The sequence below is a fragment of the Syngnathus acus genome, chromosome 1, assembly GCF_901709675.1.
Source record: "Syngnathus acus chromosome 1, fSynAcu1.2, whole genome shotgun sequence".
In the NCBI taxonomy this organism is placed as follows: Eukaryota; Metazoa; Chordata; class Actinopteri; order Syngnathiformes; family Syngnathidae; genus Syngnathus; species Syngnathus acus.
The window spans coordinates 15,897,768-16,453,976 of record NC_051087.1 but is presented as its reverse complement, the minus strand read 5'-3'; the positions used below and the strand labels follow the sequence as shown (position 1 = coordinate 16,453,976).

The 556,209-nt window shown below is 43.2% G+C and overlaps 1 protein-coding gene across 17 annotated transcripts; it reads left to right on the top strand.

Moving 5' to 3' along the window:
- The first annotated feature begins 125,723 nt into the window (after positions 1-125,723).
- Positions 125,724-533,975, top strand: tenm3 (teneurin transmembrane protein 3). 17 transcript variants are annotated; one of them, XM_037253940.1, is made up of 57 exons: positions 125,724-126,403; positions 183,940-184,062; positions 185,151-185,262; positions 185,906-185,976; positions 197,837-198,121; positions 287,910-288,077; positions 325,290-325,557; positions 340,380-340,553; positions 342,603-342,667; positions 360,464-360,583; positions 363,339-363,419; positions 363,523-363,647; positions 382,329-382,584; positions 382,993-383,094; positions 388,257-388,451; positions 401,538-401,738; positions 402,635-402,820; positions 404,809-404,835; positions 412,998-413,006; positions 419,798-419,944; positions 421,707-421,837; positions 421,977-422,065; positions 422,610-422,729; positions 427,551-427,683; positions 429,199-429,327; positions 436,225-436,356; positions 436,421-436,556; positions 437,633-437,776; positions 449,653-449,724; positions 452,004-452,181; positions 453,792-453,812; positions 466,305-466,429; positions 466,634-466,741; positions 477,856-478,010; positions 481,364-481,474; positions 486,246-486,419; positions 486,591-486,650; positions 486,776-486,938; positions 487,131-487,269; positions 487,367-487,472; positions 487,627-487,769; positions 487,965-488,143; positions 491,536-491,640; positions 494,746-494,876; positions 501,004-501,173; positions 501,992-502,118; positions 517,790-517,987; positions 519,565-519,624; positions 523,319-523,663; positions 523,820-524,064; positions 524,145-524,326; positions 526,121-526,323; positions 527,074-527,184; positions 527,720-527,862; positions 527,947-528,071; positions 530,103-530,233; positions 531,527-533,975. In XM_037253940.1, the coding sequence occupies exons 2-57, from the start codon at positions 183,960-183,962 to the stop codon at positions 532,280-532,282; spliced, it is 8,475 nt and encodes a 2,824-aa protein (XP_037109835.1). In that variant the 5' UTR covers positions 125,724-126,403; positions 183,940-183,959; the 3' UTR covers positions 532,283-533,975. The 17 variants fall into 17 exon arrangements, with proteins under 17 accessions (XP_037109835.1, XP_037109827.1, XP_037109845.1 ...); XM_037253932.1 differs by having other exon boundaries at positions 183,845-184,062; XM_037253944.1 differs by having other exon boundaries at positions 125,725-126,403; positions 183,845-184,062; positions 481,364-481,465.
- The last annotated feature ends 22,234 nt before the right edge of the window (positions 533,976-556,209 follow it).

Sequence of the window (556,209 nt, the reverse complement as noted above, 5' to 3'; positions counted from 1 at the left end):
TATGAATTTTACTGACTAAGTGTGTTGGGCAGGATGGCTGAATGCGATGCGCGATTGACGTGTCTTGCGCATCCGTTCTGCGCATACTGTCATGGCGGCCTCCGTATGATATCCGGTCTGCGATGGAGATTAAAAAACAAACAATATTTGACAATAACACACCATCAAGGATTGCACCATCGCATCAAACGATGTGTCGTCAATTATGAATTTTACTGACTGTGTTGGGCAGGATGGCTGAATGCGATGCGCGATTGACGTGTCTTGCGCATCCGTTCTGCGCATACTGTCATGGCGGCCTCCGTATGATATCCGGTCTGCGATGGAGATTAAAAAACAAACAATATTTGACAATAACACACCATCAAGGATTGCACCATCGCATCAAACGATGTGTCGTCAATTATGAATTTTACTGACTAAGTGTGTTGGGCAGGATGGCTTAATGCGATGCGCGATTGACAACAAACAAGAAGAAAGGTGATTTCAAGTTTTATTTCGAGGGAGATTTTCTTCAAAAATTGTTGTACCCATGCATAATGCGCACCCCAGATTTTAGGACAATAAATCAGTTAAATTTTGCGCATTATGCATGGGAAATCACGGTAAGAAAACTCAAAAATATTTCCTCAGACCAAGTACAAAAAAAAAGATTTATAACAGCAAAACAAAATCAAACATTTGAAAATGTACAATAATGCACTCAGTACTTGGTTGGGAATCCCTTTGCACGGGTTACTGCATCAATGAGGTGTGGCATGGAGGCAATCAGCCTGTGGCATTGCTGAGGTGTTATGGATTCCCAGGATGCTTCAATAGCGGCCTTTAGCTCATTTGCATTGTTGGGTCTGGTGTCTCAGCTTCTTCTTCACACTACCCCACAAATTCTCTATGGGGTTCAAGTCAGGGGAATTGGCAGGCCAATCGAGGACTAATGCCATGGTCAGTACTAGGGCTGTGGACTCGGACTCGGGGACTCGGACTCGGTCGTTTTTGCCGGACTCGGACTCGGTGCTGATTTTGACCGAGTCCACCGAGTCCGACAATAAAAAAAATACGTTCAATTTTATTTTCATCATGCTGCTGAGAATGCGCGTAGGAATACTGTCCACATCGACGGAGGAGGATGAGTTTGAAAAAGAACTTGACAGCATTGAGCGCCGCCGGCATTTGTCGGCCGCCACCTCACCAACCGACATAGATGAAGAAATTGGGGCAATGTTGGCACTTGGTCGAATGAAAGAGAGCCCATTTGTTACAGCTGATCGTTATCCGTCCGGCCTCAAAGCAGCGACTTGGACACTAACAGCAATGCCAATCAGCCAAGTCAGCGTAGAGCGCCTGTTTTCCGGGCTCAAGTTTATCATGTCTGATCAGCGCGGTGCGATGAAGGCTGACTTGGTTGAGGCGATTTTGTTCCTAAGAACAAACTCAAGTCGTTGAATTGAAACTTGAAAGTATCTGTTTATTGTATTCGTTTATATGTTTAATAAAGACAAAGCCATCACAAAACTGTTGTAATTATTTAGATTTTGATCTAAATTAGCCTTGAATAAAGACTAAGCAGTCACATGAATTAACAGAAAAAATGGACAGCCGGACTCGGACTCGGTGGTCAAGAGGCCGGACTCGGACTCGGTGCAAAAATCCGACCGAGTCCACAGCCCTGGTCAGTACACCATTTACTGGTGGTTTTGGCACTGTGGGCAGGTGCCAGATCATGCTGGAAAATGAAATCATCGTCTCCATAGAGCTTTTCAGCAGACGGAAGCATGTAGTGCTCTAAAATCTCTTGGTACACAGCTGCATTTACTCTGGACTGTATGAAACACAGTGGACCAACACTAGCAGCTGACATGGCTCCCCAAACCATCGCTGACTGTGGGAACTTCACACTGGATTTCAAGCAACTTGGATTTTGCTCCTCTCCAGCCTTTCTCCAGACTCTGGCGCCTTGACTTCCAAATGAAATACAAAACTTGCTTTCGTCTGAAAAGAGGACTTTGGACCACTCTGCAACTGTCCAGTGCTTCTTTTCCATAGCCCAAGTCAGACGCTTCTTCCGTTGTCTTGAGTTCAGAAGTGGCTTGACCATGGGAATATGGCTATTTTAGGCCATTTCCCGGACACGTCTGTGAACAGTGGCTTTTGATACCTGGACTCCAGCTTCAGTCCACTGTCTTTGAAGCTCCCCCAAATTCTGGAAGCGACCCTTCTTTACAATGCTGTTAAGGCTGCGGTCATCTCTCTTGGTTGTGCAGCGTTTCCTGCCGTTTCCCCCTTCTAACAGACTTTTTGTGGATGTGCTTTGAAACTGCACTGTGTGAACAGCTTGCTCTTTGAGAAATTTCTTTTTGTCTTACCCTCCTGATGGAGGGTGTCAATGATTGTCCTCTGGACATCAGTCAGGTCAGCAGTCTTCCCCATACTTGTGATTTAGTTTACTGAACCAAGCTGAGTGTTTTTCAAGGCTCAGGAAACCCTTGCAGGTCTTTCGAGTTCATTAAACGATTCAAGTGATTAGTTGAATACCCTACTAGTATACCTTTTCATGATATTCTAATATTTTGAGATAGGATATTTGAGTTTTCTTGAGCTTTATGCCATGGTAAATGTTAAAGTCCCAATGATCGTCACACACACATCTGGGTGTGGTGAAATTTGTCCTCTGCATTTAACCCATCCCCGTGTGATTTTGATGCATCCCCTGGGGGAGAGGGGAGCAGTGAGCAGCAGCGGTGCCGCGCTCAGAAATCATTTGGTGATCTAACCCCCCAATTCCAACCCTTTATGCTGAGTGCCAAGTAGGGAAGAAATGGGTCCCATTTTTATAGTCTTTGGTATGACCCGCAATATTAGCAATAATCAGCAATATTAAAATAATAAAAGGCTTGCAATATTTCAGTTGATTTGTAATTAATCCAGAATGTATGACTTTTTTTTTTTAATTGCAACAGAAAATAAAGAACTTTATCACAATATTCTAATTCTCTGAGACAGTCTTGTATATAATATGAGGTGCTCATACATTTATTTGGGTTGACAGTCATAATGGCCCTCCGAAAGAAGCTACAATGCGGCCCGCGAAAAAAATACGTTTGACACCCCTGGGTTAGGGGAATGATACAAAAGGCTAGCTAAGAGATTTCAGCTGTCAGTTTGCACTGTGAGAAACATAGTGAGGAAATGGAAGACCACAGACACAGTTCTAGTTAAGGCCCGGAGTGGCAAGCCTTATAGTGCAGAAAATACTGTAATCGGAGCTCATTGCCAGCCACCTGTTCCCTATCAAGGAGCCTATTTAGCCACATCTCTCAAAGCATATTTTGTCAGTTTGTCTTGCTTGCTACCTGTATGTTAGCTACAAGTTCCTGCTCACTGACTACTGTCCGAACTGACTCCCACTGCAGACCTTGCCTGTTTGACTAACGCATTCATGAGGTCCGCCCGGCCTGACGCACTGCCTGTTCCTGACCACGTCACTGCATTTCATCCTGCCTGCCTTTCTGATCAATCTGCTCTGAACTCTGTCCAGCCTGACCTATTTATTACCTGTTCCTCCCCACGTCTCCCCCTTGCCTGCCTGTTTGTATGATCTGTTTCGGACTCTGGCCTGACGTTCTGCCTGCCCCTGACCATGAGCTTGCCTTGCCCTTGTCTGCCTCGATGACGGACGCTGTCACAGCTCCTGCGCATTTGCTCATCGATCTGCCAGTCCTGCGTGTTCCCGGTCCGTGTTGCGGCTCCTTCCGTCAGCCAATTCCTGCACAGCTTCTTCTCTAATTCTGCTCTGCCAATGTTCCAGTCTCCCAGTTCCTTTCTCCCCTTTTCTAAATAAACAAGTTGATGCTGCACATGGCTGTCCTTCCCTGTTCGTCGCATACATTTATGAAAAGGCTACAATAATCTCTCGTTTATCGCGGATAATTGGTTCCAAGACCACCCGCGATAGGTGAAAATCCACGATGTAGAGAAAATATATCGTTACAATATCCATAAAAGACTTTTGTGAACCTTTATTGTATTTTATTGTATTTTTAAACACTGTATATTATAATTTTAAATGTTTTTGTATTCTTAAACCCTTTAGTAAACATTTTAAAGTCAAACTGATTTTCATAAACATTCTTTATTTAAATAAATAGGAAAATAAAGAAAGGCAATAAGAGTAAATATATGCAGTACATGCGCATGACTTTTGTGAACCTTTATTGTAGTTTTATACACTTTATTGTTTTTTATACACTTTTTGTATTTTTAAACACTTTTGTAATTGTTTTTAAGTCAAACTGACTTGCAGAAGCAATCTTATTTATTTAAATAAATAAGAAAATAAATATGAGTAAATATATTGTTACAATATCCACACAAGACTTTTATTAACCTTTTTTGAAGTGTAAACATGTCTGGCTCCTCTCTGCTCTGGCGTGCTGGCTGACTGATGCGCCCCTGCGGCCCAGAGTGAGATCGCACAAGACTTTTATAATTTTATTTTTATACACTCTATTGTACTTTTAAATATGTTATTGTATTTTAAGCACATTTTAAAACATTTTTAAGTGTCACTGCTCCTCTCTGGCCCCCATGGCCAAGCGCAAGCGCATCCACACAAGACTTTTATAATTTTATTTTTAAACACTTTATTGTATTTTTAAACATTTTAAAGTGTAAATGTGTCACAGCTCCGCTTTGCTCTTGCGGTGCTGACCCGCTTCTTCTTCTTATCGTGTTTACAAGGCAGTTAGTTACAAGGCTTGGCTAGATGTGGTTCAGTCACAGCTGAACACATTTCTGTCCCTTCTCATTAAACTCTGCTAAGTCCGATGCTGTGCAGGGATGTTCCAGCAGGGGGGATATCAGGAGGTGTTGCATGGTCTGTGGTCTAGTGCCACAGTCACACTCAACGTTCCGATCATTCAGATGTCCCCATTTGGCGAGAGTGACTTTTGCACGTCCAACACCAGATCTTAATCTATTTAGGCATTTCCACGTTGCATAGTTGGTCTCTGCTCCTGGGGGCAGTGCCTCGCTTGCCATAAGCTCCATTGTAGTTTCTGGTGGAAGATTGTCAAGTCTTTCTTCCCACCGAGTGACTCTTTCACTGCTTATACTCGGTGTTCCGAGGGGTGGGACACTTTTCAGAAAACCTCTCCTGGACTTAAGGCAGCTTTTGGGTGTTACATGCCCGAAGAGAGGATGTCTTTGGTCCGTGGACTGTTGTTGCCGCTCTTTCTTGCTTGCTGTTTGTCTACGTATCTGTGGTGGGGCTATTCCTGCCAGGATGTACAGGCGCTCTGTAGGCGTTGGTTTTAGACTGCCAGTGATAAGACGGCAGGTAGCATTTAGGGCGGGGTCCAGCTTCTTGGCATGGGCAGCTCACCCCCATACTGGGCAGGCATCCTCTGCAGCTGAGTAGCAGAGAGCAAGTGCAGTTGTCTTGAGAGTCTGTGGATGAGCACCCCATGTTGTGCCAGTGAGCTTGCGGACAATGTTGTTCCCCGCAGCTACTTTGCACTTAGTCTTCTCAATGTGGGTCTTAAAGGAGAGGCATCTATCCAGGGTTACCCCTAGGTAGATGTAGACGTTTGCACGTAGGTGGTTTTCTTCATAGTAAGCTGTTAGCTCTGTCAGAGCATTGGAGAGTCTGTCTTCCACGATTTTGAAATCAGTGGCTTGTGCATCTATGCCATGATCGTCTGCATAGATGAAGCGACGTGTGTCTGCACTTTTTGGTTGGTTGTTGGTGTAGATGTTGAAGAGAAGTGGTGCAAGCACACTTCCCTGTGGGAGGCCATTCTTGAGTCTTTGCCACCTGCTCTTCTTTTCTCCAAGTTCAACAAAAAAGTGCCTGTTATCAAGCATGCTTTCAATCAGCTCTGTCAGACGGATGTCAACTGATTCCCGAGCGCGCCACCGCTGCTGTTCACTGCTCCCCTCTCCCCCAGGGGATGGATTAAAATCACACGGGGATGGGTTAAATGCAGAGGACAAATTTCACCACACCCAGGTGTGTGTGACGATCATTGGGACTTTAATCTTTAATCTTTAATGCCTCTTGTGGTCTCCAGGATCTTGCTGAGGAGACGTCTGTGGTTGACTGTATCATAGGCAGCTGAGAGGTCGACAAACACCACACCAGTTACCATCCCTTCCTCATAACCATCTTTGATGTACTGGGTGAGGTTGAGTACTTGGCTAGTTGTCGACTTGCCAGGGCGGAAACCTGCTTGTTCAGGGATGAGGTGTTCGTCAACAAAGGAGCTGATTCTGTTGAGGATTAGACGTTCGAAGAGCTTGTAGGTGTGACTCAGAAGTGAGATTGGTCTAAAGTTCTTTGGAGAGGATGGGCCTTTCCCAGGTTTCAGCAGTGCTATAATGTGGGCCTTCTTCCAGATGTTGGGGAGCTTGTGTGTTGTCAGGCACTCATTGTAGAGCTGTAGGAGCCATGTGTTGGCCTTGTAACCGAAGTGCTTGATCTGTTCGGTTGCGATGTTATCCAGTCCAATGGCTTTTCTTGGTTTGAGGGTAGCGATTCCCCCTTCCAGCTCTTCCATGGTGAGCTGTCTTGCAAATGCAGGGTCCTCGATGTATTTCTTGCGGTTCAGCTTGATCTTTTTCACGCTCTTTCCACTCTTTCCATTTTCAAGCAATTGGTTGGCAGTGACTTTTGGGCGCTGAGGAGCTGCTTTAGGGTCACCCCGTAGCTTCTGAACAAGTGTCCATGCTTTCTTGCTGTTTTTTGACATGTCTATGGACTCAGTAAGAGCGTTCCAGGTCTTGCAATGCTTTTCATCACCTTCTCGCCTTGGGCAGTTGTCTCCTCTGAGAGGGGATTTGATTCAAACATACTGATATAATTGTCATAGAGTCCTGCACAGTCCTTTGAGAGACCAGGTATATATTCAACTCTACACCCACGGGGGATATGTTTCCAAGCGGTTTTCAGCACCAGGTTAGCAAAATGGTCATAGTTTGTGCTAACTGGTATTATATTCTTGATCTTCTCTTCCAGCTCGTTGGTGAATCCTTCCCAGTCTGCTTTCTTGTAGTTGAAGCGCCTTTTGAAGGGCACGATGGTTGGGACTACAGCCGCATTAATTAGGATCCCGATGGGACGGTGTTGGCTTGATGGAATACGGTCCAGCAGTCTTTTTACACAATCCAGCGATGTTATTTGTGACCATGGTGAGATCTGGATTATAGCCCCGTTTCCAGCGAGCACTAAAGAACGAGTGTGGTAGATTGGGGTCATTGATAAGACTTAGTTGGTTGGCATCTATCCATTCCTCTACTGCTTCTCCATCCTTGTTCATTTCAGGGTAGCCCCACTGGGTACTGTGGCTGTTGAAGTCACCAATAATGATCCGTGGTTTGTTGTGTACTTTGGGGATTGGCTGGGGAAATATGAAGTCTACAGGTGGTGGTTTGTAGATAGATGTTACTACAGCACTGCTTAGCTCGACAGATAGTACTTCGATATTATTCAAGATTCAAGAGTTTTTTATTCGCCATGTTTGAGCGTGCCAAACAAGGAATTTGACTTCGGTAAAACACACCCTCTGTTCAACATTTTGGTGACTAACAACACTCAGGACATGTGAAAAATGGCAAAAACAGTGTAGACAAATTCAAAAAAGATGTGAAGAGCAGGATGTTATTGCACAGTAATGACTCTGAGACTCTAAGAGTGGTGTGAGTTCATCAGAGCAACAGCCTGGGGGAAGAAGCTGTCTCTGTGTCTGCTGGTTTTGGCGTACCGAGCTCTATAACGCCGTCCGGAGGGGAGTAGTTCAAACAGACTGCAACCTGGGTGAGAAGGGTCTGTAGAGATGTTCGTTGCACGTTTCCTGGTCCTGGACAGGTACAAGTCTTGGATAGATGGGAGGTTGATTCCAATTGTCTTTTCTGCAGTCCTGATTGTCCGTTGCTGTTAGGGTTTGCAGAATATCTTCATCGTATGATTATGTTGGAATGTAACCTGTAATAATTTACCTAGCTTGTCCTGTCTTACCAAAAGTAGTAGACCAAAGTGCTAAGATATTTTCACCTGATTGACTAGCTGCAGAGGAAGCAATCAAAGTTGCTTTGTTTCCACAAATTCGTAAAAGGCCCCCTGCTATGCTTTGATCAGCAGGGGAGCGTCTTCACCCCATCCTGGGTTCTCACACCCCCACTTTCAACCCCACTGTGTTTCTTCTCAATAAATATGCACCTGATGAGGCCTGACTTGAGACTTCATTCGACCATCGCTGTAAGCACAGCGACGAGTGAACTCTCCGCCTGCAGGTGTTTGAAACGACTAACTTGTCTCCAGTGTGGTTCTTGCAAAATAAGTTAGAGTGAACACTACCCTAACAGTTGCAGTCTGTGCTTGTCTTGTTTTGAGGCTGATCCAAACCAGACAGTGATGGAGGTGCAGAGGACAGACTGGATGATGGCAGTGTAGAAGGTCTTCAGAAGCTCTCGCGGCAGGTTGAACTTCTTGAGCTGTCTCAGGAAATACAGCCTCTGCTGGGCCTTCTTCCGGACAGAGTCTATGTGGCCGGTCCATTTCAGGTCCCGAGAGATTGTGGTTCCCAGGAACTTGAAGGTGTCTGTGGAGAGAATAGTATTACTGCAGATAGTGAGGGGTAAAAGTGGTGAAGGGTCTCGCCTGAAGTCCACTGTCATCTCCACGGTCTTGAGCGAGTTCAGCTCCAGGTGGTTTTGGCTGCACCAGTGGACCAGCCGCTCCACCTCTTGTCTCTACGCAGTCTCATCACCGTCCTGGATCAGTCCGATGAGAGTGGTGTCGTCTGCATACTTCAGGAGCTTCACAGGAGAGTCACCTGAGGAGAAATCATTGGTGTAGAGCAGTGCTTCTCAATTATTTTCTGTTACGCCCCCCCTAGCAAGAAGAAAACTATTCGCGCCCCCCACTCCCCACCGTGACTATCCATCTCTGCATAACATTTTATCCTTATTAACATTAAAGAAAAAAAGAAAGACATATGGTCAAACTTACAAAGAATAACTTGATCAAATCGTGTTTTAAGTCTGCAACAGAAAAGATTTTAAGTGCATCAATGCCTGAAATTAAGAATAAATAAATCCTTGTTTAAACTGTAAACATGTTTGACCAACTAATTGCACCATTGCAAAATTAAATCAAATCAATAAATAATATTTAATAATTATAATAACTAATAAACTACAAAAACTAAAAAAATAATAACTTATTTATATTCAGTTCAGCAACATTAACTCAGGAGCACAATATATAAAACACTTGAACCTACAAAACAAGGTGAATTAAACAATTTGTGCTAACAAAGGCAAACCTGTTGTCTTGTAAGTCGTAAAATGTTGCACTGTCGCAAAAGTGACAGAAGTAACAATGAGAGCGCCACTGCCGCCTACTGTAGTAAATGCGCAATTACACTTTATTCTAGTACTGCCAAAAAAAAAAAAAAAAAAAGCCTGTTCCCCAGGGTCAGACGCGCCCCCCCAGGTATTGCACCGCGCCCCCCAAGGGGGGCGCGCCCCACTATTTGAGAAGCACTGGTGTAGAGAGAGAAGAGCAGTGGGGAGAGGACGCACCCCTGAGGGGCTCCAGTATTGGTGGTCCGGGTGTCAGATGTGATGCCCCCCAGCCTCACACGCTGTCTCCTGTTGGTCAGGAAGCTGGTGATCCACTGACAGGTGGAGGCAGGCACCGCAAGCTGGATGAGCTTCTGTTGGAGGATGTCAGGAGCGATGGTGTTGAACGCCGAGCTGAAGTCCACGAACAGGATCCTGGCGTACGTTCCTGGGGTGTCCAGGTGGTGCAGGATGTAGTGCAGTCCCATGTTGACCGCATCATCCACTGACCTGTTTGCCCGGTAGGCAAACTGGAGGGGGTCAAGCAGGGGGCCCGTGACATCCTTCAGGTGGTTCAGCACTAACCTCTCGAAAGATTTCATGACCACAGATGTCAGTGCGACAGGTCTGTAGTCATTCAAACCTGTGATGGCGGGCTTCTTGGCCACTGGAACGATGGTGGAGCTCTTGAAGCACGAGGGCACCTCACACAGCTCCAGAGAGCGGTTGAAGATCCGTGCAAAGGTGGGCGCCAGCTGCTCAGCGCAGACTTTCAAGCAGGAAGGTGACACGCCGTCTGGGCCCGGTGCCTTCCTGGTCTTTTGTCTCCGGAACATCTGGCACACTTCCTCCTCGCGGATCTGGAGTGCGGGCGCGGCCTCTGCAAGAGAGAGAGTGGGTGACAACGATGATAGAGGTGTGGACAGAGTAGTTGTGGGGAGAGGTGAGTATGTAGATTGTGCTGCAGGAAGTCCCGTTGTGTGAGAGGACCGATCTAACCTGCAGTAGAACCTGTTTAGCTGGTTAGCAAGCCTTGGGCTCTCCACAGGACGGGGGGTTCGTTTCTTGTACCCCGTGATGCTCTGCAGACCTTTCCACACTGTTGAGGGATCAGGATTGGCAGAGAGGTGTCTCTTCAGGTTCTCCCCGTAACACCTCCTGGCTTTCCTGACCTCTCGGTTCAGTGTGTTTCTAGTCTGCTTGAACAGGTTGCGGTCGCCGCTCCTGTAGGCCTCCTCCTTGACTTTGCGCAGCCTCCTGAGGTTCGGTGTAAACCAAGGTTTGTCGTTGTTGTACGTGCAGAAGGTCTTAGTCTGCACACACAGATCCTCACAAAAACTGATGTATGATGTGACAGTGTCAGTGAGTTCATGCAAGTCTGAAGTTGCAGCCTCGAAAACTCCCCAATTGGTGCAGTCAAAGCAGGCTTGGAGGTCCTGCCTTGACTCCACTGTCCACTTCCTCACAGTCCTCACCACAGGCATAGAAGTTTTTAGTTTCTGCCTGTAGGTCGGGATCAGACGAACTAGACAGTGGTCCGAGAGTCCTAAAGCTGCACGAGCCGCAGAGTGGTATTCATCCTTGATCACGGTGTAGCAGTGGTCCAGAGTCTGTGCCCCTCTGGTGGGACACGTTACGTGCTGTCTGTATCTGGGGAGTTCGTGTGCGAGGTTCGCCCTGTTAAGATCACCCAGAACAATGATTAGTGAATTTGGTAGAAGTTTCTCCATGTCTGTTACCTGGTCAGCCAGCATTTGCGTGGCTTCACTCGCACGTGCGTGTGGTGGAATGTAAACAGCCGCCATGACGATTGAGGCGAACTCCCGTGGTGAATAGAACGGCCGGCAGTTTATGAAAAGTGTTTCTAGGAGAGGGCTGCAAAACTCTTTCAACACCGTGACATCAGTACACCAACGTTCATTAATGTAGAAACAGAGACCACCTCCCTTTGATTTTCCGGAGAGCTCCGCGCTGCGATCTGCACGAGTTAGCCTATACCCCGCTAGCTCCACGGCGTGGTGGGGGGTTCGTTCGCTGAGCCACGTTTCCACAAAGCACAGCGCGGCGGATCTGCTGAAGTCCGTGTTCCTTGAAGTGAGGAGCAGCAGTTCGTCCATCTTGTTCGCCAGGGAGCGGACATTCGCCAGATGAATTGACGGTAGGGCAGAACGGAACCCTCTCTGCCTCAGCCTTACGAGTGCTCCGGCTCGTTTTCCGCGCCGCCGTCGTCGCGCTAGCTTGTATAGCACCGCCGCTCCGGCTAGAATCTCTGACAAACAGTCTGAATCGGAGAGAACAGGAGAGAAAATACCAGAAGAAGACTGTCCGATATTTAACAGCGCTTCTCTGGTAAAAGTGATCCGGGATGGACAGCAGAGGACACAGAAAACACACAAAATAAGACAAAGAAACGGAGAGCGACTCACCGTGGCTGCCATCCGCGGCGCCATCATATAACGTCATATGGTCATCTGACATGTCTGTGTCTTCTATAGCTAAACCTGTTTTTACAAATATGGCACTGCCGTACTGCCTGTGAGGTTGTTCAATGGCCAGGACCATTCCTGGTATGGTGGGGTGATTATTTTCACTCCCTCTGTGCATCTCTTGCAAGCAGAGCACGTCACAGTGTTGTTTGCGGCATAGATCGGCTAAGATTATTCGTTTTGCAGAGGAGAACCCTTCGATGTTCACAGATAGGATTGTCAATGCTGGTCGTGAGGAGGTTCCTCGTTTCCAAGATCGACCTTTGTGTCTATCTCCAGGCATGATGTTGTTTTCTGTTCTGTAGCTTTGTGGCTTGTAGCTTTCGGCGTAGCTTGTAGCGTAGCTTGTAGCTGTGTTGTAGCTTGTAACTTTTGCTTGTAGTGGTGAAAGGATTAGCAGTATCTAGTCGATCTAGTCGATCTCATCAATACTCGCGGGGCCGCGACGTGTACGCTCCTTTCATGACCCCGCTGACCAGCCGACGCACCCCAGCAGCCCAGCGCGAGGGCATCCACACGTTGTTTAGAGGCACGCCCTGCGCTTGGTGCTCATTGCCGGCCGCTGTCCCAATTCCTGGACTGTTTCTGCACAGCGGTGCATTTTTCCTTCTTGCGCGGCTGTGCTAGCATCACGCGCCCTCCGCGCCAGACCTCTGAGGCGCGCGTCGCCAATACGAAACTGCTAATCGTCAGTCCTCACAGTTTTGGCTGTTTTGACACGCACGCCTGCTACCTGATTCTCGTTTGCCTGACCCGCTGTGTTACGGGATGTCTGCACGACGTGAGCTCGCTGACCGGCTCGTCATTGTAAAGTGTTAACGTGCAACGGCTCTGCTCTACTCTTGCCGTGCTAACCGGCTGTCGTGCCCCCGCTGCCCAGCGCGAGGGCATCCACACAAGACTTTTATAATTTTATGACGGGCAAACAGGACGATCCGATCGGGAGTGACAAGCAGACACGCAATTCTACTCCGCTTGGCAATCGAGGAGCAGAGACGTGATAGTATGTGTGTAATGAAGTGCAAGTCTGAGGTGCTGCTGATATGTTGACGCAGATGGAGTGAATAATGTAACGTGCAGAGCAGAACAGCCAAGTGCAGTTTGACAGAGTCTTTATTGGATCTGGGAAAAGGGGACGTTGAGGCGCTGGCTGGAAGCCGTGGAACGCTCTCGCCGCGGCACGGCAGATGATTCCGGAGCGCAGCGAGGCAGGCACGTAGCGTGGGGAAGTGCCTGTGAGGAGCAAAGCTGTGGTCGAGTGTCGAGTTGGGGCGGGCGGCGAGCAGGACGTGGTCGGAAGCAAGCGATCGGTCAGGATGGGTGGCGAGTAGAACTTGGTCAACAACGGGCAGATGGTCAGGGCAGGCGGCCGGCAAGACGAGGCGAGTCAGCGAACGGGACAGGTTGGCAACGGGAGTCAGACGGGTAGAGAGCAGTGAGCATACAGGTAGCATCACGGGACAGACTGACAAAGAGAGTCCTGCTGGCAGAGTTTAAAAACCCAGTCAATCAAGCCAGCCGCAGGTGTGCGTGATTTGGCTCGATTGGCGGGGTGTGGATGTGCGTGTGACAGGTGGAGTTACCAGGAGGTTGGACGTGACAGAAACCCCCCCTCTAGGGACGGCTCTCGACGTCCCCAAAAGCAGGCCGGTACCGGCGATGGCCAGGATGGGGGTGGGCAGGGTGGTAATCAACGGCAGTCAATACTCGGTCGAAGCATCCGAGTCCTCGTCATACCCATCCGGGGGCGGGACCGCGGCTGCTCCAGATGCAGAACCCTGGGAAACAGACAAGGGAGGGAGGGAGAGGTCGCTTGCCACACTCCTTGCGATGGAAATCGGCAACCAGCTCAGGGTCCAGGATCTAACCCGCCGGTACCCAGGAACGGGCAGAGGCATCGTAGCCTTCCCAGTCCACCAGATATTGAAGTCCACGCCCCCTGCAGCACCCCGGTCCGGAGATCATCGGGCACAAATAGCCAACTGTCTGAACACGAGCTGGGACCAGGCTGGTCACGGGTCGCCGCCTCTACCCGTTCCTCTATGTCCCAGGTGACAGCCGCGGCCACCACTGATCTGGGTAGGATGGTGGGAGTCTCGCCCCTCTCCTTAGCGTTCCGTGGGCGATAAGAAAGAGAGAAGTTGAACCGGCTGAAAAACAGGGACCACCGGGCCTGGCGAGCATTGAGGCGCTTGGCGGCCTTGTGGTATTCCAGGTTTTGGTGGTCTGTCCATACGAGGAACGGGACAGGTGATGTCCAGTGACATCAATTATGTCAAGTTGTCATGACCAAAGACATTTGAAACAATGTCAAGTTTGCATTAAAAGTGACATAATTTACCGAATGACAATTAATGACATCTGTCATAACAATTCATTCATTTTCATGACAGATGTCGTGTCATGATTGACGTTCTTATGACAGTGAACAAAATCCAAACAAAGTGTTGCCACAAAGGTTCTGACTTTCCGCAATTTTCAAACACTTTTTTGTCCTTACCACTCACCTGTTTCTGACCACATCTTGCTTGCCGCCCGCTCTGACCCCATGACTCTCCCCATCCTCTGTCCCACATAACAATAAAGTCTGCATTGTACTGAATTCAGTTGTCCCGTCAGATATGCCACACGTGTTGGTTACTACAGTGCATTACAGTTTCTACATCTGTGCCTTTGAAGGGAGATTTTGGTTGCTCTAACAGGTGTTTTTCAAGGTGGCTCAAAGACATTTGGTGAACCAGCCACTTTTCCATGTGTTAAAAAGAAGACAACATTCATTCATTGGGGTCTTGTCAAATATGCAATGTCTGGTGTTTCCTACTATCTGCTGGGTAAAGAAAATATGGAATTGTATGCCAGAATGGAAGTTTAGTATGTGTGGGTACTGAAAATACCACTACTTTCGAGAAGTTTTTCAAGATCTTAATGACAATGAGGTATTTCCTCTGACCACAAGCGATATTACTATGGGTTTTGATGTTTATCTGAATGCATTTAGATTTGAGGAGGATTTGTACTATGTTATTGGTGTCTGACTTGATTTAATATTGGCACCATATTGCGCTTCGTGACTGCTTTGGCTCTACCGACTGGGACGTGTTTAGGAGGGCGGCCACTTGCGACGGTCGGGCGGACATTGAGGAGTATACTGACTCTGTTTCCTCCTACATCGGGAAGTGCATTGATGATGTGACACACTCAGTATCCGTCGTCACTCGGGCTAACCGGAAGCCATGGCTGACAGGGGCTGTCTTCAGGCTGCTGAGGGCCAGGGACAAAGCCTTCCGGGCGGGGGATGGGGCTGGCTTGAGGACTGCGAGGGCCGACCTGTCCCGGGGCATCAAAGAAGCGAAGAGGGCGTTCTCGGGCAAAATTACCGCCCACTTCGAGGACAGCAGGGACGCACGGCGCCTTTGGCAGGGCATTCAGACCATCACGGACTACAAGCCCGCGCCGCAGAGCTGTGATGGCGACGTCCGTCTGCTCAATGACCTCAACCGCTTCTTTGCTCGCTTCGACGCTCAGAACAGCACTTGCCCGCTGAAGGCCACTCCCCCTTCCCACGAGCTGCCCCTGTGCCTCTCCGCCGCCGACAGCGTGAGGAGGACGCTTGCCGCTATCGACATCCGTAAGGCGGCGGGCCCGGACAACATCCCGGGCCGAGCGCTGAAGGACTGCGCTGGTGAGCTGACGGGTGTCTTCACGGACATCTTTAACACTTCCCTGCAGCAGGCCATCGTCCCGTCGTGTTTCAAAGCTGCCACCATCGTACCTGTGCCGAAGAAGCCTGCTCCGTCCTGCTTCAATGACTACCGCCCCGTGGCACTTACGCCCATCATCATGAAGTGCTTTGAGCGGCTTGTCTTGGAGCACATCCGGTCAGTTCTCCCCCCCACCATTGACCCCTTCCAGTTTGCGTACCGAGCCAAACGGTCCTCTGAGGATGCCATCTGCTCTGCCCTCCACTCGGCCCTCACCCACCTGGAGGGGAAGGACTCGTATGTGAGGTTGCTGTTTGTGGACTTCAGTTCTGCCTTCAACACCATTGTGCCGCAGCGTCTCATCAGCAAACTTGACAAGCTGGGCCTCAGTACCTGCCTCTGCAACTGGCTACTGGACTTCCTCTGTCAGAGGCCACAGGTGGTACGTGTTGGCGACAAGATCTCCGCCAGCATCACGCTGAGCACAGGGGCCCCCCAAGGCTGCGTGCTCAGTCCGCTGCTCTTCACCCTCCTGACGCATGACTGCGCTGCCACCTGCAGCGGCAACCGCATAGTGAAGTTTGCTGACGACACGACTCTGGTGGGTCTCATCACCAAGGGAGACGAGACTCAATACAGGCAAGATGTTTAAAAATACAATAAAATGTTTAAACATACAATTATAAAAGTCTTGTGCGGATATCATAAAAAATATTGAGTCCACATCGCGTATTTCCACCTATGGCCTATCTTGGAATGAATTATCAGCAATAAACGAGGGATCACTGTATTTTGAAAACGGGAGGTTGACCGCATGATCAAATATGTAGTGGCTTCACAATGCTTGTTCCAAGGATCCAAAATCTTCCATTAAGTCGCGTCGATTCCTGCTGAGCACCCCTCGTCTGCCGTCTTGGGCACCCGTCAAAATGGTGGGTTGTGTTCCCCCCTCCTGGCCCACTTCTGCCCTCCCTGGCTTGTTCTTGTTTTGGGACGCCTATGATCTGCCCCTTGAGGCGGGGGTTCTGTCATGTCCTGTCACTTCCAATTTTTTTTTTTTTATTCCTGATTCCCCTCATTCCAAGTCACTTGCCCTTCCTCATCTACCATCAGCAAACTGGCGCCCTGCTTCGTGAGACCCTTTCCCGGAAGGTAATCAGCCCTTCCGAGCTCCATGCAGATCCACCCCACCTTCCATGTTTCACGGGTGAGGCCCATCCACGAGAGCCCTCTAGTTCCCACATCCGCTCCTCCACTTCCCTGGCTCGTCGATGGGGACCCTGCATACACGGTTTGCACCTTGCTACAGTCTCAGCGATGCGGCAGAGATATCCAGTACCTCGTGGATTGGGAGGGCTACGTTGACTCGGCTCGCTCCTGGGTGGACCCGGCACACATCGCCGAATTTCATCGCCTCCACCCGGGGCAGCCCGCTCGTCGACGATGGCGCCCGAGGGGATTTGGGAGACCATGGCAATCGACCGTGCACAACACTCCTTGTCTGCTTCTGTATTCTCTGTTCCAGGGGTTGCAGCGCCACTGCCTCCCACATCGGCTCCTGATGTCTTGGATTCGGATGTGTCTGCGGAGTATTGATCTGCTTTTGTCCCCCCCATCCCGGCGTTGGGGCACCCCGTGGGGACGTCGGGAGCCACTCCTTGGGGGGGGGGGGGGGTTCACACGCCTGGCAATCTGTCAATCAACCGGTAACCTCCCATTAGTCACGCACTCACAGCCACGCTCCACCAATCTACTCAATCACCCACACCTGCCAGTTGCTTGTTAGGCGTCCTATTTAAACCCCGCGAACCCGTCATTTCCCTGTCAGTCTGTCCCGTGATGCGATTTCTAGCTCACTGCGCTCTGTCCGACTCCCGTTGCCGACCTTGTCTGTTCACTGACCCGTATTGCCTTGCTAGCCGCCCGTCCGGACCACCTGCCCGTCTACGACCACATTCTGATCGCCACCTGCCCTGACCAATTGCCCGTCGACGACCACGTTTTGATCGACGCCCGTCCGGACTCTCCACCTGACCACGATCACCGCAAGCCCTGCTACGTGCTTGCTTTGCTGCTCTCTCCACCAAGTCGGCCCCTGCCCAACGGCTCCTCAGCGTACCGTGGAGAGTGTTCCGCCGCGAGGTCTTTGATTCCAGCCAACCCCCACGCCTCGAGCCGATCATCGCTCCGTTAAAGCTAGAGCTCCAGCACTCTAACTCCCCTTCCTTAATCTTAAATAAAGTCTGTGTCACTTTGCACTTCGTTGCTCAGTCTGATCCGTCACACATTTGCAAAAATCAGTTTAGCGACACTGAGCTCACCGAACTGGACCTCCCCAAAACCTTGGCTGAGCCTAGAAATTCTGTCCATAAAAGTTCTGAACAGTCTCTTAAAAAAATCGGACTTACTGCCAGCAATGTGGACCAAACTCTAGCATCAGCGATATAGGCACCCAACTGCCCTAATCAGTGGAATCGGTATTGCGTACTCCCAAAGCACCCCCCACTAAACTCCCTGGGGTACACAGTCGAATAGCTTCTCGAAGTTCACCGAACGCGTGTAGACTGGTTGGGTGAAACCTCATGCACCCACCCCCCAAGACCCTTGCCAAGGTTTTCGAGATGGCGCACAATGGAATGAGCCAAAAAACATGATCCAAAAAACAGATGTTCCATGGTAGGCTACTACGAGATCTGGTTGATGGTCTCTAGCTCGACAGTGGTGTTTTGGTTCAGGAGTTCTTAGAAGTGTTCTCGCCATGTGGAGCAAATCCCCGCTTCATCCTTCAGCAAAGTTTGTCCATCTTGGAGCGTAGGGGATTGAGGCCTCAATAGATGGGGCCATAGACTAGCTATATACATAGCCATAGGCGGATACAGGGGGTGACCACTGAGGCTTAAGCCCCAGATGTTTTCTCAAAAGCCCCGGATCTTGCTTCTGAGCAAGGTCTGCGTATAATAGGAAGTGCTGAAATTCACCAGTGGGTGGCAGCATGCGTAGGTAAGCAGCCTATCGCCTGCCTACCCAGAATAGAAGAAGTGTTGCAGCTGCCTGCCAGCGTCGAGGACTCAAGTGCCCCCGCGGCAAATTTTAAACTGATAGGCTACCTATCAAGTGATTATGGCTACACCACCGCCATCACCATTAACAGCTGCTGCTAAACAGACTGATGCGCCAGGTTTGTGAAGTTTTGACTGACTTTGCTAGCTGATTTTGTTAACATTGAAAAGTAGAAGAGGAAGAGGAGATAACATTCAAAAGTAGAAAAGGAGTAGATATAACATTCAACAGTAGAAGAGGAGGAAGAGGAGGAGTTATAACATTCAAAAGTAGAAGAGGAGGAGGAGAAGATACAATTTAAAAGTAGAAGAGGAGGAGGAGATATACGTATGTAACATTCAAAAGTAGAGGAGGAGCTATACCATTCAAAAATAGAAAAAGAGAAAGAGGAGGAGATATAACATTCAAAAGTAGAAGAGGAGGAGTGTTGGATTTTGTCCACAATTTAGGGAGCGCGCTATCTGCACCTCACGGCAAAAGCCATTGCCAATCACCTGTTATCCAATTTACTCACTGTGTGCTCGTTTGATTTCTTCAGATTTAGGAAAATGCTAAGACACTGAAGCAGAAATTAGATTTACACAGGTTGGTTGAGTTCAATCACAGTTCTTGTTAAGAAAGCTCTGTTTTCAGGAAAGTACAATACAGCGCTGGGCCTTTTGTGCGACCATGCTCAAGAGCAGAAAGTCTCCATTCAGAAAAGGCAACGTTCAAGGTTCTTTGGTCAGCTTATATTCAGTTGCACATGCCGGTGTGGGCCGAGTTTGATGGGTGATGGGTCTTTGGGGTGGGGCAAGTTCGCAGTAGAGTTTGATTCCATGGGAGTGGGTGCTGGTTCGGTGAGAGCTGGTTCCGTGGGGTTGGGTGCTGATTATGGGCGATTCGATGTGTGTGGGGGCTGTTGTTTTCCTTTCCGTGTTTCAGCCTTGACGATCATCTTTGGCCGGGTTCTTGGCTGTTTCCCTCTGGCACCTGCTGGTTTTATCTCCAAGTGACTTTCCTGTAAACATTCTCCTCCATTCTTGCACATACACTGTCGCACCTCATCCATTCATCATTCTTTCAATTTTGTCATTTTGTACGGAATTATGTGAGCTTTTGGCTGTGACATCATCAATTTATTAATGTTCCCTGACTATGCAAAGTTTGTACTCACCACTTACCATGTTTTTGTTTGTTTGTTCTTTTGATACTCCATGTACTTGCTTACGTCATCATATTCTTAGTTTAATCATGCTTCCAACCATATCTTTTCTTTGTTAGGCAAAATATTTCCCTCTGTCCAGAGCGTTCAGTAGTAATCGAAAACTGGCGTCTAGCATTAGTCAAACGTTTTGACTCAAAACATAAGATACAATCAAGTACTGAACATTTTTCGACGACTTTGGCAGTGTCCGTGATTTAGAAAATCATCAGGCATGCATTAAACAGTTCCTTAAGGGTCATTAAGCTATTCAGGCAATATATCAAAAACATTTGTTATTTCAAAGTGCTCAGAAATATATATCAGATCATAAAGTTATAAAAACCTTTGTCATTACCACCTATCGAAAATGTCTTAGTTATGTCTTCTTTATTGATTTGGTGTGTAGGTATAATTATATGCTTAAAATGTTTCTTTTATTGATTTAATATGTGAATATACTTGTCTGCTTATGTACTTTATTCAATGAGGTTTGAGCATATCTGTTTTTGTAGCTAGGCAGGACTTTTTGTATTTCGACCCCATTCCTTCAGGAGATATGAAATTAAAATGTAGAAGAGGAGAAGGAGCTATAACATTCAAAAGTAGAAGAGGAAGATGAGATATACCATTCAAAAGTAGAAGAGGAGGAGGGGATATAACATTTAAAAGTAGAAGGGGAGGGAGGAGGAGGTATAACATTCAAAAGTAGAAGAGGAGGCATGACAAGACAAGAGGACAGCTCTGACATGTATTTAAAGAGTGAGGAAGACAGAGGAGAGGAAGGAGTGAAAGACCAAGAGTGGAGAAAAAATTAACAGAATTTGTGAAGAAAGCAAAAGAGGAGAGGCAGGAGATGAAAAGGGTTGAGAATAGAGGGTTGGAAAACAAAGCAGTAAGGGACAGCTTAGGTGCCATCCAAGATTACAGGTAGCCTGCAGTAAGGAAATAAGATGCCTTTTATAGTACTTTATTTCACATTTTTCGTTTATGATGTTTTTCTTTCAGTGGACGGTGAGGCACATGTTCTTGTTACAAGACGGTTCTCCGTGCCTTTCTCTGCTTTGAACTGGTGGTAAGTTGAAGTACAAAAAAAGAATTGTACAGTGTGCGAGGCAGCAAAATAGACTAAAAACATAAATCAGCATCTGGGCTAAGCCCCTGATCTCTTAGGATCCTAGATCCGCCCCTGTACATAGCCTTGGTAGCGTTGAAAAAGCCTCTCGTGTCACCCGAGTCAGCAAGCCTCTGGATTTCCAGGGCCTTCGCCTTCCACCATTGATTTTCAGCTCTTACCCTGGACCCGCCTTTGCCTTGGAATGGGCCTGCTTTTTTGCCCTACAATTGATGTCACTTTCCAGGAGCAAAAGGTTTTCCTTTTGGCATCAATTAGTAGTTCGATTTCAATGTCATTGTCATCGAAGCAGTTTTGATGCTTCCTCAACTGGTAGCCAATGGAATCCCTGCTGGTCTCCAGTAAGGTGTTTTAAGGGTCTTCCAATGCTCTTCCACGTCTTCAGGATATTTCTCAGGGACTCTCTCAGACAAGGTGTTCTGAAGATGTTGCACTTTGATTAAGTCTTCCAGGGTTGTTGATGCTGAGTTTCAGGCGATTTCATTTTCTTTGTATCCTCCTCATCTGTCATAGCTAGATTTTAATTTTTGAGCATACGAGACAATGGTCTGTCCAGCAGTCGTCTGCGCATGTAACACTTTGTTTTGACAGTGCTTACAGTAAATTAGATAATGGACCAGTTCTAAGTTCGGCTATATGTGTAGTGGTGATAGAATAAGCCAAATAAATGACCACAGACCAAGGTTTGAATTGAACTGCCGGCTTATTTTAGTAGAGAAAATAGTTGACATACAATGTACACATAATTGACATACAATTTACATTTAAACTCAACGTTAGTTGAAGAAAATAATTTCCCTTTCAGTTGAATTTGGTTATCAATCCCTTTTCAGTTAAACTTTTCAGTTTAAGAAATTTTAGTTTTCAACCCGGGTTGTTTTATTAATTCTAGTTTTCAATCTGTTTAGTTACCTCACTTTTTGTTTGATTAACATTCAGTACAGGTAAGTAATTCGAAAATAATAGTAAATCTAATTTGAGTTCAGTTAAATCCACTTTTAAATTCCCACCATTTCACTGATTTTGTTTAAACCAATCAATATTTCAATAACACCATTACAGCATTATCACATATATGGTTCACGCAAAAATAAAAGTGACAAAAATGTACAAAACTCAAAACAATTCAGCAAAAGACTGAACGACTTTCAATATCCAAATGTCTCTAGATCCCTTTGGTTGGTTTCTCCTGATTGTCCTGAATAGTCAGTCAATCCTTTCCGAGTCCACTGCGGTGTAACAGAGAGAAAAATCGATAGATCCTACCAGGTTCGATGAACAAACGTCCAGCGAGTGCTCTCCGCTCCTGCGTGAGAGACAATTCAAAGGCCTCTTGGGTGGCTCACCATCTTGTGACTCGCACAAGAAATCCAGCTCCGTTATTGGTTCAGATGTTTCTGAACCAACTCTAGTGAACCAAGTCCCGTTCAGCACTTAGTTCATCACCGAGGTGAGAAGAAAGGTTGAAATACAGAAAAATAAACCCATCAAGATATAAAAATAGCTTGATATAATTATTTCCCTCTCTCTCTTTCCCTTTGTTTAGGAGTAGTTCCTCACGTACTTAGTGCACCTTCGTCCTCATCGGGAAAAGAACGGCGGGAAAAGAAAAAAAGTAGAGTTCACATTTCTGTTCAAATGGGTCATTTTTTTACGTCATCATGGATCCTTCAAAATAAAAGTGAATGTTCACACTTTTATCATTTTAGCAAATACAAAACATGAATAAAATAATGAATTTGCATTGTTTTAATCATTTACATGTTTTTAAATCTGTGTTGGTCTATTTAGTAATTATTTACAATGTACTGTCTTTATGGTTCTTATTTTACGAGGTTATGTTAACCTGGGTTACATGCAGGTCATGGCCCTGGTGATATTGACATCTTTGCGATGTCTGGCCCTGAGAATCACATAATCAATGAGATGCCTGCATTTGATTGGGGATGCATCCAGGAGGTTTTAAACCTATTTCTCTGGTGGAAAAGGATTCAAGATTCAAGAATTTTTATTCGCCATGTTTGGGCGTGCCAAACAAGGAATTTGACTTCGGTACATCACAGCCTCTGTTCAACGTTTAGGTGACTAACAACACTCAGGATGTGTGAAAAATGAAAAATATTAGAGTGGTGTGAGTTCATCAGAGCAACAGCCTGGGGGAAGAAGCTGTCTCTGTGTGTGCTGGTTTTGGCGTACAGAGCTCTATAACACCGTCCGGAGGGGAGTAGTTCAAACAGACTGCAACCTGGGTGAGAAGGGTCTGTAGAGATGTTACTTGCACGTTTCCTGGACAGGTACAAGTCTTGGATAGATGGGAGGTTGATTCCAATTATCTTTTCTGCAGTCCTGATTGTCCGTTGCAGTCTGTGCTTGTCTTGTTTGGAGGCCGATCCAAACCAGACAGTGATGGAGGTGCAGAGGACAGACTGGATGATGGCAGTGTAGAAGGTCTTCAGCAGCTCCCGCGGCAGGTTGAACTTCTTGAGCTGTCTCAGGACGTATAGCCTCTGCTGGGCCTTCTTCCGGACAGAGTCTATGTGGCCGGTCCATTTCAGGTCCCGAGAGATTGTGGTTCCCAGGATAGTGAGGGGTGAAAGTAGTGAAGGGTCTCGCCTTAAGTCCACTGTCATCTCCACGGTCTTGAGCGGGTTCAGCTCCAGGTGGTTTGGGCCGCACCAGTGGACCAGCCGCTGCACCTCCTGTCTGTACGCAGTCTCATCACCGTTTGGGATGTTGGATATCACAAGAGAATTCAATTTGCGTTGGCCTTCCCGACCCCCTCACTACCTAAAGTGCCATTTCAGAGCTTGTGATCTTTGCCAATCCTGGCATTGAAATCTCAGGGTAGAAAGATTTTGTATTCCTTTGGGATGTTTGATAGAACTTGGTCCAGAGTTGCATAGAAGGTCTCCTTGTCTTCATCCTGTGAGTCCAAGGTTGGTGCGTAGGCACTCACAGCTGTGGCCATCCGATCGTGTGAGAGACTCATGCTTAAGGTCGTGAGACACTCATTGACGCCTGTTGGAGGAAGGAATGCCCACCTCTGAGTCACGTGGTCTGATGAGACCATACACTTATTTGGTTCTGATCATCTACACCAGGGGTGGGCAAACCTTTTGACTTGCGGGCTTGCTTCGATGACAATGACTTTGAAATCGAACTACTAATTGATGCCAAAAGGAAAGCCTTTTGCTCTTGGCAAAGTGACATCAATTGTAGGGCAAAAAGGCAGCCCCATTCCAAGGCAAAGGCAGCTGTCTACTTCAGGGTAAGAGCTGAAAAATCAATGGCGGAAGTCTCTTAAGAACTGGATTCTAAATTTTGACCGGGGGGCCGAACCAGGAGCAGCTGGATGTTGTGTTTGTGCGAAGTAATATAAACGACATGTAAAGGTCATTGCATAAAAGGGTTTGGCACGTCTCGTCCCCAGCCGTTCCACTATGTGTCTGTTGTCATGGTTTCTGTCTGTGTGCTCGTCCCGCCCCTCCTGTGTGCCCATGATTAGTTTGATTATTCTCACCTGCCTCTTGTTACCTGTCGTGTATATAAGTCCTGTCTGCCCCTCACGCCCCGTCGGATCATTGTTGTCGTTTGATATCTTCATGTCTTTTGGTTCCTGTCGTTTTCAAGTCTGTTTCGGTTAGTCATTCAGTCATGTCATTAGTTTGCAAGTTCCTGTCTGTTTCCCTGGATGCTCCGTTCCACTTCCCTTTCCCCTAAATAAACCCTGGTCCAAGCTGCATTTGGTCGCCCTGCTCCATCCGATCTGTGACAGAATGATCCGACCACTACAGCGACCAGCGCTTGGACCCCCCTCCACCATCAGCTCCCGCTGCGACGCCCGATCCACGTCCGTCGTCCGAGCATGTTCCAGCCCCATGGGCTTCGCGGCCGCCATCGGACTTCACTCCAGCGACCCGCGGCCGCCATCGGAGTGCCTCCCGGCGCCATCAGACTCGCGGCCGCCATCGGGATCCAGCCCAGCGTCGCAGTACCCACGGGCGTCGCCAGACTTCAAGCCAGCTGCGCCGGACCCGCGATCGTTCCTGGCCCCGCTCCCACTGCGGCGCGTGGTGGCTCTTGCCGCTGCGCACTGCTCCGCCTTCCGAATGCCGCTGATCGCGGTCCGGACTTCCAAATGCCGCCGATTGCGGCTCTGACTTTTCGTATGCCGCCGATTGTGGTTCGTGTCCCCAGAGTTGCCGCCGAGTGCGGTTCATGTCCCCAGAGTTGCTGCAGAGCGCGGTTCATGTCCCCAGAGTTGCCGCCGAGTCCGGTTCGTGTCCCTAGAGTTGCCGGCGATTGCGGTTCGTGTCCCTAGAGTTGCCGCCGATTGCGGTTCGTGTCCCTAGAGTTGCCGCTGATTGCGGTTCGTGTCCCCAGAGTTGCCGCCGATTGCGGTTCATGTCCCCAGAGTTGCCGCCGATTGCGGTTCATGTCCCCAGAGTTGCCGCCGATTGTGGTTCATGTCCCCAGAGTCGCCGCCGATTGCGGTTCATGTCCCCAGAGTCGCCGCCGATTGCGGTTCATGTCCCCAGAGTTGCCGTTGGCCACAGTTAGGACTTTGCCATGGCCGGTGAGGCCATTTGGACTGGTGTATTGTTTGAAAATGAGAATGGTCACTAGTTTCAATCCCTGCTATTTGTACAAATTATTTTCAAAATGCATTTTTTTTTCTTTTTACACCAACTAGAGAAACTCCCCTTCATTTTCAGTGGGAACAGTGTTGTTGTCTCCTTTCTTTGCTCGTGCATCATAGTCTGGAGTAAAATTTGAGGTGTTGGTCCGTTAACCTACATCTGTGACGGACTTTGTTGATGTTCATGTGGCTGAACGTCTGCTCATACACATAGGTCGAGCCAAATAATTGTCCACTCCTTTTTAAACACTCTGCACTCAGTGTCCACCTTTCTTTTCCTTGGGCCACTCATTTTAATGGAAGGATTTCAGGGTAAGGTTTGTGGGTGGCTTTGGCGTAAAACTGCATCTGAAAGCTCAGCGCACGAATTTCGAGAATGCACAGCCCACACTCGAAATGCAATATCAGCACTGAAGGAAATAGAGCACAGAGTGCGCCGGGTCCGTACTACTGAGTAAGATTCAAGAGATTCAAGATTCAAGAGTTTTTTATTCGCCATGTTTGAGCGTGCCAAACAAGGAATTTGACTTCGGTAAATCACACCCTCTGTTCAACATTTAGGTGACTAACAACACTCAGGACATGTGAAAAATGGCAAATATTCTCAAACATCCCCTGATCTTAAACTCCCAAAAGGGCAAGGAAAAACTCAAAACTCCAGCTAGGGGAAATGAGAAACCTTGAGAAGAGACCACAGATGGGAAGGTCCCTTATCCAGGATGACCAGGCTGCAATGGATGCAGAGAGGACACATAGTACAAACAGTGTAGACAAATTCAAAAAAGGTGTGGAGAGCAGGATGTTATATCACAGTAATGACTCTGAGACTCTAAGAGTGGTGTGAGTACGTACATGCACTTGTGAGCGCGTACAGAGCTTTCTGACATGGCTTCCGAGGGTAGATCCGCGGGCAGGCGTTTCCGCATCTACTGGGGAAACGCAGACATTGCAGGGAAAATGGTGAGAAAAAAAAGTTTAATAATACAATGTATTCAGGTTTGGCGGGCCGGATTAAACGGCCCCGCAGGCCACATCCGGCCCGCGGGGCAGTAGTTTGTCCGTCTGATCTACACCGTGGGTGGCAACGACCAAGTGAGGAGAGAAGCAACAAGTATGGCTTGCAAAAACAAACAAATGACCAAGGACAAATCGATATCGAAACCTAATGGAAGATCTGTGGGACAGCCAACAAAGCAGGGCTTTTCAACTGGTTTTGTCCAAGGAACCACCATTATAACCAAGAAGCAACTCGGGGACCACTTTTTGGCGGAACATTATTTTATTTTGCACCGAAGGAAGATAGACCTATACAGGCTATTTATTTGCATCTAGTATCTGTGTGTCTATTTTGGGAATCTCAGTTACATTTGACATAATTTGGATGGGTAAATGATTCAAAAAATTAGCTGGAAAATGAATCAAGTTTTAATAATAATTCCATTTTATTTTTAAAAATCTTACAATTATTTTCCATTTCCAATTTTACGGACCATCTGCACTGGAGGGCCGCGGACCACCGGTTCAAAATGCCTGCTACAAAGAATGGTGAAGAAACACAAAGTATCTAGCATCGACCACTTCCCGATGTCACTGAGGAGTGGAAGAAGTCCGGTATCAACTTGTGAAGCTCTATGCCCAAGTTATAAGGCAGTGCTCAACACAAAACATTTACAGGACACCATTTCGAATGGTTTCACTTAGTAGGGTTGTACTCATTTATGTTGCCACCGATTTAGACATTGATGTCCATGTTCTTATTTTATTTAGTTATTTCATACAACTGAATAGTGTCATTACTTAATTGTTGTCTCATTAAGATCCACAATACTGTGACAAGTTTGTTCATTTTTGTGCATAAGGTAGACAGCCAGTAAAGATGAATTCTTTTCTTCCCTTGACATGTTTTCTATACAGTAATCCCTCGTTTTTCGCTGGGGCTACGTTCCAAAAAGAACCTATGATAGGTGAAATCCGTGAAGGAGAAAACCTTTATTTTATTACCATTATTATACATGTATAATATTAATTAAAACCAAAAAACAAAACCTGTTTTCAGGCCCAAACATTTGTTTAACAAAGAGAAGTAAACACTTTCTTACAAATAACTACAATAAAATATTTTTTATCATCAATACGAAGTATGTACCGTATTGTCCAGACTATAAGGCGCACCTAAAAACCTCAAATTTTCTCAAAAGCCGACAGTGCGCCTTATAGTCCGGTGTGCCTTATATATGGACCAAATTGCGGCCCACGTCTAAATTTAAACTGGCCCGAAGCATTGTGTCATAAAATTAATCATAAGTGGCCCATTGAAGACTATGAATCATGAATCAAAAAGACTATGGATCATTATTTTGTGATTATAAAGTAATTTGTTGCGTCTGAAGTTGAAATAAAAAAGATAAAATGGAGAATGATTTGATTTGGATTAAAAATCTGACATGATGTAACCTGGCCTTTTTACTGCAGTCACAAACCCTTCTTATTCATACAACAATAAAACAAACTTAATACATCTAATAAAAAAATTATTCAACTTTCATAAAATTGTTAATTTGTTATTATTTTATTCTTTAACTTTTCTGGTAGTGCAATTGACAACAGATTCTCATTGGCAATATCAACCTATCTGCAAAGGATATAGTAAAGGATATAGTTACATATTTACAAGTTCATTCACAATGGTAATGGTTCGTCGAATTTCGGTGCGAATGGTCGGCCCCTATAGAGGCTTTGCAGTCACGTGGTTTTATCACGTGATTTTGTGTTATGCCGCCATCTTGGCGGTCAACTAGTCAGCTCGTTCCTACGTGTTTGTATGGATTGTCTGATTTCTGCGCTACGTTTTCACCGATTTCTTCCGAATTATGGCTGATTTGCTATCCAACGAAGTTAGGCATTTGGATGAAGACTCCAAGAATCGTCACAGAGAGAAGTTGAACCTTGTTGGCACAACGGATCCGTACCTTTTACCGAGAAGCATGCTAAAATCGCCCGAGCATTTTGCAACAGCCGACCTGCCTGAACGCTCATATCCAGATATTTATAATTACCTCGTCGATTTGTTTTGTAATGGCATTTCATAACTTGACATATTAAAAAACTGAATAGAGTGAAATCATTCAGATACTGTACCTGTCTGTTCAAGTTGCTACCATTTTTATTATTTGTTTATTTTTGCATGATGCCACATCTGATTGGCTTGAAAACTTAACCAATAAATATAATTCAATATTTACATTGATAACGTTTTCAAGCATCATGAAAAAATAAACACAAAATAAAAACGGGGGGGTGAACTGAAGAAATCATCCCATTCCCTGCCTTGCTGCTCTTGCTGCCTTTCTAAAAATGCACCCAGCATTTTCAACAATCATATTTGTATCATCCCATATTGTATTATTTCACATTTTGTGAAACAAATCAGGGGTGAATAGTTTGTTTACATACCTGATATGAAGTCCTCATTGCATATCCTTGTGTAAATCGTAGGTTTCCATCGTTCACGACGAATATCCGCGATCCATTTATCACGTTTTTTCATGTTCGCCGGAAATCTATAGAAGCTAAGATTTGGTTTATCGCCTCGTCTATTGCTACATCCAACAGCACAGCAGGTATCCGGCATTTTTAAGCTCAAATAGCAGCAGATATAACAAGAAAGCGTGTGTGAGTCGTTGACCGGCACTGAAAAGTTGACCGCCATGATGGCCGCCAAGCTAATGTGGGTAGCTTGATGACGTCAGCTGCAAAGCCTCTATTGAGGACTGTCTCAGAAAATTAGAATATTGTGATAAAGTTCTTTATTTTCTGTAATGCGATTAAAAAACAAAAATTAAATTAATAAATGGCTTGCAATATTTCAGTTGATTTGTAATGAATCCAGAATGTATGACTGTAAGGATCGGACAGTACAGCCATGTGCAAAGCGACCAGACTTTATTGTGAAAGGATGGAGTCTTGGAGCAGTGGACGGGCGAGGGTGTTTTAGCTGGGCGTGGGTGGCTGGATGGCGATCTAGGGGAAGGAGCACTCGACTGGGCTTCTCGTGAGCGTGGGCAGGCTGCTGACAGGACGCTTCTGGAGCGGGCGACTGCTGCTGCAAAAACGGGACAGGACTGACAAGACAAGGACCGAACCACCAGGAAACGGGGAGTCAAGCTTTCTAAGATCAATGCGGACAAGGACATGACGAGACAAGCTGACAACTGGAGTTGCACTGGTCGCGCTAATATAGCCATCCTGATGAGCCAGCGCCAGGTGCCGGTGATCGCGGTGATAGGGGGGCGTGGCCGAGCGGCCGGCGGCGCCCACTCGTGACAATGACATTTGTTTTGTTTAATTGCATTACAGAAAATAAAAAACTTTATTACAATATTCAAATTTTCTGAGACAGTCCTGTACATTTGCATCAAACCAAATCTGGCCCACTTTGCAAAAAGTTTGGACACCCCTGCGCGACAGATCTCGCAACTACGGCAAGTAGCCTCCGACTTCCTTTTTTTCCGTAGAAGAAGCGCACGGTGCATGCTGATATACACACTGGTATATATATTTCATTTCCATTTGTCTTTTATGTAAAGACCCCAAAATGGCTCCTACTAAGAGACATGCCTACGACGCAGAGTTTAAACTCAAGGCGGTCCGTCACGCGGAAGAACACGGGAATCGAGCAGCAACGAGAGAACTTACGTATCAACGAGTCAATGGTGCGGAAGTGGAGGAAGCAACAAGACGAGCTACGCCAAGTCAAGAAGACTAAAAAGAGTTTCCGAGGGCACAAAGCACGATGGACAAAGTTGGAGGACAAACTCGAACAGTGGGTTGTCGAGCAAAGAGCAGCAAGTCGAAGTGTCAGTACAACCACTATTCGAATTAACCCTGTAAGACCCAGACATAGTAAAACATGTAAAAAAAAAACAAAAAACTTTCATATCGTGTTGTCAGAGCCCATTGGGCACCATAATGTAGTGCAGGGGTGTCAAACTCAAATTCACAGTGGGCCAAAATTTTAGATTGAACAAAGGCCAAGGTTGAACAAATGAACCTTTTAATATGGAATCAAACAAGTTTTGATTTTACAATGAATATTGAACAAGCAAGGCTTATATAACTTAAAAGTGCAGGCGTGCAAAATCAAGTTGATAATAATACGAATAATACTAATAATAACAATAATAGTAATAATAATAATAATAATAATAAAACATATCAATGGCATATTAAATAAAATGTAAATAAAAATTGAATGCCTCCTTTCTGTTTGCAGCCTTCTGAGGTAAATGTCAAAATTAGCTTCTTACACAGGCTAATAAATTTGAAAATAAAATAACATAACTATGAATAAATCAACCATTCAGGCCTTGGAGTAGCAAGAAAAAGTGCATAGAAAATGTATTTACTGCTCATTTTGCGACACACTGATCTACTCTGATGCGGCCAAGCCAGATACCTGGCATCTTTTCTTGGATGCCAGCTCATCAATGTCGGGGCTTAGGGTTTGAGCTGAGGAAACCGTCATTATCGAACAAAGGTGTTCGTCAGTCAGACGTCTCCTATGAGAAGTTTTCGTCATCTTCATTGAGGAAAAAAAGTTGCTCACATAGGTAAAACATGGAGAGCAATTGAGCAACTTCAGTGCGAAGCTGAGGCATCGTCAGGGATGAACTGTGGAAACTGGTGCTTTTTCCACATCAACTGCGAAGGGATTACTAAGCAGTTCAAATCTAAGTTTCTGGACATCAATGTCGCCAAACCGCCGGAGTTTTTCAGCAAACTGTGCGCACACGGCGATAGAGATCTGCGTTTTTATGGTTTGGCAGCAGGGGAAATGGCCAAAGTTTGCTTGTCGCATCTGATTCTCCCACAGGCACATCTTCATTTTAAAAGCTCTCACTGACGCATACATATCTGTGATGATGCGTCCCCGCCCCTGCAGCTGCAGGTTCAGCACATCGAGGTGGCTTGAGATGTCACACAGAAGCTCACACAGAAACTTTTGCTCCCGGAGCTCTGCTGTGTCCTTCCCTTTGCTTTCCAGGAACTGGCATATTTCTTCACGCAGTTCGAAAAATCTGTTCAGCACTTTTCCGCGGCTTAGCCATCTCACCTCTGTGTGATACGGCACATCTGTGTATTCTGAATAGCCAATAGTATCGAATCTAGGCAGCGCCATCTTGAAAATTTCAGGTGCATTCTGGGAAAAAATGAACACGGATTCTACTTATATGGGCATGAGGCGGAGTCATGAACGGACGTATGGGCGCCAAAGCAACAGCAGAGCATTATGGGATTTGTAGTACAAGCGATGAATGCGGTGTTACAGCGCTGCCGCCGTATAATACCGGCGGGCCAGCTCTAATATTAATTTGAAATTGCCTCGCGGGCCAAATATAATTACACTGCGGGCCAAATTTGGCCCGCAGGCCAGAGTTTGACACCTATGATGTAGTGTTTGCAAATTTGTCATGTTTTGGTAAGGTTTTATGGACACGTAACGTTGCAACGTTGGGTGAGACGGGTAGCAGAATTTCCTGTAGGCCTCGTGTGGTCCTACTCATTGTCTAGTCAAGGTAATCTTATTTGCTCCTATGTTAGACAGCTAAGTTCATTTACACAGTTTGTACCTGAATAATGACAACTTTTATCATATTTTTTGTGTTTTTATTTTTTATAAAGCAAAATAAAAACAGGATTACATGCGGAATGCAAGCAGGCTAGATACACTGGCTTGTAAGTCACGCTCAGTATACTAGGTCCATGCAGAATCAAGGCTAACACTACTTCAAATATCAAGCCACTTCATCTTCTTCTTCCTTCATTAGCAGTGGTAATCCCAGAAACAGTTCCTGTCGTCTTTGAAACAAAGACGGACATCACACTGTGTGTCGGTGTATCCTGTAGGGCTGTGTCTGCAGCGCCCTCTCTTCTTCATTTTCATTGGGAAATGACCAAGAAAGTCCTTACGCACATCTGGTGGTGGGTGTGGACATGTTTTCTTGGGTGGGACGCTGGTTGGATTCTCGTTACCAGAGGATGGTCTCTTCTGAGCAGTCAAAGGGCCTCCTGTCACAGTGTGTGTCACTGAGCTGTCACTGCCTGCAGATGGCCGTCCCCTCTTTGGAGTCTTGATTGTGTCCTTCAGAATAAGAGTCTCAGGTTCAGTGTCTCGTTCGGAGAGACCCCGAGAGCCTTGCAGTCCCGCTTGTAGATGAGCCAGGCGTTGACCAAAGCAAGGGTGATGGTGTGCCAGAAGATATATATGTACCAGCGGCAAGATTTCATGGGGAACTTGTATTTGGCTGTGAATGAATCCAGCAAATCCACACCTCCCATGTATTTGTTGTAGATGCCCACGATGTGAGGCCTTTCAACTTCTCTGTAGGTCTTGTCCACTTTGTCCCAGCGTTGGATCTTCTCCACAGGCTCAGTTCCAGCAAAGGATGGCACAAGTGTGACCGCTCGGTTGGTATACCATTTGACGGCAGAGATCTTGTGTTTCACCTCCACTCTGTGGTCAAAGGCTCCTCTCCCCTTCTTCTTCAAACTCTTGTCTTCAAGGTTGCAGTTTGGTAGGCACACCTGTAGGCTGTTCCGACGTAATGTATTCCTCGATCAAGGATCTTCTCTACCAGTGGAACAGAGGTGAAGAAGTTGTCTGCATAGACCTTTTAGTTGTGACCTTCTGGCAGTGTTGAAGATAGCACAACATCACCAGACAAGCCAAGTTCTGATTTGGCTCGCAGTCCATTGTTGCTTCCTTGCTAGACATCAAAGTCACACATCACGCCAGAGACTCCAGTTCTCACCCATACTTTGAAGCCCCATGGGTGTGGCTTGCCTCGCATGTACTGTTTGATGCTGCTGAATCACCCCTTGAAAGGAATCATCATCTCATCCACAGAGTGGTGCTCGTCTGGTATCACCTGCAGTTCTCTCTGAATGAATCAAGCCAAGGTCTGATTTTCCAAAGTTTGTCCTTCTTTTCAGTCTCTGGTACTGTCAGGCTGTCAACAAAGACTGGAATCTGGACAAATGTTACAAATACACACAATGTGTAAATATATTAGAAAATAATATAAACTAGAAGATCCATGCTGATTTACACTACACTTGGGCAGGTCACAATTAGGGCCTTTTTTGCTACCACGCTCTACCAGTGTTGCATATCTGCAACACATATACTACATGCAATAATTTACATTCGGGGTATATAGTATTTAACAAAATAAGCATATGCACATGTTCTAGACATCCTAATGATCACCAAAAAATATATAAAAGCAGCTTACCGTAATTTTCGGACTATAAGTCGCGGGTTTTCTCATAGTTTGGGTGGGGGGGCGACTTATAATAAGGAGCGACTTATGTGTTTTTTTTCAAAAATGTTGCCCCCCAAAAAAAAGTGAAACCGCGATAAACGAACCGCGATGTAGCAAGGGATTACTGTAATTTGAATTTCAAGTGACGTCAGCAGCGCGACGCGGCGGTTGTTTATATAAAGGACAAAGATTGATCACGGGATGACGAAGATGACGAAGGACCCCACGTACTACCGGCATCATTAGCGGCTTTGTTTCTAAGTGACACGGCGGACGAAGAGTTTGAAGGATTTAAGGATTTGGAGTGACACAGAAGGTTTGAAAAACTATTATGGCTTTTACGCACGCCCGGTCCTATTCTATGGAGCTCTCTTTCACCTCCGTGGATGGAAGTCTGGGGCCGGCGCTCGGCCGGGTGGCTGTCCAGGGACGGTGGATGGGGCTCGGACATGGCTTTTACGCACGCCCGGTCCTACTCTAGGGAGCTCTCTTTCACCTCCGTGGATGGAAGTCGAGGGCCGGCGCTCGGCCGGGTGGCTGTCCGGGGACGGTGGATGGGGCTCGGTCATGGCTTTTACGCACGCCCGGTCCTATTCTATGGATCTCTCTTCCACCTCCGTGGCTTGAAGTCCACGCCGCCACACGCCTGGAAGTTTGTTTTGTTAAATAAAGAGCCGTTTACCAAACCCACGTCTTTCCTTGTACTTTTTTAACGCTACCATCTAGTTATATATACTAGATCTGTGGAATAACGACGAGGCTGACGTCAGGGCGCACGCGCGGCGTTGTTGACAAAGGACGAGGAATTTGAACGATTGATTTAATGATTTAGAGTGCACAGATGGTTTGATAATACTATTGCTTATACAATAGTTATTTGATATCTAATTTATATATCGTTATATGGGTCTGTGGAATATTTTGAAGTGCAAGCGCCGTCAGCTGCGCGCACCCATTGTTGACAAAGGACGATCGATGGATTTAATGATTTGGAGTGACACAGATGGTTTGATAACCTTATTGCTTATATAATAGTTATTTGATATATAATTTATCTATCGTTATATGGGCCTGTGGAATATTTTGAAGTGCAAGCGCCGTCAGCAGCGCGCACGCATTGTTGACAAAGGACGATCGATGGATTTAATGAATTGGAGTGACACAGATGGTTTTATTAACGTGTTATTTATGTAATAGTTTTTTGAATAACTCTGAATGTTACGTCAGAGCCGTTCTCAGCTCTTCGTTTGTGTTTATGTCACGTTAGCATACCTATCGTTTAGCCTGTTGTTGCTCGTTCATGACTGTTCTCTGTGTTGGATTTTGTCGAATAAATTGCCCCCCAAAATGTGACTTATACTCCGGAGCGACTTATATATGTTTTTTTTTCACTTTTTTGGGCATTTTATGGCTAATGCGACTTGTACTCCGGAGCGACTTATAGTCCGAAAATTACGGTACTTACTTTTGTTTGATTAATCCAGTCTAGTGTAACAGAGACGTGTCCTTCACGCTGTCCAGCGAGGTGTGAGCCGAACAGCTTGTGGGTGGGGCTTAAATAACAATGTTCTAGCCAATAGCAGAGATGGATAATGAACAATAGGACTACCTGACTCATGTTTATGTGGAAAAAAAACAAATAAAAAAAGAAAACACTATTTTTAATAGTTTTAAAAAAATGTTGCAGATCTGCCACGGTGGGTCTTACAGGGTTTTAAGGCGATAGCGCTAGCAAGCGAACTTGAAATCAATGACTTTAAAGGCGGTCCTTCGTGGTGCTTTCACTTTATGAAGAGACGTAATCTCTCCATCTGCACACGAACGACTGTTTCACAGCAACTGCCAGAAGACTACAAAGAAAAGTTGGGCACCTTTCGCAAATATTGCAAAAGCAAGATCACTGAAAAAAAAATCCGGCCAGAGCACATCATCAACATGGACGAAGTTCCACTCACTTTTGACATTCCTGTGAACCGCACTGTGGATAAAACGGGAGCAAATAATATTATAAATATTATAATATATGTAAATATTCGCACCACAGGGAATGAGAAATCAGCCTTCACGGTAGTTCTCGCTTGCCAGGCTAATGGGCAGAAACTTCCCCCCATGGTTATTTTCAAGAGGAAGACCTTGCCAAAAGAAAACTTTCCAGCCGGCGTCGTCATCAAAGCCAACTGGAAAGGATGGATGGATGAAGAGAAGATGAGCGAGTGGTTGAGCGAAATATACGTGAAGAGACCAGGTGGCTTTTTTCACACAGCTCCCTGTTGATTTATGACTCCATGCGCGCCTACATCACAGATGGTGTCAAAAAACAAGTAAAGCGCACTAATTCAACACTCGCCGTCATTCCAGGTGGATTGACAAAAGAACTCCAGCCGCTAGATATCAGTGTCAACAGGGCTTTCAAAGCTAGGATGCGAACTGCGTGGGAACAGTGGATGACAGAAGGCTAACACACGTTCACCAAGAGAGGGAGACAGCGCCGGACGACATACGCCACTATCTGCCAGTGGATCGTAAATGCATGGGCTGATATTTCTGTCTCAACCGTTGTCCGAGCTTTCAGGAAGGCAGGAATTGTCACTGAACTGCTAGACAGCAGCAGCGACACTGACAATGACGACTTCGAAGAGGCGGAGCCGGGCATGTTGGATGCCGTATCCGCCCAACTGTTTAATTCGGACACTGAAGAAGAAGAATTTAAGGGATTCGTGGATGAGGACTAACTTACTGAAGTGAGCTTTACATGTTTTTTTTGTTTGTTGCGTGATATTAACGTTATTGATATTTTGTTATTGTTTTCACTATTTCGAGTTATTATATTGTGATTGTATTAATGTTTGAGCAACGTTGAGTTATTGTTATATTGTTATTGTTATTATATTGTGATTGCATTAATGTTTGAGCAACGTTGAGTTATTGTTGTATTGTTATTGTTATTATATTGTGATTGCATTAATGTTTGAGCCACGTTGAGTTATTGTTATGTTGTTATTGTTATTATATTGTGATTGCATTAATGTTTGAGCAACGTTGAGTTATTGTTATATTGTTATTGTTTTCACTATTTCGAGTGTTGTACTAGTATATTGTGATTGGATTAATGTTTGTGATTTATTAATGTTTATAATTAAAGTTTACTGATCTATCTGACTGTTTTGTTTTGTACTTATTAAAGTAAGCTTTACATGTTTATTTTGTGTGTTGTGTGATATTAACATTATTGATATATTGTTATTGTTTTCACTATTTCAAGTTATTATATTGTGATTGCATTTATGGTGCACCTTATAGTCCGGTGCGCCTTATATATGGACAAAGTTTTAAAATGGGCCATTCATTGAATGTGCGCCTTATAGTCCGGTGCGCCTTATAGTCCGGAAAACACGGTACTGTAAAGTAGAACAATTTGTGACTCGCACGTATTTCACTGCACCTCCGACTGTACCGCTGTGGCCTGGCTCCGCTCTCTAGTGCCTTTTTCTTCTGAAGCCATAACACAATGCACTGAAAAAAAAAAAATCTGTGAAGCAGCGAGGCCGTGAAAGGTGAACCGCGATATAGCGAGGGATTACTGTACTGCTAAAGCAGCTTTGTTCACATTTTGCGCAGTGCATTGTGGGATGCAATGTCCAGACCTTTATATAACTACAGTGACAACAACAACCATGCATTCTCATTTTCACAAAAAAGTATTTCATAATTAAAGCCTGGTTCACATGGTGGGATAATTAGCCCAATGCTGACCCAATTCCTACTCCCAACAATCATCAGAATCTTTTCGATTGTCTTAATGGCTCCAACAATAATCTCCTTAGATATTCCTGCTGTGTGATCTTGAGACGTTTTGCAAGATTTCCTATTTGACCTATATATTCGTGAATGAAATCGATTCATGTGTGTTGTGTTGATTTTAACGTGTGGCTGCACGAAACACTGAATGTTACAAAACTGTTATACATGTGATTTTCTTATTTTCTTATTGTCAAATGTGGGGTCTCTTAGGTTTTGGAAGTCACCCAGCGGTTCTAAAATCTTGCGGCGTGAACCAGGTACAAGATTATCATGCCTGTTTTGCAAAATGTGGGAGGAACCCAAACAAGCAAAAGGAGAAGGAGCCTTCAAAGAGGCCTATGCTGAGATTTAACCCTGAGAAAAAATGTTAATTCTTCCCCCAGGCTGTTGCTCTGGTGAACTCACACCACTCATAGACTCAGAGACATCACTGTGCAATAACACTTACATGTTGTTAGTTACCTGAATGTTGTCAGTCACTTACCGTATCCGCACTATAAGGCGCACCGGATTATAAAGCGCACCTTCAATGAATGGCCCATTTTAAAACTTTGTCCAATTCAATTCTTTTCAAAATGGCGGCGCCCTAGTCGGCTGCGGCTGCAACGGCTCTCGACAACCGGCGAGCATTTCGACAAAATATGCCGCCTAGGACGCTACAAACAACACAAAGATTAGTTTATCCATCCAGTAGGTTAGTATATGATCGACAGCGCCTGCTGGAGTTACGGTCATCAAGTGTTTTTGGACTCGTAGCCACAACTACCCTAGACTGTTTATGTAGCCTCGGAGTGCTTCGGGCACAAGTCCCAGATGCTCACGATGCAGCAGACTCGCCGGGCAGCACACGCCGGAGGAGGAGCAAGCGTAGGCGGTGTGACCGGCGGCGGAAGCGCGGCTGTCGAGGTGGGCTAACGGCTAAGCTAAAAGCTAACCCCTACAAACCGCCGCTTCCATCCATCTTCCTCTCCAACGTCCGCTCACTGGATAATAAAATAGACCATCTACAACTGGAACACTCTTCAAAGAGGGAGTTTAGAAACTGCTGCGCTCTCATCCTGACGGAGACATGGCTGAACTCATCAATACCGGACAACGCCGTTAGCCTGGAGGGGCTCGCTACATTCCGCGCCGACAGAAACAGCGAACTATGCGGTAAATCCCGAGGGGGTGGGCTGTGTGTTTACATCAACAACAACTGGTGTAAAAATGCTAGATCTGGTGCCAGCTTCTGCTCTTCGGACATCGAGCTTTTGACTGTTAACTGCAGACCCTTCTACCTGCCCAGGGAGTTTACTGTTATTAGCATCACTGCTGTGTATGTGCCTCCCAGCGCTAATACTAAAGAGGCCATGAGCGTTCTCTATCGGACAATCGGTGAGCTGCAATCCACGCACACAGAGGGTGTTTTCATCATTGCTGGGGACTTTAACCAGGCTAATATGAAGACTATTCTCCCTCAACACGTGGATTTTCCAACTCGGGGAGAGAACACTCTAGACTTGGTTTACACCAATATAAAAGATGCATTCAGAGCAGCCCCCCGCCCCCACCTCGGCTCTTCAGACCACCTATCTGTTATGCTAATCCCTGCATACAGGCCCCTGCTGATCAGAGCAAAACCCACAGTGAAGCAGGTGAGGGTGTGGTCTGAGGGGGCCGTGGAGGCACTCCAGGACTGCTTTGAGTGCTCTGACTGGGACATGTTCAAATCAGCAGCAACATATGACAACCAGATCAACATTGATGAGTACGCCATGACTGTGTCAGCCTACATCAACAAATGCACCGAGGACGTCAGCACCACTAAGAACATCATCACCCGGGCCAACCAACGACCCTGGATGACTGAGGAGGTACGTCAAACGCTACGAGCACGGAACTCAGCCTTCAAGTCTGGCGACAAGGAGGCACTGAGGACAGCGAGAGCCAACTTGAACCGTGCCATCAGGTTAGCGAAGCGGAGCCACAGTCGGAAAATTCAGGATCTTTTCCACGACGCCAACAACACCAGGAGTATGTGGCAAGGCATACGGGCGATTACAGACTACAACTCCCCCTCCCCCCCGGTGGGTGAAGTTGATGCTGACTTCCTAAATGGACTAAATAACTTCTTTGGGAGGTTCGAGGCACTAAACAGCACTCCAGCAGTTAAAACTGTTCCCCATCAGGAAGAGGAGGCACTCTGCCTTGACTCGGCCGACGTGTTGAAGACTCTGAGGAGAGTCAACCCACGTAACGCCCCAGGCCCCGACAACATACCTGGGCGGGTGTTCAGGGAATCTGCAGGTCAGCTGGCTGGTGTCATCACAGACATTTTTAACACCTCGCTGGGCCAAGCCACAGTGCCAGCATGCTTCAAGACTGCCTCCATCATTCCGGTGCCGAAGAAACCTCAAATCACCTCATTTAATGACTACCGGCCTGTTGCACTGACTCCTATCATGATGAAGTGCTTCGAAAGGCTGCTTAAAGAACACATCGTCTCCAGACTCCCCCCAACATTCGACCCGTTCCAGTTTGCTTACCGGCAGAACCGCTCCACTGAGGATGCCATCTCCTCCGCTTTTCACCTGAGCCTGGCTCACCTGGAGGAGAAGAACACCCATGTGCGGATGCTGTTCCTGGACTTCAGTTCAGCGTTTAACACCATCATCCCACAGCATCTGGTAGGAAAACTGGAACACCTGGGCTTCAGCACCCCCCTTCGCAACTGGCTGCTAGACTTCCTCACCAACGGACCTCAGTCAGTGCGGGTCGGACAGAACACCTCCGATGTCATCACCCTCAGCACAGGCTCCCCTCAGGGCTGCGTCCTGAGCCCCCTGCTGTTCACCCTGATGACACACGACTGCGTCCCCAGGTTCACCACCAATCACATCGTGAAGTTCGCAGACGACACAACGGTGGTGGGCCTCATCAGAGACAACAACGACCTGGACTACAGAGAGGAGGTGGAGCAGCTGGTGGGCTGGTGCAGAGACAACAGCCTGATCCTGAATGTGGAGAAGACGAAGGAGATCATCGTCGACTTCAGGAAAAACCAGCCTCACCACGCTCCACTGATCATCAACAGCTCAGCTGTGGAGGTGGTCAGCAGCACCAAATTCCTGGGGGTCCACATCACAGACGACCTCACCTGGACTGTGAACACAACGGCACTGGTCAAGAGGGCACAGAAGCGCTTGTACTTCCTGCGGAGGATGAGGAGAGCCCACCTGCCCCCACTCATCATGAGGACGTTCTACAGAAGCACCATAGAGAGCATTCTGACAAGCTGTCTCTCTGTGTGGTGTGGAGGCTTCAGCGCCTCCGATTGGAAGAACGTGAGGAGAGTGGTGAGGACAACAGAGAGGATCATCGGGGCTCCTCTTCCCTCCATTCAGGACATTTCATCTCAGCGCTGCGTGTCCCGAGCCCGTAACATCATCAGTGACCCATCACACCCCCACCATGGACTGTTCTCCCTGCTGCCCTCTGGGAAGAGGTTTCGCAGCATCCGCTGCAGGTCCACCAGGTTCTGCAACAGCTTTTTCCCTGCTGTCATCAGACTTTTGAACTGTTGAACTCTAAACTGGACTCTGCATCACACATACACAGAACTGAACATTATGACACTACGAACCACTATCTTGCACTGCCAACTTTGCTGAACTTTTATAATCCATGTAAATTTAAAAGTACGCAACCTAGTTTAGCATTCCTCTGCACACTTTCTAAATACTGTTTTCTTTCCTTGCACTATTACATACTTATCACTGCTGCACTTTATACTTATTTTATTTTAGATTTTTATATTGTATGTTATTTTTATTCAACCGCAATATCACTGCATTGTTGTAAGCTGTATGCAACGGAATTTCGTTTTGTATGCTCCCTGTGCAGACAAAATGACAATAAAGTTTGTCTAAGTCTAAGTCTAATATATAAGGCACACCGGATTATAAGGCGCACCTTCAATGAATGGCCCATTTTAAAACTTTGTCCACATATAAGATATATACATTTGGCCCGCGGGCCGGACTTTGGACACGCCTGCTGTAGTGGCTCAAAATTGGTCCATATATAAGGCGCACTTTATTATAAGGCACAATCTTACTCGCATTTCGTTTAAAATTCCTTCGATAGATACGAACCCTGATCAACCGATTAAACTTAAACTCGGTTTTATGAATATTAGATCGCTTCATACGAAAGCAGTTCTCGTTAATGACCTCATCACGGAACATAACCTAAACGTTTTTGGTCTTTGCGAGACCTGGTTAAAACCTAATGAACTGCTGTCGCTTAATGAGGCCTCGCCTCCAAATTTTGTGAGCTCGCATGTGGCGCGTCCTCGAAAAAAGGGTGGGGGTGTCGCCCTCATCTCAAATTCCGAGCTTAGATTTAGGCCTCGTTCGATTAACGTATTTAAAACATTTGAAATTCTCACTGTCCGATCCACCGCTTTCCCGTCATTTTATCTTGCTGTTATTTACCGTCCACCCGGGGCTTACTCTGGCTTCCTGGATGGATTTTTATAATTCGTGGCTGATCTAGTGACAAATGCGGATAATATAATAATCATGGGCGATTTCAATATCTACATGAATTTACCGTCAGAGCCACTTACTTCGGCGTTTCAGACTTTAACTGATACGTTTGGTTTTACGCAAGCCGTACAGGCAGCAACGCATAAGAATGGAAATACCTTAGATCTGGTATTATCCCGAGGACTTGCAACCTCAAATATAACAGTACTGCCATACACTACTGTTTTGTCTGATCATTACTTAATAAAATTTGAAATTTTAGTTCTTTGTCAAAGACAAGAGAGCAATCAGAATTATAGCAGCGGTAATATTAACTCCATGACTGCAACTGCGCTATCTGAGTTACTGTCGCCGGCAACTACCATATTTCCCGCATATATCGGCTCTATTGATAATCTTACAAATGAATTCAATGCGACATTGTTAAATGCCATCGACTCTGTGGCGCCGCTACGTCTGAAAACTCGCCGTAGATTGCCTACTCCGTGGTTCACAGATGAAACACGTACGCTTAAGCAATTATGTAGAAAGCATGAGCGCAGATGGCGTTTAACCAAACTTGAGGTTTTCCATCAGGCATGGCATGACAGCCTCCTGAAATAGAAAGATGCGCTTATCTTAGCAAAAACTCGTTATTTTTCGCAAGTCATTAATCTCAATAAAAACAATCTTAAATACCTATTTGATAGTGTCAAAGCTAACACTACGCCAGCCGACCCCCGATAGCTCCTTCCACTCAGCTGACGAGTTCAGGAAAGGTTTTGCTCGAAAGATTGAATCCATTAGGGATGGGATCAAGAATACCATTCCAATCGCTCAGTCGAGACCGCCGATTACCGGCGCTGATGATCATGCAATAACCCTCTCAAATTTTAAAAGCGTGTCCCTTGAAAGGCTAACACAATTGGTTAGTGCGGCTAAACAAACAACATGTTTACTTGACCCGCTTCCAGCCAAACTACTTAAAGAATTATTTCAAATTTTAGGACCGTCCGTCTTAAATATAATTAATGTGTCTGTCTCCTCTGGGATAGTGCCAACAGCCTTTAAAACTGCTATCATTAAACCGTTACTTAAGCGACCAAATCTTGACCCGGACTGTCTCAGTAATTATAGGCCAGTTTCAAACCTCCCATTCATAGCAAAACTTTTTGAAAAAGTAGTAGCGCAGCAGCTTATTGATTACATGGTCGCCAATAATCGATATGAATCTTTTCAGTCTGGTTTTAGAGCTAATCATTCCACTGAGACAGCACTTGCTAAAGTGACTAATGATCTCATAGCTATGGATTCAAACACTTCATCGGTATTGTTACTACTTGATCTTAGTGCTGCCTTCGACACTGTAGACTTGGATATTTTATTAGAGCGTCTTAAAAGTTGTGTTGGTATTTCAGGGTCAGCACTAGGCTGGTTCTATTCCTATCTATCAGACAGGACGCACCGAGTGGTCCATAGCAATACGTCCTCTGAGCTCTATAATGTTACGTGCAGTGTCCCACAGGGATCGGTACTCGGACCAATTATATTTAATATTTATATGATTCCGCTTGGGGACATAATACGTAAATATAATATTAGTTTTCAATGTTACGCGGATGACACCCAATAATATATGCCGTTATCGATGACAGATCTGCGGGACTGTTGTAATCTTGAGGCGTGCCTTGCGGAGATCAAGCAATAGATGTCTCTCAACTTCCTTCGTCTTAACCCAGATAAAACTGAGATGTTGATAATTGGTCCAACTCGTTATCAACACTTATTTAAGGAATCCATTATAACAGGGGTGGCCAACCAGTCAGAGACTAAGAGCCACATTTTTTACTGTGTCATCGCAAAGAGCCACATCATACACATGAGCACAGATGAACACCCCCCCCCACACACACGCGCACGCACGCACACACACACACACACACACACACACACACACACACACACACACACACACACACACACACACACACACCTTTGCTCAGCCAAATTTATTGTGTGACATTATTATGTCACACACCAACATGATGACAAATTGACTCCTACAGTACTAAAACCACAGACCAAAGACCACATTATCAACAATGAACATTGTGTGCATTGTCTCACACAGACAAACTGTCAGTTCAACAAATTCCACAAACAAAAACATAATAAGTTTTTTCACTTACTATGTGTGGCGGGACAGACCATTCGTTTGAGTTCGTCGTTTTCAGGAGACAAGATTTCAATAACGTCACTGATGCATATTTTAACGAACTCCACTTCATTGTATGGCTTTTTAGCCCGTGCAATGTTCCAAGCCAGTTGAAACAATGCAAGTGTGACAGTCTCTGAGTGCTTTGTAATTTTTTTGAAAAACTGTACCTATTTTTCTGCCTGACTTTTCAAAGTCTCCAAACTTGTGCTTGCGAAATTCAGTCCCTTTTGCAAAGTCCTTATCGATATTGGCATGAAGTGAGCTGAAGTGGCGCTGACCATTTGAAGCTTTTAAATGCGCCAATGACGTCCGACATATGCGGCAGAATGGCTTGCCATAGCGTTCAACAAAAAACAACTTTAACTCTGTTAAAAACGTCCTGTGTTCATCGTCATATATTCGTTTAGCTGTGCATTTTTTCCTTGCCATTTTGGCAAGCGTCTTGTCAGCTTTTTTGGACCTAATGGGCCCCCGTAGTCACAGTCGCCATCCATTAAAAAGCCAGCAAAACCAATCGCTCTGTTTGTCCCTCCTCCTTTGCGGGATTTCACCTCACGCGCATGCGTGTTTGACCAAAATACCATATTAAACTCAAGCGAAGCAAATACGCACGAAAAATAAACACAAATGTTGATATGAACGTAAAAGAGCCGCATGAAACTAGCCAAAGAGCCGCATGCGGCTCGCGAGCCGCGGGTTGGCCACCGCTGCACTATAACTATAGATAACCGTACTATCACTCAGAGCGATACTGTAACTAATCTCGGGGTAATATTTGACCAAACGCTCTCCTTTCAAAAGCACATTAAGAATATAACCAGAATTGCGTTTTTTCACCTTCGGAATATTGCTAAGATTCGTCCGATCCTCTCGACCGGTGATGCGGAAACTATTATACATGCATTCATCACGTCGCGCCTGGACTACTGTAATGCATTATTCTCTGGTCTTCCTAAATCCAGCATCAAAAGTCTATTGTTAGTACAAAACGCTGCTGTAAGGCTGTTCTCACGGACAAGAAAATTTGATCACATTACCCCAATATTAGCCAACTTACATTGGCTCCCGATCCATTTAAGATGTGACTTCAAGGTTCTTCTATTAACCTATAAATCACTGCATGGCTTAGCGCCTTCATATCTCGTCGACCTAGTTGTTCCTTATGTTCCGTCTCGTAACCTTCGTTCGCAAAACACTAGTCTTTTAGTGACACCGAGGGCCAAGAAAATGTCTGCAGGGTCTAGAGCAGGGGTCTCAAACTCCAGTCCTCGGGGGCCGCATTCCGACATGTTTTCCAAGTTTCCCTCGTTAAACACACCTGATTCAAATGATCAGTTCATCCTCACGTTCTGCAGGAGCCTGATAATTGAATCAGGTGTGTTTAACGAGGGAAACTTGGAAAACATGTAGGAATGCGGCCCCCGAGGACTGGAGTTTGAGACCCCTGGTCTAGAGCATTTTCTATTCGGGCTCCATAGCTTTGGAATGCCCTACCAATGGATATTAGAACTGCTACCTCACTAGAAACATTTAAGACACGTTTAAAGACACATTTCTATGATATGGCCTTTAATTAACCTGTAGTGGCCGATTCAGCTGGAGTTTGTTTTCATTCCCTCTCCCCATCCCCCCACCCCTCCCCGGCTGGGGAGGTGGTTAGGTGGCACCCAAGCTGACAGCGGCTATCTGGATTCTCGTGGACCAATTCAGGATGAGGGAACTGCAGCTTACCCTCCTCGAAGACACTGCCAGGACAATCGAGGGCACCTCCGGCAGCTCTTCGCTTTGACTTGGACATCCACTTTTTCATTGATTTTCATATTATGTATTATTTGTGCTTGGTTTTATTTGTTTTTTTGAGTTTTTCCTTGCCCTTTTGGGAGCTTAAGCTCAGGGGATGCTTTGAGAATAATTGTCAATTTTTTGTCTATGTGAAGCCCTTTGAGACTGCTTGTGATTTAGGGCTATACAAATAAACTTGACTTGACTTGGTGGTAGGCCAGTTTGTCTCCTGAGAAATGTTGAGGTATCCTTAAAGAACGCACCAAACTTCTCAAGGAGCAACATCATTGGAGAGCCTTTTCAGACATTGCTCAGTTGTATACTGAGATTCCTCTTAGGATACATCAAGTATTTCCATTCTGTATTACAAACTAAAGAGCTACAATGTAATACTAAAATAAAACCCTTCAACTCAAATTAAAACCTTGTACCCCATCTTCCATGATCCATTTAAGAGTCTCTTTAAAACACAAATGAAATGTCTAACCATCAGATCTAAGGCCTTCAATATTGCTTGTTTTTTAATATAGTTTGTTTGCTTTATTGTGTCAAACGATTTAGTCTGAGGTAGAAGTCTGAAGAGAAGTCTGTCTCTCCCTTCCCCTTTTTCACATGCACGCATGCACACGCGCATACACACGTGCACATGAACATGCGCACACACACACACGCACACACACACACACACACGCGCACACGCACACGCATTCACACTCCCTTGCCTATCATAAAAGATAATAAACAAAGTGCAAACTATAATTGCTCTCCAGGATCAGTGGCGCCTCTTGCTGTGTGGATGTATGCAGTAATGTATTATTGCTTAGTGATGGTCATTAAAATTAATGATGAAGGGCTGATGTCACCAAGTTAGAAGAAAAGTTTGCATGCAAATTAATGTGTGTGTGTGTGCGTGTGTGTGCGCGTGTGTCCGTGCGTACGTGCGTGAGCGTGTGCTCAGTGTGTGTGTGTGTGTGTGTAGTGACTATCATTTAGCCTACATTTCATCAATACATTCTAACGTTCTTTGTTCAAAAGAGTTTGCAAATACAATGGCAAAGTGTGGTTAAAATCACGATGACAGACTGATGGGGTGCCTGCTGGCGTAAAATTTACTGAGCCCACCACTGCTGTCCCCATTGTAATCATTTTTTATCAATATTTTTAATTAATGCTAATATTAAGATTTTTTTCTGATATAGAAGTGATTAACTGTAATTCAGCGATGACAGAAGTGCTGTTAAAGTAGCGATGACGGGGTGACAGACAGATGACAATTTTGCTTCTGCTTGAAATAATGACGGACTGATGATGACCGGCGGTGACGTCGCCACTGATGAATGAGGAATGATGGAGAAATTTACTGATGTACCCATCTCTGTCCTTTCCTATCCTATACTAAAAATCAATACTAAAATCTCACCACAATTTGAATGTGCAGATTCAATTATTTATTCTCGAAAAGCAAAACAAAACATTTTGGATAAAGGTTCAGTAACAATAAAATTAAAAACCAATGCAAATGTTCATTGTAGTTTTGTTTCGCACAGTAAATTTCCCTAATTTTACTCATATGATTTCACATGGTTTTCATAGTATTAGTGCAGCTCAGCATATTGTGTAGATTTTGGTTCTATTTTAAAATGCACAAAACATTTACAGCTACAACTTTAAAGGCTACAGCATCTACTTCAATTTCAGTTGCTTCATCATTAAACAATCGGGAATACTGTTTCAAGCTGCATAGTTGCAAGTTGAGTTATTATTATTTATTACTGATTTGTACATAGTATCTTAAAGGAGTCAAGCTGTAAGCTACCAATGGTCATATAAGAGCAGCTGCTTGATGGTGCAGTATGCCATGATTTATACAATATCCAATGAGTCGACTAATTGCGACTACAGTTCATGATTAGATAATAATTTGTGACAGCCCTATTCAAGAATGGCGGGCCATGACGTTAGGCACGCACCTCCAATCTGAGGTGATGGTGGAGTGATTTGTGGTTATTTTTGCTGGAGTTATTGACAAATAATGGCTTGATTAAACTATCCGAGTTTCGTATTTATTCTAATTATTGCCCATATTCTAATAATCGCCCAGTGTGTGTTAGCAGTTAGACATAAATAAAAAACATTGATGCCTCTAATTATCGCCCATGCTGCTAAAAATTTCCCCCAAAACGTACGTTTTCCTCCGCGACCGCATGCCGATGTCATTGCGCAAGTTTAAATATGACTGATTTGACAGCACGTCAAAATGTCCCTTTTAAATTGTTTTTCTCCATAAACTATGATACAATTACACTCGTCACTCCGCTACAATATCCTCACACAATTATGTTATCGGGGCGTGCGCTCGAACAAGACGATCGCGATAACATGACGTGCGCAACATGTGATGTGCGACGGTAACGTGTCGCAGCGATGGAGCGTCAATTGACGCACCCCGCTGTTAGAGGTAGATCAAAACAGCCGCTGTTTTGAGATGCAGGTATTGCATACTACATAAGGAAAATTTACATATTATAGCCCATTTCAGTGCCCCTTGGCGATCGGACAAAAAGTGTTCTCTATTAAACGCCCACCTCCCCTGTTGGACATAAACCTAAGGCGATAATTAGAATAAATACGGTAACTGTACTGCAGCAACTTAATGGTCAACCATGATTGCATGGTTAGAAATGACAAAGGCTACAGTATTATACCAACCTCAAAGTCCTTGAACAACACACTGGCATCTTCTCCCAGATGGTCGATGAGACATCTGATGACAACCAGGTGTCTGTTGAATGAGGATTTGACTCTGCAGAAGAGAAAATCTTTCAACAACTAATAAAATGCAATACTACATATTCAAGCAAAGCTATTATTTTTTGGGAAAAACTTTAATACCTTCACATACCTGAAGTAGAACACTCATTCATGCCCGCTGTCTCTCTCTTGCAGCACCTTTCTTTTCTTGAAGTGCATACGCAGGGCACCTGATGTCTTAAAGGAGCAAGGACATCTTAAATGAAGGCAATGGCCACGACCACTGTACCATGTTTGACACGATAATGCTCGAGAAGCTCCACTTTTGAAGAATCATCAAATGTGCAGCCCTTACATTGCCATGCATGAGCCGTCACCTTAAAAAGGACGACAATAAACAGTGTTACAATATGGAACAAAAGCATTGATTTAATACTAGTTAAATTTTCGGACCAGATATATTAAAATTGTATGAAATAATTTCATTTCATTGTTGTAAAATCTAAAACTATATTGTTAAACACACAAAAGTGTCACGGATCGGAATGGAGCAGAACGACCAAGTGCAGCTTTGACCAGGGTTTATTGAAGGGAACAACTAACAGACTCAGCAGACTGACGTAACTTACTAACAAAACCAACAACCGAAACTGAACAGAGACATGAGACAAAAGACATCAATGATCCGACAGGGGAGTGACACGCAGACAGGACTTAAATACGAGACCGGTAACGAAAGGCAGGTGACTGTGATTAGTACATTGATTGTGAGTTGACACAGGAAGGGAAGGGCGAGTACACAGACGGACAGAAACCATGACAACCTACATATAAAACAACCGGGGACGAGTCGTGACAAAAAGAAGATAACATTACTTAAAATGAGTATTTATTGAGTTTTGCTTTCATGCAATACAGGGAAAAAGTTGTCTTTTTCAAAAATTTAAACACCTAATCCTTCTCTATATATTATAAATACATTCCATTTACTTATTCTGATATGATGTGTTCGTTCACCGCCACTCTATCAGCATGCAGTTCGACTTGATAGCCTCACTTAGAAAAAATTATGAACTTTTGCCCAAACATCCCAACAATAATTACATCTGTTGTAGAAGCCATGTCAGACTAACATATGCCTTAGCAAGTTGTGTAGCGCCTAATTACAAATAAATTAGTCCCATTTTGGTGACATTTGCTGTATAAATGAACCGTGTGATAGCAGAGCAATATGTTGGCTAACAGCATAATGGTGACAACGTTTATATGCACATTAAATCGTGCTCACTTACCGAGTTGTCCAAGTGATTTTCACTTGTCAGTTGACCGTTTCCGTGCCGCTGTTATTTCAAAAAGCAGTGACGGTAGATAGCCCATGATTCCACTCGAGAGTGCGAAAACTACCATAATTTTCGGACTATAAGTCGCGTTTTTTTTCACAGTTTGGGTGGGGGGGCGACTTATACTCAGGAGCGACTTATATGTGTTTTTTTTCAAAATTTTTCACAAAAAAAATAAATAAAAAAAATTAATAAATGAAACCGCGATAAACGAACCGCAATGTAGCAAGGGATTACTGTAATTTGAATTTCAAGTGACAGCAGCGCGACATCAGCAGCGCGACATCAGCAGCGCGACGTCGACTCGACGGAGCTCTCTTCCACTTCCGTGGATTGAAGTCGGGGGCCGGCGCTCGGCCGGGTGGCTGTCCAGGGACGGTGGATGGGGCTCGGACAATGCTTTTACGCACGCCCGGTCCTACTCTACCGAGCTGTCTTTCACCTCCGTGGATGGAAGTCGAGGGCCGGCGCTCGGCCGGGTGGCTGTCCGGGGACGGTGGATGGGGCTCGGTCATGGCTTTTACGCACGCCCGGTCCTATTCTATGGAGCTCTCTTCCATTTCCGTGGCTGGAAGTCCACGCCGCCACACGCCTGGAAGTTTGTTTTGTTAAATAAAGAGCCGTTTACCAAACCCACGTCTTTCCTTGAACTTTGTTAACGCTACAATATAGTTATATAGTAGATCTGTGGAATAACGACGAGGCTGACGTCAGGGCTCACGCACGCGCGGCGTTGTTGACAAAGGACGAGGAATTTGATCGATGGATTTAATGATTTAGAGTGCACAGATGGTTTGATAACATTATTGCTTATATAATAGTTATTTGATATATAATTTATATATCGTTATATGGGCCTGTGGAATATTTTGAAGCGCAAGAACCGTCAGCGGCGCGCACGCATTGTTGACAAAGGACGATTGATGGATTTAATGAATTGGAGTGACACAGATGGTTTTATTAACGTGTTATTTATGTAATAGTTTTTTGAATAACTCTGAATTTTACGTCAGGGCCGTTCTCAGCTCTTAGTTTGTGTTTATGTCACGTTAGCATACCTATCGTCTATGGAGCTCTCTTCCATTTCCGTGGAAGGAAGTCTGGGGCCGGCGCTCGGCCGGGTGGCTGTCCAGGGACGGTGGATGGGGCTCGGACATGGCTTTCACGCACGCCCGGTCCTACTCTAGGGAGCTCTCTTTCACCTCCGTGGATGGAAGTCGAGGGCCGGCGCTCGGCCGGGTGGCTGTCCGGGGACGGTGGATGGGGCTCGGTCATGGCTTTTACGCACGCCCGGTCCTATTCTATGGAGCTCTCTTCCATTTCCGTGGCTGGAAGTCCACGCCGCCACACGCCTGGAAGTTTGTTTTGTTAAATAAAGAGCCGTTTACCAAACCCACGTCTTTCCTTGAACTTTGTTAACGCTACAATATAGTTATATAGTAGATCTGTGGAATAACGACGAGGCTGACGTCAGGGCTCACGCACGCGCGGCGTTGTTGACAAAGGACGAGGAATTTGATCGATGGATTTAATGATTTAGAGTGCACAGATGGTTTGATAACATTATTGCTTATATAATAGTTATTTGATATATAATTTATATATCGTTATATGGGCCTGTGGAATATTTTGAAGCGCAAGAACCGTCAGCGGCGCGCACGCATTGTTGACAAAGGACGATTGATGGATTTAATGAATTGGAGTGACACAGATGGTTTTATTAACGTGTTATTTATGTAATAGTTTTTTGAATAACTCTGAATTTTACGTCAGGGCCGTTCTCAGCTCTTAGTTTGTGTTTATGTCACGTTAGCATACCTATCGTCTATGGAGCTCTCTTCCATTTCCGTGGAAGGAAGTCTGGGGCCGGCGCTCGGCCGGGTGGCTGTCCAGGGACGGTGGATGGGGCTCGGACATGGCTTTTACGCACGCCCGGTCCTACTCTAGGGAGCTCTCTTTCACCTCCGTGGATGGAAGTCGAGGGCCGGCGCTCGGCCGGGTGGCTGTCCGGGGACGGTGGATGGGGCTCGGTCATGGCTTTTACGCACGCCCGGTCCTATTCTATGGAGCTCTCTTCCATTTCCGTGGCTGGAAGTCCACGCCGCCACACGCCTGGAAGTTTGTTTTGTTAAATAAAGAGCCGTTTACCAAACCCACGTCTTTCCTTGAACTTTGTTAACGCTACAATATAGTTATATAGTAGATCTGTGGAATAACGACGAGGCTGACGTCAGGGCTCACGCACGCGCGGCGTTGTTGACAAAGGACGAGGAATTTGATCGATGGATTTAATGATTTAGAGTGCACAGATGGTTTGATAACATTATTGCTTATATAATAGTTATTTGATATATAATTTATATATCGTTATATGGGCCTGTGGAATATTTTGAAGCGCAAGAACCGTCAGCGGCGCGCACGCATTGTTGACAAAGGACGATTGATGGATTTAATGAATTGGAGTGACACAGATGGTTTTATTAACGTGTTATTTATGTAATAGTTTTTTGAATAACTCTGAATTTTACGTCAGGGCCGTTCTCAGCTCTTAGTTTGTGTTTATGTCACGTTAGCATACCTATCGTCTATGGAGCTCTCTTCCATTTCCGTGGCTGGAAGTCCACGCCGCCACACGCCTGTAAGTTTGTTTTGTTAAATAAAGAGCCGTTTACCAAACCCACGTCTTTCCTTGAGTTTTGTTAACGCTACAATATAGTTATATAGTAGATCTGTGGAATAACGACGAGGCTGACGTCAGGGCGCACGCACGTGCGGCGTTGTTGACAATGGACGAGGAATTTGATCGATGGATTTAATGATTTAGAGTGCACAGATAGTTTGATAACATTATTGCTTATATAATAGTTATTTGATATATAATTTATATATCGTTATATGGGCCTGTGCAATATTTTGAAGTGCAAGAGCCGTCAGCGGCGCGCATGCATTGTTGACAAAGGACGATTGATGGATTTAATGAATTGGAGTGACACAGATGGTTTTATTAACGTGTTATTTATGTAATAGTTTTTTGAATAACTCTGAATTTTACGTCAGGGCCGTTCTCAGCTCTTAGTTTGTGTTTATGTCACGTTAGCATACCTATCGTTTAGCCTGTTGTTGCTCGTTCATGACTGTTCTTTTGAAATTCACACCCAATTCCTTTTCCCCATCTCATTTCTACATTTTTCAACCCATTCAACCCATTCCAACTTTCAACTGTTCATCCTTTTTCTACCTATTCCACAACTTCCCACTTACCAAAAACTTCACATCTTTTATTTTGAAATTCACACCCAATTCCTTTTTCCCTTCTCATTTCTACATTTTTCAACCGATTCAACCCATTCCAACTTTCAACTGTTCATCATTTTTCTACCTATTCCACAACTTCCCAAAAACTTCACATCTTTTATTTTGAAATTCACACCCAATTCCTTTTTCCTTTCTCATTTCTACATTTTTCAACCGATTCAACCCATTCCAACTTTCAACTGTTCATCATTTTCTACCTATTCCACAACTTACCAAAAACTTCACATCTTTTATTTTGAAATTCACACCCAATTCCTTTTTCCCTCCTCATTTCTACATTTTTCAACCGATTCGACCCATTCCAACTTTCAACTGTTCATCATTTTTCTACCTATTCCACAACTTCCCAAAAACTTCACATCTTTTATTTTGAAATTCACACCCAATTCCTTTTTCCCTTCTCATTTCTACATTTTTCAACCGATTCAACCCATTCCAACTTTCAACTCTTCATTATCTTTCTACCTATTCCACAACTTACCAAAAACTTCACATCTTTTATTTTGAAATTCACACCCAATTCCTCTTTCCCTTCTCATTTCTACATTTTTCAACCGATTCAACCCATTCCAACTTTCAACTGTTCATCATTTTTCTACCTATTCCACAACTTACCAAAAACTTCACATCTTTTATTTTGAAATTCACACCCAATTCCTTTTTCCCTTCTCATTTCTACATTTGTCAACCCATTCAACCCATTCCAACTTTCAACTGTTCATCATTTTTCTACCTATTCCACAACTTCCCAAAAACTTCACATCTTTTATTTTGAAATTCACACCCAATTCCTTTTTCCCTTCTCATTTCTACATTTTTCAACCGATTCAACCCATTCCAACTTTCAACTGTTCATCTTTTGCCTACCTATTCCACAACTTCCCAAAAACTTCACATCTTTTATTTTGAAATTCACACCCAATTCCTTTTTCCCTTCTCATTTCTACATTTTTCAACCGATTCAACCCATTCCAACTTTCAACTGTTCATCATTTTTCTACCTATTCCACAACTTCCCACTTCCCAAAAACTTCACATCTTTTATTTTGAAATTCACACCCAATTCCTTTTTCCCTTCTCATTTCTACATTTTTCAACCGATTCAACCCATTCCAACTTTCAACTGTTCATCATTTTTCTACCTATTCCACAACTTCCCACTTACCAAAAACTTCACATCTTTTATTTTGAAATTCACACCCAATTCCTTTTTCCTTTCTCATTTCTACATTTTTCAACCGATTCAACCCATTCCAACTTTCAACTGTTCATCATTTTCTACCTATTCCACAACTTCCCACTTACCAAAAACTTCACATCTTTTATTTTGAAATTCACACCCAATTCTCCAATATTTCCTTTTTCCCTTCTCATTTCTACATTTTTCAACCGATTCAACCCATTCCAACTTTCAACTGTTCATCATTTTTCTACCTATTCCACAACTTCCCAAAAACTTCACATCTTTTATTTTGAAATTCACACCCAATTCCTTTTTCCCTTCTCATTTCTACATTTTTCAACCGATTCAACCCATTCCAACTTTCAACTGTTCATCATTTTTCTACCTATTCCACAACTTCCCACTTACATTCCCCGAAGAAGTTATTCAGACATTTCGCCTTCACACGCAATTTCTCCAGAAATTGCACATTCTAGTTGGGTATGCTGTTGTATTTTTGGTCCACAATTTGGGAAGCGCGCTATCCGCGCCTCACGGCAAAAGCCATAGCCAATCACCTGTTATCCAAGTTCGCAGGAGATTTTGATTCCATGGGAGTGGGTGCTGGTTCGGTGAGAGCTGGTTCCGTGGTGGTGGGTGCTGATTATGGGCGATTCGGTGTGTGTGGGGGCTGTGGTCTTCCATCCCGTCTTTCGGCCTTGGCGATCACCTTTGGCCGGGTTCTTGGTTGTTGTTGTTCCTGCCGCTCTTCCTCTGGCACCTCTACCGGTTTTATCTCCAAGTGTCCTTCCTGTAAACCATTCTTGCACATACATCCACTTTGCCCACTGTCGCACACCGCCCATTCATCATTCTTTCAATTTTGTCATTTTGTACGGAATTATGTGAGCTTTTGGCTGTGACATCATCAATTTATTAATGTTCCCTGACTATGCAAAGTTTGTACTCACCACTTACCATGTTTTTGTTTGTTTGTTCTTTTGATACTCCATGTACCGTAATTTTCGGAATATAAGTCGCACCGGAGTATAAATCGCACCAGCCATAAAATGCCCAAAAATGTGAAAAAAAACATATATAAGTCGCTCGGGAGTATAAGTCGCATTTTGGGGGGCAATTTATTCGACAAAATCCAACACCAAGAACAGACATGAACGAGCAACAACAGGCTAAACCAGGGGTCGGGAACCTTTTTGACTAAGAGAGCCATGAAAGCAAAAAATTTGGAAATTTATTTCAGTGAGAGCCATATAATATATTTTAAAAGTGAATTCAACTAAATGTCAGTATAATAAGCCTCTGAATTTATTCTTTTAAATAATGTTGTTATAACACTCACCATTAATGCGACTTCTGGTGCTGCATGGATTTGCTGATGTCTTTGTAGTCAGGTTGGTACTTGGTGAGGTTAAGCTTCATGCAAGCGTTGAGGCTTTCATCCGTTAAACGTGATCGTAGGTTGGACTTGATGTTTTTAAGATGTGAGAATGACTGCTCACATGCATACGTAGATCCAAACATGGTCAATACAGCAATACTCACACGCTGCAGTGTGTGGTATGTGACAGGGAGCGCGTTCCAAGTTTTGAGAATCAGCTGGTCTTCGGGTTGGAGTTTTTTCGCGTGTCGAAGTGCCGCTTTACATTCGACCGTTTCAACGATGTAATTTTGTCATTGCAAATTAGACACACCGCAGAACCCGCTCTCTCCACAAAGGCGAATTCTTCGGTCCATTCGTCCTGAAATGTACGATACTCGTCGTCTTTTTTTCTTTTCGCCATCTTCTTCGTCGAAGGGTTAGCTTTGAGCTAATGACCGAGCAGACGCAGTCTCAGACTGATTCAAAAGGGGGCGTTTACCTGTTTTACCCAGCAACGGCAAACGTAGGCCAGTATCATCCAATTAAAATAATGGACAATTGCTCCTGCAGCCCTGAACAGGACATGCGCAGTGAAAAATCGATGGATGGATTAAAACAAGTGAGAATATTTTGTTTTATCTGCGAGCCATATGCAATCATCAAAAGAGCCACATCTGGCTCGCGAGCCATAGGTTCCCGACCCCTGGAAACGATACGGTATGCTAACGTGACAAACACAAACGAGGAGCTGAGAACGGGCCTGACGTAACATTCAGTTATTTAAAAAAAACGATTACATAAATAACACGTTTATAAAACCATCTGTGTCACTCCAATTCATTAAATCCATCGATCGTCCTTTGTCAACAATGAGTTTTCACAAAATTAGGCAGATGTCACAGAGATTAGTTTTGATTTATTGATAAAATTAACTCGTTTGGTCAAAAATGGCGATTTTGAGATTTCTTTAAAAATAACCTCAGCAAGATGTATATTTTCATTTCCCAGCAACCCAAAGGTTAAAATCTCTGTCAAGGTATATGAACATAAAGGATTAATACACAAAGGCCCTCATAAATAAAGACTCTAGTGCAGTGGTCACCAAACTACGGCCCGCGGGCCGGATACGGCCCACGGGACCGTTTAATCCGGCCCGCCAACCCTGAACAAATTGTATTATTAAACTTTTTTTTTTGGTCATTTTGCCTGCAATGACTGCGTTTCCCCAGTAGATGGGGAAGCGCTCGCCTGCGCATTTACTACCGGAAGCCGTGTCAGAAAGCTCGGTGCACACTCACAAGTGCGTGTACGTACTCAGTAGTACGGACATGGCGCACTCGCGCTCTATTTGTATCAGTCCCGAATTTAGAGCGTGGGCTGTGACGACAGCATTCTTGTAATTCGTGCGCTGAGCTTTCAGATGCAGTTTTGCGCTAAAGCCACCCACAAACCTTCCCCTGGAATCCTTCCATTAAAATGAGTCGCCCAAGGAAAAGCAAGGTGGACACAGTGCCGAGCGTTTAAAAGAGAGTGGCCAATTTGGCTCGACGTACACACATGAACGTCAACATCAACCCGTCACAGATCGAGGTAAACGGACCAACACCTCGGATCTCGCCTAAGAATTGCCACAACAAATTTTACTCCAGACTATGACGCACTAGCAAACTTTAACAAAAAAGACAGCGGTGTCTACAAGCCTACTGGAACCTACAAAAGGATTATAAGGAAGGAACACAAGAACTTTAAGAGACTGCTCATATGTGTCAGAGAGATTCTGCTCTGACAACTGAGCTGAACTTTTATCTGTTAAGATTGTGCATGGCACAACAGAAAGTTAATGTTCCATGGCTTTTTTTTCTATGAGGAACCCAGAGAGAGTTATTTAGTTATTATTTATTTCCTGTTTTTTCTGTGAAGAACTCAGAGAGGGTTATTTAGTTATTATTTATTTCATTAATAGTGTTATTATTTGTTTCCTGACTTTTTTTCTGTAAAGAACCTGGAAAGGGTTATTAAATAACCGTTATTTGGTTATGTGTGGCTTTCTGGAAAACAATAATTTTTTTAAGCTCCCCTACGATCGTCACACTTTTTCTGTTACAAACTGACACCGGCCCCCCATCAGAGAAGGGAAAAGTTATGTGGCCCTCACAGGAAAAAGTTTGGGGACCCCTGCTCTAGTGCTTGTTAATAGCTGACAACGACCAAGTACAAACAGAAGACAACAGACAATCTTGCTGAAGCGTCTCGAGAGGAGGAAGAAAGCGTGGTTGATGCCTTTGTGCAGAGCAAAGTCAAGACACTGATACGAAATCATGGACAGTCAGTCTATGTTGTCATGGTTTCTGTTCGCGTCTCTGTGTACTCACCCCTCCCCTCCTGTGTCTACTCATAATCAATGTAATCACAGTCACCTGCCTCTCGTTACCTGTCGTGTATTTAAGTCCTGTCTGCGTGTCACTTCCCTGTCGGATTGTTTTAGTTCTTTGTCTTTGTCTCTTTCTCTCTGTTAGTTTCTGTTAGTCTGTTTATGTTCGTCTGTCTGTTGCCCCTGTCGTTCTGCCTCCGCAAGTCATGTTATTTTGCCGGTTCCTGTTTGCCTGTTCCCCTCATCCTCACCTCCAAAACTCTTTTCCCTCAATAAACCCTGGTCCAAGCTGCAATTGGTCGCCATGCTCCATTCTCATGCGTGACATCCCCAATACTTTTATGCTATATAAACCTTCCGATTCCCTTAATAACCATCCCCACACTGTTCTGTGCATGTATTGTACCTTTACAGTAGGCATGTCCAAAGTCCGGCCCGCGGGCCAAATCCGGTCAGATTTCATACGGCCTGCAGCTTCGGTCTTATAATGCATTATTTATGGCTCACCTGCACTGGGAGTGAAAAACTTGAAACTGTAATTCCACCTATTACCAAAAGGTGGCAGTACTACCCCTCTCTGCTCATTTCTGCCATGGCGACTGCAAAGAAAACAAGGAAAGTTGACGTTGAAGGCCGTCGCTTTCAAGAGAAATGGGAATTACAATACTTCACTGAAAATCAAGGCAATTGTGTTTGTATAATTTCTAAAGAAACGGTTGCCTTGTTTAAGGATTTCAAACTAAAGACACACTATCAGACTAAACATGCTAACACATACGACATGCGTTCAACACCATCGCTCCTGACATCCTCCAACAGAAGCTCATCCAGCTCGCGGTCCCTGACTCCACTTGTCAGTGGATCACCAGCTTCCTGACCAACAGGAGACAGCGTGTGAGGCTGGGGAGCATCACATCTGACACCCGGACCACCAATACTGGCGCCCCTCAGGGGTGCGTCCTCTCTCCACTGCTATTCTCTCTCTACACCAACGATTTCTCCTAAGGTGACTTTCCTGTGAAGCTCCTGAAGTATGCAGACGACACTACTCTCATCGGACTGATCCAGGACGATGAGACTGCGTACAGACAGGAGGTGGAGCGGCTGGTCCACTGGTGCAACCAAAACCAGCTGGAGCTGAACCCGCTCAAGACCGTGGAGATGACAGTGGACTTCAGGCGAGACCCTTCACCACTTTCACCCCTCACTATCCGCAGTAATACTATTCTCTCCACAGACACCTTCAAGTTTCTGGGAGCCACAATCTCTCGGGACCTGAAATGGACTGGCCACATAGACTCTGTCCGGAAGAAGGCCCAGCAGAGGCTATACGTCCTGAGACACCTCAAGAAGTTCAACCTGCCGCGGGAGCTGCTGAAGACCCTACACTGCCATCATCCAGTCTGTCCTCTGCACCTCCATCACTGTCTGGTTTGGATCGGCCTCCAAACAAGACAAGCACAGACTGCAACGGACAATCAGGACTGCAGAAAAGATAATTGGAATCAACCTCCCATCTATCCAAGACTTGTGCCTGTCCAGGACCAGGAAACGTGCTAGTAACATCTCTACAAGCCCTTCTCACCCAGGTTGCAGTCTGTTTGAACTACTCCCCTCCGGACGGTGTTATAGAGCTCTGTACGCCAAAACCAGCAGACACAGAGACAGCTTCTTCCCCAGGCTGTTGCTCTGATGAACTCACACCACTCTTAGAGTCTCAGAATCATTGCTGTGCAATAACATCCTGCTCTCCACACCTTTTTTGAATTGTCTACACTGTTTGTACTATGTGTCTTCTCTGCATCCATTGCAGCCTGGTCATCCTGGAAGAGGGACCCTCCCATCTGTGGTCTCTTCTCAAGGTTTCTCATTTCCCCTAGCTGGAGTTTTGAGTTTTTCCTTGCCCTCCTGGGAGTTTAAGATCAGGGGATGTTTGAGAATATTTGTCATTTTTCACATGTCCTGAGTGTTGTTAGTCCCCTAAATGTTGAACAAAGGCTGTGATGTACCGAAGTCAAATTCCTTGTTTGGCACGCTCAAACATGGCGAATAAAAACTCTTGAATCTTGGGAGTGACCGCGCTGATAAAGTGAAGCAGCTCCAAGCTGAACTGGCATCACAGCAGCGATTCTTCACACGAGGCTGTGAGTCAAAAGTAAATCATCATCATCATCATCGCTTTCCAGGCGCCGCTGGGTTGGACTGGATTCTCAATATGGCTTTCTTCCACCGGGGACGGTCCATGGCCATCTCGTGGTTGAGAGTCCTATACTGAGAAAATATTTGGAGCAAAACTTTTTACAGCCGGATGCCCTTCCTGACACCAACCCAAGGGGAAATTGATTTTCTGTAGGGGTTGACTCCCTTAGCCCATTCCTCTCCCGAGGAGCCCACTGGGCAGTGGTACTATTTACCCCATAGTTGGGGGCTGGTTCGTGGGCACCAGGGCGTGTCCACACACCAGTGGGCCTGCGTGCCGCACGTCTAGGGGCCAAACTTCCTCCGAGTCCCTTGTAGTTTCGCCTGGGTCCGTGTTGTACCCAGTTACCATGTGTCGCCGCGTGGAGGCACTAGATAGGGCTTGCTGTTAGAGAGGCTATGTACTGGCAGGGAGAGACTTACGCACTCGGCTCTCCCGTTCGCAAACTGCTAGCCAGCGGTGAGGGTTGACAGTGAGAAGTGACATGCACTAGGCACTCCACCAACACTCTAGACGCTTCATAACAACCCGACTTGGTCTTATGAAGTCAGACACACCGAGTCAAAAGTAAATCAAAAGTAAATATTACTTAATATTAACTATTACGAAGTGGCCATGTTAATACTGTTGATGTTATGAACCTGTAGACGTGACACAAACTATTACATTCTGAAAGATATTGTATATGACAAGAGCAAAATGCACTTGTTTTAAGTTTTAATAATAACAGACAACTTTGCATTACTTATAACTCCTGTTTAAAATGTTTATGAGGCAAAAATAATTTTAAACTCATGTAAATTTAAGGTATTTCATACAGTCTGTTCAATGTTATTTGACTCTTCAGATATGAATGAAAAGCAGAATTTGTGTTTTTAGAGTTGTTCACATCTGCCTGAGTGGCTTATATTTGGTTATTTTGTCATTTAAAAAATAAAGACAATTGGGACAATGAAATTTGTTTTATAACCGTGTGTATTTGCATGAAATGTTTGTAGTTAAAAATGTCCGAAAAAAACATCGGCCCCCGGGCCCCTTCACTTTATCAAATCTGGCCCTCCTTGCAAAAAGTTTCAACACCCCTGCTTTACAGTAAATAAAAGAACAAATGCGTGATATTGTCACGTGTCCAGACTCCTTCTGCTGTCGTGCACGGCTGTGTCACATCTCCGCTCTCACCCTGCTGGTCGGCTGACGCTCCCTCCGCGCTAGACCTCGGTGGAGTGCGTCGCCAACACGGAACTGCGCGTGCTAATAGGCGCTAATCGCCACTACCTGTCCCGTGTTACCCACTGATAAAGGCATGTATATAGACGCCGTTCGTTTGGCCATCACAGGGCTTTGAATGAACTGAACCTTTAGAATCAGTTCATTTAAATCAGTGGTTCCCAAACTTTTGCAGGCTGGCGCCCCCTTTGGCTCCCCAGTGAATTCCTAGCGCCCCCCCCCCCCCCCCCCCCAAGGACCGGCATTTATATAAATAAATAATACATTTATATAAATAAATAAATAATACATTTATAATATCATTACCATTACGTTGAATTAGTGGGAGCACTGAGTTTGTTTCTCAGAAACGAACCGGTCCCATCTAGACGTAATCGGAGACAATGACACCCGAAGTGATTTAAGGTTTGTCTTTTATTGCAGGATGCTTGGTCTCCATGTGTTGAAGCAGTTTTGAATGCTTCACTGCCTGGTTAGTTAGCCTGTCGCCACATATTAGCTTTGCGGGCTCAACTGGGGAAACATGTCACGTGACCGGGACGAGTGTCTTGACCTGAATTAATTGATCGTCGATAAAAAAAAAATTCTGTGCGGCTTGGCGGCCCGGTACCAAGTGACCCACGGACCGGTACCGGTCCGCGGCCCGGTGGTTGGGGACCACTGCCCTAACCAGCTCAACACAACACAACACGGCGCGTTCTGGCGAGTCCCCAATTTCATGTTGACTTGAACTCAAGATGATGTTGACCGCCAGAATGCGGTTTATGTTATAAGATAAAATTCTGAACATTACAAGCTTGAAATTACAAACCTGAGCTTTTGCTTTTGTAGTCTATGCTGTCGGATCTGACTGCCGCCCCCCTACCGCCCCCCTACCGCCCCTTTCTTCCTCACCGCCCCCCCAGATCTTTCCACCGCCCCCAGGGGGGCGGTACCGCCCACTTTGGGAACCACTGATTTAAATGAATCATTCGTTCACCGAATCATGTAAGCAAGAAAGCAGGCCTCCAACAGCATTGTCACAGGGACGGCTCAGATGGCGCCACACTGAAGTGCTCAGGAAGTTGGAAATGAGAAGAACCACTGCTAACTCCTCAGCAGGCAGCCAAACACCTAGCATCTCCTTCGCACGACCAGGGGAGTCCCAGCAAATGCCACAAGGCAGTCAGGCAAAATCTTTGCTAACACCTGGAAAGGCATGGGAGATGCGCGTCGACCTAGACAGGCAACTCAGCTTCCTAAGTGAGATTGTGCAGTCAACCCCAAGGCCAGACATCGTGATGTGGTCCGCGACTGCCAAATATGTCCTCACCATAGAGTTGACTGTTCCTTAAGAAGAAGAATTACCATCAGCACATGAGCTCAAGCGGCTGAAGTACACCAAGCTGGCAGCGGAGTGCAGACAAGCAGGATGGGCAGCATCCATACACCCAGTGGAAGTCGGGTGCAGCGGCTTCATCGGCAGGTCAACAATCCAGCTTCTTCGCATGGTTGGAACAACAGGGGTGAGGCTGCAATGAGCAATGAAGGAACTAGCAGAAGGCAGAGAAAGCAAGCTACTGGTTGTGGCTAAGGAGGAAGGATAGGAAATGGGGTCAGGCAGCCTAGTAGGGTCAGATGCGGGGAGTGGTAGGGAGACGTCTCAAAGAAACCACTTGCATCCCCACCTGGAGATGTACTGTCGAGGGGGTGAAACATCAATGAAAAGTGGCACCAGCTGATGACCCTGCATCTGATGCAAAGTGCACTGGAAGAGGTGCGACAGGCAAATGCCAAGCAGGAAATACGTTAGGTCCAGTGACCTGCGGTGAAGTTCATAACTGGGCACTGACATACCCCCCCCCGGTAAAATTTGTCCGACACCTAACCGTGTCACAAAAAAGGTTGGGGAACGCTGCTCTAGAGTAGCTTATTCATTATTTAATTTGAACTATTTTAATTAAAATCCCATATCAGCAGTCTTCACACATAAAAACACTTAATAAAGCACATGGAATCAAAAACGTGTTTTTGATCGTGCGTACCACTCCGTTTGAAAAGACATGCTCCCAAGTCCCGTTGTCGGAATCAAACCTTTTAACTCCGGAGTTGGTCTTCCTTTACTGATGACCTCCATGCTTCGACCGAAAATCCATAGTTGAAAATCGTTTGAGTTTGCATATGTAATCCTCCATTGTAAAACGAAATGTAAAAACAAAAAAAACAAAATGTAAAACGAAATAAATGGACGACTGCTCCTCAGTTGTTCACTGTAAATTTGAACTGGAGATCACTTATTCTACAGGTGGGCGCATGAAGCATCACTCGCGCTCCCTGCTATGAGGCTGGAGAACTTTTTTTCGTTGCCTCCGTTGGGTTTCTTTTCAAAGCCGTTTTGTTCATCTAATGAAACACGACGTTACAGACAGATGACAAAAAACACTAGATATTATATACATCAGCTTAACTACGGAAATTAGTTAATATAGCCACAGTGTTTGAACACTTAAACAGCGACATAGAGACAGACAGCAGTTCAGTCTAACTGCATAGCCTGTCAGCATAGGCAGTCGTGTGATTACGCAATCCTCAGAGGAGGTAAGGCAGGAAGTTGGCTCCTCCGAGCGACTCGTCTTCGCTTTTAACATAACTATAAAAATTTAGCAATTTTGGTTCAAAATGATACAAAACTCCTGAAATTAAAAGGAAAATGACTTTATAATAAAAACAATTGAATTTGTTTTTTCCCCTTTTCATGATGGCAGGGGAGGCACTGCCTCCCTTGCCTCCTCTGATCGCATGTCCCTTGTTAGGTCCTAACCTGTACATAGTACTAACGTGTTATTTAAAATCTTTTGTAATACATTTTCCCAAAGAGCAAAATAATCTCACCGCTCCTGCAGACACACATCCTTCATGTAACAAAGTTGGAGGGTGCAAAAACCAGAGATGGGACCAAGTCACACATGTGCAAGTCTCAAGTAAGTCTCAAGTCTTAACCTTCAAGTCTCAAGTAAGTCCCAAGTCATTTTTTTCTTGGGCAAGTCAAGTCAAGTCAAGTCCTTAAATAGGTCAAGTCAAGTCCAAGTCAAGTCCTTAAATAGGTCAAGTCAAGTCCAAGTCAAGTTAACTGTAGTTTTTATTTATTAACTTGCTCCATATTAAATCATATTTACTTAATTCAGTTTCATCATCATATTCATTGCATTAAAGCTATGTATATATACACACCTATTTAGGTAAATGAAAAGCACTTACTTGGCAGAATGGCTCTTCAAATGATGGACAAAGTTTGAAGTTGTCGTCTGGCTGTCCGAAATGTTTTTGTTGCATATCTCGCACTGTGCATATGTCTTTTGCCGTCATAAAAGTAATTGTGATAGCCGAAGGTGTACCGCTCGCGGTACCGCTCCCGCTGACATGTTTGCGCGTGTCTGATATAAAGGGGCGTGGCTCTCCAATAAACACGTTTGGTAGGTAGAGAGGGCGCGACTGATTGATTGACAGGGTAGTGATCCAATCATGACAACGCCATTCTCAGCCTACGCTCCTACCGTGTTATCGATATTATTTTTTAAAATGTATTATTAATTTTATATTCAAACTGAAAACATAAACTAAATAACACTGAAGTCATTCAAGTCATTGTGTCTCAAGTCCAGTCAAGTCACGAGTCTTTAACTTCCAAGTCGAGTCTCAAGTTTTTTAATTTTTTGTCAAGTCAAGTCACAAGTCATCAAAACAGCGACTCGAGTCCAAGTCACAGTGACTCGAGTCCCCATCTCTGGCAAAAACATCCCTTCATGTACTGGCAAGAGACTGTCAGTCAGCCACTGTCTCTTATATTTTCATGCGCTTCCAAGTCCCAAGTTCTTGGATGGACGCCACATCAGCCGTTAGCTCGGAGAACGTGAGCACGAAAGGAGTGGCACCAGCTTCAAGGCACATTACCACGTAATTATGCATTGAATGAGGGCAAATGAACTGAGAAATGAAATGAATCACTTCAGGAAGTGATCCGTTCGCTCACCTTCACTGAAAAGATTTGTTCTTTTTGAATGAATCGTTCACGAACGAAACAACACTAGCTTGCCAGTCAGTCTTTGTCATTTTGTCTGCTTAGACACTCGCCAGCCACCTGATTCCCATTTTCCTGATCCGCTGTGTTACAAGATTGTTGTAAATTTTAGCCTGCATGCGTCTCTGTATGTTGCCTTAGAAGGCCGGGCCGGCAGCAGTGGGATTACGCATAGGTTATTTGTGCTGGATAGGGAGGTTTAGTTTCAGTAATGTATAGGTACCTAGAATATAGAAGGGCCAGTTGTCCGTGACCAGAAAAGAACCGAGGAGATGGCCTTTTAGTGACAACGAAAACAACAAGTATACTGAGACTCGAACCGCAGCTGTTATTCAAAGCGATGAGATCATGAATCTCGCCAGGTATAAGAGATGCGATGCCTGGCAGACGAGAGAGAGCAGCTAACATCTTTGCTTTTGGGCCACTCTGACATCGGTTGAATAAAATCTTTTCCCAATCAGCCGTGTGTCACCGAAGTTTTCCTTCTCTGAGCCAGCCATCTTCCACCAAGTGTTTTTTGGAAACCAGCGGAGCAACAAAGACAATTCACAACAAGATGCCACCACAACGCATGAGGCGAGCTCGCTGACCGGCTCGTCAGTTGCCTTGTGTGCCTGCTCTGCCTTTTCCTCTTTTCGCATTTCCTAAATAAACAGTCCGTGCTTATAACCCGCAAAGTAGCGCATTTGCAAAAGGTGAAGCACAAAGTGGTGAGGGATTACTGTATTCTTTGGCTTTGGACTAAGCAAGAGACTTGGCTTTGTTCTTCATTAATAATTCACTCTTTTACCTGCGTTTGTTGTGTGACTTAAATTTGCTCCATGTACAGCACTTTGTATGCAGCAACTGTGTCTTTGAAGTGCCCTCCAAATGCAGTTGATTTGAGTCACTTTTATCTGTGTGGATAGATATTTTTCGCCAGTTCTTGTTTCTTTTTTTCAATTCAGCTTTCCAGTTCTTGTGTGACTGTGCATGAACCACCATCATTAACTAATGCCTGGGGGACATCAGAAGCTGACTAGTTCTGCAGTTTGCAGTGCATTCCATGGACCCCGATATGTTTTGCTCACTGCATTTTATAGTAGTTAATCTTGTCTCAGTTTGTGTCTTTCAATTTTGAATGTCTATATAGAGATTATGGTTGTGTACATTAGCTTCTATTTTGCATCTTACAACAAATATGAACGTCATGTGACTTATCTTGAATTTTTGTTACACACAATGTATTATCTATTGTCTTTGCCATGAGGGCCTCACGGTGCAAAAAACAGTGCGTAAAAGTAACATCCGGGTTTTTTTCTTTGACCCTACTTACGAAGCCTTCGATGCGCCCGACCATGGCTGCCGCTCCATCAGTGCAGACGCCTGTGCAGTTTTCCCATGCTTTTGTCAAGATATTCCGACGTGACCCGAAATACTTCCTCACCTGTTGATTTTTCTGGCAGTGCCTTGCAAAATAGGAAGTTTCCTCTAATGGCTTCTCCATCCACAAAACGCACGTTGGCCAAGAGCTGACAATGTCCACCAATATTCGTCGACTCATCAAGTTGCAAGGCAAATTTCATACTGATGCTCATCTTTTCTAAAACAACAGTTTCGATATCCGCAGACATGTCATCAATACTACGGGCAATTGTGTTATCTGAGAGAGGCACTTTAGCTATCTCTTTGGCTGCGTCAGGGCCAAGCATCTCATTTACAATGGCTTTACAAGCTGGCAGTATTAATGTTTCTGCCACAGTGTGGGACTTTTTTGATTTAGCGAAGAGATCAGTGACAAGGTAGCTAGCTTTGAGGGCTGTCTCATTTACTACCTTGGTTGTTTTTCTCAAACAAATTGCCTGTTTCTCATTGTTTGTACGTAAGCGTACAAAATTGTCCGTCGGCTTGTTTTGAACGGAAGGGTGTTTCGTTTGGAGATGGCGTTTAAGCTTTTTTTTTTTTTTTTTTGTCACTCACACACATTCACAGCGTCAAACTCACAGTGTCGACACACATGGCAAGCAAGTGTACCCCTACACCATCAGCCACTCCCGATGGCATTTAAGCTTTTTTGGCACAACTGCGCTATTGGACATCTTCTCACCACACACCAAGCCCAGCGGATTCGGTGCTGTTGCATCCCCGCTGAAAGTGAATCCAAATGAAAGATTGCTTTCACTGCATTGCCTCCATCTCATCGTCTTTTCTTTTTTCTTTTGTCCTCCACTCATGTTATATTATTTGTGTCTTAATTTTGTCTAGCGTCCTGTTCGGCATTTGCAATATCCCTTCCAAAAACCTCTCCATCACGGTCACTCGCTTGTCTTGCTGTGATCCCAAATTGCCACTGTCACTTGACACGCAGCTGCAGCTGCAGCACTAACTCTAACTTTGTTTAGCGTCTCAACGAATCCAAGATGGCGCGACCTTAGCACTCTCGCGTCACTTCTTAGGTGATGCGAGAGTGCTACTGTAATTAGTGTGAAGGTGAAGAGTCTGAAGACCTTCACACTATTGTTATTCCTGTCCTTTATTATTTGTGAAGGTGAAGACCTTCACACTATTGTTATTCCTGTCCTTTATTCACACTATTGTTATTCCTGTCCTTTATTGTGTGAAGGCGATGGCCTTCACACAATAAAGGACACATATGTTATTCTACTCCATTCTCTATTATTATTAGTGTGAAGGTGAAGTGTGTCTAGTGTGTTGGTGGAGTGCCCAGTGCATGTCACTTCTCACTGTCAACCCTCACCGCTGGCTAGCAGTATGCGACCGGGAGAGCCGAATGCGTAAGTCTCTCCCTGCCAGTACATAGCCTCTCTAACAGCAAGCCCTATGTAGTGCCTCCACGCGGCGACACATGGTAACTGGGTACAACACGGACCCAGGCTAAACTACAAGGGACTCGGAGGAGGTTTGGCCCCTAGACGTGCGGCACGCAGGCCCACCGGTGTGTGGACACGCCCTGGTGCCCATGAACCAGCCCCCAACTATGGGTTAAATAGTACCACTGCCCAGTGGGCTCCTCGGGAGAGGAATGGGCTAAGGGAGTCAACCCCTACAGAAAATCAATTTCCCCTTGGGTTGGTGTCAGGAAGGGCATCCGGCTGTAAAAGGTTTTGCTCCAAAAATGTTCTCAGTATAGGACTCTCAACCACGAGATGGCCATGGACCGTCCTCGGTGGAAGAAAGCCATATTGAGAATCCAGTCCAACCCAGCGGCGCCTGGAAAGCGGACTTTAAACCGATGATGATGATGAAGGTGAAGACCTTCACACTATTGTTGTTCCTGTCCTTTATTATTATTAGTGTGAAGGTGAAGACCTTCACACTATTGTTATTCCTGTCCTTTATTATTAGTGTGAAGGTGAAGACCTTCACACTATTGTTATTCCTATCCTTTATTATTATTATTAGTGTGAAGGTGAAGACCTTCACACTATTGTTATTCCTATCCTTTATTATTATTATTAGTGTGAAGGTGAAGACCTTCACACTATTGTTATTCCTGTCCTTTATTGTTATTATTATTATTATTAGTGTGAAGGTGAAGACCTTCACACTATTGTTATTCCTGTCCTTTATTAGTGTGAAGGTAAATACCTTCACACTATTGTTATTCCTGTCCTTTATTAATATATGAAATCCTTGCACCCATGGTCAGACCCTACGCTGGTGCAGTAGGTCCTGGGTTCCTCCTGATCCACAACAATGCCCGGCCTCATGTGGCAAGAGTATGCAGACAGTATCTGGAGGATGAAGGAATTGACACAATTGAATGGCCCTCACGATCACCTGATCTAAACCCGATAGAACACCTCTGGGACATAATGTTTCGGTCCATCAGACGCCGCCAGGTTGCTCCTCAGACTTTACAGGAGCTCACTGATGCCCTTAGACAGATCTGGGAGGACATCTCACAAGACACCATCCGTCGTCTCATTACGAGCATGCCGCGACGTTGTCAAGCATGCATACAAGCTCGGGGGGGCCACACAAGATATTGAAAAGAATTTTGAGTTGCAGAAATTGAATTTAGGCAAAATGGACGAGCCTGCCATATCATTTTACTTAGATTTTTGGGATGTCTATATACTGAGCCCTCTGTAGGCTGAAAAATTGTATTTCCATCAAAAGATGTGGCATCCTTTTGTTCCTGAGACATTAAACTGTCCATATCAGTATAGATATCTAACATTTTCTTTTTCACCATTGAAATCTGATGTGTTTTCAAAGTGTTCCTTTAATTTTTTTGAGCAGTGTATATATATATATACTATATATGTATATACAGTAATCCCTCACTACTTCGCGCTTCCTCTAGCACGGCCTCGCTCTATGGCAGATTTTTTTTAAACAAATATTGCGGAATGATTCGCTGCATCGCGGATTTTCTTATTTTTTTAGTCTGACACACACACACACACACACACGCACATACACATCCGCAGCATCATATGCAATGAAGCACACAACCTCGGCGCAGGGCTTTGTCTGCCCATATGACACTAATGGCCAATGGGAACATGTTGATCTGTGTCCTTGCAGTGGATTGGTTTAGCAGTTCTAACATTTTATCTCAGCCTCCCGCACCTTGTTCACTCTGTCTGCATCAACATATCAGCAGCACCTCATACTTGCACTTCATTACACGCATACTATCACATCCAGGCTCCTCGATTGCCAAGCGGAGTAGAACTAGTAGTAATCTGCTTGTCACTCCCGATCGGATCGTCCTGTTTGCCCGTCATAAAATTCTAAAAAGTCTTGTGCGGATGCCCTCGTACTGGGCAGCGGGGGCGCGACAGTTGGTCACCACGGCAAGAGCAGAGCGGAGCCGTTGCAGGTTTACATTTTAAAATGACCAGCCAGTCAGCGAGCTCGCGTCGTGCAGGCATCTCGTAACACAGCAGGTCAGGCAAACGAGAATCAGGTGCCAGGCGTGTGTGTCAAAACAGACAAAACTGTGAGGACTGACGATTAGCAGTTCCGTATTGGCGATGCGCGCCTCAGAGTTCTAGCGCGGGAGGCGCGTGATGCCATAGGCAAGCAGGGCGAGAGCGAAGACGTGACATAGGCGCGCATAAAGGAAAAATGCACCGCCGTGCAGAATCAGTCGGGACAACGGCAGTGAGCGTAACCCCGCACGTAGAAAAAAAGCACTATCGTCCAGGTTTTGGGACAGCGGCCGGCAATGAGCACTAACCGCAGGTCGTGCCTCTGAGCAATGTGTGTGGATGCCCTAAAGCTGGGCTGCCGGGGTGTGTCAGCCGGTCAGCACCGCAAGAGCAAAGTGGAGCCGAGACACATTTACACTTTTGAAAATGTTTAAAAATACAATAAAGTGTTTGAAAATAAAATTATGAAAAGGTCTTGTGCAGATGCGCTCGCGCTGTGCCGCGGGGATACGTCAGTCGGCCAGCACGCAAGCGCAGAGAGGGGCCGTGACACTTTAATTTTTTTAAAAAGTGTTTAAAATAAAATAACGTATTTAAAAGTACAATAGAGTGTATAAAAATGAAATCATAAAAGTCATGTGCGGATGCGCTCGCACAGGGCGGCGGGGGCACGTCAGTCAGCCAGCACGCAAGAGCAGAGGAGCCAGACACGTTTACACTTTAAAAAAGGTTCACAAAAGTCTTGTAACAATATATTTGCGCATATTGACTTTCTTATTTATTTAAATAAATAAGAATGTTTCTGCAAGTCAATTTGACTTTAAAAATTTTACAGTGTTTACAAATACAAAAAATATTTAAAAAACAATAAAGTGTACAAAACTACAACAAAGGTTCATAAAAGTCTTGTATGGATGTTGTATATATTTATTTTTATTTTCTTTATTTCCCTATTTATTTAAATAAAGAATGTTTATGAAAATCTGTTTTAAAATGTTCACTAAAGTGTTTAAGAACACAAAAACATTTAAAAGTACAATATACAGTGTTTAAAAATACAATAAAATAGAATGAAGGTTCATAAAAGTATTTTATAGATATTGTAACAATATATTTTCTCTACATCTTGGATTTCCACCTATTGCGGGTGGTCCTGGAACCAATTATCCGTGATAAACGAGGGATTACTGTATATATATTTATATGTATATATTTGGTCCTTTATTTGGTCACGCGGGATTGGACTCTGGAACATTGAGAAAAACGCAGAGTCCAATCCCGAGTGACCAAATAAAGGACCAAAGTTCTTAACTAAATAAAAAGCCCCAAAGCAACTAAAGAGGTCAAGGACAACAAGGACCCACAGTCACAACATATCCAAAGAAAGTGATGTTAAACAGGAGACGGTTTCAGGCGCATTTGCCGTCCTCTGTTATCCTGATTGGCACAGCTGTCTCAGTGCCAAAGCAAGGGCGACCATCTTCAAACCCAGTTTCCTCAAGTGGCAGCCCCTTGACCACCCACAAGAGACAGTTCACAGATGATGGAGGTTCTTCAGCTGCCAAGACAGCCCAAAAAAAAAACAAGCGCACAGCCACCAAGGGATGTTTCCGAGGAGATGATTTGACATTTTCCCATCTAGTCATCATATAAAACATGCACTTTTTTTTTTCTTTTTAATAATTTGTACATACAGTCTGGAGCCAGTGTTTTTAAATCTGGTATTCATTTTTTTGTTATATATTGTTCTTAAAAATATGAGTAAGAAAAATATAAGTGTGAGGGACAGCACTGAAATTCCGCTACATTACAGGCAATTTTACAGCATTTCCCTAAAAGTGACTAAAATCATTTCTGCATAATATGCCTAGAACAGTCAAAAGGTGGAAAAAAAATCTAAATGTTTTCTATAGTTTGGGGTTAATGAGCATGTAGTCATCTTAACGTGTCAATCGGGTTTGTCATGATTATATTACACTTGTGTCAAAGTTATTCACATAATGCAGCCATAGGGGGGTACAAGCCAGAGTCTTTCCTGTGCCGGTCCCAAGCCCGGGTAAATGCAGAGGGTTGCATCAGGAAGGTCATCCGGCGTAAAAATTTGCCAAAATTACTCATGATGCGAAGTCAGTCTGTTAATTCCATACCGGATCGGTCGAGGCCCGGGTTAACAACGGCCGCCATCAGTGCTGTTAACCTACGGGGCATTGGTGGAAATTTGACTACTGTAGGTAGGTTTAAGTCATTCACATAAATGCATCCATATTTTTTCAAGTGTTTTCAAATCTAAAAATATGTTTGTAATTTTCACATTATTCAGATCCGCAAATATAGTTTTGATTTTCACGTGTTTTTCAGATCCACAATTTTTTCCAATTCACAAATATAGTCATGATTTTCACGTTTTTTTTTATTGTTGTGTGTGCTTTTTTATTGATTGATTGTTTGATTGTTAGAATACACATATCACAAGATAAAAATAAAAATATCTTATGAAATAGAAGAAGCATTACTCAACAATTATGACTATCACCCTGGCACCTTCAGCTGCTCATCTTTTCCATTTGGCACAAAATGGCTGCCTGGTGGGTGAAGGGATACCATGGAACAAGGTTAGACAGTAGGACATTTAAAGGCAGCAGGCGGCCAATGCCTCAAACTTCATTCAGTGACCAGTGCACAATGTATCCCCTGCAGTGTGAGCATGGGCCGTGAAATACTACGAGACCATAGAAGCACTGCAGAACTACCTCTGTGACACAAAATGGCTGTTTGCAAAGAGGCTCAGTTATGAAATAACATTTGGCAGAAAGACACTGGCTGTGTTGAACGAGGGCAATGCTGTGCGACGCCTAAAATGGATAGATTACACTGAAAAGCATGAATGTGTCTTTACATTTAGAAGAGCTGTGTCATATGTAAAGATGGCAATACAAGACTTATTTGCAGTCAGACTTAATTACATTTGTCCTTGACTGGCGCTGCAATAAAACCAATTATATTTAATACAGTTATATTTTTTTCATGATAATCATGTCTTCAAACAAATACATGGTTTTTCTAGTCAATGTTCTAAAGCTATTACGTTCCGCCAGAGTAACATCGACTAATACTTTTTCCAAAAGAGAAAAAATGTTTATTTAGAGGAAGACATTGAAAATATACAATATCAGTGGTAAAATATATGTTCACAAAAAGCAGCAGTTCCTACAGTCTTACTTTCAATGCCCCAGGGATGACATAGTGGCATGGAACAGTACCAGACAGTGACACACTAGTCATCCAAGGGGGGTCTAGCAGAGTTGCGATTCCCTGTGGATTCTTGGACATCGCCTACTGAGTTTCCCATGACCATTCATTTAGTGAAAGGTCAGAAAGGTTTTTAAAAGCCAGAACCCAACACACATGACAAAGCACACCGAGTGGTAGTACAGTGCAGCAGAGCTTACAGCTTGGCGTTTTACTGTTTGTCATAGGTGAACAGCTTGTAGAAGAGAAGTAGTTGTGCATTATCTTAGAATCGACGTCTAACTTTACAGGAATTATAGGTAAATACTTGAGGGAAGCAATTTTGCATTATGCTACAATCCAGGTGTAACTTTACAGTAATTATGGTAAAATGCTTGATTTGTGGGACAGTTCAAATATACAGGACTGTCTCAGAAAATTAGAATATTGTGATAAAGTTCTTTATTTTCTGTAATGCAATTAAAAAAACAAAAATGTCATACATTCTGGATTCATTACAAGTCAACTGAAATATTGCAAGCCTTTTATTATTTTTATATTGCTGATTATGGCTTAAAGCTTAAGAAAACTCAAAAATCCTATCTCAAAATATCAGAATATTTCCTCAGTAAAAAAAAAAAAAGATTTATAACAGCAAAACAAAATCAAACATTTGAAAATGTCCATTAATACACTCAGTACTTGGTTGGGAATCCTTTTGCACGGATTACTGCATCACTGCGGCGTGGCATGGAGGCAATCAGCCTGTGGCATTGCTGAGGTGTTATGGATGGCCAGGATGCTTCAATAGCAGCCTTTAGCTCATTTGCATTGTTGGGTCTGGTGTCTTTCAGCTTCGTTTTGGCACTGTGGGCAGGTGCCAGATCCTGCTGGAAAATGGAAATCATCATCTCCATAGAGCTCTTCAGCAGACGGAAGCATGTAGTGCTCTAAAATCTGCATTTACTCTGGACTTGATGAAACACAGTGGACTAACACCAGCAGCTGACATGGCTCTCCAAACCATTGCTGACTGTGGTAACTTCACTCTGGATTTCAAGCAACTTGGATTTTGCTCCTCTCCAGCCTTTCTCCAGACTCTGGCGCCTTGACTTCCAAATGAAATTCAAAACTTGCTTTCATCTGAAAAGAGGACTTTGGACCACTCTGCAACTGTCCAGTGCTTCTTTTCCATAGCCCAAATCAGTTGTCTTGAGTTCAGAAGTGGCTTGACCATGGGAATACGGCTATTGTAGCCCATTTCTCGGAAACGTCTGTGAACAGTGGCTTTTGATACCTGGACTCCAGCTTCAATCCACTGTCTTTGAAGCTCCCCCAAATTCTGGAAGCGACTCTTCTTCACAATGCTGTTAAGGCTGCGGTCATCTCTCTTGGTTGTGCAGCGTTTCCTGCCACATTTCCCCCTTCCTACAGAGTTTTTGTGGATGTGCTTTGAAACTGCACTCTGTGAACAGCTTGCTCTTTGAGAATTTTTTTTGTGTCTTACCCTCCTGATGGAGGGTGTCAATGATGGTCCTCTGGACAGCAGTCAGATCAGCAGTCTTCCCCATGTTTGTGATTTAGTAGTTTACTGAACCAAGCTGAGTGTTTTTCAAGGCTCAGAAAACCCTTGCAGGTGTTTTGAGTTAATTAGACGATGAATACGTTGAATACCCTAATAGTATACTTTTTCATGATATTCTAATATTTTGAGATAGGATATTTGAGTTTTCTTAAGCTGTATGCCATAATCAGCAATATTAAAATAATAAAAGGCTTGCAATATTTCAGTTGATTTGTAATGAATCCAGAATGTAAGATATTTTTGTTTTTTTAATTGCATTACAGAAAATAAAGAACTTTATCACAATATTCTAATTTTCTGAGACAGTCCTATATACCTACCGAACGTAAACTACAGAATAATGTAGTTTGTTGCATTGTTTTTTCTTTCTTTTTTTTCTTTTACCAAAGACAGACATGGTGACATGATGCTACTCCCTGTGCATCCAACTGTTTTTAAGCAAACTTAATTCAAATCAGAAATTTAATTTAACTACCCTTTCTATTATTTCATCAATCTGTCAGGTATGTATTCTTGTTTTGAATTGGCTACACCACAGCACAAATGAGCAAAGAGAAATTATTTTGAAATCATAACCCTAACCCAAACACACGTGTTGTAATAGACTGGTAAGACATTTATCACTACTGGATTGTCACGAATCAAATGTCTTTCGAGACACCGGTGCTTTGCAATAAAGGTTGATGAAATGTAAGTGGCAATAAGATCTGACTTTAGCTCACATGCTGACTTATTTTCAACTGTTTGAAAAACTCAGGAATTTGTCTCTTTTTGAAAACATGTGAAATACTTTTTCAACACTTAATAATGATGTTTACAGACAGAGAAGGTATGTACTGTCCTTATTTCTCATAGCTATTGAACTTGCCTTTGAAGTACACTGCACCACATCGTCACAAACCCTGCAACCAATTACAATGTAATTAGCGAAGGAAATTACCAATCAGATGTGCCACAGTTTGGTTACCTGACCCAATCACAGTACAGTACCTGGTTTTACATGGTTCCACAAATTCCATAAAAGGATCGGTGACATTCTATTGTGGCCATCAATCCACTGTCTTACATGTTTGTTACTAATTTCGTTGAGTAATGAATGACTTGATAAAAGTATAGGAGTGTGTGTGTGTGTGTGTGTGTGTGTAAGTGTGTGCGCGTGTGTGCGTGCGCACATGTTTGTTTTTCAAGAACTCCTCTGGTGTTTATTTGCCATTTCGATGACAGGGTAGCACTGTATCTCAAGATAAACTAGGCCAACAGCAGCTATATAGAGATAGTACTGTTATTAGAGATGGTACTACTGTCCCAACATTTGGCGCCTGCTATATTAACCACTTAAGATTTTGTCATGTTCGAAACTGAATAGTAAAATTTACAAACTGTCTATACAGTATTCCTGTGAGAGGTACTAAGCGTGAACTTACCTAAAATCTGCAACTGGAAATTGAAGCTGATACTGAAATGTCTGACAGTACTGATGCACAAAGGTCTGATCCATCCATCCATCCATCCATCCATCCATCCATCCATCCATCCATCCATCCATCCATCCATCCATCCATCCATCCATCCATCCATCCATCCATTTTCTGTAGGCAGTAGGCGGGGGACACCCTGAACTGGTTGCCAGCCAATCACAAGGCACACAGAAACGAACAGCCATCCGCACTCGCACTCACACCTAGGAGCAATTTTGAGTGCTAAATCGCCCTACCAAGCATGTTTTTTGGGATGTGGGAGGAAACCGGAGTGCCCGGAGAAAACCCACGCGGGCACGGGGAGAACATGCAAACTCCACACAGGGAGGGCCAGAGGTGTAATTGAACCCACACCGTGAGGCTGACGTGCTAACCAGTGCACCACCGTAGTTGCACTTCCTTCCCTAATAATGAAAACGTTTGAAAAGATGGTGAAATCTGAACTCTATTAGCGACAGAAGATCTTCTGGACTCAATGCACTTTGCCTATAGAGCACACAAAGGGCAAGAGGATGCCATCATCACGCTTTTAAACCTTTTGTTCAAACATTTGGACTGAAGCAAAACGCACGCCAGACTGTCGTTCATCGACTTTTCTTTGGCTTTTAATTGAATCCAACCCCACATTTTAGCGACAAGATTGCTGGAGCACTTTAACTTGAGTCACAATATAGTTGGTTGGATTTTGGAGTTTTTAACCAGGATTAGGTACTGTATTGGAGCCTCTCTACTCCAACATGTGATCCCCTCAGGGCTGCATCCTGTCACCATTACTCCTCATTTTCTACACAAATATGTGTCAGAGTAAACACAAGAACAGTTACATCTTAAAATTTGTAGACGATGCAGTCACTGTCAGTTTGGTTCACGATGACCAATCTGAACATGACCCTGTCATTAATGACTTTATCAGCTGGTGTGATCAGTTCTTTTTGGTTTTAAATGTAGATAAAACAAAGGACGTGTATAGACTTCAGAAAAGAAACTTTTCCACATTATCATACAATCATCAAAAGCCAACCAGTGGAATGTGTGGATACAACTATTTGGGATCATTCAGAGACTCTAAAGTTTAGGGTCTCTGAATTAGTTTAGAGTCTAAACCAGGGGTCACCAACTCCGGTCCTCAAGGGCGCCAATCCAGCCTGTTTTAGATGTATCCCCCCTGCAACACACCTGATTCAAATAATCAGGATCGCTATCAGCCTTAATAGAGCTTGCTGATGAGCTGATCATTTGAATCAGGTGTGTTGTTGCAGGGCTGCACCTAAAACAGGCTGGATTGGCGCCCTTGAGGACCGGAGTTGGTGACCCCTGGTCTAAACTAAGTATGAGTGACAATTGTGAGACAATATGCAAAAGGAGTCATCAGCGTTTGTCATGCCTCACAGCTGTCCTGCTCGAATATCAATGTCTGGAATCTATTCTATCGAGCTTATATTGAACCTGTGTTGTCTTTTTCTTTGGTAATTTGATATGGGAATCAGCTTTTGAGAGATTAAAAACTCCCTTCACCAAGTGGTTAAATGGGCCAGTAAGTTGGTGGAGAGGTCCCAATTGAGACTGTCTGAGCTGTACTCTACATTAGTCAGAACTGCTCTCATCCTCTAAAGCGCGAGTTCCAGCTTTTTTGCTCTGGTTGCCGACATGCAGCTCCTAAGCCAGGGGTCTCAAACTCCAGTCCTCGGGGGCCGCATTCCTACATGTTTTCCAAGTTTCCCTCGTTAAACACACCTGATTCAATTATCAGGCTCCTGCAGAACGTAAGGATGAACTGATCATTTGAATCAGGTGTGTTTAACGAGGGAAACTTGGAAAACATGTAGGCATGCGGCCCCCGAGGACTGGAGTTTGAGACCCCTGCCCTAAGCCTTAGGGGTGGGCAATTCCGGTCCTCGAGGGCCGGTGTCCTGCATGTTTTCTATGCCACCCTGTTGCAACACACCTGATTCAAATGGTCAGATAATTAGCAAGGTCTGCAGGAGCTGGATAACAATCCTGATCATTTGAATCAGGTGTGTTGCAGCAGGGAGACCTATAAAACATGCAGGACACCGGCCCTCCAGGATCGGAATTGCCCACCCTGCCGTTTACAGAGACAATGCTAAACAGTACAGTGATGGATGAAAATCCACAATGTGGAGTCAACGTTTTTACAATATCCGCACAAGACTGTTATTGTATTTTTTTAAACATTTTGTTTTATTTTTAAACACTTTGTTGTATGTTAAACACCTCTTAAAATTTTTAAAGTTAAACTGACTTTTAGAAATATTCTTTAGGGCCTCACTAAATCTCAGTCACAAAAAAACTACCGTAAATGTGTCACGGCTCCACTCTGCTCTCTCCGTGCTGGCCGGCTGACGCACCCTCGCGCTGGTCAATGCGGAGCTGCACAGTGCTCAGTGCTGATCGCTGCCACCTGTGCCCTTGTTTTACCGGCTGATTAGGGCATGTACACTGCTCAAAAAAATTAAAGGAACACTTTGAAAACACATCAGATTTCAATGGTGACATTTTTTTGGGGGCCTATCTATACTGATATGGACAGTTTAATGTCTCAGAAACAAAAGGATACCACATCTTTTGATGGAAATAAAAGTTTTCAGCCTACAGAGGGCTCAGTATACAGACACCCCAAAAATCAAAGTGAAAAAATGATATGGCAGGCTCGTCCTTTTTGCCTAAATTCAATTTCTGCAACTCAAAATTCTTTTCAATATCTTGTGTGGCCCCCACGAGCTTGTATGCATGCTTGACAACATTGCGGCATGCTCGTAATGAGACGACGGATGGTGTCTTGTGAGATGTCCTCCCAGATCTGTCTAAGGGCATCAGTGAGCTGTAAAGTCTGAGGAGCAACCAGGCGGCGTATGATGGACCGAAACATTATGTCCCAGAGGTGTTCTATCGGGTTTAGATCAGGTGATCGTGAGCGCCATTCAATTGTGTCAATTCCTTCATCCTCCAGATACTGTCTGCATACTCTTGCCACAATAGGCCGGGCATTGTTGTGGATCAGGAGGAACCCAGGACCTACTGCACCAGCGTAGGGTCTGACCATGGGTGCAAGGATTTCATCCCGATGCCTAATGGCAGTCAGACTGCCGTTCTCTAGCCTGGAGAGGTCTGTTCGTCCCTCTATGGAAATGCCTCCCCAGACCATCACTGACCCAACACCAAACCGGTTATGCTGAATGATGTTGCAGGCAGCATAGCGCTCTCCTTGGCTTCTCCAGACCCTTTCACATCTATCACAGGTGCTCAGGGTAAACCTGCTCTCATCTGTGAAAAGCACAGGGCGCCAGTGGCGGACTTGCCAATTCTGGTGTTCTATGGCAAATGCCAATCGAGCTCCACGAAACTGAGCAATGAGCACAGGAAACGCGACAGGACGTCGTGCCCTGAGGCCACCCTCGTGAAGTCTGTTTCTGACTGTTTGGGCAGAGACATTCACACCAGTAGCCTGCTGGAGGTCATTCTGTAGGGCTCGGGCAGTCCTCCTTGAACAAAGCATCAGATATCGGTCCTGCTGATGGATTGAGGACCGTCTACGGCCCTGTCCAGCTCTCCTAGAGTAACTGCCTGTCTCCTGGAATCTCCTCCATGCTCTGGAGATTGTACTGGCAGACACATCAAATCTTCTTGCAACAGCACGCATGGATGTGACATCCTGGAGGAGTTGGACAATCTGCGCAACATCAGGAGGGTTAAGAAATCGCCTCATGCTCCCAGGAGTTGGAGAATCTGCGCAACATCAGGAGGGTTAAGAAATCGCCTCATGCTCCCAGTCGTGATAATGACTCTAGCTAAAGCCAACGCTTGTGGGAAAACAGTTAAAAAAGATCAAGAGGGAGGAACTTGAAATGGCCTCCACCTGCAAAATCAGTCCTGTTTTGGGAATCATCTCGTTGTTGCCCCTCTAGTGCACCTGTTGTTAATTCCATCAACACCAATGCAGCTGAAACTGATTAACAACCCCCTCTGCCACGTACCTGACCAAAACCTTATCAGAAAAGTCTAATTGAATTCATGCCATACCCTGATAAAAAACTGTTCCTTTAATTTTTTTGAGCAGTGTATTTAAACTCAGCAAACCCGTCTGCGGTGGTTCGTCTGCCTCGATACACGTATGCCTGCTACCTGATTCTGCTATGCCACGTGATTCCTGTCTGCCTGATCTGCTGTGTAGCGCGATGCCTCTTTCCTGATTCGCTGTTTAGCAAAAGCCTGTTTTTATGATTTACAGTACTCTGGCTCAACCTTCTGTCTGTCCCCGACCATGAGCTTGCTATGCCCGTCTGCTTCAAAGACGCACGACGCGCGCTTGCTGACTAGCTTGTCAGCTTGCCTCGTTGTACTGCTCTGCCGGCATTCCAGCCCTTCTTGTCTCCTTTAACTTTTCCCCAAATAAAGAGCCCGTGTTGTTAAGGTCTTGTCTCTTCTACCAAATAGCTAATCAGCGGCACGGATACAGATCAACATGTTCCCATTGGTCTCGTTTCTTCTACCGGCCAGTACTGTGTTGTATAGTCATATGGGCAGACAAAGACCCACGCTACAAGTGACGCCACAAAAAGCCGCGATGCACCGACATAACCGCGGTATGTAATATTTTTAAAAACCTGCAATGCGGTGAGGCAGCGAAAGACGAACCGTGAAATAGTGATGGATCACTGTAAAGTCACTTTTGCGTTTGTGTTGAACAAGGATATTTCCCTTATGTTTTTGGGAGGAAAAAAAACACTCCTTTAAACACTGGTTAGCACAGGGGTCTCAAACTCCAGTCCTCGAGGGCCGCATTCCGACATGTTTTCCAAGTTTCCCTCGTTAAACACACCTGATTCAAAGGATCAGTTCATCCTCACGTTCTGCAGGAGCTTCATAATTGAATCAGGTGTGTTTAACGAGGGAAACTTGGAAAACATGTAGGAATGCGGCCCCCGAGGACTGGAGTTTGAGACCCCTGGGTTAGCATGTCCGCCTCACAGTTAGGAGGGTGCCGGTTCAATTCCACCTCCGACCCTCCCTGTGTGGAGTTTGCATGTTCTCCCCGTGCCCACGTGGGTCTTCTCCGGGCACTCCGGTTTCCTCCCACATTCCAAAAACGTGCTTTGTAGGCCAATTGAGCACTCCAAATTGCCCATAGTTGTGAATGTGAGTGCGAATGGTTGTTCGTCTCTGTGTGCCCTGCGATCGGCTGGCAACTGGTTCAGGGTGTCCCCCGCCTCCTGCCCGATGATAGGCTCCAGCACGCCCACGACCCCCGGGGGGATAAGCAGTATAGAAAATGGATGGATAAACAAAAGCAAGAGCAGCGTAAATATTCAATTTCATTCAGAAAGTCAATTCAATAAATAGTTATTTGAAAAAAGTGGCATAATAGTGAACTACTTCTTTGTTTTGTTTAGCTCTTCTTGCAATCCATAATGTAAAGGGATACCATTTTTGTTGTTTGAATTTGTGTTGTGTCTTAAAAGCAATTTAAAAAATGTCTATTGTTGACTTTCTTTGGCTTTTACATTCTATCTTCTGAAGTGCATGCAGCTTTAACTAACTCAGTTATGTGGCAGACATGCACAGACTATTACACCCCCATGCTGCCCCATCTCGTTTGTGCAATAGATATTGAAGGGAACGTAAATGTACACAAACATTGTCCCAGTCAGCAATATATCTACCACTTTCACCCATGTTTAGCAAGGTCACGACTTGGGAGATGTTCGAAAATGTCTCCCATCTACTGTAAATGTATTTAATGCTGCTAGCTTTTGTGTGTGGACACACCCAGTAATTAAATGGCATGCTCCTGGGTGTTCAGACTATTGACTGGTATTATAGATGTGAAAAATGTTATTAGTATCTTCTATATGTCTACCAAGACGATCATTCAAGTATCACGGGTACAGTACAACTAAGTTGGTCTGCTGTTAAACTGTTTTGATTAAACATTTGGTCCCATAGGTGGATAATGGTGGAAAATGTTAAGCCCTCAAATGTCAATCAAAAGAACTAAAGCAATTAACCGTAGGTAAAATACATAATACACTTGTGGTCTCACTCAGATTTTAAGGACATTCACTTATTTCTTTGCGCTAGCTACATGAATTTTAAAGAGGCCAGGCGCAGGAAGGATACCTGGTTCAATACACATAAAAACAAATAAAACTTTTCTGCCAGGTGTACATAATTCCATTATTGTAAAATCAAATAATGTAGACATTGATTGTTGGTTTTTTTCAATGTTGCAGTATTCTAGAAGAAAACCAGTATTGATATAGTTGTTTATTTTTTTAGTACAACATTTACAGAATGCAGCGCATAGTGAACACGGCTGGTAAGATTATTGGTGCTTCACTCCCCTCCCTGATGGACATTTACACCTCCCATCTCACCCGCAAGGCGACCACGATTGTGAGTGATGTGAGTCACCCCGCTCACTCTTTGTTTGATCTTCTGCCCTCTGGGAAGAGGTACAGGAGCATGCGCTCCCGCACCACCAGACTCACCAACAGCTTCATACTCCAGGCTGTTAGGATCCTGAACTCTCTCCCCCCTTCTGCGAAGCGTCCTGTACTTTTGCGCTATATTCTGACTGTCTGCTGTATGCACACTTGCTCCATTTTTGCTCCTCTTATTTATTATGTTGTTTGTTTGTTTATTATTTATTCATCACTCTTATTTATTCATTGTTTGTGCCTTCTTGTTTTTATTTTTTTGTGTTGTTTACTTGTATGTATATTGTGTACTGTCTTGTCACCGTGGGATAGTGGGAACGTAATTACGATTTCTTTGTGTGTCTTGGCATGTGAAGAAATTGACAATAAAGCAGACTTTGACTTTGACTTGACAGAAAGAGTAACAAATACCGTATTTTTCGGACTAAAAGTCGCTCCGGAATATAGGACGCTTTAGCCATAAATTGCACAACAACGTGAAAAAAAACATATATAAGTCGCTCCGGAGTATAAGTTGCATTTTGGGGGAAATTTATTCGACAAAATCCAACACCAAGAACAGACATGAACGAGCAACAACAGGCTAAGAAATAAGATGGCGGCGCGTGCACACGCAGCGGCCTCTCTCTGTCCCGAACGGTGTTTTGTTTTGTCATTTAATGTGGGTTTGTCCGCCAGTTTTGTGTGTTCGTCTCGTCGTACCGGGTTGTGCTACGAGTGCGGCGGGCTGGTTCTGCTCGACATCGGCGAAAGCGAGTTTTGTGGCGATCTGGACTTTGAAGCGGGGACATTAAAGGCGCTCGGTCTGCTCCGTCCTGGAGCGTCGCCGGACTCGCCTGCTATTCCTCCCCCGGTTGGGCGTCCGGGCCTGGCTGGCGGCCAACCCAGCTCGCCCGGCCGTGCCTTCCATTCTTCTGGCGAACGTTCGATCGCTGGACATCAACATGCCTGCTGTGTTCTGCGGACCGGACAGTGCGTAGCTGCTGTGCATCTGGAGCGGATGGCGTGCTATCGGGCGGACCGGGCCATTGTACGAGGGGGAACATCGCGAGGAGGTGGACTGTGCGTCTACATCCGTGACGAATGGTGCCGGGACTTTGTTGTGGGATGCCGGCACTGCTCGCCACTGGCGAAGTTTGTGATCTCCAGGCTGTTGGGGTCCTGAACTCTCTCCCCGTTGTTTTACTTGTGTGTTAATCGTGTGCTGTGTCTCGTCACCGTGGGACAGGGGGAACGGTATTTCGGTTTCTTTGTGTGTCTTAGCATGAAGGAATTGACAATAAAGCTGACTCTGACTCTAAATGATAGATATGCCAACGTGACAAAAACACAAAACAAAGAGCTGAGAACGGGCCTGATGTAACATTCAGAGTTATTCCAATAATTATTACATAAATAACACGTTTATAAAACCATCTGTGTCACTCTAATTCATTAAATCCATCGATCGTCCTTTATGTCAACAATGCTGGCCGGGTGCGTGCCGCTGACGGCGGTTGCACTTCAAAATATTCCATAGGCCCATATAACGATATATAAATTATATATCAAATAACTATTATATAAGCAATAATATTATCAAACCATCTGTGTCACTCCAAATCATTAAATCCATTAATCGTCCTTTATGTCAACAATGCCGGCCGAGTGCGCGCCGCTGACGGCGCTTGCACTTCAAAATATTCCACAGGCCCATATAACGATATATAAATTAGATATCAAATAACTATTATATAAGCAATAATATTATCAAACCATCTGTGTCACTCCAAATCATTAAATCCATCGATCAAATTACTCGTCCTTTGTCAACGCCGCGCGTGCGCCCTGACGTCAGCTTCGTCGTTATTCCACAGATCTAGTATATAACTATATTATAGCGTTAACAAACTACAAGGAAAGACGTGGGTTTGGTAAACGGCTCTTTATTTAACAAAACAAGAGTTCAACGAGCCAACAACTACTGACCTGTAACGATAAAAACATATACATATAGCAACTTGTGTTGCTACACGAAATAAAATATATCAAATAACTATAACAAATAGTTCACCGCCACACGGCCCCAAGCACCGGCGTGGACTTCCAGGCGTGTGGCGGCGTGGACTTTCATCCCCGGAGGTGGCACTTCCAGCCACGGAGGTGGAAGAGAGCTCCATAGAATAGGACCGGGCGTGCGTAAAAGCCATGTCCGAGCCCCATCCACCGTCCCCAGACAGCCACCCGGCCGCGCGCCGGCCCTCGACTTCCATCCACAGAGGTGAAAGAGAGCTCCGTAGAGTAAGACCGGGCGTGCGTAAAAGCCATGTCCGAGCCCCATCCACCGTGCCCGGACAGCCACCCGGCCGAGCGCCGGCCCCCGACTTCCATCCACGGAGGTGAAAGAGAGCTCCGTAGAGTAGGACCGGGCATGCGTAAAAGCCATAATAGTTTTTCAAACCCTCTGTGTCACTCCAAATCATTAAGTCCTTCAAACTCTTCGTCCTCCGTGTCACTTACAAACAAAGCCGCTAATGATGCCGGTAGTACGTGGGGCCCTTCGTCATCTTCGTCATCCCGTAATCGAATCTTTGTCCTTTATGTAAACAACCGCCGCGCCGCGCCACTGACGTCACTTGAAATTCAAATTACAGTAATCCCTTGCTACATCGCGATACGTTTATCGCGGTTTGACTTTTTTTTTTTGTTAATTTTAAAAATTTGTGAAAAAATTTACATATAAGTCGCTCCTCAGTATAAGTCGCCCCCCCCACCCACACTATGAAAAAAAACGTGACTTATAGTCCGAAAAATACGGTACAAGACATCAATGGACAATATTTAATCGTAATGCTTTGATTCACATTGATCACAATGAGTGCCATATTCATATACTCTTGATGTTATTAGTATAGGCACAAATTGGGACATAGGTCGTGTTTCATTTTTTTACGTCCCTCCATAGCAAAGGAGCGTCCTAATGAGCTTCAGTCCGTGAGTGAAGCTAAATTTATTCATTTTTTGTCCCAGGCTGAGAAAGTTTAAAGAGCTAGCTCAGTAGGGGATTTTCAAGTAGCCCCCTCCTGTGATTCTTCAAATACTGCATCTGTCAAAAGGCTTGGCTTGGGATTCAAACTATTACATGGAGGATAGCTCTCTATTCTACTAAAATATTCAATGCAATTCTTCCCTGTTCTCACTGTCTTTATTGCCATAGGCTTTTAATTGTGGGTGCAGACCCCCCCTTTAAAAAAAAATGGGTCAAAGCATTTTTGAAGGGGGCTACTTTGAGCAAACTGTTTTGCCCACTTTCACCCCTGGTACAGCATTAGTTATTGTCATGTTTAAACCGAGTTATGATGCCAAAATGATATAATGAAGATGATATAATGATGATAATGGAGATAGAAGAAAATGTTTGATCCGTTTAAGACAAAATTATATAAAATAGGAATCACATTTTCTTGACACATCCTTCCTACTTTTGTAACGGTCTCTAGTACCAATATTATTGTTGTGTGGTCAAGTGGCAGTATGTACCCTGGACTGGTTGTTATCCAATCACAGGGCACACATATCAACAAAACTGCTATTGGCACGTCTTATTTTTGCTTCAGGACACTTTAAATTGCATGCCTAAAACTGATGCAAGCACGAGAATAAAATGCAAATTCAACATCGGCTGGGGGCGAGCCGGAATATTCAACACAGTATTCTGTGGTTTGATAGGGCATTAAGGAAACGTATCGCAACACCTTCATCTCTGCCACCTCCAGTTTAGCCTCCTGTCTTGTTAGTGCCCCTGTTTCTACGCCATACACCGTAGCTGGTCGCACTACTGCCTTGTAGACTTTCCCCTTCACTCTTAGGGATACCTTTTGGTGACAAATCACTCCTCTTTGGCTATAATCGTCTAGAATTCCGCTTGCTGGGAGAAGCGGGCTTTTATTGGTTCGCAGTGCTGCAGCCATCTGCTCCTTGGGTCCATACTGGCCAAAGTATATTGACACTTATCCTGTTGAGGGTCGTGGGTGTGGAGCCTATCCAGTTGCAGCAATAGATTGAATGTGCATATGAATTGTGGTTGTGAAAGGTCGTAGTTTGCGGTCGGCTGTTTTTACGTTTCCATATAGTCAGAAACTTACAGTCAAATGGACATGGATAGCAGTTAGGCACTCACACCCACATGCACATTGCCACTGAGTGAGAATCGATCCTACACTGCCTGCACACAACTCAGGCGAGTGTACCCCTACATCATCATCAACTTCCATTGGTTGGAAGGTAGGCAGGCAGGTATGCTGGTACTTTATTGATCCCAGGGGAAAAGTCACAGTGTCCAGCAGTATCCATATCTCAGAGTGGGTACATAAAAGAGAGGATAACAGAATACATATGAGTGCAGTATCTTCTTATGAAAGTGTCATGCACCAGTAATATTCATCCATCCATTATCTTTACCGCTTGCCCCCACGGGGGTTGCGGGCGTGCTGGAGCCTACCCCAGCTGTTATTGGGCAGTAGGCGGAGGACACCCTGAACTGGTTGCCAGCAGGGCACACAGTGACAACCATTTGCACTCGCACTCACACCTATGGGCAATTTGAAGTGCTCAATTGGTCTACCAAGCATGTTTTTGGAATTTGGGAGAAAACCGGAGTACCCGGAGAAAACACACGCAGGCACAAGGAGTACATGCAAACTCCACACAGGTAGGACCAAAGGTGGACTCGAACCAGCAACCTCTGAACTGTGAGGCGGACATGCTAACCAGTGCCTCACCGTGCCACCGGCACCAGAAATACATAAACAACAAATACATAAATAAAATACCCAGTGGACTTCTTAATTTATGATCAGCACATTGTAAATGTGAAAATACTGATACATTTTGAGAAGCCATTTGGCGAAAGTTTTATCACCTTTTCTTGATCATTTCCATTGATTTGTTTTGTATTCATATTTAATATGTCCTTAGTGTTTTAGCTGATTGGGAGAAATTATATGGCACTGGCTACTAGGGCTGTGGACCCGGTCGGATTTTTGCACCGAGTCCGAGCCCGAGTCCGGTCTCTTGACCATGAGTCCGAGTCCGAGTCCGGCTGTCCATTTTTTCTGTTAATTCATGTGACTGCTTAGTCTTTATTCAAGGCTAATTTAGATCAAAATCTAAATAATTACAACAGTTTTGTGATGGCTTTGTCTTTATTAAACATATAAACGAATACAATAAACAGATACTTTCAAGTTTTAATCATTAATTACACCATTATAGCTCAGACATTTATCTAAACACAAATAATTAGTGACGACCCCTTATTTGGAAAGCGAAAAACCCATGTCGTACGGCGTCAGCACTGTTGTTTTCAATAAAAACATGAAGAACTCACGTTTACGTCAGTCAATTTTAATTTTTATAAAGGATTATTCTCATTTGATGTCTTTAAATTCATCCGCGTTCTGCCATTGAAGCGGGGTGCATTCAAAGACCAGTCGTACAGACGGAACACTCATTCACTTCACCAAAACGCAACAATATAATTACGTGAGCTCTTTGCATAAACCTCGATGCAAAGAAACTCCTCTTTTTGGGTACAGGCTACAAGGAGTATATATTACAAAGGAGACTTTATACTTAATTGTGATCATCATTCATCCATCCATCCATTTTATTTTATTACTCAGGTATTTTCAAAGCAAATTAATATTGTTGCATTTATTAATTTGCTTTAACATGACAGCGCAATATAATTAAAAGCTGACACGATAGCAATGTCAAACGTGTTCATTTAAGAAAAAGCCACACACGTTTTGTGATCAAATCTTTCATAACGAGAATGATTTGAGTGAATTGATTTTACAATTTTTATCCCCCCTCCCCACCATCTGTCACTTTGCGTGGGACAAAAGGAGCCTTCAGAACTGAAATTTCTTCTCAATTATTCATTCAAATCAATTCACTCAAATCATTCTCGTTATGAAAGATTTGATCACAAAACGTTTCCGTCTGTACGACTGGTCTTTGAATGCACCCCGCTTCAATGGCAGAACGCGGATGAATTTAAAGACATCAAATGAGAATAATCCTTTATAAAAATTAAAATTGACTGACGCAAACGTGAGTTCTTCATGTTTTTATTGAAAACAACATAGTGTTGACGCCGTACGACGCCGTACGACATCGGTTTTTCGCTATAATTCGGTATAATTCGAGGTAGTCCACCCTCACCCAAAGTTAAGGTTTCATGGGAATATTATTGTCATAATTGTCTGGACCATATATGATAATTGTTTAATGGTAGTTATTGATAGATCTTGAAGATGTCAAGTTATAGGTGCATAAGACTATGTTGTTCATGCATATAGCACGTTCATTGTAAGAGGGGAAGAGATGTTGTGTATTTTGGGCTAACTCAAATTCCGTAGTAGAAAAACCCCGGAAGTGGGATGGGCATTCTGTGTTGTTCTGGTACGCCCTGTGAACGCACTGTGAGTAACGAATAAAGCAGTTATCATTCACGTCGTTGTCCGACCTATTCTTGCTATCTAAGAACCTGGAAAATAGTAAGGATATAACATATATCACGGGTCATTACGACGAGTTTGGTGGAGTTTTTACTGCTTCTTCCAACTCCTACCGCGCTGACTGTAACCTGACACTCTCTGGCTGCATCATGCCTCTTTTTTTTATTGTCGGACTCGGTGGACTCGGTCAAAATCAGCACAGAGTCCGAGTCTGAGTCCGGCAAAAATGACCGAGTCCGACCGAGTCCGAGTCCCCGAGTCCGAACCGAGTCCACAGCCCTGCTGGCTACTACTTCATAATACAGGGCCCATTTTGTAAGGGAAGTGCTGTATATACCAGGGGTGGGCAAACTACGGCCCGCGGGCCACATCCGGCCCACGGGGCCGTTTAATCCGGCCCGCCAAACCTGAATAAATTGTATTATTAATTTTTTTGGGGTCATTTTCCCTGCAATTACTATGTTTCCCCAGTAGATGGAGTAGATGGGGAAGCGCCCGCCCGCGCATTTACTCCCGGGAGCCGTGTCAGAAAGCTCGGTGCACACTCACAAGTGCGCGTGCGTACTCAGTAGTACGTAGTAATTTCATCTATCAGTGCCGAATTTCGAGTGTAGGCTGTGACGTCAATATTCTCGTAATTCGCGCGCTGAGTTTTCAGATACAGTTTTACGCTAATGCCACCCACAAACCTTCCCCTGGAATCCTTCTATTAAAATGAGTGGCCCGAAGAAAAGAAAGGTGGACAGTGAGTGCCGAATGTTAAAAAAGAGTGGACAATTTGGCTCGACCTACGTGTGTGAGAAGACGTTCAGCCACATGAACGTCAACAAAGCCCGTCACAGATCTAGGTTAACGGACCGACACCTCGGCTCTATCCTAAAAATGACCACAACAAATTTTACTCCAGACTATGATGCACTAGCCAAAAAGGGAAACCAACAATACTATTGATTTCTTTATTACTTTATTTAGATGTATTCTTTCACTGATTCTTCAAGATGATGTATTTGGTCAGAATGTTTGCCGTTGGATGTGATTTAGTTTAGTTTAGTTTATTGTTTAGCACATATTATTATAACAAATAACAGTGCAGGGAGGGAGACGAAGCCTAGGGCTTGTAAGGAGCTCCACTCCTGTATAATCAAAGTGCACAACAAACAAAGTGCTGTGACATCAAATATTATTCAAGTGTTTAAGAAAGAAAAAAAATAATAATAATATATATATATATATATATAAATGAATAAACATCAATGAATAAACACAAGCATAACTAGCTAAATATTAAATCGTCATATTTATATATGCATATATACGAAAGTGAACGTATACATACATAAACAAATACACTATACAAAATGAGAAACAAGAGAAACAAAATTTGACACTTTAGTGATGTTGAAACAATCAAAAAACACCAGGTAAGAAAATAGCTGAGCGGAAGCAGAAGAACTGCAAACAGAAAATAACAAAACAAGGAAGAATCAGGGTATAAATAGTGGTTTAAGTTGATGTTCTTAGTATGGATCAGCTGAGTGCGGTGGAGTAATTTTGGACTGGTAGGATCATGAGTGGAGAAGGTGGTGTTTCAGGTGCTTTCTAAAAGCAACCTGTGAAGATATGGATCGAATATGGATTGGTAGCTCATTCCAGAGTGAGGGCCCTCTAAAATGGATATTGTATTGATGGCGTGATGTTCGACAGGACGGTGGGTGGAGATTGTCCCCCTGTCTTGTAGGATAAGAATGTAATTCCGATACAAATGCGAAGAAATTATGAAAAGTGGCTGGAAGACAGTGTTTCCTGTATATATATTTATGGGTGAGTAGACAGGTTTGATGAATATTTACTTTATCAATTGGCAGTAATGAATAGTTTCTAAACAATGGTGCCGATGGTTCATATCTATTTGAAAAAGAGATCATTTTTAGGAACTTCTTTTGTATGATGAGTAATTTGCTGAGGTATGTTGGATATGTAGCTGCCCAGACTATGTTGCAGTAATTGAGTAAAGGAAAGAGGAAACTATAATACAGAGTGAGATGAGCAGACGGATGGACCAAGGGACAAACTTTTCGTAAGATACCTAGCGTTTTCATGGATCTTTTGCAAACCAAATCAATGTGTTCAGACCAGTTTAAGTGTTTATCTACTATAACTCCTAGGAATTTAGTGCTAGTAACTTGATGGATTTCGTTATTATTTATGTAAATTTTGGCCTGTTCTTTGGGGTAAGATTTATTTATATTGCAGAAGATCATGAAGTTACATTTGTTTATATTGAGTGACAACTTATTTATTTTGAACCATTTTGTAACAGCGTGCAACTCAGTATTCACACGCCTCGATTTCGCCTCATTAGATAAACATATTTCAGAAATCTGACCTGCAGGCGCTGAAGTGATGGAAAATGTTATTCATCATAACAGTGTCGTATTTAATAAGAATCACTGATAGTAGTTTTTTGGTGAAATATTTTTTTAATGCTGTTAATAAATGCATTTGTTTTCAAAAAGCTTTTTTTTAATATCCATGCTTTAGTATCTACTAAAAGTAAAAACCTTTTATGCAATGACTTTTACATGTCATTTATATTACTTCACACAAACACTACATCCATCTGCTCCTGGTTCGGCCCCCCGGTCAAAATTTAGAACCCAATTCGGCCCGCAAGTCAAAAAGTTTGCCCACCCCTGGTATATACAGTAATTGTATCGACTGATGACTGTTCTACTGATATCACCAGCAGACACACCTTACTGAGATATTTCTTCAAACATTTTCAGCATGTCCACATAATGCCAGTTGCTGTTAACAACTATTCAAGTGGTACAGGGTAAATATGTCTGACATTTTTTAAGCTGTCACAGACTTAAGGAAAGCCTTTTTTAACAAGACAGATGTGCAGTCCATTGATCTGTAGCTGTGTTGTCGGTTGTCAGAGAAAAGACTGCCTTTGACATGTGTCCATTTCAGCTTTACATGCTAAAGAAGTAAAATAATTATTTTTAGCAGGGGGATGCGTCCATGAAATAACATTGCAAAGATTGGCAAATGAAGGCACATATTATGTGCTGTAGTAAACAAGTACACTTGACCTGAGGGTAATTATGTACTGTAAAATATCAACTGCCAGCTTGCACTATTCTCCTCTTCTCGGAGTCTCTCATGTTTATTTACTCCTCAACCTCCTTTGGTGATAATTGTACTTGACTGGCTGTGATTGCAGTGTAACCTCATTATTTCGGCCTATCTGGTACTCAATTCATAATAGGGCCGTGCAGATTGATTCAAGTATAATTAAAATCGACACGAACGTATCAGTATTATGTTGATACCAAATGACCAGTATCGATTCTTCAATTTATTTCTGTGATTTCAGTGATTTTCAAATTATTTTGTACAGTGACAGACATTTTACGTGAAGAGTTATATTATGCTTTGTTTGAGCTTTTCAATCTACCAGCAAGCTGTTTATTATTGCACAAAATAAAATATACTGTCTGAGTGAGAATAGGTTGAAGTAAGCAGGGTGTGCAGTTTTTCCTCTTGTGGTCTCTCTAATTGGCATTACAAGGCCAATTCATATGGACATTCCTGCACTTGTTCACTTCAACCTGTGAAAATATTAAAGTGTTTTGCACAAGATTCTGGATTTACGTCTCAAATCTGAGCTCCTCTGAGCAAACCCCATTAGCACCACCTGAAAGTTTTTTTAAATAATTTCTACAATAGAAGGAATGTGCATATGATTTTTGGTGGCAATTGTTCGAACTTTACGGACATTTAGCAACGTTAAAGTTGTTACAGCTCCATAGTCAGACAGGCAAAACAGGCATGGCAGTTTTGCTTCCAGTAGCTCCCATGGCTAAATTTTGATGGCCAAACCAACAAGATAAGTAGAACAATTTCAGCTTCTTATTGGCCAGACATGGGGATTTGTGTTGCAGACACCCGCCATCAATCTGCAGCCAAAAAGCTTCGTGCTCGCCATCGACTGCATTACCTAGTCACTCCCAGCGAGGCAGTCAAAAGGAATTTCTTTCCTGGACCTCCCGTGGCGTCACCTGGCCGGAAAGACAGCAGAGAAGCTCCCTGCCAACCACTGACAGCAGATGATGCAGCGGCATAAGTCACGCTGCCAATTAGCTGGCCCGTGTGCGTCATCTGTCAGCCGGACATACGGATTTATACTGTCTGTCCGCGGATAAATCACTGCATTAGTGTTAGGCTGCAGGAAGCTTTGCATACAAGAACTCATCTTGCTCTTACCCTGATTGGCGTTTACAAGCAAATACGTTTGGGTCAGAAAGGGGGTAACTTATACGAAATTTTAAAAACCCGAACAAGGGCACGTTTACGTTTTAAAAACCCAAACACTGCCAATTTTTGGATTTTAAACATGTAAACATAGTCATTGAAGTTTAACGTTTGTGCAGACCCCATCTTTTTTCCAACATTGCCACGATACCATCAGTGACCCATATGTGATATATGTGTGTGTGTCCTCTCCGGGAACCATCACCTTATCGTGGTGGAGGGGTTTGTGTGTCCCTATGACCCTGTGAGCTATGTTGTCTGGAGCTTTCAGCTCCTGGTAGGGCCTCCCATGACAAACTGGTCTCAGGCGAGGGGCCCGACAAAGAATGGTTCAGGGCAGGCCAGCAGGCCTTAACGGGGCAGCCCCCCCAGCTGGCTATCTGGCAGTAGGCTAACAACCTACTCCAGAGAAAACCCCCTTTTTTCAAAAAAACAATCAGAAATAGCCAGACTGACCCCTGGAATCGACCCCCGCCCTACGATCAATCAATCTCCGACATTCCTTCCGTGTTGCCACATGGAATGTGCAAACACTTCGACGAACAGGTCACGCCGCTCTTCTGTCTCGTGAACTGTCTCGATACAACATCTCCATCGCGGGAGTCTGTGAATCACGCTGGTGTGATAGCGGTGAGAAAAATGAGGGTGACCACAGCTACATCTGGAGCGGCCCATGTTAGGGTCGATAGATTATCTTGATCGTATGATTATGTTGGAATGTAGACTATATTGATTAACCAGTTGCTGAGGGGAACAAACTTCTTCTGTTTGTTCCCACACCATCGTAAACAAAGTGCTTGCATCCTCTGCACCGGTTGACCAGCTGCAGAGGAAGCAATCAAAGTTCTTCTGTTTACATTAGATTGTAAAACACCCCCTGCTCTGATTTCACCAGACACCGGGGGTTCACCAAACCTGTCACCCCCACCCTGTTTTCTCTCAATAAATACTCTCTTGCAAGAATCCAAAGTCAGACTTCGTTCGAACATTGCTGTATGCACAGTGACGAACGTTTACTCCACTTGCAAGTGCTAAAAGTGCATACTGTCTCCCGTGTGATTCTTGCAAATAAGTTAGAGTGAGGACCACTCTAACAGCCCAAATGATAATAGAGGGCTATATGGCGTCGCCCTAGCAATGCCGTGTCAGGTTAGGAAATCCCTTATCGGATGGACCCCAGTCAGCGAACGACTACTAACTGCCCGGTTCCAACACGAACACGGCAGGTTGTCAGTCGTTGTTGCCTACGCACCAACAGAGGTCGCAGACGACCAGGCAAAGAACGCCTTCTTTGATCAGCTACATCTGATCATCCAGCAGATACCCCCACATGCCATCACTATTGTGCTAGCAGATTTTAACGCAACTGTCTCCTCCACCTCAAGGGACCCGCAGACCAAAAACGTCATTGGCCCAGAATCCCCAGATCCCATCACCAACAGCAACGGATACCGCCTCCAGCACCTATGCAATGCTGGGGGTCTATCCATCGTGGATACATGGTTCCCCAGGAAGAATATACACAAATGGACATGGTACAGCAATGACGGCAAAACCCGTAAGGCCCTAGATCACATAATATGCACATCGCTGGAAATCCAGTGTTACCAACTGCCGTGTGTATCGTGGGGCCCAGCTAGCTAACACAGACCACCGATTACCGATTTTTCAGCTGAGACTGAAATTAAAGGCCATCCCATCATCACAGGTAACACCTCGACTGAGATCTTCCTATCTTCAAGATCAAACCATCACCTCAGTGTTTACCTGCTCCATCCCCAACAGGCACAATACCCTGGCCAAGAAAGAACTCACCAACTGGGACCTTTTTGTGTCTATAATAAACCAAGCAAACGCTGATTCCATCCGACGCACTCACTATACACCTAGGCGTCGCTGGATATCACCAACAACACTAGAAATCATAGAACTGCGCAGAGCTGCACGTCTCGGGGGCGTCATGACCGAATATCGTCGCCTGAATCGTATACGGAACACAGCAATACAAGTAGACAGGGAGAAATTCTGGCAAGGAGAAGCAGAATGCCTGGAGTCTGCTGCAGAAAACAATAACTTCACCCAAGTGTATCGAACCCTGAGGCGAGTGAAAACAGGCCCCCCAACAGAAGGCAGTCTTGGTAAAGGACGCGGAGGGTAACATACTGAACTCCGAGGACGGCTGTATCAGCCGCTGGAAGGAGCATTTCAGCGACCTGTTGCATCATCCCCCACCCCAAACAGACCACGCTCTCACCATATCATCCGTAAATGCCAGTGCAAATTACAACTGCAGCATGGACTCAATCACAAAAGAAGAGGTTACGCAAGCCCTGACCAAACTTCGAAACGACAGAGCCCCTGGTATCTGTAACATCACAGCGGAAATGATGAAAGCGGTGTGAGACAGGGATGTGTAGCTGCACCAGATCTTTTTAACTGCATCATCGACCAGCTGATGGAACGGATATGTGCGCGTATTCCAGGGTTAAACTAGGCAGTTATAACCTCACTGATCTGGAATATGCAGATGACACCACGCTATTTTGCTCCATCCCTGATCAGTTGAAAGAAGCCTTGGAAATCTAACAAGAGGAAGCCAACAAACTGGGTCTGAAGGTCAGCTGGCCCAAAACAAAACTAATGCAGATAGGAGGTGTAATGATATGAGCAAATGGAGATCTGCTTATCATTGTTTATGTGAATGTAACATGTACCTCCGGACAGCAGAAGGCCTTGAAGATTAAGAAAATGAACAAGACGAGGGAGACGTAAATGTTCCGGGTTGTAGACTGTATGTGATGAAGCGTGTTGAAAGAAAGTAAAAGTTCTTCTTCCTCAATATACGGTTTGGTTATTAAGAACCCACAACAAAAAAACAACACATGGTGTCAGAAGATGGTATTGGGGAGAAGTGTCACCAGGCAAGCTAATCACTAGCCACTCAGCTAACGATATTGACGCATCAGCTTAGCAGTGGGCATTGTGTTGCTAACCCGCTGTGTGAAGAAGAGCGATGACAACATGGACGGCTTACATCCACCGCCTGCCCTTCAGCTTACTGGGAACGTGGCTGAGAATTGGAGGAGATTTAAGCAGCGCTTTGCTTTGTACTTATCGGCAATGGGACTTGGGAAGTGACAAAAAGCAAGCTGCAGTGTTTTTACACGTGGTGGGTGAGGATGCACTAGAAGTTTATAATAACTTTACGTTTGCTGATGGAGATGCAAGGAAGCTAGATAAGATAATGGAGAATTTTGAAGTTTACTGCATACCGAAGAGAAATGACATTTGAGAGGCACAGATTTTTTACATACGCTCAGAAGACAGGAGAGACAATCGGTCAATATGTAACAGAGCTACGGAACAGAAGTAAAATGCGTGAATTTGGAGGACTAACAGACTCGTTAATTAAAGATATTAATCTGCGGGATTTCTGATAATGGTCTTAGAGAAAGGCTACTGAGAGAGGAAGATCTCGACCTGGAAAAAGCATTGAAGCTCTGCAGAGCGGCTGAGATTGTAAAAGTGCAAGCAAAAGAACTCATCAGTGACAGCTGCAACATAGATGCTGTGAATCGGAGCATATACATAGGCAATAAAAAGAATGCGACCTCCAAGACTAAACTGAAATCAAAGTCACCAGGTACACAGATAGTAAAGGAAAAACTTGTGGTCGTTGTGGAACACAACATCCTCCTAAAAAATGTTCGGCTTATGGCAAAACGTGCAACAATTGTACCGTAATTTTCGGACTATAAGTCGCACCGGAGTATAAGTCGCACCAGCCATAAAATGCCCAAAAAAGTGAAAAAAGACATATATAAGTCGCTCCGGACTATAAGTCGCATTTTGGGGGGCAATTTATTCGACAAAATCCAACACCAAGAACAGTCATGAACGAGCAACAACAGGCTAAACGATAGGTATGCTAACGTGACATAAACACAAACTAAGAGCTGAGAACGGCCCTGACGTAAAATTCAGAGTTATTCAAAAAACTATTACATAAATAACACGTTAATAAAACCATCTGTGTCACTCCAATTCATTAAATCCATCAATCGTCCTTTGTCAACAATGCGTGCGCGCCGCTGACGGCTCTTGCACTTCAAAATATTCCACAGGCCCATATAACGATATATAAATTATATATCAAATAACTATTATATAAGCAATAATGTTATCAAACCATCTGTGCACTCTAAATCATTAAATCCATCGATCAAATTCCTCGTCCTTTGTCAACAACGCCGCGCGTGCGTGCGCCCTGACGTCAGCCTCGTCGTTATTCCACAGATCTACTATATAACTATATTGTAGCGTTAACAAAGTTCAAGGAAAGACGTGGGTTTGGTAAACGGCTCTTTATTTAACAAAACAAACTTCCAGGCGTGTGGCGGCGTGGACTTCCAGCCACGGAAATGGAAGAGAGCTCCATAGAATAGGACCGGGCGTGCGTAAAAGCCATGACCGAGCCCCATCCACCGTCCCCGGACAGCCACCCGGCCGAGCGCCGGCCCTCGACTTCCATCCACGGAGGTGAAAGACAGCTCGGTAGAGTAGGACCGGGCGTGCGTAAAAGCATTGTCCGAGCCCCATCCACCGTCCCTGGACAGCCACCCGGCCGAGCGCCGGCCCCCGACTTCAATCCACGGAAGTGAAAGAGAGCTCCGTCGAGTCAATCTTTGTCCTTTATGTAAACAACGCCGCGTCGCGCTGCTGACGTCGCGCTGCTGACGTCGCGCTGCTGACGTCGCGCTGCTGACGCGCGACGTCGCGCTGCTGACGTCGCGCTGCTGACGTCGCGCTGCTGACGTCGCGCTGCTGACGTCGCGTTGCTGACCGCGACGTCGCGCTGCTGACGTCACTTGAAATTCAAATTACAGTAATCCCTTGCTACATTGCGGTTCGTTTATCGCGGTTTCATTTTTTTTTTTTTTTTTTTTTTTTTTTTTGAAAATTTTTGAAAAAAAACACATATAAGTCGCTCCTGAGTATGAGTCGCCCCCCCACCCAACCCAAACTATGAAAAAAACCGCGACTTATAGTCCGAAAATTACGGTAATAAAAATAACCATTATGCTCGGTGCTGCAGAAATCAGACCCCAAAACAAAGTCCATGCAGTGGATGAAGATGACTGATGAATTTTATGTGGACAGTGTGACAGAAAACAAAGTGGAAACACATGATTGGATGATGACACTTAAAGTGAATGACACGCACATGGAGGTTAAACTGGATACAGGTGCCCAGGCGAACGTCATATCAGAGAGAGAATTCAAGAGAATCAGACCCAAAATACATTGATTGATTGATTGATTGATTGATTGATTGATTGATTGAAACTTTATTGATCCCTGGGGTGGGGAAATTCAGGCCCCAGCAGTATTCAGACCACAGAGCGGGTATATAGCACACAGATGACATGAGTGCAACTCAATAGGCTCCTATAAGGCTGCCACACAACGGCACCATAAAGAAAGCCAGTCAGTGAAAAAATTAAAAGCCATCAAAGCAAAGCAAGACAAAGGAAAAAAGTAACAGCGGCCAACCAGCCCCCTTTAATACCAAAGAACACCCCAAAACACAAAATAGCCTCCACGGGGTCCATAAACAGGTGTAAGGGCAGTCAAGTTCAACGGCGCCCAATGGACCGTGGTCGTGAATCGGTAAAACATCACAAAATCGGCTAACGTGTGAGCAGCGTCCTGGGCACCCAGTCGGGACACGTGCAGATGGTCACCATGGGGCTCGCACGGCGACGGTCGTTGGTTCCGACGAGCACGAGGAAGCGGACCTTCTACAAGGGGTGCAGCTGCGAGGCCAAGGCGAGGGATCTGGTCAGCACCGGCCAGATGAGCAGGATGGCCGTCGTAGAGTCACGCCAGTCCCGACTGATGTGCGCAGCCATCCCGGCTCCCAGGGAAAAAAAATATCCAATCCTTAGCAATCTGCACACGCCGAGGTGCGGTAGAAGGCACCAGCATCGCCGAATGGACAAATACAAGGAAAGAAAAAGGAGAAAAGAAGGAAATAAAGTGGAAAAGAGAGAACACCGTTGGGAGGCTGCCACTCACAGCAGCGCCATACCAAAACAAAAAAAAATGCAACTAAAGCGAAAGTAAGTGGATACTCAGGACCAAATATCAGAGTCAGAGTCAGCTTTATTGTCAATTCCTTCATGCTAAGACACACAAAGAAACCGAAATACCGTTCCCCCTATCCCACGGTGACGAGACACAGTACACGATTAACACACAAGTAAAACAACGGGGAGAGAGTTCAGGACCTCAACAGCCTGGAGATCACAAACTTCGCCAGTGGCGAGCAGTGCTGGCATCCCACAACAGAGTCCCGGCACCATTCGTCACGGATGTAGACGCACAGTCCACCTCCTCGCGATGTTCCCCCTCGTACAATGGCCCGGTCCGCCCGATAGCACGCCAGCCGCTCCAGATGCACAGCAGTTGCGCACTGTCCGGTCCGTAGAACTCAGCAGGCATGTTGATGTCCAGCGATCGAACGTTCGCCAGAAGAATGGAAGGCACGGCCGGGCGAGCTGGGTTGGCCGCCAGCCTGGCCCGGACGCCCAACCGGGGGAGGAATAGCAGGCGAGTCCGGCGACGCCACAGGACGAAGCAGACCGAGCGCCTTTAATGTCCCCGCTTCAAAGTCCAGATCGCCACAAAACTCGCTTTCGCCGATGTCGAGCAGAACCAGCCCGCCGCACTTGTAGCACAACCCGGTACGACGAGACGAACACACAAAACGGGCGGACAAACCCACATTAAACGACAAAACAAAACATCGTTCGGGACAGAGAGAGGCCGCTGCGTGTGCATGCGCCGCCATCTTACTTCCGTGAACTACCTCAGTGTGATATATATACCTGTGAAAGGAAGATGCATTGTTAAAGTCACACACAAGGACAAGGAAATACACTAGCATTCCTTGTGGTGCCAAATAATGTGCAGACCATAATAGGTTTGGAAGCCTGTGAAAGACTGAACCCAGTCAAAAGGATACTTGTGGTATCTGACGATGACATGGATTATAACATTTTGATGGAAGAATACAGTGATTTGGTCCAAGGACTTGGATGCCTTCGGGAGAACACAAAATCCGAGTGGATGACAAAGTGCCACCAGTGATTCATACATGCCGCAAAGTACCATTTGCTCTTCAATAGCCACTGAAGGATGAGCTGGACCGGATGGAGAGACTGGAGCTGGTTCAGAAAATTGATGAACCTACAGAGTGGGTGAGTTCTCTTGTTATTGTTGAGAAAAGGAATGGACAGCCAAGAGTATGCATGGATCCAAGAGATCTAAACAGAGCTATTCAGAGAGAACATTTCAAACTCCCTACGAGAGAAGAAATAATGTCACAGTTTGCAAATGCAAAATACTTTAGCAAACTGGATGCATCATCAGGATTTTGGCAATTAAAGCTAAACGATGCTAGTTCAAAACTATGCGCATTCAGCAGTCCATTTGGTAGCTATAGATTCCGGCAACTGCCCTTCGGCATTGCTTCAGCGCCAGAGGTGTATCACAAAACAATACACATGATCTATGAGCACCTAGAAGGAGTGGACGTATCAATGGATGACATCATTGTGTGGGGAACTACAAAAACAGAACACGACATGAGACTGAGAAATGTGCTTGAAGCAACCAGAAAAGCAAATCTGAAGCTGAATAAAGAGAAATGCCTGCTCGAAGTGAAGGAACTGACATTTGTAGGGGACATCCTGAGCAGTGAAGGCGTCAGACCGGATTCCAGAAAAGTGTCAGCAATTGAAAATATGCCAAGGCCACAATGCAAGAAGGATGCACAGAGGTTTAATGGCATGAACTACATGGGAAAATTCATACCCAACCTTTCTGAAAAGATGGCGCCACTGAGACAGCTGACTGAAAAAAAAATAGAATGGAAGTGGAATCATGAACATGAGAAATTGTGGTGCGAACTGAAGAAGTTGCTCACAGAAGAGCCCATTCTGAAGTTCTATGACCCTGCAAGACCCATTCAAATCTCGTCAGATGCATCACAAAGTGGACTTGGGGCAGTACTCATGCAGAAATATGGTGATTGGCAGCCTGTTGCATATGCTTCACGATCCATGACAGATGAGGAGACAAGATATGCACAGATTGAAAAAGAACTGCTCAGCATAACATATGCCTGTGAAAGATTTCACCAGTTTGTTTCAGGGCAAGCAATCAGTGTTGAAACTGACCATAAACCATTGATTGCATTGTTCCAGAAGCCGCTGAATGACTGTACTGAGAATACAAAAATGATGATCCGACTGCAACGCTACGCAGTCAATGTGATGTGATCCTGGTAAGATGATGTACACAGCTGACACATTGTCCAGAGCTGTCGACCCAAAACATCCAGCTAACTCCAAAATGCACAAGTCGACGTTAACATGATCACAAATGCATTGCCTGTTTCGGATGGAAAAATGTAACTTATAAAAAAGGAAACATGCAAAGATGACACACTAAGAACGCTATACAAAACTATCACAGATGGATGGCCCAACTGTAAACAAGCCAGTCCAACTGTTATTCAGGAGTACTGGAATGTCAGAGCAGAACTGTCCGTGGTGGAAGGCATCATCTACAAGGGAAGCAAGATAGTTATTCCAAAGAGTCTTCGAGGAGAGATGCTCAAGAAGATACATGCAGGACATCTTGGAATCGAAAAATGCAAAAAGAGAGCACGTGAGGTTATGTATTGGCCACGGATTAACCAGGATGTTACAAATGAGGTGTCAAACTGCTCAACATGAAACTGACTTCTTCTAGAGCATGCTAGTATACCGCACAACGCCGCTTAAGTGTGGTGTGTCGCCAGCGCAGCTACTTGTGGGACGACGACTGAGATCAAATCTGCACATTCAGGATGACTTGCTTAAGATGAAGGAGGGAAAGTAAGGAAGTAAGATGGCGGCGCGTGCACACGCAGCGGCCTCTCTCTGTCCCGAACGGTGTTTTGTTTTGTCGTTTAATGTGGGTTTGTCCGCCCGTTTTGTGTGTTCGTCTCGTCGTACCGGGTTGTGCTACAAGTGCGGCGGGCTGGTTCTGCTCGACATCGGCGAAAGCGAGTTTTGTGGCGATCTGGACTTTGAAGCGGGGACATTAAAGGCGCTCGGTCTGCTTCGTCCTGTGGCGTCGCCGGACTCGCCTGCTATTCCTCCCCCGGTTGGGCGTCCGGGCCAGGCTGGCGGCCAACCCAGCTCGCCCGGCCGTGCCTTCCATTCTTCTGGCGAACGTTCGATCGCTGGACATCAACATGCCTGCTGAGTTCTACGGACCGGACAGTGCGCAACTGCTGTGCATCTGGAGCGGCTGGCGTGCTATCGGGCGGACCGGGCCATTGTACGAGGGGGAACATCGCGAGGAGGTGGACTGTGCGTCTACATCCGTGACGAATGGTGCCGGGACTCTGTTGTGGGATGCTAGCACTGCTCGCCACTGGCGAAGTTTGTGATCTCCAGGCTGTTGGGGTCCTGAACTCTCTCCCCCGTTGTTTACTTGTATGTTAATCGTGTACTGTGTCTCGTCACCGTGGGATAGGGGAAACGAAATTTCGGTTTCTTTGTGTGTCTTAGCATGAAGGAATTGACAATAAAGCTGACTCTGACTCTGACTCTGAAACAGCATGGGGAAGTTCAAGTAGCAGCAAAAAGCAAAGCAGAAGTTCTGTTATGACAGAGGAACAAGGAACTTACCTGAATTGCATGCTGGAGACCAAGTGAGGTTTAGAGACAAAACAAACACGTGGACACAAAAAGCAAATGTGCTAAGTGAAGTTCAACCAAGGTCGTATACCATTCAAATAGAAGATGGAGCTATTCTGAGACGAAATCGCAGAGATCTTCTAAAAGAAACTGCAACTGGAGAAAAGAGATCTGAGGCTGCTGAACAAGCTCAAAACACACTCAAAACTCCATCACATGAGTTACCTAACCATGCACAAGAACCAGCAATCAGAAAATCTTCAAGAAGAGTCAAGCCACCTGAGAGACGCATTGAACAGATTCAAATGTTTACGTTAGTTGTACATTGATGACATCTCTTTAAGTACAGTTGTATATGTGTGTGATACAGACTGATGTTATTGTAAGCTAATTCTGTTGACTATAAGGTAACTGAGTTGAGCTCAACAAGTTAAAAGAGAGTGATTATTTGTTTTCAAGTGTATGCATCAGATAAGACAGACAACGTCAGTTTTGTCAATATAGAGCATGGTTCACCGTTAAAGTGGTAGTTAAAAAAAAAAAGGAAGATGTAATGATATCAGCAAATGGAGATCTGCTTATCATTGTTTATGTAACACGTACCTCCGGACAGCAGAGGGCGCTTGAAGATTGAGAAAATGAACAGGACGAGGGAGACGTAAATGTTCCGGGCTGTAGACTGTATGTGATGAAGCGTGTTGAAAGAAAGTAAAAGTTCTTCTTCCTCAATATACGGTTTGGTTATTAAGAACCCACAACGTAAAAACAACACAGGAGGCCCATCCCCTCTGACGCTGCATATCAATGGAGAAGTCCATTTTGTAACATCCTTTACCTACCGTGGGTCCATAATCACCAGCAACAGCAACATGCTACCAGAAATAAATCGGAGATGTGCTCTGGCGGCATGGTGGTGCACTGGGTAGCACATCCGCCTCACAGTTAGTAGGGTGCGGGTTCGATTCCACCTCCGGCATTCCCTGTGTGGAGTTTGCATGTTCTCCCCGTGTCCGTGTGGGTTTTCTCTGGGCACTCCGGTTTCCTCCTACATCCCAAAATCATGCTTGGTAGGCCGATTGAGCACTCCAAATTGTCCCTAGGTGTGTCCCATTCGAGTGCGAATGGTTGTTCGTCTCTGTGTGCCCTGCGGTTGTCTGGCAACCAGATCAGGGTGTGTCCCGCCGACTGCCCGATGACGACTGGGATAGGCTCCAGCACGCCCGCGACCCCCATGGGGATGAAGCGGTACAGAAGATGGATGGATGGATGGAACGGATAGAACGGATGAAACGGATGGATGGACGAGCTCTGGCAGCCACTACCATGAAAACACTCTGGAAACAACTGTGGAGACATCACTCCATATCAAGAGAGACCAAACTAAGGATAAATAACACCTCAGTTTTGTCCATCCTCCTCTACGGAGCAGAAACCTGGCCTCTCAACATGACCCTGGCTGCCAGAATCGATGGCTTTGACACCAGAGCACTGCGCACTATAGCGGGGATAAAACACTGTGCTGCGGGAACGCACCCAACAGACCCCCGCATCCCACCTGGCAGCACAGCGTCGACTCCCCCCTGAACACCCGACTCACGCTATCCTCAACTTCCAACCAGAAACTGCCGGCTGGAAACAACCCCACGGTGCCCCCCGCACTCAATGGATCGATGTCGTCACCATGGACCTCCATCACCTGGAGAACCAACTGGCGAAGACTGACTAAACTGATTGGCTCTACGCATGGCGGCGCCCCTGTCGCTGGGCAAGAGAACTGATGATGATGGTGTGTGTGTGTGTGTGTGCGTGTGCGTGTGTGTGTGTGTGTGTGCGTGTGTGCGTGCGTATGTGTGTGTCTGAGTGCATATGTGTGTGTGTTTGTGTGTGTGTGTGTGTGTGTGTGTGCGTGCGTGCGTGCGTGTGTGTGTGCGTGATAAAATAGCTCAGGCTCATGACAGCTCCTTTGGTGAAACAAAACTCTGAAGGGACACCAAGTCGAAGGAAAAGATCCCAGTTCCAGTCATGTGTTTTTAAAAACCTGCCGTAAAAGAGAAAAGTTAACAATAAGAGCAGTTAATATATAAAAAAAAAAGTGGAGACAGAGGGCTTAATTCACTAAAGAATAACACGCCTTTAATGTCGTGCTAACCGGTAAAAATGGAGCAAACAGATTCACTTAATTCACAAAGCACGCACAGATGGTGAAATGCTTCACTAACTGCACTGCCAAGCAGAATGTGTCTCAGTGCGCCACTTTTATTTGAGAGTATTTAAATGAGGTAGTGTGCATATATTTGGAGGAGAAATTGCCCACTTCTATTCAAATGAGCCTCATTGATAACATCTAATTCATTATCACAAGCGCTAATAGCCACATGCAGTTTGAGTGAAACAAACAATGTCAACAAAAAGCTGGTGAAAACTTGGCACTCTTCTGTGGAAGTCTGATCATGGCAGCAGTAGTATGGAGAAGCCATCATCATGACAAGCTAAGATGCCCCTCCCTACGCACTCCAAAATGAGAATTGCCTTCACGGTGTACAAAGACGGTTCCAATATGGGAGTATCCATCTTGTTTTTGTTAGCAAACCCGGTGGAGTGGACTTGTCAGAAACCACGTGATACGCTGTCTGTAGGGCCTCATCCGTAGGGACCCCATTTTGCCCAAGCAGACGCACTGTAACCTGCAACATCTGATTAATGTGAGGTAATGATCCTGCATGTACAAGACGTGTCGTCCTAAATATCCCACCACTCACACCCAGTGACAAAATACCGCTTGGCTCAGACATCTTTTGCACGTAACGTGTGAATGCTGCAATATATAAGTTAGCAAATTTCCGTCCATATTTTCAGAGATTTATGTGAGCATGAGCAGAGATGTGCATGTTATTTTTGGTGACAATTTTCTGACAATTACCTCCTCAATCATGACTGAAATCGGTCTCTAAATGTCATCTTTGTAACTCCATTGTTCTGCGATTGTGTTCTTGGTGCAAAGCCAGCACATACTAAACTATGGCATCGGTGGCTTATTGGAACTAAGGGAAAATCAGGAGCAAACTGCACTTAGCTGTCAAACTTTGTCACTGTACTTGTGTTGGTTGGTATATAATTAGCGCAATAGGATGCTTAGGTGAATCAAATTGTGTGTTCAAATGAAGTGTAACTGAAGGTGCTATCAGCGTTTACGGTTCATACTTTGTGAATTAGACCAAAAAGGGGTTTTTTGGGGGTGGGGCGTTCACATGGAAATCACGATATGTCATTACTCAACCAGAAAAGCAAAGGATTATGCAAAGTACCAGGTGATGAGAGAGAGGACGGGATCACCAATCTTGTTCATGTTACGAAGAACTGTTAATGTTCTGAACTGTTATTAATGCAGATTGAGAAGATTGGATTGCTTGTACTTTTTCTACAGTTTTGACATTTTTTTTTCTGGAACACTTGATGCAGGCCAGACACATCCAGACTCTATGTCTAGCAGCCCCCACATAAATTGAGTTTGGGATCCTTGCTGTACTGGTGTGTCATCTGTTGTTGACTTGGCTGTCTCTGCCCACTTCTGTGTGTGTTTCTTTTAACATCATTGACTTTATCCACTGACAAAAAGTATATGCCCAAGATCCATGACTCTATAAAGAAATGAATAAATTAAAAAAACTGAAAACTACTAGCGGGGTGCCATAGAGCAAATGAAGTAAAAACAAAATAACAATAAATCATCCAATATTCACTGAGCAACAACAAATCCACAATAATGGTGTAAAACATCAAATGTTATTGATAACAACCTCTCAGGCAAACACGGATGCTATTTGCACAAAGGCCCACCAACACATGTACTTTTGCCGTAAGCTGAGAATTTTCGATGTAGGTATATCTTTTATGAAGGTATTTTATTGTTGTTTTATTGTGTCCATTTTAACCTTCTCTTTTATCTGTTGGGTCCCTCACAGCCATAAATAAAAATAGATTAGGTTGTGAGGATGTGTGACCGGATTTCTGGAACAAGTTTCATGGAGCTTTCTGGGCTGTATAGAGCCAGGGCCACTCGGAAAGCTAGGGAAATTCTGTCCGACCCTGTCCACCCGCTGGCCTACCACGACAAGGTCCTGCCGTCTGGCCGGCGGTACTTGTTACCTATGCTCAGAACGAACAGGTATAGGAACACACACACGCACCTCCGAACACCCAGACAGCTTTCTTAAACGGCGAGAAGTGTCTTGTTGGGGGATTGAATTGGACCACTGGAGCACTGAACCCCTTTTCGACCTTCCGACCGTTGTCGCTGCCTGATGATGTCTATCGCTTTTACTGGCACAAAAAAACTATGAGGAAGGAGGCAGGAACCCTGCCACACAAAAACTACAAATGTGCTCGGCAACTCCGGTTTCCGAGGTCCGGTGACCTGCATGATTTCTATGTTTCCCTGCTGAAACACAGAGTAGGCCGTCAGCGTCACCTTAAGGGCCGTAAAACACTTTCAGTTTTGCACCTGTGGGCCACAAAGGCCTCGGGACGGCACATAGGCCATCAACTGAAGACACCAAAGATACGTTAAGCGCAGTTACAATGCAGTTTGTGACCACGTGGTGGCAGTAATGCTGCAATAGAGTAGACAGAGAAGAAGACTGTCTTTTTCTACACAAGCTGTGAGACGTAAAAGTATGACGAAGTTTTTAAAACCAAAAAATGATGAACATCGTGCCGAAACCGCGGGAAAAGGGTAAATTGGTGCGTCGATACATTCCTGACTTAATAAAATACGGCTTCGTGAACGGAGATACTGAGACAGCGCCGAGAGCCCAGAACGCTGCCAAATGAAGCATTGAAGCCCTCAAAACTACAGACCAAACTCCGACGCTCATGGGAAAAGCGGTGGAATTTTTCAAAAGAAAAAAAAAAGGGCTGCAGATGCTGAAAAGGTCAGTTGTGTCACTGACTGGCAGCTCCAAATGTGCACTGTGTCATGGAATGAGTGGAGCAGGGCGACCAATTGCAGCTTGGACCAGGGTTTATTGAAGGGAAGGGGAAAGATAAACAAAGACACAGGCAGAAAGAGGCTCACGGACAGCGAGCGGGAAGCAGAATTCCACTCGAACCAAGAATAGACTGAGGAGAAGTTCTGACCGTGAGTCTCCACATGAGACCCGGGGGAAATAGACTAGCAGGCACAACAAGCACGGACACAAACGGGAAGCAACATCAGACACCAACAGGGAGAAACACACGGGCAAGGTTTAAATACATGAGGTAACAAGAGGGAGCAGGTGACAGTCATTACAGTGATGAAATGGGTGTGGCTGAGGAAAGTTGCTGGCTGAGCGAGCATCCTGTGACACGCACTGAAAGCCAGCTACCTTGTAGCCAGACCTGTGGCACAAAGCAAGAAAGCGTTCAGCATAGTGGAGGAGTTGGTTTTGCCTGCCACTTCTGGTTCTGCATGCCTGCTGAGATAATTGTTAAATTATTTTGCAGATTACTGTAATCCCTCACTACATCGAGGTTCATTTATCGCGGCTTCAGTACGTCGCAGATTTCCCCCCCCAAAAAACTAAATAAATAAATTCAAAATAAAAGTTCTAAATTGAGGAATTATGGCACGAAAGTTGCCCACATGGCAGCAGAAGGCAGGGAATCAGAATCAGCTTTATTGACCAAGTTTGTGCATGCCAAACGGGGAATTTGACTCCGGTTGATCTCAGCCTCTGTACAACATTTAAGTGACTGACAACATTCAGGTAACTTACAACATTTAAGTGGCGAGATCAGGATGTTATTGCACAGTGATGTCTCTGGGTCTCTATGAGTGGTGTGAGTTCATCAGAGCGACAGTCTGGCGGAAGAACCTGTGTCTGTGTCTGCTGGTTTTGGCGTACAACGCTCTGTAACGCCGTCCGGAGGGGAGTAGTTTGAACAGACTGTGACCTGGGTGAGAAGCGTCTGCAGAGATGTTAGTTGCACGTTTCCTGGTCCTGGACAGGTACAAGTCTTGGACAGATGGGAGGTTGGTCCCGATTATCTTTTCTGCAGACCTGATTGTCCATTGCAGTCTGTGCTTGTCTTGTATTGTGTCGGATCCAACCCAGACAGTGATGGAGGTGCAGAGGATAGACTGGATGATGGCAGTGTAGAAGGTCTTCAGCAGCTCCTGTGGCAGGTTAAACTTCCTTAGCTGTCTCAGTATGTACAACCTCTGCTGGGCTTTCTTCCCGATAGAGTCGGTGTCCGGTCCATTTCAGGTCCCAGGAGATTGTGGATCCGAGGAACTTGAAGGTGTCTGTGGTGGGAATAGCATTACTGAGGATGTTGAGGGGTGTAAGTGGCGAAGGGTCTCTCCTGAAGTCCATTGTCATCTCCACGGTCTTGAGCGGGTTCAGCTCCAGTTGGTCTTGACTGCACCATTGGACCAGCCGCTCCACCTCCTGTCTGTACGCAGCCTCGTCAGCGTCCCGGATCAGTCCGATCAGCTCGGACCCTTCGTCTGCCACAGATGAGTCTGACATTCTGAACGATCGTGGGTTATTGAGACCGGTGCGCCGGCAGTGCAGGTGCAGCAGGAAACCTGCGCCGACTGGGCGAGATCACAGGCGCTGGAACGGTATTGACAGAAGAAACAAGCAATAGGTCAGGGCGGGTGGCGTTCAGGAACAGTCAGTCAGTCGGGCAGGCAAGCAAGATTAACGGCAACGGGAATCAACAGGCGAGAGCAGGATCAGGGAGCATCACGGGATGGACTGACAATGGTGTGGCTGACGAGTTGCGCTTAAGTAGGCGAGTTGACGAGTAACAGGTGGTAGACAATGAGCGCTGATTGTGCAGGGCGTGGCTGTGGACAGCAGACGTAACTGAGGAATGGGGCGTGGAGAGGAAATGGAGCTGACCAGGGTGCTGGAGGAGCAGACACGTGACAGAGATGTCCGTGTAAATTTTGGTGCCAATTGATAGCTGTTTTGGGGCAGTTTTTCATGAAGCTAGATGCTGCCATGACTGATGCTGAATGCCTGCAAGGGAGAGCTGTTTCTTCAGCTGGTCCTTGTAGTGCTAATTAGGGGTCCCTTGGTTTCGTCTCTCTTCTTTGAGCTCGCCAAAGAGGATTATTTTCCATTTTGAAACTGAGACAAAATAACCTTGAGCACAGAGGACTGTTGATATTTGAACACTTGCTATCAGTGAACAAAAATCTCTTGTATTATGTCTACAATACAGGCTGGTGCCTGTGCTGCTGATGTGTGCAAATGTTATTATAAAACTCTTCAACACTGTTGAAAAATACATAAACGAGAGGGAGTTACAGTCTTGTACAGTCTCCGGGCGCTTCCGGAGTAGATCTCCTAGCGGCAGGAACAGGCACTTCCCTGACTGTATCATAAGCTTTGGAACTCCTAAGCTGGGTCAGTGAGATCGACCAGACTATCTCCACTCGACGTTGTCCTTCATGTGGTTGCATCTGCAAAATGAGCTGAAAGGAACGAATTCCAGCCTTGGAAAGCAACCTGAGGGCTGAGAGCAGAGAGGCCAAATGATGGCAACACTCCATCTTGAGATGTCTGAACTCAATAAGAAAATGGTCAAGCGACAGCTGTGTGATTGGTCAGCGCAAGTGCCGCCTGTTGGTGGGGACGATGCCCGGGGTGTTTTTGGGGTTGTGACTCCAACCTTCTCGAAATTGATTAAACTGTATTGAAATCAAACTGTTAAAACATATGACTGTTGTATCCAATCAACTGTTAAAACATATGTATTAAAAAAAAACATTGCTGTATTCAAAACAATTAATACAAATTCTTATTCAAGTGGTATTGCTGTATTCAAATCATATGTTATACTGGTCAAATTTCTGTTTTTCTTTGTTTTCAACTTTTATTCGAACTTATTTAAACGTCGAGTACAGGGGTGGCCAACCAGTAGTGATGTGCATTCCAGTTCTTTTAGGTGAACTGAATCTTTAGAATCACTCAAAAGATTCGTTCAAACGAATCGTTCAATAAATCCCCCCCCCCACACACACACACACACACACACACACACACACACTGATACGTTTTTGTTTTTTTGTTTTTTACATCCAGTGGAAACAACCCATACACATCAAACAATACTACACATGGCTCGGGTAATTAACACATTTCTTTCTATAATACACTTACACACTGATCCGTTGGCAACAGTCTCTCACCCAGTTGTGAATTGGATAATTACAGTACATTTGAAACAAATGATTTTAACAATATATCCGAGAGAAAAAGCATGTTATTTTGTATCATTCAAATCATGCAAAAACTGTCTATCACATCTTAATATCTGAACATTTAAATATGTAAACTAAAGCTCAGGAATCACATTTGTAACTGAATGGCTTCTGGTTTTCGAAATGTAAATAAACCAATCTACTGTGATAAAACAACAAAATTGCAATAACTGCATTAACCATCAAAGTGAAGTCTAACTGTAACTGTAGTCTTGAAACGAATCTGAATAAGGAAAAACATTGCAATAAAATAATGCAAACTGCTACCACTATTGTGGGGAGCCTGAGGACTGTATAGGGCAGTGGTCCCCAACCTCTTTTGCGCCACGGACCAGTTACGTGTCAGAAATATTTTCGCGGACCGGCCTTTATATAAATAAATAATACATTTATATAAATAAATAATACATTTATAATAAATATATAAACTCACCCTTTCACTGAATTAGTGGGAGGGAGCACTGAGCTTGTTTCTCAGAAACGACCCGGTCCCATCTAGGCGTAATCGGAGACAATGACACCCGAAGTGGTTAAGGTTTGTCTTTTAATACAGGATGCTTGGTCTCCATGTGCCGAAGCAGTTTTTGAAGGCTTCATTGCCTCGTTAGCTAACCTGTCGCCACATACTATGCAGAGTGGGCTTGGCGCGTCAGAGTCACCTGTAGCGATAAATCCATATTTTAAGGAGGACTCCAGAAATGTTCTTTTAAATGCAGCTTTCCTTTTCTTAGAAGTCGTAGCCTCTTCTTCTTCCGTCTCCTCATTGGGCTTTTTTCCCTTTCCGAAGAAGCTTTCCAAACATCTCTGTTTCTTGCTCATATTTGCTTGCTTCGTGGGCTCGACTGAGATGACATGTCACGTGACCGAGACGAGCGTCTTGACATGAACCGACGGATGTAATTGGGGGAGAATCGCCAATTTTTTTATATTTTTCAAAATAAATTCTCACTCATTTTTGCTAGCATTGCGGGCTCGACTGAGGAAACAGGTCACGTGACCGGGACGAGCATCTTGACCTGAATTAATTGATCGTCGATAAAAAATTTTTTTTTTTTTTCTGTGCGGCTTGGCGGCCCGGTACCAAGTGACCCACGGACCAGTACCGGTGCCCGGACCGGGGGTTGGGGACCCCTGGTATAGGGTTGGCACGGATGGTTATGCTCTTTTTACCCCCGGTGTCGGTCATAACATGGTTCAGTTTTGATTGCTTTACTGAATTATTGGCAAAAAAGTAACAGGCACTGTGGCTCATAGGGGCATACAGGCAAACTGTCAAAATGGTATATGTCACGGATCGGAATGGAGCAGGGCGACCAAATGCAGCTTGGACCAGGATTTATTGAGGGAAAAGGGAAGTGGAACGAAGCATCAAGGGAAACAGACGGGAACTCTGGAACACGAACCGCAATCGGCGGCAACTCTGGAACACGAACCGCAATCGGCGGCAACTCTGGAACACCAGAGGCGTAGCCAGGAATTTTTCCAGTAGGGGCGCACGCCCACAGGAAAAAAAATCGAACATCACCCACGCCGTTCGCTGATCGCTAAAACAACATCTGGGTCCGGGAGGCAAACGGTGAATGGATAACATCGCGCACATAGAATAGCGCAAGCACATTCGCGCAAGACCGAAAGAAAAAAACGGCATGAAAATGAAGAATCGAAAAAGCTCGATTTTTTTCAACCGGGGCGCAGGGAGTCCTAACCGGGGCGCCGGCCCGGCTCGCCCCGGCTTGGCTACGCCTCTGTGGAACACGAACCGCAATCAGCGGCAACCAACGTTCCCTCTAAGCTGCGCGCGTGCGCAATCGCGCACTGCCCGCACATTCTCAGCGCACAAGAAAATCTATCCAGCGCATAAACAACATCAACATAACGTATTAATTAATATTAGATTATAATATATTATTATAATATATTATATCAATTATAATATTATATTAATATTAGACCTAATCTAATTAATTCGCCCAATACTATTGTTTTTTTTGTTTCTCACTCAGTGAATGACAGGTGTCCAGCCAATGATACGATACGGTTCACTTCTGGTACGAAGCCAATCATGGCATTGACGGTGCTTGCGTCTGGGCCCTGCCTATATGCGCCGTGCAGGTTAGCTAGCAGGTTAATTGATGCTAATACAACCCCGCATCATGGCGAAACGAACAGGCAGCGATACATCCACTCACCAAGCCACAGTAAAAAAGAAATGCAGTTCTTTTAAGATGGAATGACTGTCGGAGTATGTGCAAATTGAAGAAAAAGCGGTGAAATTGGGTGAGATTTTTTCTTTTTCAAGTGAGAAAGGTCTACTTAGATGTGAGGAGCTAAAGGAGATCTCACAGCTTGTGGATATTTGTGCTACATTTCAAGCTTCCAGTGCCGACTGTGAAAGAGGATTTAGTTTAATGAATCATATCAAAACAAAATCCAGAAATCGTCTTGAAGTGACACATTTGGACCAGCTGATGCGCATAAAGTCAAAGCAAGAAGCAGACGAAGCCATCAACCTGGACAAAGTGTACAACCATTGGAGAAGTGAGAAGGACAGACGTGAAAAATAAGGTAAAATTTAAGTCAGATTTGTGCATATTCTAGTGACGGTTATTAAGATGTTGTCTTTATGGATATTAATCATTAAATGTTGTTACTATTAGATAATTTATGGGTAGTAGAAATGCCAAGAAAAACTGTGTAATTAGATATTTTACAGACAAAGTGTTACAGGAATTTGCACTGTATCACAAGCTACAGCACAAGTCATTGTGCAAAATGTGAATGTTTTAATGTGAGCAAAATGTTATGTCTGAAAGGTGTATATGTCTCATATCTTCCAGAACAGGACTCTTCCCATGGCCAAAGCAGGACTCTTCCCATGGCCAAAGCAGGACTCTCACATACTGTATAACATCTACACATCCCATTTTTCAGATTTTTGTCTTTTTTTAAGTGGACCAAATTACTTATTTAAAAATAAAGCGTGCATATCTGATGTTGCTCACAGTAGTCCTCAGTTTGCTCAGGGAGCTTGTGTGTATGCCCAGATACATGAAAAATTAGAGGGAACATTGGCGGCAACCAGTGCCGGCTCTACGCAGGGGCAAGACAGATGTCCTGCCCCCTCGAATCGAACTTTTAGAAGTGAAAAATCCGCTGATAGAAACACACGTTAATCAGCCCCCTCTCTTCTCTCATGTCGGTGCAGTGTGTGTCCTCACACAGCCTGCTGTCAGGACTCCGCGCCCCTCCGTAAACATCCAATCACTGTGAGTATGCAAATGAGGCAAGACGCCAGCGAGTGTCAAGTTACAGTCAGCGCGGTAGGAGTTGGAAGAAGCAGTAAAAACTCCACCAAACTCGTCGTAATGACCCGTGATATAACTAATGATTAACGACAACTCAAATAATAGTTAATATAACATTCATATATGTTCCAGTGACGTGCACTCATAGGAGGCAGGTGAGGCAGTGCCTCACCTTGCCACCAGGGGCAGTAAAGGGCTCAACATGGTTTCCTCAGCTGTCACCATAAATTGTTAAAAAATGAATAATATAATAAAACATAATATAATATGTCCTGTGGTCTATGCTTTTAATGCAATTTTGGTGTGTTTCCTATACATTTGGATCATTTTCATAGTCAAAATAGATGTATTTCTTGTTCAAATAACGGGAGACGAGAATCATGGAGGCTGCGGCAGTGACAGGTTGTGCCGCTCAGGGCGTGCGTGTGAGAGTGTGCACCACTCACACACTGTACTGAGCGCGTGCAAATGGCGCGTGCTTGCTTGCAGTCAGCGGGTGAAAAGACGAGCCTTGAGGCAGCCAGTACCTTTGCCGCGAAGATGGGGCGATAGTGAGCCTCCGGCTAATAGTTCACGACACGAGTAAATGCGAGAGTAAATTAAGAGGAAAAAGAAAAGAAGAACAACCAACAACATTCGGTGCTAACGCGTTGCTATTTGGCTTTGTTTTCCCTGACAATGGAGGATATAATCTCGAAAATAAGACATTTTTCAAAACTAGACTTTCAGTCAAAGCAAGAAACCATAAGTAAGGGAAGACCAACGCCAGATTTGCGAGGATTAATTCAAACTACGGGCCTCCCGTGACGGACTACAACACGTTCGTTTCAAAAGGATTGGTACTCTAAAAAAGACTGGCTTTGTGGTTGTGCTTCCAAAAATCGACTTTATTGCTTTCCCTGTCATCGAGATCTTCGTCCAGAAGGACAGGAGAATGGACTTCATTTACAAGTAAAGGTAAGAATACTGCAGTGGTGTGTTTAAATGTACAGTGGTGTGTTTAAAATGTTAGTACATTTAATCAAGAATGGGATAACAACCATGTATGCATGTAAATCTGACTTGTGAGTCAGTGCCTTAGCGTCATACAGTACGTTTGTAAATCTGACTCTGTCAGTGCCTCACCAACCCCAACCCTCACCGCACGTCACTGATATGTTCCCCCCCCTGAGAGATTGCCACCTTACTGTGGTCAGGGGGTTTGTGTGCCTCAGTGACCCTAAGAGCAATACCAGCAGAAGCTTTAATCTTCAGGTGGGACACCCAAGCTGGACAGGTCTTAGTGTGGAGGCCTGACAGAGTGCAATCCACTTCTCCAGGTTGAGATCTGGACACACAGCTAACTGCCATGAAGAAAACACTAACAGTGTTAAAAATGTGTAAAAAAAAAAAAAAAACATGCCCCCTTCACATTTCTGACTGCCCCCTCTTATGTGCATTCCTAGAACCGGCCCTGGCGGCAACTCTAGTGACATGAACCGCAATCGGCGGCAACTCTGGGACGTGAACCGCAACCGGCCGCAACTCGGGGACGTGAACCGCAATCGGCGACAACTTGGGGACATGAACCGCAATTGGCGGCATACGGAAAATCAGAGCCGCAATCGGCGGCGTTTGGAAGTCCGGACCGCGATCAGCGGCATTCGGAAGGCGGAGCAGTGCGCAGCGGCAAGAGCCACCGCGCGCCGCAGCAGTGGGAGCGGGGCCAGGGATAATCGCGGGTCCGGCGCAGCTGGCTTGACGTCTGGCGACGCCCGCGGGTCCTGCGACGCTGGGGTGGAGCCCGATGGTGGCCGCGAGTCTGATGGCACCGGGAGGCACTCCAATGGCAGCCGCTGGTCCGACGTCGCTGGAGTGAAGTCTGACGGCGGCCGCGGAGCCGCTGGCGCCAGAAGCACTCCGATGGCGGCCGAGGGTCCGGCGTCGCGGGAGCGAAGTCCGATAGCGGCCACGAAGCCCATGGCGCTGGAACATGCTCGGACGACGGACATGGATCGGGCGTCGCAGCGGGAGCTGATGGAGGAGGTTGGTCCAGGCGCTGGTCGCTGAAGTGGTCGGATCATTCTGTCACGGATCGGAATGGAGCAGGGCGACCAAATGCATCTTGGACCAGGATCTATTGAGGGAAAAGGGAAGTGGAACGAAGCATCAATGGAAACAGACGGGAACTAGCAAACTAATAACATGACAGACTGACCGACAGGGATGGCAAACAGAAACAGACTCGATAAAGACAGGAACCAAAAAGACATCAAGACAACAATGATCCGACGGAGCGTGAGGGGCAGACAGGACTTATATACACGACAGGTAACAAGAGGCAGGTGAGAAGAATCAAACTAATCATGGGCACACAGGAGGGGAGGGGCAAGCACACAGACAGAAACCATGACAACAGACACATAATGGAACGGCTGGGAACGAGACGTGACAGTATAGGCACAAGTTTGGTCATAAGGATGTGAGAGCAGGTGTGGGTAGTGTACATGGATGAGTCTTTGATTGTGTGTGAATGTGATTCTTGTGTGTGTGATTATTGTATGAAGCGTGTGTGTGTGTGTGTGTGTGTGTGCGTGCGTGCGTGTGTGTATGCGTGTGTGTGTGGTGTGTGTAAATCTAAAATAATCGAAAAGCCCTGACGAATTAGAAAACTCGAAAACAAAGGGAATCCAATTAAAGCAGTCATTTGCTGTTGCAATAGATTTAGTTTGAATTTCATTTATTTTGGACCTTTGTGCCCAAAAACATGCTTGGTAGGCCGATTGAGCACTCCAAATTGGCCCTAGGTGTGAGTGCGAGTGCGGATGGTTGTTCGTCTCTGTGTGCCCTGCGATCGGCTGGCAACCGTTTCAGGGTGTCCCCCGCCTACTGCCCGATGACTGCTGGGATAGGCTCCAACACGCCCGCGCTCCCCATGAGGACAAGCGGTATAGAAGATGGATGGATGGATGGATGGATGGATGGATGGATGGATGGATGGATGGATGGATGGATGGATGGATGGATGGATGGATGGATGGATGGATGGTATTTTTGCTATAAATATTGGTAAAATTGAATGCAGCTATTTATGCTATCAATAATCATATTAATAAGGCTGTTAGCTCATAATGATGGCAGTTATAAAGTTGTCATTTGAGTTATGATTTTAAAATCATAAAAATAGTGGGAGTTAAGTTAGTAAAGTTAAGTTTTACCTGTATTTAAAGCAACATGAATGTTTTATTTTTAATGCAATATTTGAAGTGAAAGTTATTATGCCTTGAACTGAACCCAGTTTCACCTTTTATTGCCCCATTAAACCTGTGGATCAAGAGTTGTGTTCTCAGAGAATTTATTTAGGAGAAGAGTTTAGATGACTGTCCAAACATAGCCTACGTCAACCCTTTTAGACATGCTTCGTGGAACTGATTTTGTTCTACTTATAAAATGACACTGTGAAATAATTTGAGTTGCATGTAACTGAGATTCCCTTCATAAAAATAACACCCTTTGTTTATGGCAGAAGAAGGTTTTCATATAATGTTGAGTGCAGATTTACAATGTACAAAATAAAAAAAAACATTGCCAAACACAAACATTCACTGATGTACACATATACACACACTTGCACTGACAGTGACACAGAGAAAGGTTTCGCTTGAATACACACCTGTCCTTACGCTCTATGGAACACAGCACACCACAGGCCATGCCTTTTCGTGCATATGTGTTTCAGAGGACTCCAGGGTATTCATGTATACAGACTATTCCTTACAGGTTAAAAGTCCTGTATTACAGCCGTCTACTCTTTTTCTCCCCAGATGCATTTTTTCTGTACTTTTCAAAATTTAATTAATTCGTTTTCATCCTCTCAGTTTCTCACTCTTACTTTTTTTAAGTTTCTCTTCTGCTTTTCCTTGGGGTTTTCCCCACTCTGACCCAGAAAAGGAATAACTCTGCATGATTTTACTTTGGAAATGTCCCCAGTTGTGATGTGTCAGGATGTCAGACTTAGTGTGTGGATTGGATTCACTTCACTGTGTTTATAAGTACAAGAGTATTTATGTTTAACAGCAGTGTTCATTTTGGAAAGGGTCATAATCTTTTTTTGTCATTTTTGCTGCAAATGTTTGTGTCACGACAGTGGAAAAATACAGTTTCCATTGAAATCAGCATTGTTTAAAACTAGTTTTCCAGTTCCTTTGACTTTGTCAAAGTTGCCTATTGAAGGGGACTGTACTGTACCCGTTGATGCTGTATTTATGCTGTAGCTTCCTCACATGATAGGACACCATCATTTCTTACTCATTTTGTTTTTGGGTGACTTTCTATTTCCAAATTCACAGGCTGCGTCCTCCAAAGCCAGTATGAAGGCTGGGTCCTTCGAACTGGCTTTGGAGGACGCTCCGAGCTCTGCCTCCGTGGCTTATGCGGCCTCCGAAGCTCTGCCTCTGTGGCCACATAAACCTTGGCGAATTTGGACAGGCAGATAAGCTCTGTAGAAATTACCGTATTTTCTGGACTATAAGTCGCAGTTTTCTTCATTGTTTGGCCAGGGGTGCGTCTTATAATCAGGAGCGACTTATATGTGAAATTATTAACACATTATTACTTGATCATTAACACATTACTTACTTATATATATAATTGATCACTTCACATGTTATTTTCACTTTAAACCACATGAGGGCGCACTAGGCCAGTGGAATAATTGGAGTCGCCACTGACAATGAGTCTGACCTCAGCGCCGCATATACTTCCGGAGTCAGCGCAGCGTTGTTTATAAGTGACACGGAGGACGAAGATTTCGATGGATTTAATGATTTGGAGTGACACGGATGGTTTGCTAAAGTTGTTATTTTTGTTATACTTATTTGATATATAGTTTATATATAGTTATATAGGCCTGTGGAATAACTGGAACTGCAACTGACGATGAGTCCGACGTCAGCGCCGCATGTACTTCCGGAGTCAGCAGCGCCGTTTTTTTTTAAGTGACACAGGACGAAGATTTTGATGGATTTAATGATATGGAGTGACACGGATGTTTCGATACAATTGTTATTTATGTTATAGTTATTTGATATATATAGTTTATATATACTTATATAGGCTTGTGGAATAATTGGAACCGCAACTAACGATGACCTCAGCGCCGCAAGTCCGGAGTCAGCAGTGGCGTTGTTTACTCAGAGGATGAAGATTTCGATGGATTTAATGATTTGGAGTGACATGGATGGTTTGATAAACGGGTTATTTATGTTATAGTTACGTATTTTAATAACTGTTCATGTGTTATGTCAGCCACGTTCTCAGTTCCTCGTTTGTTTCTGTAAAGTTGTCAAACCGTATCGTTTAACCTGTTGTTGCCTATTCATGTTTTGTCAAATAAAGTTCCCCCAAAAATGCGACTTGTACTCCGGTGCAACTTTGTTTTTTTTCTTTATTATGCGTCATGGATTGTCAATTATGAACACCATGTTCAAACATAAGGGTGTCCATGTGTGCACTCGGCTCGTCATCAAGACAGCGGCGCTCACGGGTGCGGCACCTCTTAGCTCTCCAGTTTGGTGCCTGTTGTGAAACGATGAATGACAAGGAAAGTTACCGTCTGGGTGGCAAGTGACAATCCTTTTCTTTTTTTATTGAGTTTGATAAGTATATCTGTTTGTTGGCAGAATGTTAACTGTATTTGTTTTATTGCTTTTTATTAAAATACTTCTAGGTATTTAGGACGAATCCCACCATGAAAGCTGTATCTTCCTGATTTTAGAGACTAAAGTTATAGTATGTTATGTGTGTATCTGCCACTGAATGCCTCTGAAGAAATAGCCACTCATGATCGCTCATTTTGAGTGAATTGCTGTTCCACTGTGTTTGTGTTCTTCCATTTTACCACTTTTAATCCCCAACGATGATGCTGAAGAGTCCTAGTTTTCCTCACATTTTTGAAATTTCCCAAATTTGTTGATGATGACCCCCCTTAATAAACCTTTAGGTGAGTAAATAAATTCTTCAAATTCAAATGGATACGATTATTGTGCATTTTTCTCTGCTCCAGCCAAATCTGAAGGAAATTGGTCAATTTAGATTAAACGTATCATTTTTGGTTTAGCCCAGAGCACATGACGTCGACAGCAAGTGTCAAAATGCTCTTTTAAAGTGTGAATTGTACATGAAACATAAGTTAGTTTTCAAATTCATTTGACAAAATATTAACATTTTACTGGCTAAAGTAAATCAAGTGAAAGTGTGAATTGTACATGAAACACAAGTTAGTTTTCAAATTCATTAGACAAAATATTAACATTTTACTGGCTAAAGTAAATCAAGTGAAATTATTAATATAGCCCTTAATCACAAAAACGTCTCAAAGATCTTCACAAACCCACAGTTTATCAATGACTTTCAGTTTGGTCATCGTCGAGCCCCCTCCCTAAGCTGGAGGAGGAGGAGGCAGTAGAGAGAGTAGAAGCTGTTGTTTAATAGACCAACATGTAGTTCAACTAAATGCAAGAGTATATACAAATATACATGTGTTTAATTGTCTCTTAAATATTTGCTCTGAGGTAGCGCTCTGATGTCCCTGGGAGGGCATTCCAGAGCTCTGCAGCCCTAATATGAAATGTTTTAAAACCTGCAGACTTCTTTTTGGGTCTTGGGAGTCACTAAAAGATCAGTGTTTTCTGAACGAAGGTTTCAAAACGGAACATATGGTACCACAAGGTCAATGAGATTAAAAGGCACGCAAGCCTATTTTATAGATGCAATTTCAAGGTTTGACACTTACCTCTTTTTTAGGTAGGTGTCAAACCTTGAAATTACATCTCAAGGGTACCGGGAGCCAATGCAAGTTGGCTAGTACAAGCAAAGTATGGCTTTAAGTGATACATTCACCTCCAGAGCACACTAAGCACTTTCCAATAATTTTGCAATTGTGCGATTATTTGTAAACACGTAGACTGCACAAAATTCTGTAAATTTATTCAATTTAATAAATTGTGACATTGGTTTCTATATTTACAAAATACTTTATACTATGCACACATGAAATAATGTACTAGACATGTTCGTATATTGATTTGCATGTTTGATGTGAAGAAAATATTGCAATTGTCGACACACTTTGCACATTTTATTGTAATGCGTTTTTTGAGTCTCTTTATTGAATAATATTTCTATTTGACATTTTCCCAGTTGTTTTAAAGTGGAAGTCACTCCTCAAAATGTCTTCACGATAATATGTTCTATGAAACCACAGTAGTCCAAACATGACATTTTAATTAATACATATTGCGTTTGTAGAATATGAATTAGAAGAGTATGAACAGAAGAGTCTTCCTGTTTTTATCCATCTCAAGAGGCAGCCATTTTGCTCATGGCTCAGGTAACACTGTAACGATTTTTGTCAAGTACTGGCAGTGTACTACTTGTGACAACAAGTTAGTGTCTTTTTTGTATGGCTCAGCTCTGGGGAAGGGTGGCAAGACAGAGGCTGTACTTTACATAGAAAAACATCAAAGACTCACCAAACTACATTTAAAATCTCCCCAAGGCATGTGGGGAAATGTGTTAAGGTCCAATGAAACAAAGGTTGAACTCCATGATTCCAAAAGTGGGGTTTATATAAACAAAACAAAACATCCCAACAGTAAAGCATGTTAGCGGAAGCGGCATGCTTTGGGGTTGTTTTTCTTCAGATGGGCCTTAGTCAAGATGAAGAGAATATGAACAGTTCCAAATACCAGTTAGTCAAGTGATTGAATGAGTTACATAAAATGTGCATCATCTGGGATTGCTGAATCACGGGAAGAAAATACACATTTTGTTTTAGCATTCCCTGGAATTCAAAAGGTAATTTTCTGCTCTTATGTAGCTATTTGAAAGGCTTGCGCCTTTGATAAGACATTTTAGCTGCATGGGGTAATCAGTATTTGAAATGGAAAAATATACACTGGTGAAGAAGCTAAGGAGTGGAAGTGCACCGTGTTTTGGTGGACAGTGCTGATTCATTTGGGTTACAGAAAGCAATGCTTTTTCCTTTGTGCTTTGAGGTGCTTACTTGCCTTAGAAGTCTTGGGATTACTCCATTTCATTTTGCACTATAGTTTATGAAGTGGAGCATCAGATCAGATTGGTGTGTGTTTTCTTTCGCCGACATTGGCACAATTGGCAACACTGTTTTCATGCATTCATTTATCAAGAGATGACAATTGGGAATGTTAAGATTCCCCCCACCACTCAATTTCTTTATGAGCTCATTTGCTTTTAATACGGGCATTTATACATAAAATGCGGAACCAAGAAAATGTGGAACTGTGTAAATTAAGTTATTTTTTCATTTTGTACATAACTTTGTCATTTTAATCTCGATATCTTATTTCAAGGAACACTAAGATTAAATGTTTTCATTTTTGGATGTATTACCTACTCAGAAATCAGTAAGTGATTCAGAGATTCCCATGATTCCCCAAAAGAAAATCTGACACTGTGAGTTACATCTCTGAAACAATGCAAGTACCATGATTGCATACAGTCACTGGTAAATATTTGGCTTTTATTTTTATATGCAAAATCAACAATATTAATACCCTCTGTATTTACTTAACATTTTTAGAAATGGCAGTCGGGTGTGACTTGGAATATCCTTCAGTGTAATTGCAATTTATTGCTACGAACACTGAAAAAGTGTGGTTTTCATAGGGTTGGACGTTGGATCGATATTCCATTGCTTGTCAATATTTTTACACCACAATGTTCTCCAGTGTGCCTATCAACAAAAAAATTACATAATATTATTATTATTATTATTATTATTATTATTGGTGGTGGTAACAAAAAGAAAGGACAAATCACAAGGAGTGAAAAAAGCAATTACAATACTGACGGCTTGATTTAACTAAGTGTTGCGATTGCGGCTTTTCCCAAGTGAGCTCTTCGGTGACACATTTTAATTCCAGTTCATGTTTATTTGTGCATTTTCAACCTTCCATATGTTATAGATAGTACATCCATAGATTAGCATCTTTGTGATTTACAAGTTTGTTTGTGAAGAATTAGTCAAAAAAATTTTCATTGTTTTTATTGAGTGATATACTGTAAATTATGTAATTCAATTCAACACATTTAGACTCTGTTTATTTTGTTTTATGAATCAACAAGAATCTCTTAATTTACTATAAATTGTGACAACTGGTACAACTGTGTTCCCGCACAAGTGTACAGTCCAATGGGATATTGGTTTGTGCAGTACACAGTACACTCCAAAATCTACAGTTATTTGTCTGACCCTAGCCAGGAAAACAGAGTAATACAGCTCTCATAGGTGATCACTTCACGAGTGTAACTGATGTAGATATAATGTCCTTCAGTACATTCACTGACAGGGGCCCTTGAAAATAATAATAAATAATGTGAATGATAATAAATAATGTGATTTTCCAAGATATAAGAATTAACATAAATTTGACGAAATCCTTTATTATCGCAGTGTCATTCTCAGTAAAACGAAATTTAGGAATGTTCTCAAACCAGTATCTTTTACAGCCCCCCCCCCCCCCCCCCCACACACACACACACACATACAGGCCCCAAATTCCCAGATGCGCACCTGACTGTGTACAGTATGTTGGAGTCCGTTTTACACTTTCTCATCAGCCTTAACTTGGGTGCAGGCTGTCAAAGAGAGGCGGAAAACTCCTCATTAAGTGAGTGTCTTACAATCGTGGCGCTGTTGTCGCGCTGCTTCCTTCGCCTGTCACAGCTAAGGACATGTAAGTTCATTATCACGGCTGACCCCACCCCCGCTACTATCTATCTACCATCATTCATAGAGAGAGTCCCGCACGTACAAGCTGTAGTTCCCCACGCACACGCGCACGCCACGGCGGTCAGGGACGTCAGGATTGGACGCTGCAGGGGATCCCCAGCACTCCGTTTCTGCCTCGCTTGGCGCATCATCATTTTACCGGGATGGGAGATGCGATTGTGCCGTCTCCCATTTGCAGAGGGCAGCACTTGCAGAGCGCTGCTTCTCGCTTCTATTGCTGCGAAACCGCATCGTCCCCTTTCTTTTTCTCGCTCTGACTATATTAATACGCTCCTCCTCTCCAAAAAGAAAGCGCAAAGGGGAAATCTTAGTTCACCTCTTGTGACCTGAATTATGCTTTGGGAAAAAAAAAAAACTAAAACATTAAGCCCTTGACTCTTTGTTACTTTGCGTTGTGTTTGATAGCGTTTGGGACAGCCGACTCCATCACCGCCACTCATTATTGGTGATTCGAGGTGCTGACAGCCGCGCAAATAGGGTTGCATTGGATATGAATAATCCATCCTCATTCTCGCATGGGCGGAGCTTTGATTTCTAGAAAGCACACACTTTAAAAAAGCATCTAACGATATTAACACTAGACAATTTCTTCCGTCACATTAAGGCAGCAGATAAGAATTCTTTGGATGGTACCAAAGTGCTGAAAATGAGGGCGCGCGTTCAATATTACTGGGTTTCGCTTTCTTGTTGATTTACCGTTTTGATAATTAAACAGCGAGGCAGAGACTGACTGTGCCAATCTCAATGGAAGAAGTTTCTTGCTTTTTCCTTTTCTTTTTTTCGCCTTGTGTAGAGGAACCGGCATACACGAGGGAGAGAACGCGCTGGGACATACAGGTAGGTCAACAATCCCGTAACCATCAGCTCACGTCATTAAGAGATTATTTTGTAAAAAACGCGCAACGGCTAAACTTCTTCATGGAAATTGCATGGTCTGTTTGCAATCTGGGTTAAGGAGATGCCACCCCCCATAATTGACAGGTTTTTTATGAATGCCGTTTTGCAGAGAGCTTTTTATAGGCTCCTATTATTCGCCTAATGGCTGCCAAAAACTAACACAGATCATCTGTTGTAAAATATATTACATTTAATTAGACTGTTTATCCTTCCAATATGTCATCTGTGGGATGATGTTATATTTTATTTTATATTTTAGCCTATGGTTCAAATGTGTCTTGAGTGTACATGCTGCGTGTTCTTTGAAACTACGTTCAAATAGAATAGGTCCCAAAAAATAAATAACTATATTCATCGCAGGTAATATTACTTTTTTTTTTAAATGTAAAACTAATCAACGCAGAGCTCGTCCTAGTTCTGTACTGTTAAATAAATAAAAGCGTTGCTGGATATACAATTTTAAGTAAGACTGGTGAGAGCAAAAGTCGTGCTGCCGTCTGTCTGCGTGCGTGTGAGGGCAAGAAAGGGAAAAGGGATGTCGAAATGAATTTTCTAGGAGATAGCTGTGTTTGTATTTTGGAATTTGTTTTGGAATTTTAGATTTATTGTTAACACACGTTTTCTGCTGCCCTGTTTAAATCACATTGTGTAATGCGCAATAGTTGTGCACTGAGCTGTATGCACCATGACGTTCTTGGTTTGAGTAGCGAGCTTAGAATCTGCTTTGACCTGACATTGCTGCGAAATGTTTTAAATGAAGCCTGTCTTCTAATTTTCTATAGTCTTAGCACAGACAAAATATTTTCTACTAAATTGCAACCATACTCTATGCCTGTCTCGCTACTTGCCTAAAACCTATGAACAGAAATCGAGATCTTATCATTTGAAAATCTAAACTAATGCGAAAATCACACACACGCACACGTACACTCGCACGCACACACACACGCGCTTACATACACGCGCAGACACGCACACACAGACACGCACGCACACACCCGCACACACACACTAAGACCCGCACTTCAGTTCAGCGTCATTTTTAATGCACCCAGTCCCTCCTCTTTAACTTATTATTGAAAATTAATAAAAACATTAGAATATTCTAATTAATTCTAGTTTAATTTATTGAAAATTAATGAAAACATTAAAAAAATCTAAATCCAAAGATGACATGAAATTAACTTTGTACACAATATAGCTTTGTGTGCCCACATTGTCTTAAAGAGCATGGTGGTATACATATAGATTTTTTTTTTTCATTTTCGTATTGTACTGGAGTTAGACCTGCAGTTCATAATAACTGAATCAAACATTTTAAAATTGTTTTATTTCAATTTTATATCCTTAGCTTCCATGAAAAAGGCAACGAGTTTGCAAACAAGAGCAATTGGCATTGAAATTATACTGAGATAGATCCTGCTTAAAATTTATCTTTTATTGATATGAAGTAGAAGTACTGTTCATTCTATGGTATGAGGTCACAAGTATAACTAAGATAATGAATTAGCCGCCTTATTCGAAGTATAATTTCTGTTGTACACCACAGGTAGTTCAATAGAATTGTTTTTATTGTTGACTGTCACAGTTTGGTTTTCTTAGTTGGTGAGATTGGTGATGACAGAAATATGATTGAAATTATTTGTAAAAATAAGGAAAGCAGTGTGATTGCTCTTCAGTCCCACCAACAAAATTTTCAAGAGGAAAAATAGAAATGACGTATGTCACATCATTATCTAAGTTTTACTCATTTAGGTTGTAAAAGGTGGTTGTGATGGTGACCCTTCAAGTCAAAGAAACAACCAACTTATAATAATTGTGAAAAATGCATGAATGTTGTTGCCGTGCCGATTTACAGTATGTATAAGTTCCTGATTTACCTCTTGTGCTGTGCTCAAAGTTGTATGTCTCACGAACTGTGGCCACTTAAAAAAAATGATAATGCAAGGTCTGTCTCAAGACATAATCAAACGGCTGATGAATTTTGTCTGTACGACTCTTATTTGAGCTTTTTGGTTTCTTTGGCTTATGATTGTTGCATGCCTGACATGTCCTAAAAATAAAAATAATAATAATAAAATAATAATAATAATGATAATAAAAGTAACATTAAAAAATATATATCAATAAAGTGTACAAACTAATGTTACGTGCACACCAAACGCGGGTTGAGCATGATGCTCCGCCTTCCACGCTAGCGTTTTACCACAAGCTGAAAAATGTGAGCAGCTGTCAGTTCCTTTGCTGAAAGCAGATTTAAGTTAGGACGATCGATAAACATTGTAATTTTTTCCTCAGAAAGTAATTAGTAACATTTTGTTACTCTTGTAACACATTAAGTATCATTAAAAAAGCTATTTAGTTGTGAAGAGAGAGCTGTTAAATATTGCAGAATATATAAACTTTCAAAAAAAAATTATTTAGCACAGCTGATCGGTCACGCCAATCAGATTTTAATGGGTTCAAAATAAACCCAGTATAGTCAATTCATCCATCCATCCATTTCCCAAATCGCTTTTCCTCTCTAGGGTCGCGGGCATACTGGAGCCTATGCAGCTGTCTTCGGGCGGTAGGTCGGGTACACAATGAACTGGTCGCAGCATAGTTTTTCTTTACTTTGTCATCATAATTATCATCGTCATGTCAGAATCGAGCAAGTAGATATATACTAGCTCCTAAATCATGAAACAGAACGATATACGAATAACACAGCTCCAGTAATTAAAGTACAGGCCAAAAACTGTCTCTATTTGCGTATAAAAATGATAATTGAGGAGGCTTAATCTTGTTCTTCACAACTTCACAAATCACAATATGGAGTGGGAGTGTGCGTTTTCTTCCGCTCCAGGGTCAAAATTTCAAAAGAGGAAAAATGAAGTAGGGATTGAAGCAGCAGTGGTCCTAACCTTAAAAATAATATCACGATGCAAAGGCTCCCTCGATGGTGCTGCCTCTTGCACCCCACAGCCTAAAACAAAAAATGTAAAACTTAAAAGTCCTAAAATGTGTCAAATGTGGCATATTCAACTGCACACAGTCATAAAAGAGTCAGGCAGACTCTGCTCTGTGCTGCACTAGCAATGACCATTCTGTCTTACTCATCCGTCCCCCCACTTATATGGCTTTGGGCGAAAGGCGAGGTAAACAGGGGCTGGTCACTCGGGCAGTGGTTGTAAATTAATTAAAAGTAAATTATGTAATTATTATTATTTTTTTATTATTAATATTATTGATGAAAAATGCAAGTGGTGTACGTTTTACCAGGGATTGTCAACCGGTGGGATGTGGCCCTCTAGTGGTCTGTAGCGGCATTGCAGGTGGTCCGCGAAATTGGAAATGGAAAATTGCAACATTTTCAAAAATAAAATTGATTCATTATTTAGACGTGATTTATTTTCCAGCTAATTTTGTGAATCGTTTACCCATCCAAATTATGTCAAATGTAGCTGAGATTCCCAAAATAGACATATAGATGCAAATAAACAGCCTGTATATGTCTACAGTAATCCCTCGTTTATCGCGGATAATTGGTTCCAAGACCACTCGCGATAGGTAAAAATCCGCCAAGTAGTGTCACCCTCTCATTTTTAACATACATACATTTTTTGTGTATCAATAAATGTATATTAAACCACATAAGTGCATATTGATTGATTGATTGAACATTTATTGATCCCCAGGGGTGGGGAAATTCAGGCCCCAGCAGTATTCATACCACAGAGCGGGTATATAAAAGACACACAGATAGCATGCGCACAACTCAATAGGCTCTTATAAGGCTGCCACACAACAGCGCCACAAAGAAAGCCAGAAAGTGCGAAAGTTAAAAGCCATCAAAGCAAAGCAAAAAGACAAAGGAAAAAAAAAAGTAACAGCGGCCAACCAGCCCCCCTCAATACCAAAGAACACCCCAAAACACACAAAATAGCCTCCACAGGGTCCATACACAGATGCAAGGGCAGTCAAGTTCAACGGCGCCCAATGGACCGTGGTCGTGAATCGGTGAGCAGCGTCCTGGGCACCCAGTCGGGGCACGTGCAGATGGTCACCATGGGCCTGGCACGGCGAAGGTCATTGGTTACGACGAGCACGATGGAGCGGACTCCCCACAGGGGTTGCGGCTGCGAGGCTAAGGCGAGGGACCCGATCAACACTGGCCGGATGAGCAGGAAGCCGTCGTAGAGTCACGCCGGTCCCGACCCAGGGAAAAAAAATATCCGATCCGAAGCGATCTGCACACGACGAGGTGCGGTCTTCACGAGTGAGTGACAGACAGCATTGCTGCTATGCTATTGCCAGCCGACACACGTTATGCCGACATTGATGTTTTAATTTTGTATTTGTTGGCTTGTAGTTGAAGGTGTTATTATACCGAATGTGTTTGTGTTTGAAATAAAGGTTGGAAAAAAAAAAAAACTTTATGCCGACATTTGTTATTTAAGGGAACACCAACTCATATAACAACGTAAAACACATACCGTAATTTTCGGACTATAAGTCGCGTTTTTTTCATAGTTTGGGTGGGGGGGCGACTTATAATAAGGAGCGACTTATGTGTTTTTTTTCAAATGTTTTCGAAAAAAAAAAAAGCGAAACCGCGATAAACGAACCGCGATGTGGCAAGGGATTACTGTTTTTGAATTTCGAGTGACGTCAGCAGCGCGACGCGGAGTGGCGCGGCGGTTGTTTACATAAAGGACAAAGATTGATCACGGGATGACGAAGATGCCCCACGTACTACCGGCATCATTAGCGGCTTTGTTTCTAAGTGACACGGCGGACGAAGAGTTTGAAGGATTTAAGAATTTGGAGTGACACAGAAGGTTTGAATAACTATTATGGCTTTTACCCACGCCCGGTCCTACTCTAAGGAGCTCTCTTTCACCTCCGTGGATTGAAGTCGGGGGCCGGCGCTCGGCCGGGTGGCTGTCCAGGGACGGTGGATGGGGCTCGGACATGGGTTTTACGCACGCCCGGTCCTACTCTCCGGAGCTCTCTTTCACCTCCGTGGATGGAAGTCGAGGGCCGGCGCTCGGCCGGGTGGCTGTCCGGGGACGGTGGATGGGGCTCGGTCATGGCTTTTACGCACGCCCGGTCCTATTCTATGGATCTCTCTTCCACCTTCGTGGCTGGAAGTCCACGCCGCCACACGCCTGGAAGTTTGTTTTGTTAAATAAAGAGCCGTTTACCAAACCCACATCTTTCCTTGTACTTTGTTAGGGCTACAATATAGTTATATACTAAATCTGTGGGATAACGACGAGGCTGACGTCAGGGCTCACGCGCGGCGTGCTTGACAAAGGACGAGGAATTTGATCGATGGATTTAATGATTTAGAGTGCACAGATGGTTTGATAATAGTATTGCTTATATAATAGTTTTTTGATTTCTAATTTATATATCGTTATATGGGCCTGTGGAATATTTTGAAGTGCAAGCGCCGTCAGCTGCGCGCACCCATTGTTGACAAAGGACAATCGATTGATTTAATGATTTGGAGTGACACAGATGGTTTGATAACATTATTGCTTATATAATAGTTACTTGATATATAATTTATATATCGTTATATGGGCCTGTGGAATATTTTGAAGTGCAAGCGCCGTCAGCGGCGCGCACGCATTGTTGACAAAGGACGATCGATGGATTTAATGAATTGGAGTGACACAGATGGTTTTATAAACGTGTTATTTATGTAATCGTTTTTTTTTAATAACTGAATGTTACGTCAGGGCCGTTCTCAGCTCTTTGTTTGTGTTTATGTCACATTAGCATACCTACCGTTTAGCCTGTTGTTGCTCGTTCATGACTGTTCTTGGTGTTGGATTTTGTCGAATAAATTGCCCCCCAAAATGCGACTTATACTCCGGAGCGACTTATATATGTTTTTTTTCACTTTTTTGGGCATTTTATGGCTGATGCGACTTGTACTCCGGAGCGACTTATAGTCCGAAAATTACGGTATACATATTGTCATATAAAGCAGTTAACCAAATGTCTGATTTTTATGTTTTTGATTGGTGAAAATAAAAACAAGTGATAATACACCAGACAAGTTTTTACATGAATGTTTATTAAAATAATAATAATAATAATAATAATAATAAAAGTACATTTCAAACCAGCAATCTAATATGAAATTGCAGTAGAGATATTGGATAACAATATTTAGGCATATATATGCATACACGTTATTAAAAAACAACTATAAGTAAATCGTAAATCTACATTCTGGCTTACATAGTTTACGCCAGGAGACGCAACATATTCACTGAGTGATCCATTGATGCACGGGAAGGCAGTTCACTCATTGACTCGTTCGCGAACGAGAAAGTCAGGACTCGTTCCCTCACTGATCCGTTCTCGCGATGAACCGGAAATGCCCCCCGGGGCCTTGCCACCAATGTTCCCTCTAAGCTGCGCGCGTGCGCAATCGCGCACTGCCCGCACGTTCTCAGCGCACAAGAAATCTATCCAGCGCATAAACACCCCCACCATCGGAGCCAACCCACCACAAGGTGGTGATCAGTTGACAGCTCCGCCCCTCTCTTCGCCCGAGTGTCCAAAACATGCGGCCGCAAATCCGATGACACAACTACAAAGTCGATCATCAAACTGTGGCCTAGGGTGTCCTGGTGCCAAGTGCACACATGGACACCCTTATGTTTGAACATGGTGTTCATTATAGAAAATCCGTGTTGAGCACAGAAGTCCAATAATAGAACACCGCTCGGGTTCAGATCGGGGGGCGCCGTTCCTCCCAATCACGCCCTTCCAGGTCTCACTGTCATTGCCCACGTGAGCATTGAAGTCACCCAGTAGAACGATGGAGTCCCCAGAAGGAGCGCTCAACAGCACTTCCTCCAGGGACTCCAAGAAGGGTGGGTACTCTGAGCTGCCGTTTGGTGCAGCGACACAAACAACAGTCAGGACCCGTCCCCCCACCCGAAGGCGGAGGGAGGCTACCCTCTCGTTCACCGGGGTGAACCCCAATGTGCAGGCGCCCAGCCGGTGGGCAATAAGTATACCCACACCTGCTCGACGCCTCTCACCGTGGGCAACTCCAGAGTGGGTGTGAGTCCAGCCCCTCTCGAGAGGGCTTGTACCGGAACCCAAACTGTGTGTGGAGGCAAGTCCGACTATGTCTAGTCGGAACTTTTCTGCCTCGCACACCAGCTCGGGCTCCTTTCCAGCCAGAGAGGTGAAATATTATTATTATTATTATTATTATTATCATTATTATCATTATTATTATTATTTTTATTATTATTATAAATATTTATGTTATAACTTGTCTGGTGTTTTATCCCATGTTTTTATATTCGCCAATCAAAACATAAAAATCAGACATTTGGTTAACTGCTTTATATAACAATATGTATATGAGTTTTATGTTGTTATATGAGTTGGTGTCCCCCAAAATAACAAATGTCGGCATAACGTTTTTTTTTTAACCTTTTATTCAAACACAAACACATTCGGTATAATAACACCATCAACAGAGGCGTAGCCAGGAATTCTTCCAGTAGGGGCGCACGCCCACAGGAAAAAAAATCGAACATCACCCACGCCGTTCGCTGATCGCTAAAACGTCCGGGAGGCAAACGGTGAATGGATAACATCGCGCACATAGAATAGCACACTCGCGCAAGACCGAAAGAAAAAAACGGCATGAAAATGAAGAATCAAAAAAGCTCGATTTTTTTTTTTTTTTTTCCAACCGGGGCGCAGGGAGTCCTAACCGGGGCGCCGCCCCGGCTCGCCCCGGCTTGGCTACGCCTCTGACCATCAACTACAAGCCAACAAATACAAAATTAAAACATCAATGTCGGCATAACGTGCATCGGCTGGCAATGGTTTTAGCAGCAATACTGTCTGTCACTCACTCACTCACTCACTCACTCACTCACTCGTGAAGACCAATCAGTAGCGCCAGCGAGCGTTAGATGGAGGAGGGACTTTACGAGTCAGTGACGTAACTTCCCGTTCACGAACGAGTCGTGAATTGCATTTCCCGTTCACCAACGAACGAATCTGTGAGTGACCGAATCACTCACAGAGTGAATCACTCACTGAGTGATTCGCATTTCCAGTTCATAGCGAGAACGGATCAGTGAGAGAACAAATCCTGGCTTTCCCGTTCGCGAACGAGTCAATGAGTGAACTGCCTTCCTGTGTATCAACGGATCACTCAGTGAATATGTTGCGTCTCCTGGCGTAAACTATCCCCAACCTTTTTTGCGCCACGGACCGGTTACGTGTCAGAAATATTTTCGCGGACCGGCCTTTATATAAATAAATAATAGATTTATATAACTAAATAATACATTTATATAAATAAATAATACATTTATAATAAATATATGAATACGATGAAATAAAATGATGCGACTGGCATAAAAACAAGGATAAACGACATTAAAATAAAACTCACCATTACATTGAATTAGTGGGAGCACTGAGCTTGTTTCTCAGAAACGAGCCGGTCCCATCTAGGCGTAATCGGAGACAATGACACCCGAAGTGGTTAAGGTTTGTCTTTTAATGCAGGATGCTTGGTCTCCATGTGCCGAAGCAGTTTTGAGGGCTTCATTGCCTCGTTAGCTAGCAGGGCCGGTTCTAGGAATGCACATAAGAGGGGGCATGTTCTTTTTTTTTTTTTTTTTTTTTTTTTTGTTTTTTTTTTTTTACACATTTTTAACACTGTTAGTGTTTTCTTCACGGCAGTTGTTAGCTGTGTGTCCAGATCTCAACCTGGAGAAGTGGATTGCACTCTGTCAGGCCTCTACACTAAGACCTGTCCAGCTTGGGTGTCCCACCTGAAGATTAAAGCTTCTGCTGGTATTGCTCTTAGGGTCACTGAGGCACGCAAACCCCCTGACCACAATAAGGTGGCAATCTCTCAGGGGGGGGAACATATAATATGAATGTTATATTAACTATTATTTGAGTTGTCGTTAAGCATTAGTTATCGGGTCATTACGACGAGTTTGGTGGAGTTTTTACTGCTTCTTCCAACTCCTACCGCGCTGACTGTAACTTGACACTCTCTGGCTGCGTCTTGCCTCATTTGCATACTCACAGTAATTGGATGTTTACGGAGGGGCGCGGAGTCCTGACAGCAGGCTGTGTGAGGACACACACTGCACCGACATGAGAGAAGAGAGGGGGCTGATTAACGTGTGTTTCTATCAGCGGATTTTTCACTTCTAAAAGTTTGATTCGAGGGGGCAGGACATCTGTTTGAGGGGGCGTTGCCCCCTCTTGCCCCTGCGTAGAGCCGGCACTGTTAGCTAGCCTGTCGCCACATATTATGCAGAGTGGGCTTGGCGCGTCATAGTCTTTTAAATGCAGCTTTCCTTTTCTTAGAAGTCGTACCCTCTTCTTCTTCCGTCTCCTCATTGGGCTTTTTTCCCTTTCCGAAGAAGCTTTCCAAACATCTCTGTTTCTTGCTCATTTTTGCTTGCTTCGCGGGCTCAACTGAGGTGACATGTCACGTGACCGAGACGAGCGTCTTGACCTGAACCGACGGATGTAATTGGGAGAGAGAATCGCCAATTTTTTTATATTTTTCAAAATAAATACTTACTCATTTTTGCTAGCTTTGCGGGCTCGACTGGGGAAACATGTCACGTGACCGGGACGAGCGTCTTGACCTGAATTAATTGATCGTCGATTAAAACAATTTTTTTTTTTTTTTCTGTGTGGCTTCGCGGCCTGGTACAAAGTGACCGGTCCGCGGCCCGGTGGTTGGGGACCACTGAGTCAGTGGACGTGTTGCGTCTCCTGGCGTGAACTATGTAAACCAGAATGTAGATTTACGATTTACTTATAGTAGGTTTTAAATAACGTGTATGCATCTATATGCCTAAATATTGTTATCCAATATATCGACTGCAGTTTCACATTAGATTCCTGGTTTGAGATGTACTTTTATTATTATTATTGTTGTTATTATTATTATTATTATTATTTTAATAAACATTTAAGTTATAACTTGTCTGGTGTTTTATTCCTTGTTTTTATATTCGCCAATCAAAACGTAATAATCTGACATTTGGTTAACTGCTTTATATGACAATATGTATGTGTTTTACGTTGTTATATGAGTTGGTGTCCCCCCAAATAACAAATGTCGGCGTAACGTTTTTTTTTTCAACCTTTTATTCAAACACAAACACATTCGATAGAATAACACCATCAACTACAAGCCAACAAATACAAAACTAAAACATCAATGTCGGCTGGCAATGCCATAGCGGCAATGCTGTCTGTCACTCACTCGTGAATCTTCGCGAACGACCAATCAGCAGCGCCAGATGGAGGCGGGACTTTACGAGTCAGTGACGTAATTTCCCGGTCACGAACGAGTCAGTGACGCAATTTCCCGTTCACGACCGGGTGAGAGACTGTTGCCAACAGATCAGTGTGTAAGTGTTGTATTATAGAAAGAAATGTGTTAATTACCCGAGCCAATTATTATTATATATAATAATTTGGGGGAGGGGGGGGTTGTGTAGTTGTATCGTTTGATGTGTATGGATTGTTTCCATGGGGGGGGGAATTCATTGAACGATTCGTTTGAACGAATCTTTTGAGTGAACTGATTCTAAAGATTCCGTTCACCTAAGAGAACTGGAATGCACGTCACTAATTCGTTCACTCACAGATTCGTTCGTTGGCAGGGCCGGTTCTAGGAATGCACACAAGAGGGGGCAGTCAGAAATGTGAAGGGGGCATGTTCTTCTTTTTTTTTTTTACACATTTTTAACACTGTTAGTGTTTTTTTCTCGGCAGTTGTTAGCTGTGTGTCCAGATCTCAACCTGGAGAAGTGGATTGCTCTCTGTCAGGCCTCTACACTTAGACCTGTCCAGCTTGGGTGTCCCACCTGAAGATTAAAGCTTCTGCTGGTATAGCTCTTAGGGTCACTGAGGCACGCAAACCCCCTGACCACAATAAGGTGGCAATCTCTCAGGGGGGGGAACATATAATATGAGTGTTATATTAACTATTATTTGAGTTGTCGTTAATCATTAGTTATATCACGGATCATTACGACGAGTTTGGTGGAGTTTTTACTGCTTCTTCCAACTCCTACCGCGCTGACTGTAACTTGACACTCGCTGGCTGCGTCTTGCCTCATTTGCATACTCACAGTGATTGGATGTTTACGGAGGGGCGCGAAGTCCTGACAGCAGGCTGTGTGAGGACACACACTGCACCGACATGAGAGAAGAGAGGGGGCTAATTAACGTGTGTTTCTATCAGCGGATTTTTCACTTCTAAAAGTTTGATTCGAGGGGGCAGGACATCTGTTTGAGGGGGGCGTTGCCCCCTCTTGCCCCTGCGTAGAGCCGGCACTGTTCGTTGGTGAACGGGAAATGCAATTCACGACTCGTTCTTGAACGGGAAGTTACGTCAATGACTTGTAAAGTCCCTCCTCCATCTAACTAACGCTCGCTGGCGCTGCTGATTGGTCGTTGACGAAGATTCACGAGTGAGTGACAGACAGCATTGCTGCTATGCCAGCTGACACACGTTATGCCAACATTGATGTTTTAATTTTGTATTTGTTGGTTTATAGTTAATGGTGTTATTATACCGAATGTGTTTGTGTTTGAATAAAAGGTTGATCACTTTAGGAAGTGATTCGTTCACTCTCGTTCACTGAAAAGATCCGTTCTTTTTGAACGAATCGTTCACTCAGGAGCCAACACTACCGCCGACCGCGCAACTGCACCGCGCTGGTCGTATTAATGTGACAGAGCCGTCGCTGAAATTTAGAAAATATTTTTAAAGTCCTGATGTACTTTCCAAAAATTAAGTGGACCTCAGTGCGCAGGGAGCTTAATTTGGTCCAATTGCGCAACCGCAGCGCGCCGGGCGCTCTGTCGCATTGCTTTAGAGCAGTGGTTCCCAAACTTTTGCAGGCTGGCGCCCCCTTTGGCTCCCCAGTGAATTCCTAGCGCCCCCCCCCCCCCCCAAGGACCGGCATTCATATAAATAAATAATACATTTATATAAATAAATAAATAATACATTTATAATATCATTACCATTACGTTGAATTAGTGGGAGCACTGAGTTTGTTTCTCAGAAACGAGCCGGTCCCATCTAGACGTAATCGGAGACAATGACACCCGAAGTGATTTAAGGTTTGTCTTTTATTGCAGGATGCTTGGTCTCCATGTGTTGAAGCAGTTTTGAATGCTTCACTGCCTGGTTAGTTAGCCTGTCGCCACATATTAGCTTTGCGGGCTCGACTGGGGAAACATGTCACGTGACCGGGACGAGTGTCTTGACCTGAATTAATTGATCGTCGATAAAAAAAAAATTCTGTGCGGCTTGGCGGCCCGGTACCAAGTGACCCACGGACCGGTACCGGTCCGCGGCCCGGTGGTTGGGGACCACTGCCCTAACCAGCTCAACACAACACGGCGCGTTCTGGCGAGTCCCCAATTTCATGTTGACTTGAACTCAAGATGATGTTGACCGCCAGAATGCGGTTTTTATTATAAGATAAAATTCTGAACATTACAAGCTTGAAATTACAAACCTGAGCTTTTGCTTTTGTAGTCTATGCTGTCGGATCTGACTGGGCCAGAGCGGCGTGTTGTGTACAAATCGACTGCCGCCCCCCTACCGCCCCCCTACCGCCCCTTTCTTCCTCACCGCCCCCCCAGATCTTTCCACCGCCCCCAGGGGGGCGGTACCGCCCACTTTGGGAACCACTGCTTTAGAGCGTCTTTGTGTTTTAGGATGGCTTTACTGCTCCCACTTGCTTTCTTTGGAGGCATGATGAGGGGTTAATACAATACTCAATGTAACGAAAATACAATATCGAACGGAGTCAGTCGGCATCCGGGCCGCGCGGTCGGGTTTTCTCGGGTCCTTTCGGCTCATCTCGCGATGTTCGACCTCCGAATTTTGTTCGACAACCAAAGCAAAAAAATCTTGAATTTTTCGTTCGAATTCCGATTTGTTCGAGAACCGGGACGTTCTAAAACCGAGGTATCACTGTACCTTAAATTTACATGAGTTTAAAATTATTTTTGCCTCATAAACATTTTAAGCAGGAGTTATAAGTAATGCAAAGTTGTCTGTTATTATTAAAACTTAAAACAAGTGAATTTTGCTCTTGTCATTTACAATATCTTTCAGAATGTAATAGTTTGTGTCACGTCTATAGGTTCATAACATCAATGGTATTAACATGGCCACTTTGCAAGAGTTAATATTAAGTAATATTTACTTTTGATTTACTTTTGACTCACAGCCCCGCGTGAAGAATCGCTGCTGTGATGCCAGTTCAGCTTGGAGCTGCTTCACTTTATCAGAGCAGTCACTCCCTATTAGCTTGTCGTATGTGTTAGCATGTTTAGTCTGATAGTGTCTCTTTAGGTTGAAATCCTTAAACAAGGCAACCGTCTCTTTAGAAATTATACAAACACAATTGCCTTGATTTTCAGTGAAGGAGTATTGTAATTACCATTTCTCTTGAAAGCGACGGCCCTCAACGTCAACTTTCCTTATTTTCTTTGCAGTCGCCATGGCAGAAATGAGCGGAGAGGGGTGGTACTGCCACCTTTTGGAATAGGAGGAATTACAGTTTCAAATTTCATGCCGGATTTGGCCCGCGGGCCAGACTTGGACATTAATAATAATAATAATAATAATAATAAATTATATATATAACGCACTTTACATTCGGGGGAATCTCAAAGTGCTACATGGCAGATAAAAAACAAGAAAACAAAACAAGGACAAGTTTAAAACAACTGGACGACAACCAAGATATGAGAGAAATTACGGAAATGCTAAGGTAAAGAGGTGAGTTTTAAGTCCAGTTTTGAAAGAGTCAGTGGATTGGGGTGCTCTTAGGTGGTCGGGGAGGGAGTTCCACAGTGTAGGGGCTGTATGGCAGAAGGCCCGGTCGCCCATGGTGCGCAGCTTGGTTTTCGGAACGTGGAGAAGGTGTGAATTGGATGAGCGGAGGCTTCGGGTGGCAGGTTTTGGGGCAAGGAGTTCTTTGAGGTATGGGGGAGCATGTCCGAGGATACAATGGTGAGTGAGGAGGGCGATCTTATAATCAATTCGGAATTTGATGGGGAGCCAGTGCAGAGAACGGAGGATGGGTGTGATGTGATTGCTTTTCCGCACCCTCATCAGGATCCTAGCAGCGCTGTTTTGAATGTACTGAAGCCCCTGGAGGCTCTTGCTAGGGATCCCGATGAGGAGTGCGTTACAATAGTCTAGCCTTGAGGAGACAAAGGCGTGGACAAGTTTCTCAGCATCCGTCAGGGTAAGTGTGGGGCGGAGTTTGGAAATATTTCTGAGGTGGAAGAAGGAGGTTTTGCAGATGTGTTTTATGTGTGACTCCAGGTTGAGTTGAGGGTCCAGTTTCACGCCCAGGTTGGTGACAGTGGCTGAGAGGGGAATAGTGAGACCGGCGAATAAGATGCTTGTTATTGGGCAGGTATGGATCTGATGGGGAGTGCCAATTAACATGGCTTGGGTTTTGTCACTGTTAACTTGCAGGAAGCTGAGATTCATCCACGCCTTTATCTCCTCCAGACACAGGGAGAGGATGGGTTATGGAGGGCGGGGGGTCAAGTTTGAGGTATAGCTGGGTGTCGTCCGCATAACAATGATATGAGATGCCGAACTTCCTGATTATATTGCCGAGGGGTAGTATGTAGAGAGTGAAGAGGGTAGGACCGAGTACAGATCCCTGGGGGACACCGGAGGTGACAGTGTGAGTGTCGGATTTTTTCCCCCCAGGGAAACGTACTCGGTCCGGTTCGAGAGGTAGGACTGAAGCCAGGTTAGAGCAGTGCCAGAGAATCCAGTGGAGTGAAGTTGGTTAAGGAGGATATTGTGGTGGACAGTGTCAAATGCAGCGGACAGATCCAACAGGATGAGAAGTGACGGGGAGCCTGCATCGGCAGCCATGAGAAGGTCATTGGTGACCCTAACAAGTGCTGTTTCAGTGCTGTGGCCAGAGCGAAACCCGGATTGAAATTTCTCAGCGATGTTATTGCGGGTGAGATGAGTGTGAAGTTGGGCAGCTACCACTTTTTCCAGAACCTTGGAGAGGAACGGAAGGTTAGATATTGGTCTGTAGTTGGCAAGGTTGTCCGGGTCAAGTGAGGGTTTTTTGAGCAGGGGGGTAATAATGGCAGTCTTCAATGCAGGGGGTACAGAGCCAGACTGGAGTGAGAGGTTGATGACATTGGTTATTAGGGGACTAATGGCTGAGGTTTGTTGTTTAATGAGGGCTGTGGGGAAAGGGTCCAGGGCACATGTGGAGGGTTTCATCTTTTTGATGATGTCTTCTACCTCCGACTGCAAGATAGGGGAGAAGCAGCGGAGAGGCTGGACTGTCCCGGGTGGAAGGAAGGGGGGAGGAGGTGAAGTGGTGGGGCAAGAAGAGGAGAGGAGCTGGGTGCGGATGTTGTCAACCTTAGCGGTAAAGAAGGTCATAAAGTTATTGGACACTACCTCTGAGGATTCTGTTGGAGTGGTGGGTTGGGGTTTGAGAAAGTGGTTGATGGTTGAAAAGAGCTGTTTTGAATTTCCAGGGGTATTGTTTATGATATTGGAATAGAACTGGGCACGTGCAGTCCCAAGGGCTTTTGAGTAGGCCTTCTGATGTTCTTTGTAGGCCTGTTTGTGCACGGTCAGTCCTGAGGCTTTAAGACGACGCTCCAGGATGCGTCCAGTTGACTTCATCAGACGCAGCTCACTGGTGTACCAGGGGGCTGAGCGTGAAAAGGTGACTGTTTTGGTTTTTTGGGGGGCGTGGATACTTAGGAGTTTGGCCAAAGAGTTATTGTAATGGTCCACTGCCTTGCTGACTGATGTAAAGGTTGCAGAGGAGGAGGAGAGAAGCTGGAGGTCCTGTGCTATAGTGTCTTGGTTGATGTTTTTGAAATTTCTGAATGAGATTTGCCGCTTGGGTTTGGAGTGGGGGTGTGGGAAAGGAAGTTCCATTTGAATAAGTTTGTGGTCAGACACACCGACCTCGTGAACTTGCAGGTTGCTTATGGCCGATGAGGAGATGACAAGGTCAAGTGTATGCCCTTTGTCATGTGTGGGGACATTTACATGTTGGGTGAGGTGTAAACAGTCCAATAGTTGCAACAGGTCAGAGGCAGGGGGGCGGGAGGGGGTGTCGACATGGATGTTAACATCACCTAATATGATTAGATTAGAGGAAGTGGAGGTACAGAGGGTAGTGAGTAGATCGTGTAGTTCTGGAATGAAAGAGGAGTTTGGTTTAGGAGGGCGGTAAATAAGTAAAACTGTGATAGGATATGGAGGTTTACATTTGAATGCAAGGGATTCGAATGAGGAGTGATCAGGTAGAGGGAGGGGGGACAGCTCTAGATCAAGACGGTGGAGTACAGCCAGGCCACCGCCACGGCCAGTGCTGCGAGGTTTAGTTATGTATTTATAACCAGAGGGACAGGCTTCATTGAGGGATTGATAGACATCGGGTGGTTGCCAGGTCTCAGTCAGGCACATTATGTCTAAGCCTTTGTCCAGGATGAGGTCGTGAATAAATGATGATTTACGGGTGAGTGCTTGGATGTTGAGGAGATCCATTTTGATTGTGGCTGTGGGGCTGTGTTTAGGTAGGGGGCGAAGTAGAGAGAAATCCACTCCACGTTTTCTGTGCCACATGCAGTGCAGTCCACTCTGTGTTGGAGTGAAACCCACTCCGTGTTGGTGTCCGTCCCGTGCTGGAGAAATTAACACCCCGTGTTTTCCCGGCAACCCGGTGTCCGTCTTGTGTCGGAGTCCGCTCCGTGTAGGAGTGAAGTCCGCACCATGTTTTCCAGGCCACCTGGAGTACTGCAGCCCCGCATGGTTGCTACAATAGAGGCTTTGCAGTCACGTGGTTTTATCACGTGATTTTGTGTTATGCCGCCATCTTGGCGGTCAACTCGTCAGCTCGTTCCTACGTGTTTGTATAGATTGTTTGATTTCTGCGCTACATTTTCACCGATTTCATCCGAATTATGGCTGATTTGCTATCCAACGAAGTTGGGCATTAGGATGAAGAATCCAAGAAACGTTACAGAGAGAAGTTGAACCTTGTTGGCACAACGGATCCGTACCTTTTACCGAGAAGCATGCTAAAATCGCCCGAGCATTTTGCAACAGCCGACCTGCCTGAACTCTCATATCCAGATATTTATAATTACCTCGTCGATTTGTTTTGTAATGGCATTTCATAACTTGACATATTAAAAAACTGAATAGAGTGAAATCATTCAGAGACTGTACCTGTCTGTTCAAGTTGCTACCATTTTTATTTTTTGTTTATTTTTGCATGATGCCACATCTGCTTGGCTTGAAAACTTAACCAATAAAAATTTTAACCTTGTGCCAATGGCTTGAAAACTTTACCAATGTAGATTTTACCTTGTGCCAAATGAAGTAACAAAAACCCTCTTGTTAAAAAATGCTACATTAAAAAAAATTTGTTTCACAAGGTTCATAATAATTTTTTGGGAAATTTCCTAATGCATTCACTCGAGAATTAATTGTTCAATTCCAATATGAAGTTCAATATTTACATTGATAACGTTTTCAAGCCAATCAGATGAAGCATCATGAAAAAATAAACACAAAATAAAAACGGGGGGGTGAACTGAAGAAATCATCCCATTTGGGAGCTTAAGATCAGGGGATGCTTTGAGAATAATTGTCAATTTTTGTCTATGTGAAGCCCTTTGAGACTGCTTGTGATTTAGGGCTATACAAATAAACTTGACTTGACTTGACTTGACTTCCCTGCCTTGCTGCTCTTGCTGCCTTTCTAAAAATGCACCCAGCATTTTCAACAATCATATTTGTATCATCCCATATTGTATTATTTCACATTTTGTGAAACAAATCAGGGGTGAATAGTTTGTTTACATACCTGATATGAAGTCCTCATTGCATATCCTTGTGTAAATCGTAGGTTTCCATCGTTCACGACGAATATCCGCGATCCATTTATCACGTTTTTTCATGTTCGCCGGAAATCTATAGAAGCTAAGATTTGGTTTATCGCCTCGTCTATTGCTACATCCAACAGCACAGCAGGTATCCGGCATTTTTAAGCTCAAATAGCAGCAGATATAACAAGAAAGCGTGTGTGAGTCGTTGACCGGCACTGAAAAGTTGACCGCCAAGATGGCCGCCAAGCTAATGTGGGTAGCTTGATGACGTCAGCTGCAAAGCCTCTATAACAGGGGTCACCAAACTACGGCCCGCGGGCCGGATACGGCCCACGGGACCGTTTAATCCGGCCCGCCAACCCTGAACAAATTGTTTTATTAAACTTTTTTTTTTTGGTCATTTTGCCTGCAATGACTGCGTTTCCCCAGTAGATGGAGAACCGCTCGCCTGCGCATTTACTACCGGAAGCCGTGTCAGAAAGCTCGGTGCACACTCACAAGTGCGTGTACGTACTCAGTAGTACGGACATGGCGCACTCGCGCTCTATTTGTATCAGTCCCGAATTTAGAGCGTGGGCTGTGACGACAGCATTCTTGTAATTCGCGCGCTGAGCTTTCAGATGCAGTTTTGCGCTAAAGCCACCCACAAACCTTCCCCTGGAATCCTTCCATTAAAATGAGTCGCCCAAGGAAAAGCAAGGTGGACACAGTGCCGAGCGTTTAAAAGAGAGTGGCCAATTTGGCTCGACGTACGCGACGTGACGTTCAGCCACATGAACGTCAACATCAAACCGTCACAGATCGAGGTAAACGGACCAACACCTCGGATCTCGCCTAAGAATTGCCACAACAAATTTTACTCCAGACTATGACGCACTAGCAAACTTTAACAAAAAAGACAGCGGTGTCTACAAGCCAGAGGCGTAGCCAGGAATTTTTCCAGTAGGGGCGCACGCCCACAGGAAAGAAAATCGAACATCACCCACGCCGTTCGCTGATCGCTAAAACAACGTCCGGGAGGCAAACGGTGAATGGATAACATCGCGCACATAGAATAGCGCAAGCACATTCGCGCAAGACCGAAAGAAAAAAACGGCATGAAAATGAAGAATCGAATTTTTTTTTTTTTTTTCAACCGGGGCGCAGGGAGTCCTAACCGGGGCGCCGCCCCAGCTCGCCCCGGCTTGGCTACGCCTCTGCTACAAGCCTACAGGAACCTACAAAAGGATTATAAGGAAGGAACACAAGAACTTTAAGAGACTGCTCATATGTGTCAGAGAGATTCTGCTCTGACAACTGAGCTGGACTTTTATCTGTTAAGATTGTGCATGGCACAACAGAAAGTTAATGTTCCATGCTTTTTTTTCTATGAGGAACCCAGAGAGAGTTATTTAGTTATTATTTATTTCCTGTTTTTTCTGTGAAGAACTCAGAGAGGGTTATTTAGTTATTATTTATTTCATTAATAGTGTTATTATTTGTTTCCTGACTTTTTTTCTGTAAAGAACCTGGAAAGGGTTATTAAATAACCGTTATTTGGTTATATGTGGCTTTCTGGAAAACAATAAATTTTTTAAGCTCCCCTACGATCGTCACACTTTTTCTGTTACAAACTGACACCGGCCCCCCATCAGAGAAGGGAAAAGTTATGTGGCCCTCACAGGAAAAAGTTTGGGGACCCCTGCTCTATAAGATCCAAGTGCGCCAGGTATCTGATGACGTGTTGTACATGCGACGGGGTGTCGGGCGGAGGAGGAGCAGATGAATGGTACAGTGTGTTGGGAGAAAACAAAGTTACGACGGGTGCTTCTGTGGATGTAACGTGGTCTGCGGAGAAGTCCGAGTTGTTTGATGACTGAGACACACCCTGGAATGGTGTGATTACTCAGCTCCAGCAAGCGGGGGATGGAGTAAGTTAACATAGTGCCGGTTGGAGAACACTGAACTTGAGTGTTAGCCATTGGCTAGGCTAGCCAGGATGCCTTGGCGGGGGGTGGTGGGGTGGGCGCGCCGTAGTCGGCAGCCGGCTCTGCGGAGGTTCGCCGCGGTCCAGGCGCACTGCACACTAAAACTAGAAGCTAAAAACTAAACTTTAATAATGGCTAAAAAAAATAAATAAATAAAAACACTAAAACTAAACTAATTCTGGTGGAGAAGCGGTGAACAATCAGCGCCAGCGTCCTCTCCCCAGATTACTTCCGCCTTGGTCCACACGCAGCCGTCAAATCAATCAGTCAACCGAACATGCGCATTAGCTGGTAGAATCATTAATGCTGTAGAATGAGTGCTGATAAGGGCATTGAAAATGTTGTCACCAGAATAAATGTAAATTATAAAATCCATGCGGTGACACAGTGAGACAATGGTTAGCACATCCGCCTCACAGTTCAGAGGGTGCGGGTTCGATTCCATCTCCGGCCCTCCCTGTGTGGAGTTTGCATGTTCTCCCCGTGCCTGCGTGGGCTTCTCCGGGCACTCCCACATCCCAAAACCATGCATGCTAGGCTGATTGAGCACTTCAAATTGCCCGTAGGTCTGAGTGCGAGTGCGGATGGTTGTTTGTCTCTGTGTGCCCTGCTATTAGTAGGCAACCGGTTCAGAGTGTCCCCTGGCTACTGCCCGAGGACTGCTGGGATAAGCTCCAGCCCGCCCGCAACCCCTGTGGGGACAAGCGGTACAGAAATGTATGGATGGATGAAATCCAATGATGAGCCAAATTCTGATTCTGCTTTATACCACACACATATATTTATACGCACACACGCACACGCACACACACACACACGCACACACACACACACACACACACACACACACACACACACACACACACACACACACACACACACACACACACACACACACACACATTGAATAAATTAAACACATAGTTTAACTATGGAAGAGGTGTGGCAGCATGTGCCTAGTCGGTATCTCTTTTCTTTTAATTGTGCTTGCTATTTTATGTGTGTACGGCGACCTTGAGTGCATTGAAAGGCGCCTTATAAATAATAATAATTATCATTATTATTATTATTAATTTATGCTTTATGTTTTAACCGGGATTAAGTTAAAGTCAAATATAACTCAATTTATAACAAATATAAACTGTTACTCAAAACAAATTAGCAAATTCATGGAAAATCAAAATTGTCACTCTGCCTCCCAAGCAGTCTGTCTGCCTGCCAGCATGGAGCGCATGATGATGTTTCGTTCGAATATATGCAACTGGTCATTCAGACCGAGGTTGCATTGCAAAACAATTGAATATGTATCCGATGTAGGACCGCTTGTAAAAGTGGCCCAGGTTGGATTTGAAAAAATTGGTATTGAGCCATACAGACTGGCTTAAAATAAAAGATACAGGTTACATATGGACATAAAATATAAATGGGAAAGGAGCTGCAGTGTGATTGTAGCCTGTTTAATATTACTCACTTGGCCTAGCATGTACGTGTATACGCTCGACTTTGAGATAAAGTGGCAAACTATGCAAACAGTTTTTCTTGTTTCTATTTTGTTTTGATTCTCTTTCTTTATTTCGCTGTTAGTTGCTGAAAAAATATTTTAGTGTGAGTTGATGATGTGATGCATCCCAGCATGTCTCACATCTTAGGATGAAATAATGTTCCCCTTTATTTCATGTCACTTTATGTAGTTGTTTGTTGTGTGCCTTTATTTCGAATGACGTGTGCTCCCTCCACCCCTTTATTTTATTATTTTTCATAAACTAAATTGTTAGATATGTTGTGTTGTCAGGAAAGCTACAGTGCTTCTTCTTTTGCCATAAAGTAAAGATTGCCTTGTAAACGCTCCATTCGAAGAATGGGGTTGCTCAGTAACTCATTTGAGGTGTTTGTCTCGCACATTATCATCCATGCCGACACTGTTGCATGTGGTTCTACGCAAGATAACAGCTCATTTTGGTACAAAAGGGGAATAGTAGGTGGAGGTGTCATGGACAGTTTGCTTAAATTTACCTCTTGGCCAGTTTTGAAACACATTAATGATGGCAAAGGCCTTTTGATCTTTTAGGGGGGTAGAAATGGTTGGTTCAATGAACTGTACAGCCATCATCTTATGCTGGGTTTACACCTAATCTCGTTACAATCAAGGCAGACAACCAGCCAGGCGAACCGCTGCACAACGGAACAGGCAAAATGGAATTAGGCGGCAGGCGTGCGTGTGTCAAAGCAGACAAATCGGCGATGACTGACCGGCAATGAACGGCGTCAATATACACGCCCTAATCAGTGGGTAACACGGGACAGGTGATGGCAATCCGTTTATTAGCACGGGCAATTCTGTATTGGCGACGCGCGCCCCCGAGGTCTAGCGCGGAGGGTGCTTCAGGTGGCCAGCAGGGCGAGAGTGGAGCCACGACACAGCCACGCACGAAGGAACAATGCCGCCGTGCAGAAAGAGTCGGTAAAACGGCAATGAGCGCTCATAGCGATGTGGAGTCAATATTTTTACGATATCCGCACAAGACTTTTACGGTACAGGTGGCACATGTACCTCTATGGGCACCACTTCACACTCCGGACCGACCACCAGGCATTGACCGCCCTTCTGACAACAACTGGATCAGGACACAAACCACTACGCCTGTACCGGTGGTCAGAGAAGTTGCAGGAGTACAATTTCACCACCGTATGTACACCTGTCAGGGATACTGTGGTGGCCGACCTGCTCTCCAGGGCCACACCCACCACCGCGCCAGGCACCACCCAAGATTGCTCGGAACCAGAGCTGATTCTTGCATTGCACGGGCCCCTCCAAACGGCATTCTCCCTGCAGGAGCTCCGGGCGGCATCTGCACAGGACCCTTCGTTCATTCAGCTACGCATGTTCATCCAGGAGGGTTGGCCGGCCAAGGTACCGGAGGAGCTAGCGCCTTTCCACCGTGTCTTGCTGGAAACTGCATTGCGAGAGGGCTGTGAAGCGTGATCCCTATGGCCTTGAGACCCCGCATCCATGGTTCATGACGGTCACCTAGGCATCGTGAGGGTTAAGCAGCATTGTAGGGGTCTGGTCAGGCATTGACAGGGACATTGAGACGATGGTGAAGGACTGTACAGCTTGCTTAGCCAGTGGCAAGACTGGCCACCTTTACAACCCCTATCCTGACCTGCATCACCTTGGTCCATCCAGCTGGACATCTGTGGGGAGCTTCGCGGCACCCCTAACCACCAGTGCTTTCTCCTGGTGGCCTATGATCTTCACTCCAAGTGGGCTGAAGTCCTGCCTGTGGGGTCAGTAACCACCAAGGCGGTCGCCGACTTCCTCTTCTCCCTGTTTGCCCGCTGGGGTGTGCCTGACACCATCACCACGGATAACAGCCCCCAGTTCATCTCGGCTCACTTTTCCTTCTTTGTGGAGGAGAGAGGAATCAAACATGTCAGAACGGCCCTGTATCACCGCAAGCCAATGGGGCGTGGAAAGGTTCAACCAGACCCTCAAGAACTGTTTGAGAGCGCACCTGGCTGATGGCCTCTCATTCACTACAGGGCGACACTGCACACCACGACCAATACCTCGCCAGCCTTTCTGATGCTAGGATGTGAACTCCAGCTTTCCCTGGATCGACTACGACCTCCCAGGGAAGACACGCTGACAGCAAAGCCCTCTCCCAGAGACACGGTGGCAGGGAACCAGCAACGCATGAATCAGCACTTCGACAGGGTGTGCAGGGTGAGACGGCTTGCACTTGAAGTGTCACACTGGGTCCGCATCCGTCGGCCCAACCGGTCCCACAAGCTGCTCTCTTTCTGGTCCTCACCACAGCAGATCACTGCACAGTTGGGCCGGCTACCTTCTGTCTGGCTGATGGCTCCCGGTGGCATGCTAGCCGCCTTAGACGAGTCACACCTCCATCGGCCCAGGACCAGGCAGCTGCAGTTGACTCGCGGCATGCAGACTGGGATTGGGGCCTCACATCCCTGCAGCCGGATAATCCAGTAGGGCACCCACCAGAGGTTGAGGCACAGGATACAGGTCTGGAACCGGGGCCCTGCCCTGTCCGGGTTCATCAGAGGCCCTCTTACCTGAAACACTATGTAATGGCTTCACAACACCCATGCTAGATAGAGCATAGCCCATCACGTAGCACAATACTCCACAGGGCTATGCGGGTAAATTGGTAGTCTACCCGGTTTACTTAGGTAGGTTGACTATGTTCCAGTCTGTTATATTATATTGCACTAACTTGTTGTCGTGGGTTGACATTCTGCGAAGGGGGGGTGAATGTGGTATGTGACCTTATGACACAGTACAAGAGTGTGACTTGACTGCCATAAAACAATTTGTTGGTCGGGAAAATGTTGAGTGTGTGATGAAAAATAAAAAACAGTGAGCATGTAGTCGTTGTCCCCGTGTGTTCCCTGTGCAGCGTCTATGATCTTAGCGTCGCCTTAGTGCTTAGTGTGCGGACATTTGAATGAGGAAGTGTCTGTGTCACTGATTATCTTGCAAACGGACACCTGTGTGTGCGTGAACTGGGAAGGGATGGATCAAAACGCTCTCACACCCGATCATGAGCGCTTGCTCATGTGCGCGTTCCCGTTCGTACGCGTTTCTGTGGCTCGCTCCGGGGCGCGCAGTGCCAGCGGGCCACATATTATTGATTTTATAACACGATGCTTCGGCCGGTCTAAATTTAGACACGCGCCAGATTTGGCCCGCGGGCTGGACTTTGGGCATGTCTGGTATAGTGTATTGCAGTGTACTTGTTCAGCTCTTGTTATTTTCCTTTACAAATACAGGAGGCCCCCATGTGACATACTACATCCGACTTTTGAACATTTGTAGATATGAACAAATGCTGACTGATGTTCATAAATGTCAGTAGAATGCCATATATTTAACAACATGCCACATATTGTTCAGTCGTTGCACAGTAGTTCCCTTTCTACTGTAAGCCACGCCAAACAGCACCATCCTATATACGCATTTCTAACACTATGACACAATAAGTAGACGACTACTTTGTTAGCTTGTCAGCTGGCGTTAAACACCACAAAGAAGATGAAGAATGAAGACAACTCAAGTAGCCAAATCCATCAGTACCTGCCTTCACAACAATGCCACCTCAACAACCTTACATGAACCTCAGCACTCATAGCGTCACACTAAGTAGCGTGTTTTGTTCTTGTTTTGCATATGTGGTAGGCACAATGCTGGGGTTGCACTGTTGGTAAATTCCACATTTGCCTGAGAAATCAGGTTCATTCTTGTTTTTGTGTATACAAAACTTGACTAATTAAAATTAATTATTTTATGTCTAGTTCTAGTTGTTCCATAACCTATTATTAGATTGTAGGTGCATAGAAGATGAGACACAGTACACTAAGTCCGTCCACCTCTCCCGCTCTTTGGCGGCATACAGGAATTGGTAGAACGGTATGTTTGTCTATGTCTTAATGTAATCCCTATAATTCATTTTGGGGCGACTTTATCTTTACTTTCCCTCCACAGATCCTTGAAGCACGATATCTACAAGTCTTGGTGCTTAATTTATATACCGCATATTATTAACATCCATGCCATTGTAGCGTTTTGTATAGTGTCATGTTTGAAACTAAAGCTTATTAACTTCAGGTACAGTGGAATTCCTCAGCGATTAGTAAGCACTATGGAGTCACTCTGAGAGATGGAAACAGAGAACATAAATGGAAGCTCAGTCATAAATATGGAAAGGAACAGTCCAGCCCAGCAAGCCCTCCTACATGCAAAATGTTTCTCAGCCTTCTTGGCAAGGTGAAAAGACACTGAGCTAATGGACATAAACGTAGACCGAAACGTGAACCCAAGAGGAGGAATCTGCCCACTGCCAAATTTTGAAACATTTGTTCTTTATTCCCACCAACCAAAAGCAAGTTGAAAAAGTGTGAATGTTAAAAATATCAATGTTAAAAAAATTAAACTTTATGTAGTAATAGCTTTTGGGAAATTAGAGCTATAGACAAAAAAAAGCTACGCAGTAGGCATTCATTGTGGGAATAATGTGGTCATGGCTGGTGGAGTAGAGTAGAGTAGAGTAGAGTAGAGTAGAGTAGAGTAGAGTAGAGTAGAGTAGAGTTTAATGCAGTATAGTATAATATTTGGAAAAGGTCACACTAACGAGGAACTAGAATAGATAGATAGATAGATAGATAGATAGATAGATAGATAGATAGATAGATAGATAGATAGATAGATAGATAGATAGATAGATAGATAGATAGATAGATAGATAGATAGATAGATAGATACTTCATTGATCCCGGGGGGAAATTCAGGTTGCACAAAGTGTTGCGAAGGAAGCGAATTAATTCTCGCTATCGTTCGTACATGGTTGTGAATGTTAAAAATATAAATGTTAAAAAAGAAATCAACTTTATGAGGTAATAGCTTTTGGGAAATTAAAGCTGTAGACAAAAAAATGTTAGGCAACAGGCAGTGATTGTAGGAATAATGTGGTCACGTTTAGTAGAGTAGAGTAGAGTAGAGTAGAGTAGAGTAGAGTATAATGCATTATAGTCTAATATTGCGAAGAGGTCAAACTAACTAGAAACATTAACCTCATCATAAAAACAGACAGATGGATTTATATTTGGACAACAGCGTGGGCGAGCTGAAAGCTGCTGCAGGTGTCATAATGGTGGAGAGGTGACAGGGTGAGATGTGTCTCATTATCACTACAAGGTGCCAACCACATGCTCTTGGAAACTCTTCAACACCCCACTACAGCCATTTTATCTGTTTTCCATCATTTTAAACAAATCTTTGATTATTAAACCATAAGTGATGTCTGTGATTTTACTGTATTAAAATACAGTACATGTACACTAAATCTCGATTTTATGCGGACTTTGGGGTCCAGAATTTGGGAATTGTGTTGACCCCGAAGGTGCGTTGTATAGAAAGTATATTTTTTTTTCTCCAAAGGCATGTTTTTAGGCAGCCAAAGGGGTCCTTCGTTACGTTAATTAATGTCAGGCATGTTGTTGGGCAGCCGAAGGGGTTCGTTTGCCGTCCGTCTCCTTGAATGCTCTCCACACATCGAAGTCTGTTGACATTTTAATAAAAGAGAAGCAATACGTAGATGACTCTCAGGCGGATTAAGTAAATTGTTTTGATGGTATGCGAATTAGTTGGAAGAGAGAACAAAGTAGCCACTTCTTCTGTGTCCGGCCATGCTCTTTGATGTGTGAGTAACTGTGTGGATGAAGTGCTTCCACGAAGTTCCCCCTTTCTGAATCAAAAACAATCCTAGCTATCCGTAATACTGTAATAAAGCATTCATAAAGATCAAACTTCTTATTATCAAACGCCTTTAAATTAGTCACGGAAATTCGTTGAATCACTAGTGCTAAGGTTTATGCGCGAGTCATTTAGCCGTTTATGGTCTTTATATCATTCATTTAAAATACTACTTGAAAATGTATTTATGACAAAAGAAATTGGGGTCCATGACCAAACTGCGTTTGACAGAAAGTCGCGTAGAATTGAAGCGAGTAAAATTGAGATTGTGGTGTAGTATCAGTATTTCCAGCTCATCAGTGTATCTTCACACATTCAGAAATATATTCTGGTTGGCTCACTAGAAGCTAACTTTGCAGCATACGTCTTCTGTCTTTTGCCTTCAATGTCTTACTTTACTCCCATACTGGTTAGCACGTACGCCTCACAGTTAGGAGGGTGCGGGTTCGATTCCACCTCCGGCCCTCCCTGTGTGGAGTTTGCATGTTCTCCCCGTGCCCACGTGGGTTTTCTCCGGGCACTCCGGTTTCCTCCCATATCCCAAAAACATGGCAGCATGTATGGTAGGCTGATTGAGCACTCCAAACTGCCCCTAAGTGTGAGTGCGAGTGCGGATGGTTGTTCGTTTCTGTGTCCCCTGCGATTGGCTGGCAACTGGTTCAGAGTGTTAACCGCCTACTGCCCGATGACTGCTGGGATAGGCTCCAGCACGCCCAAGACCCCAGTGGGGACAAGCGGTACAGAAAATGGATGGATGGATGGATGGATGGATGGATGGATGGATGGATGGATGGATGGATAAAATAAACAAACGCATGTTGTGTTCACCAATCTCATGCACAGACCTCAGCAAGTCAAATTATTCTGCTAGGGCTGGGCTATAATTCGATATGTATCGCGATTGACACGTGATTGATATTGACAGAAACTACCTTCAATAAATATTTGATATATACAAAACAAAATCATAACACAATTATGTTTAATTTTTGTCAGCCATATCACCCAGCCCTACATTAAGTGTGTTGTGGGTAACGTGAAGCCGCCTACAAACACGAAGAAAAAAAACAACGAAGAGTGAAAGTGTGCCATACCATTGTTCAAATAAGTGATCAGTTGCTATGGTACATTTCTTTCAATAAAATTAGACTGTACATACTAACCTGATTAAACACTTCCCAATGGACTAATGGTTATGGGAGGTCTGTGTCGTACTATTGCAGTCGTTACTTTCGAGGGCAGAAATACTCTTTGTGTGCACACGTTCATTCCGACTGTACAGTAACTCAGTGTGTTGCTCAAATTTGCTGTTGGGTTATTTAGAATGCCCCCAAAACAGCGTGTCGGTTCTCGCACTAGGTGCTCCAATCGGAGTGGGGACCTTTGATCACAATCTGACAAGTAAAATATGAATGTAGTCTAAGTGGATGTATTCAATTGGCTGCACTGCAAAATAGTATTCCCGTATTGGCCCGAATATAAGACGATGTTTTGTACATTGAAATAAGACTGAAAAAGTGGGGGTCGTCTTACATTCGGGGTCTAGACATTATACCCATTCACTTACTATGCGCAGCGGTAAGTTAAAGGTTGCTGGTGTCGACTGAGTATGTTGCTGTGATCGTGTGTATCTTTGACACGAAGTGAGTATAAACATTTCATTGTTACTACTGTCCACTGTTGTACCGTTTGTCCAATCGCGGTTTGCTTCGTGTGCGCGCTGTTTGATTGACAGCACCAGCGCGCTCCTTTAAGTTTGCCTCGCATCGTACGAGCAGCGTACACGCATGACTACAGCCGTTATGCAGCGGCGCGGCGACTAATGGTCGCCAGCAAATGTATTTTGTTGTCTCGATGACTTATGTTTGGTCTGTTGCCGAGAGTATTTCATTCATGGTTATTTAGTTGTGCGGAACCATTACGCGCAGTTAGTTATGTAATGTGTGCCGTCTACTAGTGCTGTAGAACCACACACACACACACACCACACACACAAACACACTCACACACACCCCACACACCCTTCACACGCTTCATACAATAATCACGCACACAAGAATCACATTCACACACCCAAAGACTCACCCATGAACACTACACACACCTGCTCTCTCATCTTTACAGCCAAACGTGTGCCTATACCCTTTTGCTAGTTTGCCTGTATGCCCCTATGAGCCACAGTGCCTGTTACTTTTTTGCCAATAATTCAGTAAAGCAATCAAAACTGAACCATTTCTTCCCTCCTGTGTTCTGACCGACACCCGGGGTCGAAAAGAGCATCACCATCCGAGCCAACCCCCTATAGCAGGGGTGGCCAACCAGTCAGAGACTAAGAGCCACATTTTTTTACTGTGTACCGCAAAGAGCCCAAAATCCCCCCCCCCGAATGGGTTTGCCCCTCCTCCTTTGAGGGATTTCACCTCATGCGCATGCGCGTTTGACGAAAATACGATATTGAACTCAAGCGAAGCGAACACGCAGCGTTTGACGAAAATACGATATTGAACTCAAGCGAAGCGAACACGCACAAAAACAAACAAACAAACAAATAAACCCACAAATGTTGATATGAACGTAAAGGAGCCGCATGAAACCCGGCAAGGAGCCGCATGCGGCTCGCGAGCCGAACATAAAGGAGCCGCATGAAACCCGGCAAAGAGCCGCATGCGGCTCGCGAGCCGCGGGTTGGCCACCCCTGCCCTATAGAGTCCTCGGGCTCCCCAACAATAGCGGTAGCAGTTTGCATTATTTTATTGCAATGTTTTTCATTATTCAGATTTGTTTCAAGACCACAGTTACAGTTAGACTTCACTTTGATGGTTAATGCAGTTATTGCAATTTTGTTGTTTTATCACAGTAGATTGGTTTATTTACATTTCAAAAATCAGAAGCCATTTATTTACAAATGTGATTGCACTTTAGTTTACATATTTAAATGTTCAGATATTAAGATATGATAGTCAGTTTTTGCATGATTTGAATGAGGCAAAATAACATGCTTTTTCTCTCAAATATATTGTTATAATCATTTGTTTCAGATGTACTGTAATTATTTTCTGTATAAAAATTTAATTTGGTGTTCAAAAAGTCATTTTTCAAACTTGAGTCTTGAAAAAGAGGGTGTCGTCTTGTAATCAGGGTCGTCTTATATTCGGGCCAATACGGTAATTCATGACACTTACATTGTATGAATATTGAATTCAGGTTAATGTAACGGTACGTAACTCTGGGGTAGTGTCTAACTGTGAAAAACGGCAGACCAACCAAGTGCGCACGACATATTTTATCGAATGTAGGGATAGGGGAAGTGGATGGCTGAGTGGCTGGCTGGACTGGAGTGAATGGTTGGGCGATCGGTAAAATGTTGTAATAAAATCAATAAAAAATATTTAAATAACCTAAATTCAGCGTTTTTTTCCCCAGGTCATTATTTTAGTTTCATCTTTTGCAATGTCAAGCACAATGTGCACTTAGACTGAAATGATTTTAAAGGGAATGGTGGGAGCCAATTTGATTGGCTGCAAGTCAGCTGTATTTCATCCTACAACGTACACCCTGTTCTATCTGAGATAGTCAAGCTATATACCAAAAGAAAGAAAACTCTACCCATGTACATAGACTGCGCTATGCACGCGACTCGCTCTGGGCATGACATTAAGGCTTATTGATAATTGATAATATGATAATTCCTTATCATCGATGCTCCTCCTACAGATGTTCATTTGAAAATGTTTGACATCCGGACAATATGTGACTGGCATTAGCATTTTACGTCAATATCACTGCTGTATATGTCAAAGAGAAGACTTTTCTCAGGATGAAAATGAAGGCTCAGATGCTGGTTTTATTAGGATTTACGTCCACTTGTTTTGACAGAGAGGAGAGGACTCTCACTAATGATCCACCTGTAAACAATTAGTGCCTTACCCTTTGTATTTCCCTGTCTTTTTCACATAATTTTGGAAACGCTGGGTGGTACACTGCTCTTCTACTGCGAGACCATGTTAAGTTAAAACAACCTCCAAAATCTTACCTCTTACATCCTCTGTCTCTTCTGATTTACAATACTTTTGAATGTCTTAGTTATTCACCATATGATGAATTATGATGTCTATTTATATATTTTTTTCTCTCTAACTGTCCCATTAAAAATGGAAAAGATTAGAACAAATTGTCTTGATTAGGCTCTTCTTCTCATAGTTGTGGGAGCGGGTCGTATTCTTAATTACATAAAGAATCAACATACTCTGCAATTTCAACCAGTACAGGAAAGAAGTGATTGTGGTAAAAAAGGCATGAAACAATGAACTAAAAAGAAAATTAGCATACGAATAAATTGCCAATTTCTGCTTTTGTCAAGTATGGAAGGCAACTCTTGACAAAAATCTATTTCCGCTGAAGCACTCTGTGAGCTGCTTCTGTGTATTGTAGCGCATCATGCATATACAGGAGCTCAAATGAATGAGGGTGGTGGCTCAGCATTGAACGGACCATGACTGATCATTTAAAAAATACCAAATGAATGGAAGTCCAAGATTTCATTTCTAGTTTTGTAACGTGCTTTCCAAATGAATTACTTGCATTTGATTGTAAACATATTTTAAAAGTGCTAGGCATACTTTTATAATGTGCAAATAATCATATGTAATTCTTGATGCGTCATAGCCCGTGTAGTGTGACATACTCAGTGATTGGTCGTCTGGCATCTGGCACACTTCACAACCATGACAAAAAAAGTCTGACACATCAGAATCTCTGTTCATTTTGCCGCATGTTGCGACATGTCATACGATTGGTTCCTTGGGCATATGTGGACTCCAGGGGAAATGTAAGTCAAATTAACCCTTACCAATTTCAATTGACTATATAAAGACATATGAACAAGCCAGCTTTGTGTATGTTGGTAACTGGTGAAAGGAAAGACAGACGTGACTTCAGCTGCAGAGAGGCTGCTTGTTTCTCTAAAATCAGCCACGGAGAGGCTATTCCTTGTGATATGTTGATGTAGTTATACGTAGAGATGTCCATGTAAATGTGCCAATTGATAGCTGTTTTATACCTTTTAAGTGATAGTCTTTAGAATGATTTCCAATGAGCAAGTTGTAATCTCTAATTGGAACCCTATTGTGTATTAAAAGTGGATGTTTTTAAAAGCATTTGTTGTTTCATTACAGTGGTACCTCTACTTACAAACTTAATTTTTTCCATGATCAGGTGTGTAAGTAGAAAGGTTTGTAAGTAGACAGAATCAGAATGCCTTTTATTGTCATACAAAGTACAACGAGATAAGAGCTGCCCAAACAGTGCAATATACGTAAAACGATAAAGTATAAAAAAAACGGAAAGACAAAACACTTGCGTACAAGAGCTTTTTCCATCTTCGTTTCAGACAGTTTAGGCAAGTGGGCTGTCAAGTAGCGTCAAATGCATTGCTGTAGTAGAGAGTGTCGCAATCTGGAAGTCATGAAGGTCTGCTACAAGGCCGCAGTCACAAATATCTTATCCAACAGCGGAGTGAAAAGAAACGAGTGAATTAAAAATACTTAAGTCTACCCCATGCAACAAATCTGAACAAATATACATTTCTTAGATACTGCTGGCTAAATGGCATTTTTATAAATGTCGATATATTAACCAGAAACCTAATTTAGATACGTATGTAACTATTGGTCAATCCACAAATTCCAAAGCACAAAATAAATTGTATTTGAGTGTTTTATTTCTTCGGCTCTATGTTTGACACCTACTGTTCTGAGTTCCTAAATAAATATTTTATTAAGTAATAATAATAAACTAGAATTTGCAATTTCTAGAGAAATTGCGTGTGAAGGCGAAAAAGATGAATAAATACTACAGAATGATGCTACAGAATGATATTTAAAGTTAGAACGGGTTGAATCGGTCAATTAATATAGGAATTGGAAGGGGAAAACAAAATTCTGTGAAATTTGGCATGTATTTTAAAGTTGAAAATTTTGAATTTTTGGTAAGTTGTGGAATAGGTAGGCATAAAGTTTTAACTGGTTGGATCAGTTGAATAATGGAGACATTAGAAGTGAAAAACAAAATTTGCTGCACTTTCGGTTTGTTTGGGGGCACTTCTGGTGTAATTGAGGTCACTACCGATTTATTTGGGGCACTTCTCGTTTGTTTGGGGGCACTCCCAGTTCAATTAAGGTCACTTCCGGTTTATATGGGGCACTTCCAGTTCAATTTGGGTCACTTCCTGTTCAAAATAAGTCACTTCTGGTTTATTTTTGTCACTTCCAGTTCAATTTAGGTCACTTCCGGTTTGATTTCGGGCACTTCCGGTTCACTTCCTGTTAAGTTTGGGGCACTTCCAGTTCACTTCCTATTCATGTTGGGGTACTTCCTGTTCATTTTGGGGCACTTCCTGTTTGTTTTGGGATTGCGGTTCACTTCGTGTTCATTGTGTGGCACTTCTGGGTCACTCCGAGATGGCTGTCACACTAGAAGTGGGGGTGAAGGGATGAATTGCATAGTGGAAGTGGGGGTGAAGGGGCTGAATATGGTAAGCATAAGGTGAACTGTTTAAAATTGGGATTGGTTGAATCCGTCAAATAATCTAGGATTAGAGGGGAAAAACTTAATTTTGTCAAATTTGGCGAGAATTTCAAAATTGAAAATTTTGAATTTTTGGTAAGTGGGAGGTTTTGGAATAGGTAGGCAAAAGATGAACAGTTGAAAGTTGGAACGGGCTGAATCGGTTGAAAAATGTAGAAATTAGAAGGAAAAAAAATACATTTTGTGAAATTTTGCGCAAATTTTAAACGTGAAAACGTGACATTTTTTAACCTGGAAATTTTGGGAATGTTGAAAATCTTCCCCAATGTTATTTGAATGTGCGGAACGGTGTGAATTTCAAACTGGAACGACGTAAATGTGAAGTGTTGAATGTGCCATTCAGAATAAATGGGGAAATATTTGCCGGACATTTTACAGAAATTTGCGAATTTTACGAAAACGGAACTGGCCTTCGGGTACACAGACTGGGAATTTGGACACAGCATTTGGTACAAGACAGGGGACTACTTATGATAATTGGGAACAGGTGGACACAATTAGGAATCAGGGTGAGGAAGGTCAAATGAACGGGAATGAGCGGAATCAGGGTTTAAAAATAAAACAGGAAATGAAAGGCCATACAAAACCTCAGACGAGACAACCTCAACGCGGTGTGACAGCTGGGAGAGGGAATTGGGTCAGTCGTTGGTGCAGGCCAGTTATAACATAGACAAGCGGCTGACACGGCTGTCCTCGTGGGCCAGTCATGTCGTTGACATATGACTGTTGCAGCAGTCCATAATACCAAGTCATGACGTGGATAGGTGACTGGCACTAGGGTCCATGCGGGACAATTGTGATATGGACAGGCAACTGGCATGGCAATTTGTGCGGGACAGTCATGACGTGGACAGGCGACTCGCACAGCAGTCTGGCCTACCTCGCTGTTTCATGGACATGCGACTGCTGTGGCGGGCACGGCCTTTCTGTTGTGACATGGACAGGGGACTGGTGCAGCAGTCCGGACGCATCAGTTGGGACGTAGACAGCTGATTGACGTGGCAGTACGGGCGGACCTGTTGCTAAATGGCCAGGCGTGGTCCTAGCCGCCAAGTTGTGACATAGATAGGCAACTGGCACGACAGTCCCGGCCACCCAGGCATGATGTGGACAGGGGACTGGCGGGGTGGTCTGGGCATACCAATGAGAACATGGTTGAGAAACTGAGCTATGAGCAGTCGCTGAGCTGTTATGAGATCCAAATAGGAATGGCAGCCGTGAGCAACCGTGGCATAGGAAAAGGGACCATGAGCTGCCTCGATGTAGTGCCAAATCCTGCAGTGTTGCAGCACAGAAATATTGTCTGCATTTCAAAATTGAAAAATTCGCCTCTTCAGTCAAGTCAAGTCAAGTTTATTTGTATAGCCCTAAATCACAAGCAGTCTCAAAGGGCTGAAATTAACATAGACAAAAATTGACAATTATTCTCAAAGCATCCCCTGATCTTAAGCTCCCAAAAGGGCAAGGAAAAACTAAAAAAAAAAACCTACCAGGGGTTCAGCCTGTCACCAGAGAGCTTGGCCAGCAGGCTGAGGTTGATGACAAGCAGACAGATGGCGTGTAGGGCAACGGCATGTAGGGCAACGCTATGCACCTCCTGCTGGATCCTTTGGTCTGTGTATTGTGTCCATTTTCAGAATTAGGTTTTAGTGTTTGTGGTGGCAAAAGTGGAGGCAAGTAGGAAGGCAAGGCACAAGTGTAGGATGTACTCAAAGGACTAACTAGGAAAAAGCAAAATTAAGCAAATGATGTTATTAACATGTTTAATTAACAAATTTCCCCTCCCCAAAAAGAGATACAATGTACCAAACAAACAGCTAATAAACTCAGCAAAACAGGAAACATGAAATGACGGGACTAAGAAAACATGATGACAAATTAGACAATGCAAACACAGATTGAAAGAAAGTGAGAAATTAAATACAAAGAAAAAAATGAGACAAAGAGGCACACCAGGACAAAACATGAGTGGCTGGAGGGAGCTGATCGGTAGATACTGATTGAGGGACAGGGCTGACGAGAACACGTGAAGACAAAAATCTAAGAATTAGACAAGACTGGGTAGGAACACCAGAAAACGACAACATGAAACAAAACAAATTCACACAAAGTCAACAAAAACACATTATATGACAAACTGAAGGTAATGTACAGTACTGAGTGACACTTTGAATAAGATATTCATTTATTAATATCTTCATTCTTGTGTTTGTAGTTGTATGTGGTATTGAACTGTACGCCATTATAATGTTTGTAATATTCTTGACTTGCTCGACTTACTGCTTGTGGTAGTCAAAATATTAAACAGCTCTCATTATTGGCCCCATTATTTGTTGTTTTAAGCAGTGTGAGATCAGTTTACTGTTTTCTGTCAAAAATGAAAAATATTTCCCGAATTGAGATGGGGATTGTTTTAAGGTTAACTATTGGCATTTAAATTCCAGAGACTACAGATCAAAACCCTTTGTATTGAATACAATTTCATCCTTGCATTTAACCACTCACAGATGTGAACACTGCAAGTACACTCCATTTGAGTTCTCAGGGTAAATTGATCACGGAGCCCTTCAGTCACAGGCCACATTCTTAACCATTCATCCACTGCTTCCCAGCACAGGGGTTGGTTTCACTGATCTCCAGCTGGGACATTGGTCCGTATTCATGAACCATCCGTAAGAATGATTTAGCTCAAACTTATAGAAGTTTATAGAAATGCTGGGGCATTTGCTGTGGTGCTAGTGTCCGATCTTGGATTTGAAACTCACACACACACACGCACGCACGCACGCACGCACGCACGCACACACACACACACACCTCGTTTTTCGCTGGGGTTATGTTCCGAAAATAACCCGTGATAGGTGAATATCGTGAAGTAGAAACCTTGATTTTTTTACTATTATTATACAGTTATAACATTGAAACCAAAGGACAAAACTTGTTTTTAGGCCCAAGCATTTGTTTAACAAAGAGAAGTAAACACTTTCTTCCAGATAACGACAGTAAAATAATCATTTTAATCATCAGTACTTACTATATAATGTGCCTGTGCAGCCTGACTCCGCTCTGTAGTGTCTTTTTCATCTGAAGCCCTAACATAATGCACTGTGAAAAAAATCCATGAAGCAACGAGGCCGTGAAAGATGAACCGTGATATAGCGAGGGATTACTGTAATTAAAAAAAATGGAAATGAGTGAAAGTTGCATGCTCACTTTGCACAATTTTACAAAAAATTTAAAACAATTTTTATTCATTTGGATGAAAAACCCACTAGTGATGTGACCTGACAGCTACAGGCAATAAATGACATATTGGATCGCGTCCATCTTTGCTGATGACACTTGCAAGTCAGGCTTATGACTGAACCAGTTGGAAGCTTCTCCTGGAGTGAATAATCAAGTGTGTCTGAGCCAATTGACTCCCAATTCACCTTTCTGATTTTGACAACAAGCAGAGAAATCTGATTATGGCATATTATAATTCTGATATTGTTGATACAATCATCAACAATGAATAGCTAATAATGTGAATGCTTTTCAAAAATCTTAATGGATGTACATGCATGGTTCCTGTTCAAAATCTGGAACAACAAGTTGGAGAAAAGGAGGACTATTGTGAATTGTAACTGTAATATATACTGTATAGTGTTCACACAATAAAGTTGCAAGAAATCAGTGAGAGCTTACTCAACCCAGATGTGCAGCACTTACACAGGACTGGCTGTGTGCTCACTCACTTGACAATACAAAATGGCAGTACTGCATCTGTTCTGGCTTTTTTTCTTACTTGTTTGCAGTAATTCTGTCCATTTGTATTGTACAGGGTAGATGTTATCAATTAAAGGTGACATGATTGTATTGAATTTAAAATGTTTCAATCTAGGTGAGCTGTGGCTAGTATTTTGCAGCTGTGCAGGGGCCAGGGAAGTCTATTGCTGTAGAATATCTTAGCACTTGTATGTGTCCCATATGAGCGTTAGTGTGACATGGCAGGGAACATTTTCCCTCATACTGGCAATAGGCACCCAAGGATACCTACCAAGTGTCACGTCTCGTCCCCAGCCGTTTTACTATGTGTCTGTTGTCATGGTTTCTGTCTGTGTGCTCGCCCCTCCCCTCCTGTTTGCCCATGATTAGTGTGATCATTCTCACCTGCCTCTTGTTACCTGTCGTGTATTTAAGTCCTGTCTGCCCCTCACTCCCCGTCGGATCATTGTTGTCGTCATCATGTCTTGTTGTCGTCATCATGTCTTGTTGTCGTAATGTCTTCACGTCTTTTGTTCCACGTCCCTGTCGGTCAATCCTCTTGTTGTTTTGTTCAGTCATGTCAGTTTGCCGAGTCTGTTAGTTTGTTTTTTTCAACCCTGGTCCAAGCTGCATTTGGTCGCCCTGCTCCATCCGCTCCGTGACAGAAAGATTAATTATGTCCTAATTGCACCTACAATTGTATGGTTTTATTGAAGTGTTTGTCCACTTTGGTAAATGAAAAGCAACAATTGTAAGTGTGCATTTGTTAAAAGGGAAGTCAAAGCAAATTTTTTCCTTACATTAATATGTTCTGTGCAGCCCCACTCGTCTAAACAAGGAATTTGCGCAATATGAAATAAGTAGCAAAATCCAACTGTTTTCACCCAGCTCAGGCATTGGCCATTTTGCCACTTGCTTTCGACTGAAAATGACATTACAGTGCCTAAGTGCTCAGCTTGCGAACATCACAAGACCATACCCAGAAAACAAGTGAGTTGTTACATGACAATTTTCGACTTGACATCCCCTCTAACAAGTTGAAGGCCTGTTACTTTGCCATTGAGATTCCAGGTGTTTTACAGATGAACACATCACAAGAAACCTTTCAAGATTCAAGAGTTTTTATTCGCCATGTTTGAGCGTGCCAAACAAGGAATTTGACTTCGGTACATCACAGCCTCTGTTCAACATTTAAGTGACTAACAACACTCAGGACATGTGAAAAATGACAAATATTCTCAAACATCCCCTGATCTTAAACTCCCAGGAGGGCAAGGAAAAACTCAAAACTCCAACTAGGGGAAATGAGAAACCTTGAGAAGAGACCACACATGGGAGGGTCCCTCTTCCAGGATGACCAGGTTGCAATGGATGCAGAGAGGACACATAGTACAAACAGTGTAGACAATTCAAAAAAGGTGTGGAGAGCAGGATGTTAATGCACAGCAATGACTCTGAGACTCTAAGAGTGGTGTGTTCATCAGAGCAACAGCCTGGGGGAAGAAGTTGTCTCTGTGTGTGCTGGTTTTGGCGTACAGAGCTCTATAACGCCGTCCGGAGGGGAGTAGTTCAAACAGACTGCAACCTGGGTGAGAAGGGTCTGTAGAGATGTTACTTGCACGTTTCCTGGACAGGTACAAGTCTTGGATAGATGGGAGGTTGATTCCAATTATCTTTTCTGCAGTCCTGATTGTCCGTCCGTTGCAGTCTGTGCTTGTCTTGTTTGGAGGCCGATCCAAACCAGACAGTGATGGAGGTGCAGAGGACAGACTGGATGATGGCAGTGTAGAAGGTCTTCAGCAGCTCCCGCGGCAGGTTGAACTTCTTGAGCTGTCTCAGGAAGTACAGCCTCTGCTGGGCCTTCTTCCAGACAGTCTATGTGGCCGATCCATTTCAGGTCCCGAGAGATTGTGGTACCCAGGAACTTGAAGCTGTCTGTGGAGAGAATAGTATTACTGCGGATAGTGAGGGATGAAAGTGGTGAAGGGTCTCACCTGAAGTCCACTGTCATCTCCACGGTCTTGAGCGGATTCAGTTCCAGGTGGTTTTGGCTGCACCAGTGGACCAGCCGCTTCACCTCCTGTCTGTACGCAGTCTCATCACCGTCCCGGATCAGTCCGATGAGAGTGATGTCGTCTGCATACTTCAGGAGTTTCACAGGAGAGTCACCTGAGGAGAAATCGTTGGTGGAGAGCAGTGCTTCTCAAATAGTGGGGCGCGCCCCCCTTGGGGGGCGCGGTGCAATACCTGGGGGGGCGCGTGTGACCCTGGGGAACAGGCTTTTTTTTTGGCAGTACTAGAATAAAGTGTAATTGCGCATTTACTACAGTAGGCGGCAGTGGCGCTCTCATTGTTACTTCTGTCACGTTTGCGACAGTGCAACATTTTACGACTTACAAGACAACAGGTTTGCCTTGGTTAGCAGTGTTGAGTCAACAGAAAGCTCCGACTGCGTCCCGTCTATAGCCTCCGTTATTCAACATAACCACCAACATGAAAAAGTTTTTAACAGGGATGAAAAGAAAAGCGGAGAGAAACAAAGATAATGAAACAAAAGAAAGTCAGCCGAAAGCTAAGACGAGGAAATACGACGAAGCGTATTTAGCGCTTGGCTTCACTGTGAGTACAGTTGGAGAAGAGGAAAGACCGATGTGTCTGCTGTGTCTAAAAATGCTCATGACTATGATGCTACCTCAGTGATTCCACACATTAAGCAGCACATTTCTTCACTGATGGGATTCTTTAAAAAGTACTTCCCTGAAAACAGTTCCCAGTATGACTGGGTGAGAGACCCTTTCAGTGCACCAGCTCCAACTGGTTTCAGCTCTGCAGAAGAGGAGCAGTTCATTGACATCACATCACAGACACTCAGTGCATTCTGGCTGAGTGTAGAGAGGCAGTATCCACTCTTAGGGGAGAAAGCTATGAGCATTCTGCTTCCTTTTGCAACATCTTACCTTTGTGAGATTGGCTTCTCTGCTGTTGCTGCACTGAAGACCAAGTACAGGTCCCAGCTAAACATTGAGCAGGAGCTGAGAGTTGCACTATCATGCTTCGAACCTCGCTTCGAAAAGCTGTGCACTGCAAAACGTGCTCATTGTAGCCATTAAACCTGACTTCCTCCTCATTTTGATGAAAAAAAGAAAGAAAAAAAGAGCACAAATTGTTTAATTCACCTTGTTTTGTAGGTTCAAGTGTTTTATATATTGTGCTCCTGAGTTAATGTTGCTGAACTGAATATAAATAAGTTATTATTTTTTTAGTTTTTGTAGTTTATTAGTTATTATAATTATTAAATATTATTTATTGATTTGATTTAATTTTGCAATGGTGCAATTAGTTGGTCAAACATGTTTACAGTTTAAACAAGGATTTATTTATTCTTAATTTCAGGCATTGATGCACTTAAAATATTTTCTGTTGCAGACTTAAAACACGATTTGATAAAGTTATTCTTTGTAAGTTTGACCATATGTCTTTCTTTTTTTCTTTAATGTTAATAAGGATAAAATGTTATGCAGAGATGGATAGTCACGGTGGGGAGTGGGGGGCGCGAATAGTTTTCTTCTTGCTAGGGGGGGCGTAACAGAAAATAATTGAGAAGCACTGGTGTAGAGAGAGAAGAGCAGTGGGGAGAGGACGCACCCCTGAGGGGCGCCAGTATTGGTGGTTCGGGTGTCAGATGTGATGCTCCCCAGCCTCACACGCTGTCTCCTGTTGGTCAGGAAGCTGGTGATCCACTAACAGGTGGAGGCAGGCACCGCGAGCTGGATGAGCTTCTGTTGGAGGATGTCAGGAGCGATGGTGTTGAACGCTGACTGAAGTCCACAAACAGGATCCTGGCGTACGTTCCTGGGGTGTCCAGGTGGTGCAGGATGTAGTGCAGTCCCATGTTGACCGCATCATCCACCGACCTGTTTGCCCGGTAGGCAAACTGGAGGGGTCAAGCAGGGGGCCCGAGACATCCTTCAGGTGGTTCAGCACTAACCTCTCGAAAGATTTCATGACCACAGATGTCAGAGCGACAGGTCTATAGTCATTCAAACCTGTGATGGCGGGCTTCTTGGCCACTGGAGCGATGGTGGACCTCTTGAAGCACGAGGGCACCTCACACAGCTCCAGGGAACGGTTGAAGATCCGTGCAAAGGTGGGTGCCAGTTGCTCAGCACAGACTTTCAAGCAGGAAGGTGACGCGCCGTCTGGGCCCGGTGCCTTCCTGATCTTTTGTCTCCGGAACATCTGGCGCACTTCCTCCTCGCGGATCTGGAGTGCGGGCGCGGCCTCTGCAAGAGAGAGAGTAGGTGACAACGGTGATGGAGGGGGTTGTGGGGGGAGGTGAGTATGTTGATTGTGCTGCAGGAGGTCCTGTTGTGTGGGAGGAGCGATCAAACCTGCAGTAGAACCTGTTTAGCTGGTTAGCAAGCCTTGGGCTCTCCACAGGACGGCGGGTTCGTTTCTTGAAGCCCGTGATGCTCTGCAGACCTTTCCACACTGTTGTGGGATCAGGATTGGCAGAGAAGTGTCTCTCCAGGCTCTCCCTGTAACACCGCCTGGCTTTCCTGACCTCTCGGTTCAGTGTGTTTCTGGTCTGCTTGAACAGGTCCCGGTCGCCGCTCCTGGAGTCCTCCTCCTTGACTTTGCGCAGCCTCCTGAAGTTCAGTGTAAACCAAGGTTTGTCGTTGTTGTACGTGCAGAAGGTCTTAGTCTGCACACACAGATCCTCACAAAAACTGATGTATGATGTGACAGTGTCAGTGAGTTCATGCAGGTCTGAAGTTGCAGCTTCAAAAACTCCCCAATCGGTGCAGTCAAAGCAGGCTTGGAGGTCCTGCCTTGACTCCACTGTCCACTTCCTCACAGCAGTTCGTCCATCTTGTTCGCCAGGGAGCGGACATTCGTCAGATGAATTGATGGTAGGGCAGAACGGAACCCTCTCTGCCTCAGCTTTACGAGGGCTCCGGCTCGTTTTCCGCGTTCAAAGCACAGGAGAAAATATGTAAGCTTAATGCAAATTTGTAATACTGATATGTTCAGTTATGACGTAAGGACAACAAAAAACAACCCGATTAAATAAGTGGTGAGATCAAAGAATTATCTCACTGATTAGGATGCCATTTGTGCTATTCTCATGAACGGAATTAACCTCCCATAATCCTCATCTGACATTTTCACCAGCTGGACTTGAATAGGATGAAATTGTATTTGCATATAAGCCCACTCAGTCCCCTGATTCCTCACATTTAAATTTGATCAGTGATGTAAGTTTTTTCTTTATGCCTCAGGTAACAAACATTATAAAATGTTTAAAGTCGGAAGAGGGCCTTTGGACAGAGAACGACACTGTTCTCATCTAAAGCCGAATATATTCTGTTAAAAAAATACTCCACAAACAGCCATCCCTGCTCTTTTTAGAGAAGCATCTATTTTGGCTCAAATCACAAAAAAGGGCCTGCTGAGCAGCATAGAAACATATTTTTATTGGGGGGGGATTTTTTTGGTTGTTTAAAGCAGCAACCTTGTATGCCTTGAATACCCACGAACCTTTTTGTCATACCAGGACCTCACTCATACATGTTGAGTCTCCTAAACAAAACTTATTATTGAATAAAAAACATTTTGTTTTGTTTACTTTGTTCCAACATGTGGCGTACTGCTTAGCACGTCACTTCACAGTTCAGAGGTGCAGGGTTCCAGTATTCCAGCTCTGGTCTTCCTGTATGGAGTTTGCCCTTGCTTGTGTGGGTTTTCTCCGGGTACTCCAGTTCCCTCCCACATTTCAAAAAACATACCGTATTTTCCAGACTAAAAGTCGCTCCGGAATATAGATCGCATTAGCCATAAAATGCACAATAACGTGAAAAAAAACATATATAAGTGGCTCCGGAGTATAAGTCGCATTTGGGGGGAAATTTATTCGACAAAATCCAACACCAAGAACAGACATGAACGAGCAACAACAGGCTAAACAATAGGTATGCTAACGTGACATAAACACAAACGAAGAGCTGAGAACGGGCCAAATGTAACATTCAGAGTTATTCAAATAACTATTACATAAATAACACGTTTATAAAACCATCTGTGTCACTCCAATTCATTAAATCTATCGATCGTACTTTATGTTAACAATGCCGGCCGGCTGCGCGCCGCTGACGGCACTTGCGCTTCAAAATATTCCACAGACCCATATAACGATATATAAATTATATATCAAATGACTATTATATAAGCAATAATATTATCAAACCATCTGTGTCACTCCAAATCATTAAATCCATCGATCAAATTCCTCGTCCTTTGTCAACAACGCCGCGCGTGCGCCCTGACGTCAGCCTCGTCGTTATTCCACAGATCTAGTATATACCGTAATTTTTGGACTAAAAGTCGCTCCGGAATATAGGTCGCATTAGCCATAAAATGCACAATAACGTGAAAAAAAACATATATAAGTCGCTCCGGAGTATAAGTCGCATTTTGGGGGGAAATGTATTCGACAAAATCCAACACCAAGTACTGACATGAACGAGCAACAACAGGCTAAACGATAGGTATGCTAACGTGACAAAAACACAAACGAAGAGCTGAGAACGGGCCTGACGTAACATTCAGAGTTATTGAAATAACTATTACATAAATAACACGTTTATAAAACCATCTGTGTTACTCCAATTCATTAAATCCATCGATCGTCCTTTATGTCAACAATGGGTGCGCGCCGCTGACGGCGCTTGCACTTCAAAATATTCCACAGGCCCATATAACGATATATAAATTATATATCAAATAACTATTGTATATGCAATCATATTATCAAACCATCTGTGTCACTCCAAATCATTAAATCCATCGATCAAATTCCTCACAACGCCACGCGTGCGCCCTGACGTCAGCCTCGTCGTTATTCCACAGATCTACTATATAACTATATTGTAGCGTTAACAAAGTACAAGAAAAGACGTGGGTTTGGTAAACGGCTCTTTATTTAACAAAACAAACTTCCAGGCGTGTGGCGGCGTGGACTTCCAGCCACGGAGGTGGAAGAGAGCTCCATAGAATCGGACCGGGCGTGCGTAAAAGCCATGACCGAGCCCCATCCACCGTCCCCGGACAGCCACCCGGCCGAGCGCCGGCCCCCGACTTCTATCCACGGAGGTGAAAGGGAGCTCCATAGAGTAGGACCGGGCGTGCGTAAAAGCCATATCCGAGCCCCATCCACCGTCCCTGGACAGCCACCCGGCCGAGCGCCGGCCCCCGACTTCTATCCACGGAGGTGAAAGAGAGCTCCATAGAGTAGGACCGGGCGTGCGTAAAAGCCATAATAGTTTTTCAAACCTTCTGTGTCACTCCAAATCCTTAAATCCTTCAAACTCTTGGTCGTCCGTGTCACTTAGAAACAAAGCCGCTAATGATGCCGGTAGTACGTGGGGCCCTTCGTCATCTTCGTCATCCCGTGATCGAATCTTTGTCCATTATGTAAACAACCGCCGCGCGCTGACGTTCATTCAAATTACAGTAATCCCTTGCTACATCGCGGTTCGTTAATCGCAGTTTAACTTTTTTTTTTTTTTAATTTGGAAAATTTGTGAAAACATTTACATATAAGTCGCTCCTCTGTATAAGTCGCCCCCCCACCCAAACTATGAAAAAAAAACGCGACTTATAGTCCGAAAATTACGGTACATTGTATGCCAATTGACCACTCCAAATTGCACTTTAGCAGTGCTGGTAAAATTAATTTTCTACACGAACTAGTTCAAAGTTCAGTTGACACATTTTAAAAGGAACTTATTCAGTTCATAGTTCATAATTATTATTATTTTATTTTTTTTACTAAGTTTATCACTCCAAAAATTATCCCAAAACGGTTCATAGTTCTTTTCTTCCCCAGAACAAAAACAATGTTGCTTCTAGCTCAGGGGTGGGCAAACTTTTTGACTCGCGGGCCGAACTGGGTTCTAAATTTGGACCGGAGGGCCGAACCAGGAGCAGATGGACGTAGTGTTTGTGTGAAGTAATATAAGCGACCTGTAAAGGTCATTGCATAAAAGATTTTGGCCTTTAGTAGGTAGTAAAGCATGGATATTCCAAACAAGTTTTTTGAAAACAAATGCATTTATTAACAGCATTACAAAAAAAAAAATAATCCACTAAAAAACTGCTATCAGTGATTCTCATAAAATACGACACTGTTATTATGAATAACAGTCTCCATCACTTCAGTGCCTGCAGGTCAGATTAATGAAAGATGTTTATCTTATGAGATGACATCAAACGGCAAACATTCTGACCAAATATATCATCTTGAAGAATCGGTGAAAGCATACATCCAAATAAAGTACCGTTTTTTTCCGTGTATAATACGCAAAATTTAACTAATTTATTGTCCTAAAATCTGGGGTGCGCATTATACATGGGTACAATTTTTTTTCAATTTTTTTTTTTTAATAAAATTTTTTTTTTTTTTTTTTTAAGAAAATCATGGTACTGGTACGAGTATTGATTTATGTATTGTTCTCTTCTTGTCATGTTGTGAAAGAATGTGGGTTGAATAAATACCGAAAGAACAATAGTGTGTTTGTACTGTGCTCTGGTCATTTCGTCAAAGAAGGGATAATAGTCCTCTTCTCTTCTTGAATGACAATGAATGTGATAGTTTAATACAATCAGCAAATAACAAAATGCGTATTACAGGTAATATTTTATTTCACAACACTTTGCCTTGTTCCTTTCGTCTCTGCTGTTCACTTCAAACACGCTCCATACGAACGCAATGCTCTCGTATCAGACGCTTGCTCGATCACCTGCTCGTTTGCTGTCACAATGTACCCTACACAAATCCGAAACATTTGTTGCGGCTCCGAGTCACGACGAGGGGCAAGTTTTGGTTTCCAAGGGTGTTATTATTCCTTTTCAACGTCTCTCCCATACTCGCCTTTTTCACATGTCCGCACGTCACTTTCCTCTCTTTTCATCTGATCGCGGTGGTGCCTTTACGGGCAGTCGGAGAAATCAACGCCAACAAAAAAAATACATCCAGCCTAGTTAAGACCATACCAAAGACTATAAAAATGGGACCCATTGCCTCCCTGCGTGTGTGACGATCATTGGGACTTAAAAAAAAAAAAGAAAAAAAAAAAAAAAATTGGGTGCGTATTATACATGGGTACAGGCTTTTTTCCAGCATCAACATGCCATTGTTAGGGTGCGTATTATACATGGGGGCGTATTATACACGGAAAAAAACGGTAATCAAAATGGCAACACGTGAGGGGTATCTGAACATCAGAGCAGAGTTTTAACTCACAAACACCTGGTAACAGAGGTGAGGAAACGGGAAACGCTTCCTTAAAGTAAGTCTTAAGAACTTTACAGGTTAAGATTAGTTGCAAACAGGTGGTGCATCAATGTCCTTGAGCGTCCTGCATTGTTTGAAAATGAGAATGGTCGCTAGTTTCAATCCCTGCTATGTGTACAAATCATATTCAAAATGCATTTTTTTACAACAAACTTGAGAGCCTCCCCTTCATTTTCAGTGGGAACAGTGTTGTTGGTCTCCCTTTTTTGCTAGTGCGTCATAGTCTGGAGTAAAATTTGTTGTGGCAATTCTTAGGAGAGATCCGAGGTGTTGGTCCGTTTACCTCGATCTGTGACGGGTTGATGTTGATGTGGCTGAACGTCGCGTACGTCGAGCCAAATTGGCCACTCTTTTTTAAACACTCGGCACTGTGTCCACCTTGCTTTTCCTTGGGCGACTCATTTTAATAGAAGGATTCCAGGGGAAGGTTTGTGGGTGGCTTTAGCGTAAAACTGTATCTGAAAGCTCAGCGCGCGAATTACAAGAATGCTGTCGTCACAGCCCACGCTCTAAATTCGGGACTGATACAAATAGAGCGCGAGTGCGCCATGTCCGTACTACTGAGTACGTACACGCACTTGTGAGTGTGCACCGAGCTTTCTGACACGGCTTCCGGTAGTAAATGCGCAGGCGAGCGGTTCCCCATCTACTGTGGAAACGCAGTCATTGCATGTAAAATGACCAAAAAAAATGTTTAATACAATTTATTCAGGGTTGGCGGGCCGGATTAAACGGTCCCGTGGGCCGGATGTGGCCCGCGGGCCTTAGTTCTAGCTGGTACCCTCTGGCATATTGGCATTTCATTATTGCTTTCACCATTCCATCCACATTAGTATCCAGGTGTTGCTGTCACCATACAATCTCAAATACATGAGAAAATTGCTTGAATTGTCTTTTTCTTTAATGAATTGAAACAAAAACACGACTGCGGTCCAGAATGTGCAAACACAAACAATCTGCTACGGGTGCCAGACTGAGGTAGGAAACGAAGGATGCACAAATGAAGGAATACGGATGGACGGATGGATGGATACTTTATTGATCCCAGGCTGGAATTCAGTATCCATACCCAACAGTGGGCACATAGAGGTTAAAAGAGAGGATAACAGATCTGCAGTAGATACTCATGAAAGTGTCATGCACCGGTAATATAGAAATAAAGAAATAAACAATAAATATTAATTGTGTTAAACATGATAAATTCAACATCATGTCCATGAACACATCACTGTCCCCGTGTCGAGATAAAAAGGCTCACGGCATGGAGGAGAACTGATCCCCTCAGCGTTTCCGTGGAGCAAGATGTTGTCAACAGCTTATCCCTGAAGCTACACTTCCGCTCAGAAATGGTGCTGTGCAGTTTCTCCATCAATGTATGCTTCTTTTTGACCAGCAACCTTTAACTAATTATTTTATCATGAGCTTGACAGATCTTAAAGCCACAGCCTGGTCAGTTGCATTAGCAAACAATAATTCACCTCATTGCTGCTCCATTGATGCCTTTATTGCAGAGATGTGCAAGGTTTTTGATCACCCTTGGCAGAGTATGGGAGCTAGCAATAGGCTACCTTCTTTGCACCAGGGTAGCAGTAGGGTTTCCTCTTTTTCCAGTGATTTTTCCATCTCAGGAGCATATGTGGTTTGGATGAGTAAGCTCTACATAGGGTATTTTTTCAGGGCTTAAGCGAGGAAAAAAAAAAAAAAGGTAGCTGCGTGCGACAAGATTGAGGAATTGATTTCTCTGGCCATTTGTTGGATAACAGACTAAGGGAGAGGTGTAGAGACAGATCAGTCAGGGGTCCCTCCTTCAGTCCCCCCACAATACCCTTTCAGCAGCCTGCCTCCTCTGTCCCTCAACCTGCTGAACAACATTCCACTGTGCATGCTGCTGTCTCTGCAACCATTTCCTCCTACCTTGATGAAGCCATGCAGTTGGGGAGAATAAAACTCTCTCAAGAGGAAGAACTTGGGCATATAAACCAGAGACTTTGCTTCTACTTTAGTCAAGCTTGCCACTTTTTGCCTCACTGCTCTCTTCACCCAAAAGAGCCAGCTCCTTAGCCACCAGAGGGGACAGTGCAAGCTGGTAGTTTACTAAAGTGCATCATGTGCAGATAAAAAAGTCCCAAGTCTCTAGCTCCAGGTCTCCCCGCGCCTGCGGGCCTGATTGTAGAGTCGGAGTGCAGCTGGAATAAACGACTGTCCAAATCTCTTTGTGCTCTGACGAAGGAAGACAAATCTATTGCTGAATTTGTTCCTCATCCCCGTCAGCTTGATGTGCAGTGGATGGGAGGGATTGGCCAACATGGCCGCCAGTTTTTTCCCCATCCTCTGTTCGACCACCGTCTCCAGGCTGTCCAACCCGGTCCCCACCACAGAGCTGGCCTTCTTCACTAGCTTGTTCAACCTGGTACCGTCCCTGGCACAGATGTTGCCTCCCCAGCAGGACCCGGCGAAGAACAGGACACTGGAGACCACTGACTGATAAAACGTTCTCTGTAGCCTATTACAAACATTAAACAACCTCAGCCTTCTCAGGAAAAACATCCTGCTCTGCCCCTTCCTGATAAGAGCCTCGGTGTTGTCGGACCAGTCCAGTTTGTTGTTAAAGTGTACTACCCCCAGGTACCTGTAGAAGTCCACTCTTTCAACTTCCACTCCCTTGATGGTGATAGGGGCTGAGGTCCCTCTCTTCCTCCTAAAATCCACCACCAACTCCTTGGTTTTGCTGATGTTGAGCAGAAGGTGGTTGGTGTCGCACCACTTCACAAAGTTCTCCACCAGGGCCTTGTACTCCGCCTCCCTGTCGTCTGTGATATAGCCCACAATAGAGGAGTCATCAGAGAACTTCTGCAGGTGGCACTGGTGTGAGCTGAATTGGAAGTCGGAGGTGTAGACGGTGAAGAGAAATGGTGCCAGGAGAGTTCCTTGGGGGACACATACCACCACCTCAGACAGACAGCCTTGCAGTCTAACATACTGTCGTCTGTCTGTCAGGTAGTTGTGGATCCAGGCTGTCAGGGAGTCTTCTACACCCATCGCCGCTAGTTTGTCTGCCAGTAGTGATGGCTTGATGGTATTGAATGCGCTGGAGAAGTCGAAGAACACGATCCTCACCATGCTCCGTGGCTTCTCCAGGTGTGTGTAGGCCCTGTGTAGCATGTAGATGACGGCATCTTCCACCCCCACATTCTCTTGATATGCAAACTGCCGGGGGTCCAGGTAATCCTTCACCTGGGCTTAAGATGTTGCAGCACCAGCCTCTCCAAGATCTTCATGACCTGAGATGTTAGGGCAACCGGTCTGTAGTCGTTTGCAGTGCTGGGCCGTCCATTCTTTGGCGCCGGGACGATGCATGAGGTCTTCCAGAGCTGTGGAACCTTCCTCAGTCTTAGAGATAGACTGAAGAGATGGTGGAATGCGTCCGCTAGCTCTCCAGCCCACCCCTTCAGTACCTTGGGGTTGATGTTATCTGGTCCTCTGGCCTTGTGCATGTTCACTCTGGAGAACTGCTTCCTCACCTGCTCAGATGTCATTAAGATGTGGGCGTCTCTAGGTGTGGAGCATGCTCCCTGTTTCCAACCGGTAGTGGTGGGAGGCACCTGCCGCTGGGATGTGAGGGGGTCAGGAGAAGTGGGGGATACAGCTTCCTGGGGGAGGACTAATTGGAGAGGGGGAAGGGAGGGTGACGGGGGGGGGGGGGGTGCGGGATGACAGGGGACAGGTTGGTCAAACCTGTTAAAAAAGCAGTTCAGGTCATCTGCCAACTCTCAGGTCCCCTCCACCACCGTATGTGGCTGCTTCAGACCCGTGATCTTCTTAAAGCCCTTCCACACCTCCTTAGAGCTGTGGGCCACCAGCCCTCCCTCTAGTTTCCTCCTTTAGCTGTCTTTAGCTGCTCTCAGCTCCCTCTTCACCTCCTTTTGAGCGGCCTTGGCTCCCTCAGTACTGGATAAAAGGACTGAATGCTGGACAATACTGAAGCAGAATCCTAACACCTTGCCCTGGTTTGTCTGCTCTGCCCATTTTAATGCATCCAAAATAGCTACCATCTCCACTTTATCTAATCCAGCCGACATTCGCCACTTCATACCTATTTTCTGTGCTGGAATTGCCACACCAAAACCTGTTAATCCCGAAACTGGTTCTTTGGTTCCATCTGTAAAAATACGAACACAATCCGAGTACTTCTGCTCTGAGTAATAATCAAAGGCTGCAACAAGATCCACATTACTTTTATCCTTTTTCTTTAGGTCTAGCCTAAAGTAATCTACAGTGGGAGGTACCAACAACCAAAGAGGAACCTCTGGGAAAGCCAAGGCTGCCGAAATCCGCATATCATGGACTTGACAATCTTTAGCTAATTCGTTTCTAATTCTCCCAAAATGATTTTTCTGATTCTTCCCATACTCCCAGCAATCATTGTTCACACGCTTCGCAGGATGAGACTATCCATGGCTCTTCAGATGAATCCAGAAGTTAACCATGATTTGTTTCCTTCCCAAGTCCAAAGTCGTCTCACCCATCTCCACCTGTAAGACACCCACTGGAGCAGTTTTAAAAGCTCCACAACATAACCTCAGAGCCTGGGCCTGTATTACATTTTACCAAGAGCTCAGTGGCCTAGTGGTAGAGTGTCCGCCCTGAGACCGGAAGGTTGTGGGTTCAAACCCCGGCCGGGTCATACCAAAGACTATAAAAATGGGACCCATTGCCTCCCTGCTTGGCACTCAGCATTAAGGGTTGGAATTGGGGGGTTAGATCACCAACTGATTCCCGAGCGCGGCACCGCTGCTGCTCACTGCTCCCCTCTCCCCCAGGGGATGGATTAAAATCACACGGGGATGGGTTAAATGCAGAGGACAAATTTCACCACACCCAGGTGTGTGTGTGACGATCATTGGGACTTTGACTTTAACTTTACATCCAGTGTTTTTAACAATGACGGTGCTGCTGACCCATAACTCACACACCCATAGTCAATCACAGATCTTATCAGAGCTTGATAAAGAGCTTCAGTGCTGAAGAGCTTGCTCCCCACTCTCATCCTGCTAAACACCTCATCACATTAATAGCCTTTTTACATTTCCCCTCAATCCTGTCGATATGTTCCCGCCATGTCTTCTTCGAAGAAAGTTTTTCAGGCTCTGATCAATGACGTTTTTTAAGACATGCTGAACGGATTTACTTTTGTCTATCCTCATGATATTAATTTTTTTCTCTCACACTTTGGAGTTACACGTTCAACATGTGAGATTTCTCCTTCAGAGTCTTCGGTTAGAATTGAGTAGTATGACTTTCATACAACCACTGTTAGATTGCTTAGGTTCAATGTGGAATGTGTTTTTGGGGTTTGGCCAATTTTCATTGCTGATTCATTTGTGATTACAGTAAAGTAGCTGCACCTCTGACTTGGTTGAGTTCCGTTATGGTACCTTTTGTTTGGTGAGCTGCAGCAGAGGCATCTGTCATTCAACTGAAGATACTTTATTGTTCTGTTCCCATCTCTCATCCTGATCCCACTACCCAGTGTGATGTTGACGTGAATGCCTCGGACTTGGGCATTGGAGCAGTGCTCTCTGAACATACCCTGTCTGACCAAACACTCCATCCTTGTGCTTTTTATTTCCGTCACCTTAGCCCTGCCTAGAGAAATTATGACCTGGGCAACCAAGACATTTTGGCTTTGGTCCTGGCACTGAAGGAATGAAGGCATTGGGACAGAACTACCCCATTGGGACAGAACTACTCTTTGTGGGATGGACAGATCATGAAAATCTATTTGGCCTTCGTTCCGCCTGCAGATTGAATGCTCGCCAAGTATGATGGGCAAACCTGGAAAGGTTTGACTTCACCCTCACTTATCGTCCTGGCTCCAGAAATCCAAAACCGGATGCCCACTCACATAAATTTCCATCACTTGTTGACAAGGATTTATTAGAGATAATCTTGCCATATTGCAACTATTGGAGCAGCTAACTGGGAGGTGGAAAAAGCTTAAAAACATTTTCATTGTTTTATAAGTACATTTAGGGGAGCTGTCTTGATAGTACATTGAGAGGTTTACTGACATTTCTCTAAGGCAACCACAAATCCGTGCTTTTCCATCTGACACAGACTGCACCGTGATTTGGTATTGGTGTGTCAGTCTTGTAACTTGAATGATAATATTTACGAAGTGGTATTAATTATTTTTTCCCCACACCTATCATTTGATCAAGGCAAAAAAGCAAGATGTTTTGACATTTACGGAGTATATCCTACCTCCAACTGTCACTCTTTTTCAATTTTAATCTGACAGGAGAGATAGGGGATTAGGTGAGTGTTAGATATTGGGAAAGGGAGTTAGAGATTAAGTAGATTGCATTTGTGAACTCCTTGAAACGAGGGACTAACAATGGGAAGAGGACAGAGATTTAGTAACAGCCATTTCAAGAAAATAGAAGAATATGGTTAAATTTCAGAACATTTTGGAATAGTCAAGAGATCAACAGAAAATTTGAGGTAAGGTTCAGATTCAAAGATGTACCGACATTTGAAGGTCTGCATAAAATGTTTCTGTAGTAATCTTGTTTCTTGCTCTTTAATAATAATAATAATAATAATAATAATCCATTCATTTTCTGTATCGCTTGTCCCCATGGGGGTCTTGGGCATGCTGGAGCCTATTCCAGCAATTGGGCAGTAGGTGGGGGACATCCTGAACCGGTTGCCAGCCAATCGCAGGGCACACAGAGACGAACAACCATCCGCACTCGTACTCACACCTATGGACAATTTGGAGTGCTCAATCAGCCTACCATGCATGGAGAAAACCCACGCATGGACGGGGAGAACATGTAAACTCCACACAGGGCGGGTCGGAGGTGGAATCGACCCGCACCCTCTGAAGTGTGAGGCGGACATGCTAACCAGTGCGTCACCGTGCCACCAATAATATTATTGACAATAAGAAGAAGACGACAAAGAAGGAATCAAGTTTCCTTCTGTTAGTGTCAGTTCCACACTCTTCCATACTCATACCTACATTTGAAGATGATAAGATGATTCTGTAGGAGCCTTGTTTTTTGCCTGTTAACCCTGGAATGCTGGAAGCCCCCAAAAAATTGACAGAAAATCCTGATTTCTTAAATCTAAATCTTTATTTGGGTCTTCAACAAAACTGAAAACATAATGTTGAAAAAATACTTGTGCATATATATTTTTACATTTGTATCAGAAATTATATATATATATATACAGTGGAGCCTCAGTTTTCGAACGTCCCGGTTCTCGAACAAATCAGTATTCGAACAAGAAATTCGAGATTTTTTTGCTTCGGATGTCGGACGAAATTCGGTTGTCGAACCTCGCGAGATGAGCCGAGAGGACCCGCATGCCAACTGACTCCGTTCGTTATTACGTTCTCGTTACTCTGAGGATCGCATCAACTCTAATCATGCCTCCAAAGGAAGCAAGTGGGAGCAGTAAAGCCATCCTATAACACAAAGACGCTCCTAAAGCAATGCGACACTGAGCGCCCGGCGCGCTGCGGTTGCGCGATCGGACTAAATTAAGCTCCCTGCGCACTGAGGTCCACTTAAATTTTGAAAAGTACATTAGGGCTTTAAAAATATTTTCTAAATTTTAGCGACCGCTCTGTCACAATAATGCGACCAGCGCGGTGCAGTTGCGCAGTCGGCGGCGCGCAACGGTTGCGCGTTCGGTGGTGCGCTGCAGTTGCGCAATCAGACAAAATTAAGCTCCCTAAAACACAAAGACGCTCCTAAAGCAATGCGACACTGAGCGCCCGGCGCGCTGCGGTTGCGCGATCGGACTAAATTAAGCTCCCTGCGCACTGATGTCCACTTACATTTTTGGAAAGTACATCAGGACTTTAAAAATATTTTCTACATTTCAGTGACGGCTCCGTCACAATAATGCGACCAGCGCGGTGCAGTTGCGAGGTCGGCGACGCGCTACGGTTGCGCGTTCGGCGGTGCGCTGCAGTTGTGCGATTCGACAAAAAAGCGCAAATGAAAAAATGCTTAAAAAAGGCGGGTTTCTTTGGCTTGGAACGGATTAATTTGTTTTCCATTGTTTTAATGGGAAAATATGATTTGGAATTTGAACGATTCACTTCTCGAACAGCCTTCTGGAACGGATTGTGTTCGAAAACCGAGGCTCCACTGTGTATATATATATATATATATGTATATGTATATATATATATATATATATATATATATATATACGTATATATATATATATACGTATATAGTGTATGTCTGGATAGCAGTCCAGACCATAGCCAGCCTCTTGGCCAAAGGCCAACCCTCTTAGAGTGCAAAAGCCTAGCCTATCCCAGCAGTCATCGGGCAGCAGTTGTGAGACACCCTGAACTGGTTGCCAGACACACAGGGCAGGGCACACAGAGATTAACAATCATCCGCACTCACACCTATGGGCAATTTGGAGTGCTCAATCGGCCTACCATGCATGTTTTTAAGATGTTGGGAGGAAACCGGAGTACCCGGAGAAAACCCATGGCGGCATGGGGAAACATGTGCAAACTCCACACAGGCAGGACCGCTGTGAGGCGGACGTGCTAACGAGTGCGCCACCGTGCCACCCCTTCTATGATAATACTTTCCAAAAATGTTGTTCATGAGCTTTTTTTTAAATGGACAACATTTTTACTTTCAAGAATGTAGAACTGATAGATGATTTTACCTTTTCCTTACTTAGGCTGATATGAACCTACGTTTCGGTGTGTGTGAAAACTTGGTGGTTTAAAATTTCCTCCCCCTCTTAGGTTTTGTACACCCCCTTCATTCTGAAATATTTTTTGAATATCCATCCATCCATTATCTTTTTCGCTTGTCCCGCTTGAGGGTTGCGGGCGTACTGGAGCAGCAATCATTGGGCAGTAGGCGGGGGACACCCTGAACTGGTTGCCAGCCAATCGCACGGCACAAACAACCATTCTTACTCGCATTCACACCTATGGGCAATTTGGAGTGCATCTAAAATGTATTTGGGCTTATTCAGAGGACCTTTAAATGGTATCAGGTGGATGCTGACTCCTATCTAACATGAATGTAAATCGGATTCTGAACAGTCACATCGTAGTTATAAGACATGGTGCACATTGTGTCACCACATTATTTTAGTAGTTTAGTCTGACTTCCCCACAGAATTGCTATTATTTTTTGACTGAATTGTACATTTTATGTCAGATTATTGGCGGAAAAGTGTCAGGAATGAGTGGAGCTGGGCAACCAAATGCACTTGGACCAGGGTTTATTGAAGGGAAGGGAGGTGGGCGGACAGAGACACAGACGGGGCAGGCAGAGGCTCACGGACAGCAGGCAGGGACAGAAGGTACACTCGGACCAGGAATTGATACGTAAAAACAGGTACTGACCGTGAGCCTACCCATGAGATCGGGGAAATGCACAACAGGACAGGAACGCCGGGAGCAGAAACAGACAGGAGAGTAACAGTAGACACCGACAATGAACAACACACGGGCAGGGTTTAAATAGTAGGTAACATGAGGGAACAGGTGACAGTCATTACGGTGATGAGAGGGGTGTGCCTGAGGGAAGTTGTTTGCAGAGCGTCCCGTGGCACAGGCACATAAGAGAAAAAATTTCAAATGATGTACAGTAATCCCTCGTTTATCGCGGATAATTGGTTCCAAGACCACCCGCGATAGGTGAAAATCCGCGAAGTAATGTCACCCTCTCATTTTGAATGTACATAAATTTTTTGTGTATCAATAAATGTATATTAAACCATACAAGTGCATATGTTATCATTAGAACATTAAATAATAGTTTCAAACATGGAAATACTGTATTAATAGTATAAATGACATACAGAAAAAATGTATAAATAATATAAATTTGATACATGTGTGTGTGTGTGCGTGTGTGCGTGTAACATAAAAAGGAAACATACTGTAAATATATTTTTAGAACTCTTATTATTATAACAACTTTTTTATAACAAGGAACAAGTGTATACTGTAAATATGTTTTTAGAACTCTTTTATTATTATAAAAACAAATTTATAACAACGTACAATACTGTAAATATGTTTTTCGAACTCTTATTATTGTTAGTATTATTATTATAACAAAGTTTTTATAACAAGGTCCAAGTGTACGTACTGCAATTGTGTGGGCACTCCCTGCCTTCTGCTGGCGCGCGGGCAACTTTCGTGCCATGATTCCTCAATTTAGAATTTTTATTTTGAATCTTTTATTTGCGATGTACTGAAGCCGCGATAAAAGAACCGCGATGTAGTGAGGGATTTTTGTATACAACAGTATAAATTTGTATTATCAAAGCCTGAGTTGTGTTGTGTAGTTGTATATTAACATTTATATACAGTACACTGTCAACAAACAGTTACAATTGCAGTAAGCCATGAATATAGTTTAAAATAAGGCAAAGTTCTCTGTAAGACATTAATAATGAAATATTTTGTCCATGTACTATGTTCACAGGATGAGATCTGCCCTCCGTCTTCTGTAATCCATTTTCTTCCTTTAAATCTCTCTTTCTTTTTTCTCTCTACCTATCTTTCTTCCTGTCAACTAAGCTGTTACACAGCATGCCTCAATGTTTGCCAGCAACACCAGAGGAAGCATTATGGAAGTGAAAGAGCGACGTCTATACTGCTCACTCACTAAGGCCCACAAGGACAAGGAGGGGGCATATCCTGGTGAGATAGCCAACATTTGTTAATTAATTTGTTCACTTAGGCATGGTTTCCCTAATGGACTCCTTGGGGTGTGTAAATCGTTGGAAAAAAAGTACTTTTAAATAAGTAACAGTTACCTGTGGTCAGTGTTCCCTCTAATTTTTCAAGTGTCTGTGGAAACACACAAGCTCCCTGTGCACACTTTATTAAATAAATAAATAAATAAATATTGTCAGTGAGAACTTTAACTAGCTCGGGGTCGGATTTTGTTTTGTGTGACAGCTCGTTCCTTTTCTGTCGATCTTTTGCCCTCTCTCGCAATAATGTACCGATCCCCTGTCCCATCTTGAGTCTTTATACAATTCCAACAGCTTTCAAATAACATTTCTGCTGAATGTGACGCTTGTGGTAGTCCAACTTCCATTTCTTCCATATTTTTCCCTACGTAAACTCGCCCGCCACTTTGGCTTCACTGCATGTTTTGCAGAGGAGACCTTTCTCATTCGAAAAAGAGAAAATCTCACCCAGTTTCACCGTTTCCTCTTGTAGTTGCACACACTCCGACAACCATCCAATCTTAAAAGAATTGCCGCATCTCTTATTTATTTTGGCTTGGCGAGTGGATGTGTCGCTGCTCATTCGTTTCGCCATGATTAGCTAATTTAGTATTTGCATCGCTTGACTCCACTGCACTGTTGTTAGCTAGCTAACCTGCGCGACACGGATGGGCAGGACACATATGTGTCATACATACTATATGTAGCGTAAGTGAACCATATCATATCATTGGCTTGACACCTGTCAATTACTGATTCACACAACAAAAAGGCACAGAAAGAAAATCATTCATCCACTTAATTAGATTAGATTACGTCTACCATTAGATATTAATCAATCAGTTTATACTGAATTTTATTTTGTGCGCAGCATGGAGTTTCGTGTGCGCAAAGACTGCGCGACCAGTGTGCAATTGCGCAGCTGCGCAGCTTAGAGGGAACACTGCCTGTGTTACGTTTGTATGAATGTAACTACTACAGCAACAACCGAATAGTCATCATCTTGTACATTACAAATCTATCTTCTACTTTTATCTATCTTTTATTCTTCAGGGAACAGTGAAGACTGTGCTATTGGCCACCAAGAAGTACGTGTTCCAACCCAGAAGTCTTACTCCTCTAGTGAGACCCTCAAGGCCTTTGACCAGCACCAAGACCAGACCAGGTGAGAAATTAAATTATACGTGTAGCATTAAGTCCCCTTTGATACTAAACAGTGGTTATTTGCCTTGTCATGGTTATAAACACTTATTGTAAAAATCAGGTACTGATCGGTAATCTACATTTTGTAGAAACTGGTCTGCAGTGATTCCAAGCAGACTGTACCTGTACCGTAAGGATGACAGACAATACTCATGGTTGCTATTGGCAGTGTTGGGGCTAACGGCGTTACCAACACCGTTGTAGATTTCCAGTAACAAATAACACGTTACTTAAACTGCTTGGGACGTGTCAGGGCGCAACACAGATACACTACCGCCTCTCAGCGGACTAATTTTTGACTCGCTACACCTTGCGTCAGCCAAGGAATGTGTCACCTGATATTCTGCGCAATGTTGGGCCAAAAACAAAACAATGATCATCGTCGCTGTTCGTGCCTATCCCGGGATGTACAATACTTCTTTGTACCTTTACCGGGATAAAACAAAACGGATACAGATATTAGAGTTGTATACGTTTCAAAACAAAACAATATTAATTTGCATTGTGGACTCTCACTCCAATTTAAAAGGAACCTAATGATAGGAATACCCAACTATCATGAAAAGTCCCCTTGTTACATTATTTCTAACATCATGTTTTGACAGGTTATTTTATGGGACATCGAAAGGACACAAGGACATGGTTCATCGCGAACAAGATGAGTACAACATAGATGGTGAGTATTAATGTAAAAGCATGCATGCATATATAAATAAATAGATAAACGATAAATAAAATAATTACATCATTTTAATATATTATAATAATTTCATAAATTATAGATAGATAGATAGATAGATAGATAGATAGATAGATAGATAGATAGATAGATAGATAGATAGATAGATAGATAGATAGATAGATAGATATCGAGGCTTCATGTAGACCAGGCGTGTTAAAAATGAAATTTGACTGGTTAAGAAACAGCCTTTGCTCACAGTGTGTATGTGTATGTGAACCCATGATTTAGAAAGCCAAAGGCAGAATTGACATAACATAAATGAAGAAATCTGAAAAAAGAAAGAAAAAATCAAACACACACTAAAGGAAGCTGTCAACCAAAACACACCCATGAAATGAGCATAATATCCATCCATCCATTTTCTGTACCGCTGTATCCCCACGGGGGTCGCGGGCTTGCTGGAGCCTATCCCAGCTGTCATCGGGCAGTAGGCGGGGGACACCCTGAACCGGTTGCCAGCCAATCGCAGGGCACACAGAGACGAACAACCATCCGCACACGCACTCACACCTAGGGGCAATTTGGAGCGCTCAATCAGCCTACCAAGCATGTTTTTGGGGATGTGGGAGGAAACCGGAGGACCCGGAGAAAACCCACGCGGACACGGGGAGAACATGCAAACTCCACACAGGGAGGGCCGGAGGTGGAATCGAACCCGCACCCTCCGTACTGTGAGGCGGACGTGCTAGCCAGTGCGCCACCGAGCCGCCTGAAATGAGCATAATAGAATATTGTAAATAAATTAATACAACTTCTACTTTTATATTTCATTTTTTTACAAGAACCTTGGAACTTCAAGGGCCGGCATTTAGACCAAAATCACTGTTTCCTTATATGTATGAATATTTAATTTGCTTTTGTGATTTGAAAGCTGATACAACTAGTACGAGCTGGTTAAATCTTGTAAAAAAATAAACAAAATAAAGAAAAGAAATTGAGATCGTATTGTCACATTGTCTGAATTTAAATAAATTACCGTATTTTTCGGACTAAAAATCCCTAAAAATATAGGTCGCATTAGCCATAAAATGCACAATAAAGTGAAAAAAAACATATATAAGTCGCTCCGGAGTATAAATCGCATTTTGAGGGAAATTTATTCGACAAAATCCAACATCAAGAACAGACATGAACGAGCAACAACAGGCTAAACGATAGGTATGCTAACATGACAAAGAACAAACGAAGAACTGAGAACGGGCCTGACATAACATTCAGAGTTATTCAAATAACTATTACATAAATAACACATTTATCAAACTATCTGTGTCACTCCAATTCATTAAATCCATCGATCGTCCTTTAGGAAACGATGCCGCGTAAGCGCGGCGCCGCTGACGTCTAAATATTCTAAATATTCCACAGACCCATATAACGATATATAAATTAGATATCAAATAACTATTATATAAGCAATAGTATTATCAAACCATCTGTGCACTCTAAATCAGTGGTCCCCAACCACCGGGCCGCGGCCCGGTACCGGTCCGTGGGTCACTTGGTACCGGGCCGCGGAGCCGCACAGGAAAAAAAAAAAAAAAAAAAAAGAATTTTTTTTTTTCATTTTTTTTTTTCATTGACGATCAATTCATTCAGGTTAAGACGCTCGTCCCGGTCACGTGACATGTTTCCCCAGTCGAGCCCGCAAAGCTAGCAAAAATGAGTAAGAATTTATTTTGAAAAATATAAAAAATTTGGCGAATCTCTCCCAATTACATCTGCCAGTGCATCTGAAAAATAAGGACTCTTGACACAGGGCGCTCGTCTCGGTCACGTGACATGTCACCACAGTCAAGCCCGCGAGGCAAGCAAAAATGAGCAAGAAACAGAGAAGTTTGGAAAGCTTCTTCGGAAAGGGAAAAACGTCCAATGAGTACACTGAAGAAGAAGAGGCTACGACTTCTAAGAAAAGGAAAGCTGCATTTAAAAGAACATTTCTGGAGTCCTACTTAAAATATGGATTTATCGCCACAGGTGACTCTGACACGCCAAGTGCACTCCGCATATGTTGCGAAAGGCTAGCTAACGAGGCAATGAAGCCTTCAAACCTGCTTCGGCACATGGAGACCAAGCATCCTGCATTTAAAGACAAACCTTAACCACTTCGGGTGTCATTGTCTCCGATTACGCCTAGATGGGAACGGCTCATTTCTGAGAAAAGAGCTCGGTGCTCCCACTAATTCAACGTTTTATTTTTATGTGGTTTATATTTGTTTTTATGCCAGTCGTATCATTTTATTTCATCCTATTTATATATATAAATATTTAAATAATAAATATATAAATATATTTATTTATATAAAGGCCGGTCCGCGAAAATATTTCTGACACGTAACCGGTCCGTGGTGCAAAAAAGGTTGGGGACCACTGCTCTAAATCATTAAATCCATCGATCAAATTCCTCGTCCTTTGTCAACAACGCCGCGCATGCGCCACTGACGTCAGCCTTGTCGTTATTCCACAGATCTATTATATAACAATATTGTAGCGTTAACAAAGTACCAGGAAAGACGTGGGTTTGGTAAACGGCTCTTTATTTAACAAAACAAGAGTTCAACGAGCCAAAAACTACTGAACTGTAATGATAAAAACGTATACAAGTTGCTACACGAAATAAAATATATCAAATAAGTATAAAATAAATAGTTCACCGCCACACGGCCCCAAGAAACAGCGTGGACTTCCAGGCGTGTGGCGGCGTGGACTTCCATCCCCGGAGGTGGCACTTCCAGCCACGGAGGTGGAAGAGAGCTCCATAGAATAGGACCGGGCGTGCGTAAAAGCCATGTCCGAGCCCCATCCGCCGTCCCCGGACAGCCACCCGGCCGAGCGCCGGCCCCCAACTTCCATCCACGGAGGTGAAAGAGAGCTCCGTAGAGTAGGACCGGGCGTGCGTAAAAGCCATTATAGTTTTTCAAACCTTCTGCGTCACTCCAAATCATTAAATCCTCAAACTCTTCGTCCTCCGTGTCACTTACAAACAAAGCCGCTAATGATGCCGGTAGTACGTGGGCCCTTCGTCATCTTCGTCATCCCGTGATCGAATCGTTTGTCCTTTGTGTAAACAACCGCCGCGCCACTGACGTCACTTGCAGTTCAAACTACAGCAATCCCTTGCAACATCGCGGTTCGTTTATCGCGGTTTCACTTTTATTTGTTTAAATTTCTAAAATTTGTGAAAAAAATCACATATAAGTCGCTCCTCAGTATAAGTCGCCCCCCCACCCAAACTATATAAAAAAACGCGATTTATAGTCCGAAAAATACGATACATTGAGTACAGCAGTATGACAGAATTTAACACATTATGCAATAGTAAGCATATCGCGAAGTAAATGTAACAAAAGGGGGAGGGCAAAATAACAAATTGTAATAAAATATGCCAACCGTCAGAGTTGCTCTCCAGCACCAATTAATACACCATCATTTTGGGGAAATTCTTATCTGCTTTTTTTCACAGTTTGTCTAATTGGAGCTCATTTAAAATTAATACAACTTTTAATTGGAGAGCAGCACTCTTCATCTTCAGCTGTGACATTAATTACAAAAAGCTTTTATAATTCCCCTTTCATTTGCTGATTAAAGATGAAAAGGGGCATTTTGTGATTTTTCAGGTCATTCATTTGCCCCTTTTCATTTATTTTTCAATGGACTGATATGCATGTAATCTAAACCTGATTTACTGTTTGAAAAAGAAAGTAGCTCAATTTCACCTCCATACTTAAATGCCCCATCTCAAATGTATTACTATCATCCAAATTGAAGGCATTTGTTGCCGCTATTGTTCATTAGAATTTACCGTCTCCCTGAAAACTGAAACCAATAAGGGACATGGAGCATGACGGGAAATGGCCAAAAGCAGCTGCACATTTATGTTGTACTGTGTTGTTTGTCCACTTTGCTGCCAACTATGTGTCTTCATCATGGTGTTCAACCACCAGACAAACTACGGTCTATTTCGGTAAACACCACCACCATGTTCAAATCTAGACAAGCCTCCAAGTCATCTGACTCTGACTCAGAATGGTGGAGGGGACATGTCCTGTGCTTAGAATTTCTCAGTGCAAAATTGCTCCTCGGTTTTTTTTCCCCAAGAAAATCTTTATTTGTACATTGGTCAAAATAAATCAATACTCCCACCTTCCAAAGTAAGCTTTTAGGTGTACACATTTGACGTCTGTTACATTTGTGAAATATTCTTGCAGTATTTCTGTATGCCATAAAATATTGAGTCTTAAAATAAACTCAAGGTTTTTTAACAAATCTGTTTGAGGCATGCTCATGTTGGGCACTATGAGCCCTATTTTGGTAGACTGACGCCCTTGCGTTTGATGCAAAAACTGACGGAAATACATTTTCGTTGCTGGGACGAGTCTAGTAACGGGCTGGAAATTCGTTGAGTTGACTTCGCTCTTCATAAAAAGGGTTGCATTGTAATTTTCATGTTGGGGTAGGTCCAGTTTAGTGTTTTTGTGATTGTGGCTGACCATGATACGCCTTGTTGCGTTTTGTTCAAGATGTCCGTCTTGCTTCTTTCACACCTGTTGGCAAGCAGTTAAACGTTCATCTCTCTGGGCGGCGGTTTCAATAGTCAATGTCGCGTATGAATTCTTTGCCCGTCATCATTCATTCTCCCATCATCCTGTCTTAGTCTCACTCGCCATCACACACGGCCCCCGAAGCTGGCACATCCCGACCCCGCGCGCAGCCACAGCCCCGCCCAAGCGAGAGAGGGCCCGGCATTGCAACATCGATACGTCACAGGTTGGCCACCCCTGTAGCGATCATGCTGCCGGCTCCCACCCGCGCGTGCACAGCACACGACCACGCGCAGAGACCAGGCCACACGCCCCGGGAGGAGCGCATGCACACTCAGTCTCCCACTCTCAAAGGGCAGGCCAACTTTGCTATTGCGCCCTTCGTCATGTTCACATTCAACATCTTTCATTGTCTTCTACACAACATTTGTTGTCTCTTATTCTCGTCCTATCAAGCCACCGTTCTAGTCACTTTCTGCCACACACGTCTTATTTTCTCTACTGGCACACCTTGCTCATCTTAGTTTCTCTAACCAATTTAAACACACCATCATCCACTTCGCAATTTCCCTATTATCGCTCAACAGCCTCCTGAACATTCTCCATTACTGATTTCTTCCATAGAACACACATCTCATTCACACACACTCATATACACACCCACTCATGAGGATCCTCTGCGCGCACAAACACATAATAGGACGACAACAGACTGACATTAAAATTTCACAGACATCACGCACAAACACATAACAGCAGTCAATTCTTCCTATCTGACAACCAATTTAGCTTCAGTTTTTTGTAACAATGCCACACATCAGCTTTGTTATCATCAGTAGGGAAGTGTCCAGATCTTTGAAAGTTCTTAATCCAATCAATCATTTATTTTCGTTTTTCATCGCGCTCTTTTGGCGGAATGTTTTCCACTTGAATTGCAACAGTGGCAATCAGTTGATCTCTCAGACTCTTATCTGCCAATGGGAGTGCTTCCAGATCAAACCAATCCTTCTCTCGGTCAAATTCACCTTCCATTTTCACAATTAATCCGAATTAATACTATTCATAATATGTAATAATAAAAACAACTATTGTAACAATTATGAATAAAAAACTGCAACAATATTACAACCAGACATTCAAGGGCCAACGCCCTAAATATGTCTGCTCTGCTTTAGAGCAACAGAGCCAACACCCTATCGCCCTCCACAATACAGACAAGACAATACACGAGCACAACAGCACAAAAACACTCACAAATGACACAACATAAAAGAAAACCCCGGATTCCCCCTCGGAAGTTTTAACACAAAAGACAGAAAACTCCGGATTCCTCCTCGGAAGTTTTAACACATTAGAAAGAAAACTCCGGATTCCCCCTCGGAAGTTTTAACACAAAAGACAGAAAACTCCGGATTCCCCCTCGGAAGTTTTAACACTTTAGAAAGAAAACTCCGGATTCCCCCTCTGACGTTTTAACACAAAAGACAGAAAACTCCGGATTCCCCCTCAGAAGTTTTAACACATTAGAAAGAAAACTCCGGATTCCCCCACGGACGTTTTAACACAAAAGACAGAAAACTCCGGATTCCCCCTCGGAAGTTTTAACACTTTAGAAAGAAAACTCCGGATTCCCCCTCTTAAGTTTTAACACAAAAGACAGAAAACTCCGGATTCCCCCTCGGAAGTTTTAACACATTAGAAAGAAAACTCCGGATTCCCCCTCGGAAGTTTTAACACATTAAAAAGAAAACAACGGATTCCCCCTCGGCAGTTTTAACACACAAAAAAAAGAAAACCATAAAGAAACAACCACCTCCACATAAATCATTCTTTATTTGCAAGATCTTGGGTTGCTTCACGGCAGTCAGTACAAGTGCACTTCAGCAGATGAGAACAACAACGTCAGACTCCAGATCAGAAGGTTTTATACTGTCCGCAAGCAGGAATACGGAAGGGGAGGGGAAAAGAAGGAAAAACATATCCTCATAAGAATGTCTTGTTATCTACTGAATGTTTTGTATCAATGTGTCATGATGTTAATGAGCTCTGCCTTATGTGTAATGGAAAAGTTACCAAGCTGTGTGTGCCATGTCTGTGCTCTGATGGAGCAACTATGTTTGTATAAATTAATATAAAATTAATATAAAACATTTAGACATTGCTGTTGCTCCCTTTTCAGCCTCAATAAGCGTTCCGGCGTATTGTTAAAAAAAGGAAATCCCCATGCCCATGCTTACATTTGTGCTGGGCAAAAAAATAGGACTCCAATTCATGGCGCAGATGGTCCGATGCCATTGGTGGATTTTGATCAAAGCGCAGGGAGACCGTTTCTCCATAGCAACTGTGTGGGACAATTCTTCTGAATCATTGTAGGAATTATTAGTAAAAAATACATGATTATCATCATAATATTGTTTTAGGTGTGTGTGTGTGTGTGTGTGTGTGTGTGTGTGTGTGTGTGTGTGTGCGTGTGCGTGTGTGTGTGTGTGTGCGCGTGTGTATGCGTTTCCTTTTTCTTCAATTTTCATTTTATTCATTTATATTTTTACTGAAGGCATGGACACGAAGTAAAGCCGTGTCTAAGGGCTTTACCTCACTGTAGTTCCGTAAATACGTAGGCTGTATTGCGTACTTTGACCTTGAGCAAATGTTTTTTTGCAGAAATTGGGTTGTCTTGAACTTTCTGCCATGTCTAGACTTTCTATGCAAAGAAGGTGCGCCATATTTAAAGGGATGGGAAGAAGCCACATGACTAAATGACTGTGCTGACACCAGGGCTGTGGACTCGGTTCGGACTCGGGGACTCGGACTCGGTCATTTTTTGCCGGACTCGGACTCGGAATCGGACTCGGTGCTGATTTTGACCGAGTCCACCGAGTCCGACAATAAAAAAAAGAGGCAAGACGCAGCCAGAGAGTGTCAGGTTACAGTCAGCGCGGTAGGAGTTGGAAGAAGCAGTAAAAACTCCACCAAACTCGTCGTAATGACCCGTGATATATGTTATATCCTTACTATTTTCCAGGTTCTTAGATAGCAAGAATAGGTCGGACAACGACGTGAATGATAACTGCTTTATTCCTTACTCACAGTGCGTTCACAGGGCGTACCAGAACAACACAGAATGCCCATCCCACTTCCGGGGTTTTTCTACTACGGAATTTGAGTTAGCCCATAATACACAACATCTCTTCCCCTCTTACAATGAACGTGCTATATGCATGAACAACATAGTCTTATGCACCTATAACTTGACATCTTCAAGATCTATCAATAACTACCATTAAACAATTAGCATATATGGTCCAGACAATTATGACAATAATATTCCCATGAAACCTTAACTTTGGGTGAGGGTGGACTACCTCGTATTATACCGAATTATAGCGAAAAACCGATGTCGTACGGCGTCGTACGGCGTCAACACTATGTTGTTTTCAATAAAAACATGAAGAACTCACGTTTGCGTCAGTCAATTTTAATTTTTATAAAGGATTATTCTCATTTGATGTCTTTAAATTCATCCGCGTTCTGCCATTGAAGCGGGGTGCATTCAAAGACCAGTCGTACAGACGGAAACGTTTTGTGATCAAATCTTTCATAACGAGAATGATTTGAGTGAATTGATTTGAATGAAATTGAGAAGAAATTTCAGTTCTGAAGGCTCCTTTTGTCCCAAGCAAAGTGACAGATGGTGGGGAGGGGGGATAAAACTTGTAAAATCAATTCACTCAAATCATTCTCATTATGAAAGATTTGATCACAAAACGTTTGTGGCTTTTTCTTAAATGAACACGTTTGACATTGCTATCGTGTCAGCTTTTAAATATATTATATTTATATAAGTATAAAGTCTCCTTTGTAATATATACTCCTTGTAGCCTGTACCCAAAAAGAGGAGTTTCTTTGCATCGAGGTTTATGCAAAGAGCTCACGTAATTATATTGTTGCGTTTTGGTGAAGTGAATGAGTGTTCCGTCTGTACGACTGGTCTTTGAATGCACCCCGCTTCAATGGCAGAACGCGGATGAATTTAAAGACATCAAATGAGAATAATCCTTTATAAAAATTAAAATTGACTGACGCAAACGTGAGTTCTTCATGTTTTTATTGAAAACAACATAGTGCTGACGCCGTACGACATGGGTTTTTCGCTTTCCAAATAAGGGGTCGTCGCTAATTATTTGTGTTTAGATAAATGTCTGAGCTATAATGGTGTAATTAATGATTAAAACTTGAAAGTATCTGTTTATTGTATTTGTTTATATGTTTAATAAAGACAAAGCCATCACAAAACTGTTGTAATTATTTAGATTTTGATCTAAATTAGCCTTGAATAAAGACTAAGCAGTCACATGAATTAACAGAAAAAATGGACAGCCGGACTCGGACTCGGACTCAGACTCGGACTCGGACTCATGGTCAAGAGGCCGGACTCAGACTCGGACTCGGTGCAAAAATCCGACCGAGTCCACAGCCCTAGCTGACACTCACATGGCGCAGACACCTGTAACCAGCAGCATTGGTCTCCAAATTTATCAAAACCTTGTCTGGCCCCACCCCTTTTGCGCCACAGTGCGCTAGGCTTGCGCCCCGACTGAAAATAGGGCACTATATATTCTTTAGTTTCTGAATATCTATTACAAAACATTTCATTCAATGGTATGCATTTTAAATTGGTCATAATTCATAGTGTTTATGTGAATGAATCGTTATAAGTACTTAATAATAACCAAGTTGTTGTTATTAAACAGTTGTTGTCATAGTGTATAGTTTCAAAAATTCCATCAGTGATATCAGCACATTGTAATGTGACTCCATCCCCCACCCCCCTCAAAGAGCCATTGTTCTTTGGGTCAGGTAGCAGTTGTAAATAAGAACTTGTTCTTAATTGTATGCCTGGGTAAATAAAGGTTAAATTAAAAATAAAAATAAATTATGATATTAGTCTTGGTTAATTCACGGCCTGACCTCAGAGAAAATTACCGTTTTCTTCCATGTATAATGCGCCCCCATGTATAATACGCACCCTAAAAATGGCATGTCAATGCTGGAAAAAAGCCTGTACCCATGTATAATACGCACCCAAATTTTGACTTTTTTTTTTTTCTTTTTTTTTTTTTTTAAGTCCCAATGATCGTCACACACGCATCTGGGTGTGGTGAAATTTGTCCTCTGCATTTGACCCATCCCCGTGTGATTTTGATCCATCCCCTGGGGGAGAGGGGAGCAGTGAGCAGCAGCGGCGCCGCGCTCGGGAATCATTTGGTGATCTAACCCCCCAATTCCAACCCTTAACGCTGAGTGCCAAGCAGGGAGGCAATGGGTCCCATTTTTATAGTCTTTGGTATGGTCTTAACTAGGCTGGATGTATTTTTTTTGTTGGCGTTGATTTCTCCGACTGCCCATAAAGGCACCACCGCGATCAGTTAGGTTAAAATGAAAAGAGAGGAAAGTGACGTGCGGACATGTGAAAAAGGCGGCTCTGTATGGGAGAGAAGTTGAAGAGGAATAAAAACACCCTTGGAAACCAAAACTTGCCCCTCGTCGTGACTCGGAGCCGCAACAAATGTTTCGGATTTGTGTAGGGTACATTGTGACAGCAAACGAGCAGGTGATCGAGCAAGCGTCTGATACGAGAGCATTGCGTTCGTATGGAGCGTGTTTGAAGTGAACAGCAGAGACGAAAGGAACAAGGCAAAGTGTTGTGAAATAAAATATTACCTGTAATACGTATTTTGTTATTTGCTGATTGTATGTATTAAACTATCACATTCATTGTCAGTCAAGAAGAGAAGAGGACTATTCGCATCGGATCCATAGTGCGCATGCGCAGTGATACTGCCTCCGTATGACGTCCAGTCCGCGATGGAGATTAAAAAACAAACAATATTTGACAATAACACAGGTTTCTGTTCCTGTCTTTGGTAATGTCCCCCTGTCTTTTTGTTCCACGTCTTTGTCGGTCAGTCCTGTTGTTGGTTTTGTTAGAGAGTTATGTTAGTTTACCAAGTCTGTGTTTTGAGTTCCTCCAATGAACCCTGGTTCAAGCTGCACTTGGTCGCCCTCTTCCTTTCCACACTCCATCCGTGACAAGATTTTCTTCAAAAATTGTTGTACCATGATTTTCTTCAAAAAAAATAAATAAATAAAAAAAAAAGAAAATATATATTTTTTTAAATTGTACCCATGTATAATGCGCACCCCGGATTTTAGGACAATAAATTAGTTAAATTTTGCGCATTATACATGGAAAAAAACGGTAATGCTCAACGTGACAGTTTTTAATGCCTTCAGTATCATATTTACAATGACCTTTTACATTTTACATCTAATAGCAGCAGATGAAACTTGGCATTTTGCTTGCATTTCACTTTATGGTTTTATTCAGTTTCACAGAAAAAATATTTGCCCAGCGATTGGCTGGTGACCAGTTTGCCAATTGCCCAAAGACTGCTGGGACAGGCTTCGGCATGCCCACAACCCTTTCGAGAATGAAGTGGTTCAGAGGATAAATGAATGAATGAATAGTTAATATAACAAGATGAATAACTTGAACTTATTCATACTAAATTCATACTTTAATCACAAAAGTTCCATATTTTCAAATATAAAAAGTTGGCATGCTTATTTTTTTGTCGTTTAATATTTTTCCCGGGTTTCATTTGCATGAAGTGAATAGCCATCCATCCCTTTTCTATTGGGCCTGCCTTTATTGGGGCCATTAGTAAGCAGCAGCCTATCCCTGCAGCCGCGCCCAGGTGATTTTGTATCAGAGACAGGGTGCAGTCTGAACTCACCCCCAATCAATTGCAGGGCTCAGACAAACACTAATCAGTCACAATAACACCAATGGACAATTTGTATTCTTCTGATTCAGATTTTTTTGGGATAAAAAAGCAGATGCATTGACCACTCTCTACAGTGCTGCCGTCAAGTCGATGTTATTATCTACCGTATTTTCCCAACTATAAGCCGCTACGTTTTGCACAAGCTTTGAACCCTGTGGTTTATAGTGTTGCTTATCTATGGACTTTTCATGATTTTTATGACATTGTATGATTTGAGCATATTATCTTATACATGCAAATTAAACATTAAAACACCTGCGGCTTATAGTCCAGTGCAGCTTGTACTATATATAACAGGATTTTCCCCTAATTGTAGCTGTATAATCGGGTGCGGCTTATAGTCCAGAAATCACGGTGTATTGCTTCAAACGGTTCAAGAAACATTGAAACAGCCTAACTATATTACAGGTCATCATTTTAGTCTCCGTCAACTGGGCATCTGCGATCCACCATCACGCCAAGGCCTAGCATTCTGCTCTGAGATGTGCCTCCCCCACGGTGGTTTCTCTGTTGCTACAGCCCAGGACCAAGATGTGGACAGTCAAGCTATGATGTCACCAGAGAGAGCTATGCGGCTGTGGGACCGCGGGGGTTTGGGAAAGTCATCTCAGAGTTCCTGTTTATCCAGCCGCTCCAACTCAGTGCTGACTCTTACCGATACCGAACACGAGAACAAGTCCGACAGTGAGAACGGTAGGACAGAATTTTTGTCTTCTCTCCTTATGTCTTGTGCTCTTGTTATGACCCTGTCCTGCATTGTTCCATAAACGATATGTTCTATGATATTCCATGGTGCTGAAACCAAATGTCCTCATAAAATGATAGTGTGATGAATCACAAAGCTAAAGTATTTCCTTAATTCTTGCAAAAATATACAGTAGACGCGGTATAGAGTGGCTAAGGTACTAGTTGTAATTCCTCAACCTGAAGGTTTGGATTTGCTACTGAAACCCCACCTGTAAGTCCCTGCTTGTGATGCAGTGTCATTGGTGTGTGAATGAACTATGACTGGGCGAAAGAGATGTGAGATGTACAGTATAAGCATTTTCAGTATCTTGACTGCTGTACATTTGGCATCATGTGCAGGTGTCCAATAACTTCACTTTTTTAAAAGTGAGGCTAACAAAATAGAGTATGGTTATAGTCTGTATAATGCTTGGCTTACAGGTATGTGGTTGCCTCTGTGTGTCTGTGGTTACATTCATTATCCTCAAAGCATGTTTGTCAAACAGGTGTGATTTTCATAATTAATTACGGCAAAAAGAATTCTCAGTGACATTAATGTATACACATTCACAAACAGAGCGTACACTGTATTTTCATTAAGACATACTAACACTCCTGAGTGAGTCTTCATTAAGAGACGATGTGATAATTAACACTGAGTTAAAGTGCTGAGTCGCTGAATTTCCTATATTAAGTTTGAAAATGTTTTTATTAGATGACATTATGTTGTGTATGTCAGAGCTCTAGTGAATACACTTCCCCTCTAAAAGTGAGTAGTCGTCAAGTTTTCAATGGCTAATTGACACTTAAAGATGCAGCTGTTTAGTTTTGAGTGGGTGTTTGGTGTGCAGCTCATTTTATTAAACCTGTGCTATCTCTCATTTCCATGTTTGATTAAATAGCTGAAATGCCAACACATGGTCACTTATGGGACCGCTTCTATCCAAAAACATATACTGTTTGCTTCTTATGATAGTGCTTGCTGCATCATTCTCAGGGTGGTGAACTCTGCTGACAACTTATTGTTGCAGAAGTTTAATGGCAACTTACTCTGACAGTAGTTTAAAGTAATGGTATTGCTAAAGAATGATGTAAGAAAAAAGATGTAAGAAAACATCACGATGGCACCCTCAGCTATAGCTTTACTCGCTGTTTTTTTATTTGGTTGTTTTACATTTAAGTCCTAGAAGTGCTCCATCCATCTTCTATACCGCTTGTCCCCACGGGGGTTGCGGGCGTGCTGGAGCCTATCCCAGCAGTCATCGGGCAGTAGGTGGGGGACACCCTGAACTGGTTGCCAGCCAATTGCAATGCACACAGAGACGAACAACCATTTGCACTTGCACTCACACCTGGGGACAATTTGGAGTGCTCAATCGGCTACCAAGCATGTTTTTGGTAAGTGGTATTTTTGGCATGTGGAAGGAAACCGGAGTGCCCGGAGAAAATCCACACGGGCACGGGGAGAACATGCAAACTCCACACAGGGAGGGCCGGAGATGGAATCGAACCCGCACCCTCCTAACTGTGAGGCAGTCGTGCTAACCAGTGCATCACCGAGCCAAAGTGCTTTTCATGCAAATATTTACTGTATTGATGACATGACTTGGGTAGACTACAAGTACAGTCTAGGGTAGAAATTTGGCATTCCTCGCAACTGTGAGAAATGAACACTTTCATAAACCAATCCCTATGCAAAGAGATGGACTGGGTAATACAGTAGATTTTATATAGCAGTTCATTTTCTTTCACTCTTTCACTCTCTCTCTCTCTGTCTGTCTCTCTCTCTGTCTGTCTCTCTCTCTGTCTGTCTCTCTCTCTCTCTCTCTCTGCCTCAAACTTTTTCAAGTCCATCAAGTCGAGTTAATGTGTTGCTTTTGGTCTTTCATAGGAAGAAGTAACTGACTAGTAGAAGTGGTTATGCTTGTTTAATAAGACGCACGCACGCACGCACGCACACACACACACACACACACACACACGTACTCACGCACACACTCAGAATCCATGGTGCCAGTCATATTCAATAGCAATCTGGTGCTGACCACAGAAATCAATAACTAACACACTCACTTCCTTGAGGGATTAACTTTGGTGCCACAAACATGTTGATTTCTTTCTTTTAATGATATCAAGACAATTATCTGAGCAAAAAAAAAACACCGTTATCAGTAACAGTAAAACAACTGTACTTTTCAATGGAATTACTTAATTTTTTTTTTAATTAATAGTTAAACCAATAGATATTACCTCTAAAGCTACACAAAAACCTACCACAGTGAATGGCCAACCGGCAAATTATAGTTTAAGAGACAATTTTCAATTGTAAAAGCTTAATTAGCATTGACAGGAGCAACAAGTTCTCCCCTCTCCGTCCTTTACTTCCATCTACTTCCATCTACTTCCATCTACTCCTTCTATCGTCAAGCCCTCTCATTTCTCAGAATCCATTTCGAAAGAATCCATTACCAGAAGTGCAGCGAGAGAGCAAACAAACAAGTGAGCTTGACAAAGAGAATGAGAAGAAAACCATAATAAATTTTACAGTGACAATCAAGTCCTTCAATTAATACATGGCAAGCTATTGAAAAATTAATGGTGGATTCCAATGTTGATTTGTTTGCATAGTTTTGTTTTGAAATTGAGATGTTCCTTGGCTTGTGAGAAATATCAGTTGTGCTCAGTTGTGATGTGATTTTCTCTACACCAAGTGGGAGATCGACACTTTTGTATAGTGTAATGCAAGCATACACTTTTTACAGAAACATAGGTCTAATTTCATTTTTTTTTCATTCACATGAACTACAGTGTTCTATTTTTCTAGTGATGTGTTCTAGTGTGTGAGTTAGGGATAGTGACATTTTCAAGCCGAGAATTTATATCGAATATCAAGCATATCAAGTTCAGGTCGAGTTTCATGTCACATGGTAATGGGAGAAGTATTGATGAACTGTTATGTAAGAACTTCCCTCACACAAACCAACACCATAACATTTATCTCAACTTATTACTCCACCTTGTAAAGACACATTGTGAATCTGTATTAGTATACGTATAGTGCTCTCCTGCTCTCACACACATGCATACACACACAAACAATCATTATTGTGTGGTGCAGTGTAATGACTGGATCAATAGCTCTACTGTTCTTACAGGATCATTTGGCCTCTGAAGCAAGTGCACTGACAGCCACTACATCATTAGGACATTCCCGCCCTCCCTCTCTTATGGTACCACCCCCTGCCACTTTCCCCACTTCTTATTCATTTGTTGTACAGTGGGAGATGCGTTCCAGAACCACCCGCAATAAACGAAGATCTGCAAAGTAGAAACGGTGTATGTATTATTTAGAAATTTAAACACCATTGTAATGAAATTTCCAACGCGTAGTGTTTCTTGTTTGCTGCTCGAGGGCATGGGTATTGCAAGTTAATTTGAGGTGTGGTTTACCTTGTCAAGCAATGCGAAGTGACACTTTGACGTAGTATTTCTTGTTGGTCCTAGAGGACATGGGTGTATTTCAAGTCAATTAGGGAGTGTTTTTTTCTAACCTTCAGAAATAACACACTGCACTAACCTGGGGAACATCATGCATAGCGAAACCTAAGTGAGTTATGGTTGCGCATTAATCTCCTGATGCATTGTGGTCCTTTACATAATATTAAGGCTTTGTAAACCCTCTCCAAAACAAACACATAATATGTATTGTCACGTGTCCCGACTCTTCCAAAACCGGTTGATGCTGTTCCCTCGTGCGTGGCCGGCTGCCGGACTCCCGCGCCTCCTGCGCTTGTCTTCAGTCACGTCTGCAGTGACGCACATTGCTCAGAGGCACACCCCGCACTATCACCACTCATTGCCGCTGTCCCGATTCCTTCTGCATGCCAGTGCATTTTTCTTTTATGTGCAGCTTTTTCACGTCTCCGTTCCTCTCTCGCTCTGCTAGCCGGCTGACGCAACCTCCGCGCTAGACCTCTTGGTCGCGCGTCGCCAATGTGGAACTGCGCGCGCTGATTAGTGTCAGGGAATGAGTGGAGCAGGGCGACTAAATGCAGCTAGGACCAGGGTTTATTGAAGGGAAGGGGGGTAGGTGAACAAAGACACAGGTGGGAAAGAGGCTCACGGACAGCGGGCAGGAAACAAAATTCGGCTTGGACCAGGAACAGATTCGGGACAGGTTCTGACCATGAGCCTCCACACGAGACCGAGGGGAAATAGACGAGCAGTACAGGAACAACAGGAACACAGACGGGAAGCAACAGGAGACACCGACAGGGAGAAATACACGTGCAGGGTTCAAATACAAGAGGGAACAGGTGACAGTCATTACGGTGATGAAAGGGGTGTGGCTGAGGAAGTTGCCGGCTGAGCGAGCGCCCTGTGGCACGGACGTGACAGTTAGCACTGATCGCTGCTACCTGTACCGTGTTACCCGCTGATTAGGGTGTGTATATAGATGTCGTGCTATTTAAATAAAATATACTGTGTATTGTGTTTTAAGTTTGTTTTCTTTACAAACTGCAGTCTACATTTTGTTGTTGTTGAGAGTCATTATTAGTTGTAATACTTGTTTTGTCTGACCAAGAGAACAAAATGTATATTTTGCTGATAGGACTTTACCGAAAGGTAGTTACTTCTCTAGTGACTAATAACACTTAATCACTCAGCCGGAGGGAGTTGTGCAGCAACTTCATTCATCAGCAATTACAGTGGTACAAGGGTATATCAAGTGTGCTCATCCAACAGAGATAATTAAATACACTGCTGAGGGACTTGAAAAGTAAGGTTGTTGATCTAAAGGGGCAATGTGTGTGTGTGTGTGTGTGTGTGTGTGTGTGTGTGTGTGTGTGTGTGTGTGTGTGTGTGTGTGCGTGCGTGCGTGTGTGTGCACGCACACACGCGTGCGTGCGTGAGTGCGCGTTCGTGCATGCGTGTGGGTGTAATAAAGGATCTGTTTTTGTGGATCTTGTGTGATTAGTCAAATGTTTAACCATTTGCTGTACTTTGACCCTCATGAAACATGGAATTGTTTTACACAATTTGGCTTATGGGTGTTTGATTTTTTTTTTTTGCCTCTCTCTTCCTTTCTCACAAACACACACACTCATGCTGGTCTTCTCTAAGGTGTTGGGAAGCTAGTGATAATCTGGCTGACCTCAGCATATGGCTAATTTTGCGGGTTTTTTTTCATTTCTTGTTTGAATACAAACCCACAAGTTCTCACATTGCCTTTCCTGTCCTTGGCAGACATTTCTAGTGTCATATTGCCTCCACTAAATGTGATTATGACACACAACCAAAAGCTCTTTAGCCGCATGCTAAATTTGCACGTGTGTATGTCTGTGTGTGTCTGTATGCACATTCGTGTTGCATTGGTCCGTGGAAAACATTTATACTTGTAACTCATAACACCTCGACTAAAGAAATATACTCAAAACAGTGTGTGGCCTGTAAATTGCTCAACGAGGAGTCAAACCAACAATCTTTCATTTGTCATATCTACCACCCAGGTCAGGCAGCCTGTCATGTTTGCCTGCTGAGTGGGTTGTGTGTTTGTCATACTTTTTACTTTAGAAAAAAAAGTACACAGATTTCAGAAAAATAATCGAATGTTCCCTGGCAACCCACCTAGTCTCCAGAAGTTGTAGATACGTCTCTGCAACTAGCAGAGAAAATCCTCACTGGATAAAGGACTACATAAGGTTATGGGTCGCTGTTCCCAATCAAACATTGTATAGAATCGAATGTCAACATCAGTTCTGGTGAATTGTTTGTCCAAATGTATAATGTGTTTTTTGTTGCCAGATATCTTTCCTACACAAGTCTATGATTCCTTTAGATTGGGTGTTTTCATGCACTTTGGTGTCTGAGAAAGCAGATGCTGGGACATCAATAAATGTAATCCTGAGTGGGTTCAACATCACAGCAAAATCTGTGGTAGCTAAAAACACCGCTGATTTTGGATAATGGTGTGCACATTGGAAGACAATTACTATGTTCATGGTACATGAACCTTTGCTTTGGGAGCTTTTTCTTTTCAGGACTTGGCTGTTTTTTGAGGTTATGAGTACATGGCTATCATAATGAACAAAACGGAGAAAATGTACTCCGCATTATCTGCGAAAATATGCCTTCATAAATATGCATAAGAAGTCCTGCTCAAGTTATTTTCGTTGTTTCTGAAAGGTGCTAATGGCTTACTGCACTTCACTGGAGCCAACAAATGACAAGGGAGTGACGATACTCACTGCGATACATCACCATATTGTGTAAACAAACTGGAATTTGAAGAATGACAAGAACTGATGTTAGTTGGATAAGTGGTACAAAAAATGGGGATGGATGGATGGATGGATGGATGGATGGATGGATGGATGGATGGATGGATGGATGGATGGATGGATGGATCGATGAATTAATGGGTTGGATGGATGGGTGGTGTGTGTGTGTGTGTGCGTGCGTGCGTGTGTGTGCGTGTGCGTGTGTGTGTGCGTGTGCGTGCGTGCGTGTGTGCGGGCGGATGGACGGACGGATAGATGGGCGGGCGGACAGATGGATGGATGGCTGCTTCTCCACACGAGGGTCACCGGCGTGCTGGAGCCTGTCCCAGCTTTCTTCGTTCAGTGGGCAGGGGACACCCTGATTTGGTTGCCAACCATTTCAGTCAATCGCCTCAGACATTTTCGTTTTTTTGGCACAAAATGTCAGAAACTTTTGCCTCGGTTCTTGGATAAGATACACCCGCGAGACCACAAGATCACGGGGGTTCACGGTGAAGAGTTGAGTTCACAAGATAACTGTGTAAAAAGAGAGCTATTTTATGTTATATTTAAAAGGCTGGACGACGAATCTTTTTAAGAACAAGCTTTAATGTGGGGCCTTTTCAGTAATGAACACATCCACGAAATGCAACACACCAGCACAACTTCCGCACATGCACAATGCCACGGTAGGTCCGGGTGCCTGTGTGCACTTACAAGACTGCTAGAGAGCATTTGGATGATCCAGAAGAGGATTGAGAGAATGTCATTTGGAATGTCAAACATCAGACGGGCCTGGACATTTACTGGCTTAAGCAGGGGGACACGTCTGACACTGCAGGATTTGAATCCCTGTGTGGTTCTGGGATTTTTGTTCACTGTTCTTGTGATCATTTTGACCCCACGGGGTGAGATCTTGCCTGGAGCCCCGGATCGAGGCCATTATTGACCAAATACTTATTTTCCACCATAACTTGCAAATAAATTCTTTAAAAATTAGTTTCTGGATTTTTTTTCATTTTGTCTCTCATAGTTGAAGTGAATCTATGATGAAAATTACAGCCATCTCTCATCTTTCAAGTGGGAGAACTTGCAGAATTGGTGGCTGACTAGATACTTTTGTGCCCCACTGTATGGACTACCTACGTATGTTACACTGTATTTGTAAAAAATAGACATCCTTTTGTTCACGTTGATTTGCTTTTGGGACATTATTTCCAAGACTTTGGCTCTTCTACCATGGATGAAGAAGTACATTGTGTGTTTAATTAGTGTTATTTTGTCATGTTTAATGTATTTCAAGCTTATTATTTCAAATATTTTAAATGGCAGACATGTCAAACGCCACATACGGACCACGTAAGGTTATGCTTCAAGCTTTTGGTGTACAGAATTTTTTGTTTATTGTGGTTTTATGTATTGTTGCTTCGTAACGCGATGGTTTCGCTTTCTGACGCTCCTTCTGGAACGAATTATCATCATCTGTCGGCAGTTCTGTGGCGCATTGGTTCGCACGTTTGCCTCACAGTTCGGAGGGTGCGTGTTCGATTCCACCTCTGGCCCTCCCTGTGTGGAGTTTCCATGTTCTCCCTGTGCCTGCGTGGGTTTTCTCCGGGCACTCTGGTTTCCTCCCACATCCTCCCCGCCCCCTTTTCTTGTCTTCCGGGTTAGAGCAACGCTGGCGTCTGGACTGTTGACTGCCGCTTCTACCCCGAACCGTGTCCGCTATTTGTTTGTCCCCTGTCTGTTTTGTGTTTCCCGTTTTAAGTGTGCCCGTTTTTTTTATTTTATTTTTCTCGCCTTTTCTCCTGCCCACCGCGTATCTCTGGAGCTCTGCTCGCACCTCTCTGATCCCGCTCCCTCTGACTACGAGCTACGCTAGCCAGCTAGCCAACCCACAACCGGACCCTCCTACCTCCCGGCTCTGAGCCTGTAGCTGCTTGCTCTTGGCTCGGCAAACGGCTCCAACCCAACTTGCTGGCCACTTGGCCGGCGTCCTCGGGGGGAGCACCCGCTCGCTGCGAGCTCGCCGGTCGTGGCTCGGCTGTGTGCCGCCATGACACACTGGGGCGTGCCGTTTGCACGGGTACAGTCGGGATTGACCAACACCACCACCCACTCCACCAACATCACGACTCGATCCACTGCTGCTTCCACGCATTTCACTGCCTACCAACTTCTAGTTAACCAGCTACTAGCCATTTTTACCATTTTTTCTGGATTATTCCCTGCTGCTGTGACGTCGCATCTCCTGCATGAACTATCACTTCTGCTACTACGGGCTTCCATTCCACTAACTTCTCGTCCATTTGTCTACACTGCTGCTGATCTTCATCATTTCAACAATAATCACCGTCTCCCTGCTGCTGCTGCCTCAGCTGCCAGCAAGGCTGGGATCCTCCGCCGTCGCCGCTACATCCACCGTAGCTCCGGACTATCTTTTAAACGACATTTCCCTGATGGCTCACCCATCCCCTCTTTCTGGACTAACTCTCGCCCCCCCGTCACCCCCACCTTCCGTAGTCAACTTCAACAATCTCCATTCCCCCACCCCCGCTCCTTCATCCATCTCCGTCGCACTGCTGAACTGTCGCTCCCTCTCCAACAAATCACTAGTTATTTTCGAACTAATATTGGACAATAATTTGGATCTGCTCCTTCTCTGTGAAACATGGCAACAGCCCCTGGACTATTTTTCTCTCAACCAAGCCACTCCGTCTAATTACAGCTACATCGCCAAACCCCGCCTCTCTGGGCGAGGAGGTGGTATTGCTGTCCTCCATAAGCGGTCCCTATCCATCACTGAATTGGACCTCAACCTCCCATCTATTTCATCCTTTGAATATCTCGCCTTTTCCCTCCCCAACTCTACTACTGCTGTTCTTATCTACCGCCCCCCCCAAGTCTCATCCGTCTTTTCTCTCTGAACTCTCTGAACTTCTCACCATCGTATCCTCAGTCTCCTATCGCCTCCTATTAATCGGTGACTTCAACATCCATATCGACCAGCCAACTGCTCCACTGACGTCTGACTTCATCTCCCTTCTGGACTGCTTTCATCTCACCCAGCACATCAACTTCCCCACCCACACCAAAGGCCACACCCTGGATATAGTATGCTCCTCCTTTCCACTCACATCCAACCCCCGTCCTCTCACCTTTCCACTGTCAGATCATCTCTGCATCCTCTTCTCTGCCCCTCTACCCTCGCCTCATAAATCCACAAAACGCACCATCTCCTACCGCAACATCAAGACTGTAAACCCAATCACGCTTTGCCAGCTCTTATCCTCTGCTCTTCCTTCCGACCCCACTTCTTCCTCCCCTGATGACCTTGCCACCACGCTCAACAACATTCTTTCTGACTCCCTTGATTCCCTAGCCCCCTGGAAAACTTCCTCTGTTACATTCACTAACTCTGCCCCTTGGTACACACCGGAACTCCGCACCATGAAACGAACTGGCCGTCAACTCGAACGCCTCTACAAAAGAACCCGCCTCACCGTCCATGCTGAAACCTTTAAACAACACATCTCCTCCTATCGTGATGCTCTTCTTGCTGCCAAATCTGCTTACTTCTCATCTCTCATTAATAACACCAACCGAAACCCCCGCACACTGTTCTCCACCGTCAACAAATTGCTCCAGCCACCGGTCACCAAGCCACCCTCCTCACCCGCCCTCTGTAACTCCTTCCTTGTCAACTTCAACAACAAAATCGCCCAAATCAACAGTTCTCTGACCGACACCATCAATAACTCCTCCTCCCCCACTTCCCCTGCCCTCCTGCCCCCCCTCCCTGACCTCCCGCCCTTCCCCTCTCTCACTGCCTTCTCCCTTGTCGACTCCTCCACTATCCTCATTACCTCATCCAAGACAACCACCTGCTCTCTCGACCCTCATCATCTTCAAGATACTCCTCCTCACCTTCAAAGCCCTTCACCACCTGGCTCCCACTTACCTATCCGACCTCCTTGTCCCCTACTGCCCCAACCGTCCCCTCCGATCCTCCAATACTTCACGTCTGACAGTCCCAAAATCCAAACTAAAATCCTTCGGTGACAGAGCCTTTTCCTGCACATCACCCCGACTCTGGAACTCTCTCCCCCAGTCTGTCTGTGACTCACCCACACTCCCCATATTTAAGTCCCGTCTAAAAACTTACCTCTTCTCCCAAGCTCATGGCCTCCCCTACCTATAACTGGTTTCCTCTTCTTAAGTTTACCCGATTGTTTCCTCCCCGTCCCCCTCCCCTCATGTATGTCTTTGCCTTGTAAGCGTCTTTGGGTGTTTGAAAAGCGCTATACAAATTTAATGAATTATTATTATTATTATTATCCCAAAAACATGCATGGTAGGCTGATTGAGCACTCCAAATTGCCTATAGGTGTGAGTGCGAGTGAGGATGGTTGTTCAGGGTGTCCCCCGCCTACTGCCCGATGACTGCTGGGATAGACTCCAGCACGTCCGCGAACCCTGTGTGTATAGGCGGTACAGAAAATGGATAGATGGATGGATAAGTGCCTGTCATTTATAAACATTTGGAGTTCGACATAAACCATTCATTCAAGTCAAGTCAAGTCAAGTCAAGTCAAGTTTATTTGTATAGCCCTAAATCACAAGCAGTCTCAAAGGGCTTCACATAGACAGAAATTGACAATTATTCTCAAAGCATCCCCTGATCTTAAGCTCCCAAAAGGGCAAGGAAAAACTCAAAAACCCCTGCCAGGGGAAAATGAGAAACCTTGAGAAGGGACCACAGATGGAAGGATCCCCCTTTCAGGATCACCAGGTTGTAATGGACGCAGAGAGGGCACAAATAATACATAATATGAAAATCAAAAGAAGTGGATGTCCAAGTCAGAGCGAAGGGCTGCCGGAGGAGCCCTCTACTATCCTGGCAGTGGAGGTTGAGCTGCAGATCCCCCAACCTGAATTGGCCCACAAGAATCCAGATAGCCGCTGTCAGCTTGGGTGCCACCTAACCACCTCCCCGGCCGGGGAGGGGGGGGGGAGAGAAAACAAAACAAACTCCGGCCGAATCGGCCACTACAGGTTAGTTAAAGGCCATGTCATAGAAATGTGTCTTTAAACGTGTCTTAAATGTTTCTACTGAGGTAGCAGTCCTAATATCCATTGGGAGGGCATTCCAAAGCTCTGGAGCCCGGATAGAAAATGCTCTAGACCCTGCAGATACTTTCTTGGCCCTCGGTGTCGCTAAAAGGGTAGCGTTTTGCGAACGAAGGTTACGAGACGGAACATAAGGAACAACTAGGTCGACGAGATACGAAGGCGCTAAGCCATGCAGTGATTTATAGGTTAATAGAAGAACCTTGAAGTCACATCTTAAATGGACCGGGAGCCAATGTAAGTTGGCTAATATTGGGGTAATGTGATCAAATTTTCTTGTCCGTGAGAGCAGCCTTGCAGCAGCATTTTGTACTAACTGTAGACTTTTGATGCGGGACTTAGGAAGACCAGAGAATAGTACATTACAGTAGTCCAGGCGCGACGTGACGAACGCATGTATAATAGTTTCCGCATCACCGGTCGAGAGGATCGGACGAATCTTTGCAATATTACGAAGATGAAAGAACGCAATTCTGGTTATATTCTTAATGTGCTTTTGAAAGGAGAGAGTTTGGTCAAACATTACCCCGAGATTAGTTACAGTATCGCTCTGAGTGATAGTACGGTTATCTATAGTTATAGCGGTTTCCTTGAACAAGTGTTGAAAACAAGTTGGACCAATTATCAACATCTCAGTTTTATCTGGGTTAAGACGAAGGAAGTTGAGAGACATCCATTGCTTGGTCTCCGCAAGGCATGCCTCAAGATTACAACAATCCCGCGGATCTGTCATCGATAACGGCATATATAATTGGGTGTCATCCGCGTAGCATTGAAAACTAATATTCCTTATCCTTCTAATGTGTGTTTGACAAAGCACTTTAAATTAGTTGAGTCCTCTGACTCGAATATAATTGATATATTAGGCATTTAGTTGTATGGTTAAATATTGCCCTTACACAAATGACTGTGGACAAGCACAGGTTGTCAACTTGCGCCCCAACAGCGGAGTAGGTGGATTTTGAATGACACTTCTACTGTGAGACACACCTGCTTCTGGATATGCATGGATAGCCTGATTTACTTTCATCTCCATCAGTGTGATAAGTGAATGTAGGCTTTTAACGAATCACTTCATCTTAAAGGCGAGACTACATTAAGAGTGACATTTTTACAAACAGACATAGAGAGAAGAATGGTTTTGCGTGAAACCATGGTGAAAACCTTATTCAAATCAGTGAATCTTTCCATTGTCTCCATCTCTCTACCCATTCTCCCCATCTTGTTACCCTTCAGGTATTATCTCTTTTATATTGCACACTCAGGCTTTTCGTAATCCTCTTATACATGTTCAGCCTCTTTCTACATTGTAACTCAATGTGGGCTTTGCCCTGTATGTGAGTGCATTTTACACTCTATAGTATAAGGTGACAGAGTCACTCTACATACCATCTGACCATGTGAATCTCAGTCTTCCTCTTTGTCACCACGACCCCTAAAACAGTCACACACAAGCACACAAAAACACCCACGCGCGCACACACGCACGCACACAATTATGGAAGAGCAACAGTTTAAATGTAAATTACACAAAGAGAATTGAGAATGCATGCTATAAAAAATCTAACATCTTATATATAAGACTCTGTAGTGGGAATTTACTGCGATTCTGCTAGTCGCGGTATACCCCTTCCAACATCGAAGGCGACAGGATCGCGGCTCTTAGTGAACTGTACAAGGCTGTCAGTGAACAACAGACGGCGCACCCTGATGGTTTCACCATCTTTGCTGGGGATTTTAACCATGCTAACCTGAAGACTGTTTTTCCGAGGCTTCACCAGCATGTTAATTTTCCAACACGTGGTGACAGCTTCCTGGACCTGGTCTACTCTACACATAAAGGAGCTTTCAAAGCCGCCCCCCTCCCCCATCTTGGACTTTCTGACCATCTCACTGTTATGCTTTTGCCCACATACAGACAAATGGTGAAAGCATCCAGGCCGGTTCGCAAGTAGGTAAGAGTGTGGCCTGAGGGTGCCTCTGATGTGCTTTGAGACTGCTTTGGCACTACTGACTGGGAAATGTTTAAGCAGGCGGCCACTTGCAACAATCGGACGGACATAGAGGAGTATACTGACTCTGTTTCCTCTTACATCACGAAGTGCATTGATGATGTGACCCACTCGAAATTCATCGTCACTCCGGCTAACTGGAAGCCATGGCTGACAGGGGCTGTCCTCAGGCTGCTGAGGGCCAGGGACAAAGCCTTCAGAGCGGAGGATGAGGCTGGCTTGAGGACAGCGAGGGCCGACCTGTCCCGGGGCATCAAGGAAGCGAAAAGGGCATTCTCTTGCAAGATTACCGCCCACTTCAAGGACAGCAGGGACGCACGGAGCCTGTGGCAGGGCATTCAGACCGTCATGAACTACAAGCCTGCGCTGCAGGGCTGTGAGGGCGACATCCGTCTGCTCAACGATCTTAACCGCTTCTTTGCTCGCTTCGACGCTCAGAACAGCACTTGCCCGCTGAAGACCCCTCCCCCTCCACACGAGCAGCCCCTGTGCCTCTCTGCGGATAGCGTGAGGAGGGCGCTTGCCACTATCAACACCCGTAAGGCGGCGGGCCCTGACAACATCCCAGGTCGAGTGCTGAAGGACTGCGCTGGGGAGCTGATGGGTGTCTTCACGGACATCTTTAACATTTCCCTGCAGCAGGCCATCGTCCCTTCGTGTTTCAAGGCTGCCACCATCGTACCTGTGCCGAAGAAACCTGCTTCAATGACTACCGCCCCGTGGCACTGACGCCCATCATCATGAAGTGCTTTGAGCTGCTTGTCATGGAGCACATCAGATCCATTCTCCCCCCCCACCATAGACCCCTTCCAGTTTGCGTACCGAGCCAAACGGTCTTCTGAGGATGCCATCTGCTCTGCCCTCCACTCGGCCCTCACCCACCTGGAGAGAAGGGACTCGTATGTGAGATTGCTGTTTGTGGACTTCAGTTCTGCCTTCAACACCATTGTGCCACAACGACTCATCTGCAAACTCGACAAGCTGGGCCTCAGTACCTACCTCTGCAACTGGCTACTGGACTTCCTCTGTCAGAGGCCTCAGGTAGTACGTATTGGCGACAAAATCTCCACCAGCATCACGCTGAGCACGGGGGCCCCCCAAGGCTGCGTGCTCAGTCCGCTGCTCTTCACCCTGCTGACGCATGACTGCACTGCAACTTACGGTAGCAACCGCGTGGTGAAATATGCCGACGACACGACTCTGGTGGGTCTCATCACCGAGGGCGACGAGACTCAGTACAGGTCGGAGGTCGACCTTCTGGCCACGTGGTGCAGGGACAACAACCTCCTGCTGAACATCAACAAGACCAAGGAGATTGTTGTTGACTTCCGGAAGGGTCACACCCAACACCTGCCACTGACCATCGACGGTGCTGTGGTGGAGAGAGTGAGCAGCACCAGATTCCTGGGGGTGCACATCAGTGAGGACCTCTCCTGGTCCACCCACACCGCATCACTGGCAAAGAAAGCTCAGCGCTGCCTGTACTTCCTGCGGAAACTCAAGCGACCAAGTGCTCCTCCGGCCGTCATGACTACATTCTACCGTGGCACCATTGAGAGCGTCCTCTCCAGTTGTATCGCTGTTTGGGGTGGTAGCTGCACTGAATACAACATGAAGGCCCTGCAGCGCATAGTGAACACGGCTGGTAAGATTATTGGTGCTTCACTCCCCTCCCTGAAGGACATTTACACCTCCCATCTCACCCGCAAGGCGACCTCGATTGTGAGTGATGTGAGTCACCCCGCTCACTCTTTGTTTGATCTTCTGCCCTCTGGGAAGAGGTACAGGAATAATTGTTTATTGTTATACCTTCTCTCTTGTCATGTGTGTGCTTGCATGTATATTTGCATTGTTGTCTGTGGAATACTGGTGGAATACCTCGTTTATCACTGATCATTGGTTCCAAGACCCCCGTGATAGGTCAAACTCCACGATGTGGAGTCAATATTTTTACGATATCCGCAAAATACTTTTTTTTAACCGTGTATTGTATTTTTAAATTTTGTGAACACTTTTTCTATTTTGAAACACTTTTTAAACATTTTAAAGTTAAACTGACTTTTAGAATCATTCCTATTTATTAGTACTACTAACATAAGGTCAGATGCCATATACGTCAGGTGGTTCCATAACTTCGTCCTCACTCTCCGGAATCTCAATTGCAACAGACTCTTCCCTTGGTGGTCGTGTCAGGAACATAGTGATAGGCAGTTGCAGGCATTGCTTTTTTTCCCTGAGTTAAGATGTTTTAATACATGTGCAGGGCTCCGTTGATTGCATTTCTGAACTGTGACGCACGAATCATTCCTCCACCATCTTCTGAAAATGTTTTGCAGATCGCATTATGGTTGCCAGGCTGCTTCGTCCTCACCAGTCATCTCAGCCAGATCTTCATCAGTTACCGGTTCTCTGTGGCAATCGAGGAGCCCGTTAACATCATCCGCATTCATATCGGAAAAGCCTTAGACTAGCTTTCCCAGCTTTACGCCATTACTGATGGCAGAATGATGAATTTCCTCAAAGTTATATCCTTTGTAGTCGTGGACCACTTCTGGCCACAATTTCTTCCAGGCGGCATTGAAAGTTTCCATCTTCATCTCCTTCAGCACCTTCTCGATGTGCTACACGTTGTGATATTAAACTCCCTCCAATAATGCAGCACTGAAAAGTTAACGTCAGTGTCTATGGATTCAATCAGGTCTTGCATGGTGTACAGTGCCTTAAAAGCACTAATAACACCCTGGTCCATAGGTTGGATGAGGGATGTGGTCCTTGGGGGCAATAATTCATTGCGCACACCTTCAGACTCAGGTCTTGTGCGTGGCCTCCAACGTTGTCCATCAGTAGTAGCACATTGAAATGTATGCCCTTTTCAGCGAGGTAAACCCTGACTTGGGGGATGAAGCACTTATGCAACCAATCATTCGACAATAGCATGGTTATCCAAGCTTTCGGATTGTGCATCCAATACACTGGGAGAACATTCATGTTTTTGATCTTGAGGCCTCTTGGGACCTTTGAATTAAAAATTAGCGCTGGCTGTATCATATGGCCAGCAGCATTGCCACACATTAGGAGTGTGAAGGGATCCTTGTAGGCCTTAAACCCAGGCACTTTGGCCTCTTCCTTCATGATGAATGCTCTTGATGGCATCCTCTTCCAAAAAAGCCAGTCTCGTTCATGTTGAACACCTGTTCAGGCAAATAGCCCCCTTCTTCAATGATAGACTTAAAAGTCTCATTTTTATACAACTCTGTGCCATCATTGTCTGCAAAGGCTGTTTCTCCATGGAACTGAACACTCATAAGGTTGAATCTCTTCGTGAACTTGTCAAACCAACCCTTGTTAGCAGTGAAAGGAATACATTGACTAGTAGAAAGAGATGCCTGCGAAGTTCAAGGTTGAGGGTCATCAGGGTCAGTATCTGGGTCAGCATTAGTGTCACCAAGTTGACTGTTCAGTCACCTGGCCTTTTCACGGAAAATGTTTGGATCCAAAGGAGTGTTTTTCTGTGCTATGCCCTTAGTGTGTGGAGTTAACGACCCTTTTTGCCTCCCTCTTATAATTAAGAGTCGCAGTCAAACGTATATTCTTCTCATCTTTCTCAATGTAATGCATAGATGACTCTTATATACTGTAATGGTAGCCAACCGCCACGTAACATCCCCCTTAAACATGTTTAGAAGTTTCACCTTATCTGCTATCGTAAGCATCTTCTTCTTACACTTGCCATCCTCAGAAGGCGTAGAAGGTCCATCCATCCATCCATCCATCCATCCATCCATCCATCCATCCATCCATCCATCCATCCATCTTCCGCTTATCCGGGGTCGGGTCGAGGGGGCAGCAGCTTTGGGAGGGACTCCCAGACTTCCCTCTCCCAAGCCACTTCACCCAGCTCATCCCGGGGGATCCCGAGGTGTTCCCAGGCCAGCTGAGAGACATAGTGTCTTCAGCGCATCCTGGGTCGTCCACGGGGTCTCCTACCGGTGGGACATGGGAGGCGTCCAGGAGGCATCCTGATGAGATGCCCGAGCCACCTCATCTGGCTCCTCTCAATGTGGAGGAGCAGCGGCTCTACTCCGAGTCTCTCCCGAATGACCGAGCTTCTCACCCTATCTCTAAGGGAGAGCCCGGACACCTTGCGGAGGAAACTCATTTCGGCCGCTTGTATTCAGGATCTTGTTCTTTTGGTCACGACCCTTAGCTCGTGACCATAAGTGAGGGGAGGAGCGTAGATTAACCGGTAAATTGGGAGCTTTGCCTTTTGGCTCAGCTCTCTCTTCACCACAATGGATCGGTACAGAGTCCGCATTACAGCCGACGCTGCACCAATCCGCCTGTCGATCTCACGCTCCATCCTGCCCTCGCTCGTGAACAGGACCCCAAGATACTTGAACTCCTCCACTTGGGGCAGGATCTCATCCCCAATCCGGGGAGGGCATTCCATCCTTTTCTGACTGAGGACCATGGACTCAGATTTGGAGGTGCTGATCCTCATCCCGACCGCTTCACACTCGGCTGCGAACTGCTCCAGTGAGAGCTGGAGATTACGGCTTGAAGAAGCCAATAGCACCACATCGTCTGCAAAAAGCGGAGATGCAATGCTGAGGTCCCCAAACCGGACACCCTCAACGTCTCGGCTGCGCCTAGAAATTCTGTCCATAAAAGTTATGAACAGAATCGGTGACAAAGGGCAGCCTTGGCGGAGTCCAACCCTCACTGGGAACGAATCCGACTTACTGCCGGAAATGCGGACCAAACTCTGGCATCGATGATATAGGGACCGAACCACCCTTATCAGTTGGTTCGGCAACACGTACTCCCGAAGCACCCTCCACAGAACTTCCCAAGGGATGCGGTTGAAGGCTTTCTCCAAGTCCGCAAAACACATGTGGACTGGTTGAGCGAACTCCCATGCACCCTCGAGGATCCTGCCGAGGGTATAGAGCTGGTCCACTGTTCCACGACCAGGACAAAAACCACACTGCTCCTCCTGAATCCGAGATTCGAACGCCCGACGGACCCTCCTCTCAAGCAATCTGAATGAACCTTACCGAAGAGGCTGAGGAGTGTGATTCCTCTGTAGTAGGAATACAACCTCCGGTCCCCCTTCTTAAAGAGGGGAACCACCATCCCAGCCTGCCAATCCAGAAACACCGTCCCCGATGTCCACGCACTTTTGTAGAGGCATGTCAGTCAGGACAGCCCCACAACATCCAGGGCCTTTAAAAACTCTGGGCGCCTTGCCTCCGTTTTTTAACAACCTCAGTGACTTCGACCCCAGAGATTGGAGAGTCCACCTCAGAGTCTCCAGGCTCTGCTTCCACAATAGAAGACGTGTTGGTGGAACGCCATCTCCACTGTAAACAGTGTTGATGGTGCAATGCTTCCCCCTCCTGAGCCGCCGGATGGTAGACCAGAATTTCCTCGAAGCCATCTGTCATTCTCCATGGCTTCGCCAAACTCTTCCCACGCCCAGGTTTTTGCCTCAGCAACCGCCGAAGCCGCGTTCCGCTTGCCCATCCGGTACCTGTCGGCTGCCTCCGAAGTCCCACAGGCCAAAATGGCCCGATAGGACTCCTTCTTCAGCTTGACGGCATCCCTTACCGCTGGTGTCCACCAACGTGTTCGCGGGTTGCTGCCACGACAGGTACAGACCACCGCATGGCCACAGCTCCGGTCGGCTGCCTCAACAATGGAGGCACGGAACATGGTCCACTCAGACTCAATTTCCCCCGCCTCCTCCGGGACGTGGGGAAAGCTCTGCCGGAGGTGGGAGTTGAAGCTCTTCCTGACAGGGGATTCTGCCAGACGTTCCCAGCAGACCCTCACAGTACGTTTGGGTCTGCCAGGTCGGACCAGCATCTTCCCCCACCATCGGAGCCAACCCACCACCAGGTAGTGATCAGTTGACAGCTCCGCCCCTCTCTTCGCCCGAGTGTCCAAAACATGCGGCCGCAAATCCGATGACACGACTACAGTCGATCATCGTACTGCGGCCTAGGGTGTCCTGGTGCCAAGTGCACACATGGACACCCTTATGCTTGAACATGGTGTTCATTATGGACAACCCATGTCGAGCTCAGACGTCCAATAATAGTACACCGCTCGGGTTCTGATCGGGGGTGCCGTTCCTTCCAATCACGCCCTTCCAGGTCTCACTGTCATTGCCCACGTGAGCATTGAAGTCGCCCAGCAAAACGATGGAGTCCCCAGAAGGAGCGCTCTCCAGCACTTCATCCAAGGACTCCAAAAAGGGTGGGTACTCTGAGCGGCCGTTTGGTGCATAGACACAAACAACAGTCAGGACCCGTCCCCCCCACCCATTGGCGGAGGGAGGCTACCCTCTCGTTCACCAGGGTGAACCTCAATGTGCAGGCGCCCAGCCGGGGGGCAATAAGTATGCCCACACCTGCTCGACGCCTCTCACTGTGGGCAACTCCAGAGTGGAAGAGAGTCCAGCCGCTCTCAAGAGGGCTTGTACCAGAACCCAAACTGTGTGTGGAGGTAACTATGACTATGACTAGTCAGAAAATATCTGCCTCGCACACCAGCTCGGGCTCCTTTCCAGCCAGAGAGGTGACATTCCATGTCCCAGGAGCCAGCTTCTGCAGCCGGGGATTGGACCGCCAATGTCCCCACCTTTGGCTGCCGCCCAGCTCACTTTGCACTCGACCCCTTTGGCTCCTTCCACAGGTGGTGAGCCCATGAGAAGGTGCAGGGCATTTTTGGGGCATTGTAGTTGGGCTTCACTAAAAATCACCAAGTCAAAAAAAACCTACCGTAAACGAAGAGCAAATCAGAGATGTTGCCGATGTATTGTAAACTAATCTTTAGTTGGAGCACAGTTGGTGTAAAATGATTTTGCTGGATTTTATATTAATGCATGTGACGGATTCTGAGTTTTGCGAACGTGTGCGGTGAATGAATTTAATAAATAAGTAAATAAATAAATAAGTAAATAAGTAAATACGTACATAAATAAATAAATAAATATGAATATTATTTATAAATATGATTGCACATGCATAAAAACTTCGGAATCCATACCGATAACTGAATGGATGATCATTTTTATCATTACTATAATTTCACCCCCCCCCCACTAATCGGGTCACAGCACAATGATTTGTGTTGTTTGTGTAATCACACACGAATGCACAATTCACACTCCTGTTCAAATGCCAGTTTTTTTTGTAGAAATAAGACAGAGAGACCAAGATAAACCAATTCAAGACTATTTTCGCCAGTAATGTTTCCTAAAACCTCTACAACTCAATTAAAAAAATGTTCTAAAGGGGGAACATAAAGATTAACTGGAAATAATGTGGTTCATGTTAAATGAGTCAGTAGACACCTGACGCAATTCTAAGTGCTTCTGATTAAGCCCAATTAAATGTGATTGCTTAATATTGAACACAGCCTCATTCCCAGTTATTTGAAAGCATGCACACATTTGAAGCCATGCTATCTTTGTTGTTTATAAGGTGCTCTTAAAAAAAATCTTTATTCCCGCTTGAGTTGTACTGGTTTTGGTCACATGGTGTAAAAAGTTTTGAAATAATTATTTCTGTTTCCGTTTTTTGTTAAGCACAAAATACTTTGAACAAGGGTGTGTACACATTTGATGCATGACTTGTTTTGATTCACTTCCACATTGCGCAACACAAAAACACATTACAAAAAAAACGATGGCACCCGTATTGTTACGATTATTGTTAAGATTAAATTAGATGAGATTAAATCAGCAAACAATATGAAAATTCATAAAAAATCCATCCGTCCATCCATCCGTTCGTCCGTCCATCCGTCCATCCATCCATCCATCCATCCATCCATCCATCCATCCATCCATCCATCCATCCATCCAGGTTCAGACCTCCAGGGGCCCCTACACAAAAATATGTCAAGCTACCCCCCCAAGAGAGACCAGAGAGACAAAATTTTACTTACTCATATCAAGTTTAATATTAAAAACATTAACAATTACTCCGTTTTATTTAAACAGTTGCTCCACAGCATCTCCACAAGTGTAAAAACATAACACGTTGGTAGATAGGTAAATAGAGGCAACAAATTGGCTGCACTTAAATTTACCGTATTTCCTCAGTTAATAGACTGCCCCCTAATAAATCCCTTTTAATAACCTGGTCTCAAACGTTTTTTATATCAATTAATATGTCAAGAAGTCAATATGTAAAATTAATTAATGGCAATGTGTATCCTAACCATAAAAAGAGAGGGGTTACGTTGCCTTGCTTACCTGACTGCTGTTGTCTTTGCTCATTGTTATGAAGACGCCGCTTTCTTTTTTCACTACCTGATTTAAAATGCCGCGACATCTTTGCGGCTACGAGTCTACTCTACGACGACACGCTGCTGCAAGCCATACAGCGCTACTAGTCTAGACAAGTTACAACTTGTGACAGAATGATGACGGTAACTGCGTAGTGCGTGTATTGGGCGCGCCGGTACTGCATCCATCCCTCCATCCCTCCCTCCCGCCGACGGTTGCGGGCGTACTCCAGCCTATTCCAGCTGACTTATTTTCAGCAAGGTACAACCTGCACAGGGCACGTAGACAAACACCCATTCACACTTGCAATCATACCTACCAAGGGCAATTTGGAGTGGTAAATTTTAAGGAAATTCAAAAATATGATATAAGCATGGGACAGTCCCTCTGAATTTTTAGAAATTCAATTCATTGAATGCATCTTTATCATCTGAATAAAGTTTATTATTCCCAGGAACATATTTTTGTTATTATCATCATCATTATCAACTATGAGTGTGTTTTAATTTAGTTTAATTTTATTATTATTTTTTACTGGGGCCATAGACATGAAGTTGAGTTGTAACGCTGTGTCCAACGGCCCACTTAACTGCAGTTCCATAAAAATGTATTTTGCGTGCTTTGTCCTTCTGGTTGAACAAATCAGTCTCCACCTTGCTGAAATTGAGGTGTCTTACACTTTCCGCTATGTCTAGAATTTCTATATGCAAATCAGGTGTGGCATATTTAAAGGGATGGAATGAAGCCGCTTGATTGATTGGACAAAATTGGAGTCAGTGTTGATGCCCACATGGCGCAGGTCTACAGAGTTGCCCAAACTCTGTCTGGGACCACCCCATCTCTATTTGCATCGCGCCGTGCGCTAGACTTGCGTCTGGTATGAAAACAAGGCCCTACAAATTAATAATGATTATGATAGAAAGGAAACATTGTGTTGATGGATACCTCTTTGTTGATTTGTAAGCTTTACAGTCACTGATAAAGTCACATTGTTTTCTGTGGTGATAGATGAAAAAACGACCAACAGCACCTTATTCATCTCCCACAAATAAATAATTTGATTTGACCCTCATTGTTTTCTATGGGGCGGCTCGGTGGGGCACTGGGTAGCACGTACGCCTCACAGTTAGGAGGGTGCGGGTTCGATTCCACCTCCGGCCCTCCCTGTGTGGAGTTTGCATGTTCTCCCCGGGCCCGCGTGGGTTTTCTCCGGGCACTCCGGTTTCCTCCCACATCCCAAAAACATGCTTGGTGGGCCGATTGAAGACTCCAAATTGTCCCTAGGTGTGAGTGCGAGTGCAAATCGTTGTTTGTCTCTGTGTGCCCTGCGATTGGCTGGCAACCAGTTCAGGGTGTCCCCCGCCTACTGCCCGATGACGGCTGGGATAGGCTCCGGCACTCCCGCGACCCCCGTGGGGACTAAGCGGTTCAGAAAATGGATGGATGGATGGATGTTTTCTATGGAGCATATTTGTCCAGTTCATTTTCTACACGAATTACTTCAAAGTTCAGTTCACAAACTTTAGAATGAACTTGTTCGGTTCATAGTTCATAATTGAATTTTTTAACTAAGTTTGTTGTTCCAAAAATGAAAAATTCAGAGTTCTTTTCTTCCTTCACAATCAAAAAAAGATCTCTGCAAGCATATCGGCATTTCTCATTGTTTTCAGCCATTCTATTCACATTAGTATTGAGGTGCTGCTATCACCCTCCAATCTCAAATACAAGAGAACATTTTTGGAATGATCTTTTTGTTTAATGAAATTAAATTAAAACATGACTGTGGTCCAGAATGTGCAAACACAATCTGCTGTAGGTAGGAGGTAGGAAACTCAGGATGTTCGAATGAAATATTCAATGTGCAAAACATTTAAAGTAACATTATATTTGCTTTCACTAACGTTTTATTTTTGTGAATGTATTATTTCTTGACCAGTTTGCGCAAAAAAAGAGAAAACATTATAGGAATTGGGACATAAAAGAGTGCAAAAGCCCCAAAAATTACAAAAACAACAACAACAAAACAATCTCATTAAGAGTAATTCAGGGTTCAACGCCATTGAGAGCACTACGTCTCATAAAATTCTTCAATATTCTCATAGCGTCGTTGCAGTTTGACTACAAGGGGCGAGTGGGGCTGCACGTCACGCGACATGATTACCTACATCGACTTAAGCGTCTGTCAATTGCGCTTTGGTCACATTTTGATGATGCCTTGTCTGCAGTTTGTTTAGCGATGTTTCATTTTCAAGTCTAATAAGAGAAAATCTGGCACCCTTGAATGAAAATAAACTACCCTTCAAACCCATTCATTGGACCCAGAATGAGCGTTTTCACAAAAAAGTTCAGGAAGCAATGCGCTACGTTCAGTTCACATTTGTCCAAAATATGAACAAGTTCATGAACTTTGGTACATTGAACGCATTCAGGTACAACACTGTATTTGTCTATTGGTAAATTCAGGATGAGCAAAAAATCCCAAGTATCTACACACGGTGTGATCGCATGTTGCAGTTAAATACCAGGTGGACAAACTGGCAGGTTGCCATCATTAATCGTAAATGGTTTAGTCCACCCCCAATGAAGTTTGCAATCACTGTTATTAGACTGGGCTTCACAAAGGTTGATAGGGTAGATGCATACACACACACACACACACGCACGCATGCACGCAGACACACACACATGCAGACACACACATGCACGCAGATACACACACACATGCACACACTCAGACACACCCACCCACATGCACTGACACACACACACACACACAGCCACACGCACGCACACATGCACACACACACCCACGAACACACAGACACACACACACACACACACACACACACACACACACACACACACACACTTTTGGATTCTTTCTAACTGAGTAACAGGGAGCAGTGGTCTCAATGATTACTGTTATTTTGTAGTCTAGCCAGGTGGTCGAAATGCACAAATTCATAGTGCACTTGCAGACATACAAATGGACACCACCCACCCACACACACACATACATACATACACACACACACACACGCGCACACACACACATACACACACACACACACACACACACACATTGTGGGCCGGGTGGGGTGGTTTGGTGGTGGTGAGAAGTTATGTTGAATTATCTCACCATCAACGCAATTCTCCACTTGCTAAAAGAGTGATTTGAAAATTGAAAGAGCTCTTTAATTTTCTATCCTCTTTTTGTGAATTCTTGCCTCATTGCTTTTCTCACAATTCATCACATTGGCTTGTTTAAACCAGCCTCAGTTTTGACTCTCTGTCTTTCTCTTGTGTTTCTCATTTTTTCCTGGTTTCCCGCTTTCATTTCCACCTCTCCATTGTTTTCTGTCTCTAAAATTGTGAACTTGCCTAGTATGGACATTAAAGGGCTTGGAGATTATTTCTTGCACTCTTTCTCTCTCACTCTCACTTTCTCACACACACACACGCACGCATGCACGCACACACACACACACGCACGCATGCACGCACACACACACACACACACACGCACACACACACACACACACACACACACACACACACACACACACACACACGAACACTCAGCGGGGGGTCAAACATGGGATGTTTAACTGGCAGAAATAACTCGACATGAAACACAGTCGCACAAAGCTCCTCTCTCTCTCCATCGATCATGCACACACCCTGTGAAGGTCTATATTATGTGAGTTAGTATGGGGGTACCAGCAAATACAATGGTGTGAGAAAAACCTCACTGCTGGAATGATTGTGATGGAGATAAAGAAAAGAAGACGTAGGCTGTCCAGTGAGTCCACACCACTCACACAATCAGAGAGCACAGAATGTAAAATAAGTAATTCCAGGGCTAAATCTCTTTCTTACTTTCTCACATTTAGTGTGGGAAAGTTTCACCCCCCTACCCCACCCACCTTTTCTTTGAAAAATATTGGTCACTAAGTATAAATCCATGCCTTTTTTGCATGTGTTTGGGGTTAGGGCCGAAATATGTTGGTAACAATGATTACACTGTATTAAAATCAATTGATGATATACAAATGAATTGATGAAAATTGGATTTGAAGTTGTTATTCATTGTTTTAACTCAATCTGCATTTTAGTCCTTTCTGTAAACCCAAACCAATGTTGAATGTGGAAAAACAATTAATTCAACAATCCATTATTTTCCTTTAGCTGCTAAAGTTTAGCGTGTGTTGTCACTGGTGTCGTGGGTGTGCTTGGAGCTGATCCCAGCTGACTTTGAAATGTGGGGCAACACTGGACTGATCACCAGTCAGTCACAGAGCACTTAGAGACAAGAACAAAATCATGCTTACATTTATAGAGAGTTTAGAATCTTTTGTGAAATATACTTAGAGGTTTTTGGAATTTAGAGGAAGTCGGAGTACCCTGAAAACCCTTACACAAATTTGACCATGCATATCTACCTGCATATTTCTAATCTACAATTGCTGGCTATGGTATAAATAATTGGCCCTGTTGATGTTGCCATTACAATTGGCATTTAGAGGCTGGGAATTTTGCACAATTCTACAGTATAGGCTGCCTTAAGCATTGCAATTCAAGCATTTGTATTGCCTGTCAATCTCACTGTTAGAGGGTCACTCTCATCAGTATTTCAAGACAACTAATCCAGATTTTGCATCGTTAAAGTGGATTCATTTTTATGCACATTTTCTCTGTGATCAGTCACTTGACATATCTGTAAAAAAGGCTATTTTCTGTCAACTCAGCCTCATTGAGCATGTATTATATTCAAGCTATTCTTAGAAAAAACATAGACCATAAGTGTCAACCGCAATTCCCGGGGCCAGATACAGCCAATTGCTTCATTTAATATGGCCTACTAATGCAAATTGTTTTTGTATGCTTTGTTTCTCTCTAAAATCTGTACCAAATTGCAAATTTGACCTCTGACAACCACTTTTTTTTTAGTTCAGAATGGAAAAGGGAAAAAGGGCACTTTTCACATGAATCTTTTTTTTTTTTTCATTTGTAATTGGATTCAAATGATAAAAAGTCACACAAACAGGCCCTCAATGCGCTCATGAATGATTTGTTTCAAATGTTTAGTTTCACTGATTTAATTTTCTACACAGTCAAAAATAGTGGTTCTATTGCAGCATTCGTTCTCAAATCCCCCGCACCCCCCACTCCCATTGCCAACATGTGAAATGTGTCATCAGTCCGAATTTTAATTTGACAAAGACAATGCTCGTACCAATCCTAGTATATAAGACATTTAGTCGTTCGCTAATTTTCAGGACCCAAATTTAATACTCCTTTTAGCTTTTGGTTTATACAGCTGCTTCCAAAACCTTTAACTACTTAGGAGTGTGGGCACACTCACCGTGCACTACCCCTTACACTTACAAAAATCTGGGGTGCATACGCTATGTTGTTGTGTAGTGTAGTTACTAGTTAATATGCACAGGCGCACAGTTGTGGATACCACGCGCACAAAAATGCAAATGCAGAGAAAAAGTCACGAATCGTTCGTATGCGGTACGAGTGTTTGTGTGAGACTGAGCGAGAGAAAGTAAAGAAAAAAAAGGGGGATACTTGACCCATCTTTTGCCTCTAAAATGCAAAAAGCAGATTCCGACGCAGACATGCAGCAGCCAATCCCCGCACTCCTTCAGCTCCCTTCTGTCCTCGTGGCTCCACCCCCTGCCTAGTTCGTCGAGCAGGAGGACTCCACATATTTACCAAGGCAACAAGGGAGCAAGCGAGGGAGCGCAGCAAGCGCGCGCACACACAGCTGTACTGGTAGAAGCAAGCGCGAAGACACACACGCTCATAGTCTCCACCAAAGGTTGTAGCAAGTAAAGAATGAAAGAAGGGCACGTAATTTTTTTGGGCAAATTTAAAACAGAAGAAAAAGCCGCGAAGACAGGAACGGCACAGATTGCAAAATTTTTAGTCTTCTTCAGTGATTTTTCAATCACCATCTCTGGCAAGAAGTGAGAGGATAGACCTGGGCTGACCGAAAGACAGAAACAAGGAGAGACGTGAACAATAATCGAGGTAGGATTTTCTTCCGTTTCTGTCTTGACAGAAAGGACAATCAGAAAAAGAAAAGACAGAGGTGTGTTTTTCCCATTCGTAAGCGGGACGACTCGTGGTCATGTGTTCCTGAAAGGATCCTATGTGTTGTGGGGAGCTCGAACCCTTTCAACCAGCCGAAACTGGAGTATTCACACAGACAAGGTAAATCACGTTCTTCAAATCCGTGCATTGTAACGGCGTGCGAGACGAGCTTGTTTTGCCGCGTGCCCAGGGGACGGTCAGTCTCGTAAATTGCGTCTCATTGTGTCGATTCACCAAATTTAAACTCACAAAGAGAAACAATTTTGTAGTTCCGGTGTGCATGGGCGTGCGCGTGCGTGCCTTTTAAAACAGTAGCAGACTCGGCTTCATTTGCAATCATGTCTTCATTTGGCGATCAAGTGTCAAAAAGGAGGCTGAGAAATGCTTTCCCCCGTCCCAGAATAGCTTTGTGCATTTAATTTTCTTAGATATAATAATCTTTTCCCCCGTATCGTACTTATTTGTTATGTTTCTTTTAGTCTTTCCTTATAGCTCATATTTCTTCACTTTAACCCCCTTTTCTTATATTTTTGGCTGTGATCATGGTTTTCGAAACTGGCTGACTCGAGCAACAAGTTAGTGACTTGACAAATCAGTCAAACGGGCAGCAAGACTTGCAGTTGCCTTTATTGTCAAATAACCTCAGAGTACGTCAGTTTATATTGAGCTAAATTCTCATTTAATTAGAACCACATAAATAAGTCATAACAGATGCATTTGAGGCCAGTCTATTCACTTTCAGTAAAGCTTTTAGGGTGCATACAATGAATGCATTTGAGACACGTAAAATCAACGCAAGCTTTAGGGTATGCTTTTGATTTTGTGATTATTTCATGTGAGCAGCAGGATATAATGGAGATAGGCAATATTAACCAAATTACGATAGCAACCAATGAGGACAAACTGGGGATAATTCTCGACAATACTTACATACTTGATGAAGTGACCAAAATGCATTCAATATCCTATGCATGTGAATAGAATAGAATAGAATAGAATAGAATAGATCTAGAATAGAATAGAATAGATCTTTATTGTCATTGTCACACATGTACAACGAAATTTAAAAAGTGCCAACCGATCAGTGCATAAAATAAAAAATAAATAGAATAAAAATATAAAAAAAATACAAGCTAAAATCCACAGAAGAACATACACAGACATAATCATCCCTTTTTAGCGGCATTTAATGTGACTACCGCTGTGGATAGAGTTTGTACTGTAATTAATAGTTTATATAACGCGAGCACGCACGCGCACCCACGCGCGCGCACACACACACACGCACGCGTGCTCTCTCGCTCGCTCTCTCTCTCACGCACGCACGCACACACGCACACACACACGCACGCACGCACGCACACACACACGCGCGTGTAAATTTGTGATGTGTGAATTCAGATTCATCGACGATGTATGTATTATGTCAAACATCGAGTGACTGGTGATCTTGGATTTGACACCATTTAATTGCGTCCATTATTGGGTGGGTTTCCATCTATCTAAAAAAAATAAACCTGATGAAAATTAACCTGAATGAGAAAGCTACAAATCGAGTTTTATTTTATTTATTTATTATTTTATTTATATAATATTGTTTTATTTTAACATTTTTTCAAGTTTTACTCTTGGAAGGGGTGGATTTTGAAGCTTTTTGAAAAAAGTATAATGCACATTTTGTTTATGGGAACACGTTTTGGGAATGAATGATGACAAGACCGGATACAACGTTGCATGTTTTGACCAAATACACCATACATATATTGCACAAAAATAGCATCAGACGATTAAGTGTACGTTTGAGGGGACATAAAAATTGAAATAGTCCTTAAATTAATAAAATAAGTGAACATTAATGCTATTCTTGATGAAAAACAGCAAAAAACATCCGTGTTTGTGCACAGTTGACAGGTAATGCAGTGGAGAGGTATGTACATTTCAAAATAAACCTCAGTGTACCAAGAACACACAGATGCCTTGGATTGCTCTTATTGAGAAGTTTTTACTGGCAGCATGTGGTGGCGTGGTGGCTGTCTTGATTTGTCTTAACTAGTTTATATCGCTATTACAAACTGCTAATTAACGACACAAAAATAATAATAAAAAATATAGTAAAATTAAAAAATGAGGCTGAAAGGCAGCCGACAGTCTTGTGGCAGAGAGACGCTCTCATGGTTTCCACTCCTCCCAGTATTCGCAAAATCATCACCATTGGCAACGGGGATAAGTTGCTCGGTCGTTTTGCGCATTTTCACTGAATACACTTAAAAACTAGAAACATTTAGGATGGATGTCAAGCAGATTTATTCATTTAATTGCTAATGACTCTGTGTAACATTACTAAGAGGTTGTGTGCTATGTTTTAATCCACTACAAAATGTCAAATTCCTTGTTAGTTAGGAACAAGATTGGTTATCACAAAATAATTCACACTCAACTATATATTTGAAGGGACGTGTTTGAGATGTGTCCCAACTTGTAATTCTATAATTTGGTGATATAATTTAGGATGCAGGTGAGCGAGGTGTTCAGCCATGTTGGATGAGTTCCCACATCCTAGCCAGAATAGTTTTATAACAAACCTTGAAGACAGGCTTGGTTGGCCATATCTTTGGGCTTGTCCTGGCTGTCAGCCATGGAGGCAAAATAATTCCATATGACACTTTGTGTGCCTTGTTTCTCTGCGAGAAGTGGAGTGTCTGCAGGAGCTTGAGAATTGAGCAGCCATCTTTGTCCTCCCTCTCACTTGCAGAAGCCTCCCACTTAAGGCACTATCCACTTGTCGGCAGACAGGCGGCCATATCGACTGACTGTCAGCCTAATCTTTACCAAACTTTAAGACAAAATAGGAAAGCTTTAACTTTTTTTATTTTAAAACTAGTAGTACTAAAAAATATGGTACAGAACCTTTTCTGATGTCAATACATGACAGTCTGGTATTGGTCCCTGTACAACACTTACCGCAGTGTTTGTACTGACTTTGAACTACTGACATTAGATGCACACTACGCTAGGCATTATGTGGTGCTCCTGTTTTCCTATTTGTATTTGTGGTGAAAAACTGATAACAATTCATCCAAACAAAATACAGGAATGAACTAAAAATGTATTTGTATTTATAGTGAAAAAACAATAACTCTTTATCCAAATGAACTATAGGCATGAACTAAAAATGGAAATCACTTTAGTTGTATATAGATGCTTTGCTGTCTATCACCATGGTAACTGTGTGGAAACTGTATTTAACTGAGTAAAGATTTGGGGAAATTCTCCAGCAGATCTGCCCTCGGTGCTTGTTTTAGCATTGTCAGTTTTGAAAGTCGCACTGATGTACTATGTGGTGAGGTGAGGGTAAGGGTGGACTGTGCACTGCTGATCATACACAGTGAGAGAGTGAGAGAGTGAGAAGACGGGCTTTTTTGTTTGCTTAATGACTTCCAGACACAGATTTGCATTCCATTGCCGTGTGCGGGTGTATGCGAAGTTCTCCCTCTCCACCCCCAACACTTACCTTTTCAATGAGAAACATACATTTTGAGATGCTCCCCAAAAATGTGTAGGTGAATAACAAAGTCAAGGGAGGAAGTATGTGATGGATTAAAGGAATTAAACTGTCACTGTGAAAGGAAACATGCTTTTAAGAGAAGGCACATAGACAGATCGTAAAGAGAGGAAGGCAGAGACAGCGCTTGGGACATGAACATATGCAACCGATTAAGATTCCAAGGGGCCTATTAAAAATGATAAGATGTCATTAGAAAAATAAATAAGCATTTAAATTATATATCCTATTTATATAAAATTTAGGAGCAAAAGCTGAAATCTGAATTGGAAGCTCTGTTTTTAACAGCTCTCTCTATTGGAATCAAAATAGTTGTGTACCGTTTTAGTGGGAGGGAATAATAATAAAAAAAAAGGTTTAGAATTGTGCGTTATAAGTTGGAGTAGTACAAAACAACAGACAACACAGTGATAATATCACCAAAACATATTGTGAATGTGAATAATTACAGTTACAAGATAAGTTGCTAATGTCTGTCAAGCTGATTTATATTTAGTCCTTTTTTTGTCTTGTCTGGAATGTTTTAGTGGATTAGGATATTCAGACCGACCACTGGGAGAGACAATGGAACCAGTCAAGCACAGAAAGTGGCTGCATTCCACTGCCAGATACAATTATAAATAAATAACAAATTGAAAAAAGTTATTTGCTACATTTTGAATACAACAGCACATACATAAATGTCATTGAACCCAGTTGCCCACACATTATGAATGTTTTGGGACCATAATTAAGATACTCTATTGTTGTCACAGTGTGATGGAAGCAGAGTGCAGGAATTATATCTATTTAAAGATGAGATGCTTGACAACTACAGCATTTTTAGTTGTCTTTCTTGTAATAAAAGAGAAACACTTATCATGGAATTACTGTGATTAATTATTTTTTGTTTACTGTGCTCCATTAATTTTACGTTACTAAATTTAACATACTTCCTGTGAAAATTAGTGCAGAATTTTATGATGCATGTGTACACTATTACTTTAGAATAGCAGGTTTATTGCATTCATTTAGTTAAATGATTCACAAATTAGAACAAACATTTGACTTTTGACATTCAGCAGAAACTGCTGTCATCAAATTATTTATTTTTATTGCCTCCAATTAAGTTAATACTTTGATTAAAACTTATTACTAGCGAAAAATGTGGATTTCCATATTTTTAAGTGAGACTACAATGCAAACCCATTGCCATTTTAGGAACCCCCTGTAGGCATTTGCAGATTATACTAGATGTATTTGCAGATTAAGGGGACAGGTTCTGTGAAAGACTGACTGCTGGGGCAGAGAATGTGACCAGCCAACCATTATATGACCTGCTGGATCCCACCGCCGCTGCATGCACACTCACATGCACGTACGCTGTTGCACGGGTGTGTAGACGTTCACAAGCGCTCATGCGTTAGCTGCACGGACACACTGATTCATTAATACGTGAAACCCCACACCACTGTACATGCACTTTTGTTACCAGTGTTATGTTTCTCACCCTGGTTTGCAGGCTGTAATTGTTACTCAGTGTCGGATGGCGTGTTTGGAAAGAATCACCGAGATTTACAGAAACTTGACTACCTCGTATTTATCATTTTTGCATTTCTTCTTATCTCTTACACTTCAGGCTTTGTCTTGACCCATCCCCCAATACATGCACATGCACACACACACACACTCACACACACGCACGCATGCACGCACGCACACACACATACGCACACACGCACGCACACACACGCGCACACACACACACACACACACACACACACACACACACACACACACACACACACACACACACACACACGAACATACCTAATCTCATACTTTCTTGTTGCTAGGAGATGAGTGTGTTTGTGTGGAGACGCTGAGAAATGTACAGGGTATTGGTGTGTGTATGTATGTGTTTAAAACCTTGAAAATGATAAAAGGTGGAAAAGCAAATGTTAAGTATTGCGCCTAAATGTGTTTGTTTATTTCTTGATTAAATAATATTGTTTTGTAGTTAAAAATATATTCTTAGCTATTCAAGCATGAAGACCAGCACACATGGCAGAGTATAAGCATTGTTCCTATTCAACATAGATAGATAGATAGATAGATAGAGAGAGAGAGAGAGAGAGAGAGAGAGAGAGAGAGAGAGAGAGAGAGAGAGAGAGAGAGAGAGAGAGAGACTTTATATATGAATATTATCATGTTAATTTATTTTTTGTCAATTTTTTTACTAGCGTTATGTGTGTGTGGACCGTTGCTTTGGATGCTTTGCCCACCATTGCGCAGTATTTCACAGCAACTCTCTTCTCTAAAGTCCTATAGTAAATGTGCATCTGTGAAGAATATAGTGTGTTCACGGAAAAAGCTCTTCAGGTGAAAGTGAAGCGCTATCCTTTCTCCTCACTAATTCAAAAGGAAGATTGACTTGTTAATGATGAATCAAAATGTGATCAAAACATTTCTGACTCTTAGTCTGCAAAGTGGACAATTTGTCAGAATCATCATCCATTCATATTGTTAGAACTGAAGGCCAGCTTGTCAATAAGTTGTTTTACAGGCATTTCAGGCATGATTGAGTATTGTGGCACTGTTAGTGCTTGACTATTAAATAGAAATTGTACACGGACGAAATGGGGTAACAGAATGTGAGCAGCTCCCATTCAATGCCTGTTTAAGATGGACAGCCACACACCAGGCTGCCTCATTAGAAATACCAATGGTGTCGTCACACCTTCATTACAGAATGCTGGAACACAATTTAAATGATACTCTGGGGCAGTATCACACATACACATACACATTTCGTGTAGATAAGCAAAGCAGTGTAATGGTGAAGGCACTTTTCAGGAAGCATTGTGTGGTCTCAAAACTGGTTCTCTACGTCTGCTGCATATTACGTTTGACTTTAAAATGAAGTTGTGGACCTTTTCAAAATATTTTACAAAATTACATTCATATACAAAATTTCAAGCAAAATGGGTTTAAGGTATTGTTATCATTACAACTGTAGGTATATAATTTGTAAACAACTATAGTTACAATTTTCCCAGTTGTGTATTGTTTCATCAATTTCATTCAATGTAATGTCTTCTGACAGATTTGTTTCCTTCAACCTACAGAGAAGCAATACAGGTTAGATATTTCAATATGTCTGTAATTTAAGATGTATATTATTATAATCATGATATAACAACGAGTCATGCACCAGAAAAGCTCTGTGGAACCATCACCGTTAAAGTAAAATATTTATGAATCCATCCATGTATCACTTAACCTGTTCACAGGGGTTTTTGCATGCATTTCAAACAGTATTCCACATTGATGTCATTTTAATTCCCTTTTCACCCCTAATACATTACATCTTGCTCTTGACCAGTGGCATCTATTCAAATTTTTATTTTACTGTGGTTTGTACACAAAGAATTAGGGCCTTCTTACTCTTCTGACAGAGGAGAGAAAAATTGAGTGGAGAGGCTGAGAGATGAGATGTTTGCTGACAAAGTGTATCTTATCAGCGACAGAGTCCAGATGGTTCGCAAACACACCTACTCTACATTCTCTCCCTCACTTTTTGTGGTCTTTTCATCCTCCCTCAGTGAAGTGCCACATTTTTCCATCCACGAGCCAGACTCTTGCTGCTTGCACATTTTTTGCATGACCTCCATGTCATAAATTGTCCACCACCTCTGACCATGTTGCGATAAAAGTTTTATCCAAAGTGCTCATCTTCCTTGAACACCCGTAAACCGAAACGGCGAGAGCTGCATTACATCACGAGAGCAGTGTTATAGCCATTACAAGACGCCCCAGGAAAATGGGCTGCTGAACCAGAGAATCTACTGAAGCAGCATGCAGATACTAGTGAGTGGTGTCCTGGAAAATAATGAGTATCACCAATACTTGGCAGTGTTAGGATTTCTAATACAATATTAAGTTTTGGAACATTATTGAGAAACACAGTAACATTTACAACACATGCAGTCATGTGCCGTACACACACATTTAAAGAATGCCACCCCAGTCAACCTTTTTAGTCTTGTCTAGCTGCTCTGGAAAATGAAGACAGATGAGGTGACAGGAAAATAAACCACAAGAACCTGGTGAAGTGCTATGTTAGTTATTTCAGAACATGTGTGCCTGTGTTTCTTCTCTTGACTTTGTAAATGCTTACAACCATCCTATCAATTTTTACATTTAAAGAAATATTAAATAAAAGCAGAAGCAGAAAGTACTGAATTTCACCTGGTTTTGGTAAATTTGATTCAATCAGCTTTAAAGTGAATTTATTGTTATCAGTCATCCAAATAATTCTGCATCCATTTCTGTGCCACTCCTCTTATCTCTTAATTTTGTACTTTTTGTTAGTAGTGTTACTATGATCAAGAGAGTCAAAAGCTTTTTTTTAGCACTACGAAAACACCAACTGCATATTCTTTCCCATCTATTGAAGTGGATATCCATTCCACAGATTCCATCATTTCCATTGAGATTGTTCTTTTCTTTCTAAAACCAAGCTGATCATCACTTAAAAGATTATGTTTCTCAATGAATATCTGTAGTCTGTGAATAAATATTTTTTTCTAGAATTTTTGAGAATTGTGGCAGTAGGGATCTTAATCTATAATTAGTAAATTGATATCTTAATCCATTTATAGATGAGGGCACAATACTGCTCTGAAAAAGACAGGTTACAGGTGTATGTAAATGGCTGTTCTATAGGTTCTGTAACACCCTTTACTAATATGATATGAAAATCAAAAAAATTGTGGATTTTTATTTTTAAAAGTTTTCAGAACATCTAGAATTCCATTAGAAATTACAGAATAATAAATATAGTGGATGGATTTCCTTTAATGTATTTAGTCATCTTGTATTTATTTTCTGGCACAGATTTATTTACTAAATTATAACCAGTGGACAAAAAATTATTAAGCTCATTTGCTATATGTTTAATTTTGTTCAATAACAATATCCTTATCATTTATAAAGTACCCTTTTCTCATGCCATTTTTAATCATACGACTTAATATTCTCCAGATTTATAACAACATCCTTATAATTTATGAAGTGTCTTAGATATTCCATTTTTTTTCATGCCATTTTTAATTATACTTTTTAATGTTCTCCAGATTTCTCATGTGTTATTTTTATTCTGGTCCAGTAATGTGCGATATGACTTTTTAGTTGATCTTATAATACTCATTAATGTATTTTTATGTTTTATATTTTATTTCAGAAGCTTTTGTCCTCAACTTTATAATTTTTTTATATTACATATTTTTCTTTTTACATGCATCCTCTATCTCTTTTGTGATCCTTGGATTTTTCGAGAACTTGACTATCCTGACAATTTTTTAATGCGCAACGTTTGTCGCACAATGAAATTACAATTGACAGAAATACATCGTAAGTAATATTAGGTTCTTCATTTACATAAAATTCATCCCAATTTTGATATTCTTAAGTCCTTCTTAAAGGCAGTGAGGGATCTTTGTGTTCTCGTTCATGTAATTTCTAATGCACAATTCTTCTTTTGTTTTTCCCTCAATTAAGTCATGGAGTTGATCAATTATATCAGTTATGAACAGTCTGCTAACAGTATCATACCCAATTGTATTTGTGAGTATGTTATCCATCAAATTAGCTATATCGGATTTTATTCTAGTTTTTTTGAGTCCCATTTTGTGTTAAAATCTGCAATGAAATTACCACAAATCTTTTGCGCTTTGTTACTATTTAAATTCCCAAGCGTAGCAGCTAGTTTGTAAATACAACTTGCATGTTATTTCAATTTACAACGCAAGATGTGCTCTGGTGCAATACTCGAGCAATTTTCCCTTCCTCGAGTACCTGGGTATTTGGTGTGCAGTGTCTGGATAATAGTCCAGCTAGAATCACTTGTTCATGTGATGCATGACGGTAACAGGCGTTGAGAAGTCCAACTTCAGAATAAACCTTAGCTTACCAAAGAAAATGTGGCTTGGTAGGCTTTTTTTTATTTCAAAGTTCTTTCCGGCATCACGTATTGGCATGGCGACTGTGTTGACCCGTCTTCAAGATGGTAATTGGGGCCAGTTTATACAGCTGTCACAAGCGATTGCCATTGATATCAACACAACCTCATCCTGAAATCATGTTTGATTGCTAATTAAGGATGCTAAAAACCTTCAAACTTTTGGGCTTAAACTGCTTGGCATTCAATCAAAAATGGAATTGGGTTTTTATAAAACTTTTGACAGATTGCAATTTAGTAATTTTGTTCTTTCTTTCTTCTTTTTTACACATTATGTAAACTAAATTGAAATAAAAACAAAATTCACCTGGAAAATAATAATAATAATAATAATAATAAAATAATAACTATTATTATAATTATAATTATAATTATTATATATATAATATATATATATATAATATTATATATAATTATAATTATAATAATAATCTAAATAGAATGGAATGGAATGCATTTATTGTCATTGTACAGTCGGTATACAACAAAATTATATAAAATAATAATATCCACTGCATGCAGTATACACATGAATTTGCACACTAATGTAATTCTTTATCTTATTGAGGGAATGAAGTAACAATGCAAATGCTTTTCTTTTTAAAGGCCTGCAAGTGCTTTGCACCTCGCTCTTTCAAACTCTGGGATCAGCAAGTAACTACCCTGTCCCCACAGCTGCGGCGCTGTCTCCCAGTCACCATGGGATTGTTCCAAACTGTGAAAAATAAATATACGTTTCCATGAGGTTCTGTTATCCACTACCGGCTGTTTTTTCAAATGAATTTGCTGTCAGCAGCATCCATGAACGGGTTAGTTCATTGTGCTTGATTGGTTGGCTTGATTGCTAATTAAAAACACACGTTACATCTCATAGTGAAGTCGGAGGTGGACATGATCCTTTCTATTTTTGTATTATATGTTCCTTTAAAGAACACCGAAGTTCACCATTCTCTTTTTTCCCCCAGAACACAGAAAACCCCACCAAAAATGGGGTTTACTCTGTTTACTCTGAATACATGAATTAGTTTGTACTTTAAATCTTTCAATCTTTTTGGACATTTACTTGTACTTGAGCCAATGTAATTGTACTTCTACATCAGTACAGTATTTCAGTACTCGTCATACCTTTGATTAACAGACAGTGACATTAACAGACAAAAACATTTATGAGTCTGGCTATTTGTACCGTTATTCTACATGAGCATTAAATAGGAATATTGAAAAATACAGATACAGGGTGCAACGCCACATCTCAAGGACACTTTAAACAAAGTGGGATGTAGACATAGACAGAGATTTCTGTACTGAAACAAATGAAAAAAGAAGCTACCCACATCTCTCCCAAAGTCACCTGGCATAGACTCCAATTCACCCGCGACGTGAGTGAGAATGAGAGGTACCAAAAATGGATAGACAAAAACACCTCTTTTACAGACCTTCAGGCACACACACTTAACCCTCTTTGTGGTACCCCACCCCCTTCGCCACCCAGCCACATCCCCGTTGCTGCTCCCCACACAGTGTCTTGTACCCCTCCTCATTTGCAATCTCTTTTGAGTGGTGTTGTCAGGGGCAAGGCAAGGTCACCTATCCCAGCAGTCTCTGGGGTCAAGTTACAGGAAGCATGGGTATGGATTTGGGTAATGTATGTTTGTACTTTCACCTTAAATCTATTTTGTGTTAGTGAAAACGATATGTACCCCAGACAGAAAACACATTTTTCCTGTACAAATGCCACGATCACAAACTATACATACGTTTGAGTGACATCAGACATTAAATGAAGTCTCTTCATCTACAGCTTTGACAAGCAGATGTTAAAACCTCTGCACAGAAGGTGTACAGAAGGGTACTGTCACAGTGGAGCTAGATTATTAAGACTTGCGTAGATTCAGATGTCTGGTTAATCCAAATTCCTGACTGCTGGTGCTTGTTGAATTCAAAAAGCCTCTACCAGCCTTTTTTAAAACAACACTTTGATTTAGTTGCCCAATTCCAGGAGTTAAGTTTACATGACCAACCGAGTATATATACACTTTTCTGTATTTTCCATATACTGCAGATCAAGCATGGTCATTGACTCCTGGAATTATTCAGCAGTTTGATGTTGTGATTAATGCTTACCATATTTTCTCGACTATAAGCTGCTACTTTTTGCACAAGCTTTGAACCCTGCAGCTTGTAGTCCGGTGCGGCGTTTCTATGGATTTATCTGAATTTTTGTGATGTCTAATACACTTATACACTCGTTAGTAAAAAGGTTGTGGACCGCTGTTGTGCAGCACCACTTTATTTGGTGGAGAGATATGTGACCAGACACACAATCACTGGGGAGAACTAAACTAAATGCTGCTTATGTTTTGAATTCTTTAGCAAGCTAGCTTACTGGCGGACAAGTTCAACGGTAACTGGAAGTTAACCTTTTGAGGCAAAACTCAATCGCTGCTCTTTGAAGAAGTGAATAATAGCAAATATATGGTGTTTATTTTGTCAGTAAGTTGAAAAAAAACTTTTTAAAACGCAAGCAAGAAATATCAAGTCACAAGCAAAAAATATCAATGCAAAATACCAAACGCAAAAAACAAACAAAAAATTAATTCAAATAAAAAATGCAAGATTGCAAAAACAAATTGTGAAATGGTGTAAATTATTGGATTGCGCTCCCTGACATTTTGCTTCTGCTCCCTGACATTTTGCTTCTGCTCCGTGATTCTTTGCTTCTGCTCCGTGATTCTTTGCTTCTGCTCCGTGACTCTTTGCTTCTGCTCCAAGTTTCTTTGATTGATCGATGTAAATAATCGCTAGGTTACGCGAATACAAAAACAGTTGATAGCTGCACCTCTAATAGAAAATTATTTGCTATTGAAGTGTGATGGAGTCGTGCAACGGCTTCTTCTGATAATAATTTAAAGTTTATACTCCACCAATCTGCTTTCAAAATAGTTTTTAATCATCCAATTTTTAAGCAGACTGACATAGCATGTACCGTATTTTTCGGACTAAAAGTCGCTCCGGAATATAGGCCGCATTAGCCATAAAATGCACAATAACGTGAAAAAAAACATACGTATATAAGTCGCTCCGGAGTATAAGTCGCATTTTGAGGGAAATTTATTCGACAAAATCCAACACAGAGAACAGACATAAACGAGCAACAATAGACTAAACAATAGGTATGCTAACGTGACAAAAACACAAACGAAGAGCTGAGAACAGGCCTGACGTAACATTCAGAGTTATTGAAATAACTATTACATAAATAACACGTTTATAAAACCATCTGTGTTACTCCAATTCATTAAATCCATCGATCGTCCTTTATGTCAACAATGCCGGCCGAGTGCGCGCTGCTGACGGCGGTTGCACTTCAAAATATTCCACAGGCCCATATAACGATATATAAATGATATATCAAATAACTATTATATAAACAATAATATTAACAAACCATCTGTGTCACTCCAAATCATTAAATCCATCGATCGTCCTTTATGTCAACAATGCCGACCGGGTGCGCGCTGCTGACGGCGCTTGCACTTCAAAATATTCCACAGGCCCATATAACGAGATATAAATTATATATCAAATAACTATTATATAAGCAATAATATTATCAAACCATCTGCGTCACTCCAAATCATTAAATCCATCGATCAAATTCCTCGTCCTTTGTCAACAACGCCGCGCGTGCGCCCTGACGTCAGCCTCGTCGTTATTCCACAGATCTAGTATATAACTATATTGTAGCGTTAACAAAGTACAAGGAAAGACGTGGGTTTGGTAAACGCCTCTTTATTTAACAAAACAAGAGTTCAACGAGCCAACAACTACTGAACTGTAACGATAAAAACATACACAGGTTGCTCCACGAAATAAAATATATCAAATAACTATAACATAAATAGTTCACCGCCACACGGCCCCAAGCACCGGCGTTGACTTCCAGGCGTGTGGCGGCGTGGACTTCCATCCCCGGAGGTGGCACTTCCAGCCACGGAGGTGGAAGAGAGCTCCATAGAATAGGACCGGGCGTGCGTAAAAGCCATGTCCGAGCCCCATCCACCGTCCCCGGACAGCCACCCGGCCGAGCGCCGGCCCCCGACTTCCATCCACGGAGGTGAAAGAGAGCTCCGTAGAGTAGGACCGGGGGTGCGTAAAAGCCATGTCCGAGCCCCATCCACCATCCCCGGATAGCCACCCGGCCGAGCGCCAGCCCCTGACTTCCATCCACGGAGGTGAAAGAGAGCTCCGTAGAGTAGGACCGGGCGTGCGTAAAAGCCATAATAGTTTTTCAAACCTTCTGTGTCACTCCAAATCATTAAATCCTTCAAACTCTTCGTCCTCCGTGTCACTTACAAACAAAGCCGCTAATGATGCGTGGTACGTGGGGCCCTTCGTCATCTTCGTCATCCCGTGATCGAATCTTTGTCATTTATGTAAACAACCGCCGCGCCGCGCCGCGCCGCGCCGCTGACGTCACTTGACATTCAAATTACACTAATCCCTTGCGACATCGCGGTTCGTTTATCGCGGTTTCAAATTAATTTTTTTGGGGAATTTTGAAAATTTGTGAAAAAATTCACATATAAGTCGCCCCACCCACCCAAACTATGAAAACAAACGTGATTTATAGTCCGAAAAATACGGTAATCAACACCCGGTAGTGAACAATGTCGGGATCTCTGCTGTAAAATCACCACTGGACAGCATGTTAGGGTCGATTTATCTACACAGAGTGACTTTCTGCCGCTAGCGCATTTTAGATCAGATGTTAAACTGTCAAAATAATTTGAAAATGCCACAATAAAACAAGTTGATGAACGACGTTCACAGCTGTGTGTGTGTGCAGCAGTGCATGTCACCCTGTAGATGATAGCAGGAAAATATGTCCCAGAATGAATTGCTCTAATCTGTGTGCAAGTGACCTATTAGCATAGGGAGTGTAACAAAATTTGAGTGAATTTGATGGAAACGCAGGCAGACTGAGCTCTGTGCATTTATTTCATTCATAAACATGAAAACAGGTTGCATTGGATTCTTTGAATCATTGCAGATATCAATTCATTAAACACATTATTATTTACATTATTTTTTAATACCGTAATTTTCGGACTATAAATTGCGTTTTATTTCATAGTTTGGGTGGGGGGGCGACTTATACTCAGGAGCGACTTATATACGTATGTATTTTTTCTCAAATTTTTACTTGATCATTAACACATCACTTACTTACAAGTATAGTTGATCACTTCACATGTTTTTATATCTTTATCTTGAACATATTCAAAACATGAAAAATAGAGAGAAAAAATCAAATAAAGCAATTAACACTTTAAAGCGCCATATCCAAGTCCACTGTCTGCTGTATGCACACTTGCTCCATTTTTGCTCCTCTTATATTTATTATGTTATTTGCTTATTTATTCATCACTCTTATTTATTCATTGTTTGTGCCTTCTTGTTTTTATGTTTTTGTGTTGTTTACTTGTATGCATATTGTGTACTATGTCTTGTCACCGTGGGATAGTGGGAACGTAATTTCGATCTCTTTGTGTGTCTTGGCATATGAAGAAATTGACAATAAAGCTGACTTTGACTTTGACTTTGATGAAACAACCAAATAAACAAAACAAAAAACTACAGCTGAAAAGAAAACTGTTATTTTCAGACGAAACTGGATGAGGGCGCTCTAAATTTCACCGTTGGCCGTGACTCATCAACTGGGAAGGGCTTAACAAAAATGGCACCAAAAAAACCCTCATATTCTGCAGGTTACAAACTTCAAGTTGTAAAATATGCAGCCGAACACAGTAATCGAGCAGCAGAAAGAAAGTTTGGAGTTAGTGAGAAACTTGTAAGGGATTGGCGAAAATCGGAGCTTCTTCAGAGCGAACAAAGCTCTGCTTGTGATGGACAGCATGCGAGCGCATATCACGCCACAGATAAAAGAGAAATTAAAAATCCTCAACTCCATACCTGCCATAATCCCTGGAGGCTGTACTAAAATACTTCAGCCACTTGACGTCTCCGTGAATAGGAGCTTTAAAGCAGTTCTGCGTAACCTGTGGGAGCAGTGGATGGTGGACGGAGAACACAGCTTCACGGCAACCGGGAGAATGCGACGTGCAACATTCCTGTACGTCATTGGATGGATCGACAAAGCGTGGGCTTCGGTTACACCCAAAATCATTCTGTCAGGATTTAGAAAAACTGGAATAGTTCCAACTGAAACTGACGAGGAGTCTGACGTCAGCGACGGAGATGACGAAGGGCCCCACGTACTACCGGCATCAGTCGCGGCTTTGTTTGAAAGTGACACGGAGGATGAAGAGTTTGAAGGATTTAATGATTAGGAGTGACGCAGAAGGTTTGGAATTTTTTTTTATTTTTGTTATAGTTATTTGATATATATTTTATTTCGTGTAGCAACTTCTATATGTTTTTATCGTTACAGTTCATAGTTGTTGGCTCGTTGAACTCTTGTTTTGTTAAATAAAGGGCCGTTTACCAAACCCACGTCTTCCCTTGTACTTTGTTAACGCTACAATATATTTACGTATATACTACATCTGTGGAATAAAAGGAGTCGCAACTGACCAACGAGGCTGACGTCAGCTGCTCACGCGCGGCGTTGTTGACATAAAGGACGAGAAATTTGATCGATGGATTTAATGATTTGGAGTGACACAAATGGTTTGATAATATTGTTGTTTATGTGATAGTTATTTAAAATATAGTTTATATATTGTTGTATGGGCCTGTGGAATAATTTGAACTGCGGCGCGGCACACGGCATTGTTGACAAAGGACGATCGATGGATTTAATGAATTGGAGTGACACAGATGGTTTTATAAACGTGTTATTTATGTAATTTTTTTTTTAAATAACTCTGAATGTTACGTCAGGCCCGTTCTCAACTCCTCGTTTGTGTTTGTCACGTTGGCATACCGTATCGTTTAGCCTGTTGTTGCTCGTTCATGTCTGTTCTTGGTGTTGGATTTTGTCGAATAAATTGCCCTCCAATATGCGACTTATACTCCGGAGCGACTTATATATGTTTTTTTTTCACTTTTTTGGGCATTTTATGGCTGGTGCGACTTGTACTCCGGAGCGACTTATAGTCCGAAAATTACGGTATATATTTATAAAATCATCACACTGTTTTGGCACAGCTATGGCGGACCGGGTTGGGGCGAGGGCAACCCTGGGGTGTCACACATGGTATGAGATGGGTGGAAGGCGGTTGCCTTGTGCCCACTGATAATGTTACCTGTAGACAACTTTTTATCATCCACCCGTGGTCATTTAAAGGTAAGGAGAGGGGCTGCTCAATTGGTATTAAAACAAGTCATGTTCACAATGGCACAAAACATATTTTTCAAAAGGCGCCACGAGGCAGCGGTATGCACGGGTCTTTCAAAATAAAAAAACGTAGTTTCGCCCGCCAATGTAGAGACTTGCACTGGGGACAATACAGTAGATCAGGGGTCACCAACACGGTGCCCGCGGGCATCAGGTCGCCCGTGAGGACCGCATGAGTCGCCCGCAGGACTGTTCTAAAATTAGCTCAAATAGCGGCACTTGTCAGTGAGCTGCATCTATTTATTTTACAGTCAAACCTCGGTTTTCGAACGTCCCGGTTCTCGAACAAATCGGAATTCGAACAAAGAATTCGAGATTTTTTTGCTTTGGTTGTCGAACAAAATTCGGAGGTCGAACCTCGCGAGATGAGCCGTGAGGACCCGAGAAAACCCGACCGCGCGGCCCGGATCCCGACTGACTCCGTTGTTATTGTATTTTCGTTACTTTGAGGATTGTATTAACCCCTAATCATGCCTCCAAAGAAAGCAAGTGGGAGCAGTAAAGCCATCCTAAAACACAAAGACGCTCTTAAAGCAATGCGACAGTGAGCGCCCGGCATGCTGCGGTTTCGCGATAGGACCAAATTAAGCTCCCTGCGCACTGAGGTCCACTTAAATTTTGGAAAGTACATCAGGACTTGAAAAATATTTTCTAAATTTCAGCGACGGCTCTGTCACAATAATGGGACCAGCGCGGTGCAGTTGCGCGGTCGGCGACGCGCTACGGTTGCGCCTTCGGCGGTGCGCTGCAGTTGCGCGATCGGACAAATATGCGCAAATGAAAAAATGCTTTAAAAAAAAGGCGGGTTTTTTGTCTTGAAACAAATTAATTTTTTTCCCATTATTTGTAATGGGAAAAATAGATTTGGAATTCGACCGATTCGCTTCTCGAACCGCCTTCTGGAACGGATGGTGGTCGAAAACCAAGGTTTGACTGTATTTTTGCTATTCTTGTTAAAATCACACTTACATGTGAACTGGAAATGACAATAATAACACAGTGAAAGCCAAATTGAGCAAATTGGCTATTTCAGAAGTGTGTGTCAAACTGGTAGCCCTTTGCCTTAATCAGTACCCAGGAAGTAGCTCTCGGTTTAAGAAAGGTTGGTGACCCCTGCAGTAGATGCTAGTGTTTAACTTAAAATGTATGCCGACATCTCCTGTTCTGTCATGGAGGTGGGTGAACAATAAGAGAGTCCTGAGTGATCTCCTGCATCAGGCCACTTTGCACAGACATTGCTTTAGTGATGTTACTATCTTTGTAGTCAGCTAATCGGCTTAACGTAAAATTGTATGGCTTTTTTTCTCTATACAGTTTAGAACATACAAGGGCAAACTACCGCCCGCGGGCCACATCCGGCCCACGGAGCCGTTTAATCCGGCCCGCCAACCCTGAATAAATTGTATTATTAAACTTTTTTTTGGGGTTATTTTCCCTGCAATGACTGTGTTTCCCCAGTAGATGGGGAACCGCCCGCCCGCGCATTTACTACCGGAAGCCGTGTCAGAAAGCTCGGTGCACACTCACAAGTGCGTGTACTTACTCAGTAGTACGGACACGCCGCACTCCGCGCTTTATTTCTATCAGTGCCGAATTTAGAGTGTGGGCTCTGACATCAGCATTCTCATAATTTGTGCGCTGAGCTTTCAGATAAAGTTTTACGCTAAAGCCACCCACAAACCTTCCCCTGGAATCCTTCCATTATAATGAGTGGCCCAAGGAAGAGAAAGGTGGACACTGAGTGCCGATAGTTTAAAAAACAGTGGACAATTTGGCTCGACCTATGACACGTGACGTTCACCCACATGAACATACACGTCAACCAGTCACAGATCTAGGTTAACGGACCAACTCTATCCTAAGAATTGCCTCAACAAATTTTACTCCAGACTATGATGCACTAGCAAAAAAGGAGACTAACAACACTGTTCCCACTGAAAATGAAGGGGAGTTTCTCTAGTTTGTTGTAAAAAAATGCATTTTGAATATAATTTGTACAAATAGCAGGGATTGAAACTAGCCACCATTCTCATTTTCAAACAATGCAGGATGCTCAAGGACATTGATGCACCACCTGCTTGCGACTAATTTTAACTTTTAAAGTTCTTAAGGCCAACTTTAAGGAAGTGTTTCCCGTTTCCTCACCTCTGTCACCAGGTGTTTGTGAGTTAAAGCTCTGATTTTAAGATATTCGTCACCGTGTTGCTGTTTTGATTTCTTTTTTTCTTTCTTCTTTTTTTTTGATTATTTTATTTAGATGTATTCTTTCACTGATTCTTCAAGATGATGTATTTGGTCAGAATGTTTGCCGTTTGATGTGATTTCGCCTCATAAGATAAACATCTTTCATAAATCTGACCTTCAGGCACTGAAGGGATGGAAACTGTTATTCATAACAACAGTGTCGTATTTAATGAGAATCACTGATAGCAGTTTTTTGGTGAAATATTTTTTTAAAGCTGTTAAATGCATTTGTTTTCAAAAAGCTTTTTTTGAATATCCATGCTTTACTACCTACTAAAGGCCAAAACCTTTTATGCAATGACCTTTACATGTCGATTATATTACTTCACACAAACACTACATCTATCTGCTCCTGGTTCGGCACCCCGGTCAAAATTTAGAACCCAATTCGGCCCGCAAGTCAAAAAGTTTGCCCACCCCTGGTTTAGAACAATTGCCCACAACAGCAGGAGCATTAAAGCCCACGTATCACGGTAATAAATTCTACTGTTTTATTACTGCCATTCAGTTGCGGTCTATATAAAGTGGAAAACCGATACTTTTGTCTGAATTCCACTATCCAACATAGTGCAAACACAACATCACTATTAACCATAAATCAGTTCAAGACTTCAAAAACAATGATTCACAGAACTGTTTCACAGATCACAGAAATATATGAAGGTGTCTCATGCAGCACTTGAAGTGGGGTTGCATTGTATATTTGACTCCTGATACCTGGCATCTTAGCTTTCACCAGCGCATCAATATAAGGCGTCGCATTCTGAGTGACAGCCAACTGCAGGATGTGATTCAAGTGGCTGTGCGTGAGCCTTGAGCACAGCTTTTTTTTTTTTTTATTAATGTTCATTACAGAGAAAACTTACTCACAAAGATATGTGGTTCCAAACATGGACAACAGCTTTGCAGCAAGGGCTGTCATGTTGGAGTAACCTGGCAAGAGGTTCTGATAAAATGTGTCCAAGCAAGCTGCGGAAAATTTGCCCTTCAAATCCGAATCACACTGCAAGTCACTTATTACGAGTTGGATGTTGACAGGCAGATCAGAGCGATTCACGGTGAATGGCAATCAAAAAACTTTGAAGTCTTTCTCAAGTTCAGCAAACAATCCCGGTATTTTATCTTTGAACCGCTTCATGTCTGCGACATGTTGGGTCGCGCACACGTTTCAGACAGGGGAAGTGAGCTGTATCACCACCGGTGAATTGCGTCTTCCACAATGACAGCTTCAACTTGAAAGCACGTGTGCTGTCTGTCATATTACTGCCATAGATGTGGTCTTTCTCTCTGAGAAGGCTGTCAAACTGAGGGTGATTCAGGCTTCTGGATCGGATAAAATTCACTGTTTTGATGACCACCTTCATGTTCATGATGTTTCCATGTTTAATGACTTGCAACTTAAATGCCTCCTGGTGCAAAATACAGTAAAAATCCAAAAATCACATCCTCCATTTGCAGAGCGTACTTTCTCTCCGATCTTTGTCACACCTGCTTTTTTTCCGATCATTGAGGACACAGCATCCGTAGCCAGGTTGGCAGCGCGGGACTAGTTCAGGGCACCGCCAAGTGCGGTGAAAATATCAGCGGCTGTCATTGCCACCATCTCCACGAACTCCTCGGTGACGATCAATGTGTCATCAACTCTGCGGATGAAAATGGCCAGTTGTGCAACTTCTGTGATGTCCATGCTTTTATCAATTGCAACCGAAAAGGCAATAAAAGCCTTTAATTTGTTCTTTAGTCAAAGTCAAAGTCTGCTTTATTGTCAATTTCTTCACATGTCAAGACATACAAAGAGATCGAAATTGCGTTCGCTACTATCTCACGGTGGACACAAGACATATTACACCCAATTGGTCCATGGACAAACAAAACATTCAAGCAGACAATACAAAAAGTAAAAATAAGAAGGCACATGAATAAATAAGAGCAACTTGGTTGAAATGGTGCAATTGTGCATACAGCAGACAGTCAGTATAATAGCGCAAAAGTACAAGTGGAGTAGTGCAAGTGGAGTAGTGCAAGGCAGCCATCGTGGCCCAAAACGCCAGGACGTTATGCAGCCGAGGGTGGAGGGGGGAGAGAGTTCAGGATCCTAACAGCCTGGAGTATGAAGCTGTTGGTGAGTCTGGTGGTGCGGGAGCGCAGGGTTATGTACCTCTTCCCAGAGGGCAGTAGATCAAACAAAGTGTGAGCTGGGTGACTCACATCACTCACAATCGTGGTCGCCTTGCGGGTGAAGTGGGAGGTGTAAATGTCCTTCGGGGAGGGGAGTGAAGCACGAATAATCCTTCCAGCTGTGTTCACTATGCGCTGGAGAGGATGTTCTCAATGGTGCCTCGATAGAATGTGGTCATGATGGCTGGTGGAGCACTTGCTCGCCTGAGTTTCCGCAGGAAGTACAGGCAGCGCTGAGCTTTCTTCGCCAGTGATGCAGTGTTGGTGGTCCAGGAGAGGTCTTCACTGATGTGCACCCCCAGGAATCTGGTGCTGCTCACTCTCTCCACCACAGCACCGTTGATGGTCAGTGGCAGGTGTTGGGTGTGACCCTTCCGGAAGTCAACAACAATCTCCTTGGTCTTGCTGACGTTTAACTGGGTGTCCAAATCCACTGAAAGATCGGATTTCCTGTCTGCGATGGTGTTTCTTGTCAGGCTGATATTTGCAAAAGCCTGTTGCTTTTCAGGGCACACAATCTCTACTGCCTTCACCATGCATGTTCTTATGAATTCACCCTCACTAAATGATTTTGAAGCCACTGCGATTTTAGAAATGAGGTAGCTATAGCTAGCTTTCACCGCAGCGTCATTGATGGCTGTGCTTAAAAACAGACTGCTGTTTCTTCAGACCCGACAACGATTCATCCACCATCCTTTTCTCCGCTGTCCTTGAAAGTTGTCATATTTGTTGGCATGAAGACACACATAGTGGTGACGAAGGTATTATTCTTTCAGCACTGCAATATGCTGTGAACACAACAAACATACTGCTTTCCAATTCACTTTTGTGAAAAAATAGGAGTTTGGCCATTTTTCTTGCAACACTCTGCAACACTTTTCTCTTTCTTGACAGCGACATAATGGAACAATGAGGGTGACAAAGCATATAATGCTAAAAGTAGAAGCCGAAATAAATAGCGCGGGCGAAACACAAAGTATCTCATCCGGATTGGCTGCTCTTGCTTGACCTACTTGTTCTGCTCCAGTATAAAGAGTTTGCTTGCCTAACACAATTGTTATTGCGCCATCCAGTGGACGCAATTAGAGCAGCAGTTTTTAAAAAATTGCAGCTAATTTTATACTTGAAATAATCAACTCTCGGGCCGGATTAAACCTGTTTGTTGAGCCAGCCCACGGGCCATACGTTTGATACCACCGCTCTAGGCTAATAGTCACTTTCCCAAGGATTGCTTTCACTATTGCCCTTTTACAATGACCACACACTCATATTAACGCGTACTGTGTGTGTACAGTACAGCACCAGCTCCTGTTTTGCCTGTATAGCTGTAAAATCTTGGTGGTCATTGCATGATTGTGGTTGTCTCTGAGGCAAAAAACTCAAGCAGTCCATTTCCTAGTCAATAATTTAACCAAACATGTCATATCCTCATAAAATAATCACAATTAAGAATTAGTAGAGCCACTAACTTTTATTCAAAATTTTATTTTGTATGAATGCCAATTCATTATAACTTACAGAGAAAATGTGCAGTTTTTAGTCCCACCACTTATCCCCACAAAATATTCATCTTCTGTGAAAAAACATCAATATTACTGTTGTCCTGAGAAGCCAAGAGGGGAGCTGAGCATGGAGCACAGTTTATACGGATGTCTGTCATATTAGCACATCCGCCTTACCGTTCAGAGGTTATAGGCTCAAATCTGGGTTCTTGCCCTCCTGTGTGGAGTTTGCGTGTTCTGCCCATGCCTGCATGGTTTTCCCTGGATACTCCAGTTTCCTCCCATGTCCCAAAAACATGCATGTTACGTAAGTTAATCGTTAAGTTATCTGGGTGAATTTGTGTGAATAGTGAGTGTGAATGGTTGTTTTTCTGTTTGTGTCATTCTCACAATTTAGCCAAGGCCTTATACAAGTATGACGAAATAGTAAATTTGTGTTGATATCACACATTGTTCCATTCCATTTATAAACCAACAGATTTAAGAAACGCGCTACATTAATTAGCAAGCAGGTACGGTGTAATGTTTACCGAATGGTGACAACATAATTGAGTTATCTTCCATCCATGTAGTTTCTCTTTCTTTGTGAGGATGTTTTGATTAGGTAGGGTTGTTGAGTGATCACTGGTATGATTTCAAAGACATGACAGATGTTTTCCCAGTGCTGTCTTGATGATTGCCTAATGCATTTTCCTTTTGACACCTTATACATTTTAATCTGATATTTTACGTTTACTTGAGGTTATAATTTTGGTTAATTTACTTGTGCAAGAGGTTGAGCATGCAAACACATGTTGATATGAATATATTATCGTTCCCTAAAGCCTAGATATCATTTGACAAGAAGTTGTATGCATGGGCCAATGCCCAAACAGAAGTTTGTCATCTCCAAATTCATTCAAAATGAGTTGAACCAGGTGCTATACAATTACTTTAAAACATAATTGCTATAAAACAAGGTAACATAATGAAAGATCAAGACAGCAAAATACAATAAAAACAATGTAACAGTGAATACCATACAAATACAGTGGAGCCTCGGTTTTCGAACGTCCCGGTTCTCGAACAAATCGGTATTCGAACAAATAATTCGAGATTTTTTTGCTTCGGATGTCGGACGAAATTTCGGTTGTCGAACCTCGCGAGATGAACCGAGAGGACCCGCATGCCAACTGACTCCGTTCGTTATTACCTTCTCGTTACTCTGAGGATTGCATCAACTCTAATCATGCCTCCAAAGGAAGCAAGTGGGAGCAGTAAAGCCATCCTCAAACACAAAGACGCTCTTAAAGCAATGTGACAGTGAGCGCTGCGGTTGCCCGATCGGACCTAATTAAGCTCCTTGCGCACTGAGGTCCACTTAAATTTTGGAAAGAAATCAGGACTTTAAAATTATTTTCTTAATTTCAGCGACGGCTCTGTCACAATAATGCGACCAGCGCGGTGCAGTTGCGCGGTCGGTGACGCGCTAAGGTTGCGCGTTCGGCGGTGCGCTGCAGTTGCGCGATCGGACAAAAATGCGCAAATGAAAAAATGCTTAAAAAAGGCGGGTTTTTTGCTTGAAACGGATTACTTTTTTTCCATTATTTGTAATCGGAAAACATGATTCGTAATTCGAACTATTCACTTCTCGAACAGCCTTCTGGAACGGATTGTGGTCGAAAACCAAGGCTTCACTGTAAATAAAACAAAGCTTGCAACTCTTTGTGCAATATCAGGGAACGACAAGGAGAAGAAGTGGGTTTTAAGAAGTCATTTAAAAATGATCAGTGTGGCAAGTCTGATGTGAGGAGGGCAGTGGCTTGCACGATTGGGAAGCCACAACAACAAACAGTCGCCATTTGCATAATCACTGTGACTTAGAAATGTCTGAGTGAATTATATCCAAAAATGAATTGGGTTTGAAAAATATACCCTCAGGCAAAAGCAGCAAGGCATTTATAGGTAAAATGTAAACTTTTGCTGTAAAATGTGCTCTCTCCTGCGAGTTTCAATGAACAGATGTGCAGCAGCATTTTGTAATAACAGCAGCGACGAGAGGGCAACTTGGCTAACACTAATGCATAGGGCGTTACAACAGTCTAACCTGGAATAGATAAAACCATGCAGTAATTTTTCGTGTCCGTCCTTTGGTCTGGAATCAGAGACATTGACAATGGTCTGAGATTCATTTCAGATAGAACAAAACCTTTGAGTGCAAACACTTGCATGCAAATGCTGTGTGCTAAAATTGATCCAAAGATCCAAAGTAACATGTACTTTTGGGTCATCAGGTTTCTTTTGAGTTGTAGAGTCAAACAGGATAAAATTAGATGCAATTATTTTCTTGTGAGGAGGCAATGCATACTTAGGTCTCATTTCATTGAAGCTCAGTTAAATGTTGTTTGCGTGCCTCGACCTGCCACAGGACTCGAGCAAATCAGTTTTTTCTTTTGGTGTCAAAATTACTTGATTAATGACAAGTGCTTTGATAATCAAATAACTGCTTGCAGTCATTGCTTAACCTAAAATTCTCCAAATCATCTAGTTTGTGCCGCTCAACACTAACTATTTCCTGTGGTCTTTGATGAAAGCAGACTCTATTGTGTTTAATCACGATAAGACATTCCCAAAGAGCTGTTTTTAATGCTCAAACCAATAACTGAATCAGTTTTACAAAGGATAGAGAGTGATATTTTTTGCGTGATTCTTCTGTTGTATAGTTTCTTCAAACTAACAAACCAACACTATTTGGTTTTAACTAAGTAAAATAAATGAACAGTGACAGCCCTAGTCTTCTACCACCGTGTCAAGGACAATCAGTGCCCATCATTTTAAAAAAATGAGCGATGCAACTTTTATTGGTGGTCAAACAAGTCTGCTTTGTTCCTGCCCACAACGGCATAAAAATGCCCTTTTTAAAATAAGCCGCATTGCCTGCACGGGTCTACAAACAACTCAACTCAAATGTATCTATAGAGGAACACTTTTAAAGCTGTACATAGAGCAAAAATAAATTGTACCATAAAGTTAAAACTAGGGCTGTGGACTCGGTCGGATTTTTGCACTGAGTCCGAGTCCGGCCTCTTGACCATGAGTCCGAGTCCGAGTCCGGCTGTCCATTTTTTCTGTTAATTCATGTGACTGCTTAGTCTTTATTCAAGGCTAATTTAGATCAAAATCTAAATAATTACAACAGTTTTGTGATGGCTTTGTCTTTATTAAACATATAAACGAATACAATAAACAGATACTTTCAAGTTTTAATCATTAATTACACCATTATAGCTCAGACATTTATCTAAACACAAATAATTAGTGACGACCCCTTATTTGGAAAGCGAAAAACCCATGTCGTACGGCGTCAGCACTATGTTGTTTTCAATAAAAACATGAAGAACTCACGTTTGCGTCAGTCAATTTTAATTTTTATAAAGGATTATTCTCATTTGATGTCTTTAAATTCATCCGCGTTCTGCCATTGAAGCGGGGTGCATTCAAAGACCAGTCGTACAGACGGAACACTCATTCACTTCACCAAAACGCAACAATATAATTACGTGAGCTCTTTGCATAAACCTCGATGCAAAGAAACTCCTCTTTTTGGGTACAGGCTACAAGGAGTATATATTACAAAGGAGACTTTATACTTAATTGTGATCATCATTCATCCATCCATCCATTTTATTTTATTACTCAGGTATTTTCAAAGCAAATTAATATTGTTGCATTTATTAATTTGCTTTAACATGACAACAATATAATTACGTGAGCTCTTTGCATAAACCTCGATGCAAAGAAACTCCTCTTTTTGGGTACAGGCTACAAGGAGTATATATTACAAAGGAGACTTTATACTTATATAAATATAATATAATTAAAAGCTGACACGATAGCAATGTCAAACGTGTTCGTTTAAGAAAAAGCCACACACGTTTTGTGATCAAATCTTTCATAACGAGAATGATTTGAGTGAGTTGATTTTACAATTTTTATCCCCCCTCCCCACCATCTGTCACTTTGCTTGGGACAAAAGGAGCCTTCAGAACTGAAATTTCTTCTCAATTATTCATTCAAATCAATTCACTCAAATCATTCTCGTTATGAAAGATTTGATCACAAAACGTTTCCGTCTGTACGACTGGTCTTTGAATGCACCCCGCTTCAATGGCAGAACGCGGATGAATTTAAAGACATCAAATGAGAATAATCCTTTAGAAAAATTAAAATTGACTGACGCAAACGTGAGTTCTTCATGTTTTTATTGAAAACAACATAGTGTTGACGCCGTACGACGCCGTACGACATCGGTTTTTCGCTATAATTCGGTATAATTCGAGGTAGTCCACCCTCACCCAAAGTTAAGGTTTCATGGGAATATTATTGTCATAATTGTCTGGACCATATATGATAATTGTTTAATGGTAGTTATTGATAGATCTTGAAGATGTCAAGTTATAGGTGCATAAGACTATGTTGTTCATGCATATAGCAGGTTCATTGTAAGAGGGGAAGAGATGTTGTGTATTTTGGGCTAACTCAAATTCCGTAGTAGAAAAACCCTGGAAGTGGGATGGGCATTCTGTGTTGTTCTGGTATGCCCTGTGAACGCACTGTGAGTAAGGAATAAAGCAGTTATCATTCACGTCGTTGTCCGACCTATTCTTGCTATCTAAGAACCTGGAAAATAGTAAGGATATAACATATATCACGGGTCATTACGACGAGTTTGGTGGAGTTTTTACTGCTTCTTCCAACTCCTACCGCGCTGACTGTAACCTGACACTCTCTGGCTGCGTCTTGCCTCTTTTTTTTATTGTCGGACTCGGTGGACTCGGTCAAAATCAGCACTGAGTCCGAGTCAGAGTCCGAGTCCGGCAAAAAATTACCGAGTCCGACCGAGTCCGAGTCCCCGAGTCCGAACCGAGTCCGCAGCCCTGTTATTAATTCATTGTTTTAACTTAAAACAATGAATTAATAACAGTTAGTAAAAAGCACAAACAAATTAAAACCAAAACCAAGTCTCATGCTGAGTATAAAATACTAATCAACCCTGGTGTCGAAGTGTCCATGAGCAAGACACTGAACCCCAATTTGCTCCCAGTGTGGAACTGGCAGCGCCTTGCATGGCAGCAGCTTCTGATTGATGTATGAATGTGTATGTGAATGGGTAAATGTGAGGCATTGTAAAGCGCTTTGGGCACCATGTGGTGTAAGATAAAAAAGCAGTCCATTTACCATATAATCCAGCCCACCTTATACCTGGCAAATTACAATGCACCTTTCACCAAACTGTACCAGGCTTGACAATAGAGCCTATAGTATAAGAATTGTGAGTGACCAACCAGAGAGAAAAATAGAAGGAAGCTGAAGTGACTGCCAGATGAGAGAGAATGCAAAAATTGTGTCAGAGAGAGACAGAGAATGAGATAAACTGAGAGAGGGAATGAGAGAGCGAGAGAGAGTGAGAGAGCGAGAGAGAGAGAGAGAGAGGAGAGAGAGAGAGAGAAGAGAGAGGAGAGAGAGAAGATAGAGAGAAGAGGAGGGAGAGAGATAACTCCAGTCTGCCCAGTGATGCAGGATGTGAATGTGGATTTTCCAATGGACAATGTGGCCTGTGCTCTGATTTACACGTAGACCATCACTGTGGTAACTGATTAGTGACCTAAATCACAAGGTCCCACTTGGGTATGTGTGAGTGAGTATCTCTGTTTGCTTATATAGGTTGTGCATGGTACAGAGCTCTGAGTACATTTGCGGATGTACATTATGAGTACAATATTGTGAAATAATAAATAAATAAAGGAGGAGCAGAGTTAAGTAGTGGTTTGTATGTCAGGAAGTTGTTGGTTCATACCCTGTGTTTCATTCATACGCACTTAATTGAAGACTGTAACGTAAGTGCGAATGGTTGTGAAAAGTAGTGACTGCTTAGCTGTGGGTAGTAGGGTAGTTCAGATCACTGTTGGTAGTCTGATTAGAAATTCCAATAATGAAGGTCTTGAATTTTCTGAAGTTTTAATGGAATCGACAGGCACAGTAACAACTCTTAATGTTTCAGTCAACGTGTGAGTGTGTGTGGTTCCTATAAACAATAATAATCAGGTATAAATTGTCTAAATAATGCAAATATCACAACTCAAATATACCAAGTGCAGCTTCGAGTTGTAAACACAGACGCAAACCACGATGATAGCTCTCTCATAAACATGCTTGTGAACATCGCATTTCACTATTAATTCACACTGGAAGACCTACAAAGAACCCGCTGTTCTCAAAAGACACAGAACATTCTGAAGGACACTTCCCACCCTGGCCACTCCCTTTTTGAACTGTTGCCATCAGGCAGACGCTACAGATCAATTAGGTCAAGGACTAGTAGATTCGCCAACAGTTTTTACCCTACAGCGGTAGTCACATTAAATGCCGCTAAAAGAAAATGATTATGTCTGTGTATGTTCTTCTGTGGTTTTTAGCTTGTATTTTTTTTATCTTTTATTGTATTTATTGTATTATTTTTTATTTTATGCACTGATCGGTTGGCACTTTTTAATTTCGTTGTACATGTGTGACAATGGCAATAAAGATCTATTCTATTCTAATACAACAACAGACAACGCTCGATGTTAGGAACTTGTCAACTATTTAAGCACTCAGAACTCGTGAAAGTCTTGCCACTGTGATTTTTTCTCTCTTCAGCTTTCCTCTGGCCCTCTACATTACCGGTGTCAAAGTCAAGGCCCGGGGGCCAGATACGGCTCGCACATCATTTAAGGTGGTCCGCAAAGACAAATTGTGCATCAAATTCTGTCAATTCCAGAAATTTCAAATTGTTTTCACTTTAAAAAAAAATAGAGATATTGTGAGCAATTTTTATTACCATTCACTTTTTTTTAAATAATTTTTATTTTAAATATTGATTTGATCTCAATATTTAATTTTTTTTAAATATTTGAACAGTTTTTATTAGTCGCTGTTTTGAAAACTAGTTATTCATCAGTTTGTCGTGTAGCCTATACTATATATACAATATGAGACGTTCATACATTTATTTGGGGTTGACAATTTTAATGGCCCTTTGAAGCAAACTATGACTATGATGCGGCCCATGGCCCTTTGAAGCAAACTATGACTATGATGCGGCCCACGATAAAAATAAGTTTGACACCCCTGCTCTACATCATATGGTAGGCAACTCCGATCCTGCATGATTTCTGTCTCCCTGTTGCAACACACCTGATTCAAATGGTCAGATAATTACCAAGGTCTGCAGAAGCTGGATAACAATCCTGATCATCTGAATCATTTGAAGCAGGACACAGACCCCTCGAAGACCGGAGTTGCCTACCCTTGCTCTACATAATACACAGCTCAGTCTTAGAGTCTTTTAGTAGCATTCTCTACTGGCTGCTTGTGTCAAATTTTATGTCAAATATTAACTTGCGCTCTTCTCTAATTGGCTCCAGCATTCTTTCATGCCCAGTCATTAAGAGGTTGTTTGATTATTGCTGTTTACTTAGAGTTTGCTTATATGACAAATGTCAGTTGTCCTACATGAGTAGCTGCTGTCCAACTGCCAAAGCAGAGAAACTCCACTGTTCCACTGCTCCAGTCTACAAATCTGGTCTTCGTTTTACTGAAGTTTTTATGGAGACAGGACCTGAGCGAAGGATACATTGGAGTAACCTTTGTAGCCTTTTGCTCTTCTTCTACCTTTGTAGCCTTTTGCTCTTCTTCTACGGTGCTCTGCACTCTTCTTCGACGTTTAAAAACATGGACAGAGAACAACATAGTAGGTCAAATTGGTTGTCTTTAAACATCTGAAACATCCAGTATGACGGGTGTAACGAATTAGCGTTCAGTTGCATGTGAATCAGGAGCAGGGTCTGTATTGCCCTTTTCACTTCTGACCCATTTTTTGGCTGTGTAGCAAAGTTATCTAATGGACACAATACACAGAATCCTGACCAATGCACACAGGTCTTCATAAACAAAACATTAAAATTTCATGTGATGTTTTAATTGTGTCTATTTGTTATTTGCATAAGAAAACTAAACAAAAGTTACAGCTTTTGTATGCACACCAACAGATCATTGGGTGCTAGTTGCAGTGATGGCCTTAGGGAGTTTCACTTCATACTTATTCCTTGCAATTGGACTTGACAGCAGAGGAATTAGTTGGTAACAAATGAAAACAATAGAGATGTCTTTTTGCATTAAAGCGTGCACATATATCTCTATTGAGCTGAGGGACTGTAGCTGCAGGCAAGAATCTATCTGTCCGGATTGGTTAGCAGACTTTCAGGTAGATTGGTTTAATGGTCTTACTGCATTTTCTGGTGACAATACAAAAAGAAAATGTTTACTCTACTCGCTAAACAATTAAAGTACAGTTCGTGTACTTGAATAGTAGTATAATAATTTGGTGTTCAGTGGGCGTTAGACAACCTCATATCTCTGAGTAGTTGCAAGAAATCACACAGTATGTGAATGCAAGTGTGTGAATGCAGGTGTGTGTGAGTGACACAGTTACTTAAGTGTTGTGTGCTTTTGTAGGACACTGATTATTGCGCGCTTAAGCATGGGGATCAGTTCACATATACAGTCTTGAAACATTTGTAGTGTAGTGTTAGGTTTGTAGGTGACTTTGTCTCCACGCAATCACCTTAGATTATGGTCACACTAATTGTCAATTCAGAATGTTTTGCCCATATGCGACCTGTGTTTTTTTTTCTCATTTTCATGTAATCTGAACTGTACCATTACATTTTTTTCACCCTCAAATCCGACCTGGGCTTCTTCTTCTTGGATATGTATCCGATGTGTCTGCAGTATGGATGCTCAGGTCATGCTCAGCTCACCTGTATGTCATCCAAGGAAAAATATTCACTGCGCATTGTGGGAGAGTGGTTTGGGATAGACTCCTCATGATCATCGTTGCCTCTGCAAAGTTGTGAACAGTTTTTAATTTATATTTGACTTTAATGCAATCCCACATTATAGCATAGTGGAAGTGGATATTTAAGGTTTTAGTAATAATAGGTGACACTGACTTAATATATGACGCGTCAGTTATACGACATCTTTGGGAGTGGATGTAGTCATGAAATGAAACAAGTGAGTCGTCTCATTTCCTTCCCAAAAAAATCCTACCTCTTCAGGTCATGTTTGTTTGTTTGTCTCTTGTCTTTGATGGGATTTCTGGTGATAGGCACTTGCACAGGATTGGGATGCATGTTGGCCGGGCCCACACTTTGATTGGCCCCTGATTGCCGCATTTTCCGGAATATAAGTCGCAGTTTTTTTTCATAGTTTGGCCGGGGGTGCGATTTATACACAGGAGTGATTTATGTGTGAAATTATTAACACATTATTATATCATTTCACATGTTATTTTCACATTAAACCGAAAGAGGGTGGTCTAGGCCTGTGGAATAATTGGAACTGCAACTGACGATGAGTCTGACGTAAGCCACGTAGAAGAGGAAGCACAGCATCTTCTACTTCCAGAGTTAGCGAAGTTGTTTAAAAGTGATACAGAGGATGAAGATTTCATTGGATTTAGTGATTTGGAGTGACACGGATGATTTGGTAAACCTGTTAGCATGTTATTTATGCTATGGTTATCTGAATAACTCCTAATATGTTAACATGCCAGGCACGTTCTCAATTTGTTGTTTATGTATCATGTAACGTTAGCATACCGTACAATTATTTAGCCTGCTGTAGCCTCTATTCTATTTTTATTTTAAATTGCCTTTCAAGATGGCCTGTCTATTCTTGGTGTTGAATTTTATCAGATACATTTTCCCTCAAAATGCGACTTATACTCCAGTGTGACTTATACATGTTTTTTTATTCATTATTATGCATTTTATGGCTGGTTGTGGCTTGTACTCCGGAGCGACTATAGTCCGGAAAATACTTTAGCTTATAAAGTTGTAAAATCAGGAATGAAATGAGGCCCTAGATCAGGCGTGTCAAACGTGTCAAAGTAATTTTTTTCGCAGGCTGCATTGTAGTCGTAGTTTCTTTTGGAGGGTAATTATGACTGTCAACCCAAATAAATGTATGAACACCTCATTATATACAGTATAAGCTACAAAATAAACTGACAAATAACTTGTTTTCAAATCAGACTAGTAAAAACTGGTCAAATATTTAAAAAAATATATTTGTAAAAGTGAAGACAATTTGCAATTTTGGTAATGACACGTGAATTTGATGCATGATTTGTCTTTGCGGGCCACATAAAATTATGTGGCGGGCCGTATCTGGTCCCCGGGCCTTGAGTTTGACACCTGTGCCCTAGATGGACTCCATGTCACGTTTTGTGGACATGCGTGTCTGTCACATGGACTTTCTGATCACATTTGTTTTTGTAATGCAAACAATAACGTTAACAGATTTTTAAAAAAAATCCAAATTTGGCATCATGTCCTGCAGTGTAAAGTCAAATCAGTCATATTGCTTAATTTTTTTTTTTTAAATTTGCCTTGATATACAATATTTATATATATTAGGGCTACACAATATATCAAAGAAATATTGATATCGCAATATTGGCCCATGAGACGTAAATACAGTAATCCCACGTTTATCGCGGATAATTGGTTCCAAGACCACCCGCGATATGTGAAAATCCGCGAAGTAGTGTCACCCTCTCATTTTTAAAATACATACATTTTTTGTATATCAATAAGTGTGTATTAAACCATATAAGTGCATATGTTATCATTAGAACATTAAATAATTGTTTCAAACATGATGTAAATACTATATTAATACGTAGTATAAATGACATACAGAAAATAATGTATAAATATTATAAATATAAATACGATACATGTGTGTGTGTGTGTGTGTCACATACTTAGATGTAGCTAAAGTATACATACTGTAAATATGTTTTTAGAACTCTTTTATTATTATAACAAATTTTTAGTAACAAGGTACAAGTGCACATACTGTAAATATGTTTTTAAAACTCTCATTATTATAAAAAAAATGTCATAACAAGGTACAACACTGTAAATATGTTTTTAGAACTCTTTTATTATTATAACAACTTTTTTATAACAAAGTACAAGTGTACATACTGTAGATATGTTTTTAGAACTCTTTTATTATTATAACAATGTTTTCTATAACAAGGTACAATACAATAAATATAATAACAATAATAATAATAATAATAATAATAATAATAATAATAATAATAGATCGGTTTTATATAGCGCTTTTGTAAATACTCAAAGCCGCATTACATAGAAAAATTCACGCATAATCGCGCGCACACACACACACACACGATGAGTTAGTTGTCATATGCAGAGTTGAAGAGGTGGGTCTTGAGATGGTGTTTGAAGGAGTGCAGAGAGTCAGCGTTACAGATGGTCAGGGGGAGAGAGTTCCAGAGAGTGGGGGCAGCAATGGCAAAGGCTCTATCCCCAATGGTCCGGTATTTGGTCGAGGTGGTGGAGGTGAGGAGGTTGGCATCAGCAGAGCGGAGTCGGCGGGTGGGGGTATAGCGGTGCAGGAGGTCAGACAGGTAGGGGGGGGGCAAGGTTGTTTAGGGCCATGTATGTGGTGAAAAAGATCTTGAAATGTATGTGCTGTTTTATGGGAAGCCAGTGAACACAGGGGTGATGTGCTGTCTGCTGGGTGAGCGGGTGAGCAATCATGCAGCAGAGTTTTGAACATATTGCAGTTTGTGAAGGACAGTTGAGGGGAGACCATACAGGATGCTATTGAAGTAGTCCCGTCTGGAGGTGATAAATGCATGAATTAATGTCTCTGCCGCAGGGGTGGAAAGAAAGTGTTGAAGGCGTGCAATGTTTTGTAGATGAAAGAAGGATGTTTTGGTAACGTGGTTGATGTGTGATTTGAAGGAGAGTGTGGGGTCCATATAAATTCCAAGATTTCAGACTAGGGGGCAGGGAGTGACAGAGTGGCCGTCAATGCAAAGTGTGAAGTTCTGGTAGGTGGGGAGGCTGGATTTAGGACCAATGATGATGATCTCCGTTTTGTTACTGTTTAGTTTGAGAAAGTTTTGAGTCATCCAGTCTTTGATGTCTGTGAAGGCAGCAAGTGAGGGGGAGAGGATGGCAGGGGAGATGGTTTTAGTGGTGATATAAAGTTGTGTATCGTCGGCGTAACAGTGGAATTTGAGACCATGGCGGCGAATGATGTGTCAAATGGGAAGCATGTACAGTGAAGAGAATGGGGCCCAGAACTGATCCTTGAGGGACTCCGTGTGCAACAGGGGTGGTGTGGGATTGGTTGATGGTGATGTAGTGACATCTGTCAGACAGGTAGTCTTTAAACCAGGAGAGGGCGGTGTTGGTGATGCCGATGGATTCTAGGCGGTTGAGAAGAATGTTTTATCGTGTCAAAGGAAGCACTGAGGTCAAGGAGAAGGAGGATGGTGAGAGAGCCAGAGTCAGAGGAAAGCAGGAGATCATTTGTGACTTTGAGTAGGGCCGTTCCAGTGCTGTGGTGTGTTCGGAAACCAGATTGAAATATTTCATACAGGTCATTTGAGAGGAGGTGGGTCTTGAGTTGAGTTGCGACAGCTCTTTCCAGTAGTTTTGACAGAAATGTGAGACTAGAGATGGGTCTGTAGTTGTTGGGGTCCTCAGGGTCAAGGCTGGGTTTTTTGAGGAGAGGAGTGATGGCTACAAGCTTAAGAGGTGAGGGGGCTGTGCCAGAGGCGAGGGAGGAATTGATGATGTCTATGATGAGTGGGGCAATGGGGATGAGACAGTCTTTAACGAGTTGAGATGGTATGGGGTCCAGGGGGGAGGTAGAGGATTTCATGGTGGAGAGTATTTTGGAGAGGTCAGCAGAACTTATGGGGGAAAAAGTTGATAGCCGGGGGACAGATGATGAAAAGAATGTGGGTTCAGGTTGTGGGGTAGTGGAGGGGGAGGATGCGAGCTGGTGGTAGATGTTTTCTATTTTAGAGTTGAAAAATGACAAAAGCGTGTCACATTTCTCTAGGGTGAATGTGGATGAAGTGTTGTCGTGGGGTTATTTAGGAGTTTGTTTATGGTCGAAAACAGGGAATGTGGGTTTAAAGACCCAGAGTGGACGAAGCCAGAGTAATGAGTTGAGCGGGCTTTGTTAAGGGCTGATTTATAATGATGCATGAGGTCTTTGTAAGCGAGGGCATGTACTGTTTTCTTGCATAATCGTTCTAGCTGTCGGAGTTGTTAAGTTTATGGAGTTCCGGGTTGAACCAGGGTGCTGAGTGAGTAAAAGTGACTCTTTTGGTTTTCAAAGATGAAAGTGATATGCAGGTGGAAAGTGTCTGGGCAGATGGACTTGAGGTTGCGAAAGGTGATTGTGCGGTTCTGTTTTGGTTCGGGGGTGTCAATGTCAAATAAGATGGCTAGGTGGTCAGATATGGTGAGGTCGGAGCTCAAAATGTTGTGGATGTGGAGGCCAGTGGAGCAGACCAGGTCTAGGGTGTGCCCGTGCTTGTGGGTAGGGAAGGTGATGTGTTGAGTGAAGCCGGAGCAGTTGAGGAAATCCAGGAAGTCCATAGAATGTTTACAGTCTGGGGAATCGATTTGCAGGTTGAAATCACCAAGAAGCAGGAGAGATGATGAAACTGAGAAAAGTGCAGTGATGAATTCTGAGAGGTCAGATAAGAAAAATGGGTTTGGTTTGGGGGGGCGGTAAATAATAACAGTGATGAGGGGTTTAGGTCCTGGAAGTTTGAAAGCCAGATGTTCGAATGATGGGGCAGAGAGGAGGGACAGTGCACGGGGTTTGAGGTTTTGATTGAAAATAGCAGCGATGCCACCCCCTCTGCCCTCAGTGCGTGGGCTGTCCAGATAAGAGTATCCTGTAGGGGTGGTTTGATCGAGTGAGAAAAAATCCAGGGGTTTTTGCCATGTTTCGTTTAGGCAGAGCAGGTTGAAAAATTTCACAGAGGATGAGTTCTGATGATGTGGGTTGATGTGATGACGTAGGGAGGAAGTGTGGAAGCCGTTGAGTGAGCTGCGGTCAGTCCATAGTGTTGGAATACAGTTTTCGGTGTTTAAAGTGTCAATGAATGTTTTTAGAACTCATTATTATAACAACTTCTTTCTATAAAAAAAAGTGTACGCAGTGCAATTGTGTGGACACTCCCTGCCTTCTGCTGGCGTGTAGGCAACTTTAGTGCCATAATTCCTCAATTTAGAAGTTTTATTTTGAATTTTTGATTTCTTTTTTAATTTGGAAAAAAATCTGCAATGTACTGAAGCTGCGATAAATGAACCGCGATATAGCAAGGGATTACTGTACCAAAGGCATGCAATAACTTTCATATAGAATTGTATGCTTTCATTTCATCTGATTTTGACCAATCAGACGCCAATTTTAATGTGAATCGCCTTCCAGTAGTTGAACATTATCCAAGCCAGGGGTGTCATACTCATTTTGTTCGCTATAACAGAATGTGATCTCAAGTAGGCCAGACCAGTACACTCGTTCCAAATTACATAGAACTAACCATTAGGTCCACACTTTTATTCAAATGATTTTCCCTTTAACAAAATATATTATGGACATGCTAAGAGTTTTCAGGAAAAGTATATGCAATTTCAGCAACACTCAGATTAACATTTATTTAAGTGTATTATGCATAAAAACTGATCACAGTAAATGCACAACATTACCAATTATTTAGTCACAGGTTTGTTGAACTTAAAAACACTGTCCTGCAAATTAAACAGCATCAAACACAAAAGTAATATTTTACTCACAGCACGCGACCAGTCCATCCCGACTGTCCAGTGCTCCAACGAGAGAACAAAAAATGTCCTCACTTGTTGTGGTGTCGGTCATAGGCACCAACTCAAGAAACTGCTCTGTGACAAAGTCTCGTACACTCCACGTATGAATATGGCCAGTTGAGCGACGTCCGTAACATCGGTACTCTCATCAATTGCAAACGGAGATGCCAGAAGTGATTCCACTTTGCGTTTCAGTTGACTGTCCAAATCTGCCAATAGTTAAAAAATCCTGTCTGCCACCGTATTTCTCGTCAAGCTTATACAGTGGAGCCTCGGTTTTCGAACGTCCCGGTTCTCGAACAAATCGGTATTCGAACAAACAAAAAATTCGAGATTTTTTTGCTTCGGATGTCGTACGAAATTTCGGTTGTCGAACCTCGCGAGATGAGCCGAGAGGACCCGCATGCCAACTGACTCCGTTCGTTATTACATTCTCGTTACTTTGAGGATTGTATTAACCCCTAATCATGCTTCCAAAGGAAGCAAGTGGGAGCAGTAAAGCCATCCTAAAACACAAAGACCGCGATCGGACCAAATTAAGCTCCCAGCGCACTGAGGTCCACTTAAATTTTGGAAAGTACATCAGGACTTATATAAATATTTTCTAAATTTCAGCGACGGCTCTGTCACAATAATGCGACCAGCGCGGTGTAGTTGCGCTACGGTTGCGCGTTCAGCGGAGTGCTGCAGTTGCGCGATCGGACAAAATTAAGCTCCCTGCGCATGAGGTCCACTTAAATTTTGGAAAGTACAGCAGGACTTTAAAAACATTTTCTTAATTTCAGCGACAGCTCTGTCACAATAATGCGACCAGCGCGGTGCAGTTGCGCGGTCGGCGACGCGCTACGGTTACGCGCTACGGTTACGCGTTCGGGTGTGCGCCGCAGTTGCGCGATTGGACAAAAATGCGCAAATGAAAATATGCTGAAAAAAGGCATTTTTTTTTCGCTTGGAACGGATTAAATTTGTTTCCATGATTTGTAATGGGAAAACATGATTCCGAATTCAAACGATTCACTTCTCAAACAGCCATCTGGAACGGATTGTGGTCGAAAACCGAGGCTCCACTGTATTAGCAAAACCTTGTCACTTCTCAGGTCACAATTTTGTCAGCCTTCAGCATGCAAGTTTTAACGCAGTGTATGACTTTGATGCGAATGCTATTTGGCTAGTACTTAGGTAGCTGGCTTTCACCGCAGCATCTCTCGGCTCCGGGTGAAAATAGATCACTGTTTCCTCAGACCTACTAACATTTCATTTTCTCCAAGCAATTTGTTTCATTTTCACCATGCTGAGTTTCATAGTGACTCTGAATATTGTACTGAATTAAGCACCGCATTTCGCTGATGGCACGAGGCACACGGATTTCCCATTCACCTCCTTGAACATACGATGTCTATTTTTCTTGAAAAACCCCTGTGTTCACTTTTCTCTTTTTTGACAGGGTGTCAAGGCAAACAGAAAAGGTGTCTAAAGTGAAACCAAATGCCGCTTACAAACCCAGAAGCTCAGTTGAGCTTTTATCCATTTACATAACACTGCATTAGTCAGAGTATAAAGTGGGTGATCAAAGAGAGAGCATAGAAGGCTAGAATTGAATGTGGACATAGTAAATATTCACCAAGATAATGACTACAGACTGAATGACATGTGTCACATGTGCCAGGCCGCATGCAGCTATCGGGATAATTGTAAGTTAGTGAAATATGGATGGTAATTGCAAATGATCTATATCAGACCATCTGTTCAGCTCTGTTGCACATACCCATATTCTTACGCTTGTCCATTTCCCCTCCCACTCTTTAGCGCGCACTCGCACGCACGCACGCACACACACACACACACACACACACACACACACACACACACACGCACACACACACACATACACGCACACACACACACATACACACACACACACACACACACACACACACACACACGCCATGACCAAACCGCGTTAGACAGAAAGTCGCGTAGAATTGAAGTGCGTAAATTAGAGCTTTAGCTGTATTGTGAATATCTGTGTATGGCATTTACACAATAGCAAGCGTTGATCCTTTACATTGTGTGTAATTTTGTAGGTAAAAATAATTAAATTACAGTATTTTCTGCACTATAAGGCGCACTGGATTATAATGCGCAGCTTCATTGAATTTTTTTATTTTAGAAATGTTTTCATATATAGGGCACACCGAATTAAAAGGCGCATATAATAGAAGCTACTGTATCAAACTGGGGTTGACGAGGGTTGCGTTATGGATCCACTAGATTGAGCTGTGCTAAAGGGAATATCAACCCAGTCAATGAGGTAAGAAAAAGTCCCACTCCCATTCCGTATGAAAGTGATACGGTTTGGCTTCTTACTTGGTCCAGCAGCCCCACTCATTTTTGATGGTCATAAACTTTCTTTTGTTTTAAAGAAAAAAGCGAGTGCGTCCGCTGATGCAAAATGCATTGATTAGCATGTCAGCTTTGGCACAGGGTTTGTGTATGCGCAGCCAAACTTGCTGCAATGAGGGGGTCTGGTCACTGTCTATTGTGCATGTGCGGGTCACTGTGATTGTCTCCCGACAGGCTTACCTGTATGTCAATCAAGCGATGGGATGGATTTTAGCCTATAGAAAATGTGTTTTTTTTAAAATGTCATGCGATCGACCAGTAGTAGCTTGGTGACGCCCCTGACCACGGTTGCCGTAATGCTGAAAGCGATGCAACCCTGTAATTTACGAGTCGTACTGAAACATACTAAAACATTTTGGCAGAGCGCTGTGTACAACCAGTATGGATCAACAAATTCATCAATTGATCCATAATAAGGCGCTCTGCATTATAAGGCGCACTGTGGTTTTTTGAGTAAATTATAAGCTTTCATAAGCTGCCTGTCGATCTCACGCTCCATCCTGCCGTCGCTCGTGAACAAGACCCCAAGATTATTTCGATGAGATTCATCATGTCTCCGTAATTAATATAAACAGATACTTTTGTTCAGACAATAAAAGTTTTTAGTTGTTACCTTGCTGACAGTTTCGACTGCTACTCCAGTCTTCAGTGCCGTCATCTGACGCGCTGCTGACGTGTCATTTATCCATTGGCCGACTCGGCAGACCTGTCAAAGTCCGCCGAGCCGGCCCCTCCGCCTTTGGTGGTCTTTGGAGAAGGGAATCCCAGGTGTGCGATAGTGTGTATGCCCCCTCGTCCCTGTTGATGGTCCAGCTTGCTCGCTTCCTGGTCTCTATGGCTTCCTTGATCCACCGCTTTAGTTTGTTGGATTCTGTTGTACAAAAATGCCTCAAGGAAGACCGGACCCTCAAAAAACGAACAAACCTGACAGTAAGTGACATCAGCACATTACTAAATTTCGTTTCCAAATCCACCTATTTCCAGTTCAAAAACACAATATACAAACAGACAGAAGGATTTGCAATGAGAGACCCACTATCTGCTATAATGAGCATTTTTTTCATGGAGGACTTGGAAACCAAAGCCATCCATACAGCACCCACTCTCTGCAAGCCCACATTCTGGAAAAGATACGTCGATGACATCCTGGAAAAAATAAAAACTGGACACACTCAAGAGCTCACAAACCATCTGAACACTATGGACAATACTGGCAACATACAATCCACACACGAAGAGGAAATAAACCGGACCATATGAACATGACATGAACATCCACCACAAAGACGACGGCAGCATCAAGATCACAGTGTACAGAAAACCCACGCACACAGACCAGTACCTCCTCTGGACATCAGAACACCCTACAGTGCACAAACTATCAGTACTCAGAACATTATACGACCGGACCACCATCATAACCGAAGAGAAAGACAGACAGGAGGAGGAAAGACACATTGAACAAGCACTCACACTCTGTCAATATCCAAGATGGGCCATAAACAAAGAAAAACAACAAGTCAAAAACAAAGAGGACGAGACAAGGGAAAGGGAAACAAAACGCACACAACAAACTGAGAAACCACCAGACATTGTAATCTTGCCATACATCCGAGGGATAACTGAACCAATACAACGGGCGATGAAAAAGCATCAAATCAACACAGCCATCAAACCATACACCAAACTCCAACAACTACTCGTACATCCCAAAGATACAATACCACCGGAACAAAAATGCAACGTCATCTACGAAATAGCATGCAAGCCATGCAGCAATATACGTATACATTGGGGAAACAGGCAGGTCATTCAACATAAGGAAAAAGGAACATAAAAAAGAATGCAAAAAGGAGACAGTGGGGTGATTTACACGGACACTAAGAGAAAAAACAGGAAAATCTAAAATCAGCCATCACAGACCGCAGGAGAAACAACCACATCATGGTTTGGGATGGGGGAAAAATCATAACAACAGAATTCAACAAACTAAAGCGGTGAATCAAGGAGGCCATAGAGATCAGCAAGCGAGCAAGCGGGACCATCAACCGGGTCGAGGTGCGTACACCCTATTGCACACCTGGGATTCCCTTCTCCAAAGACGACCAATGGCGTAGGGGCCGGCTCGGCAGACTTTGACAGGTCTGCTGAGCCGGCCAATGGATAAATGACACGTCAGCAGCATGTCAGATGATGGCTCTGAAGAAGACTGGAGTAGCAGTCGAAACTGTCAGCAAGGTAACAACTAAATACTTTTATTGTCTGAACAAAATAACCTGTTTATAAGACCCCAAGACACTTGAACTCCTCCACTTGGGGCAGGATCTCATCCCCGATCCGAAGAGGGCATTCCACCCTTTTCCGACTGAGGACCATGGTCTCAGATTTGGAGGTGCTGACCTTCATCCTGACCACTTCACTCTCAGCTGCGAACCACTCCAGTGTGAGCTAGAGATCACGGCTTGAAGCCAACAGCACCACGTCGTCTGCAGAAAGCATAGATGCAATGCTGAGGTCCCCAAACCGGACACCCTCAACGTCTCGCCTGCGCCTAGAAATTCTGTCCATAAACGTTATGAACAGAATTAGTGATAAAGGGCAGCCTTGGCCGAGTCCAACCCTCACTGGGAACGAATCTGACTTACTGCCAGAAGTGGGGACCAAACTCTGGCATCGATGATACAGGGAGCGAACCACCCTTATCAGTTGGTTCGGCAACCCGTACTCCCGAAGCACCCTCCACAGAACTTCCCGAGGGACACGGTCGAACTCCTTCTCAAAGTCCTCAAAACACATGTTGACTGGTTGAGCAAACTCCCATGCACCCTCGAGGATCCTGCCGAGGGTATAGAGCAGTGGTGTCATACTCTTTTTTTTCGCGGGCCGCATTGTAGTCATACCTTCTTTCGGAGGGCCATTATGACTGTCAACCCAAATAAATGTATGAGCACCTCATATTATATACAATAAAAGCTACAAAACAAACTGACAAATAACTCATTTTCAAATCAGACGAGTAAAAACTGGTCAAATATTTAAAAAAATAGATATTATTAAAAGTGAAGACAATTTGCAATTCTAGTAATGACACACGAACTTGATGCACAATTTGTCTTCGCGGGCCACATAAAATGATGTGGCGGGCCGTATCTGGCCCCCGGGCCTTGAGTTTGATACCTGTGGTATAGAGCTTGTCCACTGTTCCACGGCCAGGACGAAAACCACACTGCTCCTCCTGAATCCGAGATTTAACCTAACAACGGACCCTCCTCTCCAGCACCCCCGAATAGACCTTACCAGGGAGGCTGAGGAGTGTGCTTCCTCTGTAGTTGGAACACACCCTCTGGTCCCCCTTCTTAAAAAGGGGGACTACCACCCCAGTCTGCCAATCCAGAGGCACCGTCCCCAATGTCCATGCGATGTTGTAGAGGCGTGTCAGTCAGGACAGCCCCACAACATCCAGAGCTTTTAAGAACTCCGGGCGGATCTCATCCACTCCCGGGACCTTACCCCAAGTAGTTTTTTTAACTATCTCAATGACTTCGACCCCAGAGATTGGAGAGTCCACCTCAGAGCCTTCAGGTCCTGCTTCCACAATGGAAGACGTGTCGGTGGAATTGAGGAGGTTTTCGAAGTATTCTCCCCACCAACTCACGACGTCCCGAGTCAAGGTCAGCAGCAAGCCATCTCCACTGTAAACAGTGTTGACGGTGCACTGCTTGCCCCTCCTGAGACGCCGGGTGGTGGACCAGAATTTCCTCAAAGCTGTCCGGAAGTCATTCTCCATGGCCTCACCAAACTCCTCCCACGCCCAGGTTTTTGCCTCAGCACCCGCCAAAGCCGCGTTTCGCTTTGCCAATTTGGTACCTGTCGGTTTCCTCCAGAGTCCCACAGGCCAGAACGGCCGATAGGCCTCCTTCTTCAGCTTGACGACATCCCTTACCGCCGGTGTCCACCAACGGGTTCGGGGGTTGCCGCCACGACAGGCACCGACCACCTTACGGCCACAGCTCCGGTCGGCTGCCGGTGGGCGTTGAAGCTCTTTCTGCCAGACGTTCCCTGCAGACCCTCACCGTACATTTGGGACGGCCAGGTCGGACGGGCATCTTTCCCCACCATCGGAGCCAACCCACCACCAGGTGGTGATCAGTTGACAGCTCCGCCCGTCTCTTCACCTGAGTGTCCAAAACATGTGGCCGCAAATCCGATGACACGACTACAAAGTCGGTCATCGAATTGCCGCCTAGGGTGTCCTGGTGCCAATGCTTATGCTTGAACATGGTGTTCATTATGGACAATCCATGTCGAACACAGAAGTTCAATAATAGAACACCGCTCGGGTTCTGGTTGGGGGGGGGTCGTTCCTCCCAATCACACCCTTCTAGGTCTCACTGTCATTGCCCACGTGAGCATTGAAGTCACCCAGCATAACGATGGAGTCCCCAGAAGGAGCGCTCTCCAGTACTCCCTCCAAGGACTAGAAAAAGGGGTGGGTACTCTGAGCTGCTGTTTGGTGCATAGACACAAACAACAGTCAGGACCCGTCCCCCCACCCGAAGGCGGAGGGAGGCTACCCTCTCGTTCACTGGGGTGAACCCCAATGTGCAGGCGCCCAGCCGGGGGGCAATAAGTATGTCCACACCTGCTCGACGCCTCTCACCGTGGGCAACTCCAGAGTGGAAGAGAGTCCAGCCCCTCTCAAGAGGACTTGTACCAGAACCCAAACTGTGTGTGGAGGCAAATCCGACTATGTCTAGTCGGAACCTTTCGACCTTGCACACCAGCTCGGGCTCCTTTCCTGCCGGAGAGGTGACATTCCATGTCCCAATAGCCTGCTTCTGCAGCTGGGGATCGGACTGCCAAGGTCCCCACCCTTGGCCGCCGCCCAGCTCACATAGCACCTGACCCCTTTGGCCCCTCCCACAGGTGGTGAGCCCATGGGAAGAGGGATCCACGTTTCCTTTTCGGGCTGTGCCCGGCCGGGCCCCATGGGCGAAGGCCTGGCCACCAGGCGCTCGCCTTCGAGCCCCAACTCTAGGCCTGGCTCCAGAGGCGGGCCCCGGTGACCCGCATCCAGGCGAGGGAAAACGACATCCAATTGTGTTAGTCCTCATAAGGGTTTTTTGTGAGCCGTGCTTTGTCTGGCCCCTCACCTAGGACCCTTTGGCCATGGGTGACCCTGCCAGGGGCATAAAGCCCGAAACAACTTGGCTCTTAGGATCATTAGGACGCGCAAACCTCTCTACCACAATAAGGTGATGACTCACGGAGGGGCATAATAGGTATTCAAAAGTGTAGGTATATATAATTCAATAGTGTTCAATAGTGTTTAACAATGTTTGTGATAATGTTTTTGTACAATATATGTTTAAAATGTTATTTTCTGATGAAGCATTTTAATATTTGGAATTATTATATTGTTATTATTATTATTATTAATATTAATGATAATAATAAGAATTATATTAACAATAAAAACAATTAATAATAATATATTTTTTGTAACTTTTGCTTATTTTTAGATTTTTTTCCCAAAGTAACGTTTAAATACTGGTATCAAGGTACTTTATGCAAGTGTGCTATCAACACTACTAGCCACGCTTGATTGTCATAAGCTACATCATCATGTGTGTTTATGTGGCGAGACCTTTAACCCCTCTTATATCAGTCCTCATTACTGCCTTGTAAACAATAGTTACCAAGAAAGCTAGACTTGATAAACCCTGCTACATTTACATGTGCCGCTTTTAATACTATGAAATGACCATCTGCGGCATAGGTCCTTACTGCATTATGGTTGGTCAATCAGATAACAATGATGATATGGCCCAGCTCGATCCACAGACACCCAATGCCTAGGGGGCTCTAAAAAGCGGTTACATTGTAAATGCTCGCCCTCAAAATAGTTCAATGGAAAAACAACCATCTGGGCAAGCAAGGCCATCTCTGTGTGGAACCGGGCTAATGGTAAAGCGCTTTTACAGTATCTATGGTGATGGAAATCAACTGCAACATCTGTGCTCTTTTCAACCAAAAGGATGCTATATAAATTCATACAATCATTGTCTAAGTCATATTTAAGCTGTATGGAGAGTGTTTCATTCAGTATCTTAAGATACAATGGGCGGTATGATGGCTGTAATGCAGTTGAATAGAATGAAAAGACCACCAGTGACGTGAATGAAGGTGTTTTGCATATAGCCAGTCTTGTTTTTCATCAACTACAGTCCAGTTTTTACTTTCCAAATACACTTCAGTATTGAACTTTAAAGTACAATACTAGCACATGACATTTGTTTTAAAAAGTCAATTCATAGCGTGATTTGTGGTTGACGATTCAATCTAAGGATGATATTAGTTCATTTAGAACAATAATATCCAAAATAATTCAGTTGAATTGATTCAGTAACCTTTAAGGCAGGCATTCAACCAGCATGACTGTGATGTAAATACCTGGAATCTGGACAGTTCAGGTTGGGTTCCCTAATTTTTTTTTTACTTGTAATGGAATCAGGTATAATTAGTAATTAATGGTTGTTATAAATGTGCTTTGCAATTTACCAAAAGGGGAAACAGCAACTAAATGTTGAATGTTTTTTTACTTTTATTGTTTTATGTATAAATACACAGTTTTACAAATGTATTTATTTATTTATTTAGTATTTATTTATTTTCTTCCCAATATAATTGAATAATCAGTCTGCAGTTACCCACCACAGATACTGGTTGTGAACAGTTTTAGCATGAGTTCAGGGGTGCATACATGCTGTCTTAAACACAATACTTCTAATGACTTCAATGGCTGGATTTTTACTACTTTGTCAATATGTTTCCATTGCTCAGTTAAAAGTGCCAGCAGCTCACGGTAACATTTTGTATTCTACTCTCACTGGCAATGGTATGACAAGAAAGGTAGGCATTGTCCAGGGGCATACGTGGAGCTCTTGTCAGGTCAGCACATGATACACGCACGCACGCACGCACGCACGCACGCACGCACGCACGCACGCACGCACGCACGCACGCACGCACGCACGCACGCACGCACGCACGCACGCACACACACACACACACACACACACACACACACACACACACACACACACACACTTTATCACTGCACAGTGAGAGGGGACGCAACTTGGAGGTCACTGACAGCCCTCGGCAAAAGTTGAGCAGTCACTCAGACCACAATGAGCAAGTATCTTAGAAAGAGTGCGAGAGAGAGAGCGAAAGAGAGAATGTGTGTGTGTTTGTATGCACACTTACTGGCGTGTCTGACCTGGTTTATCAACATGACAGTATTTTCAGTAGACATTTCTATGACATGCACTGTTACGTGCAGGTCACACAACCATGTATAGAACCATCATAACTATACGCTTGTCAGACATAAACTCTTCACATTGTCAAACCAGGCTGAGAGGATCACACAAGGCAAGATAGGCTATGTACCATTGTAATTGTTTGCTTTTGTTTATTTTTTTTTTACATTGACAAATGAGAACACACTCATTGGTGATAGCAATAGAGAGGCAGTCAAAATATTATGAAAATGATCAAAGTGCAAATGACATTGTGACATGCCAATAAAAGACACGTTTATCTGAATCATTATGCCAAGACCAACCAAAAAAAAAATAGACAGCAAACATACATAGATTGCCGACGGTTCTAATTTGCAGCGGGTGTTTGAAGTTGACACAAGTTGTCAACAATAAACTTTGAAGATTGATTACAAAGCAACACAAAAATTGTTTACAGTAAGGTAAGCGTCCCAGTCATGTGGTTGCCATGTAAGTGACTGCTTTAAGCTAAGTAAGACTTTCCAACAGCTGAACCTCGATTTTACGCACTTGGGTTCTACCCGACTTTCTGTCTAACGCGGTTTGGTCATGGACCCCATTTTTTTGGTCATATTTTAAATGGCTGTTATAAAGGCTGTACAAAGGCTGTACAAAGCTAAATGACTCACGTGTAAACCTTAGCGCTAGTGATTTAATTAATTACTAATTTAAAGGCATAAGAAGAATTCGAACAGCATTCCATTGTGCAACTATAGAGATGGCGATCGGTAAGGGCTGTTTGATCTAGTAGGATAGGACCGCTTATGCTATTAGGATAGGACGTACCTACATGATCGCTATCCCGATGTAATGAGACATCAGGGTTGCCAGCAAGCTAATTGCATATAAAATGTAAAGGAACAATGGTTTTCAACAGTTCTTTCTATGTAATTTTAGAGTCAAAATCCTCCAAGTTTTAGTCTAATGTGGATACATTCTGATTTCCTTAGTCCAAACAATCAAATTGTCTATTATATGTTCTGATTTCCTTAGTCCAATCAATCAATTTGTCTTTGTGTATTTAGCAAAACGACAATAATGGAGACTGGACTGGAAAAAAACTGATCAATATTTTGGCCCTTTTTCTGACATGTTGCATCATTCTTAATCTGGGATTCAATTTAAAACCCACTGAAATCAATTCTGATCAGACCCAAAACAGTCTTTCTGTGTCCCAAACATACTGTGCTGTATTTGCAAAGCAGTGAACAGTAATTGTGAATGGACAAAATTAAAGTTTCATTTTGATTATTTCCCATGAGGGTCATTAAAAAGTTACATGGGTAGGTAATAATATAACCCTGAATGTTATAAGGCCTGAATGGACTTTGTGACGCATAGTGTTTTAAAATGCTCCTAACTTTTGTTCAGGGTTAGGGCTGGAGCAGGGATTCAATCGTCTCCTATCGGTGGGCTTTTCACAATCAAGAGCGACTTCACATTATCCCTTAACATTACCAATTAATTTGTCCACATTGTCAACATGTCATAGTTTGACTCAACCTTCATGGCTTATTTGTTGACCACTAGATCAGCTCCGCACTCATGAACAACCTCATTGTTTACTGTACATTCAAACACTTTTACGTGTCGAACAGCTCATGCACGAAATTTGTAGACAGCATGTCAAAAAGGAATTTCATTATTTTAATGGCAGTCACAGTGTTTGTATAGGAGGTAAATTAGAAGAGGAATATATTCAGGGTTTCCATTGCCTGATTTCCGAGCCTTTTGATAGCACTTCTGACCGGTTGCACACCTCAAGCAGCACTCGCCTTCTTTCATCCGCACACTCAAAAGCTTCCACTATTCGCAGGAGATCGGGAGTGGGCCGGGCTACGAGAAGCAAACATTTGCGTATGATTGATGGCCATTGTAATGCATTGGTGAATTAAGTTTTTCCAATCCCATAAAATCTAAAATAAAAAAATATGAATCGCTGAACATTTAATATGTGTTTTACACAATAATTCACTGAAAAAATAAAGGCCAAAAAAGAAAACCAATAATAATGCAAGACAGTTGCTATACATAGAACAAGCCAGGGGATTTGCATCACCACCTGGCTACTTGCCTGGTCATGTGATGCACCGTTGAAAAACTAATTTCCTAGAGATTTGAATAATACCCATTGTTTTAAGATACAATTATATCTTTAAGAAAAAAGTGATGCTTAAGAATATGTGAATCCACCCGCGGATCACGAACCGTGGGTATACAGGGTTGACTGTGCCTTTATAAGGCCACAGACTGACTTTAACAAATAAGCACATGCTAAAAAACTATGCACAATGGCACTTTGACCATCAAAAGAAAAGGGGCATCCATTGCAAACAGGCCCCTGACATTTTAACACATCAAAGATTAGTCTCCAGATCCATTTAGTTATTGTAATTATGTTAGCGCTTTGCAGTTCAGTGTTGAAATAACTAGTACAGCACATTAAATCACAACCACATCAAAGGGGAACTTTATTTTGTGTTCTTTTCCAATTTGTTTCCCATCTACATGCTCCCGTAAAGATCATAATTTGGAGTCCGTGTGTGAGATGGTTTCAGCATGTGTCTCTTCACCAATATGGTTGTTACTGTTATTATCCCCAGGGTACAATTTGGCTTTACGCTAGCTTATAGTGCAGTAGAACAAAAGGCCAACATGATCTCACAGCCTCATAAAAGAGAAGGAACAATAATAAAGACCCAGTGAAGCAGAAAGACTGAGACCAAATTCCGGTGATCTCGAGTTTCTTTTTTCTTTCCTCCACCATCAATCTCTCTCCATGTAATTGTTTGGAAGGTGGAAAAATAATCCCATGGTGAGAAATGGTCGATGGTGGCTGTCACAGTTGTAATCCTCCTTATTGTTTTACGTTTGTCACTCAACCCAAATTATATATATATATATATATTATATATATATAATATATAATATATATATATATATATGTATATATATATATATATATATATATATATATATATATATATATATCCATCCATCCATCCATTTTCTGTACCGCTGTATCCCCACGGGGGTCGCGGGTATATATATATATATATATATATATATACGTTGACAGGGTATGATGGGAAAGATTTACAAGTGTTTATAAATAATGTATGCCCAGGCTCCATGTCTACTGCAGAACGCCAGCGAGAAGAAAAGGAAAGAAAAGAAACCTAGTGACTAAAAATTGAAATTTACAAACACAAAGGTGTCGTAGTCAGGCTGATGTGTCAAATGAGGCAAACTCCGCCCACGGCGGTGTATTTTTCCGTGTTGCACGGCTGTCACCTCTCTGCTCTCACTCTGCTGGCCGGCTGACGCGCCCTCTGCGCTAGACCTCGGATGCGCACGTTGACAATGCGGAACTGCGCGTTCTAATAATCGGCGCTGATCGCCACCACCTGTCCTATGTTACCCGCTGATTAGGGTGTGTACATAGACACCGTTCGCCGGCCAGTCCTCGCCGTTTTGTCCGCATTGACACGCGGACGCCTGCCACCTGATTCCCGTTTGCCTGATCCGCCGTGTAACGAGATGCCACCACGACGTACGACGTGAGCTTGCTGACCGGCTCTTCAGTTGCCTCATGCACATGGTCTGCTGACATTCCAGCTCCCTTTCCCCTTTTCCTCTTTTCGTATTCCCTGAATAAACAGTCCGTGTTGCACATGGTTGTCCTTCCTTGTTTGTGACAGGCTGGCTGTCGCGTTTCCCGCGCTTGTCCGCAGTGACGCACATTGCTCAGAGGCACGCCCCCCGCTATCAGCTATCACCGTTCTCCTGTCACATATAAACACGCGAAGTAGCGCATTCGTGAAAGGTGAAGCGGCGAAGGATCACTGTAATTGTAACAGGTACAAACAAGCAACAGCGACTGATTTACATTTTTTAGAGGTATGACACAGTCCACATTATTTTTCTTAAATACATTTATTTAAGGTGGCTCGGTGGCGCACTGGTTAGCACGTCCACCTCACAGTTGGGATGGTGCCGGTTCGATTCCACCTCCGACCCTCCCTGTGTGGAGTTTGCATGTTCTCTCCGTGCCCGTGTGGCTTTTCTCCGGGCACTCCAGTTTCCTCCCACATCCCAAAAACATGCTTGGTAGGCCAATTGAGCACTCCGAATTGCCCCTAGGTCTGAGTGCGAGTGCGGATGGTTGTTCGTCTCTGTGTGCCCTGCGATCGGCTGGCAACCGGTTCAGGGTGTCCTCCGCCTACTGCCCGATGACTACTGAGATAGGCTCCAGTATGCCCGCGACCACCGTGGGGACAAGCGGTATAGAAAATGCATGGATGGATGGACATTTATTTAACCCATATGTGTGTGTATAAATCAGTTTGACTTTTTCATAGTTGTGTTTTATATGTTTAAATAAAATAATGAAATTACCCAAATTCAGCTGTTTTTCCCGGGTCCTTAATGTTCAATATTTAATTAAGAATAAAGATGTAATATATAAGATACATTAATCACGACCAACATGAAACGCTTATATGATTATATGCTTTTCATATCGCCAAGACCAAGGTGCTAATTTTGGTGCCAGCACTTTACACGTATGCTGCGTTATTTTGAGATTACAGTACATTTGCACAATTATAGATTCTTTGCACTGACTTCTTTATATTCAATAAAATTGTTACTTGTTCAATGCTGTCCAATGAAAAGACAATAACATATGTGTGTCACAAATGTTAAGAATGTACTAATTTTTGTGCTGTTTGTGCTGAGTTGTAAGCCTTATACGTTGTTGTAAGGTTATAAGGTTAGTTTAGAAAGATAAAGTGTTTGGGATCATAGTTTGAGGGTATACACTTTTACACTTTCAGACTGAGAATAGTCTTTGTTGATTTATTCTGGATTTATGAGGTGGGGGAAAACTACTGAGTCACACAACTGTGTGGTTGACAGCTCACAGAAAACAAGGGCGGAGATTAAAACTATAGACAAAAGGGTAGAGCGACAGACCAAAAACAACTGAGTAAGCTTAGCACGCCGTAGCAAACAGATGTTCTGCGTGTGTGTGTGTTTGTGCGTGTGTGTGCGCGTGTGCGCGCGTGTGTGCGCATGTATTTGTGCGTGCGCATCATGCACATGCATGTGTGTGTGAGCATGCATGTATCAGTGTGTGTCAGCCAGAACTAAGCCAAACAGGTATGAATAATGGGCAAGCTGTGAAGGTGCTCAAAAAATTATTTCACACAATCAGATAATTCTCAATTCATGTCGCACATTTAAAGTCAAAGTCAAAGTCAAAGTCAGCTTTATTGTCAATCCCTTCATATGTCAAGACACACAAAGAAACCCACGGTGACGAGACATACAAGTAGGCGACACAAAACAAAAACAAGAAGGCACAAACCATAAATAATAAATAATAAATAAAATAAAATGAGCGATGAATAAAAACAGACCAATAACCCATTGAATATGAGGGGCAAAACCGAGCCACTCATTTGACGAACAAAACACCGTTCGAGCGGGACAGAGAGAGGTCGCTGCGTATGCACGCGCCGCCATCTTGAACATACATGCACACGTCTAAAGACAACCAAATTATTGCAATGTATCGATTTTAACTTTTATGCCTGGTCATTTGAGTTTCATGTAAAACACCTTAGTCGCTATTTTTGACTCTTTATAAATTGGATTTACACACAGGGCCAAATTCACAAAGATTGCATTGCAACCGTTGTTTACACTTTAAATTGCACTTCATTTTAACTGTGGTTTGCTCCGTTTTAATCTCTCACAAAGGATACTGCACTAACTTCCCGATTCCAAGCCGTTTCTCAGAACAACAGGCAAGAAATAAAACGTCTTTTTCTAAATTATCATGAACACGCCAGGCAAAAGAGGCGTCCTTGAAATTCTGGCCCCACGCAAGCTTTCATGTTGGCCCCCCCTTCGAATGTTCGTACAGTCAAACCTTGGTTTTCGACCACAATCCGTTCCAGAAGGCGGTTCGAGAAGTGAATCGGTCAAATTCCGAATCTATTTTTCCCATTACAAATAATGGAAAAAAATTTAATCCGTTCCAAGACCAAAAAAAACCCCGCCTTTTTAAAGCATTTTTTCATTTGCGCATGTTTGTCCAATCGCGCAACTGCAGCGCACCGCCGAACGCGGAACCGTAGCGCGCCGCCGACCGCGCAACTGCACTGCGCTGGTCGCATTATTGTGACAGAGCCGTCGCTGAAATTTAGAAAATATTTATATAAGTCCTGATGTACTTTCCAAAATTTAAGTGGACCTCAGTGCGCAGGGAGCTTAATTTGGTCCGCTCGCGCAACCGCAGCACGCCGGGTGCTCACTGTCGCATTGCTTTAAGAGCGTCTTTGTGTTTTAGGATGGCTTTACTGCTCCCACTTGCTTTCTTTGGAGGCATGATTAGGGGTTAATACAATCCTCAAAGTAACGAAAACACAATAACGAACGGAGTCAGTCAGCATCCGGGCCGCGCGGTCGGGTTTTCTCGGGTCCTTTCGGTTCATCTCGCGAGGTTCGACCTCCGAATTTTGTTCGACAACCGAAGCAAAAAAATCTCGAATTTTTCGTTCGGATTCCAATTTGTTCGAGAACCGGGACACTCGAAAACCGAGATTTGACTGTATCTCATGACCCCAGCGGGATTTTTGTGGAAGGGTAGGGTGGTGTGTGTGAAAATTTGAATGACATGTCAAAAGTGTATCAGCGCTTTCAAACATGATGTACAAATGCAAATCGTTCTTGGTGTTCTGTTGATGGGTAGGGTAATTCAGGACATTTCTTGAACATGTTTTTGCGTTCTCGTGTTGGTCAGATGTGGCAGGTCGCAATGTGTCCCTTCGAGCAAAATTTGCCCTCCCATGACGCATGGGATTTAGTGTGTGATCTGTGTGTAGGATGGAGCCGCTGTGCCTGACATGATGATGCCTTCCCCCATGCTATGAACAGGCTTCCACAGAGGAGTGCCAATTTTAAACCAGTTTTCCATACACGTTTTTTGCCTCACATATGACTATTAGCGCTGGTGTTTGTGAATTAGATGTTTATAAATGAGGGTCATTTACACAGAGGTGGGGGACCTCTCCGCCAAATATATGCATATTACCTAATTTAAATATGTATGTGCACACGGACACATTCTTCTTGGTATTGCCGTTAGTGAAACATTTCACCATCTTCATCACCATCAGCATTTCACCATCATCCGCGTGCGCTTTGTGAATTAGATGCTATCTGTGTGCTCTATTTTTACCAGTTAGTACCACGCAAAAGCCAATCAACCTTTCAGTGAATTTGGCCCCTAGACTATTCAACTGGAAAGCAAACCCCTCAGAGCTGACTTTTTGAGCTTGTTCCGGTGATGGCCCTTTGGCACCCAAGAGAAGACAACAAAGTGAGATTCGTGAAATATTATTGACCGTACACCAACATAATTTAATATCTCAAGGAAGTGGAAGGAAAACTTACCTGTGGGGGACCCTCTACAAATAACAGTTTTAATCTGTGAAACAATGAATGAGCAAATCTGGAAATTTATGTACTGAAGGGATTCATCAAGTCGCATTATAATAACATCCGTTCGTTCATCCATCTTCCAAACCGCTTATCCTAACAAAGGTTGCGGGCGTACTGAAGCCTGTCCCAGCAGTCGGTTGGGAGACCCTGAACTGGCCGCCAGCCAATCGCATGGCACGTACTATAGACAAACAACCATTCACCCTCACAATCACATCTACGGACAGTTTGGGACTCCAAATTCTCCACAAATTGACTGGTGTCAATCAGCCTCCCACAATTAGTTATTTATAGTGTAAACGCGTCACAGAATGCTATTCACATTGATGATTGAGTTAAACTAAATAATTAGTTTCGTCTTTATTTCTTTACAGTTCTATTCCAACGATATTGTCAGTATTTGTCGTATTTCATTCTCATTTAACAAGATTGTGAGATGGCTTGTCATTTTCCCAGAGTCTCTCCAGAATGTGGTTTCTTATGAAGAAGCCCTGTAACCCCTGCTCTCCACTACTCTCCTCTGGGTTTGCGCTTTCCTGCCCATTGTCCTGCCCTCTTCCTTTATCTCTCATCTCATGACGGTTTCCTGGCTCCTGTTTGCTTGACTGTCTCTTCTTCATCTCCAACCCACAAGGCACAATGTGTTGAGAACTTGGTCTAACACAAAAAGTGTGATGTAGGTGTGCATGAAAAGCATAACCCGTTTTTTTCTCCAACACAGTCCTCTGCTGTGCAGCTCACTTTCTATTTCACTCAACTATTTATTGTCTGTATGTCGTGCAGTGTATTTCTAGTTGTGTATGGCTGACATGAGCCTTTCCATGTGAATGCAGCATTACCTTATTCCCTCAAACATTATGTAGATTGTAGAGTAGCTATTAGGTACCTAGTCATTTGACAGTCAATCTTTCCTTTAGTTATTTTAGTACATTGTAAGTACATGTATATTGCCTCCTTACTCCCCAACTCCCCACACATGAAGCGGTTTAGGTTTTACCAAAACATTGGTGATAAATAAAGATGGGGGAGTACTGATACCAAGTATAAACAGAGAAAGAATGTAAAAAAAAAATCAACAGTTGAAAAAGAAAAATAAGACAACTAGGAAGCAGAGGGCTGTACGGAAGAGGATTAGGGCCAGTGAAGGAAAAAAAACGAGGGGTGACAGGATCTGACTTTAAAGTCAGAATTCCCACTTTCTGAGAATAAAGTCAGAATTCTGACTTTAAAGTCGGAATTCTGTCACCCCTCGTTTTTTTTTCTTCACTGGCCCTAATCCTAGGGCTGTGACTGACACTGTTTGCCTGATTTTAAGTGCATTTTGTAGGGCTTGGCACATTATAATTGATTTTTCAGGCTGCTGTTCTGTCAAGAATGAGTTTTTTTACAGATAATATAATTTTATATCAACATTCACGAAAAAACTTGGGTACAGGATACATCAGGTATTTATTAGCTGTTGTGAATTGGGACGCCCAAATCATTGTTTGGCCTCTGTCTCTCTCTCTCTCTCTCTCTCTCTCTCTCTCTCTCTCTCTCTCTCTCTCTCTCTCTCTCTCTCTCTCTCTCTCTCTCTCTCTCTCTCTCTCTCTCTCTCTCTCTCTCTCTCTCTCTCTCTCTCTCTCTCTCTCTCTCTCTCTCTCTCTCTCTCTCTCTCTCTCTCTCTCTCTCTCTCTCTCTCTCTCTCTCTCTCTCTCATAAGAGTTGCTACGTGCGTTTCCGGCTCCACATTTTTCCGTCCACTTCAGCCTGTTATTTACTTTTGCCAGGTATGCAGTCTGGGTTGAGAAAATCTAAAATGAGTGGGCATTCACTATCAAATCTTGTGGCCCGCGAGTTTCTCCTTGCGCACCCCAGAGGCTGTAGTAAGCCCAATGCATAAAGGTGAAACATGATATTGCAGATCAATTTTTACAATAGACGCTACCACTATTGGTAGGACTCTTCAAGAAAAATATCAAATGAAAGAAACAAAAATTTTGATTGAGCTTATCAGAGAGGCACAGTAACTTTTTTTTCACTTAAACCAGGCCTCAAACATGTTGGTGCATTGTCATTGAAAAGAACATTTGCAGTTTCACCTAAGCGCAACACAACCACGACCACTACTACAAAACTACATTCATCATGAGTGCGCTATGGTGAGTTTTGTGTTTAATAATTTGTTTTCATTAGTTTTTTTTATGCCAGTCCGTCAAAATATGTTTATGTTTAAGTGATTCTGTGGTGCATAAATTGCTGATTTAAACTAGAGCGCAGGCACGCCCATTTTTTACTGGTGGACCTCCAAACATGCACTAATTCATGCATAACCGGATTTACAGTGATCCCTCATTTTTCGTGGGGGATGCATTCCAGAACCACCCACGAAAAATGAAAATCCTCAAAGTAGAAATGGCACATACATTATTTAGAAATTTAAATACAACTGTGTTGAAATTTCCAACATGTGCCACTAGAACGCATAGGTGTATTGCAAGTCAATTGGGAGTGGTTTACGTTGCAAAGCAATGTAAAGTGTCCACCTTTAAAGTTACCACACTACACTAACCCGGGGGACATCATGCATAGCGAAACCAAAGTGAGTCATGGTTGCGCATGAATCTCCTGTTGCATTGTGGTCCAGTACAGAATATTTAAACTTTTTAAATCCTCCCCAATACCTTTACGCTACATAAACCTTTCCTATTCCCTTAACCATTCCCATACTGCTCCTTGCATGTATTGTACCTTTACAGTAAATGAAAGAACAAACACGTGATATTGTCACGGGTCTGGACTCTTTCTGCACCGGGTGGTGCTTCTTTCCTCACGTGTGGCCGGCTGCCGCCTCCTGCGCTTGAACTCAATCACGTCCGCAGTGACGCACATTGCTCAGAGGCACGTCCCGCGCACCCTGCACTTGTCCTCAGTGAAGCACATTGCTCCGAGGCACGCCCCGCACTATGAGCACTCATTTGCACTGTCCCGATCCCAACCGACTCTTTCTGCACGGTGGTGCATTTTTCCTTTGTGCACTGCTGTGTCACGTCTCCGCTCTCTCCCTGCTGGCCGTCTGACACGCCCTCCGTGCTCGACTTCGGAGTCGTGTGTCCCCAATAAGTAACTGTGGGTGCCAATCGGCGCTGATCGCCACCACCTGTCCCGTGTTACCCGCTGATTAGGGCGTGTATATAGACACTGTTCGCCGGTCAGTCAACACCGTTTTGTCTGCTTTGACACGCATGCCTGCCACCTGATTCCCGTTTGCCTGAACCGCTGTGTCGCGGTACACCTGGCTGGTTGTGTGCCTTGACACATGCACGCCTACCAGCTGATTCCCTTTTACCTAATCCACTGTATAACAAGATGCCACCATGACTCATGAGGCGAGCTTGTTGACCGGCTCGTCAGTTGCCTCGTGCAACCTCTCTGCTGGTTACGAGCCTCCATTTTCCTCTTTTCGCATTCCTGAATAAACAGTCCGTGTTGCACATTGTTGTCCTGCCCTGTTTGTGACAGGCTGGCTGCCGCGCTTCCCAAGTGTGTTCGCATTGACGCACATTGGTCATGGGCACGCCTCGCGCTATCAGCATATATTTAAAAGTCGTTCTCCCATCACTTAATAAGCCGCGAAGTAGCGCATTCGCAAAAGGTGAAGCGTGAAGTGGCGAGGGATCACTGTTTTTAATTTTATTGGCTTCTGTTAAAAAACGAAACATGCTCTCCTTCAGGGCCATTTATGGTACACTGGTGCCCTTGGCCGGCCATAAAACGAATATAACTCAATTTCCGTGCTAGCGCAAGTCTAGTCTAAGGTGTTTGGGTCCATGATGCGCCCATCTGCAAGCATTTTGGTGTTTCCTTTGACAACTTACTGAGAGAAAATAGTTTGCGTTCGGCGTAGAAACAGGTATATCGTGATCTCAGTGCTGGGGAAATGGTCTTGTTCAGCAAATTTGTGAATTTAGTAGTTTTTTCTACAATTGTTCCTGGCATGAAAATAGCGCACTCAATATATAGCTGTTGCTGCCAGGAATAGTGGTCCAACTGTATCGACTAGCTGACTATACACATCCACAGAATTTGGGTACAGTATCTTCAAATTTAAAGTACACTTCATGGGCGTAATGAGAGTAAATGACATCCATAAATCTCAGAAAAAATATTTCCATGATTTGAAGCCAGCCTCAGCTGTGAATGAGACAAACCTTTTTGTTGTTTCCATCTTTATTCACAGTTTACATGCAGTGGGTGTTTTAGAAGTCTGGACGGGAGAATACGTAACAGGGACATAATATGTAGACGTAATATGTAATATTGTAGACCCGATGAACCAATCAATGGACATTACATTTTATGTAAAATATGTACGCCGGAGCGGTAAACCAATCACAGAATTTACAATAAATCATGGCATGCATGCGTCCTATAATGCGTTGTGCCCTATGTGTGTATTAAGTACAAAATAGCCCCCGCAATTGAGTCTGCGCCTTTTAACCCGGAAGCGTCTTGTAGCGCGGAAAATACAGTACCCAAGCACAAGCATGGAAAAAAATGTGCTTGAGAATGAGAGCACGTGATTAGGGATGGTCCGATCTGATCTACTGAATCAGTATCAAGTCCGATCCAGGCTTAAATACATGGATCATTATTCGATTGTTTTTATTAGAACATGTCCAGTGGACTTCATAAAACCAGTCCATATCATCTAGACCAGGGGTCTCAAAGTCCAGTCCTCGGGGGCTGCATTCCTACAGGTTTTCCAAGTTTCCCTTGTTAAACACCTGATTCAAATGATCAGTTCATCCTCACTTTCTGCAGCAGCCTGATAATTGAATCAGGTGTGTTTAACGAGGGAAACTTGGAAAACATGTAGGAATGCGGCCCCCGAGGACTGGACTTTGAGACCCCTGATCTAGACTCAACTCTGCGCAACATGCCATATACACAGATGATATGTCACCATGTGGTTGTCATGTGGCTGTGTTTTTGTCACGTGAGCAGTTGTACAGTCAATGTGGTCTTTCTAGATGTCAGTATCAAGCAAATTACATCCACGTATTGTTAACATCTTTTATAGCAGCCTTGTCCAAAATCCGGCCCGCGGGCCAAATCCGGCCCCCAGTCAGATTTCATACGGCCCGCAGCTTCGGTCTTATAATGTATTATTTATGGCCCGCCTGCACTGTCAAACTGAACGTGGCGGCTGTGGCTCAGGCAGTAGAGTGCATCGTTTAGTCACCGGAGGGTTGACGGTTCGATCCCAGTTCTGTCACAGTCACATGTCGTTGGGTCCTTGGGCAAGACACTTCACACACCTTGCCTCCAGGTCGCCATTGTAAATGAGAAAGTGTTCTCAATTGGCTTACCTGGTAAAACATTGAATAAAATAAATAAAAAAATAAAAAATAAATAAATAAATCATGAAACTTGAAACTGTAATTCCTCCTATTACCAAAGGGTGGCAGTACCACACCTCTCCGCTCATTTCTGCCATGGCGACTGCAAAGAAAACATGGAAAGTTGACATTGAGGGCTGTCGCTTTCAAGAGAAATGGGAATTACAATACTTCTTCAGTGAAAATAAAGGCAATAGTGTTAGTCTAATTTGTAAAGAGACGGTTGTCTTGTTTAAGGATTTCAACGTAAAGAGATACTATCACAACCGGTTCAGGGTGTCCCCCGCCTACTGCCCGATGACGGCTGGGATAGGCTCCAGCACGCCCGCGACCCCCGTGGGGACTAAGCGGTACAGAAAATGGATGGATGGACGGAGATACTATCAGACTAAACATGCTAACACATACGACAAGCTAACAGGGAGTGACAAAGTGAAGCAGCTCCAAGCTGAACTGGCATCACAACAGCGATTCTTCACGCGGGGCTGCGAGTCAAAAGTAAATATTACTAAAGGAAGCTACAAAGTGGCCATGTTAATACTGTTGATGTTATGAACCTGTAGACATGACACAAACTATTACTTTCTGAACGATATTGTAAATGACAAGAGCAAAATTTACTTGTTCTAAGTTTTAATAATAACAGACAAATTTCCATTACTTATAACTCCTGTTTAAAATGTTCATGATGCAAAAACAATTTTAAACTCATGTAAATTTAGGGTATTTCATACAGTTTGTTCAATGTTATCTGACTCTTCAGATATGAATGAAGGGCAGAATTTGTGTTTTTAGACTTGTTCACATTTGCCTGAGTGGCTTATATTTTGTTATTTTGTCATTTGGAAAATAAAGACAATTGTGACAATAAAATTTGTTTTATAACAGTGTGTATTTGCATGAAATCTTTGTAGTTAAAAATTGTCCGAAAAAACTATTAGCCTCCGGGCCCCTTCACTTGATTAAATCTGGCCCTCCTTGCAAAAAGTTTGGACACCCCTTTTTTAGAGTGACAAAAATAATTGAATCTGTATAAGATCGGTCTTGTCCGATCCTCGAGGGCGCAGTGCTAGCATCGGATATCAAAAAGTGGTACTGAGCCATCCGTTATTGATACGGCATTTTTGTACCGTATAAATACAATTACGATACAGTATGAGCCAACAATTTATAAGATTCTTCTCACATTCTCTAGCATGCACAAAAAGTGCCGCTTAAAGTCTGTAAATTACTCATAGGATGGTGTGAGCCATTTAGCATTTTCTAAAGCACAGGTGTCAATCAATCAGACTCCTGCAGAACATGAGGATGATCATTTGAATCTGGTGTGAGGGAAACTTGGAAAACGTAGGAATGTGGCCCCCAAGGACTGGAGTTTGACACCCCTGTTCTAAAGTGTTGCCCTTCTCTATAATGTCAGTTTATAAGCCCTACAGTCAATGTGCCAGTTTTATGGTACTATTATATCACTATCATGGTATACACCATTTAAATCCATCCTTCTCATCACTATGTTGAAAAACAAATGTATATGCTGATTTTCCATTTGCCTCCGTCTATTTTTAATCCCTACATTGGTTATTGGTAAAGGAATTTACAGTCACATCATTTGCATTTTTGTTGTTATTGTAACTCATGTCTTTGTTTCATAAACTCAACATTTTCATTTCATGGACCTTTTCTTTTTCTTAGGTTTCCCCATGCCCTCTCCCTCCTGTCCATCATCTGTGTTTGATCAAACACATCCCCATTCAGCCAGTCTACATGACAGCCAAAGTTTAAATGACACAGCTGAGCCAGAAGAAGAGGAAGTGGAGCGAGTGGATTATACTTCCCGATTGTACTTACCTGTAAACCATGGTAATTAACCATAATCTTTTATTTGTCAAACATTCACGAGGCTCCTTCTTGCTTCATGGAATGAACTGAAGTAGCTCAGCTGTTTGGAACACTTTGTGGCCGACGTCGTGATGACGTCATAGTGTTAGCTGGATGCAAAAGAAGTGAAGGCAGCAGTAAACTGCTACTTTTACGAAGAAATATGTCGTCTTGTTGTGGTTTCGATTTCCCAAACCGTAAAAGCAAAAACTATCTCATATCCCAGCCTCTGCCAGTCTAGAAATGTTAAAATTGATAATCACCAGCTAAAGTGTTGTTTCTGTCACGTCTGTTTTCTTTCATAAGTCACCAAGATACGCAAACACAATGCATTTGGAGAAGCTCTTTGTAAGCTGAATTGTTCATAGGTTGTTATATGTTGCATTGAAATATGTAAGGGTTCATTAAACTTACATTTCCCCTGAAGTCCACGTATATGGGACTTCCTCCGCCACCTATCCAAAAATGGAGTGCTTTAAGCGGCCGCACTTAGCTGAAGGGTCGCCCTCCTTGCTGGAAGTCCATTGCCCTGTATCTTGCCCTGTAAGCCCACCATTTACATTTCGACAAGGTGACCTCCAGGGGTTGTCTCGCAGTTATTTATCTATAATTGACGCACATGGGCTGGCTGACCAGACAGTGTTATATACGCCGCTGCATCTTCTGCTTTGGTTGGATGGATAGCGGGCGGTCGCAAAGGAGAGGTCTGGGAGCAGTGAACAAACTCGGCATCAGGCAGGGAGTTTCTTCGCAGCGTGGCCAGCTGGGCGAGGCGGCCGGGTAGTCCTCCTGGCAGCCGCCACTGTGGCTCTGAGCTTTTAGGCTGCGACACAGATTCCCCATGTTGGTTGGCTTCACAGTTGGTGGTTGGCTAACACGGTCAGTGGCGGACTCTGAGCTTTTTGGCTGCGACAGACAGCCCCATGTCTGGCTGGTAAGAAACTGAAATCGTTCTGCTAATCTTGTCCGTTTACCCGTCAGAAGCTAATTCTACCTCGACAAGCCATATGATCTACCGCATAGGTGTCAAACTCAAGGTCCAGGGGGCCAGATACGGCCCGACACATCATTTTATGTGGCCCACAAAGACAAATTTTGCACCGACTTTGTGTCATTACTACAATTAAAAATTTTCTTCACTTTTTAAAAATAGAGATATCGCTAGTAATTTTTATTACATTCATCTTTTTAAACTATTTGATTTTTTTACTAGTCTCTGATTTAAAAACTAGTTCACCAGTTTATCGTGTAGCCTATACTGTAAATAATATAAGGCATTGACAGTCATAATTGCCCTCCAAGGGAAACTATGACTACAATGCGGCCCGCGACAAAAAATAATTTGACACCCCTGATCTAGCGAGAGCAGTGTCTGCTTACCTGTCTGTGAGCTGCCATAATTTTAGTGTTGCTGAACATCCGAAAACTACGACCAATTGCCACCAAAGTTCATATTTACATTCCTCCCATTGTACACTTAAACCTGTAATTTTTTTTTAAAAACAATCAGCACGATACTTAGATTTTGTGAGGCACTAAGTACAGCCTTGTGTTCGGCCCCTGTCGTTCACTTGGCAGCACTTGTGGCCACACAACTCAAAATTTACCATTTACGATTGGTATTCTGGTGCCGAAGGAAAGGAGACGCAGGAGGTGTGTTGCAAAAGACTTTACTGAACATACTGGTAAAACGAGGATTCGAAAGAGCAACAACGGAAGTGCGTTACCTTATAAACACCAAGTTCCCAACACACTTTTCAACCCTTAGTTCCATGGGGGAATTCTCTATGCAAACACCACAGCAAACACCACAGTATAATATAATAATAAACGTGAATACACTGTGTATTCCTATGCAACTTTAGTGTCCTGATAACATCGCACCAACAACATAACATGACTACCGCATTTTCCGGACTTTAAGTCGCTCCGGAGTACAAGTCGCACCAGCCATAAAATGCATAATGAAGAGAAAAATATATATATGTCGCACCGGAGTACAAGTCGCATTTTTGGGGGAACTTTATTTGACAAAATCCAACACCAAGAACAGACATAAACTAGCAACAACAGGCTAAACGATACGGTATGCTAACGTGACATAAACACAAACGTGGATCTGAGAACGTGCCTGACGTAACATATTAACAGTTATTCAAATAACTATAACATAAATAACAAGTTTGTCAAACCATCCGTGTCACTTCAAATCATTAAATCCATCAAAATCTTCGTCCTTTGTGTCACTTATAAACAACGTCGCTGCTGACTCCAGAAGTACATGCGCCGCTGACGTCACACTCATCGTCAGTTGTGGTTCCAATTATTCCCAAGGCCTATCTAACTATATATAAACTATATATCAAACAACTATAACATAAATAACAATTGTATCGAACCATCCGTGTCACTCCAAATCATTAGATCCATCTAAAACTTCGTCCTCTGTGTCACTTAAAAAAACGCCGCTGCTGATTCCGGAAATACATGCAGCGCTGACGTTGGACTCATCGGCAGTTGTGGTTCCAATTATTTCACAGGCCTATATAACTATATATCAAATAACTATAACATAAATAACAAGTTTATCCAACCATCCGTGTCACTCCAAATCATTAAATCCATCGAAATCCTCTATTTCACATAAACAACTCCGCTGACTCCGGTAGTCAGTGGATGGTGGAAGTCAGTGGATGTCAGACTCATCGTCAGTTGCGGTTCCAATTATTCCACAGGCCGAGAGCGCCCTCATGCGGTTTAAAGTGAAAATAACATGTGAAGTGATAAACTACTAGTAAGTAAGTAATGTGTTAATGATCAAGTAATATAGTGTTAATAATTTCACATATAGTAAGTCACTCCTGATTATAATTCGCACACCCGGCCGGCCAAACTATGAAAAAAACAGCGACTTATAGTCCGGAAAATGCGGTAATGTTATGTTATGTTCATGTCACCGAGATTTAGGAGAGAATCCGGCCATTTTTCGAATTTAAAGATAATTCAGACTCAATTACATGAAACAGAAATAACACAAGGTATTTATTCTTTCTTGTGCGGCCCGGTACCAAATGATCCATGGACTTTTACCAGTGCATGGCCCGGGGGTGGGGGACCACTAGCTTACATCACCAAATTTTAGTATTACGCGAAAGAATAAAGACAAAGAAGAACACAGACATACACAAAAAAAATGTCTTGGTTCGGGAAAGCGGGGCAGACTGAACTGACTTTAAAATGTCCCCCATTGTAAATACACAATTTGGTCCTAGATAGACTTTGATGAATCGGTTCAATTTTTCAGCATTTAGTTTTCAATGCAGTTGCCTACTCACTAGGTTTTCATTAGTAATCTTAAAAATCATACACTTGAAATTAATATAAACAAATTCATGACACACTGTACATGTGTATGACAAACAATAGACATGGGACATTTTGAATCTAAGTCTAGATATTGAAGTTGCCATAGTCAAGATTTGTTCTGGTTGCCATCAAATTATGTTGGTTGGCCAATGACCCCGCATCCGTCATTGCATATTTAGATGAGAAACAGACCTTGATGGTTTAAAGAGAAGAACGAAGACAACCGCAAGTGGAGCCAGAGTGGAGCAATAACGGGGCCCGCATGAAAGGAAAAAATAAAGCGGGAGCAGATTTGGGCTGAAGTACAGTGAGAAAATAAAAGTGCTGCTGACAGCTGCATGAAATGATGGAAAGAGACAGAACGACGTCTGCGCATGTTTACATTGCCATCTAAACATAATTGGGAACAGCTCTGAAATACTAGGTCTAAATTGCGGAACATATGAGCATGTTCATGTGTGTGTGTTTTATGTCTTTGCAGTTGTGTGTGGTCGTTTTTTCAGCTTTACTTCACCCGCCACTGCACAGCCAAACATCTAAAATATCGCTCTCACTACTTTCAGTTTTTACGTTGTATACTTCATTTGTCACTAATGTTCCCTTTGCTTTCCTCTATTTCTTATTGTCTTACATTGCATATGTTTTTTTAATTGAACTGGAACCTTTAATATTATTCTGTCAAATAGAGACATTGCCTTTTGAAATTGTTTAGAAAGGACGGTAAATAAGGAACTATGACGGACAACAAAGAAGAAAAATAGAAGATTGTCTATGCTGTATATGCTTGATGTTGTATGAAGGACGTAAGACATAGAATTGTATCAAAGTAGTTCATGCATCTCATGCTGGCTCATCTACAAAAAAGGAAATTAACAGCCACATAATTGCCGCAACAATTATGCCCATCATTATACCAAACTCATATCATCACTGTCATGTGCCTTTTTTGTTCACTGTGGCACAGGTATGCTGTAACAGAAAATAACCTTCCTCAAACTATTCTCACAAAATAGAAAATGTGTACCTGTTGTTAAATCTCATGTTTCAATGAATCATTAGATAATGTCTGTAGATTACCAGTAGTTAAAGAGTCAAGATCAAGAAGCCATAAGTTGAACAAATTCACAAAGGGGGCAAATAATTAACTGCTTGAATTTATCCACTGATACAGTATACATTGAACACAGGTTAGTTGTTAAAAGTAAACAATGAAGTCAGTGAATCATATTAATTAACATAGTAAAATGACGGTACGGTGGTCGGCTGGTTAGTGCATCTGCCTCACAGTGCATGGATTGTGGGTTTGATTCTGGCCTCCATTTTTCTTGTGTGGCATTCACATGTTTGTAGGTTTTCTCTGGGTCGTGTGGTTTCCTCCCACATTCCAAAAACATGCATGATGCATGCATTGAGCACTCTAAATTGTCCTTAGGTGTGATTAATACAGATATCGCTGACGATACTATGATACTACCATAGGTTTATCGAAAATGCATCTTTTTTTTTATAATATAAAATGAAAAATAGCAATCCAAAAAGATGAGCAGTGTTTTCTGTTTATCTGCGTGTGTGTTAACTGCAGCAATGTGTGTGTCGTTTCACAGTAATTTGTCCATACATACGTGGCTTTTTGCAATATATAGCTTTACTGCTAAGGCCCTTACAGGGCACAAAGCTTCTGAACCCGACTTGGACCAGACCATCACAAAAAATATCAGGTGCTCACTCACTCCCATACATGTAATGATGTAATGACGTGAACTGTACCTGCCTGTATTGCATTTTGAGGCTATCCCATACTACCGTAATTTTCGGACTATAAGTCGCGGTTTTTTTTCATAGTTTGGGTGGGGGGGCGACTTATACTCAGGAGCGATTTATATACATATATATGGTTTTTTTTCACTTTTTTGGGCATTTTATGGCTGGTGCGACTTATACTCCGGTGCGACTTATAGTCCGAAAATTACGGTATATGTTGCATAGTATCATTTTTTTTAATCCACAAAAAGATACTTTGAGTGGATATGAGGATATGATATATTGAAATATGAGACGCGCTTCCATTTAATTCTTTCCATCTTTTAGGATTGTGTCTCTCAGCGTGCTACCCATGTGCTTTTAAGGACTTGATCTGCAGTTCAGAATACTTTTACTGGACTGAGATGTTTTGCGGCAGTGGTATCCATACAATCACAATGAACTTAGAATAGTACTGAGTCTTTTATGAAAGGAATTATACTAAAATTGTATTGTTTATTTCTTCCAATATCTTATCAACTAAAACATTGCCTTGGTGTCCCTTTGACACATATCTCAGCTTCATTTGCTTCCTTTTAAACATGATGATTGGAATTATGACCCACTAAATATTATCTCGGATGAACCCACTGGGGTGGGGGTAGACAAAGAGAGGGTGGGTTGGGGGGGGGGGCTACTCAGAAGAGAAAAGAAAGCAAAATGAAATGTCATGTCTGTCATGAGATTCAGCCAACACAAACTCCAGCCGAATCGGCCAACGCAGGTTAACACAGGCCATAGCATAAAAATGTGTTTAATCGTGTCTTAAATGTTCTGCAGTTCTGATATCTATTGGTAGGTCATTCCAAAGCTCTGGAGCCCGAATAGAGAATGTTCTAGGCCCTGCGGACTTCTTTTTGGCCCTCAGGGTCACCAAAAGACTAGTGTTTTGCGAACTAAGGTTTCGGGACGGACCGTAAGGTACAACTAGGTCGACGAGATTTGAAGGTGCTAAGCCATGCAGTGTTTTATAGCTTAATAAAAGAACCTTGAAGTCACATCTTAAATGGACCGGGAACCAATGCAAGTTGGCTAATATTGGGGTAATGTGATCAAATTTTCTCATCCATGTGAGCAGTCTTGCCGTAATTGTACGGTTTTAAGACTAGACTTAGGAAGACCAGAGAACAATATGTTACAGTGATCAAGGTGCGACGTAATAAATGCTTGTGTAATAATTTCCGCATCACGAGTTGAAACAATCGGAGGAACCTTAGCAATATTACGGAGGTGAAAATATCCAGTTCTCGTTATGTTCTTAATGTGTTTTTAAAAAGAGAGAGTTTGGTGAACTATAACACAAAGATTGGTTACTGTATCACTTTGGGTAATAGTACATTTATCCATATTTACAGTGGTTTCCTTTAATAGGTGGTGATAACGAGTTGGACCAATTATCAACATCTGGGTTTTATCTGGGTCAAGACGTAGGAAATTGAGAGACACCCATTCTTTAATCTCAGCAAGAAACGCTTCAAGATTACAACAATCTCGCGGATTTGTCATCGATAAAATATCAAAATGTAAGTCTTACCTAATGTTGGGTACGTATTCCAAACGTTTTGGTTTGGGGTCCTTCACTAAGGAAGGCGGCAAATTCAGAATTCGCTGCGTTCTCAGAGGCCGATTTTTCGGCCAGTTTTCAGGCTACATGACGTCATTTCTGAAGCGCCCCAACGGCACATCACATGACACATGAATGGAGCCTTGAAACTTGCCTTCATCTCCATGGTGACAGGCTTGTTTCTTTTTATTACTTTTGAAAATATTTATTTAGGAACTCAGAACATGTAGTAAACACAACTGCCAGTATGTGTCAAACATACAGAGCCTAAGAAATAAAGCACTCAAATACAAGGTTTTGTGTGCTTTGGAATTTGTGGATTGACCAACAGTTACATATAAATTAGGTTTCTAGTTAATGTATCGACATTTATAAACATGCCATTTAGCCAGAAGTATCTTAGAATAGTTTATTTGTTTATATTTGTTGCATGAGAACACTTAAGTATACTCGTTTCTTTTCACTCCGTTGTTAGAAAAGATATTTGTGACGGCGGCTTTATATACTATATATATATATATATATATATATATATATATATATATATATATATATACACACTGCTCAAAAAAATAAAGGAACAGTTTTTTATCAGGGTATGGCATGAATTCAATTACACTTTTCTGATAAGGTTTTGGTCAGGTACGTGGCAGAGGGGGTTGTTAATCAGTTTCAGCTGCCTTGGTGTTGATGGAATTAACTACAGATGCACTAGAGGGGCAACAATGAGATGGTCCCCAAAACAGGACGTGTTTTGCAGGTGGAGGCCATTTCAAGTTCCACCCTCTTGATCTTTTTTAACTGTTTTTCCACAAGTGTTGGCTTTAGCAAGAGTCATTATCACGACTGGGAGCATTAGGCGATTTCTTAACCCTCCTGATGTTGCCCAGATTGTCCAACTCCTCCAAGATGGCACATCCATGCGTGCTGTTCCAAGAAGATTTGATGTGTCTCCCAGGACAATCTCCAGAGCATGGAGGTGATTCCAGGAGACAGGCAGTTACTCTAGGAGAGCTGGACAGGGCCATAGATGGTCCTCATTCCATCAGCAGGACCGATATCTGCTGCTTTGTGCAAGGAGGAACAGGTTGAGCACTGCCCGACCCCTACAGAATGACCTCCAGCAGGCTACTGGTGTGAATGTCTCTGCCCAAACAGTCAGAAACAGACTTCACGAGGGTGGCCTCAGGGCACGACGTACTGTAGTGTGCCCTGTGCTTACTGCTCAGCACCGTGGAGCTCGATTGGCATTTGCCATAGAACACCAGAATTGGCAAGTCCGCCACTGGCGCCCTGTGCTTTTCACAGATGAGAGCAGATTTACCTTGAGCACCTGTGATAGACATGAAAGGGTCTGGAGAAGCCAAGGAGAGTGCTATGCTGCCTGCAACATCATTCAGCATGACCGGTTCGGTGGTTGGTCAGTGATGGTCTGGGGAGGCATTTCCATGGAGGGATGAACAGACCTCTACAGGCTAGAGAACGGAAGTCTGACTGCCATTAGGTTTTGGGATGAAATCCTTGCACCCATGGTCAGACCCTACGCTGGTGCAGTAGGTCCTGGGTTCCTCCTGATCCACAACAATGAGAGAGTATGCAGACAGTATCTGGAGGATGAAGGAATTGACACAATTGAATGGCCCTCACGATCACCTGATCTAAACCCGATAGAACACCTCTGGGACATAATTTTTCGGTCCATCATACGCCGCCAGGTTGCTCCTCAGACTTTACAGGAGCTCACTGATGCCCTTAGACAGATCTCAAACTTGAAACTTGACTTAGACAGATCTGGGAGGACATCCCACAAGACACCCTCCGTCGTCTCATTAGGAGCATGCCGTGACATTGTCAAGCATGCATACAAGCACGTGGGGGCCACACAAGATATTGAAAATAATTTTGAGTTGCAGAAATTTAATTTAGGCAAAATGGACGAGCCTGCCACATCATTTTTCCACTTAGATTTTTGGGGTGTCTATATACTGAGCCCTCTGTAGGCTGAAAACTTGTATTTCCATCAAAAGATGTGGCATCCTTTTGTTCCTGAGACATTAAACTGTCCATGTCAGTATAGATATCCCCCCAAAAAATTTCACCATTGAAATCTGATGTGTTTTCAAAGTGTTCCTTTAATTTTTTTGAGCGGTATATATATATATATATATATACGTATATATATACACACACAGTAATCCCTCACTACATTGCGGTTCGTTTATCGCGGTTTCACTACATCGCGGATTTTTTTCCAAAATAAAAAAAATTGAAAAGTCAAAATAAAACTTCTAAATTGAAGAATTTTGGCGCAAAACTTGCCCACACGCCAGCAGAAGGCAAGGAGTGCCCATGTAATTGCAGTGCGTACATTTGTACCGTTTTATAATTTTTTTTTTATAATAATAAGCGTTCTAAAAACATATTTACAGTGTTGTACCTTGTTATAGAAAATTTGTTATAATAATAAAATAGTTCTAAAAACATATTTACAGTATGTACACTTGTACCTTGTTATAAATAAATAATAATAATAAAAGTTGTTCGAAAAACATATTTACAGTATGTGTTAAGAATTTCCCTTGTTATTTATGTTATTCAGCCGTGCTTTGATTTGCGGTAGGGATATTTATTTTGAAGGCCGTTTTCAGGCGATACCACTTCCTGTTTTACGTTAGTGTGAATATGTCGGTTACAGTGGTACAGGAGTCATTGACGATGTAAGTGGGTCTCCTAACAAGATAAATGAACGATCACGTGTCTAACCTTTATGACAATGTAGTATTGCTCCAAATGTTTGTTTAAATTCCTTTAGAGGTCCGTTTTCGCGTGTTAGCACGATCGCGAATTAGCATATTTCCGCTAACTCGGTAGCATGACCAGTACTTCTTGTTAACATGTGACACACACGTATAATATTCATATTTTCAATATTTATACAAACATTTTCTGTATGTTATTTATACTATTAATGTATTATTTACATGTTTGAAACAATTATTTAATGTTCTAATCATAAAATTTGCACTTAAATGGTTTCATATATACTTATTGACACACAAAACGTGTACAGATAAAAAAAATGTACAGATGAGAGGATTTCACTTATCGCAGGTGATATTTGGAACCAATTATCCGTGATAAACGAGGGATTACTCTATCTATCTATCTATCTATCTATCTATCTATCTATCTATCTATCTATCTATCTATCTATCTATCTATCTATCTATCTATCTATCTATCTATCTATCTATCTATCTATCTATCTATCTATCTACTTGTATACTTTGTCTATATTTTGTAGTGTGTCTGACTTCATAAGACCAAGTCGGGTTGTGATGCGTCTAGTGCAGGGGTGGGCAAACTTTTTGACTTGCGGGCCGAGCTGGGTTCTAAATTTGGACCGGAGGGCCGAACCAGGAGCAGATGGATGTAGTGTTTGTGTGAAGTAATATAAACGACCTGTAAAGGTCATTGCATAAAAGGTTTTGGCCTTTAGTAGGTACAAATGCATTTATTAACAGCATTAAAAAAAAGAAAATTCACTAAAAAACTGCTATCAGTGATTCTCATAAAATACGACACTGTTATTATGAATAACAGTCTCCATCACTTCAGTGCCTGCAGGTCAGATTAATGAAAGATGTTTATCTTATGAGATCACATCAAACGGCAAACATTCTGACCAAATATATCATCTTGAAGAATCGGTGAAAGCATACATCCAAATAAAGTAATCAAAACGGCAACACGGTGAGGGGTATCTGAAAATCAGAGCAGAGTTTTAACTCACAAACACCTGGTAACAGAGGTGAGGAAACGGGAAACACTTCCTTAAAGTAAGCCTTAAGAACTTTACAGGTTAAGATTAGTCGCAAACAAGTGGTGCATCAATGTCCTTGAGCATCCTGCATTGTTTGAAAATGAGAATGGTCGCTAGTTTCAATCCCTGCTATTTGTACAAATCATCTTCAAAATGCATTTTCTTACAACAAACTTGAGAGCCTCCCCTTCATTTTCAGTGGGAACAGTGTTGTTGGTCTCCCTTTTTGCTAGTGCGTCATAGTCTGGAGTAAAATATGTTGTGGCAATTCTTAGGAGAGATCCGAGGTGTTGGTCCGTTTACCTAGATCTGTGATGGGTTGATGTTGATGTTCATGTGGCTGAACGTCACGTCGCGTACGTCGAGCCAAATTGGCCACTCTTTTTTAAACACTCGGCACTCAGTGTCCACCTTGCTTTTCCTTGGGCGACTCATTTTAATGGAAGGATTTCAGGGGAAGGTTTGTGGGTGGCTTTAGCGTAAAACTGTATCTGAAAGCTCAGCGCGCGAATTACAAGAATGCTGTCGTCACAGCCCACGCTCTAAATTCGGCACTGATACAAATAGAGCGCGAGTGTGCCATGTCCGTACTACTGAGTACGTACACGCACTTGTGAGCGTGCACCGAGCTTTCTGACACGGCTTCCGGTAGTAAATGCGCAGGCAAGCGGTTCCCCATCTACTGGGGAAACGCAGTCATTGCAGGCAAAATTACCAAAAAAAAGGTTTAATAATACAACTTATTCAGGGTTGGCGGGCCGGATTAAACGGTCCCGTGGGCCGGATGTGGCCCGCGGGCCGTAGTTTGCCCATACCTGGTCTAGTGTGTTGGTGGAGTGCCCAGTGCATGTCACTTCTCACTGTCAACCCTCACTGCTGGCTAGCAGTATGGGAACGGGAGAGCCGAGTGCGTAAGTCTCTCCCTGCCAGTACATAGCCTCTCTAACAGCAAGCCCTATGTAGTGCCTCCACGCGGCGACACATGGTAACTGGGTACAACACGGACCCAGGCTAAACTACAAGGGACTCGGAGGAGGTTTGGCCCCTAGACGCGCGGCACGCAGGCCCACCGGTGTGTGGACACGCCCTGGTGCCCACGAACCAGCCCCCAACTATGGGTTAAATTGTACCACTGCCTAGTGGGCTCCTCGGGAGAGGAATGGGCTAAGGGAGTCAACCCCTACAGAAAATCAATTTCCCCTTGGGTTGGTGTCAGGAAGGGCATCCGACTGTAAAACGTTTTTGCTCCAAAATATTCTCAGTATGGCTAGACAAACACAGGAGAGGCGGGGTACAGCCATAAGTACTCCGTGGGCATTTTCATCAGCCTATGACAAAAAGAATGATGGAGAAGGAGGCCCAACCGCAGGTAGATTATATGACGGCCCTCAGCCCAATGGACTGCGGGGAGGCCTGAACCGGAATAGAGAGGGGCAGGAGGCACGTGTTAGGGTGGCTACATGGAACATCGGTAGCATGTCGCGCCGATCGGGGGAGGTGGTTGAGGCTCTACACAGGAGAAGGGTGGATGTCTGCTGTGTCCAGGAGTCGAGATGGAAGGGTGGAAGTGCAAGGATGCTGGGTGCAATCGGCAGAAGGTACAGGTTCTTCTGGCAAGGCTGCAATGAAGGGACTAGTGGTGTCGGAGTACTTATCGCCGAAAAATGGATAGATCAAGTGCTAAGCATTAGCAGGGTAAATGAGCGGATCGTCTTTGTGAAGTTGATCGTTGGGAAGCGCCTGACAAACGTAATTTCAATCTATGCCCCTCAAGTTGGCAGAAGTCAGGACGAGAAGGATGCGTTCTGGGACAAGGCCATCATGGTGCTGTTAGGGATCCCCCAGAATGAGGTTATAATTCTGGGAGGTGATCTGAATGGACACGTGGGGAGGGAGTCAGATGGCTTTGAGGGGATACATGGGGGACAGGGGTACGGCATGCGGAACGCAGAGGGAGAGAGGATCCTGGAGTTCGGCGACGCACTGGAGCTGGTGCTGTGCAACACGCTTTTCAAGAAGGACGAAGCCAAATTAGTAACATACAGTTCGGGTGGCTGCAAGAGCACAATAGATTACATCATGTTCAGAAAGGAGGACCGCGTCCTGGTCAGGGATGCCAAGGCAATCCCCGGAGAAGAGTGTGTGTCTCAGCATCGCCTAGTCATCGGAGACCTAACTAACGAATCAAGAAGGTGGGGGCTAAGAAGCATCCTCCCAAGTTGAAGGTGTGGAAGCTACATAGCGCAGGGAATAAAAACGAGTTTAGGGAGAAGATTGAGCAAATAGCAGAAGAAGTGGAGGAGATGATGGAGTCGGGTGGTGTGGATGGCAAGTGGCAGGCAATGAAGAAGGCTCTGCTTGAAGCTACAGAGGAGGTGTGCGGATGGTCAAAGGGTAAAGCCAGACAAAGAGAGACATGGTGGTGGAATGACAGCGTCGAAAGAGCGGTGAATGAGAAGAGGAGGTGCCATAAAGTATGGAAGAAATCTAAAAGGGAGGCAGACCGAGCGCGGTATGTAGAGGCAAAGAGGGCGTCACGGACAGCAGTGTGGGAGGCCCAAGAGACCAAGAGGAAAGAATTTGCAAGTGAATTGGAGAGTGAGAGAGGACAAAAGAGCTTCTTCAAGATAGCGAAGCAAATGGTTAAGGAGAGGCGTGATGTGACCGGTGCAAACTGCGTGAAGGATGAGGATGGCAACATCGTGACAGACAACAGAGGAGTGAAGGAAGTATGGCGAAGGTACATGGAGAAGCTGCTGAATGTGGAGAATGACTGGGATGGAGAGGTGGGATGCGACAAAGTGGAGGGTGAATGTTGCCCGATCACGCGAACAGAAGTGGGGAAAGCCATGAAGGCCATGAAGGATGGAAAGGCAGCTAGACCATCTGGAGTGGTGGCAGAGATGCTAAAGGCGGCGGGAGACGTCGGTGTGCAGTGGATGACTGACCTGTGTAACAGTGTCATCGCTGAGGGGCACATTCCGGAGGACTGGACAAAAAGTGTCCTGGTGCCTCTATTCAAAGGGAAGGGGGACCCACTCGCATGCGGGTCATACAGGGCAATAAAGTTGCTGGAGCATGGAATGAAGCTGTTAGAGAGGGTGTTGGAAAGGAGGGTGAGGTCACGGGTAGAGGTGGACGAGATGCAGTATGGCTTCATGCCTGGTAAAGGTACAACAGACGCAATTTTTGTCACCCGACAGATGCAAGAGAAACACCAGGAGAAGAGGAAGTGGTTGTACTTCGCTTTTGTTGACCTGGAAAAAGCGTTCGACAGGGTGCCAAGGGAGGTGGTGAGGTGGGCCCTAAGGAAGCCGGGCGTGGAAGAGGGACTGGTTAAGGCTGTGATGGCTCTCTACTGCAGAGCATGCACAGCTGTTAGAACAGGAGTTGGCGACAGTGATGGGTTTGAAGTAAGGGTAGGGGTGCACCAGGGATCAGTGCTCAGCCCATTACTGTTTGCTATCGTGATGGATGTGGTATCGAGGGAAGTGAGGGGTGGACTACCATGGGAGCTGCTCTACGCGGATGACCTGGTATTGATGGCTCACAGTCGAGAAGACCTAGCTAGGAAGCTAGCGGCCTGGAAGACATGCCTGGAAGTGAGAGGAATGAAGGTGAATGCGGCAAAATCAAAGGTCATGGTCGGTGGTGCTGGCCTGGAAGTGATACCGCAGTCAGGAGCATGGCCATGTGGAGTTTGCGGGAAGGGAGTGCAAGCTAACTCTATCCGGTGCAAGGGTTGTCAGAGATGGGTACACCGGAGATGCAGCGGAGTAAAAGGCAGCCTACTAGCTGCAAGTGAGACCTTCCAATGCAAGCGGTACAGGGGAGAAGTCGCCCAAGCAGACCCAGCTGAGCAAGAGGGGCTCGTAGTAGATGGGGAGATGTACGAGGTGGTGGACAGCTTCTGCTACCTTGGAGACATGCTTAACGCTGATGGGGGGGTGGACCTAGCAGCGACCACAAGGGTGAGAAGCGGGTGGAAGAAATTCAGGGAACTCATGCCCTTCTTAACATCTAAGGCCCCATCCCTGAAGATGAGAGGGACGTCAAACGCTGCATGTTCGCTTCGCTTCCGGTGGGTGAGGGGGGGGGATTGTAATGGGACGTCAAACGCTGCGTGTTCGCTTCGCTTCGGGGGGGGGGGGTAATGGGATGTCAAACGCTGCGTGTTCGCTTCGCTTTGGGGGGGGGTGGATGGGATGTGGGATGTTGTTTATGCGCTGGATAGATTTTCTTGTGCGCTGAGAATGTGCGGGCAGTGCGCGATTGCGCACGCGCGCAGCTTAGAGGGAACATTGCTGCCCATTAATTTGTACGGAGATAAGAGTCCAAATTCGCCACGGGTTATGTGGTCCCCAGAGGCGGAGCCTTCGAACCGGCCTTGGAGGACGCAGCCTGCAAATTTGGTCACAGCATGTTCCACTGCACCATTTACATGGGGGCTGCCCGCGGACGTGCCTGACTTTAAATTGGCACTACTAAACACAAATATCGCCGATGCTGATGATTTAAAAAATAGCAAATATCGGCCCAATATATCGGTTGGCCGATATATCGGCAGACCTCTAATCCAAAGCATGTGCAATGACATTTGTGGTTGCTGGCTGAGTACTAGTAGAAAGTCTTGAACCAGATGATGAAAAATTGCGTGTACTGCTCTCACACAAATCAAAGTTACTAATTTCAAAGTAAAAGTCCACAGTTTGACTTCATACTCCATAAAAACTATGAGGGCCGGTCAGAAAACTCTTTCCCATTTCTGACATATGAAAATGTGTAAAAAAAAGCAAAAAGAAATGTTTGCTACTCTTCAACCACGAACCACTTTGTTGTTTGTTATGAGGTTTAAATTATGCCAAAAAACTCCAAAAAACTCTACCTTTTGAAGCCTCAGCGACGCCAAGGCCATCAGTTCAGTGTAGAATGAACAACAGAAAAAAGACAAGTGTTTTTTTTTTCAAATGGTAGGATGACGCCAAAGTTTATTGACGTTGTCTATACTAAAAGTAAAAGGGAGTTCAAACCAAGGTAAAGAGAGACAGCAAATAACACTTAGTGCTTTTTAATACAAGACCAGGCAGACAATTCTCCTCAACACCAGAACTAATCAATGAGCAATTGAATGAAGGAGAGTATGGCGCATTTCAGAGTGAGAGTGGTGGGGGGGCATTTCTTTTCAACGCCACTCCTAATCAATGAGGGTGATGGGATTAAAAGATTTAGAGAAAAAGAGAGGATCCTTCCAGACATGAGAATGAATCAATTTTACATATTGACGGTACAGTATAGCGTCGGCTCAAGCTGAGAGAAATATTTGGAAAGTGGCTCGAAAGAAAATGAAAGAAGAGTCTGTCATTGATCAAACTAATGAACCCCTGGCAAGTGGAAGGCGGCAAACCCATCAAATTGTGTCTGATTGCACTGAAGTAAGATTGTAGCAGACTAGTGAGGGCACACCAACAGTCATAGCACTGGTGGAGTACGGGTTTTGTGTGATCTTTGATTTGATTGATTGATTTGATTGATATCTTTATTTCGAACACATCCAAAGCAAAAAAGAGATAAAATAAACCAAAAAAAACAAACAAATAACACTTTAAAATTCCATATATAAGTCCGTACAACAAACAAACAAACAATAAACCGACAAACTGAGAAAAAAAAATATATATACATAAATAAATAACTCAAAGAATGCTCGAAAAGGAGTAGGAGGAAGCATAGCTTTTTAGATTCCTACCTCTTTCTCACTTTATCCATTAAAGTAATGATGCAACATATAAATCTACAACAGAACACAAGTAGATATACTTTCAAACTTATTTTTGTGTTTCATTTCTGCTTTTGTGTAGCCATTTGGCATTTTTAGTCCTTGTACCCGTTAATCAACATATTTTTGTACCTTTTTTTAAACTGGTGGATATTTGGACTTTGCTTGAGGACCTCACTTAGACTGTTCCATAATTTGACCCCGGTTGTCGTTATACAGAAACTTTTTAAGGTTGTTCTTGTGTTTAAGATTTTAAAGTTGTGATTCCCCCTTAACTTATAACCTCCCTCCCGATTCCTAAATAAGTTTTGGATATGTTCTGGTAGTTGTGTATATCCCTATACATGATGATTGCTGTTTGATAAGATACTATGTCAGTGAATTTCAATAGTTTTGATTGTATGAAAAGTGGATTTGTATGCTCCAAGTAGTTGACTTTATGAATAGTCCTTATTGCTCTTTTCTGCAGAATGATAACTTAGACTTAGACTTAGACAAACTTTATTGTCATTTTGTCAACACTAGGTGTACACAAAACGAAATTTCGTTGCATACGGCTTTCAACAATGTAGTGGTATTTCAGCTGGTTAAAAAGTGACATTCTATATAAAAATATGAAATAAGATAATTATAAAGTACAAAGTGCAGCAGTGACAAAGTATGTAAACAGTGCAGGAGACAAAAGCAGTATTTACAAGTGTGCAGAGGAATGCTACGTTTGAATGACAGCAGGGAAAAAACTATTGCAGAACCTGGTGGACCTGCAGCGGATGCTGCGAAACCTCTTCCCAGAGGGCAGCAGGGAGAACAGTCCATGGTGGGGGTGTGATGGGTCACTGATAATATTACGGGCTCGGGACACGCAGCGCTGGGATGACAAGTCCTGAATGGAGGGAAGAGGAGCCCCGATGATCCTCTCTGCTGTCCTCACCACTCTCCTCAGGTTCTTCCAATCGGAGGCGCTGCAACCTCCACACCACACCGAGAGACAGCTTGTCAGAATGCTCTCTATGGTGCTTCGGTAGAACGTCCTCATGATGGGTGGGGGCAGGTGGGCTCTCCTCATCCTCCGCAGGAAGTACAAGCGCTTCTGTGCCCTCTTGACCAGTGTTGTGGTGTTCACAGTCCAGGTGAGGTCGTCTGTGATGTGGACTCCCAGGAATTTAGTGCTGCTGACCACCTCCACAGCTGAGCTGTTGATGATCAGTGGAGCGTGGTGAGACTGGTTCTTCCTGAAGTCGACGATGATCTCCTTCGTCTTCTCCACATTCAGGATCAGGCTATTTTCTCTGCACCAGCCCACCAACTGCTCCACCTCCTCTCTGTAGTCCAGGTCGTTGTTGTCCCTGATGAGGCCCACCACCGCTGTGTCGTCTGCAAACTTCACGATGTGATTGGTGGTGAACCTGGGGGCGCAGTCGTGGTGTCATCAGGGTGAACAGCAGGGGGCTCAGGACGCAGCCCTGAGGGGAGCCTGTGCTGAGGGTGATGACATCTGAGGTGTTCTGTCCGACCCGGACTGACTGAGGTCTGTTGGTGAGGAAGTCTAGCAGCCAGTTTCGAAGGGGGGTGCTGAAGCCCAGGTGTTCCAGTTTTTCCACCAGATGTTGTGGAATGATGGTGTTAAACGCTGAGCTGAAGTCCAGGAACAGCAACCGCACGTGGGTGTTCCTCTCCTCCAGGTGAGCCAGGCTCAGGTGAAGAACGGAGGAGATGGCATCCTCAGTAGAGCGGTTCTGCCGGTAGGCAAACTGGAACGGATCGAATGTTGGGGGGAGTCTGGAGACGATGTGTTCTTTGAGCAGCCTTTCGAAGCACTTCATCATGATGGGAGTCAGTGCCACAGGTCTGTAGTCATTCAATGAGGTGATTTGAGGTTTCTTCGGCACCGGAATGATGGAGGCAGCCTTGAAGCATACTGGCACTTTGGCTTGGTCCAGCGAGATGTTAAAAATGTCTGTGATGACACCAGCCAGCTGGCCTGCACATTCCTTGAACACCCGCCCAGGTATGTTGTCGGGGCCTGGGGCCTTACGTGGGTTGACTCTTCTCAGAGTCTTCCACACGTCGGCTGAGTCAAGGCAGAGGGCCTCCTCTTCCTGGTGGGGAACAGTTTTAACTGCAGGAGTGCTGTTTAGTGCCTCAAAACGCCCAAAGAAGTTATTTAGACCATTTAGGAAGTCAGCATCAACCTCACCCACCGGGGGGGAGGGTAAGTTGTAGTCCGTGATCGCCCGTATGCCTTGCCACATACTCCTGGTGTTATTGGCGTCGTGGAAAAAATCCTGAATTTTTCGACTGTGGCTTCGCTTCGCTAGCCTGATGGCACGGTTCAAGTTGGCTCTCGCTGTCCTCAGTGCCTCCTTGTCGCCAGACTTGAAGGCTGAGTTCCGTGCTCGTAGCGTATGACGTACCTCCTCAGTCATCCAGGGTCGTTGGTTGGCTCGGGTGATGATGTTCTTAGTGGTGCTGATGTCCTCGGAGCATTTGTTGATGTAGGCTGACACAGTCATGGCGTACTCATCAATGTCGATCTGATTGTCATATGTTGCTGCTGATTTGAACATGTCCCAGTCAGAGCACTCAAAGCAGTCCTGGAGTGCCTCCATGGCCCCCTCAGACCACACCCTCACCTGCTTCACTGTGGGTTTTGCTCTGATCAGCAGGGGCCTGTATGCAGGGATTAGCATAACAGATAAGTGGTCTGAAGAGCCGAGGTGGGGGCGGGGGGCTGCTTTGAATGCATCCTTTATATTGGTGTAAACCAAGTCCAGAGTGTTCTCTCCCCGAGTTGGAAAATCCACGTGTTGGTAAAAATGAGGGAGAATAGTCTTCATGTTAGCCTGGTTGAAGTCCCCAGCAATGATGAAAACACCCTCTGTGTGCGTGGATTGCAGCTCACTGATTGTCCGATAGAGAACACTCATGGCCTCTTTAGTATTAGCGCTAGGAGGCACATACACAGCCGTGATGCTAACAACAGTAAACTCTCTGGGCAGGTAGAAGGGTCTGCAGTTAACAGTCAAAAGCTCGATGTCCGAAGAGCAGAAGCTGGCGACAGATCTAGCATTTTTGCACCAGTTGTTGTTGATGTAGACACACAGCCCACCTCCTCGGGATTTACCGCTTAGCTCGCTGTTTCTGTCGGCGCGGAATGTAGCGAGCCCCTCCAGGCTAACGGCGTTGTCCGGTATTGATGAGTTCAGCCATGTCTCCGTCAGGATGAGAGCGCAGCAGTTTCTAACCTCCCTCTTTGAAGAGAGTTCCAGTTGTAGATGGTCCATTTTATTATCCAGTGAGCGGACGTTGGAGAGGAAGATGGATGGAAGCGGCGGTTTGTAGGGGTTAGCTTTAAGCTTAGCCGTTAGCCCACCTCGACAGCCGCGCTTTCGCCGCCGGTCACACCGCCTACGCTTACTCCTCCTCCGGCGTGTGCTGCCCGGCGAGCCCGCTGCATCGTGAGCTTCTGGGGCTAGCGCCCTAAGCACTCCGAGGCTACGTAAACAGACTAGGGTAGTTGTGGCTACGAGTCCGAAAACACTTGATGACCGTACCTCCAGCAGGCGCTGGCGATCATACACTAATCTACTGGATGGATAAACTAAACTTTGTGTTGTTTGTAGTGTCCTAGGCGACATATTTTGTGAAAATACTCGTCGGTTGTTGAGAGCTGTAGCGGCCGCGGCCAACTGGGGTGCCGCCATCTTGGAATAAGTGGCTGTAGTGAAGATAAGTATTCCCCCAAACCTCAGCACAATAATGCAAATAGGGCAAGACAAGAGAACAATAAAGTGTACGAAGTGAATGATAATCCAGTAATTCTTTGGCTTTGTATATGACTGCCATGCTTCTTGAAATTTTAGACTGTACGTGTTTGATGTGTGGCTTCCAACTCAGCCTGTCATCTATTATAACCCCAAGAAATTTGTTTTCCTGCACTCTTTCAATTTCAGTCCCATCTATTTCTATTCGTATCTTTATGTTCGCTTTGCCTTTGCCAAACAGCATAAACTTGGTCTTACTTACATTTAATGATAATTTGTTCCAGTCAAACCACATTTTTATTTTTTTCATTTCCTCATTCAACACTGATTCCACTTGTTGGATGTTATTACCTGAACAAAATATATTTGTGTCATCTGCAAAATTGACGAGTTTTACTTCTTTAGAGACTTTGCACATGTCATTTATATACAAAATAAACAATTTAGGGCCTAAGACTGACCCTTGTGGAACACCACAAGCTATGTCCAAATATCCAGAGCAGTGATTACCCAACTTTACATACTGTTGCCGTTCTCGCAGATAATCCTTTATCCAGTCTAATACTAATCCCCTTATCCCATATTTTTCTAATTTATTGAATAGTATATTATGATTAATTGTGTCAAAAGCTTTTTTGAGGTCAATAAAAACTCCTACTGCATGTCGTTTGTTGTCGATTGCATCTGTGATTTCCTCGATTGAGTCCATTAATGCCTGTGCTGTTGATCTGTTAGCTCTAAAACCATATTGGTTCTCTGCAAATAATTTATGTTTATCCAAAAATCTATCCATTCTATAGTTAAAAAGCTTTTCCAATATTTTTGAGAGTTGTGGCAATAGGATAGGTAGGTCTGTAGTTTGCAAAGTTGTGTTTGCTCCCAGTTTTATAAAGAGGAATGACCTTTGCAATTTTCATCACCTTTGGTAATGTACCAGTTAAAAATGACAAGTTCTTTGACACAATGACTCAGATTTAATGACTCGCATTTAAGGTATGGACTGTTGAATATCTTTATATAGGCAACTAGTGCAATACTACAACCAGGGATTTCCGAGCCATCTTCCCTTTCCCTAAAATGGACGAAGTGGATGAGAAGATTTGAGACATTTCTCACGGCAGCTGCCATAACTGATAGAACAAGAAAAAGGGCTATGCTTCTGTACTACGCTGGAGAACAAGTGCAGGATATCTTTGAGACTTTTCCTGAAAAAGGAAAACCAGGTGATTTTGATAAGGCAGTACAGCTACTCACTGAATATTTCAGTCCAAGTCATAATGCAGAATATGAAATCTACATATTTAGACAATCAAAACAAAACCCAGGTGAAACTGTTGATGCATTTCACACCAGACTGAGACAGCTATCTCAAAATTGTGAATTCACTAATGTGGACAAGGAAATAAAGTCTCAGATAATACTCAGCTGCACATCATCACGTCTCAGGAGAAGGGCACTGAGAGACCCAGACCTAACTCTAAAAGGACTTTTGGATCTGGCCAGAGCTAAGAAGACATCAGAACTTCAGGCGTCTGGCATGGAAAACAATCAAGATACTGGACATATTGCAGCCATGCCCAATTCAAGAAACAGAAAATGGACCACCTCTGGACACCATATGGCAAACGTGGACCAGAGAAATCAGCCAAAGATAAAATGTAGGAATTGTGGAGGTACATTTCCTCATCAGGGTGGTCAGGCAGATGGTCCAGCGAAAGGTGTACACTGTACAGTGTCGAACATGTGGAAAATTCAACCACTACGCCTGCTGCTGTCTCTCCGACCCTGGCATAAAGGTAAAACAACATCAACATGGACAGAAAATAAAACCAACACAGAGCACACAAAAGATGTCATGGCCTAACAGGCGCAGACAAATTAAAACTATTGTTACTAACGAAGCTGACGCCACTTCCATCAGTCATCTAGCTGCTGATGACTCGAGCACGGATGACAAATACGTCTTTGTCACAAAAGATGCGGAAGGAAGAGAACCACCAGTGAGGTCAGCCATGATAGCTGGTGAATGCATGATGTTCTTGTTGATTCGACAGCCTCAGCTAATATCCTGGATGGAAGAGCCTACAAAAATTCCCCTTTCCCTTCATGGTAAAGTCACCACAACAGTCTCTGCTAATGGGAGAACAGCTCAGGCAGCATTCTACATTATTGATGGAAACCACGGCTCACTGCTGGGCCATGACGCTGCAACTAAACTAGGACTCATACATGTGGTGCTCTCCAATCAAACCGTACCACAGGACCTGTCTAAAGCTGATCAGCTGCTCCTGCAATATCCAAGTCTCACCTCAGGCATAGGGAAACTGAAACATTTCCAAGTCAAATTGCACATAGACCAGAGTGTGCAACCAGTTGTTCAGCCCCACCGTCGTGTTCCTTTTCACATGAGGAAGAAAGTAGAGGAGGAATTACAAAGCTTGAAGGACCAAGGCATAATTGAAAAAGTAGAAGGTCCAACACCGTGGGTGTCACCCATTGTGGCATTACCGAAACCAAAAAACCCAGAGAAAATACGCCTCTGCATAGACATGCGCCTGCCTAATAAAGCTGTCCAAAGGGAGAGAGACATATCACCTACGGTGGATGACATCGTGCATGATCTCAACGGTGCCACCATGTTCTCGAAGCTGGACCTCAATGCAGGATATCACCAACTTGAACTAGCACCTGAATCCAGATACATCACTACATTCTCAACACATATTGGACTGAGACGGTACACACGCCTCATTTTTGGGATCTCTTCAGCAGCAGAGGTTTTCCAACACACAATCCAAAATGTGCTCCACGGAATACAGGGAGTCAGAAATTTCAGTGATGACATCATCATTTTTGGAACCACCCCTGCAGAGCATGACCGCTCCCTGGAAGAAGTCTTCAAAAGACTCCATGAAAACAATCTCACAATTAATGTGACAAATGTGAGTTCCACAAAACGTCTCTGGAATTCTATGGCTACATCTTCTCAAAAAACGGTATCTCACCTGACCCGAAGAAAATACAAGATATCACACACATGCCACTCCCACAGAATCCGAGTGAGATCCGCAGCCTACTGGGGATGGCTAACTACAGCGCTCGTTTCATCCCGTACTTCTGCTCAATTACCCAACCGCTGCGCGAGCTCACAAAGAAGGACACAGAGTGGTCATGGAAAACGGAACATACAGAGGCCCTTAATCAACTAAAAGACAGGCTGATCAGCAATCCGGTCATGAGCTACTTACCACCCTGAGAGAAAAACAAAGGTCATTGTGGACTCAAGTCCAGTTGGTCTCGGTGCAATCCTGGCACAGACTGACAAGGTGGAAAACAAGACATACATTGTAGCCTATGCAAGTAGGGCTCTGACCCCAGTGGAACAGCGATATTCCCAGACCAAACGAGAGGCGCTGGCTATTGTTTGGAGTTGTGAGCATTTTCATTTGTACCTATATGGAGCTGAATTCATTATGATCACAAACCGCTGGAGCTCATCTTCAACAACCCAAAGTCCAAGCCTCCCGCACGGATAGAAAGGTGGGCGCTCAGACTGCAACCTTACAAGTTCAAAGTTGTTCACAAACCTGGAAAATCAAACCTGGCAGACTACGTGTCCCGCCATCCACAAACACTTCACACACCCAGTATCACAGATGACGTGGACACTGAAATGCATGTCTGCTTCATTGCAACACATGCAGTACCCAAAGCAATGACACTCGAGGAAGTGAAAAGAGAGACTCTAGGTGATCCACTGTTACAACATGTTGTCAAAATTATTCACTCAGGTAACTGGGACAGCCTTCATGACAACGCCACACAATTTGATCAGTCAACCCTGAGAACATTTTACAACATTAGGGAAGATCTTAATGCTGAAGGACTGCGCTGAGGAGCTGATGGGTGTCTTCACGGACATCTTTAACATTTCCCTGCAGCAGGCCATCGTCCCATCATGTTTCAAGGCTGCCACCAGCATACCTGTGCCGAAGAAACCTGCTCCATCCTGCTTCAATGACTACCGCCCCGTGGCACTGACACCCATGAAGTGCTTTGAGCGGCTTGTCATGGAGCACATCAGATCCATTCTCCCCCCACCATAGACCCCTTCCAGTTTGCGTACCGAGCCAAACAGTCCTCTGAGGATGCCATCTGCTCTGCCCTCCACTCAGCCCTCACCCACCTGGAGAAAAGAGACTCGTATGTGATTGCTGTTTGTGGACTTCAGTTCTGCATTCAACACCATTGTACCACAGCGACTCATCTGCAAACTCGACAAGCTGGGCCTCAGAACCTACCTCTGCAACTGGCTACTGGACTTCCTCTGTCAGAGGCCTCAGGTAGTACGTGCTGGCGACAATATCTCCGGCAGCATCACGCTGAACACGGGGGCCCCCCAAGGCTGCGTGCTCAGTCCGCTGCTCTTCACCCTGCTGACGCATTACTGCACTGCAACCTACAGCACCAACCGCGTGCTGAGATATGCCGACGACACGACTCTGGTGGGTCTCATCACCGAGGGCGACGAGACTCAATACAGGTCGGAGGTCGACCTTCTGGCCACGTGGTGCAGGGACAACAACCTCCTGCTGAACGTCAACAAGACCAAGGAGATTGTTGTTGACTTCTGGAAGGGTCACACCCAACACCTGCCACTGACCATCGACGGTGCTGTGGTGGAGAGAGTGAGCAGCACCAGATTCCTGGGGGTGCACATCAGTGAGGACCTCTCTTGGACCACCAACACTGCATCACTGGCGAAGAAAGCTCAGCGCCGCCTGTACTTCCTGCGGAAACTCAGGCGAGCAGTGCTCCTCCGGCCATCATGACCACATTCTACCGTGGCACCATTGAGAGCGTCCTCTCCAGTTGTATCGCTGTGTGGGGTGGTAGCTGCACTGAATACAACATGAAGGCCCTGCAGCGCATAGTGAACACAGCTGGTAAGTTTATTGGTGCTTCACTCCCCTCCCTGAAGGACATTTACACCTCCCATCTCACCCGCAAGGCGACCACGATTGTGTGTGATGTGAGTCACCCCGCTCACTTGTTTGATCTTCTGCCCTCTGGGAAGAGGTACAGAAGCCTGCGCTCCTGCACCACCAGACTCACCAACAGCTTCATACTCCAGGCTGTTAGGATCCTGAACTCTCTCCCCCCTCCACCCTCGGCTGCATAACGTCCTGTACTTTTGCGCTGTATTCTGACTGTCTGCTGTATGCACACTTGCTCCATTTTCCCTCCTCTTATTTATTTGTTTATGGTATTTGTTTATTTATTATTTATTCATCGCTCTTATTTATTCATTGTTTGTGCCTTCTTGTTTTTACTTTTTGTGCTGTTTACTTGTATGAATATTGTGTAATATGTCTTGTCACCGTGGGATAGTGGGAAAGGTTATTTCGATCTCTTTGTGTGTCTTGACATGTGAAGAAATTGACAATAAAGCAGACTTTGACTTTGACTTTGAAGAACTTACAACGGTGGATGGAGGCAGTCTCGTTCTTAAGGGCACCAGACTCATCATGCCTCTGACCCTGCAATCCAGAGCACTTGCACTCGCTCATGAGGGACATCAAGGCATTGTCAAAACTAAGCAGCTGCTCCGAGCGAAAGTCTGGTTTCCGAAGATAGACAAACAAACCGAGGAACTGATATCCCGCTGCCTTCCTTGTCAATCATCCACACCCAAGACTGAGCATCAGCCACTGCAAATATCTGAACTCCCACAGGGACCTTGGGAAAATATTGCAGTGGACTTCTGTGGCCCCTTTCCTTCAGGTGACTACCTGTTCGTCATCACAGATGAATATTCAAGATTTCCCTTTGTAGAGATTATGCCGTCCACATCAGCATGCAAACTCATCCCTGTCATGGACAAAATCTTTTCAACTGTGAGCATTCCAAAAGTGGTGAAAAGCGATAATGGGCCCCCATTCTCAACCAAGGACTTTTTAGACTTTGCAAAATACCTTGGGTTCCACCACAGAAAGATCACCCCCTACTGGCCACAGGCCAACGCTGCAGTTGAAAGATTCAACAGGACTCTGACCAAAGCGATACACACAGCTACGCTGGAAGGCAAGCCGTGGAAACAGGAGCTATACAAGTTCAGTATACAACTGAGAGGACATTCAGTTTCTACAATACATTTATTTAAAAACTGCTTCCATTTTAAGGCATCTTGTCATTATTCCTGAGGAGAGTTTGTATATGTTGAATGAGTGCTAAAACACTCAAAACTGTAAACTAGCACACTGTGTTATACAGTCAAACCTCGGATTTCGACCACAAACCGTTCCAGAAGGCGGTTCGAGAAGTGAATCGGTCGAATTCCGAATCTATTTTTCCCATTACAAATAATGGAAACAAATTTTAATCCGTTCCAAGACAAACCCCCCCTCCCGCCTTTTTTAAGCATTTTTTCCATTTGCGCATTTTTGTCCGATCGCGCAACTGCAGCGCACCGCCGAACGCGCAACCGTAGCGCGCCGCCGACCGCGCAACTGCATCGCGCCGGTTGCATTATTGTGACAGAGCCGTCGCTGAAATTAAGAAAATATTTTAAAGTCCTGATGTACTTTCCAAAATTTAAGTGGACCTCAGTGCGCAGGGAGCTTAATTTGGTCCGATCGCGCAACCGCAGCGCGCCGGGCGCCCACTGTCGCATTGCTTTAAGAGCGTCTATGTATTTTAGGATGGCTTTACTGCTCCCACTTGCTTTCTTTGGAGGTTAGGGGTTAATACAATCCTCAAAGTAACGAAAATACAATAACGAACGGAGTCAGTCGGCATCCGGGCCGCGCGGTCGGGTTTTCTCGAATCCTTTCGGCTCATCTCACGAGGTTCGACCTCCGACTTTTGTTCGACAACCGAAGCAAAAAAATCTCGAATTTTTCGTTCGAATTCCGATTTGTTTGAGAACCGGGACGTTCGAAAACCGAGGCTCGACTGTATTTTCCTACTTTTTTTTTTACACTGTTGACTATTCCTATTTTCATTTTATTTTTAACTCATTTAATCCCAGCCATTATTGGAGCAACTCCCCCCTAATCATTTTGATTTTGACTGCTGTTGCCCACAGAATATTGTGTTCTATGACTATAAACATGGAGCCTAGCAAAAGAAAGATTAGACTCTCTTCTTTCAGGTTATTTTTCCGTTCTTCAACAATAGACATTTGGAATTAGCTAACTTTTATCAAAAATAAAATTTGGGAGGGGAAAAAAGAAAATTAGCTTTTTATAAAAGCAGCATTCCAAACAATAAATCCAACTTTGACAATACATTTCTTTCCTTTTATGACAGCTCAGACATCTAAATATTGTTTTCTTAACCCTAACATAAACAACACTAAAGAAATATCTTTATTTGCACACAAAACTATTGAACTGAAATTCATACTCATTTTTTGTGGTAAAAAATAAAATTACTCTCTTGTTTCACACCACATTTTAGTTTCACTGTGCTTGCCTTGGCTCAGGCTGACACTGCATTTTCTTTGTGGTGTGGCCGTTTTAGTGGTGGCAACTTGCCGGTTCTGAAGAGGAAGTCAGTGGGCTGGTCAGAGTGCAGCTGAGCATTCACGTGCTATGTATTAATGCAGTGTGAAGTAATTAAATGTCAATCATAATGATGTTTTTCATGTGTTTCCAAAGTGCCCCTTTTAAAGTCTTACTAAGTAAATAAAGCAGATTAAATTAAATTAAATGAAAATATTAATCTATAAAAGTACTCAACATTAAAATCAAGGTAGAAAAACACAAAATTACATGGGAACTAGTTTAAATTCTATAATCTATGTCAAGACAAGTTTATTTATATAGCCCTAAATCACAGGCTGGTTCATTTGCTGATATGCAGGACCCAAAATACACAAATTGCCCAAAATGAATAAAAATTGTAAACAAATGTAAACATTATTACAGGTGTGGCAGTATTGAACACATGCTTTCCAAACACGACTTTATTTCAAGACTGCCAACAAGATTCTGAACAGCACGAAACACCACATGTAAAACTCGAAACTGAAGCAAAGTCGTAAAAGCTCGTCTCTGATTGGTTGTTGTCCGCATGTGACCAAGTTCTTCTTCTTTATCAAGTAAAATGGTGGTTAACATCCGCAGCATTACATTAGCGCCCTTTACTGGATTACCGTATTGGCCCGAATATAAGACGATGTTTATTGCATTGAAATAAGACTGAAAAAGTGGGGGCCGTCTTACACTTGGGGTCTAGACATTGTACCCATTCACTTGTGCGCAGCGGTAAGTTAAAGGTTGCTGGTATCGACTGAGTATGTTGCTGTGATCGTGTGCGTCTTTGACACAAAGTGAGTAGATAGATTTCATTGTTACTACTGTCCACTGTTGTGCCGATGTCCAATCGCGGTTTGCTCTGTGTGCGCGCAGTTTGATTGACAGCTCCGGCGCGCTCCTTTAAGTTTGCCTTGCATCGTACGAGTAGCCGTTACGCAGTGGCACGGCGACTAACGGTCGCCAGCAAATGTATTTTGTTGTCTCGATGACTTATGTTTGGTGTGTTGCCGAGAGTATTTCATTTATGGTTATTTAGTATCGCGGAACCGTTACGCGCAGTTAATCATGTATGTGTGCCGTTGTGTTGTGTGATGTCAGAAGTTGAGCATTGACTTACGTGCTGTATTTCTGTCTGTTGCAGACCCACACACACGCACACACACACGCACACACACACACACACACACACACACACACACACACACACACACACACACACACACACACACACACACACACACCATCATCATCGGCGGTCACTCGGGTCGAGTATGACTGTCTTCTTCTCGGGGTCGTCTACTTGTGGGTCCGCAGGTGGGCGAGGCCGATTCGGGATCAACATATTTTTGTGCAGTGTGGGCAGGGGAAAGTGGTGGTGGGTTGTAGTCGTGCTGGAGCCTGTTTTTGTCTTTCCTTACGGAGTTGTCGTTTGGTTTCTGCGACACGGCGGAGTTCCTTTTCGTGATGTGCTGCACCTTCTTGCACCGCTGCCCTCCAGCAGTTCCTGTTCAAGGCGATGCGCTCCCAGTCCTGAGATGTTATTTGGAATTTCTTGAGATTGGTCTTGAGGTTGTCCTTGAAACGTTTCTTTTGCCCACCTGGGGCTCGCGGACCTCTCTCCAGCTGGGAGTATAACATCTGTTTGGGGAGGCGGTTTCACGGATCGGATGGAGCAGGGCGACCAAATGCAGCGTGGACCAGGGTTTATTGAAGAAAACAAAAACAGACTCGTTAAACTGACATGACTTAACAAAATAACTAGAGGACTAACCGACAGGGACGTGACACAAAGGACGTGAAGACATTAAACGACAACAAGAACCAAAAAGACATCAAGACAACAACAATGATGCGACGGGGCGCGAGGGGCAGACAGGACTTACGTATATATATATATATATATACAGTGCCTTGCGAAAGTATTCGGCCCCCTTGAACCTTTCAACATTTCGCCACATTTCAGGCTTCAAACATAAAAATATAAAATTGTAATTTTTTGTCAAGAATCAACAACAAGTGGGACACAATCGTGAAGTGGAATGAAATTTATTGGATAATTTAAACTTTTTTAACAAATAAAAAACTGAAAAGTGGGGCGTGCAATATTATTCAGCCCCTTTACTTTCAGTGCAGCAAACTCACTCCAGAAGTTCAGTGAGGATCTTTGAATGATCCAATGTTGTCCTAAATGACTGATGATGATAAATAGAATGGACCTGTGTGTAATCAAGTCTCCGTATAAATGCACCTGCTCTTTGATAGTCTCAGGGTTCTGTTTAAAGCGCAGAGAGAACCATGAAGACAAAGGAACACACCAGGCAGGTCCGAGATACTGTTGTGGAGAAGTTTAAAGTCGGATTTGGATACAAAAAGATTTCCCAAGCTTTAAACATCTGAAGGAGCACTGTGCAAGCAATTATATTGAAATGGAAGGAGTATCAGACCACTGCAAATCTACAAAGACCCGGCCGTCCCTCCAAACTTTCATCTCAAACAAGGAGAAGACTGATCAGAGATGCAGCCAAGAGGCCCATGATCACTCTGGATGAACTGCAGATAACTACAGCTGAGGTGGGAGAGTCTGTCCATAGGACAACAATCAGTCGTGCACTGCACAAATCTGGCCTTTATGGAAGAGTGGCAAGAAGAAAGCCATTTCTCAAAGATATCCATAAAAAGTCTCATTTAAAGTTTGCCACAAGCCACCTGGGAGACACACCAAACATGTGGAAGAAGGTGCTCTGGTCAGATGAAACCAAAATCGAACTTTTTGGCCACAATGCAAAACGATATGTTTGGCGTAAAAGCAACACAGCTCATCACCCTGAACACACCATCCCCACTGTCAAACATGGTGGTGGCAGCATTATGGTTTGGGCCTGCTTTTCTTCAGCAGGGACAGGGAAGATGGCTAAAATTGATGGGAAGATGGATGGAGCCAAATACAGGACCATTCTGGAAGAAAACCTGTTGGAGTCTGCAAAAGACCTGAGACTGGGACGGAGATTTATCTTCCAACAGGACAATGATCCAAAACATAAAGCCAAATCTACAATGGAATGGTTCACAAATAGACGTATCCAGGTGTTAGAATGGCCAAGTCAAAGTCCAGACCTGAATCCAATCGAGAATCTGTGGAAAGAGCTGAAGACTGCTGTTCACAAACGCTCTCCATCCAACCTTACTGAGCTCTAGGTGTTTTGCAAGGAAGAATGGGCAAGAATTCCAGTCTCTCCATGTGCAAAACTGATAGAGACATACCCCAAGCGACTTGCAGCTGTAATTGCAGCAAAAGGTGGCGCTACAAAGTATTAGCGCAAGGGGGCCGAATAATATTGCACGCCCCACTTTTCAGTATTTTATTTGTTAAAAAAGTTTAAATTATCCAATAAATTTCGTTCCACTTCACGATTGTGTCCCACTTGTTGATTCTTGGCAAAAAATTAAAATTTTATATCTTTATGTTTGAAGCCTGAAATGTTGGAAGGTTCAAGGGGGCCAAATACTTTCGCAAGGCACTGTATATACATATATATATATATACATATATATACATATATATATATATGCATATATATATATATATATATATATATATACACTGCTCAAAAAAATTAAAGGAACATTTTAAAAATACATCAGATTTCAGTGGTGAAATTTTTTTGGGAGGATATCTATCCTGATATGGACAGTATATATATAAGGAACACTTTGAAAATACATCAGATTTCAATGGTGACAACAAAAATGTTGGATATCTATACTGACATGGACGGTTTAATGTCTCAGGAACAAAGATATGCCACATCTTTTGATGGAAATAAAAGTTTTCAGCCTATAGAGGGCTCAGTATATAGACACCCCAAAAATCAAAGTGAAAAAATGATGTGGCACGCTCGTCCATTTTGCCTAAATTCAATTTCTGCAACTCAAATTTTTTTTCAATATCTTGTGTGGCCCCCACGTGCTTGTATGCATGCTTGACAACGTCGCGGCATGCTCCTAATGAGACGACGGATGGTATCTTGTGGGATGTCCTCCCAGATCTGTCTATGGGCATCAGTGAGCTCCTGTAAAGTCTGAGGAGCAACCTGGCGGCATCTGATGGACTGAAACATTATGTCCCAGGGGTGTTCTATCGGGTTTAGATCAGGTGATCGTGAGGGCAATTCAATTGTGTCAATTCCTTCATCCTCCAGATACTGTCTGCATACTCCTGCCATATTGTCGTGGATCAGGAGGAACCCAGGACCTACTGCACCAGCGTAGGGTCTGACCATGGGTGCAAGGATTTCATCCCGATACCTAATGGCAGTCAGACTGACGTTCTCTAGCCTGTAGAGGTCTGTTCGTCCCTCCATGGAAATGCCTCCCCAGACCATCACTGACCCACCACCGAACCGGTCATGCTGAATGATGTTGCAGGCAGCATAGCGCTCTCCTTGGCTTCTCCATACCCTTTCACGTCTATCACAGGTGCTCAGGGTAAACCCGCTCTCATCTGTGAAAAGCACAGGGCGCCAGTGGCGGACTTGCCAATTCTGGTCCACGGTGCTGAACAGTGAGCACAGGGTACACTACAGGACGTCGTGCACTGAGGCCACCCTCGTGAAGTCTGTTTCTGACTGTTTGGACAGAGACATTCACACCAGTAGCCTGCTGGAGGTCATTCTGTAGGGCTCAGGCAGTGCTCAACCTGTTTCTCCTTGCACAAAGCAGCAGGACCGTCTATGGCCCTGTCCAGCTCTCCTAGAGTAACTGCCTGCCTCCTGGAATCTCCTCCATGCTCAGGAGATTGTACTGGGAGACACATCAAATCTTCTTGCAACAGCACGCATGGATGTGCCGTCCTGGAGGAGTTGGACAATCTGCTCAACTTCAGGAGGGTTAAGAAATCGCCTCATGCTCCCAGTCATGATAATGACTCTAGCTAAAGGCAACACTTGTGGAAAACCAGTTAAAAAAGATCAAGAGGGAGGAACTTGAAATGGCCTCCACCTGCAAAACCAGTCCTTTGTTTGGGACCATCTCGTTGTTGCCCCTCGAGTGCACCTGTTTTTAATTCCATCAACACCAATGCAGCTGAAACTGATTAACAACCCCCTCTGTCGCGTACCTGACCTGTTCCTTTAATTTTTTTGAGCAGTGTATATACATATATATATATATATATATACCAGAGATGGGACCAAGTCACACATGTGCAAGTCTCAAGTGAGTCTCAAGTCTTAACCTTCAAGTCTCAAGTAAGTCCCAAGTCATTTTTTTCTTGGGCAAGTCAAGTCAAGTCCTTAAATAGGTCAAGTCCAAGTCAAGTCCTTAAATAGGTCAAGTCAAGTCACCTTATTATTGCAATTTTACCCGCAGAATCTGATCTTAGTAACGTGAAAAGACAAGATATAAGTAACTTTACGTAACCATCATTGTCCAATGTGTCTAACCTGTTTAAAAAATATGACAATAATTTGGATTTGCACTGTGATTACTGATATTCAGTAAAATACACCATGGAATCAAACAAGAAAGAAATTACCTCATAAAATGATTGACAGCTCAATCTAAACAAATGAACGTCTGCCGACAGTGTCTGACACATTTGAGTTGCAAATATGAAAAAATAATCTGAAAAAAATCTGAAAGAAGAAACACTTTAAAGAGCATTAGAAACATTTTATGTTTCATCTGTAACATCTGGAGACACCAGAGCTCTATAAACTTCAAACGGACAAAGTTGTCTGGCTGTCTGAAATGTTTCTGTTGCATATCTTGCACTGTGCTGTCCGTCTTTTGCCGTCATAAACGATAGCCGAAGGTACCGCTCCCGCTGACATGTTTGTGCATGTCTGATATAAAGGGGCGTGATTCTCCAATAAACACGTTAGGTAGGTAGAGAGGGCACGGCTGATTGATTGACAGGGTAGCGATCCAATCATGACAACGCCATTCTCAGCCTGCGCTCCTACCGTGTTATCGATATTACTTTAAAACTATTATTAATTTTATATTCAAACTGAAAACATAAATTAAATAACACGGAAGTCATTCAAGTCATCGTGTCTCAAGTCAAGTCAAGTCCCGAGTCTTTAACTTCCAAGTCCAAGTCGAGTCTCAAGTTTTTTTATTTTTGTCAAGTCAAGTCACAAGTCATCAAAACTGCGACTCGAGTCGACTCGAGTCCAAGTCACAGTGACTCGAGTCCCCATCTCTGATATATACACACACATACATACATGTACACACGCCAGTTGACTTTGAATGAGAGGCAGGGTACACCCTGGACTGGTCACCAGCCAATCACAGGGTACAGATAGACAAATAGACCAAAGTTTTACCAAATGATTTGTTTCTAACAAATAGACAAATAGACCAATTAAACTCACAGTAAATCAAAGGACAATCTAGAATCTCCAAGTTTTCCAAATGTGGAAAGAAAGCCACAAAAGTCAAAGTCAAAGTCTGCTTTATTGTCAATTTCTTCACATGGCAAGACACACAAAGAAATCGAAATTACGTTCCCACTATCCCACGGTGACAAGACATAGTACACAATATACATACAAGTAAACAACACAAAAAAATAAAAATAAGAAGGCACAAACAATGAATAAATAAGAGTGATGAATAAATAATAAATAAACAAATAACATAATAAATAAGAGGAGCAAAAATGGAGCAAGTGTGCATACAGCATACAGTCAGAATATAGCGCAAAAGTACAGGACGCTACGCAGAAGGGGGGGAGAGAGTTCAGGATCCTAACAGCCTGGAGTATGAAGCTGTTGGTGAGCCTGGTGGTGCGGGAACATGGCAGAACAAGCAAACACTACACAGGAAGGACCTGGACATTAGATTCAAACCTCCAACTTCAGAACTGTGAGGTCGATGTGCAAATATAACACAGCGGTAAAGATGCTCTGTTCTTACAAAGTACTCCTTGATACCCTAAATTTAAAATCAGTAATTTCTCATGCCCCTTTTGTCTCTTTTCTAATTTTTTTCTATCCTTTGCATTCGTCAATCCAAAAGCGGTGCGCTCCACCTCCATGAACTGTAAAGATAGTCTTTGGCTGTGGAACAAACCCATGCTTGCTTAGGTCTCCTTGCTTGAGACCAGAGGTGGAATGAGTTTTCACGCTTCATAACCCACACGTCTTCGCTCTTCCACTGGCCTCTTCCACGCTGCCTGCGTTCTTTTTCCTGGATCTCCTCTCCAACTTGTCTTCTCTTTCTTTGCAGTCTTTCAACTCCTCCTATCTATCATTTTGTTTCTCTCTTTGCATTACACATCTTGCTCTGTCCCATGTCAGGTTTGCTCGCTTTTTATCTTCATTAAATTTGGTTGATCATTGCTGTTCCTCTCAGCAACTTATAATATTATAAGTTATAACTATTATACTAATTATTATAACTTCTTGGGACATTAATGTTTCTTTTTGCACTCTCTTTTCAACTTGTTTAACTATCCATCAGCTGCGCTGAACCATGAAATACTTCAAAATGTTTATTTGATAAATTACTGAAATCTGCCGTTGAGTTCGTTTGTCTTGACATGTTTAAATTTATAATCATGTATAATTATCTAATTATCCCTATATTGGGTAACAACTTCAGTTTAATTTTATTTATATGATGCAGTTAATTGTATGACTACTGAAGATCATTCACACAAGAAAAAATAAATAAATATTATCGTCAATTTTCAGCATAATATTGCTAGTGGATATGGGACTTAACGGATCCTCACATACATACATATATATATATACGTATATCGTATATATATATATATATATATATATATATACGTATATATATAGCCACTAATACGTACCTAATCATAATTTAATATGGTAGTAGAACGAAGGCATCATTCACCAGAGTGCAGTTTGAAACTAACTTAGGCCAACAAGTCATCCATCAACACACATATTTCAGCTGCGGTGCAAGTTTTACAAAAAAATGTGTTTCTACCAAATTATCATTAAAAAAGGTAAGGTTTTAACCATCTAACATGACTAGATGTTCGTATTTTCAAGCTGGAGCTAAAGTATAATAGTAATATGGTTGTTTGTACAGTGCATAGTAAACAACGTGTTTTCTACACAAGATCAAATTCAAAGAAACATTTCGAGTGGAAGAAGGCGGTGTGAAGCAGAGGTGTAACTAATGCAGGACTGCTGTATTGAGTCATCAGTCTTCATAATTTGTTTCAGTGTTTTTGTATTGCATTTTTGAATAATGCACCTGTCCTTATGAGTTTGCTGATGTGCTTGACCTTTTTTCTTTTGAATTTCATTTATCAATCAGAATGTGGAATTCAAATTTCCTCTTCTTGGGGTATTTAACGGATTAGTCATGCACTACAGTTTTGTAATGTCTTAGAATTCAAAATGTTGGGACCTTTATTAAATATGAGATTAAAATATGATAATTAGATTAGGTAATTACATATCCTGTAATTAATCAGATTTTTTTAATGGGCCTGACTGCATATGTGTGTGTGTGTATATATATATATATATTCGCAGATGATATAGCGTTACTCTCCTCTACAAAACACAATATGCAAAATAAAACAACCCAAATTGATGCAGAAGCCAAGCGAGTAGGACTCAAGATCAATACACAAAAGACAAAAACAATGAGGATAAATGCAAAAAAACAGGAACGAATCAAGATCAATGACCAAGATATTGAGAATGTAGACCAGTTCACTTTCTTGGGAGCAATCGTATGTAGAGGGAGGCGGTATGAATGATCTGAAGAATAAGCTGTCAAAAGCAAGAGGGGCATTTATCAAACTTAGAAAGACCTGGAGCTCCAATGACATCTTAAGAAGAACCAAGCTAAAGCTTTATAAGACGCTAGTAGTGCCAGTACTGCTGGATGGATGCGAAACGTGGAAAATGAATAAAGGGGACAGCAAGGCAATTAATGTGTTCCACAACCGATGCCTACGAAGAATACTCCGCATACATTGGCAAGACCATATCAGCACTAAAGACCTACTAGAGAGAGCTGCAATGGAGCCATTGAGTGAAGAAGGTAGGATGCGTAAATGGAAAATGATTGGACACATACTACGGCAGGACCACAACAACGACCGCAACACAGCCATGACCTGGGTACCAGAAGGAAAAAGAAGGAAAGGAAGACCGAAGACCACATGGAGGCGTACTGTCGAGAAAGAAAGGAAAGAAGCAGGATGGAAGTCATGGTCTGAAGCGAGGACTGCAGCAGCTGACCGTGACAAGTGGAAGCGCTCTGTGAAGGCCTTATATGCCACAAGGCACGAAGTGAATATATATATATATATATATATATATGTATGTGTATATATATATATATATATATATATATATATATATATATATATATATATATATATATACACTTACATCTATATACACACGCACACACACACACACACACACATACACACACACACACACACATACTAATTATTATTATTTTGTTTTAAATAAATAATGATGAATTTGGCTGCAATTTTAAAGTCAGACATACCCCTATAAATATTTTTTTTTTCTGAATGTTTACAGAGCAACCAACCAATATACACAGCTCTACTCTGCCTCCAGTGGCAACCCCATATCGTCAGCAGCCCTCAGTAACAGCTCTCAACCAGTCACTGGGCTCTGCACATCATCCTGGTCAGTTGCTGAATTCCACACGGCAACTAACTCCTCCTACTGGAAGCCTGGCTCCTGTGGCCGGCCAATCACCTGCCGAGCTGCAGACCACATCCCCAGAGAGCGTCCCGCTGCAAGACAGCTGGGTGCTGGGTAGCAATGTGCCTCTGGAAACAAGGTAAATTATATCTTATTTAAAGACAGATGCAGCTAAAGCTTTGTCATGTTGACAAATTTTTACATCACGATATGAGTAATTTTGTATAATCTTGAACTAAATGGCAGTTTTCTGTTATCTGTACACCGTTTATTTTTTTTAATTCTTTTGAACTGCTTATCCTCAATAAGGTCACACTAGAGCGTAGCTCTAAAACACATTTTATACAGAGAACACCATATGATATCAGAATCAGCTTTATAGTCCAAGTTTGTGCATGCCAAACAGGGAATTTGACGCAGCCTCTGTACAACATTTAAGTGACTGACAACATTCAGGCAACCAACAACATTTAAGTGGCAAGAGCAGGATGTTATTGCACAGTGATGTCTCTGAGTCTCTATGAGTGGTGTGAGTTTATCAGAGCGGCAGCCTGGGGGAAGAAGCTGTGTCTGTGTCTGCTGGTTTTGGCGTACAGCGCTCTGTAACGCCATCTGGAGGGGAGTAGTTTGAACAGACTGTGACCTGGGTGAGAAGGGTCTGCAGAGATCTTACTTGCACGTTTCCTGATCCTGGACAGGTACAAGTCTTGGATAGATATATCCATCCATCCATCCATCTTCTGTACCGCTTATCACCACGGGGGTCGCGGGCGTACTGGAGCCTATCCAGGCAGTCATCGGGCAGTAGGCGGGGGACACCCTGAACTGGTTGCCAGCCAATCGCAAGGCACACAGAGACAAAAAACCATCCGCACTTGCAAGCACACCTACAGGCAATTTGGAGTGCTCAATCAGCCTACCATGCATGTTTTTGGGATGTGGGAGAAAACCGGAGTTCCTGGAGGAAACCCACGCGGGCACGGAGAACATGCAAACTCCACACAGGGAAGGCTGGAGGTGGAATCGAACCCGCACCCTCCTGAGGTGGACGTGCTAACCATTATATATATATCTATATCTATTTCTATATATATATATATATATATAGTAGTGCATTATGGAGGGCAGGTCGTACGGAAGCTGGAACGTTTCTCCCGGCTGAATCTGGAAGTTTTTATGATGTCCTGTATATATATATATATATATACGTATATATATGTACATATATATATATATATATACAGTGGCGCCTCGGTTTTCGACCACAATCCGTTCCAGAAGGCTGTTCGAGAAGTGAATCGTTCGAATTCCTAATCATGTTTTCCCATTACAAATAATGAAAAAAGAATTAATCCGTTCCACAAAAAAACGCCGTTATTAAGCATTTTTTCATTTGCGCATTTTTGTCCGATCGCGTAACTGCAGCGCAGCGCCGAATGTGCAACCGTAACGCGTCGCCGACCGCACAACTGCACCGCGCTGGTCGCATTATTGTGACAGAGCCGTCGCTGAAATTTAGAAAATATTTTTAAATTCCTGATGTACTTTCCAAAATTTGAGTGGACCTCAGTGCGCAGGGAGCTTAATTTTGTCCGATCGCGCAACTGCAGCGCACTGCCGAACGCGCAACCGTAGCGCGCCGCCGACCGCGCAAATGCACCGCGCTGGTCGCATTATTGTGACAGAGCGGTCGCTAAATTTTAGAAAATATTTTTAAAGTCCTGATGTCCATCCATCCATCCATCTTCTTCCGGTTATCCGGGGTCGGGTCGCGGGGGCAGCAGCTTTAGGAGGGACTCCCAGACTTCCCTCTCCCCAGCTACTTCATCCAGCTCATCCCAGGGGATCCCAAGGCGTTCCCAGGCCAGCTGAGAGACATAGTATCTCCAGCGCGTCCTGGGTCATCCCCGGGGTCTCCTACCGGTGGGACATGCCCGGAACACCTCCCCAGAGAGGCGTCCAGGAGGCATCCTGATGAGATGCCCGAGCCATCTCATCTGGCTCCTCTCAACGTGGAGGAGTAGCGACTGTACTCCGAGTCTCTCCCGGATGACCGAGCTTCTCACCCTATCTCTAAGGGAGAGCCCGGACATGCTGCCGAGAAAACTCATTTCGGCCGCTTGTATCCGGGATATCGTTCTTTCGGTCACGACCCATAGCTCGTGACCATAGGTGAGGGTAGGAGCGTAAATCGACCGGTAAATTGAGAGCTTTGCCTTTTGGCTCAGCTCTCTCTTTACCACGACGGACCGGTACAGAGTCCGCATTACCACCGACGCTGCACCGATCCGCCTGTCGATCTCGCGCTCCATCCTCCCCTCACTCGTGAACAAGACCCCAAGATACTTGAACTCCTCCACTTGGGACAGGATCTCATCCCCAATCCGGAGAGGGCATTCCACCCTTTTTCGACCGAGGACCATGGACTCGGATTTGGAGGTGCTGACCCTCATCCCGACCGCTTCACATTCGGCTGCGAACCGCTCCAGTGAGAGCTGGAGATCACGGCCTGAAGAAGCCAACAGCACCACGTCGTCTGCAAAAAGCAGAGACGCGATGCTGAGGTCCCCAAACCGGACCACCTCAACGCCTCGGCTGCGCCTAGAAATTCTGTCCATAAAAATTAGGAACAGAATCGGTGACAAAGGGCAGCCTTGGCGGAGTCCAACCCTCACTGGGAACGAATCCAACTTACTGCCGGAAATGCGGACCAAATTCTGGCATCAGTGATACAGGGACCGAACCGCACTTATCAGTTGGCTCGGCACCCCGTACTCCCGAAGCACCCTCCACAGAACCTCCCAAGGTTGATTTGGTCTGATCGCCGAACTGCAGCGCGCCGGGCGCTCACTGTCGCATTGCTTTAGGAGCGTCTTTGTGTTTTAGGATGGCTTTACTGCTCCCACTTGCTTCCTTTGGAGGCATGATTAGAGTTGATGCAATCCTCAGAGTAACGAGAATGTAATAACGAAAGGAGTCAGTTGGCATGCTGGTCCTCTCGGCTCATCTCGCGAGGTTCGACAACCGAATTTCGTCCGACATCCAAAGCAAAAAAATCTCGAATTTTTTGTTCGAATACCGATTTGTTCGAGAACCGGGACGTTTAAAAACCGCGGCTCCACTGTGTGTGTGTGTGTTTTTATTGTATTTTCAAAGACTTTTTAAAACATTTAAAGTTAAACTGACTTTTAGAAACATTCTTTTGGGGTTCACTAAAACGCACAAACGTACAACAAGACTTTTATAATTGTAATTTCAAACATTTTATTGTATTTTCAAAGACTTTTTAAAACATTTAAAGTTAAACTGACTTTTAGAAACATTCTTTTGGGCTTCACTAAAACGCACAAACTTACAAAAAAATTACCGTAAACATGTCATGGCTCCGCTCTTTTCTCACCGTGCTGGCCGGCTGACGCATATCCAATGAGGAGCCCATTGTGCGCGCTAACCAGTGCTGATCGCTGCCACCTGTGTCCTTGTTACCGGCTGATTAGTGCGTGTAGTTAAACCCCGCAAACCCATCAATCTGCAGAGGTTCGTCTGCGTATGCCTGCCACCCTGTTCTGCGATACCACCTGATTCCCGTTTGCCTGATCCGCTGTGTAGCGTGATGCATATGATATAATATTCAGCGCGATGTATATTGCAACAACAATTGTCTCCTCCCACCTTCTGCCTTCACGGCATCCCTAGGCGATCGGAAACTACTGAACTCTAATGATTTGCAAGTCGGTACACTAAATAAACTATATATCAAATAACTATAACATGAATAACAAGTTTATCGAATCATCCGTATCACTCTAAATCATTAAATCCATCGAAATCTTCGTCCTCTGTATCAATCTCTTTCCTCTGTGTTATAAACAACTCTGCTGACTCTGGAAGTCAGTGAATGGATTCAGACTCATCGTCAGCTGTGGTTCCAATTATTCCACAGGCCTCGTGCGACCTCATACGGTTTAACGTGGAAATAACATGTGAAGTGATCAATTATACTAGTAAATACGTAAGTAATGTGTTTAATGATCAAGTAATAATGTGTTAATAATTTCACATATAAGTCGCTCCTGATTATAAGTCGAAGTCTCAAACTATGAAAAAAACTGCGAGTTATAGTCTGGAAAATACGGTATATAGATTATAAATATAATAATGTATATCCGTATATATATATATATATATATATGCCCGATGAGATGGGATAGGCTCCAGCACGCCCGCGACCCCTGTGGGGATATCGATACATAGAACCACGATACGATATTTGCCGATATCTTAAAGCCTGCTGTGATTCACTCACGATACATCACGATATAGTGCTCCACGATCGATTTTTATTTATTTATTTTTAAATAAAAAATATAGAACAATATCCTGATTTATAACAATTCATACGCAAAATCAACAAGGTACTGCAAACTGTTTATTTAGGAAATTACAAGAGTATTGTAGTATACAAAGTGCTTATTTTAACACTGAACTTTATCAAATTCCTATATTTTTTCTCATATAAGTAAAGAAAAATGAATATTCTTTCTTTTTTTGTAATACCATTAACTTTAAAGTGCATTACTGAACTATTTATTTACAATAATTTTAATTGTCCGTTGAGCCATCTTTTCTTTGGAATCCAAAGTGCTTCCAAACGAATGACTTGAAGCCCAAAGGGGAGCGAATTTCCTCGTCTTCTTGGACACTAGCCATAGCACCAGCCCAGGAGCCGTGTAGTTGTCGGCTCCCCTTTCACGTGCCTGCTCTGCTCACAACACAACACGCCGCGTACTGCTCCCGGAAAGAGGAAGCAAGCAACAATGAACTGGATTTCAAAATAAAGTCGCGTCTATTGTCCGAGGTCAAACACGGCGATATAAATCGATGTTTACGTTTAGCATCGATGCCAATAAATCGTAGAGCATTATATCGATTAATCGATGTGTATCGATGAATCGTTACACCCCTAGTATATATATATACAAATATTATATATATATATATATATATATATACCGTAATTTTCGGACTATAAGTCGCACCGGAGTATAAGTCGCACCAGCCATAAAATGCCCAAAAAAGTGAAAAAAAACCATATATATGTATATAAGTCGCTCCTGAGTATAAGTCGCCCCCCCACCCAAACTATGAAAAAACCCGCGACTTATAGTCCGAAAATTACGGTATATATATATATATATATATATATATATAAAATATATATATATACACCGTAATTTTCGGACTATAAGTCGCTCCGGAGTATAAGTCGCACCAGCCATAAAATGCCCAAAAATGTGAAAAAAAACATATATAAGTCGCTCCGGAGTATAAGTCGCATTTTGGGGGGCAATTTATTCGACAAAATCCAACACCAAGAACAGACATGAACGAGCAACAACAGGCTAAACGATACGGTATGCTAACGTGACAAACACAAACGAGGAGCTGAGAACGGGCCTGACGTAACATTCAGTTATTTAAAAAAAACTATTACATAAATAACACGTTTATAAAACCATCTGTGTCACTCCAATTCATTAAATCCATCGAACGTCCTTTGTCAACAATGCCGTGTGCCGCGCCGCAGTTCAAATTATTCCACAGGCCCATACAACGATATATAAACTATATTTTAAATAACTATCACATAAACAACAATATTATCAAACCATTTGTGTCACTCCAAATCATTAAATCCATCGATCAAATTTCTCGTCTTTTATCGATCGTCCTTTGTCAACAATGCCGTGTGCCGTGCCGCAGTTCAAATTATTCCACAGGCCCATACAACGATATATAAACTATATTTTAAATAACTATCACATAAACAACAATATTATCAAACCATTTGTGTCACTCCAAATCATTAAATCCATCGATCAAATTTCTCGTCCTTTATGTCATCCTGGTGACAGAGGACATGTCCAGAGGATATGGCGCTTTAAAGTGTTAATTACTTTATTAGATTTTTTCTCTCTATTTTTCATGTTTTGAATATGTTCAAGATAAAGATATCAAAGCATGTGAAGTGATCAACTATACTAGAAATAACATGTAAAGTGGTCAACTGTACTTGTAAGTAAGTGATGTGTTAATGGTCAAGTAAAAATTTGTGAAAAAAAACATATATAAGTCGCTCCTGAGTATAAGTCGCCCCCCCACCCAAACTATGAAAAAAACCGCGACTTATAGTCCGAAAATTACGGTAACTAATTTTTAAAAAGGTCACAGGTTGAATTAAACTCATGAGAATAATCACATTCAAATAAAGCTTATAAATGAAAACATGCAATTCAACTACAATATATATGTATATATATGTAGTATATATATATATATATATATATGTATATTTGCATCCTCTGTACATGACGCTTTTTGTTTGCCAAACGTGACATTTGAACACTATAATTCAAATTCAATATTGGTTTTGTGAGGATCTGGTATTCACATTCACTGTTGGGGAAATTACTTCCAAAATGTAATTACTAGTTACAGTTACTCGTTTCCTTTCCAAAAAAGTAATTGGATTACCCCATCATAAATGTAACTAGTTACTAGGGAAAGTAATTATTGTATATTACCGTTTCAAAAATGTTCAATTATGTAAAATAATTCAGATTTTTCAACAGGTGGCAATACAGTTGGATAAAGTAGAACAGCATAGACTAGTACAGCAGTGACCAACCCGCGGCTCGCGAGCCGCATGCGGCTCTTTGGCTGGTTTCATGCGGCTCTTCAGGAGATTTCACATGACAAGCGTCAAAATGCTTGGCTGGCGCCGCCATTTATTCCCCCTAGGTGGCGGTGGTGCGCTGACCAGTTGAATCGGTTTGAATTGAAAAGAAGAAGAAGAATGACGTACTGATGACAAATGCGCGCGTTCATTTGAGTTGTAAATAATTTGTTTCAAGTTCGCTCTCAAAATGGCAGGGAAAAAAAGCACAGCCAAACGAAAATATGAAGAAGAACAGGACGTTTTTAACAGAGTGGGAGAGTTTATATTTTTTTGTTGAACGTAATGGCAAGCCATTCTGCCTTATATGTCAGGCATCATTAGCGCATTTCAAAGCTTCAAATCTTCAGCGTCACTTCAGCTCAGTCCATCCTAATATCGACCAGGAATTTCCAAAAGGGACTGAACTTCGCAAGCACAGGTTGGTCACTTTGAAAAGTCAGGCAGAAAAGCAGATGCATTTTTTCCAAAAATTTACAAACCACTCAGAGACCGTAACGCTTGCATCATATCAACTGGCTTGGAACATTGCACAGGCTAAAAAGCCATACAACGAAGGCGACTTCATTAAAGGGTTAGGGTTATTGAAAATTGTTATATTTCTGTTTGTGGACTTGCTTGAACTGAGAGTTTGTGTGTGTGAGACAGTGCACACAATGTTAACTGTTAAATAACTGTCATTATCTTGGTGTGGGACATATTCAATAAATCTGGCTGAGCAGAGGCCTGTGTGTGTCTGTCTCTCTCTGTCTGCGGGGGGGGGGTGATGTGGCTCTTTGGGGGGGGGGGGGGGGATGTGGCTCTTTGGGATGACACAGTCAAAAATGTGGCTCTTCGCCTCTGACTGGTTGGCCACCCCTGGACTAGTACGTAATCTAATTTAATATTTATTTAACAACTATGTAAAATAATCATCACACAACTTCCAGATGATCGTTCAAATCAGACGGACGCACACACTGCACACGTTTCCTTTTTTTTTTATGGCTGAACTCCTCTGATTGAAAAAAGTTACAGCTCGGAGTGGCCAACAATTCGCTATATGGTAATGTAAACAATGTTGCGTCTTCAGACAGTCCAACAGTTGAAAAACGAATGAAGAAAAAAGTGAAAACATACCAGGTATGCCAAGTTCGTCACTCAAAGTTCTCCAACCATGTTCCCGTTTTGTTTTGTGTCGGTATAGGTACAAATAAGTATTGTACAGCGAGGGATGAGCACAGACAACGACGATGATCATTTTCTCTTTTTTGTTCTCAGTTCCCCCATAAAAAGGCCCGGCATTGCATGCCGCAGAATGTCACGTGACAGACTCCCGAAGCTAATTGGCTGATGCGAGGCATATCAACTCAAGTTAGTCCGCGGAAAAGCATCAGCGTGTTTGTGTTGCACGTCGACACTTCCCACGCCCAAAACGGCACAAACATGGCGCCAGAAACGTGGTGCCAGAAACAGGTGTGAAGCAGCATAAGTAACGTGCCACATTTCACTGTTAGTAACGGTAACGACGTTATAACAATTAACAGTAATTGAGTAGATCATCCGTTACTGGAAAACTCTACCGGTATTAGTATCGCCCCTACTTCTAACGCCATTAGTCCCAACACTGTTTACAATTGCTTCTCTTTCTTATTAATAGCAGCTCCAGCGAAATGGCGAAAATGGAGATACGGGTTAAGAACCAGGCATCCATAAATCAAGTGACCTGGATTTAACCAATGACAGCAGTGTGTTAAGTTCTAAGAGCATCTGGTCTTTGTGTGCTTAATGGCTTTGCCAAATGGGTGAGACAGTCAGTTTGCTGGTCTCAGCGTGTCTCTACACAGCCTCTGACCCTGGTCTGAAGTGGTGAGGCCCTTCCTTGCTCACTATTCATACGTAAATGTTTAAGTTGGTCCAAACGTGGCCAATACGTGGTTTCATGACTGAAACTGAAGACACTGACAAAGTGATGTTAAACAGGTATAATCTGGGTTTATAAACAAATGTATCCTTGTTGAGAGTTACCATCTTGAAATCATGTGAACGGAGAATGTGTTTTGATTGCCCACCTAAATTTCAGGGATATTTCTAAGGCACTGAAAACAGTGACAGATCAATATACAGTGTACAGTATCTGTCATTGCAACGCCAATTAATTGCTGTGTGTTTATGAGAATACATGGGTTATGTTAATCTTGACCTTTATTTCACCAAACAATTTATAGTCAGTTCTAAGTTTTTCCCATCCTTCTCCCCCTTTTTTGATCATTCCCTGAGAGAAAAACGGCAATGTTGATAGATTGATGGAGGGGAAAATATCGGTCTCTCTGATCCTTACAACCGCCAGCATATTGGCTTTGCTTCTGTATGAGCTGGAGAATGTTTATACCATTGGGACTATGTCTATCGTTTGGATTTATTTTAGTATTAAAAGGTTCAAAGTTTGGTTTTGAGATCACTCAAAACTGGGTTCATTCTAGAAAAACCCAGGAGTGTGTTTGAACAGTCGCAAAGCATAGAGACAGATTTTGAATAGAGAGAAAGAATGATTGGAGTATATATGTACGTATATGAAAGAAAAACTCTAAGCCAGGGGTGGCCAACCCGCGGCTCGCGAGCCGCATGCGGCTCTTTGGCTGGTTTCATGCGGCTCTTTTACGTTCATATCAACATTTGTGTTTATTTTTCGTGCGTATTTGCTTCGCTTGAGTTCAATATGGTATTTTGGTCAAACGCGCATGCGCGTGAGGTGAAATCCCACAAAGGAGGAGGGACAAACCCATTTGAGGAGTGTCAATTTCGCTCTCAAAATGGCAAGGAAAAAATGCACAGCTAAACGAATATATGACGATGAACACAGGGCAGAGCGATTGGTTTTGCTGGCTTTTTAATGAATGGTGACTGTGACTACGGGGGCCCATTAGGTCCAGAAAAGCTGACAAGACGCTAAGCCAACCCGGCCAAAATGGCAAGGAAAAAATGCACAGCTAAACGAATATATGACGATGACCACAGGACGTTTTTAACAGAGTTAAAGTTGTTTTTTGTTGAACGTAATGGCAAGCCATTCTGCCTGATATGTCGGACGTCATTAGCGCATTTAAAAGCTTCAAATGTTCAGCGCCACTTCAGCTCAGTTCATGCCAATATCGATAAGGACTTTGCAAAAGGGACTGAATTTCGCAAGCACAAGTTTGGACACTTTGAAAAGTCAGGCAGGAAAATAGGTACAGTTTTTCAAAAAAATTACGAAGCACTCAGAGACTGTCACACTTGCATTGTTTCAACTGGCTTGGAACATTGCACGGGCTAAAAAGCCATACAATGAAGTGGAGTTCGTTAAAATATGCCTCAGTGACGTTATTGAAATCTTGTCTCCTGAAAACGACAAACTAAAATGAATGGTCTGTCCCGCCACACATAGTAAGTGAAAAAACTTATTATGTTTTTGTTTGTGGAATTTGTTAAACTGAGAGTTTGTCTGTGTGAGACAATGCACACAATGTTCATTGTTGAAAATGGGGTCTTTGGTCTGTGGTTTTAGTACTGTAGGAGTCAATTTGTCATTATCATGTTGGTGCGTGACATAATAATGTCACACAATAAATTTGGCTGAGCAGAGGGGTGTGTGTGTGTGTGTGTGTGTGTGTGTGTGTGTGTGTGTGTGTGTGTGTGTGTGTGTGTGTGTGTGTGTGTGTGCGTGTTTGTGTGTGTGTGTGGGGGGGAGTGTTCATGTGTGCTCATGTGTATGATGTGGCTCTTTGCGATGACACAGTAAAAAATGTGGCTCTTAGTCTCTGGCTGGTTGGCCACCCCTGCTCTAAGCACTTCGACTTTTTCGTACAGGCAAAGACAAACTGTTAATAATTTCCGTCATTTGTCAGCTTCCGTGCCACCTGTCCGTCATCATGAGTCCATCATTATTTCAAGCCAAATCAAAGTCATGTTAGTTCGTCACTCCGTCATTGTTATATTAACTGTTTCTGTCATCGCTAAATTACAGTTTGTCGCCACTATTTTCGGACTCAGTTCTTTATCATCCTCTTCTTGATTGATTAATGGGTGTGAATTTTATTCATATTTTCGATTAAATTTTAATGCATCATCATGCTCTTTGATGGGTTTTTAAATATTTTGTTTTGGGGGTTAATTTTAGTTATCTTACCTCACAGAACTTGCATCTTAAAATAGGCGGAGTGGAAGAAGAGTACATTCCATTTATTTGCTAGATTACTTTTATTATATTTTATTATTATGATTATTATTTTACTTTGCTTAGTGGTAATCAGTATGGACATCTATGGTCACATCCAAAACAGGCACACTCTCACTCACACTCATTCACGCACGCAAACTCGCACGCACGCACACACACACATATATACACACACACGCACACACACACTCACACACACGTCAGCTCCAACATTCTTGTGTTGCCCTGAATAGTAAAGACATCCAGTTTGAATAATTCCTGAAATGCAGGTTACAGAAAAGAGATTTGAAGCACCATTATCTTTAAGAGGCTCCCATATTAGTTATGGTTGCCGCTCACTGTGGTCACACTCATTTTACACTCTATTATTCCTGCAATATCTGGTTGTCTGCTGTCATTAGTTTGCACTAACACAGTGAATAGGTCCTCTGCTACATGAAACTATCTCAGCATACAGCATACATTAGTCAATTTGAAGCCCTTTTATATGTCCCTTTGATGCACTGAAAAGACCCTCATGCCTCAAAACACACAAGTGCTGTCTTCAGAGCACACAAAACTGTTAAACATGGCTGGATTGATTCAATTGCATCTTGCTTTGATGCTTACATATGCTTGGCTTGTTTTTAAATGTAGCCCAGTCAGCTCTTTTTTATCTGTATTGCCTCACCTAAAGGAAATTACACGAAAATACAGAACTGGTTTTACATTACAGGGAATGTGTAATGGAAACCATGCATAATTATATGCATTAATAAATAAAGGTAAAAGTGCAGTGATGGTGTTCAGAAACATGCTGCTGCACTCTTTGATTCCGGGCCATTGCTCCCCTACCCAACACACACACACCCCTCTGCCAGCTCAGTGGCCTAGTGGTAGAGTGGCGTCATGACATGAGGCTGTTAAGTCCTGCAGTCTGCGCCTTGAATTAAACTTCTACAACGCACACAATATAATGCAAATGCTCAGTGTATTGTTCGATGTACGGCCTCTGTTATGTGTACTCCTCATTCTGTTTTCGACCATTCACTGTGATCTCTGAACTTTCTTACCGTTATACTGTATGTCTCTTCACATTTTGCCTCGAGGCAGGTATTAATTACATGGCCCTTGTTACAATCGACAATAATTGTTAATCACACTGCCTTGTTAGAGAGAAGTCGTAATTGTAATTGCAGACGCTCATTAACTGAACCTCTGACATTAATTAGATGCTGTGTCCTTGATAATTACTGTTCATGCTTTTTGCAGTCATTTTCATGACTGTAGGTAAACTAAACTGGAAAAAATAAATTCTGCATTGATACAAATTCATGGCCACGTCAATTAAATCTAAGGCAACGTACACGGGTATGTGAATAATTTTTAAAGGTAATTTTAGTTACACTCCACTGTTTGAAAAAAACAACACTTACGTTCTTATAATGTATGTACAAACAATAAGCATAGTACCATTATTGTGTGTTATTGGAGTACGCACAATTACAATTATACTAATACAATTATAAAACTCTTGTGCGGAAATCGTAAAAATCTTGACTCCACTTCATGGATTTTCACATCGCGGGGAACCAATTATCAGCAATAAACGAGGGATCACTGGTGGCCAACCAGTCAGAGGCGAAGAGCCACATTTTTGACTGTGTCATCCCAAAGAGCCACATCACCCCCCCCCCCCCCCCCCCCCCCCCGCAGACAGAGACAGACAGACACACACAGGCCTCTGCTCAGCCAGATTTATTGAATATGTCCCACACCAAGATAATGACAGTTACTTAACAGTTAACATTGTGTGCACTGTCTCACACACACATAAACTCTCAGTTCAAGCAAGTCCACAAACAGAAATATAACAATTTTCAATAACCCTAACCCTTTAATGAAGTCGCCTTCGTTGTATGGCTTTTTAGCCTGTGCAATGTTCCAAGCCAGTTGATATGATGCAAGCGTTACGGTCTCTGAGTGGTTTGTAAATTTTTGGAAAGAATGCATCTGCTTTTCTGCCTGACTTTTCAAAGTGACCAACCTGTGCTTGCGAAGTTCAGTCCCTTTTGGAAATTCCTGGTCGATATTAGGATGGACTGAGCTGAAGTGACGCTGAAGATTTGAAGCTTTGAAATGCACTAATGATGCCTGACATATAAGGCAGAATGGCTTGCCATTACGTTCAACAAAAAAATATAAACTCTCCCACTCTGTTAAAAACGTCCTGTGTTCTTCTTCATATTTTCGTTTGGCTGTGCTTTTTTTCCCTGCCATTTTGAGAGCGAACTTGAAACAAATTATTTACAACTCAAATGAACGCGCGCATTTGTCATCAGTACGTCATTCTTCTTCTTCTTTTCAACTCAAACCGATTCAACTGGTCAGCGCACCACCGCCACCTAGGGGGAATAAATGGCAGCGCCAGCCAAGCATTTTGACGCTTGTCATGTGAAATCTCCTGAAGAGCCGCATGAAACCAGCCAAAGAGCCGCATGCGGCTCGCGAGCCGCGGGTTGGCCACTGCTGCCTTACACTATCTAAAATATTTTTAAAAAACTGTCACTTTTATTTAAAAAATAAATACAATTTAAAGAATATTTAGTCGTTATTTTTATTCAATTATTCGACTCTCCATACATATATAGGAATAGGACTTTACGTCTTTCTTTGTAATATAATTGATTTTAATATAGAAGCTGGTGTCAGCTTTATCTCCTCAAGGCTAGACTATTGTAACGCACTCCTCATCGGGATCCCTAGCAAGAGCCTCCAGAGCAGGGGTCACCAACTCCGGTCCTCAAGGGCGCCAATCCAGCCTGTTTTAGGTGCAGCCCTACAACAACACACCTGATTCAAATGATCAGCTCATCAGCAAGCTCTATTAAGGCTGATAGCGATCCTGATTATTTGAATCAGGTGTGTTGTTGTAGGGCTGCACCTAAAACAGGCTGGATTGGCGCCCTTGAGGACCGGAGTTGGTGACCCCTGCTCCAGAGGCTTCAGTACATCCAAAACAGCGCTGCTAGGATCCTGATGAGGGTGCGGAAAAGCGACCACATCACACCCATCCTCCGTTCTCTGCACTGGCTCCCCATCAAATTTCGAACCGATTATAAGATCGCCCTCCTCACTCACCAGTGTATCCTCGGACATGCTCCCCCATACCTCAAAGAACTTATTTATACTAATTTATTATTATTATTATTTTCACATTTAACATATTTTTGTTGGTGGTGTGCCTCAAGATCTTTTCCAATGAAAAGGTGTGCTTTGAATGAAAAAGGTTGGGAAACACTGACTTAAAGCATATACGTACATGGCAAACGTGTTTGTGCTCTCCTGTTTAAAGAATGGGAAACAATGATACAACTTGATACTGAGCAAAGTAATCATATGTTTTAAATTAATAAATACATTTTAAATTTTTTATTTGAGATCCAATGGAATAATAAAAAAAAGACAGAAATGTAAGTCTGATCCCCAATCTTTTAAGGTATTTATATTATTTACCTTGAAAGCAACTTTTTGTAAGGTGCCTTCTCCAAGCATGCATGTTTCATCTCCTCCCACAGATGTTTAGTATGATTTGGATCAGAGTTCAGAAAAGACACTTGATAATAGTCTTTTGGGAGTCAGTTAGCTCTGTCAGACCTTCCATTGGACCCAGGATTTGCGGCTGAGACAAAGGTTTCTTATACTGAGAAGCACAGCAAATGCCTGAGTAGTCTTGAGATGTCATTGTACCCTGGACAGATTCAAGACACTTGGTTTGGATTCATAAAAGCAGGACCAGAATATAATCAGTGTTTCACAGTCGAGAGTGTTTTTTTAATTTTTGCATCTATAATCCTGGAGCTGATGCGGCTTGTGCCAAAAAGATTAATCCAAAGGACATTCTCCCAGAAGCTTTGTGGCTTGCCAATTTGCACCAATTTGAAGTTATTCCAGTCACCTTTGTGAGTCTTTAATTGAAGGGTACCAACAATTTTCCTCGGGTGTGGAATGTAACATTTTTTGTTTCTTTTTCTCTCTCATCCTCCAGGCACTTTCTTTTTAAGACAGGTACAGGTACCACGCCCCTCTTCTCCACAGCAACACCTGGCTACACTATGGCGACAGGCTCAGTGTACTCCCCTCCTACTAGACCTTTGCCAAGAAACACCTTGTCCCGCTCTGCCTTCAAGTTTAAAAAATCCTCCAAATATTGCTCATGGAGGTAAGTTTGCATATCTCAAGCATGGGTAGGCAACTCCGGTCCTCGAGTGGGGTGTACTGCATGTTTTCTATGTCACCCTGTTGGAACACACCTGATTCAAATGATCAGGATTGTTATCCAGCTTCTGCAGGCCTTACTAATTATCTGACCATTTGAATCAGGTGTGTTGCAACAGGAAGCCGTAGGGTATATTCAGACCTCATTGTTTGGTCCAGTTTAAAAAGACCAAGGTTCGATTCTAATGCTGGTCCGGACCTTTTATGGAGGTCTGAATACACGCAAACAAATCCTGGTGCGGATTAAGGAACCGGGCCATGACCCACTTTTTAGGGTGGTCTTGGTTCGCTTCCAAACGGACTCTGGTGCAGTTTGCTTCAGGTGTGAATACAAACAGCGTAGATCCAAACCAACTCCAGGATGGATGCGCATTTTCGGGCTTAACAAGTCACCGCATATTTTCCTCCATTTCTGGGTCTGTGCTCTGTGTGCCACCCTGGTCATTGCTGCCCAATGGGACCACAGATCGTCATAAGCATGGATGTATTTACAAAATATACTTCACTTGCAAACTGTACAGTCTGAATGGGAACTGCACCAAACGAAAAAAATTAAGTCTGCTTTTGGCCCAGACCAAACAAGTGGAACAAAGGACTTTTCTGATCTGAATACACCCATAGAAAACATGCAGGACCGGCCCTCAAAGACTGGAGTTGCCTAGCAGGGGTGTCAAACTCCAGTCCTCGGGGGCCGCATTCCTACATGTTTTCCAAGTTTCCCTCGTTAAACACACCTGATTCAAATAATCAGTTCATCCTCACGTTCTGCAGGAGCCTGATAATTGAATCAGCTGTGTTTAACGAGGGAAACTTGGAAAACATGTAGGAATGCGGCCCCCGAGGACTGGACTTTGACACTTTTGAGTGGTTCACAGTAATAAATAGCACAATATGACTTGCCACGTTTTTTTCAACTATTTAATTAAAATATATTTTTACACAATTGTTGACCTGATTAACATGTTTTAGAAGTATTGACTGAATGAATAATGGTAATGGGAGTCAAAAGCCATACAAATAAAAACCAAAATCCTCACAATCTACCATTTGCTTAATTGAAACAATGCAGCCTGACAAGACCATTCCCTCTGATGATACACAAAGTATGCGCGTTAAGTCAACGTGGCTCACGTCGTAAACACCGCCAGACGAGCAATCAGGAAATACTTTGGATTTGTTTTTGTTTTTTTGTGAAGCAAATGTGTCGTGGCAACAATTGCCAATTTTAGTAAGAATTAAGTAAGTAGTTGTATGTCGATACCGATCGCTGTCGACGTACCTTTACCTTTTGTACCTTTTGTTCAACGTGTGTTCATCTTTTCATTTATCCATTTTTTTGAACCGCTTTATCCTCATGAGGGTCTCGGGCATGCTGAAGCCTATCCCAGCAGTCTTTGGGCGGTAAGCGTGGTACTCCTGCACTGAGAGCCAGTCAATCGCAGGGCACACATAGACAAAAAAACCTTAACACTCACAACCACACTTATGGACAATTTGGAATGGGCAATCAGCCTACCATGCTATTTGAATGTGTGAGGAAACCGAAGTACCCAGGCAATCAGCCTACCATGCTTTTTGAATGTGAGAGGAAACCGAAGCACCCAGAGGAAACCCACACAGGCACGGGGAGATCATGCAAACTCCACACAGGAAGACAAGCACCAGAATTGAACCCCGCACCTCTGAACTGTGACTATGTGTATAGTTTCATTACATCCGGTTAGTGACTAACCTACAACTGACATGCAAAAAAAAATCATTAATGTGTTTAGCTTCTGTGTTTAAACGGTCAAATCCACATGTATATGCATTTCAATAGTCATATGTAAATTATTTCCAGGCAATAACATTGTTTTCCCTCTCAGTGGATATAAACTGACTCCTTCCTAAATTGCAGACAATCTTGTCTAAAATTACTTTGAAAAATCAAAGTAAAAATCCAAACCAAACATTTACAAAGCTCACACACCAATATGATGTGTTCCCCTTTTAGGTGTACAGCACTCAGTGCCGTTGGACTGTCTGTCCTGCTCTCGATCTTGCTGTGTTACTGCATAGGTAAGACCTCATCCATACTCACGGCACTGACAGGTCAATCACAGAATAAATAATTTAACTTCATCCGTTATGTCCCTTCTAAGTTATGTATTGATGTTTCCTTTTTGTTGTTGTTAAGATGTAGTTTGTATTTGGTTTTCTTGCTAGTATCAACCCATCATATGTAACTTTAATGACAGGGTTTTCCTTTCTCTGGGCATTGTTCACCTGTTACCGAATTATCAATGTTTTGGGTGTATTATTTGACACAGCCATAGAAATCACTCCTCACATTATTTTAGTATTAATGGCGTGTTGGCATGCAATTTCTTTTTTTTTTTACCGTCTGTACTGTATGTAACGTAGCTGGGTTACAGAGTAACAAAGCAAAAAAACAATTTTGACAATAGGACACTCAATCAACAACTATGATACTACCAACAACCTGCTGGTTTGACATGCATGTCCCTGTTTAGTGAATGTGCTGATACATGACTTACAAAGTGTCAGTGACAGTCTAATTTACTTTTGGCACGCTGAGCTCCCTGCTTGGACGGGGCACCGTCCGCACCCGGCCTGGGACCAGCCCACAAGCAGGCGTCTGGGGGCGGTGGTGATATTAGCCGTCTTCCAATTCGACCTTGTTGAGGTGGTCCAAGCTCAGCGGGTTCAACTGAGAGACCCCCATACTCTTTGCCCTGGCCAGTCTTCTGTCAAACCTGTGCACCATTGAGAGTTTTTTTCAAATTTCAGTTTAGTGTTGCATGGTTTGCATTTTTTCACGTTTCCGATGGTAATATGGCAATTCATAATTGCTAATCCGCTGGTGTTAATTCAACACCAAGGGTTTTAATTTTAACACCAGCCAAGTGCCCATCCGCACCACCCAGGGTTAAAGTAACATTAATAAGACATTGTAATGTTCAACAGCAAATGGTGTGTTGCCGGAACAAAATGTGTTGACAATGCAGTAATCATGACACTATTGAGTGTTTGGATCAACACCAATTATCATTGATGCCAACATGATACAGTCTGGGGAAAAAATACCCCATGCCTAACTACCTTAAATACAACTTCATTTCAATTCAAAATTCCCCAATTTTATTGGGGAAAAAATACCCCATGCCTAATTACCTTAAATACAACTTCATTTCAATTCAAAGCATTTAAATAATTTTATTAAAGCTATTTCATATAGCTCTTATATAACAGCAGTAGGAAACAATGTTATGTTCCTTCAGCATTTACATATAAAATTTCATAGTGCCAATAATAAAATAAGGTCAGACCCAGAGTGAACAAATCCTACTAGATTCTAAATACATTCAGGTAATCTAAACCCATAATAATAATAACATTTGTGGTAAATAAATAAACAAATAAATAAATAAATAAATAAATAAATAAGCCTTAACATCATGATGAATGGTAAAATGATGCTGAATAAAATTGCCTTGACTTTAACAAGTCAAATGAAATCATTATTTAAGGTAGTGGTTTCAGTTTCAAAAAGACACGTCAATGATGAATCCACATGATGCCCTATTTTAACAATCTAAGCGTGTTACATTCTGGACTACACAGGGTTGGTTCAAAATATATTTTTTTTTAACTCTCTCACCGATACAGGGAAGCTGAGTAAATAATTTAGAAATATATTTTACAATATCAAATAAAATGCTGGAGGGGCTTAACTAGTGCTACACACATTTCTGATGGGGCTATAGCCCCTCATCGCCCCGGTGTAGCGCCATCCCTGATGCCCAGTATTTTAAATTTAAGTCAGGATATACTGTATGCCACTCACTTAGTCATACATGCAATAGAAGCCTGATCCATCACATCCAAAAAGAGATAATAACAAGACGTTTGATGAATATAATTGCAATTTACGGGTAGATTATGTAATTATATGATATATATTCTGATAATTACTGACAAAATAAAATACACTAATGTAGTTTCTGAGGTTAAAATTTAGGATGAGTGCTCATTATGTCACGATCGGAAATGGAGCCAGGGCGACGAAATGCAGCTTGGACCAGGGTTTATTGAGGGAAAAGGGAGTTGGAAGGGAGGATGAAGAGACAACGGGCAAACTAACATAACTTCCTAACAAAACAAACACCAGACTGACCAACCGACAGGGCTGGCTAACAGAAACAGAACAGAAAGACAGCAACATGAACAGAAAGACAGGGGAGTGAGAGGCAGACAGGACTTAAATACAAGACAGGTAACGAGAGGCAGGTGAGGGTAATCACACTGATCATGGGCAGACACAGGAGGGGAGGGGCGAATACACAGAGACGCAAACTGAAACCAAGACAACACAGGCACATAATAGGACAACCGGGGACGCGTCGTGACACATTAAATTGTGTTGCCTATCTCGAAACTTGCTGACAACCATGTAATGGTCACTGAATTCTTGGTAGTAATATCCGGCAGCTACAACTACTATGTCAGTTAGATTTTACGAATAATTGGGAGGCTATCTAAATGAGTTGGGAGAGACTCCTTCACTGCAATTTGCAACACACAATTCATTTATACATTATCCATACATTTTCATGGCATTGCAACGCAGTACTTTGGTGTCTCGTGTATTGACAGTCTTTTTAATGAAACACAAAAAGATAAGATTGTTGCAAACGGTCATTTGCAGGGTGCATTTGTATGTTTAAGTGAAGTTTTTATATTCACTTTGGACTGGACTTGTTAGTGTTTTGGTTTCCTTCATGAAATTCCTCCAAAGGCTCTGTGCTCAAAGATCCAACGTTGTTTGATCATCACCACCACTCAGAATCATCTTATCTTGTCACAAAAACACACAGAAATATACTCTTACAAGCACAAAGCTTCTGTCGATTAGACAACATTCTCCCATGACCCTTGTCTCCTGTCCTCACCAGGAGGAGTTGTGGGTAACAGACTGGCACAGCATGGCTCTAATTTAATGAGGCAAAGAGGTGTGTAAGCAAGAATCCGTGTGTGTGTGTGTGCGTGTGTGTGTGCGTGCGTGCGTGTGTGCGCGCGTGCGTGCGTCTTTGTGTGTAGTGGGGGCAGCAGGGTTTTCTCTCACAAAATACTCCCATGTTGCATCAGTAATTGGTCCTTGACATAACTCTGTTAATATGCCTTGTGAGCCCAGTCCAAGATATCTAAAATCTTTTATTTTGAATCAACAAAAACATGTTTTGATTTAGTCCTATGTATAGTGTCTCAAGGGATAAAGACCTCGTCACATATTCCTCATCACACCTCCTTTAAAAGGAAAGTAATTGGTTCTTTGTTTGTGTGTTAACTTCTGTCCCATTGTGCTTTGTGTGTGTTTTAGATTTAGCTAATTAGTAAAACAAAATCCTTTGTCATGGTCGTTTGTTGTTTGATAAGATGCCAGTTTTTTTTTTCCATTTATATTACAGAAAGACGTATGCGTTCTCTGTCTTAATGCTTCTACAACAGTGCAAAAACCTTTTGTTGGATTTGGTCCACAATTTGGGAAGCGCGCTATCTGCGCCTCACGGCAAAAGACAGAGCCAATCATTTGTTATCCTATTTACTCACTGCGTGTTCGTTTTCTTCTTCAGTGTTAAGAAAAGACTAAGACACAGAAACAAAATTAGACTTAAACAGGTTGGTTGAGTTCAATCACAATTCTTTTTAAGAAAACTCTGTTTTCAGGAAAGATACAATACAGCGCTGGGCCTCTGTTGCGACAATGCTCAAGATCAGAAAGTCTCCATTCAGAAAAGGCAACGTTCAAGGTTCTTTGGTCAGCTTATATTCAGTTGCACATGTCGGTGTGGGCCGAGTTTGATGGGTGATGAGTCTATGGGGGTGGGGCAAGTTCGCAGGAGATTATTTGATTCCATGGGAGTGGGTGCTGGTTCGGTGAGAGCTGGTTCCGTGGGGTTGGGTGCTGATTATAGGCGATTCGATGTGTGTGGGGGCTGTTGTTTTCCTTCCCGTCTTTCGGCCTTGGCCATCACCTTTGGCCGGGTTCTTGGCTGTCTTCCTCCTGGCGTTCTCCTTCTGGCACCTCTGCTGGTTTTATCTTCAAGTGACCTTCCTGTAAACATTTTCCTCTATTCTTGCACATACACTGTCGCACCTCGTCCATTCATCATCCTTCCACTTTTGTCATTTTGTACGGACTTATGTCCTGTTTTGTGTGTGACATCATCAATTTTTTTAATGTTCCCTCACTATGCAAAGTTCTTACTCACCACTTACAATGCATTTGTTGGTTTGTTCTTTTGACACTCCATGTATTTGCTAACTTTGTCACATTCTTAGTTTAATCATGCTTCCAACCATATCTTTTCATTGTTAGTCAAAATATTTTCCTTCTGTCCAGAACATTCAATAGTAATCCAAGGCTGGCGTCTAGCATTAGGCAAAATACGACGTCACATCAAGCATTAATCAAAACACAAGATATAATCAAGTACAGAACATTCTAAGACACCTTGAGCAGTGTCCGTGATTTAGAATAACATCAAGCATGCATTAAATATTTCCTTAAGGGTCGTTATGCTATTCAGGCAATATATTAACAATGATTTGTTATTTCAAAGTGCACAGAAATACATATCAGATCATGAAGTTATAAAAACCTATGTCATTACCATATATAAAAATGTCTAGTTATGTCTTTTTTATTAAATTTAGTGTGCAGGTAGAATTATATGCTTAAAATGTTTCTTTTATTGATTTAAAATGTGAATATACTTGTCTGCTTTTGTACTTTATTCAATGAGGTTTGAGCATATCTGTTTTTGTAGCTAGGCAGGACTTTTTGTATTTTGACCCCATTCCTTCACTTTGAATATTATGGATGTATGATTTTTCATTGAACCTCCTAAAAAGTGAAGTCATCAGTCAGCTTAAAAACGTATATATAGACTAAACACTATGTAGGGCTAACTTGTAGAGAGAGAGAAGAGAGAGCGAGACATTACACACATTTATATTAATGCTTCAAAGACCAAAATCAATTGCAAAATTTGTATTTACTTGGGGTGTGACATTTCAACTTGCTTGCTTATGACTGTCCATTGATTCGATGATGACCATCTTCTTTTATTTCTGAGTCTGCTGATGTTTGAACAGTCCAATCCTAGATCCACAGATGCGGTTACAGACTGGACATGTGAAGGAGGTGCTAGGGGGAGCAGAGGTGGCTTGGCGAGCATGCCTCTTCGCACGATTTGCTGCATGATGTTGTGTGCGCTGTTCCTCCATATAATCCACTCCTTGAGGAGTGGGAGCGTCAGAGGTCTCGTGAGGAAGCAAGTTCCTCCAGTGAAGAGGGGTTGATCTGACATCTCTTCAGGGAGGTCTTCATTTGGTCTTTGAACTGCTTCTTCTGCCCACCAGCACTGCGTTGGCCTAGGTGTAACTGACTATAGAGGATTCTGCGTGGGAGTCTATGGCTGGGCATTCGGATGATGTGCCCCAACCGCCTGAGTTGACGTTGGGTCATGACGTTACAGCTGCTTGCCATCTCCAGCACTTCTGTGTGTGGCACTCCGTACTTCCACGTGATGCCAAGGATCTTCTGGAGACATCTCAAATGGAAGGTCTCCAGGCTTCTCTGTCGATAATCCATACCTCACATCCATACAGTAGTGCAGTGATGCATACTGCTCTGTAGACCAGCACTTTGGTGTGGAGTTTGAGGTTGCTGTTCTGGATCTCGTCATCCATTGAGCAGGTGTCAAACATTCTGCTTCCAAGGTATTTGAAGGTGGGCATTGGTGGGCAGCTGTTGCCCTGCTGCTGTGAAGGTTTTTGTTGGGTTTCGTGTGATGTTAAACAGGTTACCATCAAGCCTGAAATCTATGGTAACTCCAGCCTCCTCCTGCATCCTCCTGTGTACCAGTGTTTTGACACAGGCGAGGAAGATGTTGAAGAGAACTGGAGCCAGCACACAGCCTTGCCACACCAGTTTTCACACCAAAGGGCTCTGACCTGTGTCTTACTACTACCACTCGGGCCACCATCCCAGAATGGAACTGCACAAGGATGGTGAGAAACTTCGATGGACACCCAAATCTCTTCAGGACTTGCCACAGTAGGTCCTTGTTCACTGTGTCAAATGCCTTTGAGAGATTGACAAAGTCCTTGCGCTGCTCCCGGCATTTCTCTTGGAGCTGGCGTGTCATAAAGGTCATGTCAACTGTCCCCCTGTCCTTCCGAAAACCACACTGACTATGAGGTGACCCATTCTGATATTGATGAGATGAGTCTGCCGAGCATGACCTTTCCAGCAATGGCCAACTGAGAGATACCCCAATGGCCTTTCCAGCAATGGCCAAGGACCTTTCCAGCAATGGCCAACAGAGAGATACCCATACTATTGGACCAGATGGATTTGTCTCCTTTGTTCTTACAGATGGTCACAATGTTGGCATCTTTCCACTGTTGTGGGACGCACTCTCGTCTCCACACCTCTGAAATGTAGGAATGCAGTGTCTGTGTACAGAGATAGCCTCCTTCCCTCAGAAGTTCAGCTGGGATGATGTCAGGTCAGGTCCAGGGGATTTATTGTTTTTCAGGGTCTTGACTGTGTGCAGGATTTCTTTGAAGGTTTGAGGGAGGTCTAGATCTAGCAAGCTAGGATGTTTGGGGAGCTCTGCAAGGACAGTTCAACTGTGGTGGGCTGGTTGAGCACGGTGTTAAAATGCTCAGCCCACCGCTCCACAATCATAGCCTGATCCTTGATTGTAAATGTTCCATCAGCAGATCTAACAGTTGCCTGGGAGCAGTTTCTGAGGCCGTAGATGGTTTTCACTGCATCATAGAAACTGTGCATATCATTTCTATCGGCGTGAGATTGGATTTCATTGGCCTTTGAGATCCACCACTCATCTTGCAGTTTTCTGAGGGTTGTTTGGGCCTCAGAACGAAGGGCTTGCCATTGCTTTTTATGGAATAGGGATTATGGGTTGTTCAGGCTGGCTCTGTGTGCCTTTTACATTCTGTCCAGGAGGGTGGAGATCTCTCCAGCATTCTGGTCAAACCAGTTTCTTAGTTTTGAAACCAATGGCTTGGGCTGCAGTGTCAAAGAGGATGGTGGATAGAGAGGTCCACTTCTCATCCATCCCAGACTCTGAGATGATCAGCGGCTCAATGTCTGCCAGCTTCTCAACTAAGGAGCCACGGAAGTTGTCACGAGTGTCGCTGCTGGAGAGTCTGGCACAGTTGAGTGCTTTCCTCTTTGGGCCGCCATGACATGCTAGGGGCCGGATGTGCATTCGGCCCTTTGTCAGATTCATGCGGTGATCGGTCCAGCAGTCAGCCCCCCGCATAGCTCTTGTAATGAGCACGTCTTTGAGATCAGCCCTCCTCACAATCGCATAGTCAATCAGGTGCCAGTGTTTGGACCTGGGATGCATCCAGGATGCCTTATATTTGTTCTTTTGTTGGAAGATGGTGTTTGTGATGGTAAGATCGTGTTCCGCACAGAGACTAAGAAGTCTCATGCCATTGGAGTTGATTTTTCCAATGCCGTGGGCGCTGATCACTCCGTTCCAGTTCAGCGAGTTCTTTCCGACTCTCGCATTGAAATCACCAAGCACTATGATTTTGTCACTCCTCGGGATGTGACTGAGGATGTCATCGAGTGCCTGGTAGAAGCGGTCCTTCTCTTCATGATTGAATGGCAGAGTTGGTGTATGGGCACTTACCAAAGTGACATATCTGCAGCAAGGGGGATGTGAAGAGTCATGAGCCTTTTACTGACACCCACTGGTGATTCTGTGAGCTTGAGCAGGAGACTGTTCTTGATTGCAAAACCAGCTCCATGAAGGTGTGGTCTGCCCATGGGGTATCCTTTCCAAAAGAATGTATAACCCACTCTTACTTCATTGAGTGAGCCTTCCTCGAGGAATCGGGTCTCACTGAGTGCTGCCACATCCACATTGTGGCGCTTTAGCTTGCTGGCAACGAGTGCTGTTCTGCGCTGTGGTCTGTTCGGACTGGCATCCAGGAGTGCTGCAATTCTAAATGGTATTATTGTTTTTCGACTGCGTAGTAAAATATACCGATAGGTACGGTTTCCTTTCTGGGTACTGTGCTGAGTGGTCAATCTTTAGGCCACCTTTTCTTGGCCTTTCCCAAATTGGGGTAAGCAGTGCGGTCCCTAAATAGGGCTGCTCAGACGCACAGGATTTGCCGGAAACAGCTGCTACTCAATCCCAGCTGCTCACGACCATTGTCCTGCGCCGCTGGCGTGCAGAGTTCCAGCTAAGAGCTTCCAGCTAATTCAAACCTACCCCCGTTACTGGACGCTCTATCGCCACCTGACTTCTGAGGTCGGAGCCTTGCGCAATGATAGTTTTTAGAGTGGCATGAGGGGTGCACTTGTTTTTCGGTCACGGTGTGCTCCTTTAGCCTTTGTCCGCTTTTACAGACATTGTGGTGCTTCTCATTGCTACTAACTTTTGCCTGCTCCACCGTTGAGGTCTTCGGGATCACTCTTAGTTCGGACTTTACCCTTCGACCAGTTCGGCTTAGGTGACCCTGCCAGGAGTACGAGACTCCGGCTGACATAGCTCTAGGGGTCATGGAGTCGCGCAACCTGCCGCACCACGATAAGGTGGTGATCCCGTCGGGACACGACGTTTCAACAATGCACAACTCGCACACATCCACACACACATTTTATTTTAAAGAAAGACAGGACCCAAATTATTTTAGTGCTACTGTCCATTTTCTTGTGAAGTTAGTTTCAATGAGTTTCAATAAAAACAAATCATTAAGAAAAATAGCACTCACCATTAGCTACACTTCAACGAGCCATGATCGTTTGTATCCCATCAAGTATTAACAAGTATCAAGTATGAAAGTAATGATAGTGCAGTGTCATAGCAATTATTCTGTGATAGTCTTTCTTTATAGCCTCACTAAACTTCTCATGCCAACTTTTTTTCAAATGAAGCGCTGTAGAAAGATGGCCTCAGTCATCATGGCAGCGCCTGCGAGGGGATGGTCCATTTCAGTTCTTGTCCTGGTCAGTTGGTGTAGAATCCAGACAGCAACTTTCTGTTTGGTCGTCACCTAGCCCCCTGCCCAAGCCAGGGAGGAGGCGGCAGGGGAGAGAGTAAAAACGGCAGTCAAATCGGACAGCATAGTTCAACTCAAAGCAAGACCATATAAATGCGCCTTTTTTCACATCTTGAATATTTCTACTGAGGTAGCGGCTCTGATATCTGCAGGGAGGATATTCTACAGTTCTGAGCCCAACGAGCCCGGCGATTTTGAATGAAGGTTTCGGGACGGAACTTATGGTAAAACTAGCTCGATGAGCTACGAAGGAGCTATGTCGTATAATATTAGGTTAGTAACAGAACCTTGAAGTTGCATCTCAAGTGGACCAGGAGCCAATGCAATGTTAGCTAGTATCGGAGTAATATGATTGGACTTATGTTATGTTAGTAAGCGATAAATGTGGATCCCATAAACGCAGATATACAGTAGATAAATGATTTACACATCTTTATTAATACAAAGTCTGCATTAAAGTCCAACAAATGACTCTTGCAAAAACAGCAAGGATGGACTAGTGACCAAACAAAAACTTGCAAAAACTACAATGAATAATAATCAATTGACGCAAATAATTAATTAATAAACAAAAAAGCCCAAGGAATAAATTGCGCGTGAAAAGAACAACTACTTACATGAGACAAAATGGCAAAGAGCCAAAGACAGCAAAAAAACAGGAAGTAGTAGCAGCGGCGAATCAGGCAACAGAGGTGAGCAAGAGACTAGTGTGACACTCGTGAGCAGTCTCAGCCAGCAAATTATGAACGGCCAGTGGAGGAGGAACCGCCCAGCAACTCTCACTCTGGTACTAAGGGCAAAAAAAGAAAAAACAGACTAAGGGTACAGACATCATCGCTCACCGTCAACGGACACCCCTTGACGGCCTACCTGACTTCAACGGCTGGAATGAGTACAAGTCGTGCGGAAAACGCGGACCAAGGATCTTGGATTGGGTAATCCACGAACGCTCCTCTGGACTGTACACCTCCCAGTCAACCAGATACTGCACACCCCTGCCCCTTAGACTGGAATATAAAATATATTGAACTGTATACACTTGCTCACCATCAATCAGCTGTGGAACAGGAGGCGACACTGCCAGATACTCACTGGACCTTCTGACCACGTGGTGCAAGGACAAGAACCTCCTGCTGAACGTCAACAAGACCAAGGAGATTGTTGTTGACTTCCGGAAGGGTCACACCCAACACCTGCCGCTGACCATCGACGGTGCTGTGGTGGAGAGAGTGAGCAGCACCAGGTTCCTGGGGGTGCACATCAGTGAGGATCTCTCCTGGTCCACCAACACCGCATCACTGGCGAAGAAGGCCCAGCGCCGCCTGTACTTCCTGCGGAAGCTCAGGCGAGCAAGTGCTCCTCCGGCCGTCATGACCACATTTTACCGTGGCACCATTGAGAGCGTCCTCTCCAGTTGTATCACTGTTTGGGGTGGTAGCTGCACTGAATACAACATGAAGGCCCTGCAGCGCACAGTGAACACGGCTGGTAAGGTTATTGGTGCTTCACTCCCCTCCTTAAAGGACATTTACACCTCCCATCTCACCCGCAAGGCGACCACGATTGTGTGTGATGTGAGTCACCCCGCCCACTCTTTGTTTGATCTTCTGCCCTCTGGGAAGAGGTACGGGAGCCTGCGCTCCCGCACCACCAGACTCACCAACAGCTTCATTCTCCAGGCTGTTAGGATCCTGAACTCTCTCCCCCCTTCTGCGTAGCGTCCTGTACTTTTGCGCTATATTCTGACTGTCTGCTGTATGCACACTTGCTCCATTTTTGCTCCTCTTATTTATTGTGTTATTTGTTTATTTATTATTTATTCATCACTCTTATTTATTCATTGTTTGTGCCTTCTTGTTTTTATTTTTTTGTGTTGTTTAATTGTATGTATATTGTGTACTATGTCTTGTCACCGTGGGATAGTGGGAACGTAATTTCGATTTCTTTGTGTCTTGGCATGTGAAGAAATTGACAATAAAGCTGACTTTGACTTTTTTGACTTTGAGACAACTGGTTTGAGCAGATCCCCGTGGAACACGGGTGAATCTTTAGAGAAGTAGGAAGTTTTATGGCCACAGGATTTACCACTGAATCAATCCCGAAAGGACCAATAATTCTTGATCCCAGCTTCTTTGAACCTCCGGCCAGATGCGAATACCATGTCAAAAGCCACACTTTGGGACTCTTCTTGGTCTGGAGAGCAAGTTTCAGCGTAGAACAGCTGCCCATTCGTCTTTCCACACTCTATGTTCCCTCTGGAGATGAGACTGCATTGGTGGTGCAAAATATCATTCCTGTGATGGGTATAAGCGGTGGAATGGCTAAATCTCATTACTGTGATGGGTATAAGCGGGGTTGGTATCTGCATGCGGTCATGAGTTAGGACCGACCTGTGGCAGAATAGAAAAGAGTGTTGTGAACATACTCCACTCAAGGTAAGTGGAATAGATTAAGATTAATGGTGCTGATGCCAAACGCAGCAAAGAGCTGCCTCCAGAACTTCATCCAGAACTGCAGACCACTGTGACCAGATCAACAGGAATGCCATGAGTAAGAAATGTTGTACCAATCATCAGTCTTAAGGGATGATGGCACTTTAAGCAAGGCCTGGAAGTGGCTATCTTTGAAAACCGATCCACAACAGTGAATATGACTGTGTTGTCTTTGAATGCTTTGAGGCCTGCAGTGAAATTCAAAGACCTATAAGCCCAAGGATGAGATGGAATGGGCAGAGGCCGAAGTAAACCTACTGGAGATCTATTGGAAGACTTATTGTACACAGACACAGAATATGTGTTGATAAATTACGTAATGTCTTTTAGCAACTCGGGTCACCGGAACATCTGGGCAATGAGGAAATGAGTTTTACCTTTTCCAGGATGGCATGCGACTTTTGAAGCATGTCCCCACTGTAGATCATCCGGCCTTAATCACTTTGGGAAAAACAGCTTCCCTTCTGGACACACCGATGGAACTAGAGTGGCATTCACGGCTTCCATGACTTTCTTTTCCCCTTCCCAAAGTAGCACCTGTGCAACTCCATCGTTGCAGATGATTATCTCTGTCCTAGACTCATCATTTGAGGTAAAAAAAACAAAAAAGCTTCATATGTTTGACTTAAAGAAACAATTCGGTCAATCATCAATTACAGAATCATGGGGCCTGGACAAAGAATCAGGTTTAGTGTTTTTGGACCCACTTGGTTAAGACAAAACTGAAGTGAGCAACAGAGCCGAACGGGCTTGAGGGGAATTGAGTCTCGTGGCTACTCAAATGTGTGCTAGGTTGTTGTTGTCCGTAAACAGTGAAATGTTCCCTATCCCCCTCCAGCCAATACCTCTATTCCTGCTGGGTAAGGACAATTGCTGGACAGTTTTTTTCATAGTTTGGCCGGTTGTGCGATTTATACACTGGAGCGACTTATGTGTGAAATTATTAACACATTATTATATCATTTCACATGTTACTTTCACACTAAACCGCAAGAGGGTGCTCTAGGCCTATGTTGATAATTGTGTTGATGAGTCTGACGTAAGCGACGTAGAAGAGGAAGCGCCGCATCTTCTACCTCCGGTGTTAACGGAGTTGTTTAAAATTGACACAGAGGATAAAGATTTCATTGGATTTAGTTATTTGGAGTGACACGGATGGTTTCGTAAACTTGTTAGCATATTATTTATACTATACTGTAGTTATCTGAATAACTCTTAATATATGTTAACATACCAGGCACGTTCTCAGTGTGTTGTTTGTGTCATGTAATGTTAGCATACTGTACAATTATTCAGCCTGTTGTTGCCTCTATTCTATTTGTATTTTAAATTGCCTTTCAAGATGACAAATCTGTCGTTGGTGTTGGGTTTTATCAAATATATTTCCCCCAAAAGTGCAACTTAGTGCACTTATATGTGTGACTTATATATGTTTTTTCCTTCTTCATTGTGCGTTTTGTGGCTGTAGTCCGGAAAATACGATACATAAAAGTTGGCTTTGACTGGGCTAAGGTGTCAAGAGAAAAAGGCATAACAGTTGAGCTTCTGGTTTACTGGGGATCAATGAGAAAGGACAGGTCCGACTCCTGAATCTATGGCGTTTACTTCAATCAAGGGAGATCAGTAATAGATGACTTAAAATTAAGCAGGAATGTGAACAAATGCTTAAGATTGGCAGGTGCAGATTCAGCCTCTGGTGTCAATTTAAATTGTATTTTACAGGATGTAAGCCGAGTCAGAGGTTCTGCTTTTTGGGTGTAGTCAGGGATAAATCATTGATAAAAGTTGACAAGGCCCAAGAAGCAGTTGCTTCTTTAATTTTGGAGTTGGCCAATTTGCCGCAGTAAATTTTGGGGTCATGCATTTTCAACTAAGGTAACCCCAGCACATTGGAAGCAGATTTTAATGGCATGACATGGGAACGTTCTTGTTTCAATGTTGTTTTCTCAGGGATGAGAATCTTCCGCGGATCCGCGGATTTCCGTGTTTTTTTCCGTCGGGAGTATCATTTTCGTGAATCGTGTAGATCTGTTGAGAACATTGTTTTTATATGGGGGCTGGCAGCAGTATTGCGACAACAGCCGCCTTATTTTCGGCAGCATTTTGGCGCTACTTTCGTCACATCATTTGCCTACTCATTTGCCTAATTAGCAAAGGTTTTAGCCAGCATGGCGAAAGCTTTAGAGAAAAAAGACAAGGATCATGCCAGGGAAATAGACAAGTCGAACAGGATCAGGAACTGCTTCAGATGGGCATGGCCCGAGAGCAGCATCGTCTTACAACTCGGAACACAGTCCGTAACCACCTGCCTGACGGAACATATCCGTAAATTAGATGTCCCGGGGAAGGTGTTGTGCATTCTTTGCCAAGATGTGATAAGCTATGGAGGTCGCGGCGCTTCGAACATTAAGGAGCACATCAAAACAAAAAAACACAAAGGTACGTTTTTACTTTTACAAGCATGTGGGTAACATGATGCTACATGTAAGTTAATGTTAGGCTTTTGTCATGATATCGTTAAAGAATAAATCTTCAAAGATAGATAGATAGATAGATAGATAGATAGATAGATAGATAGATAGATAGATAGATAGATGTTGCAAAAAATTAACAGTTTTCATCAAAAGGAAAAACTCCAGAATTGATTGTGCCACTTTGATGTACTATATACACCTTGGTAGCCCACCAAGCAGGAATATTTTTTTAACAAAACTGTTGAAATTGAGTGATGAAATTAATGGTTTTGGGGTTGCTATACTGCCCAAATCCAGGAGCTTTGCCCCCTGAGCCCCCTCCGGGGCGTTGCCCCTGGCCCCCTGCGGCCCCCAATAGGGGCCTGTGGGCCCTGTGGCCCCCGGCCCCCTGCGGCCCCCAATGTGGGCCCTGTGGCCCCCTGCGGCCCCCAATGTGGGCCTGTGGCCCCTGGCCCACTGCGGCCCCCATTGGGGGGGGGCCTGCGGCCCCTGGCCCCCTGCGGCCCCCATTTGGGGGGCCTGTGCCCCACCCCCCCAGTGGGGCATGCGACCCCCAGACCCCGTCTACTTTTCAGTGTTTTTTTTCATTTGCCGGTCTCATCCCTGGTTTTCTGGATTGTTTTAATCAGAGTGGAGCTCTTATGTGATGCTCTTATGCTCTTCACACCACTGAAGGTCAAGTACTCATCTTTTTTTCCTAGACAATTAAAGACAATGAGACCTCCAAAAGACAGGGGTCCATAATACAGTCATCGAACCCACAATTCGACGAAGACTTCATCTTAGCGTCCCTACAGAATCCCAAGACTTCACCAGACAATTAGTCTCTTACTACTGTAACACTTGTAAATGTGCACAAATAAGTCAGTTGTACAGCAAAAAAAAACATCTCACTTTCTATACATTTGAGAAGATAGATGCATTTTATTTATTTATTTATTTATTTATTTTTATTTTTTTACATGTCAGGGTGCCTCACAATTTTCATAGGCCTAGGTCAAACATACCAGGATTGGACTGTGTTTAATCATGATAGAGGAGGATACGGAGCCTTTTTTCTCTCTCTCTTTTTGTCATGGTAAGTAGAATAATAACAGGCTTAATAAGTGTACTAATAATATTTAAGGGTTTCTACAAAAACACTAGGGACCCCCTGATTAATTAAAAATGAAAAGAAGCAGGTTATAGATTAACTGTTGCATAGTTTTTGATGATCTGGTGTCTCTTGTGTGATCATTTGTTATTGTATGCACGCATATGTGCTGACACTTGTCCCTGGAGCCTTAATGTTACTCATGTTTGTAAACACACACTGTTGTGCTCAGTTGGCTTAAAGCAGGGTTCGGGAACCATTTTGGCGGGCAGAGCCATGGATGCCCATTTTTTAAAAATAATTTTCCGTGACAGCCATACCATTTAAAAAAAACGATAGGCTAAATACAATTAAATGCATGTATTTTAATTAAGACCAACGATTTTTTCCATTAATGAGACTTCTGGGGCTGCATCGTTTTGCTGATGGTTTTGCAGTCCGGTTGATATGCGGTGAGGTTGAGCTTCATGCAGGCGTTGAGGCTCTCAGCAGTAATAATTAGGGGTGTAACGATTCATCGATACACATCGATTAATCGATATAATGCTCTACGATTTGTTGGCATCGATGCTAAACGTAAACATCGATCTATATCGCCCGTTTTTGACCTCGGACATTAGACGCGACTTTATTTTGAAATCCAGTTCATTGTTGCTTGCTTCCTCTTTCCGGGAGCAGTGCGCGGCGTGTTGTGTTGTCAGCAGAGCAGGCACGTGAAAGGGGAGCCGACAACTACGCGGCTCCTGGGCTGGTGCTATGGCTAGTGTCCAAGAAGACGAGGAAATTCGCTCACCTTTGGGCTTGGGATGGTTTGATAAACTTGTTAGCATGTTATTTATGCTATAGTTAATTGAATAACTTTTAATATATTACGTCAGGCACATTCTTAGTTCCTTGTTTATGTGTTTATGTAACGTTAGCATACCGTACTGTTCAGCCTGTTGTTACCTATCTTTATTTTAAATTGCCTTTCAAGATGACAGGTCTGTTCTTGGTGTTGGATTTTATCAAATACATTTCCCCCAAAAATGCGACTTATACTTCAGTGCGACTTATATATATATATATAAGTGTGGACTCGGTCGGATTTTTGCACCGAGTCCGAGTCCGGCCTCTTGACCACGAGTCCGAGTCCGAGTCCGGCTGTCCATTTTTTTCTGTTAATTCATGTGACTGCTTAGTCTTTATTCAAGGCTAATTTAGATCAAAATCTAAATAATTACAACAGTTTTGTGATGGCTTTGTCTTTATTAAACATATAAACGAATACAATAAACAGATACTTTCAAGTTTTAATCATTAATTACACCATTATAGCTCAGACATTTATCTAAACACAAATAATTAGTGACGACCCCACAACTATCGAAACACATCAATGATATAAGCTGGGTGACATAATCGTCCTTGACATTGGTACATAATGTAAACATTAGCCTAAGTGCAACTCAACGTGGCCGCATTGATCGTAACTTACGCTCCGTTTCCCCCCCAAATCTAGAGGCAAAACATTGTTCTCTCGCTACTCCCGGGTTCTTCCATCTTGGCTGCGCGCGGGGCATTGTGGGTCTTGTACGTGCACGCACGCAGGCAGGCAGGCGCGGGCGCGCACGCAACAACTAAATTTGTCTTCATAACAAGCAAGCAAGGCTGTGGACAGTATTCCTACGCGCATTCTCAGCAGCATGATGAAAATAAAATTCAATAACGTCACTGAGGCATATTTTAACGAACTCCACTTCATTGTATGGCTTTTTAGCCCGTGCAATGTTCCAAGCCAGTTGAAACAATGCAAGTGTGACAGTCTCTGAGTGCTTCGTAATTTTTTTGAAAAACTGTACCTATTTTTCTGCCTGACTTTTCAAAGTCTCCAAACTTGTGCTTGCGAAATTCAGTCCCTTTTGCAAAGTCCTTATCGATATTGGCATGAAGTGAGCTGAAGTGGCGCTGACCATTTGAAGCTTTTAAATGCGCCAATGACGTCCGACATATCAGGCAGAATGGCTTGCCATAGCGTTCAACAAAAAACAACTTTAACTCTGTTAAAAACGTCCTGTGTTCATCGTCATATATTCGTTTAGCTGTGCATTTTTTCCTTGCCATTTTGGCAAGCGTCTTGTCAGCTTTTCTGGACCTAATGGGCCCCCGTAGTCACAGTCGCCATTCATTAAAAAGCCAGCAAAACCAATCGCTCTGTTTGTCCCTCCTCCTTTGCGGGATTTCCCCTCACGCGCATGCGCGTTTGACCAAAAACCATATTGAACTCAAGCGAAGCAAACACAAATGTTGATATGAATGTATTTTTTTTATTGTCGGACTCGGTGGACTCGGTCAAAATCAGCACCGAGTCCGAGTCCGGCAAAAATGACCGAGTCCGAGTCCCCGAGTCCGAGTCCACAGCACTTTCTTTATAATGCATTTTATGGCTAGTGCAACTTATACTCCGTAACGACCTATAGTCTGGAAAATTTGGTACATATATATAAAAATGTAACCTTTTTACATTTTTTATTCTGGGGACCAAAATGAAAAAAGTTATCTGACTAAATTTCCTTATTCGTTGATTTCCTTTGCCTTACCCCTTCTATAGTTTCAATATTTCCATAATTGCTTGCTATTTTGTGGTGCACTTGCTCCTGCTTTTTGCACTCACATTCTCACGTTCCTCCTCTCGCTGCAGCAATGCACCTGTTTGGTCTGAACTGGCAGCTACAGGAGAGTGAGGGATATGGAGCGTTTGAAAATGAAGGAGTGGGAAGAGGTACAACTCCCAACACCTTCATGATATCCACAGACAATGGTGAGTCTTTTCTTAAAAAACAATCTGATTGGTTTATTAACTTTTATAAATTCAAAGATGAATCTGAACAAATGGCGCAGCATATTTGTTTGAAATTGTAACAGCAATGACTCCTTTCCGCTATATGTATTTAGCTGATTTAAAGTCTTAGCTCTTTTTTTTTAGTGTCTAGGGAAGAAGAGCAACGCTGCTGATACCATAAAAGTCAGAGAAACAAGACATTTATTGGATGTTGTAAAAGTAACCGTGACTGTTATATTTATAAGTGTATATGTGCCTGTTGGTTTGATACATCAGGATTTTTATGAGAAGCCGATTAATTATCATACTTAAACCAAATATTCAAACACGGTAGTAACATTTGTTGTATATTACAGGTTAATTGATTGATTGATACTTTATTGATCCTGGGGGGGGGAATTCAAGTTCCCAGCAGCATTCATACCACAGAGTGGGTATATAAAGACACACAGATGACATGAGCGCAACTCAATAGGCTCCTATAAAAGGCTGCCACACACAACGGTGCCACAAAGAAAGCCAATAAGTGCGAAAGTCAAAAGTCATCAAAGCAAAGTAACAAGATAAGAACAAAGAAAAAATATAACAGCGCGCCAGCTGGTGAGAGGCCTAAATATTGTAAACGGTCCCACCAACCAGCCACCCTCAATACTATAAGAACACCCCAAAAACACACACAAAAAAAGCCTCCACGAGGTCCATTAACAGGTGTAAGGGCAGTCAAGTCCAACGGTGCCCAATAGACCGTTGTTGTGGATCGTTAAAACATCACAAAACAAGCAAACGCATGAGCAGCGTCCTGGACAGATGGTCACCAAGGCGCAGGCATGGCGAAGGTCGTTGGTTCGGACGAGCACGAGGGAGCGGACCTCTCACAGGGGTTGCGGATGTGAGGCCAAGGCGCGGAAGCCGGACCTGGTCAGCATCGGCCGGATGAGCAGGATGGCTGTCGTTGAGTCGCGCCGGTCCCGACCGATGTGCGCAGCCATCCGGCTTCCACGGAAAAAAATATCCGATCCGAACCGATCTGCACACGCCGAGGTGCGGTAGAAGGCACCAGCATCCCCGAATGGACAAATAGAAAGAAAGAGAAAGGAGAAAAGAAGGAAATAAAGTGGAAAAGAGAGAGCACTCCTGGGAGGCTGCCACAAAATCAATGTAAGAGCCATGTGCTCTGTCTACACTGGGATAAAGTTTCTGCAAATATTTCACTTAATGCTGGTTTACCACCCAGATGTTGGAAATGTTAATTTCTGTATGATACCTTGAAAAGTGACATGAGTGCCTCTTGTTTCTTAAAGTCTATCTACGTATGTGAAACTGAACATAAAGCCCAAAATATCCATTATATACCTGCTTGTTTCCACAATTTGTAACAAATGGATTTTCTTTACCAAGTTACAGCTGAACCTTGAGTTCATGCGCACTTTGGGGACCAGAATTTGGGAATCGCATTAACCCTAAAAGCACGTTGTTTCGAAAATCTTGGAAGTCTAAAAAAATCAGATCTATGCATACAAATGTATCGGGAAAATTGCAGTAGGGAATGTAGAAACATTTAAAAATGTGAGCATTAATAAGATATAATTATTACAAATTACAAAATAATATTACCGTATTGGCCCAAATATAAGACGATGTTTTTTGCATTGAAATAAGACTGAAAAAGTGGGGGTCGTCTTAAAATCGGGGTCTAGACATTGTACCCATTCACTTGTGCGCAGCGGTAAGTTAAAGGTTGCTAGTATCGACTGAGTATGTTGCTGTGATCGTTGACACAAAGTGGGTATATACATTTCATTGTTACTACTGTGCACTGTTGTGCCGTTTGTCCGATCGTGTTTTGCTTCGTGTGCGTGCCGTTTGATTGACAGCTCTGGCGCGCTCCTTTAAGTTTGCCTCGCATCGTACGAGCAGCGTACACGCATGACTACAGTCGTTACGCAGCGACACGGCGACTGATGGTCGCCAGCAAATGTATTTTGTTGTCTCGATGACTTATGTTTGGTGTGTTGCCGAGAGTATTTCATTCATGGTTATTTAGTATAGCGGAACCGTTACACGCAGTTAGTTACGTAATGTGTTTCGTCTACTAGTGTTGTGTGACGTCAGAAGTTGAGCGTTGACTTACGTGCTGTATTTCTGTCTGTTGCAGAACCACACACACACACCACACACACACACCCTACACACCCTTTACACCAGGGGTCTCCAAACTACGGCCCGCGGGCCAACTGCGGCTCGCGGTCCAGTTTTTATTGGCCCGCAGCAAATTCTGAAAACATAATTGAATATGGCCCGCACAAGAAGCTTGAGCTCAACTCTGTTGCACTTCTCAGTTTCCACACTAGATGGAGCCCGCCACACAAAGCGTTTGACGTCCCATTAGCACCCCCCCCCCGGAAGAGAAGCGAACGCGCAGCGTTTGACGTCCCCTTAGCACCCCCCCCCCGAAGACAAGCGAACGCACAGCGTTTGACGTCCCATTAGCAACACCCCCCCCCCCCCCCCCGGAAGAGAAGCGAACACGCAGCGTTTGACGTCCCATTAGCACCCCCCCCCCCTGAGAAGAGAAGCGAACGCGCAGCGTTTGACGTCCCATTTGTCACTGAGAAATGTGATATCAAGATGTTGAATCGAGATTGCTCAATATGAATCTTACATTGTGGATAATGTCAGTCCCAACTGAATGTACTTTTTGCAGGTATAATAGTGATTATTTGCTTGTCTGCAGGTAAAATCCTCCTAGAAAATAATACAATAGACACGGGAGAAGGGGATGTGGGCAGAAGAGCAATTCAAGAGGTCCCTCCAGGTTAATTACTCACATGCACTCAAACAGCCTATGTCAATGTCATGTCACCACATCACTGAGCTGATACTGACGTCCATGCTTTATTCTTCTGATCTATTTGTAGGTGTCTTTTGGCGGTCACAGCTTTACATTGACCAACCACAGTTCCTGAAATTTAACATCTCAGTGCAGAAAGATGCTCTTGTTGGAGTGTATGGACGGAAAGGATTACCACCTTCACACACACAGGTACGAACAGTTCAAGATTTTCCTCTTCATTTCATACAAGCCCTCCCACACGCCATAACACATTAACCCATTAGCTAGCAGAGAGTATTGACTAATTTTGCTTTGCATTTAACCGGACCCAGATGCCTTTTAGTAACTTTGGGAGTTGATCTTGGCCAAGTGCTTTGTGGATTCTTTGTTCATGAGGAGATAGGCCTCTCACAAACCCAAGACATTTCATTAATCACCACAGTTACCGTATTTTTCGGACTATAAGTCGTGTTTTTTTTCATAGTTTGGGTGGTAGGGAGACTTATACTGAGGAGCGACTTATATGTGAATCTTTTCATAAATTTTCAAAATTCCCCCCGAAAAGAAAAGTGAAACTGCGATAAACGAACCGCGATGTAGCAAGGGATTACTGTAATTTGAATTTCAAGTGACGTCAGCGGAGCGGCGCGGCGGTTGTTTACATAAAGGACAAAGATTCGATCACGAGATGACGAAGGGCCCCACGCACTACCGGCATCATTAGCGGCTTTGTTTGTAAGTGACACGGAGGACGAAGAGTTTGAAGGATTTAATGATTTGGAGTGACACAGAAGGTTTGAAAAAGTATTGTGGCTCTTACGCACGCCCGGTCCTACTCTACGGAGCGCTCTTTCACCTCCGTGGATAGAAGTCGGGGGCCGGCGCTCGGCCGGGTGGCTGTCCGGGGACGGTGGATGGGGCTCGGACATGGCTTTTACGCACGCCCGGTCCTACTCTACGGGGCTCTCTTTAACCCCCTTGGATGGAAGTCGGGGCCGGCGCTCGGCCGGGTGGCTGTCCGGAGACGGTGGATGGGGCTCGGACATGGCTTTTACGCACGCCCGGTCCTACTCTACGGAGCTCTCTTTCACCTCCGTGGATGGAAGTCGGGGGCCGGCGCTCGGCCGGATGGCTGTCCGGGGACGGTGGATGGGGCTCAGACAATGCTTTTATGCACGCCCGGTCCTATTCTATGGAGCTCTCTTCCACCTCCGTGGCTGGAAGTGTCACCTCCGGGGATGGAAGTCCACGCCTAAAAGTCGGCGCCGGGGCTTGGGGCCGTGTGGCAGTGAACTATTTATGTTAGTTATTTGATATATTTTATTTCGTGTAGCAACTTCTATATGTTTTTATCATTACAGTTCAGTAGTTGTTGGCTCGTTGAACTCTTGTTTTGTTAAATAAAGAGCCGTTTACCTTTCCTTGTACTTTGTTAACGCTCCAATATAGTTATATACTAGATCTGTGGAATAACGATGAGGCTGACGTCAGGGCGCACGCGCGGCGTTGTTGACAAAGGACGAGGAATTTGATCGATGGATTTAATGATTTGGAGTGACACAGATGGTTTGATAATATTATTGCTTGTATAATAGTTATTTGATTAATTTATATATCGTTATATGGGCCTGTGGAATATTTTGAAGTGCAAGTGCCGTCAGCGGCGCACCCGGCCGGCATTGTTGACATAAAGGACGATCGATGGATTTAATGATTTGGAAAGACACAGATGGTTTGATAATACTACTGCTTATATAATAGTTATTTGATATATAATTTATATATCGTTATATGGGCCTGTGGAATATTTTGAAGTGCAAGCGCCGTCAGCGGCGCGCACCCATTGTTGACATAAAGGACGATCGATGGATTTAATGAATTGGAGTGACACAGATGGTTTTATAAACGTGTTATTTATGTAATAGTTATTTGAATAACTCTGAATGTTACGTCAGGCCCGTTCTCAGCTCTTCGTTTGTGTTTATGTCACGTTAGCATACCTATCGTTTAGCCTGTTGTTGCTCGTTCATGTCTGTTCTTGGTGTTGGATTTTGTCGAATACATTTCCCCCAAAATGCGACTTATACTCGGGAGCGACTTATAAATGGTTTTTTTCACGTTATTGTGCATTTTATGGCTAATGCGACCTATATTCCAGAGCGACTTATAGTCCGAAAAATACAGTACATCTCTCTGTGGTAAATCACATCTTCTGTAAAGACACTAATCCACTTATCTGTAAAAGACACATTCTTGCAATGATATAACTATCACAGCTCAATGGTCGCTCTGAACATAATTGACATGCATGCCTGTCCTTGTCATAACCCTAATCAATCTAATATATTATTTAATATGCATTTTTATCTACTATTAGCAAAAACAACATGGGTGCAGTGGTACCTAACTTACGAACTTAATTTGTTCCACAATCTGGTTTGTAAGTAGAAAGGTCTGTAAGTCGTAGCAACGTTTCCCCTTGGAATCAATGTAAAAGAAAACTATCCGTGCCGGACTATCCCAAAAGTCACACTTTTTGCTCTATTACACTGTGTCAAACACAAAAAAAAAAAAAACACAACAGTTTTCCATCCATCCATCCATTTTCTGTACCGCTTTGTCCCCAGGGGGGTCGTGGGCGTGCTGGAGCCTATCCCAGCCGTCATCGGGCAGTAGGTGGGGGACACCCTGAACTGGTTGCCAGCCAATCGCAGGCAACCAGTCGCAACAGTTTTATCTTTGCTTTTTCAAACATTATATATAACAAACATTAAATGTCACTTTATTCTTGACCTCCTAACTTTGCTTGGGGAGGGGGGAACCTGTTCTAATTTTCTACACTTGCTAAACATACCACGGAGAAGACGCAGAAAAAGTCAGGCTAATAAATTTTTGTATGCTTCCACATACTCCCTGCAATGTGCTCACAAACTCGTTTCTTTTTGGTGCAATTAATGAGTTTTCCGACTGTGTGAGTGGTCATTGAACACACCTCGCGCAGAAGGCGAGTGAGAACTTAAAACAATAAAAGAAAAGAAAAGGAACCTAGCTTCTAAAGATAGTATTTGACAAACACAATGGTGTAGTATTCCTCATGATTTTATTGAAAACAGGCTGGTACTGTCTGTTGCAACGGCTTCCCCCTTTCACTCAATGCAAGTGCGCTCCTGCAGCAGCGGATACTGATTTTCACAATATTTTTTTTTTACTTTCTTTACTTTCACACCGGCCATACTCCCTCGATGAGACGCATGCATTCACCGTGCTCCATTATGATTTATAGTTTCATATCGATAGTTTAAAGCTTACATATCACGTTAATAAATTCTTCTGTTTTACATTTTACTCATTCAATTGTGGTCTATATAAAGTGGAACAACGATGCTTTTGTCTGAATTCCTCGTTTTGATCACAGGTTCCTCTTTTATACTTGTTCTGAGGTGTGTCTCAGAACAAGCCGTTTTGGTGCGGTGTCTTTAAATGCAAATGAGATACTTCACACCCCACTCCCTCCAGGCCGCAAGATGTGTGCCTCCCTTTCCGGTTGACATATTTATAATTTTTAGCCGAGGTAGCGTTTATTTGCGCCGCAAACGTTTTGATTGATTAAAAGATGTAAATGGCAGAGGACTTGTCCATACATACAGAACACGTAACAAAATAAATTCCCTCACAATATTTATGAACACGTATTGTAAACAAGCACTGCAGTCAAGTTAACCAGGAAGCTGATGCTAGCGTTAGCGAGAAGCTAACAAATGCATTTAACACATTGTGCTCCCCAAGAATAATACCTTCGATGCAATTCATCTGATTCAACTACGCAAAATACATCCACAAGATGTGAAAGCATAGAGCGCAATACTCTAAAATCAGCAGAAAGACTGACGCTAATGCTATGAAAACGAGTGCATAGACACGCAATATTATTAAATTGAAATATAGTTCATTATTTTTGTCATTTTAAGCATAGTGCTTTACTGTGTCCGTCGTTTCCGTAGATTGAAAGAAATGAACCATCAACGAAACGAAGTCTATCAGCGAATTTCTATTCTAACAAAAGATTTCTGAAACACTCGTCCTTGAACAAGCATGACTTTGCCCACAGACGTGGGAACACTGCTTGAAAAATGAAATTTGACCAGGCACTTTTTTGAGGTTCTGATGGTGGGGGACGGTGCAATGAGTTGTGTGGATTGATGCATCCAACAATAGAACTTTTTGATCTCTCCACTTTGGCATCCTTGAGTTATTTGAACTACAATATTCTCTCTGAGTAATAAAGATGGCGGATTTGCGCAACCATTATCTTATTTGGTAGTCCCGCCCCAACGGATGTGATGTAATTGATAAAAATACGTAATAAAAAATGACCACCTGCAAATAAACCTAAAGGGTATGTATCTGAGGGACAAGGTTCGGGTTAAATGCTGAGAACGGCGTTTCTATGCCAGGAGCAGAGTCAAGGCTCAAAATATATATTTTTTCCTTTGCAGAGCAGTTTTGCGAATACACAACTTCATTTGGGGTGCAACCTTTTGACTATGTGGAACAATTTATTATTGTTCATCTATCCATAATTCAAACCGCTATATCCTCAGAATGGTCACGGTTGGGCTGGAACCTATCCCAGTAGTTTTTGGGCGTAAGCGGCGTAAACCCTGAACTGATTGCCAACCAATCGCAGGGCCCACATAGACGAACAACCATTCACACTCAAACCTACGGGCAATTTAGAATGCTCAATCGGCCTACCATGCATGTTTTTGATATAGTACCCAAGTACCCAGAAGAAACCTGTACAGGTACGGTGAGAACATGCAAATTCTGCACAGGAAGGACGTAGCCGGATCGAACCTGCAACCTCTGCACTGTGAGGCGGACGTCTTAACCAGTGCGTCACCGTGCCACCCTATTTGTTATTGTTTTTGAAATTATGATTCTTTTATTTCATTTAATTCCATTATTTTTGCCAGGTTAATCCCTGGGAATTGAAAAAAGGATTGCCAATATGATGAACAAACTACGATTTTTATAAATACATTAAACAGTTTTTATTTCTTAAATTCAAATTGTATGACAGTCAATTTTATTTTATTCAGTAAATCTAAATTGACTTTTAAAAAAGCTCTGCTGTTTAAAAAAAAAAAAAACATTTATCCAGATCACTTTTGTATACTAAGATTGACTTTGAGTAGCTGAGCCGCATGTCCAGATATAACTCTCCTTTTACTGTTGGTTCTGATTTTCTTCACGTGCAGCCTCTATACCAGTGGTTCCCAAACTTTTGCAGGCTGGCGCCCCCTTTGGCTCCCCAGTGAATTCCTAGCGCCCCCCCCCCCCCCCCCCCAAGGCACATATGGAAACAAACACCTCTTTCTTGATATTTGGTTTGCTGCAATTTGAAAAGAGAAAGGTTAAACACAAATGTGTATTTCACAAATAAAACCCAATTTAGTATTTAGTAAACCAATTTATTTATATAAATAAATAAATAATACATTTATAATATCATTACCATTACGTTGAATTAGTGGGAGCACTGAGTTTGTTTCTCAGAAACGAGCCGGTCCCATCTAGACGTAATCGGAGACAATGACACCCGAAGTGATTTAAGGTTTGTCTTTTATTGCAGGATGCTTGGTCTCCATGTGTTGAAGCAGTTTTGAATGCTTCACTGCCTGGTTAGTTAGCCTGTCGCCACATATTAGCTTTGCGGGCTCGACTGGGGAAACATGTCACGTGACCGGGACGAGTGTCTTGACCTGAATTAATTGATCGTCGATAAAAAAAAAAATTCTGTGCGGCTTGGCGGCCCGGTACCAAGTGACCCACGGACCGGTACCGGTCCGCGGGCCGGTGGTTGGGGACCACTGCCCTAACCAGCTCAACACAACACAACACGGCGCGTTCTGGCGAGTCCCCAATTTCATGTTGACTTGAACTCAAGATGATGTTGACCGCCAGAATGCGGTTTTTATTATAAGATAAAATTCTGAACATTACAAGCTTGAAATTACAAACCTGAGCTTTTGCTTTTGTAGTCTATGCTGTCGGATCTGACTGGGCCAGAGCGGCGTGTTGTGTACAAATCGACTGCCGCCCCCCTACCGCCCCCCTACCGCCCCTTTCTTCCTCACCGCCCCCCCAGATCTTTCCACCGCCCCGAGGGGGGTGGTACCGCCCACTTTGGGAACCACTGCTCTATACTATGAGTGTTTATTGCCATGACTTTGCTCGTGCTGGCAGTCAGTGACTAATTGACAATTAGGCTCTGTCAATTTGTAATTGACAATAATGTATGGGCTCTTTCAAGTGAACGTGAGAAGGGCTCCCAATACACATCACTCTTTTTGACAGCCCAATACACATCCCTATTGACGATCAGCATTGGATTTCAAGCATGGATTTTGCGGACACGGCCTCAATTTGGGGGGCGGTTGAATTGAGCTTCAAGGGTTGTACATGCATGTGTTACGCGAGACGATTGGTCACCCTAAGTAGAATTGATTAGGTATTTCCCTAATAGCAAATAGAAACAGTTTGACCATCTGCAATATACAGTACATTTCAGGTCAAATTAATTTACTAGTTATAGAGTTTATATAGAGTCAAAGGGCTTTACAAACCTACAGTTAACAAATATTAACTACATATATCACCTGATCATAAGCCCACTGGAGGGCAAGGAAAAAACAACCCACCAGGCTGCAATGGTTAGGAAACATTTAAGGAATAATGTGGTGCTATCCGATGACAGAATAGCATGAGAGACCATTTAATAAGATGAAGTGCTGATGCAAGACACCTTCGGAGAAGAGGGTCGTTCTCAAAACCCAGGCTAGTTTGTCAATGCGGAAATTTGTGTCATGAAGTTCCAGCTTGTGAGGAAACAATTGCAATAACTACACCAACATATCCTAATCATCGGTTCCTGATAATGTTGTAACAGTAATTTAAATATTGCAGAACCCGGCAATTACATTTTTCACAAAAATTCTGTGCAATGTCACTGTATCAGATATCACCACTGTTGTATATAAAAGGTACATGCTTATATTGCAATACCAATATTGATATCCCTATATTCAACAACCTTATTGAATAGCTTATGTTTTTCCAATATCGTGCGGCCCTACTTTGCACCATGTATATATTTTTAATTTTTTTTTACTTATTGGGTTACAATATTGATTTGCATGCTTGATATGAACATATTTTCATTGCTACTGTTGATTGCATTTTATTTAAATGTTTAATTTGTATATTGATTTATAATTCTAATCCTAGTTTCTTAATTTGTATATTGAGTCTGTGTTGTTTTTATTTGGCTTTTTCCGTAGTTGTCTTGATATATTTTGAAATGTTAACAATCCTTGCACATAATTTTATCATTATTATTTTTTTAACAATATTACAAAAATACTGTGCCATGTCCTTCGCACCATGAAGAGAGTTCCTTATAATTTGTCTTTAAGAGTGGGTTAAACATTATTATGGTTGACCCTTTGGTTTAAAAATGTGTGATGAAAAAAGAAATTTGCTTTGTGATGCAAAATTAAAGAAAATGTATTCTCAAATAATCTCACAGAAAGATGTTATTGTCTGTGGAGATACTAATATAGATTTATTGAAGTATAATAATCATAAGCACACTGAATATTTTCTTAACATGATGTATAGCTCAATATTTCCAAGAATCACTAAACCAACAAAGGTCACTACAGCTAGTGCATCCGCAATTGACAATATATTTTCAAATGTTACTGATAACAGAATAATCTCAGGGATTTTATGCAGTGATATTTGTGAGCATTTACCACTTTTATCATTATGCCATACTCCTCAACACCAAAGCACAGCAAGGACCCCAAAACCACATATAAAAGAATAACCACAACAGCTCTCAGAGTTCACAAAACCAATAATGGATTGCAGTTCTCAATGAAAACGACCTGGATAGAGTTTATAAAAACTTTGTCTACTTTTATTTCACTGTTGAGTTTACATTGCCCACTCATTCAGTCAAACATAAGGAAATAAAATACAGGAGAAAACTACGAGCCATGGATGACAAAAGGCCTTATAAATTCACATTAAAAAAAACAATTCACAACAAATTTACTTCAATTTTAAGAAAATACAGGAAAGATAATTTCCACACTTTGCTTAAAAAAAAAAAAGAAAATCAAAGGTACGTATTTTGGAAATTTTAAATAGTCTAGTTCAGGCATGTCCAAAATCCGGCCCGCGGGCCAAATCCGGCCCCCGATCAGATTTCATATGGCCCGCAGCTTCGGTCTTATAATGTATTACCGTTTTTTTCCATGCATAATGCGCCCCCATGTATAATACGCACCCTAAAAATGGCATGTCGATGCTGGAAAAAAACCTGTACCCATGTATAATACTCACCCAAATTTTGACTCCTACTTAAGTCCGTAAACGTAAAATTATTTCAGAAAAAAGATCATCTTTGGGAACAACCGGATGTTATTCTGCCGGTCAGTATCACTGCGCATGCGCTAGCAAACTCAATAGCGAAGAAATGTTTCGGATTTGTGTAGGGTACATTGTGACAGCAAACGAGCAGGTGATCGAGCAAGCGTCTGATACGAGAGCATTGTGTTCGTATGGAGCGTGTTTGAAGTGAACAGCAGAGAAGAAAGCGCATCTGTAATGGCGGCCTCCGTATGATATCCGAATAAAAAAAATAAAAAAAATAAATAAATAAATTGTACCCATGTCAGAGTCAGAGTCAGCTTTATTGTCAATTCCTTCATGCTAAGACACACAAAGAAACCGAAATACCGTTCCCCCTATCCCACGGTGACGAGACACAGCACACGATTAACACACAAGTAAAACAACGGGGAGAGAGTTCAGGACCCCAACAGCCTGGAGATCACAAACTTCGCCAGTGGCGAGCAGTGCTGGCATCCCACAACAAAGTCCCGGCACCATTCGTCACGGATGTAGACGCACAGTATATATAGTATAATGCGCACCCCAGATTTTAGGACAATAAATTAGTTAAATTGTGCGCATTATACATGAAAAAAAACGGTATTTATGGACCGCCTGCACTGTCAAACTGAATATAAAAAAAAAAATGAAACTTGAACCTGTAATTCCTCCTATTACCAAAGGGTAGCAGCACCACCCCTCGCCGCTCATTTCTGCCATGGCGACTGCAAAGAAAACGAGGACAGTTGACATTGAGGCCGTCGCTTTCAAGAGAAATGGGAATTACAATACTTCTTCGCTGAAAATCAAGGCAATTGTGTTTGTCTAATTTCTAAAGAGACGGTTGCCTTGTTTAAGGGTTTCAACCTAAAGAGACACTAGTAGACTAAACATGCTGACACATACGTGCGACAAGCTAACAGGGAGTAACCGCGCTGATAAAGTGAAGCAGCTCCAAGCTGAAATGGCATCACAACAGCGATTCTTCACGCAGGGCTGTGAGTCAAAATTAAATAAAAAATTAAATATTACTTAATATTAAATATTACGAAGTGGCCATGTTAATACTGTTGATGTTATAAACCTGTAGACATGACACAAACTATTACTTTCTGAAAGATATTGTAAATGACAAGAGCAAAACTCACTTGTTTTAAGTTTTAATAATAACAGACAAATTTGCATTACTTATAACTCCTGTTTAAAATGTTCATGAGGCAAAAATAATTTTAAACTCATGTAAATGTAAGGTATTTCAAACAGTTTGTTCAATGTTATCTGACTCTTCAGATATGAATGAAAGGCAGAATTTGTGTTTTTAGAGTTGTTCACATCTGCCTGAATGGCTTATATTTGGTTATTTTGTCATTTGAAAAATAAAGACAATTGTGACAATGACATTTGTTTTATAACAGTGTGTATTTGCATGAAATTTTTGTAGTTAAAAAATGTCTGAAAAAACTATTGGCCCCCGGGCCCCTTCACTTTATTAAATCTGACCCTCCTTGCAAAACGTTTGGACACCCCTGGTCTAGTTAGTAAAAAAATGCTGTGCTTTGCAGCGCTTCTCAAAGAATGTTGGTTTGCAGTTCACCAAGTTGAAAGTGAGTTGTAAATGGTTTCAATGATTGTCAATGTAGGTCCAAACCTGGCAAAAAGTGGCGGCTGTGGCTCTGGCAGTAGAGTGGGTCATTTAGTAACCGGAGGGTTGGCGGTTCGATCCTAGCTCTGTCACAGTCATATGTCGTTGTGTCCTTGGGCAAAACACTTCACACACCTTGCCTCCAGGTCGCCATTGTAAATGAGAAAGTGTTCTCTATTGGCTTACTTGGTAAAACATTGAATTAAAAAAAAAAAGCTCTGCAACTACGGTCTATGATCCCAAACTTACAAAGTCTATCTTTCTCAGACCTATTGACGAGAATGACATTTTAGAACACGTCTGAAACTTAGACTGTAATGGGCTGAATATGACAATAAATAATGTTATTATTGATGTTTTAAAACCAATAAACTATTTATGTAATCTCTCCTTCGAGTCAGGGAGATTCCCAACCAAAATGAAAACGGCCAAAGTCATTCCAATTTTCAAAGATGGAGACAGACAACAATTTTCAAACTATAGGCCTATCTTTGCTGCCCAAACTGTCTAAAACACTTGAAAAATTGTTTGCAGATCATTTGGATAATTCCATTAATAAGTTCCAAATATTGAATGACAGCCAATACGGCTTCAGAGAAAACTCATCAACTTTGCTGGCATTAATAGATCTGGTGGAAGAAATCACAAACGTTATAGAATATATACAATAATATATACAACAAACTATACTCTATGGCAGTCTTCATATAGTTAAAAAAAGCCTTTGATCCCATATATCATAATATTCTCATTTATAGACTACTATTTTGGAAGAAGAGGTAAACCCCTTGAGTGGCAAAAATCATACCTTTCAGATAGACAGCAGTTTGTGCAAATTGAGGAGCACCGTTCCAACCTTCAGTCCACTTTTGGTGTCCCACGAGGATCGATTTTGGGTCCACTTTTGTTTCTATTGTATATTAATGACATATGTGATATATCAAAAATATTTAAATTGGTTCTATTTGCTGATGACACACATATACTATGCTGTGGAAAGGATTTGAAAAAATTGCTGGTTGATGTAACTGCGGAAATGGAACAACTAAAGGCCTGGTTTGACGAGAACAAATTATCTCAACCTAAAAAAATAAGTCTTGGATATTTGGTAACAAATGAATAAACGAATAAATTAAGTTGAAGGAAAAATTGATAACGAGTTTAGAGCATGTTAACAAATGTTTTCTCTGAGTTGTACTTGACCTTACGGCGTCTTGGAAACCCCAGATAGAAAACATTCCAAACAAGATAGCTAAATCCATTTCCATTATGAATAAATTTAAGTACATACTAAATTATAAAACTTTATTCACTCTTTATAGTGCACTAATGCTGACTTATTTGACATATTGTTTGGAAATAAGGGGGAACACTTATAGAACCAATTTACAATCTCTTATCATATTGCAAAAAAAGGGCCCTCTGCGTTATTCACAAGGTAGGCTACAGGGACCATACTAATCCATTAGTCCTCTAATCTGGAGCATTAAAATTCGAAGATTTGATCAAATCTAGAACGTTACAAATCACGTATAAGGCTAAACACAATTTGCTACCCAGAAACATACAGGCTTTATTTTCTAGTAAATAAGTAAAATTTAAGCTTTGCGGTAATAATGATTTTCAATAACATGGTTTTTGGACAACCACTGAGAATTTTTTTATCACTAGGTGCAGAGTCGATTTATGGAACAATCTTGATGAGGAAATTAAAGACACTTCTTCCCTCCAACTTTTTGAATACAGTTATAAGCAGAAGTCACTGCGTCACTATTACATAATTGGGGTCTAACAAAAAACAACGTTAGTCCATTCCCCGAACAAATACTTTGAGTCCAATTTCATCATTTAAAAATAACTTAAACTCTATACACGACTACAAACGGCCAGGAGTTGAATGTAAATATTTCAAAGGCATGTTATTTTTGTACGACTATACATGAAAATGCCTAATGTAAATATTTGAATTGATAACTTTATTTTTGCACGCTGTCAAACCTGCACTATTTATCAAAGTGACCTGCTTCCCATTAAAGGGTTCGATAAGCCGGGGTGAAGGGAGTCGTCCGTCTCTGACCACCCGAGTTAAATTAATTCTAAAAGAATCAATATATTCTCTTTATGACGCCAATCCCTCTCAAGTCAAACGACGCGCGTGCCGAGTAACTCAAATTCGAGGCAAGTCGTCAGAATAACCGCGCCATAATGATGGCTCCCTTCTGTTGTTTGAGGCTTTTGTTATGTTACGGATATTTTTAGATGTCTTTGTTAAGACCTCAAGGATTCGTTAATTTACTAGAGCGCACTCGCCCTAGCTTTGCTCAAGATAACTACTTCGAACCAGATCTGACAATTCCTGATGTTAAGGATTAAAGCTGTCTTCACTTTAAAAAGAATTGAACGGATTTAAAGAATGACGATGATAGGGAAATAAAGACATTTTAAAGTTCTAATTACTGCATATAAAACCATGCTCAACATCGTTAATACGAAATAATCGATAACCAAATTAAGAATTAAGAAGGGATTTAATGAATAAGCAAGATAAAGAATTACAAGTCGAAAAAAACCAACAACACTCACCCACTCAGAACAAAAGAGGAGACTAAAGGTCTAAAATCCTATTTGGTTGAACAAGTCGAGTGACCGGCTCTCCTTTGTTCCAAAATCCGAATTCTGTTTAAAAAAGAGGAAAGGTCTGGCCGTGAGGAGCGTAGCCAAAAAAGTAAAATAGGTGTCTTTCCCTTTCTGCCTGGAGCGGCTGTCTCCTCTGCCTTCCTCGAAGCTTAAAATTTGACAAAGTCCAATTCGAAGACTCTGGAAATTCATCTTAGTAGATTTTGGTTCAATCTCAAAAAGAATGAAAAATCCGTCTTGGTCTAAACAGCGTTCTTTTAGTTTTGGAGAGGTGAACTGACAGCAGAGGGCGTGACTCACCTGTCAAATCTGACAGGTGAGCCACGCCTTCATCCATCAGCTGATAGACGCGTCACAACCACATCAGTGACACTCAGATGAAGGCGGAAGAACCCGCCGAAACATGTCAGGTAAATACACCTAAAATAATTTGTTTGATATAGAAGAACCAGTGAAGTAGCGTTCTTTTACTCCGGGCAGCGTCACGGCCATCGCCCTGACTAGGAAGAAGCGCCCCGCTCTGTGTCCGGGCAACATATTTATAGGCTTCTGGCATTACCTCATCGGAATATGTAGGTGAAAGGTCAGAGTCCCTGCACCACTGGTTGTCTTGGCAACCTTGCTTAAAGCAGCAACCACTGCACATGACTGCAGTAAGCCACCGGATGCAGCTGTTTCCTGTTTTGCTCGTTCTTTCACTTTTAGCCCTTGATGTCTCCTCTCAACTTAATACATTCAGGTATGGATGGAACACCAATGTTAAATCCAGGTTGGACAAAACATTGCAACATTAATAACATACCGTTCTTTTCATGTATAATGCGCCCCCATGTATAACACGCACCCTAAAAATGGCATGTCGATGATGGAAAAAAACCTGTACCCATGTATAATACGCACCCAAATTTTGACTCCTACTTAAGTCCGTAAACGTAAAATTATTTCAGAAAAAAGATCATCTTTGGGAACAACCGGATGTTATTCTGCCGGTCAGTATCACTGCGCATGCGCTAGCAAACTCGATAGCGGAGAAATGTTTCGGATTTGTGTAGGGTACATTGTGACAGCAAACGAGCAGGTGATCGAGCAAGCGTCTGATTCGAGAGCATTGTGTTCGTATGGAGCGTGTTTGAAGTGAACAGCAGAGAGGAAAGGAACAAGGCAAAGTGTTGTGAAATAAAATATTACCTGTAATACGCATTTAGGTAGAGAACTGAAGTCTCGCTCTTTATATAGCTGACGTGTCTTGCGCATCCGTTCTGCGCATCTGTAATGGCGGCCTCCGTATGATATCCGGTTTGCGATGGAGATTAAAAAACAAACAATATTTGACAATAACACACCATCAAGGATTGCACCATCGCATCAAACGATGTGTCGTCAATTATGAATTTTACTGACTAAGTGTGTTGGGCAGGATGGCTGAATGCGATGCGCGACTGACGTGTCTTGCGCATCCGTTCTGCGCATACTGTCATGGCGGCCTCCGTATGATATCCGGTCTGCGATGGAGATTAAAAAACAAACAATATTTGACAATAACACACCATCGAGGATTGCATCATCGTATCAAACGATGTGTCGTCAATTATGAATTTTCAAGATTCAAGATTCAAGAGTTTTTATTCGCCATGTTTGAGCGTGCCAAACAAGGAATTTGACTTCGGTAAAACACACCCTCTGTTCAACATATAGGTGACTAACAACACTCAGGACATGTGAATAATGGCAAAAACAGTGTAGACAAATTCAAAAGGTGTGAAGAGCAGGATGTTATTGCACAGTAATGCCTCTGAGACTCTATGAGTGGTGTGAGTTCATCAGAGCAACAGCCTGGGGGAAGAAGCTGTCTCGGTGTCTGCTGGTTTTGGCGTACCGAGCTCTATAACGCCGTCCGGAGGGGAGTAGTTCAAACAGACTGCAACCTGGGTGAGAAGGGTCTGTAGAGATGTTCCTTGCACGTTTCCTGGTCCTGGACAGGTACAAGTCTTGGATAGAAGGGAGGTTGATTCCAATGATCTTTTCTGCAGTCCTGATTGTCCGTTGCAGTCTGTGCTTGTCTTGTTTGGAGGCTGATCCAAACCAGACAGTGATGGAGGTGCAGAGGACAGACTGGATGATGGCAGTGTAGAAGGTCTTCAGAAGCTCTCGCGGCAGGTTGAACTTCTTGAGCTGTCTCAGGAAGTACAGCCTCTGCTGGGCCTTCTTCCGGACAGAGTCTATGTGGCCGGTCCATTTCAGGTCCCGAGAGATTGTGGTTCCCAGGAACTTGAAGGTGTCTGTGGAGAGAATAGTATTACTGCGGATAGTGAGGGGTAAAAGTGGTGAAGGGTCTCGCCTGAAATCCACTGTCATCTCCACGGTCTTGAGCGGGTTCAGCTCCAGATGGTTTTGGTTGCACCAGTGGACCAGCCGCTCCACCTCCTGTCTGTACGCAGTCTCATCACCGTCCTGGATCAGTCCGATGAGAGTGGTGTCGTCTGCATACTTCAGGAGCTTCACAGGAGAGTCATCTGAGGAGAAATCGTTGGTGTAGAGAGAGAAGAGCAGTGGGGAGAGGACGCACCCCTGAGGGGCTCCAGTATTGGTGGTCCGGGTGTCAGATGTGATGCCCCCCAGCCTCACACGCTGTCTCCTGTTGGTCAGGAAGCTGGTGATCCACTGACAGGTGGGGGCAGGCACCGCAAGCTGGATGAGCTTCTGTTGGAGGATGTCAGGAGCGATGGTGTTGAACGCCGAGCTGAAGTCCACGAACAGGATCCTGGCGTACGTTCCTGGAGTGTCCAGGTGGTGCAGGATGTAGTGCAGTCCCATGTTGACCGCATCATCCACTGACCTGTTTGCCCGGTAGGCAAACTGGAGGGGGTCAAGCAGGGGGCCCGTGACCTCCTTCAGGTGGTTCAGCACTAACCTCTCGAAAGATTTCATGACCACAGATGTCAGTGCGACGGGTCTATAGTCATTCAAACCTGTGATGGCGGGCTTCTTGGCCACTGGAACGATGGTGGAGCTCTTGAAGCACGAGGGCACCTCACACAGCTCCAGAGAACGGTTGAAGATCCGTGCAAAGGTGGGCGCCAGCTGTTCAGCGCAGACTTTCAAGCAGGAAGGTGACACGCCGTCTGGGCCCGGTGCCTTCCTGGTCTTTTGTCTCCGGAACATCTGGCGCACTTCCTCCTCGCGGACCTGGAGTGCGGGCGCGGCCTCTGCAAGAGAGAGAGTGGGTGACAACGATGATAGAGGTGTGGACAGAGCAGTTGTGGGGAGAGGTGAGTATGTAGATTGTGCTGCAGGAAGTCCCGTTGTGTGGGAGGACCGATCAAACCTGCAGTAGAACTTATTCAGCTGGTTAGCAAGCCTTGGGCTCTCCACAGGACGGGGGGTTCGTTTCTTGTAGCCCGTGATGCTCTGCAGACCTTTCCACACTGTTGAGGGATCAGGATTGGCAGAGAGGTGTCTCTTCAGGTTCTCCCCGTAACACCTCTTGGCTTTCCTGACCTCTCGGTTCAGTGTGTTTCTGGTCTGCCTGAACAGGTCGCGGTCGCCGCTCCTGAAGGCCTCCTCCTTGACTTTGCGCAACCTCCTGAGGTTCGGTGTAAACCAAGGTTTGTCGTTGTTGTACGTGCAGAAGGTCTTAGTCTGCACACACAGATCCTCACAAAAACTGATGTATGATGTGACAGTGTCAGTGAGTTCATGCAAGTCTGAAGTTGCAGCTTCGAAAGCTCCCCAATCGGTGCAGTCAAAGCAGGCTTGGAGGTCCTGCCTTGACTCCACTGTCCACTTCCTCACAGTCCTCACCACAGGCTTAGAAGTTTTTAGTTTCTGCCTGTAGGCCGCGATCAGATGAACTAGACAGTGGTCCGAGAGTCCTAAAGCTGCACGAGCCGCAGAGTGGTATGCATCCTTGATCACGGTGTAGCAGTGGTCCAGAGTCTGTGCCCCTCTGGTGGGACACGTTACGTGCTGTTTGTATCTGGGGAGTTCGTGTGCGAGGTTCGCCCTGTTAAGATCACCCAGAACAATGATTAGTGAGTTTGGTAGAAGTTTCTCCATGTCTGTTACCTGGTCAGCCAGCATCTGCGTGGCTTCACTCGCACGTGCGTGTGGTGGGATGTAAACAGCCGCCATGACGATCGAGGAGAACTCCCGTGGTGAATAGAACGGCCGGCAGTTTATGAAAAGTGTTTCTAGGAGAGGGCTGCAAAACTCTTTCAACACCGTGACATCAGTACACCAACGTTCATTAATGTAGAAACAGAGACCACCTCCCTTTGATTTTCCGGAGAGCTCCGCGCTGCGATCTGCTCGCGTTAGCCTGAAGCCCGCTAGCTCCACGGCGTGGTGGGGCGTTCGTTCGCTTAGCCACGTTTCCACAAAGCACAGCGCGGCGGATCTGCTGAAGTCCGTGTTCCTTGAAGTGAGGAGCAGCAGTTCGTCCATCTTGTTCGCCAGGGAGCGGACATTCGCCAGATGAATTGACGGTAGGGCAGAACGGAACCCTCTCTGCCTCAGCCTTACGAGTGCTCCCGCTCGTTTTCCGCGCCGCCGTCGTCGTGCTAGCTTGTACAGCACCGCCGCTCCGGCTAGAATCTCCGACAAACAGTCTGAATCGAAGAGAACAGGAGAGAAAATACCAGAAGAAGACTGTCCGATGTTTAACAGCGCTTCTCTAGTAAAAGTGATCCGGGATGGACAGCAGAGGACACAGAAAACACACAAAATAAGACAAATAAACAGAGAGCGACTCACCGTGGCTGCCATCCGCGGCGCCATCATGACGAAAGCTTTGACTGACTAAGTGTGTTGGGCAGGATGGCTGAATGCGATGCACGATTGACAACAAACAAGAAGAAAGGTGATTTCAAGTTTTATTTCGAGGGAGATTTTCTTCAAAAATTGTTGTACCCGTGTATAATACGCACCCAAGATTTTAGGACAATAAATTAGTTAAATTTTGCGCATTATACATGGGAAAAAATGGTAGATCTTGTCTAATAAAAATCAATCTTAACACACAATCATACATAACCATAATAATGGGTTCTTCTAACTTAAACATATATATATTGATATTGCTCAAGCTGTTACATCTTAAAATTATGGCATTATGGCATTCCAAAATTGTGCGTTGCTACGTGTTTGAATAGGTCGTGTCCTCCCAATTGCTAACAATTTAATTTATTAGATTTGTTAGTTTCCATCAGGTCACCCCTATGTCAAGCTTTAACACCATCTCCTGGTGAAATGTTGGAACTACTACATGTTTTGGGATAGCCAATGTGCCTGGGCCAAATTCGATACCCAATTTTACACCATCTTGTACCACCATGCCACTTGAAAAGTACTACAAACAAAAGGCTAGGAGTCTATTGTATTGATCCAAATTTACTTTATTTTTGCACGACTATAAACAAAAGGCTAGGAGCCTATAGATTCATTTTCTTTTTTTTGCGTGACTATAAACTCAGAGAGCCTATAGATTCAAGTATGTTTTTCTTTTTGTACGACTATAAACAAAAGGCTGGGTGCCTATCGATACAAATGTATTTTATGTCTGTATGACTATGAACGAAAGTCTCGGAGCCTATAAATTCAAATGTATTTGTCTTTTGGCATGACTATACACGAAAGACTCGGAGCCTATACGTAGATTCAAATGTATTTATACAACTAATAGAGCCATAGATTCAAATATATTTATTTCTGTATGACTATAAACGAAAGGTTAGGTGCGTATGGATTCATAGGTATTTATTTTTGTACGACTATAAACTAAAGCTATGTGTCTAATGGTAACTATCAATATTCATTTTACTGTTGGACGACTTTAAACAAAAGGAGTAAGTAGTTATTTATCAATGGTAAATTAGATTTTTGTATGAACAAGAAATACCCTAATGTTATCTTAACTCTTTTCCTATTGTTTTGGTGTACCTGTCAATCTGATGTTTCTCTGTAAAGAAAGTGTTACCCAAGAAAATGTTCACTTTGCAATCTCTATAAGTTCTATGAATGTTTACCTACTCCTTTGAGCCCCCAAAAAACTGTTGTTTTCATACATTGATGTTTTTTTTTTATTGGACTAAACTGCTTATAAATTTAGGGAAATGAAAAATGAAATGAAATGCATGCTTATCTTCCAGTATGACTTTGTGGAGCTGCTTGATGGAAGTCGACTAATTTCCAAAGACAAGCGATCCTTGAGTGACACAGAAACGACACTCGTACACTCACTTGGAAGTTTTGAAAAGGACCCTGGAGGAGAGATCCGTCACAGACGATCAGTTTACACACACGAGGCTGGCTTCATCCAGTACCTGGACACAGGCATTTGGCATCTGGCATTTTACAATGATGGGCGCAATATAGAACAAGTGTCTTACAATACTATCTTCATCGGTAAGTCTTTGCTGGAGGTACTCTCATGCTTCATAATAAATAGTAAGGTATGGAAAAAGGTACTTAAAAAGAAAAAAATACTTAAACCATCAGTGGCGCAAAAAAGTAGTTCGGATCTCGTAATTTAAAGACAAAAATTCATATCAATATATTTGATAAAACATGAGGGTTTTGTGTGTCACACAGCAGAGACAAAATGGTGTGTGTGATGCAGAGAACGAGCAAGGAAGCAGCATAATTGGATGTTAGAAACTGTTGATTGGACTGACTAGCTGTAACTCTAGCAACCGTAGCAGACAGCTCTTCCAATGTGTGTTTTACTTCACACAATATATACTGTAGTTCCATATACTGCCTACCCAATTAACTTGCACCCTTGTACTACCTCTTTGCTTCTATCTACATCAGAGTCGATTATGGAGTGTCCCCAGAATTGTCATGGAAACGGAGATTGTCTCTCAGGAATATGCCATTGTTTTCCAGGATTTCTGGGGCCTGACTGCTCTCGAGGTACACACACACACACAGTCTGCCTCCCATATGGAAGATAATTGCTATGAATGTGTTATATGAGTAGTGAGTGTGACTTGCACATGCTGAATGAATGCTGTTGAATACTGTTAAATTCGATTACGTTGGATGAAGGATTTTTCTTATCAGTTTTGATATCTGCCGGGCCACTGCCACAAACCTCCCTCAACTCTTGAGTGCCTCCACCCAACACCTCCCAAACATCCACTAGTACGCCTCCAGTACTGTATAGTTTCTATATAATCAATCATTGTGTGAATTCTTGAAAACCCTTCTCGCAATTTCTGCTGATAAAACGCTTTTTTAATTTACTCCAGCCCATGTGCACACTACCGAGATACAATTTAGGAGGTAAATAAAAATAAAAATGTGATCATTACTATTAGGGCGGCATGGTGAGGAGCTGGTTAGCAAGTCCGCCTCACAGTTTGATTCCGGCTCCGGCCTTCCTGTGTGGTTTGTATGTTCTCCCCGTGCGAGGGTTTTCTCCACCGCATTGATCGTAACTTACGCTCCGTTTCCCCCCCAAATCTAGAGGCAAAACATTGTTCTCTCGCTACTCCCGGGTTCTTCCATCTTGGCTACGCGCGGGGCATTGTGGGTCTTGTACGTGCACGCACGCAGGCAGGCAGGCGCGGGCGCGCACGCAACAACTAAATTTGTCTTCATAACAAGCAAGCAGGGCTGTGGACAGTATTCCTACGCGCATTCTCAGCAGCATGATGAAAATAAAATTCAATAACGTCACTGAGGCATATTTTAACGAACTCCACTTCATTGTATGGCTTTTTAGCCCGTGCAATGTTCCAAGCCAGTTGAAACAATGCAAGAGTGACAGTCTCTGAGTGCTTCGTAATTTTTTGGAAAAACTGTACCTATTTTTCTGCCTGACTTTTCAAAGTCTCCAAACTTGTGCTTGTGAAATTCAGTCCCTTTTGCAAAGTCCTTATCGATATTGGCATGAAGTGAGCTGAAGTGGCGCTGACCATTTGAAGCTTTTAAATGCGCCAATGACGTCCGACATATCAGGCAGAATGGCTTGCCATAGCGTTCAACAAAAAACAACTTTAACTCTGTTAAAAATTCATTCATTAAAAAGCCAGCAAAACCAATCGCTCTGTTTGTCCCTCCTCCTTTGCGGGATTTCCCCTCACGCGCATGCGCGTTTGACCAAAAACCATATTGAACTCAAGCGAAGCAAATACGCACGAAAAATAAACACAAATGTTGATATGAACGTAAAAGAGCCGCATGAAACCAGCCAAAGAGCGTATTTTTTTTTATTGTCGGACTCGGTAGACTCGGTCAAAATCAGCACCGAGTCCGAGTCCGGCAAAAATGACAGAGTCCGACCGAGTCTGACCGAGTCCGAGTCCCCGAGTCCGAGTCCGAGTCCACAGCCCTGGTTGCAGTATTGAGAGGAGTTAGACTATTAAATAATCAAAGTACAGTAATCCCTCGTTTATCGCGGATAATTGGTTCCAAGACCACCCGCGATATGTAAAAATCAGCAAATTAATGTCACCCTTTCATTTTTATCATATATACCGTATTTTTCGGATGAAAAGTCGCTCTGGAGTACAAGTCGCATCAACCATAAAATGCACAATATAGAGGAAAAAAACATAAGTCGCACCGGAGTTTAAGTTGCATTTTGGGGGAAATTCATTTGACAAAATCCAACACCGAGAACAGACATGAACCAGCAACAACAGGCTAACGATACGGTATGCTAAAGTGACATAAACACGAGGAGCTGGGAACGGGCCTGATGTAACATTAACAGTTATTCAAATAACTATAACATAAATAACACGTTTATCAAACCATCTGTGTCACTCCAAATCATTAAATCCATCGATCGAATTCGTCGTCCTTTCTGTAAACAACGCTGCGTGTGCGATGCACCGCTGACGTCGGACTCGTCTTCAGCTGCAGTTCAAATTATTACACAGGCCCATATAACAATGTTTAAACTATATATCAAATAACAGTAATATAAACAACAATTTCATCAAACCATCCGTGTCACTCCAAATCTTTAATCCATTGGAATCTTCGTCTTGTGTCACTTAAAAAAAAAAAACACTGCTGTTGACGCCGGAAGCAACTACGTCCGCCGCTGACGTCAGACTAGATATATCAAATAAATGTAATTTAAAGAACAATTTTAACAAACCATCCGTGACATTCTAAATCATTAAATCCATCGGAATATTCATCCTCTGTGTCAATTAAAAAAAACAAAAAACAGGGCTGTTGACGCCGGAACTACGTGCGCTGCTGACTAGATCTATCAAATAAATGTAATATAAACAAAAATTTTAACGAACCATCCGTGTCACTCCAAATCATTAAATCCATTGGAATATTCATCCTCTGTGTAAAAAAAACCCCCCCAAAAAAACAGCTGTTGATTCCGGACTTACGTGCGCCGCTGACGTCAGCCTCGTCGTCAGCCTCGTCGTCAGCCTCGTCGTCAGCCTCGTCATCAATTGCGGCTCCAATTCTTCCACAGATCTACGTATATAATTATATTGTAGCGTTACCAAAGTACCAGGCAAGACATGGGTTCGGTAACCGGCTCTTTATTTCACAAAACAAGAGCGCAACATATGAGCCAACACACGCAAGCGCTCTGGATCGCACTTCCCGTCTCCCCCCCCTGCTGCCTTCACGGCCTCGCTAGACAATCAGAAACTACTGAAGTCTATCAACATACACATTGCTACTCTAAATAAACTATATCTCAAATAACCATAACATAAATAACAAGTTTATCGAACAATCTGTGTCACTCCAAATCATTAAATCTCCTGACTCCGGAAGTCAGTGAATGGAACGCATTGTCAGTGAGGCTCCAATTATTCCACAGCCATAGTGCGCCCTCATGCGGTTTAAAATGAAAATAACATGTGAAGTGATCAACTATACTAATGTAATCAAGTAATGTGTTAATGGTCAAGTAAAAATTTGTAAAAATTTTCACATATAAGTCGCTCCTGGGTATAAGTCGCCCCCTACCCAAACTATGAAAGAAACCGCAACTTATAGTCCGAAAAATACGGTACATTTTTTGTGTATCAATGAGTGTATATTAAACCATATACCGTTTTCTTCCGTGTATAATACGCCCCCATGTATAATACGCACCCTAACAATGGCATGTTGATGCTGGAAAAAAGCCTGTACCCATGTATAATACGCACCCAATTTTTTTTTTTTTTTTTTTTTTTCTTTTTTTTTTTTTTAAGTCCCAATGATCGTCACACACGCAGGGAGGCAATGGGTCCCATTTTTATAGTCTTTGGTATGGTCTTAACTAGGCTGGATGTATTTTTTTTGTTGGCGTTGATTTCTCCGACTGCCCGTAAAGGCACCACCGCGATCAGATGAAAAGAGAGGAAAGTGACGTGCGGACATGTGAAAAAGGCGGCTCTGTATGGGAGAGACGTTGAAGAGGAATAAAAACACCCTTGGAAACCAAAACTTGCCCCTCGTCGTGACTCGGAGCCGCAACAAATGTTTCGGATTTGTGTAGGGTACATTGTGACAGCAAACGAGCAGGTGATCGAGCAAGCGTCTGATACGAGAGCATTGCGTTCGTATGGAGCGTGTTTGAAGTGAACAGCAGAGACGAAAGGAACAAGGCAAAGTGTTGTGAAATAAAATATTACCTGTAATACGCATTTTGTTATTTGCTGATTGTATTAAACTATCACATTCATTGTCAGTCAAGAAGAGAAGAGGACTATTATCCCTTCTTTGACGAAATGACCAGAGCACAGTACAAACACACTATTGTTCTTTCGGTATTTATTCAACCCACATTCTTTCACAACATGACAAGAAGAGAACAATACATAAATCAATACTCGTACCAGTACCATGATTTTCTTAAAAAAAAAAAAAAAAAAAATTAAAACAAATTTTTTTAAAAAAAATTTCAAAAAAATTGTACCCATGTATAATGCGCACCCCAGATTTTAGGACAATAAATTAGTTAAATTTTGCGTATTATACACGGAAAAAAACGGTAAGTGCATATATTATCATTAGAACATTAAATAATAGTTCCAAACATGTAAATACTATATTAATATCTAGTATAAATGATATACAGAAAATAATGTATAAATAGTATAAATATAAATATGGTACGTGTGTTTGTGTGTGTGTGTGTGTGTGTGTGTCTGCGTGTGTGTGTGTGTGTGTGTGTGTGTGTGTGTGTGTGTAACATAAGATTTAGCTAAAGTATACATACTGTTAATATGTTTTTAGAACTCTTATTATTATAACAACTTTTTTATTACAAGGTACAAGTGTATGTACATAGTGTAAATATGTTTTTAGAACTCTTATTATTATAAAAATAAATTATAACAAGGTACAACACTGTCAATATGTATTTAGAACTCTTATTATTATATAAAAAATATAACAAGGTACAACACTGTAAATATGTTTTTAGAACTCTTATTATTACAACAACTTTTTTATAAAAAGGTACAAGCAATTGTACAACAAGGTACAACACTGTAAATATGTTTTTAGAACTCTTAGTAACAACTTTTTAATATAAAAAGGTACTGCAATTGTGTGGGGACCCCCTGCCTTCTGCTGGCCTATGGCCAAACTATGAAAGAAAGATGTAGCTAAAGTATACATACTGTTAATATGTTTTTAGAACTCTTTTATTATTATAACAACTTTTTTATAACAAGGTACAAGTGTACGTACATACTGTAAATATGTTTTTAGAACTCTTATTATAAAAAAAATTATAACAAGGTACAATACTGTAAATATGTTTTTAGAACTCTTATTATTATAACAGCTTTTTCATAAAAAGGTACAAGCAATTGTACAACAAGGTACAACACTGTAAATATGTTTTTAGAACTCAGTATTATAACAACTTTTTTTTTATAAAAAGGTACTGCAATTGTGTGGGCAGCCCCTGCCTTCTGCTGGCCTGTGGGCGGCTTTCGTGCCATAATTCCTCAATTTAGAAGTTTTATTTTGAATTTTTGATGTTTTTTTAATTTGGAAGAAAAAAAATCTGCAATGTATTGAAGCCGCGATAAATGAACCGCAATGTAGCGAGGGATTACTGTAATTCGTATTTGTGTCCTGTCCAGCATCCTGTCCTGTGCTGTGCAGTGGGAATGGCCAGTATTCCCGTGGACGCTGCCAGTGCTATAGCGGGTGGAAAGGCACGGAGTGTGATGTGCCCTACAACCAATGTATTGACATCCATTGTGGAGGACATGGCATTTGCATTATGGGCGCCTGCATCTGCAATACTGGTTATCAAGGAGACAATTGTGAAGAAGGTAAATGGCATTTCAAAGACTAACTCTTCATCAATTTTCTAAAGAATAATGCAAATAAAAAATATCCGTACCAGGGTCAACGAGTCCATGTCATATCAAAGTCAAAGTCTGCTTTATTGTAAATTTCTTCACGTCAAGACACACAAAGAGATCGAAACTGCGTTTCCTACTATCCCACGGTGACAAGACATATTACATATTATATATATACGTATATATATGTGTATGTATATATATATATATACACACTGCTCAAAAAAATTAAAGGAACAGTTTTTTATCAGGGTATGGCATGAATTCAATTAGACTTTTCTGATCAGGTTTTGGCCAGGTACGTGGCAGAGGGGGTTGTTAATCAGTTTCAGCTGCATTGGTGTTGATGGAATTAACAACAGGTGCACGAGAGGGGCAACAACGAGATGGTCCCCAAAACATGACTGATTTTACAGGTGGAGGCCATTTCAAGTTCCTCCCTCTTGATCTTTTTTAACTGTTTTTCCACAAGTGTTGGCTTTAGCTAGAGTCATTATCACGACTGGGAGCATGAGGCAATTTCTTAACCCTCCTGAAGTTGCGCAGATTGTCCAACTACTCCAGGTTGGCACATCCATGCGTGCTGTGGCAAGAAGATTTGATGTGTCTCCCAATACAATCTCCAGAGCATGGAGGAGATTCCAGGAGACAGGCAGTTACTCTAGGAGAGCTGGACAGGGCCGTAGACGGTCCTCATTCCATCAGCAGGACCAATATCTGCTGCTTTGTGCAAGGAGGAACAGGTTGAGCACTGCCCGAGCCCTACAGAATGACCTCCAGCAGGCTACTGGTGTGAATGTCTCTGCCCAAACAGTAAGAAACAGACTAACCCTAACCCTAACCCTAACCCTCAGGGCATGACGTCCTGTAGTGTTTCCTGTGCTCATTGCTCAGCACTGTAGAGCTCGATTGGCATTTGCCATAGAACACCAGAATTGGCAAGTCCGCCACTGGCGCCCTGTGCTTTTCACAGATGAGAGCAGGTTTACCCTGAGCACCTGTGATAGATGTGAAAGGGTCTGGAGAAGCCAAGGAGAGCGCTATGCTGCCTGCAACATCATTCAGCATGACCGATTTGGTGGTGGGTCAGTGATGGTCTGGGGAGGCATTTCCATGGAGGGACGAACAGACCTCTACAGGCTAGAGCAGGGGTGGGCAAACTACGGCCCGCGGGCCACATCCGGCCCACGGGACCGTTTAATCCGGCCCGCCAACCCTGAATTAATTGTATTATTAAACTTTTTTTTTTTTGTCACTTTGCCTGCAATGACTGCGTTTCCCCAGTAGATGGGGAACCGCTCGCCTGCGCATTTACTACCGGAAGCCGTGTCAGAAAGCTCGGTGCACACTCACAAGTGCGTGTACGTACGTACTCAGTAGTACGGACATGGCGCACTCGCGCTCTATTTGTATCAGTCCCGAATTTAGAGCGTGTGCTGTGACGACAGCATTCTTGTAATTCGCTCGCTGAGCTTTCAGATACAGTTTTACGCTAAACCCACCCACAAACCTTCCCCTGGAATCCTTCCATTAAAATGAGTGGCCCGAAGAAAAGAAGTGAGTGCCGAATGTTAAAAGAGTGGCCAATTTGGCTCGACGTACGCGACGTGACGTTCAGCTACATCAACCCGTCACAGATCGAGGTAAACGGATCTCTCCTAAGAATTGCCACAACAAAATTTACTCCAGACTATGATGCACTAGCAAAAAAGGGAGACCAACAACACTGTTCCCACTGAAAATGAAGGGGAGGCTCTCAAGTTTGTTGTAAAAAAATGCATTTTGAATATGATTTGGACACATAGCAGGGATTGAAACTAGCGACCATTCTCATTTTCAAACAATGCAGGATGCTCAAGGACATTGATGCACCACCTTTTTGCGACTAATCTTAACCTGTAAAGTTCTTAAGGCTTACTTTAAGGAAGTGTTTCCCGTTTCCTCACCTCTGTTACCAGGTGTTTGTGAGTTAAAACTCTGCTCTGATGTTCAGATACCCCTCACCGTGTTGCCGTTTTGATTACTTTATTTGGATGTATGCTTTCACCGATTCTTCAAGATGATATATTTGGTCAGAATGTTTGCTGTTTGATGTGATCTCATAAGATAAACATTTTTCATTAATCTGACCTGCAGGCACTGAAGTGATGGAGACTGTTATTCATAATAATAGTGTTGTATTTTATGAGAATCACTGATAGCAGTTTTTTAGTGATTTTTTTTTTAAATGCTGTTAATAAATGCATTTGTTTTCAAAAAACTTGTTTGGAATATCCATGCTTTACTACCTACTAAAGGCCAAAATCTTTTATGCAATGACCTTTACAGGTCGCTTATATTACTTCACACAAACACTACGTCCATCTGCTCCTGGTTCGGCCCTCCGGTCCAAATTTAGAACCCAGTTCGGCCCGCGAGTCAAAAAGTTTGCCCACCCCTGGGCTAGAGAACGGCAGTCTGACTGCCATTAGGTATCGGGATGAACTCCTTGCACCCATGGTCAGACCCAACGCTGGTGCAGTAGGTCCTGGGTTCCTCCTGATCCACAACAATGAGAGAGTATGCAGACAGTATCTGCAGGATGAAGGAATTGACACAATTGAATGGCCCTCACGATCACCTGATCTAAACCCGATAGAACACCTCTGGGACATAATGTTTCGGTCCATCATACGCCGCCAGGTTGCACCTCAGACTTTACAGGAGCTCACTGATGCCCTTAGACCAGGGGTCACCAACTCCGGTCCTCAAGGGCGCCAATCCAGCCTGTTTTAGATGTATCCCCCCTGCAACACACCTGATTCAAATAATCAGGATCGCTATCAGCCTTAATAGAGCTTGCTGATGAGCTGATCATTTGAATCAGGTGTGTTGTTGCAGGGCTGCACCTAAAACAGGCTGGATTGGCGCCCTTGAGGACCGGAGTTGGTGACCCCTGCCTTAGACAGATCTGGGAGGACATCTCACAAGACACCATCTGTCGTCTCATTAGGAGCATGCCGCGACGTTGTCAAGCATGCATACAAGCTCGTGGGGACCACACAAGATATTGAAAATAATTTTGAGTTGCAGAAATAGAATTTAGGCGAAAAGGACGAGCCTGCCATATCATTTTTTCACTTTGATTTTTGGGGTGTCTGTATACTGAGCCCTCTGTAGGCTGAACATTTTTATTTCCATCAAAAGATGTGGCATCCTTTTGTTCCTGAGACATTAAACTGTCCATATCAGTATAGATATCCCCCCAAAAAAATGTCACCATTGAAATCTGATGTGTTTTCAAAGTGTTCCTTTAATTTTTTTGAGCAGTGTATTATATTATATTGGTCCACGGACAAACAAAACATTCAAGTAACAAAAGTAAAAACAAACAGTAAAAACAAAAAGTAAAAACAAGAAGGCACATACAATGAATAAATATGAGCAATGAATCAATAATAAATAAATAAATAAGAGCAACATGGTTGAAATGGAGCAATTGTTTGTACAGCAGACAGTCAGAATATAGCGCAAAAGTACAGGAGGAGTAGTGCAAGGCAGCCAATGTGGCGCAAGGCCAGGACGCTATGCAGCCGAGGGTGGAGGGGGGAGAGAGTTCATATAACCTGTAGTAATTGTACAGGCAATGTTTTAAGTGACATTTCAAAATTATTAGTTCGTCATGCAAGTCTTGAAAATAGGTTAACCACTACTACTACTGTCATCAAAAAGCAACTCTTAACTGTTATGAATATTCCCTCCATTTATCCACTGTTGTCAACTAGTGTACAAATAATGTAACCATTTCCATTCAATAAATATTAATTTTAATTTTGATTAGAAGTAATTACATGTATGTGTATGTGTATAACAGAATTTTAGTGGTTTTTCTGTCTTTCCAGAGGCCGGTCTTTCTTTGTAATTCAAAGTGTCACACAAAACCCACGTAAAAACAAATGAAAAGCAAAACACCTTATTAATGTATTGTATTAAATTAACTTGAACAACCATCCACAAATCAAATATAGGTTCTGTATAATGGACGATATAATTTGACATGTGATCAGTGCAGTGAATAATGCTGCTTCTAAGGTTAAATGTGTCAGGTACCAGTACCATATTTTGGTGTCAAAAATGGCTTGATACCGTTTATTTTTAGCACAGGTAAAAAAAATAAAAGATGTGCGAACCGCTATCAAGGGCCCTCGCAGATCTGGCAACGTTGGGGTATTTGCACCTCAGGATAATGGCACAATGGTACATTGCATTAAAAGCTTTTTGATAAAATATGACCTCTATAGAAGGGCAAAGGTGAGAGGAATTCTGAAAGGAAATAAAAAATGGTCGCCTTCCTGCTGAATTTAGATTAGACTTCCAGAGACTTTTTGTAGGTCTTGGGCAGTTGAAGACGGGTATGTCTCCAATTTTTGGTAGAGCTTGGTGAAACGTTAAACAGGAGCTGTTTTGTTCACAAATTGTAAAGGGTGCAACACATTTTTTAAAGGCGCCATGAATAATTATTTTACCAAGAATAGTGTGTGGCAAGTTTTTATGAATGTTAAGACCATCAAATTGTGTGGGGGGGGGGAGGTTAAGCAAACAGTGTCCTGCCACAGCAATAATGTTACACAAAATAAAAAGCTTTCGTTGGACTTTTTTGTCATGACCACCCACAGTTTCAAGACAAACTGACAAAACATCTAGGAGCACTCAAAATGTGATCTATATAAAAGCCCAAAAATGTGTGACAAACAATGCTGGACAACCAAGTGCAGCATGATGTAGACTTTATTGAAGAAAGGGGAAGTGGAAGGTGGGAATGCTGGCTAGGCTGGTGTAACTGGGCAGCTGAGCGGGAACCAGCGGATGACTGGGAAAGAGCCACCGCTGGTTTCTGGCTTTAGAGGGGCGAGCTGGCTGGTGTCGGGAACCAATCTGGTGGAGAGAACAGCAGAGCAAGCGCGCAGGGCAGCAGGATGTGGCATGTAATCGTGGTCGGGGACAAGCAGATGGTCAGGACGGGCGGCGTTCAAAGTGTGGTTGAGGACTGTCCGATGGTCAGGACGGGCAGCATGGTCGGGGACGGACAGATGGTTAGGATGGGCGGCTTTCAAATCAGGGTTCTGTCTGGGCACAGCTGAATATCTCTCACGGCACACCAGTGTTCCGCAGCACAGTGGTTGGGGAAACACTGGTCTAGGCAGACAATCAGTCATTCAGCATGTCTCGGAGCACATCGTTGACCAATGCCTGGAAGACTGCAGGGGCGTTGGTCAGACCGAATGGCACCACCAGGTACTCATAGTGGCTGCTGGGAGTATTGAACGCAGTCTTCCACTCGTCCCTCTCTCTGATGCACACCAAGTGGTAAGCATTCCGGAGGTCCAGCTTGGTGAAAATGGTAGCACCTTAGGGACTTTCGAATGCCCACGAGAGGAGAGGCAGTGGGTAGCAACTCATAACTGTAATCTCATTGAGAACCCTGTAATCGATGCATGGGCGAAGTGAGCCGTCCTTCTTTCCGACAAAGAAGAACCCCACACTGGTGGGAGAGGCTGACAGGCAAATGATGCCGGCTGCAAGCAAATCCTGGATGTATTCCTCCATGACCTTATGCTTTGGACTGGAGAGTCGACCCTTTGAAGGGAAAGTGCCCGGCAGAAGGTCGATGGCGCAGCTGTAAGGCCAATGAGGAGGAACAGAAGTGACCTTGGTTTTATTGAACGCCTCCTTGAACACCCGGCTTCATGGGTGCGACTGCGGAGTGGAGGAAGCGACTTCTTCTCTCTTTCCCGCTGCCTGGTCTGAATCCGCCAATCTTCACGCACCACCAGGTCTATAGCGTCCTAGAGTGAATGAATGAATGAATGAATGTTTATTTCGGACATTAAAAAAAGAAAAAAAAAGGAAATACAAGAAAAAAGTAAAATACAGAAAATGATAACTCAATAGTACAATAGAACATAAAAAAGAATGATGTTGCATTATAATTTTATCCCCTTTATAATAAACTCATATTTGTTTGAAAAGGAGTTGAAACAAGCCTAAGCTTATCTGGCTCTACCCCTTGTAACTACATATGTTTACATATACTATATACTTAAATACATATACATAGACTCAAATTTATATGTTTTCTCTTTAATTATGTCAAGTTCTGACCATAGTCAAATATATTAAGAAAAATTTAAATTACCGTATTTTCCGCCCTAAAAGGCGCACCTAAAAACCTAAAATTTTCTCAAAAGCCGACAGTGCGCCTTATAGTCCAGTGCGCCTTATATATGGATCAATTGATGAATTTGTTGATCCATACTGGTTGTACACAGTGCTCTGCCAAAATGTTTCAGTACGTTTTAGTACGACTAGTAAATTACAAGGTCGCATCGCTTCCCAACATTACGGTAACTGTAGTCAGGGGGCGTCACCGAATAGCTGTTGTACCCGCGAGGCTATTTCATTTCAAAATAGGCTGCTCCGTTAATGTTTCGAGTAAATTTACGGATTGATATGGAAGGGAAACATAGGTAAGCAGTACCAATGTGTTAGATCGAACTTTAGTCAGTTCCGATCATTTTATAGGAGATCGTTTGAGAAACGCGATTGTTTACACTTTGCTGAGGCTCATGGGAGATTGCGAGCTGAGGCTCGTGGGACTTTGCGGATGGCTAATGCTATAACGATAGCTGCTATACGTACCAGGCTATTTCATGTCAAAATAGGCTGCTCTGTTAATGTTTCGAGTAAATCTACGGATCGATATGGAAGGGAAACATAGGTAAGTAGTACCAATGCGTTAGATCGAACTTTAATCAGTTCCGATCATTTTATAGGAGATCGTTTGAGAAACGCGATTGTTTACACTTTGCTGAGGCTCATGGGAGATTGCGAGCTGAGGCTCGTGGGACTTTGCGGATGGCTAATGCTATAACGATAGCTGCTATACGTACCAGGCTATTTCATGTCAAAATAGGCTGCTCTGTTAATGTTTCGAGTAAATCTACGGATCGCTATGGAAGGGAAACATAGGTAAGTAGTACCAATGCGTTAGATCGAACTTTAGTCAGTTCCGATCATTTTATAGGAGATCGTTTGAGAAACGCGATTGTTTACACTTTGCTGAGGCTCATAGGAGATTGCGAGCTGAGGCTCGTGGGACTTTGCGGATGGCTAATGCTATAACGATAGCTGCTATACGTACCAGGCTATTTCATGTCAAAATAGGCTGCTCTGTTAATGTTTCGAGTAAATCTACGGATCGATATGGAAGGGAAACATAGGTAAGTAGTACCAATGCGTTAGATCGAACTTTAGTCAGTTCCGATCATTTTATAGGAGATCGTTTGAGAAACGCGATTGTTTACACCAGTGGTTCCCAAAGTGGGCGGTACCGCCCCCCTGGGGGCGGTGGGAAGATCTGGGGGGGCGGTGAGGAGGACAGGGGCGGTAGGGGGGCGGTAGGGGGGCGGCAGTCGATTTGTACACAACACGCCGCTCTGGCCCAGTCAGATCCGACAGCATAGACTACAAAAGCAAAAGCTCAGGTTTGTAATTTCAAGCTTGTAATGTTCAGAATTTTATCTTATAATAAAAACCGCATTCTGGCGGTCAACATCATCTTGAGTTCAAGTCAACATGAAATTGGGGACTCGCCAGAACGCGCCGTGTTGTGTTGTGTTGAGCTGGTTAGGGCAGTGGTCCCCAACCACCGGCCCGCGGACCGGTACCGGTCCGCGGGTCACTTGGTACCGGGCCGCCAAGCCGCACAGAATTTTTTTTTTTATCGACGATCAATTAATTCAGGTCAAGACACTCGTCCCGGTCACGTGACATGTTTCCCCAGTCGAGCCCGCAAAGCTAATATGTGGCGACAGGCTAACTAACCAGGCAGTGAAGCATTCAAAACTGCTTCAACACATGGAGACCAAGCATCCTGCAATAAAAGACAAACCTTAAATCACTTCGGGTGTCATTGTCTCCGATTACGTCTAGATGGGACCGGCTCGTTTCTGAGAAACAAACTCAGTGCTCCCACTAATTCAACGTAATGGTAATGATATTATAAATGTATTGTTTATTTATTTATATAAATGTATTATTTATTTATATAAATACCGGTCCTTGGGGGGGGGGGGCGCTAGGAATTCACTGGGGAGCCAAAGGGGGCGCCAGCCTGCAAAAGTTTGGGAACCACTGGTTTACACTAATGCTGAGGCTCATGGGAGATTGCGAGCTGAGGCTCGTGGGACTTTGCGGATGGCTAATGCTATAACGATAGCTGCTATACGTACCAGGCTATTTCATGTCAAAATAGGCTGCTCTGTTAATGTTTCGAGTAAATCTACGGATTGATATGGAAGGGAAACATAGGTAAGTAGTACCAATGCGTTAGATCGAACTTTAGTCAGTTCCGATCATTTTATAGGAGATCGTTTGAGAAACGCGATTGTTTACAGAGGGCTCGTTGGTTATTGGCTAGTGGATGCATACCCTAGTCAACCTCAGTTTGTTGCAGTATAGCTTCTATTTTATGCGCCTTATAATCCGGTGCGCCTTATATATGGACAAAGTTTTAAAATGGGCCGTTCATTGAAGGTGCGCCTTATAATCCGGTGCGCCTTTTAGGGCGGAAAATACGGTAAATACAAAAAGCAACTAAAACAACTTCACAGCATATTACGGTATCCCGTCAATATTTTGTCCTTATACATTTTTTTAAACTTAGGTAAGGTACTACAGTTCTTTAGTTTTTCACTGCTGGTGTTCCATAATTCCACACCTTTAACTGTTATACAATGTAACTTTAAGTTTGTTCTCACCAAATCTCTTTTAAACATAAGTGTTCCTCTTAAATAATAGGTACTTTCCCTCCACTCAAACAACCTCTGGATACTGTTTGGCAATTGATCATTTTTTATTTTGTACATGAGTTGGATGGTTTTAAAATCGACCAGGTCGTTGTATTTCAGTGTGTTCCGTTTAATAAAGAGAGGGTTAGATGGTTCTCTATAATCAGCATTATTTACAAGTCGTATTGCTTTTTTTTTTAAGAATAAAGATTGGATCTGTTTGTTTTGTATGTATAGCCCCACACCTCCACACAGTAAATAATGTATTGGAGTATGAAGGGGCAGTACAAGGTATATAATGATGACTGATTTATAAAGTCTTTTACTTTATATATAATACTGCTAATGATTTTGAAATTTTTGATTTGATATACATTATATGTGGTTTCCAACTTAATTTATTCTCTATAAGCACTCCAAGATATTTTATTTCATTTACTCTTTCTATTTCTATATTATTTATTGTAAGAATTTTATCTGTGTTAGTCGGACGGTTTCCAAATATAATATACGTTGTTTTACTTAAATTTAGTGCAAGTTTATTTGTGTCAAACAAACTGTAACTTTTTCATTGCAATTCCCACAGTATCCAGTAGTTGATCCAGGTCATCCCCACAGCAAAGCAGGTTTGTGTCATCTGCAAAAACTACGGCCTTGAGTAACCTGGAAACCTTGCACATATCATTGACATACAAAACAACAAAGGGCCCAATATTGAGCCCTGAGGGACCCCACACTTTACCTGCTTTAGTTTTGATTTACAGTCCATAGGTTACACTTATTGATTCCTGTAGGATAAATAACTTGCTAACCAAGTGAGTGACATACCTCGTATCCCATAGCTTTCAAGTTTTGTTAACAATATTTCATAATCTACAGTATCAAAAGCTTTCTTAAGATCCAAAAAAACACCTAGAACATATTGTTTATTTTCAATAGCTGTTGTTATTTCAGCTACTAAATCTAACAAAGCCAGTGTGGTGGTCCTATTTTTTCGAAATCCATACTGTTGGTCACACAGAATATCTTGTTTTGTAATAAAATCATCAAGCCTTTTATAAAATATTTTTTCTAATATTTTGGAGAATTGTGGGAGTAGAGATATTGGCCTGTAATTTGAGAATATATGTTTGTCCCCAGCTTTATATATCGGAATAATTTTAGCAGTTTTCATTTCACTCGGGAAAAACACCAGTTGTCAAAGATTGGTTGCAGATAAGGGGTTTCACCACACATTCAATAATATTTTTAACAAGTGACATATCTATCCCGTTACAGTCAGTTGACTTTTTACCTTTAAATTCTTTAACAATTTCTATTATTTCCTTCTCATTAGTTCCCCTTAGAACCATACTTTCGGCTATGGGTACAACCTTAATTGGCTCTTGTACTACCTTTTTTTGCTATTTCCTCTGCCAAAGTAGGCCCATTACCAACAAAGTTGTCATTAAATTCCTCTGCAATCATAGTAAGATCATTTATAGTTGTTATTACTGTTTAGAACAGGGGTGTCAAACTCATTTTTTTCGCGGGCCGCATTGTAGTCATAGCTTCTTTTGGAGGGCCATTATGACTGTCAACCCAAATAAATGTATGAGCACCTCATATATACAGTAACAACTACCAAACAAACTGACAAATAACTCGTTTTCAAATCAGACGAGTAAAAATTGGTCAAATATTTAAAAAACAAAGATACTATTACAAGTGAAAACAATTTGCAATTCTAGTAATGACACACGAATTTGATGCACAATTTGTCTTTGCGGGCAAAATAAAGTGATGTGGCGGGCCGTATCTGGCCACTACAGGTTAATTAAAGGCCATGTCATAGAAATGTGTCTTTAAACGTGTCTTAAATGTTTCTACTGAGGTAGCAGTTCTAATATCCATTGGTAGGGCATTCCAAAGCTCTGGAGCCCAAATAGAAAGGGTGGTTCAGCTAGCTAGCTGTTCAGCACAGACTTTCAGGCAGGAGGGGGACACGCCGTCTGGGCCTGGTGCCTTCCTTACCTTTTGTCTCTGAAACATCTGACACACATCCTCCTGGTGGATCTGAAGTGCGGGCGCGGCTTCTGAAAGAGAGAGAGTAGGTGATAACATCGATGGAGATGTGAACAGGGAGGTTGTGGGGCGAGGTGTGGATGTTGATTGTGATCCAGGAGGTCCTGTTGTGTGGGTGGACCGTTCAAACCTGCAATAAAACCTGTTTAGCTGGTTTGCAAGCCTTGTGTTCTCCACAGGACGGGGATTGGTTTCTTGAAACCCGTGATGCTCTGCAGGCCTTTCCACACTGTTGAGGGATCAGGATTGGAAGAGAGTCCAGACTCTCCCCATAGCTCCTCTTAGCTTTCCTGATCTCTCGGGTCAGTTTGTTCCTGGCCTGCCTGAACAGGTTACGGTCCCCACTCCTGTAGGCCTCCTCCTTGGCTTTGCGCAGCATCCTGAGGTTTGGTGTAAACCACGGTTTGTTGTTACTGTACATGCAGAAGGTCTTAGTCTCCACACACGTCCTCACAAAAGCTGATGTATGATGTTACAGTATCGGTGAGTTCATGCAGGTCTGAAGTTGCAGCTTTAAAAACACCCCAATCGGTGCAGTCAAAGCAGGCTTGGAGGTCCTGACTCCACTGTCCATTTCCTCACAGTCCTCACCATGAAGGCCTAAACACTCTTCTGGGCAAATACAAAATAGATCTGGTTAACCCACTAGCAGAAAAACTTCAAAAAGCAAAACATTTATTTTCTATAGCCAGTAGGTGGCGCGACTGTTTCTATGAAAAATAAGTTCATAGATGTCTTCCGGCTTGGACTGTCATCAACTGTGAGAAATTTTAGAGAGATATAATTAGGTGGGTATGTTACTGTAGATTTTAACGTCAAACCTATGCCGAATTTTAAAGTATACTCAAAATGGCCAACTTCCTGTTAGGTTTAGCATATGGCTCCAAGAGACAATTTTGTTGAGTTTGGGTTATTATATATACAACAAAAATTTTACAGATCTCGCTGAAACGTACAACCAAGGCTGCTTTGTTAAAAACAATCAGCAGGTACCACTGAGACAATTTTTTTTTTTTTAAATGCACAATAAAGGAATAAAATATTGATTTCCAAGCCTCATGTGTGTGCAAAGTTTAATGAGTTTTGTGTATGTTTAGACCCTCTATCTTAGCGCGTTGGTTTCTTGGAGAACTCTGTGTTGCCATGGCAACAGTGTTTCACGAAAACTCGCAAATTTGTGTTTTAGTATCATGAAAGCCTAAACACCCTCCCGAGTAAGTATTAAGTCGATCTGGTTGACCCGCTAGGGAAAAGCCATCACAGGATAAAAAAAGATGGTGCTCCCATACGATGAAAAATAAGTCTTCAGGGCTAGACTATCATCAAATGTGTAAAATTTGGAGAAGATCAAGTGGATCAAGTTGCACCAGGTTTCATTGTCACGGGGCATCACATTATCAAAATGTTTTTTATTGATTATATTTTATTTTAGTTTTTTTTATTAACAACAATCACCTTGATCTAAACAATTTATGTGCAGTGGTCACTGAAGGCCTAGGTACTCATCATTTTACACAATCACCTTGATCTAAACAATTTATGTGCAGTGGTCACTGAAGGCCTAGGTACTCATCATTTTACACATGCACACATGTTCAGTATCCACAGTCACCGGAGACCTTAACTAGATTAGCTTCAGATTAATCTAATCATCTATTTTGCTTATGTTTTGTGCCTGTATGAGTCAACAAAATAGGGGGAGAGAGTGATTGAGGAGAATCTCCCTGTAAAAATTTAAATTGTGAATTTCTGCGGGTGTTTGTGCGTGTGCATCTGTCCGTTTATCCGTGTGCTTTAATCCTATTTACTACTGCTGTGTCTGCATATGATGTTAAATATGGCATGTGCTGTAGGATTTCCATGAAAATTTCAACAAACAAATTACATTTAAAAAAAATGTGGATATTGGTGAACATTACTTATGTAATGAGAGACGTATTACTGCCATCTGTGGAAATTGATTTATAGATCCTTCATTGGGCCTAGGCCTTCACTGACCACATTGCTTGGCATTACTTATACATTATTTTATATTATGCAAGAATATGCAACTGAGATTTTAGCTCATCCTCTGTATGTACCTTCCTGTTGTGCTGGTAACTATGGAACAGTTGACATCATGCCTAAGTTTAAATGTATCTCTTGATTTCTTTGCTTCCAGTGGATTGCATAGATCCTAGTTGTTCAGCTCACGGGGTATGTATTCATGGTGAGTGTCACTGTCAGCCAGGCTGGGGTGGAGCCAGCTGTGAAATTGCCAAGGCTATGTGTCCGGACCAGTGTTCAGGTCATGGCACATATAACACAGAAACCAGCACCTGTACCTGTGACCAGAATTGGACTGGGCCAGATTGCTCATTGGGTGTGTATCATAAGCATGTCATATAATGACCATAAGTCTAAGTGTGTGCTTACTGTATGTGCCTTATGTGGGTACAAAGCTCATAATGTGCTAATCAGAATTAATTGGCACACATCAGGAGTGATATCAGAAATAAAATATATAGCAGTTACACAGCAGATTCCTCTTAGGAAGATGTTAACCCAAAGATAGATATATTTGTAAGGCGAACACAAGTGAGAAGATTTATATCCTACGATTTAGATACTTGTGATAATGTACGTAGTTTAGCAAGTATTTTCATATTCAGGTACATATAGTATGCTATGCCATGACATCATTACCCACGCATCTAGACTAGGAAAATCTCACCTGACATCAGCCTGTACAGCTTGTAACATAGACTACTGAAGTTTACGGCAAATACGCAACCTAAAATCTCATGGCTGTTAAAAATACAACATACTGTACAGTGGATATAAAATGTACATCCCTGTTTTGAAGTTAAATGTTTTGCCAAATGAGATCAAGATAAATAATTTCACAACTTGTTTCACTATTTATGATCTTTAACCTATACTACTCAAATTAAAACAACCACAAAAAACTAAACTCTTAGTGACAGAAAGGGAAAATAAACAACTGACAAAAAACAAGTGTTTACTCTCATATCTGGGTTTGTGGCAATCTTTAAAATGTATCAACACATTCAAACTCATGTTCAGTGGGAGACAGCAATTACCTGCCACCATTTAGAGTACATACTGTTTCCTGAATGTATGCAGTATTTGGAAGTAGGAGGATAGTGGACTTACTGCACCATAGGCCCACCAAAGACCCTTAACCAGCGGTTGCTCCTGATGTTGATGTACAGTTGAATTTATTAATCATGTAATATATTTGCATTCTCTCAACAGAGGTGTGTGAAGTGGACTGTGGAAGTCATGGTATTTGTTACGGTGGTCTGTGTCGGTGCGAGGAGGGATGGACTGGAACCGTATGTGATCAGAAGGCCTGTCACCCACTGTGTAGCAAAAACGGTGTGTGTAAGGAGGGGAAGTGTGAGTGTGACCAGGGCTGGACTGGAGAGCACTGTAATATTGGTAAGTTGATTCCACGTACACACACATATGCACACATACGAACACAAACACACACACACACACGTTTTTCTGTAGCAGGACTTAAACCCGTGACCCTCCATTTCCAGATGTCTCACAGATGCGCTTGATAAGATTTATACAATTCCAATTCCATTTTCGATTCTGTTTAACAATTCAAGTCTTTAGCGATTCTCTTATTGATCCCCATTTGTGGATAAAAGACGCACATAAACAATTATGATCATTTTATTATATATGCTGCACTTTTGTGTAATTATGACATTACAAACCAAAAAAAGAGTGAAGAATGCAAATATTCTCCTACAATAGAAATCATCACCTACAGAATATCAGGGGCTTCTTGAGTGGCAAATGGGTGCAAGCATTTAACTACAAAGTTTGTCACTGCACGATGGCATTCCTCAGCCCTTTCCATAGAAATTTTGCTCCTCCCTGCCTCCGTGAATGGATAAGCTCGAGATCAGGTCTCGGGTCTCTCGTCGTCATCTAAAACAAAACATGAGACGCGATTTGCATGATATATTTTACAATTATAGAAATAGAGCTTGCATGAAAAGCAGCGTTAGTTACTTACCTGCAGTAAAACTGCACGTCGGGCTCGGGCTAATGTTGCCGCTGGTGCTAGGTTGTTGACTGACCCTCCGCAGCGGATCAAACATGCGACATTCCGTTAAACTAATGGCATGCTGTGTGTAAAATGCTTTTGCATATTAGAGGTATTTCCTCCCTTTATTGACATTTCGACATTGCAAGGATTGCACATCGCTCTCTTCTCATCCTTCTTAGCGAAATGTAACCAAACTTTGGAGCACTTCTCCGTCACAGGTGCCATCATTGTTTACGTCGCTAACGTGCGTAGTGACGTAATTCGTGCTGACTGGAATCGCTAAGGGAGTTAGGAGCAAAATAGCAAACAACAAGGAATTGATAAAGTTGAAACTGGCTCACAAAAATAACCCGTTCTCAATTCCCATCCCTAATGATCAGGCATGACATCATCATATTAGTGCAATAGAGTGTATCCCACCATTGAAACTAGAAGATGTTTCAGTAAATGGCAATGTCTTTTTATTTGTGGTCAGAAGATAACTTTGAGTAAGAGCACATTGGCTGTTCTTCCCATTTCTCTCAAACTTAATAACGGACCACCTCATCTTTTAAATACCGCACCATGGTTGTTACTGCAGCAGAATATGTTTACAAAGTGACATGGGTAGTTCTAACAATTCTGACAGTGGGAATGCAAAAAGAAATAGAGTGAGACACAAAGGTTTATAGCTGGACACCAGTTAACAAGCTTAAACATTTGGCACTGCATCGCCAAAGCCACCACTTAAAATCCTATTCAGTGTCAAACAGACTGACAGCCATAGTTTCACTGTCAAATCGCTGCAAATTGGCTTCAGTTATTATCACTTAGACACTCCCATTCAAACTGACTCACAGGGTGCAGGATGCCACGAGAGAACAACAATGAGATGAGGAGAAATCCATTTAGTGCTTAGCCAACAAGCCCCCTGTTTGTTTAGAGGGGTTGTACACTGAAGCTGACAATCAGCTACACATAAAACTAACAAGACTTGTTCTTCAATCCTTCCATCTCTAAACAGAACACGCACATCACAGAAATTGGAATTGTTTTCCCATTAGTTATTATTTTTGTTGTATGGCACTGCTGACACCATCACCAATTAAATTTGTGTTTTAACAATTACAGGTTTATAAACTTTATGTCTTGGTTAGGATGTGCTTCAGTGGGGCCCTGTGATTGACCGTACAAATGTTTTTTAATTAACATACCTTTAATTGTTTTCTCAAACTTCCATGTGTCTAATTTGATATTTACTTCTTACATCACATGCTGTGTAGCTAAACTTTCTTTCTTTCTTTCTTTCTTTCTTTCTTTCTTTCTTTCTTTCTTTCTTTCTTTCTTTCTTTCTTTCTTTCTGCCCTCCCTTTTAAAAAAGCTCACAATCCAGATATTCGAGTAAAAGGTACTGTACACTTTTCTTCTTCACACCGGGCTTTCCTCATTCTTTGCTTTTCACCATCATTTTTTCAGCATGCATCTGTTTCAATATCTACATTGCTAAAGTAATACAGTTTATAAGGCATATTGATCATATAATGCAAAATAATATAATTCAACCATCACCAAATCAGCCTCATACACACCGCAATACAATTTTTTCTTTAAAGATCGTGTTTGACTGGTGTTATGAAAGGTGGCATTCATTTCTGGCATTCTAGGGTAGGAATACAATGACTACCGTAATTTCTGGACTATAAGCTGCACCTGATTATAAGATGCACCAGCTAATATTAGGGCAAACTCTTGTTTTGATCATATATAAACCACACCGGACTATAAGCCGCAGGTGTTTTAATGTTTAATTACCATTTGTAAGAATATACACAAAGAAGATTGTCAGGAAAGAAATGGTTCTTTGGGGACACATGCCTTTTATTAACGTAACATTTTATTGACAGAGATGAAGGAGCTCTGCAAACATACAAACATATATAAATCTCAGTGACGACCAATGTTCCTTCTAATTTTTCAAGTGTCTATGCAAACACACAAGCTCCCTGTACGCACTGTGGACTACTGTGTGAAACACTAGATGAAATAAATTACAAATTAATGTCATCAACAATAGCCCAGTGCCCTCTAGTGGCCGGAGGAAACCTCCACAGTAGATGCAGCAGCTCTATTTCCTTAATTAAGAGCCAAATTTACTGCCTTTAACTTAAAAGCTGCATCATATGCATTTCTTTAGTCCCCCATAATGAGGGTTTGTGTATAAAAGCTTTCTTTCTCCAGTAACGTCCGTCTTGATCTCATTCTCTGTTGTTCATGTCAGTTGTGCGGCATCATTTGCCTGACGGATGGACATGCGATCAAATCAACACACCACTCTTCTCCCCAGTGACCATGTGTCTGGTCGTATATCCCTCCGCCGAGCAATGTGGTGCCGCACAACAGCACAACGTTTTTACTAACAAGTGTATAAGTGTATTAGACGTCACAAAAATCCCGAAAAATCCATAGATACGCTGCACCGGACTACAAGCCGCAGGGTTCAAAGCTTGTGCAAAATGTTGTGGTTTATATTACGGAAAATACGGTAATCTAAAATGTGAATTTCAAGAATCCCAATTGATAAACTCCCTCATTCCCAAATAATTTCAAACTCATTTTACACTATCCTTAGAAATAACTGTCTAATGCATTTTTATTTTTTTTTAAAGTAAGACTGAAATACACAAGAAATGCAAATTCTCCTGGCATATTTTGCTGCTTTACTATATGTAAATTTTCCAATTACCACTTCCCCAACAGCTGCTTTATTAAATATTTGATTCAGAGATACAGACGATACGGTACAACCTTGATTCCCGAAAGCCCTTTACACAAACACATTTCTTAATGCTGCAATTGGCTGGCAACCAGTTCAGGGTGTCTACTGCCCGATAACTCCTGGGATAGGCTCCAGCACGCCTGCGACCCCTGCGGGGACAAGCCGTTCAGATAATGGATGGGTGGACATTTCTGAATGAACATTTTATTTACAACAAATTTTGCTTCAGTTCGGATGCTTTGCTTGAGTTTTCAAATACTCAACATGCTCAGTTGTGTTTTTTCTTAAATGGCGGCATTTGCGCCATCCTTCCTTTATTATTATAATATTCTATTCTACACATACAGATACATATATTTTTGTTTTTGCTCAGAGGTAGCCATCAGCATATTAACAAAAAAATTAATCGGTGCAAGTCATCATGCTATTATGCAGTTCTGGAAAGTGTGGCAGTTCCAGTGGCGTCTGGTTTCTCTGGCTAGCAGAGCTGTGTATGTACCTCCACACAGACATTATTGAATTGTTTCGTGCTGTAAATGCTATGCTTTGCAGTACAGATGAACAGATTTCTGTTCCCATGACCACAGAAATGAAATGTATCATTTTTAGCTTTTTAGGATTTTAAGGTGCGTGAGACAAAATGTATAATGCATTTAATTTTCTGTGCTAGCCCCACTTTTTCAAAATTCAATGCAATGTTATTTATTTATTTATTTGTTTTAGCAATTGGACTTTAATTTGTTTCTCTGTCCAAATACTAGCTCCTTGGTAGTCAATAATTTTGGTGTTTTTGGCTTGAAAATGACAAATTACCTTTTCACTTAGTAAGTTGACCTTGAATTATTATTAATTATTTTCCCTTTAAAAGAGTACGGTGGGAGGGGGGGGGGGCTACAGTGCTGCCTACAGTGTCCCCTCATATTGACCATGAAGTCAAAGTAAAACATTTTATTTTGAAAGTTGTTGAAACGTTTTATAAGCACCAATGTTTTTAATATTTTCAGTGAACTTTCCAACCCCGCTAGCAGTTATTTTTCCAAAAATGACAGCTAGTGGCCTTAATGTTCATCATTTTTTCCTGCACTGTGTACAGCAGTGGTCCCCAATCTTATTTGCGCCACGGACCGGTTACGTGTCAGAAATATTTTCGCGGACCAGCCTTTATATAAATAAATAATAAATTTATATAAATAAATAATAAATTTATATAAATAAATAATACATTTATAATAAATATATAAATACGATGAAATAAAATGTTACGACTGGCATAAAAACAAGTATAAACGACATGAAAATAAAACTCACCATTACGTTGAATTAGTGGGAGCACTGAGCTTGTTTCTCAGAAACGAGCCGGTCCCATCTAGGCGTAATCGGAGACAATGACACCCGAAGTGGTTAAGGTTTTTGTCTTTTAATACAGGATGCTTGGTCTCCATGTGCCGAAGCAGTTTTGAAGGCTTCATTGCCTCGTTAGCTAGCCTGTCGCCACATATTATGCATATTATGGCTTGCCGCGTCAGAGTCACCTGTGGCGATAAATCCATATTTTAAGTAGGACTTAAGCTCCCTGCGCACTGAGGTCCACTTAAATTTTAGAATGTACATCAATATTTTCTTAATTTCTGTCACAATAATGCGACCAGCGCGGTGCAGTTGCGCGGTCGGCGGCGCGCTACGGTTGCGCGTTCGGCGATGCGCTGCAGTTCCGCGATCGGCCAAAAATGCGCAAATGAAAAAATGCTTAAAAAAGGCGGGTTTTTTTTAGTCTTGGAACGTATAAATTTTTTTTCCATTATTTGTAATGGGAAAAATAGATTCGGAATTCGACCGATTCACTTCTCGAACCACCTTCTGGAACGGATTGTGGTCAAAAACCGAGGTTTGACTGTAATTGGGAGAGAATCGCCAATATTTTTATATTTTTCAAAATAAATTCGTACTCATTTTTGCTAGCTTTGCAGGCTCGACTGGGGAAACATGTCACGTGACCGGGACGAACGTCTTGATTTGAATTAATTGATCGTCGATAAAAAAATGTTTTTTTTTTTTTTTTCGCGGCTTGGCAGCCCTGTACCAAGTGACCCACGGACCGGTACCGGTCCGCGGACCGGGGGTTGGGGCCCCCTGGTGTACAGAACAGAGCCAATATGCAGTTTCACCGTCAATAATACCACCTATTCCACTTATTCGGGAGTCCCGACTAGGAACAGATAATATGAGTTGGCTCTTTGTGCACACAATTGTTAGAATATGCAATTGTTTAAAGATGCAATTCGAAAGGCCGCTTATAATTTTGTTTCAGAATTGTTTTTCCTAGTTATAAAATTACATACCATATCTACACATAGAGCAATTTAATGAAGCAAGACCAAATGGTTTTTCTAAGTCCCATAATTTCTGGACTATAAACCCCACCTGGATATAAACCGCACCAGCTAAAATTAGGGGGAAATTCTGTTTTGTTCGGACTATAAGCCACAGGTGTTTTAGATTAAATGTCCTGAATTCTATTACCTATACATACCGTAAATTCCGGACTATAAGCCACACCGGATTATAAGCCGCACCAGCTAAAATTGGGGGATATTTTAGTTTTTTTCTTATATAAGCCGCACCGGACTATAAGCCGCACGTGCACACGCGTTTTTTACAAAGAAAGACCGTTCACAGAAAGCCTTTTTAAAGTTTTAATAACATACTTTAACATGTCTTTCTAAACATTGCCTGTGACGCAGCAGTAGTACCGCAGCAACACGGAAGTGTGCACGCGAGTTATTAACAAAGAAAGACTGGACACAGAAAGCTTTTTTAAAGTTTTAATAACATACCTTAACATTTCTTTCTAAATACTGCCCGTGACGCGGCAGTAATACCGCAGCAACACGGAAGTAACACAAGACTAATAGGGCTGGATTAAAAAAAACATACCCGGTAAAAGTCACTGAGACGCGGCGGTAACACAGCAGCAACACGGTAGTACAGCACCAACAGGGCTCGTTAAAAAACATACCAGTAAAAGTAAAAAAAGAGCTTCATCGTCTTCATCTTCCTCCTGTGCACTGAAACCATCGAAGTCTTCCTCCTCAGCGTCCGATTGGAATAGCGTTAGATATCCTTCGAGTGTGATGAGGGTCTGTTCATGCTAATTTTATTCATGCACGAAGCGCTAAATTACATTAAACTAGCGAGCGACACGTATAGCTCCAGAGTAGACGGGACCACGAAATAAAGAAAAGGGTGACGCAACACAATGTCATCAACATCGACTGCCTTTAGTTTATAAGCGGCATCATATGCATTTCTTTTGTCCCCCATAATGACGGTTTGTGTATAAAAGCTTCCTTTCAGTAATGTCCGTCTTGACAAACTAGCACGTCTTCTTCGGCGCATTATCTCTTCTTCGTCTGTCTCGCTCTTGCTTCCTGCTAGAGCGCTCCCTGGAGGCCGTAAAAATCCATAAATACGCCGCGCCGCCATTTAAGCTCTATTTTCCTCTTTGACAGCCAAATCGATTGCTTTTAACTTAAAAGCTGCATCAAATGCATTTCTTCGTGTGTTTTCCATGATGAGGGTGTGTGCGTGATGCGCGAAATGTTCAAAACACAATCTAGCACGTCTTCTTCGGGGCATTATCTCTTCTTCGTCTGTCTCGCCCTTGCTTCCTGCTAGAGCGCCCCCTGGAGGCCGTAAAAATCCATAAATACGCCGCGCCGCCATTTAAGCCTCGGGGTTCAAAGTAACCTTCTGAATAAAATGCGTTAAAAGTTCACGTTCATTACAATTTGTTTTTGGTGAGCAAAATGTCAGAAGAATTGAATTTAAATGCTGATTGATTGGGTTTTAATACAATGCAGATGGTCCAAACAGCGCCACTGCTTTGTGTAATCTCTGAGTCACATGGCAGAGTAAGAGAAAGGGTTTAGAGCCCTTTGACGCAGGTCACCTAGCGTGCATTCCTACTAAAGCTCATAATAGTCACAAGCAACACAGCCAGAATAAGCAGCAGCCATAGTAGTGTTTCAAAATAGTATTTTTGTTGCTGTTTTTTTCTTCAAGATACCGCAGTGTATAAAAGTGATCAAGTCATCACAAAAATCACGAAAAAAATCCTTATATATATAAGCCGCACCTGACTATAAGCCGCAGGGTTCAAAATTTTGGAAAAAAGTCGCGGCTTATAGTCCGGAATTTACGGTATTACCAAAACAAATATATTATACAATATCATAAAAATCATGAAAATCCATAGATAAGCCGCACCGGACTAAAAGCCACTGTGCAAAAATTAGCTTCTTATAGTCCGGAAATTACGGTACATTAAATATAACAGGCAAAGTTGTGGTTATCATGTAGGCTTCGCCCTCGGCAATCGTTCTAGTTTCTCCTGTGGCCCCTTCACAAGACAAAATACCCACCCTACAAAATGTTGTTAGTATGATTATATTGGACATTGTAATATTTATTCACAATAGTCTGGGCTCGTCATGGCAAATGTTTTCCTTCATCAGACAAGATCACTATTGCACAAACAAAACTATTAACCTTCTTACATAGTTGATGAAATCTTAGCCCTGCTATTGTTTTTGTTCTTGCTCTAAGCTTTACCCTTCTGTCTCTTTTGTTGTTAGGCTGTGCTCCACGCCCTTGTGTGTGTGAATGGGTTTAAACCAGTGCAATCACACTGAAACGCTGTCAGTCAATTTTTTTTTAACATAACATTTTTAGGATTTTGTTTTGTGAGCTTGTTTAAGATTGGCTCACTATGCTGTGGCAGTATTTGACTCATGTAGGCTAATTTTGAGTCTGTAAGAATGAATGCTCGTTAAATAGCGTTATGTACACTAAAACTGCGTTATGAAATTAAGAAAAATATGTTTAATAGACCATGTCGTGCTTTACATTAAGATTAAAGATTAAAGATTAAAGTCCCAATGATCGTCACACACACACCTGGGTGTGGTGAAATTTGTCCTCTGCATTTAACCCATCCCCGTGTGATTTTAATCCATCCCCTGGGGGAGAGGGGAGCAGTGAGCAGCAGCGGTGCCGCGCTCGGGAATCAGTTGGTGATCTAACCCCCCAATTCCAACCCTTAATGCTGAGTGCCAAGCAGGGAGGCAATGGGTCCCATTTTTATAGTCTTTGGTATGACCCGGCCGGGGTTTGAACCCACAACCTTCCAGTCTCAGGGGGGACACTCTACCACTAGGCCACTGAGCTGGCACCTGGCAAAGCTAACACCTTTACATCAACAGTTATTAGGTTTTGATAGGGTTCTTATCAATTACCTATCGATTCTATTCCTTACCTATTTTATTATTATAAAGCAACCTACTCATTTTCTCAGTTATTTGTCTCGGGATGGGTATTTTTTAATTTCTCTTTAAACTTATAGTTTGAAGTGTCGAATAATTGGTTCTAAGGTTACTTAATATTGTATTTTCAGTTTTTTCATTACTATTTGTTTAGGCAAAACTAGACACTTGTTTTTCCACCCATTTTTCAGGACTTGAACTAAAAACACTTTTTTCATGTGCTCAAAAGACCTATTTTCCTGAATTATTTTTCATAAATCTGTCTGTCCAATTTCCCTAATGTGATGCATCAAGTATCTATCTATCTATCTATCTATCCAGTATACTATGTCTATCCAGTCTGATTCGGTCGTATCAAGCGATGTGCAGCGGGCCTAAAGTAACCAGTTTTATTTCACGGCACAATGCCACAGATGTCACAAGTTTTGAGCTTGTAATTGGCTTACTGACTGCACGAATGTCCACTAGAGCTGTACCCTATGACTGGATGTTCTTTTCTCAGATGGCAAATGCGTAGTAGTGTGGGCGAGGTCATTGGTAATGTCAATGTTGTGGGTTGTGGGGCCGAGTGTGGCAGTAGAGTTTTTGTATGGGCAGGCCTATGTTGTGGAAAATGAACACAGATGAATTTTATTGATGGCATTCTCGATTCACATACAGTGATGAGATCCCGACACCCATTGTTGTGCCATTTATCACCTCATGTTGCAGCATGCGGATGCACAGGCTCCCATTGCAAGGATCTCTACACGATTCTTTGGAAGCCAAATCTGACATGCAAGGCGATGCCATGCTACAGATTGGCATGCATCATGTTTTTCTTCGGCCAGTATCCAACACTTTGGCGCAGCCATTTAAGTCATTCTGCAGTCCACAATAAACAACCAAAGGAACTCTATGCAAATGTGTTTCACTGCGTGGGGCAAATGGTGGTCACACCACATTGTGAGTGTTTTTCTGAAACTTCTGCCAAACGCCAGAGCCCCAGTAAAGTAAAACTGCACATTTTAGAGTGAGGTTTTATTGTGGGCACTCTATGGCACACTTTTGCAAAAGTTAGCATATGCCACAACTGTGAGTGGATGGATTTGATCGCCAAAGCAACAGTGGTCACTGTACAGTTTTAGACAGATTTGCGAACAATATTTGAGAGAAATTGGCCTATGTAGAGAAATTCTCAGATTCTTTTGAGCTGACGGCATGAAAATGGGAGCAAAAACTATTTTATATTTTTTATATATTTTTGTGTGTGTATGAATGCATACATCAGACATAGTGACTGAATCTTTCTCTGTTAGTTTTCCTTCACTGCACTCCCATGATCCCAGCCCCTCTTGCTGTGCTCTTCTTTTGGATGCAAATTCCATCTACATATCTGTTCATTGCCAAGTGTATTTTGCTGCCTTTGTTCAATTTATGTTTTTTTCCCCTAATTTTCCTCCCTCTCTTCCTCGTGCCCTCTCTTTTTCTCAGGATATAAAGGTAATCCATTCATGTCAAATGCTTATTTACAGGCTTGAATGTCCCAAAGTACAAACAGTTCAAACACTATTATGGTTTATTTGTTTTTTTCTTTCTTTTGTTCTTTACGTGTCCTCTTCCATGTAGTTGTATCTTTTTCATCATTTTGGTGCTCTTTGTGCTATATGTATATTTATTTTAGGAATGGGGCTTTTTATTATTGGTAATCTTACACACACACCACAGTCCAAAATGTGCCCCTGATGTCTTGCACTGGGGGACCTGATGTAAACGTTTGTGTTGATTTAGCAACTTACTGTCCCTCTGTCTTCTGATTATCGTCATGATGCCTTGCCCTATCCTGTACCTCCACCCTTCTTCACAAAGCTCCATTCCTCATTTTGTCTCCTCATCAAGGCTTTGCTTTGTTTTTGAAAGTTGTAGTTTTGCAAATGAGCTGTGTGGAATGCTTCAGAGATGCATCAAGTAGAGTCTTTATAGCATGCATATGACCATCAGATTTTGTGTGGCTCTCTTTGCCGTTGTGTTTTCACATGGATTTGAACCTGTGTTTTGTAACCCCCACAGGCATTAATTATTGGTTTAAAGAAAATCAGTGTTGCAAATGTGAATCACTTCATTTTAAAGAAAGTACAATTGTTTAACTGGTTGCTTGGTATCGAATTGCACTTGTGATTTGCTCTTAACATCCTTTAAAATATTTGTTGGATATTTGTGTATTTTTCAGTGCCCCCTTAGCATGATGTATTATTGTATATCTATATAATCTAAATGACTAATCATTTGAAAAGCAATTTGGTTTTAAAGCTATATAGTGCATAAATCGTTTGGCTGTAGGATATCCAAGTGGTTCATGTGAAACTACAACATTTCAGTCGTCTCACCTTTGGTTTAATTGACTTGTCTTCTTTGTCATTAAATTGTATAATAGACTGACAGCTCATTTGTTGGTTTATATCACAATGTTTCTTTGGGGCTTGAACCAATATGGGTTTTTGAAGACAGGTGTTTTTTTTATATATATAAATTCCACATCGCAGTATATGGGCATTCTTATTGAGATGGCCAATAATTTCCTGCAAATAAGTTAAATCAAAATAGAAAAATCAAAGGAAAAAAAATAGGAATGCATTTTGCATTGATAATTATAGAATAATAATGTATATATATACACCGTATTTTTCGGACTAAAAGTCGCATCAGCCATAAAATGCACAATAAAGGGAAAAAAAACATATATAAGTCGCACCGGAGTATAAGTCGCATTTTGGGGGAAATTTCTTCGAAAAAATCCAATACCAAGAAGAGATATGAACCAGCAACAACAGGCTAAACGATACGGTATGCTAACGTGACATAAACACAAACGAGGAGCTGAGAACGGGCCTGACGTAACATTAACAGTTATTCAAATTACTATAACATAAATAACACGTATATTAAACCATCTGTGTCACTCCTAATCGATAAATCGATCGATCGAATCCTTCGTCCTTTCTGTAAACAACGCTGTGTGCGGCGCGCCGCTGACGTCGGACTCGTTGTCAGTTGCAGTTCAAATTATTCCACAAGCCCATATAACAATATATAAACTATATATCAAATAACAATAATATAAACAACAATTTTATCGAACCATCCGTGTCACTGCAAATCAATAAATCTATCGGAATCTTTGTCTTCGGTGTCACTTAAAAAAAAACACACACAGCTGTTCACTCCGGAACTACGTGCAACGCTGACGTCAGCCTCGTCGTCAGTTGCGGCTCCAATTATTCCACAGATCTACGTATATATTATAGTCACTCCCCATACGCCGCCGATTGCAGCCGGGACTCCCCGAATGCCGCCGATTGCGGCTGGGACTCCCCGATTGTGATTGCGGCTGGGACTCCCCGTATGCTGCCGATTGCAGCGCAGACTCCCCGAATGCCGCCGATTGCGGCGCAGATTCCCCGAATGCTGCAGATTGCGGTTGGGATTCCCCCAATGCCGTCGATTGCGGCGCGGACTCCCCGAATGCCGCCGATTGCGGCGCTGACTCCCCGTATGCCGCCGATTGCGGCTGGTATTCCCGGGGAGTACAACATAGTTATATGCTATACAACTATATTAGAGTTAAAGTCCCAAGGATCGTCACACACACATCTGGGTGTGGTGAAATTTGTCCTCTGCATTTAACCCATCCCCTTGTGATTTTGATCCACCCCCTGGGGGAGAGGGGAGCAGTGACGTGGGTTTGGTAACCGGCTCTTTATTTCACAAAACAAGAGCTCAACATATGAGTGTGTGCTCGAAGGAAGCGCCCTGGATCGCTCTTCCCGTCTCCCCCCCTATGGCCTTCACGACCTCGCTAGACAATCGGAAACTACTGAAGTCTAACAACATACACATTGCTACTCTAAACTATACTAAACTAAACTATATATCAAATAAATATAACATAAATAAGTAGTTTATCAAACCATGTGTGTCACTCAAAATCATTAAATCTCCTGACTCCGGAAGTCAGTGAATGGAACTCATTGTCAGTGAGGCTCCAATTATTCCACAGCCATAGTGCGCCCTCATGCAGTTTAAAGTGAAAATAACATGTGAAGTGATCAACTACAGTAGTATGTAAGTAATGTGGTAATGATCAAGTAAAAATGTGTGAATAATTTCACATATAAGTCGCTCCTGAGTATAAATCGCCCCCCCACCCAAACTATGAAAAAAAACACGGCTTATAGTCTGAAAAATACGGTATATATATATATACGTATATATATATATACAGTGGAGCCTCAGTTTTCGAATGTCCCGGTTCTCGAACAAATCGGTATTCGAACAAAAAATTCGAGATTTTTTTGCTTCGGATGTCGGACGAAATTCGGTTGTCGAACCTCGCGAGATGAGCCGAGAGGACCCGCATGCCAAATGACTCCGTTCGTTATTACGTTCCCGTTACTCTGAGGATTGCAAGTGGGAGCAGTAAAGCCATCCTAAAACACAAAGACGCTCCTAAAGCAATGCGACACTGAGTGCCCGGCGCGCTGCGGTTGCGCGATCGGACCAAATTAAGCTCCCTGCGCACTGAGGTCCACTTAAATTTTGGAAAGTACATTCGGACTTTAAAAATATTTTCTAACTTTTAGCGACCGCTCTGTCACAATAATGTGACCAGCGCGGTGCAGTTGCGCGGTCGGCGGCGCGCAACGGTTGCGCGTTCGGCGGTGCGCTGCAGTTGCGTGATCGGACAAAATTAAGCTCCCTGCGCACTTAGATCCACTTAAATTTTGGAAAGTACATCAGGACTTTAAAAATATGTTCTAAATTTCAGCGACGGCTCTGTCACGATAATGTGACCAGCGCGGTGCAGTTGCGCGGTTGGCGATGCGCTACGGTTGCGTGTTCGGCGGTGCGCTGCAGTTGCGCGATAGGACAAAAATGCGCAAATGAAAAAATGTTTGAAAAAGGTGGGGTTTTTTGGCTTGGAACGGATACATTTTTTTTCAATTATTTGTAATGGGAAAATATTATTCGTAATTCGAACAATTCACTTCTCGAACAGTCTTCTGGAACGGATTGTGTTCGAAAACCAAGGCTCCACTGTATATATATATGTATATATATATATATATATCCATCCATCTTCTTCCGCTTATCTGGGGTCGGGTCGCGGGGGCAGCAGCTTTAGGAGGGATTCCCAGACATCCCTCTCCCCAGCCACTTCATCCAGCTCATCCCGGGGGATCCCAAGGCGTTCCCAGGCCAGCTGAGAGACATAGTCTCTCCAGCGCGTCCTGGGTCGTCCACGGGGTCTCCTACCGGTGGGACATGCCCGGAACACCTCCCCAGGGAGGCGTCCAGGAGGCATCCTGATGAGATGCCCGAGCCACCTCATCTGGCTCCTCTCAACGTGGAGGAGCAGCGACTCTACTCCGAGTCTCTCCCGGATGACCGAGCTTCTCACCCTATCTCTAAGGGAGAGCCCGGACATCCTGCAGAGGAAACTCATTTCGGCCGCTTGTATCCGGGATATCGTTCTTTCGGTCACGACCCATAGCTCGTGACCATAGGTGAGGGTAGGAGCGTAAATCGACCGGTAAATTGAGAGCTTTGCCTTTTGGCTCAGCTCTCTCTTTACCACGACGGACCGGTACAGAGTCCGCATTACTGCCGATGCTGCACCAATCCGCCTGTAGATCCTGCGCTCCATCCTCCCCTCACTGGTGAACAAGACCCCAAGATACTTGAACTCCTCCACTTGGGGCAGGATCTCATCCCCGATCCGGAGAGGGCAATACACCCTTTTCTGACCGAGGACCATGGACTCGGATTTGGAGGTGCTGACCCTCATCCCGACCGCTTCACACTCGGCTGTGTACCGCTCCAGTGAGAGCTGGAGATCACGGCTTGAAGAAGCCAACAGCACCACGTCGTCTGCAAAAAGCAGAGACGCGATGCTGAGGTCCCCAAACCGGACACCCTCAACGCCTCGGCTGCACCTAGAAATTCTGTCCATAAAAATTATGAACAGAATCGGTGACAAAGGGCAGCCTTGGCGGAGTCCAAGCCTCACTGGGAACGAATCCGACTTACTGCCGGAAATGCGGACCAAACTCTGGCATCGGTGATACAGGGACCAAACCGCCCTTATCAGTTGGCTCGACACCCCGTACTCCCTAAGCACCCTCCACAGAACCTCCCGAGGGACACGGTCGAACGGCTTCTCCAAGTCCACAAAACACATGTCGACTGGTTGGGCGAACTCCCATGCCCCCTCGAGGATCCTGCCGAGGGTGTAGAGCTGGTCCACTGTTCCACGGCCAGGACAAAAGCCACACTGCTCCTCCTGAATCCGAGGTTCGACCTCCCGACGGACACTCCTCTCCAGCACCCCTGAATTGACCTTACCAGGGAGAATGAGGAGTGTGATTCCCCTGTAATTGGAACACACCCTCCGGTCCCCCTTCTTAAAGAGGGGGACCACCACCCCAGTGTGCCAATCCAGAGGCACCGTCCCCGATGTCCTCGCAATGTTGTAGAGGCGTGTCAGCCATGACAGCCCCACAACTTCCAGAGCCTTTAAGAACTCCGGGCGGATCTCATCCACCCCCGGGGCCTTGCCACCGAGGAGTTTTTTAACTACCTCAGTGACTTAGACCTCAGAGATTGGAGAGTCCGCCTCAGAGTCTCCAGACCCTGTTTCCACAATGGAAGGCGTGTCGGTGGAATTGAGGAGGTCTTCGAAGTATTCTCCCCACCGACTCACGACGTCCCGAGTCGAGGTCAGCAGCACGCCATCTCCACTGTAAACAGTGTTGACGGTGCACTGCTTCCCCCTCCTGAGACGCCGGATGGTGGACCAAAATTTCCTCGAAGCCGTCCGGAAGTCATTCTTCATGGCCTCGCCAAACTCTTCCCATGCCCGGGTTTTTGCCTCAGCAACCGCCGAAGCCGCGTTCCGCTTGGCCGTCCGGTACCTGTCAGCTGCCTCCGGAGTCCCGTAGGCCAAAACGGCCCGATGGGACTCCTTCTTCAGGTTGACGGCATACTTTACCGCCGGCGTCCACCTGCGGGTTCGGGGATTGCCGCCACGACAGGCACCAACGACCTTACGGCCACAGCTCCGGTCGGCTGCCTCAACAATGGAGGCGTGGAACATGGTCCACTCGGACTCAATGTCCCCTGCCTCCCCCGGGACGTGGGAAAAGCTCTGCCGGAGGTGGGAGTTGAAGCTCTTCCTGACAGGGGATTCTGCCAGCTGTTCCCAGCAGACCCTCACAGAGCGTTTGGGTCTGCCAGGTCGGACCGGCATCTCCCCCCACCATCGGAGCCAACCCACCACCAGGTGGTGATCAGTTGACAGCCCTGCCCCCCTCTTCACCCGAGTGTCCAAAACATGCGGCCGCAAATCCGATGACACAACTACAAAGTCGATCATCGAACTGCGGCCTAGGGTGTCCTGGTGCCAAGTGCACACATGGACACCCTCATGCTTGAACATGGTGTTCATTATTGATAATCCGTGTCGAGCACAGAATTCCAAAAATAGAACACCACTCGGGTTCAGATCGGGGGGCGCCGTTCCTCCCAATCACGCCCTTCCAGGTCTCACTGTTATTGCCCACGTGAGCATTGAAGTCACCCAGTAGAACAATGGAGTCCCCAGAAGGAGCGCTCTCCAGCACTTCCTCCAGGGACTCCAAGAAGGGTGGGTACTCTGAGCTGCCGTTTGGTACATAGACACAAACAACAGTCAGGACCCGTCCCCCCACCCAAAGGCGGAGGGAGCCTACCCTCTCGTTCACCGGGGTGAACCCCAATGTGCAGGCGTTTGTTCTGTTCTACTCATTTATGTATGTACATACAGAATATATGTGTAATTCATTTTTAAGCCCAAGCCATTTATCTTTTTTTTACTAACAATTGTTGAGGCTAATGTGGATAACGTCATGGTACAATGTTAAAGATCACAACTTTTTTTTTTTATTTCATTAGAATGAGCCTGGAGGGGCCTTTACTGTGTTGTAGGAGGATGTGACCCAGCTGACAACTCCTCACCTTGGCCTCTTTCTTTGAATGAATTTTATTTTCCCATGTTGGCCTTACTTTAGTTTCTCTGGGTTTGCTGAGGTGAAGGAAACACTCTCATCTTTCACATTGTGATTTACCATTTCCACCAACTTTCCAAAATGTATATTGGTTGAAACCTATTTCACACCCTACTGGCCACCTGTGATTCCATCCCACTCACGCTGCTCTAACTCTGGAAATGTTTTTTTTTTTTTTTTTGTCCTGCACAGAGGGTTGTCCAGGTCTCTGCAACAACAATGGGAGATGCACCCTAGAGGCCAGTGGCTGGCACTGCATCTGTCAGTCAGGATGGAGAGGAGCAGGATGTCATGTAGCCATGGAAACCCTTTGTACTGATGGCAAAGACAATGAAGGAGGTACGTTCACATATAGTTAAGTGGATGAAAGATATTTATGTACTTGACAATTATTTAATTGGAGCTGTGTTGCAGAAGGCATAAGACCATTTAATATCCCAGTTTTTTGCTCCCAATAGTACATATTGCTGTGCTATGAACTTTGAATTAGTCCTATTGTGATATGTAGGTCAAGTCTAACCTATTCTAGCAAAAAAAAAAAAATGGTTCTGTAACAATTTATGTTAGGAATACTAATTGTTCTGGATAGGACGAGCCTGTGAAACAGTATTGGTTTCGTAACCTTGCAAGGCAGATGGACTTATGAAAACACAAAGCTATCTCAAAGAAAGTCTGCAGTCATAAATAAAGGGTAGACAGGAATCTCTTCTAAAACAAAAAAAATAAACAGCAGCAGATGCTGCTTTATACCACAACATTAAAGCCAAAAGCCATGACTCTGTTGGATGGGAATGTAGCAGATATTTTAAGACCTGGAAAAACAACATGAATGTAACAGGAGACTGCAAAGGGAGATGAGCCATTGGGTGCTTTTGTGAGCGTGTGTATGTAATCTTAATGGTAGTTACCAGAAGTACACCTGACTTTGATAAACTCACAGGCACAAAATAGCAGTCCAGATAACGTTACCTGACATATAACTCTTTCTATGTGTCCATTCTTCTCTCTAATCTTCATCTGTTCCCCATCTTCTACTCCTTCCAGATTCCCACTTTGTTTTTGCTGGATTGCTAATTACCGTATTGGCCCGAATATAAGATGGTGTTTTTTGCATTGAAGTAAGACTGAAAAAGTGGGGGTCGTCTTACATTCGGGGTCTAGAAATTATACCCATTGACAACGCTAGATGGCACCAGATATCTTTAAAGCGAATGCTGAACTTAACTCCCCAGGCCAAAGCGAACCCCTGTCACAAAGAAGAAAACTAAAAATAGCGGTAGCACGAAGAAGAAAAATAAAAAATAGTAGTAAGAAAGAAAAGAGAAGAAAATAAGAGAAGAGACAACAGAAGATGCGAGGACAGTGACAGAGGATGTTCGTGAGGTGTAATGTTCTGACATGACAGAGCTCAGCTACTCTCAAGTTTAAACCAGTTTGCATTATTTTATTGCAATGTTTTTCCTTATTCAGATTTGTTTCAAGACTACAGTTACAGTTAGACTTCACTTTGATGGTTAATGCAGTTATTGCAATTTTGTTGTTTTATCACAGTAGGTTGGTTTATTTACATTTCCAAAACCAGAAGCCATTCATTTCCAAATGTGATTGCACTTTAGTTTACATATTTAAATGTTCAGATATTAAGATGTGATAGACAGTTTTTGCATGATTTGAATGAGGCAAAATAACATGCTTTTTCTCTTGAATATATTGTTATAATCATTTGTTTCAGATGTACTGTAATTATTTTCTGTATAAAAATTTAATTTGGTGTTCAAAAAGTCTTTTTTCAAACTTGAGTCTTGAAAAAGAGGGGTCATTTTATAATCAGGGTTGTCTTATATTCGGGCCAATACGGTATTCCTAATTTTCATCGCTACCCTCTATTACCTCTTATTGCTTGTTTTCCCATTCTTACTTTCCATCTCTTTTCCCATTTAACCAACATGAAATTTTGACTGACATCTCCCAATACGTGAGCTAATAATTCCCAAGTCCAAAACTCTCCTCGGGGTTTGTGTTTGCGTGCGTGTGTGCGTGTGTGTGTGTGTGTGTGTGTGTGCGTGTGTGTGTGTGTGTGTGTGTGTGTGTGTGTTTCCAGATGGCTTGACTGATTGTATGGATCCAGACTGCTGTCTGCAGCCCTCCTGTCAGAACCAGTTGTATTGCAAAGGATCACCTGACCCAGTGGAAGTCCTTGTCCAGTTCTCCTCTTCACTGGCCCCTCAGCAGGTTTGAGCATTAATTCTTGAGTTTGATTTCTAATTTATAAAAATAGAATATCAGATTAACTAAGATGGTTCGAATGAATATTTATTTGATGGTTTGTTTTTTTTGCATGGATTTTGATTGTTGCTCTCCTTTCTTTCAGACTGCCAGGTCTTTCTACCAGCGCATCCATTTCCTCCTTGGTCCTGAGTCCACTCATGTCATATCCAGTGACAGTCCATTCAATAAAAGGTAAGATTGCGGCTCGTCCTACAATTGAAGTAATACACAGTATTTTGAAAGTCTTATACTCACACCATCATCGCAGTAAAATCCTTTCTTTTAGAAATATAGCTCTTTCTATCATTGACCATATGGCACTGTTGGACAATTCAGGACGATCAGAATCAGAATTTATTACAATATCCTATTCTATTATTTGCATGTCTACACTATAGTAATGAAACTGCACTTAAACTATGAGTTGTAATTTTAAGAGACTTTGTGCTGGGGCCATATTTGAAAATGCATATTATAGTTGTTGTACTGTTAATGTAAGGAACTAAATGCAGTTTCACCAGTGCCCATTGAGTTTTTCAAACTGTGTTATTAATTATGATTTACTAATAGGTCATCTGCATAAATGTTTAAACCAAGATGATGTGGCTTGAATAAATAATGCAAAAGTTATGTTTTTCTGAAACATAACCTGTTTCATGGATTTTTTTCAAGATAATGTAAATAACAAGGAAGCAGCCTTCTGCAAATAACAAAGTCTTGATTTCCTTTTTTCCAGTTTGGTGTCAATAATTCGGGGTCAGGTTTTGACAGCTGATGGAACACCCCTGATTGGAGTCAATGTGTCATTCGTCCACTATCCTGAACATGGATACACTGTTACACGGAACGATGGCATGTGCGTATATAAGCATATAATATATACTGCTAATACTGCAACTTAATGTAAATTATTTCATATGTAGCTATACCCTAATTTCATCACTGCCAGCCACTTTATATATATATATATATATATATATATATATATATATATATATATATATATATCTATATATATATATATATATATTCAAGATTCAAGAGTTTTTTATTCGCCAAGTTTGAGCGTGCCAAACAAGGAATTTGATTTCGGTAAATCACAGCCTCTGTTCAACATTTAGGGACTAACAACACTCAGGACATGTGATAAATGGCAAATATTCTCAAACATCCCCTGATCTTAAACTCCCAAGAGGGCAAGGAAAAACTCAAAACTCCAGCTAGGGGAAATAAGAAACCTTGAGAAGAGACCACAGATGGGAGGGTCCCTCTTCCAGGATGACCAGGCTGCAATGGATGCAGAGAGGACACAGTACAAACATGTAGACAATTCAAAAAAGGTGTGGAGAGCAGGATGTTATTGCACAGTAATGACTCTGAGACTCTAAGAGTGGTGTGAGTTCATCAGAGCAACAGCCTGGGGGAAGAAGCTGTCTCTGTGTCTGCTGGTTTTGGCGTACAGAGCTCTATAACGCCGTCCGGAGGGGAGTAGTTCAAACAGACTGCAACCTGAGTGAGAAGGGTCTGTAGAGATGTGACTTGCACGTTTCCTGGTCCTGGACAGGTACAAGTCTTGGATAGATGGGAGGTTGATTCCAATTATCTTTTCTGCAGTCCTGATTGTCCGTTGCAGTCTGTGCTTGTCTTGTTTGGAGGCCGATCCAAACCAGACAGTGATGGAGGTGCAGAAGACAGACTGGATGATGGCAGTGTAGAAGGTCTTCAGAAGCTCTCGCGGCAGGTTGAACTTCTTGAGCTGTCTCAGGAAGTACAGCCTCTGCTGGGCCTTCTTCCGGACAGAGTCTATGTGGCCGGTCCATTTCAGGTCCCGAGAGATTGTGGTTCCCAGGAACTTGAAGGTGTCTGTGGAGAGAATAGTATTACTGCCGATAATGAGGGGTAAAGGTGGGGAAGGGTCTCGCCTGAAGTCCACTGTCATCTCCACGGTCTTGAGTGGGTTCAGCTCCAGGTGGTTTTGGCTGCACCAGTGGACCAGCCGCTCCACCTCCTGTCTGTACGCAGTCTCATCACCATCCTGGATCAGTCCGATGAGAGTGGTGTCGTCTGCATACTTCAGGAGCTTCACAGGAGAGTCACCTGAGGAGAAATCATTGGTGTAGAGAGAGAAGAGCAGTGGGGAGAGGACGCACCCCTGAGGGGCTCCAGTATTGGTGGTCCGGGTGTCAGATGTGATGCCCCCCAGCCTCACACGCTGTCTCCTGTTGGTCAGGAAGCTGGTGATCCACTGACAGGTGGAGGCAGGCACCGCAAGCTGGATGAGCTTCTGTTGGAGGATGTCAGGAGCGATGGTGTTGAACGCCGAGCTGAAGTCCACAAACAGGATCCTGGCGTGCGTTCCTGGGGTGTCCAGGTGGTGCAGCATGTAGTGCAGTCCCATGTTGACCGCATCATCCACCGACCTGTTTGCCCGGTAGGCAAACTGGAGGGGGTCAAGCAGGGGGCCCGTGACATCCTTCAGGTGGTTCAGTACTAACCTCTCGAAAGATTTCATGACCACAGATGTCAGTGCGACAGGTCTATAGTCATTCAAACCTGTGATGGCGGGCTTCTTGGCCACTGGAACGATGGTGGAGCTCTTGAAGCACGAGGGCACCTCACACAGCTCCAGGGAACGGTTGAAGATCCGTGCAAAGGTGGGCGCCAGCTGCTCAGCGCAGACTTTCAAGCAGGAAGGTGACACGCCGTCTGGGCCCGGTGCCTTCCTGATCTTTTGTCTCCGGAACATCTGGCGCACTTCCTCCTCGCGGATCTGGAGTGCGGGCGCGGCCTCTGCAAGAGAGAGAGTGGGTGACAACGTTGATAGAGGTGTGGACAGAGCAGTTGTGGGGGGAGGTGAGTATGTAGATTGTGCTGCAGGAAGTCCCGTTGTGTGGGAGGACCGATCAAACCTGCTGTAGAACCTGTTTAGCTGGTTAGCAAGCCTTGGGCTCTCCACATATTTGTTTCTTGAAGCCCGTGATGCTCTGCAGACCTTTCCATACTGTTGAGGGATCAGGATTGGCAGAGAGGTGTCTCTCCAGGCTCTCCCCGTAACACCTCCTGGCTTTCCTGACCTCTCGGTTCAGTGTGTTTCTGGTCTGCTTGAACAGGTCGCGGTCGCCGCTCCTGTAGGCCTCCTCCTTGACTTTGCGCAGCCTCCTGAGGTTCGGTGTAAACCAAGGTTTGTCGTTGTTGTACGTGCAGAAGGTCTTAGTCTGCACACACAGATCCTCACAAAAACTGATGTATGATGTGACAGTGACAGTGAGTTCATGCAGATCTGAAGTTGCAGCTTCAAAAACTCCCCAATCGGTGCAGTCAAAGCAGGCTTGGAGGTCCTCTGTCCACTTCCTCACAGTCCTCACCACAGGCTTAGAAGTTTTTAGTTTCTGCCTGTAGGCCGGGATCAGATGAACTAGACAGTGGTCCGAGAGTCCTAAAGCTGCACAAGCCAGAGTGGTATGCATCCTTAATCACGGTGTAGCAGTGGTCCAGAGTCTGTGCCCCTCTGGTGGGACACGATATGTGCTGTCTGTATCTGGGGAGTTCGTGTGCGAGGTTCGCCCTGTTAAGATCACCCAGAACAATGATTATAGTGAATTTGGTAGAAGTTTCTCCATGTCTGTCACCTGGTCAGCCAGCATCTGCGTGGCTTCACTCGCACGTGCGTGTGGTGGAATGTAAACAGCCGCCATGACGATCGAGGAGAACTCCCGTGGTGAATAGAACGGCCGGCAGTTTATGAAAAGTGTTTCTATATATATATATATATATATACGTATATACTATATATATATATACCTGCGATTGGCTGGCGACCGGTTCAGGGTGTCCCCCGCCAACTGCCCGATGACGGCTGGGATAGGCTCCAGCACGCCCGCGACCCCCGTGGGGACTAAACAGTTCAGAAAATGGATGAATGGATATATATATATATATAAAATATGAATAAAATACAAAATATATATATATATTTATATATTATAGATAGATAGATAGATAGATAGATAGATAGATAGATAGATAGATAGATAGATAGATAGATAGATAGATAGATAGATAGATAGATAGATAGATAGATAGATAGAGCCTCGGTTTTCGAACGTCCCGGTTCTCGAACAAATCGGTATTTGAACGAAAAATTCGAGATTTTTTGCTTCGGATGTCGGACGAAATTCGGTTGTCGAACCTCACGAGATGAGCCGAGAGGACCCGCTTGCCAACTGACTCCGTTCGTTATTACATTCTCGTTACTCTGAGGATTGCATCAACTCTAATCATGCCTCCAAAGGAAGCAAGTGGAAGCAGTATACCCATCCTAAAACACAAAGACGCTCCTAAAGCAATGCGACAGTGAGCGCCCGGCGCGCTGCGGTTGGGCGATCGGACAAAATTAAGCTCCCTGCGCACTGAGGTCCACTTAAATTTTGGAAAGTCCATCAGGACTTCAAAAAAAAATTCAAAATTTCAGCGACGGCTCTGTCACAATTATGCAACCAGCGCAGTACAGTTGCGCGGTCGGCGGAGCGCTACAGTTGCGCGGTCTGCGGCGCGCTACGGTTGCGCGTTCGGCGGTGCGCTGCAGTTACGCGATCGGACAAAAATGCACAAATGAAAAAAATGCTTAAAAAAAGGCGTTTTTTTTTATTGGAACGGATTAAACTTTTTTTCCATTATTTTTAATGGGAAAACATGATTCGGAATTCGAAAGATTCACTTCTCGAACAGCCTTTCGGAACGGTTTGTGTGTGTGTGTGTGTGTGTGTGTGTGTGTGTGTGTGTGTGTGTGTGTGTGTGTGTGTGTGTGTGTGTGTGTGTGTGTGTGTGTGTGTGTGTGTGTGTGTGTGTGTGCGTGCGTATGTGTGCATGTGTGCGTGCGTGTGTGTGCGTGTGTGTGTGTGTGCGTGCGTGCCTGCCTTTCTGTCTGTCTGTCTGTCTGTCTCTCTGTCTGTCTCTCTGTCTGTGTGTGTGTGTGTGTGTTTGTCTGCAATGTGTATAGAATCTTAACTCTTTTCATGTGAATTTATTTGTTTTATTAATGTATTTGTTATTGTGTCTTTGTAAGTTCAATGCTCAAGAAATGCAGTCCACATGTTTACATATTTTTTCATGAAACATGAAAATTTAGCGATAAAGTCACATATTTGTTTGCATTATTCGTGTAATCTGCTTTATGATTTACTGATTTATATTTTTGTCACACTTGTTTGGTATTAATTTGTGAAGCTATTGTAGCAAACGCTTAAAAAAGACTTTAAGTCAAAGATTTTAATAGGTTAACAACGCTAACTGGAGGAGATTAACTGTTTATTGCTTGTGGTTTTGTTTCAAAATACACGGGAGGAGGACCTTGACAAAAAATAATTACATATTAATTCAGGAAAAAAATTAACAATTAGATTATTTTAATAAACCATGCACTCAAAATTATGTTTGGGTTTATAATAAAATGTATGCAAAGTATAAACAGTGAAATGCTAGTAATTTCAGACACTATTTTTTTGAGCAACCAAAAATTTGGTTTAGATTTAACTCAGCAACTATTGATATTTGCCCAGTTGAATGTGCCAAGTTTGATCGTTTTAAACATTTTTTTTATATTTTCAGAAGCAGCTGAATGACGTCTATTGTCCAAATGTTTTTCATTTCAATTCCATTCGTATCCTATATACTGCAGGTTCGATTTACTGGCCAATGGTGGAGCATCCCTGACATTAAGTTTCGAACGTGCTCCGTTCTTGACCCAGTATCGAACTGTGTGGGTGCCTTGGAATGTATTCTATGTGATGGACACTCTGGCCATGAAGAAGGTGAGCTATGTCTGTTTTCATTACTGGCTCAGGCACAGATGCTTCCCTAGTACAGAATAAGCTTTATAACAATCCTCTCAATTTACACTGTACACTCACTGCCTTTTTGAAAACATTTTTTTCCCAATAATTTGAAAAAACAAAAGAGATAGCTCAAGAGAAAATGTTGTCCAATAAAATAACTTACGTAAATGCCATGATAACTAGGTGGTTGGATAAACTGTATTGTTTTTATTGACCTAATCAGCAGCATTTGTGTTACATTAAGGCAGGCATGTCCAAAGTCCGGCCCGCGGGCCAAATCCAGCCCCCGATCAGATTTCATATGGCCCGCAGCTTCGGTCTTATAATGTAGTATTTATGGACCGCCTGCACTGTCAAACTGAATATAAAAAGTTGAATATTAAAAATGAAACTTGAACATGTAATTCCTCCTATTACCAAAGGGTGGCAGCACCACCCCTCGCCGCTCATTTCTGCCATGGCGACTGCAAAGAAAACGAGGACAGTTGACATTGAGGGCCGTCGCTTTCAAGAGAAATGGGAATTACAATACTTCTTCGCTGAAAATCAAGGCAATTGTGTTTGTCTAATTTCTAAAGAGACGGTTGCCTTGTTTAAGGATTTCAACCTAAAGAGACACTAGTAGACTAAACATGCTGACACATACGACAAGCTAACAGGGAGTAACCGCGCTGATAAAGTGAAGCAGCTCCAAGCTGAAATGGCATCACAACAGCGATTCTTCACGCGAGGCTGTGAGTCAAAATTAAATAAAAATTAAATATTACTTAATATTAAATATTACGAAGTGGCCATGTTAATACCATTGATGTTATAAATCTGTAGACATGACACAAACTATTACTTTCTGAAAGATATTGTAAATGACAAGAGCAAAACTCACTTGTTTTAAGTTTTAATAATAACAGACAAATTTGCATTACTTATAACTCCTGTTTAAAATGTTCATGAGGCAAAAATAATTTTAAACTCATGTAAATGTAAGGTATTCAAACAGTTTGTTCAATGTTATCTGACTCTTCAGATCTGAATGAAAGGCAGAATTTGTGTTTTTAAGAGTTGTTCACATCTGCCTGAATGGCTTACATTTGGTTATTTTGTCATTTGAAAAATAAAGACAATTGTGACAATGAAATTTGTTTTATAACAGTGTGTATTTGCATGAAATCTTTGTAGTTAAAAAATGTCTGAAAAAACTATTGGCCCCCGGTCCCCTTCACTTTATCAAATCTGGCCCTCCTTGCAAAAAGTTTGGACACCCCTGCATTAAGGTATGACACCAAAGGCTGGCAACAAGCATTAGTCTCTTGCAGGATTACTTCAAATGGGAAAATTTGTAGTTTGGATTTGAAATTCTGAAATTGAATGTTGTGACTGTGACACCAGTCCTGGACCTTTGCTGAGACACATCATACAGGCCTTGTTATTGCTGCATAGTCAGTCAAGTGACAACTAATAATGGAAACATCTGACTGACAACATTTGTTTCAGGAGGAGAATGACATTCCCAGCTGTGACCTGAGTGGTTTTGTCAGACCCAGTCCTGTCATTGTCGCACCCCCACTGTCAATGTTCTACAGAAGTTCACCTGAGGATGGCCCCATCATACCAGAAACCCAGGTCAGAAATATTAAATAGGAGGCTAGATGGACATATGGGGCAAGGATGCGGTCTGGGGTTCTCTCTGCACGCAAATCTGACATTTTAAAGTGATCAAATTTAAATGTTAATGAAGAGCAACAAATTAGCTTCATCCATCATGCTTGCATGCCCAACAGTGCATAAACGTGATGACATTTATTGTTTTTTCAGCATATGGTGTTGACTTGAAATGAAATGAAATGAAAAAAAAAAAACTGGCTTGGGGCTTAAGGTTATGTTTTTATTATGAAATAGTCACTGCAGACATCTGTCATCTGTGTTGGTTTTTTGGTCAGCATTATTACCGATTTCCTTCTCTTTAGAGGGACTAAATGATTTTTGCCAGCGTTTCCGCAGGTATTCATTAAAAAAACAGATTTAGACCTTTTTTTTTCATAACATACATACAGCTACAGGGTCCAGCAAAATGATCCGACACATTTGTAGGTTTAATAAACTGCAAATAAATTAAAGAAACAAAACCTTTTTTTTTATTTTCAAAAAGTACATATGATGCCATTTTGTTTGTTTGTTTGTTTGTTTGTTTGTTTTGTTTCATTTCATTTTCGTTTCGTTTTCGAATAATTTTATTTTGGTCTTACCGCTGCCACATTTTCTGGAGTTCTGGCAGTGCGAGGTCGGCCGGTTGATTTTCGTTTCAATGCTGATCCACTGGCTCTGGAGTTAGTAACCCATAACAAGATCGTGTTTCGAGCAGGTACAGTCAAGTCAAGTCAAGTTTATTTGTATAGCCCTAAATCACAAGCAGTCTCAAAGGGCTTCACATAGACAAAAATTGACAATTATTCTCAAAGCATCCCCTGATCTTAAGCTCAGGATCATGTCTACCAAGTCTCAAGCGCAAACGGAACCCTCGTTGTGTTGCAGTTACAGATTCGTTCTCTATAAACGTTTCCACAATGAAAGCGCGATGCTCACCTGTCCATTTCATGTTAGCAACTGAAATGAAACAAAATAACAGTTGTACTAAGTTCATCTTGTTTTTCCTTTTTAATCACTTCACTTCTTTTATATCAAACAAATTATTTTACGTGCATTATGTTTTGGCGGTAGGCGGCTCGGTGGGGCACTGGGTAGCACGTCCGCCTCACAGTTAGGAGGGTGCGGGTTCGATTCCACCTCCGGCCCTCCCTGTGTGGAGTTTGCATGTTCTCCCCGGGCCCGCGTGGGTTTTCTCCGGGCGCTCCGGTTTCCTCCCACAACCCAAAAACATGCTTGGTAGGCCGATTGAGCACTCCAAATTGTCCCTAGGTGTGAGTGCGAGTGCGTATGGTTGTTTGTCTCTGTGTGCCCTGCGATTGGCTGGCAACCGGTTCAGGGTGTCCCCCGCCTACTGCCCGATGACGGCTGGGGTAGGCTCCAGCACGCCCGCGACCCCCGTGGGGACTAAGCGGTACAGAAAATGGATGGATGGATGGATGTTTTGGCGGGTTCTTCCGCCTTCATCAGAGTCTGATGAACCCGCCGAAACATGTCAAGTAATGCACCTAAAATAATTTGTTTGATATAAAAGAACCAGTGAAGTGAAACAAAATAACATTATTCGAAAACGAAACGAAACGAAAATGAAATGAAACAAAACAAAACAAAACAAAACAAAGTAAAATGGCATTATATGTACTTTTCGAATATAAAAAAAAAACTTTTTTATTTCTTTAATTTATTTGCCTTTTATTAGGCCTAATTTTATGTTTCTGTGGGCAGGCTACTGAGAGTCATCATGGAAGAATGTCATATTTACACATACACAAGTATGTAAGACATAAAGAACATAAAGAGAAACAGTTGCAGTTCTTGTATGGGTGCAAATGGAATAGAGAGCATGGAATCAAGCGAATTGGATAGATTTGCACACTCATCCACCATCTTCTTGTGTTAGAAACCGCGATAAACGAACCGCGATGTAGCAAGGGATTACTGGAATTTGAATTTCAAGTGACGTCAGCGGCGCGGCGCGGCGGTTGTTTACAAAAAGGACAAAGATTGATCACGAGATGACGAAGGGCCCCACGTACTACCGGCATCATTAGCGGCTTTGTTTCTAAGTGACACGGAGGACGAAGAGTTTGAAGGATTTAAGGATTTGGAGTGACACAGAAGGTTTGAAAAACTATTATGGCTTTTACGCACGCCCGGTCCTACTCTACGGAGCTCTCTTTCACCTCCGTGGATAGAAGTCGGGGGCCGGCGCTCGGCCGGGTGGCTGTCCGGGGACGGTGGATGGGGCTCGGTCATGGGTTTTACGCACGCCCGGTCCTATTCTATGGATCTCTCTTCCACCTCCGTGGCTGGAAGTCCACGCCGCCATACGCCTGGAAGTTTGTTTTGTTAAATAAAGAGCCGTTTACCAAACCCACGTCTTTCCTTGTACTTTGTTAACGCTACAATATAGTTATATACTAGATCTGTGGAATAACGACGAGGCTGACGTCAAGGCACATACGCGGCGTTGTTAACAAAGGACGAGGAATTTGATCGATGGATTTAATGATTTAGAGTGCACAGATGGTTTGATAATATTATTGCTTATATAATAGTTATTTGATATATAATTTACGTATATATCGTTATATGGGCCTGTGGAATATTTTGAAGTGCAAGCGCCGTCAGCGGCGCGCACCCATTGTTGACAAAGGACGATCGATGGATTTAATGAATTGGAGTGACACAGATGGTTTTATAAACGTGTTATTTATGTAATAGTTTTTTTAATAACTCTGAATGTTACGTCAGGCCCGTTCTCAGCTCTTCGTTTGTGTTTATGTCACGTTAGCATACCTATCGTTTAGCCCAGGGGTGGGCAAACTTTTTGACTCGCGGGCCGAACTGGGTTCTAAATTTGGACCGGAGGGCCGAACCAGGAGCAGATGGACGTAGTGTTTGTGTGAAGTAATATAAGCGACCTGTAAAGGTCATTGCATAAAAGATTTTGGCCTTTAGTAGGTAGTAAAGCATGGATATTCCAAACAAGTTTTTTGAAAACAAATGCATTTATTAACAGCATTAAAAAAAAAAAATCACTAAAAAACTGCTATCAGTGATTCTCATAAAATACGACACTATTATTATGAATAACAGTCTCCATCACTTCAGTGCCTGCAGGTCAGATTAATGAAAAATGTTTATCTTATGAGATCACATCAAACAGCAAACATTCTGACCAAATATATCATCTTGAAGAATCGGTGAAAGCATACATCCAAATAAAGTAATCAAAACGGCAACACGGTGAGGGGTATCTGAACATCAGAGCAGAGTTTTAACTCACAAACACCTGGTAACAGAGGTGAGGAAACGGGAAACACTTCCTTAAAGTAAGCCTTAAGAACTTTACAGGTTAAGATTAGTCGCAAACAGGTGGTGCATCAATGTCCTTGAGCATCCTGCATTGTTTGAAAATGAGAATGGTCGCTAGTTTCAATCCCTGCTATGTGTACAAATCATATTCAAAATGCATTTTTTTACAACAAACTTGAGAGCCTCCCCGTCATTTTCAGTGGGAACAGTGTTGTTGGTCTCCCTTTTTTGCTAGTGCATCATAGTCTGGAGTAAAATTTGTTGTGGCAATTCTTAGGAGAGATCCGTTTACCTCGATCTGTGACGGGTTGATGTGGCTGAACGTCACGTCGCGTACGTCGAGCCAAATTGGCCACTCTTTTAACATTCGGCACTCACTTCTTTTCTTCGGGCCACTCATTTTAATGGAAGGATTCCAGGGGAAGGTTTGTGGGTGGCTTTAGCGTAAAACTGTATCTGAAAGCTCAGCGAGCGAATTACAAGAATGCTGTCGTCACAGCCCACGCTCTAAATTCGGGACTGATACAAATAGAGCGCGAGTGCGCCATGTCCGTACTACTGAGTACGTACGTACACGCACTTGTGAGTGTGCACCGAGCTTTCTGACACGGCTTCCGGTAGTAAATGCGCAGGCAAGCGGTTCCCCATCTACTGGGGAAACGCAGTCATTGCAGGCAAAATGACAAAAAAAAAAAGTTTAATAATACAATTAATTCAGGGTTGGCGGGCCGGATTAAACGGTCCCGTGGGCCGGATGTGGCCCGCGGGCCGTAGTTTGCCCACCCCTGGTTTAGCCTGTTGTTGCTCGTTCATGTCTGTTCTTGGTGTTGGAATTTGTCGAATAAATTTCCCCCCAAAATGCGACTTATACTCCGGAGCGACATATATATGTTTTTTTTCACGTTACTGTGCATTTTATGGCGAATGCGACCTATATTCCGGAGTGACTTTTAGTCCGAAAATTACGATAATTGATCGTCGATAAATTTTTTTTTTTTTTTTTTTCTGTGCGGCTTGGCAGCCTGGTACCAAGTGACCCACGGACCGGTACCGGTCCATAGACTGGGGGTTGGGGACCCCTGCACTAGAGGAGAGGAGAGGAGAGGAGAGGAGAGGGGTGAAAAGGCCTGTCTAAAAGGAGACGTAATGGATCTGCAATAGACACTAAATGTGTGGCTAATGAAAAGGCAATAGTGCAGTACAAAAATATCTAACAAATGGAATCAAAATAGATCAAGGAAGGACAACTTTGAGACCATGAGGTCCACACGTTTTAGTCATGCGCCAATTCTCACAAGGGTCGTGGGATGAAAGAAAAATACATATCTTTGAAATTCAGATACATTATATGAAAGTAATTTACAAAGACACGTCCCTTCTATTCATTAGAATTAACAGTGTTTACATGAATACATACTGATATCCTGTCTGATCTTTCTTGGTGATATTCAGTATGTGTGACAGACACATTTTGGAATTTACCCTTGTATGTGACTCAAAAGAGTGCCCCTCCATTCCAAAGCCCTTTCAGTTGAGCTTTTGCTGATTAGCATTTTTATTGCTCCTCCCTTTCCCAGTGGCATTTTTAGATCATTGCCCCAACATTCCACCAACTCTGAGGTGTCCCACTATTGACATCACAGTTCTTTCCTTTTAATGTGGCTGCCAACTGCTCACCTTCTTCTGGTTCAACACTAGGTCACATTCAATTTATGCTGTTGGTCTTGCACTCAGTAAAACGCACACATTCAAAGTTTTAACCAGACTGTATGCAAATGCACATATGCGCACTAAACATTCATCATTTTGCATAACCTTTGTCTTGAAAAGTCAAAATGATAGAAGTCATGTGTCTGTATACAATTAAAATATAGTCCATTTAAAACTAATGAATAAAAAAAATCACAGTGAACATCAACAGGTCAAGGAGGGTGGTATGCTGTGTGTGTCGTGATCTAAATCAAAGCAGCCCTCCTGCTTGTCCTTCACCTGCAGGTACACCTGATAAAATATGTACTTGAACATGTCTTCAAAGATGTAGCACAGATGAGGACTCTTCCCCGCTGTTTAGGAGACATTACTTGAAAGGATGTTTCAAGTGCAGCCATATTTCATTACCAACACACCTGACCGTGTTTTCAATCAAAATGAACAAAACTTGGTTGCCTCACACTATTTATTTTAAATCTGTGGTAGATCATCAAGTATTCTTCTCCCAGTTTTGAGTCATCTCCAATGACTGCCCAATTAACATTATGATGGTCCGTCCATCTATCAATCACAGCATCCATTTTCTGCATGAGTAAGCTTGAGCCTATCCCAGCAAACTGAGCAAGAAGTAGGGTAGACCTTAGGCTGGTCACCAGCTAATTAGGGTGCATAATAGGTGAAGGTATTTGTATTTATTATACACTCCCATCATAATCACTTTCATGATAACGTTATAGTTGAACTATACAAAAAACACGTACATTTAAAAATTATTTGCCAACAGGGGATAGCAATAAAAATAAGGTTAGAAAGATAATTGTGAAAATGATTGTGAGCTTCGGGAGGACAGCACCCCACTTCACACCGGTGAACATCCAGGGATTGGACATTGAGGTAGTGGAGAACTAAAAATTCCTGGGTGTTCGCCTTAATAACAAACTGGACTGGACTGATCACACCCACGCCCTGTACAAGAAGGGCCAGAGTCGCCTCCACCTGCTGAGGAGACTCAGGTCCTTCAGTGTGTGCAGGGCTCTCCTCAGAACCTTCTATGACTCTGTGGTGGCCTCAGCCATCCTCTACGCTGTGGTCTACTGGGGTGGGGGCAGTACTGACCGGGACAGGGGGAAACTGAATAAGATGGTCAGGAGAGCGAGCTCTGTCCTGAGCTGTCCCCTGGGCTCCATTGAGGTTGTGGGTGAGAGGAGGACGTTAATTAAGCTGAAATCCATCATGGACAACACCTCCTCCATGACATTGCGCGGTCCCTGAGCATCTCCTTTAGCAGCAGACTATTACACCCACGGTGTAGGAAGGAACGATTCCGCAGGTCCTTCATTCCCTCTGCTGTCAGACTGTACAACATGCGTGGCACCTGATATAATTGTGTTTCGTCTCTACTAGCGGCACTTGTCTTTGTCCTTGTCCGTTATTTATCCTTTCGTTGAAAATTTGGCACTTGTATTCTTGCACTCGTATGCGCTGCTGTGACAAATAAATTTCCCCGCTGTGGGATGAATAAAGTTCTATCATCATCAATTGCATTCTAAAAACAGATGGGTTAAAAAAAATCCAATTTGGGTCAAAATGACCAAATGACGATCCACTACTTGGGTCAATTTGACCAAACCCAAAAAATGGGTTGTTTTGTTCAAAGAAAACCACAAGGGTTGACAAAACAAAAAATGGGTTGTTTTGTACAAAGAAAACTAGAACGTTTGGTTAAATTCACCCAAATTGTGGCTTGATCCATTTTTGACCCAAATGTTTGACTCAACTGTTTTTAGAGTTCTATTCAATCATAGTGCTAATGATTCTTTTTTTTTTTTATCTTATTCTGATCCACAGGTTTTACAAGAAGAAACCGCAATCCCTGGCAGTTATCTCAACCTGATCTACCTAAGTTCAAGAGCTGCAGGTTATAAGCCAGTCGTCAAAGTCACCATGACACAGTCATCTATACCTTTTAACCTGATGAAGGTGAGATATGAAATATATTCATGAAGATATGTTAAGGGAAAGATACAATTCTTATTTGCTCCAGGTTCATTTGATGGTGGCTGTGGTGGGACGTCTCTTCCAAAAATGGTTCCCAGCTCAGCCAAATCTTTCTTACACCTTCATTTGGGACAAGACAGATGCTTATGGCCAACGTGTTTATGGACTATCAGAGGCAGTTGGTAAGTTTCTCTGTAAATTATTATATTTTTTTTTCCATTCATAGTAGCTAGATCAGCGATGGCCAACTGGAACCTGGTGGATCGCATATGACCCGCATCCACGCTCTTGAGTGCACCCTCAATTAACACCCACTCCAAAAAAATGTATGAAAAAAAATCAAGGGAAGAATATTTTTTTATCTTTTTGGGGGGAGTGGGGGGAATATGTTTCCTTTACTATCGTGGCCCTCATATTCGTAGCTTGGCTCCTGTGGATTCACGGGTTTGCTGATTTATTTTCAATGTTGTTGTTTTTAGGGTTATTTTTTGATTGAAACTTTATTGATCCCTGGGGGTGGGGAAATATTTTTCGTTATGTCCCTTTGATGGGGTGGACAACCCATGTTTTTTGTGGTAGCTTCATTCGCATTTTCTGAGAGACCTATCAATTGTGATACTGATATAGTTGGTATTGCAGTACAACATTGTTTTGTTTTTGTTTTATTTATTTATTTTAATGAGCAATATAATGATACAGTTACATTGCTAATGTGAAAAAAAAATTTCTCCATCTGAAAACATTTTGTCTCCATCTGTTTCTCTGAAATAACTACTTTAAAACCAAATCTTTTCACACAATCGAAATGGCAGAATAAGTAGCTGGCATCTTCATGAAAGTTTAATACTGCTTGTGTGTATGTGTTTATAAGTTTGCACAATGATTTGTCAGATGTCCCACCCCTTGACATTGTAATGTTGTAGTGACGGCAGACAGCTCAGAACAGAAGTTATCAAACTGTGTGTGTGTGTGTGTGTGTGTGTGTGTGTGTGTGTGTGTGTGTGTGTGTGTGTGTGTGTGTGTGTGTGTGTGTGTGCGTGTGCGTGCGTGCGTGTGTGTGTATGTCGAAAACCCTTGGAAAAGCAACAGTGGGAGTCAGTTGATAAAGCAGAAAGATAGAGGTTAAAACCCTCTCTCTGTGGTTATAAACCAGTGATGTTTGCTTTTCTTTGAATGACAGGATCGTACTAATATTTATTTGGCGGGAAGGTCCATGAAGCAGCTGAATAACTGACCATGAACTCGCTTTGTCGCTTAGTGTCGGTGGGGTTCGAATATGAGTCTTGCCTGGACCTGATCCTGTGGGAGAAGAGAACGGCCGTTTTACAAGGCTACGAGATGGATGCTTCCAACATTGGAGGATGGACTCTCGATAAACATCACATTTTGGATGTACAAAACGGTAGGAGGCTGGATTGGAATCAACACTGGACATGAATCATCACATATAGTGCAGACTCTACATTTACATACAGTAAATGCATTTATTCACATACATTTAGGGCAGCAGTGGTTCAGTCTTTTGGTACGTTATTTTGGATTGGAGGGTCAAGGATGAAAGACATGACTAAGAGCAAGGCATCAGAAACCTTTCCAAATCATCTGAGATACCACAGTACCCATCATTGTGTCATTCACTCCTTTGCCTACTTAGCTGCCTCTATGTGGTCTGTTTCTTTTTGTGGGGTAATTGTGGTAGTACATATACAGCAAAATACAATTCCATTTCAGGGTCAAAAGAATTATCAATTAATTTAAAAAAGCAAATAATCCTTAGTGCTTGACTGTTTTTAGAGCTCATTTGTATTTTAGTGGCAACAGGTTCTGTGACAATAACTTAAATTACTTTCCAGTCCAAACTCAATATCATTAACTGTTTAATCTAGCATGCAGTAATAAGAGGATGAATTTAATTGCAGTTTAAAATAATTTTAATCCTAGCAGTTGTCAAACTGATTGTTTTTGCAGAGGCTTTAATCAACGAAGCGTAGGAGAGATATTGAAACAGTGTGGTGGGTGTGTGCGCGTTTGTTTGTGTGTGTTTGTGTAGGTGTGTGTGTGCGTGCCTGCGTGCGTACGTGCGTGCGTACGTGCGTGCGTGCGTGCGCGTAGATATGTACATATGTGTGCAATCAATTTACCAATATTATAATGTGCTCCAGTCCAGCCCTGGCCACACTCACACTTCCCCTACTTCCACACACCGTTCTTCTTCTGATTTGGGTCAAACTAATTTTTTAGTTTGTTATGCACAAAAAGTGCTTGTTTTGTACAAATGTTATCCCATATTGGGTTGTTTTTGACCCAGTAGTTTCAATTATTGAGAATTCTGTCAAAAATTTACATTTTCTATACCACTTATCCTCCTTAGAGAAACAACGATCCACTGGTTAGAAGTGAATACTCAGTGTCAATAATACAATTCTACCATTTCATTGCATAATGGTTCTCCTTCATTGCTGCAGACAATGCAGGTGATGCAAAAAAACTAGACCTAGGATAGGTAGGGTGTGATAACCGTTTCATTGTAATGCTGTTGTTGCCTATGGAACATCACAGCCTGTCCTACCACACTAATGGAGACAACAGGTTAGTGTACAGCTCACTAACTACTGTACATGTATTCTGTCCCTTACTTCTTTGAATGAGTGTGTCCATGTAAGTGTAATGAGCTGATGAGCCCAAACTTTCTCCAGACCAGAGAAATGCAGACTCCATTGTTTTCCACCGTAAAACTGAAAGGTCAGTGGTTAATTTAATTGAAAGAAAAATCAAGTGAGAAATTTTGGTGTGATTGACTGGACTGGATCTAATTTTCAGGCACCTATACTGTAATACTGTAATGTGTGACTGTCACATGATCTCTCATAGTAAATCAACACTCTGCTGCCCTAACGAGATACAAAAAAGCAGCAGGTTCACATATATTTTGTAGGTTTTGTTAGAGTGGTGCTCACTAACTTATTTTTGCAAGAACCACACGGGAGACAGTATGCCCTTTGCATTTGCAAATGGAGAACCATTCGTCGCTGTGCGTACAGCGATGATCGAATGAGGTCTGGCTTAGGCCTCTTGCAAGAGCATATTTATTGAGAACAAGCAGGGTGGGGGTGACATTGGACATGTTTGGTGGTCACCTCAGCAACTGGTTAATCAGTGCGGAGGGTCCCAGCTCATTGTTTTACAAGGTTGTGGAAACAGAAACTAGTGGAGCATTTTAGATGACTAACTAAGCAAGAATGTTTCCACACCATTTGGAAAGTTTCAACAACTGAATGGTTAAACTTTTCAGAGTCAAGGAAAAGTAAAAGGTTTAAACAAAGTTAATAATTCTAGTCTACATTCCAACATAATCATACGATCAAAATAATCTGTAAACCCTAACAGATTTGTCTCTTGTAACATTGCCGTTTATGTTGTCTTGGCTCTGGTCAAGATGTGTCGACAAATTGTCGTGTTTCCGTTATATTTCACTCAGCATTTGCAAAGTCTATACACCAGTCAAGATTCTTTCTTGTAAAATCCCAAATGTTTCTACACAAAACAAACACATTGTTTGGTCTTAAAAATCTCCTTTTTCTCGCCTCCATGATCCATATTATGTGCTTGAAATAAATCCTAGGCGCCGACTGGATTTTTCAAAATAACGTTCAAACTTACATTTACAGCGATTCAGTCAATCAATAGCATAAAAATGATGTTGTTTCGATATGTGGCCTGCATCGCTGTACTAGTTCAGCGCAGATCGATACAGCTGGATCGCAGGGCTGACACATCAATACATGTATTATAAATAGATAAATCGTTACGCGCCTACGAACTAAGCTTTTATAGGTCTGCTTGTGATTGTCTTATCCATCACCTATTCTATTGCCTTCTTTGTTCCGGTCAAGAAAGTAGCTTGTATTATTGAGAGTCAGTTATGTGCTTTGGTCATAAAGAACACCCCAATGGAGGGTCCAAGTATTTAATTGATTTACATCTTATTTAACATCTTAGATAAAATGCAGCCTCACGATGTGCTGAAAATCAAATGTAATCAAAAGCGTCATTGTCTCAGCATGAATCACTCTACTCAAATAAGGAATCAATTAAAGACATCCTCAAGGAGTCTCTTTGTGGTGGAAACAAAATGATTAATAATAGCAAGCGCTGCCAGTTTGTCACATTTGCTGAAATTAAACTTGCTGAAACAATGTGGTTTGACAGTTGCTATCTGGCTAGCACATCACTCTGTAGCCAAAGGGGAAAAACACAATTCCATGTAACTTTCATTCATATTTAGGAAAAAAAATCAAGAGGCAAACGTCCCCATTATAAACCCTCATAACTGATCGTACAAACCTTTACCATTCCAAATGCGGGACATCTGCTTTGAAATGATTTTACCGGGAAATTTATGCCACCTTGTGGCTACTTACCTGGTCATGTGATACGCCGTTAAAAACTGAGTTCAACATTTTAATATACAATTCTATCTGCAGGCTCAGCAAGAACTTAAATCAGACAGGCACAAACACACAAAACAGGAATTGTAAGGGGCACTAACTACGAACGTTTCTTTGATGCTATGAAAAGAATATAACTACTGATAATAAAGATTCCAATTCTATCATAATCTAATCATAATTCTATCATATAAAACTTAAATAACCATTTGATGACATGATCGTGTAGGCATTATGCCCATTTAAAAACATTCATTTAACTTCAGCGGCACAGTGGAGCACTGGTTAGCACGTCCGCTTACAGTGCAGAGGTTGCAGGTTCGATTCCACCTCCGGCCCTCCCTGTGTGCATATTCTACCTTTGGCGCACTGGTTAGCACGTCCGCTTACAGTGCAGAGATTGCGCGTTCGATTCCACCTCCGGCCCTTCCTGTGTGCATGTTCTTGTCACGAATCGAAATGGAGCAGGGCGACCAAGTGCAGCTTGGAGCAGGGTGACCAAGTGCAGCTTGGACCAGGGTTTACTGGAGAACACAAACTAACAGACTCGGCAGACAGACTAACTTACTAACAAAACCAACAACAGAAACTGAACAGAGACGTGAGACAAAAGACATCATGACATTAACACAACAACAATGATCCGACCGGGGAGTGACACGCAGACAGGACTTAAATACGAGACAGGTAATGAGAGGCAGGTGAGAATGATCACACTGATCATGGGCACACAGGAGGGGAGGGGCGAGCACACAGGAGGGGAGGGGCAAGCACACAGACACACGGACAGAAACTATGACAACATGGACATGATCGGGGACTGCCCGTGCCTGTCGGTTTCCACCAGGTGCTCCGGTTTACTCCCACATTGCAAAACACGCATGGTGGGTTGATTGAGTATTCCAAATTGCCCGTAAGTGTGAGTGCGGATGGTTGTGTCTTTGACATTGCCTGATGACCAGTTCAGAATGTCCCCCGCTGATGCCTCGTTGACTGCTGCGAGAGGCTCCAGCACACCCGTGACTCCAGTTGGGAAAGGTGGTAAGGAAAATGGTTGGAAGGATGGATTCTGTCACTTTGATCACCTTTTAGAAAAAAAAAGCAAAAATGGAAACTCACTTCATGTAATTTTGTCAGACAGCCCTCTTTTTGTGTTTGCAGAAGAAATTAGTCCCTATTTTAAAGAATGTGTCTATCAAGTCTTTGTGTTCAGCCTGCCAGCCGCTTCTTTGTGACCCTCAAACCGTTCAAACTATTTTCAAGATCAGAGCATGGGCATTCTCAATAGCAGTATGGTGCAAGGCACGCTCAGTGCACAGTGGACCAGCCAATTCATTGCCTATATGAGGCTTGAGCGCACCAAATTGAAAAAGGTTTTTCTTTATTTGTGTTTCAGTTGTGTCAGCACATCTATACAGGAGCTTGTCTCCATGCAAATGATAAACAGACAGCTTGTAGAGACAATCCCAAAGTCTATGTGAGGGAATATCTCAATTTGTATAATTTTGGTGTCTTAAGCATTTATTCATTTGGTGTGTATTTGTATAAAATAGTAATGTTCTTTACCCCTTCAAATGTTTGTTTGATATTCATGACAGGAGTCATATCTTGTTTTCCTCAATGAGTTATTTTAATTTATGTAGAAATGTAAATAACATTTAATTTGTAATACTTGTTTTGACTGAAAATTACACTATGATTGGAATCTTGCCAAATTATTACCCTTTCCAGCCCTTCACGGTTTATATTTGAGTACCGTATTTTACTAGAACTGTGGAATAACAACGAGGCTGACGTCAGCGGCACACGCGCGGCGTTGTTGACAAAGGACGAGGAATTTGATCGATGTATTTAATGATTTGGAGTGACACAGATGGTTTGATATTGTTGTTTATGTGATAGTTATTTGATATATACTTTATATATCGTTATATGGGTCTGTGGAATATTTAGAATATTTAGACGTCAGCGGCGCGGCGCATACGCGGCATCGTTTCCATAAAGGATGATCGATGGATTTAATAAATTGGAGTGACACAGATAGTTTGATAAATGTGTTATGTACCGTATTTTTCAGACTAAAAGTTGCTCTGGAATATACGTCGCATTAGCCTTAAAATGCACAATAAAGTGAAAAAAAACATATATGAGTCGCTCCGGAGTATAAGTCGCATTTTGGGGGAAATTTATTCGACACAATCCAACACCATGAACAGACATGAATGAGCAACAACAGGCTAAACAATAGGTATGCTAACGTGACATGAACACAAACGAAGAGCTGAGAACAGGCCTGACGTAACATTCAGAGTTATTCAAGCAACTATTACCGTATTCTTCGGACTATAAGTCGCCTTTTTTTTCATAGTTTGGGTGTGGGGACGACTTATACTGAGGAACGACTTATACCTGAATTTTTTCACAAATTTTCAAAATAAAAAAAAAATAAAAAAAGTGAAACCGCGATAAACAAACCGCGATGTAGCAAGGGATTACTGTAATTTGAATTTCAAGTGACGTCAGCAGCGCGGCGCGGCGGTTGTTTACAATAAGGACAAAGATTGATCACGGGATGACGAAGATGACGAAGGGCCCCACGTACTACCGGCATCATTAGCGGCTTTGTTTGTAAGTGACACGGAGGACGAAGAGTTTGAAGGATTTAATGATTTGGAGTGACACAGAAGGTTTGAAAAACTATTGAGGCTTTTACCCACGCCCGGTCCTACTCTACGGAGAGCTCTTTCACCTCCGTGGATGGAAGTCGGGGGCCGGCGCTCAGCCGGGTGGCTGTCCGGGGACGGTGGATGGGGCTCGGACATGGCTTTTACGCACGCCCGGTCCTACTCTACGGGGCTCTCTTTAACCCCCTTGGATGGAAGTCAGGGCCGGCGCTCGGCCGGGTGGCTGTCCGGGGACGGTGGATGGGGCTCGGACATGGCTTTTACGCACGGCCGGTCCTATTCTATGGAGCTCTCTTCCACTTCCGTGGCTGGAAGTGCCACCTCCGGGGTTGGAAGTCCACGCCGTCACACGCCTGGAAGTCGATGCCGGTGCTTGGGGCCGTGTGGCGGTGAACTATTTATGTTAAAGTTATTTGATATATTTTATTTCGTGTAGCAACTTCTATATGTTTTTATCGTTACAGTTCAGTAGTTGTTGGCTCGTTGAACTCTTGTTTTGTTAAATAAAGAGCCGTTTACCAAACCCACGTCTTTCCTTGTACTTTGTTAACGCTACAATATAGCTATATACTAGATCTGTGGAATAACGACGAGGCTGACGTCAGTGGCGTTGTTGACAAAGGACGAGGAATTTGATCGATGGATTTAATGATTTGGAGTGACACAGATGGTTTGATAATATTATTGCTTATATAATAGTTATTTGATATATAATTTATATATCGTTATATGGGCCTGTGGAATATTTTGAAGTGCAAGCGCCGTCAGCGGTGCGCACCCGGCCGGCATTGTTGACATAAAGGACGATCAATGGATTTAATGAATTGGAGTGACACAGATGGTTTTATAAACGTGTTATTTATGTAATAGTTATTTGAATAACTCTGAATGTTACGTCAGGCTCGTTCTCAGCTCTTCGTTTGTGTTTATGTCACGTTAGCATACCTATTGTTTAGCCTGTTGTTGCTCGTTCATGTCTGTTCTTGGTGTTGGATTTTGTCGAATAAATTTCCCCCAAAATGTGACGTACTCCGGAGCGACTTATATATGTTTTTTTTCACGTTATTGTGCATTTTATGGCTAATGCGACCTATATTCCAGAGCAACTTTTAGTCTGAAAAATACGGTACATAAATAACACATTTATCAAACTATCTGTGTCACTCCAATTTATTAAATCCATCGATCATCCTTTATGGAAACGATGCCGCGTATGCGCCGCGCCGCTGACGTCTAAATATTCTAAATATTCCACAGACACATATAACGATATATAAAGTATATATCAAATAACTATCACATAAACAACAATATCAAACCATCTGTGTCACTCCAAATCATTAAATACATCGATCAAATTCCTCGTCCTTTGTCAACAACGCCGCGCGTGTGCCGCTGACGTCAGCCTCGTTGTTATTCCACAGTTCTAGTATATAGCTATATTGTAGCGTTAACAAAATACCAGCAAAGACGTGGGTTTGGTAAACGGCTCTTTATTTAACAAAATAAGAGTTCAACGACCCAACAACTACTGAACTGTAACGATAAAAACATATACAAGTTGCTACACGAAATAAAATATATCAAATAACTATAACATAAATAGTTCACCGCCACACGGCCCCAAGCACCGGCGTCGACTTCCAGGCGTGTGGCAGCGTGGACCTCCATCCCCGGAGGTGCCACTTCCAGCCACGGAGGTGGAAGAGAGCTCCATAGAATAGGACCGGGCGTGCGTAAAAGCCATGTCCGAGCCCCATCCACCGTCCCCGGAGAGCCACCCGGCCGAGCGCCGGCCCCCGACTTCCATCCACGAAGGTGAAAGAGAGCTCCGTAGAGTAGGACCGGGCGTGCGTAAAAGCCATAATAGTTTTTCAAACCTTCTGTGTCACTCCAAATCATTAAATCCTTCAAACTCTTCGTCCTCCGTGTCACTTACGTTTGTAAAGCCGCTAATGATGCCGGTAGTATGTGGGGCCCTTCGTTATCTTCGTCATCCCGTGATCGAATCCTTTGTGTAAACAACAGCCGCGCTGCGCCGCTGACGTCACTTGCAGTTCAAACTACAGTTATCCCTTGCTACATCGCGGTTCGTCTATCGCGGTTTCACTTTTTTTATTTTTTTTTTATTTTGAAAATTTGTGAAAAAAATCACATATAAATCGCTCCTCAGTATAAGTCGCTCCCCCACCCAAACTATGAAAAAAACCGCGACTTATAGTCCGAAAAATACGGTACTCAGTGTTATATGCTGCCTCTTTCTGTCACTTCATCCATCATGTTCCTATTTATCCCTCTCACACCACTTGTCCTCAGGGGCTTTTAACACCTTGTCACCCAGTTCACTGTGTTTGCGTTTGAATTTGGATTTTTAGATTGGGACTTTGAGACCAAGGTCAAATGCACTCATATATAAAAACATTTACTCAGAGTGCAGTGAAAACTGCACTGCCATCACTTAACACAGCTGGAGAGTTTTTCTCTCCTTGAACATTGCTGTAGTTCCTCATCTATCTTTCCCACACACATGCTCGCCGCACGTACACACACGCACAAACACACACACACACACACACGCATGCGAGCACATCCATGCGCACACACACACACACACGCCTGTGCCTTTTTTGTAGTGAGTCGAGTAGTTGATGTCATTGTGGAGCACAGCATGGGTGCAACCTGTCAGCGCTGTGCCTATGTTGATCAATCAACACCTCCTAATGGAAGGAGAGATGAAAGAGAAGAGAGTAGAGGGAAGTGTAAAGCAGTGAACCTGTGGGATTAGGCGTAATGTTAGATGCTGGATATCAAGACCACGAGACAAAGTCACTAAATAAAAAATTGAGCAGACAGGAAGGATAGCAGTAATAAAGATAGGGGAGTAGAATATATGGAAGGAGGAAAAGAAATAAAAGATGCAAACATCTCACCACAACTAAAATCCCGCATCTTTAGTCTAAGGTACAGTAATTTCTGGACTATAAGCCGCACCAGCTAAAATTAGTATATAATATAATGCCATTTTGTTTCGTTTCATTTCATTTTCGTTTCGTTTTTGAACAACGTTATTTTGGTCTTACCGCTGCCAGGAACGGGGTCATGTCTACCAAGTCTGAAGCGTAAACGGAACGCTAGTTTTGTTGCAGTTACAGATTAATTCTTGATAAACATTTCCACAATGAAAGCGCGATGCTCACCGGTCCAATTCATGTTAACAATTGAAATGAAACAAAATATTATTCGAAAACGAAACGAAAATAAAATGAAATGAAACAAACCAAAACAAAATGGCATTATATGTATTTTTCGACCAAAAAAAGAAACATTTATTAATTTAATTTCTTTGTTTTTTATTAAACCTACAAACCTACAAATATGTTAGATCATTTTTGCCGGACCCAAAATGTGTGTGTGTGTGTGTGTGTGTGTGTGTGTGTGTGTGTGTGTGTGTGTGTGTGTGTGTGTGTGTGCGTGTGCGTGTGCGTGTGTGTGTGTGTGCGTGCGTGTATATAAAATATATATATACGTATATATTTATATATATATATATATATATATATACATAAAAAAATATATATATTCAAGATTCAAGATTCAAGAGTTTTTTATTCGCCATGTTTGAGCGTGCCAAACAAGGAATTTGACTTCGGTAAAACACATCCTCTGTTCAACATTTAGGTGACTAACAACACTCAGGACATGTGAAAAATGGCAAAAACAGTGTAGACAAATTCAAAAAAGGTGTGAAGAGCAGGATGTTATTGCACAGTAATGACTCTGAGACTCTAAGAGTGGTGTGAGTTCATCAGAGCAACAGCCTGGGGGAAGAAGCTGTCTCTGTGTCTGCTGGTTTTGGCGTACCGAGCTCTATAACGCCGTCCGGAGGGGAGTAGTTCAAACAGACTGCAACCTGGGTGAGAAGGGTCTGTAGATATGTTCGTTGCACGTTTCCTGGTCCTGGACAGGTACAAGTCTTGGATAGATGGGAGGTTGATTCCAATGATCTTTTCTGCAGTCCTGATATATAAATTGTCCTTAGGTGTGAGTGCGAGTGCAAAGGGTTGTTTGTCTCTGTGTGCCCTGCGATTGGTTGGCAACCGGTTCAGGGTGTCCCCCGCCTACTGCCCGTTGACGGCTGGGATAGGCTCCAGCACACCCGCGACCCCTGTGGGGACTAGGCGGTTCAGAAAATGGATGGATGGATGGATGGATGGATGGATGGATGGATGGATGGATGGATGGATGGATGGATGGATATATATATATACGTATACGTATATAAATATATATATACACAGTCAAACCTCCGTTTTTGACCACAATACGTTCCAGAAGGCGGTTCGAGAAGTGAATCGTTAGAACTCCGAATCTATTTTTCCCATTACAAATAATGGAAAAAAAATTAATCCGTTCCAAGACTAAAAAAAAAAACGCCTTTTTTAAGCATTTTTTCATTTGCGCATTTTCTCGGGTCCTCTCGGCTCATTTCGTGAGGTTCGACCTCCGAATATTTGTTCGACAACCGAAGCAAAAAAATCTCGAATTTTTCGTTCGAATTCCGATTTGTTCCAGAACCGGGACGTTCGAAAACCGAGGTTTGACTGCTCAAAAAAATTAAAGGAACACTTTGAAAACACATCAGGTTTCAATGGTGAAAAAAAAAAAGTTGGATATCTATACTGATATGGACAGTTTAATGTCTCAGGAACAAAAGGATGCCACATCTTTTGATGGAAATAAAAGTTTTCAGCCTACAGAGGGCTCAGTATATAGACATCCCAAAAATCAAAGTGAAAAAATGATGTGGCAGGCTCGTCCATTTTGCCTAAATTCAATTTCTGCAACTCAAAATTCTTTTCAATATCTTGTGTGGCCCCCACGAGCTTGTATGCATGCTTGACAACGTCACGGCATGCTCCTAATGAGACGACGGATGGTGTCTTGTGGGATGTCCTCCCAGATCTATCTAAGGGCATCAGCAAGCTCCTGTAAAGTCTGAGGAGCAACCTGGCGGCGTCTGATGGACCGAAACATTATGTCCCAGAGGTGTTCTATCGGGTTTAGATCAGGTGATCGTGAGGGCCATTCAATTGTGTCAATTCCTTCATCCTCCAGATACTGTCTGCATACTCTCTCATTGTTGTGGATCAGGAGGAACCCAGGACCTACTGCACCAGCGTAGGGTCTGACCATGGGTGCAAGGATTTCATCCTGATACCTAATGGCAGTCAGACTGCCGTTCTCTAGCCTGTAGAGGTCTGTTCGTCCCTCCATTGAAATGCCTCCCCAGACCATCACTGACCCATCACCAAACCGGTCATGCTGAATGATGTTGCAGGCAGCATAGCGCTCTGCTTGGCTTCTCCAGACCCTTTCACGTCTATCACAGGTGCTCAGGGTAAACCTGCTCTCTTCTGTGAAAAGCACAGGGCGCCAGTGGCGGACTTGCCAATTCTGGTGTTCTATGGTAAATGCCAATCGAGCTCCACGGTGCTGAGCAATGAGCACAGGGCACACTACAGGACGTCGTGCCCTGAGGCCACTCTCGTGAAGTCTGTTTCTGACTGTTTGGGCAGAGACATTCACACCAGTAGCCTGCAGGAGGTCATTCTGTAGGGCTCGGGCAGTGCTCAACTTGCTCCTCCTTGCACAAAGTAGCAGATATCGGTCCTGCTGATGGAATCCTTTAATTTTTTTGAGCAGTGTATATATACACAGTGGAGCCTCGGTTTTCGACCACAGTCCGTTCCAGAAGGCTGTTCGAGAAGTGAATCGTTCAAATTCAGAATCATGTTTTCCCATTCCAAATAATGGAACAAAAAATGATCCGTTCCAAGCAAAAAAAAAAAAAAAAAAGCCGTTTTTAAGCATTTTTTCATTTGCGCATTTTTGGCCGATCGCGCAACTGCAGCGCACCGCCAAACGCGCAACCGTAGCGCGTCGCCGACCGCGCAACTACACCGCGCTGATCGCATTATTGTGACAGAGCCGTCACTGAAATTTAGAAAATATTTTTAAAGTCCTGATTTCTTTCCAAATTTTACACACACACACACACACACAAAAACACATACAAACGCCATTTATTGTAAATTAAGCCATTGCTTTCTCTGTGTTCTTTCTAATGTATTATGCTTTTACTCTAGGTATCCTGTACAAAGGCAATGGTGAGAACATATTTGTTTCCCAGCAACCTCCAGTCATTAGCAGCATTATGGGTAAGAAAGTGCTTGTGTGTTTACTTCTACTACAATAACAAATTATGTATGGGCTGGGAGTCTCCTTTTGGGGGAAAATGGCTTTAATCACCACCAATTGGTAGTACACTGTGTGTGTATGAATGCAATGTACAGTTATTTGTTTAGTATATGCGTTTGGGTTTTTTCGCATTTGTCTGTGCATTTATGTATGTCTGTTTGTATGTGTGTGTGTGTGTGTGTGTGTGTGTGTGTGTGTGTGTGTGTGTGTGTGTGTGTGTGTGTGTGTGTGTGTGTGTGTGAGTGCGTGCGTGCGTGCGTGCGTGCGTGCGTGCGTGCGTGCGTGCGTGCGTGCGTGCGTGCGTGCGTGCGTGCGTGCGTGCGAGCGTGCGAGCGTGCGAGCGTGCGTGCGAGTGTGCATACGTGTGTGTGTGTGTGTCTGGGAAGTTTTGCGCCTTCCATCTTACTATGAGCCTGAAGCTGTAAGAAAGAAAAATCAATGAGACTTCTTCCTTTTCATGGCAAAATTGAATAGACTTAATTATTTCGCTGGAGTTCAGGTAATGCTGACGTCAGACGACACTAATGTAGCCCGATAATGAGCCAACAGACATGTTGTGGACACTCATACTTTGTCATAGCTGATTTTGAGTTGTCTCTGCGGTTTGTTGCCCGTGTAAAGTGACATACTCAGCGATTATTCGGATGGTGCTTGGGACACTTCACAATCACAATGACAAAAGTGTGGCATTTCAGATTGTTTGTTCATCTTGTCGCAGTGTGGCATGTACTACGTTGTCCTTTGATTGGTTCTTGAGCATTGACCAATGGGAAAACAGTGCTTCCTACTTATGGTGAAAGATTGACAACAAACAAAATGGCCAAAATTAGTTCGATGAGATTCATCATGTCCCCCGTAATGATTATTAACCGACTCTTTTGTTCAGACAAATAAAAGTTTTTGTTGCCGTAGACGGCTCTGAGGAAGACTGGAGTTACAGTCGAAACTGTCAGCAGGTAACAACAATTTTTTTTATTTGTCTGAACAAAAGAATCAATTTATAAACTGGCCAAAAAACGAAGGGACAGTATTTTACTGGTCTCCGGTGGAGCTACGTTATGGTGGAAAGATTTGTTGAGCTGTGGCTGCAATGTCCGCAACGAGGAGCTGATGAGCAAACGTGGTGTCACTCAACAGATTTGTTACCTCAAGTTCTTTTTGGAAAATAGACAGTCCATACTGCCTGTAATGCTTGCATACGGTTAAATGTGAATGAGAATTTCTCAGCAGTCTTATAGTGTATTAAAACCTTCAGTTGGTGAAGCTTAAAAGCCATAGTCAGTTAGTTCCCGTGTACTGTATATACATATGTGTGGGAGCAAGCTAAAAAAGAGACACTATTCACAATATCATTGTCTGTCTCATCATTAATGTTATTGCAAGCAAGAAAACACACTGCCCTCTCTCCAGCTTCCAGGAATGGGTCAATAGTTTATTTTGTACATGTGCATTTTCTTGGCATAAAAAAATGCACATAATGCGTCCATTCCGACTTGACTGAAAGCTGATTGTCCTGCCTCCAATGGACTGAATCGTAATGGAAGAATGTGATGATCAGGCTGGATCTGCTCGGTGACTGACAAGTAGTGTGACATGTCGCCTGGTCCACCACACAGAACTATGCTTTGTCTGACAGCGCGACCGTCGTGAACAAGTCATTTAGTCTGAGAAGGCCATGAGATACTGCAGTGTCCCCCAATTTACTCAGATTTTTTAATTTAAATATTTCACTACATATCAGATCATGACTGTTCTTTAACTAGACTGTCTTGTTGAGGCATCCATCTTCAATTTGGAGGGCTTCTTTGGCACTCACCTACCTTCCAGAGCCTAGCCTAGCCTAATTAGAGTTATTTTTTAGCATATTTGGTTCGTGATTGAACATGATTTCAGAATGAATCTGTATTGATACTCATGGCAACAGTTTTTATTTGCAATACAAATTGGTCCCAAATACTGTTGGTAAGACGAGTAAAGTCAGCCGCCATGCCACCACACTGTGGCTAAAACAACTTCGAAATAAAAGCAAGCAAACCAAACTTTTGTCCATGTATTATATGGTAAGGTTTATTTTGAAGTTATCCTCCTCGCAGTGTCTAACTTTACTTGCCTTCATGACAGTGCATGCCAAATAAACTTGTACCTGAGGTGGAAAAAACCCTCAAGCATCCTTTTTTAATCAAGGTAATCATATTACTTGAGCACTCATTTCACCCCTAATACCAATGTTTTCTCATAGGAAATGGACGCCGCCGTAGCATTTCTTGCCCGAGCTGCAATGGGCAAGCAGAGGGTAATAAGCTATTGGCACCCCTTGCTTTGGCATGTGGAGCTGATGGCAGTGTGTATGTTGGAGACTTCAACTACATCAGGAGGATCTTCCCCTCTGGAAATGTTACCAGTGTGATGGAGCTCAGGTAAAAAAATAGCTTCCAATCTCACACCGGTTCCATGTTAGTGCACACAAGTCAGAGTTGAGATGATTTGACCTAACAATAGACATCAAATCAGCATAATGTTCTTTTTAAATACCGTATTTTTCGCTCCATAAGGCGCACTGCATTATAAGGCGCACCCTCATTGAATTTTTTATTTGAGAAATTATTTCATATATAGGGCGCACCGGATTAAAAGACGCATAAAATAGAAGCTATACTGCAACAAACTGAGGTTGACGAGGGTTGCGGTATGCATCCACTAGCCATTAACCAATGAGCTCTCAGTAAACAATCGCGTTTCTCAAACTATCTCCTATAAAAGTGATCAGAACCGACTAAAGTTCGATCTAACATATTGGTACTGCTTACTTATGTTTCCCCTCCATATCAATCCGTAAATTTACTCGAAACATTAACAGAGCAGCCTATTTTGAAATGAAATAAACAATCACGTTTCTCAAACTCTCCCATAAAAGTAATCGGAACTGACTAAAGACTGTTTTAACACATTGGTGCTGCTTATTTACGATTCCGTTGCATATTGAGCCGTAAACGTACTCGAAAACATTAACGGAACAGCCTATTTTGAAATGAAATAGCCTCGTGGGTACAACAGCTGTTCAGTGACGCCCCCTGACCATGGTGGCCGTAATGCTGGGAAGCGATGCGACCTTGTAGTAGACTAGTCGTACTAAAACGTACTGAAACATTTTGGCAGAGCGCTGTGTACAACCAGTATGTATCAACAAATTCATCAATTTATCCATATATAAGGCGCTCTGCATTATAAGGCGCACTGTGGTTTTTTGAGTAAATTTCAAGTTTTTAAGTGCGCCTAATAGTGTGGAAAATACGGTACAAGAATACCAGTTTTCACAAGATATCGTATCCAAGGTTGTGTGGTCACAATAGCTATAAAAAGTATTTACACGTTTTAATGTTCATGTGTAAATCTGTGTCACTGTGTTCATTCACAGCAACACCCCAATAAGTTACTGTTTCCCAGTGACCCCCGTAGTGTAGTTTTAAAATTTTAAGTCACTAATAATGAGATGAACCGAAAAAGACACTGGGGAAAAAATAACTTACATATGTGTAGACTTTTTGTATTCATTGTAGCTGGTGTAAAAGTTAACATTTGTTCATGTTCTAGTGTTACTGGTTGAAATTTTCTAAAGACTATTCTTCCATCACAAGTTCATACTATTCAACATTACGATTGAAGCTTGTCTAGAATCTTTTATCTGTGCTTTTTGTCTTTGGTATACTATATAAAATTAGCGATTTTTTTCAAAATTATCTCAACAATTTTTGCACGTCTTTCTCTTCTATTCTTTTTACATTCAACTTTTACTTTGTAGTGCTTATATTCCAATTTAGAACGATACAAATTGATTATACATTTGCCTATTTTCCCAATAAAGGAAAAATATGGATTCTTCACATTTAAGCTTTACACTTCACACTTAATAGTGCTGTTAAGTGTTTAATATCCATATGTGTCTGCTCAGTGAGTGATACCAAGCGATGACTACATTTTCTCTAACTTCTGTTTCCTCTCTTCTCTCCTTTGCTTGCACTGTAATTAGAAACAAAGATTTCAGACATAGGTAAGCATGATTAATCACTTTTACTCTACTAACAAAACAGACTCCTTCTACTTTTTTTTCCTCAAGCAAACAATCATGTTCTTGTCTTTTAAAGCATTCAGCACAATGCAGTTTTTCAATTAATGGCCCCCTTTTATAGATCGTGGTTGTCAAATACGGACACACGGTCGGGGTGGAAAGCGGTCTCCAAGTGCCCACTCCACAGCAGCCAACTCTACATCATCCTCTAGTAGAGATCTTGCACTTCCTTTTAAATTTACTTTGAGCGCACCAATTTCATCGATGGACTCCAGTGAGTCCTTCCTCCATGTGGACTCGCGCAACTTGCCTGCGCTGAATTTAAAAGTATTGAAGCATTAGCAGCTTCCATTTGATGGCCTACAAATCGACTGTGTCCCCTCCCACATTGGCACAAAGACCCCTTTAATCGGCGCCGATCTACCAAAACACCAAAAGAAAGAAAACTACACCTATGCGTACAATGGGTGGAGTTTTCTTTCTGCTTTGCATTGGACCAGTGGTTTTTAACCTGGGTTCGATCGAACCCTAAGGGTTCGGTGAGTCGGTCTCAGGGGTTCGGCAGAGCCTCCACTGCGGAGGTCCAAATACATTGATTTATCGTGTAAATCTGTGATGACGCATATCTGAACTGGTCTCACAAAGGCAACAGTCAGTGTTGTGAGTTCATGCATTGTGTTGGCTTTGTTCTTTGAACAAGGTGATGTTCATGCACGGCTCATTATGTGCATCTGTAAAAAACATCTATGTCTTGTATTTAAAAAAATATATTTTTCTTTTCACTAAAGAGGGGTTCGGTGAATGCGCATATTAAACTGGCAGAGTTTGGTACCTCCAACAAGGTTAAGAACCACTGCATTGGACATTAAAATGGTATCGTGGGCCATAACGTGAATGTTGTATTTGCCACCTTTTCTGACAAATGCTGATGAAAACCAGTGTTGAGCAACATTGCGCAACATTTAGCAATGCTTAGAGACAACGCGCAAATGTTCGAGAAAGTCTTTACAAAAACCAGATTGCAATTATCAGCGGCCATTTGGGACAGTACTGTGTTACAAAGATTTGCAATTCTTTGCCTCTACTATGGCACTGTTTGGAAACGTTTGGGACCATTTGCCAACTCCTGGAGTAGCAGGCGAATATATGGACCCAACCTAATGAAAAGGTGCGCACACGTTTCCCAGCATTCAGTTTTCTCCTGTCCAGCATCAAAGATGGAAAAGTGTAACTCATCAAAATTAGCACAAAAGCTATTGTAACTTACAGGCTGGTGCAGGTAATTCATTCATGAAATTTTCTTTCATGAATTGCTTCACCATGTTTCTTTTGCTATCTGTCTCCTTAAACTCATCTAAACAGGCATCGTATAAAAGGGGGTACTCCTCATCATCATTTGTGCTTGGTTTCCCCTGGTATGGTGATCTATGTGGAGAATGAGTAGTGATGTTTAACTGAGCTGCAAATGCTAGTGAATGCTTAACACAAATGGGCTGACATATTTTGGAACCATGATTACTTGGTCTCTTGCATTGGCGAATAAAAAAGAACTTTGGCAACATGTCTCATGCCTGCTTACAAATGCATAGGATTGTTTGGCAAAAACCTGCTACTGTTACAATCGATTTGTTACTTCTTGGGACAAGAAATAATTGTTTGAAATCAGTAAAACGTATTGTGTACATGTTTGTAACCTTGCACGAACCCTGATGAAGCGCAAAGTTCACTACATTTGCATGCATTCGTTGCTCAGCAAGATACAGACTTACATAACTCTCCATTTGTTATTTTAAATTACACTTTGACTGACCTATAATATACATATTATTTAAAACTGCCCATCATGGAGATTATCATAATATCTACAAAAAATCTCTGAACAGTCTAGATATTGTTTAATGCATGGCCACACTACGAAAAATGTATAAAATGCAAATAAAGAACCCCAACCAAACTCCTTTAACAAACACCGCCACCAATTAGAGTATAACTCCCTATGTGAGAAATAACAGGAAATACATTAATAAAATAAAGTCCAGCAATTTCTTTAAAATGTAAGTCGTGTTACATTTTGGGAAAACTTTGTTCAACAATCCCATATCGTCAACTAATAATGACAAAATTTCATGTTGGAGTTTTATGGACAGAGGGCATTATTTTGTCCTCTACAGTCTTTTTTTTTTCAAGTCGGTATTCTTGGCAAGTATTGCGGATGAATCTATTTTTGTGTTGTCATTTTAAATGAATAGTGCAGTCATCACTTCATCAGCAGCCTGAAGCAAGGAGAGCTAAGGAGAGACAGAATGAAGGAAGGCAAGAGAGCAGGCTATAGATAGTTCTTCAAAGTCAAAGTCTGCTTTATTGTCAATTTCTTCACATGCCAAGACACACAAAGAAATCGAAATTACGTTCCCACTATCCCACGGTGACAAGACAGTACACAATATACATACAAGTAAACAACACAAACAAATAAAAACAAGAAGGCACAAACAATGAATAAATAAGAGTGATGAATAAATAATAAATAAACAAATAACATAGTAAAGAAGAGGAGCAAAAATGGAGCAAGTGTGCATACAGCAGACAGTCAGAATATAGCGCAAAAGTACAGGACACTACGCAGAAGGGGGGAGTTCAGGATCCTAACAGCCTGGAGTATGAAGCTGTTGGTGAGTCTGGTGGTGCGGGAGCGCAGGCTCCTGTACCTCTTCCCAGAGGGCAGAAGATCAAACAAAGAGTGAGCGCGGTGACTCACATCACTCACAATCGTGGTCGCCTTGCGGGTGAGATGGGAGGTGTAAATGTCCTTCAGGGAGGGGAGTGAACCACCAATAATCTTACCAGCCGTGTTCACTATGCGCTGCAGGGCCTTCATGTTGTATTCAGTGCAGCTACCACCCCAAACAGCGATACAACTGGAGAGGACGCTCTCAATGGTGCCACGGTAGAATGTATGACGGCCGGAGGAGTACTTGCTCGCCTGAGTTTCCGCAGGAAGTACAGGCGGCGCTGAGCCTTCTTCGCCAGTGATGCGGTGTTGGTGGACCAGGAGAGATCCTCACTGATGTGCACCCCCAGGAACCTGGTGTTGCTCACTCTCTCCACCACAGCACCGTCGATGGTCAGTGGCAGGTGTTGGGTGTGACCCTTCCGGAAGTCAACAACAATCTCCTTGGTCTTGTTGACGTTCAGCAGGAGATTGTTGTCCCTGCACCACGTGGTCAGAAGGTCAACCTCCAACCTGTATTGAGTCTCGTCGCCCTTGGTGATGAGACCCACCAGAGTCGTGTCGTCAGCAAATTTCACTATGCGGTTGTTGCTGTAGGTTGCAGTGCAGTCATGCGTCAGCAGGGTGAAGAGCAGCGGACTGAGCACGCAGCCTTGGGGGCCCCCCGTGCTCAGCGTGATGCTGGCGGAGATTTTGTCGCCAACACGTACCACCTGAGGCCTCTGACAGAGGAAGTCCAGTAGCCAGTTGCAGATGTATGTACTGAGGCCCAGCTTGCAGATGAGTCGTTGTGGCACAATGGTGTTGAAGGCAGAACTGAAGTCCACAAACAGCAATCTCACATACGAGTCCCTTCTCTCCAGGTGGGTGAGGGCCGAGTGGAGGGCAGAGCAGATGGCATCCTCAGAGGACCGTTTGGCTCGGTACGCAAACTGGAAGGGGTCTATGGTGGGGGGGAGAACGGATCTGATGTGCTCCATGACAAGCCGCTCAAAGCACTTCATGATGATGGGCGTCAGTGCCACGGGGCGGTAGTCATTGAAGCAGGATGGAGCAGGTTTCTTCGGCACAGGTACGATGGTGGCAGCCTTGAAACACGAAGGGACAATGGCCTGCTGCAGGGAAATGTTAAAGATGTCCGTGAAGACACCCGTCAGCTCCCCAGAGCAGTCCTTCAGCGCTCGACCTGGGATGTTGTCAGGGCCCGCCGCCTTACGGGTGTTGACAGCGGCAAGCGCCCTCCTCACGCTATCGGCAGAGAGGCACAGGGGCTGCTCGTGTGGAGGGGGAGGGGTCTTCAGCGGGCAACTGCTGTTCTGAGCGTCGAAGCGAGCAAGGAAGCGGTTAAGATTGTTGAGCAGACGGATGTCGCCCTCACAGCCCTGCAGCGCAGGCTTGTAGTTCATGACGGTCTGAATGCCCTGCCACAGGCTCCGTGCGTCCCTGCTGTCCTTGAAGTGGGCGGTAATCTTACAAGAGAATGCCCTTTTCGCCTCCTTGATGCCCCGGGACAGGTCGGCCCTCGCTGTCCTCAAGCCAGCCTCATCCCCCGCTCTGAAGGCTTTATCCCTGGCCCTCAGCAGCCTGAGGACAGCCCCTGTCAGCCATGGCTTCCAGTTAGCCCGAGTGACGATGAATTTCGAGTGGGTCACATCATCAATGCACTTCGTGATGTAAGAGGAAACAGAGTCAGTATACTCCTCTATGTCCGTCCGATCGTTGCAAGTGGCCGCCTGCTTAAACATTTCCCAGTCAAAGCAGTCTCGAAGCGCATCAGAGGCACCCTCAGGCCACACCCTTACCCGCTTGCGAACCGGCCTGGATGCTTTCGCCATTTGTCTGTATGCGGGCAAAAGCATAACAGTGAGATGGTCAGAAAGTCCAAGATGGGGGAGGGGGGCGGCTTTGAAAGCTCTTTTATGTGTAGAGTAGACCAGGTCCAGGAAGCTGTCACCACGTGTTGGAAAATTAACATGGTGGTGAAGCCTCGGAAAAACAGACTTCAGGTTAGCATGATTAAAATCCCCAGCGAAGATGGTGAAACCGTCAGGGTGCACCGTCTGTTGTTCACTGACAGCCTGGTACAGTTCACTAAGAGCCGCGATCCTGTCGCCTTCGATGTTGGAAGGCGGGATGTATACCGCAGAATCGCAGTAAATTCCCTTGGCAGGTAAAAAGGACGGCACTTAATGATCACAAACTCCGCCAGTGGCGAGCAGTGCTTGCATACCACTACAGAGTCCCGGCACCATTCGTCACGGATGTAGACGCATATTCCACCTCCTCGCGATTTTCCCCCTTTTACAATGGCCCGGTCCGCCCGATAGCACGCTAGCCGCTCCAGATGCACAGCAGAGTCCGGAATGTTGACAGTCAACCAAGTCTCAGTGAACACGAGCACACAGCAGTTACGCACTGTCCGGTTCGTAGATCTCAGCAGGCGAATGTAATCCATTTTGTTGTCCAGCAATCGAACATTCGGCAGAAGAATGGAAGGCACGGCCGGGCGAGCTGGGTTGGCCGCCAGCCTGGCCCGGACGCCTCCGCGCTTGCCCCTCTTCTGCCTCCTCGCACACCGCTTCCGACGCTTTCCATCCGGGGGAGGAATAGCAGGCGAGTCCGGCGACGTTCCAGGACGGAGCAGTCCGAGCTCCTTTATTGTCTCCGCTTCAAAGTCCAGAACGCCACAAAACTCACTTTCGCTGATGTCGAGCAGAACCTGCCTGCTGTACTTGTAGCACGACTTAGTACGACGAGACGAAAACATAAAACTGTCGGACAAACACATTAAACGAACAAAACACCGTTCGGGCGGGACAGAGAGAGGTCGCTGCGTGTGTACGCGCCGCCATCTTGGTGTGGTTACTGGTTTTTCTATTCAGTTGTATATCTCATTGTCTGTATAACTGCTTTATTCCCACTGTACAGGCTTGCGGATAAGTTAGTTTCAATTATGGAAGTAATGTTTCTCTGTCAGTCACAAAAAATGTAGCACTTTGGTCGAGAGGCATTGCCAGTTTAAGTATTTTGAGCATAACACACAAAAATCCCTGTGTCCTGCAATCATTTTTAAATGGGGCATGGAAATGATATTACGATATTGCGTAACTTTGCAAGACCTTTTTAAGTATCAGTGTGAGCGTTCTAAAATGCTGGCAAGTATCAGTGTTAGCTCTCTAAAATGCTGGCAAGGACACAAAACACACAATGACAACTGAGTTTTATATATATACTATGTGTGTGTGTTTTGTGTGCTTGCCAGCATATATATATATATATATATACATACAGTGGAGCCTCGGTTTTCGAACGTCCTGGTTCTCGAACAAATCGGTATTCGAACAAAAAATTCAAGATTTTTTTGCTTCGGATGAGCCGAGAGGACCCGCATGCCAACTGACTCCGTTCGTTATTACATTCTCGTTACTCTGAGAATTGCATCAACTCTAATCATGCTTCCAAAGGAAGCAAGTGGGAGCAGTAAAGCCATCCTAAAACACAACGACGCTCTTAAAACAATGCGACAGTGAGCGCCCGTGTGTATATATCTATATATCTATATATATACACACACACACACACACACACACACACACACACGCACACACACACACACACACACACACACACACACACACACCGTATTGGCCTGAATATAAGACGACCCTGATTATAAGACAACCCCCTCTTTTTCAAGACTCAAGTTTGAAAAAATACTTTTTGAACACCAAATTTAATTTTTATACAGCAAATGATTACATCTGAAACAAATGATTATAACAATATATTCAAGAGAAAAAGCATGTTATTTTGCCTCATTCAAATCGTGCAAAAACTGTCTGTCACATCTTAATATCTGAACATTTAAATATGTAAACTAAAGTACAAACACATTTGTAAATGAATGGCTTCTGGTTTTTGAAATGTAAATAAACCAATCTACTGTGATAAAACAACAAAATTGCAATAACTGCATTAACCATCAAAGTGAAGTCTAACTGTAACTGTAGTCTTGAAACAAATCTAAATAAGGAAAAACATTGCAATAAAATAATGCAAACTGCTACCGCTATTGTTGGGGAGCCTGAGGACTGTATAGGGCAGGGGTCACCAACACGGTCCCCGCGGGCACCAGGTCGCCCGTGAGGACCGCATGAGTCGCCCGCAGGACTGTTCTAAAATTAGCTCAAATAGTGGCACTTGTCAGTGAGCTGCATCTATTTATTTTACAGTCACACCTCGGTTTTCGAACGTCCTGGTTCTCTAACAAATCGGAATTCGAACAAAAAATTCGAGATGTTTTTTGCTTCAGTTGTCGAACAAAATTCGGAGGGCGAACCTCGCGAGATGAGCCGGGAGGACCTGAGAAAACCCGACCGCGCGGCCCGGATGCCGACTGACTCCGTTGTTATTGTATTTTCGTTACTTTAAGGATTGTATTAACCTCTAATCATGCCTCCAAAGAAAGCAAGTGGGAGCAGTAAAACCATCCTAAAACACAAAGATGCTCTTAAAGCAATGCGACAGTGAGCGCCCGGCGTTGCGCGATCGGACCAAATTAAGCTCCCTGCGCACTGAGGTCCACTTAAATTTTGGAAAGTACATCAGGACTTTAAAAATATTTTCTAAATTTCATCAACGGCTCTGTCACAATAATGCGACCAGCGCGGTGCAGTTGCGCGGTCGGCGACGAGCTACCGTTGCGCATTCGGCGGTGCGCTGCAGTTGCGCGATCGGACAAATATGCGCAAATGAAAAAATGCTTAAAAAAGGCAGGTTTTTTTTGTCTTGAAACAGATTAAATTTTTTTCCATTATTTGTAATGGGAAAAATAGATTTGGAATTCGACCGATTCGCTTCTCGAACTGCCTTCTGGAACGGATTGTGGTGAAAAACCAAGCCTTGACTGTATTTTTGCTATTCTTGTTAAAATCACACTTACATGTGAATTGGAAATGACAATAATAACACATAGTGAAAGCAAATTGAGCAAATCGGCTATTTCAGAAGTGTTTCAAACTGGTAGCCCTTTGCCTTAATCAGTACCCAGGAAGTAGCTCTCGGTTTAAGAAAGGTTGGTGACCCCTGGTATAGGGGATTGGCTCGGATGGTTATGCTCTTTTCGCCCCCGGGTGTCGGTCATAACACAGGAGGGAAGACGTGGTTCAGTTTTGATTGCTTTACTGAATTATTGGCAAAAAAGTAACAGGCACTGTGGCTCCTAGTGGCATACAGGCAAACTGGCAAAAGGGTATAGGCACATGTTTGGTCGTAAGGTTGTGAGAGCAGGTGTGTGTAGTGTACATGGGTGAGTCTTTGGGTGTGTGAATGTGATTCTTGTGTGTGTGATTATTGTATGAAGCGTGTGAAGGGTGTGTGGGGTGTGTGTGTGTTGTGTGCGTGTGCGTGCGTGTGTGTGTGTAATGTGTGGTGTGTATGTGTGTGTGGTTCTGCAACAGACAGAAATACAGCGCGTAAGTCAACACTCAACTTCTGACGTCACACAACACAAGTAGACGGCACACATTACATAGTAACTAACTGCGCGTAACGGTTCCGCTATTATACTAAATAACCATAAATGAAATACTCTCGGCAACACACCAAACATAAGTCATCGAGACAACAAAATACATTTGCTGGCGACCGTTAGTTGCCGTGCCGCTGCATAACGGCTACTCGTACGATGCGAGGCAAACTTAAAGGAGCGCGCCGGAGCTGTCAATCAAACGGCGCGCACAAGAAGCAAACCGCGATCGGACAAACGGCACAACAGTGGACAATAGTAAAAATGAAATGTACGTATATACGCACTTTGTGTCAAATACGCACACGATCACAGCAACATACTCAGTCGATACCAGCAACTTTTAACTTACCGCTGTGCACAAGTGAATGGGGATAATGTCTAGACCAGTGATTCTTAACCTTGTTGGAGGCACTGAACCCCACCAGTTTCATATGCGCATTCACCGAACCCCTCTTTTGTGAATATATATTTATTTTATTCAAATTCAAGACAGAGATGTTTTTACTGGTGCACAAAATGAGCCGTGCATAAACATCACCTTGTTCAAAGAATAAAACCAACACAATGCATGAATTCACAACAAATGACATACCAGCTAATCAGTGTGACTTCTGCTGTTGCCTTTGCGAGACCAGTTCAGATATGCGAATTTATAAATCAGGTGTGTTTGGACCTCCGCAGTGGAGGCTCTGCCGAACCCCTGAAACCGACTCACCGAACCCCTAGGGTTCGACCGAACCCAGGTTAAGAACCACTGGTCTAGACCCTGAATGTAAGACAACCCCCACTCTTTCAGTCTTATTTCAATGCAAAAAACATCGTCTTATATTCGAGCCAATACGGTAATAATCCTTCCACCGGCAATTACATTTAGTTGTTTTGGACAGTGGTCAATATTGCTAGACTGGGCAGCTTTTACGTGTTGAAATATTTCTAAGGCTACTTCGATGTTTCTTGCATATGAAGCCAAACTTTGGAATGGGTCACAGAGACGCACAATTGTGTGGTCTTGGTGGATTTGGTTTGTCAGATTCAAAGAATATATTATTACTTAATTTCTATCAAATGTTGCTCTACAATCCTTGTTCTGTGAATTACAAACAAAGTGGCTTAAACAGTGCTGCTGAGTACAACAGCCGGTAAGCAGCGGGGAGCTAATAACTCATTAGTAAAAATCTACCCATAAAAGTAAAATGTCATAGAGATATGAATAAATACTCTCCATGTCCACACAAGCCCCTTATGATGAATAACATAAATGGATTTCGTTTTCCCTCGCCCGGACACGGGTCACCGGGGCCCCCCTCTGGAGCCAGGCCTGGAGGCGGGGCTCGAAGGCGAGCGCCTGGTGGCCGGGCCTTCACCCATGGGGCCCGGCCGGGCACAGCCCGAAAAGGAAACGTGGGTCCCCCTTCCCATGGGCTCACCACCTGTGGGAGGGGCCAAAGGGGTCGGGTGCAGTGTAAGCTGGACGGCGGCCAAAGGCAGGGACCTTGGCGGTCTGATCCCCGGCTGCAGAAGCTGGCTCTTGGAACATGGAATGTCACCCCTCTGGCTGGAAAGGAGCCCGAGCTGGTGTGCGAGGCAGAAAAGTTCCGACTAGACATAGTCGGACTTGCCTCCACGCACAGTTTGGGTTCCGGTACAAGCCCTCTCGAGAGGGGCTGGACTCTCTTCCACTCTGGAGTTGCCCACGGTGAGAGGCGTCGAGCAGGTGTGGGTATACTTATTGCCCCCCGGCTGGGCGCCTGCACATTGGGGTTCACCCCGGTTAACGAGAGGGTAGCCTCCCTCCGCCTTCGGGTGGGGGGACGGGTCCTCACTGTTGTTTGTGTCTATGCACGAAACGGCAGCTCAGAGTACCCACCCTTCTTGGAGTCCCTGGAGGAAGTGCTGGAGAGCGCTCCTTCTGGGGACTCCATCGTTCTACTGGGTGACTTCAAAGCTCACGTGGGCAATGACAGTGAGACCTGGAAGGGCGTGATTGGGAGGAACGGCCCCCCCGATCTGAACCCGAGCGGCTGTTCTATTATTGGACTTCTGTGCTCGACACGGATTTTCTATAATGAACACCATGTTCAAACATAAGGGTGTCCATGTGTGCACTTGGCACCAGGACACCCTAGGCCACAGTTCAATGATCGACTTTGTAGTTGTGTCATCGGATTTGCGGCCGCATGTTTTGGGCACTCGGGCGAAGAGAGGGGCTGAGCTGTCAACTGATCACCACCTGGTGGTGGGTTGGCTCCGATGGTGGGAGAAGATGCCGGTCCGACCTGGCAGACCCAAACGCTCTGTGAGGGTCTGCTGGGAACGTCTGGCAGAATCCCCTGTCAGGAAGAGCTTCAACTCCCACCTCCGGCAGAGCTTTTCCCACGTCCCGGGGGAGGCGGGGGACATTGAGTCCGAGTGGACCATGTTCCGCGCCTCCATTGTTGAGGCGGCCGACCGGAGCTGTGGCCGTAAGGTCGTTGGTGCCTGTCGTGGTGTCAATCCCCGAACCCGCTGGTGGACACCGGCGGTAAGGGATGCCGTCAAGCTGAAGAAGGAGTCCTATCGGGCCATTTTGGCCTGCGAGACTCCGGAGGCAGCTGACAGGTACCGGATGGCCAAGCGGAATGCGGCTTCGGCGGTTGCTGAGGCAAAAACCCGGGCGTGGAAGGAGTTTGGCGAGGCCATGGAGAATGACTTCCGGACGGCTTCGAGGAAATTCTGGTCCACCATCCGGCGTCTCAGGAGGGAGAAGCAGTGCAACGTCAACACTGTTTACAGTGGGTATGGCGTGCTGCTGACCTCGACTCGGGACGTCGTGAGTCGGTGGGGAGAATACTTCGAAGACCTCCTCAATTCCACCTACACGCCTTCCATTGTGGAAGCAGGGCCTGGGGACTCTGAGGCGGACTCTCCAATCTCTGGGGTCGAAGTCACTGAGGTAGTTAAAAAACTCCTCTGTGGCAAGGCCCCGGGGGTGGATGAGATCCGCCCGGAGTTCTTAAGGGCTCTGGATGTTGTGGGGCTGTCATGGCTGACACGCCTCTACAACATTGCGTGGACATCGGGGACAGTGCCTCTGGATTGGCAGACTGGGGTGGTGGTTCCCCTCTTTAAGAAGGGGAACCGGAGGGTGTGTTCCAATTACAGTCACGAGCTATGGGTCGTGACCGAAAGAACAAGATCCCGGATACAAGCGGCCGAAATGAGTTTCCTCCGCAGGGTGTCCGGGCTTTCCCTTAGAGATAGGGTGAGAAGCGCTGTCATCCGGGAGAGACTCGGAGTAGAGCCGCTGCTCCTCCACGTTGAGAGGAGCCAGATGAGGTGGCTCGGGCATCTCACCAGGATGCCTCCTGGACGCCTCCCTGGGGAGGTGTTCCGGGCATGTCCCACCGGTAGGAGACCCCGGGGACGACCCAGGACGCGCTGAAGAGACTATGTCTCTCAGCTGGCCTGGGAACGCCTTGGGATCCCCCGGGATGAGCTGGATGAAGTGGCTGGGGAGAGGGAAGTCTGGGAGTCCCTTCTGAAGCTGCTGCCCCCGCAACCCGACCCCGGATAAGCGGAAGAAGATGGATGGATGGATGGATGGATGGATGGATGGATGGATGGATGGATGCTCTCCATGTATCACTAACCAAATACATATACAAATACTATAAGCTAATGTTGAAGTATACACCAAGTGGCAAAAGTCCCAATATAAATTTTGTCCATCCAGCCATCCATTTTCTATACTGCTTGTCCTCACGGGGGTTGCGGGCGTGCTGGAGCCTATCCCACCAGTCATCGGGCAGTAGGCGGGGGACACCCTGAACCGGTTGCCAGCCAATCGCGGGGCACACAGACACGGGGAGAACATGCAAACTCCACAAAGAGAGGGTCAGAGATGGAATCAAATGCGCACCCTCCTGTGAGGTGGATGTGCTAACCAGTGCTCCATCATGCCGCCCTATAAGTTTTGTGTTAAGGTCAATTTTCCTTAGATACCAAACATACTGAAATCCAACATTTTCTTTCTATACGCTACCTGAGTTGTGTACAAACCTCTGAACAAACTCTCAGTGGGCAAGTGTTTGGTTGTTGAATTCATTCTTATCGGTGTTCTTCCGGCTATACTCTACTTACCCTCCTCCAAATGTCAACTTGAGGGAATGAATTTGGTGTTCCAAAACCAAATATTTGTTAATCTTATTTTCATTTCGCTTAACTTCCTTTTCAGCAACAACCCTGCCCATAGGTATTATTTGGCTACTGATCCAGTGACCGGACAGCTTTATGTCTCAGACACCAACTCAAGACGACTCTACAGACCAAAGAACCTCAGTGGTGCCCGGGACCTTATCAGTAAGTAATTGCATTTGCCTCCTAGCAGAGTGCTGTTTTTATACAGGTCTACAGTAATACCTTGTTTTTAGTTTAACTTTGGTCATAAAAAAATCACAAAATGACAAATTATTATTATTATCAATATTATTATTACTATTATAATTATTAATCAGAGATGTTAGATGACCTTACAAGGTTTAATGTGCCTGTGTGTGTGTTCAGGTAATGGGGAGGTTGTGGCTGGTACTGGTGAACAATGTCCGCCATTTGATGAAGCACGGTGTGGAGACGGAAGAATAGCTACAGAAGCTCAGTTACTGGGACCTAAAGGTACACACACAATTTTGTTTTAAAACTAAAACCTACCGTAATTTTCGACCTATAAGCCGCACCGGACTATAAACCGCACCAGCTAAAATTCTTGATTGTTTTTAGTTTTATACTTATATAAGCCGCACCGGACTATAAGCCGCACGTGCGCACAAGTTGTTTATGAAGAAAGACAGTACACAGAAAGCCTTTTTAAAGTTTTAATCACATTAACATTTCGTTGTAAACACGGAAGTAATAGCACTAACTGGGCTAAAGTTTTAATAGCATTAACATTTAGTTGTAAACACGGAAGTAACAGCACTAGCTGGGCTAAAGTTTTAATAACATTAACATTTTGTCGTAAACACGGAAGTAACAGCACTAACTAGGCGGGTAAAAGAAAAAACATACCAGTCAACAAAGTCACTGAGAGCCGTTTTTGTCTTCCTCCTGTCCACTGAAACCAGTAAAATCTTCCTCCTCGGTGTCCGATTGGAATCGTGCCAGATGTACGTCGCAACACTCTTTCTCATTCTCTCATTGTCGCTTTCATCGTCACTCTCGTCCTGAGGCAAATTCACTCCTGAGCTTGTGCTCTCCTCTCCGTCACGCAGCTGACCGGCTTTTCGAAACCTGTTGGTGATGGTGGATTTTTTCACACGGCTTAACGCTGTCAGGATCCACTGGCAGACTTGTGCGAAAGTTGCTCTTCGCATGCGTCCAGTTTTTGTAAAAGATTTCTCGCCGCTGGTCATCCAAGCCTCCCATTCAAGTCGTAGGGCCACTTTAAATCGATTCATTTATTCCAAGTTTACGTGCAACCGCTCTGTTCCCTTCTTTATCAGTGGCTTTTAACTTGAAAGCTGCGTCATACGCACGCCTTCCAGTGTCTTCCATCATTGGGCTCTGTTTACGCTAACTTTCCTCGTGCACAACGCGCCACTACTGTCTTCCTCGACACATATATTACACCTCTCTCACTCTTACCTTTTCTGCTCGAGCCCCCCCCTGTGGCCGTTAGAAAAAATGCATATAAAGTCGCCGCATGATCGCGTAAGGTTTTTAATGTTTAATTACCATTTGTAAGAGAATATACACAAAGATGATTGTCAGAAAAGAGATGATTATTTAGGGACGCATAACTTTTATTCAAGATTCAAGAGTTCAAGAGTTTTTTATTCGCCATGTTTGAGCGTGCCAAACAAGGAATTTGACTTCGGTAAATCACACCCTCTGTTCAACATTTAGGTGACTAACAACACTCAGGACATGGAAAAATGGCAAATATTCTCAAACATCCCCTGATCTTAAACTCCCAAAAGGGCAAGGGAAAAACTCAAAACTCCAGCTAGGGGAAATGAGAAACCTTGAGAAGAGACCACAGATGGGAAGGTCCCTCTTCCAGGATGACCAGGCTGCAATGGATGCAGAGAGGACACATAGTACAAACAGTGTAGACAAATTCAAAAAGGTGTGGAGAGCAGGATGTTATTGCACAGTAATGACTCTGAGACTCTAAGAGTGGTGTGAGTTCATCAGAGCAACAGCCTGGGGGAAGAAGCTGTCTCTGTGTCTGCTGGTTTTGGCGTACCGAGCTCTATAACGCCGTCCGGAGGGGAGTAGTTCAAACAGATTGCAACATGGGTGAGAAGGGTCTGTAGAGATGTTCCTTGCACGTTTCCTGGTCCTGGACAGGGACAAGTCTTGGATAGATGGGCGGTTGATTCCAATGATCTTTTCTGCAGTCCTGATTGTCCGTTGCAGTCTGTGCTTGTCTTGTTTGGAGGCCGAGCCAAACCAGACAGTGATGGAGGTGCAGAGGACAGACTGGATGATGGCAGTGTAGAAGGTCTTCAGAAGCTCTCGCGGCAGGTTGAACTTCTTGAGCTGTCTCAGGAAGTACAGCCTCTGCTGGGCCTTCTTCCGGACAGAGTCTATGTGGCCGGTCCATTTCAGGTCCCGAGAGATTGTGGTTCCCAGGAACTTGAAGGTGTCTGTGGAGAGAATAGTATTACTGCGGATAGTGAGGGGTAAAAGTGGTGAAGGGTCACGCCTGAAGTCCACTGTCATCTCCACGGTCTTGAGCGGGTTCAGCTCCAGGTGGTTTTGGCTGCACCAGTGGACCAGCCGCTCCACCTCCTGTCTGTACGCAGTCTCATCACCGTCCTGGATCAGTCCGATGAAAGTGGTGTCGTCTTCAGGAGCTTCACAGGAGAGTCACCTGAGGAGAAATCATTGGTGTAGAGAGAGAAGAGCAGTGGGGAGAGGACGCACCCCTGAGGGGCTCCAGTATTGGTGGTCCGGGTGTCAGATGTGATGCCCCCCAGCCTCACACGCTGTCTCCTGTTGGTCAGGAAGCTGGTGATCCACTGACAGGTGGAGGCAGGCACCGCAAGCTGGGTGAGCTTCTGTTGGAGGATGCCAGGAGCGATGGTGTTGAACGCCGAGCTGAAGTCCACGAACAGGATCCTGGCGTACGTTCCTGGGGTGTCCAGGTGGTGTAGGATGTAGTGCAGTCCCATGTTGACCGCATCATCCACTGACCTGTTTGCCCGGTAGGCAAACTGAAGGGGGTCAAGCAGGGGGCCCGTGACATCCTTCAGGTGGTTCAGCACTAACCTCTCGAAAGATTTCATGACCACAGATGTCAGTGCGACAGGTCTATAGTCATTCAAACCTGTGATGGCGGGCTTCTTGGCCACTGGAACGATGGTGGAGCTCTTGAAGCACGAGGGCACCTCACACAGCTCCAGAGAACGGTTGAAGATCCGTGCAAAGGTGGGCGCCAGCTGCTCAGCGCAGACTTTCAAGCAGGAAGGTGACACGCCGTCTGGGCCCGGTGCCTTCCTGATCTTTTGTCTCCGGAACATCTGGCGCACTTCCTCCTCGCGGATCTGGAGTGCGGGCGCGGCCTCTGCAAGAGAGAGAGTGGGTGACAACGATGATAGAGGTGTGGACAGAGCAGTTGTGGGGAGAGGTGAGTATGTAGATTGTGCTGCAGGAAGTCCCGTTGTGTGGGAGGACCGATCAAACCTGCAGTAGAACCTGTTTAGCTGGTTAGCAAGCCTTGGGCTCTCCACAGGACGGGGGGTTCGTTTCTTGTAGCCCGTGATGCTCTGCAGACCTTTCCACACTGTTGAGGGATCAGGATTGGCAGAGAGGTGTCTCTTCAGGTTCTCTGTTAACATAACAGCACAACAGCGGTCCACAGCCTTTTTATGAGTGTATAAGTGTATTAGTCGTGAGAAAAATCACGGAAAAAAAACTATACAAGCCGCACCGGACTGTAAGCCGCAGGGTTCAAAATTTGATAAAAAAGTAGCGGCTTATAGTCCGAAAATTGACTCAATTGCCGACCGACTCAGGCCGACTCAATTGCGGGGGCTTTGCTGTACTTTATCCACACATAGGGCGCATCACATTACAGGGCGCATGCATGCCATGACTTACAGTAAAAAAAAAAAAAAAAATGAAACAGGAGCAAGACAGTGAATTTGGTTATTCATACGCAAATCCATCAAAGTCCTCATCTTCTGTATGCAAATTAAACAGTTGGGCAAGTTCGCCATTCAACATGCCAAGTTCCCTCTTGTCATTGTCTTTTTAGCAATGATCCCGGCTTTCCAGAAAGCTTGAATTGTGCCTCGTAAGCATGTCTCTTTGTCAACGCCATTTTAAAGTGTCCTAATACTGCAAAAGTATTTATCATTGGCGACTTGGGTGCGTACTCTCCATATTTCGTACAGACCTCTGTTTGATTTACTGCCCCGATCTACGTAAAACGTAATGTCCTCTGATAAGTTCACTGGGTCTAGATATTACGCCTACATATTATGTCCCTGTGTGGCGGGAGCCACACAACATTTACAGAATTTGGAATTCGGTCCACACAAAAGTCGCACCTTAGATTTTTCAGAGATTTAAAGGCTTTTAAGTGCACCTTATGGTGCAGAAAAATATGGTAGATGAAAACGATGCGTGTTCGCTTCGCTTCGGGGGGGGTTGATGGGATGTGGGATGTTGTTTATGCGCTGGATAGATTTTCTTGTGCGCTGAGAATGTGCGGGCAGTTCGCGATTTCGCACGCGCGCAGCTTAGAGGGAACATTGGTCAAGAATCAACAACAAGTGGGACACAATTGTGAAGTGGAACAAAATTTATTGGATAATTTAAACTTTTTTAACAAATAAAAAACTGAAAAGTGGGGCGTGCTTATATTATTCGGCCCCCTTGCGCTAATACTTTGTAGCGCCACCTTTTGCTGCAATTACAGCTGCAAGTCGCTTGGGGTATGTCTCTATCAGTTTTGCACATCGAGAGACTGGAATTCTTGCCCATTCTTCCTTGCAAAACAGCTCGAGCTCAGTGAGGTTGGATGGAGAGCGTTTGTGAACAGCAGTCTTCAGCTCTTTCCACAGATTCTCGATTGGATTCAGGTCTGGACTTTGACTTGGCCATTCTAACACCTGGATACGTCTATTTGTGAACCATTCCATTGTAGATTTGGCTTTATGTTTTGGATCATTGTCCTGTTGGAAGATAAATCTCCGTCCCAGTCTCAGGTCTTTTGCAGACTCCAACAGGTTTTCTTCCAGAATGGTCCTGTATTTGGCTCCATCCATCTTCCCATCAATTTTAGCCATCTTCCCTGTCCCTGCTGAAGAAAAGCAGGCCCAAACCATGATGCTGCCACCACCATGTTTGACAGTGGGGATGGTGTGTTCAGGGTGATGAGCTGTGTTGCTTTTACGCCAAACATATCGTTTTGCATTGTGGCCAAAACGTTCGATTTTGGTTTCATCTGACCAGAGCTTGTTTGGTGTGTCTCCCAGGTGGCTTGTGGCAAACTTAAAACGAGACTTTTTATGGATATCTTTGAGAAATGGCTTTCTTCTTGCCACTCTTCCATAAAGGCCAGATTTGTGCAGTGCACGACTGATTGTTGTCCTATGGACAGACTCTCCCACCTCAGCTGAAGTTATCTGCAGTTCATCCAGAGTGATCATGGGCCTCTTGGCTGCATCTCTGATCAGTCTTCTCCTTGTTTGAGATGAAAGTTTGGAGGGACGGCCGGGTCTTGGTAGATTTGCAGTGGTCTGATACTCCTTCCATTTCAATATAATTGCTTGCACAGTGCTCTTTGAGATGTTTAAAGCTTGGAAAATCTTTTTGTATCCAAATCCGGCTTTAAACTTCTCCACAACAGTATCTCGGACCTGCCTGGTGTGTTCCTTTGTCTTCATGGTTCTCTCTGCGCTTTAAACAGAACCCTGAGACTATCAAAGAGCAGGTGCATTTATACGAAGACTTGATTACACACAGGTGCATTCTATTTATCATCATCAGTCATTTAGGACAACATTGGAAATGTTTAAATTATCCAATAAATTTCGTTCCACTTCACGATTGTGTCCCACTTGTTGTTGATTCTTGACAAAAAATTAAAATTTTATATCTTTATGTTTGAAGCCTGAAATGTGGCGAAATGTTGAAAGGTTCAAGGGGGCCGAATACTTTCGCAAGGCACTGTACTTTGTCAGTTCGCAGTTGCTCTCCTTGGAGATCACCCGTCCGCCACGTCCAGTCCTCGCCAGTGCGAAGTCCAGCCGCCTGCCCCTTCCCCTGGCTTGCCATCCGGCTATCCACACCCGACGAGCGCAGCCTCGCCCGTTCGCCGCTTCAGCCCTCCACCGTCCCCCTCTCCCTCCACAATAAAGTCTGCTTCACTTTGCATTTGGCTGTACTGTCCGATCTCTCACAGTACAAGCTGACCAACACTATGCAGCCAGCAAGTGATCAGACGGCATTGTGTCGACTGGAGTGGACTGAGACAGTGGTCAGTAGCCTATTGGCGGACATCCGAACCCTGATCGAAGTGGGCCAGCAGCAGCAGCGTCAACTGCAGCAACAACAGCAACAGCTCGAACAGAAGCCGCAGGAGAGGGCTCAGGTACTCGGCACTCCCCGTACCATGTCCAGAAGCCATCCGCCCAGCCACATCCCACCAGCTGTTGTCGCCCCCTCCCCCACATCCAGCTTGCGCTCCATCGCCAAGACCCAGAGAGCTGTGGATGTTCCAGATCCTCGTCTTGGTAACATAGAAAAGGTCAGTGGAGATCCCAAACATGTCAAGGCGTTTGTGACCAACTGCCGCATCATGTTCAGTCTCCAACCCGCCACGTTCGCGACCGAGCCAGCCAAAGTAGGTTTTATCCTGTCCCACCTCACGGGCGAAGCATGGCTGTGGGGAATGGCTGAGTATGAGCGAAGGGCCCCTGCTTGTGATTCATTTGACGCCTTTGCGAGCGAACTCCTACGGCTATTTGACCTGGGCTCGGCCACAGAGGACGCCGCCGTGGAGCTGGCTACATTGCGGATCAGTGGCAGAGTATGCTCACAAGTTCCAGACATTGGCTGGCAGCACCCAGTGGAACACATCGGCCCTGGTGAGCACCTTCCTCCACGGGCTCGCCGAGTACATGAAGGACGCGTTGGTGTCTTCCGAGCGTCCTCGAACCCTGGGTGCGATGGATTTGGCGGCCTGCGCGGACTGGCGGATCCGGACCCGGCGAAGCGAGCGGGAGCGGAGAGCGCCGCGAAGCCCGCGTAACCACCCTCGTCCGCCCATTCAGCTTCCATCGACCGCCCCGCCCGCCGAGCCGATGGAATTGGGGCGAGCCCACCTTCCCGCAGAGGAACACCGCCGACGGCTCACACAAGAGCTGTGCCTGTACTGTGGGGAGGGTGGCCATCGGGCAGTCGGATATCCGTTAAAAGGCCAGAGCTTGCGTGGCGTCGGGGATCCGCGTGAGCTTGACTAACACCTGCTCTCCCAGTTCCCGTTCAAGTTCCAGCTCCTTCACGCTACAAGCACGCATCCAGCTTGCGGCGGGCGACCGCAACGTGGCGGCTTTGGTGGATTCCAGGAGCGGAAGGTAACATCATGGACATCAGTTTGGCCAGTCAGTGGGAAATCAAGTTCCTGCCCCTGAGCCCGTCAATCCCCGCTCATGCCATTGACGGTCGGCAGATTGGCGAGATGACTTCCATCACGGAACAAGTCAGGTTACTTCTTTCGGGCAATCACCAAGAGACGATTCAGTTTTTTCTCCTGTCTCTCCCAGAGCAGCGGCTCATCTTGGGGCTTCCCTGGCTGCGGCTGCACAACCCGGTGCTGGACTGGGGGGGTGGGAGGCGTTCGGCAGTGAAGCGAGCGATGCCATCACTTATGCCTAAGAGCAGCTGCCGACCTGCTCGAAAGGCCCATTCCCGGCCGGCCCTAACCTGGACATTTCCAACGTTCCAGCACAGTACCATGAACTCAAGGATGTTTTCAGCAAAGCCAAGGCGACTTCTCTTCCCCCACACCGGTCGTACGATTGCGCGATCGACCTGGCACCTCACCCCCCAAGGGTCGCGTGTACTCCCTGTCTGCCCCTCTCTGAACACATCAAACATGTCCGGGCGGTGCTGCGCCGTCTCCTTGAGAATTCCCTGTACGTTAAGGCGGGGAAGTGCGAATTCCACACGTCAAGTTTCTCGGCTACGTGGTGCGAGAGAGATCCGTTGAGATGGACCCCGAAAAGGTGAGGGCAGTCACGGCCAGTTCCTGAAACACGCAAGTGGGTACAACAATTCTTGGGATTTGCGAACTTCTACCGCCGCTTCATCCGCAACTACAGCACCGTGGCGGCACCCCTCACCGCTCTTACCAGCCCCGCCTCCCCGTACAAATGGACATACCAGGCAGGACGCGCCTTTGCGGAATTAAAGAGGAGGTTTACCTCCGCTCCCATCCTCCGAGTGCCCGATCCCAAGAGGCAGTTCGTGGTCGAGGTGGACGCCTCCAACGTGGGAGTCGGGGCAGTATTGTCCCAGCGTAGCCACAAGGATGGTCGCCTCCACCCATGCGCTTTCTTTTCTCGCCGCCTGTCGTCCGCAGAACGAAATTATGTCATCGGCAATCGGGAACTCCTGGCGGTCAACCTGGCTCTGGAGGAGTGGAGGCACTGTTTGGAAGGTGCCACCACGCCGTTCATCGTCTGGACGGACCACCGGAACCTGGAATACTTGAGATCGGCCAAGAGACTGAACGTCAGGCAAGCTCGGTGGGCCCTTTTTTTTGACCGGTTTGAATTCTCGCTCTCTTACAGACCGGCCTCCCGCAACGCGAAGGCAGACGCCTTACCGCGCAGGTTCCCTGGAGGAGAGGAGGTGGAGGGTCCAATTCCCACTATCCTTCCGAGCTCTGTTCAGGTGGCGGCCCTGCCGTGGGAGATTGAGCGTCAGGTGGAGGCTGCAGCGCGCGATCAACCTGGTCCCAGCAACTACCCAGAGGGTCACCTGTTTGTCCCCGAGGACCTGCGGTCATCCGTCCTTCAATGGGCACACGACTCCCGCCTCGCCTGCCATCCCGGGACTGCCCGCACAAGGTTCATGGTGGCTCAGCGGTTCTGGTGGCCCGCCTGGAGGGAGGAGACGCACGATTACGTCCGGGCCTGCCCTACCTGTAACTGCTGTAAGTCATCTAATCAGCCCCCGGCCGGGTTGCTCCAGCCTCTGCCCGTTCCCCGGCGACACTGGTCTCACCTGTCGGTCGACTTCGTCACGGGGCTTCCATCTTCGGAGGGGAAAACTGCGGTCCTCACAGTCGTGGACCGGTTCAGCAAAATGAGCCATTTTATTCCCCTGCCCAAACTCCCGTCGGCAATGCAAACTGCATCCATTCTGCTGCAGGAGGTTGTTCAGCACCACGGCATCCCTCAGGACATTGTGTCGGACCGTGGCCCGCAATTCTCTTCCGCCCTCTGGGCGGAGTTCTGCCGGCTCATCGGCGCCACAGCCAGCCTCTCGTCAGGGTTCCATCCGCAATCGAATGGGCAAGCCGAACGTCTGAACCAGGAGCTGGGCAAGGCTTTCCGGTACATGGCCGCTGGAGATCAGCGCGGGTGGGCCAAGCAGCTTCCCTGGGTGGAGTATGCCCACAATGCCCTTCCCAGCTCGGCCATAGGTCTGTCACCCTTTCATTGTGTGTTTGGCTATCAACCGCCCTTGTTCACCCACCAGGAGCACAGCGCGACGTGCCTGTCGGCCCTCGGTTGTGTCCGCCGCTGTCATCGGGCCTGGGCGAGGGCTTGGGTCTCTCTCCTCCGCTCTGTCTCCGGCTACACTCACCAGGCCAATAAGCATCGGACGCCAGCTCCGTCGTACAGCGTGGGACAGCGAGTGTGGCTCTTGTCGCGGGATCTGCAGCTGCGCACGGAATCTCGCAAGCTGGCGCCCTGCTTCGTCGGTCCCTTCCCCATATGCAAGGTAATCAACCCGTCTGCTGTTCATCTGCGCCTTCCTAGCTCCATGAAGGTCCATCCCACGTTCCATGTCTCTCGGGTGAGACCCGTGTTTGAGAGACCCGTGTTTGAGAGCCCCTTGGCTGCGGCGTCTGCTCCGCCGCCGCCCCAGCTCGTCGAGGGAGAGCCGGCTTACACCGTCCGCTCCTTGCTCCGGTCGCGGCGTTGTGGCCGTGGGCGCCAGTACCTCGTGGGTTGGGAGTGGTACGATGATTTGCACCGCTCCTGGGTGCCGAGCCGCTGGATCCTCGACCCCTCACTCGTCACGGAGTTCCACCGCCTGCATCCGGACCAGCCGGGCCCCCGGCGAGGGCGTACGTGCCGGAGGGGATGGCCTGTGGGGAGGGTCCGCCGCTGCACCGCGCCCCGGCCTCGCCACCTCTTGCGCCCGCATCTGCTGCTTCAACGTCGGCTGCCGATTCGGATGCATCAACCGAGTATTGATTCCCCCCCGCCCGCTCGGTGTTGGGGGGGCTGTTTCCTGGGGACGTCGGGAGTCGTCCCTTGTGGGGGGGGTTCTGTCACGCGCCGGTGTCATCCAGCCAAGCCCCCCAATTACCAGGATCACCGTCACCTGTCGTGGGCTCATTGGGAGTGCTACATTAGCACGGCCAGCGCAACAATCCTTGTCAGCTTGTCTCCGTGCACACCGGTCCTTGTAAGCTTGACTCCCCGTTTCTTTATGATTCGGTTCTGTTCCTGTCTGTCCAGTGCTACCTTGTCAGTCCGCAGTTGCTCTCCTTGGAGATCACCCGTCCGCCACGTCCAGTCCTCGCCAGTGCGAAGTCCAGCCGCCAGCCCCTTCCCCTGGCTTGCCATCCGGCTATCCACACCCGGCGAGCGCAGCCTCGCCCGTTCGCCACTTCAGCCCTCCACCATTCCCCTCTCCCTCCACAATAAAGTCTGCTTCACTTTGCATTTGGCTGTACTGTCCGATCTCTCACAATGTAGCCCTCAACTTATGAACATGTTGGGTCTGAAAAGCTGTTTTTAAGTCAAATTGTTTGTAAATTGAGACACATCTAATTGGTATGCACAAGGATAAAGTCTGATAAGAAAAGGTTGACAGGAAAACCTATGAGGCAAGACATGAACAAGGCACAGAGGGAAAATGAAGGAGCATGAAACAATTAAAATGGGGAAAATGCACCATATATGGAAAAAATATCAATGGTGTGATAATCGTTTTTGTATAAAATTGTATGCTTTTATCTGAATTTGACCCGTCAAATTTAAACTTAGTAAATGCACATTGCCATCGAATAGTTGAAGATTACCTAGCAGAAATTTAAGTGTTTGCTTATTTTGCCGCATGAACACAAGAAGCACAACAAGACACGAGTGGCTGGAGGGAGCTGAAGACGATGATAATGGTTCACATACTACATCACCGGTGTCAAACTCAAGGCCCGGGGGCCAGATACGGCCTGCCACATCATTTTATGTGGCCCGTGAAGACAAATTGTGCATCAAATTTGTATGTCATTACTAGAATTGCAAATTGTCTTCACTTTAAATAATATCTTTTTTTTTTTAATATTTGACCAGTTTTTACTCGTCTGATCTGAAAACGAGTTATTTGTCAGTTTGTTTTGAAGCTTTTACTGTATATAATATGAGGTGCTCGTACATTTATTTGGGTTGACAGTCATAATGGCCCTCCGAAAGAAGCTATGACTACAATGCGGCCCGTGAAAAAAAATGAGTTTGACACTCCTGTACTACATGGTAGAAATGTTAAATGATATGCTGTGATTTGGTGATGTTTTTTTCTACCCTATACAGGGATTGCAGTTGACAAAAATGGTTTAATTTACTTTGTGGATGGGACGATGATCAGAAAAGTGGATCGCAATGGGATCATCTCCACAGTGTTGGGAAGCAATGACTTGACTTCTGCACGACCTCTGACCTGTGATACCAGCATGCACATAAGACAGGTAACAAAGTGTCCTCACAATGACATGTACTTTGTTGTGTAAAAATATTGTTGTTGACCAAAAATATGGAAATTGGCACTGGTTGCAGAGATGCGCGTTTCCTGCTTGCGAAGGTGGCTTGTGTGAAAACATCTGATGGACATAACATTTACATGCACGATTGCTCAAGATGCCATTTTCAGCATGGAATTTTCTGCTTTTAAAAAATTAATAAACTCAAGTCTGGGTTGTTTAGCCTGTGCTGATATAGGCAAAGTTTCAGATTAGGAGCATGCATTGATGTTGACATGTTTACATTTTGGGGGTCTAGTTGACCTCCAGTCTTCATTTATGGAATAAAAATAAACAACATCCTTCTGACTTGGGCCCCCTGGCACCTTATCTAAAGCCAACAGTCGCAATTTTGGGTGTTAAACTGGATAGTAATTTTAAAATTGACCGGCAAATTGGTGCTGTAGTTAAGTCCAGCTTTTTTCATTCTTGGGAGTATTGCTAAGATAAAGCCTCTCATTTCTAAGCAGCACTTTAAAGCAGTAATTCATGTTCTCGTTACACCTCGGCTGAATTACTGTAATGCAATTTATTTTGGAGTCAGCCAGTTCGCCAATTGTCTCCGTTGGTCCTTAGCAGCTTGTCCAGTGCGGACGTTTAGAGCTCTAAACTACACACGGTGGACTTGTCGGTTAGTTAAAGGGATGATACACGGTCGGTCGGTTGGGCGGCAGGATTGGTTGGTGTGTTGGTTGGTTGGTTGGTTGGTTGGTTGGTTGGTTGGTTGGTTGGTTGGTTGGTTGGTTGGTTGGTTGGTTGGTTGGTTGGTTGGTTGGTTGGTTGGTTGGTTGGGTTAGTTGGGTCGGTCCGTCATAAAAAAAAAGATCAATACATATCTTAAAAGGTTCAACGCAGTTCATATGTGCAAAGGGAGTAGGAAGTAGAAAAACATATCCAGTCTTACTTTGTAAATTATAAATTAAGAGAAATCATGTGATTATTCATATGAAATACATTATTCACATACCGTATTTTTCGCACCAAAAGGCGCACTGGATTATAAGGCGCACCCTCATTGATTTTTTTATTTTAGACATTATTCCATATATAGGGCGCACCGGATTAAAAGGCGCATGAAATAGAAGCTATACTGCAACAAACTGAGGTTGGCTAGGGTTGTGGTATGCATCCACTAGCCAATAACCAATGACCCCTCTGTAAACAATCGCGTTTCTCAAACTATCTCCTATAAAATGATCGGAACTGAATAAAGTACGATCTAACACATTGGTACTGCTTACTTATGTTTCCCTTCCATATCGATCTGTAAATTTACTCGAAACATTAACGGAGCAGCCTATTTTGAGATGATATAGCCGCGTGCGTATAGCAGCTATCATTATAGCATTAGCCACCCGCAAACTCCCATGAGCCTCAGCTCGCAGACTCCCATGAGCCTCAGCAAAGCGTCGTGGCAGCCCTCTGTAAACAATCGCATTTCTCACACTATCTCCTATAAAATGATCGGAACTGACTAAAGTTCGATCCAACACATTGGTACTGCTTGTGTTTCCCTTCTACATCGATCCGTAAATTTACTCGAAACATTAACGGAGCAGCCTATTTTGAGATGAAATAGCCTCGTGCGTATAACAGCTATCATTATAGCATTAGCCACCCGCAAACTCCCATGAGCCTCAGCTCGCAGACTCCCATGAGCCTCAGTAAAGTGTCGTGGCAGCCCTCTGTAAACAATCACGTTTCTCAAACACTCTCCCATAAAAGTGATCGGAACCGACTAAAGCAGGGGTCTCAAACTCCAGTCCTCGGGGGCCGCATTCCTACATGTTTTCCAAGTTTCCCTCGTTAAACACACCTGATTCAAATGATCAGTTCATCCTCACATTCTGCAGGAGCCTGATAATTGAATCAGGTGTGTTTAACGAGGGAAACTTGGAAAACATGTAGGAATGCGGCCCCGAGGACTGGAGTTTGAGACCCCTGGACTAAAGACTGATTTAACACATTGGTGCTGCTTATTTATGATTCCGTTGGAGATTGATCCGTAAACGTACTCGAAAACATTAACGGAACAGCCTATTTTTAAATGAAATAGCCTCGCGGGTACAGCAGCTATTCAGTGACGCCCCCTGACCACGGTTGCCGTAATGCTGGGAAGCGATGCGACCTTGTAATTTACTAGTCGTACTAAAACGTACTGAAACGTTTTGTGCAGAGCGCTGTGTACAACCAGTATGGATCAACAAATTCATCAATTGATCCATATATAAGGCGCTCTGCATTATAAGGCGCACTGTGTTTTTTTGAGTAAATTTTAAGTTTTTAAGTGCGCCTAATAGTGCGGAAAATACGGTAGTCATATAACGGAGATACAAAACAAAAACAATACTATGCAATCCTCTTTAAGTATATTAAAATAATTGTACGTAGGTACATAGTCAACTTTTCACATCTGTCGTGTAGAATATATTGCGCTTGCATGGCTTTTGTGGTTTTCAGTCTTTGGGAAGAAAACAGAGTACCATGGAGATAACCCAAACAGATACAGGGAGAATTTGAAAACTCCTCTTTTGCCCTGAGAAACCTTAAGATGTGAGGTGACAGTTTCTAAACACTGCTCCATTGTGCACTCATCATCATCATCATCATCGGTTTAAAGTCCATGTTCCAGGCGCCGCTGGGTTGGACTGGATTCTCAGTATGGCTTTCTTCCACCGGGAACAGTCCATGGCCATCTCGTGGTTGAGAGTCCTATACCGAGAAAATCTTTGGAGCAAAACTTTTTACAGCCGGATGCCCTTCCTGACACCAACCCAAGGGGAAATTGATTTTCTGTAGGGGTTAACTCCCTTAGCCCATTCCTCTCCCGAGGAGCCCACTGGGCAGTGGTACTATTTAACCCATAGTTGGGGGCTGGTTCGTGGGCACCAGGGCGTGTCCACACACTGGTGGGCCTGCGTGCCGCACGTCTAGGGGCCAAACCTCCTCCGAGTCCCTTGTAGTTTAGCCTGGGTCCGTGTTGTACCCAGTTACCATGGTGTCGCCGCGTGGAGGCACTACATAGGGCTTGCTGTTAGAGAGGCTTTGTACTGGCAGGGAGAGACTTACGCACTCGGCTCTCCCGTTCGCATACTGCTAGCCAGCGGTGAGGGTTGACAGTGAGAAGTGACATGCACTGGGCACTCCACCAACACACTAGACGCATCATAACAGCCCGACTTGGTCTTATGAAGTCAGACACATGACTCTATATACTTAATGTATTTCTGGGAAGAACGTGTCATAAACGTGTGATAGTTTGTCTGAGATAAAACTCTCCACCTTGTTACCTCTACATCCAGGTTCGTTTGGAATGGCCCACTGATCTAGCAATCAGTCCCATGGACAACTCCATCTATGTTTTGGACAACAATGTTGTGCTGCAGATCACTGAAGATAGACAGGTATTGTCCGTATGTACATTTCTAATACTTTGTGACATATTCTGTGCTGCCTTTTTCTTTCCTACTCAGTGAAAAAGAAAACACCAACATCCATTAATGTTTAGTTTAGTTTATTGTTTAGCACATATTATTATAACAAATAACAGTGCAGGGAGGGAGACGAAGCCTAGGGCTTGTAAGGAGCTCCACTCCTGTATAATCAAAGTGCACAACAAACAAAGTGCTGTGACATCAAATATTATTCAAGTGTTTAAGAAAGAAAAAAATTAATAATAATATATATATATATATATATAAATGAATAAACATCAATGAATAAACACAAGCATAACTAGCTAAATATTAAATCGTCATATTTATATATGCATATATACGAAAGTGAACGTATACATACATAAACAAATACACTATACAAAATGAGAAACAAGAGAAACAAAATTTGACACTTTAGTGATGTTGAAACAATCAAAAAACACCAGGTAAGAAAATAGCTGAGCGGAAGCAGAAGAACAGCAAACAGAAAATAACAAAACAAGGAAGAATCAGGGTATAAATAGTGGTTTAAGTTGATGTTCTTAGTATGGATCAGCTGAGTGCGGTGGAGTAATTTTGGACTGGTAGGATCATGAGTGGAGAAGGTGGTGTTTCAGGTGCTTTCTAAAAGCAACCTGTGAAGATATGGATCGAATATGGATTGGTAGCTCATTCCAGAGTGAGGGCCCTCTAAAATGGATATTGTATTGATGGCGTGATGTTCGACAGGACGGTGGGTGGAGATTGTCCCCCTGTCTTGTAGGATAAGAATGTAATTCCGATACAAATGCGAAGAAATTATGAAAAGTGGCTGGAAGACAGTGTTTCCTGTATATATATTTATGGGTGAGTAGACAGGTTTGATGAATATTTACTTTATCAATTGGCAGTAATGAATAGTTTCTAAACAATGGTGCCGATGGTTCATATCTATTTGAAAAAGAGATCATTTTTAGGAACTTCTTTTGTATGATGAGTAATTTGCTGAGGTATGTTGGATATGTAGCTGCCCAGACTATGTTGCAGTAATTGAGTAAAGGAAAGAGGAAACTATAATACAGAGTGAGATGAGCAGACGGATGGACCAAGGGACAAACTTTTCGTAAGATACCTAGCGTTTTCATGGATCTTTTGCAAACCAAATCAATGTGTTCAGACCAGTTTAAGTGTTTATCTACTATAACTCCTAGGAATTTAGTGCTAGTAACTTGATGGATTTCGTTATTATTTATGTAAATTTTGGCCTGTTCTTTGGGGTAAGATTTATTTATATTGCAGAAGATCATGAAGTTACATTTGTTTATATTGAGTGACAACTTATTTATTTTGAACCATTTTGTAACAGCGTGCAACTCAGTATTCACACGTGCAATGAGGAAATTAAAATCCTCGTGGGTGGCAATGAGATTGGTATCATCCGCAAATAACAAAGGAAGAAAATTTGAACAAGACATGGAAAAATCATTTATGTACACCAAAAATAATAGAGGACCCAATATTGAGCCCTGCGGGACCCCAAATAGTATTTTAGATCTGTTGGAAGAACAACCATTTATATATACATATTGTTCTCTGTTGGCGAGATAGTTTGTGAACCATTTCAGGGCAGAATCGTTCACTCCATATCTCTCTAGCTTAGCGATGAGGATCTTATGGTCGACAGTATCAAATGCTTTGCTTAAATCTAGAAAGACACCAAGAGCGAATTTCTTATTGTCAAGAGCCGTTGAGATGTGGTTGGCAAGCTGAAGCAGTGCATGCTCAGTAGAAAACTTTTTGCGGAAACCGTATTGATGTTTATAGAGAATATTGTTTGTTTCTAGGTGCTTTGCCAATCTTGAGTAAACCAGTTTTTCTAGAATCTTGGAGAAGCAAGGAAGTACGGATATAGGTCGATAATTACCATATTCATTAGTCTCACCAGCTTTGAAGATAGGAATGACTTTAGCAATTTTTAATTCTTGGGGTACAATGCCAAATTTTAAAGATAAGGAGAAAATGTGTGTTAGTGGAATTATTATTGAATGAATAATTTTCTTAATAAGTATGCTTCTGATCTCATCATGGCCAGGGGCCGAGTTTTTCAAGCTCATGACGATGTTGTAAACTTCCTCAACACTAGGAGGGTCAAGAATGGAGAGTGAAGGAAACTGCCCTTTAATAAGGCAACAGGGGCTTGTATCAGAGGTTGAGAAGCTAGATGCCAAGGTAGCGCCAACATTTACAAAGAAATCATTGAAACCATTAGAAATATCTATTGGGTTTGAATGAGCTCTATTCTTCCCCAGCATCTCATTTGGGGTCGATGTTTTTGATTTCTTGCGATGTAATAAATGGTTGATAAGATTCCACGTTGTTTTGATGTCACCGGAGGCTTGTGTAAATTTATCAGCATAGTAAGTTTGTTTGGTTTTCCTTAGTAAAGCTGTAAATCTGTTTTTATATTTCTTGTATGTTTCTATATTTATAGGGATGGGATTTGCAATAGATTTTCTATATAGTTTATTTTTTTTACGTGAAGATTTTTTTAGTTCATCCGTTATCCATGGTTTCCCCTTAGAGTTATTTTTACGACTAGAAGTTAAAGGAAAGGAGAACTCTAATGCATTTGTGAGTATTGTTAGAAGGGAGTGATAGGCTTTGTTGACATCTTGCAACAGGATAACCTCATCCCATGACACAGAGCTGATGATAGATATAAAAGATACCATGTTTTTCTCAGTAAATTTGCGGAATTTCATTTGATCTCCAATATGATCTTTGATTTCAGGACTACTATCATTGTGGATGAGATGGAAGACAGGTAGATGGTCGGATACATCACAGATCAAAAGGCCAGATGTTATCTTGTAGTCTAGAGAATTAAATAGGATATTGTCTATGAGAGTGGCCGTTGAGCTTGTGATCCTGGAGGGTTTGTTGATAAGAGGGAAAAAGTTTCTGGAATATAATGTATTAAGGAAGTCTGCTGTATGTGACTGCTTAGATTCAAGCAAATTAATATTATAGTCACCAAGTAAGACACATAATTTGTTTTCTTTGTTTATAATTTCTAGAGTAGAGTCGAGGGCTTCATTGAAGGTGATTTTATCAGAGTCTGGTGGTCTATATATACATCCAATTATCACATTTTTGTTGTTTATAAGTGAGCAAGAGGAGAGTTCTATAAACACAGATTCTACTACAGTCATGTCAAAATTGACACTTAAATCCTTTCTGGGAGAGAAATTTAAGTTATCAATCACATACAGTGAGACTCCTCCACCTTGCTTGTTTGGTCTACAGGAATGTATAGGAGTGTAGTGAGAGAGAGGATAGCTAGATGTATTATCAACCATCCAAGTTTCAGTAAGAGCTATTACTGAAAAAGAATGTGTTAAGGTTGATAAATAGGTTTTTAGACCATCATAATTTTTAGAGATACTCCGTACATTGAAGTGGACAGTGGAGAATACATTTGTTTGGCAGTGGCCAGGAGGAGTATTGCACAGTTTGTTAAACATATCTTCAGAAAAATATTCACATGACATTTCAACAGATTTTAAGGGAGTGTAATTTGTATCTGGGTTAAGGAAGGACTCATAGATACCAGCATTAGCATTCTCTAGGTCAAATGAATTAAATAGTAAAGAGTCAAGATTCGGTGGGACAGAAATTCCTGCATTTGTGAGAATGTCACTGGATGGCATGAAAAGTGTAGGGGAACTGTCTACCTGAGATGGATGTCCTCCCTGCCAGTCTCTGTTTGCCTTGTTGTACTTCGCTGTAATCCATTATTTTCGTCCGGAGGGTCCATAGGTACCAGTTAATGGTCATTAGTTCAGCCATTGTAAATGTTTGGTTCCCCCACCACCAGGCCACATTTCTTCAGTTCCTCCAGTTCACTCACAACGAGAGTTTTGACATCTTCTGGTGTTGCTCCGTTTGTTTTAATCCATATTTTACAGTTCCTGACCCACGTTGCGAGAATCTTGTTTTCCTTCTTCAGTTTGCGTGCGTTCCAGGCTATCTCAGCATTCTTCTTAGTGAGGTGCTCATTTAGGTAAACACCCGTTCCTTGTAGCTTCCTCCCTTGCTTCAAAAGATCCACTTTATGTTTCCTATTTGCGAACCGAATGATAATTTTCGGAGGATCCAGTGGTCGTTTTCGGTTTCTTGGGAGTGTGTGACAAGCGGCAATGTTTCCTTTCTGGAGTTCCATGTGCTTACTCTCGAAAAACTGTACTACCTGATCTTCGAGCGTTGACAGCTCGTCCGATGGAGAGTCATCTGTCGAGGGATCCGAAGGACCCGCCGCCCTGGCGTAGGAGCGGTGAGATGTTTTTAGACCCGTGATTATGAGGTCTTCTTGTCGGGAGTACTGCTCCAGTGCATCTACTCTCCGTTCAAGCGACAGGATTTTCTCGTCTTTCTCCTTCGATAAGTTCTTAAGCTCCGTTAGCTCAGACGTTAGCTGGAGCAGGGTGGCTTGCTGCTCTAAAAGTGTGGTAATGTCTTGCCGTATCAGGTCAATGGATGATTTAAGTTCATCGTAACCCTCATTTTTTTTGGAGGGCGGCATAGCGTAAAGTTCGAAAAAGTTAGGCTCTATAAAGTTCAGTTATCAAAACAATTCGGTCACCCGAAGTAGTGCAAAAGTTTCCCTCGTTTGCAGCACAACCGGAAATCACTTACTTCCGTGTTATGTTTCCTCCGCAGCATGTAATTAACTATGTCATTAAGGAATACTGTTTGGGTGTGTGTTCAGGTTCGTATCGTGGCAGGCCGTCCCATGCACTGCCAAGTACCTGGTATTGAATACACTATGGGAAAAAAAGCTGTTCAGACCATGCTAGAGGGAGCAACAGCCATTTCCTTGTCCTACAATGGCATTCTGTACATCACAGAGACAGACGAGAAAAAAATCCATCGCATTCGACAGGTAATCTTCAACCTGTGGGGTGGAGGGGATTATCTGGTGGTCCTAAGCATGTTGGAGGGCCCTGTGAACCTCCCCCACAATGACACTATTTCTAAAAAAATGTTTTAATCCCTCAGATATCGGTCCACCCAGACTTTGATTTCCCTCACTATTTTATCTACTTGTTCCTAGGTCTCAACTGATGGAGAAATTACCTATGTTGCTGGAGCACCATCTGATTGTGACTGCAAGGTACTTAAATCACCCAATTTCTCAATTCACATCTAGATTGCTGTACAATGTAATTTCCAAAAGTTTTAGTTATAATGTTAATGATGATCATCTGTCTCACATCCTGTCTCATTTATTTGCTACAGAATGATGCCAACTGTGACTGTTACCAAACAGGAGATGGTTATGCAAAAGACGCACGACTTAATTGTCCTTCCTCTTTGGTGGTATCCCCGGATGGGACACTGTACGTGGCCGATCTAGGAAATATTCGCATTCGAGCAATCCGGCGGAACCAACCACTTACTGGTATATTATTTAATTGAATTTAATTTGTTGACTGGACAATTACATTCCAACTTAGCACAACGATGGGTGCCATTAGGTAAACATGTTACCTCAAATGTGTGTAAGCATTTTTTATCCAAATAGTGTTGTGCATTAACCAATGCCTCAGGTCAAGGGTTCAAAATAAACACTTTAATGTGTGTGTGTCCTCAGGCTCTTTAGCATCTGGTCCCAGCTATTATGAAGTGGCCTCTCCAGCCTCCCAGGAGCTCTATGTGTTTGACTTGAATGGAACGCACCAATTCACACTATCCCTAGTCACTGGAGACTATAAATACAATTTTAGCTACAGGTTGGTGTGGGATATGAGATTTGTAAGCTTTTGCTCCCCATCCTTCCCCCTGTCAGTCACATAATTTACCATGTTGATGTTTTTTTTTTTTTTAAAGCAATGAGGAGGATTTAACAGCAGTGACTGACAGCAGCGGTAACACACTCCGTATACGTAGAGATACCAACAGGATGCCTGTACGTGTGGTTGCGCCAGACAATCAGGTGAGTTAAGACCTAACACGAAGATAAACTACTGAGCTGTCTTTTGAAATATCAAATCAAATCAAATCAAATAGGGTGTTGTATCTGGCCATAAAACTATCAAGAGATTGTACACAAACCCCATGTATGCCTGTGCCCACGCTTCTATGTATAGGTCATCTGGCTGACCATTGGAACAAATGGGGGTCTGAAGTCTCTCACAGCCCAGGGTCAAGAGCTGGTCTTGTTTAGTTACCATGGCAACAGTGGCTTACTAGCAACCAAAAGCATCCAAATTGGATGGACTACTTTCTATGAGTAAGTATATATTTTTATTTGTATTTGTGGTGAACACAAGGAAAAACTGTATAGATTTGCTTTAAATACGACTCGTGTAATTTCATTAATTTCCAACTACTGCCTCCTGCTGTGGCCATGGATATTTTTAGATCATGGAAACTCATTTGATATATCTCAATTCCCCCCCCCTTTTCCTCTTCACTTTACCTACAGTTATGACAGTGAGGGTCGTTTGACTAATGTAACCTTCCCCACTGGCATGGTTACCAATCTCCACGGCGACATGTCATCAGGGGCAGTTGCTGTGGATATTGAGACGTCAGGGAGGGACGAGGATGTTTCCATAACGACCAACCTGTCATCTATAGACTCATTCTATACTCTGGTGCAGGGTAAGAGCTTAAATTTGAGAGCTTGGTGTTGCAGTCTTAAATCATGTGTATTGTATTGCATACATTTTTAACACAAATGCTGCGTCTTTAACTGAGGTAATTGGTTGAATTAAAATAACATAACTTGGCAAGTAGGTGGCACGGTGGTGCACCGTTTAGCTCGGTGGCCCACGTCCGCCTCACAGTTCAGATGGTGCGGGTTCGATTCCACCTCCGGCCCTCCCTGTGTGGAGTTTGCATGTTCTCACCGTCCCCGCGTGGGTTTTCTCCAGGCACTCCGGTTTCCTCCCACATCCCAAAAAACATGCTTGGTAGGCCAATTGAGCACTCCAAATTGCCCGTAGGTGTGAGTGTGGGTGATTGTTCCTCTCTGTCTGCCTTGCAATTGGCTGACAACCGGTTAAGGGTGTCCCCCGCCTACTGCCCGATGACTGCTGGGATAGGCACCAGCACGCCCGCGACCTCAGTGGGGACAAGCGGTACAGAAAATGGATGGATAACTTGGCAAGTATTTAATCATTCTTAGCAATGGCGCTGTAGGAGGATATTTCAGAATTGCTTTCATCACCTGTATTGAGCAGTATTCTTTGTTGGATTTAATGATGACAATGACAGAATACTATAATACATTATCGACAAAAAGCTGAAAATAATGGGAATAGTCACTTAAAATCTTTAAGAGAAATAACAGTAACAATATAAGCTTCACATTAACCATTTTGTACCCCACTTCTTTTCTGCTTTGTTTTGCTGTAAACTACTGTAACGTACCAAAATCCATTTAGTCTCCCTCGCACTTACTACTAAATACTAACCCTAACCCACTTGCTTTCATCAACAGCACCTCAGATTTTCTCAAATTGTAGGGTAGGTTTTGCTTTAAAAACACTCTTGTTCGCTCTTTAAAAAAAAAAGACGGATGATTTGCCAACATTACACATGTTATGTCATGTTATGCTTGAACAAGGAGGCAAATCATACATTTTGCATACCCTGGTTCAATATGAACTAATGAGCCAGTTTAACCAAGGTCATGTGTGGCCAGCAGTAATTTGTTTTAGTTCACGTTACGTCTACCCAGAGTGTGAGACAAACACAGCAGGGCAGTATTGATTGGGATGTAATAAGTTAATCAACACCATTGACTCATGAAGTGTTCCCCTGCATCGATATACATTATTTATGATTTAATCTCACACTGGTTCAGTATGCAGCTAGTCTGCAAAGTTCTATGAGCTGTCTTATGAGCTTTGTAAACAATGAACGATTAGAGTATGTTGCATTTTAGGCAATATAATTCAATTAATTGTGGACTATAATAAAAGAAGAGTTTCATAAAAATATCAGGTAAAGGTAGGATTTTAGGAATACATCTTTTAATATTTTCAATTGTAATCAGATGGTATTACAAATTGAGATAAGAATATCCCTTGGGACTAAAATATTGAAGTGAATACAGGACTTTTTTTCGTTTTGTTCTTAACCCAAATCGCCCGCTTCCATCCCTCATTGTTGTTCTCGATCTGCAGTTGCAAATAAAGCTATCTGCGAGTCACCATATCCATAAATCTCCTACTATCTCCTAGCCGGCAGCTCCTTTAACTGATATCCCACTGTTCCATGTGGTGCTCTTTGCTGGCATGAAACCACTTTACAACTTTAATGTGTCGAGAGGTATCAAATTCAAGTCCACAATGTGAAAACGCTGCCTTAGTTTGGGTGCTTCTATTGAACCGAACAAGCAGGTAAACAAGGACCGTTTCTCAAATTGAACGCTGAGAACGGTCTTGTGAACACACCAAGTATGGTCTTCCTAAGAACATAAGAAGTTTTTTCCAAAGGAGAGTTTCTTTGAAAATTGGAACAGCTGTTTTTTTAAATGTCCCCTCTCTCTGTGACATGTTTTTGTGGTAGTAGCATGAAATGCACCTTGGGATATTTCCCTTGCCAAGCCATTCCAAGAACTAACCAATGCTTCCTTGGTTTAAGCTATCTGACAAAAACAACATTCGCGTATTCCATGCGTTCTTGGTACTATATTCGTACTTTCAATTGGAACAGTACTTTTGCCGCCACTGAAGATATTTCAGGATATCAAAATGACGTAAGAACAGACAAGCATTGAGAAATGGCCAAGCTCTCGGGAACTTGCTCGTTTACGTGCCCGTTGATTAGACTGTGGCAGGGTTTCTATTCTCTGGGCATAGATTTGACACGACTGTTGCTCACAAATGTTCACTTTTTGGAGCGTATTAAGCCTTCCCAGCTTGAGCCCTCTGCCTCATCAATCTGTAAAATTCTGTCCCTCCTTTGTGTCCAAGCTCTCATACAACTCATATACTGTACTTTCTGTGGGCTTTTGCCATCTCCCTCTTCTACTTTGATGTCCTCTTCTTTAACTCCTGTCTGTGGTCCTCACTCCTCTTTCTACCAAATCTCTTCTTCATCATCCTCCTCTTCTCTACACTTCTGAATATCCTTGTTTGGTGTTCATTATCTTCTTATGTCTGCCCAGAGAAACATCAAATAATTTCCTACTGGTCTCCCAAATCACTCCTGCTATATCAGATCAATCATCTGCCAGCTCATCAAGACCACACAAAGCTTTTCTTGACTCACAAAATGCCTTCATTGTTAACCTTCATCATTTGGTCTTCAGGTCTACCCCCATTTACACTCTTCCTTTTTCCCACCACCATAATAATATCATGTACTATCATCTGATGATGTCTGAATGTGGTCTTTCTTGTCACCAATGAACAACATCAAAATCTCTCTCACGTTTCATCAACTACACACAAAACAGTCCACCCGAGTGTGACTGCTGTCGCTCTTGCGTGTCATCCTGTGCTCCTCTCTCTTTTGGAAATAAGCGTTTGGCACATCTATTTCCTTCGTCTGCAAAACTCACCACCATCTGTCAAATCCCTTGTCTTAATAAAACCCTGCCCATCGAATGAGCTCTGCTTTTTTACACCACTCTCTCTGAATCTAGAATCCATTTATGTTTATCTGCCATGACAGATGATAAAAATATTGTTGTAGTTTTTAAAGACAGAAATAGTTTGTAGGTTGGTGGAATAAAGCCTCTTGTTTAGTCATCATATCTGCTCATTTACACACACGCACACACACAACACACACCATTAGTGCTGTGAGGTCAAGGGAAACCTAATTAAAAGAGGCAGCGGGATGGTAATACCTGCTCTGTGCTCCATTAGCAGGTTCAAATAAGGAAATGGAAATTAATTGACCTGTTTTTACTCCCCTTTGTTCATTGTCTTATCATTCTTCTGTCTCCTTTTATAACCACAACCTTAATAATCAATTAGTTTTTTTTTAAGAACTATATCTCGTCTTTATGGTAATTACGTGTTCCTCTATCCCCCCAGACCAGCTTCGAAACAGCTACCAAGTGGGTAATGATCATTCTCTTCGAGTCATCTATGCCAATGGGATGGATACACATTATCAGACTGAGCCTCATATTCTGGCAGGTAAGTGCACAAACTGAATGAGAAGTCCTGCTGTTACAGTGTATAGGCTGCTTTATTTACATACATATACGGTAATTTCCGGACTATTAGCCGCACCTGACTATAAGCCGCACCAGCAAAAAATCGCTGAAAACTTTGGGGTTTTTTCCATAATAAGCCGCACCGTACTATAAGCCGCATGTGCACGCGAGTTACGTATTTACAAAGAAATATGGTACACAGAAAGCCTTTTTAAAGTTTTAATAACATACTTTAACATGTGTTTCTAAACGCTGCCTGTGACGCGGCAGTAATACCGCAGCAACACGGAAGTGTGCACGCGAGTTATTTACAAAGAAAGACAATACACAGAAAGCCTTTTTAAAGTTTTAATAACGTACCTTAACATTTCTTACCAAACACTGCCTGTGACGCGGCAGTAATACCGCAGCAACACGGAAGTGACACAGTACTAATAGGGCTGGATTAAAAAAAAACATACGGGTAAAAGTCACTGAGACGCAGCGGTAACACAGCAGCAGCACGGTAGCATAGCAAAAACAGGGCTGGTTAAAGAAACATACCAGTAAAAGTAAAAAAAGAGCCAGTAAAAGAGCCGTCTTCATCTTCCTCCTGTGCACTGAAACCATCAAAGTCTTCCTCCTCAGTGTCTGATGGGAATAGCGTTAGATATCCTTCGCCACACACTTTCTCAGTCTCTCTTTCGTCGTCGCTTTTATGCATTTCTTCTAGCATTTTCCATGATGCATTTTCATGCTAATTTTATTCATGCACGAAGCGCTAAGTTACATTAAACTAGCGAGCTACACGAAATAGCTCCAGAGTAGATGTGACTGGGAAATAAAGAAAGAAAAGGGTGACACAACAGATGTCATTAACAATGGCCCAAATCGACTGCCTTTAACTCAAAAGCGGCATCATATGCATTTCTTATGTATAATGACGGTTTGTGTATAAAAGCTTTCTTTCTTCAGTAATGTCCGTCTTGATCTCGTTCTGTCTCTTCTTTGTGTGAATTATACGACAGTATTTGCCTGGCGGATGGACATGCGATTAACACACCACTTTTCTCCCCAGTGATGGTGTCACATATCCCTCCGCCCAGCAAAGCGGTGCCGCACAACAACGGCCCACAGCCTTTTTACGAGTGTATAAAAGTGATCAAGTCATCACAAAAATCACAGAAAAAAAAAAGATAAGCCACAACGACTATAAGCCGCAGGGTTCAAAATTTGAGAAAAGAGTTGCGGCTTATCGTCCGACAATTACAGAAGTGTGTTCAAGTGTGGTCCATGGGCTACACACAATAAATGGTTGTCAGATGAAATATGGTTGGTAAACCTCAAGTAGTGTCAAGGATGGAGTGTAGAAATGGAGCAGGGCGACCAAGTGCAGCTTGGACCAGGGTTTATTGCAGCAAACTCAAAAGACAGGAACCAAACAACCTCGTGGCAGTGACACATGCATTGTCCACACATCTCATGCAATGCTCCGACGGCGAGTGACACGCAAACAGAACTTAAATTCAACACAGGTAACGAGAGGCAGGTGCGTGTGATTACCCTAATCAAGGCACACAGGAAGGGAGGGGCGAGCACACAGACACACAGAAACGATGACAACCTATACACATCACAAGACTGGGGACGAGACATGACAAGTAGGTTACTGCCCAGTATTTGTAGTTTTCTTTAAAGATGCACTGATTGCGACACTGTCAATATTTTAGTATTCTGACTTGTAAAAAGTCTTCAATTCTACATCAGTCTATACCAGCATTCCATATATGTGCTACAAGATGCATCCCTCGCTTAGTGTGTGGTGTGCAGTTTGGCAGATGGCAAACAATTCTTCAAAAGGAGTCAACATATTTTTTAAGCTGTTTGTTGACACTCTAGTCTGAAGATGTAGACGTAATATGGAGACCAGATGAACCAATCAGAGGACATTATGTTGTAGTACGTAAAATACGTAGACCAGGGCGGTAAACCAATCAGAGAACTGTACGTAATACGTGGAGTACATACCTCCGCCACCAGTGATGAATAAATACAACTGTTTGTGCAAACCGCATTAAGACCCTATAAAATGGCATCGACAGAGACATGCTTACGAGGCACAATTAGAGCTTTCTGGAAAGCCGGAATTCTAGCAGAATAGCAACGTGACAATGATGAGACAATGACGAGAGGGAACTTGACATGTTTAATGGTGTACATCATCAATTGTTTAATTCGGATACAGAAGATGAGGACTTGGATGGATTTGCGTGTGACTATCGATTAACAATAATGTGAGTACAGTACAGTACAGTACAGTACAGTACAGTACATGGTTAAATACTAGAATAAAGTACAACTGAAATCATACAACTAAACTTACTGTCTTGCTTCCGTGACGTTGAGAATAATTGTCAACTTTGGCCATGTGAAGCCCTTTGAGACTTGTCTGTGATTAAGGGTTATATGAATAAACTTGTATCCAGGATACAAGCGGCCGAAATGAGTTTCCTCCGCAGGGTGTCCGGGCTCTCCCTTAGAGATAAGGTAAGAAGCTCGGTCATCCGGGAGGGACTCAGAGTAGAGCCGCTGCTCCTCCACGTTGAGAGGAGCCAGATGAGGTGGCTCGGGCATCTCATCAGGATGCCTCCTGGACGCCTCCCTGGAGAGGTGTTCCGGGCATGTCCTACCAGTAGGAGACCCCGGGGACGACCCAGGATGCGCTGGAGAGACTATGTCTCTCAGCTGGCCTGGGAACGCCTTGGGATCCCCCGGGATGAGCTAGATGAAGTGGCTGGAGAGAGGGAAGTCTGGGAGTCCCTCCTAAAGCTGCTGCCCCCGCGACCCCGGATAAGCGGAAGAAGATGGATGGATGGATGGATGGATGGATGGATGGATGGATGGATGGATGGATGGATGGATGGATGGATGGATGGATGGATGGATGGATGGATGGATGGATGGATGGATGGATGGATGGATAAACTTGACCAAACTTGACTTAGCACAAGCTTCGCTATTTAACCCACAACATTTGTTTCTACAGCATACTGGAAATTCATACAGTGACATTGTTGGCATGCTGTCTTTTTCTGTCAAAATCCAGGTGCCGCCAACCCAACTGTGGCGCGACGCAACATGACACTTCCAGGAGAGAATGGACAAAATCTGGTGGAGTGGAGGTTTAGGAAGGAACAGACTCGAGGAAAAATCATTGTCTTTGGAAGGAAGCTCAGAGTGAGTACCACGCAAAATGACATTAGACAAAAAAAGAAAAGAAAAAAAGCATGCTATGTCAAGATATCGCTAATTACACTGACTGCCAATATTAGAACAAGAAAACAATTCCTTTGTTTTGCTGTAAACTGAATGAAACCTTGGGTCTGGCATGAGATAAGAGATTAACATTTCACACATAGCACCTTTTGTTTACCCGGCCATCTGTTAGACAACACGACATATCTAGCTGCCTTTTCCAGCTGCGGCAAAAGGTAGCTTAAACTGTAGCAGTCAACTAATCTAGTTGTATCAATCACAAAAATTAGTCAATACAAAATCGCATGCCTCAAAACAATAATAAAGACTGTTTTTGCGGAACATGAAACCAATGTTACTTGTTTCTGCGCTGACACTTGTTGCACTCGTCTGACAACAAAAGTGTGCATATATTAATCCTAGTGTTTGTGATTGTTTATGTCCGCAAAATTGTTTTATGTTGTTGCTGCGATGTGCAGCTGTGGTTGCTTAGAAACGGGAACAGGGTGATGTAAACGTGGGACTAAGAGCTAGTGGCTGGGTCGCCCGCCCGCCAGCCAGCACTACTACTATGATAGATCAAAGTGTACAGAACCAAACAATTTTCTTTGAAAAACAGATTTCATAACAGGTGTAGCTGTAACACAGTACCTACATATAATAGACACCAATTTTTGCTCGCAAACCCCCAAAAAAAAAAGTCTCAACTCAAATTAGATTATGAGTAATTATTTCAGAATATTATCAGCAACACGTATTTGTTTGAGATGCTGAATACATTTTCAGTCACACAAATCTGAGCTGGCGATTTACTTTGTTTGCCAACCTCTTGTTGTGATGCAACAATTCTCATAAAACAAAGAATCAGCCTATATATTTAGCCTTTGTTAGCAAATTGGCTCCAGAAGCCAATTGATTAGGGCATCATGTCAGTTCTACTCACAGTAGGAGAAGACGAGTCAGGAATAATACATATTTATCCCACTGTGAATATTGCATGAATTCTACAAGCACAGTTTAATAAAAAGAAAACTGTGGACCCTGCAGGGTTTTATTCACACAACAGCGTCACTCTCAGTAAGCTCCAATAAACCTTAATGAATGATCCACTACTGGTAATAGGATGAGTTGGAATGGGAACAGGACAAACGCTTCATAGACAAATGTGTTTTGCCACTTGGTGGGCCTTAATCGAGGAGTTAATGTCATCTACTTTATGAATAAAATGTCTGAAAATGTGCCTTTATTGGTATATTTGCAGTACATTCCAGTTTTCTTGCAATAGCAACAAGATGCCAATTTAAATAATTAAGACTGTAGGACTGGCTAAGGGAGCATGTATCCATCCATCCATCCATCCATCCATCCATCCATCCATCCATCTTCTTCCGCTTATCCGGGGCCGGGTCGCGAGGGCAACAGGTTTAAGAGGGATTCCCAGACTTCCTTCTCCCCAGACAGTTCGTCCAGCTCATCACGGGGATCCCAAGGCGTTCCCAGGCCAGCTGAGAAACATAGTCTCTCCAGCGCGTCCTGGGTCATCCACGGGGTCTCCTGCCGGTGGGACATGCCCGGAACACCTCCCCAGGGAGGCGTCCAGGAGGCATCCTGGTGAGATGCCCGAGCCACCTCATCTGGCTCCTCTCAACGTGGAGGAGCAGCGCTCTACTCCGAGTCTCTCCCGGATGACAGCGCTTCTCACCCTATCTCTAAGGGAGAGCCCGGACATCCTGCAGAGGAAACTCATTTCGGCCGCTTGTATCCGGGATCTTGTTCTTTCGGTCACGACTCATAGCTCGTGACAATAGGTGAGGGTAGGGGCGTAGATCGACCGGTAAATTGAGAGCTTTGCCTTTTGGCTCAGCTCTTGCTTCACCACGACGGACCGGTACAGAGTCCGCATTACAGCCGACGCCACAGTGATCCGCCTGTCGATCTCACGCTCCATCCTGCCCTCGCTCATGAATAAGACCCCAAGATACTTGAACTCCTCCACTTGGGGCAGGATCTCATCCCCGATCCGGAGAGGGGATTCCACCTTTTTCCAACTGAGGACCATGGACTCAGATTTGGAGGTGCTGATCCTCATCCCGACCGCTTCACACTTGGCTGCGAACCGCTCCAGTGAGAGCTGGAGATCACGGCTTGAAGAAGCCAACAGCACCACATCGTCTGCAGAAAGCAGAGATGCAATGCTGAGGTTCCCAAACCGGACACCCTCAACACCTCGGCTGCGCCTAGAAATTCTGTCCATAAAAGTTATGAACATAATTGGTGACAAAGGGCAGCCTTGGTGGAGTCACACCCTCACTGGGAACGAATCCGACTTACTGCCGGAAATGCGGACCAAACTCTGGCATCGATGATACAGGGACCAAACCGCCCTTATCAGTTGGCTCGGCACCCCGTACTCCCTAAGCACCCTCCACAGAACTTCCAGAGGGACACGATCGAACGCATTTTCCAAGTCCACAAAACACATGTGGACTGGTTAAGCGAACTCCCATGCACCTTCGAGGATCCTGCCGAGGGTATGGAGCTGGTCCACTGTTCCACGGCCAGGACGAAAACCACACTGCTCCTCCTGAATCCGAGATTCGAACTCCCGACGGACCCTCCTCTCCAGCACCCCTGAATAGACCTTACCAGGGAGGCTGAGGATTGTGATTCCTCTGTAGTTGGAACACACCCTCCGGTCCTCCTTCTTAAAGAGGGAAACCACCACCCCAGTCTGCCAATCCAGAGGTCCCCGATGTCCACGCGATGTTGCAGAGGTGTGTCAGCCAGGACAGCCCCACAACATCCAGAGCCTTTAAAAACTCCGGACCATATTAAACTTAATGTGCAGGGAACACTAGCAACACACAACTAATAATACATAAAATGGGACCTCTTAAGTTGGCAATGCGATACAAGCTACACGTAAAGCTCTGGAGGAGACATGACCCGAAAAAAAAAACACCGAAAAAACAAGATCTCATCAACAGTGCCCTAGTGGCCGGAGGAAACCTCTATAGCAGTGTTTCCCTCCACTGTGCTGCGGCACACTGGTGTGCCGTGAGAGATGTTCAGCTTTGCCATGGAATTGTCCAATATTAATTACGGAGCGCATTGTAAACAGGATCGCCAAACCACTGGTCAGTTCGCGCAAGGCCTGGTCAGCCACTTGCTAATCGTGCATGCGTGGAGAATCAGAGAATCTTGAGATTTCATGTTGTGTCGGTCTGTATTGCATCGGCACATATTCAGTTTATGTGTGTGTTGCTGTGTGCTTCTGCTAACAGGGACAGACACTATGACGGTTGTGGTGCGTTTGTGATCCGATGGAAATCCGAGCATGCAGTTCAACCAGAGAACCTGGATTGTTAATTTTTCACCAACATAAAATACACAGTCAAGTTGAGACACCTCGACTGTGATAGTCATTCAGCTGCTGTTGGAACAGCAGAGCGTCTTTAGAAGTGACATTGTTCTTATTGTTGTAATATTTATAGCGCTAGTCTAAAACAGTAAACAAAGTCATGTTGATTCTTTTGGATTTTAATCACAATCACTTTCAATAGTTTATTCCTTACACTGTCTAAAACGTTTTTAAAAAACTCACTTTTATTTAAAGCAGGGGTCTCAAAGCCCAGTCCTCGGGGGCCGCATTCCTACATGTTTTCCAAGTTTCCCTCGTTAAACACACCTGATTCAATGATCAGGCTCCTGCAGAACGTGAGGATGAACTGATCATTTGAATCAGGTGTGTTTAACGAGGGAAACTTGGAAAACATGTAGGAATGCGGCCCCCGAGGACTGGAGTTTGAGACCCCTGATTTAAACGAAGAAATACAGTACATTTAAAATAATATTTAGTATTTATTTGTATTCAATTATTCAACTCTTCATACATATATACGAATAGGACTTTACGTCTTTCGTTGTAATATAACTGATTTTAATATAGAAGCTGGTGTAACACTTAACAGATTTTTGTTGGTGGTGTGCCTCGAGATTTTTTCCAATGAAAAGGTGTGCCGTGAATGAAAAAGGGTTGGGAAACACTGCTCTATAGTACATGCAGCAGCTCTATTTCCTTCGTTAAGAGCCAAATCGACTGCCTTTAACTTAAAAGCAGCATTATATACGCTTCTTTTGTCCCCCGTAATGAGGGTTTGAGTATAATAGCTTCCTTTCTCCAGTAATGTCCGTCTTGATTTCGTTCTGTCTCTTGTTCGTGTCAATTGTGCGGCACTATTTGCCTGGCGGACGGACATGTGATCAAATCAACACACCACTCTTCTCCCCAGTGACCATGTGTCTGGTTGCATATCCCTCCGCCAAGAAAAGCGGTGCAGCACAACAGCAGTCCACAACCTGTTTACTAACGAATGAATAAGTGAATAAGTAATAAACATCACAAAAATCACAAAAAATCCATAAATACACCGCACCGCACAAGCCACAGGATTCAAAGCTTGTGCAAAAAGTAGTAGAAAAGTAGGAAAATACGGTAATTATAATGTGATATAATTTTTTTATAATTAAATAAAAAATATCCATAAATGTGGATAACAAATGAAATAAAATACAGTTTAAAATAAATATTTTTTATTCACAATAAATAGTCCGAATTGCCAAACAGAATGAAGGAACTCCTTTTTACTTTTTAGTGCGCATGTAGTGCGAACTATTGGGCAGTAAGGGGATAAGGGTGGCCAAACAGACAGTCAGCATGTTTCTGGTTATTCAAGACTGATTCATTGCTGAATAAGGTTGTCAAACTCATGTCTCTACCCTATGCCATTTTGAATGAGGATGGGATTCTGCCACTGAAGAGCGGCATAGAGCATGAAGGATACATTACAGCAAATAAAGAAATTTGATTGAACGGTTTGTTTCGAACCACGGCTCAGCTGTGGTGTAGGGCTTGGTCTCCAGACACACTTTCTTAATGGGTGTGGCTTGCCAGGCTACATCAACATAGGACGAAAAATATGGAAACTGTCACTGCTTTATAGACAAGATGACAAAAACTACAAACTGGTTAAAAACATGTCTTAAAGTAGGAGTTTGTTTTTTACCTCCACATATTGAAAAATACATGTAATACAAAGACTGTTTCTTTGGAACCAACAGGACAAATATTACAACTCTAGAAAGTGGACATCCAAAGAAAAACCTGCATTCAGGTTAAAATAATGTTAAATGTTAAAAGAGTTACACTGAAATTGTGATAGGTATTATATTTGTGCTACCTTAAAATACAACAGAAACTAATTAATACTACTGCTACAGCTGCAAAGCTCACAACAGTAAATATTGGCAGAAGGCAGCGCAACAGTCTTAGTCCTTCAAAGGCTTCTCCATGCATTGGGTACATTTACTATATCACTATAATCATGTCCAGCAGTTTTACATTGCTCACATGTAAGCCAAAGATGGTAATAAAAAAGTTTGGACCAGTCGTTGTTGTGCATGTGCCTCGTGTTTCTTTTTTCTTCTTGGACAATTTTGTAATCTATCTGTCCATGTTTTTAGCATTTGACATTTAACAGTATATATCTGTTTCTGATATACCAGTGAGCAACCTGATATAGTGTCACTGTTCCAAAAGAGTGAATCAAATGGACCATATCATTTAGTAATTTCCCAAGTATTTTCTTTTAGAATTTTTGCCACCTGAAGATGAGATCTACAGTTGTGGGACGATTTTTGGTCAAGATTAATCAGTCTCTTGTCTCGACTGCATGTGTACACTTCAACAGAGGTGGGCATTGTCTGTCCATCCCTGAGTTTCCTTCCTGACCCATGTGCGCACAATGTGATGATAGGTGAAAATGGGACGTATGTAATTGCGGTTTGTGGGAACAAAAGGTACAGAACTTAGTTATATTTCTATTATTTATTTGGTTGCATGTCAGCTGTGCGATGTGTGTGACGTGGTACCGTTAAGTCTGTGCTCTAAAGTGTTTGGCTGACTTGGACTGGGTGAAATACTCGCAGAAACTCAAGGACTCAGGGCATCCCACCTCTGCACTTTAACATTAACGGACAAATTCACCACTACTGGGTAACTGCCTTGTTTTCCTTGTAAGATGTGAACATATCTCTCTTTCATTCAAAGGTGAATGGAAGGAACCTATTGTCTGTAGATTACGATCGCACTTTACGAACAGAGAAGATTTATGATGATCACCGGAAGTTCCTTCTGAAGATCATTTATGACACCCAAGGGCATCCGACGCTCTGGGTTCCAAGCAGCAAGTTACTCGCTGTTAACCTGACATACTCCAGGTAATCATCTGTGCCCTGAGGAATTTACACTAATTTGTTTGATCAGGATTGTTATGTAATTCTATGTATTCAGTGTCAAATCACTTATTATAGGCCACCTTACACACGGAGTACTTTTGGGACCCTAGTTATTAGAGTTTAGAGATACACCAGAGGGAGAGAGAAACCAATGTGTAAACCTGAATTGTTTTCTTCCCGTCTTTTGTTAAATTCTAACACAGTTACAATTCTCTGTTTGAATGGCGCTTATGTTACATTCTAACACAATTATGTTTTTTTAGTTACGTGGCGCTTTTTGTTTTCTTCCCATTCCTATCTTGTCACATTCTAACTAGGGCTATCAGTTTAACGCGTTAATTAAATGAATTAATTACATTGCAAATTAATTGCTATAAAAATGAGCACAATTAATCTTGAGTGGCAAGTCAATGCTGACTTGTAGGCTGCAGTGACACATCACTTGATTCCTGCACCACTAGTCAACAGTCAAATTCAAATGCACTACTCAGTATCCCATCAGATCCCACACTTTGATTTTAAGTAACTTACCATCAAAGATACTTTTCTCAAAGAGCCATTTTCTTTTGCAGTATCTTTGCCGCAGACACACAGATTCTAAGAACATCTACAAACTATTGCTAAACAAGGTAGACAATGTCAGGGAGTGATTAATCAACATCTATTTTAGCTGTGGTCTAAGTTTAAAAAAGGAAGATAACGACTTAAAGTAATGTAGTGCAAGGTAGCCATCTAAGTTGCAATTTTTAAACACTCATATTAATATGATTTGACTAGTGTGGTTTTCTGTGTGTGTCCAGTACTGGGCAGGTAACTGGCTTGCAAAGGGGTCCAACCACAGAGAAATGGGAGTATGACAGTCAAGGAAGGATCATTTCCAGAGTATTTGCTGATGGAAAGACATGGAGCTACACCTATTTAGATAAGGTAAAGGAGAGCTACAGTTTATACACAGTTACTATGGACAAATGGTTACACTTTTATTGCTGTATTTTACTACTAACTTTTGGCAGCATCATACGATATCAAATTAAGTCCGACTGCTTATTTATACCCATATCCATGTGCAGCAACTCTACCAACTCAAGGGGAAAGAGAGAAGCCCACATGCATCTTTCTTTCAGTGAAGTACAGACAGATGTGTCTGCAGAGACATGATAAAAAGATAAATGACACACTCACACACACATACACACATCTACACACGCACGCACACACACACACACACACACACACACACACACACACACACACACACACACACACACACACACACTCAAAAGCAAACTGACTTAAAAGGTTAGTTCTGTGTTCCTTCCTTGCACAAAGCAAGGTTATCACTGTAAATTTGCAAGCAAATAGGAAGCACCATTAACTGAAGACTGTTCCCTTGTGGAGGGTGTTAAGTGGGAAACAAGGGAAACAAACTGTGTGAAAGTTGCTCTTCATAACTGACAGACCTCTCATGGCTCACAGTTAGCTTATGAGAAGGTCTTTATTGGTTCAGTTTAAAAATAAAAAACTACACAAGAAAAGCTTCTTTAGATTCTCACAAAAAGACATTTCATAATAAGAAGTTGGGCTGTTTGATCATTATGACTGCTTTATTACAGTGTTACAGATAGCTAGGATTGTTTTTGATTCGCAAAGGGGGAAGTTCACGGAAGCACCTCTTCCAGTCATACAGTCACAAGTCAAAGAGCACAGTGGCAGAATAAGTGGCTGCTTTATTCTCTCTTTCATCCAATTCCCATCGTGTCAAAATTACTTACTCAATCCGCCTGATATTGTCATCCTCGTATCGCTTCTCTTTGAATGAAATGTCAACATACTTCGATGTGTGGGTGACGGAGGGCAAATCGACCCCTTTGGCTGCCCAACAACATGTCTGATGTAAATTAACGTAACGTAACCCTGTATGAGCCACTAAAGGACTCTTGTGCATTCCATGCATTGCACTATAAAACTCTCGATGAATTTGAACACCAGCGGGGTTAACAGGAAGCAAACAGTTTTTGACTGTGTCCAACGCCAAGAAAATACCAGTGTTTTGTTAGCTTTATGTTATACGTTATTTACCGTGTTGATTGCTAAGGGAACTAAACCTGCAAGTATTCTTCAGAGCTTCACCAACCGAACTCTGTTTTTCTTTCGTATTTTCAAGTGCAAGGCACATGTCCTAACACTCCGTTTATCAGCCCCGGGAAGTGACTACATAGGGCAGGGGTGTCAAACTTATTTTTGTCGTGGGCCGCATCATAGTCATGGTTTCCTTCGAAGGGCCATTGAAATTGCCAACCCAAATAAATGTCTGAATGTCTCAAATTATATATAGTGTACGGTACTCAACAAACTAGTGAATGACTAGATGAATAACGAGTTTTCAAAACAGAGACTAAGAAAAACTGTTAACATATTTTAAAAATATGAATGGTAATAAAAATTGCTAGCAATAGAGCTATTTTTTAAAAGTGAAAACAATTAGTCATTTTAATATTGACATATGAATTTGATGCACAATGTGTCTTCGCGGGCCACATAAAATGATATCTGGCCCCCGGGCCTTGAGTTTGACACGTGACATAGTGTTTAGTCACTTAAGACCCCTTTCAGCTGCCTAACAACATGCCTTTCTAAAAAAACAACACTTTCTATACAACACGCTTTCGGTTTCCGATTCCCAAATTCTAGACCCCAAAGACCGCGTAAAATCGAGATTTAGGTGTATATTCTACAGATGTGAATGTGAACCACTAATTGCTGCCTTACAGAAAAAATATTGTCTTACAGACTTAGGGGAGTACAGTGTTCCCTTGCTATATCATGGTTCACCTCTCGTGACCTTGCTGTTTCGCTGATTAGGAGTGTCAATGTTTATTTATTTATTTATTTATTTATTTACTAGAATAACCAAGATGGCGGCGCGCTCAGACGCTGCGGCTCAGGGCTCTCCCCTTCAGTGTTTGTTTTTGCGTTTTCTGTGTGTCTATTTGTGGACTTTTTGTATTTTCGCTTCGGCGGCACACCACTACAGCCGACAGGACCTCGTAGACATCGGCTATCGACATAAGACCGCAGTCTCGAGGGAATTTCAATACAGCCAAAACATCCCGGACAAACTAGCAAGACCGCCGGACTCTCCGTGGATTGTTGTTGGGACTGGAAAGCGCCGCAGGCGGAGGAGGGAGAGGAAGCAGAAGCGAGACCGCAGGTCCGGCCTCCTGCTAAGGCTAAAGAACCAACCGCACAAGCCACCCCTCCCGAGCCTGTATCTCACCAACGGCAGATCCCTCACCCACAAGATGGAAGATCTGGAATTACAGCTTGCGAGAAATCGCTATGTTCGTGACTGCTGCGCTCTCATTATCACGGAGACCTGGCTGAATCTGAAGATCCCCGATACTAGTGTGCAGCTAGCAGGTCGTTCGCTACACCGCTGGGATCGGACTGTGGACTCCCGCAAAAAAAGAGGTGGGGGGCTCTGTATCTACGTGCATGAGGACTGGTGCAACAACAGCGGCATCATAGCGAGGCACTGCTCCACCGATATTGAGTACGTCTGTTAGATGTCGGCCCTTTTTTCTACCGAGAGAGGTAACAGTGGTGATCATCACCGCTGTTTACATCCCGCCGAATGCTAACGCTAGCGCGGCGCTCTCTCTCCTGCTGAACACCATCAATGAACAGCAGCGGGCCCACCCCCATGGTGTTCACATAATAGCAGGAGACTTTAATAGGAACAATCTGAAGACTGTACTCCCACAGTTTCACCAGCACGTTAAGTGCCCAACAAGAGGGGAAAGCACTCTGGACCACATGTACTCCAACATCAAGCATGGGTACAGAGCCATACCCCTCCCCCACCTCGGACAGTCAGACCATTTCTCCTTGCTACTCATCCCCGCATACACTCCTCTCAGACGCAGATCCAGGCCCACCATAAGGACTGTAACAACTTGGCCTGGAAATGCACTCGGTCAACTCCAGGACTGCCTTCAAAACACGGACTGGGACCTATTTCACCACCAAGACTTGGCCATGTTCACGGAGTCAGTCCTGAACTACATCAAATTCTGCATGGGAACCGTATGCGTGGACAAAACCATTCGGGTCTTTCCCAACCAGAAACCCTGGATGACCAGCCAGGTCCGCTCACTCCTCAGGGCCCGTGACTCTGCCTTCAGGTCAGGCGACAGAGCCCTTTACAGCTCAACTCGGGCTGAACTGAAGAAAGGGATTAAAAAAGCCAAAGCGGAGTACATGAGGAAGATGGAGTCCCACCTCGCCAGCAACAGACCACGAGAGGTGTGGCAGGGCATCCAGACCATCACCAACGTCAGGAGCTGTGAGGTGACGTCAGACCCAAGTGAGTCGCTGGCAGAGGAGCTCAACTGCTTCTTTGCCCGCTTTGAATCACCACAGCCTCACTCACCCGCTGTAGCCCTCCCCCCACCTCCATCCACACCAGATCCCAGCACCCCTCCACTCACTGTAAAGGAGCAGGAGGTGAGGCGTGTGCTCCAGGCAGTAAACCCCAGAAAGGCTCCTGGTCCAGATGGAGTACCTGGCAAAGTGAGCCTGCGCCCACCAGCTGTCCCCGATTTTCTGCAGGATCTTTAACCTCTCGCTGGCACAAGCAGTCATTCCTACCTGCCTGAAGTCAGCCACAATAATCCCCATACCAAAATATTCACCCCCAACCAGCCTCAACAACTACCGCCCTGTTGCCCTCACCCCAGTAACAATGAAGTGCTTCGAGAGACTGGTTCTCCAACACATCAAGGACTGCCTCCCCCCCACACTCGACCCCCATCAGTTCGCATACCGGGCGAACAGATCCACGGAGGACGCCATCACCATAGCTCTGCATGCTGTGTTGAGACACATGGAACAGCAGCAGAGCTATGCGAGAATGCTCTTTGTGAACTACAGCTCGGCTTATAATACAATCATCCCAAACGTTCTGGTCACGAAGCTGGACACTCTGGGCCTCCCCCCTCTCACTTGCACCTGGATCAAAGACTTCTTGACCAACAGGCCCCAGACGGTGAGACTTGGCCCCCACCTTTCCTCTACACGCACACTGAGCACTGGTTCACCACAAGACTGCGTGCTGAGCCCACTCCTCTACTGTCTTTATACCCATGACTGCAGTCCGGCCCACGGCAACAACATGATTGTAAAATTTGCTGATGACACCACAGTGGTCGGGCTGATCTCGAATGGTGACGAGATAGCCTATAGGGAGGAGGTCCAGAAGCTCACGAACTGGTGCTCTGCAAATAACCTGGTTCTGAACACCAAGAAAACAAAGGAGGTCATCGTGGACAGAAGGAAAAAAAGAGATCCCCCCCCCATGCATCAACAGCAAGATTGTGGAGAGGGTCCACGACATCAGATTCCTGGGAGTCCAGATCTCTGATGACAACACCAGCTATACAACACCGACACTCCTTTAAAAACTACGTGCAATAACTATTTACTCTTTATTATTTACTTTCTGTACAAACCTCATTCATGTTAATACATATACCCACATTGAACATACTGTAAATACGATTTTTTAACCTTCATTCTTAGACTAATAGCTAATAGCACTAGGAAGGGCGACGCTATCCGAATTTCGTTGTACAACTAAGTTGTAAAATGACAATAAAGGGCATTCTATTCTATTATATTATTTATTTATTTGGCGGCGAAGGAATGGTATATGGCAAATAGAGTGCACTTTATAGTTCTTTTATCAACACCATTCTTCATTTTGCATTTAAAAAAAAATAAATAAAATCAAGTCTAACAAGTATTTAGAACAAAGGTTTATTGACCAAGTATGTGCATGCCAAACAGGGAATTTTACTCCGGTTGATCTCAGCCTCTGTACAACATTTAAGTGACTGACAACATTCAGGTAACTAACAACATTTAAGTGGCGAGAGCAGGATGTTATTGCGCAGTGATGTCTCTGAGTCTCTATGAGTGGTGTGAGTTCATCAGAGCGACAGCCTAAGGGAAGAAGCTGTGTCTGTGTCTGCTGGTTTTGGCATACAGCGCTAAAAAAAAAGTCATCCGTCCCCCCCACATCATTTTATGTGGCCCGTGAACTTCCATGACCCCCACTTAAATCTGTACCAAAATGTTTGTCATGTGTAATAAATAATTAGGATATTGCGAGACTTAATTTTCAACCTTTTTACAGTAACAAGCAATAAGAGAACAAACTTATCCTTGACATCTGATGTCAAAGCTAGTAATCTATGATTTTTTGCATGTAATATAATGTTATAATATGATGAGGTGATTAAACATTTATTTGAGTTCACGGTCATAATGGTCATCTGTATCTACAAAGTATCCCATGTCAAAAATAAGTTTGACACCTCTGATTTAGAGGGAAGGGAACCGTTGTTTGTCTTAAAAACATGAATGTACAGGGGATTAGCCAACGTTCCGTTGTACTCGTCTGCTGCTGGGGGACTTCTCACAGCCTGCAGCTCACCATGTATTCTTCATTTTGCGTTTTCAAAGTTAAATTTATAAAGTGTAACAAGCATTTAGAGCATAGGTGTCAAACTCTGGCCCGCGGGCCAAATTTGGCCCGCAGTGTAATTATATTTGGCCCGCGAGGCAATTTCAAATTAATATTAGAGCTGGCCCGCCGGTATTATACGGCGGCAGCGCTGTAACACCGCATTCATCGCTTGTACTACAAATCCCATAATGCTCTGCTGTTGCTTTGGCGCCCATACGTCCGTTCATGACTCCGCCTCATGCCTATATAAGTAGAATCCGTGTTCATTTTTTCCCAGAATGCACCTGAAATTTTCAAGATGGCGCTGCCTAGATTCGATACTATTGGCTTCCGAGCAGCAGTCCACAAACCAATGGGTGACGTCACGGACGTTACGTCCATTTCTTATATACAGTCTATGTGCACACCCCGCATCTCCGTGCCTCTCCCCCACACTGCGACCTCAAACGACAGCTGTCACTGTGTTACCCTACCAACAAATGGCGAAAAGAAAGGCAGAAAATAGAACTTTTCTGGACAGGTGGGAGACAGAATATCTGTTTACATGTATACAAGACAGACCTGTTTGTCTTGTTTGTGGAGCCAACGTGTCAGTAACTAAGGAGTACAATATTAGACGACACTATGAAACCAAACACCAGGACAAATATAAGGACCTGGACACGGCTCAAAGGAGCCAGAAAGTAAAGGAGATGAAAAGAGGTTTGGTTTCACAACAGAAAATGTTCACAAAAGCCACAACACAAAGTGAGGCTGCTGTAAAGGCAAGTTATATCATGGCACAAGAAATCGCCAAATCAGCCCGACCCTTTAATGAGGGAGAGTTTGTAAAAAAGTGCATGATGAAGGTTTGTGACCAAGTGTGCCCAGAGAAAAAGCTAGCCTTTGCAAACGTAAGCCTGAGCAGAAACACAATAGCTGACCGCACATGCGAGCTTGCCACCAATCTGCATGTCCAGTTGATGGAGAAGGGAAAAGATTTTGTTTCTTTTTCCCTTGCTGTGGATGAGAGCACTGACGCGTCTGATACTGCGCAGCTGTCTGTCTTCGTCCGCGGCGTGGACTCAAATCTGTGTGTTACGGAGAAGCTTTTGGGATTTAAACCAATGCATGGCACAACCACAGGGAAAGAAATCTTTGAGGAGGTTTGCAAATGTGTAACTGAAATAAACCTTCCGTGGAATAAACTTGTGGGATTAACCACTGATGGTGCGCCAGCCATGAGTGGTAAAAGGAATGGACTGGTGGGCAGGATTCGTGAAAAGATGCGCGAAGAGAACTGTGCAGGTGAATTATCTGTTTATCACTGCATCTTACATCAAGAATCCCTGTGTGGTAAAGCGCTGAAGATGGAGGATGTTATGTCACCGCCAGTTTAAGTCTTTTCTGGAAGAGTGTGATTCAGAATACACAGATGTGCCGTATCACACAGAGGTGAGATGGCTAAGCCGCGGAAAAGTGCTGAACAGATTTTTCGAACTGCGTGAAGAAATATGCCAGTTTCTGGAGAGCAAAGGAAGGACACAGCAGAGCTCCGGGAGCAAAAGTTTCTGTGTGAGCTGGCCTTTCTGTGTGACATCTCAAGCCACCTCGATGTGCTGAACCTGCAGCTGCAGGGGCGGGGACGCATCATCACAGATATGTATGCGTCAGTGAGAGCTTTTAAAATGAAGATGTGCCTGTGGGAGAATCAGATGCTACAAGCAAACTTTGGCCATTTCCCCTGCTGCCAAACCATAAAAACGCAGATCTCTATCGCCGTGTGCGCACAGTTTGCTGAAAAACTCAGTGCGCTCGGCGCTGAGTTTAGCCGGCGGTTTGGCGACTTTGATGTCCAGAAACTTAGATTTGAACTGCTTAGTAATCCCTTCGCAGTTGATGTGGAAAAAGCACCAACCAACCTCCAAATGGAGCTGATTGAACTCCAGTGTGATGAAACGCTGAAGTCAAAGTTTGATGCTGTTGGGGCCGCACAGTTTCCACAGTTCATCCCTGACACGATGCCTCAGCTTCGCACTGAAGTTGCTCAATTGCTCTCCATGTTTGGTAGCACTTACCTATGTGAGCAACTTTTTTCCTCAATGAAGATGACGAAAACTTCTCACAGGAGACGTCTGACTGACGAACACCTTTGTTCGATAATGACGGTTTCCTCAGCTCAAACCCTAAGCCCCGACATTGATGAACTGGCATCCAAGAAAAGATGCCAGGTATCTGGCTTGGCCGCATCAGAGTAGATCAGTGTGTCGCAAAATGAGCAGTAAATACATTTTCTATGCACTTTTTCTTGCTACTCCAAGGCCTGAATGGTTGATTTATTCATAGTTATGTTATTTTATTTTCAAATTTATTAGCCTGTGTAAGAAGCTAATTTTGACATTTACCTCAGAAGGCTGCAAACAGAAAGGAGGCATTCCATTTTTATTTAAATTTTATTTAATATGCCATTGATATGTTTTATTATTATTATTATTATTATTACTATTATTGTTATTATTAGTATTATTAGTGTTATTATCAACTTGATTTTGCACGCCTGCACTTTTAAGTTATATAAGCCTTGCTTGTTCAATATTCATTGTAAAATCAAAACTTGTTTGATTCCATATTAAAAGGTTCATTTGTTCAACCTTGGCCCGCGGCTTTGTTCAATTTAAAATTTTGGCCCACTGTGAATTTGAGTTTGACACCCCTGATTTAGAGGGAAGGGAACTGTTTGGGCTGGGAGGGGCTCTTAACGGGGTAATGGAGGTGTAACCACCCTGAAAGAAAATTAAAGTCAACCTCTACTTTGTGGGTATGTCCTTATTGCTGGCATTGGGGTTTTTTTTTTCTAACCCTTGCGATATTTGAGGGAATACTGTACAGGACTGTCTCAGAAAATTTGAATATTGTGATAAAGTTCTTTATTTCCTGTAATGCAATTAAAAAAAAAGTCATACATTCTGGATTCATTACAAGTCAACTGAAATATTGCAAGCCTTTTATTATTTTAATATTGCTGATTATGGCTTACAGTTTAACAAAACTCAAAAATCCTATCTCAAAAAATTAGAATATTTCCTCAGACCAAGTAAAAAAAAAAGATTTATAACAGCAAAACAAAATCAAACATTTGAAAATGTCCATTAATGCACTCAGTACTTGGTTGGGAATCCTTTTGCACGGATTACTGCATCATTGCGGCGTGGCATGGAGGCAATCAGCCTGTGGCATTGCTGATGTGTTATGGATGCCCAGGATGCTTCAATAGCGGCCTTTAGCTCATTTGCATTGTTGGGTCTGGTGTCTTTCAGCTTCTTCTTCACAATACCCCACAAATTCTCTAATGGGGTTCAGGTCAGGAGAATTGGCAGGCCAATCGAGGACAGTAATGCCATGATCAGTACACCATTTAGTGGTGGGTTTGGCACTGTGGGCAGGCGCCAGATCATGCTGGAAAATGAAACTCATCATCTCCATAGAGCTCTTCAGCAGACGGAAGCATGTAGTGCTCCAAAATCTGCATTTACTCTGGACTTGATGAAACACAGTGGACCAACACCAGCAGCTGACATGGCTCCCCAAACCATCGCTGACTGTGGGAACTTCACACTGGATTTCAAGCAACTTGGATTTTGCTCCTCTCCAGCCTTTCTCCAGATTCTGGCGCCTTGACTTCCAAATGAAATACAAAACTTGCTTTCGTCTGAAAAGAGGACTTTGGACCACTCTGCAACTGTCCATTGCTTCTTTTCCATAGCCCAAGTCAGACGCTTTTTCCGTTGTCTTGATGGAGGGTGTCAATGATGGTCCTCTGGACAACAGTCAGATCAGCAGTCTTCCCCGTGGTTGTGATTTAGTTTACTGAACCAAGCTGAGTGTTTTTCAAGGCTCAGGAAACCCTTGCAGGTGTTTCGAGTTAATTAGACGATTCAAGTGATTAGTTGAATACCCTACTAGCAGGGCTGTGGACTCGGACTCGGGGACTCGGACTCGGTCGGACTCGGTCATTTTTGCCGGACTCGGACTCGGTGCTGATTTTGACCGAGTCCACCGAGTCCGAAAATAAAAAAAATACGTTCAATTTTATTTTCATCATGCTGCTGAGAATGCGCATAGGAATACTGTCCACAGCCCTGCTTACGATCAAGTTTGAAAAAGAACTTGACAGCATTGAGCGCCGCCGGCGTTTGTCGGCCGCCACGTGAGGGGAAATCCCGCAAAGAGGAGGGACAAACAGAGCGATTGGTTTTGCTGGCTTTTTAATGAATGGCGACTGTGACTACGGGGGCCCATTAGGTCCAGAAAAGCTGACAAGACGCTTGCCAAAATGGCAAGGAAAAAATGCACAGCTAACCGAATATATGACGATGAACACAGGACGTTTTTAACAGAGTTAAAGTTGTTTTTTGTTGAACGCTATGGCAAGCCATTCTGCCTGATATGTCGGACGTCATTGGCGCATTTAAAAGCTTCAAATGGTCAGCACCACTTCAGCTCACTTCATGCCAATATCGATAAGGACTTTGCAAAAGGGACTGAATTTCGCAAGCACAAGTTTGGAGACTTTGAAAAATAGGTACAGTTTTTCAAAAAAATTACGAAGCACTCAGAGACTGTCACACTTGCATTGTTTCAACTGGCTTGGAACATTGCACGGGCTAAAAAGCCATACAATGAAGTGGAGTTCGTTAAAATATGCCTCAGTGACGTTATTGAATTTTATTTTCATCATGCTGCTGAGAATGCGCGTAGGAATACTGTCCACAGCCCTGCTTGCTTGTTATGAAGACAAATTTAGTTGTTGCGTGCGCGCCTGCCTGCGTGCGTGCACGTACAAGACCCACAATGCCCCGCGCGCAGCCAAGATGGAAGAATCCGGGAGTAGCGAGAGAACAATGTTTTGCCTCTAGATTTGGGGGGGAAACGGAGCGTAAGTTACGATCAATGCGGCCGCGTTGAGTTGCACTTAGGCTAATGTTTACATTATGTACCAATGTCAAGGACGATTATGTCACCCAGCTTATATCATTGATGTGTTTCGATAGTTGTGGGGTCATCACTAATTATTTGTGTTTAGATAAACGTCTGAGCTATAATGGTGTAATTAATGATTAAAACTTGAAAGTATCTGTTTATTGTATTCGTTTATATGTTTAATAAAGACAAAGCCATCACAAAACTGTTGTAATTATTTAGATTTTGATCTAAATTAGCCTTGAATAAAGACTAAGCAGTCACATGAATTAACAGAAAAAATGGACAGCCGGACTCGGACTCGTGGTCAAGAGGCCGGACTCGGACTCGGTGCAAAAATCCGACCGAGTCCACAGCCCTGCCTACTAGTATACTTTTTCATGATATTCTAATATTTTAAGATAGGATATTTGAGTTTTCTTAAGCTGTATGCCATATTCAGCAATATTAAAATAATAAAAGGCTTGCAATATTTCAGTTGATTTGTAATGAATCCAGAATGTATGACATTTTTGTTTTTTTAATTGCATTACAGAAATTAAAGAACTTTATCACAATATTCTAATTTTCTGAGACAGTCCTGTCTCAGAATCCACTTGGATTGGAGAATCTTTGTATTCCCTAAAATAATTCAAAGGTTTGTGATTCTTGCTTGAGTTCAATATGACAAAGCAGTTTTGTTGGTTTCCTTGCCCTATTTTATGAGCCTGTCACAACGTATTATGCAGAGTACTTCTTGGTGCTTGTGAGTCATTTTTCAATAAAACCATAACTGCCAGTTAGACTGCCAGAAAATTTATGTTGCAGATATTGTCTAATGTTGTGTTATTTGGTCTGTTCCCCTTTTTGCAGAGGTCTTCCAAACACATTTGTTTTTCACTTTTTTTTGTCAGCTTCTGGGATTCCTTTTCTCAATATCATATGATTTTCAAAATAAATATTTTAGACTTTGTGCAGGTCAGTACCAAATGGTTTGCAGCCTGGTGCCAGTCCTTAACCCGGTGGTTGAGGACCCTCACTTTAGTAAATGACATCTTCTGTAACCACCATACACTGTATGGTTCCATTTACCAGAGGTGGGCATTTTACCTAAGTTTGCCGGTCCATCATTGACATCCATCAGTGGCCTGGGCACCAGTCTGTCATTGTCAGTTTGTCATTTGTTTCAGGTTGAACGAAAGTGTAACTGTCAGTCTCAGTCTTCCATTACTATTTCAAGCGGTTTCGTCATTGCTTCTGTCCGTCAATCAATCGTCAACAAACAAAAAAAGAGATAGACGAAGTGGCTGGGGAGAGTGATCTCTGGGCTTCCCTGCTTAGGCTTATTCCCCAGTAACCCAACCCTGCATAAGAGGGAATTGGTGGCTAAATGGTACTATATTATTGGTACAAAAATAAATGCTGCCCTTTTTGCCTGTCATATGTTGATGTTGTTAAAATTATATTAAGTACTGATATTCGTTTGATTTGCTACACTTACAGAGACATTGGCAGTATCACAAAGCAATTTACGAGAGCGCCACCTGGTGCTGCATGATGAGCGTGTGATTGAACCGGTTACCTTAGTTTATAGCCACAATCATCATGGAAAAATGGGTGGTTGAGACCAGTGACGTGCGGTGGGGTTCATGACTGGGGAGACACTGACGTCACCCCCCCGGTAAAATTTGTCCGACACCTTACGGTTTCACAAAAAAGGGGAACGCTGCTCTAGAGTAGCTTATTCATTATTTAATTTGAAATATTTTAATTAAAATCCCATATCAGCAGTCTTCACACATCAAAACACTCAATAAAGCACATGGAATCAAAAACTTGTTTTCGATCGTGCGTACCACTCCGTTTGAAAAGACATGCTCCGAAGTCCTGTTGTCCAATACAAACCTTTTAACTCCGGAGTTTGTCTTCCTTTACATGATGACCTCCTGCTTCGACCGAAAATCCATAGTTGAAAATCGTTTGGATATGTAATCCTCCATTGTAAAACGATATGTGAAAAAAAAAAAAAAAGAATGTAAAACGAAATAAATGGACGACTGCTCCTCAGTTGTTCACTGTAAATTTGAACTGGAGATCACTTATTCTACAGGTGGGCGCATGAAGTATCCCGGGATCACTAGCGCTCCCTACCATAAGGCTCGAGAACTTTTTTTCTTTGCCTCCGTTGGGTCTCTTTTCAAAGCCGTTTTGTTCATCTAAAGCAGTGGTTCCCAAAGTGGGCGGTGGAAAGATCTGGGGGGGCGGTGAGGAAGAAAGGGGCGGTAGGGGGGCGGCAGTCGATTTGTACACAACACGCCGCTCTGGCCCAGTCAGATCCGACAGCATAGACTACAAAAGCAAAAGCTCAGGTTTGTAATTTCAAGCTTGTAATGTTCAGAATTTTATCTTATAATAAAAACCGCATTCTGGCGGTCAACATCATCTTGAGTTCAAGTCAACATGAAATTGGGGACTCGCCAGAACGCGTTGTGTTGTGTTGAGCTGGTTAGGGCAGTGGTCCCCAACCACCGGGCCGCGGACCGGTACCGGTCCGTGGGTCACTTGGTACCGGGCCGCCAAGCCGCACAGAATTTTTTTTTTTATCGACGATCAATTAATTCAGGTCAAGACACTCGTCCCGGTCACGTGACATGTTTCCCCAGTCGAGCCCGCAAAGCTAATATGTGGCAACAGGCTAACTAACCAGGCAGTTAAAACTGCTAAAAAATAAATTGGTTTACTAAATACTAAATTGGGTTTTATTTGTGAAATACACATTTATGTTTAACCTTTCTCTTTTCAAATTGCAGCAAACCAAATATCAAGAAAGAGGTGTTTGTTTCCATATGTGCCTTGGGGGGGGGGGGGGGGGGGCGCTAGGAATTCACTGGGGAGCCAAAGGGGGCGCCAGCCTGCAAAAGTTTGGGAACCACTGATCTAAAGAAACACGACGTTACAGACAGATGACAAAAAACATTAGATATTATATACATCAGCTTAACTACAGAAATTAGTTAATATAGCCACAGTATTTGAACACCTAAACAGCGACATAGAGACAGACAGCAGTTCAGTCTAACTGCAGAGCCTGTCAGCTCAGGCAGCCGTGATTACGCAATCCTCAGAGGAGGCAAGGCAGGAAGTTGGGTCCCCTGAGCGTATCGTCTTTTTTTTTTAACATAACTATAAAAATTCTGTGATTTTGGTTCAAAATGATACAAAACTACTGAACTTAAAAGGAAAATGACTTTATAATAAAAACAATTGAATTTGTTTTTTCCCCTTTTCATGACGGCAGGGGAGGCGTGGCCGCCCTTGCCTCCTCTGACCGCACGTCCCTGGTTGAGACACCACTGAGAAGCACAAACAGTACTGTGAACCTGAGAAAGTGCATGTATTATGCAGAGAAGTAACTAGGAGTACAGTAATCCCTCATCAGTTCGTGCGTCACCTTTTGCGGCTTCACTATTTCGTGGGTTTTTACAGGGGTACCAACCGTACTCCGTCGCGAGCTCGACGATATGCATGCCTTCGCCATGCTCTTTTAAGATATCGAGTTTCATAGCGATAGTCTCAGGGGACATACTGTTTTGACACTGCTAATGCTCTGAGGCGAACAGGGAATGGCAGAGCGAAGGAGAAAAGGCGGGAGGAGGCGTGGCTGGTTTGTCGGTTCGGAAGTCAAAAATTGGTTTGTAAGTAGTAGATGCAAAAAATAGTACAGGTACCACTGGACATAAATATACCGTTTCTATTTCACGGATTTTCGATTATTGCGGGTGGTTCTAGTGGTTATGGAACACAATTCACAAGATAAAAGAGGGATCACTGTATAATATACAGTGGGGCAAAAAATATTTAGTCAGCCACCAATTGTGCAAGTTCTCCACGCAAGATCTCACCCCGTGGGGTCAAAATGACCACAAGAACGGTGAACAAAAATCCCAGAGGGACCTAGTGAATGAGAGAGAGCTGGGACCAAAGTAACAAAGACTACCATCTAGTGCAGGGGTGGGCAAACGTTTTGACTTGCGGGCCGAATTGGGTTCTAAATTTTGACCGGGAGACCGAACCAGGAGCAGATGGATTTAGTGTTTGTGTGAATATAAACGACATGTAAAGGTCATTGCATAAAAGGTTTTGGGCTTCAGTAGGTAGTAAAGTGCGGATATTCAAAAAAAGCTTTTTGAGAACTGTATCAAAGTTTGTGTAGCCGTTGTTTGGTAAGCACAGTCGCCCCTCTCGCAACATCACTTCCTTTAAGAGCGTCTTTGTTTGTCAGGATCGAGCTTATTGTCGATTTTGCCATGCAAAACTCCCGCGCCAACTCTGACACTTGCACACCGGACTCATATTTTCCGATTAATTCTTTTTTAAATTCAACCGTTATGCGCACTACTTTCTTCTTTTCACCATGATCAGCTTTACTGCTCCCACTTACTTCCTTTGGAGGCATGATTAGAGTTGATGCAATCCTCGGAGTAACGAGAATGTAATAACGAACGGAGTCAGTTGGCATGCGGGTCCTCTCGGCTCATCTCGCGAGGTTCGACAACCGAAATTTCGTCCGACATCCGAAGCAAAAAAATCTGGAATTTTTTGTGCGAATACCGATTTGTTCGAGAACTGGGACGTTCGGAAACCGAGGCTCCACTGTATTTGTAGACTACTTAATTATTTTAATAGTAAGCATACAGCTCATGTATCGACAGTCTATGTTGCCTTATGAAAAGCTTTTAGATTTTTGCGGCTCCAGACAGGTATGTTTTTTTTTTTTTGGGGGGGTCAATATGGCTCTTTGAACATTTCGGGTTGCCGACCCCTACCTTAGACACACATTGATGCTGTAGTTGAATGTTTGTTCAACTGCACTTAGGACTGCTATCTCTGATTGCTTGGTTCATTTGGTGTATTATTTAAAGCAACTTTTGGCCGAGGCTCATATATATATATATATATATATATATATATATATATATATATATATATATATATATATTTTATTTTATTTTATTTTATTTTATTTTATTTTATTTTATTTTATTTTAAAAGGTCATTCAAGGTATGTTGTCCATACCCCTACTTGCCGTACTGTGGATACGTTACATACTGTTGCTTTTTGTCTCAACAGTCCATGGTCTTACTGCTGCATAGCCAGCACCAGTACATTTTCGATTATGACTCAGGGGACCGCTTGTCAGCTGTTACCATGCCGAGCGTGGCTCGACACACCATGCAGACCATCAGATCCATTGGCTACTACAGAAATATCTACACTCCACCTGAGAGCAACGCCTCAGTTACTGTGGACTATTCTGAAGATGGACAGGTGTGTACCCCAGTACCACTGGATATGGACATTACTTTTACGTAATTTGCTGTAACAGCAGGTTTAGATTAGATATTGTACAATTGTGCAATAGATTTCCACTTTTTCTTGAAAGCAGCTTCAGAGAATATAGAGCCTAAGAATAAAAGAATATTTTAGGCATATACTGTTATATGCTTTGGTCAACATACTCCAAGGCTCAAGAATTCCTGCACATTTGGCAGCCCCTTTTAAGCAGCCTATGTGTTTGATACCTGCAACGTAATTTTACTTTTACAAAGATGAAAAAAGTGAGCGTGAATAACCCCATAAAACAATGAACACATTGTTTGTATTTGCATTCATGAAGGCAAGACCCATGGTGCCACATGACACAGACTCAATTACTGTGTAAATAAATTTTGGGTTTGTGGTTGTGATGGCTGTGGTAGTGAATGCTACCATTAGATTTTAAAACACACAAAGAATTTGTCTTGCTCGAGTCACTCTCACTCACTAGGGAAAAAACACCACCAGTGCAAAATATACATTTAGTCAAAATAGACAAAAATTTGCAAATTACGTAGAGTCATTAAGCAATCAAAAATTTCCCATAGTTTAGTTATATTGATGAACAACAAATTATATAGCTGGACCGAGTGAGAACAATGAAGTATTAATGACACTACACGGATGGAGTAACAACAGTGAATACAATATTCAGAGCTGTCAACTCTTGGGCTTTGAGTGAGAGTCTCGTGCATTTCTGTCCGATCTCACACTCTCATACTATACTTTCATTTGTCATGCTAAGGAAAAAAACCCAGTGGAATCAGGAGTAATGCCAAAGGTCACGCCCAGTGGGCGGCAAAAGTCGGTCCGGGACGTTGCACATCTGAGGAGCCGTTCCTGCCGTAGCTGCCTAATACAAACAAACACTGACCAATAAGGAATGCGCGCAATAATACTCACCTCAAATCACTAATCAGGAAATGTGTGGGTATGCAAGCAGCCACACCGGTCAGAATCGTGTAAGTAATCCAGTCAAACCTCTTATGCCAAAATTAACACAAATTAAACTGGAACTGTTTTTTCGATAGATAAACAACACTAGGTTAAGCCCATCAATCTGCTATGATATTGTGTTTGGAGGGTCTAAAAATAAAGCTGCCGTGAATATTTATAATAATTTAATAAAGTTTCATATTAATATTCTAGAGTAAAGACTGTATATTGTAGTAAAGTTTATGAGCAATAAATAGGTAATGACATTAAAAAACTGTTCAAAAGGTTCACATTATTTCATCGCCCAAAAATAACTGGCTAAGATTCTCATTTAAACCATGCAAACGTTTTTTTCAAGGAATGGAGAATCTCAATCTAAGATTTGGCCAAAGTTGACAGCCCTGAATATTAATGACACTATAGAGATGTGCAAAGTATTACTATTAAATTATGTGTTATTAAGACAACTGGCAACTGTGTTAACTATTGTATTGAAAAACATACACATGCCTGCTTTTAGGTGATGAACATTGTCCAGACATAAATATATTGTATAATATGAAAATGTTATGATGTTTTTTCTCTTCGATCAGCTCCTTAGAGTTGCCCATCTTGGAACTGGACGGCGTATATTATACAAATATCGCAGACAGGTGTGTGCATTTCATTTCTTATTTAAAGGTTTTAGCATACATATATATATATATATATATATATATATATGCTAAAACATATATATATATATATATATATAGTATATATATATATATATATATATATATATATATATATATATACTATATATATATATAATATAGTATATATATATATACATGCATATATATACACACCGTATTTTCCGGACAATAAGTTGCTCCAGAGTACAAGTCGCATCAGCCAGAAAATGCAAAAAAAACATTTTTGGGGTAACTTTATTTGACAAAATCCCACACCAAGAACAGACATGAATAGGCAACAACAGGCTAAACAATACGCTATGCTAATGTTACATGAACACAAACGAGAAACTGAGAACGTGCCCGATGTAACATTCAAATAACTATAACATAAATAACATGTTTATCAAACCATCTGTGCCGCTCCAAATCATTAAATCCATCGGAATCCTCACCCTCCGTGTCACTTATAAACAACGCCACTGCTGACTCCGGAAATACATGCGGCGCTGAGGTCAGACTCATTGTCAGTTGCGGCTCCAATTATTCCACAGCACCAGTGGTAGAGTGTCTGCCCTGAGACTGGAAGGTTGTGGGTTCAAACCCCGGCCGGGTCATACCAAAGACTATAAAAATGGGACCCATTGCCTCCTTGCTTGGCACTCAGTATTAAGGGTTGGAATTGGGGGGTTAGATCACCAAATGATTCCCAAGCGCGGCACCGCTGCTGCTCACTGCTCCCCTCTGCCCCAGGGGATGGATCAAAATCACACAGGAATGGGTTAAATGCAATGGACACATTTCACCACACCCAGATGTGTGTATGATGACAATCATTGGGACTTTAACTTTTAATGCGCCCTCATGCGGTTTAAAGTGAAAATAACATGTGAAGTGATCAATTATACAATAGAAAGTAAGTAATGTGTTAATGATCAAGTAGTAATGTGTTAATAATTTGACATATAAGTCGCTCCTGATTATAAGTCGCACCCCTAGCCAAACTATAAAAAAAACTGGGACTTATAGTCCGGAAAGTACGGTGTGTGTGTGTGTGTGTGTGTGTGTGTGTGTGTGTGTGTGTGTGTGTGTGTGTGTGTGTGCGTGTGCGTGTGCGTGTGTGTGGGTGCGTGTGTGTGGGTGTGCATGGTACATGAAGTATTTATTATTGTGTGGAGAAAAAGGAGTATTGTTTTCTTTCATATAGTTTTTACATCGTGTCTGATTGCTGATTATAGTATACTCTCAATGGTATAGAGCAGTGGTCCCCAACCTTTTTTGCGCCACGGACCGGTTACGTGTCAGAAATATTTTCGCGGACCGGCCTTTATATAAATAAATAATACATGTATATAAATAAATAATACATTTATATGAAATATACCCCTCCGTGAGTCGTCACCTTATCGTGGTGGAGGGGTTTGCGTGCCCCTATGATGCTAGGAGCCATGTTGTCTGGGGCTTCATGCCCCTGGTATGGTGCCCATGGCAAAAGGGTCCTAGGTGAGGGACCAGACAAGGCACGGCTCAGAAGACCCCTTATGATGAATAAAATATATGGACCTAGTTTTCCCTCGCCCGGACGCGGGTCACCGGGACCCCCCTCTGGAGCCAGGCCTGGAGGTGGAGCTCGAAGGCGAGCACCTGGTGGCTGGGCCTTCGCCCATGGGGCCTGGCCGCGCGCAGTCCGAAAAGAAAACGTGGGCCCCCCTTCCCATGGGCTCACCACCTGTAGGTGGGGCCAAAGGGGTCGGGTGCAAAGCGAGCTGGGCGGCGGCCAAAGGCGGGAACCTCGGCGGTCCGATCCCCGGCTGCAGAAGCTGGCTCTTGGGACATGGAATGTCACCTCTCTGGCTGGAAAGGAGCCCAAGCTGGTGTGTGAGACAGAAAAGTTCTGACTAGACATAGTCGGACTTGCCTCCACACATAATTTGGGCTCTGGTACAAGAGAGGGACTGGTACAAGAGAGGGGCTGGACTCTCTTCCACTCTGGAGTTGCCCACGGTGCAAGGCGTCGAGCAGGTGTGGGCATACTTATTGTCCCCCGGCTGGGCGCCTGCACATTGGGGTTCACCCCGGTGAACGAGAGGGTAGCCTCCCTCCGCCTTCGGGTGGGGGGACGGGTCCTGACTGTTGTTTGTGCCTATGCACCGAACAGCAACTCAGAGTACCCACCCTTTTTAGGTCCTTAGAAGAAGTGCTGGAGAGCGCTCCTTCTGGGGACTCTATCCTTCTACTGGGTGACTTCAATGCTCACGTGGGCAATGACAGTGAGACCTGGAAGGGCGTGATTGGGAGCAACGGCCCCCCCGATCTGAACCCAAGCGGTGTTCTATTGTTGGACTTCTGTGCTCGACACGGATTGTCAATAATGAACACCATGTTCAAACATAAGGGTGTCCATGTGTGCACTTGGCACCAGGACACCCTAGGCCGCAGTTCGATGATCGACTTTATAGCACAGAGCAAGAGCACGGACAGGTAGCATACTGGGACAAACTGACAAGGGAGTGACTGCAGTGTGGTGTTTAAAATGGACTGGTAAAAGAGCATGAACACGTGTGGGTGATGGACTTAACGGAAGGGGTGTGGTTTTGAATGGTATCCATGGTGATGGAGTGACAGAGAGTACTGGCTGGTGACAGGTGGCAGGCACGTGACAAATGTTTTGAGGGTAGTAGTAAATTGTCTTTACGACAATAAAAATTGGGGGCGGTGACCGAACCGCGCAGTTCGATCACCTTTGTCAAAAAAAGTCAAGTCAAAGTCTGCTTTATTGTCAACCTCTTCACATGCCAAGACACACAAAGAAATCGAAATTACGTTTCCACTATCCCACGGTGACAAGACATAGTACACGACATACATACAAGCAAACAACACAAAATAAAAACAAGAAGGCACAAACAATGAATAACAAGAGTGATGAATAAATAATAAATAAACAAATAACACAATAAATAAATAAATAAATAAATAAGAGGAGCAAAACGGAGCAAGTGTGCATTGTTGTCGTGTCATCGGATTTGGGCTTTTTTCCCTTTCTAAACAAGCTTTCCAAACATCTGTTTCTTGCTCATTTTTGCTTGCTTCGCGGGCTCGACTGAGATGACATATCACGTGACTGAGACGAGCGTCTTGACCTGAACCGACGGATGTAATTGGGAGAGAATCGCCAATTTTTTTTATATTTTCAAAAATAAATTCTCACTCATTTTTGCTAGCTTTGTGGGCTCAACTGGGGAACTTGTCACGTGACCGGGACGAGCGTCTTGACCTGAATTAATTGATCGTCAATAAAATTTTACCTGTGCGGCTTGGCGGCCCGGTACCAAGTGACCCACGGACCGGTACCGGTCTGCGGCCCGGTGGTTGGGGACCTCTGGTATAGAGAACAGAGGACTCAAAGATGAATGTATGCGCCAAGTTTCTGTTTTGTTTGGTTCTTGACAGCAGAGTGAAATCAATGGTGCACAGGGAAATCAGGAAGCAGACAAGCAATATCAGGCAGTCTCCAGGGTGTTGGAGGTCTGATATACTTTCGTAGATTCTGCAGTGGTAAATGTATAGGAATGTTTGACAGCTTGTATAAACTACACAGAAGCTGATAGGATGTGGACTGTATCCGTTGTCGCAAACCAATATGACACTCTTTTATCTTTCTTCTCAGAACAAGATGGCAGAGATTCTGTATGATTCAACTCGCGTCAGTTTTACATATGATGAGACGGCAGGTGTGCTGAAGACGGTCAACTTGCAGACTGAAGGGTTTATATGTTCCATACGGTACCGCCAAATTGGCCCACTGGTTGACCGGCAAATATTCCGCTTCAGTGAGGATGGGATGGTGAATGCACGTTTTGACTACACCTACGACAACAGTTTCAGAGTCACAAGCATGCAGGCTGTAATCAATGAAACGCCACTGCCAATCGATCTCTATCAATTTGATGACATATCAGGAAAAGTGGAGCAATTCGGAAAGTTTGGAGTCATCTATTATGACATCAACCAGGTGAGACAGCTTTGGTTAATTTTTGGGAAATAGTATGAAAGTCCTACATTAAAATTAGCTGGTTGTGAACATGACACACGTGACTGCAGAGTGAGGTTGAAACATTGTTTTATGAGAAGTTGGGAATTCAAACATCTGATTGTCTTCCATTGTTAGATAATCTCCACAGCAGTTATGACCTACACCAAACACTTTGATCAGCATGGTCGCATCAAGGAGATCCAGTATGAGATCTTCAGATCTCTGATGTACTGGATCACCATTCAGTATGACAACATGGGACGAGTCACTAAGCGTGAGATTAAGATTGGACCATTTGCCAACACGACCAAATATGGATATGAATATGATGTTGATGGACAGTTGCAGACAGTCTCACTCAATGAAAAAATGATGTGGAGGTAAGGTCACCATATAAGATTTTTTAATGACATTTAAAAAAGATTTCTGTTGTTAATCGTCATACAAACTGGACTTGCAGGTATAATTATGACCTAAATGGGAATTTACATCTGTTGAATCCGGGAAACAGTGGTCGGTTGACACCTCTTCGTTACGACCTCAGAGATCGAATCACTCGTCTGGGTGATGTTCAGTACAAATTGGATGAAGATGGTTTTCTAAGACAGAGAGGGGCAGAAATATTTGAATATAACTCCAAAGGTAGGAAAAACATCTAATGAATAATGATTGAACTTGTAAATAATGTATGCAATTTCCATAAATGTCATTAACCCTAATGTAATGCTGACTATGTTGATGTGTGACACAGTACATGCTCACCACGGACATGAGAGTCATGTCAACCTTTGACTCGTCGTAATTTATCTGAATTTTTTTGGGGAGGCTCCAATTAACTACTTTTCTTGAATTTCTTTACAAAGGAATAAACTTTCAATAACATTGCAGATTTTAACATTCAGATTAATAATGTATCAACCAGCTTGCCAATGATTCAGTGCTATTGATTACTTCTGAAGCAATTCCGCTCTTTCATTATGGTCATTATTTTTTTTTGTACAATGCACTAGCAGTTGCAGTAGTAGCAGCCTTAAGCCCCTATCCCACTCAGGGGAAAATATTTCCTATTCTTGGCAAAGGTAGCAAAATGCTGATTCACATCAGGGTTAATCAGGCTTTGTTCAAGGTTGCAAATGTTCACCAATGTTCATGCTCGAAATTTCCTTCAGATAAGAAAAGTACAGGAAAACATCTGGTGACAAGTTGGCGAACATTTGAGACCTCGAACGAACCCTGAGGAGAATGCAACATTCGTTACCTTTGAAAAAACTCGTAGTTGTTTGCAGCTCAGTAGGATAAAGGGTTTAGGTCTCGCTGTCAGCGATGTGTGGAGGGGCAGTGAGCGAGACGGCCACAAAAATGAAAATAGATGACAATTCATGTTGAATGAGCATCCTGCTGTGATCAATGAGAATAAAGCTAAGAAAAATTGGTAACACTTTATTTGAATTCTGTTCATAACAGTCATACGACTGTCATATTCATGACATGACACCTGTCATGAATATGAATGAATCCTTATGACAGATGTCATTAAGTGTCATTCAGTAAATTATGTCACTTTTGATGCAAAATTGATATTGTTTCAAATGACAACTTGACATATAAATGATGTCACTTTTTATGGAAGCTTTTTAACAATGCTCATGCTGTAGTTGAAAATGTCAGACATGTAGCTATTAGCTACAATACAATACAAAAAAAACAACAATGTATTTTGAAATTATTTCTTTACTCCTACAGTGGGGAGAACAAGTATTTGATACACTGCTGATTTTTCAGGTTTTCCCACTTGCAAAGCATGTAGAAGTCTGTATAATTTCTATCATAGGTACTCTTCAACTGTGAGTGATGGAATCTAAAACAAAAATCCAGAAAATCACATTGTATGATTTTTAAATAATTAATTTCCATTTTATTGCATGAAATAAATATTTGATACATCAGAAAAACAGAACTAAATATACCTATGATAGAAATTACAGACTTCTACATGCTTCAAATCAAAAAGAACAATCAGGGTCACAGCTTTCCCATTGCTGGGATATGCAATGGGAAAATGTATATATAATATACAATGTATATAATATACATGAGAGTCAATGGCCTGGAGTGCAGGTGGGAGATTTCAACTTTTTTTTTTCCTGTTCTGTCGCATTCAGCCATATAACTCGGTATACAGTAGGCCTTGGACTGCAGATGTATTTTTCAGATGAATACGAAGATCCTTGTGTTAATTAAAATGTTCAATCATAATGTTTGATTTTTTCTATTAGCCGTGTTTTTATTAAAGACATGTTAAATCTTTACTGAAAGAATGTTTGTTTTGTTTCTTGAAATCCAATACCATTGCATAAAGTTTTCATCATAAACATAATTCTAAAAGTCCAAGTACCAATAATACAATTTTGCTATTTTGCCTGTTGATTACGCTAGGTCTTCTTGTTCGGGTCTACAGTAAAGCCGGTAGTTGGACCATCCAGTACCGATATGATGGTCTGGGTAGGCGAGTGGCAGCAAGGAACAGTCTAGGACAACATCTGCAGTTTTTCTATGCTGACCTGAACTACCCCACCAGGATCACACATGTTTATAACCACTCGAGCTCTGAAATCACCTCCTTTTACTACGACTTGCAGGTAACTGTTGTTTTTACGTGTTTTTCTCCCTTAAAAAAGCTGGTAGGACTGGGTTTGTACAAAGCAAATTTTTAGCCATTGTCCTTTTGTCCAACAAGTTTGACATCAGACATCACAAAGGTTGTTAAATGGATTAATGTATTCACATATATAAATAAAATATTGGAGCCTACCTTTAAAATAGGAAAAATTTCTAACTCTATATTTTTGTCTGGAAGTTTTTTGCGCTCATTTGTTACTTCTATATAACATATAACATACCACCTATAACATATTCCTGTTGCTCTTCACAGGGTGAAAAAAAATCTGAAAAACCGAAATCTAAAACACCTCATTTGAATCTCAGTGCTTGGCTTATTGGAATTGCATTTAGCTCTCAGTTTTAAATTTATGACAGTTTGTTTGCAGCCAGCTCCCCTCCTGAGACCACAAACAAATATAATGATTATACAGAGTTTGTATTAGAAGTGAAGGTAGGGGAGACTTATTTTGGAGAGAAACTCCAAATCAAACAAACGAATATATTGTTCAAATAGATACTGTTGCTATAAGCGTATTGTAGTTTCTGTTGTACAAGGAGAGCTACAATCACTTAGGCTACAATAACATCTCATAACTCCAATTCTACAGTTGTAAAATTTTTAACTATAGCATTTTTATTGGCTATAATAAAACTGTTGTTGGCACAATGTCATATTTTCTTTACTATAAGTATATTTTAAATGTGTATTAAAAATGTTTATTGCACAGGGTCATGTTTTTGCTATGGAAATCAGCAGTGGAGAAGAGTTTTATATTGCATGTGACAACACTGGCACTCCACTGGCTGTCTTCAGCAACAATGGACTCTTACTTAAACAGGTATTTGTGTCATCTCTTATTATATTTCCTACAGCGTGAATTCTAGGATAGGAAGTTTAGGGGTGTTACCGCTATGTCCCAAACCTTTTCACGACACACTGTGTGTCATAAGTGAGGTGAGGGGGTCAACGCAGGAATTTATGGGCTTCCAACACAATAAAAGAGCCCTAAGGCCAAAGCAAACGTGAAGCTTGACACCCGACATTTCTGCCCTTTGTGCTGAAAGCAATTGTCACTGTCACGCTGAGATTGCCATGCATCTAATTATGTCAGTGTTATTCTACGTTAGCTGTGCAATGCACACATATCCTTGGCACAAAAAAAAAAACTTTCAGTGGGACTTGTCTGAATGGGAAAGGCGAATAAATCCCAGCTCTGCCGTTCTGCCTCTGATGCGCCAATTTGCAGAGAATCAAGTGTGAAAGCAGCTTGCATATGTGTTTGCTTGGCACACAATGAATAAAAAAACATGTTGGTGTGCAGTTTAATCCTACTAATGTTCAAAATAACAAGAGGCCTTTATTAATCCTTGTAGGTGCAGTACACGGCGTATGGCGAGATTTATTTTGATTCAAACCCAGACTTTGTGCTGGTAATTGGTTTCCACGGAGGCTTGTATGATCCTCTGACACGTTTGCTACATTTCGGAGACAGAGACTATGACATTCCCGCCGGGAGGTAAGTTGAAAATCACTCTCTAGTATGTGATTGTACTTTACATACCTGCAGTGATTCGTCAAATTATGATGTGTTATCTTGTAGGTGGACGACCCCTGATGTCAGCGCATGGACCAGAGTTGGTAAAGACCCTCAGCCTTTCAATCTTTACATGTTCCAAGGCAACAACCCCATCAGCAAAATTCATCAAGTCAAAGAATATGTGACAGGTAACACATATTTGTTTTACATTTAAAATGAAAATTTACTTGCACATGCAGTGCAGAAAAACTAGGTTATAACAAATTGTGTTTAGAAGTCATTTTGCCCACGAAACATTTATCGCTATAATTGCTTAGTGGGTTTCCCAGGCTGTGATTATGTAACTTAAATTTGGTTATGTGCTTCAAGCGCTCACACAAATGGATTAAACATCTTTATCTTCGTCATCCAGTTGTAGGACTGCATTTGTGTCTTTGTGTTTAACCACTATACAAATGTAGGGCGGGAAATCTAATTCCTGATCCTACTACTTGTTGAAACAACCTAAATTTATGGAGGCCTTCCTATGTGCTGGCAATGTCTTGTTTTCACAAAGCTGAAGAACGATGAAATGTTCGTGGAGCTTTGGCTTTTTTGATAGCCTGCAAATTGTCAATTTTAATTATTCCATTGTTCTTCTCAAACTAATGACCAGAGATGGGCGATTTACCAAAGTTTTCCAATCCGTCATTAGTCCATGACCCAAGTACCTTTCCAATGCGGCCGTTTCGGCCATGTGTATGTATGTGAACAAAGAGGCCTTTATGTAATAATGGTACGACTGACCAACAACCCAACGGCAGTGTAGAAAATGTATTAATGTCCCCATGGGGGAAGTGACACAAAAAGAAACTGAACAAACACAAAACAAAAAAGGACAGCAGGCAGCGGTACAACTGCAAGAAATAAAACATGCGTTATCAACCAGTTAAAACTACATTGACTACATTTTATAAAACTCTCAAAACCATTAAATACGGCATACATGAACGGTGGCATACCCACACCCAGTCACTCAAACATCTTGACCACCACTCCGGTGGTCATGCCTCGGCCAACACATGGTACCTCGTGCGGCCCGCAATTCTCTGTCCCCCAAAGGAAACTGGCACACCTTGCTACGCTTGTGGCCTTTTTAAACCGGCACAACTTGCTACACTTGTGACTTCCTTTTTATATTGTTGTCTGGCACCCCCTTGTGGTGCCACTTGCCACATGTAGTTGACACTTGACCCAGGTAGGGACAATATTCACAGATGGACGAAAAAACAGTTCCTTCCATCCTTTTTTTAACTTTCTCATCCCTGATCCTTTGGTCGCAAAATGGGTGTCCATCGGTTACTCAGACAGAATGACGAGGAAAAATGCATCGGGGCACCCCTTTGAACCGGGAGATTCGAGTTGGAAAGTCTGGACAAAAAAAAAAAGAACCCAAATTCACTGGGATCAAACATCTCCAATGTGTATTTTGACAATGCTAAAATCCAAGGTAAAGTTGTGTAGAAAATGTACCTCTCTGCTAATGACACAATATCTGTTAATTCATCTATCCATCAATTTATCTGATAATTTTGCAATAACTGCTTATGCCAGAGGTCTAATCTTCAACCATTGCACGCAAGAAGAAATTTAAATAGTTAAGCTTTTTCATACAAAAAAGTAAGAAAACCATAAATGTCGTATTGAAGGAGAGATGGGGGAAAGGAAGCTATAAAGCAGAACATATAACCATCCTATTCTTGAGTTTTGCAGATTGCATCAATTTCGACATTTATTTTTGCATGCAAATTCTTGCGGTTGTTCATTTGTAAAACACTTTTTGATGTTTTTTTTTTTGCAATGACTGCTCTTTCTCTCATTGGTCCATTCAAATAAGGCTCTTCCCTTTTTTTCCCCATTCTGGGGCCCATTGCTTACAGAAAATAGCCATTCCGCCTAGTTTGTGTGACCTGATGCATCCTGTTAAAAAACCCATCAATTGATTGGAATCACAGAAAGCCAGCTGTATGAACGAAAGCACCCCAAGTTGTGCTTGGTAATTGTGCTGAGATGGCAGTGTTTTTGGCCAAGTGAGAAAAAACATTTGCATCTTGTCTTAGATTACAAAAGCAGCACAATTAACTCAGTGAACTAGTTCACGTACACCTCGAGAGGTTTTTTCGGTTGTACTGCAAATGCAAGAAGCATGTTTTAACGTTTTCTGCTGTCTGTCTCTTGAGATATCAACATCTGGTTGGTCACATTTGGATTCCATCTTCACAACGCAATTCCAGGATTCCCCATTCCAAAATTTGACTTGACACAGCCATCGTTGGAAATGAAAAAAAGTCAGCTGTGGGATGACCTACCTGTGAGTAACATTGCCATGCTCTCAGAACAACAATATTGTCTTGCCCAAAAATAAACATCCTGCCCATCGCGTATAAACTGATACCAACTTTTGACAGCTGGTTAAAAAATGGTTTCCTTGTTGATTTAAATTGTGGAATTTCACATTCAATCAACATGACTATTCCCTAATTAGTATCAAATAGAATTAATTCAAACACACAAATGTATGTATTAGTTTGTTCTACTTTGAAGACACACATTCTCCTAAATTCTAAAGTGTTACATAACAAAAGTGATTTGAGTTTTAAAGGTAAAGTTAAACCAAAACTTCCAGTTCAATCAAAAATTGTCATATTTACTTAACAGTGTTTTAAAACTTTTGTCTACAAGTATTTATTCCCCAAACATACCGTAATTTTCGGACTATAAGTCGCACCGGAGTATAAGTCGCACCAGCCATAAAATGCCCAAAAAAGAGAAAAAAACCCATATATATGTATATAAATCGCTCCTGAGTATAAGTCGCCCCCCCCACCCAAACTATGAAAAAAACCGCGACTTATAGTCCGAAAATTACGGTACCTTCAAAACATGGCATTCACTCTTCTAAGGGAGGTGCCATTTTTGCTCTCTCGTCAAAAGAATATGAAGTATATCTGTCCATCTTACTATTATTATTTAACTCTTATTCCAGAAATGTAATATGACCCCGAATACCAAGTTTTTACAGTTGCTTACACATACAGTGTATTCCTTTAAAAAATCCTTCGGGTTGACTTCTACTTTAATACTGACAGTATTATTATGATGTTCTACATTCGATTTAACTTTATTTTTTTTAGGCTGACCGACAAGCTTTTTGAAACAAAATGTTCAAATTGGCTGTGATTTCTTTATTTGTTGTGCTCAGCAGAAATCTGAAATGCACCATAACTTTAAACCGGTGAACTGAATTGGATCTTTTTTAGACTTTTGAAGTCCAACTGTTCAATATTTCAGGCCTTACAAATTCTAATACCTATAATTTGTAAATCTGGCTCATTGAGCAAAAAAGTAAATGAACAACAAACAGTTGGACTGGTGCATTCACACCTTTACAGGTCATATTAGGTTCGCCTGTTAACTATTTTAGGTTCATTTTGCTATTTCAACTGAAAGCTGAAATACAATGAATTTTCCTTTTTGTAAAAAAATGTTTGCTTCTTCATTGTAACTTACTCATTGCTTTTACGAATCTATCTTTATTAACGTGTATATATGCGTTTCAAGTAAAGTTAAACTTAACTTATACTGTACATCTCATTTTTGGCAGTCTATCTCAGGCATCCAGCAGGAGGTGACACGTGAGACTCGTGCCTTTCTGTCTTTCGAGCGGATGCCAGAAATCCAGCTGAGTCGACGCCATACGGCCTACACTAAACCGTGGCTCTGGTTTGCGACAATCAAGTCTCTCATTGGGAAAGGAGTGATGCTTGCCGTCATCCAAGGCCGCGTGGTGACCAGTGCTCTCAACATTGCCAACGAGGACTGCATCAAAGTGGCCGCAGTCCTAAACAATGCATTTTACCTGGAGGATCTGCATTTTACTGTGGAAGGACGGGACACCCACTACTTCATTAAGACAAGCCTGCCCGAGAATGATCTTGGCGCACTTCGGCTCACCTCGGGACGTAAATCACTGGAAAATGGGGTGAATGTGACCGTGTCACAGTCTACAACGGTGATGAATGGCCGAACACGGCGCTTTGCTGATGTGGAGCTGCAGTATGGGGCCCTGGCACTCCACGTGCGTTATGGGACAACGCTGGACGAGGAGAAGGCACGTGTCCTGGAGCACGCCAGGCAGAGGGCCTTGACAAGCGCCTGGACCCGTGAACAGCAGCGCGTCAGAGATGGCGAGGAGGGAGTTCGGCTGTGGACAGAGGGAGAGAAAAGGCAGCTGCTGAGTGGTGGGAAGGTTTTGGGTTATGAAGGGTATTACGTCTTGTCCATAGAGCAGTACCCTGAGCTAGCTGACAGTGCCAACAACATCCAGTTCTTGCGTCAGAGTGAAATAGGGAGGAGGTAACAGGGCATCAGCTGAGGCTTTATTTCTACACTGAGGACTGCCGAAGACTCCATAAAGATGAAAAACAAATTGTCTTTGAACAATAAATGGATGTCACAGACTGAACTGTCTTCAGAGTCCAAGGTAGACACAAAAGAGCCTCCATGTTTGCATATCTATTTTTCTCTGAGGACAATAAGACACGACTAAGATAATGAAACAATCAGATCAACATAACTGATATGAAACAATAACAATCAGATTTAAATTCCAAGAAACAAGAAAACCTTCAGTCTAATGACCGTCTTTCTTTCTTAGATTCTTCCTTTCTCTCTTTTCTCTTTCTTTCTCTTTCTTTGAAATGCCTTTGAACAAACAGCATATGCATGCATGCTCCACCCTCTCACTCAATCTTTGGAAGGTGGGGCTAACCTGAATGTTGTGTGTCGTGCTGTCAAGCTGTGATTACAGCAGAAGTACAGACTGGTTTAGCATAGACAACAGCTGTCATGGCTAAATGAGTTGCCAAGCACTTCAACAGTTCTAAACTGTCTGAGCAGAGAACAAAACAAATGTCTGTGGATCCCTGGTGGATGTTGCCTGTATCGTTAAACCGTGGAGTCAGATGTAACTTTCACCATTGCTGTTTGACCCCTCACGGGCCAATGTCTATAAGGATCTCTTGTTGTTTATGGCTGGCGCAATCAAGCAGAACTGTTGTGGACTTTCTCCAAGAGAGAATAGCACATAAAATGACTATGATTTGTATGAAGGAAAGTAAAGGATAAATTTGTTTGAAAATGTTTGTTTTGTATTTTATCAAAACATTGTATTGTATTTGCATTGGGGGAAAAGGGGGATTATAAAAATGAAGAAAAAAGGTTTTACATACTATTACAGATACCATTACTACTGTAACTATAATCATCACCACCACCCCAGGAATGGACTATGATTTTAATCCAACAAAATCTGACATTTTAAGTTTTTTTTTTTTTTTTTTTATATTGCAAACCAGAACCTATGATATGTTTGATCAGTTGTCATGAACTCCTCATATGCATCCCCGCTACATCAACAACTCCATTAAGGAGATACGTAGGATAGTCCTGTGGGTGTTTATGGTTCTCTTTGGATGGACTGTGTGGTTCTGCATAACACTGATCTGCTTCTAAGTCCAAGAGTCCTACAATTCTGCAAAATGTGACTCAGTCTTATAATGCATAGAACTTGTGTTTTTATCGGTCAAAGTTGGTAGTATCGCTTGCAATAGAAACATGTTGTCTTGTTTTTTTTGGGGGGGGGGGTTGGGGCGGAGTTGCTGTGAGTAGTAACTGTTGTTGCTTCTCTCAACATATTTGCTTGTCTCTCTTTAAAAGGAGAGTGTATTGCCGTCAGTGACTTTGAGTAAGTAATCAAGAATCAAGTGTGTATGTTTTTCCATTGACTGTAGGTCTTTGTATTATTAGAGTTTTTCTTGTGTGTGTTTGTTTTCAAGGGTGGGAAGGCAATCTGAATCATTTTAAAGACAGTATACTAATACAGAGCATTTACATCATATGCCAAGACAATTGAGACAAGTTAATGTGTTATGGATTCATCATTTTTATATTGAAGGTTGAGAAATTCCACTTAACAGTTCAATACTAGTCTCAGAGAAAGTAATTTATGTACAGTGTTTCTACAGTAAACAATAAAAACTTTGAAACTCCCACTTGTTTCTTTGTTGCTGTTGTATTGTTTAGTTTTAACTTATCAGAAGTTCATGTATGAAAATGCTAAAATCCATCCATCCATCCATTATCTGTACCGCTTTGTCCCCACGGGGGTCGTGGATGCTAAAACCTAACATCCTGATTTTTCCATACAATGACCAATATTCAACTTCTAATGAGCCCTTGTTTTTAGGTATTTTTTTCTTTCACAATTTAAAACATTTCCCGTGTTTATTGATAAAATGCACTTAGCTCTCTGTGTATTAATGCTGAGAAATCATTCCTGGAGTCAAGAGGAGATCTTATTCAATCTCTGATTACATTTTTGACTGAGTACTAAAGAGTTTCTACCAGGGCTGTGGACTCGGGGACTCGGGGACTCGGACTCGTCGGACTCGGTCATTTTTTGCCGGACTCGGACTCGGTGCTGATTTTGACCGAGTCCACCGAGTCCGACAATAAAAAAAAATACGTTCAATTTTATTTTCATCATGCTGCTGAGAATGCGCGCAGGAATACTGTCCACAGCCCTGCTTGCTTGTTATGAAGACAAATTTAGTTGTTGCGTGCGCGCCCGCGCCTGCCTGCCTGCGTGCGTGCACGTTAGGGCTGTGGACTCGGTCGGATTTTTGCACTGTCTGAGTCCGGCCTCTTGCCCATGAGTCCGAGTCTGAGTCCGAGTCCGAGTCCGGCTGTCCATTTTTTCTGTTAATTCATGTGACTGCTTAGTCTTTATTCAAGGCTAATTTAGATCAAAATCTAAATAATTACAACAGTTTTGTGATGGCTTTGTCTTTATTAAACATATAAACGAATACAATAAACAGATACTTTCAAGTTTTAATCATTAATTACACCATTATAGCTCAGACATTTATCTAAACACAAATAATTAGTGACGACCCCTTATTTGGAAAGCGAAAAACCCATGTCGTACGGCGTCAGCACTATGTTGTTTTCAATAAAAACATGAAGAACTCACGTTTGCGTCAGTCAATTTTAATTTTTATAAAGGATTATTCTCATTTGATGTCTTTAAATTCATCCGCGTTCTGCCATTGAAGCGGGGTGCATTCAAAGACCAGTCGTACAGACGGAACACTCATTCACTTCACCAAAACGCAACAATATAATTACGTGAGCTCTTTGCATAAACCTCGATGCAAAGAAACTCCTCTTTTGGGGTACAGGCTACAAGGAGTATATATTACAAAGGAGACTTTATACTTATATAAATATAATATAATTAAAAGCTGACACGATAGCAATGTCAAACGTGTTCATTTAAGAAAAAGCCACACACGTTTTGTGATCAAATCTTTCATAATGAGAATGATTTGAGTGAATTGATTTTACAATTTTTATCCCCCCTCCCCACCATCTGTCACTTTGCTTGGGACAAAAGGAGCCTTCAGAATGTAGTGTATTTGGACTGTGTGGTTACCCGTACTGGGGGGTGGGGCTAGAGGTGATGTATGGCGGGCGGATGGCATGTTGTAGCTGGTGAGAGACGGCTGCTAAAAGAACGAACATCAATACATGATTGACTCACTGCTTCCCTAAAACCTGGTCGTCCTGTCAAGTTATTTCTTATAGTATAGAGAAACATTACATGGTGTCAGAAGATAAACTTGAGCTGTAATATGGCACAATTCAAACCACCGCCGAGTTTGAGTCTGGAAGGAAATCTTGCCGAGAACTGGAGAACGTGGCTGCAACGTTATGAACTTTTCGCGGTTGCCAGTGGAGTAGAAGAAAAGTCGGAGACGGTGCAATGTGCCACTTTCCTGCATGTTGCGGGAGAAGAAGCAATAAAAGTGAGTAACACGTTTGTTTTCACGGAAGACGAGAGGAACAAGATTGCTGTGTTGAAAACCAAATTCAAAAATTACTGTGAGCCCAGGAAGAACCTGACCTACATAAGGCATGTTTTTTTCTCCCGTGCACAAGGTCCCTCAGAAACAATAGATGCCTATGTCACAGACCTGAAAAATAAAGCTAAAGACTGTGAATTTGGCAACCTGTGCAATTCACTGATACGTGACAGAATTGTCTGTGGGATACGTGATGATCAACTAAGAGCTCGATTGCTCAGGGAGGCGGATCTTACGTTAACAAAAGCACTCGATGTATGCCGTGCCAGTGAGATAACCTCGACGCAAATGAAAGCTTTACATGATGAAGTTGAAGTGCACAAAGTCAGCACAGCAAAAGCATACAAAAAAGGAGTTAGCAGCACAAAAGACAGCGCGATGGCCAGTGAAAGGAAATTTGACTGTGACCGATGTGGTTACAAGCATGAGCGAAAAAAGTGCCCAGCGTATGGACAAACATGCCGAAAATGTGACAGGACAAATCATTTTGCAAAGATGTGCCGTGCAAACAGACGACCTAAAAATAAGAAAATGCATGCTGTGGGACAGACACAGGAAGGTGACGGCAGTGAGGAAGAGGAAATGTTTGTTGGAACTATAGAGATGAGAAGCATTGATGCGGTTGAAAATGCCAAATGTGACCAAGACAGATGGTCTGAAGAGCTGTTAATAAACAAGAAGAAAATCACATTTCGTATTGACACAGGAGCTGACTGTAATGTGATGTCGGCAAAAACGTTTCACAAGTTGAATCTCAACAATAAGCTGCATGTATCCAGCTGCAAGTTGGTGGCGTATTCAGGCCACAAGATGGAGCCCTTAGGCAAGACGTCAGTCACATGTCTGTAAAAAGGTCAAAAGCACAAGATTGAATTTGAAATCATTGAGAAAGATGCTCCAGCAATACTAGGAAGAGAATCAAGCACCAAACTAAAAATGGTGAAGAGGCTGTATAGCATGGAAGATGAAGTGCAGAAAATGCAGAAAGACTATGAGCATCTATTTTCTGGACTTGGATGCTTACCAGGTGAGCACAGCATAAAACTAGACCCTGAAGTAAAGCCAGTAATACATGCACCAAGAAGAATCCCTGTTGCTCTAAGGGACAGAGTCATTGAACAGCTTCACAAAATGGAGCAGTTGGGTGTGATCACAAAACAATCTGAGCCTACACAGTGGGTGAATAGCATGGTGACAGTGGTCACTCCTAAGAAGATCAGGATTTGTATGGATCCCAAAGATCTGAACAGGGCAATAAGAAGAGAGCATTATCCACTTCTCACTGTGGAAGAAGTGGTGTCACGCATGCCAAACGCTAAGTACTTCTCTGTGTTGGATGCAAACCAGGGATTTTATCAGATAAAACTAGACGAAGAAAGCTCTAAGCTGTGCACGTTTAACACACCCATCGGGAGATACCGATTCAAGAGGCTTCCCTTTGGCATATCATCAGCGAGCGAGGTGTTCCAGAGAGCTGTGGCCCAGATGATTGAGGGGTTAGAGGGTGTGGTGAACATCATTGATGATCTGTTGGTCTGGGGAGACACACTAGATCAGCATGACCAGAGACTGACAAAGCTGCTACAGAGAGCAGATGAAAATGACCTCAGATTCAATAAGAGCAAGTGCAAGTTCAGGATGAAGGAGGTCAAGTACATTGGTCATACACTCAGTGCAGATGGGTTAAAGCCTGATGAAGAGAAAATACGCGCCATTGTTCGGATACCCGTGCCTGATGACAAACAAGCATTAATGAGATTCATGGGGATGATTCAATACCTAGCGAAATTCATTCCCAATCTGTCTGATGTCTCTGCACCCCTAAGGCAGCTGTTGCAGGGAGAGACAGAATGGCACTGGGAGGAGCCTCAGCAACAGAGTTTTGAAAAATTAAAGCAGCTGATCACGGAAGCTCCTACTCTGAAATATTATGACGTCAACAAGGCTGTGACGCTGTCTGTGGATGCAAGCTCTGAAGGCATCGGGGCTGTAATACTACAAGATGAACAACCCGTGGCATACGGATCAAGAGCGCTTACAGATTGTCAACGCAGATACGCTCAGATCGAAAAAGAGCTGCTAGCCATAGTGTACGGATGTGAGAAATTCCATCAATATATTTATGGCAGAGAGGTCCAGGTCGAGAGCGACCACAAACCACTGGAAAGCATCTTCAAGAAGCCATTGCATCAGGCTCCCATGAGGCTGCAAAGAATGATGATGCGGCTCCAAAAATACACCATGGCAGTAACATACAAGCCAGGAAAGGAGCTTCACATTGCAGATGCCTTGAGCCGTGCCTATCTACGTGAGCAGAAAGAGGACCTTTTGGAGGAGGACCTGCAAGTGAACTGGATCACACCGCAGTTGCCTATATCAGAGGAGAAGCTGGAAATGTTCAGAAATGCAACTGCACAAGACCCAGTACTGCAGGAGCTAATAAACACAACAATGAGAGGATGGCCAAAGGACAGGTCTGCTGTGTCTGACAGTGTGCGACCATTTTGGACATTCAGAGAGGAGATCAGTTTTACTTCTGGTCTGCTATTCAAATCAGAGAAACTCATTGTACCAGAGCTGTTGAGAGCACAAATGCTTGACAAGATACACGAGTCACATTTGGGCATGGTCAAATGTAAGGAAAGGGCAAGGGATGTTCTTTATTGGCCAGGCATGTCTGCCCAAATTGAGCAAGTTGTAGCGCAGTGTGCTATCTGCAATGAGCACAAGAATAGCAATCAAAAAGAGCCGCTGATCTCACACCCCCTGCCAACTAGACCATGGGAGAAGGTTGGCTCAGACATGTTTCACAGCAATGGCTCTGAATATTTGCTGTGTGTTGACTACTTCTCAAAGTTCCCAGAGATAATGAGGTTGACCGATACCACCAGTAAGGGTGCTATAAATGCCATGAAGTCCATGTTTGCTAGGCACGGGATCCCAGATATTTTGGTCAGTGATGGTGCTCCTCAGTATGCCAGTGCTGATTTCAAGAGCTTTGCAGAAAGCTGGGAGTTCAGTCATGTCTTCTCAAGTCCACACTATGCTCAATCAAATGGACAAGCAGAAAAAGCGGTGCAGACAGTGAAGAGAATGCTCAAGAAGTCTGGAGATCCTTACATTGCACTTCTGGAGTACAGGAATACACCACTGGAAGGTGTGGGCCTGTCGCCTGCACAGATGCTGATGGGACGTCGGCTAAAGACAAAGTTACCAACGTCCACCTCACTACTCACTCCTGAAGGTGCACTCGAGGTTCATAACAAGCTGAAAGAAAAGCATGCTAAACAGAAAAGCTACTATGATCGTCATGCTAAGCATCTGCCGGAGCTACACGCTGGAGAAAATGTGAGAATGCAGTCTAGAAACACTTGGAAGCCAGCTGTAGTTCTGAAGCGGCACGAACAACAACGCTCCTATGTGGTGCGTACACCTGAGGGCAGGATGCTCAGAAGAAACCGGAGACATCTCAGGGAGACTGCTGAGAGGGTGTTTCCATCTTCTACAACTGAGAGAGAATTGAATGTGGATATGGACTCTAACCAAAGTGCTGCTGATCAGGACAATTCACACTTAGAAACCTCAGCACATGCTCCGCAGTCACACAGTGACACTGTGTGCTCTCCCAAGCAACCGTACCGTACTAAATCAGGGAGACTGGTCAAGACTCCAATACGGTTTAGAGAGTAAGGTCATAAAAAAATTAAAAAAAAGGAAAAGTGGACTTAATGTTGATAAGTTCTATTGCACTATTCCATGTTTGGTTTCATTTTGCTGCATACCTGTACTTGATTACGGAAGAATATTTTGTTTGAATTTAGGGCAGAAATGTTGATTATTGGAAAGTTTTTATGTATACAGTGCTGGGTGATTTATTTCGTTTTCTTGGATGTTGTATCCGATAGAGGGTATATATGTTATTGTAGACAATTTGCTAGAAAAAAAAAAAATATATATATTTTCTGTTTGTTGTTGTACAAAAAGAAAAAGAAAAAAACAAACAACTTAAGAAGGGGGATGTAGTGTATTTGGACTGTGTGGTTACCCGTACTGGGGGGTGGGGCTAGAGGTGATGTATGGCGGGCGGATGGCATGTTGTAGCTGGTGAGAGACGGCTGCTAAAAGAACGAACATCAATACATGATTGACTCACTGCTTCCCTAAAACCTGGTCGTCCTGTCAAGTTATTTCTTATAGTATAGAGAAACATTACACAGAACTGAAATTTCTTCTCAATTATTCATTCAAATCAATTCACTCAAATCATTCTCGTTATGAAAGATTTGATCACAAAACGTTTCCGTCTGTACGACTGGTCTTTGAATGCACCCCGCTTCAATGGCAGAACGCGGATGAATTTAAAGACATCAAATGAGAATAATCCTTTATAAAAATTAAAATTGACTGACGCAAACGTGAGTTCTTCATGTTTTTATTGAAAACAACATAGTGTTGACGCCGTACGACATCGGTTTTTCGCTATAATTCGGTATAATTCGAGGTAGTCCACCCTCACCCAAAGTTAAGGTTTCATGGGAATATTATTGTCATAATTGTCTGGACCATATATGATAATTGTTTAATGGTAGTTATTGATAGATCTTGAAGATGTCAAGTTATAGGTGCATAAGACTATGTTGTTCATGCATATAGCACGTTCATTGTAAGAGGGGAAGAGATGTTGTGTATTTTGGGCTAACTCAAATTCCGTAGTAGAAAAACCCCGGAAGTGGGATGGGCATTCTGTGTTGTTCTGGTACGCCCTGTGAACGCACTGTGAGTAAGGAATAAAGCAGTTATCATTCACGTCGTTGTCCGACCTATTCTTGCTATCTAAGAACCTGGAAAATAGTAAGGATATAACATATATCACGGGTCATTACGACAAGTTTGGTGGAGTTTTTACTGCTTCTTCCAACTCCTACCGCGCTGACTGTAACCTGACACTCTCTGGCTGCGTCTTGCCTCTTTTTTTTATTGTCGGACTCGGTGGACTCGGTCAAAATCAGCACCGAGTCCGATTCCGAGTCCGGCAGAAATGGCCGAGTCCGACCGAGTCGCCGAGTCCGAACCGAATCCACAGCCCTGGTGTACGTACAAGACCCACAATGCCCCGCGCGCAGCCAAGATGGAAGAACCCGGGAGCAGCGAGAGAACAATGTTTTGCCTCTAGATTTGGGGGGGAAACGGAGCGTAAGTTACGATCAATGCGGCCGCGTTGAGTTGCACTTAGGCTAATGTTTACATTATGTACCAATGTCAAGGACGATTATGTCACCCAGCTTATATCATTGATGTGTTTCGATAGTTGTGGGGTCGTCACAAATTATTTGTGTTTAGATAAATGTCTGAGCTATAATGGTGTAATTAATGATTAAAACTTGAAAGTATCTGTTTATTGTATTCGTTTATATGTTTAATAAAGACAAAGCCATCACAAAACTGTTGTAATTATTTAGATTTTGATCTAAATTAGCCTTGAATAAAGACTAAGCAGTCACATGAATTAACAGAAAAAATGGACAGCCGGACTCGGACTCGTGGTCAAGAGGCCGGACTCGGACTCGGTGCAAAAATCCGACCGAGTCCACAGCCCTGGTCTACCATCTACATGAGTCGTCAGCATACATCTGAAACTTGACCTCTGGACATGTCTCAGGAAGATTATTAATGTATAAACTAAAGAGAATTGGACCCAGGGTTGTTCCTTGGGGGATTCCTGTTTGAGATTTCTGAAAGGAGGATCTACAATTATTAATGACAACACACTGTTCACGATTCTGCAACCAGCTGGACTGGAACCAGCACATCAAACGTTTGGAGAAGTGGAGTAATGAGAGCTTTGATAATAATAGGTCATGGTTTATGGTTTAGGTCACGGCGGCATGGTGGGGCACTGGTTAGCACGTCCGCCTCACAGATCAGAGGGTGCGGGTTCAATTCCACCTCCGGCCCTCCCTGTGTGGAGTTTGCATGTTCTCCCCGTGCCTACGTGGGTTTTCTCCGGGCACTCCAGTTTCCTCCCACATCCCAAAAACATGCATGGCAGGCTGATTGAGCACTCGAGTGCGGATGGTTGTTCATCTCTGTGTGCCCTCCGATTGGCTGGCAGCCAGTTCAGGGTGTCCCCCACCTACTGTCCAATCACTGCTAGGATAGGCTCCAGCATGCGTCCAACCCCCATGGGGACAAGCGGTACGATGGATGGATGGATGGTTTATCATATCAAAAGCCTTTTTCAAATCAAGAAACACTGCTCCAAGAATATTGCCTTTGTCTACCGATTGTTTCACTTGTTCTATGAGTAGAAGATTGTTTTTTGTTGAATGATCATGTATGAAGCCTGTCACAGAACAGAGACAGGGCGACCAAGTGCAGCACGATCCTTTATTGAAAAAGGGGGAAATGGGAAGTGGAACGCTGGACTTGCGGTCTGGCTGGCGTGGCTGAGCAGCAGAGCACAGCGCGTAGTCGTAGTCGGAGGCAGGCAGGTGGTCGAGGCAGGCGGCGATCAGAAGCGTGGTCAAAGGACGAGCAAGTAGTCAGGGCAGGCGGCGATCAAAGCGTGGTCGGTCCGTTTACGGAAGCAGTTGGCAACAGAGATCGTTCCGGGGACAAAAAGGCCGTGGTGTCACGGGCAGGGTAAGCAGACGAACTGACAACTACTGGCAGAATACACAGAGGTTAAGTAGAGGACCTAACGAGCTGTAGCAGGTGCTGGCAATTCCTTGATTGGGGCTTGGCTGGAAGTCAGGTGACGCAGGAACGTGACAAAGCCAAATTGTTGAGAATCCAAAATGTTTTCCAGAAATTGTATTGTAGAAGTAATATTTTTTTATAACACTTAGAGATGACAGGCAGAAGACTGATATTAATTGGTCACTTCTTGAGTCAAATTTCAATGATCATTGTTTGAGTTGTTTTTTTACTGTGACTCTCCCTCCAGTTGATGTTAAAATCTCCAAGTTTGCTTTAAAGGTTTTGAACAGATCCTTAAGATCCTCATAAAATCTGTTGGAGCAGGTCAAAGGCGGATTATACACTACCACAATATTTAAATTCACGTGGAGAAAAGGAAAACATTTATGCGGGGGCATTCGATTGACAGAATGTACAAACCGGATTCGGTTGAAGTTGGGAAATTGTGTAAAATATAAATAAAAACAAAATACAACGATTTGAAAATCCTTCTCAACCCATATTCAATTGAATACACTACAAAGACAACATATTTAATGTTCAAACTGATAAACTTAATTGTTTTTTGCCAAATAATAATTAACTTAGAATTTCATGGCTGCAACACGTCCAGTAGAAGTTGGGAAAGGTGGCAAAAAATATTGAGAAAGCTGAGAAAAGCTCATCAAACAACTATTTGGAACATCCCACATGTGATCAGGCTAATTGGGAACAGGTGGGTACCATGATTGGGTATAAAAGGAGCCTCCCCAAACATGCTCAGTCATTCACAAGCAAGGATGGGGCGAGGTTCACCACTTTGCGTGAGAAAATAGTTGAACAGTTTATAAGACCAACATTTCTCAAAGCAAAATTGCAAGGAATTTAGGGATTTCAACATCTACGGATTGAATCGTTACACCCAGGTAAACTGAGCAAGTTGAGTCGAGTCGCCACTAAATTTCATTGTCAATTCATTCATTGGGTTGAAAAAAAAAATAAAAGGTCGAGGGGCCTCTCGTGAGATGAGAACATTTCTATTTCTATTCTGGATTAAAATAAAACAACAACCAATCAAGCTTTGTTTGGTGCACCGCGTAAAACTTGACCGCCGCTTGGAACTAGCTAACTAGCCGCGAAGCTACAACACACTGCTTCAATGCTAAAACCAACTAGCGCATCCCAAACATGGGTCCAAAGAAGGCACCATTGGCTGCCCTCTCTTCGGTGGAGAAGATCGATGACATTAAAAAAGCGTTGGACTCCCTCAGTGAAGAAGTCTCTGCTGTCAGGCTGCAACAGAAAGGCATCCTTAAGCTGGTCGAGGAGGTTAAAGCTCTCCGCATCCAGATTGAGGAAAAGGATAAGAGAATCACCTTTCTGGAAAGCAGGGTTGCCGACCTGGAGCAGTACACCAGAATCAACGATGTTATCATCTCCGGACTCAACATCAAAGCCCGGTCATACGCCCGGGCGTTGGCCGCTGGCGAGGGAGGTGAGCCCGATGAACTGGATGTTAGCTCCAGGGAGCAACAGGTGGCTGCCTTCCTGCGGTCCAAGGGGATACAGCTGGACTGCGACAACATCGAAGCTTGCCACCCTCTGCCCAAGAGGAGCCCCAGGGACAAATCTGCTGTTATCATGCGGTTTGTCAACCGAAAACACAAGATTGCACTATTAAAACAAGGAAGAAAGTTGAGGGGAACCGACGTCTACGTCAATGAGCACCTGACCAAGCGCAAAGCTGATTTCGCCAAAAAAGCACGCTACCTGAAGAAGCTGAAAAAAATTCAACACGCCTGGACTATAAACTGTAAAATATTTATCAAGCTCAATGGAACACCGGAGGAAGCAAAAGTGCTGATGGTAAGAAGTACCGAGGAGCTGGACAGATACCAATGATCATCATGCAGGACGCTAAGGTAAACTCTACTCAGAACCATGACACACACCGAAAGAAGTCAAGCATCTACACTTGAAGACAATAGTAACATAACTCAGAGGATTAGTGAACACGACAAACTGGAACTCCAATCATTTCAATATACTGACCACAGTTCACTGGATATGGAACATGATATAGACCCGGATAACAACTTCTTCAACTCAATCAACAATAACTGCAGTTACTATACTGATGAAGAATTTAATAGAATCAATAAAGATAGCAAACTGTCCATTATACATATTAACAGTAGGAGTCTGCATGCCAACTTCACAAACATTAAGGATTATCTGCATCAGTTTACTCGCCCATTCAACATTATTGCAATCATGGAAACATGGATCAACACAATAAAAGGGGCAGACTTTGAGGTGGAGGGATATGACTTTATACACACAGATCGACAAAACAAAGGTGGAGGAGGAGTTGCGATCTATGTGGAAAAGACATTAAACGTCAGGGTGATAAAGGACATGTCAATGGTTGTTAACAACATATTGGAATGCATAACAATTGAAATACTCAAAGAAAAAAAGAAAAATGTAATCATTGGCTGCATATATCGGACACCAGGTTCTAGTGAACTGTTCACAGAATGGATGGAGGAGGTGTTTTCAAAAACCAGTTACAAAACAATTTTCATCTGTGGAGACTTCAACATTGATTTACTCAATCCAAACAAGCACAAACTGACTGAAGAGTTTGTTTACACAATATATACCATGAACTTGTGTTGGAATAATTGTTTTTGCAGAAGTGCTGGTCGGCCTGAACCGGAGGCCTCATATGTTTGCTTAAACAAAGATCTCTGTCTGGCTCAGGGGAGTTCTTCGACTCCCTTCCTCTCTTATCTGTGAGAGGCCCTCACTAGTTATGAACAGAACACCTTTGTTCTTTGTTTAGTTCGAGAGGAGTTCTTTCTCTTTTAAACCTTGTAGTTTCTATTCATAAATTGTTGTTGACCGGGACAGTTTTTCTTTGATATAAAGTGTTACAGAAAAGACATACATGTTGAAGTAGTTGCACATACAGTGCCTTGCGAAAGTATTCGGCCCCCTTGAACCTTTCAACATTTCGCGACATTTCAGGCTTCAAACATAAAGATATAAAAGTTAAATTTTTTTGTCAAGAATCAACAACAAGTGGGACACAATCGTGAAGTGGAACAAAATTTATTGGATAATTTAAACTTTTTAACAAATAAAAAACTGAAAAGTGGGGCGTGCAATATTATTCGGCCCCCTTGCGCTTATACTTTGTAGCGCCACCTTTTGCTGCAATTACAGCTGCAAGTCGCTTGGGGTATGTCTATCAGTTTTGCACATCGAGAGACGAATTCTTGCCCATTCTTCCTTGCAAAACAGCTCGAGCTCAGTGAGGTTGGATGGAGAGCGTTTGTGAACAGCAGTCTTCAGCTCTTTCCACAGATTCTCGATTGGATTCAGGTCTGGACTTTGACTTGGCCATTCTAACACCTGGATACGTCTATTTGTGAACCATTCCATTGTAGATTTGGCTTTATGTTTTGGATCATTGTCCTGTTGGAAGATAAATCTCCGTCCCAGACTCAGGTCTTTTGCAGACTCCAACAGGTTTTCTTCCAGAATGGTCCTGTATTTGGCTCCATCCATCTTCCCATCAATTTTAGCCATCTTCCCTGTCCCTGCTGAAGAAAAGCAGGCCCAAACCATGATGCTGCCACCACCATGTTTGACAGTGGGGATCAGAGGCGTAGCCAGGAATTTTTCCAGTAGGGGCGCACGCCCACAGGAAAAAAAATCGAACATCACCCGCGCCGTTCGCTGATCGCTAAAACAACATCCGGGTCCGGGAGGCAAACAGTGAATGGATAACATCGCGCACATAGAATAGCGCAAGCACATTCACGCAAGACCGAAAGAGAAAAACGGCATGAAAATGAAGAATCGAAAAAGCTCGATTTTTTTTCAACCGGGGCGCAGGGAGTCCTAACCGGGGCGCCGCCCCGGCTCGCCCCGGCTTGGCTACGCCTCTGGTGGGGATGGTGTGTTCAGGGTGATGAGCTGTGTTGCTTTTACGCCAAACATCGTTTTGCATTGTGGCCAAAAAGTTCGATTTTGGTTTCATCTGACCAGAGCACCTTCTTCCACATGTTTGGTGTGTCTCCCAGGTGGCTTGTGGCAAACTTTAAACGAGACTTTTTATGGATATCTTTGAGAAATGGCTTTCTTCTTGCCACTCTTCCATAAAGGCCAGATTTGTGCAGTGCACGACTGATTGTTGTCCTATGGACAGACTCTCCCACCTCAGCTGTAGTTATCTGCAGTTCATCCAGAGTGATCATGGGCCTCTTGGCTGCATCTCTGATCAGTCTTCTCCTTGTTTGAGATGAAAGTTTGGAGGGACGGCCGGGTCTCGGTAGATTTGCAGTGGTCTGATACTCCTTCCATTTCAATATAATTGCTTGCACAGTGCTCCTTGAGATGTTTAAAGCTTGGGAAATCTTTTTGCATCCAAATCCGGCTTTAAACTTCTCCACAACAGTATCTCGGACCTGCCTGGTGTGTTCCTTTGTCTTCATGGTTCTCTCTGCGCTTTAAACAGAACCCTGAGACTATCAAAGAGCAGGTGCATTTATACGGAGACTTGATTACACACAGGAGCATTCTATTTTTCATCATCAGTCATTTAGGACAACATTGGATCATTCACAGATCCTCACTGAACTTCTGGAGTGAGTTTGCTGCACTGAAAGTAAAGGGGCCGAATAATATTGCACGCCCCACTTTTCAGTTTTTTATTTGTTAAAAAAGTTTAAATTATCCATTAAATTTCGTTCCACTTCACGATTGTGTCCCACTTGTTGTTGATTCTTGACAAAAAATTTAAATTTTATATCTTTATCTTTGAAGCCTGAAATGTGGCGAAATGTTGAAAGGTTCAAGGGGGCCGAATACTTTGGCAAGGCACTGTAAGTTATCCCATATTTACTCAATGTTTGTTTAAGTAGACTTCATGCAAGTTATCTCACATTTACTTAATGTTTGTTGGAGTGTTTGCACGAGAGGTATCTTTTTATTTACTTATTATTATTGTATGAAACTTAGCAAGAAAGTCTAGAGCATTGTTTTACAGGGACACGGCACCCAGCACGTTTGGAGATCGCAGCCTAGGACGAGGCTGCCGACCAACTAAGGACAGACTCTGCATTGCTGGGGTCACGAATCGGCCAAGGCCTCGCACCACACAACATCCTTTAGTTAGCTAATCAGCGTTGCTACAGCCACAATCTCCCCTCCCTTCAGTGTAGCAACGCCTTTTGTAACCAAGGCAACCCAAAATAAAAAGAGGAGATAGCAGAAGAGGAGTCCAGAATTGGTGGAGGACTAACTGGGCCTTCTACGTAATTCTCCTCGCGAGCAAAAAGAATACTGGTTGTCTTCTCCTCTTCTTTCAGTGTGTAAAATAATGTCTGATGGTACTTAGACCTGACAACTTGTATCCAAAAATCACTAGACCAACCAGAATAACTTCTCACTGCGCCACTCTTATTGATAATATATTCACAAATGACATTATAAACAGCACAATAAGTGGGTTATTAGTGTGCGACATCAGTGACCATTTGCCAGTTTTTATGGTTTTTGATGACAACTATAAAATTACTCCACCGGCCAAAAAACAGGATTACAGAAGACTTAAAACAGAAGAAACAATCAACGCATCTAAAAATGGGTTAATGTCACAAAACTGGGATACTATATACAATGAAAATAACATTAACTGTGCATATGAGGAATTCTTAAAAATTTTCAAAAGATTATATGACAAATAATAAGTAATAGGAAACTAAATTATGTAGATCAGTGGTTCCCAAAGTGGGTGGTACCACCCCCCTGGGGGCGGTGGAAAGATCTGGAGGGGCGGTGAGGAAGAAAGGGGCGGTAGGGGGGCGGCAGTCGATTTGTACACAACACGCCGCTCTGGCCCAGTCAGATCCGACAGCATAGACTACAAAAGCAAAAGCTCAGGTTTGTAATTTCAAGCTTGTAATGTTCAGAATTTTATCTTATAATAAAAACCGCATTCTGGCGGTCAACATCATCTTGAGTTCAAGTCAACATGAAATTGGGGACTCGCCAGAACGCGCCGTGTTGTGTTGTGTTGTGTTGAGCTGGTTAGGGCAGTGGTCCCCAACCACCGGGCCGCGGAAAATTACTGACCGCGGGGATCTACGACTTCTTCTTAGTGAGTTCCAGCCTGATGTTGAGAAGCTTATGTCCCTGCACCAAGCACATCCATCCCATTAATATTACGTGTGAGACAATGAAGGTTACTGGTGGAATGTTTATTTACGATTCTATGTTGCTGAAACAGTTAAAACTGCTAAAAAATAAATTGGTTTACTAAATACTAAATTGGGTTTTATTTGTGAAATACACATTTGTGTTTAACCTTTCTCTTTTCGAATTGCAGCAAACCAAATATCAAGAAAGAGGTGTTTGTTTCCATATGTGCCGGGGGGGGGGGGCGCTAGGAATTCACTGGGGAGCCAAAGGGGGCGCCAGCCTGCAAAAGTTTGGGAACCACTGATGTAGATCATCCCTGGATCACAAAGGGCTTACAAAATGCCTGTAAAAAGAAAAATACACTTTACAGAGCATTTATAAGACAGAGAACTAAAGAGTCAGAAAATACAAACAATATAAGAACAAACTGACTAATATTAAAAGAGCTGCTCGGAAAGAATACTATAATAAAATATTAAATGATAATAGAAATAACAGCAAAGAAATATGGAATATACCGTAATTTTCGGACTATAAGTCGTGGTTTTTTCATAGTTTGGGTGGGGGGGCGACTTATAATAACTTGACTTATATGACTCATATGTGTTTTTTGTGAAACCGCGATAAACGAACCGCGATGTAGCAAGGGATTACTAATTTGAATTTCAAGTGACGTCAGCAGCACGACGCGGCGTGGCGCGGCGGTTGTTTACATAAAGGACAAAGATTCGATCACGGGATGACGAAGGGCCCCACGTACTACCGGCATCATTAGCGGCTTTGTTTCGAAGTGACACGGAGGACGAAGAGTTTGAAGGATTTAAGGATTTGGAGTGACACAGAAGGTTTGAAAAACTATTATGGCTTTTACGCACGCCCGGTCCTACTCTACGGAGCTCTCTTTCACCTCCGTGGATAGAAGTCCACGCCGCCACACGCCTGGAAGTTTGTTTTGTTAAATAAAGAGCCGTTTACCAAACACGTCTTTCCTTGTACTTTGTTAACGCTACAATCTAGTTATATACTAGATCTGTGGAATAACGACGAGGCTGACGTCAGGGCGCACGCGCGGCGTTGTTGACAAAGGACGAGGAATTTGATCGATGGATTTAATGATATGAAGTGCACAGATGGTTTGATAATATAATTGCTTATATAATAGTTATTTGATATCTAATTTATATATCGTTATATGGGCCTGTGGAATATTTTGAAGTTCAAGCGCCATCAGCAGCGCGCACCCATTGTTGACAAAGGATGATCGATGGATTTAATGAATTGGAGTGACACAGATGGTTTTATAAACGTGTTATTTATGTAATAGTTTTTTTTTTATAACTCTGAATGTTACATCAGGCCCGTTCTCAGCTCTTTGTTTGTGTTTATGTCACGTGCGCATACCTATCGTTTAGCCTGTTGTTGCTCGTTCATGTCTGTTCTTGGTGTTGGATTTTGTCGAATAAATTGCCCCCCAAAATGCGATTTATACTCCGGAGCGACTTATATATGTTTTTTTTCACTTTTTTGGGCATTTTATGGCGGATGCGACTTGTACTCCGGAGCGACTTTTAGTCCGAAAATCACGGTAATGAATACTGTAATACAAAATGGCTTTAAAAAAATAAATTATCCTAAATATTTTATTATCAATAACACTGAGAAGCATGATATGCAAGAACTGGCTAACAACTTTAATAAATTCTTTGTAAGTGTAGGACCTGATCTGGCCAAACAAATCCCAGATCCAGTAACATCTGACGAGCAGTGTAATAGTATAATAGACAGGAATTTGAGTTCAGTGTTCCTTACTGCAGCGGATGAGAAAGAAATTATAAAGGCGGTTTCCCAATGCACAAACAAGACCTCTAAAGACTGTGATGACATTGATATGACTGTTGTAAAACGAGTGATTGAGGGGATTTCTAAACCATTAACATGCATCTGTAACCTATCATTTCAGACCGGTATATTTCCAGATAAAATTAAAATAGCAAAAATCATACCTTTGTATAAAACTGGGAACAAACACCAATTCACAAACTACAGACCTGTATCATTACTATCGCAATACTCTAAAATACTGGAAAAAAAATTTCAATAACCGACTGGACAAATTCATAGATAAATATAAATTACTCACTGAAAGTCAATACGGATTTAGATCCAACAGAGCAACATCACTGGCACTAATTGACTCAGTGGAGGAAATTACTAACGCAATAGACCTAAAACAATATACAGTTGGGATATTCATAGATCTAAGAAAGGCATTTGACACAATAAATCATGAAATACTATTCAATAAACTACATCGGTATGGCATCAGGGGAAAACCATTAGAGTGGATCAAGAGCTATTTAACAAAAAGGAAGCAGTTTGTAAAGTTGGGTGAAAATTGTTCAACGTGTTTGGACATTACCTGTGGCGTCCCTCAGGGGTCAGTGTTGGGCCCTAAACTTTTCATATTATATATAAATGATATATGCAAGGTATCACATATTTTGAAGATGGTTTTGTTTGTAGATGACACAAATATTTTTTGTTCTGGCAGTGATTTGCACACCTTAACAAGATTAATCAATAATGAATTAAGCAAATTAAAGGTATGGTTGGACACTAATAAATTATCCTTAAACCTAAGCAAAACAAGAGTAATACTTTTCGGTAATCACAAAACTAATTTGAAACTAGAGATACAGCTGGATGGGGTTAGTATTGAAAGAGTGAATGAGATTAAATTTTTAGGGGTGACGATAGATGACAAGATCAGTTGGAAATCACAAGTTAAACATGTACAAACTAAAATCTCAAAATGCATCGCAGTATTAAATAAAGCAAAACAGGCTCTGGATCATAAATCACTCCGCATCCTTTATAATACACTAGTTCTTCCATATCTCATGTACTGTATAGAAATCTGGGGTAATAATTACATAAGCACAATATATCCACTTATTATTTTACAAAAGAAATCAATACGGATCATTCATGGGGCAGGATACAGGGATCACACAAATTACACACAAGGTACACAGTAAAAAAATGTGGCTCTTAGTCTCTGACTGGTTGGCCACCCCTGGCCTAGGTGAAAAGATGGGAATTTTACCAACATGAAATGCTCGCTCATAACGGATTGTGTTGTTATTTGTTCTAGACCTGCGCCCATATTAAAACACCTTGTTGTGAATTAGAATATCCATCCATACATTTTGCTTGTACTCAATGTATAGTGGGTGAGTTGGAGGCAATTTTTGCTGACTTGAGGTGAGAGGTGGTTTCCATAAAAAAACACTAGCTTGCATTTATAGTCTTCATTGAACATAAAATGCTTTTTTTTGCTTTTTTTATGTGGGAAGAAGCCGGAGTACCTGGGGAAAACATGTAGAACATGCAAATGTCGCACAACAGGGCAATAATAATAATAATAATAATAAATCAGAGGCGTAGCCAGGAATTTTTCCAGTAGGGGCGCACGCCCACAGGAAAAAAAATCGAACATCACCCACGCCGTTCGCTGATCGCTAAAACAACATCCGGGTCCGGGAGGCAAACGGTGAATGGATAACATCGCGCACATATAATAGCGCAAGCACATTCGCGCAAGACCGAAAGAAAAAAACGGCATGAAAATCAAGAATCGAAAAAGCTCGATTTTTTTCAACCGGGGCGCAGGGAGTCCTATCCGGGGCGCCGCCCCGGCTCGCCCCGGCTTGGCTACGCCTCTGTAATAAATTATATTTATAACGCACTTTATATTCGGGGGAATCTCAAAGTGCTACATGGCAGATAAAAAACAAGAAAACAAAACAAGGACAAGTATAAAACAACTGGACGACAACCAAGATATGAGAGAAATTACGGAAATGCTAAGGTAAAGAGGTGAGTTTTAAGTCCAGTTTTGAAAGAGTCAGTGGATTGGGGTGCTCTTAGGTGGTCGGGGAGGGAGTTCCACAGTGTAGGGGCTGTATGGCAGAAGGCCCGGTCGCCCATGATGCGCAGCTTGGTTTTCGGAACGTGGAGAAGGTGTGAATTGGATGAGCGGAGGCTTCGGGTGGCAGGTTTTGGGGCAAGGAGTTCTTTGAGGTATGGGGGAGCATGTCCGAGGATACAATGGTGAGTGAGGAGGGCGATCTTATAATCAATTCGGAATTTGATGGGGAGCCAGTGCAGAGAACGGAGGATGGGTGTGATGTGATTGCTTTTCCGCACCCTCATCAGGATCCTAGCAGCGCTGTTTTGAATGTACTGAAGCCTCTGGAGGCTCTTGCTAGGGATCCCGATGAGGAGTGCATTACAATAGTCTAGCCTTGAGGAGACAAAGACGTGGACAAGTTTCTCAGCATCCGTCAGGGTAAGTGTGGGGCGGAGTTTGGAAATATTTCTGAGGTGGAAGAAGGAGGTTTTGCAGATGTGTTTTATGTGTGACTCAAGGTTGAGTTGAGGGTCCAGTTTCACACCCAGGTTGGTGACAGTGGCTGAGAGGGGAATAGTGAGACCGGCGAATAAGATGCTTGTTATTGGGCAGGTATGGATCTGATGGGGAGTGCCAATTAACATAGCTTGGGTTTTGTCACTGTTAACTTGCAGGAAGCTGAGATTCATCCACGCCTTTATCTCCTCCAGACACAGGGAGAGGATGGATGAGGGAGATGGAGAAGGCTGGGTTATGGAGGGCGGGGGGTCAAGTTTGAGGTATAGCTGGGTGTCGTCCGCATAACAATGATATGAGATGCCGAACTTCCTGATTATATTGCCGAGGGGTAGTATGTAGAGAGTGAAGAGGGTAGGACCGAGTACAGATCCCTGGGGGACACCGGAGGTGACAGTGTGAGTGTCGGATTTTTTCCCCCCCAGGGAAACGTACTCGGTCCGGTTCGAGAGGTAGGACTGAAGCCAGGTTAGAGCAGTGCCAGAGAATCCAGTGGAGTGAAGTTGGTTAAGGAGGATATTGTGGTGGACAGTGTCAAATGCAGCGGACAGATCCAACAGGATGAGAAGTGACGGGGAGCCTGCATCGGCAGCCATAAGAAGGTCATTGGTGACCCTAACAAGTGCTGTTTCAGTGCTGTGGCCAGAGCGAAACCCGGATTGAAATTTCTCAGCGATGTTATTGCGGGTGAGATGAGTGTGAAGTTGGGCAGCTACCACTTTTTCCAGAACCTTGGAGAGGAACGGGAGGTTAGATATTGGTCTGTAGTTGGCAAGGTTGTCCGGGTCAAGTGAGGGTTTTTTGAGCAGGGGGGTAATAATGGCAGTCTTCAATGCAGGGGGTACAGAGCCAGACTGGAGTGAGAGGTTGATGACATTGGTTATTAGGGGACTAATGGCTGAGGTTTGTTGTTTAATGAGGGCTGTGGGGAAAGGGTCCAGGGCACATGTGGAGGGTTTCATCTTTTTGATGATGTCCTCTACCTCCGACTGCAAGATAGGGGAGAAGCAGCGGAGAGGCTGGACTGTCCCGGGTGGAAGGAAGGGGGGAGGAGGTGAAGTGGTGGGGCCAGAAGAGGAGAGGAGCTGGGTGCGGATGTTATCAACCTTAGCGGTAAAGAAGGTCATAAAGTTATTGGACACTACCTCTGAGGATTCTGTTGGAGTGGTGGGTTGGAGTTTGAGAAAGTGGTTGATGGTTGAAAAGAGCTGTTTTGAATTTCCAGGGGTATTGTTTATGATATTGGAATAGAACTGGGCCCGTGCAGTCCCAAGGGCTTTTGAGTAGGCCTTCTGATGTTCTTTGTAGGCCTGTTTGTGCACGGTCAGTCCTGAGGCTTTAAGACGACGCTCCAGGATGCGTCCAGTTGACTTCATCAGACGCAGCTCACTGGTGTACCAGGGGGCTGAGCGTGAAAAAGTGACTGTTTTGGTTTTTTGGGGGGCGTGGATACTTAGAAGTTTGGCCAAAGAGTTATTGTAATGGTCCACTGCCTTGCTGACTGATGTAAAGGTTGCAGAGGAGGAGGAGAGAAGCTGGAGGTCCTGTGCTATAGTGTATTGGTTGATGTTTTTGAAATTTCTGAATGAGATTTGCCGCTTGGGTTTGGAGTGGGGGCGTGGGAAAGGAAGTTCCATTTGAATAAGTTTGTGGTCAGACACACCGACCTCGTGAACTTGCAGGTTGCTTATGGCCGATGAGGAGATGACAAGGTCAAGTGTATGCCCTTTGTCATGTGTGGGGACATTTACATGTTGGGTGAGGTGTAAACAGTCCAATAGTTGCAACAGGTCAGAGGCAGGGGGGCGGGAGGGGGTGTCGACATGGATGTTAACATCACCTACCGTAATTTTCGGACTATAAGTCGCACCGGAGTACAAGTCGCACCAGCCATAAAATGCCCAAAAAAGTGAAAAAAAACATATATAAGTCGCTCCGGAGTATAAGTCGCATTTTGGGGGGCAATTTTTTCGACAAAATCCAACACCAAGAACAGTCATGAACGAGCAACAACAGGCTAAACGATAGGTATGCTAACGTGACATAAACACAAACTAAGAGCTGAGAACGGCCCTGACGTAAAATTCAGAGTTATTAAAAAAACTATTACATAAATAACACGTTAATAAAACCATCTGTGTCACTCCAATTCATTAAATCCATCAATCGTCCTTTGTCAACAATGCGTGCTCGCCGCTGACGGCTCTTGCACTTCAAAATATTCCACAGGCCCATATAACGATATATAAATTATATATCAAATAACTATTATATAAGCAATAATGTTATCAAACCATCTGTGCACTCTAAATCATTAAATCCATCGATCAAATTCCTCGTCCTTTGTCAACAACGCCGCGCGTGCGTGCGCCCTGACGTCAGCCTCGTCGTTACTCCACAGATCTACTATATAACTATATTGTAGCGTTAACAAAGTTCAAGGAAAGACGTGGGTTTGGTAAACGGCTCTTTATTTAACAAAACAAACTTACAGGCGTGTGGCGGCGTGGACTTCCAGCCACGGAAATGGAAGAGAGCTCCTTAGACGATAGGTATGCTAACGTGACATAAACACAAACTAAGAGCTGAGAACGGCCCTGACGTAAAATTCAGAGTTATTTAAAAAACTATTACATAAATAACACGTTAATAAAACCATCTGTGTCACTCCAATTCATTAAATCCATCAATCGTCCTTTGTCAACAATGCGTGCGCGCCGCTTGCACTTCAAAATATTCCACAGGCCCATATAACGATATATAAATTATATATCAAATAACTATTATATAAGCAATAATGTTATCAAACTATCTGTGCACTCTAAATCATTAAATCCATCGATCAAATTCCTCGTCCTTTGTCAACAACGCCGCGCGTGCGTGCGCCCTGACGTCAGCCTCGTCGTTATTCCACAGATCTACTATATAACTATATTGTAGCGTTAACAAAGTTCAAGGAAAGACGTGGGTTTGGTAAACGGCTCTTTATTTAACAAAACAAACTTCCAGGCGTGTGGCGGCGTGGACTTCCAGCCACGG

What these genes read in the sequence shown, in the direction of transcription:
- tenm3 (XM_037253940.1), top strand. Translation starts at nt 183,960, where the DNA reads ATGTTTGCCAGCAACACCAGAGGAAGCATTATGGAAGTGAAAGAGCGA. An exon ending in CAGCACCAAGACCAGACCAG is followed by an intron (nt 185,263 to 185,905) that starts GTGAGAAATTAA and finishes ATGTTTTGACAG; the next exon opens with GTTATTTTATGGGACATCGA. An exon ending in GACAGTCCATTCAATAAAAG is followed by an intron (nt 422,066 to 422,609) that starts GTAAGATTGCGG and finishes CCTTTTTTCCAG; the next exon opens with TTTGGTGTCAATAATTCGGG.